The sequence below is a fragment of the Pseudopodoces humilis genome, chromosome 8 (assembly GCF_049639895.1).
Source record: "Pseudopodoces humilis isolate 2021_Gansu_Grassland_sample_001 chromosome 8, ASM4963989v1, whole genome shotgun sequence".
NCBI classification, from domain to species: domain Eukaryota; kingdom Metazoa; phylum Chordata; class Aves; order Passeriformes; family Paridae; genus Pseudopodoces; species Pseudopodoces humilis.
Window position 1 is genome coordinate 18,406,335 of NC_142207.1, and position 496,724 is coordinate 18,903,058.

Genomic DNA, 496,724 nt, shown 5'->3' on the forward strand with positions numbered 1-496,724 from the left:
TCCATCAGAATATTTCTAGAAATTGTCGTGGTAGTACCTTGAACTCCAAGCCATGAGTTACTGATGCCTAAGAACAGTATCAGGCAAAACAGATTTATGGTTCAGCATAATAAATGTACCATTAGCACTAAAAGCAATAAGGTGCCTTTCTTTTTTTTCCCCCAAACCCCTCCTAAATAGCCCCCAGGATGTGCCATTTGTGATATTGATTTAACACAGAGGCAGAACTGGCTAACACAAAATCCTGGAGGACCTACTACAGCGAACATGTTCACAAGACTGGTTATCCCCTTTAGCAGCACATGAAGATGTAATCAGTGCTCACTTTTAGCTAAAAGGCATAAATTCATCACTTCAATTTCATTTTCATTCATTTCAATTTCATTCTGGATCCAAGTACTTTATTTTTGTCATTCTTTAATTGACATGGGCCCAGACCAGTCAGACAAACTATATTACTTTCATTAAGTTTATGTCTTTTCAACTCTGAAATGTCTGCATTTTTGGGAAGAAAAAAAAAAAATTCAGATGCAATTCTTTATAGAAATATAGATAAGTCTTGTATTTTGCTTTACCACAAATTTAAAAAATACACTGAATAACTGAGTAACTAAAGGGGGGTGACCTGTTAAATGTTTTCAACAGATCTCTTTGGTTCCCACCAAAGAAATTGATCCAGCTCTGTATTCTTGTTCCTCTTATTTGCATCATTTGGATGCTTCCAGGAAATAGTACAGATTTCCTTTTGGTTTCTTGCTTTTCTTCCCAAGATGTTCCTAGTCACTTGGGCATTGTTTACAATATAAGAGCTCATAATTACCTAAATAAGAGACCTGTGTTTCAGGTAACTTTTCAAGTCTCTGTTGTCTGTAGGTGTTTTCCACAGAGGACTCATTGAGCAGTAATCAGAGCTCTTCAGGTCATGTATTCCACATCCAGATTTTGAACTTGCTCACTACAAGCTCTCATACTCAAAAGACTGTTCAGCCTTCAAACTATGTAGAGTTAAATATGGATGGTACTCAGGCATCTAGGTCAGGGCATGCTTCTGTCTTCATTTCTCCTTCACCAACTCAAAGATATAGCTTAGTAAGAATGAGACAAGTCTTTTAGGATAATACCTTTGTACTAAACACATCAACCTTCATTCAGTGCTGAATGACACGGTGGTCCAAAGCACCAGGTGTCCCAGATCTTTGTGTGCTGAGGGTAGGCCCTTGTAGAGCAGGAGGATTCAGGGGCTGTCAGTGACATTCTGCAAACCCCAGGTTCTAAGGTTCCAGCCTTTTGCTGCCTGATAACCAGTGTTTTATTATTTACATAGCAAGATACATCCTTGCCTTAGGTTAGCGTACACATTTCACTTATACTTAAGTGATCCTTTGGCTAATGCTGAGCTTAGCAGCACTGCACAAAAGCATTAAAAAACATATAAATACTATCTCATCTAAAGAGAATTTAGTAACTTCTAGAATGCCTTGTTCTAAAACATTCATTTGTCAGAATAAATATTATTTTAGCTTCTATTAATTGATCTTTCATTTAAGTAAACTCTGAAATAAAACCAATTAACACAATAATTGCATAATCAAGAACAGCACTTTGAAGTTTGCAGGGAAAAGAGATATGAAAGTTTCTTATATTTGCTTATCCTGTTCATTTTTTTAATGCAGCTGTCTCTTTTTCCTTCTCTTGTGTGAGAAAGTAAACTGAATGTCCTTGAAAGCCACTATGGCTTGATTTCAGAGTAAATCAAACAAATAAAACCAGCCATAAACAGACGAAAGCAACGCCTAAAATGCCTTCTCATCAGATGATATTAGATCTTTATGCTAATCTCTTTCAAATGGATTCCACAGTGTAAAGCAATGATATCTCAGAGAGATCTACTGAAGTTCCTCCTTTCTCAATCATTCCTAGTGGGAAATTCTTCAAGATTCAGCTGCATATACTTAAATCTAAGTCTTTAGAGGTCAATAAGGGAAAATACTTTTCTGTTCCTATTTTAACAGGTCACCTCAGGTGAACTGAGAAAGTTCTATTGTTTAAGGTACTTTAATGAAGCAAAAGTAATATTTAAAATCATATTTACTTATAGTTCTTAACTTTTTTTGGAAGCTGTGGCAATGTGACCTTGAGAAAGGTATGTTTCTACTCTTCCTTTTTCAATTGCTTACAGTGCAGTATTGGGATGCCTATCACAGTCCTGACAGAGACCATCTTCCTCCCAGAAACAGTATCTCTATTTATGTCAGCTTTGAATCATTGCCTTGCAAAATGCAGATTTTGGTCTCCTTGCATCTAAAGGTGGACTTGCAAAGGAAATCAAACAATGCAAATGTCTCTATTCTATTGCCTAAGAACAACTGGCTGAAACCTTCTGAAAGCTCCAGGTCTAAACAGAGTCCTCTGGGAAGGAGATTGAGCTCTCTCACACAACACATGTCAGAATTTCTGTGGAACTCTAGAAGAATCATAGAATAATTCAGGCTGGAAAAGACCTCTAACATCGCATCCAACCATTAACCCAGCACCACTGTGTTCACCAGTAAACCATGTCCCCAAGTGCCATTAGAATAGAAACTGGAACAGAAACATTTATAGGACTTTCTGCCCATAACAACAGCTCTCACACCTTCCTCCAGGATTTCTGTCTTGATTCACCAGCTTTCTGAAAACATTGAGTTTTCCACTGAACTTTCATTACCTCCTCCTTTAACACTAAGAGAAGAGGATGAGTAATTTTTTATTTTTCCCTTTTTTAACATAGCACTTATGTGAGGATGCTTGAGCTTCAGCAGGGTTACCCTGATTTTGGTTATGAGGCTATAATGATATTTTATTTCTACAAACTGTGCCACCTGTCTTTGTTACTTGGAGTCAGCTGGAATAGCCATGTCAGTCTAAAACTGGAGCAGTATGATAAAAGCTGACATTACCAACTGCTTTTCTTAAGCATTTTTAATGTCAATATAGAAGGGAATGGTAATCCATGATAAGTTTATTTAATTGCAGCCACATTCAGATAAAACAGTGATTTTAAGAAAAAAAAAAATTGGAAAATATGAGCAACATTACTTCACAGAACTTCAGGTCTCATAAGCTAAAATGTTTAGTCTCAGTTTCATTCCACTGGATTTAGCTAAGTTGCTCCTCTAATGAAACCATAATTTATTTATTTTGACTGGAATCAGAAGGAAATTAAATAATTGGGTGACAAAGGTCATAGAATGAAGAAAAAAGTCACAGCAAGTGCTCTATGGTAAGTGATTGCTAGATGAAATATATCAAGATGTCCTGTGCTGCAGAAGAAAGGTTTTCAAGGGCTTTCCCCTTCCTTTCTTGCTGACTTGAACTGTAGCCCTAAACTCAACAACCACTTTAAAGCTGAGCTCATGAGAAAGATACAGCTGGCTCATTCCTATTAGTCCTTCACACTACAGGCATATTCTGAAAACTATCTAATTCCCAGTGGCAATTTAAACTTCCTCAAGGTAATTCAGAGGAAAAAAAAATAAACAGAATATAGACTAATTTATGAATCTTGGAGAACCTTGTTTCATGACCTCTAAAGGACACAATTTGATGGCAATAATAATCTTAAAGCAGAACTCTTCCTATTAGCCATAGGAAAAACTTCTTGTAAAAATGAAAAGAGGAATTGCTAAATTAACAAATTGTATGATGGAAGTGAAGAATTTAAATTTTATTTGCTCTGAATCTGAACTAAAGGCCTGGCCAATTCTATGTCCACTGCCTTTCGTATCAGCTGTTCCCACACTTATAGTTTATTTAAAATAAACTGCATTTTACAAGATGAACTCATCTAGTATAAACTGCTGTTTTGTAGAAAATATTATTCCATTGTTAGACAAGCTGGGGAGTTCCCATTGTAATATTTTCTCCACCCAACACTAATAAGTGCTTCTTCATTTTCTTTTCATCAAGTTCATAAGCTGAATTATTTAAGCTTGGCTTAAATCTCGTTGCCAGTCCCTCAAAACACTTTTTTTTGTATCTCCCACAATCTGTTAATAGACCTTTAAAATCCTTCTTGAACAAAAGACAGAATATTTTGAGGAAACCTCATCAGTACCACATGTTCCAGCTCATACCACGCTCATGTCTCTGCCTCTACTTGCTGCTCACCATTCCCATCATCACAGCCTTCTTGCCCAGGCCATACACTTTGAGATGGCTTTAGCTTTTAAATCTTTCATTCTTGTTTCATTTCAAAATGAACTCTCTCATCCTACATTCTGGAATCCAAATCCCTGTACCTTGCATTTGACTACATTCAAATTTGGTCTTTTCAACTCCAATATTTAAACCAGACTATGCAGCTTGCCTTGAAATACAAACCTTATTAACTTTATTCCTTCTTCCATGTCATCTGCAAACTTTACTATCAAAAACATTACAGCACAGTGTGCATAACTGACAAAAATATTAATTACACAAAAAATGAACCTATTTATAGAGGGTCTTCCCTAGAAATAATACCACTCAGATACTCCTCATTAATAATATTTTTAAATGCATCAGCCCAGCCTGTAGCCCACCTAATCTGATCACTTGCATCCAAAGTAAGTGTTTAAAGTGTATGATATTTAGTAGCATAAAAAAACCCCAACAAACTATATTTCTACACTTGATTTTTAAAATAGATTTATGATATTTTCTGAAAAAAATGTCATTTGACAAGATTTATCTTTTTGCTCATTACCATAATTAGCACTTTAGCCTCTAATTTTTTGTTGTTCAAATCCAAATATCTTCAGTATTTTACTTGGAACTAACATTCATGTAACTAATCAATAGTTCTTCAAAATGTCATTTCTAGTGCTTATAAATTTGGAGTCAGATTGGAAGTCCTCCAGTAATCCTAATGTCATATTTTCAGAAACTTGCTGTTAGTTGTGCTAACAATAAGGGAATATTACTGTTGTTCATTAAGTGATTAATCTCATTTATTTCAACTTTTGATATACAGTAATAAAATGCAGTTCATGCCTGGTATGTCAACAGACAGCATTCAGAATACTAAAAATAATGTATTGCTTAATTCCATTTCTTCTCATCTGTCCTAATGAGGTGTTGCTTAACTTTCTTCTGCTATTTCAGTAAATGCAATCTACCCCTAACAGTCACAAGCACTACTGTTAGTGCCATGAACACTGAGCGTGTATTCGTGTGTTTACCTCTGGACCACACTGAATATTCTCACAAAATACTTTGTGGCTCTCAAACCCTTTTTGACTAGCATTTGAGCACATATCTCTATTGATAAACTTTTGGGGGCCACAACCCTGCCTGTTCTTACTGCATGCCACCCCATCAGGAATGACACTACTGGCTTCAGTGAAATGTGGTGGCTCCTTAAGATGGAAATGGTAGGAAAGTATTCTCCTGGTTATATTTGTGTTGATATTTTGCTAATGCTTCAAATTTTTAAATTTTCAGTAAAAATACTTTTTGTACAGAAGAGTTCTTATCTGATCTAGGGAAAAAATATGCAAAGGTATTGGTTTTGTATGCATTACGAGCACATGGTAATTAAATATTTTAGTCATTGCCAACATAATCAATAGATGGTGAAATTTGGCAATGAAACTGAATTACAAAAGAGGTGGGTTTTGGTGCATCCCAGCAGGTGCAAAAGAGCAGCAAGTTGTGTATTTTTAATTTTCCCAAGTCCAACACACAGACTGTGCCACAAAAATGCCCAAAGCCACACTGGAGCTACTCAGAAAAGTATAAAAGGTGGTCTTCTTACATAGATGGCATGACACTACAAACCACAGTTCCTCTAATGATTTAAAATACCTCAGTAATGTTTACCTTAATTCAAGTGCTGATCTAGGCTGCTTTGCATGCTTCATACTCAACAGGGGCCTGAAGTCTTACCATCACCAGTTCGCCATTAGAATGTATTAAGCTTATGGAATATTTCCAATATTCCTTCTGCATGCTCCCAAGAATAGTTTTCTCCTATTTCCAAATATCTTTGCAATCCATCTGATATAAATATATATTTATTAGAGAAAGAGGATTCACACAATCTGTGGATGAATGGCGAATAACAGACAACTTAATGCAAGCTTTGGTGGGGATGAGAATTCATCATTTACATAGGCTGGAGCTTCTTGCCTGCAGAGACAAGGAGCTCTGCATAGCCATTGCGTGCCAAGAGCTATTGATCTTAATTTTTTATTGAACAGAAACTGGACGGAATCAAAGTAATCGTAGACATATAATTTGACATTCTCCCAAAGGACCTTAAGCTTATAATAATCACTAGAAAAATAATTACCAAAGTTGTTTTAGATAATTTTCAACCAAAATCCTGCAAGCAAAGTGCAGAACAAATCATTAAATTTTTGGAAAAAACCAAACTAATAATCTCTAGAAGGATGATAACACCATTAGTCTAAAATATTATCAGATCAGTAGTAACATCCAGAGCAAAAAAATATATTCCCCCAAATTAATCTTTTTTTGAGAACCAGAATAAGTAGCTGAATAAAATGCAATATGTCATATAGCAAAAAGTGTTAACTTTCATGCCTTAAAATTGTACTAGTTTTCTTTCATAAATTAAAATTCCTGAGATAGTTATTTAAAGATTTACTTTTTTTTTTTTCTTTTTGGTGGAATTGTATTTTTTCTATTTATTTCATAATAACAAATAATTTAAAACATTGCATAAAACTATGTATGGGGTTTTTGTAGGGGCGTGTCTCATTTTTCATTTGTCTTGAAGGTTTTGCTATTGAAGCATTTACTGCTTCCTGAGGAATTCCCAGTGTGCACCTCTGGGAAGCTGCCAACTGTTACTGCCACTTTTAGCTTTCTGGATTGCATTTGCAGGCTGAAGTCTGAAACCATTACAAGCATAATTTCAATTTTTTTTTTCCTACAATTTTTCAGAAAAGAGCACAATGATTTTCAGTAATGAAGGTGATAGGAGTATGCCTTCCTGCTGGCATTACCAATAATTTCAACCAGTATAGCTGGGAACCTGCTATGCTTGGGAGCAGACATTCCAAATTATTTGGTTTAACAGGGAATTAACAAATAATAAGCTTTTGCAAAACCTTTTTTTTTTTCATGTTAGGTACACACATGTAGATAGGTATTTCTCTGTCACTCTATACTTACATGTTACAGTTCATGGTTGCAAAGTCTGATTTCCCTGCAGATGCTGTAGTACAGGAACTATAGGAAGCATTTCTATGACCTCACCTCTTGGTGTTTCTTTGCCTGTTCCCAAATGATTTGGATATAAAATCCTGTCTAAGCTAAATCCAGATAAAACAGAATAGGGAATATGCTAGCAATGGGATCTCTTTTCATCATGAGACATAAGGACTGATCAGAAACACAGACTTTTTTTTTATAGCATCTATAAAGGCATATGTGTGAGCTTATGTTTAGGGGGTTTCTAGAGGAAAGTACTTATACATGCTATATTTACCATAAGAACCTCTTCATCTTCCAAATATGCCTGGCATCTACGTATCTGTTTTCAAAAAGATCAAAGCATTATATATTCCAGTAAACTGAAAAGCAAAGCAAAGTAAATTTCAGAAGCTTTTAGCCTGGTACTGAAAAATCTCAATCAGCAAATATGAAGTAGTTGGGTTGATGGATCACCATGCCTGAAGTTGTTTTCCCCAACCATTTCTATGTAAAAATAAGTTGAAGTTAAAAAAAAAAAAAATACTTGTGTGTTGGAACAAAGCCTAGGCCTAATTTTACAAATTACCACCTTTTAGAGAATTCAAAACTCTTTTTCCAGCACTCTGTAGATGTTGATTGCCTTTCAGTACTCAGTCCAAATGGTTACAAACTAAAGTAAGATTCATTCCCCTCACTTAAAATTTATGTTGCTTAGATGATATCCAGAATGCTTAATTTTAGAATTGACTACACAGTCAAGAGCTTCAAACATGGAGAATACTTTCAATTATCCATGGTTTTATAATTACATTGAAGTTTTCTTGAGTATTCAGTATCTAAGCTAGTTTTGTTAAATTTGCTGAAAAGTGTCTGAAATATTGATCCTAGACCACTTATTTGCTTCTGTGGCCTATTCTAATGTACTTTCTGAGTCCAAAAGTTTTTTTCTTTGTTGATCATCTCCCATTAGACACATTTTGAAAGAAACTACACTTGGATCAGCTTGGTATTCCTCCTGGCCTATTCCTTAAAACAGAGGTAAATTTGTCAAGATCCCCTTGGACCGCACTTATTGCTGAGTATATGTTGATACTGGTGGTGCTTTCAGACTCTTTCTAATAGATTATTGATACATAGACTTGGATATGTTGGTAAAAGGGTCTGAAAGTAACAGAAAGGGCTGTAATGTCAACGAGGAGTTTCTGGTGTCCTGAAGTGAAAAGTGAAATTTTAGTGAGCTGAGTGGCTGTGTGTTAATTCTTCTGAGCTGAGCTTATCCAATTTTTTCTGAACCTGGCATCTGTATGTCTTCCATTTGTGAATTTAGTGAGAGGATCATGACTAGACAGTTTTGATTTAACAGAAGGGGAAATATTTAGAACTGCATACATGGAGTACCTGTTTTGCTAAAAATATTATCTCAAGATCTCTAAGTTCCTACACACTGATCAAGAAGAAGCTGAGCAGCTCTTAACACCTACCAGCCCTATCAGAAGACAGTTCCCTTTCTTGCAGCCAGCACTTCCATAGTCCTGACAAACTCCAGGCACTGACTCAGGTCAGCTTCACTGGGATCTGTAGGCAGCCAAGCCAGAAGTCTTCCAGCTCACTTGTTGCGACTTGGTTCCTCAACTTCCCTCTCATTAGGAGCCCCCAGAGTGATGGCTTCCAATCATATTTTCTTTTTTCTCACTATAATCTGCTGTCCTGTTAAAGCAACTGACTCATTCATATACCAGACTAGTAGAAGCAAAACATACACTACCCAAAAATTGTTACAGAGGGGTTTTGTTTGTCATTATTTGATCACACTTCTTTTCTAGCTGTATTTTTTCGGAATATTTTTATATCTCTTTCTCTTCCTATTCAGGTCATTCACTTCCTCTTACGTATTTTTCCTTCCATTTTATTATTTATTTTTAGTTAAAAATTCTCCCTCATTCACCCAAATCTTAACATTTAACAATTTCTTACTATTAATGAAGCCTTCCAAAAACTGGTGACTGTGCTTGAGATTCTGGAATGAAAGCTATTGGAACGAGTATAGCTGTGGACATAAAGCACCCAAAAGTGCCATGTACTAATTCTTACCTGAGAAGAAATACAAATTAAATCATGCACAATCTATTAATAAGATTCAGGGTAGTGTATTTTCTTTTCTTCAAGAGAATGCCATATTTTCCCAGCTTGTTTAATCCTTATTCTCTCCACCCACCAAGAAAAATCATAAAACTTTCTGCCTTAAGGAAAAGGGGGCATAGACTCGCCAGAGATCCTTCCAAGTAATATTATGCCTTTCATGCTATTCACTATGCATCAGTTCTGGCTTGTCTTCCCATCCAGAAACTCATCCTTTCTCCTCCCAAGGAGATTAACTTGAAATTTGATAGCTTTCAAAAGTGGTTTGAAACCTTAAACAAGAAGTAAGAGCAGTTGGGACCAATTGTTCTGAACAGTGCAACCTGTCACACTGCATACAGCCAGGCATGCTTTGACAGTTCTTTCACTCTGAACTGGGTAATAGGAAAGTCAGTGAAGAAATGTTGTGTAACCTGCCTTGAAGCCCATATTCTCCAAGTAGAAGGGAATTTGAACAAAACACAATGAAAACTGTATTTGTTGTGTAGGAAAAGAACAAGTTAGCTCTGCTTATCTTCTAAAGTAAGCTCCTCCAGGCAGGGGCTGTATCTTTGTACTTCTTACAATATCAAGTGTGCTGTAAGCACTTAACAATTAATAATGAATTGTAAGTAAACGCAAAACTTGTGAGAGGTGCCAGACTGCCATCTCTGGAGAACTGGCCTGTCTATTTATGTAGAGAATAGGCAGCACAGCACTGTGGGCTTGTTTATGCTGCTCCAAAAATTTACTAATTCATTTCACATAGGCTGCTGAACAACCATCAGATGGAAACTGCTCACAATCACTTAAGTCCTAGAGAGATTTAATCTGCTGCCTTCATGTTCTAAAGTTACAACAGGGGATGTATCTCATTTTCAGTCAGTGCAATGAAGTAGCATCCTCTGTTTTTAATTTGAATTAACATTAATTCAGGAAATAAAAGGATTTTAATATATGACAAGAAGTATACTATTTTTAAATAGTATTGCAGGAAATGCTATTTACCAGAACTTCATTTAAGTTCCATAGTAAGTGAATTAAAAGTGACTTGCTTGCATTTTAACCCTTTAATTTTTAGTTCATTTAACATGTCTTGCATTTTCTGAAAGCATGAGGAATATAGGCATAGTATAACTGACAGTATGTAGAATGCTTAGGTAATATCTAAGCACCCTCTTTGAATTTCTCCTTTAAAATACCTCCGTAATAAAATGAAAAGTGTGAAAACATTTTAAAAGAAAACCTGAACAAAGTAGACCACTTCACTCAATGTTGTACTTACCAGTAATTCTTTGGCTGGCAGTAAATCTTTGTATGGCAAAGTCAGGAGACAGAAGGAACTTCTTCAATTCTATGCTGACGTGAAAACTAAAAAAAAACCCCAAACTTGAATTTTTTTCCCTGTGTCTACATCATTCCAGAGAACACCAGGTTCACCTTCACATCAGTTGCTCTGCAATTAATAAAGCAGCAGTAAATCAGCCTTATCTCTATTACAGCCACCAAAATCAAACTGCTGTCCTTCTCATAAAGCAAATAATGGAAGAAATGGGAATAGTAGGGTAGCATTCTGTAGAGGTACCCATCTGTTTTTGCACTGAGGCAGGTAAACAACATTAATCTGACCAAAATGAGCTCCTGTGGACCTGCTTCCACGTGTCTGTGTACTCTGAGTGTGAGGGGTTCAGACACAGATTCACACAAACACACTTAAGTCTAACTATGGCAGTTGATGTTAAAATGTTGATGGCTCTTGGCTTTTTTAGATGTTGCTCTGTTTGCTGCCACCCCCACGTCCCTCCCCATAGCTGAACCTACTGGAACCAGCCTGTTTTTATAACACCAAGTCTCAAGCTCCCTGAACCTGACACCTCCCTCCCCATGTGGCAGGTATAAATGTACACCTCTCCAGCTGATTTACTATGTGGGTTTTTAATTAGCAATAAAACACAGCTCAGTGTCTGTCTGCTTTGTTTACAGGCAAATAACTTCACACTTCACTCAATTACCCATTAGAGGAGCCACCAGCCTGAAGCTTTTTGCTGCCATTCCTGTCTGCTCTTCATGTTACCATGCACTAGCATTGCTTTGCATGACACATTTAATCAGCCTTTCACTTTTGCCATGAAAAAATCCCACAAGTAATAAGCACATGTCTATCATTCACCTTGAAATAATAAATCCACAGGTATTCTGGGTCTTTTTTTGCTCCCATTTAATTCCCAAAATATTGTGACCATGAATACTACCGGGTTTTTTGTTGGTTTTTTTTTTTAATTAATGAAGTTCATTATTCAATTATTTTATATTCTGCACTTGGAACAAACCCCACAAAAGCCGAGGAGTCACTATCAGTATCTGTTCCTACATATGTAAGAAATAGCACTAGCAGGTTTGCTACTATTTACTACAGTAACATAGACACTTCCCCAAGTCTGTGTAGTGAAGAAGACATTTTAGCCAGTTCATCTCTCTGGACTTCATAGCGTTAATTTATTCCAAAAGCCTCTATGGAAGCAGAATTTATTGAATTTCTCAATATTCTCTTAAAGGCATCAATAATATCAGTGGATTTCTGAGAGCACAAACAGCGAAAGGTTGCTGTCCTTACACCTGCAAACTGCTGCAGAGCGTGCTGGCAGCCTGCTTCCAAATTCTAGCCCCCTGCTCAGCAGGCATACTGCAGAATCAACCCAGTCTCCCCATTTTAGCCCCCAAAATCTTGGTACACTTACTGAGCTTGGAATACAAGTGAGTTATTTCTTCCATTTTATTAACATTTGTGAAGAGACAGGTGAGATCTAATTTTAAAGCCTCCAGTCTAATTTTTTTGCCATACTCATGAATCTTGGCAGAGAGCCCAAAGATGAAAAAGGATCATTCTATTCATTTGTAGGGGAGTCCTGCTCTGATTAAATCCTTTAAAGCTAAAAAATATCCCTTTTTCTATTACTGAGGCATGTATAACTACATGATAAATGTATGAATTAGGTTAATTATTTTCAAATGCATGGCTTACATATTAATATCAGAAAAAACGATTATTCAAAGAAGAAAATTAATATATAATCTTTATCAAAAGGTATATTGCTGCTAGAAGCTGTGTTTCTGAAATTTAATGATTGATAAGGGTTTTGAGACAGGGAAAATTTCTCAAGGTTGCTGAAATAACTATATCACAATGACTTAAAAAAAAATCACCATCTGGGAATCCTTCCATTCAGCTTAGCAGAGTTTGCTTCCTGATGGTATGACTCAGTTTGATAACTTGAGGCAGCCAAAAGTGATAAAGAGCCATTAGAGGTGAGGTGGCAGGATACTACAATGAAAAAACCCTACTTCATGGAAGATTATTATTATTACTATTATTATTACTATTATTATTATTAGTCCTGCCAGACATTAAGGAGTTATTAAAATGAAAAAAAATCCCTAAATTTGACTATGAATACCAGAAGAAAAATTAGCATAGAAATTGAAAAAAAATCATCTGAATGGCAATAAACACAAACACAGTGTTTTTTTGTAAAAAAAGGAATGGAGTCACTTGCTTCATAAAAAGAACTCTGAAATTCAAAGATTTATCTTTAACTGAATAAAGACTCCTTAAAAAAAATCTCTTCTGATCCTTGGAAAAAATAGCTATGGAAAAGGCAGTTATGCATGAAGCACTTTCAAGTTAAGAAAATCCTCAAGAGGAAATTATATTAATCCCCAGATTCTATGCATTCTTCACTAATCATTTATTATGCATATGAAAATACAGAAAGCAACCCAAGCAAACAATTTTTACATTTTTTTGGTGAGTCTAAAAATTCACATATCTTCACAGAATAAATAATACAGGGACACACAACCAAAAGGTGAAAGTCAACTTTAAAGTGGAAGTAAATTCACTGAGTGGATGTCATCTTATTCCTTGTCCCAGATTTTATACAATTCCCACATACCCAGGTTATCGTATCTCTTGCCTGTGGTAGTTTCCAGACCACAATATTGGGTCCCACTCCTACCTCCCCAGGTCACTGCCTCTGCCTTAACACACCCACCCTGCTGCCATCTCACTTTGCCAAGGCACACTTTCATCTCAGACAAAAATATATTTGAATATACTACAAAACAGCAACAGATGGAATTCCTCTGTACAGAGCTGCAGCACAGCCCTCTTCTGAAATGGAAGTACCCTGTGCTGCCTTAGTGTACCTCAACACCCCTTAAAATTCACTGGCAGAAGACAGTGCTTTTGGAATCTGGAATTACCAGAAAGAGCTCATCTCAAGAGGTGGTGCTACAGATCAATTAAGGACTGCATTGTAGTCATAGTTACATCTAATTATTTGTGGCAACATTGGGTTGGAGAGGTATCTTCCAGGAAGGGTTACAAAGGGTTCAGGTTTAAAAATCATCAATCAGAAGTGAAGTTAATCAGCTACACAACTTTTACTTCCCTTATGGACAGATTAAATGACTGGCTGGTAAATCAGTAGCCACACATGAAATAGCCTACTTTGGAAAAGTGACAAGTAAAAGGATGACTGGTAATAAGACAGTGAAAGAACAAGAGAGTAGTTTTCTGTTGGGCAAAACTTTGAAGAAAGTAACGCCTGAACTGAGAATCCAATGATTGAAAGACAAAATAAAGAAATTTTGCATCATATTTTTGAGGCTATAAAACTACCAGCAGCAGAGGCATGGAAAATAAAGCTATGTAATTAAAGGCTTGTCCTGAGTATATTTTAATTATTGTGATTAAACTTAGGAAAGAACATAAGACTTGCTATGAGGTGACACATCCGAACTACTAACACAGCTTAGAGCAATACAGTACCAGACAACATTGTTTTCCAAAAACTCTTCTTAGCAGAACAAAAAGTTATGAATAAACTGAAACTTGAAATATTAGGTGTACACAGAAAAGTTTTCCATTAGTCATAAAGAATGAAAATTCTAATACAATAGTGTTGAGTTTCTGAGCTTCCATACATGTCTTCTTGCATTTTTACTTGTGGGTTTTTGTGGTATTTTTTTCCTGGGATTTGGGGTTTGTTTGTTTATTTCTTTGTTGTTGGGGTGTTTTTTAATAAGTATTATTTCATAACTTAGAAACTATGGTAGAGACAAAAGAATCAGAAAAACATAACCATAGTTATGTTATATCACCATAGTACTTGAAATAGCTTGAATTAAATACAAAAAATACCTAGGTTAAGGATAAACTTTTTCTGTTCTTCCTGAGATTTTAGTTCCCCAATCCAGTGTGCTGTAGGGAAGTATAAATGGTTGTTCTTAGCAGGGGGAAAGGACTACTTCTTTCACTTACATTGCCACCTTATGGCAGTTAAATATGTCTGTGAAACTATGGCCTAATTTAGACCTTCCACTTGACAATCAGTAAGGATAAGCCACTTTCAGAGATGTCAGCTGTCAGAAGTGCTACTGAAACAAAAATCTCAGTGAGTCACCAGCACCAGAGCTTACTCACCAGAGATGTCAAGAATTCTAAGGAGGGAAAGACAAAGTCACAGAGATATAAAATATACCTACTTAAATGAAATTTTGATTGTATGATAACTAGGTTTATAAACATGATGGCTGTCAGTATTACTTTTACTATACTCACACTGAATCAGGAGAGTCAAGATTGATGCATTGTATTTTAGGTAAGGAGACTGGAATGCTGGAAAATAATTTGATATATGTCTACAAAATAAGAAAATAATTTTGCATTAATCATATGTAAAGAATGACTTTTTTTCTAAATCACTCAAGATCAGGAAAATTCACTTATTGGTAAGATTTGACCCTAACTTCCCTGTGCCCATTCACTATCCAGTAGCTGTGTTAATATATCTGTTACATAAACCCTGAACACTGGAAGCACCTAACAGCACAATAACAAATTCCTTTCATAAACACTTTGACACCGTTTTCGTGCAATGCCTTTCACAGCTGAGCTGTGAAGGAACTGCTAAATTGTCATTATATCTTAGCAAATTTCTGAGCCAACTGGAGTATTCTTCATTTATATTGAAATATAAATGTGCCCATATTTTTAAAACTTCTTTCAAAATTCCAAACAATAGCAGTTTCTAAAAGTATCAGGGGACAGCATTGATAAAGTCAACGAGCTGAACCAACTCCGCTGCTACAACTAAGATTAAGAAAGTGTAATGATATGGAATGCTAATTGAAATACACTATCTGTGATTGTAACAATTAACCCATAACATGTCTGTGTAACTGACAGAGATTTAGATGGTTTCAGACAAATCTGCAGTAATCTCTTAATATGTAAACTGATCAGAAGCAGGTAGAACCTCTTAACCATGCATGCTTTATAAATGCAAAGAAAGCTGTGTAATTGCTCAATACCTCTTACACTAAAGAATCCTCATTGACATCAAGTTCATATTTTCAGTGGACTCGTGATTTTCTGACATATTTTTTTTTCTTAATACTAAATTAAACCAGTTAAGCTAGTTCAGTCTTTGACAGTATGGAACAGAAGTTACTGCCCTGCTTCATTTTTTTTACTTTCCTTCATCTTTATCCCCACTCTTCTCAGCTCCTTGTCAGCTTTCTGAACTGAGTTGCTTCTCCTCCTCCTTTCCATACCTTCACTTATTCCCTCACATTACAGCCTGGTAAACAGAGCAGAAAAATGGGATGGAGAAACCCTGCCTCATCTACAACAGAGACTGCTGCTAGTTATGCACTCAAAGCTCTCACCACAGTGTGCAGGGTAGAGAAGGGACTTGTTGACTGTTGTGCTTTCACAGACTTATTGGAGCATTAAGATGCTGAGTAGTTTGTGGTGTGCTGAAAGAACTTTCTTCCTGCCTGGTAACTACCATGCCTTATCCAGTGCATGTGCAATCAACAGGCTGGAAAGAATCAGAAAACAGTTGATTGGTCAGTCTCTTCACCCTGGGAATCAGATAAAGCTTGGATTATTTTGGTAATACCTCTGGTGGCTTTTTGGCATTTATGTTTTTTCACTGTCAGAATGATCAGGAGCCAGAAATGCTCAAGGAAGGTTTTTCAGACCAGCATTCCAGTTGACCTCAGAAAGACTAGAAATTTAGTAGAAGTTTAGATTACATTTTGCCAGAATAGTTAGAGAGATTAGCAAGATATCAGAAAAGCCCTAAAACACAATGAGAAAATTTTCAAAGAGCTAGGGAATTTAACTAGAGACTTGAAACTGTTAAGAAAAGGCAGTCACACCTCAAGAAACTCTCACAAGTTTATAAACAAACCAGATACTTTACAAAAGTCTTTATTAGTTTCACAAGATGGGACACTTCTAAAAGAGACAGAACCAAGTTATCTATATAAAATATATAAGTAAAAGGGGGAAGTAAGCTGTTTTCATCAGTCTCTGAATATCAAATTTATCTGCCTCTGCTTGCACTTAAATGGGACATTTTAAGGTGGTATTTTTGCCATGTTTTAACATTATTTAAGATCACTTGTGAATGTCCTCTATCTCCACAAGGGACGTCTGAGCAGTGTGCATCTGTTTTTTCAAGAATTCTTACAAAAAGTTGTAATTTTACATGGAATAAAATTACCTATAAATCCTAAAGGACTTGGTCTCTAATTTTTGTTTTTAAACAACAATTATCTTCTCCCTTCAACATTTATTCTAATTGCTGCTGAAGTCTATTTGCTAATCAGGTTACCTACCATTATTTGCTGGTGTTGTCTGTCATATGTGAAAAAACTGCTGCAGCTGATCCAGTTACTCTTCAGCTCCACCATTTGAATCATCTGCAACAATAAATTGATTTGTGGTCTTCCTCCTTGAAAGGCAATTCTTCTGTCTTCCAAACTGGGAATAGAGCAGGAAGGAAAAGGAAAGGAGACACAATTACACTGTACTAGAGCTGCCTTAAAGTCAGAAAACAACCTACGTGTAGAGAAACAGGTATAGACTCTTAACTACTTACATTCTCTTCCCTTAGACTTCCACAAATACACTTCTGTAAAACCAGAGGCAAAATAGATTGTAGACTAAATGCAGGTCTGAAAAACAGTATTTTTTTATTCTATGTCCTATGTATGAAGAAATATTGAGGAAACCTTTCAAATTCAGTTCCTTTGACTTAACAATGCAGAACTTCTAAAAAGCCAAGAACCGCACAAGCGGTTTTTGGACAATATATTACTGACAATGCTAAGGAAACTTACAAACTCAACCTTTTTCTGTCCTTCAGAGGAGAAAAGGCATTTTATTTTACTTCATCATGGATTTTTGAAAGCACCACCATTGCACCAGCTCAGTCTGAACTGCCATGTGAAACCTTCATCCCATAGAAAGGGATTGATAGGGGAACAGAGGAAGGGATGCTGGAATTAAAAGGTACCAAGGAATACAGGAAAGTTGAACCAGTATGCTTGCCTCTTATGCTTTTTTTATTCTAAAGAAAATTTTGAGAATTTTTAAACTGTAAAATTATTAGAGACAATTATATAGTAATAGATGTGAATAAATATGGAACATAGATATAGATCTGTTTTGGATATTAACTGACATGTAAAGTTTTTGATCCTAGTTAGTATGAAGTATGAAGTATTCTCTCTGATCACAAAAGTAAAACAGTTCCAATGTGTAAGACAATAATTTCTAATCATACTCTGCTGCAGATTTTTCTTACTCCATGATCTGTGGCGCAATCTTTTATTTTCAGAGTTCATCAGTTTCCAATTAACTTCTGCAAAAAGACTTTATATTAATAACCTGTCAGTAACACCAGCACCGTAATTTCATTTCCTGACACTTCTATGTAGCTTTTGGAATTTCCTGTTGGATTCTCTCCTTACATGCAGTAGAATTCAACTGTGAAAAAAAGGTTTTAATCCTGAAATACAAGTAGAAAAATCATGTCAACACTGTATTATGTTGTCTTCATGTCATTGGTTACTATCTTTTCAAAGCAAATATTCTCCTTTCCTTGTCCTTCTAGTACTTATACAAAAATAACATAATTCCAAAAGACTGATGCAATATAGATAAATGAAATTTCAAGTAACTGCTTTTCAAATAAATGAGAAAGCAAGAATGGTAAAGCTGGTGAATTCATGGTGCTATTTAGCATCACTCTGAATTTTCTTTTTCTTGGATGTACATGCAGCTCCAGACAGAGGCTATCAGGAGCCTGCATTTATCTGCCCTCTTACTCAGCATCACATAAATCACATCCAATTTCCAGTGTTACAGCTGGAGCATGAGCAGCTGTTTCCCATCTGTATAAATAAATTAACCAGGATTTGCAGCAATGCTGCAGCAATCATTGTAAGACCACATTTGACAACCATCAGGGCCATGAAGAAGTTAAGACAAGAGAAAGGTTATTCACACTGTTAATTATTGGAGAGAATATTTTAACTTTTTGCCTGCCTGAAACCATGAATTTGAGACCACTGCTGGCGTAGTTCAGTTTGCATTTTGTTGTGGCTGCAGCTGCAATTTTTACTAAACACTATATAAAGACATCAATGCAAGTATGGCTGCAGAATATGAGCATAAAGCTACTATACAGCTTGGCAATCAAGAAGTACCACATGACGGGTTGCTATGGTATCTGCAAGCATGACTTTTTTATAAAGCAATATTGCAAATAGCAATACAGCATGTAATTCTCCAACCATTTCTAAACATGACTGTTAGAGATACTACTTTGGAAATGAAAACAGCTTACCACATTCCATTTCAGACAGACATTTTTTGAAAAATGTATTGTGCTGGTTTTTAATCAGCTGTCACATTCCACAAAGATTATTATCAAGATTACTGTTAAAGTAACATGCTTTTAAGACAATAGAAAATGGAAGTGCAGAGCATGTCTTGAATTGCAGGGTTTGATTGTTATAAATAGTTTATGAAGTGTCATTCTTTATTTTCATCAAAAGCTTTTCTTGCAGCAGACATCATGTGTGCTTCAGCATGCAATTTTCCCTCTCCAGAGGGATGAGAATGTGCCGCAGTTTACTTTGCTTGGGTTACACTGCAGTGTCTTTTTTTTTTTTTAAGGCAAGCACTAAAATGTCTCTTTCCACTGTGCAACGGCTCCCACTGATCAGCGAGGAAAAATAAATATGCTGAGTGACAGAGCCTGCATGCTGGATCACATAGACAAAACCTAGTTGTGCTCTGAGAATGAAAGAAATGGTACCATCCCCCACTGAAAAAGATGTTGCTAATGCAGAGGTTTGTGAGCCAATAAATACTTCTACACTGCAGAGATTTCAGATTATTTCTTCTAATGCCTTACTGAGCTAGATAAGCCTTTCTGAATATATACTATAGAATGAGTATTGTAAGCATGTTCTATGTCAAAAAAATCCCCCGCATTTTTAATAGTAGTTCATTATGTATATTTTATTTATATATATATCCCACTGTTTGCCATGCAAACGACACAGATACTTCCATCCGTGATCCTTTAGAAGGCTGGGGCTGTTTCAGGGCTGCACCATGGGATTAGATGAATAATGGCTATTAAGAAAAGTAAACCCAAAGCTATTTGAGGAATTCCCCACTGCATCAAAACCCTTCAGCTGTAGTTTAGTAAGCTCAGATGAGCATGGCAGTTCTTAACCAACGTGGTATCAGGTCTCCATATAGGTCCACACATTTTACAGGGTACAGAACTGAAATCCAAGAAACCGCCCTCTCATTCACACAAGTATTGCCAGCGAATGTTATCTTTACACAACCAGACGAATTATCAGGTTGTATCGAGCACGAACCCTGCGCATTCTCTGCAGAGCCCAAGCTCTCCCGGTGCCCGTGTGCAGTTCGTGTTTGCCAGTGCTGTCCGCGCCCTGTGCCAGATGCGGCCCCACAACAGCCGGGAGGATGCTCCTCCCACCCCTGGCAGCCAAACTCCAGTTTGAAATCACCAACTACCCCTCCACCTTCTTAAGGCCTCTTTATGAAAACAAGCCAGTCAGCAATATCCTACCTATCCCCCCTGCTATCTCTCCCTCCCTGGTTTTCACAAGTGATTTCATATGACGGATGCAGGACTAGTCTTGTCCTTAGAAGTGAAACAAAATTTTGTTATAGGGCCAGTCCAGGATTTGAAAAATCTCAGGAATGTTCCACTCTTATGTTCCAGTACAGGTTTAGGCTATTTTGAGGGCTTTTTTGGAGGGTAGGGAGGGGTGCTGAAGGTTCCGGATTTCACGATGTAAAATACACCTACATTCCTGGGTTAGTAAAGGAGAGGAAATAAATGTCATTTTTTAGGCAATTTTAAGGGAGCATTTCTTATTAATTTTTCCTTCTCTGTGAATAAGAGAGTGCAGTGTCCTACTGCTCTAGGAATTTGGCTTAATGTTTTGCATAATGATATATGACTGACCCATTACCTGAAACCACTGTCTTATATCAGAACTAAAACACAGATTTATTTTATACCTGCAGGTTAAGGAGGAAGTCTGCAAGTCAACTGTGTCTTCTATAAGCCTTTTACCTTCATGGTATACTGGAATAATTTCAAAGCAATATGGAAGTATCCAAATTTATTCAATTATATACACTTGGAATCCAAATATATATTAATTTTTTCGTAAAGGTCTAAGATATTGCATTTGAGATATTAAAAATGGACTGACTCCAAATGGATTATTGTTTCAATAGTCATAACTTTAAAAATAATATAAATTTTATAGGGTAAAATGATTTTATAAATTACCTTAGATATTTCTGTGCACTACCAAATTTGTAGAAAAATTATTACATAAATATTTTATACTTATTCCACATAGGATATTCAAGTTAACTATACACTACAGTCCAGCACTGACTTAACCTTATTCTTTAAACAGCAATTTAAGAATATAACCAATATTTTTTAAAAGTATTTACATTATTACATTAATACATAATTATTGTTAGCAACTACGATATTAAAACACTAGCTATTCTGGATTAAAAAAACCACTCATACCTATTAAAATGAGGTATAGTTAAGAAAAACAAAATGCACATTGGTTTTTAAAGCACAGCGTGGTTCAGGGATTTTTTTTCCTGTTAGTTATATTGGCCCAAGTATAGAGCAGCTACTCTTCATAAAAGAAATGAGAACACAAACAAAAACAAATAATAAAAAAAAAGGATTAATTACCCCAAGTCCAGGTCCAATGCACACACTGTGTCCCTTATCCTGCCACCTGTGTGTAGCAACCCCTCACCAGGGACCCTGCCCGAGCACCTCGGCAAAGGCGTCAGTGGCCTGATGACATCCACTAAAACCTCAAACAGCTCTCATTCCCTTCTCTTAGCAAGCATGGATTTCTTCACAGGGAAAGGGATTAAAGCAACTCTGTTATGCTCCCATGGGGTCATTTTGGTGACAGATCCCAGGTCTCCTATCCCAGGATGAGCAGTGTCTACAGGAGCAGCTGTGGAGCCGTCCTGCATTGGACTCGCCCAAAAGAGAATATCACTGGAGCTCTTCCCGGGCAACTCAAAAATTTGACAAAAAGACACATAGTTGAAATGTGTTTTTCTCCTGAATTCTAAAAAAATTCCTCTGGCCAGGACAACACCAGAATTTAATTTCATCTTGATGGTGACAAGTTGATACTGGTCTCAGCCATGAAGCAACATGTAATCTAGCTGTCTAAATCACCGCACTGCTGAAGTGGCTCCCCCTAAATTTTACCAATTTCTTAATCTTTATAAACTTCATACAATAAAAGACAAAGACTAAAATAATTACATAAAAAGGTTATCTTTATTCTTTTGGGTTGTTAGCAATGTAATTATTTTTGGTAAAACAATTTCCTGCATGCAGTTCATCAGTACACTATGAGCCAATAATTTCTATAAAAGCAGGAGCCCATCAATATTCTAGTTCTTTTTTAAGAAATGCAAAGTGTTTCACTTCCCATTGCACAAGTTCGCTATTCATCCTCATGAAGAAAGATTTTTGAGTAAGAAATTATATTTTAAGTGTTTCTATTGCAGTGTGCACCAATAAGTAAAGCAGATAGTGTGAGATAAACTCTGGGGAAACAACAAGGTTCCTATGACTAAGATTACCCTGAAAATCAACGGACAGGATTATAACATTAAAAAAGGCCTATCTATGGATCAGAAAAAAATTTGTACTGTCCATTTGTTTTTAAACTACTCCTTATTAAAAGCTGTTTAAAGCAATCAGCAGGAATTTTCAATTACATATTTTATATTACTTTTCTGAATGGTAAAGTGTCAAAGACAGCAATAAAAATTAATAACAGGAAAATATGTGTAATTTCTTATAGTAAGTATAAAATCTTATAAAATAAAACTATTTTTAAATAAAAAGAATAGACATATAATTTTTTTCTAGCCCCGTATTTTAAGCCATCTATTTGCCTGTATAGTCCAGTACCTTTCTGCATATTTGCTGATTACAACACTCACACAAAATAAAATCTTTAATAGCAGCAAACAATTGCTTACTGGTATGAGGAACGATAGTCTTGTCAAACTGTTTTTCTTTTTACCACTTACTTCTCTTCCCATGTTAAATTTTAACAGCTGTAGGATAATAGCAGCAAGCATGCATCAGTTAGAGCTTCCAATTATTTGAAGTATCACAGAACATATCATAGTATCTATTGAAATGTTGTAAGCTAACTTACTAGGGTACATATTTGACACATATACAGTAATTAGGTCATTGTCTCTTTGTTCAGAAGGGTACCACTGTGTAAAACAACTGATTAAATAACAGAGGGTATTTTACTTACAGGTACAGTGTCAGCCTGAATGCAAAAAAACTCATCTAAACCCCAGTGCAGGACAAAGCTGGTTCCAGTACATCTTTTTAGGCATCTCAGCTCTCTACAGAAGGTTACATTACAGTGGAAACCTGACTATATTGCCAAGGGGGTGTCAAAACCACCTCTCTCACGTACATATTTTGTATTTCTATGATCCATCCTTCCAAAGTAGGGAAATTTAAATGAGGTATATATTAAAGTAGTATTTTTCCCCAAAGGTACTCTGCTATCATTGTATAGCTTTGACTACTTTCCTAAGTGGGATATACTCATGAGAAATAAGAAGTGTAGCAACAGACTTTGGAATAAAGCATGGATGTTACTCACAGTATCAAGGGTCAAAACATAGCACATTTTTTTAAAAAAATATTATTTTTTATAGGCAGAATTTGGCATTTGTAGCTTTTCTGTGAAAAGAATTGCTTCAATGTTTCAGGAATTCTGAGCTAGCTTGTACTTCGAAAGTAATTTTTTCCACAGTTTTGCAATTTTCCAAACAGGAGCTCTATGCAGCATAATTTATTTAAACCACTGTATCTGAAATGGACAGTACAATAAATTAAGAACTACTAAAAGGTAATAAAAATAATTATATTAAACTTAAAGGACTAAGGTACCAACCTCTTCTCTGTAAAAATTATTCCCTTGCTTGATTTACTGACAAATTCTCTATCTGGACTCTATTGGTTGTTTCATAGTTTGCTGTTTCTTTGATCTACATCCTGAGGTTCGGCAATCTTGAATCCTGATTTTTTTGCCTTTAGAAGTGGCTTGAAGAGAACTACATTCATATTATGATGCAATAATTACATATTCCTGACATTTGTGTTCCTCTGCACATAAGAGTATTATTTAGTGTTTATCTAAATTAAGAGTAGATTTTGTTTTCTCAGCACAGCAGAATTAATAAAGCAGTATGTTATTCAAAGCAAATGAGATAATGAAAAAGAGCTGACACACATGGAACACAGGAGATGAAATGTACACAGTGGAAACACTTATTCCACAGAAGTACAGGCTTATTAGGACCCATTAAGGGTTCCAAGTAGAAATTTTGTGTCTCTCAATTAGTAACAGATGTTAATCAAAACTATTGCTCTGCAAGTTTGTTTCCTTGTTACAGACCAGGAGTTTACTAGTGAAGGACCATTGTCTTAGATAGGCACTGACTGCAGCAGTCAGTAAGTATGTAAAAACTTAAAATTTTGGCATAATCCTCCAGTAACAGTGCTACTGACAAAAACATATTTTCAAGCTTGTGAACACTCATCACGGATAACCTCTGCCTTTTATTTTTTGTTTCCTCTTCTGTCTTTTCCTTTGTCTTCCTTTTCTGATTTGTCATCTTCATATTTTTCTTTTTCTGGTTTTGTTACACTGTCATAAGAAGGCGGAGCTGTGGTGGATGCAGACATATCCATTTTCTCTGGAGATGAGTTTTCACTCAGCTTACCAACAACCGTATCATTTTTGATAAGCTGATCACCCCCATCTTTCTGATACAGAAATGAAAGCTTCTTTACTGACTGTCTTAGAAGATGACGTCTGTAAGCACGCTGAATTATACTGGCAGAAATTTCTTCCTGTTTTCGTTTCAGTGTGGTTGTAATTGGTTCATAGGAAGCTTTAGAGGGATTGGATGCCATAAACCGATCTTCCATCTGTATTCTGAGGGCATCCATCTCCCCACTTTCCCCCAGCACACGCTTTGTGAAAGCAAACAAGATGTCAAGGCAGTGAATTCGGTCACCACTCACCACAGGCAGATCCATTGCAATAAGCTGGACTTTGTTTGGTTTTGGTATATTAAGAGGAGGCTCTAGAGCAGCTGCAAAATCAGACAGTTTGCTATATTCTATGAATTGTGTTGCATCAGGATCATATTTTTCCCAAACCTCATAGAACATCTCAAAGTCATCCTCACTCAAGGGTTCAGCACTTTCTTCAGTAGCAACACTGAAGTTCTCCAAAATCACAGCAATGTACATGTTCACCACTACCAGGAAGGAAATGATAATGTAACTGACAAAGAAGAAAATCCCAACAGAAGGGTTGCCACAGTCACCTTTCACAGAGCTCCCTGGATGATCTTTATGGGGGTCACAGTCTGGAGCCCCACTGTTAAGGATTGGATTGAGCAAATTATTCCAGCCTGCGGACGTGGTGATCTGAAACAGGCAGATCATGCTGTTGCCAAACGTTTCAAAGTTGAACATGTCATCAATCCCATCTTCCTTTTTGACATAGGCGAAGTTGGACATGCCAAATATGGCATAGATGAACATGACTAGGAAAAGCAGCAGTCCAATGTTGAACAGAGCAGGAAGAGACATCATCAAAGCAAAAAGCAGAGTGCGGATTCCCTTAGCGCCTTTAATGAGGCGCAGGATTCGACCGATTCTGGCAAGCCGTACAACTCTGAACAAAGTGGGTGACACAAAGTACTTCTCAATCATCTCAGCTAGAAACATACCTGTGGAACATAAAAATAAATTAAGAGAGTAAGTTTTTAACACAGATTACATTTTCCACAAAAAAGTATAAACATCCCACACCAACTCTTGTTGGGGAATTAGTGGAACATATAATTTGAGATTAATTTTATCTGCTATGGATAATTTTAGAATTTTTTCCCTGCACTTTTAGAACACAACCCCAAACCTAGAAGTATTAACACTGATATAGAATTATTTAGAAAGTTAGCATGCTCAAATATGCATTTCATTTACTAAATAATCAAGAGCAATTAAGTAACTCCTCTAATTGGCACAACTTGACAGAGATAAATCATTAAATAAACAGATAATTATATTTCATTTTGAACATAAGAATTTCTTACCTATTATTGAAAGAATAACAACCACAAAATCGAAAATATTCCAGCCAATGGTGAAGTAATAATAACGGAGTGAAAATATTTTGAAGACACATTCACCAGTGAAAAGGACAACAAAGACCAAGTTAATCCAATATAAAATATTTTGCATCAGTTCAGTCTGGTCATCTGTTTCTATCATCATTGTGACCATGTTAAGACAGATTAAAACCATGACAGTGATGTCAAATAGTTGCCGTGTTACAATATCAAACATCAGACCTTGCAATTTGTTCTGAGGGGAGAAAAAAGAAAACTTTATAGTATTTTTATGTAATAAACAGCTGTTTCCTCCCTCCCATTTCATTCCTCCTCTCCCAAAATATACAACCAAGCAAAAGGCTCAAAAATCTAAGACAACCATTCTCTAGTAGTTTATATGCCAGTTGAAAGTTTTCCCCTCAAAACCCAACAAGCCTATATTTCTTCACATTCTTTGATTCTCTGCTTCTTCAGGCAAAACAAATATGAGGGATTTTTCCTGCAGAACAGATACATGTACATTTCAATTCAGAATGAAGAGATAATTTGAATAAGGCTGAAACACTTTAGAGTTAAATGAGAAATTTTATTATAATTAATGTACTGCTGCGATTTCTCCCCAGATACAGACTACATAGTAACACTATTCTTACCACTGGTCGAGGTATAGGCTTTTGTGGTTTCTTTGATCCCAGCTTCTTCATTGCATTGTAGTATTTCTTTTGTTCTTCTGTCATGAAAATGTCTTGACCTCCAAGGTAAATTAATAAAAGAAACCCCAAATCTGATTACAGCCAAGCCTTTACATCCATTATTTCACAGCATTGCAGAACATGGTTTCAATGAACCCTTTATTCATCCTTATATATTGTTACCAAAACAAAAACCATAATTATTTCAAAGACTGTTAAAATATCTGATGAATTTTCAAGGAAAAATGAAAGAAATTAAGGAACAAAGAAAATCCCAAGAACTTCTATCTATTTCTTATTAAAAGAACAATACCTATCCGATTAATTCAGTTAAATAAATAAAAAAACAAAACAACTTGTGATATATATATTTCATATACAGTTATAAATCTAGCATCATATATTCCACACTGCAAATCCATCTACCAGAAACAAAACAGCTTCAAAGGTACAAAGATACACTGTGAGCAGATACGTCTTCAGGTAAAATATAAAAGAAGAAAGAAATTACTCATTTTACTTTTCAGGATGTGCATTTTACCATTTGAGTATAGGTATTTCAGTCCAGATGATATATAAACAGTGTATATGAAGCTTGATCATCCCCCTACATTGTACTGAGTTCATCAGTTTACTCTGCATGGGTTTACTCTGGAGTTTCTTATCTGAATAAAAGGATTTCTAGTCTGGTATGTGTAATACACACATGGAAACTCTTATCAGAAATACAATTTATATTGACAAGTAACTTGTTTTTTTCCTTTCATGCACTTGTTTTCAATTAGGTATGCATGATAGCAAAGCAGTGGCATTTGGAAATGAACTTCTGAGTCAGGGTTGATTCTGTGACTTTGTCACACCTTTGTTCTGTAAATTTGTCAAATGTGTCAAGTGTCAATCTTACAGACAAAGTAATGATAAGACTGAATGAAGGTGTGTTTAATTTTCAGCTGTGGCTATATATTGACATGAAGACTTAGAAGTCAAAAGAGACTGTCTTTAACAAACTCTCAACATAAATATTCAAGTAAAATTAACTTCTTGAAGGGTAAGTTTTGGAAGAAAAACAAGAAGTTGATTTGATAATTATGGTGGAAATGTGCTATGACTGTTGGAAGATTTCACTCAGTGGGAAATAAATAAATAAAAAATCCATGAAGAAAGTGGGATTGGGCTGGGGATTTCTTCTGCTGTCTCACTGATGTAATGACTGTCATGAGTGAACAAGGCATCCTTGTCCCAGTGTTCTGTTCCTAGGGACAATATAGGCCTCAAGGCAAGATACCCTTAAGGACCAATTAGGAAATTGACAGAAGAACATTGCCTCCCTCATGGAACTAATATAATGAAAGTAGGATGAACACAGGAACCACAGAACAGCAGAGATAGTATATTGCAACATGAGGTCTTTTCCCATTCATATCCCAACATGCCCAAATGTCAGTGATACTAAGAAAGCACAAAGACAATAAAAATACTGCTGGGTAGCCATGAACTGTGTGATTTGCACATTTCTAGGAACACAGGTACACCTATAAATTCAAAAGACAGTTAATGCTTGCTAATTTGCTACATAAAACTGAAGAATACCGTATAAATAGAATTTTCCCCAGCCCAATTGCATGTCCAGTATTTTATTTTCTTGGTGACTTACAACAGCTCCAAATGTACAGGGGGTGTACACCACATTGCCAGAAAAAGCCCGTTAGCAGGAACCCTTATCTGCCTTCTGAGACATGATGATTCCAGTGTCTGCCAAGTGAACTTAATAGAATTTATAATTACCTCACTACTAAGGTCACCTTGTTAAATATTGACTGCCAAAAATACCATTAATATTGTGTATAACCTTAGTCTTGCTCTCAAGGATGAGAAATAGATCCACATTCCTGCTAAGTACTGGAGTTTACTCCAGTAAACTCCAGTAAACTCCCCTGAAGTTTATGCCAAGGAAGGTGCAAATATCTTGAAGGATGAAGATGACACCATTTATGGTTTAAATAGCAAGTACAATTGAATTTGCCATCATAGCCTGAATTTTCATCTATTTAAATGTTCCTAGAGTTCTTGACACAATCCTGCTCTCATTTAAATAATAGAAACAGCTTAAGTTGAAAAGAAAACCTACATATTGTCAAATGACACCCATTTTCTTTTTCTTGCAAATTCACTAACTCAAGACAGTTTCCCAGCCCTTTCTAATCTTACAATACATAGCAGTATTTTCAGCATTCAGCTTGTCAGTCTCTGTAATGGAGGCCTTCACAATCCTGCTATATGTTATCTCCTTATCAATTCTGACATTTATTGTTTTGCATATTCTCTTCTTTCCTGCCTTTTATTTGCTTGAGTCATCTGCACTTTCACATAGCTTGATCACAGCACTGTAAGGTTAAGAAAAACGAAGAGATAACTTTCTGATGGACAACATATCACTGGGCTGTACAGGGATGTGGAGAACACTCAGACACTCAGTGTAAGTTTAAATTACTTCAAATGCCTTAAAAAGAAAAGACTGTTACTTCATTATTTTGAACAAACAAAAATCTTAAAACCCGAATTCTTTTTTTCTTTCTATTACTACAAGGAATTTCAGAAACTCTTATTTTAACTTGTATGCATTTGCTGAATACTTAGCAAAAGTGAAGAAGTGTGAAAATTAAACATGAGGTACTTATCTTCTTTTTTTGTTGGTTGAAGTTGTCTATGATGACACCAATGAATAAGTTTAGGGTGAAAAATGATCCAAAAATAATAAAGGCCACAAAGTAAATGTACATGTACAGGTTATCTTCATACTTGGGCTGGTGCCCTACCTATGTAACATAGAAAAACAGTAAAGCATCACAAATAACAGTTAATACAAATCAAAGATTCCTAAGCAGGAAGAGAAGTTGCATCCAGATGGACAGGGGATACGCCAAGCTGTTCAAGGGAGTAAACCCCACTCTTTTGGAGCATACACTACACTTGCCTTATATTTCAACTTGAAAATCTAATACAGGTTTCTGTAATTGAATACATTGCAAGACTTGCCATTCCTTCTCCCTCTGTCTGTTCTCTTTGATAACATTTAACATTCCATGTAGGTACTACTGAATTTGACAGAAATGTGCAAATCTCAAAAGCAATTCAGTTCCTATAGACTATATGCAAATCAAGAGCTGGACTGAAGAGCAAATAGCAAGATTAAAAGAAAAATAGGTAAAACTGATCAAATTTGGTTTTTGAGGTCATCAGAGTCTGCAGCTCTGGATTAGCTTTTGCAGTGATGCCTCTTGGCTATTTGGGTTAATTTTGAAGATACAGGAAAAACTTATTTCCTGATCTGTACAATCTCAGACATAAATTAATAGAAAACCACATCTCATAATATTTGATTTTTACAGAATAATTATTATGTAAGTACTAAATTATAAATCTCTACAGCTATACTTTTTTTTTTACCTGTTAAAAATATAAGTACTTTACTTATATATTATTTACTTATAGATTTATATAGAAAAATTAATCAGGGCTTTACATTTATTTTTTTATATTTTAGTTCATTTCAATTGCCATTCAAGAAGCATTACATCAATCATGCATTTGTTTTCCCTCAGTAAATATATTTATTTTACTCAGTAGATTTTATATTGCACTCACTTGTGTAGAATCAACTGCAGCATACATAATCTCCATCCACCCTTTAAATGTTGCCTAAAAACAGAATTTGTTAATATTTTCTATCAAAGCTCCAGTTCTAAGAACATTCTAAATAAAACAGTGTCTTCTGCAATGTACTTGTATTCATAACAGTAAAGAGACTATTAAAAGTCTGGTGAGTTACAAGTGAAGCATGCACAGAAAGTTCATTACTGTGGAATATCTTCCCCTAATTCTTAAAACACTGAATAAATTCTAATCTTCTTGGAAATTCATATAAACTCTTTGCCAGTTGCAAATCAGTATCACCATACCAGTGATTTATTTCCCAGGGAAATGTGACGTGCTGGTTGCCATCTGTAAAGCATTACCTGAACAGGAAAGGCACTGTGTCCTTTGGCATTCCAGTAAAGCCAAGTCCCTGTTGTCAGGATACAGGGAACCTACATGAACAGCTAGTCCACCTGCACTGAGATGGCATCTAATTCAAATCCACTAGAATATCAGGAGCTCCAAGAAGAGACTGGGTGAAGCTGCCCAAGAATTCAGTAGCTCATCCATCCCAGTGTGTGCCATGGCACAGGGAGCCACAGTGTCCACAGTGTGCCATGGTATCCATGGGGGCCATGGGAGGCTGTGTTGGGCCACACTGGGGCACAGGGGGCTACCACCATGGCATGCCATGGGGGTCACAGTGGGCTACACACAGCTCTGTGCACCTTCCAGAGTCAGTACCCAGCCTGGATCCACTGCTTCTCCTCCAGGACCTCCCCTGCACATCCCAGGCTCTGACTCCCCTGTAGCTCCATTACTGATAGAACCATTCTGGAATGCACCATTGCTCTGCCCTGAGGGCAGCACATGGTGAAGACACCAGCTGTTCCCAAACACTGCTTGGTTTTCCTCAGGGTGTTTATAATATGGGTTTCAGTTCTAACTTCCTGACTACCAAAAAACCAGAGGGCTTCTTCAAGAAAAAAAAATCAGCCACCATCGATAGGCATTGTTCAGATATACTAAGGAAACAGTCCTAGAAGAAATTAAAAAAGGTAAGTTGACCCATAAAATCTTAAGAAAATAATATAATCATAGAATGGTTTGGCTTGCAGTGATCTTCAGAAATTATCTAGTTTAAACCCTTTGTCACAGGCAGGGATGTCCTTCACTACCTCAAAAACTTCCAGTGATGGGTAATCCACATCCTCTTGGCAACCTGAATGTCTCAATGCATTATCACTAAAAAAATAAGTAAATCTTCCTTAAGTCCAATATAAATCTACCTTCTTTCAATTAAAAACCATTGCCATTTGTCTTGTCATTACAGGGCCTGGGAAAAATTTTCCCTCACTCTTTCTTATAAGCCCTCTTTAAACATTGAAAGGACACCATAATGTCTCTCTGGAGCCTTCTCTTCTCCAGGATGAACAAACCCAACCCTCTCAGCCTTTCTTCAAAGGAAAGTTGTTCCAGTCCTCTGATCTTTTCCTTGGCTGTCTTCTGGACCTCTAAGAGGTCCTATCTTGTTCTGGTGAGGTCTCATGAGAATGAAGTGTATAGGGAGAACCACCTCTCTATCTGTTGGCCACACTTCTTGTTGGCCAGCCCAGGATATGATTGACTTTGCAGTCAAATCCTGTGCAATTACATGAAATGGAAGCATACGTTGCCAGCTCATGTCAAGTTTTTTTCCACCAGCATTCCAAGACCACGTCTGTGGGACAGACCTCAATCCATTCATTTTCCAGTCTGTACTCATACTGGGGATTGGCCTGAACTAGGTGCAGGACCTTGCATGTGGCCTTGAATCACATGATGTTCAACGAGTTCAACCTTCAGCTGGCTGAGGTCCCTCAGGCTGGCATCCCCTGTAAGCCTATCACAAAGCTCAGCTTGGTGTCATCTGAAAACTGCTGAGGGTGCACTCAATTCCATTATCAATGTCATTAATAGAGCTATTAGAAAGTACTGGTCCTACAGCAAACCCTTGAGAGTACCACTTGGAACTGGTTTCCGCTTGGACACTAAGCCACTGACTGTAAGTCTTTTGACATGGCCATCCAACCAATTCCTTATCCCTCTAGAGGGCCTTCATCAAACTTACTCTGGTGAGCTGTGATACTGAGGGCATGAAAGGTGTGAATGATATGTTTACTGCAGTCATTGCATAGGTGAACTGTAGATGCAAGACATGCTAAATGCTAAAAGCAGTGCCACTCTCTAAGCTGGTAATTGATGCAATTTCCCAGTACTGTTTAGCAATAGCTACTATTACCTCTTGAAGCAATCAGACAGTAGCCTGGCTAGCACAATACTAACTACTAAACTCTACCATTTGGAAATTTTTCAAAACAGAATAATTACCAATTGCTTATGAGTACAAATGATTTCCCAGAAGCATTTTGTCAAATGAACCTTATTATGAATATATGTTTGTCTTATTGGCAGTTTACAGACACTTTCTCTAAAAAAGGCTCATGCCTAGAAATCTAGCACTCTCTTCTTTGAAGATCAGATAAGTCCTAGAACGTATCCATGACAACCACAGTAAAAATATTAGTCAAAATGCCTTAAAAGATAAAGAAAAGAAAATAAAATGAAACCTAGCTGCAGTTTTTAACCAGATATTTTAACTATATACTGTATTTCTGTAGCACTTGAAAAAGCACTAGCAGTTGGGTGCCAAGCAACTTTATGTCCATCAGGTAAATATTAGATACCACTCCTCTCCCAAAATGTATCCGGAGAATGTATCACATTTTTACCATAAGCAACATTAATCAGACCCATAGAACAAAATTATAAAGTCAAATTGTCCTGGGGTGACAAATCCAAATCCATTTATTTATTTTAAAATAACATTGAAAATGATGGAATTAAAAGATATCGCTACTAAAATTAAAGTTGGAAAATATATCCACTTACCACTTGAAGCAGAGAAAGATAACCAATTGCAACATTATCAAAGTTTACTTTCACATTTTTCCACCGAACACCTCCAGAAGTCCTGTTCAGATTTTCACACATACTTTTATTACTGACTTCCTCTGGTGTGAACATCTCATTATTTGTGGTGTTAACACAGTGATAGAACTTTCCAGCAAACAAATTGACTCCCATAATGCTGAAAATTAGCCAGAAGGTAAGGCAAACCAGAAGTACATTCATTATGGATGGGATTGCTCCAGTAAGAGCATTCACAACCACCTAGACAATAAACAGAGAAAAAAACCAAAACTTTAAAAACAACACAAGCATTTTGGCTTTTTTTATAATCCAGAAGATGATTTAAGGTAAAACATTACATTATACTGAAGTAATGCAAATAGAAAAGGAGTAATGCATGTCATATAACCAAACATGCTACTCTTGGCCTTGCTAACATTCAATTAGTGTTCTTCCATGATTTTATAATCTGGCATATTTTTAAGGATTTGTTTTACGCAATTCTTTTCCTTTTTTTTTCTTACCCTCATGCCTTCAAAGCGTGACAAAGCTCTTAGAGGTCTCAAAGCTCTTAATGTTCGGAGAGATTTAATTGCACCAAATTCTGAGAAACCAAGGGCAGTAGCTACTAAGCTAACCAACGAGACCTAGAGGAAACATGACAAAACAAAAGTACTTTTCTTAAGTAGCTTCAAATGCCTTGAGAAGTAAAATTTTGATCTGGATATTGGGAAAAAAAAATCACAAGGTCATTAATCTTTCAGTGAATATAAATGGAAAAAGAAAAAAAAACCCATGAAAATTAAATTGCATATAAATTTAAGAACAGTTTGAACAAAAACATACAAATCCATAGTACTATATGTGCATTTTCATTTTTAGAAAACGAAATAATTTCCTCTCCCTCCATGTGTTTGATTATGGTTTGGACAACCTTTGATACCAGCTGTAATATACATATAGAAATGTTACTACATATAGAAATGTCTATATGTTTCTACATATAGAAATGCTACACAAACATTAGAAAATTAGAAAATTCAAAAGGTATATTGCAAAAAAAAGGGGAAATATTACAAAACACCCTGCAACGATGCACATGAGACAGAATCCCAACCTGAGCTTCATTTCAACTTTCTGTTCTTGTAACTACCAAACAGTATAATTACAGAAAAGCACCCTGTTAACATAAGCTGGAAAAGATCTTACTTTGGATTTTGTAAATTGTTTGTATTTTGGAAAATTAATAAGCCTTGAGAGTTCCTCTTTTAACATCATTACTTTTGTGGAAGAAAGGTTTTAATCCACAAGAATTTTTGAAACCCCCAGTACAGCTGGATTAGCAGCTCAAAAGTTGATTTTCCTGCTGTTTTCCAGTGAAAGTCAGTGACTTGTGTCCTCACTGAGCCTCCCACTCCAGACAGCCATCTCCTGTTGTGTTTACACATAAGTAAGTCTTCTGCACATTTTCTTCCTCTTAAGAGTAGCTCAAGCAAGCTGCCCAATACTATACAATCCCATTTTTGCTCTTTTCTGTGATACTATTTTTACTTGCACATGGAAAGCTGAGCAAAATGAGCATTTTTATTTGTTTCAGGGCCTATTATCTGTTTCAGAAATAACTGCACACATCAAAATGGGTAAGAACTTATGTCTGTATACTAGAAGCTCCTTCCCAAACAGGGAACCACTGGAGAGTTTAGGCTGATAGGTACAGAACAGTTTTCCTGAAGAGATTCCGTAAAATGTCTCACGGTGATAATTAACTTGACGGGTACTGGTATGGAAAATTTGTTCAATGTTTAGCTGGATAAAGGCTAAAAAGGGAAGAAAGATAGAACAAGGATCTATTTAAATAGTTGAGGGCATACCACAAATGATGGCATACCACATACTAAACCATCAGGAAGAGAAAGAATTAAAATTCCTTGTTATGGGCTGAAGACAATAACAAGTCTGGCAACAATGTCAGAAAAAGCTAAGCAGACTTTAGGGGTGGGAAGGAGTGCGTTTACAATATAGGAGGTCAAACACTGGAAATTGATTGCTAAGTAAGGCATTCTCCATTCAAAACAGATTATCAGCCTGAGCTGTCTAATCTAACCTTGAGGTTAGAGCTAATTGAAAACCTTTGATAGTGCCCCCCAACACAAATTGTTATACAAACTACTGCCATAGGGCCACAAAATGCAGATGCTCTAAACAAAAGATTAAGATGGCTACATTAAAGCACTGAAATTGCTGAAAAAATGAAGAGCCCATATCTATCTACATGCATGTGTGGTATGCCTAATCAGAAGAATTGATCTTAAAACTCAATTCAAGATCAGCCTTTCCCAACATAGGTTTGTGCAAAAACCCTAACTCTGAATACCCCTTAAATAGTAACAGAATTATTTTTTTCTGTATGATTTTCTTTCTTTTTTACCAATGACCATTGTAATGGAAAAAAATTTCTAAATTTAAGTATCACAAGGTTCTGAAAAAATACTGTCTGGTTATTCATAATATGAAAAGAGTCTAAAATATGGCATCAACAATTTTATGCAAAGTTGCCAGAATCTATCTAGATGATTACTGCTGATTTCCCATTAATTATAAAATTGTCATAATTTTTCACTTAACACTTAAGTTATAATAAAGAAAAATCAGAATGCCATAGCATCCACAAAGAAAGCAAATATACAAAAATAATATATACAGCCTGGCTCAAAGACAGTCCTAACTTTTTTCTTTTTGTGTGCTGAAGTTATCTTGTTTTGGAAAATTTAATCTTAGGGGAGAACCCTTACACTTGCTAAATTTCTTACAGGTCAGTATATCTGCTCTGGGAACATGTTGACATCACACTTGGGTAAGTATAAACCATTTCATAACAGAAACATTTTCACATTTTCACAACAGAAGAAATGGAGAGGCTCTGAAAACAAAAAGCAGGAAACTGCATATTCCAGAAAAGACATATCAGATTTTTTCTCATGTCACTGAGTTAGTCCATTTGCTAAGAATGGGGATTCATGGAAAAGAGAAGCACAATTAAAAAAGGAGGACAATATCAAGTATCACTTGTGCTTTCCCCTCCAAAAAATCTACTTTAAAAAGAACATGAGGTAAGTTTCAATTCTACTGGAAGGGGACAAAATTTCTGTCCTAGATTCCAGATACCACCCAATAAATAGTTTTCTTTTGTCTATTTGTTGAATCTCTACTCCAACATCTTTGCAAAAAGAAAAAACTCCTTTAAATGAACAAATCATGCAATGTCACTAATTTAGTTTCTCTGGAGTATAATATCAGCACTAGTTTTAATGTTATTGTTGAAAAGAATTGTCCTCTGCAGTTTGTCAGTGCCTCATTAAGCACAGAATCAAATGCCCCACCCCATGTGCTCACTTAAATTTCCTTTTCTTTCCTTGTGTCTGCATCCTCCTTGTTCTGTGTAGCCACATCTGGCAGACTGAAGTCAAACCAGCTAAGAGTGCTCCCTCACCAGCTGGGACCCCGCACAGTGAAACACAGAACACATGGTGTCAATGACAACACAAAGGCAGATTTAGGTACACAGTGGATAATTGCAGCAGGATCTTATTCACCAGTATGTCATTTTCTATTCCTTTAAACCAAATTTATATTATTCAATGCATATATCTCTATCAGAGTGAAGTTACATAAATGACCTGCCTAAACAGCAGAAGCAAACTACTTTGAAAACATAGCACCTACATCGACAATCAGGAAGTCCAGCCAGCACCAAGCATTAGTGAAGTAAGTCTGAAAACCATAGGCCACCCATTTTAGCAACATTTCCAGAATAAAGACATAAGTAAATATTTTATCAGCATAGTCCAGCAGGATTTTTACAGTCTTGTGCTTTTCAATATATATATCTTCAAAAGCCTGTAAAGAATGGGTTACATGTTAGTCAGATATTGAAAAGTCTTTGAAAATTACAAATTAAGCCAGAACTAAATGAAAAGAGCAAAGTAAAATCACTTTTAATTCTAGATGTTTTACCTTGAAAAACCAAAATAACAGAAATTATAATTACATTCTAAGTTTTAGATTTTATTATTGTCCAAAAATGGAATTCCAGTATAAAGTCTGAGGTTGCCAAGAAGATTTTTAGAAATTTCAATAGCCAACAGAGAATTGTAATTTTTCACCCTGAAAAGCCCAGCCAGGTTCCATCAGAAGGCAGTCTCATTATTACATCAACTTCAATTAACATAAGAGACCAGATATTATGCTGATGATCTCTAGTGAATTTCAGTCGTAGGTGCTGATGGCAAGGTTTTAGTAGTGGGAGCTGTAGATGTGGCCACTGTGAGAAGAGACCAGGGGACTCTTTGTGCCAGCTGCACCATTGATCCCACAGCCCAGCACCACAATGAAGCTGGTGGTGCCTCTGGGAATATATATTTAAGAAAGGGCAAAACACTGCATGGCAGTAGGAGCACTGAAGGAAAAAACGAGAGAAACCACCTTGCACACACTAAGGTCAGAGAAGAAGGAAGTACGTGGTACTTTAGGTGCTGGAGCAGAGACCAACACTATATATAGCAAATCCTATGTCAAACAACCACCAAAACAAACCCAAATATGTGAAGCACTAAATGTCACTAAGAATAGTATAAAGAAATTCAAGAATTACTATGTAACAGAAATACTGCAACTAAGACTGTGGCAAAATATGAACTAAGAACATGATGAACTCAGTATCTGCTTTGGGGGACAATTTTCATTTGAAGTAGAATAATTGTTTCATGCATACCTTTTCTTTTTCCTTTTTTTGTAATTTATTAAACTTTTTTTTTTGGATAATCCTTTTCATAAACACACACATCACCTTAAATTCATCAAAATTTTAATGTAATGTAATTAAAAGTAATACCCAAAATGTTCTGGGAATTTAGTTCTAAGTTCTCTCCAAAGACAATTTGTGTTTTATCCTTAATGAATACACATGTGTTATAAAACTAGCTTTGATAAAACACTTTTATAGGTACTGTTTCTATGGGTGCAAGCTCTACTTACCAGAGCACCACTGCTGAGAAGAATCATGAAGACAATGAATGATTCAAACCAGTTGTGCTCTACTATCTTGTAACAGGTTTTTCGGAGGTTCCACCAGATTCTGCCTTTTGTGCTCTCCTTATTGCCTTTACAGCATTTAAACTTCTGTACACAGCCTTATAGCACAAAAATTAAGAAACTATTACATGGTAGAATTTTCATGATCCTGAAAAACCGAATCATTCTTAGCTAGCTCCTGTTCCATGAAGTTCAAGCTATTTCATGCTCCTTATGCTACTTAGCTTTTCAGTTTTATACTTTGGATGTAGGAAAGCTTGAGTATACACAATTTTTTCTCTACTCTGATGCTACATCAAGCTTATAGTAAAGGATAGTCATCTAACTGAGCTAATTTTCATTTACAAACACATTTAAAAATATATATTTTCGGTTTATATACAGATAATTGAAAAACATGCAAATTTCAGGGAGTAGAAACAAAGAGAATACATAGCAACTTTCACATGACCTTGTTAAAGAATACAGAAGCTTCTTCTTTTAAAAGAACTTTTATCTTTTAGAAAAGGTTCAAATAAATCAGACATAAATACTGTTTTTAATATACTGAGGAACAACTGATGTTCCAGGGGCTAAAGATAGCTCTTTACATAAAAAAATGTTTTAACAGGAGATTATGAGAGCTTTTCCAAAGTGATACAGATTTGTGGCAACTGTCCACAGAAATTTGCCTCACATTGGAGAGCTCCCTATTTTATCATGGGGCCTCAAGGCATTGCTGGCAATGAACCTCAGTATCTGCCTAGCCAAGAGCAGCCTTCTTAATTCTTTAAAAATTGTTAATCACAAAGTCAACTTTAATTGTTAATCAACAAAGAAACAAAACCAAGCTGACATGACTTTAACAGGTCCCAAAGGCATTCTGGTTTTCCTGTTAAGCCATTAAGTTCATATGTTACAAATAAGTTACACTATATTTCATCATCTCAGATTAAAAAGCTACAACTTTGAAGAACATGAACTACCTTACCTTCAACCACTCAAAATGTTTATACTATGAAAAAATGAATCTTATGCCCAAGAATGAATTGGTATCACATAACACAAGGACAAGGAAGAATTGTAATATATTGTCAAATCACTTGAGAAAGGTACATTTATTTGCTGGATTTCTTTATTTTAATTAAGAACTTGATATACTCAATACAGCCCCATACGGACAAACAATTTTGGTTTTATAAAGACCAATAATATGATAAGTCAAAGGACAGAAGTCCTAACCTAAATCAAAGATGTCTGCAAAACAGTAAACTAAAAAGCACGGAGAGGAGAGGAGAGTTAATCCTGGACCATATTTTGTTGTGAATTATTTTACTCATGACTTAAAAAGAAATTAAAAACTGTAATGTCACAAAAAACCCATAAATTCTTTCCTACATAGTAAATTTCAGTAGTCCACTAGAAGATACAGCTATAAAGAACTAAATAAATAATAAAACATTTAAGGTCATGCAAATATGCTGTTATGATTTCTTAACTTAAATAGATACATAGCCTCTCATCTACCTGTTTTAAACCACACTATATTTATACACCCTCTTTCCCCATTAATGGTGCAATGTCAACAAAATAAATTTATTTAGTCAAACTTTCCATTGAATGATGGTGGATGATCTGAATCACCCACTGTGTTGCTTTCTAGCAGTAGGAAGTGACCATGAATAATCACATGATTCCATTTTAAATTTCTCTGTGAAGTGAACTTCACAGATTCACTACTGACAAAGTAATTTAAATCAAGAGAATCAATGTCTACAGAGAATAATTTTATAGATTTGTGCCTAGTGATTATTTTAAAATATTATAAATGTTCACATATACACATATTGAAATTTGCTTTAACGAATAGTACTTCATAGATGTCAGCATTGCTATCTACAACAGGCAAAATTAATCACACCCTAACACTTGATGAACTAGGATCTAGGACTACTGTAGCAAATAGCTTCCTTGAACTGCCAACGTTTGTTGCAAAGAAGCAAAACGTAATTGCTAGGCCCAAATTTTATTTCCATACCTGCTGTAAAACATGCCTGTAGTTCTGATGCTTTTTCTGGTTCAGTTTCACTTTTTTCTTCTCCAAAGACAGCTAAATTAACTGTACTTCCTTCTGATGAGCTGGAAAAATCAAGCTTCTGAAAACAAAGTTCAATTATAATTTTACTTTATTAATATTTATATTTTTAGAAGTTTAATTAACTAAGCATGCAACACCATGTGCCAGTCATAAGAAGAACAATATTTTTCACCAGAATTACAAAAAAACACCCACATGTAGCAGTCAATGCTGTTGAAATGTGCATAAATCATCCACTTTCTATCTAGAGTGTGGAATCTTTAATGGAATTTCAGAAATTCTAGGAAGTTTACTGTTAGCAAGTAGATTTACTAATACATATTCCATTTATTTTGCTTTCTATTGTTACTTTCTTATACATTTCAACTGGCATTAATTTCCACTCTTTTTTGCCAATGCACATATGTAGTATATTGTGCATTCTGAAACTACCCATTACTCTGGTACACATACCTGTACAGTCAACACCCAGAAATAATTTTGTTTGTTTTTTTTTTTTTAGTAATTAATATTACATAAGTCACATTATTAAAATGATCCCCAAATATAAAAACGAACACACACACAAACACACATAAAAACCCCACATCCAATACAAGAATAAGCCTTAACATATTATTTTGTAATCTGCCTGTGCATCACAGAGATCTGGAGATTTTAAGGGAAGATGTGGTGTCCTGTACACTTAAGTTAAGTATGAGTACCAAACTAAATCAGAGTAGTTTTGGTCACAGCATTCTCTGACATTTTACAATGTTATTATCTAGAAGTATATAACATCAGTAATGAAGTCACACAAGTAATGTCTGTAGGGAATGATGTAAGCACGCTTTATTAAACAACCTTGGTTTTGTCCTATCAATGCCACTTTTACTAATTGAGTTAGATTTTTATGGTTAAGAGATATTTAAGAGATAAATGCAGACAAGTTACCATCCAGTCAAGTTGTATTTACACCTCAATTGTAAAATGTGAAAGCACAAGGCTATTTTTGGTATTAAACAAGTTTTTATGTTTGTGAAAGAAGACAATATGATAATATTCTGCATTAGCTTTCATTAAAAATAGTTTTGTTATATTGCCTACTTTGTTATTACTTTACAAACTGATTATCTGGAATAGAACCCCCATATAGCTCATGTTTATGGTAAACATGTCTTTACTTTTATAGCAACATAATTTCAAAATAGCAATATTCACAACAAACAACTTTTTCTGTCATTACTTCTACTGAACCCAGGGATAGCACAATATGCCCTCCACAATTCTATTATGTTGCTGCTTTCATCATTCCATGACATAGCATATATATTGCAGAATGTTGCAGTGGTGGTGAGTAAATTAAAATATTTAATTAAATAATTAAAATTATTAGTTTTAAAATATATACCTTTTAAGAATAAGTTTTGTGTAATATTACTAATAAAAATTTAAAGCAATGTGAAGTACCCTGAGTAATTTGAACTGTAAGCTCAGTACCTTTTGAGCAGATGACATTAATTCAAATGAAAGTATAAAAGATGAACAACCACAAACACAAAAGGAACTGAAAAGAATCAATGTGTTTAGAACTTGAAGTCATATATTTCATGGTAGAAGAATCAGTGATTAGAGACCTTTAAAATTTATTTTTAATTACAAAAAGGCAGTTTTCTTTACTCTAGAAATAAAACTAGAGATTCTATGAACTATTTTGATATAAACCAGGTAGTCTGATTTCCTCTTTCTTCCACAGATGGTGTAGAGTATAATCCTACTGCTTGAAGAGTTACAGATTTAATTAAACATTGGTTCTCTTTTTTATGTGAGGGGCTCATACTTCTCACTAAGATGCAGGTATCAAACAACAACAAAAACAACAAAAGTGATCGTAAAAATCAATATGCATAGAAGACATTCTCCCTCTAATTAAAAATCAGAAAGTTAGTTTCTTTTCTATTTACAACAAGTGTCTTTGCAGAAGTCTAACTGATCTGGGGAATCACTCCAGGAAGAGAACTATTAGTAAAGACAGAAATGTTCATCCTTCCACCGTCCAGGCCCTTGGCTGCTGTTCAGTTTACTAAACAGAGGTAAGAAGGCCACACTGTATGGACACTAAGTCCTGGATTGAATTGCCTGGATTGAATGGATCAACTTAGAAAAACTCGGCACTTGTTATCTATTAAAAAAAGCATTGCCTTATTATGCAGGGGAGGGTAAGTAAGACAATGTGGCAAGCAAATGAAAAAGATTTGTGTATTTTTCAGTCAAGTGACTGGAAGTTCCCAGATTACTGGCTTGCATGTTGCTCTACACTTGTCCACACTCATGCAGTCAGAAGCTTGAGTTAGGAGCAGTGTCACATAATTAACATCTATTAAATAAGACTCATCTCCTCCAACGTGGGACCACTAGGATGGGATATTACCACATTCTACTCTTCCCTACTGAAGAGTCTTTGCAAAAATAGCTTCAAAAAGTCCCTAGAAAGATATTTTTCCATTCCTTCTGAACAGTTTACTGTCTCCTCGGATATACAAGAGAGACCTAAATACTTCCAAAATATAATACAGTGCAAAGGAATACATGGAATATAATGCAAGATTCCACAGCAAAACCACACAAACAAAATTTGTATTTGCAAAAGGATTACCTCAGTGCTCCCTAAATGGTAAAGGGCAGAACTTTCAAACTATTGAGAAGAGATCATCAGGAATAAGAAATGCATAGCTTGGTACAATTAAGCTAAATAAAAAAACTTCTAAAGTTTTATGGTTTTAGAGATTTGGACGTGTAGTAGTTCCTATTCTGTCTTTTTGAAAACTGTCTTAATTTTATCCTTATCCCAAGTGTTCCTCTTTTATATTTCTTTCTTGTTTGAACATCCTTTCTTATATAGTTTTAAACCATCCAGATTTTTTTAGACACCTGCACAGAAATCTTGATTCATGTTTTATGTTTGTCTTTATAAAAATAAAGCAAGTGAATTAAGTACACAAAGAAACTATTATTTATGATGAAGAACAAAACTTACATAAATGATTCCCTATATTCCAACCTTGCAGACATATATAAACTTCATGACTAGAATATAACTAATTACATCCACATTCAAAGGAACTATGCATAGGTATTAAAAAAAATACATTTAATTGTTCCTAGGAGTGTATCTTTCATCCTATATTTTAGTTTCTCTTATATGGGAAAACCGAAATGTGAATTACAAAAACATTGTGAACAAATGAAAAACAATTTATATCAAAGATATAAACTTTTAGCATACAAGTAACTGTATATATGTAATATTACAGAGGCATTGGTCAAATGAACGTGATCAGAAAATGTTCATAATTACATGACAGCTAAAAACATGGCACAACAGATGAACAGAAAACGAGTGAGGACAACCTTCACATTGTCATAAAAGCATAGGTTGTTCACCTCTTTTAAACTTGAAAAGTGCTGATGCTTATTAATTTAACAATAATAAAACTTACAAAGCATGCAGGTTATGCCATGGAAATAATACAGAAAATACCAAAGATGTAACAAGGAGAGAAGAACATGGTGTTGCCCTGGGTCATGCTGTGATGTGAGTCATGGGACTCAGCTTACAGAGCGGCTGCGCATGTTCCCACTACATTGCAACATATGGGGATAAAGATATTGTAGCTGAGTAGCATGCAGGCCAATCAATCTCAGAAGTGATCAAAAATGTATGATTTGTTTAGGTAACCTGTGTAAACATGCTGACACGTTGCTCTGCCTGGTTTAAAAGCACCAGTCTTGACTGATCCAGCTTGATTTTACTCCTGTGAGAAGAATGGTACGCAGTGAAATTAAAATATGCTACCCTTGAGGTTGTTTGAGTGCTGGAAAGAGAAGTGTGGACTCTTACTTAAAATATGTGTTTTCTAGATATGTCACACATTTGCAAAACATAATAATTTTAGGTGTGGGTTAGAGCTTTAAGCATATCCATATATATAATGGAAGAGGTAAGATCAGCAGAACATTTGAATTTCACAGATGTATACTGGACTTGGGCCTGAACATAAATAACACCCCACAAACAAAACAACTGAACCACCAGCAAAAATTCCTTCACCCTCAAATCCTCCTCCAGAAAAAAAAAAAAAAAAAGGGCCCAAACAAAAAAGATATACAGATACATCCACATGTGTATTTCAGCTTTAAGTATCCTTTAAGTGGCATTAACTAGACATTGAAAATAACAGAAATATATTTCTCCTTTCATTTTCAGGGTTATTCCTGGTCTTCACTAGATGCTAAATAAAATATATCTAGGTCCTTTCTTTCAGAAGAAATGCAGTCAAAAAAAAGTAAATTATACCATATTAAACATGAAAACTTCTGTGTAAGAATTTTTTTCCAGCATCTTTAAATATTTTACTAAATGACTAAAAAATTCAAATAGCTTAAGGTGCATTATAGATTGTAGTAGATACAGCATCAAAAACCAAAACCTCATACTTAGTAATAAACCTATAAGTTCCTCAATTTGTCTTCTGGTACAAATCTGATCTCCCTTAGCAATGACTTGTCAAGGATTCATCAAATAATGTAGCTATGAAACAACTCCAACATAAACTGCTCCATCTAAAGAGGAAATCTGAAAGAAAGAGAAGAACCAATCTACAAAATGAAAGACAATTTCCCTACTGAGCAAGTGTACATGAAATTAGGGGAGTTTTGTTAGTTTATGTATCTCCTGTGCTTGCTCATTTTCAGCCAGTCTTCCAAATCTCAGCAAGTCAAAATTGATACCAGGTAATAGTATGTCATAGACAGCTAGCGCTTAGGTATCATCTTGAGCATCAGAGGTAAGAAGGCACAGATTTTGTCACTCAGTTCTAAAATATAAAATACTGAATAATAGGTGTCTTCAACTGAAGGCTAATTTCCAGGAAAGCGATAGACTGAAAGTTAAATTACCTGGATTCATTAAATATTCCTTCCACAAAACCAATTTTTATTAAAAACTAAAGAAATCCAGTATCCTTTAATAAGATTAATATGTAAAAATTGCAGTAGCTATTCAGCAAACATTATAGCTTCATTACATAGAGCAGTTAATATTTTAAACAGATTACTAATACTGTTTGCTTTGCTTTAAAGAAGCCTCTTCATAATCTATGGTCTTCTCAACTGAGTGGTCAATGTAACATCCGCTGAAACACGATCTCCAAAAAGTAGATGGAACAAATCAAGGAACAGGAAACATGCGACTGAAATAAGTGTAATACAATTGAACACTGCACTCTGCAATAAAAGAAACACCAAAAGAGTACCTTATTATACCTTTCTAAATTTAATTTCACTACACTTCGCTGGAACAAGCCTATTTTCTAAAATTTGGAAGTAATACTGGCAAATTAATGGCCAGTTCAAAACAAAACACCTGGAAACCTAGAAAGCTCAAAACCAGTCAAAAATGTCTCCGACTCATCAACTGAATGCCCAAAAACCAATCACACACAAAAAGAACCCTGAAAACCAAAATCAACCAGACAAAGCAATCCAGACTGGAATACTGCTGTGTGCACAAGCGACGATATCCTATTTATGTCCTCGTGTCTTCAGGTGCCAGAGTGGGTGATACCAGACACAGTCTGCTCGAGCCACAGATTGAAATCTGAATTTTAGTGTCTTTCGAAATCCTTCTGAAATCCATTGTTTTGCTTTTCCCCTCAGACTGAAGCTTCTGACAAATGATTACAGTCCTAGAGCTGATCCAGTTTAAAATCAGGTAGTTGTCTTAGAAGTGACTGGTTTAAAACTCCCAAAAACAAGTAAGAAATCAGTATTTTTCTTTCAGTAGTTCTATTTTTTTCTTGAGTTTTTTGTTGATACATTTACCTTATAATACAAACATTGGTCCCTTGGCTTTCTCTCATCATTCTGATTTCAGAACATGAAAAAAGTTATTACTCTTTCATTAGCCTGAGTCAGCACCTCTTTTAAGTTTATCCAGTAAAAGTAATGCTGATTTTCCTTAAAGAGTAGTAATATTCTTTATTAATATCTTCTCTAATATTTTTAAATAGCAGTTTAATTACATTTGTAGTTCACAGAAACATTACAATTATTAGAAAAAACAATCTTTTGACACTGTTTATTCTGTACATATATAGTAATTTCTCTATTCAACTAATAATTTGGCAAAGTTTGCTTTTCAAACATCTTTATAAATGGGTTCACATAAATTTATACAGTTCTTCCAGTATTTCCTACTCTCTTGAACTCCACTTTCCCAATTCAGATTATTCATTCTCTGTACAATTCAAGAATCTTGAGTTACAATTGCTTTGCATTTCTAAGATGGAAGAATTACACTATGAAACAACACAGTTGGTATAATTCATTCATCCAAAATATAAAATATTTAAATTTTACCTCCTTGCTTTCATCCAAATCTGAGTCACTGCTAAACTCTTCTGTATTCAGATGTTCAAAATCAGACTCTCCAACAGCTATTGGTACTGTGACAGTAAGGCTTGGGTTGTTTATGAATGATGTATAATCAGTGCCACCTATAACAGTGGCCATTCCATTTTCATTTTTGCCATAATTCATATCTATCCTTAGTTCAGTGACAGTACAGTTGGAAATGCAAAGGTTTCTTTCATCATTCAACTGATCTGTTGCTGTTCTTTGATTTACAGCAGCTTGTTTTCCAAAACAAGACTTTCGGACACATTCACCTGCTCTCTTCTTCACATAATCTATTCCCTTCTGAATTCTTGCAACAGCAATCTGCAAGTTGTTCATTTCATTATCATCTTCTGTGGCAGTAAGGTTGTCTGAACTAAATGAACTCAGCAGCAAGGCCAGAAAAAGATTCAATACCTAATTAAAAAAAAAAAAAGAAACAAAGACAACAGAGCTGATTTTCTTTCATTTTTCATTCACATGCTTCTTATGAACCCATTATGAACACAAGCTTTGTGTTTTTATTTACAGTATATGATTCTGAAAGCACACAGAAAATGAAACACAAACGCAATTTAAGCACAATACCTTCCCTATACTTCAACAGAGGGGATTTTGTGGCCTTACAATGCTTATTATTTGTAGAAGGTCAAAAATTAATGATTCTTCAGTACTGTCTGAACAGATTTAACATGTTTATTTTTCCTGGCAAATTGCAGCACTCTGTGCAGAAAACAAATTTTCTATGTGCTGGTCCAAACCCACATGATTATTTTTTTTGTATATGACTTAAAAAATAAGGAATGCACCCTGTCTTTTAGCCCCCAAGTCATCCTTTTCCCACAGCAAGACAAAACATAGAATGTATATCAATTATAAAAGCCCAGAGGTTACCAGGAACTCAAATACCAAAGCAGCAGAGTACCAGCTCTTAAAATCTTCAAACCAGCTCTTCCATCAGCTTGGAAGATAAGACGTGTTGGGAACACAAAAAGACAAATGGATAAAACAGTCCTGAACATACAGCAGGGATGTCTGCTTATGTAAGTTTTCCTAGAGCTATGGAATAAAATCAGAATGTAGTAAACACTGTGGAAATATTCATATAGGTGGCTACTTCATTCCACAAAGTTCAATCTTCTGGTTTAGAAAACTACTTATGGAGTTCAATCAAACAACTTCACAGTTCTCTTCACTGTAAGACAGTAGATTTATAGAAAATCCTGAAGCAAGTGGCTGTGCAACTAGAAGCAGTGCTAGGTTGGTTTAAAGACTCTTACCTTATTATCCTCTCATAAATTTTATTCCTAAAGAATGTTTCCAGGATGGCTAATTTAAAATCTCTTCTGCTACTAACAGTTGTTTAAAGCAGAGATGTAGAATAACAGAGAAAATGAGAAAAGCAGAGTAACAGGCAGAGCAATTAATGTCTTAAATACTGGTGAGTTAAAAAATACAAAACATTTATAAAGAGAAATGTATACTCATACAAACTAGTGTCAATCTGATGTTTTCCTCTGAAAAAGAAAAAAACGGATATAATACAGGCCATGTTAGATGTATCTGCAGAAAGCACTTATGGAATTGGAAGCAAAAAAGTGAAGAAGTAAAAAAAAAACCTTAAGTAAATGAATCTGGATTTTTTTCTGCATAACAACTTCCTTCTAATTCAAGTTTCCTCACTCCATTTGTTTAAAATGCTGGCTATGCAGCAAACAGGTCCCAAAATGGCATACATTTCAGAGTCTTAAGAATGCAGTAGCAGTCATTTAGACAGAATAGATCAGAAAACGTTTAAAAGAAAGGCCTAATAACCAGCCTATGTGTGACTGGAAGCAATGACTAAATTGGTTAGGGAGAAAAGGTCCTGCTATATCCTATTCTTCAAATAGGAAACTTCTGCCCTGGAAGTCTAACACTGCAGGTGCCTTTGCTCTTCTCTCCCTCTCTAGGAGAAAACCAGGAGTAGTCCACAATACCCTGAACACCCAGTACTGCGTGCTCTCAGCCACATCCTCTGAACTGCACTCCAGACCCTGAGAGGGGTCAGCCTCCAAGCTGAGGACTCTAGATGAGATCAGAAATCTAACAAACAGAAAAGTCCATTTCAAAACCCATACTCATAACAAATCCAAAACAATAAAAATCATATTTAAAAATTACATTTAATAATACTTTTAAAATTAAGTACTGGTTCTCTTACCTTTTATATTCTAAATTAATTGTAAAATTATTTTGGCTACATACCACTAGGTTTCCAATCACCATGACCATCATGAAGACAATAAGGCACATGGTTTGGCCAGCAACCTCCATGCAGTCCCACATTGTTTCTATCCATTCTCCACACAGCACTCGGAATACAATCAGGAAAGAGTGGAAAAAGTCATGCATGTGCCAGCGAGGAAGTTCACAGTCACTGGAGATCTTGCAGACGCATTCCTTGTAGCTTTTCCCAAACAGCTGCATCCCAACCACAGCGAAAATGAACACAATGATGGCCAGCACCAGGGTCAGATTCCCCAGAGCTCCCACGGAGTTGCCAATAATCTTAATCAGCATATTTAGGGTTGGCCAAGATTTTGCCAGTTTGAAGACTCGTAACTGGAAAAAAAATATACAGGCATTACTTGCTGTAATTACAAAAGTGCTATAGAGACGACAGCATAATACAAACAAGTGACACTCAGCAACAGCAAAAGGAAGAAACTTCAATGTGATTCCAGCAAACATAAATTTCATAGTGTTTCATGAAACCCACACTTTTAAAATATAGTAAATTTTAGACTTTTTTATTTTTTTACTGTTTGTTTGTTTTTGAATTTTTTAGCACATTATTCTTTTCCACATGAAAGAAACAGCACACTGGTTGTATTTGTTCAGACAGTGGATTCTGAACATGTTATACACCTTGGACATTCATATAGAAACAAATTAAAATAAAAGTATTTTTTTAATAAAATAAAGATCCTTTTTTTTGCTAAGGGGAAAAGAAAAATCAATCTTCTTAAAATTTATTAAACCCATTAATTTTATGATTCCTACATTTAAAAAGAATACCTCTAGCTTTCTTGCTATTTCCAGATATGAAAATCAACAAGACTACAAATGTTTTCTGCTTCTCAATATACACTAAAAAAATTGTACATTTCACTGAGCTTTATCCATTTATGTTTAAACAATTACAATAAAATTACAGCTCTTTCTCTTGAAAGAATATTTGCTTCTGAACAATAAAATGGCATGTAGTATTTAATGATAAATAGTTTTTAAAACATGCCTGCAGAGATATCCTGTGTCACTTACTAAAAAGTATATCTAATGATAAAAGGTGTCTTATTTATATGAATAGAATTGAAATACAAACATCATTCATTAATTAATGCAGACATATTATTTACCAATCTGAATGATCGGAGAACGGATAATCCATCCACGTTTGACAAAAAAAGCTCCACCAAACTAAGAATAACTATAAAACTATCAAAAATATTCCAGCCAACTTGGAAATAATTAAAAGGATGCATGGCAATTATCTTGAGAACCATTTCTGCTGCAAAAATTCCAGTAAAAACCTGAAGAGGAAAATGTTATTGTTACTTTATGGATGAATATGAAGAAGTTGAACCAGCAGATAAGGAACGACTTAAGTAAGAAGTAACATCCCTCTTACAGCAGGATGTCACTAAGTAAAATTATCACAAGCTGAACCCCACAGAGAAGGTAAGTGGCAACATTAAAATGAGCTGTAGCATACATGTGGCATCAGTTAAAGCTAAGATACATTTAGTGTCTACTGAAGAATAAGCTGTTCCTAACAGGCGTCCAGTTCGATCCTTACATCTGCCATCCATCTAGTTAAAGGAACTTTCCCCAGCAAGATAATACATCCACTGTTGTCAGAATGGAAGCTGCTTTAAGAAAGGTGTGTGGGAAAACATTAATTGGTCATAAATTGGAGTGATGTACTATTGACTAATGAAGTCTATATGAGAGCTCACAAGTAAGCTTATCTTCTCTAACTGCCAAAAGAAGTCAGCGGTGCCAAGGTTTGTGTTTGAAATAAAACTCCTTTCTGACTGAATGCCTCTGATAACTTCTGAAGCAGAAGACAAACAACACCTCTGAAATTCATTGTATTTGCTGTAGATGTATGATCACCAGTATCTATAAAACTACATCAATTACTCTCTTTTATAAGGAAGATGAAAAAAAAGTTCAAGAAAAATCTGGACCATTTTATAGTCTTTAAAATGTAGAGCTACAGAGTCCAGAAAGGAAGAAAGCAACTGCTGAAGCTATACCAGTGTCACAGTGGCATATTGGCTGACTAGGAGCACACACCAATCCTTGGTATGAAGGAACACATACTCACACATACTAAATAACTCCATTATGTAGGAAAGGTAGAAATGGGAGCTTGCTGGGTTAAACTTACAGAAATGATCACAAGACAGCCCTCTGAAGCAGCTATTGACCCTTATCTATTTGTCTTCCCTAGGCTTTCCTCAAAAACATCCTGCATATATTTTAAACAACAACATGAGATGTTTATCTTCCACAGATAATTATCTCTAATTCCAGAATAAGGTGAGAACACTGAACTATATCTGTGTTGGCTAAAAATATTAGTATAAAATCTAAATGTTGATACATTAACTCTGTATGTAAGTCTGTATGTTACTAATATATATAAGAATTTCACATATCCCAATAACTAAAATGTTTTGTTATTTTTCTACATCTTAATCACCAGAATAACCACTTAGAATAAGCATAGGTTAGGAAGTATAATATATCTCTATTATTGGTGTTATAAACCAAACAGAGCTACCTCACCAAACCTGACCCACAGACTGTATCCACTGAGGAGAAAAATACAGCTGTATCAACAGATACTCAGAATAAGCTGCACATTGTTTGCCATTGTCATGGTCCAATCAAATAAGTGGTTTTCGAGGAAATACAAAATCAACACACAGAAATAGCAGTGAAAAATAATAATCAAAAATAGCATTCAGCTCTTTTTGTGTTAACAATGTACCTTATGCTAAAAAGGATCTAATTTGGCTCCTACTTATTTTTGTAATAATTAACAAAAGCATGTCAGATTTCTTCCAGTTTCATGTAATTCAAACTCTGGCTTTTGGAAACTCTATTGAAGAAGTTGTAATACAGAAATCAAACTGTATGACAGAACATCTCTCAAATATTCTTATACACAGCATATTCCAAAAGGTATTTTTAGACTATTTTTAGTTCAATTAAACCTTTAACATTCATTTTATGGGATGACAATAAAAATAATAAAAACAATTTTATTCCAAAGAGAAACCAGGTTCCAACTGTATAAAATTCTATAGATTGAAGGACTTACCAGATTTCCTACTGTAAGTACAGTGTAAAAATGGTCAGTCATTGGATAATGTTCCATGGCCATAAATAGTGTGTTTATAACTATGCAAACAGTGATAGCCAGATCAACTAGTGGATCCATTACAATAAATTCAACTGCACTCTTTATTTTTAACCAGGGCTTGCAGCACTCCCAAATTAAGAAAGTGTGGGCAAACTTATCCCAACAAGGTGGACATTTTTGTCTGGATCCTTGAAGTTCTGGAGAAAAAGAGAAATTTATAGTCAACAAGTTTTGGAGAAAGTGAAGATAATTTTTATCTGCTTTTCCAGGTTTGAATCTTTATACCTGGAACCACTACGGACACTTGGTGGAACCAAGAACCTGATCTTTTTTCAGTAAAACTTTACTCTAAAGTCCTCTTAAGTGTCAAAGTACTTATTTTCAGATAAAAATGACATCAATTTTAGCATGAATAGGGTTTTGAAAATTATTTAAACTTTTTTCATTAATTTCATTAGTAGTCATTCCAGTGTTCCAAGGAATCCTAGCACAAATTTTCTTCTCCTATTAACTAAAGCCTGGCCTTTAATTGTCTCTAATATTTTTATGATATAGTTAGTGGAAAATGTATCACAAGGCATTTCTTCCAATAACTGTATTGCTATTTCTTCCAATAACTGTATTGCTAAGCATGAATAACTAGCATAAACCACATACACATTACATTAGAATAATTAGAATGAGTTTTTTTACATCAGCCTGCTTATTAGATTCCTTCCTTTCTTTTTGCACTATGTACATGCATTTTTTTCCTGTTATTCAGTTTATGTATTTGCAACGGCTACATATTTTTTCTCTTCTGTATTTGCATTGTGATATAATACCTTTAAGCAAGTCTATGTCAAGAAAGTTCAAGTATCTAGTTATAACACACCTTCCATTCTATTTGTGATAACATCTGCTAGACTCATGGCCCTTTCCCTTAAATCGGGATCCTCCAGCAACTCCACTGGTATTTGATATGAACTGGTACGTCTGTTTTTTATTTCTATTTCTGTGGTAGTGCTCTATAAAGAAAAAAAGAAGAAAAAAAAAAAAAGTTTTGTAAATTAAATTCAACTTTAGAAATACCATGATACTTTTTAAATTATAATTTTCATTATATACTTCCTAATACTATTCATACTTATAAAACATTAACAAAACATTTGGATACTTATTCCCATATTTCCATTGCATTATACTCAAATAACATTACTCCACTTTAGATACCAAGAAATTTTGGAGGGGACTACAGCCAAGAAAAGAAAGCAAGACCTGCAGAACTTGTGTAAAAAAAATTTCCCAGTTCCCAGTTCCATACTTTCTCTACCAATATTTCCATTCTAAACTAGTTCATTCACAAGGTACCTCTAACAAGTGATTAGTGGTAAGAAGATTCTGCACCAACACTATTCCATGAAAGTAAATTTTAAAGATTAGTTTCGATCTCTATACCCAAAACTTATTTAAATTATATTTTCAAAACTTAATTGCTACCAACTCTGATTTATTTTATGAATTTCAACTGAAGAAACAGCATAGGTCTGACTTAATTGATCCCAAAAATGAATACTTGTTTTACATGATTTTATTTTTAAAAACGAAAGCTGTGTTATAACTATAGTATTGAGTTCCTCTGCTATGAAGTAGTTTTGAATGCATAATGATAGATTTTTTTTCAGTACATTAAATAAATGCATGAAAATAAGAGTATAATAAAATGCAAGAAGACTATAACTGCAAGGCAGCTGGCTGATAACTGCAAGGAAGCTGGCTGATGTACTTTCAGATACTGTAACCCATATAGAAATTTCTGTTTCAGTAAAATAACATTTTTAGGAAAAAACATGCAGATGTGTCTGCTCCGTTCCTAAAGCAGACTGTGGGAAAAGGAAAAACAGAGCAGAATTAAAATGTTTTGTTTGTTTGGGGCTTTTTTTTTTGCTGAATTATACCCTGATCCTGGGCAGTCAGCAACTCAGGTAGTCTTTGAAACCCAGGAGGAAAGAATTCTTTCAGAATTTTTAAAATGACAACATAATCTTGAAAGACTATGCTACATTTTCAGTGTCAAATGTATGAAGAAGGAAGAAAAGCAGAAACACCATTATTACTGACAGATAATTGGAAAATACACTTTAAAAGGAGGTTAAAACCATAAAGAGAAAAAAAAATAATATAATAATGTACAGGAAGCTTCACGCTGAACATCCTATTCTGGACTCTAAAACAGATTTAGCAATGGAACATTACTAATCTGATTAATTAAGCAGATGTATGCATATCCTTGCTTTGCAGGTATATAAAAATTTACTACTTTGTTCTCTTTCATGCTTCAGCATCTCACTTTTGACTGAATCACTTCAAACCCATTTCATTACAGTAGGATCTGAAAAAGCATTCACAACTCCCCATCCATTTTCAAAGCAAAAATTTCATTGAAACATTGTCTATGCAATTAAGAAAGGCCATGAAACCTGGAATAATTTACTACTTCCTTACATTCCCATCAGCTGCTGCTTTATGTATTATCACCTCTGGCAGAAGTTGTCCAGTAGGAGACGACAGACCTGGTGGTCCATCCACCAAGGAAACCACCCCATTGCAATCCACGGTGCTGTGCATCTTCCCATTCACTGGGAGGACTGTGAGCCTCTTTGATGACCTACTGGTCTGGCTGATGTTACTGTTGCGCCGCTCGCCGTGCCTGCGCGGCACAAACAGAGAACCCCTTCTGCTCGAATTATCCTCAAACGTGCTGTGCTCATCGTCAGCAAAGTCATTTTCAGATCCTCGCTCTCTTCCATAGTCTCTAAAACTGAAAATACTTGTTCTGCTGCTAGGTCTGGGAGAAAACAGGGTGCCATGAACACTCAGCAAAGACTGCAAAGGAAACATAAAAAAATTACAATCTGAAGATTATACGTATACAAAATGCATATCTATATATAAGAAAAACAATAGTAATTTATATTGCCCAGGAATTTTTCAGTGTTATCTTTAATACACTGCCTCAGGCTGATCTCAACGATGCATTACAGATGAAAGCCAACTGAATGGGTAAATTTGCAGTGTACTTAAAACTATAACTGAGAGAAAAAAAAAAATACATGTATAAGGCCATAGTCATTTTTATCTTTGCTTTGAAGAGCAAAACCAAGACTTCCATAAACTTCAATGATCCACATAGATCATGCATTACGTTAAAATATATCAATACCTTTAGTCTTCTAAATTCATACATTATACTTAAATTTTCCATTTATGAATTAAGGCATTTCTATTTCAGATTAACTAGGAAAATGCAGTGCTGCTGTGGATGTTAAAGTCCTAAATAATAAAATGACAGAAAACAAAACACATTTTTAAGGTACACTCTAGAAAACAACACCAACAGTAAGTTGGTATTTAAGAGAATGCTACACTATTTTTCCTTTTGTTTTGTTGCCTTACATCGCAAAGTTGCAGTGAAGTTTGTTTGCTATAACAGTAATCCCAGAAATTCCAAAAATGACAATTTCATTAGTCACAGTACCTGGTGGGGCGATGTAAACGGCTTCCCATAAGTTAGTCTGTTTCCATCAAAAGATAAACGGAAACCTGTCCTTTTGATACTGCCATCTGATTCAGATTTTGGAAGATTTTCATTCTTCATGTCATCCTCTTCTCCAGAGAGCTCTCTCTGCCTTCTCTTCTTCCTTCTATTTCTCCTTTCTTTGGCACTTTTTGAACTAAGCTTGGATGTATCGGAAGAACTATCTGAGGGTGCAGCATTCCCACTTTCACAGCTGTACTCTGTCATCTCTGCTACAGCCACTGCTATTGCCTGCCACAGCAATTATTTAACAAGATGCTTTATAAATCACACCATTTTTAAAGAAGTATACAGCCCTTGTTCCTAAGATTTCTATCAAATTACTTCTAGTAAACAAAGTGGTTGGATTTGTGCAAAACTACAAATGAAATTCTGTAGCATGAATAGAATTCAAATGGAGTTCTACTTTGCATCCCCATCATGGAGTCAGCCCACAATGTCTACAGCCACAAAGTTATTTAGTAAATATTCTATCATTAATAATTCATTAATTAGAGTGAATGCAATAGCAAACAAAAGAGCTAAACAGAGTCACACTTCAGTCTGTATTAATTTAGTAAACTAATCCTAATTTTTATTTTAAGTAGCTTCCTTAAGCTGCTTCCAGTCTTTGATCTGATAGCCGCACAAGTAACAAGAATTAATCAGAAATTTAAAGATTAAAATATTTTGCACTCTAATCAGAGCTTGAAAGTATTGAAATTATTTATATGATGAAAATTTGGAAAATCATCATGACAGTTTACTAGATACTATCCAAGATAAGAGAGATTTATTTAAAATTATTATTCTGATTTGTAGACTGCTCTTTTTTCTCTGTTCAGAAATTCATTAACACTTTAGACATTATACATTTAAAAAGCAATAAAGAGGCATACAAAAAGCAGTCTAAAGTATTTGAGAGGTACGGTAAAGAATGGATTTTTTTTAGTATGTGAATGTAATTATTGGTTCTAACAAATAGCATGCAAAGGAACACACAAAGGCCCAGACTCCTGCTAGAAAATACCTGAGCTTCCTCTTGCTGCTTCTGCAGTTGTTCAAGCTTCAGCTTAAAGTCTGCCTCCCTCTGCTCTGCTTCAACAATAGTTGCCTGGTTTTGTTCTTCATAGGCCATGGCAACCACAGCCAAAATCAAGTTAATCAAATAGAAGGATCCCAGAAAAATCACCACAACAAAAAAGATCATGTATGATTTGCCAACAGCTCGTAGTGTCTATAGAAGGAGAAGAGAAATCAACCAGCTGCTGAAGAAATGCATCAGTTCATAAGCATTAATGACTTTGAAAAGTGCAAAACTAATATTTAGTTGGTTTTCCTTCTGTAGTAAAATCATACAAGTTTTCTGAATTACAACGTAATCAAAATAAAGAGGGCATTCTTGTATGTGAAAAACATGCCTAAGGATCATGCTGCTTTGCCACAAACCTCCTTCAATGCCTAATAATCTTGAAAAGTATGTGGGATCAAAGTTATTAATGTAAGTCACATATCACAGGTTGGAGACTTAGAATGCTTACCATGTATTAGCATGCTTTCCTGTTGAAATAACCAAATAAATTTAAAATGGCACAACTGCTTAGATAGTTAGAAGATAGTATTTATTATAATTAACACATTCACACACACACACACCCCACATAATGAAAAGCTACTGTAAGAAAGTTAATTTATATCAAGTCTGCATTCTGAGTTATAAAAAATGGGATTAAGAGTACTGAAATTAAGGTTCAGGTTTTACTGTCATGAAGTCTTTTTACAATTTGAACTCAATATTGGTATTTTTGCAAATATCACGAAGCACAAAATGAAATATACACTGTAAAAATTAAATTAAGGATCAAAAAACCTCTCATGTGCCTCTTCAGAAATCATGTGAGATTCTGTACTAAGTGTACATGTCTGCTTACTTTTGTAACTGAATTTGCTTCCTTTGATAAATTTTAATGGCTAACAATACCAATAGTATGTAATATAAATAAGAATGGTCTTTCCATGATTGATTTGGAGCCAGTAATACACTAACGACAATTTTTAAAATGCACTCACCAACTGATAAAGATTTTCCCAATAGTCCTGTGTCATCAGTCGAAACAGTGACAAGAAAGCCCAACTGAATGTGTCAAAGCTAGTATATCCATAGTTGGGGTTTTTACCAGCTTTCACACAGATGAACTCTTCTGGGCATTTACTAGGAGAGGGAAAAAAGAAAAGGAAAAGAGGCAAAACAATCCACACACAAATTTCACATAACACTTTTTTTTTTTTTAATTATTGTTTCTTGAGCTTCTTATGAAGCATTGTCTGTGGAGGGTGCTGCTATTTGTGGCTTAAAACAATTCAAAATTAGTGATGACATTAAAAGTCTGTTCTTTAAAGAATAATCCAGAGAAAGCAAACTAGTAATGACAATATTTCCTCCTATCTCCTTTCAGAGTTTTAAACAAAATAAAGTTTATTATGAACTGTTTGATATTACCTGTGCAGATATCTCTTCAATGAAAATAATACATGTACTTAACACAGAGATTTCAATAGGTGGATACTTCCATGCAGGAAAAAGCCAGCACACATATTTTATGCTGAACTATGTCTGTCAATGAGGTTGGCATACCAGATTTCTTGGCTTATTCACATCTGTGAGCCTAACTAAGAAATTCTACCAATTTGTCAAAACCAAATAATCAGCACAGGGATACTTTCATCTTGTGAAATTTTTCATATTGGTTTCGAGAGTAGGTGATGCAATCTTGATATCAAGTATAATAAAGACACTGTTTCAATTAGGACAGAAGAGGCTCCTGTCCCCAAAACCTCTCCAAAAAACACTATATAGATTTCTTTCCATGCATGTATGTCTATTTGATGTGCATTTATACACATACACAGAATTATCTCATAGTTACATATATAAGTTAAATGTTTACAAAGATATTTTAAGTATGTGGGTTTTAAAGCTATTACCTACCAAAACCAAGGGATGGACTGATAATTCATAAGCATACAGAATTACGTGATTTTGTTACAAAAAATTGCCATAGAGAGAGAGCAACACACTGCCATGCATGCAGCTGCCAGAAAGAGGAAGCCTAAAGATGTCTTCCTTAAATGTGGTCATAAATCTCCGTGCTCCATGCTTATTTTTGGGTTGAGAAATGGCAGGGAACCCATTATAAAGAATGTTCTTAAGTGATTGATAACACAAGGTCTAGCCTCCTTTAGTTACATGTGAGCTTTTAAAACAAATTCCCAGCAAAGTATTTTGTCATTTAACATTTTTACTCATTCAAGTGTCTAACTACTACCAAGACCATATTATTATTGACTGTGACGTTAGGTAACTAAATTAGCTCTTTAAAGTTTAGATCGATATTTTTTACATTCTGTTTACACACATAGTGTATCATTTTTAGTGTACCTTACCCTGCATCTGAGCTATTGCCACAAAGCAGAAAATCAATTGCTCCTTTTGGGAGATAGAAATGACCTAAAGAAAAAAAAAGAAGCAACATTTATGAATGAAAGGAGGGTTTGTATTTTTTTTGTGGGGATGAACCTATGTTCAAGTCATCCAGTTTTGAATGTTCATAATCTCTCATTTCTGTTTTCCCAACAGTGGGTTCAAATACTGGCATAATCACAGTATTTCTTGGGTTGGAAGTGACTTGAAAGATCATCTGTTTCCAAAACCCCTGCCATGGGAAGCACTGCCACTTAATAGATTGGGGCCCCATGCAACCTGGCCTTGATCACTTCCAGGGATGAGGCACCCACAACCCCTCTGGGCAACAAAATAAAAACATTGCAAAAATGAAATCCTAGAACAATAATTAGAACATAAATTGTATATTCTTTGCTTGCAACACTGCACAGTGAATATCCTTTCAAAATAGGTAAAAGAAAATACAAAACTTAAAACTCCTCTTATTCAGCAAGTAGAATGTAATCAGACAAAGCCTATCTCCTTTAAAATGGAACATGTATAATGGCTTTCTGGCAGTTTTGAAGTCAGAGCAACATTAACTAGCACATCCTGTAACTATTTCACATCCTGGGAAAACATGAAGGCAGCATTTAAAAAGAAGACAGGTGTTCCAATTACAGTGTTCTAACAGGTGCTGTACTATAAACAACTTTACAGAATTGTTCCTTTAATTATAAGGTGGTAGCCTTTGGAAAAGTTTCTGTGGGACTGGTCAAATGCTACCACACGCTGCCCAGAAGACGCTGTGGCACCTCAATCCTTAGAGATACTAAGAACTTGACTGGAATAAGGGATTGAGCAATCTGCTCCAACCAGACCAGCAGCTGAGCAGCAGTTGGTCTGGAATGGGGAGATCCTGGCCAACCTGCATGATTCTGTGATTCTAAAACTAACCTAAGCCTCTACATACATTTCTAAGTGCAGTCAATGAAAAGAGCAGTCACGTCAGCATGAGCTTGGGATGTAACATATACAAATTCCTGTTCTTTGCCATCCAAGTTAATTGGTTTTTATCTTTATTCTGAAGTATAAAGCAGCTATCTTGTGATTGTGTGATGGTTTACATACAAAAAATGTTAGCAAATTACAACAGTATTTCTTACTTTCTTCGTTAATGTACGCTGCCCAGTCAAATTCTGAACCATTAAAGTATGGAACTACATGTTTCTCAAAAGCTGTTGAATTTTCTGATGGCCAGAACAGGCATTTATTCTTCAAGTTGCCCATGAACAGCTGAAGTCCTATCAGTGCAAATACACTCAGGCAAAATACAGTCAGGATCATTACATCTGAGAGCTTCTTCACAGACTGAATTAAGGCTCCAACAATAGTCTTCAAGCCTGCAGACAGAGGCAGATTTTTGTTATACATTTATAATTATAAAATTATATTTTTATTATAATATAAAATATTAGATGTTTTATTATAATTATCATATAATAAATATTATTTATTATAATATTTATTATAATATTGTATTTATTATAGAAATATTTAGCTAAGCTAAAATACAATGTAAGCATCTCCAACACACTATTAAATACCATGCAAGCTTCAAAAGAAGTCTTAAAGCATTTTCCAAAGGAAAAGCTAACAATAAGTTTCAACCCTGAAAAATAATTTGAAAATATGAATGGGAATGAATAGCATACATTCCAAAGCACCTGCTCTTCACATCAGGAGTTTTCAATTCATGCTCTCTATACATGTACACTACATCTAAAGAAAATAGTTAATTTTATTTTCTTTTTGATGCCTCTTGCTCCAAACCTTTGCCAGTATTCTATTCCAATACACAGCATTTGGTTCTATAACAGCAAACAAAAAGAGACCACAATTTTATTTCAGTAGTAATTTTAATGTCTACATTCTAATGCATTGTCTTTTGCTGGAAGTGGGGTTTGGTGAAGATAGGCATCATAAGCTAATAACTACACCATGCAGTCCCATGCTACTCATTATTATCTTATTCCTCTGTCAGGGATTCAGCTTTTACAAAACACTAAAATTTTCAATCCCACATTTATTTCACAAATGTAGATATGTAGCATTCACATTAAAAAGCCGTAATTTTTATCCTTAATATGGGAAAGAAAATTTGACATCATTAAATGGAAGAATATACAATAAATGAGTTCTTCATGCAACTGACTCTTAAACTCTGAGGCTGACTGTTTTAGAGAATTAGAAAAGGAAATTAAATTGAAATTAAGACAAAAACCTGGATGTTTTTGTTAAAAACATAAGTTCAGCTTCTATGCAGTTTCAGTCAGCCTCAGTGTTTAACCTCGCTCTCACCTGGAATGACTGATACTGTTTTCAAAACTCGGAGAACTCTGAATGTTCTCAACGCTGAGACATTGCCCAGGTCCACAAACTCTGTCACATATCTGTAGTGAGGGATTCCACACACAAACACAATGACAGCACACACAAAATTAAACAGAGGTGATGTAGAGTGTCTACTATTTTGCACAGTTACTTCTTACCTGGAATTACAGAAATAGTTTTCAAAGCTCTCAATACTCTGAAAGTTCGAAGAGCTGAAAGATTGCCTAGGTTTACAAATTCTGTTATATACCTGTAGGATTAAATCACAGTTATTCAGAATTGAGGCAGAGATTATACTACTTACCCGGACTTGAAATCCTGAAATCCTGTTTTATTTTTGGAGGAAGAAGTTTAAATGAAAGACTTGCATTCTGTTTCAATTAAGCTTGCCCTAAGAAATTCACCCTTAAGATTTTCCATTAACTGCAAATTTAAAATGAAACCTATAGACCTGCTTTCGATTTTAAAATCCTATTTTAAACTAATTGTTGAGTGTTATCTTCTGTACTGTGGAATAGTCCACTAATTCTGCTATGTGTTACACTAGTGAAAAATATTCAAGTGGAAAAACTTGAAACACAATTCAGCTGCAATTTCATATGAACTAATATAAGCCAAACAAACTATCAGAGGTTCAAAAAAATTCCTGTTATTTTACTTAAAAAAATATTATATACTTACGCAAAGGAAATGACAACAAAATCAAGCCAGTTCCAAGGGTCACGAAGGCAAGTAAAATTGTTTATACAGAAGCCTCTTGCAAAGATTTTTACTAGAAATTCAAAAGTATAAATTCCAGTGAAAGTGTACCTATGAGGAAACACAGCAAAAGTTAAAGATTGCTGTGCTACTCAGTGATAAATCATGAGCATACAGGAAAATAAACCCAGTAATTAGTATATGCATTGAACAGCATACACTAATTATGTTATAAACTCATATAAAGCATGACTGTTTCCCCACCATTTTTTTGTGAGGTAATAAGATTATACATTTTATTTTGTCTGAAAAATATTTTTGCAGTTTCTAGCACATAAGATTTTTTAATTTCAGCACTAATAATAATAATCATGTACAACACAAAAAAATATTTTCATTCAAATAACATTTGAGCATGGTTGCCACATCAGAGATAAAGTCCATGGGTAAGTGAAATCTAATATTTACTAAAGGTACTTGATGGCTGACCATGTAGACTTAAGAATGATAAACAATAATCCTCAGCAAAGGTATTTTCTTTAAAGAGTGGCTGCGTCCCATAATTGGATTTTGCTGCACAAAATGAAGGTGTTTCAGAGTGGCTAAAGAATGCATCTTCCACACTGAAAAGCCAGCAGTTTTATGTTGAATGACAATTTTCTTTTTTTTCTTTTTTTTAATGATAAAGAACAGCTGAAGAGGGAGAATGAAAACGTTGCTTGTATGAACATTCTGAGGAAAAGTATTTATCAGCGTTTTGTTCAGAGAAAAAGATTAACAATGTCACAGCTTCTCTCCTTTGCAGAGTTTGCAGGACTGTGCTGCTTTGGGTTGCAGCTAGGATCAAACTCCGGGTAGGAAAAAGGAAAATACTGGTATTGCACACATAAGTAAAACTGCATGGTCTAGCTCTCTATTTGTTTTTCATTTTTAAAGCACCTTAAAAATCATTAGCTTATTTAAGTATACTTACTCTACTTTCTTTGCCCATTCTGGAAGATTCCTCCATGTCATCAATACACAATTTGCCAGAATAGTGAGCATAATGATCTTGTTGAACAATGTTGACCATAGTTAAGGAATATACCCCTTTTAAAAGCCAAATTTGCATAACACAAAATATGAGGACTTGGCCAGGACATAGAATACTCCCAACATATACCATACAAATCAATTTACTATCACTAGCAATGTCATAAATAATGCAAATATATTTCACAAGAATGATGGTTATACATCTATCGCAGAATCATTTAAGTTGGAAAAGACCACTGAGGTCACCAAGTCCAACTTTTGACTCTTCACTTGTCAATTAGACCATGACACTATGTGCCACATCCAGTCGTTCCCTGAACACCTCCGGGGATATTGACTCTACCACTTCCCTGGGTAGTCCATTCCAATGCTTGACAACCTTTTTTGTGAAGGAATTCCTCCTGATATCCAACCTGGACTTGCATTGGTGCAGTTTGAGGCTATTTTTTCTTGTCCTGTCACTGGTTACCTGGGAGAAGAAGCTGCCCCAACCTGGCTACACTCTCCTTCCAGCAGGTTGTGGAGAGTGATGAGGTCACTCTGAGCCTCATCCAGGCTAAACACCCCCAGCTGCCTCAGCTGCTCCCTACAGGACTCGCTTTCTAAACCCTTCACCAACTTTGCTGCCGCTGTCTGGACACATTCCAGCACCTCAAAGTCCTTCTTGAACTGAGGCACCCAGAACCCGAGATGTGACCTCACCAGTGCTGAGTACAGGGGACAGTCATTGTTCTGGCCCTGTTGGGCACACTATTCCTCATACAGGCTGGGATGCCACTGGCCTTCTTGGCCACCCAAGTACACGCTGGCTCATGTTCAGCTGCTGTCAATCAGCACTGCCAGGTCCTTTCCCACTGGGTCACTTCCCAGCCACTCTGCTCCCAGCCTGTAGCACTGCATGGGGCTGTTGTGGCCAATGCACCAATGTGACCAGCACTTGGTCAAGCTGAACCTCAGGCTCTTGGTCTGGCCCATTGATCCAGCCTGTCCAGGTCCCTCTGCAGGGCTTTCCTACCCTCCAGCAGACCAACATTCCCACACAACTTGGCGATACCCACAAACTTACCATGGGTAAGTTTCATTTTATCCCTTCATCCAGATCATCCATAAAAATTTTAGACAGGGTTGGGTTCAATACTGCACCTTCAGGAACTCCACTAAAGACTTCTGAATTTAATCAGCAGCTTAAGTGACTAATCTGATTGATTTTGAAAGAATTAAAGGCAGGAACACATTCAAACACTAAATCAAAACTCCTAGTGTTAACATTAGTAATATTAATCAGTAACAATTTTTAACAAACCACTCGAAAAGGATATGAATGAACCAAAATCTTAATAGCTAGTCTTCTAGTGATATTGAAAGGAGATAAAAGGTACAAGGCAGGTGTGGCACTGAACCTGTGGATTGTCTTCGCTTTGTCCAGTACTATAAATGTCTTTAAAAAACAGAAAGGATATGGGGGTTATGGGGTTCGGGAATAAAGGATACATTTTAGCAACCTTGCCATAATAGAGGCTGCTTACATACATTAGGCTGCTTATTACAGATATAATACAGCTCTTTGGTTACATTTTTATCTTGCAAGATATTATTTTCTTGATTATCCAGTACTTCATTTCAAGAACCCATTATATGCTTTTTAATCCAACAAGCATTTTATTGATTACACAATAAAATAACCACTTGCTGCTTTTTTTATACTGCCTTTTTAATGTAAACTCAGTGTTTTTTTCATTCTTGACATTATTTCACTTCACATGCCTATATAAAAATAACCTTCCTTCATCAAAGTAAACACCTTGCTCTTTTCTTCCATTTTTATCATTATATCTATAAATGAAACTGAATCAGCATATACCAATTCAGATTTTTCTTCAGGTCTATACTGGGCCTACACCATAGAACCAATACCAAAACACAAAGATTGGTTTAGTCTTCACACTTTTTTAATTTTGTAAAACAAGTATTTCTATGATATTTTCAGGAATGTTTGACAGTGATTGTTCTGTCATATAACTGAATGAGCACTTCATCTAAAGACTTCTGTAATGAACTAGAACTCAGGTAACATGTTTCTTAAAAAAACCCAGAAAGTAGCCAGAGAGATGGGAAGTCTTCAAATGACTCAGCATTAAAGCAGATCTGAAGAGATTACAGGACATTAAATACAAAATCCATTAACTAAAATACCATAACATTAGACATTAAAAGAAAAGTGCCCCCTTTTTTTTGTAAAAAAAAAAAAACCAGGCAACTTAAGCAAGAGTTATAGTTGTCTTTATAGTGAAATCAAAATAATTAACATGATAGCACCTACTGCATAATACTTTCAAGTGCTTCTGACCGACTTCCCAGCAGAGCATTTATCAGGTTATAGTTAAACAGGAGTGCTCTAATTCCATTCTTAATACAAAACACTTACTTTTTTATTGATGTAATAGGGGTCCAGGTCCTCCAGGGGCTCAGACACCATTTCTGGAGGAATATCACCATAAATAAATGGCAGTGTCTTTCCTGCCTCTAAGTCATTATTTGGCTTTGGGTGATTTTCCTCATGATCAGCATCATCTGTAGGCTCATCTTGGTCACAAGGAAATTTTTCATCAGCAATACGTTTTTCAATAGCTGCAAGAGATTCTTCAGTGAAGTAGAAGAAGCTGTCATGTCCTGGTGGTACCAGCATTGCTCGCGCCATCTTTTCATTCTGCAAATTTTAAATGCTTTTAGGCTCTTGTGCAAGAAGATCCTAGAAGGACATGTAGGAAAAAGAAAGAAGAAACAGAAGGTTGCACCACCAACAAAATCCCCGAATAAAAGCTTTTGGCATAGTCAGCATCTACCTCTTTTCTCTTTACAAAGCCCTGTAGCAAAAAATATTTCAATTAACAGTCAGATATTTAATAGAAAATTAGCTATGCATGGCAAAGAGGTAGAAGTTAAGAAGTAAAGAAAAAAATAATGAAAGAAAAAAAGAGATCAAATTTTCTTACAGTTTGTCAATTCATGTTAATACCTCACAACAAAAAAAGGAAAAACATTCTCACTTTCCCTAGCCTAACATTAAGTTACCTTATTGTAAAAAAAGTAAAAAATGTTTTAGCACAGCTAAGTACTGCAGTTAATGCTCACAACCTCTAACAGACAGATTTATATATTCTTGGCACACCACCTTAAAAACCTTGCATTTATATTATGAAACTAGATAGAAAAAACATGCTATTTTTATTACACTCAATTTCTGATGGCAGTATTACTCCACCTGGTGGCTTATACTATGATTGCCAAACTATTGTTTTTAATATCTTATTACATATTACAAAAATGCACTGTATATTTAAAGCCATATTCACAGGCAGAAGGCAACTGGCCTGAAGTTTAGATTTTCCATTCTAGGCTTCCTGATCTGTATCTAGCTGATTTTCAATTGTAACTTTGATGATGCTATCTCCGTAGTTAAGGAAGTTATGATAAAGTGTTCTAGATTTATACAAACAGCACAGCATAATCAAAATTACAGTACTCTGAGACCAAGGGTATTTTCAAAATACTTAAAAATAATTAATTCATTAAATTACAACAATCATTAATTTATTGTTTCTTTCTACACTATATTTTCCATAGTGAGTGTACAGTTAACACCTAATGGTGCAGTATCTTCAGAATAAACCAACTTTTTTGAACAGACACAAGATGGAATCCAGTCCCACTTGCTGACAGTCATTAAGTGCTGCAGCCTTTGTCAACACAATATTGTGGTGTGTTGACCTCGGCTGGCTGCTCTCTCATTCATGCTCCACAGAAGGAACTGCACAGAGGAAAATGAAGTGAAAAAGCCCATATATTAAAATAAAGATAAGCAGATCATTTACAGATTATTGTCATGGGCAAAACAGACTCAGGGAAAAATAACTTACTGCCAATCAAAACAAAATTGGAAAGTAAAAAACATAAATCCAGAAAGAATTTTCCCTTTGTCTCTTTGTTCCAGGGTCAACTTCACTGTTTCGCTCTCAACTCCTATACCTACTCACTCCAAGAGGAATAGGGAAGGTGTGGAATGGGTCTGGGTTATTGCAGTTCTTCTTTGCCATTCCTTCCTCCTGTTTTTCCCTTGCTCCAGCATGTGTCCCTCAAACAGGCTGTAAAGCTTCAGAATAAGGTTGCTCCAACGTGGGCTTTGAAAGTGCCTCTCCCTCAAGGAATACTCACTTTCCCCAGCAAGGAGTGCCCCAGAGGCTGCAGTTTGGGTATCTACAGGGTATCTAAGGACTGCAGGGAAATACCTGCTTCAACATGGCCTGTCCCACAGGCTTCCAGGGAATTTCTGCTCCAGCACCTGCAGCCCTCCCTCCACTTCTGTTCCCCTGACCTTGGAGTCAGAGCTGCTTCTCACACACTCTCACGGAGTGTTCCTTACATAGACCTGTGGCATTTTGCTCTTTTCCAGGTGTGTTTTCCCTGAGGCACTGCCATCCTGGCTGTGCTGTGCACAGGCAGCCCTGGGCTCTCCACACAGAGCCTGTCCAGCAGCCCCCCTGAAACACTGTGACCACTGCTCAGAGTGACCACAGGTCTCAGTGTCAAGAGGAAAAAACTTAAAGCAGATTCAGGTGATGGCAACGGCTCCTGCCACCACAAAAGCCACAGAGTGAGCTGGTTCTCCTGATGCCAGTGTGTGCAGTGAGGATGCACTGGGAAGGAAAAACACTGATGGCAGACATTTTCATGAAGTGTAACAGCTCCAAAGTCAAACAACCCATGACACAGTGAATCCCAGATAGCTGCCTCGTCTATGTCGACTTTTAGGTCAACTTAATGTTTGTTGAGTACATTTTCTATTTTTAACAATTTTGCAGAAGGAACAAGATTGCCGTGGACGGACAACCCATCACGCAAGCCATCTCTTCTTCAAAATTAATCAGTTGAGGATATGGACAGACTTCAAATCCCTGCTTTTTAAGCTGAGCCACAACAGGCTCCAAACATTTGGCACATACCACAATAGACACAAAAAGAGGGAGGTCTCTTTACACTGACTAGTAAAGAGGTGAGAAATTTCCTAAAAAATAATTATAGAAATCAGGCGTTTTTCATATCAGCTGCTAAGCACTTAAAGAAAACACAGACATGATTTTTCTCTGGAAAAGAAAGCCTGAGAATGCCAAATCTTTCCTTATTTATTTAAAAATGCCTAATCTCATCTGTTCCATCTAAAAGCCATTCACCATTTTCAAATGCAAGATTTGATTGTTGTTTAGCCTTTTGGGGCAAATCCTTCTCAAATCCTCAGCAGCAGTGTACCTGAAGATCTGTCTAGCCACGCTTTGACTGAGAGCCAGCTGTGTCTCAAAAGGTACTTACCCTTCAGAAGCTGAAAAACACATGTGGCTCTAAATACTCAGGAAACTTTCAGCAGCAAAAAGGGAGAGAGATCTGTCTTCCAAGGAAGAACACCAGGATCTCTTTCCATAAGCTTCATTTTTACATAAGGTAACACTAGTATTAATTGGTACCCTTCGTTCATTTATTTAGCTTACAACTCTGGATTTGGGTTTTTTTAATAAAATGGAGGTGTAGGTATTATCTGCTTCTTCATTTGTAAGCTGAAAATTCACAAGAATTTCCTTAGTGCAAGCAGCTGAGTCTATGTAATTTTTTTTTCAATAGAGGCTTTCTCCAGCATCAAGGTGGTAGTAGTATTAAGTAGTGTGTTTTCCTAAAAAAAGTCTGTAACATATAGGAATGACTCTTTATATACCAGTACTACACGTACTGTAACAGATTCTGAGGACAGCACTTGTAATAAAATTTGTCTTTCATTGATGCAAACAGTTAATGCCATTATAAGTAGTCCACACAAACTCAGTTATTATCTAAAATGGTTAGATGGTTGCCCAAAGTCTTTTAGAGTCTGAAGATACAAGAAAGCAAGATCTACAGCTATTAGACCAACTCCTATCTTATAACCAAATAAAACAGGAGTGGTACATATGGTGCTGCCCTGTCACAGGAATGTTGCTCTTTACAGACTGAATAAAATACCAGCTTTTCAGCACATCTACACACCACTGACCAGTCCACCACGCCTATGAACAAGGAGTACACTTGGCAGAAATAAGAAATAATTAGGAAACTTTGTTTCAATGATTATCTTCGGAAACAAGCATGTCAACAACAAAAAACAAAACAAGGGAGACACTGGACATGAATGCAAATATATACCATAACATTCAGCTAGTCTTTTAGAGGATCTTCTCATTACTTGGATAAAGACTCTACAAAACTTTAAAAATAGTTTTCTAGTCAACGTTAGGCATATAGACTTGGAAATTGACAAATGCGATGCCCACAGAAACTACTTGTTATCAAACATGAACTTGAAAATGTCTCTGTTATGTCTGTCTGCATTTCAGCTAAATTTACTCTTTAGAAGTCTATAATGCCTAAAACTAAAAGTTCATGATTGTTCATTTTACCAAATACCACTACAGCCTTATGGCAGTTTTTCTGAGTTATTGCAGTTGTTATCAGGATGAAAACCAATCTTTCCGCCTGCATGTTCATATTCCGCTGGTTTATTCAGCAAGGCTTAAGTGGTACCCTTAGGGCACAGATGAACTCCAGCATTTCTCTCTAGAGACACCACAGCCAATGACTGCAGCACAATTCTCAGTGTTAACACAAAACAAAAAAAAGTTATTTTCCACTACATGACATATCTCCTCTGTGAATGCCTTATGCTAGCAGCATAATCACAGCCTCTGCTTGAAAAAAACCAACACCTATTAAACACTTCTTGAGTTCAGTGATTGTTTCCTTGTCATGACTTTTTTAAAGTACAGCAAATAAATGTTGTAGCACTGTGGAAGAAAGTGATGCTGCTTATAGTGTTATCTCATGGAAATCACTTTACCCAAAAAAGAACTGGAATAAAACATAAAAAAGATAAAGCAGGATTGGTTTAATGACTTAAATGTCTCTTTTCTGCAGTTGTGACGGCATTTGTATTACAAACTAAGAGGTAATAACAGTCGAACCAGAAAACAATATTTAATGTGAATCCTGAAGAAACTGTTACCCTTTCATCCAAAAAATCCCACAAAGTCCCTTCTGAAAGCCCAACATTAAAAAAAATCCACTATCAGTAAAAAAACAAAACCCAGCATATAAATCCCCATTTTCTCCACTTACCATTAAGAAATAGGCTTCTAATCTTTCATGGCTATGTCGTATGTAAGCCTGATTAGAGACTCTGTCCATCAAGCAAGACAGAAAATTCAAATTAAAAATGAAAGATTACAGAAAAGTGCTGCATACCACAGAGTCTGTAGAAGCACAGTACTAGGAGGAAACTCCTGGGGCAGAAATGAGCCTGTTAACAACCAGATAGTAATGATAACATAAATATATGGTTGAGTGAGCAAGAATAACTTTTAAATGATCTTTTAGGAAATATTGTTAATACATATAAAAGAAAAAAAGAGAAGCATCAGGGTAATTTATATTAAGTCTGAGCTTTAAAGCTTGAGTCCACCAGGCCATGAAAAAAAGCATGAATATATATTTTTTTATTGTTTCCATATATATGTATGCATTTTTTCTATATTTCTTTTAATATTTGTAAAAACAATGGTCAAGCATAAACCCAAACCAGTCAGCAACAAACCCTCAGTACTGACAAAATGTGTTTCTGTAACACAGTATTTTTATCTTAACATTTTTCAGAGGTAACACATCTGCTCTTCCTACTATATATGCTACAATATAGTGATGAATTTTTACAGTATTGCTTCCGATGCTCTCTCTGCTATGGTATATTTCATATTGTTATTTGAGTAACTTGTATAAAGCTGTCAGCATACTAAAGAAGCCATACTACTGAAATTACTGTGTCTCAAAAAACATCTAAGTCTCACATGTATGAAATTTCATTAAAAATAAGAAGCTACCATCATGACAGCCAGGTAAAGATGTTCAGTGAATTTCATTTAGGCAAGCAGTTCAATGTGACGAGTCATAAGCAAATTTACAGATATTTTCTTTGCTATGCTCTTTTTTATGCATTTCTGTATGTAAAAAAATAAGGGTTTTTTTTCCCACAGATATTTAATTCTACTATATAAATTAAGACTCTATTAACTAATATATTGCCATTGAGCAGTGATAGAGACTTCAGGTTCTACAGAAAATAAGCTGCGTTTATTACTGCTACATCATTTTCACAATTCTGTGACTGTTTGCAAAACAAGCAGGAGGTTATAAGACAAATCCAGAAAATTCTTAGGACAGAAGTTTAATCTAGAATGTATCTGCTCCTAAACATCAATAAGAGCTAAAAGGTTTCTGAATTATTTATTGCTTTGAGACTGAATAGATTAGACCTAAGCTACATTTCACCCCTGATATTTCTCAACAAAAGATTATGCCAATGTAATAGCACTAAGTGGGATAGCTAATTTTTAAAGAAAATATTTTACCATGTCATTCTTTTGTCTGCAATTTCATTCTCAATAGCTTGTCCATGAAAATAATTTTAAAAACCAAAATAAATGGTTATGGAAGACAAAATGCATTTCTGTTCAGTTTAATGGATTCTATTCCTTATAAGAAACTTGCTTTATATGACCTGTATCAGTTCCAAAGATATTCTAAACTAGCTATTTTCAATTCAATAGCCTCTGATTTCAATTTATGAACTTATGGAAATACACAGAAGACATCCAAAAATATTAATACTGAAGGAATGAGAAATGTTTAAAAGATAGAGGATGCTACAGCTGATCTTAAAAAAGAAGAATTCTCTAACATAAGCCCATTTTTTAGAATTTGCAACCACTTCAAAGCAGATCAGTTTGGCTTTCCTTTATGTCAGAAAATGCATTCATGCAGATCTAGGAAATTCAGTCCTCACAAACAAGCAATTCAATCCCCATGCATTAAGCAGCCTACTTGGAATAGAGCCAACACATAGCAAATAATAAACTGTAAGAGTTTTTTACTATTGTCAAGGCATGGAAAAACTGTGAAAAACATGATGCATGCCAGAAATGCGATATACACATTTTTATTCTGACAATGATAGTATTTCTGCTATTTGTATGACTACTTGGACATTTTCCAGACCAGAGAAACATTGTTCAAAACATCAAGACCCTGCTTCTAGTTAGGTCCAATTAAGTCACGTAGCCAGCTCTCTGCATAGTAAGCCTAATTTAAAGCTTCCTCAGCCTATTAACTCCTCTTAAAATCTAAAGACAAGTTTATATCAGATTTGCTCCTATACTAAGGCTGTTACTCACTTTAATAGCCCATCAGTGCTTCTTAATTTCATGTATTTATAGTAAAAATACTTCTCTCAGAATTTTCATTTGGTGACATGAGTTCAGTTTTCTGTGAGTCAAATAAATTATACCAGTCACTGAAACTTATTTTTACATTTTTTGTGTTTATGTTATATTGTGGGACAGATTTGTTTTTGTAAATTGTGGTGCTCAATTTTGCAAGGTTTCATTATCTGTGTGTTGGGGTTTTGCCTCCTCATTTCTCCAGATTACTTCTTCAATTTTCTGCTGTTATTTATATGTCATTAAACAAATTTATGACAAAGTAAGACTTTACATAGTTTCCATCACAAAGCCCTGATAATGTGTGCTTGGTGACCTTTGCTCCAAAACACTTTTTTTATGACACAAGAGATGATAATATCAAGTTAATTACATTATGACCTTCATTTTTATAAGTTTGGATCATCTTTCTGAACGAATTCATAGCAACGTCAACCATGAAAACTTTAAAATATTACTTCTATCTGTGGATTGAAATGAACATATATCTAACTCTTTGTTTTGATGCTGAAAAGATAAACAGAAAAAAGAAATATCTCAGTGGATGCAACATAATGACATAATGTAGCTGCTTAGAGATTAAGCTATGAAACAATACTCCCTACACATATTTTCAAATAATAATGGTACTTGTGCAGCGTTTATTTTCCTTGCATTCCTTAGCTGAGAGAGCACATGAAGGAAGGGCAACTATCACAAAGGGTAAGTTTATTTTCTTCACAGAGTCCTTATTACCCAATAATTGTTAATTACAAAACAGAATACACCACTTAAACTTGTTTTAGCTATTTGAACTCCTTAGGAGGGAACATACAGATTCCCCAAAATGTAGTTCTGGGAACAGGGAAAGAAATTGAGAGCCTCTGTCATTTTTTTATAGCTAGGTGCTAGGAATCCATTGCTGAACCATTAAAATATATCCCCTGAAAGTTCATTTACTCCCCAGAGTGACTGCTTCAGCAGCAAATCAAACTGCTGTGCAACTTGCTCAGACCCCATAAGTTCGTATTAATGAATTATTAATACAGTACTAAATAAATTAAACACAATTATATTTCAAAGTACATAAACATTGTGCACAGCAAAGAAACTGCACACATCCACATCCATGAGATTTTTGATTACTTTAGCTCTTAAAAGTGGCATGTGTCGAGTCACATTTATCAGAATGCTCGAAGTAAATCACTCGAAGTTTGTACATGTCACCTTCTCAAGGTAGATAGTTCAAAATCCAGCTCAACAGGAGGCTAAGGTTACCTTATACAATCTACACTAAGCATAAGTATGTTCATGGGATGTGTTTGAGGTCACTAACACATACTCTTGCACTGGGTCTTCAAACACTCCTCATGGAGGAGTCCAGGCTTCTTTTACCAGCTCTCAGCCTTCAGCACCAGCTGCAGGCTCCAACCTTCTGGCTCATATTGTCACAGGTGGAGTTCTGGAATAATTGCTCTAAGTTATTGCTTGCCTGTTATCAAAATTTCATTCTCCTTTTTGTGTTCTGCTTCAGAACAGGGCCACCACTACCACAAGTCACCACTGCAAAGCAACAGTGATAAATGATGTAAAACCAGTACAGCTTCCAAAAAAATACTGCTGAAAGTTTCCCCCTGAACAACAAAAGTGAATTAGGAGCTTAAACTGAATGAGCTTTTTAAGGTTCCCCAAATCAAATTTAATTACCTGAAGATGTTTTATATTACGAAAGTCCTCCTGAATAATAATAAAATTAAAATTATACAAATTAGTATCAGTACAGCAAAGAAACTTGTTTCAGTAGATTTGAAACAATAAAAAAAATGTTCTTGAATCCTTAAAATGTACACTGTCTGGTTTTTATCTGCCATAAAGCTCGTAACATTATCATTTAGAGCATAGCAGAAAAGTACATATCTACCTATAGTAGGAAAGAATTGCTTCCATTGACTGAAAACTGCTGAAATTCTGAAGCAATCATTAAGTTTATTTGCTGTTATGGGTAACATTGGATACATGATGGAATTTTACTAGATGTTTCTAACAACTATTTTACAACTTAGCCATTTCATTGCACTTTGATTTTCCACTAAGAAAGTGAAGACCTCTGTAAAATGGTCAGAGAGCATGACTGAACAGATATGTAATTTGGAAGACTAGAAAGCCAATGTGCTTTGTTAGTGTTATGTCATGAGCTTTTTAGCCTGAAAACACCACTTATGTAAGGTCCTCTCTCAAATTCTTGGAAAGATTTTTTTTTTTTATCCTTTTGGCAAGTAAGAGAACACAGGAAAAAAGAAGGCAGGGGGGCAGGGGGAGGAAGAAAGCAACTCTCCCACCAAAGTAAGCACACAGAATGTGAAAACTGGCTGTAGAATGTAAAAGACATAAAGCAAGGAGTACAGACAGACCTCTTTCCATTCCTCTTTCTGGCCAGACAGGCTCCCTATATCTCATTTAATGGCCTCATTAGTGTAATCTGAGTCTACTGTGCTGGTCTAATTTCCTAGAAAGACTCAGCTACCATTCTGCAAATGGATACAGACTCGGATGGTTGGTAAAACCTGGTTCAGTTTATAGCAATGTGGAGGCAAAGTTCCCACATCCATTCTAGGGCTTCCTGCAAACATGCTGAAAGCGGAAAATGGCATCAGCATACATCAACACAGATATGAATGGCAGCATTTTCTTGAAAAGGTTCACCTGTTAGTTTCAAAAAGAATTTTGCTCCTTCCAGTATATTACTGAATTTTTGTATCTGAAAAAAATTGTTTACTAATGACATCCATTAAAAAAGCCACAGAAGCAGAACATGCCTGTAGAACTGAAATGAGAGTTCAATACCAATTATTCCATTCAGTTCAACAGCCTCAAACACAATGCTGCGTTGCTACAAGAGATTTTCAGGCTGTCAGGCTCATTGACAAAGTTCACTATCTGCTTCCCAGTGAACATGAGAGCATGAGAAGGAAAGTGAGAATATGTTAGAACACTTCACACCATGATGGCATTTAAAATTTCATTTGTTCATTTTTCAGTTGGTTGGTTGGTTGTTTTTTTTTTTTGTTTGTTTTAGTGGAGATTCAATTACTAAGAAAGTAATTTATTTCTTTTTTTTTTACAGATTGCCATGTGCTCTGGGATGACCCTACTTGAGCAGGGAGGTTGGACCGGATGACCCACTGTGGTCCCTTCCAACCAATAGTTTAATACAGAATTGCTTCCTATCACAAGTGAAAGACAAGTGGAAAAGAGATTGTGAAAGAAACTTGGAAAACAGGTTACTTGAATTTAAAGTGTTAAAAAGTGTCAAGGTGAAACTAGTTTGATAGCTACAGGCCTCTTTCACGAACAAGCCCTGGATTTACTACACTGTTTAGCCCAGTTTTGTTTAGGAGTGTAATTATTTTTATAAGGAAACTTTTTCTCACTAGCACTGAGTCTTTCCTATGAACAATGGTAATTCTCTCAGTCTTTATCAGTCATTTTCAGGCCTTCATGTGATCACAAGCCAGAACAAAGGAACTTCAAGGCAAATTTGGCAGTAGTTTTCTCTGGGGCTTGAATCCAGAAGTCGTTACATTTTCTGAAGCATTTGGCCTCCTCCATTCCTTTTTATCTTGGCTTTATATTGTGAGACAGGTTTACATTCAAATGTATCTGACATCCAGTTGGCAAGAATTCAACAGGAGAGTCTTGCACAAAACCCTCACCACTGGAGACTAAAGGACAACTGGAAACATCTCATGTTTTCATTTGCTATCCATATTTATTTGCTTTTGAAAATTGCTCCTGTTCTAGATTGCGTAAACAAATATTATGGACAGGAAAAATGAACTTGATTAGACTAAGCTATTACAAAACAAAACCCCCAAGTTATTGCTACTATTGTGTCCACAGAGGAAATGATGAACAAATAAACAGATACGACACTATCCTCTAAAAGAAAGCAAAACCTGCTGAATGAAAAAGGAAAGAAAATTCTGACATATTAATCTAATTTCATAATTTATTTTTCCCCACTGAACATGTGGGGAAACATTTACCCTCTACAAATTAAATTTAGAGTTTCAAAATGAAGACTGCACTGGCTGACACAAATTGCTAGCTGAAAAATTAAGAGGCAGCAGTAAAACTCTGCATCACATCAGATTATTGAAAAATACTAAAATATTGACAATTATTAAAGAAGTATTACCATTAATAGTACTAGAATCTAGCCAGGGAAATACATTCTTCAACCAATTTACCTGATTGAAAATCCATTTTAAAGGATGTCACTGATTGTACAATGAGAAGTAATGTTCAGCAATTAAGTATAAAAGATTATTGAAGATCAGAAAGAAAAGGATAGACTTCTATGAGCTTTTTCATTATAATCTTTAGACAAAGATAAATGTAGTGTTCTGGTTCAATCACCTCTTCTGGTCATTGACAACATATAAAGAATTTAAAAATAATTTCTTTTCTACTCAGGTGAGAATGCCAGGTAGCTGTATTTTCCCAAAATATGCCTAAAAATTCCATGATTAAGAATAAGGAGACAAAATTGGTAGTTTTATTGACCTAGGTTCTGTAACTAGTGAAATATTCAAATTTCTTGCAATCATTTTATTAGCAGTGTCACTATATAAAAAAAAAATCTCCTAAGTTCACACTGCTTCATCAAGGTGTGCCACATGATAGAAGAAAAAGAACTGCAGAGAAATGCGTCTGCCAATAATGCTTATTCAAAAGTCACAGAACCATCTACTGGCTTGGAATCACCTGCCTTGAATTCAGTAATTCATAACCCTTCTGAACAAACCCACCTAGACCCTTGGTGTGGTTCAACACATCAGGTTGGACAGGGCTTTGAGCAACCTGAAGGGGTGAAAGATGTCCCTGCGTGCCCTTGATGAAAGGCCTGTCCCTGTCTCCAGTGCAGAGAGTTAAATACCTTTTTGACCATTAAAGGCTCCACCTCCACACATGAAAGCACTTGATGAGAGTCCCACTTTCATTACTACTGCAAGATCAGCACAGGAAACATTTGAAGAAGTCATGATAGTTATCAGTGTCCATCATAAAATCTAGAGCCTTTAGGAATACTTTCAGAAATTACACTTGATAATCATTTACTTTGTACAACAAAGCACCCGATGAGAATGGGCAGCCTACAGGCAGATGTTTATAGAGCTGCAAATATACATATATACAAAAGTACCTACAGCAACAGCAACTAAAAGTAGTCATGAGCATGCAGGGGACACAGAACGAAAAAATCCTCCCTCCCCCCACCCACCCCAAAAACCAGTAAAGCCCAACCAAAACTAAGAAAGTAAATCTAACCTTGTTCCTTGCTGTAGGCACACAACTTTTCCTGAAAATGTGCAATAGCATACAGTTCCCTATAACAAGGGAGTCTTTTCCTGAATTGCTATCTTGCTGCAGAAAGTGATTAATTACATTGTGGCTGTGCAATATAAAACAAAATTCCAAGGCAGTCACACAAAGCAGTCACTAAAAGAGTAGGATATAAAGTGCAGCAATTGGTTTAAAAAAAGTAATTTTCTTCTTTCAAATAATACTCTGCCATTTTCTATTTCAGACAAGAAGAAAACAGCTGTTTCAGTCCAGACCACCAGAGACACTGTACTTCATCAGCACTGTGGAATGACATTCAGCTTCAAAAATTTCTGCGTTTCATCCTTCCCAGTCACAGAGTAGGAATAAATAATTTAATCAAGTATGCATCAGGAGAGGGGAATATCCTATTAGTCTGTGCCTGCATTCCTTCCCCTTCACTTCTTTGCATCTCTTAGATTTCCAGAAGTGTACATCACTCTTTTCAGCTTAGCCAAAAACACAGCTCTATGAGTTTAAGAAAACAAAAGCAATTAATATCTTCAAATTCGTGTACAACTTTCTAAAACTAGAAGCAAATACATACCCATTATAAACATAATGCCACATCCTTTAGAAAAGAGCCAGAAAATTCTAGGACAACAATGTAAAAGAAGCCAGAGGAACGGCACTAAAACACCATTTCTGGAAAAACAGTTACTAGAGACTTCTTCAATTAGACACCCATCTCCATCAAAGGATACCAGCGAGCACACATCACCATGATGCAAAAAACATGAAAAAAGGATTTTGTGGCTAGTTGATTCGCTGGTAAATACATTTACAGCTCTCAAATTACTTGTAATATACTAAGCTACTATCATTTCACACACTTGCCCAAAGATGGGAGGAACATTGCCCTCAATCTGACTGAGAACTGACTGAGATTTTTAACAGAAAAACTTGAAGATCATCCTTATTATTTTCTGAAGGCTGTAATTTTGTTCTTTTTCATCATTCATGAAGTAGTATCTTCACTACAAAGAAGGAGAGAACTCTGATTGAATTTAGTGACAGTACAAAGATATAACAAGATAAAAAAATAAAATATGCCTCCAGTGACCAGATGGAAGGAGAATCAAGGGAAGAAAGAAAAAATAGGTGATCATGAATGTTAGGTACTCAAGTCAAAAGGACTCTCATTAAACTTATAAAATCTAATTTAAAAAACAGTATTTATTAGACCACAGAAACTTCTACAAAATATTATCAAATATTATCTCTAAAACATCTTAAATCTCTTCCTAACTATGACAGTCTTCGCCTTACAAAAAGAACTGAAAATTGATCACTTGAAAGACATAAAATAGAATTTAAATCATTAAGACTGTAAAAGAAAATTATCATAAAAAATTTCATTGGTTTTACATCCTTATAAATTCTTTAAAAGTTGTGCAAGGCATCAGTCCAGATTTAAAGTAAATTTTCACACCAAAACTGAGGGTCATATTATCAATAAAGTGAATAACTTGAGAGTAAGTCAAGAGCTCTGTTTATAAAAAGACCTGTATAATCTTTTTAACAGGGGAAAATGTAGTAACTCCTTAAAAATACATCAGTTACCCTGCAAACAGAAAACTAAGCTTCAAGAAATAGGCTCTGAATCCAAATATAAGTTTATTAATATATTTTTCTTAATGGAAGTGGTATATAATACAGAACTCAAAATCATCTAACACAGAAGTCCACTATGTCATGTATTTACATGCCTGGAAATCTCTTGAGTAGGCTATGGAAGAAATCCAGGCTGTGTTGATCAAGACTATTTTACCTAAGAGGATTGCCTGCAGGCAGAGGTAAAGCAAACTTCACTTATATCCTCTAAGACAGACCAGGAGATCAACAGAAGTTCAACACAAGTCAGTACCACCACAACACAAAAGTTGGAGTACAACTCCCAAAGCAGAAATACTGTAACAGAAAAGAAACTGTCTTTTGACTGTAACAGAAGAAAAAAAAACCTACACCGTGAAAACTGATATATCCTAGCCAGTAAGGGGCTCTATTCCTGGATGAGATCCCTCTGACTGCTGAACCTGAGGTCTCTATTGTCATAAAGACCTTTCAGATTTTGATGGATTTCTATGGAAAGCAGTCACCTTCATGTCACCCTTAATATGAGGCGATTCCAAAAATGAAGTCCCTTTGTCTACACTGGTCTTTCTATGGACATGTTTGTCTAAGTAGTGCCTTCACTTTATTTTCCTCATTAAGTACCACTTCACTGTGCCAGCTGTTCGACCCCCCCCCCCCCTCCTTCCTCCTGCCTTGGTTGGCGTGCATGTAATCAAAGACAAATCAATACTAGAAATACTCCATCCAGTAATTCAGCTCTCAGATAATGACCCTCTCTTTCCCCCACCAATATCTAGGTAGGAAAAAACCTTAAGGCTTTAAAACACCCTGTGCACCAGATTAATAAAACCAGTAAAACTTGTCGCCAAACAGAAAGTTTGGGTTTTTTTTCAACAGAATGATGCAAAGCTTTCATAAACAAATTGTAGAAAAACACATTCTAAATGCTTTCTTTTCTCTCTTATTGTACCAATTAATCCGGCTATACATCCTACTGACACTGAAAGTACTGCATATTTTCAAGTAATTGAATTTATTTAATGTCCTTTGAATTTTTCTCTTGAATGTAAACCTTGGTGTAAGAGAAGGGTTCCCAGACAGAATCAGAGTGGAGATACAAAAGCTGAGCACATAAAAACACACCTCTTGTTGAACAACCACAATCTCAATGCTGAGCAAATGTGCAGCTCCCAGGCAGCAGATCCCAGAGAAGCCACCGACGGATTAAAGGAAAAGAAGCACAGATCCCAACTAGGTGGCACACCTCCAAAATAAACATTTCCTCACTGGCTGCCCAGCTGCTCAGAAGGCGCATTTTTACAAAGAATTTGCATGCTAGCTGAGCAAGCCAGGTCAAGAAGAGTATTCGCATTAATTATTTGGGTACAAGAAGAAACAAAAAGCTCCTTCTGGCTGCTGCCTGATCAAACATTTCCTCTACATATGCAGCATGAGAACAGAAAAACTGTGTCTCACCTGGGAGGGAAATCAGTGCAGTGGTTGGAGGCAGTTGGGGTGGGGGTGGATATATCAGAAGGAAAGGGTAGCTATGGTAAGGGAGGTGAGGTGTGAAACAGTCAAGAATTACTAAAGAAATTGTGGAAAGAACAGAAATACAGAAAATGTAAGAGGAAAGGAAAGATGCAACCTTTATACAACCTGTAATAGCCTAACCCCTGGTATATAATTTTTTTATACACAGTAAAAATAGTCAGGCAAAATACTTCCCAGGGATGTTGTAAATATTTTAAGACATATATTATACATTCAGGAAACCTGGAGATACAATGATGAACACAGTAGGATTTTATATTTCACACTTAAGGCACAAAAAAACCCCTTATCAATGACACTGCAGCAAGGCAAATCAGTATCTATAAAAGCATTGTGAAGTTACATGCACTTTAAATCAAAGTGAGAGCCAAGATTATGCTTGTATTTGGTTATTTCTCCTCTGTAACATACCGTCACTGATTATCTACTCGTTTTCACACCAGGATAATGTGGTCAGTGAACCACAGTTGTCCAGACACAAAGTCAAACAGGGAGTCTAACACAAAGGGGTTGCCTGCTTTGTCCCAGAACTTGGTGGGGTCCTGGGAGCACCCAAAACAATAAAAAGCTAGATATGATGTGCCAGCTCCTGCTTTGTCTACAGCATAAGTGGCATCATCTCTGTATGCTGGCAAGTACCAGTGGTGAGGGGCCCCAGCATGCACACAGCTGCTAGAGAACATTGCTCCAGCCCCTCTGCAGCAGCAGGTAACACTGCAAGGGCACACAGAGACATTTTAGGTCTCTCGGCCACTCAGGCCCCACTAAGCTATGGCAACTTCAAATAATACTTTTAAACCCTAACATACAGGATAATATACAGGATAACACTGGATGATAATTCTGCATATGCATCATCTGAGAAAGCTATCGTTTCAAGCTAAAAAAAAATCCCAGGCCTCGATCTATACATCACTGGTTTCATCAACACAGCAATAACCAAAGCATCAATTAAAGCTTTAGCTACAGAAGGGAATCCCATTTAATGTATGTCACAAATATGTCACAAAAGTGCACAAAGAGGCCTGCTGGAGCATTGTTGCTGTTTTTCCCTATTTAACATGTTGAATTGTAGGCAAGAAAATTTCATGGGGAGATTTTCAAAGAGAGAGAGCCCAGTCCTCATAGAAAACATGACAGAACTTCTATGGAAATAACTGTATTAAATCTATCTTTTCACATATGAAAATATATTCAAATTTCTGTTGAGGGGAGGGGCTTTGCCTAGTACAAAACAACTGCATACAAGATGATTTAATTTTTCTTTTAAACTTCTGCTTTGATACTGAACTTCTGAAATGGATTTTTTCCACAACTTTAAGAAAACTATACTGAACTTACTACATCACAGGAGAAAATGCAACCTGTACTTAAAAATCTGAGAAAGAGTTAATCTCCCATCTAGAAATCAATTAGTTAATGGTGACAGAAACCTTAACAAGAGGAACAAGACAATTAATGGAAAATCTGCCCTGGTAGCAGTGTGCTTTAAGCACAAGTGCTTCAGCCAGTGCAATCACTCATCATTAAGGATGACTCAACCCTCTCTAAGGAGCATGACATCCGTGATTATTATTGATAAATACATCCTTGTCCTGGGCTGAGTTTACAATTTATTTCAACAGGAAAAGAAAACATTTTTGAAGATTAAATTATACCAGTTCTGTCTCCATGTGTTCTGGATTATATGCACTTGTGCAGACCCAAAGGACATGCTGCAGAAGGCACCCAGCTCAGTGTCCCTATAAACTAATTAAATGAGGACACATATTCTTGAAGGATTAGGTCTAGAAATATTATTTTTCTTTGGACTGGAATAAGATGGAACATCTTCTACATGCTGGCACTGCTTATTAGTAGTGAGTATGTATTAACAATAAATTATATTTACTTACATGAAGAAAAACAAAGTGTTTTTCAACATTACTTCAAAGCTGCATCTTTGCCTCAAATAAGAGCAACAAGTCTTACAATAAAATATTGAAGGCAAAAGCTGTCAATATCACATTGTACTGCTGGTAATAAAACCTTAGGCTAACAAAATCTGATTAAAAACCCATAAAATTGTTCATGTCTGATACTATTTATCTGCACTTAGCATTTCTTTTCACGTGTGCAGTTTTTAAATCAACAACCTGATTTACCAACTTCCATTTCTCTCTGTTGAATTTCATCTGCAAATACTGAATAATATTTTAAATATGGAAAGGGCAATGTTTGCTTTTGTATCTCTTAGGAATAATATAAAATTATCAATGCCTAAGATTTACACAGAACTTGTATTTTCATTAAGTCTGCACTTGTATAGACTTTAGCTAAATACACCTTTTGATGTATTAAAACATCTAAAAAGTTAAAAACCACAGTATTTTTAAATATAGGTAAGAAAGAAGAAAATAACAAGAGCCTACATGAAACCTTCCTCTTGAACCCTCAACACAGAGGAGTGGGGGTGAAGTGGTGGGTGACATCAAAGCCCTCGGACTGGCTAATGGCCAACATGGCCCTTGGCAGATCTTGCAGCATCTTGTACACACCTCTGACCGTCCTGAATCTCCCTGTGTGGTGCACACACAGAGCTCTGCCTTCCCACCCTGACACACCCTTTTCCATCAGGACCAGCCAAGAGGCTGCTGTGTTTCTCACAGTGAGATCAGAGCCAGCATACAGGATCGATTCCTCCTATTTGCCTACAACAGCTGTGTTTGGCAAACAGTGACAACAACACAGCAACTGAGCAGACTGTAACAAAAGTAAATCTTCGGGCCACTTAAAACCTGAAAAATGTATAGACACACATACATCTAACATGAAAATGGCAGTGTCAGAACTGCCCTTCATTCCATATCAAAATTCACACCTTAATGGTGCTGTGGTGCTATGCATCAAATCGCAAACATGTCATATAGTACCACAGTTTTTGGGGAGGGCGGGGTTGGTGGGTGGTTTTGTTTTCATTTGGGGGTTTTCTTTTTTTTGCTGTTGTTTTGGGTTTTTTTTTTGTTGGTTGGGTTTTTCTTCGGTTTTTTTTATGTTGCTTTTTTTGTTGTTGTTAAAAAATCAAATGCACATATTTGCTCAAGCTCAACAAGTTCAGCTGAGAAAAATAACATTAAATCTACCCTTCCACAACTTAATTTTGCTTTTTGCATCCCATTCAGACTAGAAGGGTTTTTTTTATAACACAGAAACTATGAGATATATTGGTGAACAAAGAAATATTAAATACATTGGAGTCCTCAAGTTAAACAACAAAATCTGATTTTACACAAGGAAGGGTAAACAGGGAAAGAGGGAAAGCTTCTGTTGTGACTAAAAGCTTCCTATTCATAAATCATCATACACTTTCATGTAAGGATTGTTCCCACAATGTTTTTTTTCTATCAAGACACTTTTTTTGAGGCTGAAGCAGTGCCACTTATGGGAAGCACATAGTGCACTTCTATAAATGACCTCTCTGTATAAAAGTCTTCTCTTTGTATAAAAGTCATGACAAACCAATTTGGTTGACCAAAATAACTTTCCTGCACCTTAACTGTAAGCTGGAATGCCAGAAGTTTAGAGTTAAGGAAACAGATGCATAAGAAAGATTAATGCATTGGTGTTAATTCTCTACAAGAATACCCAGCAGATAAGGGTGCATGAGAGGAGATTCTGCTGTTCTTCCTGGCTTTTCCTGTTGCTCTTTCCTCTGTGCTTCTTCCATCTTTCCACAGATGTGGTCACCACTGCTTAGCAACCAAGGGGACATGATGACACAGAGGAAAATCCTCCATCTAGAGCTCACCCTGCTCCACCTACACAGCAGCAAACTACATTTCACAGCAAATTAGGAAGAATACGTATTCTTTGTTACGGCAGAGGTACCAAGTGGGACCGCACAGAATTTTCTTTTCACTTGGTGGGTGCACAGGAGAGAACTTAAGCTGGAGTAGAACCTGAAACTTGTTGGTAAAACAGCTCCCCAAATGCTAATGCCAAGTAAATAAGTACATAAATAAATTTAAGGGAAAGGGGGGGAGGGGGGGGGGGGAAGAGAGAGAGAAAAAAGAGAAAACTCCGATACCGCGGGGATGGGAAAGAGAAAAGCGAAGACAAGAGACTCAACCGAATACCCCACCTACTGTTACTCCAGTGCTCCAGCCCACCTCCAGGGAGAGCCCAGGCAGCTTAGATAGACCCAAGTCCGGGCAAGACCCCTGAACCCGCCGGGGCAAGGCCCCACTCACCTCTCCCATGCCACAGGTAGGTGCCGTCTGTCTGTCTGTCGCTCTGTCTGTCCGGCCGCTCGGCTCCGCGCCCGGGGAGCCCCGCCCGGCCCCGCCCAGAGCGCCCCCCCCCGCCGCCGCCGCCGCCGCAGCGCCCCCTGGCGGGGCCCGCGGGCACCGCCCGGCCGCGAGCGCGGAGCGCAGGGAGCGCGCGGGGAAAGCGCAGGGAACGGGTTTCCGAGAGGAAGTCATGGTGTCCTTGGCTGTAATTCAAGGTAGTAATATACTACATTTGAGCTTTTACAAGCATTTATGTGTGTGTTTTTTCTACTGATGACAAACTCTAATTATGAATCTCTCTTTGAAACCTGCAATGAAAACAAGCTCGTTTGCAGCTCAGTGAGAGAACAGGTGTTTTACGTGATACATTACTCCATGAAGTGTCTCAGAGGAGTTACGTTCTTGTTTAGAGAATAAATATGTCCCCCTGTTTTTTGGATGTCGACAACAGAATAATTTCGTGCAGACTTTATGGGGAAATTGGCACCTGATGAGCACTAAGCGTAAGAACCACAGAGCATCTTTCTTACAATGTGTATCTAAGCTCCTTACAGATCACTAGCTGCAACGAAAGCCACAGCTAAGCCTAAGTTAAAATGCTTCGTCCCTAAGGTAAAATGCCAGCTTACCACTGCTTCCCAGCACTTTTCACAATCAGTGCTTCCTTATTCCTGAAGGCCTCCTTCTGTGGCCTGGCCACATTGTCTGCATCGATTCCCTTGTTCAAATGCTCATAAAGCTTTGGTGCACCTTGAGGGCTGTATAAATAGGTCATAGCTGTAGGTTTTGTCTGTGGTCATAGCATTAGACCATAAAAGTCACTGGAAATACCTTGAATTCCCTACTGCTGCAGAGCAGAGAAGGGCAACACAATATAGTTTTGACAACAAAATATGAAAATTCCATATATACCATATCTGTCAAAACAGAATGCCAATTCTGTAATATCAGTTGTTTTCCCAATCTTTAGAATTAAATCTTCACCTCTGTTAGAAAATAAATTATCAAAGCTTACAAGCACATTTGAAAATGTTCTAATGTGATCTGATTTCTGTGCTCACGTTTTCTTGCCCAAAATCTCAGTTTTCTTGATGAAGCACTAGCATACCATGACAGGGAGGAGGAGATGCTAAGAAGTTCTTTTCCTCTTCTAATAATATTTTAACAGAGGCAGCAGGTCACAAGTTTCTATAGCACACTTAAGCCATTTCCCCATTACCTGATTTAGCAGCAGCACCCAGCCACATGGAACGTGCTTGAAACAGTATCCATATTATTCCTGACTGGCTCCAAGAAACCAGCTCCTTGAGTACATGCATTTAAATTAAAACCAAAAATCATTCCTTGCAGTATTGTTATTGTAACACTATTTGATAATACATATTTTAAGAAGCTGTAACTTAGTACAGGAGACACCTGATTTCGGTGACTACAAATGAAATCCTTTTGATTTCTGCAAGCATTTAAAATTGAATGTTAAACTGAAAGAGATCACATGCAGAGGAAAATTTTATTTTTTTGTCATCTACCAAAACTCAATTTAAATAAAGGGAGTTTCCCCCTTTTTCAGTGTTGTTTTAAGTTATTTCCAAATTTTTTCTTTTCTTCATCATTTCCACATTTTAGTGATGATGCACACTTGCTTTCTGAATGTCTTGTCTATGCTGAAATCTGTAATAGTTCCTTATATATTACTGGAGTAATATATAGACATTAATATATAAGACATATATAAGACATGCCTGTCTTAGGGACAGACAGCCCTGTGATATTCCTTAGAATGAATGTAGTCATCAAATAATGATGGTGCTTTTAAAATTAATATGCATTATACAACCAATAGATTTTTTTACAACACAGAATGCTAAATTAATACTAAATATGTAATTTGTTACATTAAATTGAAATAGGTAATTCAAAAGCATCCCTACACAGAAGTCCTGTTTTTCATCTGTTTATACAAAAACATCTACTGCAATTCATTACCTGCCTGCAATTACTCACTGCTAGAATTGCACAGACAATTGAGTACGCTATAGCTACTTTACTTATTTGGTCTCTGATTTCACAAAGTTTCAGTGATGCACAATACAGTAATAATAATAATAATAATAACAGTGAAACCACCATTATTACTAGGACCATAACTGTAATTGCAATCTAATAAGTGAAAAGTAATGGGGTTTATCATGTGGTACAACCGGTTTCCAAGGGAGAAGAGTGAATTGCAATATTTAATATGATAGCGCCACTCAGTGTTCAAAATGGATATGGCGTTGTAATCAGTACATACCTCAACAGCTGCACTGCCACCTGAAGAAAAACAGTGATGACACTATTTATAATCTCATTAATCCTATATATGAGAAAAGTAAAGCATGGATACAAACGTTCTGAATATAAAGATATTGTAAGAAAAATGTCTAATACCTATCTTGATATAAATGACCCATATGGAAGTATTTACAGGATGGAAATCACTGCAGTTTGTTAACGGCATCTTTTCTCCAAAAGCTAAGACACAATTTTTGGCATGTTTAGTCCTCTAGTTCCTTTTCTACTTAGCTACTTACAATAGATCATCCTGAAGAACAGAACACACTCTGCCCATGCTTCCCACTGAAGAACATTATACCATGTAATCTGCTAACTTTTTATTCATGAACATGATCAGCAAGGAGACAGTCAATAATTGGTTTCAGAATGTCTTGGCTTGGCATTTGGCCATGTTAAAGTCACAGTGCTTGTATTAATGTCATGGTCTCATCACAAGGATTGGATACCTGGGAAATTAAAATGATTCTATTTTCCTCTCCAGCAATCCTTTTTTCTGTCAGTAATGAAATATTGCTGTCTCAGGACTGCTTCACTGATGACTCTGCAGTGCTCCAAGATCAGCAACTTCCTCAACAGTCCAAAAAAAAAATTTCATTGGCATTTTTTAACATGTATTTATTTTAATCTTCCTTTCCTCTTAATTAGTAGCTTTAATTTTTTCTATTAAAATTGTACCGTCAGACTTCACCACTGATATTGTCCAGTCAGGTGTTTCTTTCTGGCATTAGGTTGTCCATCTTCTCCTGACTTTCCTTTACCATATATTCTGTATTTTAAGATAAGCCATTTGCAAGATGTTTCTCAATGAAATGAATCAATATTATCATAGACAATATATGTCCCAAAATACATAGTATGTAGATAATTAGCCATAAAGCCAAAAGCACACTGTTCTGAAGTGCTGTTTCACCCAACTGCTTATTAATTACACAAAGGAATGGGTTGCTCCATGTGATTCCTCTGCTCCTCCATAGAATATTTACCACTGGCTTGAACTAAAGAAATAGTGGACTGTTATCAGTGACGTATTAAGATATTTTAAAATCTGCTAATGAATTAGAATGTGGCTATGAAATTCTCTAACTGTAAAAAACAAAAAAAATTTAAAAATAAGCAGCAGTCAAAATTTCCAACTACAAATTTTCCTGTAGTACACCCATTCCAAAGCAACACAGAAGCAGTATCTGAAAGGTCTCAATGGCTGCAGTGTCAGTGGCCTCAAAGGATGCACAGAAAACACTGTTTCAAAACAAAAGTTTGAATTGAGAGAATCAATGTACTGCCATCGCTCTTTCACCTGCTCACCAATACTAGTCTCGAACTTCCTGCTCAAGAACTTGCCTATTGGTTTATCTGTCCTATTTTACTGAAATTGCCGCATCTTGTTTACAGAAGGCTGAATTGAACTTCTTGATTTCTTGTTGACTATAGGAAATTTTAAGGAGAATAAGTATTTTGAAACATTTTTTCTATTGCTTGGTGTTTGGTTTCAATATGAGTGACTAAGCCAACACTGTAGAGAGATCAGACTAAGGATTTAGTGCAAAACATCACTGGATAGCTTGATGCTTGCAACATTTGATTATTGATTTTACTTTTGAAACACATTATTTTGCCATTTCACAATAGAACAAGATGAGGCAAAGTGGATGGAAAAATGTATTTTGCAGAAGAATGTATTTTGTTCAAACCTTTTGTTTGGGTAAGCAATTCATTTGCACACTAATATCTAAACAATTCTGTTTAATTTTTAATATTAATAGAAATATCAATACAGCATTTCAGTATCACAGCTGATTAGTTTGTCCTTAAGGAGAGCATCAAATCTCACACCTGGATGTGACGTGGATTTTGCATGTATCTTTCCAGTCACATTATCCTGATATGTCCAGAAGAAAAATCTTCTGCTTTTTTTTTTGCTGTGAATGTCTGTGACATCTGTTACCTCTGAGAGGATGGAATATACAAGACCAGAAAAGTGTGGTCAGATGAAAAATATTATCAGCATTTTAATTGCCATTTTATAAGCACTTTTAGAGTAGAAAGTACAAAGAAATATGTATTTAATAATAAATATTTTTTTTACTATGTAATTAAGAGAATATTTCTACTCATAAAATGGGTTTGTAGAAATCTTTCACAGACACATCAATGTAAGCATTTCTCATTTTCCAATATGAAAACACACAGTAATGCAGATGAAGCTGGATATACTTCACATGTATGAAATGTATATCTGTATTCTCTCTTAAAACCTAAATAAGTGCTAATAAATTAATATTGAAAATTAACATGGGTGGGGATTAGGTACTTGTCAAATATTTTTATTTAAATCATCTTAACCTAACCATTCACATTTACTGTCTTTTTCCCTATATTTTGACAAATTTTTGTCTCCACCAGTTATAATTGTACTTGCACAATTTATACCTGAAATTGAAAGAGAAATTTAATTGTTATTGAAATCAAAAGCAAAACTTCCATAAAGAGAGAGATTTTCAAAGGACCGTACTATGAAGAAACTAAGTGATTACTTCAATGAAAGTCCCTGTTTTCTAAATTAAACGTTTTGTTACTTGTCTGCCTGCTGCAGTTATTGTGCCCACCGTGTTGTTTTGTAAAATAAACCATGTCTACTAAGCCCACTAAAAAGCCTTGGAATCACCAGGACTGTGTGCTCCATAAGAGTCTCCATAAGAGGGCACCATCACCTAACAGCAGAATGTATTTTAAGACAGGCCTGTCTAAAAAGATTTAGGAAGGAAGAAACTCTGGAGAGTAGAGTGAGAGAAAAAGTTACTAACTGCCCCACCCTGGCAGTGTTCAAGGCCAGGTTCGATGGGGCTCTGACCTGGTCTAGTGGGAGGTGTCCCTGCCCATGGCAGGGGGGTTTGGAACTATATGATCTTAAAGGTCCCTTCCAATGCAGACCATTCTACAATTCTATGGCACTATGAAAAGTATTTACCAGCATTTTCTATACATAACACTGAAGGTAAGAGAAGATGCACCACTCCTTTGTAGCAAACCAGTAAACGCATTGCCAAGTCCACTATGGATCACAGAATGGGTAAGGCTGGAAGGGACCACTGGAGGTCATTTCATCCTGTAGTCAGCCTGCCTGCTCAAGCAGGGTGCCCCAGAGCACACTACTGGGACTGTAGTAGCTTGTAGACAGCTTTTGAGTATCTCTAGAGAAGGAGACTCCACAGCCTCTCTGGGCAACCTGTTCCAGTGCCCAGGCACCCTCACAATGAAGTTCTTCCCTGTGTTCATGTGGAACTTCCTGTGCATCAGTTTCTGCCCACTGCCCCCTGTCCAGGATCCATCCTCCTGACAGCCTCCCTTCAGACATTTACTGACACTGACGAGGTCCCCTCTGAGTCCTGTGCAGGCTGAACAGGCCCAGCTCCCTCAGCCTTTCCTTGGGAGTGAGGTGCCCCAGACCCCTGCTCACCTTCGTAGCCCTTTGCTGGACCCGCTCCAGAACCCCCACGTCCCTCTGGTCCTGAGGAGCCCAGAACTGGACACAGCACTTCAGATGTGCCTCACCAGGGCAGAGCAGAGGGGCAGGATCACTGCTCTTCAACTGCTGGCAGTGCTCTTCCTAATGCACCTCAGGACACTCATGATCTCTTGGCCACTGCTGGCTCATGGACAGCTCATTGTCCACCAGGACCTCCAGGTCCTTCTCTGCAGAGCTGCTTGCCAGCAGGTCAGCCCCGAGCCTGTGCTGTTGTGTGGAGTTATTCCTCCCAAGGTGGAGGCCCTGCATTTGCTTTTGTTGAATTTCAAAAGGTTCTACTATTTTTTTCTGATTTTTTTATCTGTAGTTAAGAGAGATCTACGTAGATACTACATTCATTGTTTCTTTCCTTAAAATGATGTCTGATTTGTAGCCATTGCCTTGTCTATTTCCCTGTACATTTAGAATCTGATCTTATTTAAGATGCAGTTTCACTGAGGAGTACATGATTACTCCTGATTTATGTACTGTAGCTTACTTTTGATAAGACACTTCAGCCATTCCTGTGAAATACCAAGGGGAACCTCTCTTAATCACTCCCTGATTCACTTCTGTTGAATAGCAGTAGTTCAAAGAAACACATCAGTGATTTAAGAAGAAAATGAAAAAATTGACAGTCATTTCCATGCTTTAAGTCACAGACAATTAACAGAAGAGAAAACTTTAAACATACTATGTGAATAGAATAGTAAATGTACTGAAAATTTTTTTACATAAGAATGAAGTTCAACAACTCGATCTTGAACTGTTAATTAATTTTTAATCATAAATTTCAGTGTCAGAGATTATTTTGTATTGTTTCTAGAAGATGCAGCTTGTCTCTGATGAATTTTAGGAATAGAATTACCAATTTTTCGTGGAAAATTATTTTCACCCAAGCTAATATCCTATTAAGGATTATGAATTCCAATAGCTGCCATTTGCTGTCAGAAAATATGTCAAATGAAAGGAAATTCATGTCCTGATGTGTTAAGCTGAGTAATAGTTTCTTTAGATGCTTTTTTTTACCTTTTCTAACTTTTTTTTTTTAAACAGAGTACTGTTAATTACTCTTCTGTGTCTCAATATTTATTTAGCCTGATTTCTCTTCCACATTCCACTATCACTAGACCAAGGTGCACACAGTTATTTTAAATTACCCAAATTAAATATAACTGAAAATTAGAACTATTTAGAACCATATTTGGTAGAGAAAAATGGCATTTATTTACTAACAATATTTACTATACTAATGTTTATAATTCTAAGATCATCACCTTTTCTAGACTCCTTGATAAGTTTCCCTCTTGCTATAGGAATACAAAATAACTGGCTGGGGCTCTTCTTTCAGCTCCAAAAATAAGCAAGTTTTAGGGAACTTTGAGTATTTTAGGAGTATTTAAAATAGGAAAATATATCTACAATGAGTAAGACCAGCAACAATTGACACCTGAGACTCAAAAATTTGTAATAGATGGCACACTGTATTTGGTTTCTTTCTGTGTATTTTTTTTCCATCATTATCCTTGTTACACCTTTGTTAAAAAATACAACTATTAACACCTGGTAGACAACCACATGTGGAATACAGTATTTACATTAAAAGGCAAAAAAATATTAGCAGTCTAAGAAACTTATAACTATTATTACTATAAATAGGAAACAAATTATTTGTTACATGGTAACTTTTTCCCTTTTCCTCAAGAAAGAAGAAAGTGCAAAACAGGTCACCCATAAGGCCAAAAACAGCAATTAATAACGCATTTAATTTATTTCCTGTACTTTTATGAAGTGTATTTGCTTCATGTACTTCCACAGAGCTCTTATTTGTCTTGCAAGGCATTAGACTGATTTTCCTGAAGGCGGAAAACTCGGATTTACAGCAAACCAAGCTTTCCTTCTCTCCAGGATAAGGGGGGAGCTTGGGCAGACAAGTAGTTCAGCCTCAATACTTTCTCATTCAAACCTGAGATCAAAGACATAAATGTTGCTTTGTGTGCCCACTGGAAGCTGACCTGCACTGAAAAGGCAGTGGCACTACATCTCAGTGCAGCAGCAGGTTGCAGTGATTATCCCATCTATCTTTAATGTTACCTTGAGTGCTTCCACATGTGCATTGCAGCTGACAGGAGTACAACAGGGCCATAAAGAGATTGTCAGTGATCATAAAAATCCAAATTTGACCTACTTACCCAGAGATGAGTAGCATCTTATTTTCCAGCAGCAGAGATGGATTACACACCTTATCTATATAAACATGAAAGATAAAAATAACAGGAATTTGACAGGTGAGCTGAAAGGACTGCTATAAAATTTGGAGGAAGGTAAGAGAATGAAGACAGTGAAGAGATAGCCCTGTCTTGGCTTATGCCTTTCCTCTCTCCAGCACTGAACAGCCAAAATTCTCACTTAGTTTCACTCAGTTCAGGCAGTAGGACAGGAAGCCATATGGCAGGGGATTGGCTGAATGGTGCCTGTGAGGCTTTACTAACAGCATCTACCAAATGTGAACTTTATCTTCTTTTATGTGCCTGTCAGGTAAAGCATATTCCATATTGACACGACTGTTTATTCTTATCACATCACCAGATGAGTCACACTGATGGCACAACCATTCTGGTTCCAACAAGGTTAAAGTACAACTGCGCTATTTTTGTTTGTTTGTTGCACTAATTATTCCAGTCCATCCAATATCATCAGGCCAGAGTACTAACCTTCATATAACAGACCTAAACTTCCATCTGTTCAGCGTCTTGCCTTGCGTTTAGGAGTGCTCAGCAACTGGAAAACCTGACAAGAACACTCATTCACCATTAAACTGGTCTCACCCTTTCAGAGAGAAGCATACAAATAGATGGAAAGCAGACTCACAGGTTGTGAGACAAAGAGAGTTCCCACATTAAAGAAAAGCAGGAGTAACCAAGTCTTTTTTATAAATGGATCACACTTTTAAAGGCTTGCATGTAGGAGAGTTGTGACCTGTTTTGAGTTTTCCACTAGTAACTGCAAGATGAAAGTCTTGGGGAAACTTAATGAGACACTGTTTCTTACCAGTCCCTCTCCAGCAGGAATTTCCTTTCTAGCAAGGGCTTTCTAGCCTAGCTTTTGTTTCAGAGGCTGAAACCAAACTAAAATAAATGGAGCATCTGTGTTATGAGGACAGTTAGATCCTCAAAGGGGATTGCTCTGTTGCTGGAGAGCCTGAGCATCCAGATTAATATCAAAGGACTATGATTGCTGAAATACAGTTAGCTGAAAACAGATCCTTTTTCTATTTTTTTTTCTTTCTTTTCTTGTGCAGAAAGATCCATTCAAGCATTCTGAGCAAAACAGCACTTTGATCTGTTTTGTGGACTTCTGTCACACACAAATCAGAGAGTTCCTGGTACTAGAAGATAAATTCCTCTGATCAGTGAAACTGTATTATTTTCACAGATAAAATTTTACACATTTATAAGAACATTAAACAGTATCATTTACTCATCATAATTCAATACAGTATGAGTAGCTGATTGCATCATGAAAGAAAGAAGTTGCAGTACTTAGGCAGAAGGAAAACTCTGTGGAGCAAGTTTGAGGGGACAAACCAGAAGGAAAACTGGAAGGAAAATTAAGGAATAATTCACAGTCCTTTTGTAAAAGATAGGAGGAGAAAAAAAAATTCCATGTCATTGGGAGCCTTTTAGAGAACACAAATCAAGATGACTTCAAAATAGATCTGGTCAGACTTTTAAAATTTAATTCTGCTGGGAATGTTTTCACTCTGAATCAAAAAGAAGACCCAGAAATTGTGAAGCCTTACCATGAGTATGGAATTTAGTCTGTCTCATTTCATTTCATCTTAATAACTCCTTCTGCTGATTTAATTCCTAGCACCAATGAAAACCTACTAGCAGAGTTTCTGATCCTAGGAAAAAGAAAAAAAAATCTACAATTGATCTCTTAGTACAGCTGTGATCCCTAAACTGAAGAACACTGCATTGACAACTACAACCACAACTATGACTGCTTAGACAGCTTTGTGAAGAAGGCAACCTATAAATGAAGAGCAGATAAAGATAAGGATGTAAGAATCTTCACTGAGATCATGGAACCGGAATCAATCCTTCAAGCTCTCATTCAGACTTCTGTGCTGGACACGTTCTTGAGTTTTTGCAGTAACTTTAAGTAGTGCTACATGCAGAAAATACTGAGCAGAAAGAATGCAATTTTACTCACAGATTTACCAAATAAGACCTGGAACAAAGGAAAAGCACACAGTCTCCACAGAAAAATAGTACAACTCTCAGTGGCTTTGATAAATACAATATAATCATCATTTTTGTTGCAATGGCCTCAGAAGATAGGATTAAGCAGCTTCAGATGAGCCATATTATTTAGAATCACATTTTGATTATGTGATTTACCCTCCCAGCTATCCAGGCTGCATAACATCCACTGTCTGTTTAACCAGAATGGACTATCTGATGATGGATACTTTTATACTGAGTGAAATTGACTGTGCAGCTGCTTAAAAACTGAAGACACTCAAGCGACTGCTTAAGCTATTATTGCTAGAGGTATTGCATTCTGAATCAAGCTCTAACTAGAAAAGAAATACCTTTCACATGATTTTCATGAAAAAATACACTGAGAAAGTTATTGGGTGAGTACCTCTAAAAATATGGTTTGTAAAAAATTAGTTAAAATTATACCATTTAAGTTGGTTTTGAATAACATTTCTCCAGGGTTTACAGGTCTCTGTTATGAATTTTTCATAATGCCTATATTGTAAACATATCCATTATCTACTTGGAAAGAAAAAAAAGTATATTAAACACAGCAATAAACCTACTATATTTAATCCTGTATTTAATAAATGGTCTTCTAAACCAGTAATGATCAAGGTGCTTTGACAACCTGGTTGTGTTATTTGCAGGAAGCAGAACTGTTTTGAAACAAAACCAGTCTTTACTTAAAAGCATACATGTTAATTGATAATTCCCATATAAAACAAATCAAAATTAATAACTCTGTTTAATTTGCTAATTAAAAACAAACTGTGTATTTAGTTTAGCAATATTTAGAGCACAAGTCCCTAAAAAACCTCCAAACAAATGTTTGTTTTATTACCTTCATATTCCTCACAGGAACATAATGATATAGAATTCATTCCCCTACACTTTGATGTCAATTATGACCCTCCATTAATCACTCCATTTTACAAGTATTTTTGCATATGGGTAAACTGCACAATGCTGTTTATGTGGGAAAATTATAGTTTAAATAATAACGAAACAGCATTTTATAAAAGATATATTCTCTTGATTTGTTTTACTGTCATGAAATAGCTGACCACACAGAAATATATGCACAGTTTGCCAAGTTACCTTCCCATTTTAGAAAATGTACCTATTATTCTTTTTGATTATTTCAATAACAAATAACTTTGCTTTTAATCTGAAGGGGTTATCAAGGGCTTAGATAAAAAAAATCAATGTCTGAAGCAGATCTGTAAATGTTTATTATTTGAATAACAAACACCTTTTTTTTAGATTAAATAGTCTGCAGTATAAATAAAAATCTCAGACACGGGATCTACAAAAAACTAGTATTCTTGCCTGAAAAATACATATCTTTTGAAGACATGAATTCACTAAAACACAATACAATTATAAGTAATACATATTAAAGACAATATTGGCAGTTTCAAGGTTGAAATTGATAAGCTTGAAAATTTGTCAAATTATCTATTTTTCTAATTTGAAATTTTTAAATTGTTTCTTACTGTTGACATGGTCTAACATATGCAATGTGAACTATACAACACAATAAATAGTTTCACTGTGTACTTGGTCAAGTACCTTGGTCACATACTGTAACTTCGAATGGACAAAATGGAATCTAAGATTCAAATATTAACATCTGCAAAAAAAATTGAAGAAATTTATAAAACTTGCACTGCCAATCTCATATAAGAAAACGATAAAGTAATATTGTGCCCTGTCTGGGTTTTGGCTGGGATAGACTTAATTTTTTCATAGTAGCTGGTTCAATGCTGTGCTCCCAATTTAATATGAAAACAATTTTGCCAACACAAAACACTTTTGTTTTTGTTGTTGCTAAGTGGTGCTTACCCATAGTCAAGGACTTTTCAGTTTCCCATGCTCTGTCGGTGAGAGGCTGCACAAGGAGCTGGGGGAGCATGGCCAGGACAGCTGACCCGGACAGGCCAAAGGGATATCCCACAGCATGGGAGGGCACACTCGGGACAGGAACTGGGAGAGTCGGCTGGGAGGGGCCGATCACTGCTTGGGGATGGGCTGGGCATCCATCAGCAGGTGGTGAGCAACTGTGTCCTATTTCTTTTGTGTTTTGTTCCTCCCCCTCTCTCTCTCATTTTCATGACAATTATTATTAACAAATATCAATTAAGTAATATTTTTATTTTCTCATTGTTATTATTATAATTAATGTTATTATAATTTTTCCCATTCTTAAACTGCTCTTGTCTAACCGTCGAATTTTGCTTTTTTTTCCCAATTCTCCTCCCCACCAGGGGGGCAGGCACAGAGTGGAGTCAGCAAGCATCTACGTCTTAGTTTCAAACTGGGTTTTAACTACAACATGCAATATCTTTCTTCCTTTACAATCTTTTCACAATAATAACGTGTAATAGTCTTTAATGTGCAAAATCTGTAGGATGCTAGTCAGTCCCAATTCAGTCTCAAGACTTTTACAACAAATCAGTTAATATAAAGCACATCACTGGATTTGGCTTGAATTAACATTTCATAGCGTGTTTAATTTGGTGCTACATTGACACAGTAAGATTTGTGAGAATGACAGGTATCACAGACAACACTAATTCAGTTTTTCTTTCATTCTATAAAAAGTATAAAAGTGACATTGTTTTGTGTTTCGGAGAGGAAAAATTACCTGTTTAGAGACGTCAAACCTTTCAGCCTTGCAATTTACTTTCCCACAAAGAACCAAAGCAGACCAAAAAACTGTTTAAAAACGAGATAAAATAATAAATCAGAAGTCTTAACAGCTTTTCAGAAACACAAAAAATAGCTGCAATTTGGAACATAACATTAACAGTGCACTATTAACTCCGAGCTGCAGAACAGACAGATGGCAGCATACGGCCATACATTTGTGAAATGGAGTAGAATTTCAACACTGACCTTCTGAACCAGGGGCTCACAAAAATTCTACACAATCTATTCTTTGTATAGCCTCACAAAAGCTGTCTCACCAAAGCTTCATGGGCTACCTACAGGGTAAAAAAAAATCACAAAAAAAGTGTTCAGTGTTTTACTGTTACCTTTTGAAGAAAAAATACATGTTACAGAAAAGAGATTGCAAGAATAAATGCTAAACTAATGTAAACCAAAAATGCTGTTTCTAATATCCCAGCAACTAAGCACACAGATATATTTGTTGTTATGTTTTTTTAGTTCAATATCTCTCTGCATATGGTCTTATGAAAAACAGTTACAAATATAGATTAGCATATGGTTTTAGTTTGAATTGATACTTAAAGTGTTATTTTAAAGGGCTACATTAAAGGCTTATTTTAAGACTTTTGAGTGTTGCAAAACACACACAGCTTTCCATGAACTTCAGCACATCACACATCCAAATTAGAAATTATATTCATGCTGGTGTCTTTCCAAACAAGAAGGACATGCTAAGCATGTTTAGGAACATCATACAAGACTGTCAGTCTCCAGTAGAATTTTGGCAAGACTTCATCATTGATAACTGCTGTGTAAGCAGAAACAATACTTAATGAACCAGAAAAACAACATTTCATTCCAACACCAAAACCCACATTGTTTAGAAATTACTTGAATACATGAGCTTCCCATGTAAAACAGATGAATAGTAAAAAATTAAAATGTCAAAATTTAGGTCACAGCCCCCATACACCGAGGAAATATATCACTTCACATATCTTAACTGAAAAATTGCTCCCTTCTGACCTGCCTAAGAAGCTTATGCTGATATAATCAGACAGAAAGGATCTCTGCAGCAAGGGTTTCCCAGAAGAAGCTCTAAGGTACAGGATGAATAAGGAGGGGAAAGAAATTTTCAAGCTTGTATTTCCTAAGTGTTGGACACACAGCTTCTTGCTAGCAAGTCAACAGAAAAGATCCCTGTTGTCACCAGGATATGAAAATGTGAAAGGTTTTCAAAGACACCAAGAACAAAGAAGAAGGTACACAAGTCAATCACCATAAGTTGTTTTAAGGCTTATTTCTTCAGGTTATCAGGAAAAATTATTTCACTACTGTTTTTGCTTCCCTGCCCTCCTCACAGTGATTTTTTTAATATAAACACTAATCTTAGCCAGATTTGATTTGATAAAAGTAAATCTGAGTGCAGGAGTCATTAGCAACCAGAGCATCTAGATGGGACAGGACTGCCAGAAATACTTGACGTTTGTATCTCATTCAAAGGGGAAAATAATATATAAAGCCATAATACGTTAAGTTATGTTGTTTCCAGTATTAAAAAACCGCACTGGAAATGCCCTTGTGATGTTGATGTTATACAGCTTCATTTATATATTGAGCATGGTTTATATGACAGTAAGTACCTAAGTATTCATATAAAATAGGCATATAATTTTTCAGATAGTTCAGATTTGTACATATAGAGTGCAAGATGAAACAGCCTGAGATGCCTCTTCTGAAAGGAAACTTTGCAAAAGGAAAGACAACTAGAAGTGCTGTTTTCAGTTCCATCTTCCATCGGTTCTGGTTTCAGCTGAGTGACCTGGATGTTACTTAAGGCACTTAAGTCATCACTGTAAATATATTCTGGTTTATTGGCCATGGAAGAAAAGAGAATAAAGACTATATGACCTGTTGCTACGGTTATGTAACAATTAAAAGGAAGAAAATTGGATTTCAAATCCACAGACTACAGTGGTTCACAGCTACTAGGCTATTAAGGAAATTGTCTTTGGGAATAAAGCCATTCCATGTTTTTTGAATGTTGGGATTAAATTACTTTTATTCCTCAGGAATCTTCACTCTTAGACATTGTGCAACTGTTTCATGCTTGCATAAGTTTGGAATGGGTCCTGAACTAATTAATCGTCATGGAGTCTTTTAAACTATCCAGTTGAATTTAATGCTAACTAAAGGCTTTGCCAATCTGTTGGCCAGAATAGAGAAAAAACACAGGTAGCAATGTCAGCAGCAGGATCCCTGTATCTCATTTATTGATGGGCTGGTTATATCTTTTAGTTCATTCTTTTATCTTGTAATTTACAATATAGGAATCAAAAGAAAAAGCAAAAGGCAAATCAAAATACTTCATCAAGTATTTTGCTTCCGAGTTCTGCTATCAAAGATGCCCTCCTAGAGTCAAAATTTTCAAAGGTAACTGCTGTTGCCTTCTGCTTCCCTCTGATATGTAGCACAACTAGTTTGCTTTTCAAAGCTTTCTCAGCTGACCATGAGGCTCTGAAAGATCTTCAAAAATAGCAGGGGAGTGTTTTTCAGGCTGTCCTCTCTACTGACAGAAGCATGCTTGGAAGAAATCAATCTTGGTGGCTACCCCAGTTCCAGATTGGATATGGGTGGCCAGTTCTGTTCACATGAACCTCTCAAATCACTGTGACTTCTCTTTCCTCATCTTTTACATAGACAGAAATTCTGAACAGCAGGATAGGCAATTCAGACACACAGTGACATCAGTTTAGATGACAGTAAGAATATAGCTGCACTTTTTCCAGTATTACTTTAAAGAGATAATACTGAGCCATTTACCACATAGCAGCACATTATCCAAAAGCAGTACACAGATTGATGTCTTCTATGGCTATTTCTATGCTAGAAGTAATTGTATCTTTATGAATTCTTGACTTTTACTATTGGCACAACCTTGGGAAGATAAGGCAGGCAAGGTAGAGTGGTAGGGAAGCCACATGTATATCCAGAATTGCAGAGGAAATGGCATGGCCATACACAGAGGTGAAATAATGTGACAGAACAGAAAGAAATCTAAAGCTAGTAGAGCATTAGTTGAATTAGTCATCAAAATTATTCAGTCTTCCCTATTTCAATCAGTATATCCATGGTAAATTCCAGTTAATGAAGGGCAGAAAGATGCGCAGATTTTTTACAACAAAGCTTATAGATTCACTTCCCAAATACCCTTTCTTCAGGCTAGTTGCACAAACACAGTGCATAAGGTGACACTGGATAGAGCTTGAATTCTTTAGCATACATCTGATAAAGTGCACAATATAAGAAAACATTTCAACATTACTCAGCTGGGTGCTACATTATGTCTGCCGATGAGATAAATTAATGCACTGGGTTACATTTGTAGTCCTTATTTATTTAGCTAGATTTAGAATCCCCCTCTCTTAATCCTCCTTTAAAGTAATCCCCTTTTATGTAGTCATTTTAATTGTGTATCTTGCTGATGCCTGTTTTTTGTTTAACATAGCAATCAAAAAAAAGCAACAAGTAAGCAAAAGCACAGAAAGACTATTTCACAAGAGACTATTTTGAAACATACTACTGAAAATCTACAAAAGCAAATTTTTGATGGTGTAACTATCATGTAATTCCTGCATGAAGATTGAAGCAGCCTCTATAAGCTCTGTTATGTGAATTACCCAAATTCTTCTAAAAGGTCAACGGTTCAGAATGATAACACTGCAATATCTGTGCCTAACTTCTATGGCCAACCATAAAAATGTTCAAATACAGTATATTGTAAAGTAATTGTGTTAATGTGTTAGAGTAGGCGGTAACATTACCTAAGAGCTGTATCAAATCCACGAAGCTGGGTCTGCACCTAAGCCACCAGACTTTGAAATCTCAGAGGCCTTTTCCTTGAGTTTGATGGATGAGCATGGCTGCAGTGGCAGGATACACCAGCTGCCTGAGCAGCATTCCAAAGAGGGAGTTCAACTGGAGCACAAACACCTCTTGGAAGTACTGTATTACCTGCATCAAAATTCAAATGCTGCTTTCTGCCTGGTTTTTTTTTCCCTGTGGCCATTTTTTAAGAGTAGTAACATTTTTGGAGAGAAGCAATATTACATAAACAGTAAAGAACTTTTGTCCCACGGGTTGTTTTGGGTACTTGAATATATCTTATTCGCTTCTTACTATTCCTACTTGATGACATTTCATTATCTGCCTGGCCATGGTGAAGCACTGCTGCCACGTTTTGAAACTGTCCTCACTGCATGCATCTTCCTCTATTGGTTCATGGCTAAAGCATTTTGTACTTGAATAACAGTATGAGTCCCTCATCTATACTCATGAATGAAAGCACAATGGTACAATATCTCTGTCACCATTTTCTTCTTTTTTGGTAGCAGAAATGATAATAAACTAAGGACAAAAACAATTACAACACTTATTACTGCCTGAAGAAGTGAGGCAAAATGAAGACTGATTTCCTGCCAGTGGTGCTAGAAATTTTACATAATATCCTTTTAAAATCATAGAATCACCAAGCAAGTTTCATTCTTCTGTCTGTGTCAGCTTTTTCAGGGTGAAAGCTATTTTTACAACTGAGTGTAAGTGAAGAGGTTGAGTGATGATGATTGTAGATGAATCTGTAGACAGAATAAGAGATAAATGAACTTTTCCTGACTGAATAGTCACCCACAGTATTTGGCTGTATTTTACTTTATATCCCCTCAAAGGATTTCATATAGCTACACTAGAATAATTTTTTTTTGTCTGCTTTCCTATAATAGGTTGACAGTCTCCTCATGCATTTGGAAACAGTTCAAAACTGACCTAAAATTTTCAAAATATATGACAAAATTATGTGTATTTGAGTACTTTTTCAGCAAATAAGATGATTTTATTTGAATATTATAGAAACTTAGAATGCTGTAAATAGTTACAATTTGGTGGAGAAGAACTTACTTTTATATCCGAGCATTCTTACTCCATCTCTCTTTAACAGAAGAAATATTTTCCCTAGGATAAATCTTTTTAGCCTGCAAAGCATATTCAAGATCTTTTTTTTTATTTCAAGTTTGGAAACAAGCAATACTGTGTAAGCCATCCTTATCTTTCAAAGTTCAGTCTGTCATCCTGGATAACTATATCATTCTGATCATCATACTTTCTAAGAATCTGTTTAATATTAAAAGCAGTAATAGAAAATTCATTAGAAAAATAGCAGAGTAAAAATTCAGTTTGAAAAAATATTGAGATACTCTCTTAATTTTCTATGCATTTATTTTTGTAATTATTATTCTCCTAGCTTTATAGCTTGGCAGTTATGGAAACAGTGTAATTACTATTAGTATCCAATAATATATTTTAAAGTACTTTATAAAACTGAAAATCATCTAGTTTGTACCTCAAAAATTTGCAATGGAAAATCAAGAATGAAGCCTGTGATTCAGAAGTTACTTAGTATTCCCTTGTGATGTTTTGGCTATCAGCAGGAAATACTTCCAAATCACTAATGGAATTTCATAGTTCTTTTGCAAAAGTGCGCACTTTCAGTTCAAAGATTTAGCATATTTGTGAACAGTGGTAATTTAAAATTAATTTCATATCTAGCATTGTCTGTGTCTTAACCTTAAAGTAATGGCTATTGATACAAGAGCTGTAGGACATATGAAGAAATTAAGCTAATATTTTTAGGTGCAGGCTTGGGCTGTGGTTCATAACTGTATTTCTCTAAAAAACCAAAAAAATAATTACTTCTTGCTGCAATCAGTATATACTTCCCATCCTGAATAGGAAGCCCCATTTTAATTTGACTTTTTTTGTGAGTACTATCCACACGCCCTCCCACAGGTACAAATAAAATAATAACTTTTCACATCAAAAGTCAATGTAAGGTTTTGTACTAGTGTAACCCCGTAACCCCACATGGTTATGATTAATGACCTGCCTGTGGCATTTTCATAAGGGCTGGAATTTCAATGTATAAGTTAAAATATTGGTCCCACTAAAATCAATAATACAATTCCCACTTGCTTAAGATGTTTAAGAATTTCACCCACTGCCCTTTGCTTCACATTGTTCTTGATTATTCATTTGGAGATTATATGAGAGATGAAAAAAATTTTTTTTTATCTATTCATAATCTTTTAGATAAGCTGTAAACAGCTGTTGTTTCTTTATCATATGTAAGTAGACACAAAGAAACCTGACTTTCAAGTATCTGTCAAAATCACATAAAAGCAACCCACTGAGTTAATGCTTCTCTTTTAAGACTGTATAGATACATACAGTAATATATATCCAAGTTTCAGTAATTATGTATTCATATATTTGATTGTGCAGTGATGTGAAGATTAGAAATTTAAATTTAAGCCTGAAAATTCTTTAAATGCTCTTCTAGAAACCACAGATAGAAAATATTTTCAGTTCTTAAATAAATCATGGTTCAATCACTCTTCTGCATCTAGTAAATATGGATGTGTAAGTAAAAATAAATGTAACACTAAGTAAGTGGTAAGAAATACAGAGCAGACAAACAAAAGCATTTACATGTATTCTTTCCTTTGGCCCACTGTGTGATGTCAGTGTTGCAGAGACAGAAGCAGAGCTATACCAATAAAGCAGCTCTCTCTGGCACCAGTATTTTCCTCTTGCTTGTCAGCATGGTTCTAATGCTCACTCTCTATCACAACATGGGCACCCAAATACACAAATTATGGAAAAAAAATCAGTATCAACTTGATTCAAAGTTACAACCTGATATGTATCCACAAAGCACTTTGTCCTCAGGTGTTTCTGTGCCATTGGATCCTCATACTCATATTTGCCTCCATTAACTGTACTGCATTTCGGAGGGTTCCACTTCATGGGGCACTGTGTCCTACTAACTAAATCATCTTAATTACAAAAGAGATTGCCAAACACATGAAAAAAGAAAAATAAAATAGAAAAGAAAAAAAAAAGAAAAAAGAGAAAAAGAAAAAAGAGAAAAAAGAAAAAAAAGAAATAATAAAACTTCTGATATCAAGGAATAGAGTTTATGCTTAAGATGAGCTGTGTCACTTCATGTATCTGTATATAAAACTGGCATTTACATGGAAATTTTTATAAAGGCATTTGGTGAGACTTGATATCTTGGGCAAAAATAATAGCAATAAAACTGTATAACATACTACACATTCCAAACTGCAAAATTGTTTTTGGTTATGTTTTAGCCATCTAAAGAGAATGCAGGCAATTAGATAAAGCTTTGATGTCATAGAGAAGACTGACTGATCCTAAACTATGCAATACTGTAAAACAAGTGCTCAATAGCATCAGAGCACTAAATTCTTTGACTTCACTGACCCTCAGCAGCATTACTAACATATCTATTCTTGTCCCTAGTAAATCAGGAATGACTGGTTCTGTGCTGCCATCAGATGAAAGGTACCAGAGCTGCAAAAGAGATTTTTACCTCAACAGCCTGATTATTCCAGGATTTGAATTCTTGTTCTTCCCAATGAAATGCTGAATTTGTCAAGAGAAAATAGTGCCAAATGATAGGCAAAATTTCTGAATGTACAGGTGCAGTTGACCTAGACTAGCAAAACATGCAAACAATAATTTGTAACTGTAGCTATCAAATAAAGTAGATTAGCAGCTGATATTGTAGAAAGGCATACTAGAATCCTGACAGCAAGGAGTTTTGCAGAATCACATTTTATGCTTTTACTTGCAAGAAGTATGAACACAGAGATAAAAAGCTGGCATGTTTCATCTTCCCTCTCCTCTGGTCACATCTAATGGAATTCTGGCTATCAATAAAACAAAAGGGTGATTGAATGTTGACACTCTTCTTGTGAAAGTGAATAATAAAACAGAAAACCTTCATATTTGATCACGGTCCAAGAGATACTACTCCTGTGTTTTATGTTAAATTAATATTTGATGTAATTCCATTTAAAAATTGGAGTTATACACTATCATTTGGTAATAATAATTTCATTTCAATTTGATTAGATGTGCTTCAGCTTATTGTCATATTCATTAACTACATTCACTGCCACAGGAGTGTAATGTTAATCTGTTTGTTTGGATTAATTTCCCCCAGTCAGCCAACCTGGGCAGAACTGCTGTTTCTGGGTTTTACAGATACGTAATGTCTGCTTCTAAATCAAGAGTGTGAACTTGAAATTACTGTCTGCTGTAAACATAGGTATAGAAAAACTGGAGTTCCAATGAAGTGCCAGGCTGATAATGCTTACCATTACTTATCTTGATTCACTAATTGGTTTTCTGGCCTTACATATGTTTAAAAGGCAGCTGGGCTTTTAAAATACTGTAACTTTTCATAAGCTGATGAATAACACCGAGATTTAGGGCCTCCCAGCAAACACTCCTGCCATGATCCAATTCTCAATAGAACACATTTACAATATTTACCCCTTAATTATTTTTTTTTCTGCTATACATTGTTTGTGAAAATCCTCAAGACCCCCAGGAGCATTCTTTTCCTACACTTCTATAATCACATGAGGATCTCACCCTTCAGCTTTTCTTCTGCAACTGAAGCAAATAGGGCTTTTGTTTGTAAGGACACGGGGTATCTGCATCACAAATTACGCCAGTGATTTTTTAAAGTCAAAATATGATTAAAACTGGTCAGAGGATAACCTTATCTCCTTCTTTTGAGATCTTCTGATTGAATTAGTTTTGATTCCTAATACAGACTGACATAAAAATTGAAGTTAAATATTGTAGGTGGCCTCAGACCCATCTACAAATCCAGATGTGAATCCAGGGCTAATCAAGATTAAGTACTGAATTATGGGCTTGAAATATCACATGCCTGAGTAAAGGAGCACCCTAAAGAGAACTTCATGTACATTGTTGTCTAAGATCTTAAATGCTCAAATCAGTATCTTGTTCATAAAACAGTACTTGTTCGTTATGAACAGGCCACGATCTTACCACAGGGTCAGTCTGAAGCATTCTTGAAACAAGAGCCACCACTTCAATGTGGACTACCTTAAACATAGGTTTTTCTGTGTTGAACTGAGAAAAAAAAGCACAGAAAATATAAACAAAGGATGTTTGGATAAAAATATGTAATGCTTATTGAAAAAGCTGAACATCGAAACTATTCTTGTGAGTTCTTGCTTGAAAAGGAATTAATCCTGAGCTTGTAAAAAACACTTTAAATTTTATGATAATTATTTTAAGCACAAAATGCTAATAAGAAATGTTAAAAAAAACCCAACCTAAAATAAACATAAACATGCAAATTATCTATTGATAATTTATATTTTAATTATAAATTGACTTTACCAGACTGTAATCTGATATTTACAGAGAAGAGCAACATAGGGCTCATTACTTTAATTACAAAGCAGCAGCTACATAAACTTTTTACTGGCATGGGCATTTACTCAGCCAGCAAGTTGTCCTCTCTCAGAAATTGTTCCCCTAATAGGGCCAGGGAGTAGTGGTTCCCTTTCGCCATTAAAATACAATCTCAATTTCTGAATTTAAATTACTCTTCTCTATTATAATCTTTCAGTTCTACTATGCAGGTACTTGAATGTGATTTGAAAATATACTTAGATGTCTGAACATCTGGAAATAAAGATTTTCATTGCCATTGTATGGCAGTGCACACATTTTGTTTTTCAGAATAAAAAATACACAGCTAGAGCTGGCATGTCCAATTTTAAACAAAGGCATCAAACACCTTGTTAATAAAGGGATCATCAGAACCTCAGATCTGCTGCAACCATTTTTATCAGAAGCCGTCACAACACCAGTGATATTTTGCCTCCACTGGGAAGATTTGCTACTCAACCAGGAAAAACAGCAGTTTCTGTCTGTTTCTTGTACCTGTTTCTGTATTTATCTAAATTCAAACTGCAAAGTATGCTGGGTCTGAGCTCTCATAGTTTCCATAGAATAGGGCCAGAACAGTTCTGGCCTTATTCTTGCTCCAAGAATATCCCTCTAGGGATCTTACCAAATAAACATTGCTCAGGACTCATACTTAGAATGATATCCTATCTAACAAATTATTTCATTATATAGAATAGATCAAGCATAGTAGAAAAGTTCTTTACAAACCAACATTCAGTGAAAGTAGAAAAGGGAAAGAAAAATAATGGCAAAATCTGTAGGGCTTTCAGTGAGAGCAAACAAGAATTCATTCAAATTCTTAATCTAGCCTTAACCTATTCCTTGTAGTGTCTAAGAAGGGAGAGTGGGAAAGAATGGGTCAATTGACTCTAAGGATATACATTAAGGAAAAAATTATCCACACTCATTAGGCCTTTTAGCACTGAGAGTAATATAATTTTTTAATATATGGCTTGCTATTTAGATTGAAATTAGTTGTCTCCTTCCCTTTGCAAAAGATTCACACTGGAGACTGCAAAAGAAAACCCAGCTATTTCTTTCTGTCCTACTCACTTTAAGGCCACTGACCAATGTGGCAGAAAGACTACTAACAGTACATGTGAATTCATAGTAGTGCTTGACATTTTGTACTGGTTTTAGCATCAGGCAGAAATTTAACTCCAAATAATCCACTCCCCTTCTCTCACCCTTTCTGGTAAAGTAGGGACAAAAAACAGAGAAAATGAGTTGGGGTCACAATTTACTGAAAGCACAAAGCAAGGATAAGACGGACAATTACAACAGCGATATTAACACAGCAAAACCTTACAAAAAGAGGAGGTGTTTTAACCCCAAAAAGGTGTTTACCACTGAGAATGAAAGTGCTGTGGGGCCACCATTTTCCTACCACTCCCCTGTGTGCCCTCCAGTTCAGCTGGGGTCCCTCTTGGCTGAGCTGCTACCAGCAGCACTGTTCCTGTTCCCTTCGTAATTGCAAAAGTCAGGCCCATCCTGCACATCAAGTCCAGTCTTCTATCTACACTTTGAAAAATACATTTTGTTGCATAAAGGTTCTGAACAGCAACTGTGCAATTTATTAAAGCGTGGAAAGAAGTATCTGAAACCAGCAGCTGGTTCATTTTAATCATTTGTCAAGATATAGAAAGGCTACAGAGCCTCTTTAAAAATGAGGTTCATGTCCTGTAAAGTCAGATAAGGATCTTTGCTGTTGTGCTTTGCTTTCCAAGTTTGTTCTGTGTAGCCAACATCAAGCAGTGTCTCATGCTGTTGGTTTCTGAGTAACAGGTTGAAATATTAACATGTGGAAAAGTCAAACCTTCAAGAAAAATTTAAACATCTTAAGGACTCTTGTCTCATGTCACTTTCTCGGTTATTCTGTATCTTACAAAAAAGTGTCACTTTGATATTTTATGTTGCTTCTTATATCTGTATCTTGAAAATTTCAGAGATGTACGAAAAGTAATGCACAATGATCCGATAGACATCTGCCAAGCCCAGACAGACCAGAAGCAATGGCTTCCTGTGGCTGGTTTGGGACAGGGTGATTAATCAGACACTCTCTTTTGCTCAGACCTTCGGTAGAATTCTCGAGAAGAAAGTTTGAAGGCTACAGCTGCTTGCTCATCCTGAGCCAAATTCAGATCTCTTAAAATTCAGCACAGTCCTATATGCAGAACAGAGAACACCACCAATGTAATGCAGATTCTGGGAAGGAGAGCAGCCATATTTTTCTAGTAACAATTTGACAAATAAGTTGCAAAACTAATTACAACACTTGAGCCAATATTCTATCATCAGGTTTCAAGAGTAGGATTTTCAGTTCTTCCTCACTGGGAAAGCTTTTAAAATCTTATTTGACATATCTTATTATATCTTTAATTTTATATTTCATTTTATATTTCATATTATATTTCATTTTTTCATTTCAGTCTTTTTTTTTCCTTGCTGGTATTGTTGCAGATATAAATCATAAAGTGTATTTGCATTGTATTAGGAGTCTTTTTTTTTTTTTTTTTTACATGCAAGATGGAACAAAATGCTTTAATTCTAAAAAATTTAGCTATTCAAAATGTGACTCATGAAGCTCTTAAGCACTTCAAAATACTGCTAATGAGGCTGTCATTCAGTCACGTATTTGGGCATACCTCTAATTTTGAATGTGGACTCATTGAACACAACTCTTGCTTGAAGATAACAATGAAATTCAGGACCTTGCTGGATCAGAACCCAAAAAAGGTTTGTTTCAATCTACAAGAGCAGCCATTAAAAAGATGGCTAGTCTAAGCCACCTACAAACAAGAGATCCAATGTATTTACATCTGTTCTGTTCTTCATGTACCTGGAGACAAATAATCCTCAAGACAAAGACTCCAGCATATTAGAGCCCAAAACAGTATGTTACTAGTCCAGTCATACTTAAATTTAGAGGTAGAAACAGGAAAAGTATCTGTGTTCTCAGTATCTGTTAAATACTCCATCTCCTTTCCTGTTATCCTCCCCTTCCATTTCTTTTCTCTCCTGTCACTTCCTCCCACCCCTTTCTCCTGCAAAATCATGAAATGAAAAATATACAGAAAGGTCAAGGACAGAGAGTTTTGTTACTGATACATAGAACGGGCTTACACAGTTAAGTAATGACAAGTTTAGTCTGGAGTCATCCAGCTACATTCTCTTTTCTAAAACAGAAAAAGATAAAGCATTCACCAGAAAATACCTCCTATGGCCTTAGTATATCCCTTTGGTGACAGGCTATTAAAGCAGTGTAATTTACTACCCTTCATTACTATCCTTTGTCTCACTAAACACTTGTTTCACATCTATCAAACCATTCAGTGTTACATCCTCTTTCATATCATAATTAGTATTCCTAGAAAAAATTATTTATTGCTAATTAGTATAATTATTGCTAATTATACTACACTAACTGTGTAGTATATGCCACAGTCAAAAAAAAAACCCACAACATTTTCTGGATATTATATTTCTTTTGTGTTTTGCCTCCATTTCTTTTACTGCAGCTCTACCCACAGACTTTGCGCAAACCATCACGACCGCCACATTCACAGTGTTGCTCTCTAAATGACTTTTCTTCTTTTGTCAGTGTCCCTGTGTTCTTTAAGGGATCTAATTGATCAGAAGACAATAGAGCTGACACTTTAATTCAGCACTACCCAGTGTATGCTTCTGCAATTCCTTGAAGAGCACTGAAATTCCAGAACACCCTACTTTTGATTAAAAAGTTGACTCTAAAAATATCTAGTTTTTTCTTGGTCTCAGGTTTTGAATGTATTTGAAAACAGGAAAGGGAAGAAAGGAAATATTAGTTTAAAGAAACCACACACTTTCAAACCAATATTATTGTTAGCCATACCACAAAAGGAATAAAAGGAATTTAAGGGAGAGTTTTGAATGAAAGAAGGATCAAATATTCACATTCTCCACAAGGGAACTTTCCAATTCTACCTAACTACAAAATCATACGTGATAAAACCACCCTCTTAATCAGGCCAGGATCTGAAGGGGGGAAAAAAAGAGAAAAAAGTAAAAAAGAAAGAAAGTGTTAGCAAGCTGAGCAGCTTTTGTCAAGGTGAAAAAAAGCTTCATATGGCCCAAGGAGCCTCAAACTCTGCAATTGTCAGGAAATTGTCAGGTAATATCTCCTGTGACACAGATGTATTGAGGAACATGAGAGCGGGGAATAGCCATTTATGATAAATGAAGTCTTAATCCAATTCCATATGAGATTAACAATGAAATCACAATTTCTTTTAATGCCGAAGGAAATCTTCCACACACAACTTAGTCTGTGAAGTTCTCCTCAATTGTATATATGTAAAATTTTACAGTACTAGTCCTTCAGACTTCCAAATACATAGCATAATACATAATTTATATAGACTTATATAGACTAGCATAATATATAACTTATATAGACTTAGTAAAATATATGAAAATATTTATATATCAAAAGTATGTGACATCAGATAAAGCCATCTTTGGTTGAATGTTTCATCTCTATTAACATGTGGTGTTCATTATAAACCTACTCAAATATCCCATATTGATGCCTTTGCAATGTATGTCTTTTTCTAAATGAGAATTTTCTCCCAATCTCAGGTGTATTTTAATGTCATGTGCAGGACTTCACGTGATTCCTTCCACAGTTTCATGAGTCAAATTAAGGTATTTATTAATGCCTGCTAAGAAGGTAATTCCAATACAGTGGAATTACCATATTTTATTTTGGGAACGAGAAAGATCCTAACTGTAAAACTTTCTCTGTCCCTGGAGCAACAGGACTGAAACATTACCCTGGAGAACTCAATCCAGAATTTTTAATTCTGCAGGGACACAATGTCTTTAGGCATTCAGATTCATTAATTAATAAAAATAGAATCTGGGCTATCACCTGACCTTGACAGCAGAAGTTCTTAATTTTGTATCTGTTTCTCAGATTGCTACTATCACACTGAACTTGCAATTTTTATTGCAGTTTCAGTAACACCTATCATGGACTGTATGCAATCAGTACGTCATATTAATTTTCTCTAAACAGAAGGTTTTTCCTGAGAAAACTATAGTAATGTAAAGTATACTTCTTCATACACTTATTTTTTTTTAGAAGATTTAAAATACTGGAAGAACTATCTGGGATGTTCTAATTAATCCTGAAAGCATGAAAACAGGATGCAAAACACTTGGCAGCATTTTTAAAAAAACAAGATGTAATCAGATTTAAAAGAAAAAAACCCTTGGATGTCCTCTGTGTATGTCTGCTCTGACATAGAATGTGCATTTGTTGAAAATTATTACTGGTGTCACTAGACTGTCTTGTCTGAAAAAGTACGCTGTCCTGTACTGTTTTATTTACAAATGTTGTTTGTGAAGTGTTGTTAGTGGAATGCTTGAATAATACTGTAGACGTACTGAATATGAAATTGCTCTGTCACTGGAGAAAATGGGAGCAACAATGCCAAGTCATTAAAATAACTTGCTGGTTTCAAGTAAGTTACAGGGCACACTCAGGGCCATATAGTGTTTTTAATGAAGATTTCAATGTCATCAATAAATAATAAGATATTAAATCTTAAACTCACTCTAAGGTATATAGTACCTGTTTTTAAAAATTAATGAATTGAGCACAGAATTGTGGTACAGTTGAAGTAAATTTCAGGAGGAAGAGGATTTGCGCTGATGTGCTGGACTAGGCCTTGAATGATCTTGGATCCATTCCCAGTTCTGTCCTCAATTTCATCTAGAGCCACATAAGCTTCTTTAGACAACACTGCAAAGCTGTTTAGATGTTTTAAGAGGCACAAAGGTGTCTGCTAGGATTTTGAAAACACTTAACTACACTTGGCAATTATATCATCTGAAATTTGGAGACCCAATCTCAAATGTGGCCTGTACACAAATGATAAAGAGCATAAAGACCTTGTTCAGACAATACTTTAGCTAAGTCTCAAACTGATCATCACACCTCAGCAACTGAATCAAAGAGTTAAGTCAATACCTCCTCACTGCTGGGGACAGTTCACTTTCCATACCAGACAGAATTTAAATTCCTGTGATTCAGGGTGACTAGCCATCCCACGGTGACTAAGTAGAAAATTTTGAATGGATACATGCCCTTTGGTTACCCATCATTTAGCCACAGATATGAATTTCTGGTTGAGGTTTCTACGTATTTTCTTTTTTCCCTCAGTATTGCTAGGGAATAAATGTATTAATGTCCTCTGAAGATATTCTAACTGGATCAGACAGTGTCATAGGAAAATTTTGAGCAGAATCATTTGTTATGTTGAAGCTAGACATATTCACAGAGAAAATGTGTAAATAATTGGGAGTTCACAAAAATTTTCATTTTACTGTTTACTCACATGAAGATTCTAATTAGTGCAAATCACTAAAGCCCAAATCACTAAAATCCACTGACAATAAGACTCTTTTATGTTCCTGAACCCTTGCTAGTGAAGCAATTTAAAATTAATCTGCATGGCAAAACAGATAGAAGTTATACTCTAACCTAAAATCTGTTACACCCTAGAACATAAGGTCCAGAAGACGGAGTAATTCCTAGAGGGAATTTTATTTTTTTTCAAGTGGGAATAATGTGCAAGTTAATCCTCAGGACAAGAAGACAAGATACCTTAGCTCCTTTAATTCAAGACTTTCTATATAGCCAATGCACTGAGCTACAACTGGAAGTAAAAAAGAGTATAAGAACAGCAGAAGATAGAAATTACTACTGTTGATATGATAAGATCAGGATGACTAAATCCAGTGAACAAACACACTCTGACGTCGATGTACTGGGTGTTTTCCAAGAATTAGGGAAACATCAAGGTTTGAAGAGAACTCTGGAGATCACCTATTCCAACCTCCTGCTGACAAGGCAGGGTCACCTAAAACAGGTTACACAGGAACATGTCTGGGTGGGTTTAGAACATCTCCAGAGAGGGTACATGTCCTCCCTGGACATTCTGTTCCAGTGTTCTGCCACCTACAAAGTAAAAAAGTTCTTCCACGCGTTGAGGTAGAATTTCTTGTGTTTTAGTTTATGGGCATTGCTCCTCATTGTGCTACTGGGCACCACTAAAAAGAGTCTGCCACCATGGTCTTGGCACCCCTTTGAGATATTCATGTGCATTAATGAGATCTCCTTTCAGTCCTCTCTTCTCCAGACTAAACAGGCCCAGCTCCCACAGTCTCTTCTAACAAGAGAGAGGCTTCAGACCTCAAACCATCTTTGTGGCCTCCACTGGACCCTCTCCAGTAGCCCTTTATCTTTCTTGAACTGTGGAGACCAGAACTGAACCCAGTACTCCAGATGTGGCCAAGCAGAGGGGCAGGATCACCTCCCTCGACCTGCTGGCCACACTTCCTTGATGCAGCCAGGATACCATTGGCCCTCCTGGCTGCAAGGGCACTGCCAGTTCATGGTCCACTGGTCATCCACAAAGACTCCACCCTCCACAGAGCTGTTCTCTAGCAGGTCAGCCCCCAGCCTGTGCTGGTAGTAGGGTTATTGCTTCCAAGGTGCAAGACCCTACATATGCCTGCCCTTCTTGCACCTTAGTGGGTTTCTCTCAGTGCAGAGTTCTGCAGCCTTTCAGGGTCCTGCTGAATGACAGCACAGCCTTCAGGTGCATCAGCCACTCCCCACTGTTTTATATCACCAGTATGAATTGTGCCAAACAGAGTGATTTTGTATCACTGAAATAGCATACAAAGTCCACACCAGCATAGATCAATGCCCTCAGGCACAGCATAAAACTGTTCAGGAACTAACAGATAGTCCTGAGTAAAAGAATGGAGGATATGAGATCCTGAAGCTCACAGTTCCATCTCATGGAGGCTAAGCGTAAGCTACTGTGCTTGCTAAAAAACTCTGGCTTCCAATTACATACAAACAGTCTCACCATTGTCCTCGCAAAAGTTATGAAAGAATCCCCAGGTGCAAAGCACCAGTCAGGTTGTTTTCCCAACAGCTAGACAGTCAAAATCCCTGGCCTTCCAAGTGCTCTTCAGGTCACAATCAGACTTCCCCTTAACTAAAGCCAGCTGTCAAGTATTCTTGATAATGGTGCCTTGAGTGTTGGCAGTGGCATACAAGTACAGGCCCTAAAACACTCCCTGAATACTCATAAGCATCCAGCACTATTTACAACACTGCCAGCTCACCAAACTCCCTGTGAGTGTCTATCATAGCAACTCGCTACACTGTGAATGCCAATAGGGAAGAAGAAATAGCTTGCTGTTGGGGGCAATAATAGAAAAAACTGCAACACACAGGCATACACTATTGCAGTAAAATCTTAGGATGATATTAAAGAGGAGGGGAAAAGGAAGACTTCCACTACTGAATAGCTTTCAGATGTTTTTAGGCATACTGCTCACCTAGCACTACTTGTTACATATTCTTGCACAATGCCACAGGACAGATTAGTGGGAGTAGAAACTATCGCTGAATAGTCAGTCACCGGTTCAAAAAATAGTTTTTATATTAAAATATGACGGCCCTCAGGATCACAAGAAAAGCAAGACATAGAGGTAGTTAGCTAAAACCTGAAGTTATGGTATCATATATTTTTCATGAGGCAAGGCAACATGAGGGAAAGTACCAGAAGATGGTCTGAAGAACTTAAGAAATAGTTTCTGAGTTTGGAAAGACAGTCAGACATATTGGAAGGAAGTTCCTTTAAAATGGATTCAAAATTATTCAAAAAGGTAAAGAGAATATAACATGCTTCAAATGAGAAGGGATTTGGTAGTTTGATGGAATTCATATTTAAGCTGAATGTATATTTTAGAAATATAGCTTAGAAAAAGTGTATTTGTAGAAGTCAGTTAGGTTTGTAGACTATTTCTGATCTGGGGGAAATTCCTGAAATTAATCCATCAAGCTGGTCCCTCAGTGTTCTCCACAGTCAAATCCCATCAGATGTGTTAAAACTGAAGAGTAGTAAAATGGTGTGAATGGTCCAGACCATTGATAAAGATATTAAATTAGATTGCATCCAGTACTGAGCCCTGAGGAACACCACTGGCAAGCAGCCACCAGCTGGATGTAACACAGCTACAATCTAATGACTTTTCATGTTTAGAAGGGAACTGCAGCTTTCACACTTGGATGAGTATTCCATAGGAGTTTCTACACAACTTCTGTTATAAACAAAGCAACATTAATGGGAATAAAATTCCAGAAAAACCTGTCAATCTCTAATTTATCTCTGTTTAAAGAAGTGCAGTTGTATAGTTGAAGTCACTTCTGCAATTCAAATCAGTTGTACATACTCCTAGACTGTCTGAAATTACCATACTTAAAATAAAAAATTATCAAGAGAAATACAAAAGGAACATTGAAACCGAAAGCTCTAATGATTGAATTTCTTTCTGAAAATGAAAATTAGAACTACCTCTCCTTCATTTAGTAATAATCTAAAATACTCTAAAGAAGGTTGGAAAAGAACATGGGGAAAAAAATTAAAATTGTGACCATTGAATAGAAGTGGAACCAAATAATTGCTCAAAGATCAAACTCTATGAAAGAAGTCCGTCTCATTATTTCATAATAAGTTTATGTAAAAGGTAGAAATATTGATTTATAATAGAGACATAACATACAAAACAGAAAATGCCTTCAGAAAATATATAAGCAATATATTTTAAGCCCACCAGAATATTTACATTAAAAACTAATGTGTAAGATTTAAAATGTTGTTGCAACCTTTGAAAGGAGCCATAGCTCCAGTTCTACTCCATGAGTAAGACAAGTCAAAACTCTCACAGTATATGGCTGCAGTATATATAATAGAGCAGCTATTCAGTCACAAATGATGCCTGTAGGGATCTAACAGTACATTGTGTGGGTACATGGCTACTCATTTAAAGTATTCTTACTTGATTTGTGAAAAGAAAGCTGCAGTTCACTACAAATTTATTTATGCCTAGTAGCTTGCTTGTAGGAACATGATAGAAATGTTCAGCATGTCTGAAAATAATTTGGAAAAGAATGTATATGTATCTACCTTATGTTTTCCTTTAGGAAAAAAAAAAAAAAAAGACAGTCTCAATTCAGAGCTCCTTTATACAGTTAGATCTCATTTCAGTCTCATTGAACAGGTAGCTGATAAATGCAAGCCATTATTCCACAGGCATTAAGAATCACTTTGATTCCATTTTTAGCTTTCCCTGAGCTGTTACCATCATGTGCAGATTACTCTGGTGTTAAGTCACTCACTGTGACACTTTGCTTTTACGTTCATTGAAAACACATGTTCCTGTTAGCTGCAGACCCACACAAAAATCTTCCATAGGCCACAGAAACTTCTGCACTAAACATCAGGCATATGTGTATACATCTACCATTGATTCCCAATTTGAGAATGATGTTCCTAGTAGTGTAAGGCAGGGAAATACTGTCTCAAGTGTAAACCCATAGTATTTAGGACATCAAGATTGTATAACATGGTTCCAAGCCCATGGCCCACTTAAATGTAGTAAGGTGTGACAAATTGCTGTGGCCATAATAATAATTAAAGAGGAAGGATGCTCCAGTGAGAGTATTTTAATACCTTGTGATGGCATATTACTCCATTCTGGGAAGGAGTTACCAAAATATGACAGGGGTCAAGGAACTTAAATGCTTTTGAATACTGCACAAATCATCCCAATTGTAAGAATAATACTTGCATATGAACACATAAATATTGCCTGTATACAAAATCAATGAATAATTAAAATATGTAAAGAAAACAGCCTAAGCTGTTTGTTTTGCTATTTAAAACAGGTTTACACAGTGCAATGAAATATTTATTCACCATGTTTTCCTTTTGCTGATCTATTTTTCTGGATTGATTACCTCTGAAAGCTTTCCTGACATGAGCTCTTGTACGCTGACAAAGGCGAGGTGAAGCGGAGCATCTTGATTAGCTACAATGCAGATCAGCTTCTAGGCAAACTTACCAGAGCAAGAAGAACAGAGAGCATGCAGTCAGGGGAATGCATTGATGCTAAATTAGGTTTTAAAGAGAAGAGTAATCCACCCTCATATTTTCACAGAGAAACTAGCAGATAATACTTACAACTGAGCTTTTAAATTTTGTGTCAGTTCTTTTGAGAAATAGCAACAAAAACAATGGTTAGATTTGATTGCTATGAAAGATGCAGGTATTCTGATAATGTGCTGCCTCATACTCAGCATGCTTCAAACTACACCCATACCTGGATTCATAAGACTCCCTGATCTTGTCAAACTTTCGTTATACTCCACTGAAACTACATCACTGTACACTATCTATACACATGTCCCAGAAAAAATATATTTTAACAGAACTCCAAAGTTTTATGACTATTTACCAAACTTAAAAACAGATCTGTGGAACTACTTCTGCATATAATATTAACATTCTCCAAAGGATTATATTGTCCTTCCCACACATGAGGGTCTAGCTCTACTGTTCAGTTCAACCTCCTAAAGCCTATGAAAAGCACTGCTTACACAGTGCAGGAAGATGCACAACTGTTTAGCTGCCATTTTAAATACCATTAACCAGTGCTTTATCTGTGCTTCAGTAGCCCCTTTTCCAGTTTCACCCACTGAAGTTTTTACTTGTGACACAGACTGTAAGTAGCTAAGTATCACATATATCACAGAATCACAGAATAGGCTCAGTTGGAAGGGACCCCCAAGTCCAATTCCCAGCCTTGCAAGGTACCATCCCCAAGAGTCATTTGTCTGTATATCTATTCATCAGAAACAGTAATGTATTGCTTAAGATTATAAGTACTTCATGTGTTATCTGCCAGCAAAATAAATGAGATCTCCTTATTTCCATATAAAGTTATGCTGTGATTTGATAAACTAAACCCAAAGTACACATAGAGGTTTATTCTATACACTGTCCAAATTTATTCTCAATTTTTTTAAGATTTCAAAATTGGTTTATTTTTCTGCACTTTAGCAAAATCTAGTGAAAATAATATTTTCTCTAAAATAACCCTTCCTGAAATTGCATTTTATGGGTTTATTATTTCATAATATATGAAAAATGTGTAAGTATCATTAAAATTATTAATAAATCATATAAGAAGTTCCCAGTGACACAACAACCTTCAACAAATAGCTATATTACCCAAGAAAATAGAGATGAACAAAAAAAAGCAAAAAAGCTCAAACAAAAATGTGACAAATTTGCAGATATATTACAGAAGTTATGTTCCATTAAGGGGAAAAAAAATATGCTGTCTAACATGAAAAGATCACCATTATAATGATAATCCTCAGTAACTACAGAGTCTGCTTATGTCAGTGCCAAGTATGTCACTGAACAGTTGTCTTGGGTTGCAAGTTTACAGGGGACCCAAGGATGATTTTAGGCCTGATCAGTCTACCATGATCTTGATCTTGTGTAGGCCACTGATCACGTAATTTATCTGCCTTACAATCACTCCAGTTTATGCTGTGACATGGAAGATGACACAGCCAGAACCCAAAAAGATGAAAGTGGAAGGGTAAGAGCATGTGTTTTATGCACTTTGTTCTAGCACTCCTCAGCTGCAATTGGAACCGAGAGCTAGCAACCACCTGGTTCCTCATAAATAAACTGTTGTTCTCTTAATATACTATATCCTGTGATAAACACCTTAAATAAGCCTTATTTGCTACAAAAACAGTAATCCTGTCCTGTCTTTAGCTCTGCTTACGGTTGCCTATGCAATAATACTAGACTTGCACTGACATATTGTAGACAATTAAGCTGGATTAGATGTCATAGGATAATTGTATAATTGACGTAGTAATTTGTTCCCTTCACCAGAAGCACCCCACAAATGCCACAAAGGACTGACTAGCACTTCTGCATCAGTTATATCAATCAGCAAGTCCTTTATATCTAGTGATGTGCATTTTATACATTAGGATTGTGGTTTTTTCCTCCATTCTTTTTGTTTCTCTCCCTTGCTTTCTCTCTAGTCACTAGTCACTAGGAAATGAAATGCCTTCTGGGCTATACCTCCCTATACTGTGTGGGGAGGCTTAAGGACTCAAATCAGTTTGCTCAAAGTCTATTTCCCAACATTTAACTAAAAATAAGTATTATTGCTCCATGTCTGTCTCTATGGATAATTACAAACAGTATTTGCTGTGTCCTCTGTATTGCAGCATCCATGAAGATAAGGATCCTGACACTTACTCTCTTTTGCCAAACTGGAAAGATGACTTGAGCATTTTCTTGTCAGCATCAGTCATCTCAAATCTGCACAGTCAAGGATTACATATCTTGCAAATATCTGCTACTTTGCTGCATGATAAATAATTCTTATTAAGTACATACATTTCTTTATCCAAGTAATTTATAAAATCCTTATAAAATACAGGATGATTTGCAAAAACCCAAAGAATTCATTGATCTTTAATAGCTTTAGTAGTAGCATTTAGAAAGGAACACTAATGTTTTTATTCATAAAAGAATTAATAAAACATCAAATAAAGAACTTTCTAGCTTTTTTTTTTACTTTGACTACTGCATTTTTCAATATTAATTTCCAATAAAAATTTCACCTAAATGAATGTGTACTCACTGTTTGATAACTCCACTGGACAGCTCCTATCATGCAAGATGTATCAAAGCAATTTTCTTATTACAAAACAAAACACATGGATTTTTTTCTTTTTTCTTTCCCCATCCTCAAGATAAATACAAAATAGAAATTTTAAGAAATGCAGCACAGACTAAGGATGAAGTTGAGTGTGATATCAGATCAGATGCGTTACAGCAGTGAAGGGTCACAAGAGCCACCTCAGCTCTTCTGCCAAAGTGCTAATTCAAATTCTAGTGCTTGACTGTTTATTATTCCATTCATATTTCTATGAATATTACAGACCCTTGTACATGATAATTTGACTTCAAAGCTATCCATTAATTTGAAGGAGGAAATGCCCACCTGACCTGATGATGTTGCAGCTTGTGGCTGCAAGAAAGTACTCCAGTAAACCACTAAAGATATATGTATTTAACATTTCCTTAAGCCATTTTGCAATTAGTAATTTTTAGCAATTAATTCATAATGGGAATATTTTTTTTTAATTACATTCCTTATTACTGGTAAAACAATCAAAAAATATAGGTTGGCTGCTTGTTCTCATCAGTACATCAGTTCCTTTTGCATACTTATAATTGTAGAAGGAATAGAAGGAAAGACTATTTTTTAATGAAAAAAAAAATTCTATCCATTTCTTTTTATCCTTGGAGAGTTCTTTCTACCATTGCAGTTTACCTCCAACTGATACAGATAATTTTACTCCTTCAGATAAATTGTACCCACACACCTTTCTGACAGATTCTCTGTATAGTTATTAATAATTGATACATTAGTTCATAGGGATGGAAATAACTAATTTCATGTCAATGTTAAGATAAACAGGACTGTTCAACGTAATTGCACAGCTTTTTTGACTACAGTTTAGTGGTGCTCATGGAGAAAATATGCCTTGTGTTAAAGAAAACATCACAGAAAATGACCATCATGATCTCTCCTTAAAATCTTCAATTTTTAGAATAGTTCACTGAAGATGTTCTAACTGCAGCCATCAAAACCAGCAAGAATTTCTGAAGTCACTCAGGGCTAACTGCTAACAATGTATTCTGTTTACTCAAACATTTAAAGGCAGGGAAAGGGAGAGCTGATGTCCCAAGTACCTGATCCCATCCAAGCATAACATGTTTTAAATAGAGCTATGTCTTCCTGTGGTGTGAATGATTTTTTATGCCATCATCCAGAAGTCCTTTCTATGAATCCTCATTCAGTTGTAGCTCTAGGAGGAGACTGAGTCTGGATAGGTTTTAATTGTACATATGTAATCTTGCCCATAATAAAGAAATGGATTCCTAGTTTCAGTATTGAAAAATTACCGCTCAATGTAAACCCAAGAACACTCTAAGTATTGCAGAGCAGGTTAAGTTGCAAAGTGTGATTCTGCTTTATGACTTTCACCATCATTTTGTTTGTCATTGAACTAAGATAGTTCACAAAACCAGTACTGAGTTAGACTTAATATATATGAAAAGCAAATCAAGGTTATAACTATCTACATAAATGAACCAGTCCTTGCAACCAGAAACAGATGAAGTAAAGTATTAAATAATTCATGTAGTTGAACATTTTGCAAAAAGTGGTCACTGTGAATTGCATATGGGTATCTGGTTTTATGACAGGAAAACTGATCTTGAAACTCCAGAAAAAAACCTCATGCCATCAATTTTAAATTCAAAGTAATATTGAAAATAATTATATGAAGATCAACAAATAACTACAATTATTGTGGAAAATTATGAATAAAACATTAAATTGCAGGCTGTAAACCCCCGGGCACTTTGTACCATTAAATGCATTTCTATTTTTATATCTCAACTCTCTCTGAAAAAAAGAAGAAAATGAAAAACTTAAAAAGAAAATTATGGTTCTCTTACTTTGAGTAAGAGAACCTTGAACACTTTCTTTGTTACGAATAAAAATTACATTGAAATGAAAGTCAGCTTTTAATACAATATTATTTAAATAGAAAAGAATGGGATTTTTTTCAACAAGAAAGAAATTGGAAGGCAGAATATTTCCAATATAGCATTTTTGGGTACAATTTTTGGGTGCATTTTTGGGTACAACGCATATATTCTGATACACCGCTTTTTCTGAAATTGGCATTGTGTAAACAAAAATTAAGAAGATAAATGAGATTCAGCAGACACAGCAATTACAACCATTACTTTCTCTTTTTGTCAGGATCTCATGGTCCCTTGAAAATCTAGTTTGAAGGTCTCCCTGATTTCTAGATTAATTAGACGAGAAAACTGTATGATGTTTTGATGCATTCTGTTTTACATCTGCTGTGTAGACCAAATAAATAAAATGTTTTTTCCATAAGCTTATATGTTGTATACAATCTAAAATAGATTGTAACTTAATTTTGTTTATTTGGGGCATAAACCTTTTTTTTGGTATCATTCTATGCCATTTCTTTATGTAACAACTATTGTTTCAATGAGTATGATGTCAGTGGAGGATTTCTGTTACAAAGGTCCCTACTGTAAAACGCATTACTCACAGAACTATTTCTGATTCATAATGTAAACAATGTTTCATTTCCTTATAATGGTTGTGTTTAAACATTTATACTTATCTCTATCATTACAGTGCAGTGTTTCTACTTTCTGATTCTTGTTAAAGCTGACAACTTTTTTCTGTATTTTAAATCTTTGAACTCAATTGGTTTGGACTTACCAAGAGGCCGTTTGCTTCTGTTCAGTATGCCTTTTTCAAAAAATTATTTTGCAAGTATTTAGTACAAATTATTGCAAGTTTCTGTCAAGTGTCCTGGTGGCTAACATCCAAGCCAACCTTGGGCAACATTGATCAAACACCTCTAAAACCAGCTCAGCTGCACATGCTCCAGTACAGACACGGTACTGCGCTGTGCTCTTCCTCTAAGGCAGAGAGACAAGATAAAATAATTGTGCACTTGCTTTTTAAATATAAAAGTAGTTCTTTAAATTAATTAGCCATGTATTCAAAATCCAGTACAAGGGAGCTAACTCTACCACATACATACCACATCGTTAAAAGAAAAGTATTGTCTACTTTAAGAGACCATAAGGCTTTAAGAACTGATCTTAAAATGCAAGAGAAACAACAGATATAATCCATGTTATGCTGAACCTGCTTCTGCATAACTGACATTAAAAATTTTCACAGTAATTTAATTTTACTCTTTTAATACCAAAAGTCATTCTATTTTTACTATTATATATTTTATTAGAATAAAATAGAACACATTTAATGAATTTAATGAATCCTTGCAGAGAAAAGTTACTGTCACTAAGACAACACCATAGTAGAAAAAAACCCAGTATTTTGAATAGTTACTGGCTGAGGGTGATTGAAATTGTTTGTGTAAGGGTATTTATAATGCACTGTAGGCAAGAATATTGACACTAAAGAAATTATCACTATTTCAGAATGCAAGAAATGTCTAAAAAGCAGTACTTGGGCCTTAATAAGTAGCACCATGAAGCAGGGCATTAGGAGTGAATTCTCCATAGACTAAATCACTGCAGTGTGCTGTGTGCTTATAAAAGTGTTTGGACCAGAAAGTGTCAAAATTTCTGATGAATTAGAGACATGTGCCTCTTGTTCTTTCTTTTAAAAATGCACATTTACGTCCTCTTTTCTTTATAATTGATTGAAGAACTACTATGTTTACTATGATTACTGTTACAGAGGAAGAAACAAAAAAAAGCAAAAAGGGAGATGGGCATGTAGGAGCTGATTCACAGACAGATCATGTTCAGTGTTTCTTGTTCACTGTAGTTCCCCTGACAGCAGAAATACTTTGTATACCAACTTTTGATTAGCATGAGTAGAAATACAACATTAATTCACAGAGGGCTGTTAGACATTCAAGGAGAGCAGATGACTGATCATATAAACAGCAGCAGACAATATATTAATAAATCAGGAGATCTTCCAGTATTTCCAAAAGTGCCAAGTGACACTTGGCAGGTTACATAGTATCTAACTTCACAATACACATTACTGATGTTTTTGACTTGCCAAAAGAAAGCAATAGTTCACCCAATAGTGTTTTCTGCTTTAGTAGGTTCCAAGAATACCACTACTGTAGCCAACTCAAGTCACCTTTTATCTTAAATATGACTCAGCTGTCCAAGACCATTCCCACCTAATCTTGTAATAACACCTTTATTTTCATTATGATCCTTTTGATATTCAAGTAATACCTGCCTACAATACATCAGCAATGGATCTCAAAACATCTTTATACAGAATCCTAGGCTACGTGCACATTTTCTCAGATGACACGAAGGCAATTGGCACTGACTTTACAGAACATCATAACTGATGGAAAAGCTGTTGCTGCTCATAAAATCATGAAATATTTTTCATGTCAGCTTTCCCAGTCAGCTTTAGAACAGGTTCACTCAGACCATTTATATGAGATAGCACAGGGTTCTCAATTCATGTAGAAATTATTCTCCAATGCAGATGCTGTCCTCCTTCTTTTGGGGTCCAATACAATATGGAAAAGTAATACAACTTGTAGTATGCCTCAACTGTTCACAAAACAGACAGGAGAGAAGAGGGAGGATAAAAGTCAAGCCACAGAGCAAGGGCAAGGTCTTCATCATTCCCATTTTCACTTACAGTCTGAGTGCCAGAAGGTGTAAGGACTAAGAAGAAAAGCTGAGGCATAGAAGTCTTTGATCTTCTTTTCCTACTAAGAATCTAAACTGGTCAGAACACTAATGCTGTTAAGTTGGAGGAACTACAGAGGTATCACACCAGACAGTCAAAATAAATCCACTATGTTTTGACACACTGCATAAATTATGTTCTCTTATGTATACCACAGAAATAGGATAAAGAAAAACAAGCTAAACCTGAAGCCAAGTCTTATTTCTCTGGAGTACAATGCGATATTATCCCACTTGCCATAGTCACTAGGGAGACGAGTGAAATCTTCACAGTGACCTAGTACAGCTGTTCACTTGACACTTTTCAGGTAAATTGCTAAACTTAGGTTTTTAGATGTTTGTCACTGGCAGCCTGGAGGCTGCTCTAGAAAATAGCAGTTTCTGAGATAACTGGACTTGAAGGTCAGCTTACTGATACTGCCTTAATCAATCAAAAATTGACCCAGCAAATAAACTGGTAGATTTCTCTAAAGCCAACCATATGGTTATCCTGACAACCCTACCTAGGAATTTGTCAGTAACTCATAAAATATTGCACAGTATTAAGCAAGCTGCTGGAGCTCTGGCAATGAAGCCATGTTGAACAGCTTCTTTCTGTACATGCATGGATTTATTTCCAAATAAGATAACACAAAATGCATGAAATATACATAACAGACTGAAAATCTCAGTCCCTCAAGTATGTCTGAATCCTTGTGTGGCTCCAGCCACATAGAGACCAGAAACAAATTCAATTTCCCCAGCCAAAAACTTCCCTTTGTTTGCAGAACTCATACAGAGTCCCTCTGGCAGACACAAAGCTGGCACTTCTACTCCAGCTTCCACCCTCAGTAGAGGAAGCACAAGGGCCACTGCTGGACTGTATGTCTTCTCTGTTGGCAGGCTGCTATTTAGAGGACAGTTGGAAGACTTCAGAATGTCTCCAAGACTGCCCCAAACTACAGTGAGCTGGCATAAATCTAATCTGGGAATCAAATGGGACTGCAAAGCTCAAATACCCTGTTTTTTTTCCTCAGTCTTGACCCATTAGTTATCAGGTATTCTACTTCTTGCTCACTCAGTCTCTTTTCCTGTTAAGGTTTCCAAGATCTTCCAAGCTGTTTGAATATGAAAATTTGACATTTGCATTAATAAAAGACGTCTTAATTACTATGAATTCTCAAGTTATCTTAATTCAAACAAAAAATATATTAATAAGGAAAAGAGATTAGATGCCCCCCTAAATCATCATATTTGAGCTTTGATCTCAAACAAGCCAGACAGACTTAGAGAATACTTTCTTTAGCCAGTTTTATTATCCTCTACATATTTTCTCAGTTTCTGTCTCTGCATACTGAACTGTTCCCTTTCTGCTGGAACAATGCTTGGCTCACATACTGGCAGTTGTGTATAATGATTATGGGATGCACTGTGTCCCTCAAATAGATGTATAAATATGAAGATGAATAAAGGTAAACACCTTTACTTTTAATTCCTTAAATTAAAAGAGTTAGACTGCTTTCTAACTTGGAATTTTTATTTTATGTGGCTAGCAATGCAATATGAGTCTTCAGCATAAATTTTTGCGATTTTCCTAAAAAGCTGTTTGTAAAATGCCATGCAAATTAGAAGAGACTGAGAAATTTCTGTGGGTGGAGAACATGGTAAAATAATATATTCATCCCTAATGGCAATCTGGGAATAACAACTGTGCTTTGCCATTAGCCATGGATTGGAATCACACCTATCAGCAGTAAGATTATGCACAAATGTTTTTCCCATGAATATCAGAGTATTGTAGAAATATTAACTGGTTAACAGAGGGGCAGCTGCTCCCCAAAGGGTGGCGAGCTGCAGCAAGCACAGCAATAAGGCTGGCACCAGCCACTGCACCAGTGGGAAATAGCAAGTGCAGCAGCAGCTCCAGGACAGGGCCAGAGATGACAGCAAGTTCAGGCACAGCCCAAATCACCCTGCACTTCTGTAGTGATTAGGCTGATTCCTTTCCAGGAAAATTGAACTGCTCTGAATCTACCCTAGATGACCTAACAGGGGGATTATCTGCCTATGAAGCAACAAGAAATGCATTTCTCCTTCTGCTGACCATAAAATAGAACTTTGTTACTGTAGAGAAGAGCCTGGCCACTTGAACACATGCTGCCAACATGCACAGAACAAAACACTGCTCAGGGCAGTGCTACCATGGTAGAGAAAATGCAGTTCCTACAACAGCTGAAAATCCAAAAATGAAGTGCAGCATGATCTGGTCTACCACTATCATGTGATTCTGTCTTCCGATCTGGAGTCAGCCTCAACATCCTGTCTTTTTAATAAAAATCCCAAATTTATAGGAGCCAGCTTTTTAAAAACCTATGTAGATTGTTATTATCCAGAAAAAAAAAATAATGGATGTGATGCCTTAAATTTTTTAGCTTTTTATATATTTTCCACATATTTGTAGCTTTGTAGACTGTTAATAGATAGTTATAACTTCTAATACTTTTCTTGTCCTCTCCCATAGTTTAACAAACCCTTAGTAATACATTCTTGAAATTCTGCGTGGTCTTGCCTTTAGTCTAGCAAAGACACTTTGTTTTGCACCACATATTGCAGAAACAATAAAGTGTAGGGCTAAAAGATTGGGGCAGAACCCGTGGAGAAATTACCTAACCAACTGTTCTTTTAACTGGACAATCTTTGATAGGTACACTAATTAAATAACCTTATAAAATTAGAGAAATACTGTATTACATGTGCATATTGCCATTTTGTGCACTTGAAAGCTTTCAATTAAAGACTTGTCTTTATATCATAATTTTTACACTGGTTGGAAAGTTCTAGTGTTTTATTCCAGGCAACAGATGGAAAAGCCAAAGTCCAAGATCTCATCCTGAAACCCTTACAAGAGGGTTACACTAAATAGGGCTAATATAAACAAAATCAGATTTTCAGAATACTTGTCTGCTGACATGAAAGACAATTAGAAAGGATAAAGTGTATAAAAGAGACAGTATTTGAAATACCTACCCATGCAGAATTTTTAATATATAGATGATCTGATATCAAAGAACAGCAAGAAAAGAAAAAAGACCCATAAGACATTATTAATGCTATCTAATCACACTGATTCATACTAGACTGAAAAATCCATTAGAATAATATAATAATAATCCTTAATAAGGAAATATAAAATTAGTTTCTTCTATACTTAATTCCATACACACATTTAAGGCTGCCCTAAGCCTTTCATGAAACTTAATGTCATCTTCTAGGCCTTTCCTATTCCATTTATTACTTGGTGATCTTAAATGTGGAAATCCGTATTAATGATACATTAAGACTTCAGAGTTATAAATTAGAAATACTTTTTTCTCACATATACACTCCAATGACCTTGACATGACATTACTTTTTGCTGTATGATACTACTCTACCTCTACATATGTAATAACATTACGATCCTATGAATCATACATTTTAAACATTCTGGCTTTCTGAGGCACTCTGAGTCCTTACCAGTGCATTGACACAGACTTCAGACTCCATTAATTTTTTATCTTCTTTAGACCAGAATGAAGGAAATGTTGTCAGCTGCATTTGCAGAGACAAAATAGACTGAGAACATTTTTCCTTTTACGTGCTTTCTGTTTTAAAGGACGGTTAAAATACATTCAGAGCAAACTCAGGAAGGTCTTCCTTATAGAAGCAGAGACTGGAGAAGAACTACTCAGATTGGTATTAGCAAAAGTAAAATGCAACTAGAGCTGGAAAGGAGGATTTTAAGCTGAGCATGGAGGTAGATAGGAAGATCTGAAAGGTTAAAAGACTACACAAAAACTAAATCGATTGACACTCAGTATTTTCCCTAGGCAATGAGTATCATAGGTAGAAGTCTGAATTGCAAGAGGAGCAAAACCTGTCTGCAGAATGCATGACTAGTAGAATGCTGACAGAAAAATTCTGCTAGAGGCATTTCTGTAATTTAATGTTTGTTTTGCCTTGGGAGAAAGTGGGGAGACAAAACAACAAATGGATATTTTATCACTGTACTGAAAATGTATTAAATTTCCTAAACAGGCATATACTTTAGCTCTACCATCATTTTCTCTTTGAGAGAAACCATGGAATTTCACAGAAATGACAGCTGCCTGTCTCTTACACCATTAATTGACTTTCTCTTCTTGGTCCCTATTCTCCATATTTAAAGTTCCTCTTGTCCTTTTCACTGTTTGTTGTTTTTTTTAACCTTTTCTTTTTTTTCCTCTCCTTGTTCAAGTGTATTTTCCGACAATACTGATATTTCATTTTGCCAGACAAGATAATTCAGCATCACTTTCTCTAGAATCATAAAGATTGGAAAAGACCCTCAAGGTCACAGAGCCAAAGACTAGTCTGAGCTGGAAGGGATGCATAAGGATCATCAAGTCCAGCTCTTAAATGAATGGCCCCTACAGGGACTGAACCCACAACCTAGGCGTTTTTAGTGCCAGGTTAGTACTAAGATCATCAAGTCCAAATTTATAATCACCAAGTTATTTTACAATACTTTGCATTTGTTTCATACTTTTTACTTTGTATTATTTTGGAACAATAATTTGTTGTATTTTGTTGACAACCCCAGAGCCAATTACTCTATTGGTGAAGTAGGGAGAATTAATTCTGACCAGTGCAGAAAATGTTTTCTTCTCTCCCATCTGAAGATGCAACTGGTTCTATGTGCATAAATAGGTAATTCGCATTTCCATAGGAAATCACCAATAAAATTTCTAAATTCAGATTACTTTTAAGTATTACCTACCAGCATATACAAGGTGAACCTTATCCTTTTTCTGAGTTCTTCATAAAGCAAGGACACAATCTAAAAACTTTTCTGAAAGACAACTTTTTCTATAATGTAATACCAGATATAGTGTAGGGTTCAAGTTTATTATCCACATGAGATCCATAACCTATGAATACAGTACTTTTAAAAAATGTCATTCCCCTCATAAAGTATATACTTTCCAGCTGGGTGCAAGTTAAAATAGTTTGATATTTATGTTCTTGTGAAACTAAAGTGCAGATGGACGTAAAATTTGTCATGGAGCCCAGAAAAAAAGACATCTCCAGGGTATTTTTTTTCTACTACAGCAGCCACATACAATTCAATATGTGCTCCAGAGCATTTAGTTCTTCTAAAAACAGTGTCAGCAAAATTTCTGGTTCTCTTTCATGAATATTTTAAAAATGTTAATCAGGCTGAAACATGAATGTTCTTTAGCAAAAGGCTGCACCTCATCACTGGAGGTTTAGCAAGAACAGCACAGAGCTGCAGCTAAGTAGATTCCAGCAACACGTTTATTGTACACATAACTGGACCAATATTTTACAAAAAGAGTTAAATTTTAAGCATTCAAGAAGCCTCAAAGTTTTGACATTCTGGAGTCTCACACAGAATATATACATCTTGCTGACACTGCAAGCAATTTGCTCATGATACAGCTCAAAGACACTCAGAAATCTGTACTACAATATTGCTGCCTGAAGGGTGTCTCTCACTTTCAACAACTCCAGAAGCCATGTCAGAGAATTTGCCAGATTTAGAAAAAACAATTTTATAAAGTTTTACATTAAAAAGCATCCATTACAGCTCATGTGTTTAACATAAACCTGCAGCTAAGAACATCCAGCACAATAAGCACACAAGTGGTGGGGTGTATGCACAGAGAATTCTACCTGACATGCACAGCTCTACAGACCATAGCACTGTATTTCTATCACTGCACAGCAGTTACTAATTTCAGTAACAGCAGTACTATTGAAAAATGTTGCTTTGGCACACTGAATCCTATGACACCTACTTCTTGACTAAAACCCCCACTCTTCATCGGTGTCTTTTCTCTTAAGGCATATTAAAGTCAAATTTTGAATTTATGCTATGTCTCTCTCTCCCTCTAAATTATCTAAATATAGGAATTTAAATTGAGATTTATTTTTTTCCACAAAAAGACTATACAACCAACCAGCTTTCAGGTTTTTTCTTTTACACAGGAATTTTCTAATGCAGCAAAAAGGAAGAAAAACATTACCTATCCATTGACAAAGTGAAAAAAATACATCCTAGGCAGGTTTTTTTTCTGTTTGTGCATCTCTCTCATGAAACCAACCAGAATTTTTTAGCAGTCACATGCTAATGACATGTTTACTTTATGAATACTAGGTTCAGGCTCTTTACAAACATTTGAGACACAGTGTCCAGGGCAGGGAGCTTATAAAAGAACACTCTGCTCCTAGAGGATCTGGGCACACACACTCTGAGTTGCCCAACTGCTGTCAAGCCTTGCAAAGCACTTATTCACATAGATATAAATGCTACTGATTGCAGTTCTACTGAACTAATTTTAAACATCTCCAACACTCTGCATTTAAAAGCACAGAAGTTCTGGGCTGACAACAGTCCCAGCTTCCCAACAGCTCTGCAGATGTGGCTATTTCAGGAGTCACTGGTGACAGAATGGCTTTAGCATGAGATGCTGGGACCTGTACAGATGGGAGGGGATGAGGGGCCACCTTACAACACAGGATGTGTCATTTATATCAAAGCCCTTAGCCAAATACCAACTCACTCTCCATCCCAGTCTGGCTGGATAATGTACACTAAAAACAAACAATCCCTACAGAAAAAGGTTTTTGGTTTCCAATGTGGGGAATGATGTAGTCAAAAGTGTCAGCCTCCCTGTATGCTGGTATGGGGGTTCCCCTCCTGATGTGCTGCTGCCTTTGTGGGTGGGGGTGGCCTCATCAGCAGAACAGCTGCAGGTGTAATCTGCACAAAACAGCAGCACTGCCACACAAGGGCAGCCTCAGTGTGAGCAGGGGAAGGGCCTTCCCCACCTAATAACCTCTGGGTAAGCTGGTATGGGTTTTTTCACATAAAAAAAGCTTCACATCCTTGATTGTCAGTAGGGTCTATGCCCTTATGTTGGTTTCAGCTGGGGTAGAGTTAATTTTCTTCACAGTGGCTGGTAGGAAGCTGTATTTGGGTTTGTGCTGAACACAGGGTTGATAAGAGAGAGATGTTTTGTTATTGCTGAGCGGGGCTTACACTGAGCCAAGGCCTTCTCTGCTTTTCACATGGCCGTACTGGAGAGGAGGCTGGAGGTTCATGGGAGGTTGGGAGGGGATACAGCCAGGACAGCTGCCCCCAGCTGACCACAGGGACATCCCACACCACATGCTGTCATGCTCAGCATACAAACCTGGGGGGAAGGAGAAAGGGGAAATGTTTGGAGTGACAGTGCTTGTCTCCTAAGTCAACACTAAGTGTGGTGGAGCCCTGGCTGTCCTGGAGATGGCTGAACACCGGCCTGCCCTTGAGAACTGGTGGATTAATCCCTGGTTCAGCTTTTCCTTTCCACAGCAGCTTTCCTTTTATGCTTTGAACTGTCTGCACCTCAACCCCTGAGTTCTGTATCTTTTAGCTTTCAGTTCTCTCCCTGATCCTGCTGGTTGGGCAGTGAGCAAGTGGCTGTCTGCGGCTTGGCTGCTGGCTGGGGTTAAATCACAACAGCCCCTAATAGGACAAATGGTTGTCACACAAATACAGGACTAGGAATACATAATAAAAATTACCTAATTCACCTGAAAATATTACATATTAATGCTTTTGGTCTCTTTCACTTTTAAAAGCTTTATTGTGTTATGCAAGCCTGACTTTTATTTTCAAATTCTTAAGATAAATGCTCTGGTGCATTCTCCCTGCCACAATTCTCAAGCAGCTACTTACCCCAGCCTGTGAACAACTTGAGCTGAAAGAAAAGCCATACTGACAGAATTGTTACTTCTTCCTTATTTAGTATTCTCCCTATTAGTCTCCTTGTTCAAAAACTGCTCTGGACTTATTAGAGAAAACAAAGAAATCTGTAATAGGTTTGTGTGAATCCAAACGTTTTGTTTTTCCAATTAAAGAAAGAGGGAGTGCAGCAATAAATAAATAAAATAAGCACTGTGGTGGGGGCTGCCTGCCACAGCTGACAAGGAGACACACTCAAAGCACAGCTGCCTCAGAACAACATTGCTGCCGATCTGCATGGTTTGGAAAGACAAGGAAGAGCAAGAAGGCATGCCTTGATGCATGCTAAAAATCCCAATTCTGATTTTAAAATCCCCTTGGATTATTTTTGGTTTCCTTTTAATACCAAAAGTAATGCTAATGTCTGAAATTATGTCCCCATGCACTCTAAACAGTCCTCACATTTTAGAAAAAAATCTGAATCCCAGCAGGACCACTGGCTCCACTGGGCTTATCAACACATTGCAGAAAACTTATCACATTCTTGTAAAAATAATTTTACTCCAACACAGAAAGGGATTTGAATGCAAAAATACCATGGACTGGCAGTAAAAATGATGGAGCAGATTGTGAGGTCCTACAAATGAGTCCACACATTCAATCAATTTTAACTCAAGCCTATACAGTCGCTGTGCTGAATCTGTGAAGTGGGAAGTCTTATAGAAAATTAATGAGACTCTGGATATTTTTTCATGACCTGCCTAAAAGAGTATAACTTAAATGCTGCTAAAAGGTTACGCTCAGTATTCCCTCTACCTCCAGCTCTCAAAGTAATATTCATTCTGTGTAAGCAGAGACCAGAGAGACATTTTCACATCTTCTGTGGCAGACCCTAAACACATGTAAAGCCCAAGGACTACCATCTCCTGTTAGCACTGTCCTTTTCTTCTAAGGAGGCTTTTATGTAAGAGCTCACAAGGCACATTATCCTTCTCCCTTCCTAGTACCTTAATTATCTTGTGGCTATACAGAATTAATATTTCATTGGTGAGCTAACCAAAATCAATTAGCCATAACTTTGATTTGTAATCACAAAATAATTTGTCTCCTTAAGTCAAGAAGAAAGAAGTCATTGTCCCTATGAATTAAAAGACAGATTACAAAAATTATGATTGCCTTTCTTGACAATAAGAATACATCAGGCTTAACTGAGAGGAGTATAAGCAGCTTCTGAAGTTCTAAATTAATCTCATTCAGAAAAACTATTGTACACCATTGCATATGGTGTACAAAAAAACAGGTCCTCTGTTAGAGCATCGCCAGCATACAAATATACTGTGACTTATGATGAAATTATTTATTGAGGAAGAAGGTGAAAGGAGGCAAAATGCCCCAGAGGCAGGAAAGTGAACTCAGTGGCATTCCAATCCAAATACCTTTCCAGAAGTTTAATGGAAAGACCTAGTGAACAAATAAGCTCCCCACCATGACCATCTAGAAGGTGCACACTACAAACCTTATCCCTTCTGTTGAGATAGTTTCAGTAATGAAGCAAATTAACCTAGATACCTTTATTCCCAAGGAAACACTCCTCTTTATGGCAGCATGGTGGGATTACTCTGGCTCTGGAGAAAAGGCAGTTAGCATTTTAACCTTACTGGAAGAAGCACTATGGGATTACATGGAAAAACTTGTAATTCCATTTCACATAAAGCATCAGGAACAGAGAATAAATGAAGAGAAGATAGTAGTTTGCATATTTAGCTGAAGAATGTGTGTGCATCCGTTCAAGGTTCACCAGGGCAAGCAAAAAAAAAACCAAAGAAACCCTTGTTAAAACATCTTATTCACGTTAGTACTCAGAGTCACAAATGAAGAGACAAATTGCTTTTGTTTGATATTTTCAACAAAAAGCATTATACCTCTATATGAAAGAGTATCAAAACAAGCATTCATATTGAATCAACTCTAGATATTAAATTTACATTCCTAAGTTCCAAGAAGTTACATTGTGAGCAATGTGACCACCCAACATATAAATAAACTGAAGGAACAATATGTGTCAGATAAATATAAAAGAAAATATTTAATTTACTTTACAACAACAATAGAACAAATTAATGATCTGAATGTGTTTACTCAGCATTGCAGTTGATTTGGCTATGGCTTTTTCTGTTCAGTTGCATGATGTCATGCTCACTCCTCAGTAGAATTCCTCCAGGATAAAAACTGCTGGTATTGTTGTTATTTTCATAGATAATGGTATTTGAAGTGTCCACTTTCCCTCATTTTCTCCTTATAAAACCCCCATTCCATGTGCCTGACACTCTGACCTGTAAAACTTGCCATAATCACTCCCTGAAAACTTCTTGCTAAGTTTATTTCATGAGTTTATTTAATTAATTTTCTACGGCTACTGACCATGCACATAACCCAAACCCAAACAGTATAATATGGATGCTTCTGAATGCTAATATAATAAAAATAATACTGTGTTTTGCTCTAGTTTAATTTTTACTTCAGGTGCTTCATAAAAGCTATTTGGAAAGATGAGTTCTAGTGGGTTTTTTTTCCCATGCTTAGTCAGAAATACATCTGAAAAAGTATCAAAAATGCTTGTTCTTTCTTCAGAGTTTTAGACAGTATTAACCCTATCTTCCCCAGAAGAAAACCAGTTTATTTCTGCTACTATTAGTAATGAAATCTCTTTCACTGTCAGGGTGAAAAGTGTAGCACAAAGACAAGAAGATGACATAAGCAACCAGTCTTGATGCTGAGATTTATTTAAATGACATAGTAAATCCTGTCATGTCCTTCTGATAGTGCTCTTACAAATCCAATGGACACAAAGGACAAAGAGGTTCCTTGCAGAACATCCTGACAGAAGGTAAAGGCATCCTGCAATGCTGTTTCAAGCAGACCATAGAAAATATATTCATAAGACTGAAAAAAAAAGTAAAGCAGTGGATCAAAGCTGTTTCAGGCTACTTTAAAACCTAAAAGCTTCCAGGCATTCTGAATACTTAAATGTTTTAAATAACACCTGTTTTACCAAGTAATTGCTTTCCAATCCTGAGGCTACAAACCTGTTTCTTGCCTCTGTGGTAAGGCCTATCTTTGTTAAGCTTATTACTTTGGAAAAGGGTTGTAGTTTTCTGACACAGCTGGCAGAAGAGCAGATGTGAGTTATCTGCATGTTCTCAGCACCTTCTCTTCCAGAATACCCTTTAGTATCATACTCTTAGAGTAAATTTTATTTAGACAATTAACTACAAAGCAACTGGAGTTTCTTTGCAGTCATAAGTTGAAAATAATGATTTCAGAAGTTAAAGAAAAAGAGAACACATAATTTAGTGTGTCTAAGTTGATGTGCCCCCTACACTGCTGTCATGAGACACTATCTGGAGTACTACACCCAGCTCTGGTGGATCTTAAGAGGTAAATAAGCAAAAACGTGTCAATCAGAGACAATGTATATCTTAACATATTTCCGTTTGTCTTTACCCTTAACCTTTTGCAACCACTTCTTAAGAGATGTACGCAGACATTTACAGCAATATCCCATTCTGTGAGATCCCTAAGTACATCTTACAGCACAGGTTCACATGTGTCTCACATTTTATTTACTTCCCTATTTTAGGGGCTTTTGCAAGGCCTTGTGCTTACGAGCTGAAATAGCAACATTACAGACCTATTTGTGCCTCTTGGGCATAAAACTTCACTGAAGGTATGTCTTACTACAGGGCTTCTACTGTTCTGCAGAGGAACAAAAGCTAAAAAGCATATTCCCCTCCAACCCCCAAAACCTATTACATTCTTATTAGAAAAAAGAAATAATAATAATTTCCACATAGTATTCCCAGTGGGAAAATTCCTGTGTTTAGGAGAAACCAAAGGAAGACCCAAGGCACAGATATGGATACTCTCAAGCCATAAAACCCTAGTGATGATATGAAAAGATTAATCAGGTTTAAAAGAGAGAAGAAAATAACAACCTTGTATGTCATACTTTAAAGGACTCCATTCTGACATGTTCCATGCCAAGATCTTACCTTCTCATCATGTCAGGTGTTTCCCTATGTTTAACAGTAGTGATAGAAAAAAGTGGACCAACTTACATAACTTTAATCAGTCAACATTAAGATATAAAAATCTCATTACTCATACAAGCATGGTCAACAACCATTTCCTTCTCTGCATCATCAATTTTTTGTTTAACACAAGTTTTAGGTACATTCCATGTGTACTCCCTATACTGGTCAGGTTATACACACCTTTTGTCTGCCCACCAAGTATCTCAAAGTACTGCTTTAGCCTTTTAGCACTCTTTTTCTTTCTTGAAGTTTCTTTAAGGTCTGTCTTGATACTAATTCTTCATTCAGATCACTCTTCTATTGTACAGATGTTACCCAACTAATTTGGACTAGCCTGTCTTAGTCTTCGTACTGAGCTTTGGTGAGTTGCGTAGGTCAGCTCAGGCCTGTCCACATTGACCTCTGCTTCCCTCAAAAATGTGTGACCTTCTTAATCTCTGTTTCATATACAGTATTAAATTTGAAATCACCCGATAATTTTCAAATTGTTTAATATTGTCAAAACTGACAACCAAGGCTACGATTGTGTTGACTGATTCCAGCATACCAGACTGTAACACACTGAAGCTCCCATGTGCTGAACTAGGGGAAGAATAAATGCAAAATGCATTTACTTCCAGAAGATATTCACATGCTCATAATACTAATAATTTGATGCAATAATAAATATTCATATATTCAAAAGAGTAATAACTGCTCCACTGAAACCTTTGTTTTCACTTATGAAGGTGCATGGCAAACAATTCCTATTAAAAGGAGAGAAATAATGTAAACAATATATATTGGTAATACTGTCTTTCATGTGGAAAACTTGACCAGAAGTCACTCTCATGACAGTCTCAGAAAGATGGTTGAGATAACTACAGTATACTTGTTTCAAGATACCTCAGTATGGAACTCCCTTCTAACTTAGATGCAGAAGGTATTATGAATAAAATCAATCATGCTGAAAAGAATGTCATACATCATTTCACCAGCCATTCCTGAGAGATGTTAAATGCAAAATTAAGGCATCCTAAATATTTTTCTCTATAATGGTCGGGCAAGTGATTAAGCACAGTGAGCTCTGATCTCTAGAGTTTGGGGGATGACTGTTTTCAGCTGGACTTTTAATGGATGCCACTGTCACATAAGGGTTATTTTAAGTGAATTATACTAATAGAATTATTATTAACAGTCATAACACATTCTTCCCAACAAGTTAGACAGTTGCAATTTTTCAATTTGAAAATAACTGACCAATTAAAGAGTTATCCAATTTGAGTGAATCATACCATAATCCTGGGAATTTCACCCAGATATTTAATGCATGTTGCCAAGGCTTGCTCTGATCACAAGTTCACAAAATAATACTGCTTTGCATGCTGATTCATATATTCCTGCCAAGATGAAGCCATAACAGTTACATGTGGCAGCAATTCAGGGCTCCCAGAACACTGACCACAGCAATGAGGTTATAAACTCCTTACTTCTATTTCACTGGCTCTATCTGTGCAGAAAACCAATCCACTCCCCCCCCAAATCCTACTTTGAAATAAATAATCTAACTCAGAACTCCTTATTTAAACTCAAGTATCAGGGGTTTTTGTTAAAACTCAACATCAAAGCTTTTTTTTTGGTGCACTCTCCTGCAATATATTCCCAAGGACATTTATTAACTGCCAGCCAAATACAAATGTAGAACAGATGGTACCTTAAAGTAGACAGGTAATGTGCATCTCTGGATCACCATTTATCATAACCATGAGGAACAAATTGCTGTAATTCAGGTTATGTCATTATAGATTTCTTTCCCTGGTTCTCTATAGAAGCAAAGCGGTCTATGTAGGATTTCTCTCCGCTTTCACTTTTGCTAAGAACAGGTTAGCCACTTTCAGAGGACTGAAATGTACATAAAATAGCCTCACAGGGACTGTGCTTGAAGACTAATCAGGAATGACAGAATATTGATCAAAAAAATTCTTATTTTAAAACATAATCCTATTTTCAAAAAATGTAAGAGATTAAATAGATTTTCTTAAGCAAAAGCCAAGGGCAATAAATTGCTTAAGTTCCTCTGTAGTTCAAGTGAGGCTGTTCAGTTACAAGAGCTTTAAAAGTATATACGAGCATTCTACCAGTTCACAAGGACAGATCTGGGGGAGTGCGTAGAAATTACGTAGGTGTAGGAATGAGATGGATGATCCTCAGAACAGGGATTTCATGCTCAGCAATATTTGCCATGAGCTTTCTGAACTTTTAGTTTAAAACACACAATGAAACAAGAGGCCGAATTCCCTGTTGCCTTGTAGTCATTTAGCCATGATCAAACTTGAGAGAGGGAAAAATTCTGCACAGTGATTTGGAAATTCTGTGTACTAACTACAAAGAAGTAAATATAACTGTCAAGGGCAGGATAGAGGAGACTGTGCACACAGATATTTACCTACCTCTCATTAAACACTAGACTGAAGCATGAGTCACATATAATCAATAGTTAGCGCAGTAAATTTTATTCCAGTACAAGTTTTGTCACTATTCCAAAGGTATGGGGGGAAACTGAAAGAGCCTTTAAATATTTTAAATAAATTTGTTATTTTGTACGTTCAATGGTCTTCTGTTTCTAAAGTACGATTTCTTATTTTTATGAATTACAAAAAACATGGCACAAGAGTGGAAACAAGAGGGTACCTTAGTGTATCCTTTACTTCGCTGAAGAGTCCTTTAAACTTCTTTTGAAAGGAGCTTTAGCCTGAAAGTCAAAAAAGCTTCAATTATACCAAAGAAAAAAGAAAAAAGCAAGTGTGAATCAAACAAAACCAAGCATGGCATGCCAGAGCTGACTGAACACTTATTCCTGCCCAGCTGGCTATGCAAGAGAACCTGAACTTAGCCAAGTAATTGAGCGTAACAATGAAAAGCAGGTGCTGCCTATGTGTGGGTATTTTTATTATCTACAGCATTGTCCACCCAAAAATATGTCCCTAATGACACCAAGTCATTTGGAGAGAGGTTGCAGAACATGTTCTGTCCCTGCGTGTGTCCTCCTGGCTGGTATCCTTGGATAAGGAGTTCTGGAGGCTAGGTTGGCTGTGCTGAATAGCACATGCCCACTCACTGGGTCAGCAGCCCAGAAAACCCAGAATTCCGTGTTTGTCCACAGTGGTGAGGTGGGTACATGTCAAAAGCAGCATCTGTTGACCACAGTCTTCACCTGTTAACATGCAATTTTGACAGATGTGGACTGGGACAGGAGAGGAGAAGAAAGACAGAATAACAGCCCTGGAACATAGCAGATGAAAACAGAGTGAAAGATCTTTGAAAATCCTTCTTTTTTTCCTGTATTACTTATACTCTGTACTTTTGGTCCCCACTGAAACTGTTTAAAAGCCATTCTGTTTATTATTAAGAAAGCCAGCTGCACTGGAACACGGTACCTTTAGATGGTTTGAATTATACAAATTGATGTAGTATTTTATTATCCATTTGACTTATGACTTACCAATTGTATTTTTTTTCCAAACCCTTCCTAGGTACTTAAGAACCATTTTTTACTGGAAGGTGCTTTGTTTCCTGCCAAAGAGCACTGAAACAAAAGCTGTTGCCTGTAGCCTTTGCCAGTGCTAAGCAGTGTAAGGTGAGCACACACAGCACAGCCAGAGGTACAGCAGAAAGCATACCTTACCTCCATGCCTCACTAAATAATACATTGGCAACGCAAGCATGCAAGAGATTTGGTGTCTCGTAACTACTATCAGATGTGTGTCTATCAAGCCTCGTGTTCGTTGGTCAAATGAGACCAATGAATTAGAGAATGTTTAAAATTGTCTTTCTTTAAATACGCTCAAAATGAGTGCATCAGAGTCACGGGAATACTTGACTGAGAAGAACACAGTGGTAAGAAACTTAGTGCAAATATGCAATTTGTGCTTTTTTGGTTTAGTTTTTTTGTTTTGTTTTTGCAAATAGGCTGTCTAGTGCGGGGCCTGATATTGCTCATGTAATAAATGAGAATGGTGGGATAAAAGGAAAAATAATATACATGTCTTTCCTCAATCCCACAAATATGAATTATGCACTTTCTACTCCTCTCTTATTAGATGATAAAATGTGTTGATTTTTCTGGTAAGATATGAGAAATTAATATTTCAGCATGATTTGCCTTTAAATACTGGAACCTTATTATACTAGCTAGAACAGTGTCTGTCATAATTCAAAGTTGAAATAACATTTCAAGTTTTATTATTTACCTATGCATATTTGTATCAGGATAAAGGTTGGTATGTTAAATGATAGCCCTAAAATATTTTCTCAAAATATGACTAGGAATTTGGAAGTGCTTTACATTTTATAGTAATGAAGAACTATTTTAACTCTTCATAAACTTGTCTGAGTTGATTTTGTTAAGTGTCTGAAATGCAAATGAAGAAATGTTACAGATACTGGAGGTTCTGCTTACCTGCAGAAGAAACTGCAAGCTTTTCAAGCAAGGGTGTCAAAAACATGTGCCCAGCTATTGCATGCACATATAAAGAGTCCTAAGCAGAAGATAGATTATTTAGTAATATGGCCAGTGAATATTGCAGTTGGACTACAGGATATCTGTCAATCTTCCAACTGAAATGTTCCAACTGAACAATTTTATTCTATTCTTGTCTAGATTTAGTAGAGAACTTCAGTAGCTACCCCTCTTTTACCCCTCTGCATCCCTTCCCAGAATTGCCAGAAAGTAAGGGTGAGCTGCTTGTTGATCTGTAGCTTCCTCTGGATCCTGGGGGCTGTTCTTTAGTGGTTTGGGAAAAACACTGGATGATATAGTCTTCATTTGCAATGTGCTGTCTTTTCACAATTTATCCCAAGACGTACTATGGAGTCTCATGCCAGGAATTCCTGACAGTTAAGATTAATTGGAATCAGGGTGAAACAGAAAGGAAGGTCTCAGATGCAAGAGCTGGACGAAATAACATGGCAAATCATGAAAAGGACTTCTCACATCCTGTCCTCAAAAGAATTTTGGTGTTTTTGGTGTGAGGGTCTTTTTTGTGTTGTGGTTTGTTTTGTTAGGGTTTTTTGTTGGGTTCTTTTGTTGGGTTTTTTTGTTGGTTTAGTTGGGTTTTTTTAATTGAAAAGGAAATTCAGCTCAATATGCAGTGGAAAATGCCAGTTACTTGACAACAGACTGTTTTCTAAAGTTAGGAGAGGACTTACCAGTACAATATGCATGATGGTATCATCCCATGGGTATACAAGCAACACTATTCACAAATAGCTCTACAAGTAAACTGATTCAGTTTCCTATTTTTATAATTTCTATTTTCTCCTTTGCTAGTGAAAAAATGAAAGAGTTTACATGTAAGATACATTTAAGATAGCAAGAATATGATGAAAATGCAGGTAGCTGTTTTGCCAAAGGAACGCAGAGCAGAACTTACATAGTTTTCCTCAACAGCTTTTCTTGAATGCATATTGCATATGTGCACCTACTAATGGAATACACAGTCTGGGAACAGTAGAGGAGACATGTCTCACTGGCAGTGCAAGAAAAAAAACAAACAATACCTGACTGTGAAGACAGATTTATCAACAACTTCCGATTTTAAAAATATCCTGACATTTACTGGATTCCTGCAATTCATGAGTCCACAAAATCTACAGGCCTTCCCATAGCTGTTTGTTGAACAAAAGTATACATTTATCAGATGTATAACATGAAATGAAGAATTACTGTAGGCCTCTTAATAAATTAATGGGAGAGAGATACAAAAGACCCCAGAGAAGAAACACAAAAAAAACCCAAAACCTACAATTTGACTGCAATGTCTGAATGCTGTATCATCCTTGGCCTCATAAAACAAACACATTAATGCAAAAAGTTTATAGGTAGCATTCCCAAAGACCTGCCTGTGAAGGTTATATAGCATTTCAGGTATTTTCTTCACAAAAATTCCACCATCCATTTCTGCCAAAATGACTGCTCACTAACGAACATAATTTTTCATACTGTAATCTTCATTTTTCCACTGTCTGCCACAGAAGCACATTTGAGTCTCCAAACCAAGGAAAATGAGAGGGCAATGCTCTCTGCAAACTTTTAATCTGACTGAAACCTTTATCCTGTCACATTAATAATTTTTAAAATATGTCGCTCATTTTTATGGGCTCTTACCTGTTATGAGCAGGTGCAACAGGACTGAAAATGTGACTGTAACAGACTGTAAGTTCTGCCTCTCCACCAGTTCCATTCATGGGTGGGCTCCTATTATGCACCTCCTGGGAAGAAGGCACAGACCCACAGATCCAATTTTGCCCGCATCTCAGCTAATTGGATGATGTATTAAGTCTATTGTCACTATGAGATAGCAAATCAAGATATGTTTGGGGGAGAAATAAATAGGCCAGAGGACAAATATAGACAGCTGAGTGCCAAAAATAGCTGACACAAAAGGAAAATCTCTGATATTTGATAAAAGCAACAGTATCTATTCTCCCTGTCACTTAAATAAGACATTTTTACAGAGGGACAGTAAAAGTGAAAAACTACAACCAGAATAACCAGTACGAAATTATAATAATGGCATAGGTCAAAGTCAAAATCTGTGCTTTTCTCATTTTCTCCCTACATTTTCACAAAGGATAAGGCACTAAAAAGCTCAAGGAAACAATTAAAATAAACTACAATCCTAGATATCAAATATTCCTCAAATATTTTACTTGACATAAATTACTGTTAGTATTCAACAGTGATTGAAACTACTGTGAACAAGTAGGGAAAGAAATTAGAAGAACAGAAATATAAGTCATAAAAATTGTGAAAACCTCAACCTCTAGAACACACCCAAACCTGGTCTGGGTTTTTTTGTTTTGGTTCTCCCCTCCTTCCCCAAGTTTCAGAGGTACACTTTCACTAAAATATATATTTAGAAAGTCGCTGAAAGTCAAGTTTGGGCCTACATTCAAATTTATTCCTGACACAAATGCAGATATTACAATGAAATCTCTCTTTTGGGGTGGGAATCCAATTTTATGAACTACTGTATTTCCACACAATTTCCTTTCATCCAACACATGCAAGTTAGCAAAGCAGATACTCATTTTATCCACTATCAGCCATAGGTCCCACACTAGACAAGAGTAAAAGAAGATACCACAATTAGTTAACAGTATTTTGAGAGCTGTGAGGGAGAAGCAGGTACACTCCAAACTATTTTTGAAAGATGGCATAACACATACCCTGAAAATTACTGAAACCAACAAAAGGACCCACCAGAAATGAAGCAAAATATAGGAGAATGTGGGTATTGCATAAGCACTCTCAAGCAAATTAGGAAAAGTCTGCTCCATAGTCTAAAGTCAACCCTTAGATGCAGCATAAATCAGGAGTATTTCTAACCTACAGCTGTGAGTTAAAATGAACATTCTTGCAACTGGGGAATTTAACAGCTGCTTTTCATTTTGGGCCAGAAACCAGGCCCATTTAGGATCTTTGATGGAAGAAGTACATATGGTAGGGGAAGGAAGGATGTCATTTTTTTTGCTTGCAAGAAGGGCTTGAGAGACAGCTTGTATCAGTTAAGGAAAACTAGCAGGATGTTAACCATCATCACAATGTAGTTCTGCCAAAAAACTGAAGGAGAAATAAGCCTTGGGCCAACTTCTGGTTATACAAAAGGTGAAAACTGTGAGTGAAGAAACTCTTTTCCATATTCTTTAAGAAAGGTGGACCTTTTTAAAGAAGTCTCTTTTTAAAATTATTCTTGGAACACATCAAATACCCAGCACTCCTCATGTGTTTTTAACTCCTAAGTAAAATATTACAGCCACTTTAATTCTAGTTAAAAAATTACTTTAAAACCCAGAAGTCCAACTCCCAACAATGCTGATTAAATTAAACTTTATCAAACACAAGCATAATAAAGGGCAGCTACACACATTCAAGAATTCCTTTACGAAAGAAAGGGACTAATGAATTGAGATTTTAGTTACTAATTGAGCCACAGTTCTTAACATTTCCTTCTTGTTAATATTTTAAGTTCGTGTTCTTTTTACTTAAATCTCCTTTAGAAAGAGATGTGAAAACTTACATTTGAGTATTTGCTACAGGGCAGAAAACATCAAAATAAATCAAACCTTAGGAGCTGATTTTAGGAAAAGGGGAGCAGAATTCATCAACTGGCGCCAAATAATGGCAATTTTCTTTCCTGAGCATACAATAAGAAAGAGAGAAGAAGTCTTTGTCAGCACAGTCAACTGATGAGAAAGGCTGGATATCAACACTTAGCAATTTACCTGACAAGAGTTACAGTGCAATTAGGAGAACTACCCTGGGTTGTGTTTCCAGGCTACCCAAGCAGTCTCTCAGCTAATGCAGTAGCCCTTCTGTCTCCCAGCTGCTTTAAAATGCTATGACTCAACCCACAACACAGATAGCTGTATCAGGTCTTAAAAAAATCAGCAGTCACCTGTCACAACACCTTTCATGCAGCACACACTGATAACCAGGCACTTACTCATTAACCCCACTTTGTTTGGAATTCTCACTAATTGCATGCTTGCTGCTTTTACATTCATAATAGACAGCAATTCTGCTGTCAAGCTTAAGAATAAAATGTCTGAACAGCACCTTTAATTCACACTGTAATTCACATATTCCTTTTGTATGAACACACTGAACCCTTTCACTGACTCCTACTGGATCTGATCTTACTGGATCTCACATCTTCCATTGGGAAGTGGCTTCTGTCCCAGCCACCAGCCTGTGTCACGTCCTGTCCTCCAATCCAAGGGCTCCTGAGCTGCTCCATTGGTGGTCTCTGCTGGCACCACGCACTGGCCTCTGACCCCAGGTCCATGTTGCATTGGCAGGGCACGCTGGAGCTGGCAGACTTGCCCCTGCAGAAGGGCTCCGTGGAGCTCCTCAAGCAGAGATGGGAGTCTGCCAATGCTACAAGACCAGACCTGATGTTCCAGCACTTGCCACTCCCACCATCCCTGGTGCCAGATAGGATCACCCTGGAGAAGATGCCATCAGACAGCAGGAGGGCAGATGCATTCAAGGAGGAGACCCTCAGTGGATCTCAGCTGATGGAGCACGTCCCTGTCACTGTGGAGGAGCTGCGGAGCCACTTTGAGGCTCTGGGTGGTAGGAAGGTAAGTGCCTGGGCAGGGTGGAGACCTTGAGGGAAGGAATGGAGAGGGGTCCCAGAGCAGTTTCCCCAGCCTCACACTGCCCCTCTGCTGTGCCCTGCTGGGAATGGGAAGCACCAGCCACAGCTCCCATGGATGTCCTGGAGACTGTTTGCATCAGACTGTTAATAGTGGTTGTCATTATCTATTATTATCTATAGCTTTCTTTACTGCCTAATTTTATTGGTCTGTTTCATTCTAATGGTTTCTGACTGGTGTTAATTGCCAAGCTATCAGGTAAATTAGTGTGTAGGTGTATTTGGCTTGTGTTTTTTAGAAGAGGAAAAAGCCAAGATATTTCACAGAATAGTCTGAATTGGAAGGGACCCACATGGATCATCAACTCTTAGGTTAATGGCCTGAGCAGGGATCAAATACACAACCTTGGCATTATTAGCATCATACTCTGAGACAAACTGAGCTGATCTCAGGGTCTCATATTATGGCTAAGAGAAGAATTCCCAAACAAAACTATTTACAAACAGTCTAAAACTTTCTGAAGCATTTGCTTCTTATTTGTAGAGCAGTATTGATTCTCTTTTGATGAGAAGCTTGCTGTCATATTACCCATGGCTTTCATTGGCATTAACATGACAGGCCTGGTGAAATTGCAACCTTTATTTGGCATCAGATTTTTGTCTGAGAAACATCTGTGACTTCTTTGAGCTATCTGGGAAGAAGCTAGACTTTTTTGAAACTTAAAAAATGCTTCATAGAAGTAAAGGATACTGAAAAGATTAGTAATCTTACACAGGGTGACTTCATTCATTATTGTAGCTAGAAAGTCTTTCACCAAGCTTTACGTCTTCTGCATGAAAACTGAAATGCCCCTGCAAGGTTTGGTTGCTGATGGAGTATTTTATACTTTCCATACTTTAATTACTCACTTTTTGTTCACTTGCCAGTTGAAAAACAAAAGGTAAATTAAAAATCCCCTTTGAATAACTTATACCTCACTTCCAATTAAAGACATATTAATACTTGATTTCATAATGTGTTCTGCTGCAGGATGACCCTGCCAGTCCATGCAGTCATCTACTCATTTCATTTTAATGCCAAGGATGATTTAAATATGGTTTTCTGGTCCAGAAACTGCAGTTTAGAATAATGCCTGCTGACAATTATATAATTCATACACAAAATTGAGATACTAAAAGATATTATAAAGATTTTTTATGGGAAGAGTAAAATAAAAATTCATGTGATTCATGAAAAAATCTTTTCATTGTCTTTAAACATATAACGCACAAAGTAACAGGAACCAGTAAAATATAGGTTAAAACTTTATGGGGTTATTGAGCACTTTAAAGACCATATAAAATAGCCATAGACTGCTTCTAAGTGGCATGCTCAAATGCTTTTAAAGTGGAGACCTTTTTGGTTGATCTTAGAATGTTTTTAAGATAGCAAAATAAACTTTTCTTCCTATGAAGCAAATCATTGATTACTGCAAACATGATCAATCTTGTAGGAACAACTTGGTTCTATTTTTGTCTTACTGGAATAGATTCCTTATTAAATGAGAAAGAATAATAATTTGGACTTAAACAGCATTATTCTCTTGAGAGAATTGAAGACTTTTCTTTAAACAATACTGAAGATATTTAAAGGTACCTATTAAGCACTTGATGTGTATCAAGCTAATGCTAAAGACTTTTAAGGTTAGAGTTAACAGTGGTGTTTATTAATAATAATGATTGCTAAGTATTTTAGTAGTTAAATATTATACCACGAGATAAAAAACTTACCATGAAAAACAACAGCATTTGTATTAGGATGCCTTCAGAAGGCACATCTTGACAATAATTCTATCATTGAGTAGTGACCGACACAAGGAGATACTTATATCACAATATAATAAAAGGCGATGGAAAGGTTCAGTGAACTGATTGCTTAAGATTCAGTCTCTTTCAGCCATAGTACATTTCCATGGGCAGGAGGAGGGAAGAATGAAGAATGAGGTAATGAATTATTTTGGGATTTTTGTAGTGGTTTCACCCAGAAGCCATAAAGAGGGTTAGAACAAAATTAGAAATATGTAATACTAAGTCAAATCTATAGAAATCACAGTGGAATCTGAAAAAATTAAACAAAATGTCTAAACAAAATGCCAGTGAACTACATCAGTTACCTTACAAACAAATAAATATCTTTACTAACTTTTTACTCAGGGAAAGACTGCCAAATGTTGGAACCCTGCTTGGACTATCTCTGGACTAACCGGGCTTTCAACACCAGGCCCATTTTATTACATTATTCCATAAGAAAAAAAGATTTTATTCTGAGGCAAAATACTGCTAATTAAATATTCTAAAATCTCTCATTCAGGTTGCATTTTCATTGCAGTGCTGTTATTTGTATACATACAAAATTAATAGAGAAAATCAGGTCAATTAAATCACACTAAACCATAAAGCATCTTTTAAAGAATTATATAAATATATAGATACATATATATATTCATATATAAAAACACTCTGCTTAAAGAACACTCTGCTGCTTCAGAAGTGAAAGACATCATTATAGACAACTGTAAATGTATTTAGACTTTGCCCAATCCTATTTATTTGGATGAAATTAGTACTTCATATTGCAATAAATAACACAGAATGACTAAATAGTAAATACCAAGTTCAGTAATTTTGAAGCTAAATCACTTGGTGAATTCAAGTTACTTTTAATTCACCTGAGGTTATCCTAGTAGAACTTGGATGTATTTCTTTCTTAAGAGTATTAATAAGTTAATAATCAAGTCTAGTTTTGGAGCCTTTTAATTTTGCCCTGTTGTATCAGGCCTGTCCATATCTTTCCATTACTTAGACATAAACTGTTAAATAATCCCATTCTGTTAAAATGAAAGGTGTTTTCACCTTTTCTAGAGGAAAAAATGTTTCTTAGGAAGTAATAATATACAAAACATCAATTTACTATACTGGTGTCATATGAAATAACTAGTTTATTAGCACACAAAGGCATGGAAATGCTAAAGCAACAAAGGCCTGTGTTTTCTGTAAAGTGATTAAGTATGTTTTCCTTAAAATATGTGAAAAAATCCTAACTGAGAAAGTAATTTCATGCTTCTTAGAGATACCTATTCAAAGAACTCATTAAAACCATTCATTTAAATAATCTGGTATATGGTCATTAAATTGTGTCCTTTGCTGAAAACATGTGAACTTCTGCCTAAAAAGTAAACGAAGCCAACTGATGTTTAATGTAAAAGGTTAGACTTTCATTAAAATTGTCTAAAGGAAACAACATATTTTTTTCCCTTAGCACTCTTGGAAACATTTATATTAATTTAGCATAGCCACATAATGTGGAAAAGAATGGAAACCCCGTGATAACTGTAGGTCAGTTTTGTGCCCTGTTAGCACTTGCATCATTTCTATTTTTGCTATGGATGAAGAAAAGGGAATGAGTACACAGGATGGCCCCAAAATTGCCCTTGTTGAAAAGCTTGCTATTAAGGGGAGTGCTGTATGGTCAGCCATACAGCATTGATGGATTCGACAAAAGCATACAGATGGATCGTGGCTTCATCTCTGCATTAACTTGCACTTTTTGTGACACATGCATTCCCCCTTTTGTTTGCATCAACATTTTCTAATGTGAAAAGATTCCACAAGGAAAGGCTAAATTAAAGGAACCTGAATTTCAGATCATGAAGAACAGCTTTTGGTAAAAATTCAGGTTCTTTTTTCTTTATTTTCCCCTTAAGAGGAAAACTTTTTCCTGGGCTTTTAGTTTCTAAGTAAATGTATCAGCTCTTTACAGGTAACTTACAGATCATCTGAGAAATAATCCTCATCTCACTTTAGTTATTCTTATTTAACTCATTTCTAAACTGGCCTGGCTTTTCACAGTTTGGAAGATGTATTAAATTTTTGCCTTTCTAGAGAGTGTACTTCTTGTCAGACTTCTCACTGGAATTTAAAATGTTTTACACCAGGAAAAGCAGCTGTTCTAATGGTAAAAATTAAGCTTCCCAAACCTTCTTTGTTCACAAACAGATCCCCAGACTATTACAGTATGTTATGCATGTGTGTATATATAAATATACAGACAAACAAAGGTCTTCCATAATGTACTGCTGTTCCTCCCTGTTTAATCAGTGAATTGGCACAGACTCACATTCCATCCCTATTTATCACCTGCAGTTCTTCAGTTCCTCTGAGCTATTTTCTCCATGTCAGTTACACCATTACACTTGTTGGTATAACTTTATGCAAAACTGGATTTGAAATGAGCACAAATGTTTCACACTTGGGACACATCAACATTTCAGACCTTCTCCTCCACCACACCTGTTAACTAGTTTCTCTAGAGGTCTATGCAACTTGACTCAGTACTTGCCTAATTATTAAGCAAATGCTTTGGTCAAACATTTGAATGTGTTCCAAATAAAAAGTGATTATATTTTTCTTTAGCAGATCCTTAAGAACTCTTTTATTCTCCTGCCTTCAATTTAGCTTTACCATTTTGTGCTTTATTTGGAGGTGTGGACAGCAGAGGAAACCATCTGTAATGGGATCTCACCTTACAAGGGTAGAATCATCCCCTTTTCCTCACAGTGAGAGAAGTAACTGTTTGAGCTTTGGAAATGAAGAAGGTTGCTACAAAAAAGAAAATAGGACAGATCAGTTGGAAAATTGAATCTTGTGTGTCACCAGTTACTTACAAAAATTCAGTATTAAACTCATCTACATATAAAGCACGGCTGAGCAGGTTGCATTTTTACAAGCAAGATGATGGGATTGATTATAGTCATATGCCCTCAACCAAACTTTCCAAAGGAAGTCCTCTTTATGCTAAGATTTAATAGATACTGGTTTATTGCTTTGTAATGTTCTTGTTGTTTACTGCTTATTCACAATCCACAAAAATATATAATATATCATGTACTGAGGATGACGGTGGCTGATTTTTAGGATCACTTGTCCTCAAAAAATCACAATAATTTCATTTTGTCTCATTTTCATCTTATTACTATGTTTTCTGCATGACTCTTAAAAAGATTTCCTGTCTGGTTTTTTTGGCTGTTGAAATTTTAATTTAAAGAGGCATTTTTCATTTCTTATGATGAATTGAGTCTTTCGTGGAGTACAGTTATATAAAAAAAAAAAAGTATTTTGACAGTGCATCAAATGCCTCTTCCTGGAATGACTGAATTTCCTAGGAAGGCAGTCTAAAAATCACAGTTATTTCTGGAACAGAGAAGTATTTAAATAGGACCATTTAAAACCACAAAGCACATTTTCTCTAGGAGATTAGGTCCAAATTTTTTTGATGCTGTTAAATACCATAATTACATGGTAACAGGGTAACAGATATCCTTAAAACTTGAATGTATATATACAGCAGATTAACAGGTATTGTAGAAGTCTAGAAAACAAAAAGACTGTATAACACAAAAGATTTTTTAGAAATAAAAGGCTTCTGACAGTTTTTGAGATTTCCAGGACTTCCTGCATTTACATTCCTGTATTACTGCAGATAGGACAGAGCTTTGCCTTTAGGTCTTTCAGTAAAGCCCATTGAAGTTAAAGAGCAGTATCATTTAAATCTGTGCTAACTGAAGATCTACAGGTGAGCCTGTAATATTTAAATAAACAGAGAAGAACCTCCTCCATTTTAGGAAAACTGAAAAAAAGAAAAGCATCACGTTGGGTTTTTCTTTCAATATGCTAGTACTGTAATATAAATCTATTTGTAAAATAGAAGTACTTATGTTTGTTTTTATGTGAAACATATGAAAGAACAATAAGGTGTATGGAAATAAATACAACCATGTTTCCTTTTGCTCTCTCATTTTTTAGAAGGATCTAGAGGAACATGATTTTAATATTTTTTTTTTTGTCTAATTTTTTGCAGTGCAGTCTAAGCTGTTGTAATTGCAAGAAGAAACTAGATTTTGCAAATAGCTAACTTCATTTTCAAAAAGTGGTAATTTCATTCCAAACAGAGAGGAGATTTGATATTTTTCGTATTTCTTTAGGGCCTGATTTAGAAATTACCTTCTGTTAAATTCAGGATTATAGCAGACTGACTATTCTTTGGCTCAAGTCTCCAGAAGGCAGACAAAAGCAAAGAAGCTCTGCCTTCATATGCAGATGCTACCTCTTATGTGACGGTGTGTTATTAAATAAGCACACCAAGAGGATGGGGAACTGAGGCATGTAACACCTGGGACTTAAAAAGGGTTCATGCACACACACACAGAGTCATGAAAGCATTTTTTAAAGATATAATCATCTATAAATTATCCAAAACCTGGGTTTTGTAGAAATAATCATTAATATTTTTAAATCTGCAAGGATCAGCAAACTTAAAACCTTTCAACTTAAGAAACAAGTTACCATGTGCACTGTATTTTGTACAGTTTGATCTTGAGGGTGAAGACCTGAGTTTTCTAGGTCATCAAAAAAAAATTATTTCTTCCCTTTCTGACACGTAAGTCAGTAAATACCTCACTTTAGCCAAGTCTATTTTTGTGGTACAGTTTCCAACCTATTAACCAGCAGCATCAGAGCTTGATAACCTCTGTGGGAAACTGACCATAGAGCACTTGGAAAGGCACAGCTCCTTTCCACAGTGAGTGGCTAGAAAATGATGTTTGGAAACGTATGTTTTATTTATAACAAGTTCTTTCACTTCATCTCTACATTTAGTTTAAATTTAGTTTGCAATATTTTATAGACAATACTTCTTATCCTAAATAACTTCTTGAGTATTTGTCTGGTGTGTCAGAAAGAACAAATCTCAAAATATTTTCACTGTCATTCTGTCTGCTCTATTTGGAACATATTACCAGCCTGTGGTAGCGAAAGTGATGTGGAAAGATGAGAAGTAAATATGTCATTACTAGCACATCTTTGGAAACAGCGCTTGTAGGAAAACATAACACTGAGTTTATTAGGAAGAAAATAAGCTTGTGACCTGAAGCCTGAGAAATCAGGTGTACAGGTGCTGGTATGCAGGAGAGAGCATACCCATAAATTAAACAAGAGTGAAAGAGACATTGCTTGCAGAGTATAACGTGTAATGTGTCAAATGAACATGATCAAGTTAATCAAATAAGCACCTGCACCAATACTCACAATTAATACTTCAACAGGCTATTATATATGTAAAATAAAATCTCCAGTGTTTATATTGTGATATCTTTCCTCCAACCTGAACAGCATTTGTGAGAAGAAACAATTAACAATTCTGTTATTCTCTGACAGTATCTAGTACAAAGAGAAATGGACTCACCGTGTTTCTTAAGTTGTGAGGTTGAAGTGAATGGGTCCAAACAAACTGTGCTCAGGAGTTGCATGTTACTGTTGTGAATCTTCATGAAAGCAGAACTGTTTCTGTATTTTCAAAGTACGGCACAGAAGACTTTCCATCTTTACATGTCCAAGGCACAGGTAGTAACAGTTCACGGGTAGACGTCAATGTTGGCCATTATAGCGTAGAAGGTACAAATCACCTGCTAAAGACATTTCACTAAATCAGCTGTCTTAACCAAAGAGATCCTTCAGGAATCCTTTTCACTATAAAGATCTCACCTGTGTGCCTCTCTTTCTACTCCTTTAGTTCTGTGTTTTCCCTGTTGGCAGCAATTCTGCTTGCTCTGTTGTCTCTTTCAAAAACATGCTGTGAAGATGCTTCCCAGATGTTCCATGCCTAGTTTTAAAGCAACATGGCATATTATCCTAAAGCTTAGCAATTAGGAGGCATTTAGCAAATGGGAAATAAAAATTTAAAAGAAAACACCATTACCATACTTGAACACTGTTTCTTTTTCCTCTACTGTCATGGTGTGATGGTATGTTTGTTTCAACTGTAACACCTGATTAAGGATTTTGGAATAATAGATGTTATTCCAAATTAGGCAGTCTGTGAACTCTGTATACCCAGGGGTGTTCAAGTTACGCACTGTATTTCTTTAAAGCTGTTTATATGAAATTTTGTCACATATTAAATATCACTGCTGGACTGTAGGTATGAAAATGGTCCATAGTAATACTGTATTTGAGACCCCCCCCTAATTATACCTATTGACTGAGAAACTCCATCATTTAGAGCTCATCTTGAATTCCCTGCAGCTACATCTTTTATATAATACTCTCTTTATATGCTCATTGCTAATCATCCATTGTTGAATATGTTTCATTTTTTCTTATTGCTCATTTTCTAACATCAGTCCAGTATCTGACCAAATAAAACACTATTTCCTAAAAAAGGGAATGCTGATAACCCATAATTTTACTAGCTTTTATAGATAGTAATATTGTGGGGAAAAAAACTAATTTAAAAACATGCAATGAAATATTAGATAAAAAAGCCTTTGCTAAAGATAGTTGCTATCTAGAGCCCATACAACTATTCTATTAAAATAATAATTAAAATAAAGGAGTGGGGTAAAACTTAATTTAGCTCACGGAGAAAAAATTACAAGGAATTTTAAGTTCATGACTGCTTTGACCACCAAAATTCCCAGCATGCAATTCTCTGGTGATGTACAGAGCAAAATGTGTTGAAGGTGCCCTGTACAATTCCTAAATAAATGACAAATGCTGGGGACTGGAACATATATTACTTTCTGCAATTTTGGAAAGAACATCAGAGAATATACCACATATTTTACTTTTTTAAAATTATCATATATTTAATGGGAATAAATATATTTATGCCTTGATAATGCATTGACTCCTTGGACCTTGTACTAAGGGAAAGACTGCAGCTAGACTTAACCCAGTGCATTTTACTTTTGGCTTCTGACTACAACAGAGGGATCTGCCTCAGTTGCTCGAACAACTAAAGGAAAACACTTCTGTCCTATTCAAAAAGTGGTATCAGAGAAATCTGGGAACCAGCATTACAGTAAATAGTCAAATCTTAGCACCCAGGCAACATTTTGGAAGGAAACAAAGGGGAAGGGTAAGGAAAGAGTGTATGTGCACCTAAAACAGAGTGCCTACCAAGAGCTAGAAGTAGAGGTAATTTTTTAAGCCATTTGCTTCCCGACTCTGCTTTTGTTTTTGCTTCATTTTTTTAGTTTCTTTTTCATATCACAACATACTTCTAATAATTTGCAGCTATTTATAATAATTACAAAAATAATGAAATAGCAAATGACTGTGGAAAATGACAACAGAAAGAACGTAAATGTCTGCAGCAGTACTAGACCCAAAACGATTATGTTAGAAAACCCCCACTTCCACAATCATTGTTTTATTTTGCTGAAAGGCAGAGACACACACCAAGATATTTTAAGAATGTTGAGAGATCTAAAATGATAGGCCTCTCTAGCTAAGTAAATTTCAGCAAGAATGTGCAAAGAAAAGCAAATATTGTCTGTGAATTTATAAGAAACAAACAAAAAAGCTGGAACCCCCACATGCTCTCACAAAACCCCCCGAAAATAATGTTTGTTTGATACTTGCATACATTCAAATAGTAGCACTGATAAAATAAAGATTACTAAATTTCCACTGTGCAGGTGAAAACACAGAGATAAGAAATTACATCCCTAAATATGCCCTTCAAGATAAATACAATAAAGAAAAAAGGGATAAACTTAAATTGACACATTAATTTAGTATACAGCAGTGTTCCTTTTACAACTGCAGTGCAAAGAAGGTAGTAAGTTTATTGTGGACACTTAAAATAAAACTTTATTGCACTAAAAAAGAGCAGAATTTTATAAGAAAGTGTTGGTGTGGATTGTATTTAATATTGTGGTAGAATTTTTTCCAATTACTTTGGAATGATATAAACAGAATGTGCCAGTTATCATATTTGATTCAAATGTTTGGTACATATCTGTACATTTAAAAAGGCAGGAGAAGATAGAAGAGGAAAGCTAGTACATTTAATTTTCGCTGCATTTCAAACCTCAGTTTGTGCCTCTGATGTGGAGAGCCTTTTATGCTGCACCAGGTCACGATTCTGGAAAAAAACCTCTGATATTATTCTTGGTTACTAACCACACTGGTTTAGAAAACAGTTTCCATGACTTGAACCAAGCCTGGTAATTGGAACCTGTTTATATTGGTCAGAAAGCTATGCTGTCTGTATTCTCGATTGTCTTTTGTTGCTGTTCCTTCTAAAATATTTCATTTTAAACACAGCTCAGTTCCAGACTTCCTATTCTGCATCTTTTTCTGGTAATGTACTGCTAGTTAGTATTATAGACTTCTGGTACACAGTATAAATTCTCTTTGATTTTTATGTGATTTAATTTAAATTTGCTTTCAAACGCCGCAGTAAGTTTTACTTCTACCAAGTTGGGTTTTTATTTCATTTTTTAGTCTTCATAAATTTTCATCTTCATCAATTTTATCTTGATTTAGTTTTTTAAAGGGTACCTGTCCTACTTTAAAAAATGTTACTCAATCACTATAGTATCATAATACTTTAAAAAAGGCTCATTCAAACTAGTTTGACTGCTGTCAAATTACTTGACTGTAGCCTCAGTTTCTTTATGTGCTAATAAAACACACAAGTATTTTGACTGCAAAAAACACCAGTAGATAGGGACCACTGCACAGGATTGGCTGAGGCAGGGAAATTTCTGTACCTATCGTATGTCCTCCAGTTAACCTCTATTTAATCCATTGTCCAGCTACTGATTTAGCAGCAATCTTTGCTATCATGCTGTGAAGAGTGCTATAACATTTCAAATCAATATAATACAATTGGCTGCATATAAATGTGTGTGGCCTCAGCAAAAACTGAAATATGGCAATACTCAACACTGTTTACAGTACATACTCAAAACATACCAGCTACTGTGAAAAAAACCAACTATATCCTAGCCAACAGCAGCATAGATGGCAATTCTGCAAATAGATCTCCTGTTTCCTCAGGTTGACACAAGCTCTTTTATGTACACGGCACAGCTATTTTATACCCTTCCTCCAAATGAAAATAGTCTTATTTTAAAATTGTCTCCAGCTGAATAGGATACGCATCTCTGGATCTAGTCTGGAGGTAAAATGAATGAGCAGGTTCCAGGCAGCTACAGGGATTCTTTTTAAAGCCTCCAGAGAAATTCTGTCTTAGTGAAATGGAGCATTGCAGAGTATCATCTGAGAACCATGGCTTTGTCTCAACAGTTTCCATACTGGCTTCAGAGAGTTTATGTAGCAAGTGTTATTAGCACTCCTCTCTAAAAGTCACTTGAGGGGGTCTGTCATCGATCTTAATAATGCCATCAGCATTCTAGCAGATGGTAGACATGATTCTATGCACTCCCATTGCACCAGAATGGATTCTCACCATAATTTTATTTACAGATGAGAAATGTATCAGAAAGAGGCTTGTCTCATGCTTGTATTTCCAAAGATTTTTTCCAGACAGGACAATATTGTACTGTTTTATCTTTTTATTCTCTTTTCTCTATTTCACTGTGATTGAGAGATTTACAGATATTATCAACTTGCTTGGCACAAGAATTAGCCTCAAATAATTTCTGTGTACTCTCCAGCAAAGCAGTGTCTTGTTTTGAATTAGAATTTAAGATGCCAATTTTTTGTAGCCAGTGTAAACGTTAGTAAATGTTAGAAGTCAGTTCTGCAAAGTGCAACCTGAATTGCCATTGAAACAATTATTTGAATAGCAATCCTACCTTAAAATTAAAACCCAAGTAAAATGTATTAACAGATCGAGATTTTATGTAACTTTAAAGCAACAGATATGATTTGTAAACACTTTTCCTACTGCTCCACTCATTTCCTACCTCCTCAGACAATTATGGATTTATTATTTTCCTTTCAATTTACGCTTTTATCTTTTCTCTTTGGGCCTATTTCTTCTACCCCTCTTTGTCCTTTCTTACACATTCATCCTTTTAGTAGACATCACATACAAAATGAAAGTTAGGTGGTAGACAGCTTTCCTTTAGGTAGCACATGTAATGAATGCAGTTAACACACACAGGTGAGGATGTGCATCTTTTGAATACATTTAAAGATGTCCTCTAAAAAATATTGAACACATTGAACATTAACAGTAGATCTGACAATCTACTTTATGTGCTGAATGCAAATTCTTCCTGCAATTCACAGCAGTTCTACATATACAGAAAAGGTAGTAGCAATTTGGTAAATAGTTTTCCTCTATTTAAAACTTCATGTGTTCTGGCTTACTGACTTTTAGATTAGTGCAGAACTGGATAGCAAGTGGAAAATTCACTATCTAAATGAAGCATAGCCACTCAGCAGTCCAGTGAAATTGGAATCTTTACTGTTGGCATTTCTAACTGTAATGATTGGCTATTCCTTGAAATTTGGCACTCCAGTGCTTTATTCTTTTCATCATGTCTAGAGTATGAGATCAGAGTATAAAAATAGCTTCTTGTGTCACCATTTTCTGAGAAGTACATGCAAAAATAGAATATAATATCAGAGGCAGTACAAAAACTTAAGTAATTACATGACTGGAAGATACCTGAGTATGGACAGACTTCAACAATTTATATCCAACAAAAATGAAATAGTATAAATGCTTTTAACAGAGTGCTCAACAGAACAGTTTATGTCCCAGTTAAATACCTGATCCCACCAAGAATACATGTATAGTTACAAAAGCTTGATATGAACTGAATGCTGCATTAATCAGAAAGAAAAAAAAAATCTTTTCCTTCCCATTTGGCAAGTTTTGCAAGAGTTGCATGTATTAGCCTCTAATTAAGCACCTCTTGGCACTACCTCAGTGCCTTTTTAAATGTTAATTCTATCCTTATTACGAAGATGTCTTTGACATTCACTGTCATTAGGTTATCTGCGTAGATACCCCGGTAGAAAAGAATGCAAATTAAATTTATCCTGATTAAATTGAGTTTATGGTAATCCTAACACTCTTCAATAACTTTTTCACAGTAGGAAATACCATTTCCTGAGAATAATCTGAGCTCTAGCACTGCAGCTGGAGCCATCATGCAAGAAAATCATCACCCCAAAGCCCTCACTAAGACAGGGATGCTCTTTGCAAAATGGGGCTACAGCAGCTTGAGACTGAAAGTATCTTGTGCTATAGTAGCCCACATCTTAGAAGTCGCTCCATAAGAGAATTTACATGAACACCTCTTCAGTAGGGCCGATATTCCTGTAATTCATATTAAAAATGGTCCAAAAAGATGCATTAATTTTTTTCTAAATTCTTAGTAAAATTCATGTGTAAAATACTAAGTTATTTAAATTTTATAGGTAATGGAATTTCTACCACAGAGATGTAAATTTGAAAAGACATCATGGAAACATGCTACAAGTTCATAAAATTTGTAAGAGTCAAGAAAAATATAAATCAACTTTATATTGGTCCCTGGTTTGCAAGAACAAGTGTAAGAAACAGTAAATTCTGAACTTTTTAGCTATTACTGGTATCTACAGGAAAAAAAGTAATAGAAATTACAAAAAAAACCCAAAAAACCCCAACAACAACAACAACAAAAACCCACACCAAAAAAACACCAAAAAAACAACGTAGACTAGTTTGTTCTCAACTATGCCAATGGTAATTGATAACACAGTATATTTTGAGTTCTCCATTTTGTTCCTAATACTGTAGAAGTTAGAACATAATTAAAATGATTCTCTGGTGTTCACTTAGGAAAGCACACACAATGCTGGGGCAAGATGATCCTGAGGCTGTTCTCACGTATGCCAGGTACTGGCTGCCTGCAGTACCTGGAGGAGACAAACATGATCTAACAACATGCACAGCTGCATTTTCTTTTAATTTCTTCTCTCCCTCCCCATCCCTCCTTTCTCCTCTGCAGAGCCATTTCTGCATCACGGATTGTCCATAAGACAATAACGGTCAGCTCTTGAGTGGTTTTAAACCAAAATACCATAATTAAGACTAGGCTGTAACTGCAACTTGCAACCAACTCTGAAAAAGAGCACAAAATTAAGAGCATTTTTAAGCCACTGCTCTTCCCACACAAAATACCCTATTCCTTTCAGCCACCTGGTACCCCCGGCACACATCATTCCTCTCAGCACACCCACATTCTGGCCAAGCTCTCTCTCCTACCTGTGCTGCAACTGCCCACCATTACTGCTGTGTACTGCCACTCAGCCTGGTCGCAGAGCTTGTCTCACTGGCACTGAGCCACTGGGGCACTTCTGACTGCCTGAGAGTACTGACAGACTAATGAGGCAAGAGCATGGAAGTGTCATGGAGCTTCTTACACGAACAATGTGTAATATCTAAGCCTAAAAGCAGTTAGATACGAGTTACTTCCTTGCAAAAAAAAAACCAACAAAAACACTATTTTTGCTACTGCAGCAGTTTCAGTTAGTAACATAAGAGCTGTAGATGAGATTTTACAGCCATTGTGTCCAACTTCATACTGAGTAGCACATTGCATGGGAGGAAGGAGAAGCACCCCAAAACACAAACTGCAACACATTAAAGCCTTGGTTAGCAATAATTTACCTATTTTGCCTTGAAGGGCTGAGGCCACAGAATGATTATGAGATGCTAATGATATTATGTAAATTAACTGTATGGAATACTAACCTGCTACTGTGATAATATAAATTCAGTTGATAAGTCACAGCAGAATTGAAAATCAAATTTCTGAAGTGCAAATGCTCATGTACATCTGATTTCCAAGACATCATTTGCTGTTTTTACATATTCTTATGTAGTGATAAATGAAGTTAAAAAAATTCCCTCTCTCAACTTCTCTGTGCACAGAAAGTGTTTAAAAGAGCAACTGGTGCTCAATCCACTGGCTCTCTGTACACTCCCTGTGCCACAAAACCCACAACTCTTTCTTATTAATAACTTGTTATGCTATCTTGCTCTTGATGTCTTCTAACAGGAAACAGAAAGTGAGAGGAATTCACTTTCATCACCATTGAAGAGTCAGCCTGGGAACCATTCTGCCATCTCTCAGGAGGAGTCTAGCGTGAAAAGAGGGAGAGCAATCTTTGAAAAGATGTCATCAGAAAATGGCCATAGCAACAGCTCTGAAGGTTAGCATTGCCACATTGACCTGATACCTTGCTTTAAGGCAGTGGTCTCCAAACCTTTTTGATGGTTACCTCTACCATTAAAATATTTATGAGTACGCCCTCGCAAGGTTTGTATATTTATTTACAAATCATGTTTCTGCACTATTCTACTAGTACAACCTTAGACAACATACACCAAAAAAAAAGTTAAAGTAGGATGGATGAAAAAAAATAGTTGAAAAGTGTTTATTCACAAAAAAACCCTAGATTCCTGCATCCCAAAGGACTGTCTTGCACAGCCCCTGGGGTGCACATACTCCGCTTTGGAGACCAATGCTTGACCATATCAAAAAGTGCCTATATCTGTGCTTTGGTTTGTTTTAACAGAGAAAGAATATGCATGATCAAATTTTCTGATTGAAAACCACTTATTGACTTGTGAGTGTCTAGAACTTGACATTATATAAAATAACAGATTACTCAGATAAATAGCATTTAAAGACTTGTCCAGTCTTCCAATAAAATTAATAAGCCTTCTACATCATATGAAACAATTACTGACTACACTCTTTTTTTTATCAGAAAATGTTTAGACTGCATATTTATCTATTTCAGACTCTAGAAATTTAAATGGAAATTTGAATGCATGAGACCTTTTCTAGCTAATGCTGCTAAGTCTATTAAGTTCATTGTTCAAACTACAGACCTGCTCTTTTAACAAGTTTAACTTTCAGCCATTGGTTATCTTTTCCTTTTTTCCCCTACCAAATTAAAGAGACCTTTAAAACCTGCTCATTTCTTCCTTGAAGGATAATTATATATTATGACCATATCACTCCACAACTATCTAACACTAACTAGGCAGAGATACAGTTTTCTCTGTGGCAGTATTTTTTGTGCTTCTTCTCTGCATCTTCTGAAGTTTTTCAGATATCTTTGGATTTAAAGATTATTTTGGGGTGTTTCCTCATTCTCCTTTTAGAGATTTCTAGTACAAAACCTTTTTTTTTCCTCTCTGACTACAAAACAGAATCCTCCACTCCATATCCACTCTACCTCTGAGTCTAAATACAGCACTTCATGGTTCAGAAGCATTTTTTGATCCACCAGGAATAACAAAGAATATGATTTATGCAAAAATGCACAGTCAACAATTCATACCTCTTACACATGAAGCTTTTTTCAAAAATGTGACACATCCATAGGGGATAATGTTTTTCTATGTTCCTGTGAGAGCCATAATATCCCATTTTGCATGCAGACAGTCTTAGGAAAATTAAATTCCCTAAAGACTCATTTTAGTTTGAAACCACTGGTGAAAACCCTTAAACTTCTAATAGCTGAAGTCAGGCATTGAAATCTGCAACTCTGCACTTGAATAAACAGTCAGGTCCTGAAAAAAAATAAGATAATGCTGATCCATAGATTATTTCTCCCATCACCATGAGATTTCAGTTTTTTATAACCAATATGAATATATACCAACTTGCTTCAATTTTTCAGCAAGAACAACACCCTCAAAGCACTAAAGTGCTATGGAAGCTTTTCCAAAATGTTCCAGTTAGGCCAAAATCTTGTTTTCCTAGAAAAGGAAAAATTGAGCAAAATTTACTGCAAACTCTATGACTTGAGTATCAGCAACCAACAACTTCTGTTGTCTCCACTGAAAAACAATGAAGTATTGCTGTTCAACCTACCATGAAAACCTGGAGAAGACATACTGGGTAGCTATGCAGGCATATTGTTGGAGAAAAAAATGGCAAAAAGCCAGATTCTCAAGTTCTATTATGCACAAATAATTTTTCAAGCTTAGTTTACTTTATAGAATTAATGTAACTCACGACTAATAAAAAAATTAAATTTTCTGAAAGAGATACTATTGTACAAGTCCCATATGACAAAGGGAAACAGATTTTGTTGGCATAGCTCAGCTTGATCAGGCTCTTATTAGTTCATTTTAAAACATACATTTATCTCTGAAAGAATCAGAATGTATTACACCTTCAAGTTCTCTTGAATGAGAAAAGCTTACAGCAAAATGAATGAGCAGAAGTTTAGATCATATAATCTCTTATACCATTACAAAGAATTTTACATTATGTTATAAACCAACTAGCTTCTTAAGACAAAAAAATTCTATTTAAAGGTTTTAAAGCTAACAAGAGAATAGTTTCTATTACTTTCACTCCCCAGGTGGTTAATAATATGTATCTATTAAAATGTTTTTTAAAAGAGTCCATTAAATTCATTGGCCCCATATCAGCAAGGAATTAAACCATGTCTAACTTCACGCACATGAGCATTCCCATTGCACTTAATGAAAGCATTCTTATGACTATGTACAATCCAAAAAATCCCTTGTTGAACCAAAATACCAAGAAAGATTTTTAACTCCTAAATATTCTTAAGAATTAAAGCAATGGCTTAAAAATTTCATTCTGGTGTGTTATATAATTCAGTCTGCCTTTAAAAATGAACTGACACTCTTTGGCTTTGGTGGAATATTCTTCTGTGTTTCCAAAGTGTCCTTTAAAATTTTCCATGGTTTTGGTTAGCTTTGGTTTAATGCAAAATGACTTCTTATTTGAAAAACAGCAGTTTTCTCTCTCTTCTGATTTCTACTTTCCCTAAAAATCTTTCTTTTACTTTCAGCTGATTTTCATTGACTCTTTCATTGCTGCTATTATTATTTCTTGAACTGTACAATTATTTTGTCTATCATGATAACATGAAATATGCAAAATTACTGCATGGGATAAGCATAATAGGAAAGAAAATTATCCTTGTGTAAGTTATGAGTAGGGTCATGTAAAAATACTAAAAAGACTGAGTATATTTACACTGAGATCACTCTTCTATGCATGCCTGCATCTGATTTTTACTGAAGATAAGAATTACTTCTTATATTTTCTTGCTAAATCTGAACCTTGAACACTTATGCCAGCTTAATAGTTTTAGAGGGAACAGGTAGAAAGGCCAGGTAGCCTTTGAAATCTTCCCTGTTTGGTGGGATATCCTTTCCCTGGCAATATGTTCTTTGCCGGCTGAACAGACAACTGTTCAAAACTCACTTTTTTTTGTTGTTGTTGTTGCATTTCTCTTACCACAGACAAGAGAGATGACCATGGTATACTTTTTCCACGTGTCTAAAAGAAGGAAAAATACCTTTACACTAAATTTAGGGCACTTTTTGGAGTATAAGGAATTCTTTTGACACAGTCAAATGAGTGCAGAAAGCAGCAGCAGAATCTCCTAGTGCTAGTAACTCAGAGCTGCTTTTTCAGGAGTCCTCCAAGCTGTTGTCTCCACATGCACTGTAGATGAATTGCAAATACTTCAGGATAAATCTATAACCTCTTCACACCTTGAATCAAGGTTAAAATATAGTGAGCAATGGAGATAATTTTCTACAAGTTTTTAGTAACACTACATACCCTAATGTAAGATCAGTAAACAACTGAAATCTACAATAGACTCAGAACAGACTGTGGTCAAATTAATACTATAAAGCCTAAGGCTAATTAGAACATAAGATATTTAATTAGAACAGATTATTTGTAGTACTTAAAATTACTTTTTACAGTATAAATAATGCAAATATAACACCATCAGAAAAATACTATGCTTATTGTTTAAATTTAATAATTTTTAAATTAAAAAGCTTATTGTTTTTAGCCAAGAAATTTCCCCCACTCTGATAAGTTTCATTGACTTAAATTTTTCTCTACTCTCTAAGCTCTAAATTGAAAATAAGATAAACTTGTGAAAAAATTGATGTTACTTCTTCTTTCTACTACTGCTTTTATTTCAAGATTTAGAAAAGATGTAGCTATTTTCCTCTTAGAAAATATCATGTCTGTTTGTACTTACAGTGGAGTCTCGCAAACTTGTAAGAGGACTATCTAAAGAGAGCACTTCCAGGGCTGATAACACACTGCTGGATTTCCAGGAGACTGTCTCCTTTAAAGAAAGAATGGCTATGTACAAGGCTGCAGTGTCCTTTGCCCATGTAAGATATCAATGGTTTCTTACCTTCCTACCTCTCCATTTGCTTTGCACAGTGACATATCCTGCATTCTTTATTTATCCAAGCTGACTGATGGACCATTATGAGGATCAAAATTTGACATTAAATTAACAATTAAATTAACAACCCTACTTAGCAAACTTATTGATGCATCAGTCTATCTCTGCTGAGAGAGATTTCTCATGCTATAAAGCTTTGGTCATCTGGACAATTCCCTTTAACTCGTTAAAGGGACTGGGCTTCTCTTTCACTGTTGCATGAGCTGCATTTATTAGGGCCACAGGGTTGTGATATATTAAGACAGCAGCTTCTGCATTACTAAAATTATTACTAAATAATAAAATCATATTCAAAAGCACATTAAGTTTAGACCTATTGCTGTTCAAACTGAAGACTTTGAAATTTCTGCATTTTAAAATAGTAGCTCTATGAGACAAGGTGTATGAAAAAGTATTGTTTTGTAATAAAATTATTTAAAATTTGCGTTATATAAAAGAGTAGTTAGGAAAAAAAAACTTCATTTTGTTTTATGTCTCCCTCTACATGTCTATCAACAGGATTAAGTATTTTACTGCAAATTTTAAAGTATTGATACCAAGTAGCACATAATGTATTTGGTTAACATAATTTATAAACTAGTAAAATAAACCTCCTTACCACACACTGAATTATCAGTCAGGAATATCTGAAAACTGTGTCTTTAAATCTCAGCCAGGAAAACCTTCCAGAGTTCTGCAGAAACACTAAGGGTTAAAAAGTGTGTTTTTACCATATCTTAAAATCCCAGCTAGAAGTTGCAGCTCAGATCCCCTGTATAAGGAAAGGAAAGCATTATGGGGACTTGCTCTAATGTGAGAATGACAATGGTCTTAGTTTACACTAAACTTTCAGCACATGGAAAGAACACCTTTTACTCACTGCTAACTAGGCCAGAGTAATTTCTGTAAATCAGAGACCATATCTGGCAAGAGAAGGACTACAATTCAGCTATCACCAGACATCATCCATATGCAAGTACAGCTGTAGAAGGATTCCCAGTCTCACCTGCACTTTAGTCTTGGGAATAGGGTTTGCATTGCCTGAAGGGACCTTCTGGGTGCATGGATAATCCAGAAACCACAAAGTGAAAACAGCCACGAGAACCCAGGTGTTTTCCAGCCCTCAAATTCCTGCCTGCTGACTTCCATATTTCCCAACTGCTTGGCATATATTTGGGGCATAGTCCTACATTTCATCTGTCTGAGAAGGTCCCAATTCCCTAGACCAGCAACTGGAAACTTTGCTGAAGTTAGTACTTTCTCTCACAATGAAAAGAACTGCATGAAGCCTGACCCAATCTAGCTGTGTTGAGCACACAGGAACTATTTCATTTATACGCAGAAAAGTCTTGCAATTTCTTGCTGAAACGGATGGTTGCCTGAAAGAAGCAACTTTAAATTTGGACCCACTAAAGGGAATTACTACATTTCATTAGGGGACCCATAACTGCATTTATCTGCTCAAAATATCTCCAAATGGCTGTTAAGGTGTGCCTGAAATGTTCATTCATTATTATGTAATAAAAAGTAGCAATTACTTTCAGCATTCACATATCCATGCACATATACAATCATGTAGCCTTCATCACAGGGAAAAAAAAACCAACCTGTTTTTTTTATGATCTGCTTACTTACTCATATAAAAGTAGAAAATATAACTTTACTTAGTAGCTTCATGACAAATGTATTCCTAATTTTTGGGTGGGGTTTTTTCTGCATAGTGATTAATAAATTAAAATGCTGAAAGTTTCATCCAATACCATCTAAAAAGTAATACATAAAGGACAGAACTAGAACAGGAAGCCTGAGGATAAGTGCCCTCTTGTGACCTTCATTGCTGTTGTTGGGGAAGGCAGATCATGTCACAAAGGCCTGCTTGAAGCTCTCTGCATGTTTTTCAACAATACCCACTGGAAACACAGAGAGGACCAGGTGGCAACTCTGAATGCCACAGAATTCAGAAGAGACAAGTAGAAGAGGGAACAGCAGAAGGATTGTTCTGGAAAGTGGTTGTTTCTGCCAATCAAGCAGATGGGACTTACTTCTTTTGGTGCTCAAGATTCAGGCCAAGCAAAACTTTGTCTAAATCATCAAATATGGCTACTGTGCAGCGGTCTGTGAACTTGCCAAAAAGAGTATTCACAATTGTCTGAGTCATTCCTGCATACTGCTGTTAACTAGTTTAAAAAAAAAAAAGAAAAAAAAGTCATGAAAATATGTTTTTAGCACAAATAGAAAACAACTGGTCTTATTTTTTCACTCCAGAGTTCACAGAAGAGCAAGTTCTGTACTGTGCCTGGTGGCCTGGCAGCAGTGAGGAAACAATTCGAGAAAGTGCAAAGGATGTCTCCAAAAAAGACCTTTGTTCAGTATCAGCACCAGCATAGATCTCTACAGGTAACAATAGCATTTTAATACTAACAAATTATGTATACCCTGCTAGATAACTGAGGAGAAAATATGATTGCTTGCTTCACTGACGAGTTTTCATTATGGCTAAAACAACATTTCTCTAATGTTCATACGCATAGAATTTTATATTTGAGATGTACCACGGGATTAATATATTTTTTATGCTGATGAACGCTCACTATAGACTAGACTCAACTAGACTTAGATTGAGTAATGCATATTATTTCTACAGCACTATTTTACACTGAAACCTGTCTATAAGACTGTGATTTATACATTATCATGTGTCATGGTGATATTTTGCATTTACTGCACTTGATATTAAGTCATTCTCTTTCAAGAGGAATTTCCTGCTTCCACTGAATTAAATCTAATAAATTTCCCTAAACAGATCAAAAATTGCACAGAAGAACCCAGACATTACATGAACGTAGAACAAAAAGCAGCTAAGTGTAACTTCAGATAAAAGACCTTCACATTTCATTGCTTCATTAGTCTATACCATGAAAAATTGTTGCAGAAGATAATGATTTTGGACTATGTGAAATTCCCTGCAATAAAACACTGTACAATCTGTCCTGTGCACTCTGAAAAACAGTAAATTTCCTTACCATCCTGCACTTCCTGGAGAGATTTTTAAGCAATATTGTTCTCCCAGCTTTGTAGAAAAAGACACAATAACATTTTGTCATAGGTTTATTCTAATGTTAAATAAATATCATCATATCTACCACTCATCTCTCATTTCTTATACATTAATACCTATATTAACAATTTGTACAGACAAGCAAAACTTCAGTTTGTAGGGAAGAAGACAGTTTGCTGCAGGGGTATTAATGTATCTTTAAGTAAGCAGAAAAATGCCATAGTGAGACATACTAACACTGGTGCATAATCTGTGGTAATAGGAAGTGTTATGTACCTACTTTTCTGATTATATGACCCACTTTACCTGCCAGTTTTCTGGGCGAAGAAATAAAGAATCCTGTACAGAAATTACGTGAGTTTTCTCTTACACAGAACCCAATAACTTCATGTCTGTGATGTGTAGATGCATTTTCCCAGGACATCCATCTTTCCACAAAGCCACTATAATAGTTCCATTTCTTCAGTCAAGATGTGACCTCAAAACATATTTGTCCATGTATTTTTCCTCTGTGGCTAGTTGAGGAGGCTCTGTCAAATCATCAGCAAAAATAGCCACATACACTGAAAAATGAAATCACTCAGACCATATGGAACCATCTTTAAATTTAGGTTAAATAACTTGCTGAAAGATCATAAAATCCCATTTCTATGTAACATAACTGTACTTTCATGGAAAATGGGATTATACACTTAAGTAGTTGAAAGATTATTCAAGGTCACTGAATCCATCCTGGGGCAAAACAGAGAAAACACATAGTTCGAAGACAGATGTCTAGATCTGGATAAATTCAAACTATTAATCTAAGATAAAATAAAGGATGCAATTAAATTTTTAAATAATAATCTAAATAGCTGAACATTCTACTACATATTCCGTTATTGTATAAGGAGTTCATGACTTTCATTCAAAATATTGTCATCAAATATGCAAATAATAACTATTCATCTTCCCATTTTTCTCAGGCAGCAGCCATCATTCTTAGCTCTCTAGATTGTACTGGCAATTGGTTCCTTGTAATAGGTGCCATTATACCAGTAGAGTTCAATAATTTCATGCCACGTGAACGGTGAGCAGCAATGAAAACTGATCACAGACTTATCCTGTGCTCAAAAACTCAACCAGAGTCTGATTAGAGAGCTGGTCTGGGTTCTGACCACTGGCACCATAAGCACTTTCTAGCATCAGCCACCAGGATGAGAAGAGGCCACGAGCTTTGGTGTTACACCTGTGCAGGTGCCAGCCTGGAGTGCTTTGGTACCCAGCTCAGCTACCTGACTGCCCAGGCACAGCCTCAGTACCCAGTGTCAGAAAGGAGCCATGGCTGGCAAGTGAGCTGAACCTCCAGCACAGCAAAGGAGTGACATACAGAGAAAACATATGATGTTCACTCAACCTTATAGTAAAGAATGTCAGAACTGACACGGGCATAGCTACACCTCCTTCACTGAGGGTCATTCCAGAGGAATTTCCTAAGATGGCTACTGCAGCAATTGTCAATTTTCTAGCAATTGCAGAGAATAAGATTGAATAATGGGACAATGTCAGTGAATGGGGAAAACCTTATATTTTTATTAAAAACTTTCATATAGTGCCCAAGACACCCCAAGTATATACATATAAATAAGCAAGGCTGACAAATCATAGGGAAGTGTAGATAAGTGAAGTTCTTATGAGAAATTTCTGCCAGACTCTCACAGTGCAGTGAGACTCTGCTAAGAACATAAATAGGTAAAAAAAGCATTGCTTTGGGGATGAAATGAAGATCCATGGCAAATAGTCATTACATCGTCACTAACTTTGAAACTGAAGATTCAGGTTCAGAAATCAGTGGATTTACTTCCACTGCTGCTTACAAGTTTGTACATACTGTTCATTTAGAACAGAAAGTTCTCTATTTGCCAATACATAAACAATATTACATTATCCAGCTTCTGAGAGATTGTATGTTGATCATAATGTACAGTTCAACTAAACACATTATGCATCAATTGTGAGATAGCAGAAGTCTTTCTCGTGCTTGGATGAACTTCTGAGCCATTTGATCCCCTTGAAACACATACTTCCATAGACAGAGAACTGTATACACATTTTATGCATGTATACATATAATGTAGTGTACATCCTCTGGGCTGAAAAACAATTCTATTTTTGAAAGAGAAAGTATACTTTGTTTGTTATTAGAAGGAAACTAAAAATGTCAACACAAAAAAGCAAACTTTGGTCTAAATTACACAGAACAATTACTGATAATTCAAATCTTGGCACATTTTCAATAAGAATTCTATCTAAATTATTGCAGTACAGAAGTGCTAAAGTTTTTGTATGGGCCACAAACATAAAATGTGTGTAGCAATTACAGTTCTCTTCAGTAAAAGAATCTGAATGTTTACATAAAAAGAACACTTCTCTAACAAAACTTATACAGACTTACTCTTGGACTTACATGTTTATTTTTAAATAGCAGTTTTAGGTTAGAATGACTTATTACCCAGAGACACAACAGTACACTCTAGTGCTCTGTGTTAAACACATACAGATATGCACGGGAAGGCCAGCAGCCCACACAAAGGGTGACGGGAAACAAATGTGAGAGACAGGATAAAGAAGGATAAAGAAGTATGAAAGAAAATATAAAAATTTTATGAAACCATTCACAAGAGAGCAGCATGCCAACAATCACCCAGCTGACAGTGTTTTCTGAACCCTTCTCATGACATGCCATAAACAAAATGTAATTGACCAATTTTATAGAATATACTACAAAGTCTATGGGATCTACAAAACATGTCACAAACCATAATGGGGTAGACTAAATTAATTGTACCTACAGTAATCCTGTATACAACAGCTGGCAGTTATAGAGGAGGGATGAAAGGTCCTCTAACTATCCATTTGTTTGGAGTAATAAACAAGCAGCATTTAACAACCTGTTACTGGAATTTCAATTAGCCATTTTGACTGACACACAAAATAAGAGATCCTCCATGTCCCTCTTCCTCCCAGCATTCCCAGAGCAAGGCTGTGTAATTATGTCGTCAAAATCTGGCTCATAATGTTTGGGCTGCATTTTAGATGGCCTATAGCTATAGCATTAAATTATTATGGTCTTTTGCAATATGGCAACTACTTCATAAGCAGTACCAAAGTTACAGCATAAAGCACTAGTGACATTCAGATTAGATTTGCTTCCTGACTACATTAAGTCTAATTATATTTCTTTTTAATACCCCACACCATTCAAAGGACACATGATGAGTATTCTGAATATATTTCATGTCTCATGAATGAGCTTTTCCAGTAATGAGAGCTTGAATTACATATCTAAAACATGCACATTAGAACAGAAAAGCATATCTTAAATGAAAAAAGCATATATATGCATAAATATATTAAAAAGCACACCCATATAGAAGGAAAAGGCATTATTAGACGCACACCTACACAGTCATTAAACAGAGAATAGATGGAAAAATTTGCACTTCATTCTTTTTGAACTGCCTCTTTTCAACCTGGTATGTGGTTAGCTCTACATCTCCTCAAATGTTGTGCAGCTTCCTTACAACTGTTATGTACACAGAACCAGCAAGTACAAAACAGGACATCCTGTAAAAGCAGGACAAAAATGCTGTGAACTGCTCTTCTCAAGCCTCAATGCACTCTGACAATTCAGATAGGATTGATTTTGATACTGGTAATGCACTAAATCGTTTACTGGGCCAGGAATAAGAAAATTTATTCCACCTTTTGTTAGTACAGTTTTAATTCATCTTATAGCTGAAACAGGACTTGGCAGCACAGAGGTGGAAAAGAATTCCTAAAGCCCATGGAGGGAATGCTCAGTGTTTCTCTGTCATAGATCTAAGAACCCTTGCTCCCTACTGCATGGCCAGGCAGTAGATGACCCCTGTACTGATTCAGCAGAAATATTAGTGGAGATGCAAGCGGTGTAAGCATTCCTTAGTTTGAAGGTGGAATAAATCCCATAAATACATGCTTTCTCATGGCATGACTAACAAAAAGAACTAATTTCTTGCCCCACAATTAACTGAATTTCAAGTAGCAGTCAGGACTTGAGATGCAGGAAGCTTACAGCTCTATGTTGCACTAGATGTACAGCAGCAATCTCAGAAAGACAGTAGTGCCTCCATTCATATTCAGGTTTCACTGAACACTCAGGAAGCTCTCGCTGGAGGGACCAGAAGCTCCTTCCATTTGAAAACTTATTATCAGTAGAAACTAATAGACAAGCTTCCTTCTAACAAAGGATGAAGAAAATATAATTTGACATGAGTGAAATTATTTGTTAGATGGCTCTGTGTGCATGGGAGAGGAAGCACAGGAGTGCTGCCTTAATAATTTCAGTCTTTCAGATTTATATCTTCTAATCACAAAGTCGCAAAGTACCTCATGGACACTGGTAATGATGTAATACAGGTTCGATGGCAGGCTTCAAATAAGAAAACAAACAACTGTCAGAATCCGAAGCCAAGCCAAACACAGATAGACTGAGAAATCAGTTTACACAGACATCTTGGACAGTGCTTTAAACTCCTGAAGATACACTCTGATTATTACACTGCAGTTTTCTGGTCTGTAGTTACAGTACTACCCTGCATATTTTATGGGATCTTGTGGCTATTCTGTGGGTCATATTTTTCACAATTGCAATTCAGCATGATTTTTGCATTGGAAGAACTTTATAAAGTATATGTAGAGAGTCATCACCTCATACAGACATATTACACTTCCTTTCAAAAAAATGCATTATGCAGCATTATGCCCACTGCCATGCAACAAGTTGGAGGCACAGCACATAAAGCCAGAACAAGTCCTCCTTGTCACATCTGCCTCCTTCCAGTCCAGTCATGCATTGTATCTACTCATGCAGCTGGCCATATCTGCTGGCAAGCATCTTGCTGCAGTAACAAAGACTTGACATCTTCTGTGTTGTAAAAAAGCTGGTTCCAATGTTGATAGCAATAAATATCAAAGATAATAACAATGGCACCCTGCTGTGAAATGGCTGCTCTAGTTATACCACTTACATTAGAATTAATTTCTGACAGCCCTTCAGGAAAAAAAAAAAAAAAAATTAGTAAATATTATTTACTAATAGCTGTTAACGTGAATTTTTTTGTTTTGTCTCGAGGAAACATCAAGTATCAGGCACCACACAGTATCAAGTAGCACCAGGGAAGCTGAATGCAATGAAATGACCTCCAAAGAAAGCCAAACAGAAGCCTCTCAAACAAAAGAGGTAATTATATAATTTAATAATAATCTCATTGGACACTTATTGGTTTATCATGATAATTTTTAGATTTACATTCATATTTTTCATCTATGTAATATTTTAAATATGGTTTCAGAAGTATTTTAAATTCTTATGCATTGCACTAAATCATGACTAAAGTGAAGGTTTTGTGCACAGGTTTCTCCTCATGAGCAAGTTACCCATGAAAAGAAAATGGCATCTACATTCACTCAGCATGAAACAGGTAAGAAGCGGCATGAGAATAATCACAAATGAGCAGTGGGAAATGTCTTTACACCCACAAACGTACTGTTCTTAGCATACAAACATGAAAACACACACTGTTCCAAATTCTCAGCAATGCACATTCCTTAACTTCAACAGGACTTAAGTTTAGAATTCAGCATGAAGAGATTATGTTTGCATAAGGATGTGGTTTTAAATATGGTCTGAGTTGCTTGAAAGAATGAGGAACTCGACAACTTGCCTGAAAATACAGGCAAACACTAGTCCATCTACGTACAAAGCAGTACATGGTTAAGGTTCAGTTTGTAGCTGAACTGAATAACCCTGCAGAATATGATCACAGTGTTAAGACACTGCTGCTTATGCAATTTAGCCCTTGAATGAGAATTCATGCATTATATTCTCCCACAGACCTCAGTCACCCTTTGGCCCTGCCCCACCACTCAGGTATGGCAAAACAGCAGTCCTTAAAAAATTATTCTGTCATTTTCTCTACAGATTTCTGTACTGATCAAGTAACTCTCCTGACTTCTACAAGGCTAAATACAATTTTCCCAAGATAATAATGTTTTATAATTCACTGATAAAGTCAATTTCATAAAATGCAGGTTGGAGGAAAACCAATCTGTTTTATTCTTCTTCCCATTGCAGTAATCAATTCAGCTCAGAATGAAGAGCTCCCAAAGACTGTAACACAGATTTTAAAAGAACAGATTGAGAAGGCAGCTCAGGAAAAGGCTGCTCACTCTGACAGAGAGATCACAACATCCGCTAAAGAAGTAAAGGTCAGTATTTTTGATGAGGGATCTTTCCTTATGCAAATTAGAAGTTAAGACTGGTTTACCATGCTGTCTGATTTTCTATATTGAATAATTATGATTTAAAATGTAACATATAGAAGTGGTGGGAATATATGACTTCAGGAATTAAGTGCACATAATGTAATACGATATTCATTAGAAGGCTCTATAAGTACTTACAGTATGTGACAAAAACAATTCAAGGTAACAACTTCTGCATTTTCCCCTCCTCTGCTGAATAGTCTCCTCTTTACTTGTTTTTATCTATAAGTATGTATAATTTGTCACCAAAGACTCTCAGAAGCCTGGAAAATACTACTTTCAAAAGAAATGAAAATGGGCATAAGCTACAGCTAAAGTTTGTTATGCTTACAGTGCAAAGTCTGCATTTGTTGCAGCAAAATCTCCAACCTGCTCATTCTTTTTGCATGAATTTCACATTTCTTTTCACATATATTCTATGGTGCAAATATCGCAGCTCTTAGCTCGAAAGATTGGTTTTATGCATTCTGAGCAATAGGTGATAGATTGTGTCTTTCCAGATCTTATTATAATCCTATTGCTTGGATGCTTGCAGAACTAGCTTTTGTGCAGAATAGAAAAATCGTTTTCTATATTACTATGCTTAAGAAAAGAAGGGGAAAAAAAAGAAGAAAAAACAACCATAAACTACAGACAACCCAACACTTTTGTCTCCCAAAGATGGAAAATACATACCAGGAAATCACATTGACTTAAACAGTTCATCTGCTACCGCTACAACTTCAGTAAGCTGACTACAGGAAATTTCTACACCAAGGAAAAAACAGGATGAAACTTCTACCTCTGCAATTATTTGCTCCTGATACATGGAAGCACAGGAGAACTTCCCAATACTTATGCAAAAGCTCCAAAGGAAATGTCAGTATAATCTAAGTTCACTAGACCAAACAGCTCTCCAACAGAGTCCACTGTGTCCACCGATCTGTACCCAAAGCAATTTATTTTGGACTAAGACATTTATATAATTGTTGACACCCAATATTAAGAAAACACTTAGAAAAACATTTTCTAATATTTTATGTCATGGATCCGAAACATATTATTTTAGATGTGCAGCAGGCTAGAAATGGCTTTGCCTTCATCATTCAGATGTTCACAAGGCCAGAAAAATAATGCTTTAGTGGCATGAAATCCAGAGAGGAGAGGTCCTCTCTCTGACAGGTCTGTGAGAACCAGCCTTTTGTTCCATTTAAAGATGATCCTCCAGACCCAGATACAGCTAGAAGTACTACAGAGAAGGAACCATTGCAGGGAGAAATGTTAAAATAGACAGCATGAATGTTTCAGATGCAGTCTCCAGGCATGCTGCATACACATGCTCCAGGCTCCGCAGGAACTATGGACAATGTCCTTACATTAGTTAGTGGAGGTGTTGGTGCAGGTAGGTGGATGTCTGAAATGCAGCCACCAAACTATATGAATAAAAATCACCCCAGTGAGGAACAAGCATCAGCTGAAACACACACCCAAGAAGTTTCTAATGGTGCTGTAAAGACTCTGAGGGACATGGTGGAAACACAGAACCTGGATAAACTTGAGGAACTCAACAAAGTTATTGCCTTTAACTTGTTGCAGACAAGGCCTGAGCCGAAAGAGAAGCTGAGCTCTTCACAGAAGAGTGAAGTATAATGCATTTTGAACCTCAGCCATTGTGTATTACCAGAGAGAGCTTCAAAGACGGGAGAATGAAGCTGTCTGTGGATACAACGCTGAAAAGAGATATTACACAATAACACACCAGATGAATGCAGCTTTTACCTGTGAAAATAAAACTCCTATGTATAATCTCAGTGGAGGAAAACATAAGCGGTGCTACACTCACGGCAAAAAAGCTGAAATACAGCCTTGGCCCATGAAGGATCCAAAGGAATCAAGTCCAGCTGAAACATCCATTATAAAAATCAGACAAGCAAGATCAAGGTCCAACAAGAGATACAGCAGCTCCTGTAACACTAAAGCAAAGCACAGTTTCTGATTCTGAATTGGATGGCAACAATACCCAAGTAATACAAAAATAAGACGTAGGAATTCAAAAAGATAGATTTCCCTGAAGTCCAGAAGACTGAGAAGCTGAAGATGCATGAATTTAGGATTAGCACTAAGAGGTCTATCCTGAAGAATTACATGTAGCAAAACAAAAATGATACTAAAAATAGATATTACAATTAAAATTGCATTACTGTTGTATTTGAAATACATTAACATGCTAGAAAATGTGCACAGAATGCACCTGGCTTTTAATGTTTAAAATTAATGCAACATCCTCTAAACTGAGGTAAAATGTATAAAATGTCAGTAGAGACAAAATAATGCTCATGTTTTGCGCACATCCATTTTAATTTAGTAAAATACAAGATGTGACTTTAGACAAAGTGAACTATGTTTCAGTGGGTTTCCTATTTGAGTAAAATTACTGAAATGGTTTACAAATTACTATGCAATTTTTTTTTTAAAAAACCCTGCTATTTCCTGCTGGGTGATTTAACCTGTTCATAAAGCTTCAGTCTGGTTCAGGCAATGAAACAAGATGTCAGGGTCCTGGCTTCACATCACTAAGGAGTGAAGCTGCTCACTGTGTCCTTCAAAGAGCTGAAGCCCAGTATTTGTTTCATATTGAACAAAACTTTTAACTATATGATGTGAAAATATATATATATATATTTAAAATTGAATATGAAGTAAACATGGAAAATTAAGCATGACTTCTTCCTCATGGTGCACGTTTTACTTAAAAATTATATTAAAATAGCATTTAGATTGCAAAGTTATGCATTTGAAATGCAGAAAATATTACATATGCTACTGAAAGATGAACATCAGTGTACTCTTTTTTGCATCTATTTTGGACACTGAATATGGATGGGATCCTGCAGGAAGACCAGATGTTGCCATAGCTTTAGCCATTTGATACATGAACCGAATGCTTACACTTGAACAGCAGAGGAAACGGCAGAACAAAGCTAAACGCTCCTGTTCCAGAATAACTCCTGAGCAGAAAGCTTTGCTTTGGGACTCCCAGCACTGTGCACCAAGAGAGGGGTGCTACCCCTCCTAATCACACTAGGAGCAGAATTAAACATGAGTAGATTGTGAGCCTGTAAAATGAGGCACAGCCTAGTGGTGATCCAACAAAATACTTTATGTGGTGGTTTGGCTCTCCCTGACAGCTAAGTCCACACCCACTCACTCCACAGCGGGCTGGGAGAAACAGTCAGGAGAGCAAGAGCAAGAGAGCCTGTCGGCAGAGGAAGAGACAGGTTAATAGAGAAAGCAAAGCTGGGGCATGAGCAAAGCAAAAGAAGGAATTGATGTCTAGTCACTTCCTGGAAAGCAAGGCCTCAACATGCTCAACTGTGACTTGGAAAGACAAACACTCTGAATGTCCCTCTTCCTCCTCCTTTCCCTTCCTCAGTTTCTATTGCTAAGCATGATGCAATATGCTATGGAATATCCCTCTGGTCAGCTGGGGTCAGCTCTCTTGGTTATGTGCTCTCTCAAGTTCTTGCATATCCCCAGTCTACCTGCTTGGACTGGGCAGGAGGGCAGAGTGGGAGGAAGAAGAGATTTTCACACTGGGCAAGTACTGTTCAGCAATAGCCAAAACATTGCGTGTTATCAGCACCTGAGCCCAAATTCAAAACAGCATCGCATGGGCTGCTATGAAGAAAATAACTGCATCCCAAACAGTCTCAGGAAAAGCAAGCATGTTAAAAGTGAGTAGAAATATCCAGTTACAGTAGAATAGAGAGTTCTCTAAAAGACAAACCTCTGGATTTTGTTTTTAATCTCTTTCTATCTGGTAAATATTGATGACCTCAAATAGCAGACCAGTCTTTTCCTCACTGATTTTGTATTCACACTGATTTTGTATTCACATGTGGTGGGTGAATACAAAACTGTATTCACCCACTGTCCCATTCCCCCTCCTCAACAAGGTATGGAGAAAAAATAGGATGAAGAAGCTCATGGGATAATATAAAGACAGGGAACAATATAAGAACACCTATCAATTACTTCTACAATTTAAAATAATTACTTATTTTTTACGGGAAAAAATAATTGCTAATTAAGATAGGTTTAGATTATGAGAAATAAACACTACAACATCTCCCCTTCTTCCCTCCTTTTCATAGTCTCAGCTTTACTCCTGCCTCTTCCTCATCCCTCTCCCACCCCCAGTAGCACGGAGTGGGTGGGGGGAATGGGTGCTGAGGTTAGTCCATACCAGTCGCTCCTTCCTTCTCACATTTGTCTCCCTTGCTTCACCATGAGCTCTCCATATGCCACAGCTCCTTCTGGGAATACCCACCTGCTCCACCGTGATGTTCCCCAGGGGATGCAGTGTGCATGGCTGCTCTTGCGTGGTCCTCTCCCCAGGCCGCAGGGAAATACCTGCTGCCCTGCTCTCGTCCACAGGCTGCAGGGGAATCTCTGTTGCAGCATCTCCTCCCCTAGTTCTCTGACCTTGTTATTCGCAGGGCTGTTTCACACACTTTTTTCCCCTCAGTCCTGGCTGTATGTGCAGCTTTTTGCTCTCTTTGAACACGTTTTCCAGAGACATGAGGAGCGTGGCTCAGCAGCCCCGCCATGCACTGCATCCAGAGCTGGTTGTGCCCAGCACGGGCCAGGCCCTGCCGCTCCTCACAGAGGCTGCCCCCAGCCACCAAAACTGTGCCACTGACACACAACACACGATTCAATTTCAAGGAGATGAATATTGCCTCATTAAGTCCTGGAAGTTGTTATGGGATAAATTTCCCATAAATTCACTCTTAGCCTTCCTCTTCTCTTGACTTGCCTTCTGAGGCACAACACTTACTATCAATTGTTCAGCTAAGCAGTGTAACCATTCAATGAGACAGTTTTCTAGGATACGTCACCACTTTTCCCCCTCCTAATTACCTTATCTCCTTCCTCTCCTCCCTCTCTACATTCAGAATAAGAATTACAAGAATAATAATTCTTGTAAACCTAAGAATATTTAGCTGAGTCCTGGTGCTTGGCTCACAAGCGGTCCATGCATTGGGAGTGGGAGGCATGTCTGGAGAACTGAATTTATGCCGCCAGGCCTCTCTCTCAGCCTCCTTGGTGTCTAAGCAGAGTCTACATTTTAGACCTTACAATTCATGACCAACAATTCTATTAGAGTATTTTTTATTTTTTTTTACTGGTGGTTTAGTCTATTTGCAAGTGCTACTTTATATTAAAGACATTTAACTTTCAGTATTTTTCACAGCCTTCATTATGGAGAGCAGAGAGACATGGCAACTAAAGCTGTAGCTATAAAATCTGCATCACTTTTTGTCTTGATTTGTGAACTGTTATAAAATCAACATAAGCAGGCAAACCAACAGACAGAATGCTGAAAGGGCCCAAATTTTCTGCTGATGTCAAGAGGCATTACTATCATCAGTGAAAATATATTCATACTGCAATTATTTGGTCCATCCTTTTTGTATTTGTCTGCTAATACAATTTCCATAGCAATTCAGAGATCAAGACAGAAGAGCAGCTGGCATTTTTCCAAGCCCAACACCATTCTTCTGCCCCTTACTGGTATGAATCTTCCTATTCATGTTTTGTACTTTATAGAGAAATAGTTTTCTTTATAATTAAATATGCTTCACAGAAGAAAAGGATTTTATAAAGTTGTTAATGTGAATGTATCTACCTTAGTATTAAAATTCAACCGAAGAAAGTATGAGGTCTGACAACTTAAATTATAAAAGTCACAAATAATTATGTCCATAGCATATTTGGTCCATATGAATGCACAGACTGGAGGTTACCACAAAAGGGGTAACCCCTACTGTGCATTTGGCATGGCTGAGCAAGAATTCCTCATCAGAATTTCAAACATCCATCCCTACTTATTGATATTTAAATTACATTGTACATTCAAAGATTATACATACATTATACTCAATTCCACTTGTACTAGAAAAACTTCTATTATCCTACCACATTTCACAAAATAATTGGTTATTGCAAATAAATGGAAGATATTGTACCTGGTGAAGTGAATAGTCCTTTCAAATGCATGGCTTCCTGCAAAGGGAAAGGTAAGTAGTTTTTAACTTTTGAAGTATTAGTGTTAGCTGGACAAAAAGGAAGCCCTACAATAAACAGCTGAGATACCAGTTAACAGAAAATGGAAAATGTTCTAACAAAATATGTGGACTGATACTGTTCAAATCAAATCATAACATGTCACTTAGACTAATTTGTAACCTTTTAATATGTGGTTGCAGAAACTGCAGATTCAGGAAAATGAAACATGCAAACTCTGTCGACAGAGAGTTTACCCCATGGAATGTCTAGTTGCCGATAAGCAAAATTTTCATAAATCGTGTTTCCGATGTCACCACTGCAGCAGTCAATTAAGGTAAGAAGAAACTGCACGTGCACTCACACAACCCTTTGGAATATAAATAAAAAAAGATGGTGAAATTATTTTCAGCTGTAGGATTGTTCAGCCTGTAGGATGCTGGGTTGACAGGGTGGTATTCTGAGTTCTCCTTTTCTTCTCTGCTCCAAACATCAGCACTGTGACATGGAACGAGTCCCTTAAATTCCTTATAAAACTGCTCCATGGCAGTACCTTCCAAATCCCTCCCCATATTACTTCCTACTGACTGTTGCAGACCTTCAGGACAGCATGAAACAGTCACAGTAGACACAGGAATTCGGGTGGAATTTAAGACATCTGAAGATCACCAAATTTTCTCTCAATTTTCCTCATTCATAAAATGAACTGTGATAGTTCTCTGCATTAGCAGATCATTTTGTAACCTTTACATAAAATGTACAATTTATTGTACTGACTGAAAAGACCAGGAATTTTGATTTTAACACACTCTGGGGTTAGTTATACATTGAATGAATGAAAATTTCCTTTACTTCATCTGGGAGGAGAATCCAAATATAATCAAACATAAATTTCTATCATTTGCACAAAGACTAAATTCTGCTGCTACTTTGTAGAAAAACTGAGGATTTGAATTTTCATAAGATGAAGAAAAATGGTCAAAAAAGCCCAGAAGTGCTGTGGAACATTTCTATTTGACGCTTATTCTGTGCAACAACTGAATGAGTTTATGTTCTTTCATAAATCACTAAGCATGACTATTCGCCTTCATTTTGACTTTGAAATTGTATGGGAATTTCCAAGTAAAGATTTTAGATACTTATTTTTTGGGAGGGGTTGGGGGGAAAGGGGGAGAAAGGGGAAGGTGTATGGTAATCTATCATATATAAAAGTATAAAACAATTTTTTTTTCTATTTGGCAGCTTGGGAAATTATGCATCTCTCCATGGAAAAATATATTGTAAACCCCATTTTAAGCAGCTTTTCAAATCAAAAGGAAATTATGATGAAGGTTTTGGACACAAGCAGCATAAGGAATTATGGAATTCTAAAGATCTACTTAGTTCAATTAAAAATAATCAGGCTGAAGAAACAAATCCCATTAATAGTGCACCTGTTGATCCTAAACCAATTACAGAAGTAGATAAAGACTTGTACTCAGGTACTGAAGGTGCACGTCCTGATATTTTGGATAATAATTTGAAAAAATCCACAGAAAGAGGTAAATTAAAAATGATATGGCCTCCTTCAACAGATGATGCAACACCTAAGAAAACATTTTCTATTGAGGAATCAGCTAAAGTAAATAAGTCAAAGTGGCCCCCAGAAGATTTTGCTCAAGAAGATTCTAGTTTACATAGAAATAAACCTCTGGGCAACAAAAAGGAATCTCAGAAAAATCCCACTGTGATGGAGCAAAATAAAAACAACACCACAAATTCACAACAAAATCAACACTCATCCTTTTGCTCTCTGTCTGAGAAAGAAGGTAAAAATACCTGCAAAGCAAAGAAAAATGAAGCAGGCAATAAGGGGAAGGATGGGGAAGCAGGGAATGTGCAAGATAAGGTGATTAAACTAGAAGCGTCAGAGAGTAGGGAGCAAAGTGGAAAGGATATTAATGAGGGCGATAATGTAATTGTGGATAGTCCTGGGAAGAAGCAAGAAAAACAAATAAATGAAACTGATAATTCAGAAGTTATACAAGTCACTAACATTGATGATGTAACAGTACAAAAGAATTACAAAGAATGCAGCTTGAATAGCAACAACAATAATAATTATGCCACTTTTTCACATCAAAATATTTCTACACAAAAAACAACTCTCTCAGCTATGTCTACCCCAAAGCCAGCATTAAGCCATGCTATTTGCACTGAATCACAGCATGCCTTTGCAAAACTGGACAGTCAGTCTGGAAATGAAGAAATATACGCAATGTATGAACCTCATGAGAGCTGTTCTAGTAATACTGTACTTGCACAGGACGAACCAAACTCAAAAGATGAAGATGCTGTTACTTCTAAGAGTCTTTCTCAATTTAATAATGATGCCACTTGTCAGAAGTCTCATACTAGCAGCATGATAGTTTTGAAGAAGGCAACTAACACATTCTCTGTTGATACTGAGTTGTTATGCACTGGAGAAGAATCAGAATATGACAAAAATAACAAAAAGCTAAATACTATTTTATCTGACACTCTGAAGAAATCTTTTCTTAAAAAAGACAACCTGGTTTTAAACTGTGGTCTAATAGACTCTATAGATGTAAGTAAAAAATCCGGCAGTCCATATTTGAAAGAACATGGAAATTATGGTAGAGAACTGAATTATATTAACGCTTGTCAAGAAAGTGAAATAATCCAATTGGCAAAGACTGACATAAATACAAGCTTAGATTTACTGAGCTCAAGACATACTGCTGTTTCATCATTCCAAGGCAAGAAAGTCATGTTCAAGTGGCTCATTGCAGATGAACAAATTAAAAAAAGTAGATTTTATGATGAAAATTAATAAAACATCCAAGTTGTCGGCTATGTCTGTCACTCATTACAAAGTATTTCTTCAGTCTACTTATTTTAGTCTCTCATGGAGAATTTAATATCCAGAGATGACATAAAAAAATACAATTATACTGTCAATTACCCAGACTTTATCCAGATAGTTTATATTTAAGGCAATGAAGATGTAGATTTTTTTGCATCTGTAATTATAAAACACCCTTTGTTTTTCTATATTTCTGAACATTGCAAGGAATATTTTACTGCGCTATCCTGGAGAAACATAATCCATTCCAATATTTATTATTTGTAACAACTTCAGATGTGAAGCACCTGGTGTGCACAATGGAAGAAAAAATACTTCCATTGTTTTTTCTAATGTATTATTACTGTAACTGAGCTGTTGCTCCATGACGTATTATGTACACTGGTTGTGTTAGCTCATGCTAGAAAATCTGGGGTTTGGTTGAGATTTTGGGGGGGTTAATCTTTTTTGTTTCTGTTTTTGCAATATCATGTAATACTTAGTTTGAAATGGATCATTACTGAATAGTAACCACAGCTGGTTGGTGAATAGCACTGTTTTGCTATATTCCGAGAGCTGCTACTAAGTTATGTTGAGTAACAGGGGAGAAAAAAAGTGTGTAAATTTTAACATTTACATGTTAAAATAAAAAAGATAAAAAAAATAGATTAAAAAAAAAGATAAAAAAAAAAAGATTAAAAAAAAGAGCCTGAATAGAACTGAAAGAGTGTTTGGGGACACTGGGCAATGAAGACTAGTGGTTGTTTCAGTAACTAATTCAAAGTCATTTGAGCTGAAGCAGCTCTCCAATGTCATATTTAAACCTGTACAAATTTATGCAAACTCTAGCACTTTTTTCCTTAAGACCTATGCTTATGGATTAATGTTTGCTCACCTAACACTATTCTATCTTGTATGATACAGCAACATATCATTTAACTGTTGACAATGCATAATAAAAAAGCACTTTACAAAAAAAAAATTTGTGATTTTTTTTTAATATGAATTTATAAGTACTGTTTCCATTAAATAGTTTGTGAAATTCTTCATGCAATGACTAGTTTAAGCCAAAGTGTCAGAGAGAAAGGGGATCATAATCAAAATGCATTTTTCAGAATAGTTCCTGAAGGGAAAATTTGCACTGATGAGTAGCAGTAAAATGAAACTTTTCTACATCATTATTTAGTACAGGAGCCTGTCAGTCTGAAAAATATATTTTCACTGGCTATTATTGGCTAGTGAAGATGTTCTACTGCTTTTAGAACACAGCAGGGCTCATGTATTCTTCTATACTGAAAAGCACCAATTACAGAAATTAAAGAGCCTGATTTAATGGCTGGGCCAGAGCTGCATTTTAGAGGACTTCTAAATTTGCAGTCCATTTGAAACTTCATTAATTGCAATTCATTAATTGGCACAAAAGCTTACTTAGAGTTACTTAAATTGTTTTTATAGGTGTGGCATATCCACTAATCCCTTTAGAGCCTTTCTAGAGTCAGGGGCAATCTCAAAACTCTCTAAAGAGACCTAAATAACACCTTGACTATAGAGCAGAAGTGCACTCCTCCTAAGTGAAGGACTTGCTGAATGCAAATGCTGGATTACTTTGAAAAGTTTAAATACCTTGTCTGTCTTCTGTTAAGCATTTACCTCCTTCATACATATCAGCAGGAAGACCTACACCAGTTATTTTAAATGACACAGTGGTCAGGGTGGACAATAAAACCATGCTAAGGATCTGCTTTGTTCTAATGCAACATGTCTTGAAATATCCCTCCCATAAATAATTATAGTTCAGGCCTTATTTTCAAAGTGCAGGATAATTATCAGAATTACTTATAAAAGATTCGGGTTGCTTCAGTCAAGTATACCTCCAACTGGTAGGTATAATTGCAAAAACATTAACTACCCTGGGTACACTCACAAAAACAGGAAAACACAAAGACAAAAACACAGATTAAAGCTTTTGTCTCTTGTCATGCTTTCATCCATTAAGAGGAACCTAAGTTAAATCCTTTGGGTAAATTTTATTGCCTTTCATGAACAGCATTTTACCTTGTATGTGGGTTACATTTGATGATTTTGACATGCAAAGCATTTTAAAATGTTTTAAAGAGAAGATCTGTATTAAATTTGGCTTAGAAATATAAACGAACTGACCTTACTCTTGGGCTTTCTAAAGCAGTAAATTACAATTCAGCCATGAAAGATTTGAATTTTTCAGTACAGTCTTTAAAGAAAAAAATAAGGCAGCTCTGTACTGTAGTACTTTGGGAAAAGAGGATAAAAATTCCTGTTCCACATTGCTACCTCACCTCCTCTCTCTTAGGGTAGGGTATGAGGGAGGAAAAAAAGAGACTAAGGTCTTCTTAAATTCTTAAAAAGAAAGAATAAGGTCTATTAAAAATAAAATTTATGTTTAATCTGACTTTCATTAACTAAGTACATTGTCATTTTAAAAAGAGACATGAAAGATCTACTACACATTTCAGCAGGTGGTTTTCAAAAATCACATAATCTGTTCAAATAATAAAAAAGAAAACCTAGGAAAATCTCATAGTGTTTCAACTCATTTTACCTGTAGGCTCTTGACACTGTAGCCATCACTATCAGTATCCATATAAAATTACTCTTAGACTGATGAAATGATACCTGTAACAGATGCTGATAAGGAATAATCTGTGTCCTATCACAACAAATACCTATGAAGGAGCCATTCCTTCCCCACGGAAACTGTATATTCCAAGTCAAAAAACAGGCTGTTCTCCAGTCAAACTCACTAGAGAAAAAAGTTGACCAAACACAAAATTTCATGATCAAGAAGTCATCTCTCAACAAAAATAGAGATGAATTTTCAGTAAACAAAATAAAATAGTTAAAAACTTTAAAGGGGAATGAAGGTATAGCTGTACCAGGAGGGGATGGAACACTAAACAATGTACTTCAATATAGTGTTTGATAAATTAGATTATCAACCTAATTGCAATACTGGTGCACATATAATAAAAATAAAAACCAATCTATATGAAATATCCTCTTACCACTTAAAATATGCTTCCAGTTTCTCTCTGTAATCACAATTAAGACCTCTACAGGACATTAGATAAAAAGGAAGAAATTGATAACTATAAAGTCAGCTTATGCAGATGGACACAGAAAAAAGATTCTGCAGTTCCAATCTTAAGAGCTTTTGTACAGCTTTTCATAAAGCAATATTAGAGTGGAAATAGCACATCAACAGTGTCATACACCGTTCTAAACAGTGTTTAGAATATCTTTATTATCTCCAATAAACTGGTTTTCTGCTTTGGTAGGACAGTACTGCTATACTGAAGGTTTACTGAAGATTGGGTCTGGGTGGCTTTGACTGAGGAAACCATTTTGCCAGCAGTGGTTCTTACGTGCCCAGAGAGAAGGTAATGAAAAGCTGCATTACCAGGCACTGGCAGCAATCCATGCTGACAGCATGCCATAAACCAGCAACAGCATGCACTCAGCTTCTTGGGCCAGAGTAGGAAGCCTAAACCGTTAAGCCTGAGGTAGTATTTTTAATAATTCAATAAACCAAAATATTAAATAATTGTGCAAGTAGCAGGATTCATCCCTTCTGTGTTCTGAACAAGAACAAGAGTCCCAAGAAAAACACTGTGTGATCACAAAATTAAAACTATACCAGATAGCTTTTGAGTTCAGGCATTCGCATTTTCAAATCTAATAATCTTTTAATGTAATACACGAGTATCATGTCTGTAAGCATATAAATATATAGATACTCATGTATACATAAGTAGAATCACAAGCAATCAGCAAATTACTGTAACACTGGCTGTATATATATAGAACTAGGAAGCTCAGTGCCACTGAACTGCTTCATAATGTGGTGGCTTCACTGCTTTCCCCCTCTTTCTCTATCATACATTCTGTGCTTCCTTTGGTTGCCCTTCTACTACCATTACAAGCTCCTTGGGACTAAGACTTTAGACAACTTTTTTCTTCCAGATGATAAGAAAAAGCACACGGCCAAATATTCCTGATGCAGTTCTTTTATGAATAAATTTTAGTACCAATATCCTCAGTCCCTTAGTGGGCAGACATCCTTATCTATGAGGATGACACTCCAGCAACAGAAACGTGTGAGTAATTTTTCTTAAAATGCTCTTCAGTGAAAATAAGGGTAACACAAACTCTCCTGTGTGTCAATCATAAAATAGTCCCAGTGATGACAATTCCAAGCTTTGCAGTGTTAGTATGAGGGAACATGACTCCTGTATTCTGCCAGCTGTGCAATTCAAGAAAATGGAAATTAAGGGCCAGTCACATTCCACTACTGGTCACATCCTCTTGCTGATAAGCAATCAGATGACACAGAATCAAGCTCTCTGGTTTATGAGCAGCAATTGCCAAATCATCCTCCAAGAGGATGAAAAATTGAAAAAAAATTAAATTGAATGCAATATTACAAAATAAGTGAAAACATTAATCATAATTAAACAGAACCACATTGATTTTTGCCAGCTGGATTCAGCCACAGACTGTGATGGGAAGGTTCTTCTCTCTTGGTTAACCCTGCTGAGAGCCAGATTAATTCTTAATAATTAACTTTTTAGGTAATAGTGCAAATATTTGTCAAAATAGTTGATCCACCACAAAATTAACTATGGGGTGGGGAACAGTGAAAATTCTAATATATTTAAAATAAAGATAAAAATACCCAAACTGACTGGATCAATGTGGGGGAGGTAGGGGAAGGAAAAAAATGTTCTTTATATGAACAGGTCACTCATGCAAAGCAGAATTACTTGGATGTGAAAAATGGTCCTCCGCCCATCCATTCCTTTGCACAAAAGGCCTATCTTGCATCACTGTTCAAGGCAGTTGCAATTAAATATATATTTACAGAATCTTTAAATACTTGTAAGTATATTCATTATGTTCACAGTGACATTGCTCTGAAGGACACTACGATATAAATGGAAGCTCTGCTTATAAGTAATCACTGCAGATATACAAATATCTTGAAGGACTCACTCTGCACACAAAGGAAGTCGCCTTGCTTTGTTTATGGGGAAATTAGCTCCCTCCAGCTGACATAGTACATAGGAGATAAAATTACAAAAGGAAACAGTTTCTCATGCAGTGTGAAATCAGATCCCAATGCACTTCCAGAAGAGTATATGAGGGGGCAAGTTTGTGGGGGCAAGAATCCTTTGTCTCCTTACTTGTCTATATAGAACCTAGCACATAACTGTGATTTGCATCTCACAGCATACATCTACATGATATTAACAAAAGGGATACCAAATTAGGCTGAATAATGCTAGCAAATTGTAATAGAGTTAAAAATAAATAATCAAATATTCCTCCCCCAGATCTACAAAAGCAGTGCTGCATCCATGCATCAGTTAAGTATTCAAACCTTATCAGAAGGGAGAAGTGAAATAATGTTTATCTCTAAGAGGTTATTTTACAGTTTAATGTAAAAGATCTGCCAATTATAATACACTTCAGTACTACCATACTGTTCTCCTAAAACCTGAGGTTAAAGCCTAAAAAGACATACAGCAACTCTATTTCCCTTCTTCACAAAGGAATTTCAAGATAGTTCCTGCCATCTGCCAGAATCCCCAATACCAGCACAATATCCCACAGTTCACATCTTGTTGGCTGTCTTAACAGCTAAAAAATTATTTCAGTAAGTGTAACTTCTAAATTCTGTCACTCCTGTTGATCCAGGACAGAAAGGACTGCTGCTGACAGAGCTGAATGGAAATTACATTTCTTATACTGTTTCTGCTACAAATAAGAGCAGCTCAGCTCACGTCAGCTCAGCTCATGTATGTCCATTAGTACTTTCCAGGAGTATGATGTTGTTTTTCAGAAAGAACTGTTGAAACTCTTCTGTCTTATGGGACTGAAGGCTAAATTACAGTTTTGTGGGCTGAGATAAAAAAAATTAAAAAAAAAAATTAAAAAAAATAAATCTCACTAGTTTATCAGGGGGACTACTACACTTTAGAATTTATTATGCATACCTAAAGGAACAGACCCATATTTTTGCTTTTTTTTTCCTCATCTCTTCTCTCCTTTTAATTAGTTGGTGCATCTATGCCTATAGCTACATCTTCATGTGAGTTGTTTTGTCTCATAAACAGGATATTTAGCCAAAGTGTGGCGTTTTGTCTTTCTTTTTAAGGATTTAACTAACTTACACACCCAGCTGTGCATATGACTGCAAAAAGGTGCTGTAGAGAACCTTAAAGTCTAATCTTTAACATGAACATAAAATTCAGACATTATTATCTGACTTTCTGTTTACATTTTTGGATAAGTTTAAAGTATTAAAAGTAATCACATATATGTTCTGCTTACTACAAAGAGATTCCTTTATAAGGATTATTTTTAGTATTTCCTTCTTTGCAGGAGTTATAAAGTTATAAATGTGCAATGCTCTAGTCAGTTCTGTAATATTTGTAAAACTGTCAAACATAAATAAAGTGTGTTGGGCTTTGGGTTTCTTTCAAGATAATGATATAACTGATACCAAAAGTTTAAAATAACCCTGTTTTAACAAAGAGTAAAAAAACTGATACCTTAAATATATAATGCTACTATTAAAAAATGTACTTTCTCAAGGCTTGAAGCAGTTCCTGAAGTAATAAAACCCATTTGCTAGAAGAAAACATCTCTGACCTGTTGCAGTGTCTAAGCATATGGGCATTTAAAACAACAGCAAACTCAATTGCCAACAAAAAACAAAACCAAAAAAAGGTAAACTGTTGAAGAATATGAGATAAAAGGCACAACTTTCACATTTAACAGTACTAGCAGCAGTTCTGAACTCAGCACAGATGAGGGTACCTGCATCTGGTACAACAAGCAACTCTGTCTATAAATTATATTTAATTTTGTAGTATTAACAATATTTCATTAAGGAATTAACAAACATTTGGTTATGACCAGATTAACTTGACAGATTATTTGATTTTAGAAACCATTCTTAATAGGCATGAAATACAATGGCAAGCCACTAGGAATTACTAAGTCTCCACACCCTTTTGAATCAGCAAATAAAGCACAAAACTAGTCAAGGAGTTCTACTTGACAAGCAAATTCCAAAAGAGTGGGTAAAGACCATTAACACTGAAAAGAACCCAGCAGTAAAATACATTTCTGAAATGTTTTCAAGCATTCCACCTGGCATTTTAGACAGACTGGAAAACATGAAAAAGACATTTATTCTTAGTATTACTGAAATCTAATAGCTAATAATAACTAATAAATAATAACTAATAATGAGTCTAATAACTATTAGTTCTAGAAAAAGAGTAGTTGAAGTTGTACTCCTCTCCTCCTGGCACATTCCCCCTTCCTCTGCTGCCCTGGATCTCTTGATCAGTTTCATTCCACCCTAATGTGAAGGGGTGATAACAGTGACTTATTGATCATTTGGAGTCCTTGGCCAAGAAGGAGAGGTACAATATTCAGCGTTTCAATTTCTTCCTCCTCTAGTTTTCCCTTAAGTTCATTTTTATCTTTGCAAGCACACTCTTCTACATTTTTCTTTCTTCACTGGTTTGCAGCTCTAATTCTATACCTGAATTTAGTATGTTACCTTTTAGATATGTCAGGTACTATTTCTTTACAACCTCCAAACCCATTTTGGTCCAGCTCCAGACTTACATTTCTTTAAGTGATCACAGGTAAGCCATTTCTCGCCACAGGCCTCCAGTACCAAGCCCATGCCTCTTTCCTTAGTGCCTTACACCAATAATCCTCCACGGTTCATCCTCGATCTTCACTTCTCCAGGACCTGTGGTACCCTACCAGACCCATACACCTCTACAGTACATCTCTGCAGTTAGCGCGCAAAAGACCTCGTTCTACACAGAACAACTGTGCAAACCTATGGATGTACCACATAAACAAGAGCTAGAAACAGGCACCTGTTCCACTGGCAAAAATCGCAGCTACCGCTGAACCAATTTAAACACAGGTGCGGGCAGGTGCGGAGCTGCCAGTGGGACAAGTTCTGAGGCCTTGCAAACTCGGTGCAAGCCCCGCAGCGCAGTGCGAGCCGCGGCGATGGAGGGTCCCGCGCAGCGCAGCGCTGAGGCAGCCGCCGAGGACGCGGTCCTGTGCCCGCCGCGGCCGCGCCAAGGTCGGCGGCAGCCGGCAGCGGCCGCAGGGATGTTGCCGGCGGACACGGTTTCAGCACGGTGGAATTCCCCTAGAAAAAAATACATCTTCTTCCACTAAATTTTACTTATTTTCAACAAAACGCCCTGGCGTGAAGCTCCATATTCCTGTGCACGCGGGGAGTGGGCGGCACACGCTCCCCACCTGCACGGCCGGCCCTCAGCCCGCTCCCGTTTTCCAGAGCGGCTGGGGATGAGCAAGGGTGGCCCAGCCGCGCGCGTTACCACCACCGGTACCCTCTGCCGGTGCTGGAGCGCGTCCCGGAGAGCCCGCGGCGCTGCCAGGCGGGGACACCGGCCGCAGGGACACCGAGCGCGCTGCCCCGGCGGGGACACCGGCCGCAGGGACACCGAGCGCGCTGCCCCGGCGGGGACACCGGCCGCAGGGACACCGAGCGCCCTGTCCCGGCGGGGACACCGGCTGCGGGCACAGAGGCGGCGCGCGGCTCCCGCCGCCCGGAAGCGGCGCTGCCTCGCGGAGCGGCTCCCATTGGTCCGTTCCCTCCACAGCGTCCCGCCCCCTCGGCGCGGCGCGCGCGGCCATTGCCTGCCGGGGGTGCCAGTCGGCGAGGGCGAGCTCCGCCGGTGCCCGCGCTGCGCTCCCGCGCGGCGCGCGCTCTGCCGGCTGGTGCGGCTGCGGGCGGAGCAGGGATGCGCCCCGGCTGCGGGAGCGCGGCGGGGGGCGGCGGCAGCTCGGGCGACCGAGGGCGGCGAGCGCGGCCGGTAAGGTCCGACCGGGGGGAATGCGGGTGCTCGTCGTCGTGCGCATCCCTTGCGTCCGGTGCTGAAGGGGCCGCCGGCAGCGCCGGGCAGCGGTGCCGGCACGGGCGGAGCGGCGGGCGGCCGAGGTGCCGGGGGCGGCCGACGGCGCCGGGGCGGGAGGGGCGGGGGGCGCGGACGGGCGCGGTCTCCCACCGCCCCTTACCGTGCCCTTCGGTGCGGCGGTCCCCGGGAGGGACCGGCGGTGCGGTGGGAACTTCGTCTGCCCCCGCCCGGCTGGCGGCGGCCGGCGGTGCCTGCGGGTGCCGCGGCGGGGGGCGACATCAGCCCTCCAGCAGGGGCTGCGGCGCTGCCCCTCCGCTCCGCCGCCTCAGGAGGGCCGCCGAACGGTGCCGCCGAACGGTGGCTCCGGCGTTGCCGTGCGGGGCCGCCGGGGATGGTGGCTGGAAAGGCGGTGCCGCGGGTCCCGGCTGTGCCCCGCTCGGCAGCGGCAGCGTGGCCGTGCCCCGGGCCGGCGCTGCGCCCATCAGCGCTTCTCTTGGGGCGGCGGGTTGAACTTCCCTTCAAGGGAGGATTTAACTCGAAGATGTTCCCGGACGCCCAGCGGGGAGAGTCACACAACCGAAGGCGGCAGCGGTGGTGGCGTGGCCGCAGACTGGATCTTAAAGTTGTTAACACAGTTAGGTCGAAGAAAAGTTATTTTAAAGTAAATGTATCGGTGATGGTTGATACCTGACCTGACCACTGGCTATTGAGACGGAGGAATTAGAAAGGTGAAATCTCATTTATCCCTATGCACTCCTTTCCATTGTTCTTCACCCTACTACTTTTAGTGATAAAGACAATATTGGAAGGCTTTGAAGTGTGGTCAAATCATGTTCATTTAGATAAAAACAGCCTTTAGATTCTCTTCAGAGATGTCATTGTAAACATTAAGTATCTTGATTATATAACATTTCAAGGAATCTGCCGAGATGTTGCCAGACTTTGTGATAAAGAGCCTGATCTTGCAATCATAGAAATAAAGAGTTTTGACATTGATTCAGTAGGAAGCAGGACAGCTTCCACAATTAACAGACAAAGAATAGTTTGTGTTATGTGTTGGTTATTTTGCATCTCTTGGGTTAGGTATTTTAAACATTTAAACACTGTCTGCGGAAAATGTGAAGAGCATTTAGTTTGATTCAGGGGTTTTTGGTTTTTTTCCTCTGTACCTTTAAGCTTCCTTTCCTACTTTCTAGGAGTGTATTGATCTTGTTCACTCTTTCTTGATAGAGGATTCTGATTAGTTATAAGGATGTGTTCAATCACGTGATGCAGAACGTGTTTTCAGAAATGTTTTAAATCATGATAGATGCGAGGGTGAATAACCAGTGCAAACACCATTGTAACACATACATGCTCTGCTTTGGAGAGCTGAAGCCCATTTTTATGGTTGTGGGGAAGGCACAGGTAAGTGTAAAAGATTTGAGGTGTGGAATTTAGAGCTGGCACAGGTTAAATATTGTTCCTTCCCTGCATAGTTACCCACTAAGTAATGTTTTTGGCAGAATATAAATTGCTAATGAAGTTTCAGTTCTTGTACATCTCTGATTCTGTACAGATCTATACAGGTGCAGCAAATGTCATTTTGTCCAACCAGTTTTTCAGAAACTTCAGTTAGTTAACCTGATTCAGTGTCATCAGAGTATTTTAGATTAATGTAGAGAACAAGTATACATCCAAGGATGTCGCACGTAGTCATGATGCAATGTCTGAGATGCACTCGGTTTTGTTCATGCCTCATAACATCACCCATTTTTTCCTTATGTGTTTTTTTAGGAAAGAAAATCACAAATTTTTGTGGTTGTTTTGTGGAAGAGAGCAGACAAATCTTTGTAAATTACAGGCTGAACACACTAAGCTTTCCCTCTGCCCTTCCTTGTGACACCAAATTTTAATCTAAACATTTAATTTGTGAATGGGTAAGCTGTAGAACCTTCAGCAGATGAGTAGACTTCATTTGTGACAGTTATTTCACTGGGGCTGTTCCCAAGAGAACATGCATGCAGGAGAATGTATGCCAGTGTATTTTCTACATAGGCAATCTTTGTCTTAAATACCTTTTCTAAAACATCAAAATATTTCAATGCTGCCATTTCAGAAGGGTGCTCAATTCAGTGTTTATTCATCTTCTTTGTCTGTTAGTACATAATGAAATTTTTACTTACTTACTTTACAGCAGCAATCATTCCACCACTGAAGTCAATATAAGTGTATTATATATTGCTTAAAAATATTAATCAGCTCTATACTTATTAATATTCATAAGTATTATAATTACATAATGCTCATACCTAGTTAAAAGTTTGAGGAGAATGCAGAAGTTTCAGAAATTTTCAGCTTGCTTTTTGTGGTTTTCTTCTATATAAAGGAAACTGAGTCCTTCTCTATGCCTCCCAACACTCAGAAATATCCTGAATTTTCCTAAGATGCTTTTGTAGTAGTAATTTTTACAGGGTAGTTTCACTATATGTAACATAATAAAAAATCTGGAACTGAAGCAGTCAATTCTGTCATGTTGTCCACCCTGTTGCTTGTTTAGTTAAATAGGTAAAGATGGATACTAAGATGTTATTGATGTTATTTGCCATGACTAGTAGGAAAATTATTTTTTTTGATACAGCTAGAGAAAACAAGAGGTATGCTTTTTAGAACTAAGCATATTTTAGAAATAAGTACATATGTACATTCAGTTGAACCAGTGAAGAGCTGCAGAAGATCATGGAAAAGATGAATGAATGATGTATCTCCTAGTTTTATCAGATTATGCAAACGGTACACGGATCTTTTTGGAAAAGCTCATGCTGTTTTTGAATTGCAGTTAAAATATGGGCTCATAGCTGTTAGCTGTGTCTCTGTCAAACGCAGCAACTCTAAATGCTGATGTATGGCAGCTCTGCAGAGCTCTAGATACACAGAAGTATAAAATGCCTCAGCATCCAAGTGTTCCCTTTGTGGCTCCCCCACAGCCCTCAGAGGTTTCCAGATGCTGATAGTATCTGCTGCTGCATAGCAGTGCCATGGGCATAGTGACCTAGAGTGCTCTGCTTGAACACCTCTGTCTCCTGAGAATGCCTTTCAAGGAAATAAGAGAAGGTCCTCTTAACAGGAATTCAGGTCCCAGTGCTGAGAGCACAGCTCTTCAACAGTGGGAGAGAGGCAAAGATGGGTAGGTGGCTCTTTGTCAGACTGCAGATATGTTGGTGGAAGAGATCAGCTTTCCCCAGCACAACCAGGAGAAAGAAAGGATGTATGAGAGTCTTGGGCCTGTTAGTGGCTACTGTTAATACAGAGATGAATCAAGGTGTGATAATAAATGAACTACAGATCTCAATTATGAGACACCCCTCTTGTATCACTACTTAAAATGTAGAATTGCCAGGTATTGCATGTGTAGTGGGGAGTGGACACTTCTTAACCCTCTTGCATTCTGATTTTTGTAGCTTTTGATTCAAACTAGTGGGAATAATCTACATAGCTGTAATAGTTACTCATCAAAACTCTATCGTTCCCTTAAGGATTAAAATGTGTAATTTAATGCATATATAAGTGTATAATTTAATGTATCACTACAAATATTTATGAAATACATAAGCATGCATTTTTTTCATCTGAAGAAGTTAGCAAATACTGGTGAGGGAGCTAATGGTAAAGAGTGTAGTGAACAAAGAAAATGCTATATAACTGAAATCTTGTGAGAATACTGTTGAGAAATTCATTAATTTCTGTGGAGTGTTGCCAGCATACTTTTTCCTTTTGCAGGTGTTCTTTATTATCAGCAGTCTCAAAATATTGCAATTAGAGTATGTCTATTTAATATATACACAGTTTCTGTACAGGAAGGAAGAAAACACCCGATAGATACTAGCTTTTGCACTCAATTTTTTGACTGCCATCCAAGTACCAGTAGGCTTTAAGTCTTACTATCTTTTGAGACTTACTTTAGTAAAAATGTGAATGACTTACATGGCTAACCTTGCTTCCCTTTGAGCAGTTCTGCAGCTCAGCTCTTTGAGGGGCTGATGTTTGTTTCTTTTGTCCCTCAGCAGGTGGCTACAGTTTCACTGAAACAGCTGATCTTGCTGTGGAACAACATCTGTGGCTTTTTGGGGTCACACTGCCTGGAGTAATGCAAATATTTCCTCCTAGGTCTGATCCTTATTTTTGTTTAAAGACATAGTACTAATGTACTGCTTAGCATAGGATTTTGTGTTGCAATTTATACTGAAGGACTGCTGTTATTCAGGCCTGACCTCCATCTTTCACAGCTTCTAAGAAACAGGGGTGTAACCTTCAGGGATTTTTCAGAGCTCAGTAGAAGATACTGAAGGCAACTGAAGTGAAGAACATCAGAAAATCTCTGCTGTGTCAGACCAGTGGACCTTCATACTGGGGATTCTGTCTCTGACAGTGACATTAAGGGATGCTGTAGGGACTATACACAAACCTAGCCATTTTATGAACCTATTCTCTTGTACTCATCCTGCATACTTGATTGTCATATTGTGGATGGTGGCTATATATCTGCTCAGTGATTTTAGAGCCCATTTGTGGACCTGCAAACCAAGAACTTGTCGTTTTCAAACTTGCTGATGCTTTACTATCTTCACAACCTTCTGTGGCAGCAAGTTCCAGAAGCTTACTACTGCCTTTGTAAAGAAGTACTTAATTCTTTATAAACTAATGTTGTGCTAGCTTTGTAAAAGGTCCCTTAGTTCTATTACTAAAGGATTTAGCTTTACATTAGTTTATTTACCCTCTTCATGTTTTGATTGATCATATCTTGTTTCAGTCTTCTTTTCTAACTAAAGAGCTCCTCAAGTCTATTTTTCTAAGGCAGGCACTTCATCCTTTTGATATTTTATTCTCTGACTAGAGTCTGTTCTTGAGATGCAGAGACCGGAAGTACTTGAGACATGGATGGACCAAGGTTGTATAAATGTGCACTGACTTCTTCTCGATGCTTTTCCTCATGGTACCCAATGTTTTGCTAGGGTTTTTCTTGCTGTTGTACATAAGGCTCTGTCAATAATGACTGCTGGATTTTTTTCTCCAGTCATTTGTCATCATGGTGTGTATATGACTGAGATTTTCCATGCAATGTATTAGCCTACATACATCTACATTGAAGCTCATTTGTCATCTTTTTGTCCACTCTGAGTCCTGCTCAGCGCTTCTGGAGCTCTTTGCCATCATGGTGGCATTAGTTCCATGCTCAAAGACAACTTCTTGTCTTTGTCTCAATTTTGCCAACAGTATCTTACCTTATGAGTTTTTTTGCATGTATGTCTATGAGGAATAAAAGTGTCGTAGCATATAAGACAAGGGTGTTCATAGAGTTAAAAATATTTTGATTGTAACACAGGCTTTGGTTTTTAGCTAGGAGTTTTTTTGTTTTTGTTTTGTTTGTTTGTTGTTTTTTTTAAAACCTCAATAAACTCAGACAGGTTAATGCTGTATCCAGAAATCCAGACCAGAAAAAAGAGAGAGAAAACTCTAAAAAATGCCATTCTTAGCACTTATTCTAACTGCAATGAATGGGGAAGTTAGAGTGGTGATACATAGTATTTGATCCATTTTGAGTGCTGCTAAAATAATTTTTAATTAAAACCAAAGAAGCTTTTAAAAATATTGGAGTGCAAAGTGATTTACTCAAATACCTTTAATGCTTTCCTAGCCTCTCCACAGATTCAATACACAACAGCCTTAACTCCAGTGCTATCTAATTAATCACCTTTCATTTGTGAACTACATTTCATAGTAAAATGAAAATAATAACTAAAGCTTTTCTTCTCCTCCCTCCCAGTTGTATTAGAGGTTAGGCTGGAAGCCCGCCATATGGAAAGGATCTCTTCATGTTCCTTGTTCAAAGCCAGGCTAGTCATTCGATACTCAGAGCATGTCGCTTAGAAAAGCTGCTGCACTGCCAACAGCATTGAGAGTGAGGTTTAAAGAAACATCAGAAATGTATTATTAGTGTGCTGTGTTACTACCTAGTGTTACTTAGTAATAAATGGGGTTTCACAGCAGGGCAAGTAATTCCAGCAGGGTGTCTGTAATGATCCTGTTTTCCCTTCTCTCAGTTACAGTAACACCATCCTTCCTAACCCTTTGCAGAACTACTTGCACACGTAAATCTGGCAGAAGACCTCTCCTCCACCCTGGCCACTGACTTAAAAAGCCAAAACAAAACAGAAACCCACTTTCTGCCAGCTTGAATCTGCTTCACAGAGGACCTTATGAAGGCAAGGGAGGACACAGAACTATGAAGGTAAATGCAAGAGGAGGGCAAGATGGTTGAACAGCAGCAGTTAATAAGTGCCTTATGTGCTTGTCAAACTCCAGTCTGAAGTGCTGTTCTGTTTCTTGATTTATTGTTGTTCAAGTACTTGGCAGAAGTACAGGACTATTTCAGTAGGCAGCCTATTGCTTTGTTAATTTAAATATTTAGCTTAAAGAATTACATTTTATTTCCTTTGAAGAAAGGCCCCAGCTGTTCTACTACCCATTTATGAGGTCATCTGCTGTGTAAATCTGGTTGTCTAAAAGACTGTTACCAACTGTAGTTGGTTGCAGCAATAGAATTCTTCTTTCATTTTGTTTCACACTATAATACAGTTCATCAGAACAGCTTTTTCAAATTAGCATGTATTGAAGTACATGTCAAATATATTTCTACTACTTGATTGTTGTTATGGGTGGTTTAAAGTTATATTCCTGATCTAATGGATGCTGTTTGCTGAATCTGTAGCAATTAAAACAAGGCAGTTTCCTAAGGAAAAAAGTTTTGGTGTATTCCATTTGCATGGTGTGCTTGAAACCTACCCAGTGCTACTTCATGACAAGCATGTCCATGTGTACAAGTAGCTGCAAAGTCAAAACAGCCTTCTGTTGGCTGATGCAGCTCAAAATTAGTTTAGTGTGGCCCAGTGAGCTCATGGTAGCCTGCAAAGATGTCACGGACGGACATGAACACTGTTAGCCTGCAGAGTCTTTTTCCCCAGTACTTACAGGCCACAGTAGTGATAATTGCTGAAGCTGTGCTGAATACATTTGGCAGCAGTGATAGAGCAGTGCCACATGTGCTGCTTATCTGCCTTAAACAGACTAGCATTTCAAAAAGTGGAACTTGTGTTCCATTGTTCAATTGTGACAATATCTTCTTGTGTTAAGATGTGCGCAGTCATTCATCTAACATTTTTATAAGATACTTCAGAATCATTAGCCAAATTTTACTATGTTCTTCCCTAAAAAAATACTCAGATGTAGGTATGATGGTACATGTAAATGAAGCCACACCATTGTGGGCATCCAAAAAATATTCTAAGTTAATTTCTTTTAGGTATGCTTTTTAAGAAGATACATTAAAACTCAATAATTCATAAGGTCTGTTAGGCAGCTAGTAAGAGTGGCATTAGTACAGTGATAGCATTGTACTATAAAAATCTGTTATATTGATGTTTACCCAGAGCTTTCAGCATTTGCAAGATTTTTCCATGTAGAAAAATAATACATTTAACTTGGATTTCAGACTTTGTAGTAAAGCCACTGTTCTTTCATCTTGCCAAGCTTTTGAGTATGCTAGATTTTTGTTAAAAGACTACAGAAAATGCACCTTAGCTCAAATATAATCATAAACTAAATTTTGTTATATGTAGTTTATACTGTATTTGCTTAACATAACCTAGGTAGTAACAGAGCACTGCTAAAAGTTAGCTAAATGATTCAAATATATGAGGGTTTCATCACAAGAATTAAACTTGAAATGTAAGTTTCTTACCAAGTTAGTGGTAACTAGTTCATGTTGAGTCTGATGTCTCTAATTTACTTGCTCAGGATTCACCTCTACCCAGTCAGTTTGTTAAGAGCTCATTACTTTTGCTCTGAAATACTTTTACACAAATATTTTGCTGTGTTGCAGCTAAGGTGGAAAAATATTTTGTAAACCTTTTGGGCTCAGGCGGTTTTGACTGCATGTGACCTGATATTTTGGAACTATTCAGAATTATTGTTAATGCGGTTCTTTCTATCAAGGTCACAGTAAAGGTTCTGTGTGGTTTTTCCAACTTTTAGAGATGTACCCAAACTTCTTAAGGGTTTTTTTTCCCATGTTTCAGACTATAAATGTTTATATTATTGGGCCATGGTTCTACTGACACAACATGCAGTTGTTTGAAAGTAATTTTTAGTCATGGTTTTAACAACATGACTTCAAGCAGCTGAATTAACAATACTACCTGATTTTACATGTTGAAAAGCATTTTGTAATTCTCTTATAGACAAAGCATATGTGTCAGGTAGAACAAAGCAATTACCATCTCGTATGTTGAAACATACTCTGATTAAAAAGTATGATGATTAATACCAGAAATCAGTTTTGCTATCAGTTCTAGTACAAACACTTTCAGTAAAGAAACAGTCTTTGAGACTAAGTTATCTGTAGAACATGTTAAGAAGATTGTACTGAGTACAGCACACACATGGTGTCAGATTTGGCTCCTGGATTCCCTGCTGCTGTGAACACCAGAGCAGATTTGCTTGGGCCAGAGATAATCAAAGGATGTGGTGGATCTGTTTCAGTCACATTATGGACATGGTATGGTCAGAACTAGTTGGTTCCTGCCTGTAGAAAGCAAGTGGGTGAGCGGGATGAGATCTGCCGGATCTGCCAGGAAGTATTTTTAGGTGCAGGGACATACATGGGTACCTGGTGGCACTTGTACTTGCCTGGGTGGATGAAGTTCAAGGACACTCCAGCTCGGTCCCCTGGTTGAGCCTTTGCCAGTGGCACCACAGTTGTGTGAGGACACTACAGACTCAAGTGGCTGTTAACTGGCTTTGTGACAGCCTACTCCTCTTGTAGAATCTCACACATTCAAGAGCTTGGCCTAGCAGTTCTAAAGAGATGATAAAGATGCTGACCAGAAGTTTAGTTTCAACATTTCTCATTTCAAAAATAATCTAAATATACTGTATATATGTATTTATGCATGTCTACATTGTTAATCTGTTATGTGTACTACCTCAGAATTCTGTAACTGCTTCCCTTTTGTATGTGTTGTTCTTATGTGCCAGTATTTCATAACTCACTGGATGACATCTTTGCCTGATTTGTCAAGAAGGGCATGGTATTAGTATCTCTTCTTTGTTATCTGATGGACTATTTTAATGGAAGAAAATAAAGCAATTTATATGACTTTCATATATTTTCATTGTTGAAAAATAAAACAGTTATCTTTTGAAGCTGATATTCACATATTTCATATGTAAACCATAAAGATTGTTGTAATCTTGACTTCTTTTGCTATACATTAGCTAGATAAGAATGTTAATGTTTGATGTATAAGTACCAGGTTATCTCATGGGATATTAAAATTTTTGAGGTATTTCTGTCTTAGGAGACAAAGACTTATAGTATTTTAGCAGTTAGAATATATGGTAATATGAAAAATAACTGAAAGAGCCATAGAAATGGCATGGAGTTTAGAAAGTAATGGAGCCCAGATTGGTTAAATTGAGGACTTAAAACTGGAAGACTGTTTCTTTCTTTAACTCGTAAAACTTAGACTAGAAATTTTTCAATGAAATGCAATGAGATGCTTAAAGTCAAATAGATTTTCTGACTCTGTAAGTAATACAGTTATATTGTAATGAAAATGCAGGAGGTGTTCCCTGTGAAACACAGCACTAATATTTCATGTATAACCAATATGGAAGTGATTAAATTGTTTTACAAGCAAAGGTTGGTAGCATGGTAACAAGAAACATTATAAGCTAATACTGCCTCTATCTGAAGATGTATTGTTTTGTGGTAATGAAATATTGTAATAACCTTGCACACCTGTAGAGAAGAACCTCAACTATAACTCTCTGGAGTTATTCTCCAAACAGTATATAATATTTTTCTGTATTTATATATTTATAAATATCTTTATTTCCTACTTATATATAAAATATAATAATTATTGTAAGCAGAACTGTAAGAATGAAATGACCATATTAAATGTTAACAAATGCATAAAAGGTGGGCTAATGTATAAGTATGCAGGTAGAGATATAATATTTTTTCAAAAGTAAAAATAGTTGATTGCCAAGGGTGTTTCACATTAATGTCCTTATCCAAAACCCACTAGACTAAGTAAAGTGATCTCTAGCACCTCAGTTAAATTCAGTCAGTCTTAAGTTCCTTCCCCTCTTCCATAAGAATGAAAAGCCAGGACTTTGTTGAATTTCAGTGAATCCAGGATTTATACTTTCCTTTTCTACAAAAACTGTAGCCTGGGACTTTATCAGGATAGTATCTGTACTGAATTTGCTCTTTCAGTATTTGTTTACTGTCAGGAACACCTTGCTCAATTTTTGCACTATATTTGTTCTGGAATAATGAGAGAGATAAAGTGAAAACTGTGTGAGTTTGGGTGAAAAATTTAAGTTGGCAATTTAATATTAAATTTGACATGGATTTTAAGGTTTTAAAGGAGAATTGAAATAAAATTGTATGCTCTGTTTTATAAGGATGGTTTGAGCATTGCTAGAAAGTTTGTATTTTATTTTTTGGTTTTCAGTTTTTGCAAAACTGTTATTTTTTCTTTTCTGATCCAGCTAGATTTTCATACATAGGAAGGCATGTTACATCCATATGTTCTTTGGTCCTTTAAAATATATAACATTTTCGTCATCTGGGGCATTCATATAACCCAATTATTTCTTGTTATGGGGAAATTCAGAACTGAAAAAGCTTTTACCTACAGATTTTTGTGCTTGTTAGCTTAAAAGGGAAACAGCCTGCCCCCTCTTCTTCCTACATTATATAGTGGTATGACAATAGTTCTTTTAATTAGGTCATTAAGATATATAGAGAAGACCTGACTTGGAAGACCTAAATTACATAAATGTCACAGAAAAGTCAATAGGATGTTAGTTCACGAAATGAGAATCTCACTAAACAAAAGACTGTACTGCTACTAATAGAAGTTTGCACCAAGGTTGAATTCATAACACACTACCAGCTATACTGCATAGGATCTCTGATGGAAATGCGGTTTGAACTCCAATGTTCACTCAGTATGGAAGTGATGAATACATGGTTCTAATAGAAATGCTATTTCTTCTGCAAGGTAGTTATCCAGTGACTGAAGATGAGTACTTTGGTTCAGGAATTGGGCATGACAATTAGCAGTGTTCTAACTAGGATTTACTTCAATGGCATTTTATTAAATATGCCAATTTCTGTATGGTGTTTGACTGCAGGTGGTGGGGACACAGGACTTTTTAGAAAATGCATTTCTGCTTCACCATGTAAGATGCTGTCCAGGTCCCTGTTCTAGGGTCATGTCAAAAATTGGCGTAAACTCATACGGGAATATCATTTGCACGTTTTCAGGGCCGGTTTCTTTGAAGGGTACCAAGGAAGGTGCTTGAAGTGTAGTCACACAGCACGTGCTTTGCTTTTTATCAGAGAAGTATCAGTCAACAGAGCGGGGGTGGTTGTTGTCTTGTTCAACGCAGATTTCATTCCTTTCTGAGGTCTGTACCAGTTCCCAAGACAGAATTTCCTGAAGGGAAAGGATAACGCTGTCCTGCTTTTGCCGTGTTTGGTGGCTAGCTAACAGGTGCTGTTTGCTGTTCTGTCCTGGAGCTGCTGTCTTTTTAACCATGCACAGGGCTGCATGCCAGTGGAGGCTGATGTACAAAAATAGCAAACTCGCCTCTGCCTAAACGTGCTAACCTGACCAGCCTCATCAGACTCGAAGGCTTGACTTGCACTGGGGAAGTTAACTGTCTGCTGTAACACCCTTTCCCTAGCAGAGGGGAGGAAATTCCTAAATGTTGGTGGAGGGTTCAGTTCATTTGTGAAGTATTAATGAGCTGTTATTATTCTGGTATTACCTTTAAAATATTTTATGGTGTGTTATAAGGAATAACAATGTCACAGCAGCCACATCTTACGAGGTGTGATGCACGAGCACGAGTCTAGTTGTTTTAAATATGGACTATTTTCTGTCTTTCCCCAGATATTAACTAAGTTCACTTAAACAGATTTTGGATGGCACAAGAAGCAATAGTCTACTTAAAAGCTTATAGTTATTTGAAAATACTTGCAATTCCATTAAGTATGTGAATGAAGTACAACCAAAAGACTTCAGCTTTCCACAAAATAAATCCAGAGTCTTCACTCTTATCAGCATGCTGAGAGTTACATTTTCCATCTAAAGTGGATTTCTAGCTCATGATTATAATTCTTATATAAATGGTTAGTTTTTATTGGGAAGATATTTCTTGGTTTGCAAAAATACTTTTTTTCCTTGGTGCTAAAATCATTGAGGTGGAAGATTTGCAAAAGAAACTTCAGTATCAGAACCCAAATGAGGCAAAGGGCTAAAAATGCATCTTAAGGACCATTAGTCAGAACAATTTGAGGTGACAGTAGCCAAGATTGTTTTATATATGAAGTTCATCAGATAGAAAGTTGGTTTCTTTAGCTGGAAAAAATGCCTGAAGCGGTATATTTTTGCTGCAGTTGCTAGGGAGCAGTTTACACTGTATCTGTGGGATATAATGTGAGTTGTATAAAATGCACTATGCTGCTAATTTACCTCAGAGTGGTTAGAGCTGAATATTACATTCACAGAGCACATCTTATTGTACAAAAAATGAAGATGAGATGGATGTTCTTAGTAATGTTAGGTGACAGAGCCACTGTGGTATAAAAGGCACAGTACACATGTCAGTAGGCTGACAGGAGCATGTCAGTACTACATGATCCTTAGGCGGGGCTATGATTAGGTGAGCAAAAAATTAATACATCAGCTAGATGGGAGGAAAGAACACAGCAGAGAAGTAAAACCTGTGTTTTCATGTATTTGACAGATCTTTGGAAGGAACAAAGTCCTGAGAATCCCAAATAGTGTAGTCTTTTTTTAAGACTAGCTTACTTGACTGGAAGTCTGTGCTACCAGTAGTATGGTGTTCAACAAAAATGAGAATGGGTGAATCACAGGGGGATCTGGCTATCCCTGCTCCAAAGTGAAAATGCTGCACTGCATTTGGAAACAAAACTTCTTAGCTATGAAATGTCAACATCTGTAATATAAACCTCTGTAATTACTTATTTTATATATTATATTATTATATATTAAGTTATAGGACTTTGTAATTTTATTTCAGAATCTGTCAAATTGGAATTATTTTGGTTGAAAACACAGCTTTAACAGTTCAATATTATTAAAACTGTAAATGCAATACATAAATTATACAGCTATGCCACTGAAACTTGTTTTTATAGCATTAAGCATTCCCAAAGATTATCAAAATACTGCTATAGATTTCCTTTTTAATATAATAATTGAAATCTCACCAATATTTTTTCCTTACTGCATCAGTACAAAGATACTGTCTTTAAGTGAACTGTTTCACTCATTTGAGCACTGCTGCAAGTTTGTCTCATACAGTGTATACAGAGATTGAGTTTTCCTCAGCAATTACTGCATTTGTTCAAAGTGAATTAGAAAATCCAAAATGTTAGGAATACTCTTTAATTAGATGATTAAAGAACCAAGCAAGCAGTGTGATGTTCAGATAAAAACAAAAGGTATTCTGTAGCCTTTTTAGGCCATGGTATAATTCAGACAGGACATGAGTTGTACTGTGTAATTGAAGTGCCACAAAAGGGTTTATTGTTTCTTGAAATACTGTATGGCATATATTTATAGTTTTCAAGCAATTTTGTCTTTCCAGACTCAGCTGCTTCACCTTGAAAGATGCTTTGAATAAGCAATCTCACAGTAAGCTGTCTGAAAACATGATGTTATTCCAAAGAACAATTTGAAACCCTTGGACTTGGCCTTCACAAAACTTTGTTTACAGATACTAACAAAATGCAGCTGAAGTTAATGAAGTTATATACACTAGCTACACTAGCCAAAGATTAAAAAAAAAAACCCAACCCTTTCATAACCTGCTTTTGCACATTATGGACTTCTCCAAACTTTTTAAATTTTAGAGGGGTTTTTTTTCCTTCTGTTGACTCTTCCAACAGTTTAGCTCCTCTAAGTTTTTCATAAAGATCCAACTTTTTTTTTCCCAAAGAAAACTTTTGGTGAAGAAACATCTCAAATTGATTTGAAAGACTCTATTCACAGTACAGTCTTTAAGTGATACTGCCTTTTGTATAGATTTCCACATGTATTGTTCTGAGAAGCGGTTCCTAATTTCTAAAATGCTCCTTTTTAAATAAAATACAATAACTTCCTTCTGTAGTTTTTATATAATTGATTATATTTTTATAAGCTTTAATTATTATTACATACATTCACATGTTTTTCATTTAACTGTTTGGGTTTGCTTTTGTGAATGAAGAATGTAAAATGAATAATTCAAAAGAAAACAGGACTGGACATTTTAATTGCTGTTGTATATAGTTGTCTGCTATCCTACTTTTGTTCTACTTCACTTCTGAAATAGCATAAGGCATTTCTGTTAGTAACACAAAGAGGAATATTTTGTAAAGAAACAGTCTGAAAATACTTTAATCTATCTCTTAAAATATGAAGTACATTATTTCTATTCCTTCTTTCCTTCTATTAAATTCAAGTGTTCTGACTTGGACAATGGCCATGGGAAACACCAAGGTACAGTCAAATACTTTTGCTTTCCTTGGCACAGTGAAAATATCTACCTGGTTTTTTTTTAAATGTCTGTTGACGTGTATCTCCCAGAAAGTTATTTTCAGTTGAAATGTTTGGTACTTACAACAAGATTGTTGGGATTTTTTACCAGTAATGATCATGGGAGAGGAAGGGGCAAAAGTTGGAAAATAAATCTAGAACTGGAATATAAATGCTTAAATGGGATGTAATTTGCCCGTTCTAAATACCAGTGCTGTCTGGATCTCCTAGTCATAAATTAAAATCCATTTTCTCAAGTTCACCACTAAATTCTTGGCACCTTTTTTGTAAAACTAGTCAAAATTTTGTTCTGTCTTGTTTAAAAACAACCCTTTCAATCTGCAAATGCCACCTGAGTTGTCAAATATTCACAGAGACCATACTCAGTCTTACATAATGAAATAATATTTTTGTTTTATGTCTGTTGTCGTGGTTTAAACCCAGCCAGCAACCAAATGTCACACAGCTGCTCACTCACTCCCCCACCGGTGGGATCAGGGAGAAAATCAGAAGGTAACAGTGAGAGAACTCACAGGTTGAGGTGAAGGCAGTTCAGTAGCAAAGGAAAAGCTGTGCACACAAACAAAGCCACACAAGGCACTCACCCTGGGAGCAGCAGTTCCCAAGGGCAGGCCGGTGTTCAGCATCTCCAGGACAGCCAGGGCTCCTCCACCCCTAACTGTGCCTTGGGAAGACAAATGCCATCATTCCAATTGTCTCCTTAATCCTCCTTCCTCCCTTCTCTTTATACACTGAGCATGATGCCATGTGCTCTGGAATGTCCCTTTGCTCAGCTGGGGTCACCTGTCCCAGCTGTGTCTCCCAGGCACCCCCAGCCCCTCTCCAGTGTGGCTGTACAAGGAGCAGAAAGGGCCTTGGCTCGGTGCAAGCCCCACTCAGCAATAACAAAACATCTCTGTATTATCAACCCTGTGTTCAGCACAAACCCAAACACAGCCCCCTACCAGCCACTGCGCAGAAAGTTAACTCTACCCCAGCCAAAAGAAGTTGTCTGTGAAGGGGGATGTGATTTTTAAGTATCTCTCCATTAGGTCATTCATAGAGATTGCAGTTAATTGATACTTTGCTGGAGTTACTCTTGGTAGTTCTATTCGCTGAAGTCTTTTACAGCAACATACTTCAGTTTGTGAGACAGCCATATATTACTGCAAAATAGCATGCAGTGTCATATTTAGTTTCAGAGCTGTTCCACCAGTATTGATAATATTATATATCATAATGTAACAAATCATGTTAATTATTATAGTATATTATATATACTTTTTACATGTATGTAATTTGGATGCCCTTGCATGAGGCAGCATAAATATAAAAAACAGCCACTTCTCTAGAACACCTGAAGTTTGCTGTTAATGATTCAATCCTCATTAGATATAGAAATTATAGGGTATATTTGCATTTGTAATTTTTGCTGTCAAGAAAAAAAACATTCTTAAAAGGAAGGAAATATCTTCTGGTAAGCTATATTTTCACAGACTTTAGCTTCTAATCTGATGGGATTGTTGACAATCCTCTGATTGATTTCTTAGGTCAACTGAGAATTCAGGTTTTCATCACAAATAAAATTTGTGAAGTCAACAAAATTTATGATGTCTTGCTACTATCTGCAAATGTTTTTGCACTTCCAGTACTTTTTAATTTTTAAATACAACTACAGAGAAAAACAATATAGTAATAGCAGTGGGTTCTAATTTTATCAGTCATGATACTTCTTGTTGATTTTGTTGGAAAAATATTAAGTCGGCTTTGGCACTGAGCTGTTAAAGCTCAGATATTTACAGGAGGCAAAATGAGTATCTGTGAACTCTCTATTTCCAGAGCAGCAGTCACAAAAAAAGTGTAGGCATTTATATGCAAATCCTGAGCCCTCCCAGGAAAATGTTCAGGAATTTGAGGTGTGGCATAGGGAAAATACTGGAATGCTGCTTCTGCTCCTTTCGTAAGTATCTGTAGATCCTGTGTCTGAGCTGTGTGAATTGCTGTGTCCAGGCAGGGCATTCAGTTAGCTTGGCTGGTTTACCCCACATACACACAATTCTTAAATGTCCAGAGATAGCAACTGTGTGACTAGTAGAGTAATTCCAAACTGTAATTTAGAGGTGAAATTATAATGTCTTTAGTGCCATATATTCTGTAGTCTTTATGTGACATTGTTCCTGATGGACATTTTACCTAGATAGTACCTGCTTGTTTACAAAAGCATGAATGAGCTTTGGGCTGCTCAGAGACAGCAGCTGTGGCAGGTATGATCCTTCCCTGCTGTTTTATGTTGGAATCACAAGTCAGGGCTGGAAGCTGTTTCAAGGTGACAGCACTGTAGCTACTCAAGGATGTAGCCTAGGGCAGTAGACCTCTATATTGTAGTTTTGGTGCTATATGTGTTTAGACGTACATTAAAATGTTTGGCCTTGCTGTGCAGAACTGATGCAGAGATTCTGAACAGTAGTGAATCATCTTATTCTGCCATTACACCCTTAATTTTCACTACAGTGTTTATCCCAGCATTTCCACCCAGCTCTGGGATGGCTGTAAATTGCTTATTCAAGTTATAAGAAAAAGAAAAGGACCTAGAGCAGTGAGACAAAATAGAATGTATGGTGAATCACAGCCAAAGTCTATCAGTCCTGTTTCTCCTAATAAAGACTCTACTACTGCTGCTCAGCAAGCAAATATTAGATTTCAAATAATAGCTTTGACTCATTAAATTCCCTTAGTCCCGCCCATAGCTCTATTTTCTGAAAGAAAAGATGCTTCTACAGTGTAGTTCATATTAATTAGATAATCCTACCAAATAGCTGGATTGTGCAAGAAAGACCAGGTTGTCTCCAGCTGTCTAAAGATGGAGGTGAGGTTGGACAAAGCAGGTAGCTGCATTTCAGTCAATGAAGAGTAATTTAAGGTGAATTACATTAAAGCTGACTAGTGTCAATCTGCCCAGGCAATTACCACCTGTTCCTCCCTATGCACAGACCAGCTATTCTTCCTATGTAAGAAAGCCACAGACCTGTGTAAGAAAGTTTTCCAATGACTATTATACTAGACAGAGGCTGACCAATAAGCAATTTCCTTCGGCTTGCTGCATTGTGGCATCAAGTTTTCAACCATGGGTGACTCCTGTTTCCAGCTCTAAAATATGTAAATCAGGCGTGAATTAAGTTATGTTGCCAAGATCTCCTTAATGCAACTTTTAAATGTAAATAAAGTTGCAGGAGTTGCACTGCAAGTGAGCTTTATTCTGATAGTGTCCTTTGGTAGGTGTCATGGAGTCTCCTTCTCTGGAGATACTCAGAACCTCCCTGGATGTGATTCTGTGCAACATGCTCTAAGTGATCCCGCTTTGGCAGGGGGCTTTGATTAGGTAGACCTTCCAACCTCAATGTAAGTCTGCATTCCTCTGGGAATGAAGCTGAGAACTGAGAACTCTGATTAGTTGGGGTTGTTTTTTTTTGTCAAATTGATGAAGGTACCTAAATCACTAACACTGTCTTCTTAATTTAGCACTTGCTTTCAGAAGGCAAGAAGAACCACCAAGGAACTATATCATTGGTTACTCTTACAGATTCTGGAGATGCTGAACAGGCCTCACATGCTCCATATGAGTTGTGCTTGTTTAGTGCAGACTTGGTTCTGTTGTTGGGTTTTTTTTTTAACTGCCAACTAATCTTGAGGAAACTTGTGATCAGCATTTCCTTGATGATAAATGAAGTAAACAACTAAGAGCTCCTTGTCTGCTTTTCTGAAGTATGGGACCACTCAGATTGATAGCATCCACAAAACAGAAGACTCATTTGCACTTTCCTACTCTCCAGCTGCTGTGTTTGGTATCATAAAATATAGGGTCAGGATGGTATGCCAGAATTATTCATTCTTTGATGAATGAGACTTCAATGAATAGGAACAGAGGTTTTGTTCACCTTTCTTCTAAATAGAATGTGAGGCTGTACAAGGATCTTTCAATAGCGCTGTACAGGGGATCTTTTCTATACCTGAATTAGAAAATCCTAAAGGTAAATGACAGATCGTTGTTTCCCTTTTACTAGAAGAGAAAATTGGCATGGAGTAGTGAGAGCTTGTAGTCAAAGAGAGGCCTCTAAAGTCACAGATTTCTCATAACCATTTGTCAGTAAAGTATGGTTTGTACCCCTGTGTCTGGTCATTTTCCCCAAACATTACAAGGATTTTCTGTGGTCTAATCTGGTATGTTCTAGATGTTCAAAACAAAACAGAACAATTGTACTACATATATATTTTGTAGTCTTCATGAATATGTTTAAATTCATAGTCCCCTGAAATTATAAAAAAAAAGTATATCTGATAAAGATACACCTTTCTGATAATAGCAGTTTAATTAAGCATTGTTTTTCACGAAAACTGGTGATCCAGAAAATTACGTATAATTTAAATTATAAGTCACTGTTAATACCAGTTAAAATTAAGATTACTGTCTGCCACTTGCATTCTTTGTTACACATCTGTTGACAGAAAATATGGGTATGGAATACTGGTATGATGGTACAAGCTTCCTTGGCCTTGCTGCCAGTTATTAACTCAAGTAGAAAACTTGGCAGGTGGAGTTGGGCTTCTGACCCTTTGAAAAGGGCATCTTCCTTTGACAGAAGGACCTCCTTCAAATCACAAGTCAAGAAACAGGATTAATAGATGTGAAAAGCAGTTGTGTGCAGACCACAGCCAGCATGAAAAAGGTTAAGGCAAGATTCAGACAAACAGTAAGACAGAGAAATGAAAAAACAGCCATGTGGTTATGTGGCTAGTGACGACACCTAAAACTAGTCGTGGTGTGTAGAAAACTGAAGGAATTAGTCATTAGGTTATTTTGGAAACCTCAAAAAAACTCCAAACCCACAAACAGAAAAGCAACAAGCAAAACCAAACCAAAAGAAACAAAAAAACCCCAACCAAACCAAACCCCCACTGGGGAAAAACTATTGCTCTCTATCTCTGCATTTAACTTGTAAATTATTTTAATGTAAGTTGCTTGGTTTTTTTAACTCCTGAATGCTGGAGTACTTTGTCTAACACAGGCATCTTCATACAAAGGGCAAGAAAGGCGCCTGGATAAATGTCTAAATTCCCCTGTATGATGATACTCATTCAGGGACTGTATAGTGTGGCCAAACCAATTTTTTGCACAGAATGTTAAGAGCCTAGTAGATAGAAACTTTAGTGGTAGTTGGTACCTATAAGAGTTAGAATAATGCAGGCAATAAATAAAGGAATGATCCTGTTCAAGCCAAAGGAATATGTCTAGCCTGACTAATTGGGGTGGGGGGGGTGGGGAGGAAGTTTCTACCATTTTTATAATTTTGTTCTTCCTGTGTATGTCCTGGGCTATCAATCAGCTTTCTTTAACTGAAGCCAGCTGGCAGGTGACACTGCAGTTTATCAAACACCAGTAAATAAAATGTTATGATCCAGAAAAATTCAATTCCCAAATCCCACCCCTAAAAATCAATAAAGCTTCTCCTCCAGCTAAAGCATTTCTTATAAGCATTCATTTTTTAAATATAGCATTTTTTTCACCTTTCTTAAAAATAAAGATAAAATCTAAAACTAAATTAATACTAAAAGTGATGAAAACTGTGGTGCTACAAAAAAAATCTTTTTAATTTTCATAAACATTAAGTTCTTTTTATTTGGATTAACAAATAGAGTTATTTGTTATATGAGTCCTTAAAAACTAAAATCATGTTTGGAATTTTGGATACTTCTACTGTAACTTTACTCTCACTCTCTGAAGCTCCTGTTCCCAGGTTAAGCATCACAAGACCGGTTACTCTGCAGTAAGATTTTATTGCATTAAGGTATATCATAATACACCTAAATAATGTCGTTTTTGTTGGTCAGTACCCAGGTGTGGTTTAGTTTGGAATTTCAAACTATAATGAACTAATAAAATCCAACTCAATCTTCTTAGTTTTTACATCTTTCCCTTTAAATATTTTGATGCATTCTCATCCAGGAGGTGGCAGATTCTGGTCATGGAGGCACAGGGGTCTGTTAATACATCTGAAGTCTCCATAAGCTGCCAGATTGTGCAAACACTTTTTCCACCTTCCTTTGTAGATCAAAGCTGTATTTAAACTTTCCTAGTGTTGTGGTTGTATAAAATTAAGCCTCCTGGAATTCTTTTTGTCACCTTCTATTGCTGCCAGTGACATCTAGAGTCTAGTGTGTTATGGTTTTGGTCTCAAAATAGGCTGCTGTTAACTTTTAGGATATTAACCATTTGATGCATTCCCCTTCTTTCTGATCTTTTCCAGTGGCCTCTAAAGCTCTTTACCTCAAAGAGGTTCCTACAGCTTGCTCTTGGTGCAAACGGAAGTGTTCAGCCCTTCATGGAATCAATGGAGTCTAACAACTTTATCATATAAATATCCTTAAAAAGATTCTGGGATGTTCATTGATTGATGACACAATATGGTCAGTTGTCCATTTGCTCTGTATTCTGTGTACAGTGAATCATGTTACTTCCTAATCCCATGCTCCTCTTCAGAGAAGCCTGTGCAGATCTCTGGGGAAATACCTATTCAGACCCTGTTGCTTCAATCCACCTCTGTAATCAACCACCACACCTTTAAGATGAATCGGGATGGAATGTAATCAAAGTCTTAGAAAAACAGAAAAATACCCATATGGAATTCTAACAAATTGGTATGTTAGACAGCTCATGTGCACTAATACATGTTTTAGCTCAAAAAAAGTTATGTAATATAGGAAGGAAAAACTGTATTTTGTTCATGATTATGCTTATTAAAAACATGCTTGAATTTGGGGGTGGGGAGGAGTTGTTTGGTTTGTTTTAAACTGAGCTGCTTGCAACAGCAGAATCTATATTTCTAGATGGGAACAGTGCTAGTACTCCTACAACTTTAAAAAGTTATGGGGCATATTTGCACTGGGAAGGAACTGTCATCTCCCTATCTTGAAGATAAGTCATGTGGACAAATGTACTTGATCAAAAATGGGAAATAAAATATCTCCAAACAAAGATGAAATTCAAAGAAACCATCATCAAATACAAACCAGAAGTAATCTCAGATCTATGTATTAAAGTTGAGCCAATTCACGAACTTAAAAGGATTGGAATTATATTCATGTTATTTCTGAGAGTTACATTTTCCTGGTTTACACCAGAACATCAAGAAGGACATTGCGTACTGATAAATTTAGTAGCATCTTATTCAATAACTAGAACTACATTGAAGCTTATGTTTCCAAGAAGCATTTACAAGGAGATAACTGCTAAAAATTCTGCCCAGTGTGTGGAACAGGCTATTTGGGTTTTTCAGTAAGGAAAATAAAGAAATATAAGAAAAGACCTGAAAGTCAAGACAACCATTTTCCCAGTTGATTTTGCTTTTTTCACCTGAGTAAGGTTTGACAGTCACCGGGAATAAAGTACAGCATTTTTTGTGGTCCCATTCAGAAAGCCATCTTCAGTGGCTGAGCTACTCCAGCAGTGGCCCTTTTTCCACTCAAGCAGGAGTTGTGTAGCTTTGCCTTGCTCACAGGATGTGGCAGGACTCGCTGCAGCCTTTGGCCAAGTGAGCAAGCCCTGCCTTGCAGAGCAGCAGAGACTCCTGCCCTCCATGTCCCTGCCAGTCACCAGCCTGTCTGCAAATACATCAGCAAGTATACTTCCATTTCAAAGCCATGTTTGGCACTGAAAGTCCTTGAATTTCAGTTGTGGTAGTTAATTGTTGGGGCAAATTAACTCGCTGTTTGGAACAAATGATGTTCCAGCCCCTCTGGAAACAACATCATGTAACACTGGTGTTTGGGTAAATTCAGGACTCCAAGTTGAAGCTCTGTGTGGCTCTAGGTAACTTCTGAGAATAAGGATTTCTTAGTTCTTTATCTTTCTAAAAAAAAATTATTTGCCTACATTAGAAAACAGAAAATCTACCAGGAAGATAGACAGTTTTCTGGTTTGAAAGCCTGTTGGAAAAGTAAAACTAGTTTGTTTTGCCTTATCATCTGGATGAAGAAATAAATCATGTAATGCCTTTAAGAAAAATAATCACACTTTATTCTTCCCCAAATGGTAATACTGGTGCACAGAAATGAGGAAGGCTGTATTGCACATGCTCTCTCCTGATAGTACATTTGCTTTATTCTAATTTCCATGTAAAAGGAATTACTTGCATGTTAATAATAAGAAGAAAAATCAGGACCTTCCACCTTTAGATAATCTAATGCCAAAAGCACTGCCACAACAACCTTCCTGACGTTATTTATGTAGGGAAGGGAGACAATCAACATCTATTATGTTGTTTTCTTCATCAGCCCCCACCCCAGGCATGCTGAGGTTTAGTGCCAGAGACACAGACGACAGCATTTGGCTGCATTCTTACACAGAGGTGAGAAAGTCCCAACCAAAGCCAGCACAGTGAAAAAAGGGGTAATTTGTTACAAATATGAAATAGATGGTATTGACAATCTGACAGGACAAATCCTTGTTTGCAGTGGAAATGACTTGCAGTTAGCAGATAAGGTCAGACAGAGGATGTTCTATATCCAAGTCATCATCAGCTACAAAAAAAGTTACTACTTTCCCCCTGGGCAGTTGGTCTTGTCACTCACACCTGTCTTTACCATTTTTTCCTGATACAAACCTGACTTTTTTTTTCTTGAAGCCTGTATGCTAACTATACAGCTGTGTATCCCAGGCAAAGAATGTCAAGGGGGAAATACAGGCTTCCATTTCTAAACCAACATTTAAATACTTAAACAAAGCAGCCAGTTCCCTAGTTTGCTCATAAGGCATTCTGGTAATTAAATATCTTATTCTTGACTATTCACAGACATTTTGCCAAGGAAGGTTCTACATTAAAATCTAGAATACTTATATATTACCCTCTAGAGTTTATTCTTGGTTTACTTTTATGCTTTTCCAGAATCATGCCATCCATCACGAATTTACTACAGGCCACCAATCCCAGGTGAAAGTCAGGCTGTGTTACACTGAGTAGGGAAGACAACTGCTTGTGTTATGCACAGCCCAAGGATATTCCTCTCAGAGGAGGCATGGAAAAAGGTCATGGATTTCTTGGCAATAATTTCTTAGAAAAAGACATGAAGTTCTGTTGCTCCTTTTCAGCTTTGAATTGTTTGGCTAAAGCATCGTGGTAGTATTCGAACCTCTCTAGTATCACTTGAGATGATCCACTCTGGATCTGCAGTAAAATGCCATAACCTCTTTGGGTATATAACAACCCAACTCTCTGTATTAATTACATTAAAATGGCACTCTTTTTACTCTACTCTTACCAAACCTATCACCTGATTCATGTAAAGGAAACATTTCTATATCTTTTAATTCCAGTTATACGCTGAAGAGTGAAACATGGCAGAATTTTAACTCAGTCTACCTTTTTTTTCTTCCTGAAAGCATCAATGAGCATCCAGAGAATGCAGGGAGACAGTGAAAGTTCTTACTGTACCTTTAATCTACTGTAAGAATCCTTTTCTTATTAATAATACATGTGAAAGAATGAGCTTCAATGGACTGACTGGTTCCAGGTGCTCTAACTGTATACCTCAAATGATAACAATGAAAGCAGAGTTTTTAGGGATAGGAGTAAGAAAATAATGTATTTAATATGTACTTTTAGAAATAACTTTATATCCATTCATTTTATGGGCACTAATCTAACCGCACATTTTTACTAATCTAGCATTCTGTCAAGGCATCCCTGTTGTGCCTTTGTCAAGCAGAATTTTAATAAAATGCCTGAGTAAAAAGTAGAACACACTAAGGAAGAAATCTAGCCATACAAAGAAAAAAATTGCACATCATAATGTATGAAGTATATAACCTTTTGCACTGTGAAACAAAAAGAAAGCTCAGTGATTTTCCATTGTACTCACTTGGCACTCAACCCTCATCTGTGGGATCCTCATCTGTGTCACTTCCTAGAATAGTGAATTCAAATAAATTCATTTTCAGTTATTATTGTTTGCCGTGCTCTCTCTCATTCTACTTGTTTATTGTTACTGACTTTTGTGAGCCTCTCATGAGTTTTGGTGAAAAAGCCAATGTATATTCAGCCTTCTAATCTTCTGAAATAGGGAATAGATTACTAGAAAGAATGGGAAGATTATCAAATATATATTGACATTGTTGGAAATTTCTTTGTTCTGAGTTATGTCCTATTATCAACTGAATTCTGCACAATGGAAATAAAAAAACATGGAAATAAAAGTAAAAAATCAAAATTAAATTCTTTTCAACTTCTCTTTAATAAGTATTTCATTCCTAGCGTGAGAACCATTCCATAGCAGAGAACCAGAACATCTTCTCTTCATAAGCAGAAACAGAAAGCAATAAAAATGAGTTTGAGATTGAATGAGGATCCTGGTACATGAAGCTGACAGCAGGGATGGAGGGTAGGAGTGCACAGGAAGGTGACAACTCCAGGAAATGTGTGTGTGTGCGTGTGTGTGTGCGCGTGCACGTACTCTGAAGGAAGGAGAGAGAGAAACAGGAGAGACTGGCAAGAGATCATTAAAAGACTGAAGAAAAACAAGTGACTAGAGAATAGAATTAATAACTCAGCACGGAGGTGAAGAGTGAATTTGGAGGTGTTGGGGTTCATTTCCTAAGCAGACTGCTCATACTCTGTAAGCAAGAGCTGTGCAAATGTGATGAGAAGATGGGAGTGAGACCAAGGAGGAAACCAAGAAGTGGGCAGGTAGCCTGTAAAAAGAGGTTATTTTTGAAAAGGACAAAAGTCGAGATTTGCAAGCTGGGTCAGCATTATCACTTATTTAAATATACACTACTAACGATCCCAGAAATGCGACAATAAGCTTTTAACTTTCCTGTTATATCAATATAATCAATAACTTGAACTTTTTATGTCTAGTTCACAATGAACATTTCAAGTGAACCAAAGTGAGCCCTGCAGGCATATAAGCAGTATGGCTGACTTTCACAATACAAATGTTTTATACTTGCATACACTCTTATTAATCACTGTTTATGGTCCTAACACTGTTCATGGTAGATGTACATTTCTGGATAGTAGCTTTGTTAGCTAGAACAGATGCAAACATTGACAACCTATTATGTCCTTTCTATGTTTTGTTTCTTTAGCAAGAATATAGTAGTATCTGCTGAGGATGGAGCCTGTAGCACATTTGTCGGAGAAATTGAAATGGCCACTCAGTTCTTTCAGTGGCTTTATTTGCCAGAACGTAAAACTACAATTTATTATTTTGTTGGGCAGAATAAACAACTGCAATTCAATAAATCAGAAGCTGAGCACAGGCTGAGGTAGGACATTGTACTTGTGCACTGCTGGAGAGAGCAGTGGGGCCCCAAAAGCATGCCCTGTGTGCACCATGGACCTCTGAGTCTGCCTCATGCTGCCACTGCTGTATTAGTGCCAGACATGAGCAGGCTCTGTGCTGGTGCATTTGTGCCTTTCCCTTCTCATTCCAGGGCTGGACTAATTGCATCAGTACTGTATGGAACTTGTAAGGAATCACAGAAGGGTACAGAACATAAAGACCTCACAACAGTGGTTTACAAGAATTGACTATCAATAAATCCTCATCTGAGATTTTGAAGACATAGAACCCATTTATTTCTCTAGGCATCAGGACTTTAAGAGTTAAATTTATATAATCTGACAATATGCAGCATTTGTAGAGTTGCAGCTGGCTTTTTAGGTATTCTCCAAATAAAAACTATTCTGTGTGCTGAGAATCCTGAGATGGAGCTGTTGAGAGTAATTAGGGAAATATAACCTTCCCCAGGAGTGATATGCTTCTGGAAACAGATTTTGAATCCATTTTTGTTATGAAGATAACTACTGTTTAACTTACTGTATGGTTTCTCATGTTTGCATAATTATACCTTTATCTTGCCAGCTCACTGGCATCATAATGGAAGATGAGAAAATTTTGTAAGGGTGATGGAAATCTTTTTATCCAGACAAATCAGTGGTAGTCCTCTGCTATTGTTTTAAAATATCTGTCAAGATGTATAGAAAAAATACTCTTGTAACTTGTAATTTTAATTTTGTTACAGTCAGTTTAATGCTTCTTTCATATTAACATACAACTGGTATCTTAAGTGAACACTAAGATCTTGAAAGAAGGAACCACAACCATGGCAAACTTAACTATCCTAGTAGTAGTGTTTTTCTCTATTATTCACTGATTTATCTTTGGTTCAAATGCAACATGCAAGGTTTAAAACACATTTTCTGAACTTGGAATTCAGAAGAATTTCCAAAGGCTTCTTTGGAATGTGGCCACAATGTGGCTTTTTGCAACTAAAGCAGCAAAATTGCCTACTCATTGCAAGGCTACAAAAGGCACAGAGATAAATTACTTTGGATCAGTGATACAGTTTTTTAATGTTACTGTTTTAGTGATAAAGCAGAGGAGGAGGACTCAGTGCCAACATATGACCAAATTATGCAGGCACATTCTAAATGAATTTATTAAAAAACTAGATACATGTCAAAGGAGATTTGAGAAGTTCAGCCTTTAAAGATTTTAACAATTCACTCCTGAGAACAACGTGGAGGCAACCTATTCTCAATTAAAAACCTTACAGAGGTCTATTAAAATCATGAAAAGGACTCCCTTTGACGTGGATGATTGACCAGTTAAATTTTTCTCTGCATAATGGCAGATGACTCACGTAGCAATGCTGACCTTTTTATGAGAGTCTCATGCTGGGATCAGGACAGACTGGCCAGCAGGGAGAAACACAACAGAATTAAAAAATAACTGGAATGTTATTCAAATTTGTGATGCAGATTGATCACATAATTCACAGATCATAGGAAAAGCTACATTATACAGCAGACTGCAAAAGAGTGACCAGTCACTCCTGAGTTCTTTTTACATCAGTGTTCTGACAGTGGAACAGTCTTGTTGAGTCTCCTAACACCTTAAACCATAATGGAAAGCAATCAAGTCTGACTGAGAGCTCAAATTCCCATAGGAAACAGCATACAGTGCCTAACAGATTAAGATACCCATTCAGTGAAGTAAAGGTCAAGTACCATTGAGAAAAGAGAGAAACCTACTGCATGCTGTGCTTACATTAGGCTTAAATTATAAAGCAAACCCTTTGTCAGAGGTTTATTCTAGTATTCTCAAAAAATAACTGAATAGTACTAAGTGTTTAGATTATTTCACTTATTATTTTAGAAATCAAAATATTTATCATACTGAACTCACTTGAAGTGAACAGATTTGGTCTAAAGATAGTTATTTAAAGAGAGATAATATTTTATCTCTGCTAGTAGAATCAGTATATGTGAAAAAGCCAAACAGTTCTGTCACAGACCAGGATGATGCTTAAAAATGGAAAACATCTCTTCTGGTGGGTTCAGTACTAATTTTTGACACCTGGCTGGTCCAATGTTGAGCACTTAAATTTATAGCATATGACAGTATGAAAAATAAGGCATTATGCTTGCATACACACAGAAACCCTTTTGAACTCTTCACAGCTGGCTTGTGCAATATTTTCATTTTTTACTAAACAATTTCTTTCAGAAAGTTTTCTTATAAGTGCTTGGTTATACAAGGATAGTCATTCATCATGCCTTTAAAAGGTGTATGAAGTCTACCTATGAAGTTTTTTGGGTATGTCACAAGACTAGCTTGTTTTTGTTTTCCATTGTGTTTGCTGGGTAATTTAAACTACAAATAGAAAGTTGGTTTGCTTGAATGGTGTTTGTAGCAAAGGCTGACAATCTACTGAACTTTTTTGGCACTGAAACTTAAAAGTCTACTGTTAGCAAGAAAACACTCTCCCAGGTACTGAAACAGTAGAAATTTGCATTTTTCAAATGGCAGTCAGCAGATGAAACAGATGAAGCAGACTGAAACCTTCTACAACCCTACATTTATTCTTGTCTCTATATTGCTGTTGCCTTTAAAATCCTGGAAATGTACAAAATTGTTCATACAGCCCCTACTTGAAACAAGCTTCCTTATTTACTATTTCCTTTCTCACTCAATATATAAACACACAATTGCAGAAATGTGCCAGAACTGTTTTTTTTGTCGCTTCCATAGCCTGTGTCCAGAAGTTTTGTTTTACCAGCTCTAGTGAAAACTAACCTGCATGTGTCTGTCTGTAGATTAGCAAACCTTTACCAAAATTAAATACTCAGAGATGATACATACCCCATTATTTGGAAGTGCAAGAATGTTATGTAATATTACAAAACTGGTTGGCTTTAGTAAAATATCTTGATAATAAGAACCATACAATAATTGCATCTCCATTTAACCTTGATTCTCTTTCTGGTTGCTGAGAACTGAAAAATCAAAGCTAGTTTGTTTTTGTATGGTTCTGTGTACCTACCTTACGGAACTCACTGCAGGTTTTGGGGGGGCAGGGGGGGAATTCTGTGTTTCAAGAAGAAATCTCATACAAATTAAAGTAATTTGAGTAATGGCCAAGATTTTCAAAGAGATCTACAGTTCTCTAATTTCCCCTACTTGAGAAAGGCAGAATTCACATGCTCCAGAAGCATTAATTAGCTAGTCTAATTAAGGTATTATAAAAACCTAAAAATAAATTACTCTCTTTTTTTTGTATGAAGCAATTTTTTTGCACTCAGTTATGCCTACTTGTTAAAAGACCACACACACTTGCAGCGTAGAAGGATATCAGTACCTGGGCACAGACTGAAGTGCATGACAGGCAGAAAATCTGCAGTCACCTTGCAGTTTTGGCACTGGCTTCTTTTTGGTGCAATACAGCACATGCAGCAACTTAGGGGCAAGGACTTGCTCCATTGACAGTCCAGAAGGGAAAGTCCTGAGAAGAGATAGAGGGGACCTTTGGCTCTTTGGAGTTTTAAAATGAACAGTCAATTTAGCTGGATCATGCACTGACTGTGTTTGGTTGGATTTTTTTCTAATGGAAAAGTTTGAAAACTCTTTACAAGGTACCAGGAGAGTTGTACTCACTACAGTCTTCTAATGCCTGGACAAAATTTGTAGCAATAAAGATGGGATTTGTAAATGGTTCACATTTAAGATTATTAAAAACAGTTGTGAAATCCTGCTCTTATCCATTCTGCATTTCAGATTACTCTTCAGAATGTGAAGGGAGAGAATTAAAAGACAAAAAAGAGACAAAAAAAGAGAGACAACTAAATTAGCTGTTTCACAAAGATTACTAAAATGTTGTAATTGCATATAATTATCTGTAACTAGATAGAAAAATATGTGCCATTGGAGATGTAACAAGAAGTTACTTCAGACAGCTGTTTTTTTCTGACAGAACAGGCTGTGCTCAATTATGTAAAATCAGAATAATACAAAAGCATATTTTTATATTTTAAGGCTATAAATTCGCTCTCATAATTTACTGAGATATTCTCTACATGGCTACACAGTACTGATCCTTGTGGGAGAAAGTATTTTGAAGAAACTTACAAGAACTAGATTTAATTTTCTTAATTCCATGCTAATTCTCTCCAATCACATTTCAAGTAGGTGGTGCACAGGACCACTGCCATTTACTTTGGTGGTCTGGTGAAGATCCAGGTGGGGAGCCATGGCTGGGGAAGAAGGCAAAGCATCTGTGCTGAGAAAATAGCTTAGCAGGCTATTAGCAGTTTCTGCAGATGTTCCAAGGTAATTTTTAAGAGGGTCCCTGTCTAGTTTCATTTCTTCTCAGCTTTACATAATGTCTCTGACCTAAAGAGACCAATGAAACCTTAAGTCTGGACTTGACAAGACTTGTCAGGACAGCCTGCAGGCATTTAGAACCACTAAAATTCAGTGTTCATAAACACTGAGCTCACTTTTGAAACAAAGTGTTCAAAATCCGGTTTGTTGTATGAAACGCATTGTCTCAACCTTGCTCCATATAAAATGGCAATGAGTTTTTCTTCCAGAGGCTTGGCATATTGATCTTTGGACACTGCACTGTACAAGAGCCTGGCATTTTTCTTTTAGAACAAGTCAACAGTGAAATCCTAGCTCATTAATGTGAGTTTCCACATTGACTTCTGTAGCACCTGGACATTTAATAGTATGAAAAAGTTTTTACAGGCTAGAATAGCTACATGTTAATTACTACTGTTAATTAATGCCTATAAAAATAGATTATGTGTAATTGATAGAATTTTTTTTTTTATATTTGATTGCATTTTCTGAAGAGGAAGGCATGAATGAAGAGATAAAAGTTAAATTAAAATTAGTGCACAAGACAAGAAATATATGTTTCCAATTGAGGCTAAAGTTATCAGACTATTTTAAAAATCAAGTTGGAAGAATAAGGAATGAAACCATCAGATCTTTAATGCAGGAAGAATGAATGACAGTGAAAAGATGAAAAATTGAATGTGAATCTAAACTAAGCATATGGAATGTGATAAATTTTTTAAAGCATGTGGAACATATTTTTTCCATAGTGCCCATACAGAGCTTTCAGCAACCTGCAGCCAACCCTCATTTAAAGATCAAACATCTTGTCTCTCAAAACAAACCAAAACATAGAAATTGCAAGTCTGTCTTTAAGAAACACAGGTATGAGGATGGTGTAGCCAGGTATTTTTCATACATAAAACAAATATCAAATCTTCTAATGCAGGTGAAGGAAAAAAAAGGCTTTTAAAAGCTAAAACATGAGTATTCATTAGGAACTTAAATGTTGTATAATATCAAAAGGCATTTCAGAGTTTCATATCAATATAAAATAAATGTTTCTGTAAAGCCCATGTCAATCTAAAGAAAGAATAGTAGAGAACACTTGTCTAAAGTGCTTCTCAGTAGCACAGAGCCAATAAGTATTACAGTATAATTTTCAAAGATAAATCTGTTTCTCAAAGAAAGTCATGAATGTCTGTACTATTAAACTTAATTTTATGGGAACTTTTTGGGAAAAGTTCTTGATGTTTATTATGTGCACTAATGATCTCATTTTGGAACTGGCAGGGTTTGCACATTCAAGTTTGCTCAACATTGTACAATAGAATAACATTTATGGGGTTTCCAGTATAGATAAATAAAAAATTCTGAAGCATTAAAATCAAGACTCCGTTATCTATAACAAAAACAGACTGGAAGAAGTGCTCTTTCCCAGACTGAGAAGAATTTTAGTCTGTCTCCCAGGATTGCTCAATGTGGACACTGTGCGAACATGTGGAACGATGGTAGTAGCAGGGGGGCATGGCAGCCAAGCCAAAAATGGCTTCAGTTCAGCACTCTACCACATCAGTTTTGTCTTGTTTGCCTTGTCCAGAAGCCACCTTCTGGAGGACTCCAGAGCTGGTATCACCTTGCTGGACCTGAGCTGGCCTGGTCTATATCAATTTCTTTTTTCTCTGCTCTTGGTACCCATACCAAGGTGAGGCTGCACACAGTACATGGACAATTCTTATTTACAGAGATGTTCAGCAAGTGACTTCATGGCTATTGTCTAAAGTAAGTATTTAGTTCCTCTGAAAGGAGTAGCTTACTCACTCATCATTGAAATAAGCTTCAGAACATGCTAAAAGGAAAAAGCCCCATTCTGAAAAAATAAAAAAGTCCTGTTCATAAACAGAAATGGGAATTATGCCAGGAAACAATACCTGAGAATAACCACTGGGAAACTGTTGCAAATCTGAACAGCTGGAATCTTGTCTCAAAAAAAATTTTAACTCCTTTGTGCCAGCCTGGCACACTGTCTTAGGTGACACACTGAATGTGAAATAGAAGACCTTACAAAAACTAAGCATATAGATAGTGCCAAAAATTCATTAAGTCAACTTAATTCTATTTTTGGTGTTTTCTGGCATCACAAGGCACTTGCAGATACTATTCCCTGTTTTCAGGGAGGAAAAATTGTACTTAGTGACATCCTTGTTAGATGAATGTAAATTGACTGCATCACAGTCTAGAGGCTAAGACTAGCATTGATGTTTCCTAAGAATAAATTTCTTAAATGCAGAGATACAAATTTTGCTGTACTTAACATTAAGTAGCCATTTGCCTTGACTTCTGCTGGTAATTCTGATTATCACTCAGGAACTCAAAATGTCTTTACAAAGCAGTTCCAGTTCTCTTGATGTGAGTAGTATCTTTTGCAACCAACATCATTATTTTGGATTTTTTCCTTCTAACCTTTTTACTAGGTCACCATCTGTTAGAGCAGCTGCATATTTTGTGTGAAGTAGATAGGCCATTCTTTTTGTATTTAGGAGCAAGCAGCAGTGAGAACTTCATGTCCTGGCTACACAAGGACCTTAGGTGAGCTTGGAGCCAGGCAGGAGCCCAAGCTCCCAAACCATCGCTAGTGCTCCCTGCAGCCCTGAGGTGGTTTTTGCTATTTTAAGTAATCATAAGCAATAATGAAATATTTACAAATTCATAATTTAAAAAGGGATATTAAACTCAATGGCCATGCCAGTTTTGGAAGTATTAAGATTAATCAAATATGACATTTGACTGCGACCCTTATTAAATGGAGACTATAGATGTTTTCCCTTAAAAGTCACCATAGGATTTGTCTTGAGTCTCATAGAAGAGTAAATGCATGGAATGATCAGGTACCTCTGGATACATTTAATGCCAAGTTGGACTTCCTTGTTAACTGCAACTATCCATTCACATGAATTACCAGTTTTCATAGTGATATTCCTTTTTCTTTTTCATAAGATCATCAGAGGAGAGCCTTTTTTTGTTTTAGCTGCTTTTCCAAATCATTTCAATTTAGTTCATGACTCCACATAGGCATATTTCTTCTGCAGGATGACAAAAGCTTTCTTGATCACATGAATGTAATTTTCTATTAATAAGAACTCTTGAGATTTCTAACACGAGCAGCAAATTTACAAAAATGGTTTCTTCTTTCTAAGATTAATTTCATGGAATACAGCTAAATTAGGTCAGAACATAAAACATGAAGGCTCCTATCTCTAGAAAGAACATAACTGCTACCATTCATTAATAAGAATGTATTCTAATAGCATTGAGGGTAAATCTCTAGGCATCCCTGTTTGCCTCTATTTATAACTTCTACAGTATAGGTTAAATACTCACCATGTGTCTCAGATGAAATGAAGAGCGAATCCTATGACCAGACTAAGTTGAATGGGATTTAAAGAAAAAATTTCACCTTGCATTTCATAGAGCTATTAAAGAAACATAAAATAATCAATAATGAGATCCATGGTGCTTCTTAATATTATTGATTTTTTTACTGCAAAGAGTAGGTCATATTAGACAAAATATATATTCTAGTTTAATTACTGAAAATGGCTTTTTTCTGCTTTTGAATAGTCAATGCTCCAAAATGAGGGGGATAAAGGAGGTATTTTTGTCAAAATGTTATTTTCTTATCACAGTTTTAATTTTCATTTAGAGTCCTGAGGAATTTACATGGTGTATCTAGTCATAAGTTTTTACTACTACCCATACCTTGCAAAAATTGTTCAACAAACTTATTTTTTTATGAAAGAAATTATGTTATTTGACCATTCGGCTATGAAGATTTCAGTGCAAATAAATTGTATATAGCAGGTTTGTTACCATAATAACTTTTCATGTTAAATACAAAAATTATGCCTAAAACCCCGCCATCCCTCATTTGTCATATGTAAATGGTGTTAGATTGACTTTTTTTCTGGTAAGATAACATTTAAAATAGGGTTTACAAAATTTCATTGACCTGCCATCAACAGGGGTGTTTCCTCTGTCTTGAAGTGTAACAGAAGTTATTTTTAATTAGTATTTCATTAGTATTAACAGTTTGTTCTCTATAAGACAACTGCAGGATGCTCTTAGGATGACTGATAAGAATTCAGATGCCAAACCGGTGCTATTGGGGCAGAGATGGTTTTGACTCTGCTGGAGTTTGACTCTGACCTATCAAATTCCTCCATGGAGAGGCAGAGAAAATCAAGATTATTCTGCTGCAAGGTAGTTATTCCCCATAATTTAGAAAGCAGAAAAATGCCCTCCTTAGGTAGTTGTTTATCACGTAATTTTTTAACTCTACGATTCATTTAGATTATTTATTCAGGATGCAGAAAACTGGGTGATGGAGAAAGGCATGGAAAAGTAAAAATAATAAGTAAAAATAATTAACAAAAAGCAAAGGTTGTGCAGAACAAATCAACTTACTAAGAAAAAATGCTGAATTCCCTTATGCAGGTAGTTGCTCCCAAATAAACTCTTCAATTTGATTTTTGTGGTGCTGCAGCACTGGGCTAGGCTAGACTAGAGACCACCAGGAAACCCAGTGGTAACTCTTGAAGATAACTGAGTTACAGTATCCTACTTAAGAGTATTTGGAGAATATATGTCCGACCTTTATTGTTTTAAATCCTCTGTATCCAGCCAAAATTTCTCAGAGCAAAAGCTGCAGCACCATTCAAGCCTAATAAGTGGTTCTGGATTTTTCAAAATTCAGTCGTAAACCCTGAAAATTTAGTGCCACATATTCAGGTTGCTTTTCTTTAGGTCTGTCCTTGTACTCATCAAATAAAGAACATTCCAGCAGGCATTGATACAAAACAGGGAAATCTCTTACTACAGCTTTCAACCCATTAAAGGTTTTCCCAGTTGGCAGTATAGGGATAAAAGCTCTTTTAAATGGATTGCAGGGGGGATAGAAATACAAGGAGAAAATTGTTACATGGATTAATGAAGAGTTGATGAAATTAGTCAATTTTAAAATAGTTGGCAAGCTGAATAAACTTATTTAGGTAAATATGCTCTCAAGAGATAGAAGGACCAGCATACAACACAGAACTTGTAAAACAGCTATTTAAAGAATATAAATAAGGAAATGCTTAAGGAATTTTAATATTCAATATATTGTCAATATCTGTGCTCCTTTTAAGATGCTAAAATAAATCATTGACATCTTGGAATTATGAACATAATTCTGTGAAATATCTGAAAAATGGGGACAAAGAGAAAATGAAAAGCAGCATCAATCTTTCTTCTAAATCATAAACCTGAACAATGTGGTGCTCCTTGCCATTGTCTGTACGTTTGCACCAGCTGGTGGTATTATTCAGATTTGTGCTATGATTCATACACACACAAAAAACTGTAGGACAAAGAGATTGTTACTTCTCTTGTAATTTCCTACTAGGAGACTCTAGGCAAGATGGCATATGTAATCAGTTAAATGTCTTTTGTCAGGGATGTCAACTGAACAGACTGATGATTTTTTCTGTGCTGAATTAAACAGTGTTATTTCCACATGTAATCTCCATGTAAGTGTCTCATACATAGACAAAGGTAATAAGTGCTCACAACTTTGGAACTTTGAAAATATGATTTACAAGAAAGTTACCTAGAGTGCTTTATTGGGAAGTTCTTCACATCTTTGCTCCTCAGTCATCTATGTTAGTTATATTTCTACTGATTCTTCTTTACTAGTTATCATCTCCTGAGAGTCCAGTGAAAGTGTGGACTTCATATCATTATGCAAGAACATTTACTATTTTGGCTCCTTCATTTTTTTTCAGTCTTCTTTTTCTTTGTTTTCATCCTTCAAGATCTTACCAGAAAATGCTTTAGATCTTTCTTTCCAGGTCAAAAGTAATAACCCTTATTTGAACAGTTTTGACTGAGAGATGGGTAAGTGATACTTATTCCATAAAAAGATCAGAAGTGGTCTATGTGCTATTCTATAATTATTAAAGCAGAGCTGAAGTTCTGTGTTTATAAATTGTAACAGGGTCCTGCACTGGGGAGGAATAACCCCATGCACCAGCACAGGCTTGGGGCTGACCTGCTGGCAAGCAGCTCTGCAGAGAAGGACCTGGAGGTCCTGGTGGACAATGAGCTGTCCATGAGCCAGCAGTGGCCAAGAGATCATGAGTGTCCTGAGGTGCATTAGGAAGAGCACTGCCAGCAGTTGAAGAGCAGTGATCCTGCCCCTCTGCTCTGCCCTGGTGAGGCACATCTGAAGTGCTGTGTCCAGTTCTGGGCTCCTCAGGACCAGAGGGACGTGGGGGTTCTGGAGCGGGTCCAGCAAAGGGCTACGAAGGTGAGCAGGGGTCTGGGGCACCTCACTCCCAAGGAAAGGCTGAGGGAGCTGGGCCTGTTCAGCCTGCACAGGACTCAGAGGGGACCTCGTCAGTGTCAGTAAATGTCTGAAGGGAGGCTGTCAGGAGGATGGATCCTGGACAGGGGGCAGTGGGCAGAAACTGATGCACAGGAAGTTCCACATGAACACAGGGAAGAACTTCATTGTGAGGGTGCCTGGGCACCCCAAAAATTAGGACATTTTTAAGAACTAAAAAATAATAAGTGATGTGACTGAATAGTCATAGATATTCTGTTACATGCAAACTAAGTAAATATAAATTAATCCTTGGGGTAATGTCTGCTTTCTAGTTTCTATATGAGCAGATAAATTTGTGACAAAAAGAGCAATGTGAGGTCAAGCTGTAGAAAATTAAATAAAAACCCTGAGAGAACAAATGGACATTCTTACATCCAAATAAGAAGGAAAGATTTTCATCTTTTTGTTGGCATTTGTTTTAAAATTTCAGTTGCCTGAAAATGAGGTTGTCAATTGATTCAAAATACGATGGTGATAATAACGATGTTTTAAATCAACACACCAACAGTTTAGAGTAGTAAATGAAGAGCTCAGGTGCCTTGGAGTTATTTGATTATTAAAGTAAGAAAGAAGCAACATTATGTACATCCCTTGACTCTTTAGAAACCTCCTTACATGGATAACTTCATCATTTTGAACAGAAAAAATGTGATTTTTTTTTCATACATGTCTTAAGGGAACATATGAATGAATAGAAAGATTACATAGGTACACAGTTTTCATTGTTTGTTTCTCAAGGTCCTTTTTTCTTTTGTTTAGTTTCTTAATTTGACACTAATTTTGTCAAATGCTGTATAAAAAGTAGAGCAATGTAGTGAACATGAGATAACAATTCATGTCAGGATGCAAAGTTACTTAATTAAAAGAGAATAATTTGAAATCAGTAAAAAAACCCTGATGGATCTAGTAGGTGTGAAGACTTTTTTCCTGTTTCTTAACTAAGACAGCATTGGCTATCCAGACTTAATACAGCACCGTATATGCTAGCAAGGTACAAGATGGTTGCTAATTGAAAAATTGCTTGTTCTGCAGCAAGGAAGCCAGGTAATAAGTTATGTAGCATGGTATGAATTTAGTTGCTTGAAAAATGAAAACAGATTTAAGAATTCGGATGCACAGGTTTAAAGATACCAAATGAAACTAAAATATTGGTAGTTGCCCAGATGTCCAGTTTTAAGTTGGTTTTTCTGAAAAAAAATTGTTACTATCATAAGTGAGGCACAGTTTCACTTAATAAATACAAAAGATTAAGAATTAAACTGGAATGTTTTAGAAAAGAACAGTTCAATGAGGCCACAGAGGAAAGAATAACCTCAGGGAGAAGAGTTAATAACAGTTCAAAGCAACTTTATACTGACCAGTCTAAAGTTTTTAATATTTCTCCATGTCATTATTCTTGGGAGAGACACAGGACATAAAACTCTACTATTTTTTTGACATTTTGCTAACACTCAAGTATTAGATAATGTACACAGAGATTTAATTGATAAATCTTTTTATATTGGGTTGTAGAGGTCTGAGGTTTTCTTCATGAAAATAATTCTAGAAAAATAATTGTAGAAAATCTAGAAGGCAAAAAATGGATTTAGTCTGAATTTCTTTTTGATGTAAGAGAAAGAGATGACTCATTTAAATTACATTTTCAAGAAGTAATTCATGATAAACTGCTGGTTAGAAAACTAACATGCCATTAAATATAACTGATTACTGTAATCCCTTATATTAACCCAGTGACTACATGTTTTGCAATAAATATGATATTTAAAAGTAAAGAGAATGCTAAAAAAATCTTTGCCAGTAAAATAAGAACTTGTGCTTAGAATTCACAGAGGGTTTTTATAGTGAGGTGGTAATTTTCTGATAATATCTACATTTAATAGTATGTGTATTTCAGAGTGTCTTGATACATCTTAATTTCTCATGTAACTATACCTTATTTGATTTAGCACAGCCTTGCTTTGTCTGTGGAGTTAAAAAACAAGTAAACATCACTGTAGAAAGCCTGCAGTCTCAAGATTCACCTGGCAGAAATAATACTGGCAGCTCTACCACCAGTTTACTTTTCACATCTTTTATCCAAAAAATAGACTGCAATGTACTTCCCATATGGAAAAACTCCATGGCGCTAGCTGTAAAAAAAGATCAAAGTCTGAAAACATTTACCTGTTAGGCTCTGTCTTTATAACTATGTGCTTTCCTCTGCTTCTTTTTACTAGCAATTACTGGACTTTTATCTCTCAAGAGAAATTATTCAAAGTCTTTATTTCTACACCTTGAGTATTACTTTAGACCAGCCTCAATTCCAAAGCCAGATGTTTATGTTCCTTTAAAATATCAAAGTTTGATGGATTTTCATGTATAAAGATGCTTCACAGGAGATAGCAAAAATGGTACCAAATCAGGCTACAATTTCCTGACAGGGTCAGTGCGTGTAAACTGCATGTCAGGATTAATTAAGTACCAAAGTAATCCTCAGTTGTGCACTGCTTGCATATGCACCACCAAGGCAGTTTGATACACGGTGGCTCTTTGATGCCAGAGGAGCTGTTGGAGAGCAGGTGGGAGGGAGTCGCTCCCAATGGCACTGAAGTGCACAGGTGGGTACAAATCACAGCCTCAGGGTTAGGGAAGGGCTGGATTCACCACTGTCCCTGCCAGGCTGACATCTAAAACGTTTCTATGCCTTACTGTCTACTAATAAATTCCTTAATGCTTGAGTATTTTGCAGAAGGAAGCTTTGAATGCTAAACACCCTAAAGCTTGGGGGATTCAACCAATCTCTACTTCTGGCTTCAGTTGATATTTTGTTGTTAGAAGTCCACTGGCTTCCAGAGGTCCATTTCAGAATATTGACACTATCATGCCCTGGTAGGAATCTGATGTGCTGGCAGATGTCAAATAGAAATTTTACGCCTCCTCAAGATTAGGCAGGAAGCTAAATCCTAAGTTTAGACTATTTTTTTTCTAACTCCTTAACCAGTGTGATCATTGGATTAATTGATAGAAAGCTTATCAGCTGTTTTTTGAAAGGGTGTAATATCCATAATAGACCCAGCTCGGGGGTGAGTATTCAGCTGTCTTAATCCTTGGTGGAAATAGGCACTTTTCCTCAGCCTAGAATTAAATACCAATGTGCCTAGGATAGGATGGACTTAGGTCTCCATTAATCTCCTGGAAATGCAGGAGGCTACCTGCAGACTAGTTACTGCAGCAGTCATTTTTAAGCATCTTGAAATCCCTGTGGATACCACAAAAAATTTTTGTATTTCTAGGGATAAGGGAAAAAATAAATATATGCTCCCTGAAACTTAGTCTGTGTTTTAGTAATACCAAAACAAGACTACAATTAATTTCCCTGTATTTTTCAAAAGATATTTTGCTTTCCAGATTTTCTTCTTGTCTGTCCATCAACTCTAATATCTACTATGTGAAATTGCTAAGTACAAAACAAGAAATAATTCTTGTAGACATTTAGTAGGGCTGTGCAAATATTTCACACAACTGAATAATTTAATAGGTTTTAATCTCTCCTCACAATAGTCTGTGAATATAGTAAGGACCTCAAAATGTAGTTTTAGTCCTTTTTTTCTACTAAGGTAGAGCTTTACCATGGAGTATAAGATGCAACTAAAATATATCGACATTGATTTATCTGTTTTATATGACTCTGTTTGATGATGAAGAGCTAAAGTAAAAAAAGAGGTTTAGGAAAAGTAATCTGAAAACTAAGCAGTGGTTCAAGGCAGGAAAGTGTTTTTATTACTTCATGATATTAACAGGGCAGAAAATATCAAGAACTGGAAACTAGCATTTATTTTAGTGAACATCTACTTAAGGTCTGACTGGCCAGTATGCAGGTATTTGAATTACCAGGGTGAAAAATAGTATATGTGAAAAGAGCCATCCTAATTGCGCAGAGCATGGTAATGCAGGACTCACTCAGACACATGGAAAGCATCCTGGAGCAGTTTACAAGGTCCGTCTCTTAAGAGAAGCAGGTAACACGGAAGATGTAGCTGAAGTCCATATGTGGACAGGACAGCCTATCTTGCCATTCAAGGTTGCAACAAGAAGTCTCTGATGGCACAACACTACAGTGAGGATAGGGTGCCTCACAAATATTGAATTTCAGCTGGATTACAAAGTGTAAATTTTCTGTGAGCAGGAAATTTGAAAGGTGAGGACATTACAAGTGTAGCTTGTATCTGAACTATAACAGAAGTTCTGTTCAGAACTAGAAATACATCTGAATTTACCTTTGAATATTATCTAGATGACAGAGGTGATGAATGAGTAGCAGCATGAAGGTACACCCTCATCTCAGAATTTCCTGTTGATGGTTTCTAGGTCTGGGAATGCTTTCCTTTAATGTGAACAGCAGGCCTGTGTGTCCTCCTTGTACACTACAGATAAATGTAACCAAGAGGAAAAAGACAGGGAGGTGTTAACACCTTCAGCTTACGCTACTTGTCAAACACAATAGGAATTTAAATTATTTTCTAACTAATAAATGTATACTGACTCCATTAGGAGAATGTATAAGGCTTGGGACCTAGAGGAAGAATATACAGGTTGTAATGACAGCATAACAAATGTAAAGTCATAACCTTTTCAGATTTGTTATATATAAATGAGATTGCAGTCTAGTTGAGAATACAATATGCAGTTATGACCTTTCTTCGAAATACAGAAATGGTGCTTAACTGTGAAATTCATTATGGTCTCCAGTGTGACATAGCTATTCATTTTTAAAGTGATTAATTTCAGTTAGTATTGACTAAAGACTTCATAGGACTGAATATAGAGATACCATGGGCAAGAACAATGTATAAGCAGGTATCATCTCCCTAACTAAGCATTTACAGGTAGCCATTTTGTCAGATTTTCCATACATAAAATAACAATCAAGTAGGAAATATAAAAATGGAATTAACTCTCTAATTACATAGACTGAATATGGTTTATAGTCTTTTCAATGAACCATGCCTCATTAGAAATACAGATATGATTAAAGAACTATAATCCTGAAGAACAATTGGACAAATGGAATATGCAGATATTTGCAGTTTATGAAAACTTATAAACAAAATGCCACATACAGCTTTATCTAAGAAATTGTTTCTTGTAAACTTTGAAAGGCAAGAATGTCTGGGTTTGCAAAAACCAGGGTCATCATTGGGAATTAGTCTGAACTGTAGAGTTTGTAAATTACAGGGAATGGAACAGGTTTTAATACTATAAATTAGGCATGGAATTTACATCATTTACTAAAAATTGTGCTGTGGCTATTTTATGCCTACAGGGTGAATAAATGAAGAAAAATAGTATTTAAAGGGACTTGTATCATCACAAAGACTAAAAGTCACTACGAAACGATGCACAGAGAGAACATGTTATGGTAAATCATTCTCTGGGCAGAAGACTAAATCAAATTGGATGCACCTCCAATGAGAAGACACAGAGCACGTTCTCGTATTTGTGTGTTACTTCCTCTTGAATTTGCTGATCAAAAAGGGACTGGTCTCTTACTGAGCTGTAAATCCCAAAGGATTAATGTGCATGTTGAACAGACTGGATCACCAACATAATGACTTCTTATGGCTAATAATATCTAGTGTTTCACAGCACTCTTACCTTTACTAGCTGCATCTACCGAATGATATTGAACCCTCACAAAAATGAAGTCCTGAGAGAGCTTTTCTGCAACAAACAGAAAATCTCAAGAAAAAAAAATTGTGTATTGGCCATTCCAATAGGATGCTTTAAAATTATAAAGTAAAAATTATTTGCTGTTTCCTGGATGTTCTATTTAGTGAAGTGAGATATGGAAAATATAATACATTAAAAATTTAGCTTATAATTGGTTTATTCTGTAGACAGAATTTAAGAACAACAGATAATGTGTTTATATACAAAACTCAGGAGTAACTTCAGTGCTTAGAAAAATAATAAAAAATATTATCTCTGTAAAGTTATTACTTCATTTAAACCAGGTCTCTTGGCACATCAAGAATCCAAACAGATGTCTTGAATTAATTGAGTAGACAGGAGTGATAAACTTTCAAAGCTCTGCTGACCTTGTAGTAGCTATCACAAATTGCAGTACCTGAAGATCTTATTCTTTTGCTTTTATGGCTAATTTTATCTTTGGCTAAAGGTCAAAATTAGTCTGTTCAATAAGCAATTTAAAATTAAAAGCTCTAATAACATTTTAGTAAAGTTCTGTCATCCTGTTACATAAAGTGATTAAATATATGTAATTATATGATTAAATTTTCCAATTACTGGTTTTCATGTGTTAAAGGAGTCTGAAAATACCCCATGCCATTGTCAGAATAGTGTGTATAAGTACATTTTCTTACACGTATTTACTGATGCCTGTAGGTTTTGGACTGTGTTTGGTTTTAAGCAGATTATTTTTCATGGACTTTACCTCAAAAAGTCTTAACTGTGATGTAATGTGGTATTTGTTCTGAAAGAGAATTTTTAAAAATAGAAGTGTTTATCTTTTCATGCATGTTGAACTCAGGTTTCTGAGTACTTCCAACAGGATAATCTACCCTAACTTCAATTATATTATACTGCGTTTATGTCATATAACTCTACTACTTTTACAAGGTATGTATGTAACAGTAGAAGCTCAAATGGTATTTTTAAACATAAATTTACTCATAATAACTAGGAAAGCTAAAATAACATTTGTGAAAAGCAAACTTTGTGCAGTAAGGAGGATTTTTAAAGTATGATAAAGAAATGTATCCTATTGCCAATAATGCTCGATGTATAAATCATGAAAGTAAAACCTAATTTCTGAATGGACAGGACAGAAAAAATCTGCCAGATTTGTTCATATATACCTTTTCACAAGTCAGAAACAGGAATCAGAAATTACAGTTCAAAATTAATCTAATCAAATTTGATTTAAGTCTAACCAGATTTGTTAGAGGATTCTGTAAAGACATTCCTTGAGTTTGAACTCACATTTATTTCACGAGCAAACATATACGGGTTTTACATCAGGTTTTCCAGGGAGATCTTAGTCCTTACTGTGAGGGTCTGTGTGCAGGCAACAACATGTGCAGAGATCCAACACCACAACTTGGTTGTAAGGTACAAGGTAACCTGGAGAGAGAAGATCAGGGAGACGTCATGGCTTGGCAGCACTTTTACATATTCTGTCTTGTGGACATTGTTGAATGAACTGATCTTAGTCCTTATTTAATAAAGAGTGTAATTTCCTGGGAAGTTAAACTGGAAGGAAAGTTCCATGAATCTAGACAATGGAAATTATTTACATAAATAATGTAATACTAGAAGAAAATGTGAACCAGAAAAACTACTCCAGGAGCAGGGAAGCAGAGGATAGAAGAAAGAAGGGTTGAGCTGTTTTATTAAAATACAGTGATCAAAGATCACAAGTAAAGCTTAATGTTTTATAAGATGAGATGAATAGCTTTCTAAACCTAGAGACTTAGGGACAGTGATCTGTCTCTAAGTCTCTAGTGATCTTAGGTCTCTAGTGATCCTTTATTAATACAACTGCTTAAAAAAAGAAATTTAATACATGCAAGAAAAAAAAATCCTGTGTTCCCTTTTGTCAGCTTCATTTTGTGAAAAGATTTTTTCAAATCTTATGTGTAAGAGAAGGAATAACAACTGCTGTATACATACAATTGCTTGAAGTCCAAAATGCCTGAATCTCCAGATTTTCTCTGTGGAATCCATTTAATCAATTGCTCAGGTACAACAGAGTATTGCAAGCTCATACATATTTAATGATGTAATATAAGCTTCTGGACAAGTTCAAGAGGTGACAGTGGTCCAGCCTCAAAAGAAATTGAGTTGCAGCTCACTGTGCCTTTGCACTTGGCCTAAATCCCTTGAAGTGATGGGATGCTACAGAGAAGCACAACAGTGTACTTAGTAGGAGGGCTCAGAACACTGCATTTGAGGCATCTGCAGCTTTCTCTAGCCTAAAGACTAGGAAGAAAACTTGGTGTTCCCTACTGTAGGCTGGAACATGAACAAAAGGGACAGCAATACATAAAAGAAACCTTTATAACACTGACAACAGGCACAGTAAAAACATTCAAAAGCATAGTAAGGGTTTAAAAAATATTGTGTGTAGGAAGCTAGGGCAAAGAGACAAAACTATCAGGCCTAAACAATGGGTTCTGCCAACTCTTCTTTTGTTCATATATTCACCTCTATTCAAGATTCTTTACTGTGTGCTTTGCTGACAGCTCAGTGCTTGGCACAGGCCCTGCCAGCTAATTCCAACACTGAGCCTCTGTCAGAAATCCTGCTTCTTCAATGCCCTGGGCAGGTCATGAGCGAGCCTGATATCTGCCCAAACAGCACGGGCACAGATTAATGATTACCTTCCCAAGTTTCTGGCCATTCTAGCACAGCCCTGGGCGGTTGCTGGATGCTGTCCAGTCAGCAATTTTCCAGTTCAGAAAGCTGTGGGTAGCTGTGAAGAAGCACAAATCACAACTATCTGTCCTTGGCCTGTGCAATAATAGCCCATGGTCAAAAACCAGCCAAAGATAAAAGATATCCAGGAATTTGGCAATGCTATTTCACACTGATGTCTGACATCTTTGCTGTTTGTAAGGGCACTTGGCTAAACTCACTGTACATTTTGGGGATCATAGCATGGTACTTTATTCATATTAATAAGTCATTATTATACTATGTGGAGATTTACTGTACAAAAAATTTTTGATCCATGTCAATATTATTCCAGCTATGAACTGAACATCTGTTTTTTTAAATATAATATGCCTGAATTCTTATCTGATGATTCATAATAGATCCAAACTACTTGTTATGACTGATGACAATCAGAGGCTTGTTCATAGTAACAAACACTACCTGTTAGATTTGAACCCCTCTCCTTTTACTTGCATTTTGTGGGACATTCTTTAAAGTAAAAGTTTAAGTGGGAAAAAAATCTTCCCCAAAGTAATATGAAGATGGATGCAGCCACTACAGCTCTGCACACTATTTTCTTTTCATGTTCTTTATCACTGTGCTGTCAGAATATATTTAATATCATGTAAATTCTGATCTAAGAGAATTAGATTCATTCCATATCCAGTGAATAACTTCAGTGTTTTGGAACAGTCAAGTCTTTATCTTGTAAAATTAAGATGCTGGCCCAGCATACCATTAGCTTCAGATTATTAATGAAAATTTAAGTACATTAGCACAGTAATATAATGGGGCCTGGTCTTCTTAAAAATTCCTGGCAATTTGGTGAAGAAAGCTGTCAAACAAAACAAGCCTGGTAGTCACTAATAATAGTATATATTTAAGCTTACATGCTCCTATACAGTTTGTTTTTTCTCAGCTGATGGATTGGGCAAAGTTGGTTTATGAGAGAAGCAACTTGGGCATCAGCTGTCCCAAGGATTGCTGGCATACATCAGGATGGCAAACAAATGGGTTTGTTACCCAGGCTAGTGGGTATGCATGTGTGGCTCCTATACCCTCACAAAGGCACGGGAGGGCCCATAGGTACAAGGATTTTGTTGGGAAAAGTCGTAAGCTACTCCATCCATTTCCATTTGCTGCTCCTGCTGAGACATTCAAGCTCCCACTGCAATGCTGTGGCTCACTGAAGAACTGGGAAGAAATGCATGTTGCACAGAGCTTATCAGTAATGTCAGCACTGTGACAGAGCAACAGAGGATGGGATTTGAAGGTGGCTGGGTCAAAATTTACAGTCTCCTGTATAATTCTTCAGCTTAATCCATACTAGTTTCCTGCCTGCTTAGTAGGAAAGTTTGGGGTTTGGGGAAGAAATCTTCGAAACTTACATTAACTGCAGTTTTCAGTTGTGCCAAATATGGTATAACTTCGGCAGAGATTATTCCTTAATCTTAAAATTACTAGAGTGCTGCAACAACAAAATAAAAAATGAAAATGTTTACAGCTGATGTATATCAGATTCAAAGTGTATACTTAAAGCATACCAGTAAAAAATATAAAAACATCAGTTGCACAAAACTGATTTATCAGATCATTGCAGCTCAAAATTGAGAATCAAGTAAGACAGACACAGATACATATATTCTTTTTTGGTTGTCAGGGTAAAAGAATCATTTCTAGGATGGAGAAATAGAATATAAATCAGTCATATAATATGCCAAGGACGTATGATCTCCAGAAGCATATTTTTCCTATATGCCATTTTATGGTAGTTGAGAGTAAAATCAGAGAATGTCTTTTTTGATTGGCTGGAATCAGAACAGGATTTAGCAATTGCAAATGCTGGAATACAAGAGCTGAGATTTTTGAACGTACACATTTTTGGGACAGTCAGGGCCTATCTCTTATCAAATAAAATTAGTTCCAAGGTCATGCATGAGTCTGGGGGTGAAGATGTTAGTGGTTTTCATGAATACCAGGTCACAATATTTTAAATAAATCATCTACTACCAAACACAGTTTGATTGAACCCAGTAATATGTAACCTACAACTTCACTGAATGCTTGTCTAATCTTGCTGACAACTTGACCAATAATACTACTATTTATAAAATGACCTGCACTAAAAGAAGTGAAGTAGGGTAAAGTAGCTGGCTTGCTTTGACTCCTGCAATAATGCTGGACAGTTTAGATGTGATCCACACATATCAAAAAAGTTTATTTATTCAGATTGGAGAACAGAGCTATTTAATATATTTGCTCAATTTTATTTTCTCACAATCCCACGTGCAGAAATCGTTGTCTCAGGCTGAACTGTGCCATCGCTCAATGTGGTGACATTTGAACAAAGTTTTCTCAGACAAACATACACAGCCAGGACCCAAGAGGGAGAAGATGACAGGAAAGGCAGCAGCAGCATTACACTAACCCTAGCATTGAGAAGTTTTGATCCTGAAGGTCAATACTAAGGAGAGCTTGATATAACAGACACATCTCAAACATTATTCCAGGTAAGGACCTAACAGTAACAGTAAGTCTCCAGAGAAAAACATCTGGGTCCTGCCTTGCAATAGAGCTCTAAAGGAAGGAGCAGTGTGGTAACTTAGATTAGCACTGGAGGTTTGTTATGTGTGTCAAGCACCAGACATTACAAAAGAAGTAAAAAAATACCATGAGTATTAAACTATTAGCAACTTAAAGAAGTCATTACTCCTCTAAGACTCAGCAGTAACATTGCAGTCATTTAAATACTGCTGTCTAGCAGATGTGACAGCTGGAGTACACACTGTTAAAGAGGCACCGTAAGCTTTGGGGTCACTTTGTGTACTCTTTGTCCTTCATGACATGGCAAGACCCAGTAAAAGCAGCAGGTTTGATCAGAATATGTGAGGAATCCAGAAGGAGAAAAATATTTGTATTCAAAGGTGCCTTTGGCTCCGAAGTTCATTTTGGACAGAACTCCTGGCATCACGGTTTGATGGATACACATTCTCTGAAGGGAACATCAGCTCTCTGCTAATCAGTTACTTACAATAGGATTCAATAGCACATAGGAAAAGAGGAGATTAAGATACTACGACAGTAATTGTTCTTTGAGTTGTTACGTTTAGAATGGATGCCAGACTCTGCTCCCCAATTCACTAGGATGTACATGGTAAGAGAAACCTGGAAGATTTTGGCTTTCCAGACTTACATCTTTTCATACAAGCAGAAATTGGTCTAAGGTACTTCCATGTGCCTAAGTTGCTGCTCTTGGATCTCCAGGCTTATTCAGATGAGGGACGGAGGTCCTGTATAGTGGAAATCATGTTGACAGCAAGACTTTCAACCACTGTAACTTTTAGATTGTAAAAGCTGATAAAAAATTTGGAGCACGAGGCAACATATTTCGAAGAGGGAAATGGGCTACTTACCATCATCTGCAAGAGGCAAGGCAAACACAACAGCATCTATGCATTCACCATTAGAAGAAGGCAAAGGAAATGCACCTAAAAACCTCCATTTTGTGTTTGATCTGTTATTACTGAAGGAACCCAAGTACAGAGAAAAACAGTGGATGGGTTCCAGATTTTAGTTGCTTTGCCAGAGTAATTTTGAATAGCAAAGACCTGTTGCAGAAAATAACTTCTGAACGCTGGTGCGATAATGTTTGCATAAGCTTGATAGTAAAATAAGAATAGTAATAGCCCCACTTTGAAAAGAAAAAATAGTTTAGTATGCCAGGTGTATTAATTGCTAAAACATTTGTTTTCTTATAGACTTCTATGGGTAATTAAGGTACAACTTTCAGAAAACATTGACAGTATTAAGTTTTCCTAAGGAAACCACTAGCTCAGTTGTACATTTCATTGTTTATATTTTCTGTTGTAAAATTAAGTTCAAGGGAAAGGAGACTAAAACTACAGTTACAGTATTTGTGACAGTAAAAGGCAGAGTGTTACTGTGGACAAAAATATATGCTAAGTCTGATGAGCTCTGTGACCAAGGGCACCCCTCACAGAGCTAAAATGAAAACCCACAAGGATGTTTTGTGGACAACAGTAAACCCAGATTATGTCTGTCTGTTCAAAAGAAAGCTTACAGGTATGAGGTATATGAAAAAATACCTTTTTGAATACTCATTATTGCCACTGATCTTTCAAGATGATCAATGCACTGCTTCCAGTTTCAATAATGAGATTTAAAAGAAAAGAAGAAAAAGGAAGATGATGAACTTAGAGGGGCACCTCTTAAATGAACAGACATTCCAATGTGATTTTTTAAGACAATTGTTATTTTTTTATTTTATGACTACCTTCTTTCTAAAGAAGCTTTCACCCTTTTTTTACAGCTGGGAAGGATAGTATTACTAGGAAAAGATTTATAGATAGAACTACTTTTTAATAGGCAGCAAATTATTGCAGCATGTTATGCAAAGGTTCCCAAATTTAAATGCAAGTGCACAGACAGAACACAGGAGGACTTACAAGAACAAATCAAGGGACTGTAACAGTTTAGCTTTTCTAGGTAGGATAGGCTGTATGTGTAAGCCCTCTTTTATTTATGGTTAGGTAATGGATTTATTGAGGTTTGGTTCTAGATTCTCTGTCTTTCGAAGTTCTCTTTGCTCTTTTTTCTCCTTTTGGTAGACACCTAAAAACACTAGCTACAGCAGCAGAAAACAGATCAGTAAATCAGCTTTACAGAGTAAACACAGAAATACTGGAGGAAATAAACTTCAGCATAAATTCTACCCTCCTCCATTTTTCCAGTTATTACAGAAATGTGGGTTTGTGCCATATATAGATAATCTTGTTACCATGTAAGCTGCTGGAAATGGCTGTAATCATTCTGCCATTGTATAAAGGCAGGGAATATTTATTTTTTTTATTTGATGAATAGAACAGAGCTAAAAACAGGTTTTTTTCCACAAGATATTACTAACAAAGCTGCTGAGGAAACAACAAGTCTTAGCCCATGAAAAATCATATATTTGGTTTGGAAGATGAATGAAAAGGCAAGGAGTCCCAAAGCTTTTCACACAGATAGCAAGAATACTGCCTACTCTCAAAACATTCTAACTTGAAGGTTTTCATTGAAAGCTCCTCTGAGGTAGTTATAAAAATGACCAGAATGCAGCACTTCTAGGAAAATAGTAAGAACAATTCTAGACAAGTTAACAAAGCACTGAAAAAGTATAAAAAGCAGAAATTATTTGGATGCACTGTTTTATCCTAAGCATTATATTTAGAGAAAAGACTATTTATTATGTCAAAATTAAATACAGTATCAATTTTAAAAATACAAATATATGCATAAATATATTGACAAACAAGGGAGTCTTGTCAATCAACTGAAATCAGCTGAAGAAGTATCCCTTTTCTGTCACTGAGAAGAGCTCTCTACATTTCCCTAATTTTTTAGTCAGATTGTGAGGAAATATATTATACTACCTGCTAGTGATCTGAAAACCAAATCATATGAAATTGTTTCCATAATGGAAACTGTATGTGCATCAAACTACCAATATGTATAAAGATGCTCGAAAACATATTCTGAAGAGAAATTTCCATATCTGACTACGAAAACTTGTGCAAAAAGCACATAGAGCAAAAACTGTAAAATGTTCTTATGGAAGTGTTGGCATTCAGTTGCTTTTCTCCTATTTATCTGAAGAAGGAGGCTGCCAGGTCGAGGTGTGAAGCAGGTCCTGCCTCTCCCTGCTTTGAGAGCAGCTGGGCTCTTTCTGTGAAATTTTAACCTGACATTTCAATCTAATTAAATCACACCAGGAAAAAAGGTGAGACTTTCAAACGTCTCTATCGTGCACAAATCCTTTAGTATTTTTAAACTACTAATGCTACTACATTCTGTAATAGCAGGGGAAGGGGGGAAGGGTTGCAGTTATTATGGGGTTTATTATATTTATTTTATTATATATATTATACTTTGATTATATATACTTTATTATATTTCATTTTTAATATTGTATTATCTACTATTATATTTCACTAATACAGTATTATGTTCAAAAGAGATATGAGCAAATCCTGACATTTCCTTAATTGTAGAAGTTCTAGCAGGGGTAAGTTATTAATGAATAATGTATCAAGAGTGGGAGAAAAAAATCCCTCTTATTTATAGTAGGGAATGCTTCTTTAATTTTGTCCTCAACAAAAAATTCACACAATTTTGAACATTTTTCTCCCCTGGAACCTGAGCACTTGTATGGAACCTCAATCGTCGTTATGGTGAAAAAGAATCCATGCTGCCTATGTAATAGTGGAGTTAATTCTTAACTGACTGTGGCAAGAAAGCATGATGCAGTTTTAATTTCAGTGATCCTGTTGCAACTGGGGTATCTCCATCCATTGAACTACATGATTCCAGCATGACTGGCAACAGAATCTGGCACTTGGGCTTCTGTTAATATTAATGTAAAGAAGTATTTCAATGCACACAAGAATTTAAAAATATTATTAGAAGTATTTAATGTTATTAAGATTCATTATATAGGCTTGACTTATATATGTAATATAAAATGTAACTAATTAAATAAAATGATCAAATATTTTACAAGGCTAAGATTCAGATCTAGAAATATTCCACAGGATCCCATTCTGAAATTCTTTCCCCAAAAATAGCATTGCATTACTATTCCCTAATATTCCTCATTTTTCCTGGTCCTTTTACCATTCTAGTTATCTAGATATTAATCTTTTTCTTATTTTATTATATTTATTACTTATTTTATTTTTATTATGTTGTTATTTTTATTATTACCAATTGCTTTTTGGTTCCAAAAAACATAATTAGTCTTTTGCTGCTGTGTCTAAGTTAAACTATTTAACCACCAGATTTAGCATTATCTTTGTTCTTTCTTCAAAGGAAGTGCATAGTAGACTGTGTGATCCTTAGACAAGTATCCCTGTGGTACGGATGATTTAATGTCAAGATTGCAAGAGAGCTAAAAAAAATCCTATCTTTCTTTGAAATGCTTGTATTAGAAGTAATATAAGCCAACAGATACAAATGATGCCAAATGCACTGCATCTTTCAAAGTTTCTATTGCCAAGAGTACATTTTGAACTGGCCAAGTTCAAATGGGTTTCTTTTTATTTCTGAAAGCAGACTGTTGGAAAAGTTGTGTCCAGCTTTTTTGAAAGCACTCAGCTGAAAATCATAAAATGCTTTATTTATGATTATTTGGTTATACTAATGCACTCCATATTATCATCACTTTCAAGTCCTATAGACAATTTGGGCTCTAGCAAGGATTATTACTTGTTTGGAAGCAAATGAGTAGATAAATTCATTGGGTATTTGATTCTTTTTACAAAGAGACTATCTAATATCAAAAGCAATGCACAGTGTACTGCTCACAGAGCTGGCATGACATCCGAAGAGCCCCAGAAACCAATTCGTTTCAACCTCCAGCAGCTTATTTCCCCTCCCACGGTTTCTAGAACTCAGCCAAATTCCTTCCTCCATGTAGTTTTGCTGAAACAATTTGTTACTTCAAGCTAAAATGAACTTAGTACTATGTCATTTCCCCTTCTCCCACATATTAAATCTTTTGGGATAGATTTTCTTTTATGTTATGCTAGTATTTCTCTCTTTGCCTTAGTAAGGGCTGCTGAATACTTTTTTAAGTGAAAAAAATAAAAGGGGATCTTCACGGTGTTGTCTTGGAAAAGGTTTTTTGACAACTGTAATGCAAAAACCTTTTTCATGCAAGTCCAATGTTTCTCAACACCTACCTGATTTAACTCAGGACCTAAACTTTTGAAAAAGGGAGCAATGATATCTAGCTCAAACAGTTAATAGGGTTTTTCCCTCCCATCCCCTAGGACTACTGCTTGACTGACACAATTCTGTGGCTGCTTTACTGCAAGATATATAGGCAGCTGCTGATAAGTGTGATTGCACTTTCTCTTTCCAGATTTTCATGGCAATGCAGTGAGTCTGACTGATTTTTTATGCTTTTTTGATAATTTTTTGGGTTTTTTTTTTTTTTTTTGCCAGATTAGTCCATGATCCAGTTCATCATCTGGCGGTACAAATCATAGTGGGGTGATGTAGGGTTGGCCATGAATTAAGGGAGCAATGGGAATCACACTTCCAGTCAGAGGCTGCACTCAAAACAGGTCAAGGTGACTGTCCAGCTACAGCTGAAGTACAGCATCATGCCTTGATAGAGAAAAGAAAGAAGGGAGAATGAGATGATCTGAGGTTAACTCACCACAAAGTTAATCCCATATATTCCCCCAACACTTGGCAGTGCACAACAAATTCAAATTTTTACTGGCCTGGGTAGAACTGTAACACACTCTCTGTCCTTCTTCTGATGTGACAGCAACTGGATCCATTTGTATCATATTTATTCCTTTTGCCCAAACGTATGAAGTTCGATTAATGACTTGTATTAAATAAAGGAGGTAGAACAATAATGGATCAGAGTAGCAGAATTACAATGACAGAAATGCTCACATTTAGAGGGAGGCAGAAAGCAATAGTAATCTTGAGAGAGAGATAAAGGGATGGAAAATGGAAACAGCACAGCACATCTATAAATAACTTCCAAATGAGTATGCAGTATACGGATCATATGAAAACATCTTTACTCATACAGAGCTCCTAATATATTCTTTAGGCAGAACAAGCACTCAGCTAACAGATACTCAGTATTTCAGGTCAGGGTTTCTAGTAAACTGCAGGTGATGGAGTTCTTATAATCTGCATCTCTATAAACTTTTTAAGTGGACGAAAAAGCATCAAAAAAGAATACAGAAATATGAAGGGATGATTAAAAAGAACAACAAAATGAGAAAAAAGAGAATATAATCATGCACAGACAGAAGAGCATTAAGGGAACCATAAATAGTCCCAAAGTAAATCCATAGCATGTATGTTGTAAGATAATCTCTATTGTGAACTATGAATCTAAGTTATAGAGTGTAATGCCAATACTAAAAGCTAAAGAAAAAAAACAACACATTAAGAACACTACTTTTTGCAGCTATTAAGACACAGGTATTAATATTTGTCAACATTTTTTGTAAAAAAATGTATGATTTATTGCATTGTGCAAGCATCCATATTTTAAATCCACTAGAGGATGGTTTCATCTATTTCTGTTACCTAGTAATGATTCAAAAGGCCTTATAAATATTCAGAACATTTAAAAAATGCTAAATTACATTTTTAAAGTAAATAATATTTTTTTTTTCTTTTCAAAGTAAAAATTATTTTTATTTTTGAATAAATAATATATCACCAGCCAGCCAAAGGAAGTGATTTTCCTGCCCTGCTGGTGTAGCCTCACCATGAATATTACATGCAGCCTTAGGCAACACATATAAAAAGGACATTAAACTATTGGAGAGCATCCAAAGTAAACAACAAAAATGGTGAAGGGCCTTGAGAAGGAGCAGTGTGAGAAGCAGCTGAGGTCACTTGGTCTTTCAGTCTGGAGGAGACTGAGGGGAGACCTCACTACAGTCACAACTTCCTTGGGAGGGGAGGAGGAGGGGCAGAAACTAATCTCTTCTCTCTGATGATCAGTGGCAGGACTCAAGGGAATGGCCTAAGGGTTTGTTAGGGGAAATTGAGTTTGGTTATCAGGAAAAGATTCTTCACCCAAAGGGTGGTCAGGCACTGAAACAGGCTCCACATGGAAGTGGTCACAATGCCAAGCCTGACAGAGGTCAAGAAGCATTTGGACAGTGCTCTCAGGCACATGGTTTGACTCTTGGGGTTTGTCCTGTGCAGGGCCAGAAGCTGGACTTCGATCATCCTGATGGGTCCCTTCCAACTCATCTTATTCTACGATTCAATAAACGTTACTGGTTTTTAATGGATACATTTTAACATAATAAATATTGATTTCGTATCGACAGCATATATCCAACACAATTTGCATAAGGACTGAGTATTTGTCATTCTTTTGGTAACAGTTATCTTTTGTAAGGTACAGGCCCTTGTGAGCACAGCCTATGTAACTTGATGGAGTATTGCAGTGAAGATAAGCAAAAGTGAGACATGAATAAGCTTCCAGGGTTTGTTTCTTAGCCAATTCCTAACCTGGATTTGGTGCTCTTGTTCAAACTGTGCTCCAATGTGCCTTTCCAGAGTTTCTGCTATTGTCCCTTCCCCATATGACAGATAAGTACTAGGGTGATGTTTCTTAACTCCTCAGAAAATGAAGGATGACTTCATAACACAAAAAAAAGTAATGCTATTAATATTTAGAAAACTTGCAACTCTTGGCTGGAACATACAAACTTCCAGTTCTCCCGTAGCCTGAACACTCAGAGATGAGAGACATTCTGAAGCAGTAGCAGAATCCTGCTGCTAACAAGAGACAAGAGTTTAAAAGTCTTACAATAGGTTGCTCCTTGTGCAGAACTTACGTCTTAGAACATTACCATTTCAGTTCAACTCTCTTAAAAGTTTGAGTGTTTTTTATTATGATGCTGCAGCAGCAAGAACAGGGTAGAAAATATACTCTGAATTCCAACATTAGTGAAATAAGAATTTTCTCAATAAATAATATATCAAAACAGGGAGGACTGGATAAAAGAGAAAACTTGAAAACATGCTGTGCAGTGTTTAAAATACCATGAGCTCATACTTGGAACACAATTATTGTCATTTTTTTATGATTCTGTATCTTATGAGGCTGTAGAGAGTGCAGCCATTCATGGAAAAATGGGTCCTCACTTGCCAATTAGTCCAACATGAAAATACTTCACATTTTTTAAGGGAAGAGTAAATTCTAATAGGTGGTTTATTTTGTCTCCATATCAAAATAGTTTCAAGGCACTAATCACAGCAGTGTGCTGTAATTATTTGATTCAAACTACATTTAAACTATCACTATAGAGACAAAAAATGTCTAGGCAGATGCAAGTAAGTATCTCTCCTGGCATCATTACAGTTGTATAGAGGCTTCCTGATACACTGTGGATGAGTTGGTTTTCTCCTTAGCCAAACTAAGCTGTGCTGAAGGAAATGTCGTATTTTGAAGAGGTAGCTGAGAATACAGCTCAATTCTTCATTGCCTTGGTGAAGCCATGACACAGCACTGTAAAGACACACGTGCTCAACTCTTACAGAGTTTACAATATTGCTAAGTAAATAAGAACACCAGAACATTAAGAGTATGGTGATGTTTCTTGCTATGGTAAAGTTTCCTAGAAAGTGCAAGACCAGTGGTGAAACACAACCCTTTTGCCAACTCAATATTTGAAATAAGCATCAAAGCATACACAACCCTTACAGCATTTGTAACTTGTTCCAAAAGTACCCAACAACTTTTACTTATTCAATTACCATGAAGTCTTGTTATTTACAGTATAAAACTGGAAGACATCATATAAATAGACATTATACATTATAAATATAAAAGTATGTTAGAAATATAACATTATAATATATATATAAATATATATATTAAAAATTATATATATTTCCATGTAATTTAGCAGCCAACAATTAAAAAAAATAAATCATTAATTAGGAAAAAAAAATCTTGTTCTGATTTTTTGTTTCCTGGAGGCAACATAAGAAAAACAGCTTCTACAAGCAGGCAGCCTGGCGTGAGCAGCCGTAAAGATGACCTGGTTAGAAGGTTGGGACACAGCCTGTCATCTCTTTGACAGTGTAACTCCAAAAAATACCTCTGATGTTTCTTTTTGGCACAGTTACTTTGCAGAGCTAGAGAAATATAAAAGTGAGTGCTAGAGAAATTGTCCTTGTCTCAGCAAGGATGTTTTCTGTCCTCTTGATATGGACTGTGAGCCTGTGAGTGCTGGTCTAGCTTAGGGGTGTGTTAAGAAACATCTTAATCATTTGGGTTCTCCACAGAGCTGGTTAAAGCATTCTGTCAAAATGGTTTTTTGGGAAGAAAATACATGCTCATCATAATCTGTAAAACAATAAATACTTGCAAAATATGGTTTATGAAAACAAACTGATGCCTCTTAAAATTAGAGTTTATGATTTAACTACTTCAGCTAGGAATATGCCCTAATTTAACACTTTTTTAAAAGCCAAACAAAATCCTGTGCATTTTATATTTTGAAACAGCTTTTTTTAAAAGAAATTCGTAAATAAAATATGTCATTTAAAGTGTCAAAATCCTTTGTATTTATTGATAAAAAATGCTTTGATTAAACCCAACTGATTTTGGAAGGCATAAGGATTCATTGACAAATTTCAGAACACTTTGTTTTTCATATTGGATCTCAAAAACTCTTTAAAATTTAGCTTAGTGTTAAATGTAGTTAAGTTGCAGTTTAAACTAGAATTAATTACTGGCTTTAACAACTAAATATAATGCATTTGTATTGATAGTTTAGACAAGAAGATAGCTGAATACATATGAAACCCACTGTTTCTGCAATTTGGGAATGCATCAATAGGAGGACTGAACAAAGAAATATCGTACAGTCAGCCTTCGCATGACAGAACAAATGGAAATTCCTATCTCTACCAGAATACTGTGCAACATGAATCATAAGAGAGAAAATAAATAAGAAAGACAAAATAAAAGAGAGGCAGTAATACTGAGAACTGCATGTACAACTAAAGAAATAAAGGAAACAGAGAGCCACCAGAAGTATCACACCAGTGTAATGGCAGAAGACAAACTTTGCATAGAATCTGTAGAAATATTCAAAATATATCAACAGCTTTGACTTCATTACAGAAGAAAAACTTCAGCCTTTGTTCATACTGCATAAAGTTTCCAGCGTTTTATAACATCTCCCGCAGCCATTTGTGGAACACTGAAATACCTGTATTTTGTAATTTTAAAAATCCCCCAAATATGAGAATTATCAGATGTGTGTCTCTGAAAACCCAAACACATCAGTGTTTTCCTTTCCTCCCTAGTGAATTTTGTGTTTTTCAGAATGCACTAATTTGAGAGCAGTGTGCTATTTATAAACTGAAGGACCCAGCACACTCTACCAGCATGCCGAATATCTGGAGCTGGAGGAATTAATTCTAATGCAAATGAGGGTAGGGTTTCCCTGCAAGAGAAGTCCTTGCTGAATCTGCCGAGACTGATAACCTGGTTGCTATATGTCCAGCTAGGAATGTGGCAGAGATAAGCAAAATTTAAAAAAATTCAAAAGAACCCCAATCCTGTTAGCTGCCTAGCTGTTCTTCTCAATGCATTTGGACTCTAATTACCAGGATGTGAATGCTCTGCAGTTCAGCCAGCACAGTCATCTTTAGAAGTACGCCAATGCTGCCTGCATTTCACTTCAGATATCAGAATGAACATGAAGAATTCTTTTTCAGGTGAGCTTCCCAAAACATTCAATAACAGATACTTGCTGGTGCAAATGAAAGCAGTAAGAGGCTGATCCCATGTGGAAGTGGCATTGAGCTAACAGTGCATGCAAAACTCCTGCCCCAGACATTCAGTGAGGCATAATCCCTGTTTGGGAATTTTGTGACCTTACAGAAGGTTTGCATTCTCAATTTCCTTCAATGCACTGAACTTCAGCACTGGCTCTCGCAACAGAATTGGGTATCTGTAAGCTTTCACCCCATGCTGGATGCAGGCATTCAATCCCATGAATCAGAAGTGCTGTGACTGCCTTGTCACACGAGAAAGAAGGGCTGACATCATTAGGATTGTGCTTCTTAGCAAGGCAATGTTTGGCAGAGTATCTGTGGCTGCAAAGTTGCACTGGTCTCTTTTCAGCCTGGAAGCTGATGTGGTTGACAGATGACAAAGAAAATTGCTGACTCAGGCATGTTTGATCCTGGTGCAGTACTGGAGTTGTGCTACAATTGCATGGTCTAGGAACCTCTTCTGCAGAAAGTGTGATACAGGCATGAAAGGGGAGAGGATCATACTCAGTCTTTGAGACTTCCTATAAAAGTCTCAAGAAAAGAGCATTAATCTCTATTTTCCTGTAGTTTTTCTTTATTCTTTCTCTCATTTTCTGTTTTTTTTAGTTTATTTTCCCCTACAGCCTTTTATGTTTTTCCTGTAATATTTCTCCTCTGCTACTTAACTTGCCCACAACTTTCAAAAACAATAAGGATTATAAATCAAAAGAGAAGGATGCAATTAACAACTAGTTATTCTTGCTGTCCAAGAAAAATAGAACACTACACAGTTGGAACTCAGAATAATAAAAGGCCTCTTAGCTAAAATGCTTATTTTAGCTAAAATATTTTAACTTATCGCTTATTAGCGATGGGTTCTTTCCCAACAGAAAAACACACTGAGATGCACGAAATCTGGGAAAACAGAATTATCTCTCAAAAAATAGATTCTGAACAAAATAAAATTGTTATTCTCTCACTATCGCAGTCAAAGAGACAAAAGGGAAAACTATGTGAAAAAAGCAGGCAAGAGAGCTATACCAAATACTTAGAACTGAAGAGTAAGGAATGAAGTACCTGGATAACAAAATTACAAACACCTTCTCATAATCTTTAAATTTTTAATATGATTCAGTATAAAGTTATATTTCAGAGCTCAAATTTGATTTCTAATTGCCAGCATTTTGTCTATTTGAGCACAGAGAGCAAAAGAAAAAGGACGATTGCAAAGGACAGCCTGGATTTCATCTGATACTGAATCAAGCTCCTAATTTTTTCCTGCATTTATCAACATGAGATGGAGAGTAAAAATATTGTCTATGTGTGTAATTCTTCTGTGTAATTTAGGCTACTAAATGTGTTGGGAGAAAAAAAAAGTTAGTTCTCTTCCTTGCTATATTTCTTATCAGTGGCTTTGCAGAGTCCTGTAGCAGCACCCTTATCAGATTAACTGCATACTGAGCTGTGGACTCTCAAGAGAGAATACTGAAGTAAGGCTTTGAAAGATGTTAAACTATGCTAACACAGGAAGGAAGAAAGCCACAGTGAGGTGACTGAGGTACCTGTGAAGACTACCATGGCTAGTGATATCAACAAATCCATGGCCAGTCACATGACAAGCTCTCAGTAGAAAAAGTCACTTCTCAGTTTGCCTTTTGTTCCTATAGGGACAGGAAATATTATGGCCCTTCACAGTTGCACTTTCACATTTGGTTTTCATTTGCACCAAAGGAAATTTCTTATTCCTCTCATTGAACCATGATACAAGGATAGCTTCTTATAATTAATCTTTCCTTTACTTTCAAATATAAGGTTTTTTTGAGTTTTTAGCAAATACATACTCTTAATTCAAACATCACAGCTGTCCTTACAGAAAAAAATATTTGATGGTACCAGTAATTCTGTGCTTTAAATTACCACATTTTAAAATTAAAATATGTGGATCTATTATGAATTATCTGTGACAAAACAATTCCCTCTTCAGAGAGTGGTTTCATGGTAGGAGGCAAAGTGTTAAATACCATCCCCAATGTGTTGAAGGCTACTTAGTACTAACAAGCTTAAAAAGAAAGGTTGTGCTGTGTAATCTCTGAGACAAATGGCGTATTTGACAGAGCAAATTTAAAGTGCTATGTCTTACTGGCAGGGTAAAATCACAAAGTGGTACAAATGGATTCTCTGGCACGTGCATACAGTATTTCAAAAAGTATTATCCTTAGAACTCCTTATTCAAAAGTATGCATAAAAAAAGGCTGACTGATCAGAACAAAACGTAATACCATCACATTGTTTTCACACAATTATTGTTCACTCATTGGGAGATATAAAATAATTTTTAAATTCCATAAGGCACTATGGGGATAGTCATTATTTATCTATGAACAGTTATTGTATTGGGGTCATTTCAATTTACAATATTATCTCAAATACTTTCCACTACTACTCTCTACATTTTGAAGTGACATCATTTCCAATTCTTTGAATTTTTCAAAATAGTTGTACCATTTTCTTTTAGTTCACACAAAAACTTGGTTAAAATTGAGTCTTTGTTTACAGTGTATCATAGAAACAAAATGAATGGTTTTCATAAAAATATACTGTTTCAAATGCTAAGGTAGGGAGAAATAAATAAGATTTACAAATGAGTACTTCAAGTCTCTTTGCCTTTGCTAGCATGAATATAGAGTAAGTTTTAGTATTGTCCAGCAGTAAAGGAGAGAACAGAACAGGTATTCCTCCCATTTCTGTTTGGATGTGTATATAGACAGTACAATTTTGATTAACTGAGTTTAGAGAGAGCTGGAACTTTGTAGTGTCCCCAAGAATCAATCAAAGTCTTTTTTTGGTACTTCTTTATATCAGAATAATTGTATAAATCACCGAGGCATCAAATTTGAAACTCTTTCAGAAGTCTCATATTTTTAATTTTAGAATGTATCCTAGGAATCAGCTAGATATACTACACAAAGAAATAGCCTTTGGCAGGATGACTTAAAGCCTAAACTCTATATAATCTGTGACTTGAACTTAAAATTGAATTTTCAAAACTGAAGATCTACAGCTTGTGTTGTTTGTGCAGCTATTAATGGCATCAAACCATGAGTTCATTACAACTTTCTGATAAATTGTCTGATATATGGTAGATTGAAAAAGCAGTGAAACATCATAAATAAAACTACTTCCAACAACATAGCATGAATGGTCAATGAAGGATGACTTTCCTTCACAACTGGTGAGTAATTTGTACCTTAATGAGTTTCAGTGGTCAGGACAATATCATTCCTATAAAAAATAGAGAGGCAAAGCAGCAACTTGGCATATACTCTGATTCTGTTTGCTCCGAGATTTTGAAGTAGTAGTCAGATTTTATTAGCTGCAAGGGAGGTATCCATGTTTTGGTTATCTTATTACTACTGCAGACTGCACTGATGCAGCCACACTGAATCCCACAATTTAGTGCTTCAGACTCTTTTCCAAAATAGACAAAACAGATTTGTGCTTTGTGAAAGCAGGAAATACCTGGCTGTCAGAGTAAAGCAAGCTGCCACCAGAACTATTTGCTGTGTCTTTCTTGGCATAAAACCATTGTTAAAGAAGGAAATTTCCTTGTAGGTCACAACACTATGGATTCAGGGAGCAAAGGCACAAGCAGGGGGCACAATGGGGATGACACACAGCATGTTCCCCTTGCTCATTCTGGGCTTTTCCCAAGCCTTAGAAGTCTTGTTCAGATTTACAGGTAGAACAAAAAGAGAGGTGAAATTATGCAGGACAAAAGACATCACTGAGATTATCTGCAAGAATGTCCTTGATTTTTTCCTAATTCTCAAAAATTTACAATCTATATTTGCTGGCAGAGAAAGGTGACACCACATAGTTTATTGATATATGTGAAATCTCAGAAAGGGCTCTTCTGTTTATAAAATCTTCCCTTAATAAGAAAGGAATAGATCCCTGTTTTGATCTCCAAGTATTTATATTTCTCAAAGTAATTATGGTTATATTGTTTTAGGATTCTGAATTACCTGAAAGCGTCCTCTAAATGTTAATTTCCTTTCACTGAAATGATAGGATACATTTTGAAACAAATGATCAAAGATACAGGGTTTGTTAAGATGAAAGAGCTTTGAAGACCATAAACAGACCCCTGGAAGGGAAATCTACATGGAAATTATTTAGTCAGATTAAGAGGCAGAATTTGAGATGGCTGTAATTATTTCTGGTAGGAGGATGACAAATACAGGGGCAGAGATGAGTAAGGGTTCAGAAATCTATATTCTGCATGGTTTTCATTTTGGGGCTTTTTTCACTCAAAACTGAGTAAGTTCAGGAAACTCTTGAGTCTGATGTTAAGGTATGCTAAGTAATCACTCACTTGGGAAGATCAGTTACATACTGTTAAGGAATCTGCAGCCTAGCTCTAATTTTGTATGGTTTTGGTTTTTTGGTTTTGTTTTGTTTTTTAATTTCACAGGATTTTGCTTGCACTTGTCACATTTAAATGTTTTATGTATAAATATTTAAAGGATCATTTGGAGGTGACAAAACTAAGGTAGATAATGACTGTTGAGCCTAGACTCTGACTAAAGTGTTAAATCCATGCTAAGAGAAACACCAGGAAGCCTCTTACTTATCTTACCAGGAATTACTGGTACCCTTTGGCAGATACATCCATTTTAGGCATACTCTGGTGCAGCTCTTTATGCACAGCAAGTCTTAGTCTCAAGAAAGAAACCCTTCTGTCAGTATTTCACCTGCATCTTGTCATCATAATTTTAAAAAAAAAATAAATTTCATGAGAATTTCTTAATTCCCTACAATTCAACACTAAAAAGCAGTTTCTTCCTCTTTTAAGAGGGTTCTTAAGTGCCAACAAATACTACTGCTACACAGAAGAGACGGGAGCTAACTCAAGTGGATGAATATCCAGTTATTATGAAAATTTCAAAAATACTGAGGAAGTATGTGTTATGTACAATGTTAAGGCTGACATACTGTGTTTAACATTTTAACAGATAAGTTTGACTTTTTTTTCATATAGACAGTACATGTTTGGAAGAATTAATTTCACATCATGGAAAACATATTATACCTTTGCAACTAATGGTTTTAGACATTTTTATTTCATTGAGGTTTAGGAGGCAAGAAAAACTACACAGAGGAGAAATAGTTTGGGGAAAACAGTTGGAATGGACAAAACCAATGGATAGAGAGATGAAACTGAGAATCTGAGACATGATGATAAGCAGCTTTTAAAAGCTTTTTGCCCTCTCAAAGCTTTTTGCTTGTGCTTTGTAGCTAAAGATAAAGGTCTGGTCAACTTCCCTGCCAGCCCCTTACAATGATGTGCATCATTCCTGTGCTGTTGACACCTGACTGTTGTCATCCACCTTGCTGTCCCAGCAGGACTGAAGGACTTCTGCTTCTAGTCAATAATATGCTTTAATCTCCATAGAAACATAAGTACCATCATTAAACATCCTAGATAGTTATAAAGTACATGCATTAAATGAGCTATAAATACTCAGATTTCTGAGATAATCTGCATATAAAAGATTCTTGGAGAATGTTAAAACTAGAATTTTGACAGATTTTTTTCAGTACATATTTGGAACATTGTCACAAAGTTTGGGCTCTTCTAGCTTTCCAGACAACAAAGTTGTCTTATCATAGCAACTACAAGGTTATGAAAATATTGGTTCACACCAAAACCTATTAATATTATTCTCCAAACTACATCACATTAGAAATTGGAAACCACCTTTACTGCATCTTCTAACAATATTTTAAAAATACCTACACACCCTTTGCCAACAAATAAGAAAGAGACGTATATCTGAACAGGTACATTCTTAAAAGTAGAAAAGCAACCCAATTTCTGCTTTACTGTCCAAAATCCCTCTTGGTTTCCTCTAGAAGCAACACATCATGTACTATTAGCCAATTGATGTCTCTCCAGATTAATACAGGGAGCTTTCTCTCTGTTAAAGGAAGAATGCTTTAGGTCACAGAAGAAACTCAAATCATTTAAATTTCCTCTGCACAGGCAATGGGAAAGAAATTGGGGAAGGGCTAGGAAAATCTAATCTGGTGCTGTATTTCTTTTCTTAGTAGGGACTGTTATATCTCCCAGTTTTCAAAAGAAGCTGAAGTAGCAAAACCTGCTGAAGAAGAGGTTTCTAGAGGTTGTGGATTTGCTGCACTGGGCAAGCTGCAGCCATTTTTATTGTAATCGTAGTCACAGAAATGTTCAGGCTTCCTTTTTACCGAGATTTGTTTTGGTCATTCCACAGCAATCTATTGCAAAACCACTGGTTGATAGTGCATTGGTGCCAAGATTTGAAAACTTATTTCAAAACTCTGGCTTATTTGGCTATGTACTAGCAGCAGGATTTGATAACTCATTTCGAAGTAGCATGAAATTGTTCCATCTGGCCCTTAGCATTTCCAAGGCAAGCACAGTGCATTAAGCCCAGGAAAGGCTGTAGGTCACCAATGTGCTTTACTTTTGACAAATCTTCATGGGCTGTTTTTCTGAGATTGAATTTGTACTTTTATTTCCTCCCGCAGAAGCCTACTTATTTTTCATTGATTTCCATTAGAGTAAGGAGAGCACTGATCCAGAAACAGTTCATGAATTGCATTATCCAGTTTAATTAGAGGGAACAAAAAGTTTCTCCCCAGACAAAATAGTCAGCATTCAGCCTAAAATTCAGCTTTGGACAGTAATGGCTGTGGCTTGCAATGATCTGAAGTCACAGCCAATGCCAATTACCCTTTCCACTCATTATGCAGTACATTAAGAATGATGCTATAGCATGTTTTAATATTTAGTACTATATAGCAAATAGGTATATTTAATTTTTTTTCTCAATTCAAACCTTTTTCAGAAACAGTCCAATAGTGAGTTTGTTTGAATTATGTATTAAATAAAATTATTTTTTTGTTTTTTCTAGCTGTCTATAAATCTTTTGCTATCAAGCCAATTAATATTTGCAGTAACAAAAAGTCAATAATCTGTATAGACTGCTGTTACCTTGCTGCTGCAATGATTTTATGGACAGAATGTGAAATCTTAAAAGTTCACTGATAAACTTATACTTGGGAGAACAGAAAGATATGCATTAGCTGAGTCTGTGCCATGGAAATTAAGGGAAAAAGAGTACACAGCAGCTGTCCCAGATCATGTAAGCTTAAATTCTGTGTTGTAACATGATGATACTCAAATACTTGCAAGAGATTAAATGGTATTGGGTAGAGGCACATGCAGTTCTCAGATTCCGGCAATTAATACCTTGTGTCTTATTCTCAGTACAGACACAAGTTCAGAGAGGACAAAGTTTAATACAGTCAGAGCATTCCAGGAAATGTCATAGTTCAGTTTCACCATGTTGGTATTATATTGTCATAAAATTCAAAACAAAAATACTAAGAGATTGAAAATACCCTATAAAACTTGTCTTTTGTCTTGAAACAGTGGAAATACACTTTATGATTACAGCATGAGGGCATGGCCAAGCCAGCAGTTAGGTCTTCAGAGCTATCCAAAATGTCCTAGTAACTCTTTTTTTTTTACTTCTTTGGCTTGAAGGACAACTTATCCTTAACAGACCACGCCCAGAGTATTGGGTCACACACTGAATTACAACTAGCATTTACTAACTTCTGGTTTTTTACATTTCATACCTACAGAACCCTAAAACATACTCTGGATTCACTGCTGGAGTTTCGGTTTCTTTCAGTTGTAATGGAAACTTAGTTTCATAGAAAGGAATGAAATGTCAAAAAAGTCAATGTGTACTTTCCCCTGGATCTGATCAATAGACTCTGGCAGTGGGATACACAAACTAAATTCTGCTTAACAGAAGGGAGAATTTCTGACTGCTCAACAAGGAGGACTAAAATAAATATAGTTGCAACTGTGGTACACCATCTTAGCTAGCTAAAAGTACCTCATTTTGCCAGTACAGGTTTGTACTAAGGCCAGTTTTAGAGTATGCTTGTTTGGATTGTCTCTTCCACCTGAAAATTGAGCTGGAAAATTTTCTAGTATTTAATCACCTTTGATAAACACATCAAAACTACTGAGAGAGCCATATCACACAGTGTAAACACAAAAAATTACACAGGATTATGTGGATTCATCCAACAGGAATTTCTACAGCATTTTAGAGATGAAAACTACCAGTGAAGGTACGCTCTATGCCTGTGTAATAGTAACATCTGAAGCACAAAAAAAACATGACCATGTAGATTTTCAAATTTTGAGTTTTGTTGTAACAGGTCTACTAGTTAAAAGTAGGCTGCAGCTTGCATCAGTTCACCAAGGGAAAGGCAGTAGTTCAGGCAAATTTCATTGTGAACTGACCACCTGCATTATGGGCTCCCACACAGATTCTTATCCCACATAAGATGCACCATCAGTGTTTTGAGTTGTCAAAAATGAAGTTACTTTAGCTGCAATTCAAAGTACACAAGTGGGTGCAAGAGGTCATGGGCAGGATAAAATTAAATAGCTCATGCGTAAATAGCCTTACAGTGTCTTAATTGTTAAATAGTAAGCATGTAATTTTAAAACAATATTGGCATGGCTCAAAAGGCTATACTCAAATCCAGCACAGTGATCTCCTTTGTTCTGCAAATCTGACCAGAGGAGTCAGTAACACCACGGCAATATTATCTCTTATTCATGGTTGAAAGGGTGGTGGCACAAACAAACAGTCAGCAAAAAAATTCCCATTAAATGCAATGCTGGTGCCTCTATTCTGTTCCAGGAAAAGAAACTGCAAGCAAAACTACTTGTCCTAGGTAGATAGATCCACTACCTCCAGCATGCATGGTCCAGGATCAGGAGAGGATCTGCCCAGCAAGTACATGACACACTACCACCAAGGAACATGGAACTGGGTGGGAAGCAGAAGACTTGAGTCTGTACTAAATGAATGAGACCCAGCAGGCAATCTAACCAAAGTAAAATGAAGATGGATGGGTGGATGGATGGATGGATGGATGGATGGATGGATGGATGGATGGATGGATGGACAGAAAAGGAAATTTATCTTAGTACATAATCTGTGTAGAAATATTAAAAAAAAATCACAGGATCATAAGGTATTTATTACAGCACATTAGAAAACCTTTTATGTTCAAGAATTTAAAGCAGCTCCTCACATTTTCTAAAACCCCATAGCTTTGAACCTTTTCAAATACAAATTGCTTAAATTGCTTGCACCCAGAATATACAGTATGTGCTTAGTATTCATGTAGGATTCTTGCTGGTGAAATTGTTCTATTTTATTTTGATAACACTTTCTTAATTTGGATATAAATCTAGCTTTGTGTCTTTTCAAACAGAAAAACATAGTTAATTTATGTGATTATTCTCCTTATAAATCATATAATATACAGTGAGAATATGCTGGGAGGGAAACTATTCTCTCTTTTCCTTTGTGCACTATAATATATCAATTTCTGTGGCAATAATTTAAATTCCTAAATGTTGTTAATGAAATCTTCTATTACTACAGTTCTAGGAAAGAGCTATTTAAATACCTAGCTTCTGAAACATGGGTTTGGGACACGTTAAAAATGTGGCACTGAATTCCTTGAAGAAGCTGTATTTAAAAAGAATATGCATCCATTTTGCATGTCGGATTTTTTTTTTTTTTTTTTAATAAATGCTCACAATATGTAGCTCTTTTCTTAACTGTGGTGGGATTCTCATAAATAAAAGGTCTCCAAAATTATCCAGCCTTTCCCATCACAAAGATGTCCCAGTTCTTCAGCTGTACTTTTAGCACTGGCCATCTAGAGGCAATGTAAATAAAGCAGATATCTAAGCACAGGCAGGTCTGACAGGCACCTGTGCATGGCTCAGATTCACATCCTGCTGCAGGGACAGACAGCTGAGCCCAGTGTAGCAATGCTTTCAGGGCCTAAGAGGAACCTTAGGTCTGCAACAAGAGAATCATGCTCAAGGTTAATCAATCATCAGAGTTAGGTGAAGAAGTTGTTAACAGAGAATCAGATAGGCTCTTGATTTTCATTTGCATCCTTCTGCAGCATGTGGTACGAGTCTCTTTCTCAGCCACTTGAGCACTTTCACCTACCAGCAATCCTGGTAGTTTTCTATCAGAAAAAAAAAATTAAGATGATGAGGCACACTGATAAGCACAGCAGTATGTTCCTTTCTTACATATATGGCCTTTTTGCAAATGTGTTAAGGAATATACTTTTGAATTGTCGTTAATTTAGCATCTTAAGAAAAGTTGAAAATACCACATGTGACACTATGGTTCAAGCCTGCAGATGTTGTTAACACATACACAGATAGCGTATTTTTCTTACAAAAATACTAGAACTTTATAGAAGAATGTGAGGATACAGAAATACAATTTTCTAGTGATCCAATGTAAGTCCCTTTGTTAGATTCCTCTGTGAATTGCAAATATATTGCATATAGAGCAGAACTGGCCATTGCAAAATCTCATGTAATTAGAAAAAAATCACTGTAACACCAGTAATTGACAACATTCTGAAACACTGTCTTGAAAGGCTGAAAACCAGAATTTATCTCCCTCAACTAGAGGAATGGAAGAGTAGATAGATTACATATTTCTAGTTGTGTTGTGGCTGCAGGGTTGCATCTGGTAGGACTGGAAACGAACCTGAAAAACTCTTTCTTACCTCCACGATACAGTCACCATTAGAAAGCCCATCTCTAAGAACTGGCAACACAATAGTCCTCCTGCATTAGTGTAATTGTTTTCTGAGTGGAAACACACCATCTAATCATCACACATACTCAGAACTGCGTCACAAAACTACCATAACAACAGACTAGCTTTTTAGTGGACTTCTCAATCAGTTGTCTAACACTTCAGGAAAAAAAAACAAAACAAAACAGCTGATAAACCAGATTCTGGGTGAGTAAATGCCTGACTGAATTTTAAAATTTATTCTTTGCCAGTTAGAAACTCATAGTATCTGATTCAACAGTAATGGATACTGTGCCTGGAGGGACAGTAAAGAATTAATTCATCTGAATCTAGTCAAGGATAGAGACTGGGGGTTTTGTCTTACATTAAGTCTACTATACACATTCCATCATATGCCAAGCATGATGGAAAATAAAGGAAAAATAAGATTAGTTTAAGGTTTTCTAAATACAGAAAAGAAATAAATGATGTTTTATCTAATTGTTGAAGACACTGCTGAAGATAATGATTAACCAATGCAGGGTGGTGAGAGCACTATAAAGTAGGTTAATCACCTAGAGCTCATGCAAACCCTGTTAGCCTCTACTCAGACATTTCCCTAAGGTATCAACATAATTTGAATTTCAAAAAAGAGCTTAACAGAATATAGTTCTTTCTGTTTTGTTAAATAGGGATTTGGACCATAAAAAATCAACTTTACCTTTTCTAAATTTCTGTGTAATCATCTGATCTGAGCTAGTAGCTTAAAACAAAGTAATGTGAATATTTCCCATTAGCTCCAGAGAAGGCAGTGGCAAAGCTCCCACCAAGTTTTTTAGTCCTTAGTCCAAGATACTAAGTACTTGAAAATTCTCAAAAAGCTAGATAATCTCTGCTAGATGAGAAAGGCTTTATGCTAGGCCATGCTACATGTCCACACTCCATTCCATGGGGATACAAATCCATACTCCATCAGTGAAGTCAATGTAGCTAACTTACACCACCTGGGCATCTGATGCACATACCAAAAAAAAAATAGCAACAGATGATTTCCAGTGTAATGTTCATAAAAATGAAAAGCAAACCTAAGAGGAAAAACCCCATAATTCAACACAGGACCGTGTCTATAGAAAAGCAGCATTTGTTTTCATTATCTTTCTTTTCAAATCTAGATTTTAAAAATTCCGAAACTGCCTCTCATGCTGCTAGTAAAATATGTTACTGTAGTACTGAGGAGCAGAAATTTACTGACACTATATTAAATCTAATTGATTTTAGGCAGCTATCAGGGATATTCATAACAAGGACAAGTGGCCTTAAAAAATGCTGAGCTCCTGCACTGTATTTGTAGCATGCGTCATTGTTCTCTCTCAACTCCCACTCCCCAAATTTAAAAATCTAAATTTTGCATTGCTGAGAACATTACAGCCATCATTTAGAAATGAAAAAGAGCCTATGTAGTAAAAAAAATATATTTTAGGTATTCTTAAGTCTAGCATGGTTGATTTTACTTAATTTTCATGGCTTCGATAATGACTGAATTTGTAAATTTTATAGTAGTAAAGGTAACAAATTCTCAGGAGTGATTAAGCTTCTTGAGTCAAAAAAATTGTCTTGCAACTTCTGCTTCCCAAAATCAAACAAAAAATGACAAAAAACCCCACACTAATAACAATATAACAAGTCCCACTATTATACTACTATTGAAAGGAAATTGCTAGAAAAGAATGCTTGCCTATTAAGTTCCTCCATCAAAACAATTAAGTTTGGGTAATGATTGAGAGGGCTTTTGGTCTACTAAGCACTAACTACAGTGTCTTCTGAATGCATAAACCATTTACTTAGCTATTGAAATCTCTGAATATGGATAATAAAGGACTGGGCATTTTAACAGTATAAAAGAGATGCTAGATGGGTAATTTTGTATGTATTAAAGGCAGCGTTAGAGATTTATTGTCCTTTTAAAAGGACAGAGGGAAAGGTAAAACAATCCTGAACAGCAGAAAGATTAGAGTATCACTTGTACAAATGGCATTTACTTGCTTTACAGATTTTTTTTTTTAAATGTTTTTACTACATTCAGATCAGCATGCATCTCCTCAGCACATGTTTTGAATTCTGCTTTTCTGGAGAGTCTTGCCCTAATTTTTTCACATGAATTTATTTGATTTCTTTTTTTCTCCCTTTTAAAGCTGGGCTTCATTAAACTGTCTCAAGTCTTGATTTTATACTTGTGTTTTTGGAGATGATGGGCAGAAATACAGGTGACTAGAGAAGCTTACACATTTATACACTGACAGATTTGTGAAAATCTGTTTCATCCTAATCCTATTTTTCTAGGCTATTTTCTGATTGACTAAACTGACATCTTAGCAAAAATTATCAAACCCATTTCCCTTTGAGCTTCACTTCCAGTATAAAAGCTCAGTCATCCATAAGGCACTTTGGACTTCAAAGATGGTGAATCAGACCCATAGCTATGGTATGTGTAACCTTGGAATTCATAATATTCTAAATTAGATTGATATTTGCCCCATTTTCTAGAACATTGCCAGACCCAGACAGACATTGTTATTCTGTTGATTGACCCTGCTTTTTTTGTTGTAGCTCAAGACATACCTCCACAGCTGACTCTTTTCACATCTGTGATTTAGAAAAGAATAATTCTTTTCCCTTTTTAAGAGGAAATATAATTGCCATATAATCTCAAGAGCCCAAAATTACTTCTTGAATCTGACTTTGTGCTTCCTTCAAACTACACTTTTTTAAAGAAGGAAAGGAAAAGGAAAAATCAAACAAGCTAATTTGGATTTTATGAATAGACCCCCAAACCCCAGATTCTCAGTACACAGATAAAAATGCTTATACAATACTTTCAAAGTTTATATGGGAAGCATGCATTTCTTTCTAGAAATGGAATCATCTGGGACCTAATATAAATTTTGGAAGAATGACACACTAGATTTATTTATGTAATGTCATTGAAAATCTTCATGTTGGAAATTCCCATTATGAAGCAAATCAAGTCAAAATTATGACACTTGACAAGAAACTAGGTATTATTAATTTTATTTTGCCTGTTTAGGTTCTTACATACATGCAGCATTCTAATTCTTCCTCATAACAGCTGGGAATCACAGAGTCTGGAATGTTATTTCTTACCACTGCACAAATTTTGGAACTCATTCCCTTTTATAGAAGAAGGAGAAAAGCCTAGAAGCTATGAAAGGAATTTGAATTTTCCTAAGTCCTACTCACTAGCCTAACGCTGTTATATTCCAGACCTAATGGTTAACTATGTCTTTGTCACACTGAGACAGCAAACAGAGTTTGAAACTATACATACCTACTTATTCAGTGCTATTAGAAGACATGAAAATATTATGTTTGTGATAATCAATTATCTACCAAACAGGGTGGAACTTTTAAAATTTTAGTGTGATCTCAAAGGGTATGGTTTTTAAAACAGTTCTGTTAAAAGACAAATAATTGATCTGATAGTTCCATGTGTCAATAGTCATCACAAAGGGCTTCTAGAGACAAGAATCTCTTAATTAAGCTAAATTAAACTAAATTAAATTAAACTTCTTGACAGTATTTTTTGGTCTTCCCAGAACAGGGTTTGGTGGTCTCTTAACTGAGCCTGAAGGTTTGATCTGAGCTTTTAGCTCTTCTGTCCCTTGCAAGTATTTGCTCTGTCCTATCCTGCACCATTATAAAATAATTATAGTTTACTACTCACAACAATAAGGATCAGTAGCATTTAGGCCAGTACCTCTGTCAGGAGGAGGACTGGATTCAAGAGAACAGCAGAAGGAAAGAGTGTTGAGATTATTCATGTGCTGCAGTTTTTGACTCAAACAAACCACATATGCCAAAGGGAAAGTGTCTGATTCAGTTTTATTGGCCCTTCTACTTTGAAAACAACTTTGTGATCCTGATAAACTTGCTTTCAAATTCCTGTCTTGGCTGTGCGACTCACAGACGGAGCAAGCAAAGAGGAGAAACAAAGCACTGCTATTCCCTGTTCCTCACACTCTCCAAACTCTCTCTGCACCTCCACAGCCAGTAACATTCACAATGGTATTCCTCTGCTAATCTCTTCCTGTGTAACACACTTCAAAACATGATTTCTCACATGTAACCAGGGAGAGGAGATACTTTGCATAAGGAGAATGAAATCAGAGAGAGAAGTATTTTGAAACTCAGTTTATGACAATGTGCAAGTTTGGGTGACTCATCACGTAGGTTATAAGAGGACCAAAGGACCCAGGAAAGAGGGAGACTTAGGCTGACACTACCATTGCAAAGTTCATGGAGCTCAAAAGCACATACCAACAGGAACCGAAAATAGTTAACTTCTTACCCTACTAATTCTCATTTTACATACTTGTTTATACATAGCCCTTTCAGCCTTCAGCAGCAGAGCTGTCTGAGATTTGTAATATGACGTTTCATGGATGAATGAATATGTGAGCTGTAATTATTTTATCCAAACAGGTTTGTTCTATTTAATCACAGTTTAACTAGATTTCAAAATATATGTCTTTAGAAAGCACTGAGGGGGAAAATAAAATATCAAATAAAATCATATTAATTGTATACAAAATTAAAAAAAAACAGCTGTGTAGAGCAGCACATGAGGGTAGGGAAAAAGGGGGAAAAATCATGTAATTATTTAAAGCTCAGAGATTAACTATTTAGAATCCTACCAGCAGACAATTAGATTAGCAATAGATACTAGTAGTCTCAAACATTGGTAATAATTGATATAAGATAATAAAAGACATTGCAAAATAAAAATGAATCAAGAAAAGTCTTCTAAAAAAGTAATTCAGCATAATGAGCTAAAAATTAAGGAATAAGACTCTCTAAATTTAACAGTAATTTTTAATCAGAAGCTGAAATACCAAATAATATAACTGAGATGGTTTTGCAGATAGCAATTCATCTGCTGTACATATGAAAAAATTCCAGGGCAAAATAAAGTATAGCTTATAGTTGCATTACACTGTAATAAGCAGATGAATGAAATGAAGTAAGAACTGTACTCAAGCCCATGTAAAACAAGGAATTTCCCATCTCAAGCAGCCAACCGGTATGCTCAGTTTTCATATCAAGGTGCAGTATTTCTGAAGCACTTATTTTTTCATCAGGATGGAATCCATAATTCTACAAAAGCAAAGAGGCACAGAATCAGTCCTCTTTTTTTAACAGAAAGGATTATAAAAAGAATTAAAAAACATGGAAATTTTAAGCAGATATAATTGCTCAATTGAGATAAAAGATATTAAAAGTACTAAAAATATGAACGACTTTTTATTCAACTGACAAAGCATCAGATGTTATTTATTCTTTCATCCAACAAACAGAGACCAGTTGTTTGGATATCAGCTGTTGAAAAAAATCATTGTGTGAAAGCTGAAATGCTCACTGGAAAAGCACAGTTCAATTAAGCATAGTCTGCCCAGATCAGTCAGAGAAGGTCATGCTTTACTGACACACAGGAGTACTGTGAAGATGTTACTGCCATGACTGATGAAAGGAATTCAGTAGATTTATGATACCCTGATTTGACAATGCTCTCCCCTAAGAAATTAATGACTACAGGACAGTGTTAGGACATCAGGAGTAAATGAAACTGTTAGTTAAAAATAAGAGCTGGAAAAAATACATTTGAAAGCTTTTTTTTTTTTTCTCCAATGTTTTGGAGAGGAATTTTGTAGGTCTAAATCAAACTTCCAGTACACCCATATTATTTAGTTTGGGACAAGGATACTGACTATTTTTAAAAGGCAACTAAACTACAAGATTAGATTACCTAAAGGAATCAGTAGATGACCAAGTTGACTCTGTTATTTAAGATGCTTAATATGGACCAGCTGAACAACCACTTACTATGGAAAAATAATGTATTGTCCCATGCTGAAACATGAGCTATTTACCAAGTCTTTGGAAAAACTCAAGTATAAGTTAACTGGTATATACATACATTCAGCAGCTTTTTGTACTTGCATTCAGCAGCCTTTTTAATTCCTGCCTGGCAGACACAGATGTGTAAAATTTTCTTCATAAATTCTATCAGTGCCTCTAATGGAACAAAAACTTCTTATATAAATATTAAGCTATCCAATACAATAAGAGCAGATCTAGTACAGAATCTTAAGAATTTCTGATAGCACATGGAAGGTGTCATCTTCTGTGGAATGCAGCAAGTTTCCAGAGTAATTGCTGAAGAACTCTATCAGATATACATTAGACATTTTATATTCCCTGTAATTGAAACTTGTGTTATTAAGTTACATTTTAAAAAATGCTGATTTTTCTCCTAGATGAGAATTGGTATAAAGCAATCAGAATGAAAAACAAGACTGTCAAGGACAAAGTCAAACTGGGCCAGAGAATCAGAAATTATGAGTGCAATAGATAAGCTTGAAACTAGAATAAGGGATAACTAAAGGCTGGATAAAATATACATAATCCACAATGATGGGGTATTATCACAATATTCTTAGAATCAATTAAAACTTTCATTTGGTTTTGTTCCCTGAACTTTTTTCCCCCTTGATGTGGTCTGAAGGTTTTTTATTCCTTTGAGAAAAGTGTTTTCTGCAAGGGAATCAGCCTGCCTTTTTAGGTTCATGTTTTAGAAGATGCCATGGTGCTTGGAGTTTTCAGCCCCACTGCAGGTACTGTACATGCAGAGGGATCCTTCCCCAGTGAACTCAAGACTCCAGACCCCAACATGATTTTCTCTGCTTCACAGAAAGTCATGTACAAACATTAGCCAGTAGCCTGAATCCCCTACATCTCTGAAGACTGAGATTTCCAGATGGCAAGCTGATCTGACTAGGTTACTGAAACAGTGTTGTAGATACCAAAGGAACTAGAGCAGATGGAGTGACACCCCTATCTGATTATTTTTGAGCAATGGGCAAGGTAGTTCAGGTATGGACAAGCACTGCAGCTCATTATCATTTGAACCAAGCCATCTTTATGTAAAGGTTTTAAAACAGAACCAAGTTACTATGGAAACTGATTGAAGCAAAGACTTGCTGTAAATTCTTTTCTAGACAACGATAACAGGACTGACAGGTGGGCTGTAAAAGGAAAACGAGTGCAGTACAGAGTAAGGCATGTTGATCTGTTTCCCCTTCCTATAAGTGTTGTCATTTATAGCTCTACTTTATCTCTACATTTTCTATGGGGATATAATGAAAATTTTTTAGAAGCTCCCACCTAAATGAACCTGTTATTTTGTCATAATCATATTTGCAAGGGAATATACATGAAAAGAGTGAAAGGGCAGGGCACTCCACTTATTTTCTCAAATTATTCTGTCTTACTAGAATCATCAGGGAGGGAGAGCCATCACTCAGGAAACATATTTGCATAAAGTGCCCTTTTCCACTAGTGTTTATATTTTGGTCTTGAAATATACTCTCGGTACATTTACATCCTAGCACAGTGCTCCCCTTGAGCACTATGAAAGAAAGTAACAGGAATTAAGTTATTTTTCTGAAAAAATACTCCTTTCCCATAAATTTAAAAGTATACCTAGTTTCTCTAATCCTATTAAAAAAAAATAAATTTGTCTCTGTAAATATCTTTCTTAGCCTTCAATGGAATAAAATAAAAAAGTCTGGAATACCCAGCCCTCAAAATAGAGTACCAGAGTTTTAAGAAGGGAAATTGGCAGATTGAACAGCAGAGTTTGTACCTTTTCCACTCGGAATAGTTAGCGGTCAGCCCTGGAAAAGAATATATATATATATATATGCAATTTTTAATTTATTTTTTAGTTCTAGCTTTGGTTTTTTTTAGTTCTATGCTGGGTGTTTCTACCTGCTGTGCTTAATTTCAGAATCTTGTGTTATCATTAGAGAAAATAATGTCTTTTGCAGTATCTACCAAAAGGAAAGCAGGAGAAAGGAGAAATTCTTGATTTTGCCCTGATACTTTTCTAGCCCAAAGTTTCTTCTTGGTTCCACCTCCCAGCTGGAGCTGTGGTTGTACATCCTGACACAATCCATAAAGCAGTTTTCTTCCAAATTTTAAAAGGTTTGCTGTCATCAACAGACATGTTTGGTCCCAGTACACCAGAACCACAACAGATAGTCACCTTTTCCAGCATGTTTGCCTTACAGCTAAAAGTAACAGCAGCTGCTGCTTTTGTTGTCAGAAGTAAATGTATTTCTCACCTTCAGTCTCTGCCTTTCTCAGCACTGAGGGGGTGGGGACGTGACAGATGGTTCCTGCTAAGTAATCACAGATAAAACAGTATTTGGTGTATAGCATACATTTCCAGGCAAATAAGAATGCTTTTCATTTAATATCATCCCCGTGAAAAGCTGGATACTTAATAACATGTGGCATGCTGTAAGGCAACACATCTTACATGTTAAAGTGTATGAAGATGAGACTAGGCAGAACTCTGTGATAAATGATGCACAAGCCAAGCTTTACTTGTCATAAGTGAGTTTTGATGACTATGTTTATTGTATGTAAAGTTTTCTGGCAATAAGACAAAGGGAAACGTGAATCCTAATTCTACTCTTTTTAAATAATTACATCTTTTATTCTGTCCACTATACAATATTTGTGTGTCTCCCAGCCACAGAAACCTGCCAGTCCAGGCTCAGCTGTCAGGCATGCTTTTGCAGAGGTTTGTGCAGTCCTTGAGACTGGACACTCAAGGACTCCTTGCTGTAAAGGTAGAACCATTTAAAGGAAGCCATTTTAAGTATTTCTGTGCTTTTTGTCTTCATTCTGAAACAAATCCTACTGGGAAAGGGTCAAAAAATATAGCTGCTGTCCTTCTCAAGCAAATAAATTCCCCATAAATGTAAAAATTATTTCAAAATAATTTTTTAATTCTAGAAACAGTATCCCAATAGCCAATAGTTTAATACAATTGAAATTCTTTGTCACTGTTGTACATTCCCAAATTTTAATTATTTTTTGTATCTGGTTGTATGACAAAAATGTGTTTTTTCAAATAATCATCACCAGATTGCACAAAGAGGTATTTATCTTGGACTCTAATTAAGGAAGTCAGAAGATTAGAAATAAGAATGTTGGTAAAAAGTTTGGGTCATAACACAGGACAGTGTTACACAGGACAATTTTAATTTACAAATTCTCACCTAAAGTCATGATTATTCAAAAGCAAAGGTGGGGAAAGATGCATAAGAGATGGAGGAAGAATTGTTAGGAACTGGAAAAAGCCAAGATATAAGTTCTGGGGGAAAAAACAATCACATCAAAAAGAAACAAAAACTCCCACCAATCAAACAACCAAAGAAAACCCCAAAACAAAACACACCACCAAAAAAACACCAAAGAGTGATAAACCAGAAAACAGAACAGAAAAACCTTAAAATAACAGTTTACAAATTTGCCATTTGCAATCTAAGGATAATTCTACCAAGACTGATCAGCATTCTGTGAAAATCACTGGACTTTGCAGAGGTGTCTCAGATAGGCACCTTGTAAACTTCAAGACCAGGCCTAAAAGAAATCAGGTCAGTGCTGCAAGCAAACTAGTCTGTGACACCTCTGAGTGGTCACTCTAAAGGTGTTGTTTGGGTTTCCAGAGGACAACTTGACAAACAGTTGTATACTCTGTTTCTCATAAGCACACATTTTCAGTTGTAAGACACACATTATTTCTACATGTTTGTGTTGATATATTTTGTGCAAAAAATGTATATAAACAGATTTTGTGCATGGATTTAAGTGGTTAGCAGTATAAAATTATTTTGGTATTCATATCTATAAATTTATTACTTCAGTACTTGACCCCACATCTCCAATTGTTCCTCTCTTTTTATGGAAGACAGAAAAAAAGTAGTGAAACAAGAAGGCTGTCATTTACACATATGTAACTCATGCATTTTGTCAATGCAGGTTTTCCAGTACAGGGTCCACACTGGTTTCATATGTGATGAGGAGACAAGCAAACAGTGGAGAACAGCAGTAGATACGACGCCGATAAGCAAGAAAGAAAAATTAAGGACAAAAAGACAGAGCTGTTTCTAAAAAATCAGGTAAGGAATTCAGGTGATTCTCTATAAAGTGTAAAATGTACAAAGAATTGTGCCAAATAGTTTATACTCCCTTCCTAGTATTTCTGAGAATTCCTTCTATATGTGTCTAGGACATATGTACACACAATACATATACCCTACTAACTTACACAGTGAATTTACTTTTTGAGCAAAATTGCTGTTACACTCAGTGCAAGTATTTATTATACTGGTATCCTACATTTCTTTGAATATAATCCATTTCCTATATTTAATTTTATTTCCTTTAAATAAACCATTGTACTAGTTGCTACAGGAAGTCAATTGATTAGTGGTTTGACAGAGGAGTGAAAGTGAGCTGTGCTGTATGTGTTCCTGTTCCTTCTCAACAGCCCCAAGTTCTCAAATCTTACAATGTACTGTCCTCAAACCGATCTCTTGGGTTGTTACAAGCACACTGCAGAAAAGCACCATCTGTTATCACCCACCCCTTTCTTCCTACAGTGAGAGGTGTAAAGTGTTTGGAGCTTGGTCACACTTACATTTCCTAAGCATGACCAGAGAGGAGTAGAAATATATTTACCAAAGACCAGATCTGGATGAACAAGGAAGAACAATTCATCCTTTCCTCTTCTGCTCATCTGCTTTGGAGAAAAGCTGCTGCACCACTTGTAGTGTCACAGTGAGAGCATAAACATAGTGGACTATATAATCTCTAGTCCCTAAAACAAACTGGACACTAGGCTAACTGCATGTCACCTGATGGAACTATTCATGACAGAAACATCCTATAAACTTTTTAGCAATACTTTCTTCTGAAATAGTCTGAAATTACATTTTGCCACAAACAGAAGATGGAAAAAACCCCATAGCTAAACATTACAGACCTATCTACTTAATCGATACATCTCCTTTCCACTCACAAAACTAAAGCTAACCTAAGATGTTGGTATAGCAACACACATGAATTATTACAAAATGGTAACTTACAGGTCTTTGCATTCCTAAATAATACCATCAGTTTATCACACTCAGTATATCCACAAAACAGAAATTCCTTTGAAGTTTGGCCCTGTAGAAGTACTTTAACTCATCTACAAAATCCTTACCTATACTAATATTTAGTTATCATAGCATCTAATGCTTCCAGACAGCATATTTCAGAATACTGACTCCAAACCTACGGAAATTCACAACTGAAAAAACACTTTCTATGAATTCCCAAGAGATCTAAAGATATTAAAACATACAAAAATCCTTAGCAGAGCCTCACAAACTATACAAAACCCATTATTACTATTAACATATCAATTATGTTCCACAATCCATGATAACACAATACTCTGCTCATGATAACTTTCTGCAGTTTGGTAGGACTGCCACACATTGAGACATTCTGTCAGTTCCTGGTGTGCTGTTGATTGATAGGTGCTGCATGCTTGCAGAGTATCAGTAAGGATGCCTTGAATGGGAGAAGCAGCATCATACATCTAGAATTTCTCTACTACATGCAATATTCATCAGTTACAAACTTGGGAATGTCATACTGTAAAAGCTGCATGATAAAAGACACTGCCTGGTGTTACAGCAGATTCCATTTGCCATATGGTATGTTATTATTCTGTATTACCTTGGGGAGGGCACTAAAAGTGCAAGAACACACTCAAGGCATGTAGAAAAATGAGGGCAAATTGCATAGTTCTTAATTATATCAGTAAGGTCTGTAACTGAAACAGAGATGAAACTAAATAAAGAGCTGAAAGTGCAATACACTACCTTCCAGCTACTGAAAAGTAATAAACTCTATCAGGAATATTTTAACAGGAAGAAATTGCCAGCCGTGATATGTAGTGACCTACAGACAGAATTAAAGCAGATTTGACTCCAAAGTCAGGAAATGCTATGTGCAATGCTACACATATTCCCAAAATATGGTTTTACATTAAAGATAATTTTTACATGGGGTAGGCTGGAGAAAACATTTAATCAGTAATCTCTAAATGCAATTCCATAAGCACAGCTATAATAAAACCAATACATGAATTATTAAAACAATAAAGTGGGAGAATATTTGTTGGAAACAGTTAAAGTAAAACAATAATAATTGTATCCATTTGATATCAGGTAAATAAGCTGTCCCTAGGATCTAAGAAATTTCAAAACAAACAACAACTCCAAATTTAAAAAGGCTTTCTCCTTACAATATATCAGAATTCACAAGTAGAATTTTCTGACTGAAACAAAATCCAGCCAAGGTTAGATCATTCTTTGGGACCTATTATTCAGTCACCACTGAAATTTTAAATGACAAATACTGTGGTACCAAATACCAGAAATACACAGCCCTGCTGGTTTTAGGAGTAGTTTGGCTCTAAATGCTGTAGTCTATTGAATAAGACATTTTAAGATCTGTTTAAAGAACAGAATATTTTCAAATTATTCATGATAATTGTGCAGTATTTCAGATGACATCTTCAAATCTGTCATCTATGCAAGTGTTCAGTTTGAGGAGCCAAAAAGTAGATTGCTCCATTTAGCCAGACCTCTAGCAGGATTAAATCAGATAAATTCTAGTAACTCCAAATATTTCCTATTATGGGTTACACACTGTGCTTTCTTGTTACTTTTCAGCAGCTATTAGGATTTTTTTTTTAATTTCTTTTGACAAGACATTTAAGTGTCTCAATGTCACTTGAAGAAAACAGAAGCTCACAGAAAAGTGAATAGAGGATCATGGCTGCATGGCCCTTGCTAGCTTGTACTCGCTACTGAAACCCACTGCGTGCAGTCTACCAGTCTCAAGGTTTGCCACTGCACTGATTAACATCTGTAAATGCTGCCCAGTAATGGTAGGAGGGGCCAAGCTGTAATTGCTGAGCAAATCACTGCATCCATTTTCATTTCTCAGCTAATGATAACACCAACTCATGACACATTCTCCAGTCTCTTATCAAAATCTATGAAGTTTTCAGACATTTCTGTGTGTGTGCCATTCATACTTCTGTTCCAGCCATAAAAAAGGCTGATGGCAGAAATGACTGATGTCAGTAAATGAGGGTTATTATTCAGTGAGAGATAAAGAAAGAAAGAAAGGGAGATATAAAGGGAAGGGAAAAGCCACTTCTCACTACTATACTCAAGGGTGTTCTTCCTTTTTTAAGTGAGGAGGAATCTTGAATATGAGTTAACTGACAGCTCAAGTTTAAAGACACAGTGTTGCAAATAAACTTGCTAAATTACCAAATTGTCTATTATTATTTTCTTTAAAGGAAGTCTGTTTATTATTACATGACAGAGTAATATTTATGTTTTTTTCTTCCAAGACTGAATTCAATTCCATACTAATGAAAGATAACTGGTGTTTGACAGAATTAGTGTTTACTTTACCCTACTACATTAAGAATTTAAAACTACATTTTAAATACTTTGATTTCTGCTATTCTGATAAACTTTGTCACCTTGACAACAAGCATAAATGAATGTGCTAGTTATGATAAATTTTTAGTGCAGCAGTTTTAAATTGGGAATGGAAAATAACTTTTTTAAATACTTAGTAATTTCTTCTGAAAAGATAGAAATGTTTAATTTAATATGGGAAATAGAATGTCAGTATGAATTCTTCAGACTAAAATCTTACCATAGCATGGTTATTATTTCTACTACTATTTTTTACTAAATTTACAAAATATTCAAGTTTCACACTGAACAACTCAGAAAAACATGAAGAAAATTATAAATGAGAGAGTTTGGGAGTTGAAGTCCAGGAAAGAATCATGTTCGAAAGTTTTCTCATGATGTTTTTTCTTCTAGTTCAATTCATTTAGGCACTTAATTTTTTTGATTAATTGATCATGACAGTACTGTAGTATAATATTGATTATCTTAGATGTGTTCACTTTCAATGTCTTCAGTTAGTTTAAGAAAAATGCTGGTAAGCCAAGAATCTGCTGTGTTTCAGAGGAAGAACATTCAATTACATTCAGCAAGAAAATCAGAAATAAAGTATTTTTATCCAACCACAGTTTTTAAGTAATCAAGGCTGACAAGTGACAGTATCTTAAGAGAATTTCAGAGAGTACAGAATCTTAAAGATATAACCCTGTCAATTACACACATGTTGGTTTTAGTGAAAATGCAGTATTTGAAAATTTGGAAAACTGGTTATATAAATAAGAAACTGGTTATATAAATAATAACTGGAATAATAAAATTGTTAGTACAGTCAACCCCTGAGTTTCACTTCCAGAGGCACTACTATATCCAATTTTATAAATACACCTCTATTCAAAAACTTGAAAAATAAACAGCTGCTCTATGTCTTAGAGGTGCCTCAGACCTAGCTAAATACAATTTGTGTATATTTAGGGCTTCTTCTGATATATAGTTCAGTCATCATTTCTCATATGTTTCTTCTAAAAAGATACTCTGCTGGATATTTGCACTACATCATGAACAGATGTTATACCCACTCCGTTGATTTGTGTTGAGTACTTGTATCTTCACTGGGTTATGAAGTGTTGAAATCATGAGTGAAAAATAATACAGAAAAGAAAATATTTAGGATTTAAGTGCTTTTTCTAAATGAAGTTATTCATAGCATATTGTGGACTAGTGCTTCCAAATTCTTCTTTAGTCTTCTTCTTTATTCTGCTTCCAAAACACTTCCTCATTCTAAATTGTAGTCTTTTTATGCCAGCAAAAGCTGACAGACTCTCAAGGTAAACAACTGGCAAAGTCTCAAATCCTGATCACTCAGGATGATTTTTAATATCATTTGAGAGTAAGGCTACAATGTGCCCTTAACAGCCCAGCGATGTTATTTGCTATTTTTAGGGGAAATTTTTGGTTAGCAGATGCCATTTTGCAAGTGAGGTGTTTTAACTGCACAAAGGGCCAATCCACTCACTAGTACTGAACAGCTTCCTATCCCCGTATTCCCAGAGATGTGCATCTGTGGTTTTGATATACTGTGTAGGTTTGAGGGAAAACAATTATTTGAAGTAAACAACAGAATCTGAAAAATGAACAAGATGAGAAGTATTGAACAGTGTTTTCTGAGCAAGAATCTGCTACCCTTGTTTACACCCTCATCTCCAAGAACACTACACCTGGTCAAGTGCATCCTAAAAGCAACATTAATTGCTTTCCTGGAACAGACTAGTGAACTGCATGCTCAGATGATCTCTATAATTTCTTATTTTTAAAGCTAGTGACTGCAATAACATCATGCTAGCAACAATTATAGTATAAATCATACATAACTGTGTAGGAATAAACCTGCACGGCACCTAAGCCTCCATCAAAATGCAATAAAGTGGGAGGAGTTTTTTAAACTGGAAAATACAAGACTGAGCAGGACTGAAAATACTCTTTTATAATTCCCTGCTTATCCCAGCAGAAAACCATCTGATTTCTATAAAGTGAGTTAAAACATAAGAGATATAAATTCCTTTTAGCTGTTTAGAATATTTTTTTTGACATTGCAGATGACAGTAAATGTGATTAATGGTTGCTGATAATTGGAGTTTCATTCCAGTGGTTATTGCTTGTCAGTAACAATGAATAGCTCCACAACCCCCCCATTCATTTCACAATATTAAAGACTGATGGCTTGTGGGAATTATGCTAAACTAGCACATTCAATTAGATTTTGAATTTTATAGTATATTGAATAACAGTTTATGGTTTTATAATAGTGATGGTTTACTGTTGCATGGTAATCGCTCCCATTACATGTATGTATATCTGGAGAATTACAATTTCTATACTCATTAGAATTACTCAATTACATGTTAACATTTCTTTAAAAGTACAGAGTGCTTTGGTCTTTATCAGAAAGATGGTTTTTAATAACAGTTACATTGGTTTTGCCCCAGTATTTGATGGGCAAGCTGCAATGTTTAAAGGATGCAAAAGCAGCTCATGCTCCTTGGTATCAAGCACCAGCTGGAATGACATCCGGGATGGCCACCCAGCTGCAAGTGTCCTACTACAGCTGGCTGGGCTCTACATAGCAGGCAGTAACTGTCTCGTCAGATCATTCCCCAGAATGGTAGGAAGAGAGGAGGGGAAATCTTCAGTAAAGGGAAAGATACAGGTTTTGCAGAATCACCTCCAAACTTGAGAAGTATCCTCACCTTTGGCCATTTCTCCAGTAAAAAAGACTTCATGCAGCCTGAAGAGGGGAAACAAAGGAAAAAGAAAAACAACAAAAAAACACAAAGCCCCACAATAGGAAGGGAGAAGGAATCATGATTGGCAGAGAGAAGCCCATGACAGAGAAAGAGCTATGTAAAATAAAGTTGACTGAAAATGTTGTCTGCCTCAGGACAAAATGGTGCACAGAGTTTGATCTGAGAGACTGGAAAGGGTATAATTTTTTTTTATGTGACAACATAAAACTTAATAGAACAATTTTTAAAGTTTTTTAACTGAGAAAGCAGCAGGCTCTGAAATTTAAGATGCTCATAAGATAAATCTTGAAAACTTAAGTATGCTAATAAAAATTCTGCCACTCAGGAGGCCAGTACATTTACAACACAGATATCTATATTTTCAGGAGCTAAGTCACATATCATTCAGTAAAGTTTAACAAACCGGAAAAAGAAACAAAGCAGAGAAAGAGCTTTATAAAGTTAACTTAATTAGGAAGGCACCTACTAATTTCACTTGCATTAGTGCTTTTGCATAGGACTCTCCTTGACCTCAATTTCCTGATGAAGAGAATACCAATTGTATGAGAATATTATAAATAAATGTTTCCTCTGCTTGTTCTTTTACTTCAACATGCTCTTAAAATCTAGTGATAATTTTACTTTTCTAGTTTATGCTTAGACAAATTATCTAACTTATCTCCCAAATACAGAATATTCTACTAATTCAATCTTGTCATTTTCTTCCAAGCAAGGAAGTTGTCCTAGTGTAATACAAGGTAAGATGAGAATATATCTCACAAAGCACTGAATTGTTTTAGCAAACTAAATTAAGGAGTCAACAGTAAAAATGAGAATGATAATTCTAGGAAAATTCCAAGTAAAAAATACCACCCATTACACATTCTATTTTATGTAATAATTTTCCATCCAGCAGTGATCATTTCCAAGTCAATGCTAAACTCAGAATGAAGTCAATGAGAACAGGATCAAGACCTTTCTTATTACTATTTGATAAGTTTGTGCAGGTTTTCAAAAGCAGAAAATTACTGCTGGTGATAGGGGAACTTCCAAAGATGTACTTGTTTGTTTCATTGCAAAAATCGTAGTACGAAAATTTGGTTGATTATACAGATACACGTAAAACCTCTCTGACTTACTTTACTTGTGGCCTTCGGATCATCTGTTCAGAAATATTTTTTCTCATGCTTTCATTATATTACTATTACTTATTTGTTGCGTATTAGCACTTCACAGCTCTAATAACCATTTGTTCTACTGTGGCAGGAACTGCACAGACCAGGTGAAACCAAGGGCAGAATAAATTGGTACTAAAATAAAAAACTAACCAGCTTTGCAATTCCCAAAGCAAATTTTGGCTAAGTGTAGATCAGGCGACTTTTTAGACCAGTTGTTTTTCTTATAATTTCTTTTCAATCCCCAATGTTATTTGGAAAATGAAATTTGAAAAAAAGAAAAAAGAACAAGCTATTAAATTAAATTCCCAATTATTACGTAAACATCATGACTAAGAAGAACGAAGTACACGGCACGTATATCAGTAATCCGATGGAAAAGGACAAGGGAATTCAAAAAAGCAATTCACTTCTATTCATTGATCCAATTTAATGAAACTTTAATCTTTCTATTGTAAAACACAAATTCAGGCATTGCAATGCCTATAGATACAATTCTAATGTCTTATTCAGACAAATCATTTTCACTGATCAGTAACTCTCAGGTTTGATAATATCAGCAGAGTCCCATTACATGTGTCCCATATCCCACACTGAATTTATTGGGTGTGCCTTCCTTATTTAATTTCTTAAGAACTTCTGGTAACATCATATATTGGCAATTCAATTACTATTTTCAAAATACAGTCTTATAAACACATAAGGGAACTAAATATTTCCTTAAGTAAACTCTAGGGTGTAGATTCCAGCTTCTGTATGCCTTGCTCCTTCTCAAGTACCCAGCAGTTTTAGTATGCCTTGGGCCATAAGGTAATTCAAATATGCATATATTCAACAGCACAAAACTCATCAGAATATGTATGCAAAAATTCAGAAGCTGAAACACACATTTTCTGCTTTGAAGAATTGCTTGTTTTGTTTTTTGGGTTTTTTTTACTATGAATAGCACCTGTAAGTATTGAGCACAGCAAAGCCAAGCGGAACATAAGCTGGAAGCAGAAAAGAGGAATATAGGCCACACAAATATTCTTTTGTTCAAATAAAATTGAGGTGTCTGAGTATATTTTATAAACTCGGACAAAGCATCTGCTAGAAAAGCTCTCACTAAATTATTAGCTACTCCATCTTTTCAGAGGATGTTGTATATTCTAGTGACTCTGCCCAGAAAACTAATTATATTACTATAAAGTGGGAATAAATTCCCCCATATTTACTGCGCTCTGGAAGATTATAACATCAGAGATAAAGACATCTTTAATCTTACCTCTAAAACCTATGCATTTTTAGAATTTGTAGGTTTTCTGCTTTTTTACTAATGGTAAGTAATGAATGTAGTGCTGGAGAATTTGATCTAATAGAATAAATTTAAAATTTAACATTTTACTGCTGCTAAGTTTATGCTTACAGTTTTTAGTTTCATTCCTGCCCTTCAGAAGAAGTAAGATTCTTTTAGACTACACTGTCGGTGTAAAAATTCTCTTTCCCCTCCTTCTGCCTTACGCATCAAAAAAAAACCCCAAAAACATCAAGAAGAGCTTGCTACAATTTTCAATAGAAGGCTCATCAGTATTTGCTATAATTTCACAGCAGGAAAGAGCACACAATTATACTAAGTTTTCAATAGATGTCTGTATCACAGCTTCTGCATTAACATCATTGCTATGCTTATCAGGTGCAGGGGTTCACACATATGCCTTCTCTGATTCGTCCTTCTTACTTTATATAACTCACATTTAATAAGCAGACAAAAGCTTCTCTGAGCTATCCCAGCAGGAGGTAATTGTTCTATACTCTCTGCAGTTTCCTCTCCAGCACTATAACATACATCAGTTGCTAATAGGTAATTAATTAGCGCACTTGCAGTTCAGTCTCTTAAAGAGTGAAAATAAATTTTATGGCTTTAACCTAGAAGAACATGGACTCAAAACACACACATATTTAAACAGGTCAGATTACTTCCTGGCACATGGGAGAAGGAGCTGTAGATTTGACTTCTATTGTAGGTGGCACTTGACTTGATGTTCACTGATTGTATCAATGACCAGAATGACTTCTTTGCACCAAACACTGGCAAGTATGCCCTCTCCTCTCATGGAAAAACTATTTATCCACTCCTACAAGAGGCTGTACCTGTGACTACAACTGAGACAGTAATTAATCAATCACTCATCTGAATTTTGCTTACACTCTCCTGAAACTGACAACTTGGTGAGAGACAACTAACCAGTCTTGTCAGTGCTAGGAATGTAACACCTGAATTAATTCATCCTAGAAAGTTAAAGACTATATTGTCATCACTCGCCCGGACTTAACTCAATAGCTCACATTTACATGCATACACTGAAGAGAAAAATTGTAAAAATTTACCATTTTTACTAGAAATATTGCTGACACCTATGTGCATTAAGCAAATTATGCCCAGATATCTTGGAAACCACAATAAACAGAACTTTTTGGAAAAATTCCAGTGAGCAGATTTTATCAAGATCTGTTTTCATAAACCAGAAGGATTTTCCTGAAGTGTTTTGGATTTTACAAATTTTCACTGAATGGAAGTCACATTGATAGGATCACTGTCTGGACTCCTGACAGATTGCCCCAGGAGATTCAGAAATGTTTCAGATTTTTTTAGGTCTGAGCAAGTATGATGTTTTGAGAAAAAGTGGGATTAATTCATGCAAAATGGAAATCTTCTTTTAATAAGATTTTAAGGCATACTATTCCCACTTTTCATATCTGGTTCTCAAAGTAACATTGAGAATGACCTCTAAGATGTACTTTAAATTACTGCTTAAATGCAGCTATGTCATCGTACAAACAAAAGAAAAAAACCCATTCCAAACAAAAGAAGTTACAGATGATTTTTCAGATACAGAACTAGTGCAAATTTCAAGAATTTTTGCCAGGAAATTTTGTCAGTTTTATAAAGTTTACCTGATATGCCTATGTCAGTTACAAATTGATTCTACAAGAGCAGATTTTATTTTATGATTTGTAAGACTATCAGTAGAGATAAGAACCCAGGGGAATAAAAGGCTTTTTCTTTCATGCTAGATAGGGAGCTTAATTAGCAGTAATTTAATTCTGAGAACAACTCTCACTTATTTCACAGAAGAGCTACTGCTGAGATACTTTGCCATATTTTCCCTTCCTATAGGAAAATATGCACCTTGAGCTCTTCTTCCTCTTTTTTAGTACAAAGAATTTGTATTAAGTATTTAGATTCTTCCAAGATTAAACAAATAGAAAAAAAGAAAAAAACCAAAACCCCACAAAAAACCCCAAACAAAACAAAACACTATGAAAACAAACAAAACTACTTGAACCTTGTCTATAATTCATTGGGATTTGACTTTGAAAAGGGTTATTCCAGTTGAATTCACAAGGACACAAGCTGGCCCAAAATTTTGAAGGAAATTTTTAGCCAGCTGGAATAAAAGAGCTGATTTTTAGTATTTTTACATTTTTTTGAAGCAAAGTTCTTCATCTTCTCTAATGCTAAGCTGCAAATATCAGGAGGAGAACTGCAGAGTAATTTATGAGTACCTGGAAACAACTGAGTTTGCCATATGGTTCTTCTGTAGCGAGTTACACTTCTGAGTTTCAGCTATGCAGTATTTCAGAATGAACCACATCACTGGAAGATGTCTGACAGAGGAGATTTCCCCTCAGCTACTTTTTGCAGAAATAGGCATCCTAGGCAAAGTATGTGTAAACTTTGGGCTACTGTCTGGCAGTTCAACAATAAAGACAGAATACCTGTTAAATGTGCATTACTCAGAATCACCACTTTGAAATTAGTCATTTAAGGTTGGCTCTATTCAGTTCTTTCAGCCTGTGAAAAACTGACAGATGGGGAAGCTGCACTACAGTTCAGCAGAATAACACATTAGCTTACCTACGTGCTCTGCCTGGCATCCCACTTCCTTGGAGGCCTGAATACATTTGAATTGATACTGTATTAAAAAGCATAGTGATAAGTGCTTTCAAATTGGCTGGTGGTCTCTGATTCTTTCCTCTTGGAAGCAAGATTTAGAAAAGTCCTTTAATACAGACATTTACTTTGCAAGAAGGATTTCCTCGTGATAAACCCCTCTGTAAATATTATAGTATTAGTACTAGTATAGTACTAGTAAATACTATCAGATGGACCTATTTTTTTTTAATATTTTTCTACTGCAGCTATTTTAGAAAAGGCAGTACTCTGATGTTCTCTGCAATTTATTTCAGCCATTCTGCATGACTAAGACATTTTGTAAACTTAGAGTGCAAATATAGATTAAGGTAATGTGATAAATTATGCAGAACATAATTGATGAGGAAATGGTTAAATGGGCAAAGAGAACTGGAAAATGAGTGAATTCAAGTTCAAAACATTTTTACCATTATCATTTTGATTAATCAGTATAGGCACCCTTTGTTTCTTTTATTTCTTTGAAGGGAAGAAGATAGAGAATATATTGCTTGGTTAAACTTCTTTTATTTTTCATTTAAAATTAGAGTGTCTACTCTTCCATCATAGGACTTGCTTTTCTAGAACATTTATAAAGATTTTGCTTCCTAAGTACTTCAAGTTATTGGCTATAAAGAACTTCATATATTCCCACCCAGAAAGGAAATTCCAATGCATGCAGACCTTGTATCCCTCTGAATTACAGCGAAGTGGCACTCAAATTTTCAGTGAAAGTAGTTGTTTTGTTTTGTTTAGAGAGTATAATTTCAACGCAAAATACTTCTAGTCAGAAACATTTCTGACTTTTAGTGTAGAAATGTAGCATTTGCGTTGCAAAGTCTTTCTTTGGTAAGAATGTTTTCTGAGAGAAAATAAATGTATTTTAAATGCTCGTCAATGTTTTTTTCAAATGAGACACAGTAACAAAGGGATATGGGAATTTTGGTTTTTTTTCAACTTTGTACTTCAACTGAAATATTTAAGGCTAAGTGTTTCATAAATTCCTTATTGTGCCCCCTTCTGCTTTATATTTTACTTACAAATTCAATTCTCTGTGAAGGAAGTCCATAATTGTTCATGAGCTCTGTAATAAAATAGATTGTGTTTTTTTTCCCATGAGCCAACAATTTTCAATAGAATAGGGCCTTTATAAGATATATTTTAACACTACTGTGGATTAATAATGTGTTAGCAGAAAAAGCCATGTTGAGCCTCGCTCAGTTATCCCTCCATCCCAATTATACTGTGACATTAAATCTTGTGACATTTAATAAGAAAGGCCATTTCACCCATGGCTGCCTCAACTGCAGACAATTTATGAAACAGCGTCCCCTCCTAAGAAACTGCTCTAAAAGAAGGTGGCTTCTCACATGCTGATATGTCTAACTGCCCATGTAAATTAAATAAGATGTAGCAAAGTATGTAAAATTGGTCGTCTTATACTTACCTGATGCCTTTGACCACAGAAAGAGGGGTTAAAGAGCTGGCATACTTTTTTTTTTTTTTCAACTGCAATAGCGTTAATGGACCAAAATAAGAAAAAAACAGGGTACAAAATAAAGTATTTGCATGTACACACCTCTTATTTCTTTATAGTCTTCCACATTGTCTAATATAAATTTACAAGTTTAAGTATCTTCAACTTTTTCAAAAACCTGCTATTAAACAAATATTTAGTGAAACTACTAAAGAAGCCTCTGAAGTAAACCTAGTGTTGTCTTCCTCAAGGCAGAACTGAGTGACAATATTTAGGAGCAGCCGAAGCGTCTTTCCAGGACAACAAGCATACACACTCCTTATCACAGACTATAGGCTAAGAGATCTCGGCTAGCTGCTCATCTGGCTTCAAAAGTGGAAGATGCACAGCTGGCTCTGAAATAATGGCTTCAGGGTTTGGACTAGAATCTCCATGCAGAAACAAGCAAAAATATACTAATGCATCGGATTGTCCTGAGGATTTTTGCAGCAAGTTCCACCGCATGGTGGTGTAAAACAATGCTCAAACCATTTCAATTACCTCCTGCCTCTATAATAACAGGTATTTTAAGTCAGATGTATATAAGACTATCATTTTAATAATTTTAATCTTTTCCTCTGTCTGTGGAGTTATTTCTTGAAATGGCTTGGCTTTCAAAAAAAATCTGCTCCAACTTCAAGGAATGTCAAAAAATCCTGCATAAGATAGACAAATGAATGAACCACTGAGCTATGGTCTTCATCCTTCTTTGAAAATCACAGGGTTTTTGGTACCAAGTTACAAATTATTGTTTTACAGTAGAAAATGCCTGTGCAGAAATAAGGACTGTATAAAATCTTCTGAAAATATGCATTATAGAAAACAGTGTTTTCACTGGACATGGCCATGCCAGCATTGAATTTAATGTACCTTTTTGTGCAATACCTCTATAAAGTATCCAGGCTTAATACAGATGATGATAGTGTTTACATCTGTAGCAGGAACAGAAAAACCATGACCAGGAAAACACACTAATATAAATAATGAAAGTTAAGGGGAAACACCAAAACATTTTAACTAAGGTCTACCTACTAACTGTGGTAACTCTAGGGACAGGAGAGAAGGAAGAGAAATATTCCAAAGTCCATTCTGACATTGTGTATGATAATGATCGTTGTATATCTCTACCAGACAACAGCAACTATTTCTGAGAAATATAAATGCTCACATCAAGGGGCTTCAGTTGGTGGGCTCTTGTTACTATGGCTTTCAAGTAAGGGCCAGAAAAATACTCTGATTTTTGAATGCACATTGAGCAAGTATTGAACTACAATGAGAATTTAAGATTTAATTCTATCTCTATATAAGGCTCTGAGAAATTTCCTACAATATTTTATCTTTTGCAGTTATAACTCTGATTTCTATTTGGGCTCCTACATGCCCAAAAACAGTTCATTAATTATATTTCAGAACTATAACTGAACTGTCCAGCTGCAACATTTTTTAAAATTCTGCTTTCTTGTAAAAACTCATTTTTCCACTGTGACCATAAATGCCTTCTACACCAGGATCCTAGAATAATTTGCAAAGTTTGAAAATACAATCTGTCATTTTTCCTATTCTGCAAGAAAATTAATGTAACAGATTGTTTAATTTGAAAGAGTGCAAAAGCATGCTGTTGATGAATTGCCTTAACTATCCACATGACTGGGAGACAGCAATGAAATGTCCTTGGTGTGTACAAATCAACAATGTGATTTCTAAAGGGATGATGATTACCTGCAGATAGAAAAGAAATTCCATGTCTATCTTGCACTTACCTGCAAATGTAAAATTTACTGTAATTTGTGCCTTAGCAAAAGAACGGTACCTTTGAGGTAGGTGCCATAAAACTAAAGAAATCCCTATGGCATGCACAGTGTAAAACAAAATTACAGGTCTGGGCAAGAAAATACTTGGAATTACTTGGAGTAGCCTCACAATACTCTTCACTGAAACCTAGATAGTGATAGAAAATTTGAAATCTGGTTTCTCATCATTGTAGTTGAATTACATTAATGGATGTTATGGGTCTGATTTTGTTTCATATAAAAGCTATGGCAGCCTGTCAGCTTTCACTTAAATTCTAACCTCTAGGAAAGTTCTCTCTTGATACCTAGTACAGCACCTTCTAATATATCTCTAATATTATCAATCTAATAACATGACACAGAGCATGCTAAGAGAGTCAAAACACTACCCTTAGCCATAAATTAACATGCACCACTGGGACTTCCTTTACCAAAAATTGAGTTGTGAATGATGGAACCATTACATGTGAGGGAAAGTATTAAGGCAGAGAGAATAAATATATTGGACCAACTGACATAGCTGGGGGGAAAAAAAAAAATCAACAACCTAGAAAATGTTATGTTCCCAAAAGTACATCTATTTTACCCAGCCATATCAGTTGCTTTTTAACAAAATACACCCTCTCTTCCTGGAACCTCACCTTCTGGATTGCCACAGATAAAACACAACCATTATGAACATTTTCAAGTAGTGATGATGCCATGGTAACACACATCAATATTGGGTTTTGCCTGTATTGAGGTAGCATACATTTATCGAGAGAATTCAGAGAGAATATTGTGCAAGAAAAGCATTTTTGGCAAATACAAGTCCCCCTGCAAAATTTTACGATTTTCTACCACCATACAGAAAAACTGGACATAAGGTACACTAAGTGCTGTTGAGCGTTTGCAGAAAACAAACTCACTTTGGCCCCATTCAACTATTCTAGTTCTAGATAATGAACATAATATGAGATTTCCCTGTGTGAAGGTGGCATGAACAATACAAGGAAACAGACTGGAAAAGGCTAGACTTGTATATAGCAAGGGTACGCATTTCAAGCCTTAATTTACATTGGTACTTTCCTTGAATACCTAGATAGTAAAACACTTCTGGAAGTACTGCAGCACAAGTTTCTACAGCCCTTTCCCGTAGGTTTACTGTTTCCCTTCCTACAGCAGCAGGACTTGCCATGGGCTTGCTGTTTCCATAAACATTGATGAGTGTTTTTTCATCTACTGGGGAAGGTGCAAGTGACTCCTTTCCAACAGCCTTCAGCTGTGCAAAACACCTCATCACATGCAGGGGGGCTTGCTTGTGTGGAACTGGCAGGCAGCTACAAATGTTGGAAGTCCCACTGACTTTATCCTTTGAAAACATGTTCCTTAAAGCTTCAAATAAGGAAATAGTAATAACAATAATCAAATGCTTAAAGATAATGCTAAACTGACTTCTGAGGCTATGATGATACAGAAATAATTCACTATAAACATACATCCCTGAGCCTAATGCCTGAAGTTGGAAAATATTTATGAAGGACAACTAAGGTCTGCTTCACTGCCATTAAAGATGATGAGAGTTCTATTCCTACTTCCATGGTAGCAGTGCATAAAAATGTATTTACTGGGGAAAGCAAAAGTAATTCATATGTATGACTGCATGAATTCTTATACACAGATATTATAGCTCAATACATTCCTTTTTTCCAAAGTCAATTTATTTGAAAAAAATGCAACAATTTTGTCTTTTGTCTGATTTCTTGTTCTTATCTCTTTATGATATATTTTAATATTGTGTCTTTGTGTTTCCCATAAGCTTTCTTTTATGTCTGAAAATGTCTTCAAGCTCTTCTATTTCCACTATGAGTTAAATTTATATAGACATTATGGCCAAGTTTCTGTTGTAAAAAAAACAAACCCTTGTCTGTGAAATAGGAATTAAATTCCCTTACTCTATTTAAATGCCACCAGTAATTACAACACAGGACTTTGTCTCATGCAATTTCTCTGGCTTTTTATACCAAGAATTAGAAGTTAGGTAGCAAATTCAAATGAACATATTATTTGGTTTATCTAAAAATGCAGAGCCAGATCCAATTAAAGACAATTAACCTCAAAAACTGCCACCACTTCTGAGGGTGCATCATATCCCTGCCAACGAGTGAACCTTCCTGCAATGGGAGAGTCTCCCAAAAGTCTCCCACCAGCCACAAACATCCTTCAGCCTAGAGGGACCAACTCTGCTGAGGTCCCCAACATTGTCCAGTTAGTGTGGCTGCAGGCAATTTGTGCAAATGAAGCACAAGGACTGTTCTTCTTTGTAAGAGTTTCTTGTGCTTAAATGGGCAGAGAAATTGGAGGACCAGTGAACTGTAACTTGTATGGGACTGATTAACTCTGAGAAGAAGGGAGGCAAGAGATGCCAACTACTTCAATACAAAAATGGAGATCAAAGATCATTTCTGTACCTTCAAACAGCATTAATTTTTTGTCTCTACAAAGAAAGAATTAACAAATCCAACTCCTAAAAATCCAACAGCACAGTCAGCTGGATGATCCTGACAGAATTTGCTGAGAATTAAATCAGAATTTACATCAATGTAGCAATTAATGTATAAAAGCTACTTGTAGATCATAAATAAGTCAGTATTAATGACATTTTGGCCTCCTTACAAGCTCCAGCAGTGTAAGACAGACCTTGTACTGAAGGAAAGTAGCTATTTTAGCATTCCTTTGCATTCAGGGTCCTCCAGAGAAAAGACTGAAGAGGATGGCCCTGCAGAATATCTCATTAAGAAACCTTTGCTAGGATGCAACTGTAGTGCTGTCTTGGCTTTTCTAACTGGACAGTTAGGACTTGAGAGCTGAAGAAATAATTTGTCTTTATAGATCATCTTCATTTGCTCGTTGCCTGGAATTCTGCATTAAAATCAGCCTGCAGCAGGTACACAGTTATTTGAAGCTATATTCCAAACATTCAATTTAACAGAACCACATGGTCAAAGAAAACCCATACTATCACTTAGACTGTCTGAATAATTGGCCTAGCCTTCCTCTCTTAGTGCTATGCTGAATTTTCCGACTTTAATACTAAAGTATATTTCTTCAGATGCATAAAGGAACCCCTTGTTCTTCTTAAAAATCTGTTTTCTTTTATCTGAGAGCCAAATAAAAATATCTGGAAGTATATGTAGGGATCAGAATGAGGATAAGTGAATTCTGGCTATTTGTATGTTGAGGGAAACAGATATAGTAAAGATGACTTCTATGGCCCTAAAACCATAAATAACCTCGCTTTTCAGGTGAAAGATGGAAAATTAAAAATCCAGAGTAGTATTTATGGACAGGAAGATTTTAAGTGCCTGAAAGCTGATGATTCTTCAACACTAAATACTATTTCCATGATAGCTGTAGTTCCACGACTATAATTAATCAGTAGCACAACATATGCTGTTAGGCCAACTAGGATTTCTGAAAATACGTAACATATTCAAAACACCATCTAATTTCACTAATCTCTATTTTTCCAATATGCTCTAATAAGATTTAATGCTAGTAGTCTTTCAAGACACAGATTTTGTTAGCGAGTCAAGTCTAAAATACATATTATTTGGTTTAAAACATGAATAAAGAGTTTTACATTCAGAAAGAAAAAACATGGCATATATCTGATTATTTGATAAAATAATATAAAAAAAATCACATGAAGGTGAAGAGGAAAGATTTGAAAGGATCTATACCAACAAACTCTGAAAAACACTGATGTGTTGCTCAGTGATCCTGAGTAAAGCTGAGCGAGAAGTTTCAGACAAATTCATTCTGTGTCCACACCTGGATTGTAAGATAAAAATCATCTAATTGTTTTCACAAGTAAATCAGAACTAGCGAAATGTCAGCTTCATGACTGTCAATCCCCTTGCCCAAGGCTCCCCCAGAACAAACACTTATAGAGCTTTGAACAGGGCAACTAGCTGGACGTTGGACAAACTGTTGGAACAAAATTTTCACTTCTCTCCACTACCTTTATTTGATGTCATCTCCTTCCCTTCCAGACATCACTTTGGCCACCATGGTAATGGCTGTTTTAAAGCAGTGTCTCTCCTTTAGTCTGTTAATACTCATTTCACTTGGAAGCGGTGACTTTATGACCGCTCTATATTCCAGTTCCCACATCTGAATCATCCTCCACCTTCTGCCCTCTGTTCAATTATTTAAAGGTAAAAAGCTAAAAGAGGGATGCAAGTATTTTTAAAACCCAGTCTGTCATGCCTACATGCCTCCTCTAACAAATACCCATCCTAGATCAAAAGTTAGAATTTTCTGTTTTGTTGGGAATAAAAGCATTTAACCTAAACATGTTCTCTCCTTTAGATGTCCACTTACAACTGTGAAAAATTCTTTTTTCATATAGCTTTAGTTTTCAGCTATTTCACAGCTTTTTTTAGCTCACAGTTAAAAAAAAAAAAAAAAGTATTTTCATCTACATTTCAAATATACTGCATAAGTGTATCAGATAAAAAAAAACTGACCAAATCTTTGGTTTATATAATTTCTTAAAAGCTGATTTTTCAATTAAGCAATTGCCAGAGCAATCTATATCCAAGTATTCTACGACAAACACAGTCTTGCACCAAGAGATTGAGACTTAGACACATTTCCACCTACAGTAAACATTAGCATTTCTATTCCTCCTTTCAAAGGGTGTAAAGAATGGCATTGTCACAGAACCATTTTTTCCATTATCCCTTGGGAAAAAAAAAGAAAAATTATGAAATAGACAAATGCTTCTGTGAGGTAGCTGAGATTGCTAATGCAAAAAGTGACTTGTGCTACAAGGACATAGAAAATGTTCATAATTGGCATTTGAGGAAGGGCAATGACACTGATTATTCTATCACAGACTAGTCTGCACCATGATGTGAAATTATGTTCCAGTGTGATAACCTATGACCTAACAAGGATTAGACAGATGTGTCACAGCTGGTAACTACCTGAAGCCAGTAGGTACATAGTGCACCAAGCGACTGCTGTGTGGGATGCAGGGGTGTTTACAAAGCTGCACTGCTACATAAAGAGGCAAAGCAATTGTAGCTGCCTGGCAGAACAGAAGCATTACAGTCATATCAGTGTGGCCATGCTTCCAAAACACTGATTATGAAACTTCTTTTTCCTTTTTCTCCTTCCTGGTTAGGCCCATCTGATGCAAGGCATAGTCATGAGTTGAGCATATTACTGAGTGTGGGTAACACACAGAAACAAAAGGCTGGGTCTCCCCCAGGCAGCCTGGGCTCATTCTGCCTGTGCTCTAAGGGAGCTCGATCCAAGCCTACCTTGCTTACACAATACTCTGCTCTGGCCATGCCTTGTTGCATCAGCTTGACCACAAGCCCTTCAGGTGAGCTGCCACTAGCTCCATTCCCTCTGTGACCCAGGAACGTCTATTTTAAGAGAATAGAAGAAAATAAAAAAATCAAAGAAGAAGGAAGGAGAGAGGACTGACAAGCAGAGAATAAGGAAGGATTAGAAAACTAAGGGAAATACAACTCTTGTAGACAGGTATGACATGGTGGGGGAGATGGAATTAGAAAAGAGCTTGGTCTTGAAGTTAGCAAGAAGACAAGTGAGAAGAAAAAAAAACCTTCAGTAGTAGGGGGGACAAGAAAATATTATGGAAACTGTCCTGTCATGACAGGTCAGAAAAAAGGACAAGGCAGCCAGCAGCAGACCTGGAAATAAAAACTGATAATGAAACATGAGGAAGGGCAAATGAACTTTGCTTTGCAATGTGCTGGGTTTGTGATGATGACAGGACATAGAGGAAGTGCATATATATGCTATAGCTACCCATGTCTATTTGGACATACATTTTAATGGATAGTCTGGATATAACACCAGGTTAAATTCAGGAACACACTAACTGAATGTGAAGCACAACACAGAAAAGACAGCATTCAAATGAGAGTTTGCTTGCTAATACTGCAAGTGTATGAAATTCATGGAACATATATTTATCTTACACTTTGTTCCTGTCCAGGATAAACAGGCCTGACTCACTATTTGCTGACTGGACACCATCAGCACCATCTCATGTGGTGCTTGTTAAGCTATAGCTACTTAGATAAAAGAGACCTTACCCATCTGTTGGAAGACCAACATGTCTCAAGTCAAGAGGCTTCCCACACATTTCCTGTTCCATGGTGCTTATACAGGGTTTAGCAGCAAAGAATACTTTTTCTGTTTGCTGAACCTTCTATGCTGCACTCCAGCTTACACCCCAGGCAAACTCAAATCCCTGAAATCCTAGCTGGATTCAGACACACAGAAGAGCTCATATCATTCTCAGCTTCCCAATGGTCTGTAACTTCATCCATTGTCAGGCCAGGGAGGTGGCCAAATGAGATCAGAGAGTGCCCAACAGCAGATTTATACAGGCTGCAGTCACAGCCTTTTGCTGCCATGCAGTGTGGATAGAGCACTCATCCAAGGAATAAGAACCATCTTTCAATAAGCACCTTAAGAATATGTAAGTGCAAAATCTTTCCAGCAAAAACTATTCCAGTTTTGGGTCTCTAGTGACACGTGAGGCAGAGCTAGGAAAAACAGGAGCAAAAGCAAAGATGTTCTTAATGATACACAAAATTCTAATTAAAATGTTTCAGCAAGCATTGAAATTTATTTGCCATTGATATTGTGACATGCATACTGAATTAATTGTGTAATCAGTGCTAATCCACTTCAACACTTGCAATATCAGCAACATCACTGCAGACCACAAGTAGAATTACACAAATAATGAGGACAGCTCAGAAAGAGAATTTAGACAGTTCCTTAAATATCATTCAAAACAATAGCAAGATTACAAGAAATTCTGTGACCTCAGAAAACTGTCTAGTTCTCCTTCAGTCCTAATTGAAATCTGCAGCTGGGTGCAGTACTTGCTCCTTTTAACAAGATATCCCTAGTAAGGAAAAGTGTCAACACAACTGCTATAATTATTTCTGTCTTAACAATAAAGATTCTTTGTGTCTGCCTACAGTCAAAACCAGGACTTGTATGTCTGTTGAAGCCTAAATCATTTGTTCTACTGGAAAGGAGAACATACGCATTTTAAAGGGCTTACTTTTCTTCGTCCCATTGCTTCATTTCTTCTTTATAAACATATATATGTACATTTTTAAGATCTCTTAGAATGCATATATTTTTTAATATGATAATTTTGTTATCATTTAATTGATGCCAAAAAAGAAGCACCTACAAACATTTTTAATGAGCCAGCTTGAGATTACCTATTTGTGTTGCTTTATTTTTAAAAATGCATCTCAACAGCTTCCTTAAGGATCAAGAGCACCGGTCGAGCAATCAGTTAATGATTTTTATCATAATTACAAGATCTAGCGTCTGTCAGACCAAAACCTGTTTCCTAAAGAACAGAAGGCCTGACCTTGAGTGGAAAATAAATCTCAAGTCGCAATTATGAAAATTATAATTTTTCCCTTCTCCACGAAAAGCTTGCCAAGAAAGTTAAATTAATTTCAGAAATATGTAGGGACACTGCTGTTAAATTACATGGAAATCTGAATATAAAAATTCCTTCATGATCCTCTTCCAAAGTATTCTAAAATCCAAGTCAAGCATATTTTAATCTTGCATTGGTACAGACCCGCTTGCTTCTCTAAAAGGCCACCAAAATGCCACTGAAGTTAAAATGGATGAGTTAACCTTTTGAAAAGTACTCACAGCACCACAATTATTCTGACCTTTGACTATACAATCTTTTAACTTTGCTAGCTATTCATTTAATGCCCATTTGTAATTTTTAAAATTATTACTACACGATTGAAAACAATTTTTTGGCAATCCATCACTATGACATATAGCAGTTTGCAACAATGAAGTATTTTGGTACAGACAGTTTTGATTATTTAACCAATAATAAATAAGGCAAGGACCTATATGTAGAGAAGGCAAAAATTACAAGAGGGGCAGAAGCCCACAGAGAATTGCTGTGAATTTTTTTTACAACCATCTTAATGCATAAAGCTGCTTTGATAGATAGATAGGTGCTGAGATTTTTTTTTTTTTAAAAAAAAGTAAAAACACAAAACCAAACCCTTCCAGCCTCTGAAACAAATTGATGCAATTATGCCTCATCCTTCAGCAAGTAGAGAAGACTTATCTCCACAGCCTTGGAGACTTCACTTTAGCAGTAAGAGGAGGAAAATGGTCTGGATTCTACTAAATACTGTGCAGCTAAGGTAGAACAGGAATTCTTACCTTCATTCTGTTCATAATGAAATGGAACTTGCACTGATTAGCACTAAAATGTTATCAACAGTCATGAAACAATAGCTTATCCCCCACTCCTTCTGAGTTTGGAGATTTATAAAGATTACCAGTAACCTGTCTCCTTCACTGACAACAATTCTGTTGATCTTTATCAGCAGCCCACTAGTTGAAACAATGGTGATAGTACATTTGGGTCAGCAATGTGACTTCACAGCCCATGATCTCTTGGGCACTTGTCCATCTCATCTCCAGAATACCTTTTCCACATGGCCTCCTCTCTTAAATGCAGAGAATCTGTTTGCAGGGCCATTTCAGAGACACAATGCCCAGTGCAGAAGGTTGAGAAAGTCAGAAAACACATCTGCCCAAATCCCATGTTGAAACAAATTCATAATGGGAGAGGAAACAGACTGTGATGTTAAAAGGAAATACATAAATCAGATGTGAAATTATCACATTAAGCCAATAGAGCATACAGCAGCACCAAAACAAAACTAGTATTTATTACTATATTCCACAGGCTATGGCAGTACCTTTTAACCTACTTCTCAGTAAGAACCAGTGAGTAAATAACATTAGGTCTTAAAAGTCACTTGTGCACTGATAAATATAAAGGCCAGAGGGCAAAAGCATCCATAACTCACCAGTTCTGTCACCTACATTTCTATCAGCACTTCCTCATCAACTGGAATTTTTTGAACTGTAAAATAGAAAGATGTCAGTTTAAAAATAATGCAAATTAAACAACTTAAGCAAAGTAAGACAAAAAAAGTGTATCATGAGCCACCTCCTAGATACTGAATAACCCTCAGCAAGTGCAATGCACCAAGCCTGAAGGTAACAACAAAATCCATTTGCAACCACAACCAGTGTTTGTAGATATGTTTAAGAAAGTATTCAGGCACCTTTTGATTAACAACATTATTATTTTAACTGTTTCACAGGAATCTTAGAATAGCTCATTCTCCCTTACAGCAAGCTCAATGGATAACACTGTAGCTAACCTTCCTACACAAATAAGCCTATACTTCATGTGAAGTTATTTTACTGCTGCCATATTATTTACTACAACTCTAATGTCTCTCCTTTATTCCAGATATGCATTAAAAAGAAATCTGGAAGTTTACAGTGAATATCAGTTTAATAACTGTGCTGAAAATAATCTCTCAGCACACAGTAACTGTGACAAGTCAGTCCTACATCCAAACTTTTAAGAGATTTTTAATGACTGAAGAAACAATGAAACTTCCAAGAAGTTCACTAGAAACATGCCAACTTATACAAGAGAAGAAAAAAATCCTAGAAACAAGACATTTTAGTGGAAGGGAAAAAGCAATCACTGAATTTTCTAAAGAGGTAAGAAGATTGACATGTAGGCAGGTTTAAATCACAGTGGAAATAAAGTAAATATCAAATGAGAAAAGCTGACTGCTGTATCCCAATGGAAATGCCTTAAATTAAAGCGCAGAGATGCAAGAGTGAGAAACTTACAGAGTAACCTTTTGACATCAGGTCTGCATTACAAAACTGTTTGCAAAAGATAACTAAACCCTCATCCTGTGTATGTGGTTCAGAATTAAAGGCTAGTATCGAGACAATTCCTTCTCTGGCTGTTCTCATAGTCTGAACAGCAGGAATCTAATGCAGTCATTCATGAACATGAAGAGCTAGACTGCAAATTGATTATGTTAGGATGAAAAATGTTCCCAAGAACTTCCATTAGATATGTTATTAAATTATCAGATCAAATATAAAAGGACATAGCCGTTACATTAAATATAATATGCTATGAAGTCCAGCATTTTTCCTTTTAATGGAACCTTGAAAACATGTCAAATATATCCCATATATTATTCATCAAATTGACACCTTTTCTGGCTGGCAATTTTATACTTTTCAGTATATATTCAGAATATGTATTTCTGACAACTGTTTAAAAAGAAAAAGTCTTGTCGGGTATGCACTGATGAAAACAGCTACCAGCTAAATATTTACTACTGCTTACAACAGTGGTAGTAGAAAGCAGCACTACCTCTAGACCATGCTGTCCCTTATAAGTGCATCAAAGAAAGAAAAGATGAAGAGCACCAGAACTTGGGGGTTTTAATGAGAATTTGCCAATTTGTCAAAATCAAACCATTATGTAGAGAACTAAATGATTTCAATAAAATTATAGCAGAATTCAAAAGCAGATCTTCAGGGGAAGATAAGAGAACCAGCTAAGGTTCTCTTATAAGGATAAGGAAGTTTCCCTCGTTTTCTGTCAGCACATTTACCCACTTAGCCAGCAACTTGCTGAAGGCTAAAACATAGAAATTAGCTGAGTCTGCAACATGCAGGTGTTCCATTCACCAACTCTTCACACAGTGCATCTAGCATAAGACTGAATAATTTAAATGTCACAACACTGCCATTAAAAATGCAATATTTCCAGAATGAAGGAAGTTCTTCATTGATTTCTGACATTATCCATCAGTCTAGATTTAAGTTGAATTAGGACACCGGAAACCTTTCCCAAACTTAAAATCATCATACATTATTACAGTTTCATTAGCTAAAATGGCTAAATAACATGGCAAAAACATGGCTAAATCACTTGGCAAATAACTGCTTTTAGGGTCTTATGTACAGAGACATAACAACAGAAAAACAGGCAATTACTGATATCTAAATTTAAGAGATGATACAGTTTTTCTATAACTTTACAATTCAATATAACTTGGCATTTTGGTCTTCTGCATGGGAAACTATGTTACCCCTGGTCCTAAGTAATGCTCACTATTATCTGCAAAGCTGGATAAACTGTTCCATTTATTCAGAAGCAAGGATGTCTCAAAGCATAAATGGAAACAGTTCTCTAACTGCCAAGATCAGTGCCGGAAATTTAAGATGTTATCAAACACCAACAGATAAAGTTGGGGACTGAGGCAAAAATGGTGTTAAGTTCATCCACCTTCTTTCTGTTCTGTGTAAGAATGTTATAGTTTGACAGTGAAAAGATCAGCATTTAGGAATTAGCAGATAAGAAGAGAAAACTTGCCAGGCACTCTAGACATCAGTTTCTGTTACCCAGAATTGAAAAGCTGTTATCTCATTCATTGTTGCAGTCGAAAGAGATTATTGCTTCTCATGCTCCTAACAGTGGAGTGGGTCCAGGAATATATTAAATTGAAGCCTTTTTTTTTTTCCCCAGTCATATATGTTTAAAAACAGAGTTTACAGTTCCCTGTTCATGCATTCTGTGTATGTTTAGGAACCCAGTCTTGTAATGAACATTACCTGTACTAGATTTTCCATTACAAGAAAGGAATTTTGATCACAGTCCATTGTGAGAGATTAAACATAATGGAACAATTTTTTCAGGGATAGAATTCTAGTTCACTAATAACAACATGTATCCTTCCTATTAAACACCAAATCCATCCAGCCCTAACATAACATTCACAGGCATAACAGCAGTAAGAATGCACAGTAAGATCTCAAGTAATATTCCTATTTCCTTCTTAAACTCTGTAGAGACGTGAAATCCAAAGCTTAGACATGGAACACATTAATCTAGAAATCTAAACTACCTTAAAAATAGGAAGATATAAAAAGCATAAGAAAATAAGCCTTTCAAAAAAGCTTTTCAGGGACTGAAATGCAATAAATGCTTCCGGAAGTTTAGAAAAAAGCAGTTCTCAAGGACATGTGGTAAAGTGTCATTTATCATTCTCTCTAAATGTGTGATACAGATGTATGGTTAATAACACATTTTACTCTCAATGGTATACAAACTGGGATCTCAAAGTAATACAGTCAGTTATAAAACCAGCATATCTCCTTGTGCCATGTGGGAAGAAATATCGTCTCAAAACTGCACTTTGGCTTTATTGCATATAAAAATGTGAGAAAGGCACAAAAATCTACCAGCTATTGATAATCACAGATGAATTTATGGATTCATGAACTGTAAGTCCTGTGAATTTCCCAAGGAATGTTATTTTACTATTTATTCATTTTTGCAGAACTCCAATTCCTGGATAGTTTATTTCAGTAAGACATTTTATAAATAATTTTTACTGATAAACATTGCCATGGATATTTATTTATGTGCAGTGTGTGACTCAAATGATGGAATTCTTCTGCTGTTCTTCTTGAAAAGTGTGTTTTAGTGTAATAAATATTTATATATATATATATATACTTATTCCTAATTTTCAGAATGATACCTCACAAAAACTTTATAAATAATGAGAAATCATTGCACCACAATGAAGTGTGTATTCATTCCATTTATAGGTAACTAATTAAAAGCCAAGAAAGCCTAAAGAAACTTTCTGTAACTCTAAAGTTCCATTGAATTCCCTTGAATGATCTTCAACCAATAAATATCACCATATTCACTCTGTAGCTTGTAAATAGGATATAACTACTTATGATGGTTAGGGATCCACCAAGGATGGTAACCCAGCAGCAGCATTCACCCCTTTGGCATGAAAGCCCAACTGCACTGAAAGTAGTCCTTCCATCCCTGGAAATAGCCAAAACCAGTCTGGATGAGGTCAGGGCAAACAACTCTAGGTGGCCCTGAGGTTGGACCAGTTGACCTCCACAGATCCCTTCCAACTTTAACTATCATGAGATTGTGTGAAAATGGGAGCTGTAAAGCCCTCTTGTTAAAGCACAGTGAAACATGCAGCTGTTACTACCAGAAATTGGTACCACACTTTATGTGGTACTTCAAAAATGAGAACTTGGACCATGCTCTTCTCATTCACTGGCTGTGGCTACCCAGTCTGTCCCAGCTACCTGTGTGCAATCAGCCCAGGACCCAGCACACTCTTGGGGATGTGCTTACCTTCAGATACATAAATAGTCCAGCATAGTCAACCAGCACTTCTATATGCTTGAAGGCAAATACACCCTTTCATTTATTTTAGATAAATGCCTTTGAAACAATACGGTGCTTAGGATTTAAGATTTACTAGAGTTTATTACTCTTTTGAGCAGTATCTGCCTTTTGAACTCAGAACCTGTCATGTTAAAATAACACAAAACCAGTGAGAAGGAATCACATACCTACACTGATTCAAAGTCAGCACATTATCTCAACAGTAAATTTGTGGAAATGATTAATAATTTACTTGCCATTCATAATTTACTTCAGATTTTTTTGCCTTTTTTACTTACTCATGAAATGTCTATGAGTGGATCACAATTCTCTCATATTTATTATTCATTACAACTGTTTGCTGAATAATTTCTGCAAACAGTTCCTCTTTTGTAGCTCAATCCCATTGTGAGTGTTTATTATTCAAAATTTAATCTGTGAAACTAATTGAGCCATGTATTAGACTTCGTTCAGTGTTTACCTGAACATTATTCTTATAACCAGTATGAGTTCTCCAAATACCCTCCTCTCAAGTATGAACTTAAATTGTATTCTTCTATGAACACTCCTGTAAAGTTCCTTTGCTAAAACATTCATCAAAAGCAAACAGCATGAAACAACTGAATTTTAAATCTATATAAATATTGGGGGTTATTTTGTCTTCAGGACCAGCTAAGCCTACCAAGGAAAGATAGTAGAATCTCAATTACCGACCTGCTAAAATGGCCAAACAAGAAGACCCTATTCTTCTCCTGCTAGTCAAAATAGGGAACACCATAGTAGCAAAAGTAGATGCTTTTCTTTGCATGTTTCTTGTACCTGGTTTTTCCAATTAGTCCAAGCACTTCTTAAAGCAATATGGCAATAATCTATTTAATTGCTACATCCTTTCAGGGTGACTCTAGAACTGCTAGGGTTTTACCAGGAAGGAGAAGAGGAAAAGGGATACCTACAAAATTAAAGTGTACAATTTACACATCACACACCTATTCCAGAGCCCCAGAATTCTCACATAACTGGTCTCCAGCTATTTTTAGAGATTCCCATCACATGCCAAGAAACTAAAGCCTTTTCACTTTGTTTTCCTGATTTTACTACAGACTTTTGAGACTTGGCAGAGATTTGCTCAGGTCTTCAGACTTCTTGCAGTTTGAAGGACCCAACAATTTTTTGAAAATCCTCATTTAGCAGCTGGGACTTAAACGTAAACAGCAGGTATTGAGAGATAAGCAATGAATACAAGAGACCTGCCATTATTGAAAGGCAGTAGCGTTCCAGAGATCCTTTAAAAATTTGAGAGTGGCAAAATATTTGGCCAACTGCACACAGTCACCCAGCAACACACATCAAATTACTGCTCAGGACTGTAGCACTAAGAATTAGGACTGAAATAATATCAAAATCACACACAAACTCACAAAAACCTTTCTGCAGAAAGATGAATTTTACACTGAGTCACCCCTTGATGGTTCATTTAATCTGAACTCAAAGGCAGTAACACTATTAATACTAGCAACAATCTGATTCAAAATTCAGTAATTGTTAGAATTAAGAGTTCCACTGGATTTTAAAGAACCATTCAGGATGTGGCTCTTTGAGAAACAACTTTTTAAAAATGTATAAAGGAAAAATATTTTTTAAAAATTTTGCTCCATTTCCACTAGTGGATACTAAGACAACTTAGCCATATCTTCCTTTCCAGGAAAGAGCTCACATTTTCTCATGGAATTGCTAATTACATTCTCTTACCAGTGTGCTTTGATCTTTGTGTTAGTGCCACTCTTATTTACAAAATGGGAATGGTGCTGTGGGAAAAGTGGTTTAGAATGAAAAAGCATCTGAAGCACAATACTGATTCAGAATAGTGGAAAAATACCACAATTACAATATATTTTAATGAGGAAAGAAAAAAAAACAACCCAGGAGGGAAAAGTTGCTTGTTTTAGGTTTGGGGTTTTTGGTCAAAATATTTTGATATATTTTTGTATTAATCTTGCACATTTTACATATAGCCTTTATCTCTCCCCCAATATTATGAAGAATTATTTTAGTATCATCACTTCTCACATCTCACTACACTTAACACTTTTTTTCCAGCAGGAAATCTAGGCACTGGTTACACTGCTTATTATCTCTTCAGATGTATAATGCATGTAGACAATTTTTGGGTCTTTTCCCTTCCAGGTTGGAAGATGAGATTTTTCCCTTTCTTATGCATTATCTTGGTGTGGATGAAGCCACAGACAATAGCACACACAGCATCCCAGAGGGAACTGTAACACATTTCATGTCATTGAGCTAGCCACAGTTAAGAAACTACATGCTGCTAGTGAAAGCTATGTTATAAACTCTTCCATGCATTTTGCTGCAATTTCTAAAAATTCAAAGTTTTTACAACCTCATTAAGGAAGCTTCTTGTCTAACACAGGTGTCTTCAACTCAATTTTGATATCAACTCCTGAGCAACAGAAAGGTACCACCACAGAAACTTCACTTTAGATTGTGCTGTCATTGGATTTAATGCTCATACCACATTTTTTAAAACACTGTGAATGCCAGTGCATCTCGCAATGAATTTCTGAGATGCTATGAAGAGACACATCACTTTCACTATCCAAGAAAAAAAAAAAGCTTTTAGTGAGCACCTGTATAAGATCAAGAAAAATATCTGAAGTACTTCAATATGGTTGTTCTTTAAAAGAAAAATAACCACAATGATTTATAGTAAAAAGACAGTTATTAGGTCACAAGATGTCAGACCTTATAGCTCCTTTCCAAATACTTTACACATTATGGGTACCTGATGGTCTAGTAGCTTAGACTTCTCCAGGACCATTTGATGACCACTAGGTCATCAGGCAGTGGAGATAAAGTACTAAAAGCAAAATACACATCCTGGGATTTTTCCCTTTGTTCCCACTTGTGGTTCACTTTAGAAATGCAGGACTTAGCAGGGAAAACTGCTACTTTTGACTGCTACTTAGCAGTCCAGTGAATCGAACCTCCCTTTGAGGTGTGTTTTTCTCTGTGTTGCTAGGATAGGTTCATGATGATCTGTATCTGTCAGCAGTTCTTCAAAAACCTTTTAGTAAACCTGCAATAGTACCATCATAGAGATGTAGATAAGTGACACTGATTGTAGACAGAAAATTTTACCAAGCTTACTTCCAACTGCTGGTGAAGAATACACACAGAATTAATGCGCATTCATCATTGTAAAAAAGAACAGTTGTATTTTATGTATTTTGAATCACAGACATTTAGGACTTTAATCTTCCAGGACAGAGTTATTTTTCCTTGGGTTATAAAAATGGTTTTGCAACAGTTATATGTTTTCAATTTTGCAGTCTTCTTTCCTAACCATTAAAGCAAGCTCCATGAAGTTAACAAAAATTAATAATATCTAACTGGCTGACACTGCCGCAGGTCTATAATTGTGTGTCACCTTGCAACTCTACATTGTCTAAATTATTTCTTTTTCCTTTTGGCAATCTACTGAACAATTCTAAACACTGCTGAAAAATTACTTCTAGAGAAATACTTGTTACAATATTGTACAGAAAATAAAAATTCTTATTCAGATGTAGACAATATTTTGCTGAAAGACATTTAATATTAGTTCAGAACCTTCTTACTGACAGCTGCTCAGCAGGACAAAATCTCTTCATTTGATTAGAGCCTTCAGGTAGTCTCATGAAAGTTGTTACTGAGAAAGAGTAATTAGGGTTCTCCCTCTCTTTCACCTTCAGTAATGGGTTTATCTAAATGTGCAAGAAGGCTTACTTTTAATGTTTTTAATCTACATATATATATAGAAGGGGGTTAAAATTAGAGGTCCCTTTTAAGCAGAACTATTCTATGATTTATGAAGGGTACGGTCATATTAATACAAAAACTGACAAAGGATAAATACCAAACAAAACCATGAAGTTTTACAAAAGTAAGTAGTTGCATAAAATTGAAAAATAGCAGAAAATCTGAATGATAGTTTAAAAGTCACTGCTATTAAAACAGTTGCTCCAGGGTGAAGTTCAGTATTATTTGCTTATTACTTGGTAGCACCATCTCTATGTAGCTGTAATAAACTACAGAATATAGCACCGTGTCATGTGAAAAGGGAAGATTTCCTTTACCCTTTCTTTTACTCCACTCTGTATTTGTCTGTCAGCACCCCAGGAAAGCTGAGATCCTTGTGCCCAACCAGTCTGCCAGTGTCCTGTTAGGGAGACCCTTCACTGAGCAGTCCTGCTGGATGGGAGGGTGGTTCCATTGATTTATTCAGGGAAACACCTACACCATAAGGGAAACCCTTCAGCAGCTCTTCCCACTTTATGAGCCCTTAGCAAGTGTTCCACCTTATTTATGTTACCCCCTGCCAACGACTGCCAGTGCCTGTGAAGGACACCAGCAGTTGACAGAATAGCATTCTTTATTAATGAAAATGTTGCAGGTTAAGGTTCCAGGATTCTCAGTGATAATATCTGACCACAAAAACATATTCAAAGAAATATACAGACAAGCTCTAGTATCCAATAAAAGTATTTAGCACATATACAGCATGGTTCTTATCCAATAGGCATCCCTACCAGTAAGAAAACAGATTCAGCCTGTTGACTAATCCCAAGAGTTACGATCAAGTCTTCCTTAACTTTCCCCCCATTTTCAGCTTACTTTGATACAATTTCTTGGTGTTTAGGTGGTGCTTGAGTGACTTCATCCATACAAACCTTTTTTTACTGATTGGTGTAAAATTCTCTCACTTTGCTTTTAAAGATACAGTAAAAGCTATAGAATACATTCCCAGAGAGGGGTGGTTGTACCTTGGGAGCACTTTGGGATGGAGGTGTGTGTTGATACAACAGTTAGGCCATAATGAATGAAGTTCATCAAAGGAGAGGGATTTCACCACAGCTGTTGGCTCAGCAGCAGGACATGCTCCCTCCCCTCTCTCCCCTGGCTGACAGGTGCTATGTGGCTTCCCAGCTGCAAAGCACCACCAAGCTTCCCTCCCTGCAAGGATTTCAACAGAGCCTGGCCACGGTGCACTCACTCTGCTCCCCTCTCCAGTTCATCCCCTTTAGCAGATGCCATGGTTGCACACCGTGGCTGTGGGAAATCATCGTGGAGTAGGTGCATGCCAATCACATTGCACACAGGGAGCAACAACTGTATTTTACCCTGTAATTTCTATAGCATTATAACTTCTGTTAGGATGTGTACATAACTTCTCAGTTTCCTGTAATTTTACAACCAGCCATCTTTCCACACCGCCATTTTAAGAATTAAAGAAAATTGTTTGTTCTGCCTAATACATGTAGCTTCTCCAGTCTTTGCTTCCTAGTCATACTTACTGTTTAGAACAACCTTGGTACTTATTTACTGTAGTCCCTTTTCCTGGTGACCTAGAGATGCATTAATTAGCCACAGAAGATGGCAAAAGCCATATTAGATACAAATGGAACAAATTAGCCACTGAGATTTCCAAAAAGAATTTATTATTTCCTAAAATAAAAAGGTAACTTTGAAATCTTTTCACCCATCCACTATGCCCAACTATCGAAATTCCCAGTTCTAAGGACACAGGGCTCAGTTTACCCACAGAGTATCAAATATTCTGTCCGTGACCATGGTCATGCCTCCCTGCATTGTGGTTCATAATGAAGTGTAGGGTGCACCCTTATTCCCAAGTCTTGTGGGACAACTTAAAAGATAAATTAGATGTATATTATGAAGATTTCCAGAAACCAAAACACACATAAAAATGATTTTCTCATTTTCATCTTATGGATCAGGTTTCTTTTCAGTTGGATCACAGCTGACCACACATTCACATTGTCCCAGTGACAAGGCATACAAATTCTTAATTTTGTTCTTGGTACTCATTTCCCTGAAGCTTAAGTTAGTATACTACCTTGTGCATCTGGCTTTATGTCCCTTAATTTCATGTTCTGTTCAGAGAAACAAACCAAGCAACAGCAGCATTCTGCCTGTGGATTTATTCAATGTCTGTTCTCCATCCTTTTCCATTTTATACATAAAACTAGCAAGAAAGCTCCATTTTGCTGCCATAAACACAGATTCCATCTAAGCGGGTTTGGAGAAGACAAAATGTTAATCCTGACCTGAAGTGACTAGTATTTGTAACTAACCACACAAATAGACAGGATTTAGGATGTTAATTTGGTGTCATACTGCAATGCTTAACTCCTAATTCCACATTCAATGGACTTCTGAGAAAAGCTGGCTTAAGTAGATCCTGCCTTTCCTTTGAAGCACTGTAAATGCTTGTGAAATTCTGCTATAAACTATATCATTAACTGATCCAGGTTAAAAATAACTTTACAGAAAAAAATGTTTTCCCAAGTTAGTAAGCATATGTTAGTATAGTATACATTTAAACAGTACATTTGGAAGAGCTGTCCTTTGCCACATTAGGACAGGACCACATGGTCATGGGTGGTTAAACAGTCTCAGCAGCAGAGCCCCCATATCCAGACTTTTAGTCCCAGAGCATGGGCTTGTCCACTTTTCCACCTTGTAAAAGAAGCTGTTGGCTCTGTATTTCAAAATTTTCAAAAGCAGGCTGCTTACATGAGAACAGGAAATTAAAAAAAGTCAATTTACTCAGAAATTTCCAGCTTCTATCATCAACTCACTTTTTTAGTAAAGATGTGTTGAAGATGTCACCAGATAAGAATTTGGAGTGTGTCATTAGGCCAATCCAGAGTATTTCAATGTGGACCTGAAATACTGATATAACTTTAAAACAAAAAATGGCATGGGCTGCTCTGCATGTGGATCCCAAGCATGAGCATTTTGCAAGTGACTGGAGTAAAAATGCCAATGGGGGTTTTAAGCTAAACTCCAGAACAGAGATTATGAGAAAGATTTCTGTATTACTTAAATAAAATGGCAGCTTCTATGGGTATAAGATTGAAAATTAAACATGTCTTGCTGACTCCTACTTATCTGTGAAATATCAAGAGTCAGCACTTTATAATTTAAAAAGAAAAATCTTGTCACTGCAGTGCACAGAAAAGATGAGATTCAGAGGATGAAAGCCAGCTGTGTAGAGAATGACCTTGATGTATATAATCCCACTTTGCTACAGCAATGAAAGAAGGTCTAGGTCTTATGCTAAAGAAAGTAGAGTGGAGAACTGAATTTCTTTAAGTTTTGCCACTTCTTCCTGCCACTGCAGTCAAAACTGCTGTGTATTCTGTGCACACAGTCTGGCACACAAAGACTTAGGTTTGCAGAAGTTTTAAGAATTCATAGGTACAAGTTAAGTAAATTGACTTGCTGGTATTAAAAAAATCCAGCTCTGGACAAATATTAAAAATTGTGTTCTTTGAGAAATTAGGTAATGAGTATTTCACATTAGTCACTCCAATTGGTCTGTACTTTGAGGATATAGTATTGTGCCATAGTACCACACTGTAAAACAGAAATAATAGTAAACACTCATTTCACAAGAGTGTTCTAAAATACAGACACTAACATTTGTAGTTTTGATGGAGCTCATCAGTCTTTTGAGAAAATCAACAATGTCATATTCAGAGAAAGATCTGAATGCTGCAGTGAGCCAGGGGGCCACAAACCGAATGAAGCACATCTTTAAGTGACATATTTGCAAACTGTCTGTTAAATCAATACTATCCATCTTGTGACCTGAATGAGGCAGGCAGGGGAAGAGTTGGAGAAGAATAGTGTTTTCGCACATAATTAAAGTCTGTATCATAATACAACACATTTCAGCCAAATAGTTTGAAAGTATGTCTAAGCTCCTAGCAACTGATTGAAAACTGTTACAATGAGAAGTTCTGGGAAGTGTAAATATAGCCTTGTTTCCTGCCTTAGATCTAACATAATTTATTACAAAAATCCTCATAAACCTAATGAAACACTTTGCAAACACAAGAACAATTTCAAATAGCATTCCAATGGTAGAAGATAAAATTTTTTCAAAAGGCTTTATGTTCTAAGATTTTTGAGACAGAAATTCACTTTTGAATAAGAGCTACTTAGTTATTTTCTATTCGAGAAAAAATTAGGAATGAAAAAAATTTATATTGACAAGATCTGTTCATTACCTGAGTCTACTATAATCACTCAGATTATGACCTCAGAGTCAGTGTGGTTTAATTAGTATTTAAGTGCATGCACTATATCTACATTTAGTTACAATCCCAGATTCCTATCTATTATCTGACAGATGATTGCTACTATTTGCCATTCAAACAGCTTCCGAAAAATAGGAAGTGCAAAACCCACTAAGAATAATAATTAGCAATACAGCATGCTGTTACACAAAAACAAGCCTACGGTAAATGCTAGATCTCATAGAGTCACACACAAAAACTTGGTCATCAGAGTACTGAAGTATTAAAGCAAAAGCAGGCCCTAAACTAAACTGAGTTGGGTTTTGTGTTTTCTCTTTGTTTAGATTATGATCTGACATTTCAGTTCTCCAGATCAGAAATTTGTGTGGTAGTGCCTCATATCACAGAAATAAATCTAAAGAATCAGAACCTTCAGAGATATGTTTCTGAGGATAAACCTGAGCACTGCATCCGTACTGATAATATACAATACACTGTATACTGCCAGGCTTTGCAATATTCTGTGTTATTACCTCCATTGGTATTATTGAAGAATGCCATGAATTCAATTGATATCAAAAGCAGCCACTGTGATGTTTGAAATTAGAAAGTGATTCTGCAGTTGAACTATTCTTGCCTCCAGCTTAATAGGATTTTGCCTAACATCTGAAAAAGGAAATAAAAAAGGACAAATACACAAGTGATCTATTACCCCTAAATATCTGATTGTTACCACTTGAGGGCATGTTGATTTTCCTCACCACTGCGAATTTGTTGTCCTTTTGTCCATCCTCTCATATTATATAAAACTGTTTTTAATACTGACACATCTACATTTTTAAACATTTTAAAACAACACAGAGACACATCTTTACTTATATATATTGCTAAATGAGAATAAAATTCAAACTGAAATGCATCAGCTATTTCTGCTGACACCCAAAGTATGTACTCCTTTCCTTGCTTCTCCGTAACTCTTTACTTGGATTTATAAATCCTGTCACGTTTTTGGTGTAACAGACCATACTGTCACCATAATTTGTTATTCTTAAAAATCTCACACTGCTTACAAGGTATTTGTCTTAGGTTTACAGATCCTTCAATCAAACATGTTAACAAGCAAGTCTTAATCTCTTCTGGTAGTAAATTAGAAGTGCACTTTCAGTTGTTACAGGGCCTAGAGATTACTTTTTTAAGGCCAAAATACCTAAAGTTATAAAAAACCTGAATCATTAAGCACCATTAACAGGGATTGACAGAATGGTTTACAACAATAACCTTAAGAAAGTTAAATTACTTATACAAAGATTTCATCAAAGTCTGCTCAACTTTTGTTTAATAGATGAGAGATCTAGTTAAGATGATCTTAAGTCAAGAACTGGACAAAAATCATGGAACACTAGAGTATGAGAAATAGGAGTATTGCCAGTAAGGGAGCTAAGTGAGCAAAACCCAGAGCAAAATTGCACTGCAAGTGGGAGCTCTAGGAGTAAGAGCAGGAATCAGGGATGATATCCAAGGCACAGGGACAAGGTACAGTAACAGGCACACTGAGTGAAAGAAAAGCAACCTGCTGAGTGTCCCAGAGCAATGAGTGCAATTTGCTCTGGTGGGTAGGCAGCTATCAGTCAATCTGACACCATTCTTCAATCCTGGGAGACCAGTTCCATGCAGGTGACCTCTGTAGCTCGGTATTTAAAAAAGACTACATGAATGTCCACCTGAACTTCATAAATATAGGACAATTTCCATGTACAAGCATAACATGAACACTTAAAATATCTTAGATACTGCAATGTAATAAGTGGCCTGATTAGGTTATTGAGAGCTTTCAGTTGACAGTGATCTCAGCCCCCCATTGTTTTCTGGGTTTTTAGCCTTGTCTTCATTTCAGAGACAGATTTTAGTCAGATCCTCAACTTTCTCCCTATATATAGACATATTCCTTGAAAGAAGGAGTACTGTGTATGTGTGAAAGCAAATATGTGGCTGTAGACAGTTTATTTTATATACCACAGCAGAGAAATTGTCTGCAATATGTGTGCAAACCCATCAACGAAGAGGTAGAAGAGGTACTACACTTCATCTGCAGCTGAAAATTCTGTCAATTGACAGAAAAGGGGCAGAGGGACATGGGAAATGCAGACAAGTAATACATATAAAGAGACAGAAGTTTAATAACAAGCATACCAGAAAAAAAAGGGTATGAAATACATCTGATACAGAGAAAAGATGTCAGCTTTTTATTTATAGACCAGCATAGAAGTGTACAGTGCTTTGTCATACAAAAATTGATGCAGATAGCTCAAGAAGTAAGCATGTGAAATCAGAACTGACATTAAGAGAGAAGTAGAATGAGTTAAATTATTTTGAAAAAGGAACTGCTTTACCCCCTGGTCATCACAATAAAAATGCAATGAATTATTCTGAAGAAATATCCAGTGTCTTGCTAATAAGATTTAAAGTGTCATTATACAATGTAAGGTGCTCAGACAGAAATTAGTGATAAGCAGATAAGTCTTGGGGGAAAAACTAGCGCAAAACTAAAAAATACATAATAGCAAAAGCCAGACATGGACAAGAAAGAAGTCTTATACCCTAAGCAAAACCTATTTCCTGGAAGGATGTCATCCGAAAGACCAACCTTTCCTATATATTACAGAAAAGATAAAAGGCAAAGAGAACTACTTGTGAAGTGCAGAAGAGGTACCAGTTAATTTCTGCTCTCAAAATACACCCTAAAGATAACAGAATCCAGAAACATTATCTCAGAATATATATTTCATGTTTGTACACACTTAATTGTTCTGTATGGTGCAAAAATATTTTATTTTTTTCATTAATACTTGAATTCTATGAAGGAATTGAATATTGTAAGGATTCAAAGATTCAAGAGCAGTTGAGGAGGCTGATTAAGATCCAAATCTAGAATAATGCTCAGGTACCATAGTATCTCACATTCAGACCTCAAAATTATGATTACCCAACATGCAAGTGCTCTTTGGGTTGCCACCACCTATGATCTTTGTAGAAAGGAAATAAGTTCTGCGAAGACTAATGTAAGAAAATGAATGTGGTGCTTTTCTGTTAATTATAGCAAAATCACTTGTTTATTTTGGTTTTTTATGTAAAATTATCACAAGGCTTGTATAAGCATAATGGATACATGTATTGTGCCTATAAATTCTCATTCATGCGGGATAAACCACTGTAGCAACACTTTGAAGTTAACAAGCCTTCTCAGTTCATTACAGATAAAAATACTGAGTTCCACCTTCAGTATGAAATTAATAACGGTTAGCGGTGTAAACAAGCTTTCAATTTAATTTCTGCTACCACAGAAACAGCAACACAGTTTATTTTCATACATCTGAGATGTATAAAGATAGGCAGCAAATACCAACCCTTCAAAAACTCCCCAAAAGGTTTTTAATTACTCTTCTAAGTTTTTTTTAAAATGAAGACTTAAAACAGTAACACATAGCACAGATTATTTTTACTTCCAGAACTGTAAAGCAGTAATGGTTTATTATTTTGTAATTGATAGGATGAGCATTATTTACAGCTCTAAATGATTATGAATTTTGGAAGTCTCTGACTCTATTTCATGAAGCAGCAAAATGATATTTTAGACAGGATGCATAAGAAAATAAATACTTTCAGAAAACAGACAACTTGAGAATATTTCTAATGGGAACACTTTCATGTGACAGAAATAATAAAAAGTATTTTTCCAAAGGACAAGGAGTCCTATTTTTAGCTAGGTTTCTTCTTATAGAATCATAAAAACCCCAAAAAACTTTAAGATCATCAAGTCTAACCATCAACCTGTCACTGCCAAATCCACCACTAAACCTTGTCCTTAAGCACCAAATCTACATATTACACATTTCCATGGATGGTGACTTAACCACTTAAGTGGACAGCCTGTTCCAGTGCTTGATAACAATAATTAATTCTTCCAGTGAAGAATTTTTTCCTTATATCCAATCTAAACCTCCCCTGGCACAACTTGAGACTATCTCCACTTTCAATCAGCACCGATTAAATGCAAATTCTGACGTTCTGCATCACACACCTTCCTCATAACCAAAAAAGTATCAAACACTTCCCATTTGCTGCTCTCATTTAACATAAAAATTTATGAAGTGTCTCTGAGAATAGCTCACTAGATCACATTTACATGGATAACTCAGTCTGCATGGGCTATGTAGGACTGAATTAATGAATGTACTGTTGCTTCACATACCAAAAGCATCACTAAAGGGATAATTGCAAATACAGAGGCAGGGACTGGGAGATGCACTGGCTGCAGTCATTGATGACTCCCTCCTCTGCAGTCTCAAGAAGCTGATCTTCCTCAGGTCAGAGTGCTCGATCCATGTTCCTGGGAATGACTCAGGACACAAGCAAATAAGACAGCATGCGTCCGCACTTGAAGTTTTCTTTCTCCTCTGCCCAATTTCATTCCCAGAAGTGCTGTGATTGTGAAAGGCACAGTGTGACACCATAAGGGACTTACATCTTTGCACAAACAAACACAGTCTGGGTGGCAGCAACGAAGCAAAAGCTTCCCTAGGGCATACACTAGGATTATCAACAAGGAATGACTACTTCTGGATTAAAGCTTTGGCCCACTGTCAGCTATGGCAAAATTCCCACTGAAGACAGCATAGCCAGGATTTCATGTCTGTTGCAGCAATTTTGACTCCTTGCCTGTTCTGCCTTGGGACTTCCAGCCAGCACAAAAAGGGTCTTAACAGTGCCAGAAGCTTTTGTGTTTTGAACTGCAGGCAGAAGTCCTGAAACTCTTCACATAAACAACCAAATACTCATCAGCTGTTTAAGAAATTTAAGACACTACCAAGCTTCAGGGGATTCAAACCTGCATCCACAAGTATGGTATTGCACATTGGCACACTGTGCTGAAACACCCGTATCCTGTTTAAGGGCCTTCTTTATTTTTTTTTCTTTTTATGAAGTGTTATGGCAGAAGATTCATGATTTGATTGAACACAGAGCAAGAAGCAAGCTAAATAATATACTCAATACAAATCTCATGCAATAATGATGAAAGAAGTGTAAAATGACTGTAACAAAAGCAGACACTTCATGAAGTCTCCTCTAAATTCAGTATGAGTAGGCAATATAGGAAAAATGGCAGTACATTAAGAAAAGATGAAACTGTAGATCAGACTGGCCAAAAGTCTTAATGAGACAGTAAAATATTATGATAAGTCTCTGTTTAAAATATACTCGGCCTTTGTCACTGCATATAGAACAGATAGAAGCTTAGCAAGATGTCAGAAACATAATTGTTAATGAAGCTGGCATGGAATTACAGTGCTCAAGAAACACAAAAAGCCAGTTTTAAGTCCCTGAGCTGTAACAAATTTCTGCTGACTTCAGCACAAAGAAAAAATAACTCAAATAATTGTAGGCTGCAGGACTAGACCTTGGTCATTATTTCATCTAAACACAGAAGAGCTTCAGTTTAGTGAAGATGGCATGAACTTTGCAATGAACACCTATTTAAAAAGCAGTCAAAATTCTGCTGCTGCTACTCGATGAAGAAGCAAACACTTCATCTCAGGCAGCATACAGATGCCCTACTTACAATATGTAACAGTCATTACAAAAGAAATGGATATTTATAGTTGGATTTGTTAGACTTACATTGTCATGTAAGGACAGACACACACAAATACTCTATTAGATTAGCTTAGGTTAATTTAAGATGTTGGGGGTTTTTCTTAACTCTGCACTTTAATAGAAGCCTTTTAAAAAAGGTTTAAAGCTTAGAATGGGATATATTTAGAATTCCATTCAGGTTCACAAGGAAAATATTTGCTTAAAAAGCCTGCAATTCAAGATCTTCTAGGAATAAAATTTCTCCTGAAATACTCGACATTTCCAAATGGAAATACCAGCAGAATAAACCAACACTTGAGATTCAATTCTAGGTTTACAGAAACAGTTACAGAAAGTAGAAACAACAAAACATTTCATTCTAAAAGTTTTAAGCCTAGCCGCTGGTTTTTAGTTCTTCATCAACAGTTCATCAGTCCGTAGCTTTAAGAATAGCAACTATGATAGTGGTCATGGCTGGTTTATGCTTGCCAAAAAATATTACTACTGAAGTTTACTGAACTACTCTGGCTTGAGTGAATGCATGGCAAAAACCAAGCATTGGAACACCTACTTTCTAATGAGAGGGCACACAAAGGCATGTGATCTTCCTCCTTTCCTTCTTGATGGAGTCAAGGGAATGAGGTTGCACAAATATCAGTGAAAGATAACTAGCACAAAATAAGTCATACACTAGGCATCACCCTTTGCAGTGATAAATTCTTTACCAAGCTGGATGTCTGGAGGAAAACAAAAGGGCTGGGGGAAATTAATGTGCCTAAAACGTGATCTTCACCGTTCTGATGAGATATTTAGTTACACATCCCTCTCCTACTGCTAACTAGGAGGATGTATCATGATAGCCATTCTGCAGAACATTCATCATCAGAAAATTAGGTTCCTTACAAAGCTTTTTTGCTTAACACTTTCTTATTTGTGTCTGTAGCCAGTATTTTGTATTTGTAGGAAATTTTATTTAAATAATTTTTTTAAGTATCCAAGGAAAAACAACATGAGTTATTAGTCTGATATTCCAGGTGTGTAAAGACAGAGGAAAGTATTGTCAAATATTCAGAACTGGATATCAAAAAAATTATCTCATTCACAGGTGGTTCTTTACTAACCATATACAGACAAGGTGCTTTGATTCCTGTTTCTATCACTCTAAATTATTAGCACTTGACTGTCGGAGCTAAATATTAATAAAAATATCTTCAGACTCTCCATCCTATATCTTCTTCAGTGTTCAAAATCTTTCTGGATACTGCCCTTACATTCCCTCTCTTCACAGAAAAAGCTTGACATTCCATGTTTTCTGATTAGTTGCTGCAATTTTTTCATGTAACTACTCAGTGAAAATTTAAAAAAAAAAATGTGGAGGATCATGGAATCAGAGTTTGGAACAAAAGAAGTCAGGTGTTATCTTCAGAAAACCTCTCAACCCTTTTCCATTTGAATTTTGTTTTTCTATTTTTTTGGTTTTTTGCTATGCAAGCCATAATAATCACTGTTCTGTCTTCAGTCTGTCTTTTTACTTTCATTTACACCTCATCATATTCCTGTTTGTCTAAGTTTATTTTTCACTGTATGGACCTAACCATCTCCTCTCAGCTTGTCCCTACATTCATTCAAGCCCATGCCAAGTGATCTAAACTAGCTTTAGCCATGGCTTAAATATTTTAAAACTTGCTTCAAGCCTTTAACTTCTGTCTTTCCCCTCATAAAGAAGTTAGAATCTCAATCTTGACAAGAACAATCAGTGTCAGGAGAAAAAGTGCTTGCCTGGGGCTTTTTTTTTTCAAATATTTTGGAATAAGTGACCACAAATATTAAGTGAGAATCCCAAAGATACAACAGAAATGGTGTTAATACTAACAAATATATTGAACTTTAAGTTTCATTTTTACTTAACAGTGAAATAATAAAACAGAACCAGACTATAGTATTTTATCTGAAAGTTTTTTCATTATCTCAAAGTGATACCTACAGCTTAAATATAAAATTCTAATTTCATATACAGAATTAAATCTGCTGCCTGGTTAACTTACTAACTAGTCCCATAGACTAATTCACACATATTGTATGCACATAATGTTCAGAATACATTTGTTTCAACTGTTGGATTACCTGACGAAGCTCAACTACAAACAATCCAACGCTCAACAAAAATACAGGAAGAAACAACTCTTTGGGAAGAGTAATTCCCTGTACAGGAATTTTGCTGGACACTGAACTCTTGACAGATTCTCTGAAACCAGTGAATACTGGGCATTTCTTCCCATTTGTACTTGTAAGACTTCTGTACATTCCCATTTGTACTTGTGACCTTTCTTTTGCCATGTGTGCCCCACAGCTGTTTCACAGCCACCTTATATTACCTTAACAAGCTAAACTGTATGATGGACTCTGTCTGAGCAGAACAGTGTAACAAAAACCCACAGGGATGAGAGCTCCAGGAAACATTTAAACCAGCACACCATCTGTCATAGTGAGTAGAAACAAGAAGAAACACTTGAGTTTTGACCACTTAGAGTTTTCCTCTGCTGCTACTTAGATTAGCCCGAGTCATTGGGTAACAGTCTTCAGCCCATAGTAGCTGAGGTCTGCCGGGAGGTCTTTAACAAAGAGCGCTCTTCTCTGCAGTACTTACACATTCTTACAGTCTTTATGTCAGGGCAAGAAGTCCCAGATTTCATCATCAGCAAGAGCATTGTGCAAGATAGCTGTCTTTTCTAAAAGCATTCTCTCCAGGGAATTCAAAATGATCAGGCAGTTTGAGAAAAGGCAATCTCAGCCTGTGTTGAATACAAATCAAATACATAAATGAAACTGCACATCACTTGCACTTACTGATGAGAAGTATTGACAGCAGCATGGCCTTCTCCCTTTCCCAGGATTCTTCAAGTCTACCTTATATACACCAAAATAATTACACTGCTCTTCCATACTGGTATCATGGTGCTCCTGACACCACACACTGCCAGATTTCAGTGGGCTGAAGGGTTATCTCTTAGGGCAGACTCATTACTGGCCATTATGTTTAATAGGGATTTAACACTTTGTGTGTTGCAAGGATGTTTATTTTTAAAAGAACTATAGCACTAAATCATAAAAACAAGTCTGAGTTTAGTTCGTAAAGCAATTCTATGTTTTTAAAATGAGTAAGTTATAATTCCTTTTCATCTTTAAACTACAAAAATCAGAACTAGTTTCTCATTCTTTTGACCCTGGTCAAGATTTTCAACTGTCTCTTTTGGATGAATAGAATAAAAATGCTGTGTAGTTTACAGTTTATCTCCTACCTGCTTAAAGGAAATATTTCACACTTATTTGAAAGTCAGACTGGAACGTGAATGATAGGTGGGGAAGCAGGAGGAACTCAGTTACTATAGAGAGACAGAATTTTGCAAGAAGCCTCACTGAAAAAAAATAATGATTTTATTTACACAATTGTGTTTATGATTCTTAACTCAAAAAAAATTAATAAAAATTAGTATATTTGAATCTACATAAATAGAGACATTCTGAAAATTAATTGCAATTGCTAATATTTCCTAATTGAAGGAAACCAACCACTGATTCTTTTCCACTTCAGTTATGAAACCAAGGCAAACCATCTTGCATCCTATTCATCTCATCACATCTCTTTTGAACTATTTCCCCATAGGCTACATCCCAATCCAACAGAAATTTGCTTAACAGTGGGAGATGATGCATTTTGAAAAGGGTTTGTTGATGGCTGAAGACTATAACCCAGCCTCAGCACAGGTAACTGCTGGCAATACAATGCTCACCTTGAATGAGGCAATATGGGGAAAGTAATCTACGAACAGCTTCAGGGTTTACCACATTAGGCTCTAAATTGCATTAAATAGATTGAGGGCCAATGCCTAACCAATCTTCTTACATATGATCAGAAAATACCATATTTCAGTTATGTTTTTTTACAAAAAGTAGTTATTCTAAGCCCTAGTATTTTTTCAATTAGAAATTTAAGTAGTAATTTTTTAAAAAAAATATTAATTTTAAATTCAAACTATTCATAGGAAAATTTAAAAGGAACTTTGATAAAAATGTCACAGAAAACCAATTCCAAGATACTCAAGTTAGGTACCTTTTCATACTTCTGCCTTGTTGCACCAAAATATAGTGGCAACTTCATGCAGTGCCTCTAGGCATAAAACTCCCTGATATAAATTCAACACAAAAGATTACACATTCCAACCTGAATTTCTTAATTTCTCACGTATTTCTAATACAAGGGTGATTTCTATTTGCATTTTACAATTTTCCAAGTCTGCTAATTGCAAGACATTCTAAAATAAATTTAAATTGTCTGTATGGCCACCATCCAATTTCTAATGGACAGGTGTTCATATATAAAATTTCAACAGTATCTGCGACAAGCTAGCAGTAACCGGTGGGGTGAGGGTAGAGAAAAATTACTTGACTCCCAGCTGAACTTCCTGTTTAACCACAGGGATGATCAAATTAGGTCAAGGTCAAGTATGTGACAGAGGAGCTGTGCCACAGAGAAAATAAGGGCTGTTGGTGTATCTATATATACAGTAATATATATAGTAGTAGTGTATGTATTAGTAATATATAGTAATAGTGATTTGATTTTCTCAACCACCATTTCATGTCTTGCAATTCAAAGCTGCTGCAGGAGAGAGAAAGTGGCCTCCTGCACTCTTAGCCTTAATTCTGGGCTCTGTAGATTCAGCTGTCTCACAGGCTGCTTGAAGCCTTGTGGCAGAGCAGTCCCTTAGCACTCATGGCATCACTGCAGCAAGCCACCTCTTGTCCACAAGAAAAACATTAAAGCTGTCCAACATAGTAACTAATAACCCACTAATCCTCCCCCCATGGGATGAGAGACATTTACACCTCCCTGGCAGAACGAAATGACTGGACTGGTGGTGACATTCCTACCCACAGAAACTTATTCTCAGATGTAGCTCATTTAGGACCTGAATTAACTACTACAAATAGATGCTTTCAACATAGAGTGATTCTGGGACCTGTAGTGCTTTGGCATAATAATCTATGATTTTCCTGTTTTGGTAAATGAAATTAAATTGATTTATGGCAGTTAATGCACAGGTACTGCAAACGGCAGCTGTAGTTTTTTGATACCCATCTGTCCTCCTCTTACTCCATCTGTTTCCTTCACTCATTGCACTGGAATTCAGCTTCACAAAATGCAGTCCAAACTCTTTCATGCAGCACAGTGTAAGTTACCTAGTTACCCAGCTAAAAGACATTTTCAAAATAAATCATTCTTGTACTCTGTAGCAGGCAACAGACATGGATTCTTTAGTTAATACATGTCTGAACATTTTTTTCAACAAAATATACAACTATCAGTAAATTTCCTCTGATTTCAGATGGTGCACTTGAAAATAATACCATAAAGGCTCATTATTTTAAATAATTATTGATTACACCCTGGGGATTTTCCAATTCCACTTGATGCTGCTTTTAAAATGGTAAGTACCTACATAATTCTATGATTTATAGACTGCTTAGATTTTATAGATAATACAACAGTAAAAATGCACACTAATATATAATGTCATTTGATTATATAGCTTTTATTAAACTGTGTTGACTGAATTTTTTTATTCTTCAGCAGTTCTTTGGCCTGTTAATGATTAAAGACTTGGATTTCACTCTTTACACTAAATGTAAGTGTTTAACAGGAAAAGAAAACCTAAGAAAGCACTCCCTCCTTAGAATCCAAAATGGAAGATAAAATATAAAGGCTGAAATGAATTTACTGGAAATTTTTCATAGCACAAATACAAAAGCAACTACTAAAACCCATTTGTTCTACAGAAAAGTATAAGCAAAGGCTATTTCCATTATTATCCCATCTTTAAGGCAGTGTGGCACATGAGGTCAGTCGAAGGTCGAGAATGGAGGTTGCTGCTACTCTATAAAAGGACTCACATTTTAAATATAAGTATCACAGTGTTCATGGTGTCTTTCATTTCCACAAAAACGTGGTACCTTGAATACCTACATGCCTTAAATACTTTGGTTTATGCATTTCACTTCATTATTGGTATCACATTAAAAGGGAATAGGTACTTTTTATTTGCACTACAAAGGTCTTTCAACTGATACTGAATCTTTGCAGAATAGAATATTCAATACTAGCACAAAATGCAGTGCAGAGGAACACAAATTTAAACACACAACTTAGTGATCCGGGTGATAGTAACCCTATTTTTTATTTTTTTTTTTAATTCCACACATTATTTTACTAAAAATTCAGTATTACAACTGCCTGTAAGAATGTTTTTGAGTCAAAAGTAATAAACTACATAACCTCTTGAGATACAGAAGTGTTTATGATATAAGGAACCTTACAAATACATAGTAAGAATTTAGGTTGGAAATGCGATGTTTTTCCAAGATGAAAAATAAGAACAAATGCTGGTAATAGCACTTCATAAAATAGAACTTTCATATTAGAGACCCATTATCATGATGTAGGTGACTGAAGAATGAGGATTGCAATTCTTTTAATCTTTATATGTACTTAAATATATAAAAGCCCGTTTTTCCTTTCTATGGCAGTTTGAAGTACTTACAAATGAAAACAAAGAGCTAAACTGCTGGTATTAACCTTACAAAAAAAAATTAAGCCTGTATACCTCCTGTGGTCCTTTAAAAAGCATGAATAAATAAGCATTTGCATAAAGATAAAGCAAGAAAACACATACAAAAACATGTATCTTTTAGACATCTGCAAACTACTTATCTAGATCTGTTCCATAAATAGAAACTACTTATGGAGAGACTGAAACCAACATAATGCCCTAGAAAATAAGAAGCAAACTTTTTTAAATATACTCAAAATGGTGTGAGTAAATCTGTAACATAAAGATTTATATTTAATACAGTGATCTTTTTCTCCTTTTACAAGCAATGGTTAAACTTCTACTAATTCCATTAAAAGCAGAATAAGCCTTGATGTATTCTTTCTCTAGTAAAATTTTCTGCCCTGCAGAGTACCAGTATTAACTGAGAATGGTAGAATTGTAAAGGCTCTAGTGAAAAAAGAGCATTCAGTCCTCTAAATTAATGGCTGAGCTCTAAGTGAAGACAGGGATCAGCAAGTCAGCTGCTGCTCATATTGCTTTCTTATTCATAATTGAAAAAACCAGAAGCTTGGGGAAAACTTTGCAACCTAATCCATTCTTACCCAGGAATTTTATGTAAGTTTCAATATAATTTTATTCTCCTTTCTTCTCCTGTTATAAATATAATTTCAGAAACAAGTTTGATCCAAGGCTAAATTTCAAACTCCCAAATTGACACAATATAGGGGTCAGCAGTGAGGTTGAAATTTCAAGTATGCCGAGTCTATCCTGCCAAGGTGGGCGTTAAAGCTCCTCAGTTTCAAAGCGTACCTCAGCTGCTGTATTTGGACAGTAATGTTCCCCAGAGCCATTGCAGAAGTGCATATCAAGCTGTTTCTCAGAGCAAATAGCAGCTCTCTATTTATCAGCAAAAGGAGGCTGGCAAAGGACTAAATAGAAGACCCTTCAGCCACTCAGAGCTGGAAAGCACCCTTAGAAGGACAACAACAGACCTGAGTCAGGAAAATTATCTTCTTTGTGAGCTAGGAGGAAGAGGTGGTTGGATGGATCCACAGAAGTCAGCCAAGTTAAAAGCACAAAATTAAGCACAATCATGGCATTTATTTTTAGACACCTGTGCTAAAGAAAGGGAGATTAAGATGCCTGAAATGATTATTCTTCATAGGCAGGGTCACTCAGAAATTTGATCTGTATGATTGCAGACACTTGTAAACATTGATTCACCGGGATACAGCACTGAGCTATTAATTCACATAGTTTAATGCTGCACAGCAACCCAGCAGCCAGAAACCATGTCCCATTAGAACAGTGTACCAAGTGACAATTTGCTGTGCTGCTGTACAAAACTCATAATGGGAAGAAATCCTTCAGGATTGCTTTAAACTACTGTCTGTCCAATGAAAAAGGCAAAATATATTAATTTACATGCAACATTTTTCCAGCCAGTCGCAGCAGTAAGCATTATCCCTTTCCCCTACCCTTCACCTTAAAAGGGACTATTCTAAATCCCCTCAGTTTTGGCACATACATTTTCTGTGATAAAAATAAACTGAAGCAACTGAATATGCAAGCATGTGCAAAAAAGCATGGCCTAGTGTGGAATACACAACACAGTGCACATGCTCTGTTTGCTATATACTTATACCCTGAATTGTAGAATATTTACACAAATATAGGGAACCCTCAATGGCAGCAAGAGATGTCACTAGCAGCCTAGATCAGTCCAAGTCTGCGCCTTCAGAGACAGATTTCACACCAGCTGGACTTTAACCTAAATAGCATTTACCTGAGTTTCAAATAAATCACTGTCCTAACTTCCTGATTCAGTGCAACAGCACTATCACTTTGGTCTTCCTTAAAGCAAGGGCAAAATGTATTATGTAACTAAGTATAAGTGGAGGCACTGGGCATGATAATTTGATAATCATTTACAGCTAAAGTTTTAAAATTAGAACACAGAAAATGCATTGAAATAGTTACAGCAGCAATTTTATCATTTCCAGCTACGCAACACTATGGGACCACAACCTGAAAATTTATTCTATGACTTTTGATTTGTAGACAGGTGCTAAACTACCAGATTTCAGTTTTCCTTGGGTAACTGATCAGAACATGCTTTTCATTCATTCTTGTTTTTTAAACTTAATTGTTAATGCAGAAAATCTGAATAATACTGAAAGCTGATATCCAAATAGATGGAACTTAATCTCAAAATAGCATGGCTTGTTGCAGTTTTTGGTATTTTTCTAGTATTTAATTAACAAAAAGCTTCACTTCAGAATTTTAGTTCACTGACAAGTAACTTCATTACACAGTTATTGTCTGTGATGTTTCATGTTCTTCCAGAAGGCTGATTTCAAAAACATACAAACCTTAGAGGAGGGAAGTGGCAAGAAGGAAACAAACTGCAACAACCTTAGTTTACATTACCAAAAGCAAAATTCCCTGTTCAAGTTCAAACTAAATGGCATCTTGGACATGAGAACAGAACAGTAATCACATAAAGCAAGTTGTGTGAATGATGACTTGGAGAACCTGGCAAAGAAAAAGAGGAGAATCCTCAAGGCAGGAGATGCAACAAACCATCTACTTGCATTAATTTAAAGACAAAAAAGGAAAATGTTGACAATGTGTTCACATAGCCTTTCAAAAGCTAAGAAAAGTTGGAGGGATTAAATAGGATTTATCAATAATCAGAGGGATACGTAATTTTCTTTTCTCCCTTTCCAACTTCTGCAACAATTCAATATTATCAGTAGGTCATTTTGTACCTTATCAAAGTTATAAACAACAGTCCAGATGCCACAAGCATGGCAAACATTACTCAGCTGTGCCTGGTCTCTCTGCTACTGAATAATCTATTGTAATCAAGGTATTAAAGGATAAACCCAATGCAGTTTTCATGACGGCAACTTGAGGAGCTATACAAAAACTGCAGTTATGTATGTTTATGGTGTTGTTATGTATGTGTCCTTCTGCAGAGGGACACATATTTGGCATGAAATTGCTCTTCAGCTTGCTAGGCAAACAAACTGCACTGATCTTCAGTTCAATACAATGGTAATGCCTCCATTGCAGAGCAAAGAGGTGACATTTCACTTGACTCAAGTGTCATATCTCCTAGAAAGAAACTGCACTTCCTTGGTTTATTTATACAAGTTCAGAGGATACTGACATCCATCCATACAAAACGAGTACTGTATGCTGTTATATGTTGAGGACAACTGCAGAAATGTGCAGTACAGAAGCACAGATAGGCCCAGTATTATCTCAGTAATGTCAAGGCTGCATATTCATCCATGATAACCATTGGTGGCACACTGAAACACACCATGCTAATGGCCAGGCTGTTCCTTTCCTTATGGTGCCAAAGCACTTAGAGATAATGTACAACTGCTTGGTAGCTCACATGGGAACTTTTGATCTCTTCTGGTCAGGCTAGTACTACAACCTATTTTGGATTAATTCTTTGTCAACTTTGTCCCATCCTTTCAGACACTGTTCAGGTTTTGGCGCAGCCCGTTTTCTTCATAGCAGATTGTATTCAGAATTTGTGGCCAGAGCAGTGTTGACAGCATAAGGCCATCTCTGTTCATATATCACAATTTTATTGCATATATGTAGATGACTTTGACAATCAATTTACAAAGAAAAAAAAGGAGGCTTAGGACCTAGAGGGCACATTTTCAAAGCTTAAAACAAGAGGTACACTCAATAATCCTTTTAATGAATAATAGGATAAGTATACACACCACTTACAAGTGGATTTCAAAAGGTTCCACATTTAGAATAAACTTAGGAAACAGACGATATTAAATAAAAAACAAAAAAAACCTCAAAAACAATGACAAAAAAAACAAAAAAAACCCGGCCAACTAACCAAAAAAAACCCTAGCAACGTGTCAACCAGTGATTATTCCTTTCTATTAATTTACATACAGCATTCTTCCAGCCAGTAAAAAGCAGTCATTAAACAAATTACCCCTTTCCCCTACCCTTTACCTTAAAAGGGACTATTCTATATCCCTGTCTATTCACGTATAAGCCACTCACCAGTACTTTTATGTTGTACTTTTTTGTTGGAATTACTGCTGCTGGAAAGTGGTAATTCTAGGGCAGATTTTATTGTTTTGGCTACTAACATAAAAAAGTTCCTGTCCTGCTGAATCTTCTATTTCTTCTTCCCATGTTGTAAAAACCACCCTGATATCTCTATAAAAGATACAACACAGTATAACTGTGTCCTCTGCATTAAAGACAGGATAATGAAATGTAGGATCAGCATTTCTCTGACAGTGCCTACACATCTTCTGGTTGCCAAGGTAGAAAATACATTCAAATTTTAGGGGTTTTCATATATGAAAATATCTTCTGGGGAAAATGTCCAAACACACATCTATGGTTGAGAGATTTTCTTTGTTTACAGAACAGACTGTAATCATGAGGATCAAACTTATCCACTTCATCTCTCACTGGTAATCTGAAAAACTCTGCATGTTTAGTAGGTCCCTGAGGATTTGCCTTTCTTATCTCTTTAATCTTCACAAAAGGACCATAAAATGTGCCAGGTAAAGGCAGCTTTCACAGTTACTAACCTAGACCACCTTATTAGGAAACAAATCAAAAGCACAAGTTCATTCCACACAAGCTGTAAAACAGTTTCCATACAAAATTGATTTTGGCCCAAGTAAAGTGACACTAAAGAAAGATTATGTTAAAAAAAAATCAACTATGCACAGCTCAGATATAAACTAGCTGACATTCCTTCCAGGTGTACTGCGTATCCATCACACCCAAATGAATATTTTCAGGCTAAGACATGTTGAACTACTAACTGTTTTCACCTAGGAGAATATGCATCGGCAATATATGATAAAGTATTTGAAGGAAAGTAATGGAAGCAAAAATTGGACATGTGACTAACTCACTTTTACTTCATCTTGAATCAAATACCATGGTGAAATTAATTGCACAGGACTTCTGCTGCTGTTAATTTTTAGCAAATAATTAGCATTTCTACCACAACCAGTAAATATTTCAAAATCCAAACACAAGAAAAACCAAGTATTTTCTTACATACATAACAGAAATCCTATTTAGAGAAGAATTCTAGAAAAAACAAAAGAGAATTTGAACCAATTCAACACTGACACTCAAAGATGCATTTTAGATGTAGTAATAATTGTACATCCTTCAGTCTTTTCAGTTTTAGACATAAAAGTGCAACTGAATGTTTTTAATTCTATGCAGATGGTTATTTTTACTCTGGTAAAGCTAGCACAAAACAGTCTAACAGAACTTGGATCTTTAGTTCATTCATTACATAATGAACTTAATCCATCTGTACATGGAAAAGGCACAAGACCATAACTTATGAATATTCATGACAGGTATGACATGAACCTTAATCATAGTGTTCTCAATGCCTCCTACTATGTAAGCCCAAAGCTGAAGTCTAAAGTGTAAGTATTGTGGACAGTGCAAGACAATGATCCTGAAACACAAAAATAAATTGCATTTAGATTAATACCTACCCACTTACAGAACAATCTTGATGAAAAAGATATATCCTCCCCTAGAGTATCAACAAATGCTCCAGGAAATTGAAAAGTGTCTACTTTAAAAAAAAATTTTAAAAATTGATAATTCCATTTTAATTCTTGGTGCATCTAGTGTAATTCTGAATGCACAGCATATCTACAGCGTATCTGGATGAAATAACCAAAGGGCAGAACAATGACAAACTCACAGAGCTGCCCACACAGAACCCTGCTTCAAACTCCCACCCGGGCAGCAAACCTTGTACAGTAGCCAAGGATGGGCATTACCACTCACCAATTATGCCCCTCAGTTTCAATCTCCATTTAATTAATAATTAAGTAATATGCTGTGCACAAACATTGCTCATTCCCAGTTTGCTGTAAGAATTATGTTGTTTCAACTACTATTCAAACAACTGAAGCTACCAAGTACTTCAGACCCCATGAGCCCTGCTTGCTATTACATGGAAATGGCTTAAGCACATATCCCAGGTCTAATAATTCTGAAGAAGAAAACACAATATGACTATTAGTTTTGAAGGGACTGACTATAACTATAGAATTAAAATTACATCAGGGCATGATAGAAAAGGAAGGAAAACATTTCCCACTACGGTGACTGAACATGCTGAAGGTGGTGCTGAAACATTTTCATGAGCAGTGAGATTAGGAATGGGGAGCATTGAACATCTTTCATCTGTCTTGACGCGCCTAATTACCCTGACATAAAAATTTTTGTTTGCTATTTTCTAATTTAAAACTTGCAACACTACTTCATGTCTCCATAGCACCAAAATTCCTGGTTTGCACTGACAGATTATTAATTGTTTAGAAAGGTGTTAGAAACTTCATGGTCTGCACAGGCTCCTTGACCCAAAAAGTTGACTTAACATCACACAAGCCACTAATAGAATTCTGACTCAGAACAAAAGTATTGATTAAAAACATTTGATAACATTGTGGCTAACCATAATGTAAATATGTCCTACCTCAGGATAGCTTTTGGCAGATATGTGGTCATGTTTACTAGAAAGGTTTCATTTTTTCGCATTTAGGTATATTTCTATTTTTGCAAACAGACTAGGAAAAGAGGTGATGGGAATTTCTTTTTAAATCTAAAAGAACATAAACCAACTAGAATTGTTGCAGAATACATTCAGAAGAATGCCATCTGCAAGTCATTTAAATGCACACTAGTCAATACCTGCAATGATACAATCATCTTTTCACTTCAGAACTATGTCAGTATTAGGTCTCATTTTATTGCACATGTATGCAGTTAAAAACATCAGGTTTTGTACACATTATTAGAGGAAAGGTCTTTTCATTCCATATGTACTATCAAGGAATTAATTTGAAAGCTCTGTTTGTCTAAAGAGGCCACCCGGAGCCTTATATTGTCATTATAATGACAGAGCACATCTATTGTATCTCTAGCTACATGTTAGTGCATAAGTAGGTCATGCAAATCAGTGCTTCCAAGATCAAACTTTACCTGCTGCATGAGAGGATTATGTCAGTCGAGGTGCTAAGAATCAGACATTATACATCTATTCTATAAAAATGTAAACCACACCAAACTTCAACTTTCTGTGTGCATTTAAGGAGCAACATAGCATTCAGAAGAATTAAACAATAAAGCGAAAGGAACAAGACAAGTGACTGGATGTTTAGTCTACCCAATGGGCTGTAATTTCTGTGTATTTCCTACTTTGATCAGTCATCAAGTTTGTCTAAATGCACACAGATTAGAAATTTCGTTACTCAAAAATCTGCACCACTGAACCACAAAGGCATACGCTTCTCTCTCAAAGAATGCAGAGGCTATTTGAAAAAGACTATTAGCAAACTCAACAAACATCACAAAGGCATGGCAAGTTTACAAGGTAGCTGGTCAATATCTAACTCCATATTACAGGATGGACTGTAATTCAAAGGTCTAGATAAAAGGATGGAGGAGGCACTAGTGTCTAGTGACTGGTTAATAGTATTATCTTTCTATTATACCCAATCTGAATATATACCCATATATCTTTATTCATAATGAATACAAAATATTTTTAAACTTAGTTTGGCATTTTCCTAGTGCAAATATTTCAGCAGTGATTCAGCATTCCCCATATTTGTCACCTCTGTTGTTTTCTACAGAACAACTGATGGACACTATCCTCAGAATCTCAGTAATCCTATTATTAAAAAAGCTGTAGCAATCATATATTCCTAGTATTTTATAATCCCATTCAGGTATATAACTGCTGATTATTTTACTGTAATGGAATTATGGAGTGACAGATAGTTTTACAGATAATAAGAATTAATAATCGCTGAATAAGATTTGCAGCACATTCAGACTTTGTATTTAGTAATGCTTAGCCTAAAAATAATCAACAAAATATTAATCCATACTTAAATGTCATTGGGAGTTTCAGAAAGGTCTCTGAATAGCAAAAGCACAATCTGCCTTTTGTACCTGAAATCGCAGGCAGGGTTGGAAAAAAATAACACCAGAGCGTATTTTTCATCTTCCTGTGAAAGCATCAGCACATTTAAAACATCACTCATAACAGTAAATCAAAATCTCAGCAATGCTTGTTGAAACTGGCTTTTAAGATAGAGAGTGAACAAAAAGGCCTTTTAGAATAAGTTTTAGAGAATATATAAATTGTCTGAACACTGCCACGGACAATATGTTTTAACAGCATATATCCAACAGCCTAGTATAGATACTTGCTGTTCTGCGAGCCTGCCAAAGAGATCCATCCTGAAATTATGAGGGGAGGAAAACGCAAGAGAAAATGGGTAACAACAAATAACTTATATACATCTCTAGCTATTCTAAAGCATTTCATTCAGCATCCATCATCATAAAATCAGTGTTCCTGACCCATCTTCATTTTAATAGAGAAATACTTTTTTAAAAAAGACTGGAATTCCCTATTGACAAACAGTACAGTAATACATATAAGATTTATCCTACTGTGCAATTTTCCCAAGGAGCTTCTGAGAATTATTAATGACATAAACATCATGAACAACTGAATGATGTAAGACCACCCAAGTTCTGTAGATAGAGAAGAGCAGAGGCCATAAACCAAATCAGCAGGAAACCTTACAGCACAATTAATATCTCCTAAAATATATTCCTGTTTTAGCTTCTAGGAAATGTTTCACTGGAAGATAATATTTATTAAAGCAGCAGCTACCTCTGTTTTTCAGATTATTCTTTCTGATAGACACCGGCAACTCTGGTTACCAAGGGTTCCGTTTATTTTTTAACAAAGACCTTTCATGAGACCAGCTTGAGCAGCACCTATCTGGATTCTTTTTAAATAAAGCTGTGTCTGCCCTGAGAAAGCCTGGTATGGGTATATGCTAACAACAGGGTTTTGGTTCAGTCACTAAGAGAAAATCTTCAATTCCTAACAGCAGCAGGCCATGACGCTACTTGAGATGCTCAGCCCAGAGCACACAAACCCAGCATGGGGCTGGCAGATAACTCCGCTTTAATGGCTCTCACAAGTTGGTCTCTTCTGTTCCTACTCCACACCTCTGCTGCAGAGGTTCCTACTCACTTATGTTCCTACTCACACCACAAACTGCAGCAGCCAAGCAAGGAAGCAGCTCCTGAGGGCAAAGGCAGCCCCAGTCCAGCAGGACGCTGTAGCCAGCAGCACGGCCACACCCACAGCCGGGCCTGCTCTCCACCATTGCTCTCTGTCCTGGCCCAACAGCTCGTCCTGCACATCAGCCTGGGAATTAAGTTTGGTCCAGAAGCCTACTTTTGCTTTTCCAAAGTGAAATGCATTAGAGCAACCCTAAATCCAGGCTTGTCTCTAATGTCACATGAGATCACCGTGCACACCTGGCCAGTTAAAACTCTTGCACTCTGCAGAGACATTTATGGGTATGAAAAACGTGAAAAGGATTTTGTCACGTCATCTAAGACCGGGGAGCTCTTAATTTTTACTTTCAGGACTATTTATTTCTTTTATATTTAGAATAGAAAGGATCAGATGAATATCTTAACTTGGAAGGGCTCAAACAGAACAGATATGACATCTGCAGCTTTCCTGTAGTGCAGCATCTCCTATGTGACCATGACCACCACTGAGAAGCACTGAATTCAGTGAATGAGCCTGATGGTGGCAATTTGGGATGCCACACTGCACAGCAATACACTGAGGCTTTTTTTATTTTTGGTAGCTGACAATAGCCCTTTATGGAATCTACCTGTGGGTCAAAGGCAGGACTGCAATTAAAGCTGAGACTGAAGAATCCTCCAAGGTTCTTGGAAAAGAAGAATTTATTTAAGAAATCTTAAAATTTATTTTGATGCATTGTGTAACAGAAACCAGCTTGCCTCTCACAGTACCTAAACATTTAGGACTCTCTTCTTCCTTGTTTTCCTTGGCTTTTTTGATGGACTTTTACTTTTTAATTTTTGTCTTTAAAATTAAACATTTCCAGGAAAAACGGCATGTCAAATTCTAAACTTCTACTTCCTTTAACATACTACTTCTAGTACTGTAACCTCTGTTTTTCCTACTAGACCTGATCTACACAATTCTTTTCACACTTTCTAGTAGTCAGTGGCTGCAGTTCTCAAAGACTGCACTGTAAATCTCTGCAACAGAAGGAAAGGCACTGCCAGCAAAAACCATACAAGAATACTGAAGTGTTACTTAACAATAACATTAGTTTCTGGACAGATGTGAAAGAGCTTACTTTCATATTAGTCCATGTAAGCCTACATAACCTCCTAACAATCTGGAATCTAAAGGACATGCTTTGTGCATCACTGCATACTCGTTTGACAAAAGGTTTGATAACATGCTTTGGTTTGCTATGGCTGACTGAAATTCTAAAGAAACTATGTGCTGCAACAAGCTCACAGAAATGTACAATTTATGGTGAGATTTGAAAAATGCTCTGTATTTTTCTGAGAGCTTTTATACCACAGGGGATATTGTAGTGAATATGAGTGGTAAAATGCCTGCTGATTTTAATAAAATCTAAGTCATACAAACAATGGCTGCATTGAATCTCCAGCCCTTATGAGGTACCAGCCCCTCCAGGCACTGCCATTTCCCAGTATTCTCTGCACTTCAGTTGTAAGAGTCCCATAAAATGAAATGTTTATATTTTATTTTTCATAAATTATGCTTTTGCCAGTCCAGCTACTCAAGTCTACATTAATTCAGCTCTGATTTTATGTAGCAGATGGTCCAATGGGAGTGAGTTCTCAGTCTGACTAATGTCTCTCCTTAAACTAAAGGTTCATTTATAACTGTTTACAACGTTTATAACACACCCTTTAGATGCCGGGCAGACTGAATAGAAGCACACCTTTCTAAAGAAGTGGTAAAACATCTCAATAAATGAAAAATTACTGTGAACTTCCAGGGAATAGCACACATTTTCCATTTGTTCAAACAACTACTGTTGGTATTTATAGAAACTACCTTGACATTAAGATTTCTCAAGGATGATCCCATCCAGTTTAGCAGAAGGATGTGCACTTTATGCAGAGCTTGGAATCTGACCCTAAGTTACAACAAAGCTGAAATTGACCAGATCTTCACAATTTAACAGAACAATTACAAGTTGCAATATTAATAATAATAAAGTTTACAATATTATTAATAATAATAATAAAATATTACAATCACATTAGTTTCTACAAAGACCAAAAACCAAAATGCTAGGAAAATCACAGGCATCGCTATGCTATCTCTGCATCTCTTATTCTCCCTGACTAGCATAAGTAATATGAATTACAAAATACCTGGCTGAATGCAGCAATATTTCCTTTTTGCCATGACCATCCATTGTTAAAGCTGAATATAAAATATTTCATTACTTTAACACTTACTTTAGGCTTCAAAAACCAGTGCATTTAAAATAAACTTCTGGTGAAAGCTTTATTCCATGTCTCAGCAGTAACAAAGTCTATTACAATAACATGCATGAGATCTAGAGGTTCAGCAGAAAGATGATTCTATCTTTTATATCCACAGCAGGGAGATAGATATTTCCTCTCCTGTCAGAATTATTTATTCAATAAATGGAGAAAATATAAATTCTAAAATGCATTGATATTTTTTTTCCCCTGCATCTCAAGAAACAGCAGAAATCTTAGGAAATTAAGGAAATTAACTTCACCATAGATATTACAGCACCAGGCATTTTGGAACAATGAACTGAATCTCTTGAACAAAGAATATTGCAAAACCTCCCATACTTTGGATGGTTAAATCAAGAAGTCTGTCCTCTCTCTTATGACTTTGTGCTTCTTTCCCCATCTTTTGTTTTAATCCCTCCTCCTTTTACAGAGAAGTTTATTAATTTTTCTGTATAGACTAGGATTCACGTCGTTTATAGCCAAAGGCAATCTACTTTTTGTACATTAATGAGCAGAAAAAAAATATTTACTGGGAATTTTAAAAGTTGAAGTTTAAGCAGAATGGGTTTGAAAGAATGAAGTACCAGTTATAAAGAAGGAAAAAGGGTTAAAAAAAAAAAAAAGGTCATTCTCTGTATTATGCTTTTTCATAAGCCATAGTGAACAGTACAAGCCAACAGAATAGGGTCTATCTATAAGGACTGGCAATCTTATCCATGAATTCAGAGCCAAAATTTTTGGTTTTCATTTCTATCTGACACCTTACCTGAATCACTTTCTCAACCTCTTGAGTATATTTCCCTAAATTATAACAGGAAGAGTGGAAGAACTAAATCTTACATTTTCCCTAGAAGTTTGGTGGTCTTAATTTCAGAAAATGCAATTGCAGCAGAAAAGGAACAGAAAAGGAAAATGAAGCTTAGTCTCTGACAGCTTTATAGAGCCAGGGGTACTGTGGTAACTTATACTGACACTGAATACTTTCAGGAGGTTCTCATTCACTGTAAATTTTTGCAGCAATACTGTAAAACAGCAGTGTCAGGAGAGGTCACAGTAACTACATGCTCTCTAATGAAGTTTTGTTTCATGGTATAAACCCAGAAAATCTAGCAAAGAAAACCTCACATAAAAGACTACGATCACTAACTCTCACATGTGTTACCTTCTGAATTGTATTTTTTAGAAAAAGAGACTTTGACAGCATCAGGAAAAATGACACTGTAGTGAAACCCATAACACAGACTGCAAGCAGATGTCATGACAAGATGCAAACAGAGCCTTACAACAAAGCAAAGTGACCACAAACGGTGACAGCTTGTGAGGAACAACCAAGCATCACTAAGAATAAAGAACAATGAAAGCATGAAATTGTTCTATTTTCTTATCCAAATTTCTCAACTTCTTCATTCAAAGCCCCTTCTAATAAGCTAGTAATTAGAAACATTTTAATTATACAAATCTAGGATGAAGGCAACCGTGATAATAAAAATCACAAGGCCATGCTTAGATGACATAGGTTCTATTACCATGGGATGTATTTACTTGCTGATTTTAAACAGAGCTCTTTTCGCATTACCCTAAACCAATGTGGATTTAAGATCTCCATAATCATATTTAGCAAGGCACTGTGTGCAAAGCAATAAAAGCAGTTATTCAGTAGGGTTTACAAAGCATACAGGGTCACATCTGGTTGACTTTTTTTTTATTTGGTGTTTAGGTCAATTTTTCAGACCTACATGTAAGTATATTTAAATGCACATTCTCTACATTGTTTGAAAGGCCAGCATATGTCCTCTATTTTCTCCTCTCTATGTGTATATATGTGTCTCATTATCTATGCCCAGTGTTTCTGTGAGGATAAACAGATGTGTGAATTCAGTTATCTTCCATCAGCTGGATTTATTCTTGGTCATCAAAGAAGAGGTTTCTAATCCCTACAACTTCTTCCTTTATCATTTATTATTATATGCAGGCAATGAACATCCGTGTTTAGATACTGAGCTTAGGCATCATCCTGTAAATTATAAATACATTCCGGGGAGCTGTTATAAGGAAATCAGAAAGGTGTATTACCCAATAAAGTGAGCTCATAAAACCATACACTTTAGTCACTTCAAAGAAATTAATGTATTTCCCCAGACTCCTTTTGTAAAATCCCAATCATCCAAATAAATGACCTGTGAAATAAGCTTCTATCTAAATTAGTCTATAACCTTCATCTTTCCCCCACCAAAATCTCTCAAGTCTTTAACACGACCACATTCCTTTCATAAGGTAATCTAAGTTTCATAGATTCACTCCTCAAGGAACATATCACAAAGGAACAGTACTATTTCCCCCCTATTTACTTTAGGTTTAGGAAAAACTTTACAGGAATGTCGCACCATTAGACTGTGGAGAACTGGTTACCATTGCAAAATGCTGCAGTCTGATACTGCGAGCATCCTCTCAAAAGCATGCTTCTCCTACCCAATGTGTAACTACTGAGTTGGCTTATCCTCAGACTTAACAGAAGCTACGAAACTGCAGTCAACATCCATAATAACCTGTATCACTAAAAGGCCCTGGTGTACAGCATTCAGTGTGGAAAACAAGAAGTGGAAGAAAGCACCGCTTTACACTAGTTCTCGTATGTCATTTCTTTATGACACCACATATCGTTATTCCAGATATGCAATTAACTAGTCACAAAAAACTCTTCTGTAGTTTACAAGGAGAGGAACCTACACAGTGCTGGAATATGCAACTGAAATAGGAGCATTTTGATTTTGCACCACAAACTTAAGTCACTTGCTAATTGTATTCTTACATTTGGACATCAGATTTTAATCTCATGCCTCATTGCTCAGGAAACAGTTGCATTTGTTCTTGGCTTCCTAATTGTGATCTATATATCTGATAGTATAACAGTCATTCTTTCAGACTCACCTGATGCTTCAGATTTTTCCATTTGAAGTGGGGCCTGAGGACATGAAAGGTGTTTTGAAAAGTAGGATGTCGGTGATCATTGTGTCCCATGGCTCCATGTGAGATGGTAACAGGCCTCTTAAGGCATTAGTCAAGTGCAAATCCCACTCCCATCTGAAGCTGGGATTCTTTGATGATTTTTATCATTTATCAAATTAATCTGATTTTTACCCTCCCTTCCTCTGTCCAGTCCTTGTCCTCAGCCCTGGGCAGCTCTGCAAGAAGGGCAAGACAGCAGTGCCATATAACCTGTATTTTGGTAAATCCCTCATCACAGACTTTCATTCAGAGATTATTTTTTTTATATAGGAATGCAATTTGAAAATATAAACCTTCATATCTCCTCCATAAATACACAAGAGTTTCTTTAATGGGGCAACAAAAAATGTTATCAGCTGAAGTCTGGTCTTGTAACTCCTACAGGATTTACAGGATTAAATTCAGCATCTTTTTAAAGTCTCACGACCATATAATTCTTCACTTTTAAGCCTCTTTTTCACCATCTTTTGGTCCCAGAAGCTCCTTCAAACCATGCAAATACATTTTTGAAGCCTGGATTAGGTCTCCCATGTTTAATAAGAAGTCTACTTAAATTATTTTTCAGCTTTGTTATAAATGAACATTGCGAAGTCTTCCAAGGAACTGAACATATCTCTATTCTATTCAAACAAATCCACTCCAATATTAACATTTTAAGGATTTATGTTATATTACCAATACACATATTGAACATCCAGTGTTTGTCCCACAGCAGCAAAGCAAAACATAATCTTTTGGATCTTTTGGTATATCCCCTGCTGTATTGCAAGTCAGAATCATACTTCAGATCCCTCATTCTGTTTCGCATAACATTATCCATAACACTCTCACCATTTGTTTTTCAGTATTATTACAGTCAGGCCTTATTCAAATCTACAGTCAACCTATCTCACACCACAACTTCTCTCCCTGCAGAAAGGGCTGAATAACTCAAAGGACCCAGAACCTTCATTCCCAAACTTGTATCACAAATTTGGAAACAATTTCACAAAGTGACTTACTTTATAAACCCCTATAATTTGATTTAACCCTGTGAGATAGGGCTCACGCTATGCTGCTGACCAAGCAAGACCACTTGTGCCCCAGCATTTGGCTGGGTCCCCAAGAAGGGGCCAGCATCTTCCTCCTCCCCGACAGTGGCATGGGAGGCCCCAGAGAGGTGACAGGAGATGGGCAGAGCTCCAGCAGATGGGCAGGCAGGGCCTCACCTCTCACCCCATCCTCCCTGAGGAGGATGCAGAGGTTGCTCTGTCCCAGCCAACAGCTGAGCTTTCACTGAGAGCATCTCCACACTGAGGAGACACCTGAATTCAAAGCAACACCATCAAGACTAAAATACTTCCTTCCCCCTATCCCCATCTCTGTATGTGTGCTTTGCCACCAGCCTTTCAAATTATCCCAAAATTTGCTTCCAAATTCACTTTTTGACAGCCACGCCACTCATATTTCGTATTTTGTCAGAATGGAACCACAACATTAAATTATTTCTAGTTAATGCCACATTCTAGTTCTAGTTTTATGTCCAGTTCTGTAGAAGAGCTCTTACACCCTAATCAATGTGGTTTAATAGGATTTTATTTTTAATTCATTAATATATCTTATTTGCTTTTATAAACAATGTCCATTTTTTTCTGCCTACAGGATCTATATTCTGAGACTTAAATATTTGATTGTAGTATTATTGAAAAAACAAATTTATAAACATTTAAAGACTGGTTAAAAAAGAAGAATACACCTCACAGTTCTGGACTACTATAACGGCTGTACAGCTATACGTCTTCTCTCTGTCTCTCTAAAAATTGATTTTTAGAGCTTTGCCATGAGCCTTTGCAGTGCTTAAGACAAATGGATTGTATTATTGGATCCAGCCCTCAGGAATCATACTTCAAAATAAATCAAAACCAGAACCATTCTTTCCTGAAGGCCCACTAAAAACTTGTGTGGAAAAATAATTAACAGCTTCACAAAAACAAAATAAGTTTTATGTGACTAGAGCAATGTATAGAACACTAATAGCATGTTTATAATGACTAAATAGAAAATGCAGATAACAGAAAAATATTAATAATCCTCATGTACAAGGACAGTCATCTCCAAGCAGGAAAAAATAACTAATAAATTATTGTGCAAAGCTGTCATTTTTATGTAGCTGTCAACTGCTTCAGTTTAATTTTTTTCAAGGTCTGGAAAATGAGGTCAAGATCAGTTTCTGCCAATTAATTCATAGAAAACTGTTTTAAAAATCACAGACTTTCTGAAAAAGAAGAATTTCCTGCGGGATCATTAATATCCTAGTTAGGGAAAAAAAAAATCAATTTCAAAGTTCAAAATAAAGGGTCACATCACTCAGCCATAGCAAACCATCAGTATTTATATACTCACAGAGAGCTCTATAGGTACATAGACATATAAGTATGTTATATAAGCAATTACCCATAGGTTTTGTGACTTAAATTGTCCCACACAATGTGTGGATAATTAATATGAACAGCTAATCCTTTACTGTTATAGCTGTGCAACCCACAAGCTGGAATCAGTGTAGCTGCTGCTTCCCTCCCTTGCATTTCTGATCTAGTGCTGTGCAAAGCACTCCTCACCTCTCTGAGCCCCAGGCTGCCGGGGCTTCCCTGCAGCTACACCACCCCTGGGTGGGCTCTGGCCCCCCCTCTTGGCGAACACAGAAGCCGTTTGCACCCATTTGTTCCAGGTGCCTGTTGTCCTCCCACGAGATCAGTAGTGGAGACTATAACTCAGCATACATAACCACCCTGCTCACCTGCCACAGCCCATGACCAACACTAGATGTTTACAAGCATCTGCAAGAGCTGCCATCAGTTTCTGCTTGCCAGGAGACTCCTACTGGGGGCTTGAACCTGAACATTTGTGGAAAAAGATATAAACATTAGTATGGGAAGGAGAGACATAAAAAGCTTTAATATTTGGTATTATGGGCATAGTAACTGATTTTAGATTTTTGCTTATATTATCAACAATACTCCAGGTTGCTCTTAGTGTACAAAGAATATATTGTTCAGTTTCCTCAGCAACATGCAGCTGAAAGAATGCAAGAGCATTCCCTGAAAACTGTAACTTTAAACCATGATTTCCTCAATCTCTATTGTATAGGAAGATGTGACTGGTTTTATTGTTGTTGCTTCACCTGTCCTCACCAATTCATATTCATTTCAACTAAAAATTGCCAACAAATCAGTTCTGGATCCTGACTTTACCTATCTGCCTGCCCGATTTGGCAGCTAAGTAGAGGGATCAGCTAGAAGAGCCAGTGAGAGATTCTGGCGTCATTTAGTACAGTTTCCTAAGAAAACTGCTCTTCATGGAAAGTATAACTAAAGTGGTTTGGCCTGTCTATCAGCTTGGGAATTAATATGGCCTTAGAGCATACAAAGTTTGGCCCTCCACAGCTTAAGCTATTCACATTTACCTCTAAATTTAGTTTTAACTTCAACCTCTGAGGGTTATGATATTTTTAAGCTGTGTTAGATCAGATTTCCTATCTCTGATGTAAGTGACATTCTGTTTTCATCCAAACAGAGGTCCCTGAGGTCCTCTTGACCCAATCAATTAGAGAACTTATTTTTCTTGTGGCTAAGCTACAAGAAAAAGCTACATTTTCCTTTCATGCATTTAACCAGCCTACCTTTAGTCTCTATGAAGTGAAAAATAGAGCCATAGCTTGGGGCATTTATTTGTTCTACAAATTTTTTAAAGGAACTAAGTTGCCCATATAAAACTATAGTTCCCTAGCATGCATTCAGAAGGCTCCACACAGCTTCTGAGAGTGCAGCAGAAAGCAACTGGACCCAAAGGATGCTGTGTTCCACTTTCACACAATGCAGAACTGGGTCAATGCTACCCACCCAGCCAGTCCCTGCGAGGTCCTGCACTGTGGTGTTAATAGTGGTTACTTACCTAGAGGTGAGTCAGTGCAGTTGATCTGTCCAGTTTTCTCTATGCACAATATTCACTACTGCAGAAATATTACACTGATATTTAGAACTAGATTTCTTTTTTCTACATAAAGTTAAACACATAAAGAAAAGCAGATAATCATGCCTTTCTACTGAGAATCAACATTAATCCCTGTAACTTTTGACACATCACCAATTCATCTTCATATCTCAGTTCAGTTTACCATAAGCTGTACCTTAAACCACACTCTCCAGATTTCTGGATCTACATAAAATCCTTGTTGCACGACTCCCCTCACTTGCTATCCCTCACACATGCTCCAGAGTATTACCTGTCCCATCATACCAAGCACTGCTTCTCAGAGGCTGTCTAAGCCTTCCTCACTTGATCATCAGGACATTGACCTCACTGTCCCCACAGAGGATGCAGCATCTATCCCACTAATCTGAAAATTCAGCAGCGGCCCAAGAACCAGCTCTGGCCTAGGACAGACAAGTGTTGTAGTGTGTTTAAGAAACCAGCCTGTTCTCTGCAGTGCCTGATAAATCACAAATGCTGCTAGTGCTCTGTACTTCTAGATAAAAAAAAACTAGTAGATATCCTACAATCTGGTCTTTAAAACTTCCATGTCAGTGATTTTTCACACTTAGATTGGGTGTTAGAACCTGAGGATATAATCTTCCATTTTATTCAATGTGTCACAGCAGAAAATACCATAGTATGAACAGGAAAAGCTGAGACAGGAAACAGCCAAGTCTCAGTTGCACATCTGATGCACATGAGCATGTACTGACTTGTGCAAATCACAACCCCTCTTCATTCAGATTTAAAATAATGATGATTCACCATCATAATGAAGATAAAGTCACTGTTCTGGTATTTTATTATGAAATGTTGTTAATTTCAATACATATCTGTGCTCAAAAAGAAACGATCTTACAAAAATAATTTTATTCCCTTCAATTATTTTTTTTTAAAAAATGTTTCTGGTAAAGAGTGAGTCCAACATGTTTATTTTAGTCACAAGACAAAAGCTGCTTTCCTCTTTTGTAAGAAGGAATACCAGATCTCAATTTCTGTAATGAGCTGTAATGAGGTGGTGAAAATGCAATGAAGAAACAGGACCAAAATTCAACACTAGTCACTCCAATTTTCCTGAGCACTCAACTTTCCTGAGCACTCAAAGTTTCCTGTTTCAGATCAATGGATAAATTATATTTAAATTTTATTGTGACTTTCACTATGTTCCCAGAAGCATTCACAGCTGTAATTTGCCATTTTAGTCTAAATGAAAGGAGTACATTTTGCTCTCACTGATCCACATAACCTCATTGATTTCAGTGAAACATGGAGCATGAGAACGAGTCAAGTCTAAGTGCAATTACAGTATGTTTACAGAATGCTGTATGTGCTATTTACAATGTGATGACATTCTGGAGTGAGAGGTAAAGCTGACCCTGCTACATTAGAACAAGAAGATAATTTCATCAAAGGAGAAGCTGTAACACATGATGTGTTACTGAGTTCTGCTTTAATGTTTTTCATTTGTTAGCATTTTAATTTGGTACTGATCTAAACTATCAAGTTCACAAAAATATTAACACTACCATTATGCTATGCTGCAAGGTTAAAAGATGGCTACAGCACATTAAGGTTCTCCTGTTTAATTTAAATCAGGGACTGGAAAAGGAAATCTTATGACATTTTTTGGAAATATTTTCTGTGTAGAGAGAACACATAAAGGCATGCTATATAATTAACCAATAAAACAGTGTTTCAAGTTAGAATATTCATTCAAATATTGTAAGAATATCATTCAAACATTAGAATACTAAATAATGAATACAATTGCTTGTTGCAACTCCAGTGACTGGATATAACTGCTCCAAGCTCTTCAGACAATTTTTAGAGGTTGAATTTTCACATCCCCACACCCACATTCTGAAGAGCAGCCACCTCACTCCTCTTCACCCAGCCCTCTGCCCTGTTCTGTCTCAACAGCTTATCATGGGTCACATGCATCCCACAGCATTCATGATACAATGGCTTCATAACATCACCCAGAATTCACAAGTTACATCTTTACAAAGTCCCCAACTGCCAGACAATAGTGTAAATGTATAAAAATACCCACATAGGCATTTTGCATTATAGCTCAACAACAGAAAATTACAGTAATTATAAATAATGAAGTCTCTGTCAGCCTTCAGTGATGGGAAAACTGGAAGACACTTAAAGGGAACATCCCTCTGCCTTCCCCACACAGACATCTATTTACTGGTGCTTCCAAACACGTGAGGAGAAGCAAGGAAGTAGCTGATCCACCCACCATGTCTCTCAGACACTGCAGGGTGAAGATCCCTTTGGGAATCAAACTGTAAGAGGGACTCAAAGCAAACACAACTTCTGCCCTGGGAGCCAACAGCAGTGATGTAGAGGGCAGCTGCAGACCTGACAGCTCCTGCTGCTTCAGCATGCACAAGGCAAGTCATGTAACTGGGGATCTGCAGCTTTGGGGGATGTGTCCTTTGCCTATCCTACATCACTGATGCAAATCCTCATGGAGATTGGATTACTTTGTTCTCTTCTCTTCTCCGTGCTTTCTATTAAACCATGTTTGCAAAGGATTAAAAACAGCTCCAGTAAGGCTCCAAAGATAATGTGAAACAAACATTCAAAGTGCTTTAGATAACATATGCAGAATTTAAACCCATTTTCCTTAGACAGAATTGGGAGGAATAAATTAGGTCACAGTAAGGACAAGTCAGCTTGCAGTCACAACCTCAAACTGGCTAAACCAAAACAGTATTTTGCTGGCAAACGTTAAGCTTTCCCTGTCCATCATTTGTGCTGGAGCCACATGGTTGTGGCTGGCCACAAAGTAGAAACAGAAGTCCAGATCTGTCTGAGAAACACTAAACAGATGCCACAGCTTCCACGAGTCTCCAATTTTGCAGCACAGTTTTATATCCTAAAAGCAATGACACTTTTTTCCTGGCAAGTTAGAAAGTAAAAACAAGTAACTATACAGCCATATCCTTTAACTCTATTCTGCAAAATTACCTGGCCCTGAAGAGGAAGATTTTAAAAATATGAAAACTTTAAAAACATGAGAAGTTACATCTCAAGCCTGGATTTAAATAATGTATGCTGAAATGTCATTGTTTCTCTATCAGAAGGTTTAAAAAAGCCAAACACCCAGTGGCTTAGTGGACTGGGATGTTTGGTGAGGACTGGGCACTGAATTTTGCTCCAGCATAGATCTGATTGGTTTGAGGTATAAAAACAGGTTGTAACTTGTTAATGTGGGTCTTTATTTTCCAATTTTGGAAAAATAAATATTGTTCTATCCCCATTTGACAAAGATAGCAAACATCACCAGCACAATTGTGGGAAGATGTAGAATAGCTTGGCACTGCTCTACCCAAATTCTTGACCAAATTTTAAAAAGTGATCCAGAAGACTGTTGGAGGAGGAAATATGTGTCAATTCAACCAGTACAGCAAATGCACGATAAATTACGTTTTCTGATGTTTTCCCAGACAAGCTTTCAAATCCTGAAGTGATTGGATGTAATCTGTGCCTGGAATAACAACATGAGTATCCTCATGTGTATTTCACAAAACTGAAAGGTTTAAACAGCACAGCTACCCACAGAATTTGTACTACCTCATTTGGCAATCTGTGTGCAGATTTGTCACTTGTTCAGCTGTCCCTAATAGGGTCATTTCTATAGCAGACCTATTGTGGCTTATGCTTCAGGATGATATGAAGTTTGCAATAGCACTCAAAACATTCCACATTATAAAATCACTGTGCAGTGATTCACTTGCTATGTGAGATGATTGGATAGTGTGCTCTGAAAACCTCAATTTTGCTTCTGTTGATATGCCTTGGCTCTCAAAGTGCTTAACCTCATTTCTAGGATGGAAAATGTTATCAGGTCTGTCATTAATGTTCTGGAGAGGATAGAACTTCTTTTGTCTTTAATCATCACCATAAAGTTCACAGAATTGTTTGTTTCAAACTAGCTTAAATTTGAGATTCTAATCCAAAACATGATGACAGCAATGTCAGCACTCTGTTTAGACATTACAGGGATACCTGAAAGCTAGGGAACATTGAGTAAATGTCCTATTACACCTGTCCTATGTGGCAAATCAGTCACACATAGCAATTAAAACCACTCAGTCAGACTTTTAGCTGGCAACTTCTCCCCTTGATCCCCTGGCAGCAGCAGAACTTTCAGTGCTTAATTTCACATGGCTGGATAAGCAAAAGTCTAATACAGAGGGAACTTTTAGATCAAAATAGAAAATTTGAAATAAAATGCTTTACAGTAAGTACTGGAGATATACTTGCATTTAAAGCATTTATGAAGAATTATTTCAACTATTTATGTCCTGTACTGCCTGCCGGCATCTTATTAAACCAGATCCTATTAAGTTATATCCCCAAACTTAAAAGCCTACAGCACAATGAAAAAAACCAAAGCCCAGCAAAGCAAATTACTTCAAACTATAAGTAGAGAGGGAAATATGCAAAGTAGAAGGATAATGGAAACTAATTAGTGTATTTTCTAAGTAAGCCTAAGTTTGTAGAGAGAGGTAGCACTGTTTGTGAGATGATATTACATAGCAGACAAAAGAACAGATGTTATTTTAGGTATGCAACACTAGTGAGGCCTGAAAAAGAAGCCACAGACTTCAGCCTAAGGGCAGCTTGCAAACAAATCTCCACGTTTAAATTAATTATAGCAATCATTTATTAAAATTGAAAGAAAAAGCACCTTTGGAGAAGAACGTAGTATTAGCAAAAAATGGAGATGATTAGGTCCTGTGGGATAAGCCTTGACAGACAACCAATTAATTTTTATCCTTGGAACACTGAGGGTGTCCTACACAGAAAACTTCAATGTATCATTAAAAAGTATCTTTTAAACACATGATTTGTACCCAAGAGTATTGAGAAATTTCTTTTCCAAACTCTTCTTATATGAAATTATGATGTTAGATGAAGCTGTATTCTCACATGCTCTTCTGTAAGAACTTTCAACAGTAGCAAGAACCAGAATGTTGTTAGAAGGCAGGGAGAGGGATCTCTGGAAAAATTATTTCACTGTATGACCTACTGGAAGGAGAAATTACAGTTTAAACACACTCAGCATCTAGTTAATTTGACTACTGTTTTATACCAATGTAATAGTCAAATACGTTATGTTTTTGATAATGGACTTGCTTGAAACAGATTGGGCCAGAATACAGATATTTATACATCACAGTCAACCGAGAGTTTATCTCAGGTTTTGTTTTAATGAAGATTTTCAAGGAACTTTTAAAATTAAGTAATCCCTGAGACACAAATATTCATTTCCTTTGATACAGAGATTTTTTTTTCCCCTCTCTATTTCTTTTCTCTTAAAAAAAAAAAAAAAGAATCAACAGATTTTTGGAACAAAAATAAACTGGACAGTAGGTCTGCCACAATAAAGGACTGGAACAGAAGATACAGCAAAGCAAAAGTATAACCATGAGCCTCCTGAAAATGTCAATGTCTCATACTAGTCACAGAAGCAAAGTTCATGATGATTTCAGTGAGAGCTGTGTCTAATAAGGATAATGCGACTTTAACTGTCTCTGAATAAGAAAGGCCCCTACTTTTAAATAATTGCTGGATATCAGAGCATTTAAGAGCAAAATGAGGTATTCTGATGTTTTAAAAGAATTCTAAATTTGAAACTGTATCCATCAACTTAAGCAATGTTCTGTTCATTTTATCTCCAAACTCTCTTATCAAGAAACCAAACAAAAGACAGTTTTGGTCAGAACTGCCCAATTAAATTTATTTTAAATTTTTTAAATATAAATCTTCGTAAACTACATTAAATTTCCAAGTTTTATTAATATTCCTTTTGGAAAAGTGGAGGAAAAATCACTCCCAGAAAAATAACTTTTCCAAGAGAAACGTAAAATAAGTGATGACAAGACCTTCATTCTCATTACAATGACTCTCATCCTCCTTGAATGCTTCCTGAGCTTACCACTACTAAGGAATATATTAGGAGTCTTTAATTTTAAGTGTCTGGATATAGCAATAAAAAGCCTGTCTTCCTCAATTCAATTTGGAAAAATACTAATAGAAATTATAGTAATTGTGTTTATATTAAAATGCTTGAGAACATTAGAAACTTGATCTGGGCACAGCCCAGTTCCTATCTGCCATTTTCTCTTAAGTTTAGCTCCTGTGACAACAAAAGAAGGCAGCATCCTGTCCCTAAAAAAGGTGTTATGGAAGCAATAAGCAGATATGCTGGACATGGACAAGGCTTAGGGTGGTGAAGGGATAGTGGTGATAATGAGAATGCTAAAAGTAGCAACAGAAATAAATGCCCAGTCATTTGGGACATTTGTGAGACAGCCACCACTTCTTTCAGTATTTACTAGACATAATAAAGTATACAGAGAATAAAAAATTCCCATCTGGTATTTAAAATTCCAGAAGCTCTTTAAATGTTATCACATGATAAAATAGGAAAAGCCAGACGCTACATTTATAAAGTCAATATCCTGCATCTTCTCAAAATCCAAGAGATGACTAAATCTAGTCAGTTTGCTTTGGATAATTAATCAGTTAAACAGTTAACCTTTACCAGAGAAATAAAGCCGTGCATGGCATGAGATACAAACAGCCATTCATTGCCCAGGCCAATTATGGACATCAGAGACAGAAAACCAGCCAACACCAGGACTTCTAAATCATCCTTGGAAAATTAGCCTTTCCTCAGAACACATTCTGGATTTTTCATGTTTGGAATCTACAGCTGTAGCTGCTCATCAGCAGTTAACTAGGCTGCCATGGGGAAAGACAGGGTTCATAGTAAACAACTTTATTTTTTCCAACTGTATCTATCAAACAAATCTAGGCTCTATTCAAAATACTTTAAAAAAAAAACAAACAAAAAACAGACAACCCAGAGGAATAAAAACATACTAGAAACACAATATGGAGCCATTTCAGAAGTATTTAATACTGTCTTGAGCATCCTTCAGGAAGGAGACTAAGCAACAAAAAGCTTGCAAATGTCACAAGACCCATCCCACTAGAGATGAAAGAGAGATGACAGCAACAACAGTAGTACAAGAAGCTTGACACTCATTTATAAATTTAGAAAACAAAATTGTAACTGGAAGCTGTATGTGCACATAAACTGGAGCAGAGAGAATGAAAGAGCAGCAAAAACAAAGAACCTCTCCTCAAGTGACAGCTGACAACAAGGTTTGTGTAAATGCTATTGACACTGGGAGGCCCAGGCAGACTGCAATAACCTCACAAAAGTAAGAGGAAAGACAACCACAATCTTGGCCAAAACCCCTCTCTTAAGCACCGAGAAAGCACTGCACTCCAAGCTGCATGCAAGCTGTGACTTCAGGTGACTTCAGCAATAGATGCTGAACCTGGGCTGGGGGTTTGCTCCCTGAAGGTCTTTTCTTGTGCACTGGGTAAGATACAAAATACAACATTGTTCAGAAAAACCCTCAGGCAAAGTCTTTGCTGTAACAGAAAACTCCAGATGACATTGTCAAGTATCTGCTGCGAACCAAACAAGTCTTCCCAAATGCGATGCCTATAATTAAATGCACCATTTAGACAGAAAGTAAAGCAGCAAAAAGAGATGCAGGCTCACTTTTAGCTGGCTGAGACTATTTCTGCAATCACCTTGTTCTTAGTCATCAGGTCATTAAATTGCTTAATAGCCAGTGGACATGAAGAAAAAGCTTCCATCAAGCAGGAGAGCAGGAAGTGTATTATTAGGCTGCATACAATCACAATTATATAAACACCGTATGAGACCTCTTCTACCACATGTTGCCCTTGAAAGTTTTGGATCATTTCAGAGCATGAAAAAACACTGAAAAATGTGTTTCATTTAATAGACTCTCCTGGGTATTTTGTAGAAAGATACAGAATTGGATTCCCAGGCCTTAACACAGATGTGCTGGGATGCTGCCTCAGAACCAATATGAGAGGTAAAACCATGAGACACTGGCTCTGGACCTCCTTCTGAACTCACCCCCACTGCCAGCTGTGGGCAGGGCAGTCCAGGTGGGCACTCTTGGACCAGCCCCTAAAGCACCCCAGGGTCTCCAGCCTCCATCTCTTTCAGACCAAGTAACAACTGGGTCGGTGAGACGACCATGTGTAAAGCATTGTTTTGGGACTGAAAAACCTTCTACTGCAGAGTTGTAGCACCAAATTCACCACTGCTCTGGTAAAGGAGCTATCCTGGTTTGTAGCTTATCAGACAAGAGGAGCACTGCCAACAGGAAAAAGCCAGGACCAAGCATTCACAGCTCCTATTAAGTTCAATTGCAGCAACATTGCTGAATTTTGTATAAACCTTGTAACAAAGGGACAGTAACTACGCTAATCAGAAATATTTTCCCTAGGCAAGAAGAAATGATTGAAATAACACACCGCAGCAGGCTGTTACAGTTCTGTGGTCCTGACAATGCTGTATTGAAACAAAAAATAAGTCCTTAAAAAATTCTTTCATACCCTGGCATTTAATCTCAAATGTCAAATGTCAAAATGTCAAATGTAAGGCTATGTCAAAATGAGTTTAATGGGCTCTGTGGGCACTCAAGATCAACTGGCAAACAAAGAAAGGCAGAATTTAAATGGCCCACTACATTTCTTTTCTGTGTCTATCACTTAAAGTTATGGCTAAACAATTTCTAAAATATACTGCAAAAAGAACTGCACAGAGCAAGTTTGAAAAAGCTTAAAGGAGATCCACCAACAGAGGTGATATAATTGGTTTGGTACCTATTTTTCAGATTGGTTTCCTATGAGCACTGTAAAATGCTTAATCCATGCTGCAGAAGACTGCTCAGTCCCTCTGAAGGGCAGTCTGTAAGCAGCAGGTGCCTAGGGGCACTGTTATTTGATAGGAGTCTAATTTATGAATGGCATTCAAGGATACAGATGTCAGCTGTATAAGACAACTCCCTGCAATCTCTCTCTCCCTCCAGAACTTGAGATGCTAGAGCATGCTGAAATTTGAGGCCTTCTTCAGTGTCTCTAGAGGTATACAGAAAAAGAGCCTTAGAATACGTAATCTTTTATACAGACACGGAATACTGTGCTGCAGTATAAAGTCTCTGGCTTTGTGATACTAAGCAGATGTTTTTGTCTGCCATTTCATTTTATCTACAGGGGTGGCTGACAAATGACCTACCTCTCAATCTAATATATCTACCTGAAGAAAATAGCAATGTTATTCTTGCCACTGCTGGTTTCATCATTTCTCAAATTAAAAGATGTTATGCCTAAACTTTTTGTTATTGGAGCAAGGCAACCGATTTTTCATGTATGATACTATCTGATGGCTTTTCTTCCATATGTTCTAGTTATAGATATAATTTACAGATTATTTCCCGCTAGCAGGATAATAATTTGTTATTGCTTGAGGAAGAAAATATTTTGGTGGTCCAAATACAGTGTACTGGGAACCTAAAGAGTGATTGTAGATTTTGTCCATTGTCATATCACTATGACACTAAAAATCTCATCCATGCTTCTTCCAAACAGCCTAAATTGGAAAGCAAGCTTTCTCATACTTAGCTTGTCAAGTCACTTTTAAAAACTGATCTTGGTTTCTGGAGAACTTTTTCCTATGTTTTATAACTCATAGTAAAGCAATCTTCTTACATGTGTTTTTCATACATGCTGTCATTCTGAAATCTTTACAAATATGTTATTCAATACCAACCCTGCCCTCTCCAGCTACAAGGGAGAGACTGCTGGTAGTAGTTTATTAAAATGGCAGCATATTGCCATATTAAAATTGCTTTTATTATCATAACTGCCCGTGCACTTATTTTATGTCACCATCACTTTGGGTATACTGGATTGCTGTAAGGTCAAGTGAACACCTAGAACAAGAATGGTTTGTGTAAAATAAAGTTACACCTAAAGGATGACGGGGCAGATTGACTTCCTCGACTGTTTTGGTCACTAACCCTATCTAGACTTGAAGTTTTCTCAAGTACAGTGACTTCATAGTGCATATTACTCTCAGGGGGTAGCTTTGTTCCTAGATGTGTGTAATCCCCCTCAAACACCTGACAGCCAGAAGGAAGATCATTCTGCCATTGTGTTACCCAGTGAAGGTGCAATTAATATCGGGTTTATTTTGAAAAAGCATGTCAACAGAAGGAAGATGTATGCATCCATCTGGAGAAAAACAGCCCACCCTTTAGTAAAAAATCCTCATCTTTAGCTCTATTTATTATTATAACTTCATTGAAGTGCAAGAAATTTTTTAAAATTTAAAAAATCTCAACCTGTTTAAAACCACAACCATAAAGGCACATAATTTGTGACATCAAGTAACTTCTTGCTTTTACTTTAGATGTGTATAGAGCAAAATCACAGGCACTATTATTTTTAGCTGACCTGAGGGATCTAGCAATTTAGGTTTGAGATACAGATTTTTAAAAAGGATTAGCTGCATATTGGCTCTTACCTTCCTAGCAGTGGACAATTTAATCAACATTTGGAGAGGAAACGTACCAAATTGTGTCGCTCTCAAAACATTTGGACTAAACTTGTTAATAGGCTTGGCCCAATGACAAAGGTTTGACCCCACATGCAAGAAGTAAAGGAACCTGATGAGTAAGTGATTGATATGCTACCCTTCAGAACTGCAGCTTGGGATTGCATTTTGCCACAATATTGTACAACCCTTGGCAAGCAACCAGCAGTCTATCCCTCATTACACCATCTGGAGGGGAAAAAAAAAACAACAGCAAAAAAGCCTCGGCATACACTCTGTTTTGGCAAAGGCATGTGTGGGAGAATAGCCTACCTGAGCCAAGATGTCTTTGGCTTCTAAGAAGAATCTGGCTGATTCAGAGGATTATGACAGCCTCTCACTATGTTTTCATTTTCTGTCAAAATCAGAAAATCACATCAATCTTCAAAATAGCAGCACATTCTCAAATGCTATTCTATTCATGCCCCTTAAAGCTGCTAAATGCATGATCAGATTTCCTGTTAAAATCTAATTAGGTTTCCAGTTTAAATTCAGAGTGGTCTCACAAGAGTTAAAGGATCCAAGGGATCACTTGGTGCTGTGAAAACAAAAAAAATTTAGAAGGAGAGTATTTTTCTTAATTCTCAACAAGTCCTTGAATTGTTTTCCAAAACTTTCCAGTAATCACTGACATTTAAACCTAAATACTTAATAGGCAAGCAAAAGCTTTTTGTTTTTTTTACTTGTTTGCAATTGATGCAAGAGGAGGAAAGGAACTGTGTACTTGGTCCTACTCTTGTATAAGGAAATCCTGGGCTATTGCTACATTTCCCAATGGAATAAGGGGGGCCCCTCAGCTCTTTATCACTCATTTAAGGCAGGAGTGTGGTCATGAAAACAGGTCTGCCCCATTTTGCCTTATTCTCTTTTTTCAAGCTAAGGATGGCCCTTGGCTGTGCTGATCCAGGTTTTTGTGTGACCATGAGGCACATCTGACCAGGGAACTGATCAGACTAAAAATCATCATAAAGTATTAATGAATGCATGGATATTTTTGTGGCAGTGCTGGCTTACAGACACTGAGTCTAGTTTCCCAGATGCAAAGAAATGTCTTCCAGCTTGATCTCACATAGTATTTTTCTCAGTTCCTGAAGTGCTTTTCTCCAAAGACAAGGCACGAATAGTTGAGAAGGAGCAAGATGAGCCCCTTTCTCCTGCTGTCACTCTTCCTGTTAAGGAGGGGACCATTGATCCCCCTTGCCCACCAAGCGGTTCCTGAGTTCTGGGAGGGTCATGTCCTGGCTGGAGGTGAGAGGCTGCCCCAAGGACAGGCAGCCTTGGTCCTGCCATGTGTCCAGCAGCATCCGCCACTGCTCCCCTGTCTGCTGCAAGAGGCATGTATAACAAGGGGCTGAGAGGGAAATGACCTGGAATAACGGCTAGAAAAAGTACAAAATTATTTGACTTAATCTCAAAAACTTGCTATATGGAATTTAATTAGTCCAGCCAGTGCACAGGAGGAGGAATTGAAACGGAATTTTTTACCCAGCATATTTTTCAGAGAATGAATTAATGCCTTGCTGAAAAGGTGATTTGCAGTTGGCATTTCAGGCAGCCTTACTGCCTGGCTTTGGAATTATTTGCATTGTTGTTCACACAAAAGGAAAATAAACTCAACCACTTGACTTCCTTTTCCGTGAAATATATGTCCAAGATCACAGCTCAGAAAGGAAAGTAAATGGCAGATGGCAGCATCTTTGCAAAGTACACTCTGAGCTATACAGACAGGGAGAAAGAACACAAAGGAAGTTTCAAAGAAAAACACGAAGGAAGAGTGAGAAAGAATAACAAAGCAGTGAAATTCTCATTAAAAATACTGGGGTAGCTTTTGGTTACATTGTTACCACATGGACAAGAAAAAAAATGAAATTATTTAAATCCCTTTGTTTTGTGGCATTACCCTTCATAACATCTAGCAAGAAAGGATTTTAAAGAATAAATTGAAATTTTGCACTCTTAGATCATTTGTCTTCCTCTCACCTTGAGCCATTCCCTACGGGGAGGCTTCACTTTGCAATCCAGGCAGGATTGCCTGTCTTCCTCTGTGTACCCAGGAGGGTTTAGCCAGACACCACCTGCCTCTCCAGCAGCTCTTGCCCCGCTTTCCTGAGAGTGCCAGGATGTCAGTCCTTTTCTCACAAGCAGCAGGACAAAGCATCACTGATGTTTGCATCAATTGTCACATTTCCTACCTTTTTCCACATGAGGAGAAGGAACCTGAGCACACCTTCTTCCTTGATGGAGAGAATGCCAGTGGAGACAGACCCTGGCTGTGTCATGGAACATTGTCCCACGTTGAGCACTTGGTCACACAGCAAAGCAGGGCTCCTTCTGCAGCCTGTGTGATCCCACAACAGTTGGCCTGACAGCTGCTTTACTGCATTTCTCTTCACTTTTGCTTCATGTTGCCTTTGATATCAGAGTAGCTAGGAAATAAATGGAACCAAAGATTGCAGACTGCTTTAAAAATCTGTTTTGTTCAAGAGATCTTTCAGATTAAAATAATGCTGAAAGGAGACTGCTAAAAGTGAGAAAAGGGTTTAGGATGTTGAGGGAGCCCTAGACAAGAGTTAAAACAAGCTCAGGAGAATCCCTGTTGTTTCCAGCCACCTTACGAGCCAAACACCTTCCTCCAGAGGTCTAGGTTCACATTATTTATATAGCTATCTCTTCTGATTCTGCTCAAAGACTAAGCACCCCTGAAGTCTGGAAAATTATCAAAAGGAGAGTTTGATCTTATGCTGCTTCTATAAGAAAAAGCCTCCCAGAAGAATGTGTCTCTGTTAAAACTACTCTATTTAATTCTTACAACCCTGAGGTATGTATGTATCAAGATTTGGACCCTAAAAGTGCTTGGCATATTTTATTACTGTATTATCTGCCTCCTTGGGGTATACAGCTGCTCAGTGAGCTTGTGTTTATAGAGTTCTTGAAGGTCCACAGATGGAGAGTGAAGGGAAGTAATCTATATTTTTACACTGTATATTCATGTATCCTCTTTTTCCTTTAGGCTTGGCCTCGAACACATGGATAACTAAGGTTTCATATGATTCCCTTGGGCATACTGACAGAACATATTTATTGTTTATTGCTTCACAAAGTTGATTTCTGTCAGTAGTGCACTACACTCCTATCCTAGCAGGTGCCAACACATCCCAGAGAAAAGTGAGTGATACAAGGACAATTTAGTCTGTTGAGTTGCATCAGAATCATGGCACGAGACACCGAAGCAGAGACACCTCATTGTGGTCTTCAACACCCTCACAAGGGGAACTGGAGGGGCAAACATCAGTCTCTTCACTCTCGGGACCAGTGGCAGGACCCAAGGGCATGAAACTGAGTCAGGGGAGGTTTAGGTATCAAGAAAAGGTTTTTTTAGCAGAGGGTGACTGAGCACTGGAACATACTCCCCAGGGAAGTGCACCAAGCCTGACCACGTTGAAGACACATGGTGTGACTATGGGGTGTCCTGTGCAGGGCCAGGAGCTAGAACAGAAAACACTGAGCAACACTGCATACAAGATGCTGCATAATCTCTCTGGAGCAGTCCTGTAACCACACACTTTACCTGTGCCACAGCAGAGGTTCATTAAGAGTCAACACAGAGGAGCAAGACTGTTCTTGCTTTTCAATCCTGTATATGCTTGAGGTCATCTTTTACATAACAGTTCTTTGCCTTTGTTTTGAGAAATCCTTTAGTATGGACAAATGAGTCTTCATACATCAGCCCACTACAGACATTGCAATTACAGGTGGAGAAGCCAACTGGAGAGTTTCCAATTATTCTGGGAAGTTCTGATTATGCTTCCTTAGTCATGATAGGATAAAGAGAAAGCAGAATGTGCTACCAGCATAATGAGCCCACAGAAATGGCCCTTGTTACATTTACTGCCAGACAGACAAGCACATATGCACAAACATTAGGAAGAAGTTTGTTTAGCTAATTTCCTAGTTACCAGTCACTGCAAATACCCACAACTAACAATGCCCACAGACATAAGATGTAAGAAATAAGTTAGTATCCCTGACTGCTCACAGAGATATCTGGGATTTGAAATTTATGTTCCCTAGTGAAAGCTTTCAAAGTACATATGAAGGACATCTCTAATGACATAAGTGATAAAAGTAAGTTGAAACAGGAATTCAGATTTACTCTTTACCAAAATGCAATTCTTCCTGCTGCTTTACCAGATACCTAAGATTATCAGTCATATTCTGCCCAGCTGGGATACCAGAGTTATTAATAAAGAAATTCTTACAAATTATTCATCAATAACACTTTGCAAGAAAAATTCCTCTATCTTTGCTTTTAGCAATCCTCATAGGAGTCAGGTTAAATTCTCATCTGAGCACAAATGGACAAGCTGTTAACTGATCGCTTTCTACAGAGACACCAAGTTTCTTTCACTGATATTAATACACAGTTTTCACAACTTTTGTAAAGGAGATACAGTTCCATAAAGGAACTGTTACGTAAAGGAGATACAGGAAAATTAAAGTTTTTTGAGCAAGAGGATGGACTAGATAGGCATAGCTGATAACCCAGAATGGGTTTTCACTTTTGCTAAGGAGGCAGCAACCCATTTATGATACCAAACAGCCTGTTTTCAAACTTGTGTCTCAGCTGAAGACACAATTTGCTGCACTTTTGGAATATCATGGAAGAATGGGGATAGCTTCCCTCCCATGGATTCACCAGGATATATATTTACCAAATAACTACAGCATGCACTCCTTTATTTGATTCATCAAAAAAACTCCAGTTATTATGAGCCCATTTTAAAATCATGCCACAAGAGATATGGCCTCTTGAGTTGAGTGAATGTTTAAGTGTAACATTGCTCAACCATCTATTCAACTGCAAGCTTCAGAAAACTGAATGCTGACAAATGGACTAGGGTCATGTCTGTGAAATGCTCCATATCTGCTAGCTGAAAGAGTCTGATGCTAGCTTGCTCTCAAACGTTAACAGCTTTGCAAAAACAATGCTCCCTCATCTGCAGCAGCAATTTTTCTTGTTCAGTCCCAAATAACAGTAGGTTTTTGATTTAAGTTTGAGAAAAACCTCATCTATAATTTAGTTATGACAAAGTGAAAAGAAACCTGTTTCTTTGCTCTAAGGCAATTATGTACAGCTAAGAGCCAGAAGTGCTGGCCCTGAGCTGCACTGAGGTCAGTGGGTCTGTGGGCACCTACGCTGGCTGGTGGCCACACCAGCTCTTCCACAGAAAAGCGCCACTCCAGGTATTTAGGGCCAACATCCCAGGCAATAATTCCACTTCAGTCAAAGAGCAAGGAACAGGGACCAGCGGAGGGGAGGGGGCACAGGCAGCTGCAGGCAGCCCCACCTGCTGTTACAGCTGAAACTGCTTATCTCTGCCAGAGTTAAGACAATGCTTTCAGAAAGCCCTGACCAGGAGAGCCCTCGTAAACTGAGGGATCTCAATCATGACTAATCAACTGACAAAAAGAAGAAAAAAAAATGTACGTCTAGGAAATATTTTTCACATATCTGAGTATAAGTAATTTGTCTGTTGAAGATAAAAGTAATTTGTTGGTTGTGGATTTTTAAAGTTACAATTCTGTGAGAGACATGCAATTTTAAAAGCAGTAGCCTGTGTTAAATTTATCACAACTTCACAATGGGAAGTAGAAACCTGAAGCTTGACTTTACAAACAGCTCATGGGGACAGATGATTTACAACACAGCTTCGCATTAATTACTGTAATGTAAAGATGAAAAAAACTGTACTGCAATCTATTTGTGCGTGGACAGGTCAAGGCTCTGGGACCTCCTCACCATAAAGAATATTTACAGGGAAAAGAAAGAAAAAAGCCCACATAGACACAGTGTCACAGTATCCAACAATTTTTTTGGGCATCTGATAATACCTAACCTTTTCCTTAAACAGAGAAGTTGAATCTATGCTATTATATGGTCATCTAAATTCACTAGTTACAAAATTTTCTAGTCTCACTGCTGTGGAAGAAATGGGAAAATAACATGAATTCTAGCTACTTTTCAGCCTTAAAAAGAAGTATCTCTCCAACAATCACATGTAAAGATACATAATTACAATAAATATAGGTATTGTACAGATATGCCTGAGATATTGGGGAATTCTTCCAGTTACTGACTATCAATATGAGCTTATAACAATTTATTTATATATAGCTGTTTCCAGGCTGAAGCAGCCCCAGTTTTGATGAAGTTAAAATCCAAGTTCCTCAAGCATCATGACTGATACCTTAATGGGCAAACTCAAAACTATTTTAGTATTTTTCCCAGTAAATCCAAAAGCTTTAACTGTATTTTATTTTCGATGCCCACAAGAGCATGTGAATTATGGCAAATAGATTCATTATCCAGTTTGATGAGTTATGATCACCACAGACACTGTGATTTCAGATGTTCTGGTCTTCACATAATTGTTACTCCTCCTTTTTTGACAAAGATTAAGTGAGAAAAGCACTGCCACTAGGGTAGGTATTTATATAATCAAAGCCACTGTCATCTATTCTCGATGTCAAAACTCAGACCACAGTTTCACAGGCATCACTGTAAATGCAAAGGAAACATAGTAGTGACATTTAAGAAGGCTAAGACAAAAACAGCAGTACACTTGATTTCAAACACTATTACTCAAAGCTAATTAAAGATATGGACTCTGTTAAATTCTGTGCAATTGTTTCACGAGTAATAAAAATTCTATATCAAAGCAGTTCTAAAGGCTTTTCCCCTTGTTTTTTTTTTTTAAACTGAAAGCTTGTTTTCTTTTCTTCTTGTCCTGAACTTTCACTAAATGTAAACAATTCAGTGGTGACATGAGCTAAGGAATCTTCCTGTGAGATTTCACACTAGAACACAGCACAACAGCTAAAAAAAATAGCAGTTGCAGCTACAGTAACCCAAAGTGAAATGTGTTATTTGCATCAGTTTATAACCATACTGAATTGCAATTTACACATTACTGATGTAACAGGACATGATTGATGCAATCACAAATCACCTGTCACAACATGAAGCCACAAAGTGCTTTTTAAATTTGTTTCTGAAAAGCATTCATGGGGAAAAACGCACAGATATGGCCCTTGACATCTCATAGGTGATTTAAAAGTAAAGATAAAGAAAATGATAATATTTCTGCTTTAAAATATTCTGCTCTTTCATTTTCTGTTTCTAATTTCTTTTCTCTCCCTTTTAGTTAGTGTAAATGATACATGCTTAAAACACCTTCTACTAAAGACAGCAGTGAAACTCCCATGCACTGGCTCCAGGTAAATCACTTGCAATCAGCATTACAGCAAGACAAAACACCTGACTGGCATGTCTCAAGTTCTAGTAATATTTTGAGTTGATAAGATGCAGCTTATAACTATTCTAGATTAGTATCTGACCAAGCACAGCTGATTTGCTAAAACTTAAGAAATCCATTGTACAGACAGTCCTTGTGTCTGCCAGGTCTGTCCTTTCATCTCCCTCCATGTGGAATCAGCTGTGTGACACCACCAGTGACTAAGTGGTCGCAGTCATTATATGTTTATGACAGAGAAACTTGGGTTTAAAATATGACCAAAACAGTAAGAGGGCTACTGAAAATGTAATGTCGAGATATGCCAAATGGGATAAAATCCCATTTCAATGATATTCAATATTCAGTGAATATGAAATTTTACAAAATCATACTTTGGTTTTTTTTCCCTTGGTTAGTTCAGAGAAAGCAGGGAAAAAATTTCAGCATAGAAAATACCTCTTGAGCTGCAAAACTTGAAGGGGAAATTATAGCTATAATGCTCCTGATGCACAAACCAAGCCAGAGAGAAAAGCTGCTCAAACCAACACTGACATCCCACCTCTATACAATGTCAGCCAAGGAATGGTCCTTCATGCTAAGCTCCATTTCCTAACAAATGATGTATCCCATTCCCCTCAGTTATGGTAAATATAGTGGTTTTGTTAATCAAAATATTCCTAAATATTTTGTTCAACAGTTTCATTGTCTACAACTGAAAATTTTACTTAACAGCTTAGTCATGGTGGACACTGTTTACTTTTCTAACTTGTAAATTATTTTGCTGAGAAAAAATAGTCGCATGATTTGTTCTTAAGCATGAGAAAAAAGCAATGAAATTGGCATTTAGTTGTTTTATGTGGGCTGTTTCAGCACTTCTTCAAAACAAAGAGAAAATCCTGTTTTTATAGAGATAGGGTCACTGAAAAAATCTAAAGTGGAAAATACAGAGAAGTCACTCAGGCAGATTTACTCTGATATAGACAACATTTAACTCTTAAAATACTACAGTAGCTCTTTAAAGCATAGGGAAGTTTCAGTTGCACAGGCACATTAGCTGAAAATTCTATAACTTTCATTTTCCCTATAGAAGCTTTTGGTAAGATTCCCTAAGGGACAGTACATTCTTTCCTTTTGTTCACATTAGGAGCAGGTAGTAAATATTGAAAAATAATTTATAAATACCACATTTATTTCCAGATATCAATTCTTCAATTTAATGATAAACTACAATAAAAACTATCTGCAAATCAGTACCCATGAAAAGAGAACCGTTAGTATGAAATGTGCACTTCCACATCCAGGTGCTGCCTAGGGCAAACCCTGTCATCAATATATGTGAACAAGGGATGGTTCAGAAAATATTTGTCCTCCCTATTTTTGAGGAAGAGGAGGGACACCAACCCCTTTTAACATATGACAGCTATGGCCCTTCTAAAGAAAAGAATTTATTTTTCTAAAAAACGTGGACCTGAAATGAATGCTTGTACTTTCCTCCCTTCAGCCCAAGACTGTTGCTTCTGCATCTGTTACAGCCCCTTTCCACAATGTTATAGAAAAGAAGCACCACTGATTTGGTTACAGATCCATTACACCCAGGCAGAATATGCATTCAGAATATTTAAGAAACTTTAAATGAAGTTCCCAGAAAGGAGGTTGCAATTTTCTGCTAAATCACCTGTGCCATCTGTTGAAAATTTCCTCCAGAAATTACTATGAAAACATACAGCCTAGAACATAACAGATCTCCACTTTTCCATGTAGATGTGTTCTTAATGTTCAGTATAATTATCTTCTCAACAAGATTTGGTAATAATCACAGACTTTTCCTTAGGTAATTTAAGGATTTCATAAATGGTGAAGACATTTCAGCATCTTGGTCTACATACAGATAAAAGCCATGATCATAGAAAATTTACAAAAATTTCTCTTAAGGGAAAATGAGAAGAGATTTACATTTACTAAATAATTTAGCAGCTACATTCCCTCTTTTTTCCAGGGAAAGGAAAAGGTACATTTTCCAGAGATGCACAGTGTTAATTTGACTCAGTTGTGCTCTGCCTAACAGACTCCTGGGTGTCAGGATGAGCACCCAGGCTCCTCTCCCAGGGTCATGCCCAGTACTCAGCATCCTGACTGCCTGCACTCAGCACCTCCCTCAGCAATAATGACACAGCATGGATTACAACTGTGACAACCAGCCAGGCTTCAAGGGCTGTGGCTTCAATTACGGGCACCCACTGTGATCCAGACACATTAATGCAACTGCACTTACATAGGACAGGCTTCTTGAAAGAAAGATCAACAGCCTCTCAGCAGAGACAGCAGCATTCCAAAATATTGGCAAAATATTGCTGTTGATGAGTAATGTTTGCTGAACTCATTTGGTGTCTGCCTGAAAATTGCTCATGAACAGTTAACAAGATTCTCAAATGTGCTCGTTATCTGGAGGATTATTCTTGATGTGCAGTCAGCTCATAAAAGGTTTGCTGCAAATACAGTCCTCTTCAAGACAATTACTTACAGAAGTTACACAGCACAGCTTTCTGTGCTCCGAATGGGTGGCTTCTCTGGCTTGCACAGCATGAGCCGTGAATAGTGCAATTAAATGCACAACTTCATGTCACAGTATGGAAACACAATGCTAAACATTTGCTTTTTGCAATTGTCTATCCTCAATGCTTGAGCCTTTTATTACTTATAGTATGACTACCAGGTTAGTAAAAGGGACAGACTGAATTAAAATAATTTTAAAAAAAAGGATCCAAGAACTTAAACATTGCTAATGCCCTACTAGAAAGCTTTCTTTCAGTCCAAAGAAGAAAGGAAAGGAGGAAACAACTTCCTTTGCCAATGTAATTGTCCCCAAATGTGATACAGTCTATTCCAACAGACAAAATCCAAAGCTGATAAAAACTTTCCACTCTCCCTGTGACATGCCATATCCTCCTGGTTAGAAGGTCTTCGAATTTCAACACCAAATTAAAGATCATAGCACAACTGAAAAAAAAAGTCATCCTTAATTGTATGAGTTTGTATACTGAATCCATCATCAGGACTAAAACACAATATATAAATGAATTTGCTACACACTTAAATATTGAAGGCAACTTTTGAAATATTTACTATTGATGTGGTTAAAAATATTCTGGGCAAACTGCTAAAGGAAGTAATGTGGGCATTGAAGTGCCTTCAGTCATTATTCTGATCACAGTGATCTTAATTCACATGCTTTATTCCTCCTCTTTTCCAAATGAGTAATTAACACATAATTTTTAATTCATTATAATTTGAGTACATTAATTTTACGCTGATTTCATTCCTTATAATTCACATCCTTGATATACAAGTCCCACAAGACTGTAAATTTGTTTCAGGTCACAACACATGACAACAAAAAGGTTTGCTGTCACAGACTTTGGTACTATGAATAATTTTGCAAAATTCCTAGAATTATTCCTGTGTTGCAGCTAATCATGAGTTAGGTGCTTGTCTAGGATCTTGATTAATTAGCATCATCTTTAATAATAGAATTTGGCAACCTCTGCAATTCTTGGCTGCTAAAACATTACAAAGTAAGTATTTCACTGCTTAGTTCATATTTCCCTGCCTAATCAAGCTATGTATTTTCTTGCTCATGCTAGCTACACATTATTGAAATTACTGGGCAGGGCCACTGTTACCAGAAATTATCTGAAGAAGCATTTGCCCTGTGGCCAAAAGAATACACAGCACAGCTATTTATCCAACCCCTCTGTGATACTACAAAGAGGAAGCAAGATCAGTCCTGGAGGCAAAAATAATCTCACCTAAATTGCAGACCAAGAGTTCTCAACTAATTTGGTATTGCATTTACACTATTTGCCTATTTTGCTTATGCTCTTTTGTTTCAAAACCCTTCACCATGTATACCATAAAGCTCAAGTAAAGAAGGAATATGAACTTTATTTTTTACATCTTTATCAATTTTTATTTATTAAGAGCTGGAATAGGAGGGAGCTCTCATTTTGGTCTTCCCCTCAATCTTCCTAAAAAATAAGTAACTTTAAAATTTCACTCATCAGGAAAATTACAGCCTGCTCACTCTTAACCTCCCCTTCACCTGCACTTCGTTCAAAAATTCTACAGGGCAGGTGTAAAACACTCCAAACCAAAGCAAACCATTTCAATTCTTATTTTTCTTTTTAAAAGGCAAAGTAAACAAAAAAAACCCACCCGATACACAACAGAAAAAGATAAATTTGTTTCAAGGGAGAGCAGTCCAAGGGTCAATATAAGAAGCATTCATCCCACACAGCTACCTATAGATTTCATAACTGAGAAAAAAATTCCCTACAACTCAGAATCTTTCTTCAAAATGGAGTAAGGCTTTTGTTGCTTCTAATCCTTTCAGAGCACACAAGATTGGATAACATTGCCATGACATTGCTGGTCTGAAAAGCTATTTTATGTAATTTTGCAGTTTGTAAGAGGTATTGGTTACAATTTTCCTTCCCCTCAGATATCTGCACAGTGTTCACGGTAACTAATGCACCCATCCTTATGAAAGAAAAGATGTAGAACATCATACATTTTAGATAATGCAATATATAGTTTCCTAAAATAATACATCATATGCAGAATATTACACTTATTTGCGAGACCTTAAAGCTGGAGTCCATTAAACACACTGACCTACATATCTCTCTCTCTATAGCTCCAATCCACGATTGCTCTATTTCTTTCTTTATTAACACAGTTTTCTAGACTTTACACACTTGTGTCTTCATTACATTATGGCTTTTTACACTTGGTGGTTTTCCTCACTGGCATTTCCAGTGGGAGCATTAGCAGAGCTTCACAGTGAAGCCAGAAACAAAACCAACCTACCAGACCAGGGATGGGTTTTGCCTTTCTCAGAACTGTATCACAACAGGTTGTTACAGCAGGATACATTCCCGTCTTCCGACATTACAGTAGCATCTGTGTATCTATTTATTACAACCATATTTATTTACAAGGATGTACATGTGTCTGCCCTGCCAAGATTGCTGTGTTCTGCAGCCCTGTGGAGCATTTAAAGGTCTTACTTTAATACATTGCTCCCAAACATTTCCTGGTACTGCTTGGTGGGCAAAGATTGCAAATGCTGAGTCCTGTGACAAGTAATGAAGGAGATCACCCCTACCTCATTAAATTGCCCCAGTTATAAGGCAAAACCAATTGAAAGTGATGAAGCTCTGAAACAGGGAAAAAATTCACAATACCCTATTTTGTCAAAGGGAAGAGCAGCATGTTAGTTCCGGTCATTAAATAATTAAAAGTGCGTGTAATGAAGACTAGCAGGACAGTACTAGCTATAAGAATTTATAAGGAGATTACAGTCTGTATCGATTTAGCAGATGTTTCTCTGTTGTTCTTAAAACTCAGTGTGAAATAATGACATAGGGTATCTAACAGTCCTTTCATTCCGATGGCCTGCCTAGAGGGTGGTCTGACTGCAATGTCAGTGGTGTGAAATCAGAGAGGACATTTGTAAGACAAGGCTTCTATCTTTTTATCTGAATACATATTTTGTTCTATCCAAAGTAAATATTTCAGAGACTCTTGAAAAAGCTCATCTGTTGCATGCTTCTACTATCCTTTAGCTCTGAAGTAACACCAGAAAGGTAGAGCCTACGGGCACTCTCCAGCTACTGATGTGCCTTGGAAGAGTCAGCACTGAGCTGGCAGGCTTGAGGCAGCTTGTCTCATTTCCACAAAATGATGATAAATAGAACTGGTTCCCAGAAAAATTGCCAAGAGCAATGGAAGGTTCAGGGCTGGCACATTCCCTCCATCCAGGAAAGTCCCAAAACTACCTGACGCTGGAGGCAAGACTGGGACAGCCCAGAGTAAGGCTGCCAGTGCCAGAACCCTGTCCAGGCAGGCAACTCTCTGCACGCCAGCCAATGAAGTACCACCATCACTAGGCTGCCATTGTGATTTATCTTACATGGTCCACAAATTATGTTTGCTCATGGAAAGACTGGTCTGGGGGGAGAGGAGAAGGAAGCCAACAAGAATAACTGAACTGTGTTAATTTATTTTTAGACTTTTACGGAGTCTACTCGAGCGCTGATCTTTACATGGGTAAGACAGTATACATATCTCTCTCTCTCTCTTCTGTACCTTTCCCAATCAGTTCCATTCTGTCTGATTTCCACCAAAGTGTGTTCTTGTTAGCAGGACACATACTAACATTTAGACCAAATTAGATTTGTAAGTATTTGTGTGCAGAGTTGCCACAGATGCTGTTGATCCTAGAATTTTTCATTCTTTAAATAATTTTACAATGTTCCACAGCAAATTTTGAAAGATTGACCAGAAGAAATGCTAAGAACCAAGAAAATGCTGGAAAGCAAAATTATTTTCATATACCTTTAAAATTATTTAAATGGTCAACATGTTATGCATGCTTATCTTATTTATATAAAACCATCAGTGAGAAATTACCAATCATAAAGGCATTACTTCAGTTACACTGCTCTATTCCAGTACACTATCTTGCATTTTGCTACCTCACAAAAAAAAAAGGAGTATCTGAGAAATGCATTAAGACATTTAGCTTATTAATGGCCAATCATATATAAGCTCAGTTTTCATGCCCTAGGCTTTTATGATCCCGCAATGGAAAATTTTTCTTCATATTTTTCAGAAATAACAGAAAATTACAAGAAATGGAAGCCGCTGATAGTAAAAGAAGAAAAGCAGAGTCTCACCAGGGTTAATAGCTCCTATTTGAGATCCATGAATGATTACAGAGTTACTTTTCTATATCGAACTTTCAAGTCTCATTAATAATATGCTGCCTCTCCAGGACACAGGTGCACTCACGGTACAAAGGCTATTGGCTCATCACACGGAATAGAAGAGCTAGAGGAACAATGGCTTCAAAGGTCTCATGTTTATACATTTTGACAGTAGTTTGTTGGGCAAGCGCTCTTTGGTACTTAAGTATAACTCGTCCTACTTCTTCCTACACGGGCCACAGACAGGTCAGTAGCATATCCATAGCCAGAAAAAATGTTTCCTTTGGCAACATAAGAACTCGACCTATAAATCCACATTCCTTTGACTTCCTTATCAATGAACCCAGCAAATGTGAGAAGAGTGCCCCGTTCTTGGTCATTCTTATCAGTACAACTCACAAAGAGTTTGATGCAAGGCAAGCCATTCGAGAAACGTGGGGAGATGAAAACAACTTTAAAGGAATTAAAATCGCTACACTATTTCTTCTTGGAAAAAATGCAGATCCTGTGTTAAATCAAATGGTAGAGCAAGAAAGCCAAATTTTTCATGACATTATTGTGGAAGATTTTATCGACTCTTACCATAACCTCACTCTGAAAACATTGATGGGGATGAGGTGGGTAGCAACATTTTGTTCAAAAGCAAAGTACGTTATGAAGACAGACAGTGATATTTTTGTAAATATGGACAATCTTATTTATAAGCTGCTCAAACCTAACACCAAGCCAAGGAGAAGGTACTTCACGGGTTATGTTATAAATGGAGGACCAATAAGAGATGTTCGCAGTAAGTGGTACATGCCCAGAGATTTGTATCCCGACAGCAATTACCCACCCTTCTGTTCAGGCACTGGCTACATTTTTTCAGCTGATGTAGCAGAACTGATTTACAAAACCTCCCTTCATACCCGACTTCTTCATCTTGAAGATGTGTACGTTGGACTCTGCCTTCGGAAGCTGGGCATTCACCCCTTCCAAAACAGTGGCTTCAATCACTGGAAAATGGCCTACAGCTTGTGCAGGTACCGCAGGGTGATCACAGTGCACCAGATAACACCAGAAGAAATGCACAGAATTTGGAATGACATGTCCAGCAAGAAGCATCTTAGATGCTAAGATTTTTACAGATGTAAATACCTTTTTTTAAAATTTTGTTTGAGTTTGGTTATTTTTTGACAAAGTGATCTGCTGATTTACAGGTTAAACTGTGGGATATTAACTGTGAGAAGATTTTTAATGACTGATTTTTCATTCTCGCTTTGACTACTGGTTTACAAACTTCAGGCTCTTTTTCATAAGGACATTATGCCAACTGAAAGGATCTAGAGTCAAATCTCAGATTTTGTATATTATCATCTATTGCACATATCTACTCTTGCGTGTGTAAAAGGACAGTAATAAACTATTCTGAGCTGCTTAACAATTCTCACCCCAGCCTCTGAGATAAGACTCAGGCTCTAAGAAATGAAATATTACAAATATACTTTCATTCTTCTTTTGACACCTTACAACCATCTCTATTTAGAGCCTTGTTAATAAATTAAGCAGCCTACATTTGCACTGAACTTATATACCTACTTTGACGTGTATTTTATAGTCCGTGTGCAATTCCCAAATAGCTTACTAATGGTGTAATAGCAGAATTTAGACAGGTAAGAACATCAAAGTTTCACTGGCCTTAGAAACAAACCCACACACTGAAATATCTTTTCATTCACCAAACAGTATATCTTTAAATTGTTTCAGAATAACCCATTTCTTTACACTTCCTAAAATAGCCCATAAAATACGTAACACAACTTAAAAATTAAGTAGAATCTGTAAGTGAAATAAGACAGGGGAGATGTAAGAAAAACTATCTCTAAAAATATATGAGAAAAGCATGAATATCTTTTTAATTTCAAAGCAAGGCAATGTGTGTCATTAGTATCAATGGATTCTCCATTAAACATCTTGAATAGCAATATATAATTATACTGAATACTAAAAATGTCAATAGGCAGCATATCTCTTTAACATCAGTCAGTGCACTATTTACCTAAAAACAAGTAAAACAAGAGCAGCTTTTTAAGGGGAAGTTTACTTTTTGCTGCAGTACATATAGGAACAAGATTCTAACAGATTTTTAATAGTGTAGTAAGAGGAATTTTGTCCAATAAAAGAATGCAATCAATTTTCTGTTGATTGGACAAGAGAGTACATAACATTTATGTACAAATTTCACGGCATAACAGAGGGCTTTTCAAGAAAATCTATTAAAACCACCCAAATTCTAGCCTTTTTAAAAAACTTTTAAAGCTCTTAATTTACTCATCCCAGTCAATACAGTGGGACTGAGGTCCCACTCAGAAGATCCCCCGGACATGCAACAGAAATCAAGTACACAAGATTTATCCAAGTTTCATAATATGCTTTTATGTATTTTGAATATGTCTATGAAATGTCATGGAAACTCTGATAAATTCAGGCCATCCCTATTCAGTACCACCTTATAAAAAGGAGGTGAAATATGACATTGCTCAGCAAATAACTTAGAATGAAGAACTCCCAGAAGTTACAAAAAACCCAAATATATTAGCAGCTGTAGATTACTCACACCATCCTCGGCACACAGTCTCATTCATTGCAGCTGGCATCATGTGTAACATATGCTAAATTGTTGTCCGTATGTTATTCAGAATGTCTATAAAGTTGTCAGAAATTAGCTGAAGAAGAATTTGAACTTTGACCTGATTTTGCCATAGGTGTACAAAGCACTTTACAACAGTGACAGAGGAATGAAGATGCTATCCTAGAAGGTTTGCAGTTTCATAGCAAATTGTTAGTCTTGTTCACAGATGCAGTGCTATCTTTTCAAAAGAAACTATTTGTAAACAAGGTAAAGTGCACCTGGCTTTTAAGCCACTAGCAGGAGCCATCTCAAGCAAATCTATGTCAGATCTAAAGATGAAGCTACACAACAGTCAGCCTAGGAGTTGCTGTTAACAGGAGCTTGTGTACCCTTCATAAATACAAATAACCCAAACCAAAACCCCAGTAATTTCTATAAAAACTCTAAATCTCTTGCAGCATAATTAAGAGTTATCCTTCCCTAGTTGATCTAGTCTTTGTTAAAGCTGCTATGCCCTATCAAATCCAGAACTTCCAAGGTACAATTACATAAGTGAATATAACACACTGGTAAGTTCAGAGTTCATTCCACAAGTCCCATAATATTCTTGTTTATGACTGCAAATGAGGGTGGAACTCATCCCCAGCCCTTGGGTAAATCAGATAGCACAGATGCCATCCTGCCCAGAACATATTTTGTAATAATTTCAACCCACAGGCTGCAATCACTTCTGCTATCCCTCTGCACTGTGCAGTAATTTAGGGGTTCTGAATCACAAACAAATGGATTTGGTTGCCTTATTTCTGCTGATGCTTCTGTGGCCTTTGGTTAGTAACCAGGAGGACAGCAGGGCTCCCAATCCAGATACCTCAGGGCTCAAGTAGCATGGTAGCCTTGAACTTCTCCTAGTACAAGTAGACTGCATTAATAATTGCAAGGCACACCTTGAAAACAATACCTGAAATAGTGTATTTCCTGCCATTTATAAACAGGCCTTCACCAGAAATGTAAATGTTCATCTTGAAACTGATGTACATATTTCTAAGGCGTTTTCTTCTGTATTCAGCTGTATATCTGTGTCAGTCTGCTTGCTATGTAGCATTCTGTTATGCATGGAGCTGAGTGAGGCATTATATTTGTCCAGTGTTTCAAGAGCCTTAAGCATGTGTGCCCTAACTTCTGAATGTACAAGAAACTTTTTCTTTTGCTGTCAAGTGAATTGAAAACAACACAACAAAATCCTAATTTTTCTACTTCTATTAATTTTCTGATATTAGATTTCTTTAGCTCATTACACTTACATTTATTGTTTTCACTTTGCTCAGAAATTTCGCTATTGGAAACTGAATATGGATATAGAGCAATACATCTACTCATAGGGACAGTTTTTCCTTCCACTCAGTAGTGTTTGCACCATGTGGGATATCGTTAAGAAACAAATGTTTTCAAAAGACTTCTTTTAATCAAAAAAATATTTGCATTACTTAAAGGTCATTTTTTTTCATTTGGCATGGGACAAATGACAACTTGGTTAAACATGCTAGCTTCTAGTCACTTCGAAAGTGTGACTGTAATCACATTTTTATTCCAAAATGCATATGAAAAAAGCACATTGAGCAAAGCAGCTGGGGGGGGGAAGTGCCTCTCTTTAGGAGGAATTTTTTCACAAAAGCATTATTTCTTTTTTATTTTGCTAAAACCGTGAGAGTATTTAAACAGAAGCTTCAAGGTTCATTTTCCACATTTCCTAATAATGTTAAGTATCAATTTTGATTCTTTGATTTTTTTTGTCTTTATAATGTAGATGGCAATGACAATTTGTAAATGAAAAGTGTAATTAACTAGAAAAGCTTGTCAACAGTAAATGAAATTTAGGTGTATCATTATATATGACTGGCTGTACTTATGTATTTATTTGTCTAAATTGTATATATTGTTTTATCTATAGTGTCTGTAGGAGTGCATTCTTTTAGATTAATGTATTATTTACAGTTTTGTGGGATTTCCAGCAAAGCTGTTAATCAAGATACTATTTTTTTGTATCAATGTCAAATAATAATAAAAAAAAATCAGGTGAAAAATGAAAGGTGTCCTGCAAGTTTTCTTCACTTCTTTCTAGAAATGTAAATTGCATTACCTGAAAACACAGTGTCAGTGAACTGGCTCATTCATCATGAGGAAGATTGTGCTGTAAAAGCTGATTTTTAAAAAATAATTGAAAAGAATAAACAAAGCAAAATACCACTTTTATTAATTATTTGTGCAACAACTTCATCAAGCTGATGTCCACTCGGATCAGGTATAATAGTTCATCTGAAGATTCTGAACTTCAAAGAAGTAATATTAATGCAGCCATGGAAATATCTGGCAAAGTAGCAGATGGGTTCATTGTCTGCTCTGCCCTATTTAGCTGCTTTGGCATCTCCAGCCAATGAGACCCAGGTTTGCCCATCTGCCCAGGTAATGGGCAAATTACCAGGCAAATTGCAGGCAAAGCTTTTTGACACCCTCAGCATGGCTCTTCTGCTACTTGCATGGTGTCTTAACATGTGGGCTTGCAGCCATCAACTCTACACACAGGAGAAAAGGCACATTGTCCCAAAACCCAATCTCATAAAACCACAATAAAGCTGTTCGAAGCTGCTGTGTGACCACCTGGGTCACCCATACAGAGGGAAGGAGTTCTGCCCAGTCTCTCACAGACACACAGTGATCATGACAGAGCCTTTTGCTTCCCCCTACACCCCGCAAAGTGCCAGAAAATAAAAGAAGAATCACTCTCAATGTCTGAGTACACTCAGATTACCCAGTAAATCTCACATAGCTTTAGTCTCCCAACACAAATATCTTAAGATATTGTTTTGTCTCTCAGGGAGGTCTGGACGAGTTTAGGGTCCTCATATCAAAACAAAAGCAAAAAACAAAATAACACAAAAGTAGGAAGTCCCTTTTCTTCTAAGAACATCAAAAAATTAATCTCTACCCATTCTCCCCTTCGCAGTTTCCTACACAGAACAAAATATCTAACCTCTTTTCCACTCTCTTTAGAGTTCAATATCCAAAACTTATTCATTAAATGGACAGGAAAATAACCCCACCCCTGAGAAGAAATGTAGCTTTTGCAAACCAAAGTTTATTTCCTTGGGTCACCTATTCCAGAAGTAGTTGAAGCCTGCAACAGAGTACTCAGGCATCCCAGGAATGTCTGCAGCAACACAGCAACCTTACAGTCCATGAGATGCATAATGAGATGCTTTAAAGCATCCAAGAGTTTCACATACAGTAAAACCCTTCCAATCGTTTTCATCTCTCTTGTTTCCACCAAAGCAGCCTGAGTCTAATTGCAACACTTACATGGTGTTTAATTAATAGACAGCTTGGAGATATACAGATACTAGCACTAGCAGGGTAGATTTCATGTAGCTTGATTATCTTAATTACAAGCATTCTATTTTCTCATTTACTTAATTGATTCTCACAGATTTTTCCAGAGAAATTTGCACTGCCTTAAGTGAAAATAGTATGTAGAAAACCTTCTTAGAAGTGCTGACGCTGGCTTATTACAGCAGCAACACACCAAAAAAAGGAGATCTATATGACACGGAACATTGTACTGAATAGCACCTGCTTCCTTTTCTCTTGTTAAAAACACGAATTTATGAAGTGGAAGGGGTCATCTGGGGAGAAAAATAAATGTACCTTATTTCTGCAATTAAGTTGTGTCAAATATCTCCTCTGATGACTTGCCTAACACAGGAAAAAAATCCATTTTTCTGCTAGGTCTGCATGTTAGCTGAATCTACATTATATCTCTGCCTCACCTGAAAGAGCCAAGAGCAAGAGGCATTTATTTGTCATGCAAGATGTATCCTTGAGCACTTATTCTGCAAAGGCAGCATTACCTAACAAGTTGGACAGAATTAAATACAGTGGTTTTGTAATGCAGACAAGTTTTATTTGAGTGAAGCAAATACCAAAAACCTGAGGTGTGCTGGCTAACACCTACCATATCTGTGTCTATCAACCATCCCTTTTTTCTTTAAGAGTTTCTTTCTCTGGAGTATTTTCTAACATGACAACTTTTCAAAGAGAAATGGGACCTCTAAGTACCTCAGGATAGCAGTAAAAGCAAGGGGGAAGCAGAGAATACCCTACAGCATCATTACAAGCTTTTTCCTTGATTTACAGAAGTCAGCCTTGCTCTGCTCTTCTGTGCTTTTAATCTGCTTCAGTTTGGTACATTTCTCTGTTATTTCTATTTTCCTCATCTGTTTTTTCATAACTCAGCATACTCCCATTTAAAAGTGTCCATTCAAACCAGCCACAAAAACACAGTGTTGTTATGAAGAGAGGGCCCTGACCTGTAGGACAGGTTTACAGTCCTACACTGTCTAATACCTGGCAAACTGATTTCACAAAGTTTCAGGGACAAGTAACATCTGAAATTGTTCTTTCAAAAAATCTTTTCTTTGACATTTCCTAGGTCAGGTACATGGGGGAAAAAATGATCTATCATCTTTTGCCTTGCCTCTGTCTGTAGAATCACTATCACAAATCTAAGGTTGTTTGGCTTTTTTTCCTTATTCCTTTTACCTTTCCTCACAACCTTGGATAGCCCATCAGAATTCAAAAGAGCATTTTTTTCATGTTTCACTTTAACTCCCATTTAATCAAGTATACCTTATTCCACAATTTCCATGTTTTAACCTTTTTATCTGCTTCTGCTCTCTGTGTTGCCCCTGCTCTTCTCGTATCTTCCTAGTAGACATCTGAATCTGTTACAAGAGTATTCACATGAAGGTTGAACACTGCAGTACTTTTCTCTGTCCCTGTCTTTGAGGTATCAAAAACTGCATTATTGGACTTGTTTCACTAGACAGGACAGCTTATCTTACTATTATCACATTTAAAGCAGAAAATTAACTTCTGCTAGCATCTGGGACACTAAGTCTACAAGGCTACAGGAGCTATGGACATGGTAGGTTTTGAAAGGAAACTTCCCAGTGCGCCCATTCCTGAGGCTCTGGCAGTTGCAGTCCCAAGGCACAGCTGGGAGCGGGGTAACCCAGGAACAGCTGCCCCAGTGCCTCTGAGGAGCACTCCCCAGCAAAGGAACCCTGGGCTTTGATCCCTGCCCAGCCACGGCACGGGGAAGCCTTGGCTCCTGCTGTGTCCCTGCGCCCATGGCCACGGTGGCCCCATCTGCCTTTGCCATGCAGAGTCTTGTCTCCAGCAGAGCTGCACCTGCAGCTTCAGCCCCAGCTGCCTGCACCGGGACATTTCTCCAAAATCCCTGGATTTTTCAGAGGACACCAGCTCCCCTGACAAAGGTCACAAAAAGCCCAGACCACTCAGGACAAACTTCACAAGGTGCACTCAGGCTTTGTACTGTGTTTTCCGTCGCTTTGGCAGGATAGGTTATGAAATGAGGAATTGCTACCTGTGGAGAGTGGTATCCCGTAAGGATGAGGCTGACTGTACTTCCCAAGCTCTGTTTTATTCTAAGCATAGCTGTACTTTGAATTAGTAACACAGCTGATGCCAAGGTTGATGATAGGCTGCTTTAATTGGTCATTAAGAGGCAGTATTATTTACTGCCTTGTTTCTTGGATTCAGCATTTCTACACATGGGGATAAAACTAATGGGCTAGAATAAAGAATATATACAGCATGTAATTAAAATTACATTTTTTAATAGGGGAATATACATGCACACAAGTGCAGGTGCTGCCACGGAAATACAGGTTATGGAAGTATACTTTTTAAATTGTATTATACTGCAATTTAGCTGTCACTTCAAACAGATGGGTGAGTTGTGCAACATTTTTAAACTGATTTAATTACCTGAAAAGGTATTGGCTTGTGTTAATTGGTACAATAAACTACACAGTGGTTCACAGATTCCATTAAAAAGGACTTTGAACATGTAGTATCTAGGGGAAAATAAACTGAGCCCTGCCAGTCAGTATTTGACAAAACGGTTATTGGCTGTTTTATCAGTTCATAAACAAGATCAAAAAAGCCCACTATTCACACAAGACAATGTGCCTAGTATGATAGATATTGATGTATAATTGTATCTCAGAGACAAGTGAATGTTGAAGACTATACATCCAGCCATATACTAGAAGAACGATCAGACTAAACAAATGTAAAACTTACTTTCCAAAAAAAAAAAAAACCCACTGGTTGTGTGCAATTTATCTAGTGTGGGATGATTACTGTTCTCCCTCTTTAGGAGAAAGACATTTACTGAAACATGGGACCTGGGGAAGGAGGTCTACAAACACATGTAATAGCTTTTGACATATCTAGGCCTTTACTCTAGCAAATTTTTAAGGGTTAAGCTCCAGATGTTGCTTCCTGTCTTGAACTCCAGAAATACCCAAAATCCCCTAAAGTCAACAAGTAGAAAAATGTCTAGCCTGTTAAGTACCACAGCAAAGTACACCTGTATTAGCCAAACAAAATTTGTAGGGCAATAATGGTCATTGAACTCTGTAGGAGCAATATTAGGAAAGCTTTCTAGCATAAGCAGGCAAAAACCTTGCAGGATCTTTGGTTACACTTTGGCACAAAGCTTACACTGGAGCACATTTTAACTTCGAGAAAAGATAATGGTGGCCCAAAATGTTACATTTTACGATTTCTATGAACTAAGGAGAGTGAACTTTAGCAGACAAAGTTACTTCATTTGTGACAAATCATCTATTTCCAGAATATTTAAAATGAAATGCTTTAAATTTTTTTTCATGGTTTTGAAATTGCTGTGTGTGAAATGTCATTGAAAACAAGCCTGCACTTTTATCTTCTGCTAAGCACCAGAGATACACCACTTTAAAGGAGTACATTACATTTTATTTGAATGCTGGGACAGATGTATCAGTAAGAAAACTAAAAAGCATATGAATTGTCAGTGTTAATACTACCACCTGGCCATGTTTCCCCTTTCCAGCAATAATTTAATTATTTTCTTTTCTATACCTTTCATTTCAATAGCACCTAACAATTTACTATTTTTTATGCATCACAATTTCTGTAAAGCTGCATTTTGTTTAAATGGAAAAAAGAAAAATGCTTAATGTAATGCAAACTTTTAAAAGAAAAACCAGAAAAAAAGCATCTGGAAAATTGTACTTGCATGCACCTGGCTGGCTGGCAACTTGAACACGAAATACAGAAATAAAATGAGAAACATTTGCTTTTTCCTCAGCAAGTACTGTGAGGATGAGTGACAGCTCATGAGGAGAGATTAGGGCAATCATTCCAATCCAGTCTATAATTCTGTGTTACTGCTCCTTGCAGGGGGTGGACTAGATGATGTTTTAAAGGTCCCTTGAAACCCAAACCATTCTATGATAGGAAGCAAAGAGAACATCACATCATCACCATGCATAGGTGAAGAACCTCTGCACAGAGGAGGGAACAAAGGGGCCTTACGTACTTGGGAACAGCAGAAATTTTAGGGGGAGTGACACACTACAGATGACAAAAATACTCATTGTTTGAAACCTTTGTCAGATAACAAAGCTTTAGAAAAATAAACATGTTCTGAAATTTCATGTACACCACTGCTTCTAATTTGCGCGTTTATTCTCAGTTTGCTGTAATGCCAGGACATGTATTTGCTTTAAGCAATACTTCACAATGGGTGAGACATCATCATCATCTGTGGGATTTTCAGCTGCCTGGAACACATCAGACAGTTGGCAACAGATTTATCTTAACCATTCTGAAAGCACATATTTGTGAAATTACATTTTTAATCATATCAGGACACATACCATGATGAAAAGCAGCATTTTCAAGAGTAGTATACATTCTGTCTTCTTCCCACAACGCTAATATCTTGTCCAGTAAATTCAGATCACTGCATTTAGGCCAAAATTACATGTTTGATATACCAAATTTAAATTATAACACAGCATAAACCACATTACATTTCCTCAAGATAATATGTCACAAACAGGTAAAATTACTAAAGCTTACTTAATTTTTTTTCTTTAAAAACTTCTTCCATGCTAGCTTGAAAAAACATCCACAACACAAAGAAGTAATAGAAATGTAAATGGCATACACCAATAACTTAGCCTCACTTGCCCGATTGTTACAATGGAATGGATATAGGTACCATTTTGTATCTTGTGAAGTGCATTTATATCCTTGTTCCAAGATGTGCCAATATCTCTACATAATATACAAATATTCTTAGTGTTAACTTACCAAAAATTCAGACGTACCAAAAAGTCAGTTCTACAAGATCAGCTCTGAAATCCTCTCCAGAAGGCAGTAAATTGGCATTTAAGTATAAAAAAAATATTTTCAGAGTTAAGAGATTTCTTTTGTGAATAAGACAAGGACTGTGATCATTGTTAGATAAGCAGCAGAAGCCCTAATTTTCACCATTTGTTACCTATTTATATTAGCTAATGTTAAGATGCAAGCATACTTATCTCCAGAAGAAGCTTTTGAAAGATCTCATTGAGATCTGAGCATGTACAGGATTTAAGTGGTTTTAGTTTGTTTTTTCAAATGCCTTTAAAAGTAGTAACAAATTCTAAATTCCACAGATTTATTTTGTCAAGCATTAGTAATGCTCCATTAGCTTAATTTGTATTGACAGAAAAACAGAAATCACCTCTAGTAAGAAAACACAAATTCAGAGGTGACAATAAAAGAAAAGCACAGCACAGAAAATACCAAAAGCTCAATATAGTAAGAGAGAACCAGTCAGGTTCACAGCTATAGAACAGGTTTGGGTTTTTACCAAAGATAACTTCAGATATCAAAGCCTTGCTAGATTTTTTTCACAGTTGCAATGGTAGCTTTAAAACCCACAAATGACTGCTGGAGTAAGTCAGACCCAGGAGAGTTTGTTGTACAGAACATTTAGGAATTGCTCAACAGTTAATGCAGCTGCACCTTGGGCTCCAGAGCTGACTATCAAGAACTAAATCATGTGAAGCAAGTGAGCAAGTTCTGAAATTATTTTCCAGAAGGGGCAGTTTCCAAGCAACAGTAGTTATAAGTTCTGAAAAGAGTCTGCACATACACCTCTGCATGAACCACAACACAGCATCTGTGGGTCCCAGAGACCTCGTTAGACAGTGGGACTAGGGAAACAGAACAAGGGGCCCTATGCCCCACACTTCTCTCATGTCAAATGCTGGGATGCATGAACCCAGACAAAAATGTTTTTGTAAAAAAAGAACATTTCAGAACAGAGGAAAAAGAAAACAAACTATTTTGTGAACTGCAAGGTTCACAACAGTTTTATGTACCTATAAATTGGGACAGAAAAAGAAATACCACGGAGAGCTGAACTACATTACTGATGTAATTTTTGGAAAAATCAAAGGCCACTAATTTAATCTGTATGTGAGATAGAGTTTTGTTTGTTTATGAAATTGCTGCCATGCACTTCCTAGATAGGAAACAAGGACAGCATATAAACAAGCAAGATAAGTAGAAAAAAGATGCATAAACCTTGAGGATGTATTAAATAGTTTATCAGGATCTTTGTCTTCACCCTGAGGTTTTCAGTCATGTGCCTCCCTACGAAGTGAGTGCTGAAACTACTGAGTGAAAATAAAGGAATGTACAAGAGAAACATGCTAGTGCAGGGTGAGAGAATCAGAGCCCAGGTATTTGCTCACAGGCACTTACAGTCTAAATATAAACTAGGAGGTAACAATATTCCCTGTATCTACTGGCAATGCTTCACTTGCCACTCTGCTCCACAGAATTTCCTCCTCTCCTCTTTGAATAAATAATGAGCACAGGCTGAGCAGCAAGACTGCATCCAGGTGATGTTCTGGAGGTCCATCCACACCCATCACACCTGCACTCTGTACACGAGGCTCCGCGATTCACTGCAACCAGCACCCCATGGACAGCGAGAGATAGGCCCTGCTGGGGCCACCTTCACTGCAAGAGCTCAGCTACCTCCACAAAGCAGAGCGACAAAAACACAAAATAAAAGTTACAGTTACAAAATAATATGGTATAAATAATTTATTCTATGCATTGCCTTGGCAGAAATTAATAAAAATAAAGATGTAAGAAGGAATACTTGATCAGTGGTAGCCCCACCAAAACCTCACATATTCAATAAAACAGGAGATTTTACAATTATTAACCAGCCAAAATTTCAACTTAGGCTAAACACACTCTGCCTCAAATCATTGTGAGAACATATTATCTGCATGTCTCAGTATCTCAAAGTATATCCCTTGCTAAACCAGAACAGTACCAAGCATCTTCAAAATGCCAATTTCATAACAAGTAAAACACTGTCGCGTTTCTGTAACACTAAAGACACATCTAACACTCCCTAATCTGGGAAGCAAACCTGTTTACTCTTTGAACTGAAACAGAATGTTCGATTCACTTTACTGTGATTGTATCCAACAGCTGTCTTCAGACACCAATTTGGTATGTCACAAGGACTCTTCCAAAGGGTATTTTTAGGCCTTCAGCTTATACCAGAAAAGGGAAGGAATGTTAAATTAACTTCAGTACTGTTACTTTTAGTATAAACTCTTAATGTTGCCTAAACATTTTATAGGGCATATGCAAATATAACAGCCCCCCCAACAACCCCTATCTGGATTTAAATATGTATAGCCTTACTATAAGACTTCTTTTGCAATTACTTTACTAAAAATTAAAATATTTGGCTATAAAAAAGCTCAACTAAGCTGACAACAGAATATGAATATGACAAAAAAGGGGAAAGGGTAACACTCACACATTTGCTTGAACACAGCACTTCTTTGACTTCCACAGGCCAATCCAAGCTACACTACCTTCAAACAGCACAGAACTCAGAGATTTGGACCTTTGCTGGCCTTTTAAATCCATGCACATAAAGCACTTTTAAATGAGTAATTAATGTAACACTAAATTGTAGCTCAGTAGCTCTCATCCAAGAGTCTAGATTCATCTTTGCAAAAATCCTTTTAGAGGAAAAGAGAAAAAAAGAAAGTATCAAGCAATACAAAAGTGCAGGAGTTTCCTCACCCCTTCCATCTTTCGTAAAACATCAGGTTTATGGGTGATTTGGCAGTGCCCCATCTGACAGGCAAATTTACAAGGTTAGCACTGAACCTAATCAGAGATAATCAGAAAACTCTTTCTCGCTGGTGTAATTTTCTGCTTGGATAGCTCTGCTATGCTATTATAAATAGGAAAAGCTTGCAGCACAAGCAGGGTAGAAGACTTTAGAGATATTTTAGTAATCACCTTCCATTCAAATCACACCTACTCTTTAATCACGATTGGATCCTTTTCCATTTTATAGCCCCAAGAGTAAACTGAGGCGCTTATAATCGACACAGATCAGGAGTGAAATTTTAGTCCCACTGAAGCTATTGTGAAATATTATTAATTCATAGGGCTGAGGTTTCAATAATGGTCCTTCCCTCTGGATCCTCTGCTCTAATTCAAGGCGGATTTCTCCATCCTCTTCCTATTTCTCATAATATACAGTAAATGCTCCAATGCTTTGTTTTAATCAGAGGATTAAACAATTAATAATAAAATAATAATAATAATAAACAGTTGTTGATCTAACAAGGAGAGAAAAGAGAGAGAGAAACAGATCCTGAATGCAACAGGATTCTTAGCTGATTCTATGAGATGATGACAATAGTTTCAGGTTTAACAACCTCAACCAGGTAACTACTGCACTTTTCCTCACTGCAAACACTTCACAAAAACCTTTCCACAGAGCTGGAAAAAGTGGCTAGGAGTTTCATTTAATTTCACAAACATCTCATCTTGCACTGTCAGAAAGCTGCAGCTTTCAGCTTATGCTATAGGATCTCTGCAACAGAAGCAACATGGAAAACTGTAAAATCAATTTCTTTGACCAAGTACAAAGTCCTGCAAAAAAAGGCATAATAAATTTACCTCTAGGTGGGTGTCGCCCTGGAAATTGTACCTTTCTGATAATGTTTTCATAGTTTTAGTTACTTTCTCATGAAAGTAAAAAACATAAGTTTATCACCTTACTTCTAAGAAACGTCCTTTGATGGACGTTTCTCATGACCAGTATGTTTGGGAAGGTGCTAACTTAATTATCCAATCCCTAGCCATTGTCGAGAATCTGTAAGTACTGGAGTCAGAGAAGAATGGCACTGTTTTTTGTTCTCACACAAAGATGTTTGGGTGAATCATTTCATGTCCTCTAGTGACAGGAGGGTACATTCAGAGCCAAAGACCTCAGCTCAGCTCTCCCTGGGGGAGCAATGAGCAGACTGGGTGAGGCCGGGAGCTGCTGGTGCACTATGGCACAAGAGTCTGCTCCCACCAGCCAGCACAGGAGGGGAGCAATGGGCAGCAGGACTGATAAACCCCAGGGAGGCCTGGGAGAAGAAGAAGCATTGATACCCACACCTCCCTTGTTCTGAAAAATCTGTGTTTGCTGACCATTTGATTTTTGATTTTGCCAGAACGAAACAACCTTCATACAAATACTAGAAGGTTAAGGTAACAGTCTTCAAAAGCTTTCCTTGCCCTCTACATTATAAATCATCACAGGTACAATAGAGGTGTGAGTTGGAGGGGGGAGAAGCAATTTGGTGGGTTTCCCCTGCCCCAATACCAGAATGCTTCATAAAACCAATGCCAAGCTTTCAAAAACAGAGATGCAGGCCTATCCCTTAAAGCAGCAATTTAGTACTAAACAGCCTGTCTTCCAGAACAGAGCAGTTTTATTACTGTGAGGTTAAGTCTTTTTGCCTATTAATTTATTTTTATAGGACACAAGTAGCACAGTCCACCTGCTCAAACCCTCTTGACAGGCTGTGGTCCTTCTGCTTCATTACTTATAATTGCCTGTTGATGACAGCTACGCACACTGCTTTTTAGGTGAAAAGACAAATGTATTACCAAATAACTACACATTCCTATACATTTTGAGATGTCATAACTCAACTGTCCTCAAAGGAAAGAAAACTAGATTGGTGGGGTCTACTGAGTAAATGTGACACCACTCAAAAAGCCTTTTTGCAAAGCCTTTTTGCTCAAAAAAAAGTAAAGTTAATCTAAAAAACCTCAGCACTCCTACTCCTGAGCACCATCTTTCCTGAATGAGTCTGAATGATTACATGGATGAAAAAGAACCAGGTAACAATCTGGTTTCTTTCCATAAGAATAAATAAATAAATAAAAATTAAATAAATCTCCCTATTTGAAACATAGCTGGTTTTTATTAATTTTTAGAAGCGTACCCGTAGGGAAAAAACTGAGTAAAGGCATATATTTTCCATCTACTCCAATTCTATTTTGTGTAGCTGCTCCTCTACATAAACACATCCACTTGCATAAGTGATTTTCTACACCCTACTGAGATGATAAACAAGCATAGCCTTTCAAATTCATGCCTGAAAATTAGATGGCAAAATATGCATATCTCAAAAAGGACAAGATTACCTCCCTATTGGTTTATGCAGGGAAAATTACATTTCTCCTTCTTACCACATACTCTTCCATGTCTCTATAATTGCTCACTGAGCCACCATTGCCCATATTCTCAATGTTATAAGCAGCAGACAACTTCACAACTACTGAGTTTGATTCAACATCTCAGATGAACACAACTATAAAAGCAGCTTGATGAGCATCAATCTAACAATCATAAAGCAACTATAAAACCACATTTTTATGTGCACTGCAACGTTACTCTTAGTCATTGAGGGAAAATGAATAACTAAAATGTCACAATGCTCAACTAATATGCCTGGATTATTTCATCAGCTGGGCCACTGTGCAATAAAATGCAAGAAAACCAGACTTTGTTAAGAGTTTTTGTGGTTGGAGTAAACCTAGCTGTTCATTAGCAGTTCATGCACAGGGTACTCAAAGATGTAAGCTCCTGATGCTTTTCCAACTTCTCATTTTAAAATAATTAGCATTCTTTGTGCATGCACATGCATGAGTACATTGCAAGAGAGTGGGAAGGCTGCCCACATGATGCAGCAGAAAAACCCACAACAGTTGACTGAATAAAGTTCTATCACAATTGATTCAGAGAAAAAACAGACCAACTGCTATTTGTTATCAACAAGGTCTCTCTTTTGGTTTTTTTGCTGCTTTGATAAAATCTGGGAGGGAAAGGTGGGACTGGGCAGCAACATCCTCTGCTCCCTGCTAAACAGAAATCAGGATTTTCAATGCACTCAATTAGCAGCGTTTTAGGTCTGTGTCAGATCCCTCATCAGAGCTAATTGATTTCAGGCACAGGCCAATCTCACCATTCAACATCATTATGCAGAGGTAGGTGGTGAAAAGGAAAACAGATCTCTGATTAAAGAAAAGCATGAGGGGGAGGCACACCACTTACACGCTGCACACAGCATTCCCTCTCAAAGAAATAGCAGTGTTTAAAAACATTCTGAAGAGACGCCTCGCAATCAAATTTCATAGGACTGCTCTGGAAGCCCCAAAATTGGATGTGACATTGGACCAAGCTATGTGAAAAGGCACACATCTTTCTCTCAGGAGAGAATGTGAGCAAGAGAAAATTCAATTATGCTTCCTGACTTATTTCCCTACTCCTCCTTCCACTCCCATTCACAAATGGTGTTTAGGGCAACAGAAGAAACTGTGATAGTACATAGGATAATATTCTAGAAAACAAGAATACTTATCACAACTAGCTAGCTGAATTGCAGTTTGAATGCACAACTCTGTACATGTTGGTGGGAAGATCTGAGGTCAGCGCTTGTCAGAAGGAAGAGATGTGCTCCTGTTCTCTTGGCACAAAAAGCGTATGTTGCCAGGATGGGAAACAGCTTTCCTGGCCTAAAGCCCACACTGGAGTCCCACGAGATAAAAGGCTGGAAACGTCCCTTCTCTCCCACTCATTTACACATGCAGTTAGTCTCCAAACCTGTTTCTGTGCTAAGCAAAGTTCTATGTTTATATTCATCCTAACACTTTGAAACCAAAAAATGCAGAACTATGTTTTGACTGACTTTCATCTCAGTCCACAGAGGTACTTTCAGCAAGCTAAAGCACAGCACACTGGCATGGCTGGCTCCATGGACACTGACATTAATCAGCCTACAGAGCCTGCAAGTGCCCAGCTGCAGGCACTGGCATGTAATCATCATACAGATGATTATATTTTTAGCACCATCTAATTAAGTCTTATTCTCCTGGCCTTAGAGACAGCTACATGGTAGCTCCCCTGTTCCCACTTCAACTCATTAATTAGAGACCTTTTCTTTCAAACAAGACAGGTGCTGTAACCAGCAACACCAGCACCACCACTATTTTGGGGGGCAAGTCATGTCACACATATAAGAGTTTCACCCAGCTTCTAAATGCTTTTTATGTAAATGTGAACCAATTAATAGCTCCTAGTTTTCTCTTCTCCCTTATTATTCAGCAAAGGATGTGTATATGATAATAAGGAAACAAATCACTATTACGTTTGCATTTACGTCTACTCGTAGCTTGCTCGCTGCTTTCTACTGCAGTGTACTGTACATTTTCACCTTTTTTTATCTTTATATCCTAAGAGTATAAACTATTTATAAATGTCATTTTAACACACTAAAGCTTTAATTACCCTTTCTTTCTACCTTTTAAAAATGCATTTTGTTCACTTTGTATTTATACACAATATCTTAGCAGTAAAAACAAGAAAGAACTTTTAAAACCCAACATGGCTGTGATAACAATGCCACTCGAATTTGCTGCCTCACTGAACCACAGAAACATCACCATGTTTCTGCATCAGACCACAAGTGAGCAACAACTGTTACGACTTTATCTTGGTGCAATACTGCTGACTGTCTCAATTAAAGCATTACATTCTTTATTTAGATACCTCCTGCAGCCCCAACCAGCACAGCAGATGAGCACTTTTGACAGTTGCTACTCATATCCCAACACTTTCTCCCAGCTTCTGGGGAGGTGTATAGCAAGTAGAACATGATTTTCATCCAAATATATGTTCTATACATATTCCACTTCTTTTTCTAGAATGGCAAAAACAAGAAGCTTTCCTGAACATTCGCTTCGTCTGAGAAAGTACTGTAGAAGCTCCAACTATTCTGCAGGTGGATCGGTCAATAACGGCGCAATGCTTAGAAACAAGTACATTAAAATACATAAAAATAATCCCATCGCAGTGCTGCAGGGCATCACCTGGGGCACTGGTACGTGCACATTTCAGGTAAATGCTTTATTTGCTCACACTCTGGCACAAAGGTGAATCCACAGCTGCCGGCTCGCAGCCTGCCCCGCAGACGGACGCGCTGCGTTCTGACAGCACAGCCGAGGCTGCCCAGGGCCCGCAGCCCCGCCGGGGCCAGAAACACCGGGCCTGGGCCCCTGCAGAAAGGCTCGCTTACCTGTGTTCGCCGGACACAGGTCCCTGTTGAAAAGCTCACTTACCCGGCTGTTGGCCGGCCCAGGCCCCTGTAGAAAGGCTCACTTACCCCACTGTTCGCCGGCCCAGGCCTGGGTCTCGCCCACCAAGAGCTCCGCGGGCACCACCCGCCCCAGGGGGCCTGGCCGGCCCCAACGCGCCTCACCTGGGCCGCCGACCCCAGCCCGGGCCCTGCCCCTCTCCGCCCACACAGGCCAGCAGCACACAGGGCCTGCCCCGGGAAAACCATTGACTTCTTTAAATAACCCCTTGGGGGCCTCAAAAATGGCTTCTGCAGAGCGCTGGAGAGCAAGGAGCGAAAGCAACCTTCTACCCCGAGAGCGTAAGCAGCATTTCCGCTCCTCCTCCCAAAACCAAGTAAGGGCAGCGGCCTTTTCTAATAACCACTCTGTAATCCACGCAGAGCATGGAAATTCAAAAGACAAATCAATCTGTGCAATACATCTTTATTTTAATTTTATTTTTTTAACCTTTGCAGTCATCTTGGAATAATCATCATGTAAACAGTAGGATGGGATAGAATTACATTGAGTCGTATGCAAATAGTTCTAGAACACCTCAACGATTATGACATCATAAATAACTTCTCTTAACAATATATATTTGCCATTTTCAGTACATTAAAGAGCTGCCACTTATCTAGGAGTAACTAGGAAGTAGTTTAAAGTGTAACCTCTGAGAAACACATCTCCAAATGCAGAAGTCTTTCTAAGGTTCCCTAGCTCCGTAACATCTATGTCACAGGTTAAGCAGAGGACTACTTGGGTCGAAGTGTTGTCTTTGTAACAGAGTTTTACTTTATCATTGCACAAAGCCCTATTATTTTCACTCCACCTTGGTATTTTGCAGAACTTAAAATAAAGCTTCAGCTCCATTCTTCAAGTTTTTATTCACCTGTATGAAACCGGTTTCTATCATTAAGGGTAAGTCAGATCAGAGATGGACACAGTAAGCGTTCTACCTTAACAACAGTTCACAGTAGTTCTAGCTCGTAGACTTCCCCAATAAAGCATAGTCAAAATACTTTTAACACCTTTGCTACTGTATATACCCTCCTTGCTCATATAACTATATATATTTTTATATATTGTACCATATGTATGGTACTTCTAGAAAATGGAGATTATTTATATAAGCAGCCTCAGGCACATTCGTAATACATTAATATCTGCAAGGCACCTCCCACACCCTTGATGATCAGTTTGTGGACTGTTTTTTTTGACACGCAACCAACAAAAGCTTGCTAATGCCGAATCAAATTATTCCAGAAGAACCCTAGAAGTTACCAAATACTGCAAAGACATACCTGAAACTTTTTTAAATAGTGGGAGATTAACTGCAAATAGCACATAATCAAGTCAAATCATTTTCTTATTACTAGTAATATGTAATGCATAAATATATGAAAAATAAAATTCACAGTAATTTTTAAATCTAGAATTCAAGTAGGCTAATATTTCTAAACTTTTATATGTATGTTAATTTCTAAATGTAACAGAACAGAGGCAGTATTATCAACCACAAGTACAGGTAAAATAGTATCACTCAAAGTCTATGAAAGAAGTAAGCTTGATAGAAAGTTCCTTTTGTAACCAATAAATACAGCCACCTGAGAGCATTTCCACAGGCTTTTCACTTAGGGGGAATCCAAATCAACTGCTAAGAGACATTTAGGAGCATTCTGAACGTTAAGAGCAGCGGTGTAGCTGTGGGCTTTGCTTGTTCTGACTTTGTGAATTGCTAGATAATGAAGCAGAACTCAGTGTGTGGTGCATTAATTTTCCTTTGCATCTAAGCTGGCTTTTTCGCAATCTCACAATTCGGCTTGGGGTCAAGGGACAGACATCAGCTGACACTTAACTGAGCAAAACCAATCAGTTTCACTTCATCAGGAATCTCAGTGCCATCACAGCCAGAGGCCTGCAAGTACAAACAGAAATGTTTAGTATATCACGCTACAAAAGGAGCATTTGACAGCCAGGATATAGTTTCCCCATATTGCCCAGTCAGCAAACAGCTTGATTGAAGAAAAGCTTTCAGACTGCTTCATGTGGTCTCTGTCGGTGTCAACCAATTGCATCCTTAATTTTAGCAAACTCCTGTAGTCAATATTAAAAATTATGGAAAAAAATACTGGAAAATGGACACTGAAATACCCAAATTCTTTAAACCAAATTTTCCAGACTGGTGCCAAATTTACTTTTTCATGGGAGTAAATAGTTTTCACTCATGAAGAGCGTCTAACATACATGTATGGAATCCACTTTTTACCACTGTACACAGCAAATGTCTCATGAGTCCAGCCAGGAAGTGAGTTTGGAATAGCAAACAGCTGAATTTTTAAACAAGATATTGAAGCAGTCTACAAAGAGTACATACTAATATTTGTAAAAGGACAGCTCCCTCCTGTCAGTACAATCTAGTACTTAAAACTGTACAGTTTATATTCTTCAGTAAAGCCTGTCACAAAACAAACTGACACAAGCAATCAGTTCATTTTTCATATATAACAATTAGAATATAAAACCACTTTGCTCAGGACTAAACTATTACTTTAGATCTGTTTTAGAAAAAAATATGCTGGAAGCAAAGCATTTTTATGTTTTGATTTTTAAACACAAAATTTGCGTATGTAGACATTTTAAATAAAGGGGTTTATACATTTTAACCTGCATGGTAGATAAGTCAAAATACTAATAGAATTGGATTAAAAGTGTGCAACGCTAACTTACTTATGACAGATGCCTTCAGATTCTTTTGCATATCACAAAATATCCCCAACAGAACAATTGGTTCACACTATAAAACTGCTTTTGATCCTTTTTTGCATTAGCAGCAGTTGAGCCCTTTACTAGAACTGGTTCATGAGCATGCACTGTAAGGTAAAGAGCTGTCAGATTGTGCATACAAGGTGCACTACATGACACAATCCATTGACTTCTCATGACCAGAAATAAAACTGTGTTGACACTTGTGGAAGCATTACATCAGGCTACTCCTTCAAATTTACTTTGAGCAGACACAGAGAACAGAAGTTCTCTCCTCAGATACTATTTCACAACTGTTATTACACAGAAGCAGCAAGTTAGAGAGAGGTCTGAGGTCACTCTTGGTTACTATTCAGATTGGATTGGGAATTTACCAAATAAATGGAGTTTGAATTTTGTACCTAAATTTAATGCTAGAAAGTGCTAATACTACTAACATCATTCTACACTTCAGCTAGCTATCAGTCTTCTCAAAACCATGCTAAACAACATATCTACATGCATATAGACTTTTAAATGCCTTCCTTAACAGCAAATATTATGTCTATTTAATGCACCTGGGATCTATTAATTTAGATTTTGTGCTTAGCATAAATACAAATACTATACAGAAACTGCAACCTTAAAGTATTCAGTAGAGACTGAACACACTCTGTCATTAATGGGTTTTTCCCCACGTTTTTCATATGCAAGGTCCTTACACAAAATGCAAATTATGCTGTGCAATAATTTAGTGTTTCCTTGAGTATTTCCAAGATTATTTGTGTATTAAAGCAGTGTCCTTCCCAAAGTGTGGACAGCTGGATCCTACAGGGAAGTTTTCAATCTGTGTTAGCAAAGACAACTAGGGGATATTTAATGCTATATATGTTCTGCAGAATGACATAATTTTTAAGAGCAAAGACACATTGATTAAAAACATGCAAGAGGGGGAATCCAACCCCTGCCATCCAGGCACCTCACCTTAAAAATTTTCTTTACTATTTCAGTAATAATTAAATACAAAAGTAGTTACAACATAAACTGTTCCTTTTTTGCCCTTAAGATGAACATGCTTGCTGTTTGAATACAAAATATTATATACCAGCAAAATACCGGCAAACTTTAAGCAGTGAGATACTAACCAGATTCCCTGTCCAGAAATGCCAGCAACTAATCCTAGACTAAGGAATATTTTTCAGTTGAATTTTTTGAATGGATATAGGATTAGCTACATTTAGACCTTTAATCCCCATTAAATATTCACCAACAAAATGTGTTTTAATCAAGTTGTATACAAATGCTGTCAAATTAAGTGAGATCTCTCAAAGAGGTAACAAAGACCCAGTAGTGCATACAAAGATATAAAAGAGTTCTCATAGGCAACAATTAATTTAGCAACACCACTATTCAATACAGAAATAGGAAAAGCAGAACATAAATTAATCCAAGGAGAAAAATAAACTAGGATACTTCTTGTTATGGTCTTTTCCTCATCAAAATAGGAACTAGTGCAGGAAACCTAGGTCAAATGTATGAGGAAAAAACTAAGGTTAAAAATTAATGTCTAGAATTTCTATGTATCCAGCAGAACTTACCTACAGCATGGACAAAGGCATTGATTTTGGATTGTCTATTAATTCTGATTATGGTAAGGAGCAGGATGATAGCAGCATTCACTCACTGGAATCTGGAATTCTATGTGACATTGAGTGAACCCCAGCAATAAATCCAACTGAATCACAAAAAAATAGAAAAAAATACCCCAGTCTAAATTTTCAAGTGGGTTTGTTTTCAACATGTATAACCTGGATACTACAGGATATAATGTTTAGGAATCACAAGCCTCTATTTTAAGTGTGGGAATGAGAAACCCAGGCTTCTGCAGAGCCTCTGGAGTATCTGTTATCTAAGGGCTCTTGGTGAGATGCCATTTACTATACAATAAAGCCAAGTCAGATGTTTAGACAGCAAGAGCACAGATCAGCTGCAAAAAGAGAAGTATTAGCTTATAAGCTATATTTATAGCAAAGGCCAGAGAAAGAAAGGAAGTTGAGTTACATGTCTTTATTCCCCTAGCCCGACCCCTCCTCAGAAGAAATGTGGAAGTTCTGGGGTTTTTACTGGACTGTAGAGGAAAAATGAGTTCAAATGAGTCAGCTAAAACTCCTTAGATCTGTATAAAGAATGACATGGGAAGAAGAGTCCTGAATTAATACATCATCATCAATTAGGTCTAAAAATGGCTCTCTACAGCAGCTGCTTTTATAAACAAAGCTGTGATTCTTGAGCTCTGCTTATCTAACAGACATTAAGTTTAGTCTCTCATATGACTGAGTCACTCTCAGCAAAAGGTGCTGAAAGCTAACTGGTATTTACATAACTAATAGTTCAATAGCTTCTGGTATATGCATTTTTCAAGTTAATTTTAACAAGAAATAAAAGCAAACACAGCACATCAATTCTGACTCAAGTTTTTGCAATGCACATTTATTAATATTAAATTAGATCTATAATGCTATGATGAAAATTGACCAAAATTAAGGACCTATGGTCCAATGTACAAAATGCAGCACAGAAATGAGTCCTAAGCCCCCGCCCAGGGTCTGATTAAATACATACAAAGGATAGGAAGAGATGGAGAAGGAGAAACAGCAATGAAATACAGTGGGAGAAAGACCAACTTGCAGGTGTGGATGGTCAACTGAAAGAAGGGGAAAAGAACTAAGGAGAAAGCAGTGGAGAAGGTGACCTGCATGCAAGAAGAATGGGGGCAGGTGTTGGAAAAAATGGGATTGGAACAGTATGTCCATCAGCAGACAACACTTCAGAGGGTGGTGGGGGTGAAGGAGTGTTTACGTAGCTATTACAGTTTTCTCTGCTTTACTTGTTTCTGCAGTTCTTCCCAGGGGTTTTCTTACTGCAGCTTCTCACCTAAACCTCAGACTGCCTCACAACTCATGTGACTGAACCTCCTTCCCCATGCAGTTATGGAGCTGTCCTGTTAAAAAAGGGTTTAAGCTTTTTCTCTAAAACATGGCAATTTCAGTCACTTTATCTGTCAACACATTTGTTTAACAGAATAGCTGTAACTGAGATAGAACCCAGATTCTACGTGAAAATTGTGATTATTTATTTGTTTCTTCCATTGATGCTTTTACTTACCAACTTAAAAGTCAATGTTTTCAAGGCCTTTGGATCATCTACTATCTTCTGTAAGTTAGCAGCAACTGTAAAAGACAAAAAAATATGATTTACAAGAAATTGCATTCAACTTGACATCAAGCCTTTTGTTGAATCTTCTACTTAATTATACACATAAACATGTCTGTAAATTACCACTTGGATCATTTAATCACCCTCCAGCTGTTGTTTCAGAGGGCAGTGGGCTGCCATAAATCCTATTTCCTTTCTTTCTTGGTCACTGATATTTTGTGGCTATGTGAACTGATTCAGGGGAACAATGTGCCTGAAAATCAAATAACAGAAAAAAAACCCCTACTAATTTTCAGTTTAGTCTATTCCATAAACAGTTAGCAATCACGCAAATGCAAATGCAAGGAGGATGGGAGAATCACACAGCCAAGGATAAACTGATGGCTGGCATGATTTATATCATGTTTCTGCTATAGCCAGGGTCACTATCAGCATCAGCTTCTGGCAGAACACTGAGCTCACTGTCCCCTCTAACAGGTTTTATGCATGTGCTTTTCTCCCTTGGGCTGGCATTAACACAGACTCTAGATATGTTACAGCTCACTAGCAGGAAAAAAAAAAGAAAGCAAACCAAAGAAAAAAAGGTAAAATATAAGAGTGACATAAAAAGATCTGATCTTCAAACTACTCTCTTAGAAAACATGATCTAAGTTTGTCAAGTAACAGTAATAAACACTTTGACTGGATGAACAGAGCTTAAGTGTCCAGAAAAGGAAGCTGTATGCTGTAACAAAAATAGCAAGAAGGAAACAATTTACTCTTTGAAAACAGAGGAGAATGCAGGAAATTAATAAACACTTTTTCTATCAAAATACCTGAGCTACATTTTTAATTGGTCTGTTTTAACGATATTGCTACATTAATCTTGACCAAAAAATAACTCAATGTGTGCTTTCAGCTTTGTATGTTTACTAAACTGGCTGCCCAGCTTTACACAGTCACAGATCCTGAACTAAATCAGACAAATCATTAAGGGTCTTTGTTCAAGACTGATGTATGAGCACAAATGTCATCAACAGGATATGAGCATGAGATAAATATTTCACACCTGGCAGAGCTGTTTAAACAAGATCATATAAAGGAAATGAACAGGTATTAAGTAGCAGACATTTCTTAGTAAACTGTCTAGGTAAGTACCATAAAACAGAGGAGCAAGAAAGTAGATGCTGCCCATAAATAACTCCACATAATTCATATGGTGGAAGATACACACCAAACATTTGCACATTCCATGTCCTACTGCTACCAAGCTAGATTTCTGCTTCCTCCATCTTCTAACATTGTGATGACAACACTTTCACTCCCACTGTGCCTGATCATTAATAATATCATTCTGTAATAACAGAAATTCACCTCACAGGGGAAGTACGGTGTCTAGTGAATTTAGAGAAGTACACAATTTGGCCAGTCTGCCACTGTTAAATGCAAATCAATTTTCTGTGGGTATCATTTTATTTATACAATTAAAATGGCATCAAAGATTGTTTATATACTTGTAATAAATTTAACTGTAGATGAAAGTGTGTTTGAAACTAAAAAAAAGTAAAAGCAAGCATAAGGAATATTTTCTAGAGAACACTTTTTGTAAAGGAAAGACTTAACCTTCACAGTTAAATGAACTCAACTACAAGCACGACAATAGGAAGTCTTTTCATTTTTAAAGCTTCATTATTCATAAACTTCTTTATTCTAGTAATTCTAAACAGTGTTAATTTTAGTTACGCAATTCACTTCCACAATCTTTAAGTTGATTTTATTGCAATACCTCCTACCTGATAAAATACATGCAAATACATATAATGCTTTTCATTACAATTAATATTTAGAATCTTAGGAACATTCAGCCTCATATCTCCTGAAGCCAGGAGAGAATAGCTTCAATTTTTCATGTCTTAAAAATTTATAAAATACGATCATGCACTCAAGGGCAGCTCTAGTTTATCCAAATCTCTGTAAAGCACATCTTAAAAACAAAACAAAAATAACAAAAAAACAATAAAAAAACTCCACCTAGAATGAAGATGAATGATTCACCTTCATTGAAATGAAGACAGTGCTACAAAAGCAGATAGGCATTGTGTCCTAAATCCAAAGATCTCTAACTTCACCTAAATAAAATGTTAGAAAAATAAGAGCTTCAAGCGCATGCATGTCTTTAGGAGGGGCAGCCTTTCATTTAATGTTGATCAGCTGTGGAATAGCTAAGGTAAGTCAGCATGCTGCTGGGCTATTCCCCCGGGAGCAAAACCTTCCAGCTGCCCTTAGGCAGTTACTGGCAAAGGTATTATTACTGCATTTGCAAACAGCAGCCACAATCAGCAAGTGTTTTAATGAACTAGCACACAGTCGGGTAAGCAGCATCAAGGATGTCACAGGTAGTAACAAAGTCTTTAAAAACTCTAACCCTTCCTGCTGCTGATTGATTCTTTATCAGGGAACAGATTAAAAAATTCCAAGTAAAAATATCAAAATTAGATTTTCAATATACGTAAATAGTTGATGTTAATTACTTTGTTATAGTTGTTTTTACTTAAACACTGTATCAGAAATGAGTGGTATTTTAGATGGTTATCGTACCTAAAGAAAGCTGAGAACAGTGTTCAGTAAAAGGCTCCAGGGACACAGTTTTATTTATTCACTTGTCTTTACTTTTAATATGAACTGAAGTCAGAAACTTTTACATATTAATTACATGTTATTTTTGTTTTTCTGATGAACCATAACCAGAGTAGGACATATTTAATCGAATAGACAATTAGGAGGATTTGAGGGAGAAATGTCATGTATTTTCAGGCTATGCTTGAAAATGAGAAAGCATACCTATAAAGAGTCCATAATTTTAGAATACAAGTTTACATTTAGAATAGTCATACCTGCAGTTTCCTACGGAGAGATCTTTTCAATTTTAATTGTAAATATTCAGCATTTTCAAGCACAACTAGTATTTCACCTCTGACTTTAGTACTGTGTTTTACATTTTCTGGCCTTAACAGAGAGGCAATAGAAATCATTTAGCGAAAATAATGTCATTAATCACAGTCAATCAATCCACTGCAAATGCAAATCCTCCCAAAAGCCTACTCTTTCTGCAATATCTGAAAGCATATGTAATTATCATCAACTAAGAGCCAAGTATTTGCACATACTTCCCTAGCAAAACTGTATCATCTTGCTGGTATCTTTTACATTTTTCTAACTCCTTGCTTTTGTTTTGCTAGGTCTTGCCCTTATTTACACCACAAGGGCAAAAATTAGAGGCAACTGTCTGAATCTGGATACCTAAAGTCAGTATTTCAGGAAACTCTAAAATAGAGTTCATTAGCTTTAGGGATGAGACAATCATTACTCTTTTCAACTTAATGCAAGCCAAACCTTCTAGGACCTCAGTAAATACATAGCTTTGGATGTGTTCCTCTGTACCTAAAATGTTTAAGATCTGGGTTCAAGTGGTAACTGAAATCCTCTGGAGCCTGATGAAGTCAGCTAAGAAGAACATAACCCATAAACTGCAGGTGTCCATGGTGTAACTTTTCTCTAAAAAATCCTTTTCTGTTTCTCTGTTTCTGCTACATCTCTTCTGTATTTTTCTTTTTATTCTTTGATTTCTCAGCCTCCTTTGGACTGAATTCTTTTGTGATCCTCCCTTGTGGGGAGCCCTGCTTATCTCAGTTCTTATGATTGGAAGAAAACTCTCGAGCTCATTAGAATCCTTTTTCTCGTGTTTATTAACAGGTGATCACAAAACTTAACAGGTCTCTCCAGGCTGGTTACACAAGGTTAATCTTTGAAATCTGGTACATTTCTTTCTTCTGATGGTACAGACAAGGCCTTGTGGCACACTTCGTGTCTGATGGACAAAAAGGCCCCGAAATACGCAGTTCTTTTATCTTTACACCTATTTTTACCCAATTAACAATAGACATGTATATTATTTTTCTTAATGACCCAATGACCCATCACCTCTGTGATGCACTGTGGCATTCTCTATCCAATTACTTACTATTACTATTACTATTACTTACTATTAAAAACCTCTAGGAGAAGAACATGAAGAAGAAAGAAGAAGGGACAAGGGACAACACCCTAAATCCTCCATCTTGTCTCCTATTCTCTAAACTAAGTTTTTCACCCAGTGATTTAAAAAAACTTTCTAATCTACACACTTACACTTTTAGCTTTTTCTATATAACTTTAACATTTGTTTTCATGTATCACCATGAAAACATGCTCATGAATTTCATATTATATGAAATTCAGTGTTTTTCTGGATCTTATAACTAAATATCAGAAACAAGGGCACACACTCTCTATTCCAGACTCCAACACATGGCATCCCTAGTTTAGGTAACTTCCACTGGAAACAAAGCCTGCAGCAGAGGCAGTAGGAGCCATCCAAGCAGGTGAAATTCCTTCCTGAATGCCTGCAGTCCCAGTTATTTCTCCAGAGGGTTTGGGGATCCCATACAGTGAAGACATCCTCAGAATTAGAAATACAACATACTCTACAGCTGAATACTCATCCTACTTTAAATGCAATTAAACTAAGCTATCATTTGCAGCAGCTGACTTACTACTTCTAAAATTATATTTCTAAAAATTTAGGACTATTACTAAACCTACACTGTTTGGACCACTCGGTATGCAAATTTCTACCAAGGCACCAAAGAAATTAATGCCAGGCATACACACATGACAGTAAAGAATGCTTTCACATACAAGCAGTTGTTGTTACTGTCCAGCCCTATTCAGAATTACTGGTCACTTCAGGCAAGTAAAAAAACACAATTATTTTTAAGCGGAACTATTAAGCTGTATTGATGAAAATCTCCCCCAGCTAGTGGATTTAGGGTCTTTTCATTCAGGAAAATTATTTACTAGGCCAAGGCTCATTAACCCTCCTAGTACAGTTCACATGCTAAGTTCTAATTTGGCTTAAATACAACAAATGAGACTAAAATTTCTAAATTAAACCAATCACATCTGCAAACAATAATAAGGAAAATAACCATCGCATTCTCACCACCTTTCCCCACCCCACAGTCCCAACAGTTCTTGTACTGCAAGTTGGTGAACAAAGTCAATTTAATACAGTAACACTCCCCCTAAAGTGAAAAGGAGTTTCACACTAGGACTTTCTAGAGAGGCAGGAGTTTATTCTCCACTGATACTTAATTTATTTGGAAAAGTTAAGAGTACTGTAAAATATACGTCTCTTTACACCTTACCTCTAAGTTAAGCATACTGCAGTTGCTATTGACAAAGCCATTTCTCTTTGAAATACTCTGAAGACATGCTTTGGATATTGTACTTGTGGAATTCATAGATAAGCTTGCCCACAAGCAGCATTAATTGATAATTAAAATCCTGTTGGGAATTCACTGTTTCTACAAGACCTGAATATTCTGTACTCAACTTTATTTTGCAGTGTTTTCTCAATATGTTATGGCCATGCACCTATAAAAGTCAGAAGAAGAAACATGAACAAGAAAAAATTAAGCGGTGATGGAAAAATCTTTGTCAGCAGCAGTAACCTCAGGTAAAGAGAGTATACTTCAAATCATGCCTTGGAGCAAAAGCTCTCTTCAAACATTAGCAGCAGTTAGGACAAGAGGCTTTTTGTTGTTTACAACAATAAATGAGGTGCTGTTCGCTTTCTTCAGAAGGCTTCTGAAGGACATGTAATCAACCTACACACCACAAATCATTCCAGGTTCTTTTGCAGGTTTTGCTCAGTGACAAATGGTTGTGCCACCCTGACAAAATAAGTGTCTGCACTTGCAGAACATGCAATACGAAAGAAGGTCAAACCCAGCATATAAATATACACAACACAGGCTGCTAATTGCAGAGGGAATAAATGAAAAGCCCCACATAACTAGAGGCTTTTGGTATGTATATAATACAGATGACTTACACTTTGATATATTAAAGTTTGGGCCAATATGTTACAGTTTTTAACTTGTTTTGGTTTTTTTTACAGTTTTATTGAGTGATTGACATGAGGTAACAGAACAAAAAAAAGGCCAACTTCAAGATCTTACAAATACAAGAGAATAACCATATTTTGGGCAGTCTCAAATAGCTGTTTTGCTCCTGTGATGTGACAAAGCTCTCTGGTTACTTAAAATTCTTAACACGGCATGAAATTTAACCCTAATGGCTTCTGAAGAGGGAAAACTTCTGGAAAAGTTAAAATTAATGAGACAGTAAATAAAGCTATATTAAATACAGTTAAACTATTTCCAGTACAATGCCCACCCAGCCAACTAAGCCAGAGCCATCTGGCATAAACACAGACACAAGCAGAATCTAAAGCTTCAGATGATATTTCTGGGGTGCTCTCAAAAGAATAATGATTCATTTGCTTTTCCATTTTTCAAAGAATGGATGGGCAACCTCGGAAATAGCTCATGAACTCAAGCTTAGGTTCAATAGTTTGCAAAGCTATTGCATATTGTAATCCTGAAATTCAGATATGAAGAAAGGGAAGTATTATTCAGGCACAAAATTACTGTCACCAAAAAAAAAAAGAGAAAAATTATAACCTTGGAGAAAATGAAAAATATTTTTAATAAGTTAAAAGTGAAATATTTTTTATGTAGTCTAAAACTCAGTCTATAAAAAATAGCTATCTTCAACTGCTCCCTACTTCATCAACAGTACGGCTGTTAGAGAAGACAAGCTGAAACCTCCACAGATTTATTGGCTTTCCTGCTGATTGTTTCAAATATTACCTCTTCCCCAACAGTAGGCAGTTATTTTACCATTTTCATCTGATACACAGAGCTCACCATAATTAACTGCCTTGGGAGTCTGCTGGTTTGAGGATTAATGCTGTGTTCTCCTGTATGGGTCTAGGATGCAGGGTGCCTGAGTAGCAGGGAATACTTTTCAGTGGAATTATCACTCCTAAAAATTCAGCTACTGGTAGGGTTTTCCTCCAAAGGGCTGAATTTATTATGCACGCTCTTGAGGCCGTTTCACATATTGCAAGAGGTTTATTGCAATCTATGCATTCATTTATATTTCATACTATACTGTGATTTTCATGCATTTTCAAGTTCAGAACGAAGTGAAAACTAAGTTTTAAAACCTAGCTAGTGCTGGATTATAGTATATTATGCAAACAATGGAAACAATCAGTGTTTAGAGCTTTTGGTTCCTCCAGATCTCTGTCTCTCTCATTATTATCTAAAAGCTCACCAACTGTCTGCCTTGAAAGATTAAAGGGCTCTTTGAAGAGAGATCAAAAAGGTCACTTAGGTGTAATGCGATTCCATTAGTTCAACCATTCAGGATGCTCCTGAAAAATTCCCTTCAGTTTATGTTGCTCAGTAGCAAGGGAAATACTAAAGCATTTCAAGATCTGTGGCAGCTAACCAGCAAGTGTTTATTGCTAAAGGATTGCAAGGACCTAGACATGATTCTTGTAAGTAAGAAATAAAGGAAAACAGAAAGATCAGCAGCAAACCTGGCTTCTCTTCTGAGGAAGCTATTGGACACTGATATGGCAGAAGCATTTAAAACATTTAGAAATTTATTATTTATGAAGAGGCTGTCACTAGGAATTTATCAAAGGGAGATAAAGGCTCACAAATTTGTCTGAATTCTCAAAGTGTGTTGCTGAGTCAGTAGATATAGATAAAACGCAGTGGAAACGATCTCCATTTCAACATTTGATACTGTGATAATTTCCAACAGCTCAATTTGCAGCCTCTAATCAGAAAACACAGATTAAAGAGGGCAGGTACAGGACAACAGAAAGCCAAAGAAAACAGTTGTGCTTTGAAAGGAACACCAAGACTGAAAATGGTCTCCTACAGCATCCCAGTGAACAGGGATCCCAGTGAACATTTTCCACCTGAACTTTCCACAATTTAAAGCAATTATTGACACCACTTGAGCTCTGTGGTTCATATGAGTTCTGAGCCCCAATACTGTGTTAATTCCTTATTCTATACAGACATTCTAGGTTTAGGCTGGTTCATGTCATTTTAGACATTAAGGACATTAACCAGCATTTGGCACCAGGCTATCTTGTTCCGAAAGAGAAAAATAATAAAAAGCGACTTCTTGGTTGGGACCAAAGCTTTAAAAACTAACCAATTACGCTAGATTATTCAAAGGAATGGCAGAGACATCAGGGTGGCATATTCCTGATTGACTTCTACCCACAAATAAAGACTTAACTATTTACCCATGCTCAAACTGAAAAAAAAAAAAAAATCTCAACGCATTTAAAAAATAATAGGAGACCTCAAATTTCTTCATATTAAGATTGATTAACATGGGGTATTGATATCCAGGGGTCGCAGGCAAAAACTGGAAAACTGAGGACTGGTAAATAAATATATAAGTTGTAATTTTTCTTTAGGTAACTGATGGAAAAATTCGCACCCAAGAGAAACAGTATATTTTATGAAACAGGAGTACTGTTTCCAAAGAGAAAGTGACATAGGTTAGTGCTAGAAATTTACCTGCATCAATTCCAATAACACATTATTAAGCTCCTGAATTGTCAATTACTTAGTATGGCTATCTGATCCCAAGGAAACATTTTAGATTCTACAGTCTCTGAAAAGGGGGGGGGGGGGGGGGGAAGAAAGGGAAAAGGCCATAACTGCATAACTGTGACAATTGGTTTTACTGATAAATTAAAATATTAATACAACTGGAAAATTGTACCTTTTCCCAGAAATTTATGAAAAAAAAGTTGGTTGATATTTCAAATTGATTTTTCTTCCCCCAGAGGATGTGAAAAATGCTTAGGGAAACCACTGCATGTTTAAAACAAACTAAAAGGATAAGTAAACAAAGTAAAAGGATATTCTACTTTCCTTATAAAAGGATAAATAGGATATACTGGGATAATTAAATACTTATCTATTTCAGACCTTGAGTCTTTATGCGCCGAATGGAGTAGATTATTTAGGAACGTGAGGGATGAGTATATACATATTTCATCACTTCCCCTTCATTTTGATGATCCTGAGCATTATAAACCTCAGTCTATTCTCAAATGAACATTTAAAATAAAAATTTAGACCTGCTGCCCAACCCTGCTAGTAGAGCTATTTAACAAGCTTGAGATATTACAGTAAATTGTTCTCTTAAATTCTCTATACAAAAGAATGAGAGTCCTAGGTTGAGAAAATCATTTCCCTGTGACTGAATGTAGAAATCAAGTGCTAGTTTTCAGAAACAGGTTTTGACAACAGTTTGATAATCATCAAGATACTGAAGACAGCTCCAACAAGTATCTTCATAATGCTGGATTAGATATGAAATATAGGTCTATTCAGAAATAAGGCAGGTCATATTCTTCTATGCATATTATTACTTGGCAATCTCCTTTCCCTATCAGATCTTCACAAGTCCTCCTGTTCCAGGTTCAGCTATGAATTATAGATAATGTTCTGACAAAACTATTAAGAAGATGAAATAGCAGCCAGGCTACTTCAATACCTTGTATCTGAAACTTGAAACAAGAAGAATATATTTAGAAAATACTCCCTGATGTGCTGGAGTTAGGTTCTGAAATAGAATACATCTAGTTTGAAGAGCCTCAATAAATCCTTATTTTGACATACCAACCTCTGGCAGAGAAGTGAATGCCAAGGAAATAAAGAACAGCAAGTAAATTACTATTGAAAACAGAAACATTACACACATTTGTTCTTGCAATTTCTGATTCAAATGCACAGTTGTTTGGTTTTTTTTTCTTAACTAGAAAGGAAAGTCCTTGAAACTTTGAATCAGATCTGTGGTATGGCAGAGAATTTATCTATTACTGTATCAGGCAAAACTCAAACTAATCCCACTAATAATCATATACACAGTTAAGTAGGAACCTGTGACTGCAGGTTGAAAAAAAGGAACTTTCTTTGAAGGCAGTTGCCAATTCTACCTTTTTTTTATCTTTAAAATAACTAAAAATTATTACTTACTTTATCATGCCTGTAAGACAGGCACATTCACTATGGCACATGAACACACATATGTACGTGTGAAGAATAATTTACACACTTAGAGAATTTCTTGTATCACATACTTATAGTTCTGCCATAGTTAGGTGATTAGTCATCTAACACAATTTTTTTCACCTTGAGCCTTTACATTTTCACCACACTGAAAATTCATCATGATGGGATTTTTTTCCATGAAACCTGCAAGCTTCACACAATACACTTCCTTCAGTGCACCTTTTACGTCCAACATAGGAAGTCTAAAATAACTTAGCTGCAATTAGACACAAAAATTCATTAGCTGCAGGTGCACCTCAAGCTTCCAGAACTCCCAGCAGTCTCATCATTATGAGTCACCCTTCAGTGCATTAGCTCTAAATGAGCCAGATGTGTTGAAATATTTAAGTCCTTACTTAAGCCCCCAGGGATTTTAGAAATATTCTTCTACTTGTAATGCATTTGCATATCTTGCTAAAGAGATGCTGAGGTACATACACATATGGAATACACATACATTTCTATAAAATGCCATAAAATACAGTCAGGTTTTCATTAAATCTATGTTTCTTTCTGGATAATATATTAAAAGTAAACACAAAGTATTTAGTCTATCTAGTTTAGCTGAAATTAACTGGTAAGAATCTATAAAGGTATTTTCTTATTAGTTCAAAGTTTATGGGTACACTGAGCTTTGGAATAAATAAAACTGTTTAATTTAACTAAAATTTCAATTTTTTCACCCTGTTTGAGCCATGAGAAAGAAAACAAAACTTGTAAAAAATTTTCTAAATATTACAAAAATCAGTGCCCCACAGAACATTACTGATATTAAATGACAAACTTAAGGTGCCTTCAAATGGTAGTGCTATTCCAGTTACCCACCCATACTGCTCTTTGAGCACAAAAATATATGCAGCATGTTTTCCACTCATGCAGTTCTATCTCATTTCCTAACTGCAGTAAGATGAGTTGGAATTACTTGAACAACAGTCATCACTTCATTCAGTTTCAAAGATGATTAACCTAACAAGACAAAGTAAAACTAGGTATAAGCAAATGCAGAGCAAAACCTAGGAAAGCAAAAGGACATTTACTGTGTAAGTCTATGGCTTTTCTAGGAATGTGGATTATCAGTGCCACCATAAGCCAAGTGTACTAACAAACTGGGCTGGTGCTTTTTCATCATTCCACATCAGTATGAAAGTACCATCAGCATCAGCAAACATCATACTGTAAGACAGTCAGCTGTTTCAATTTCAAATGCTTTAATACTGTGATTAATTGGTAACTATATTTTGTTGCTATACTATGTTAGATATATTTCTTCCTGATTAACAACCCTTGAAATAATGTTATTCTGGATTTGGTCAGATAAATATTCTCTGAACTCATGGCCAATAACCTATCCACAGCCATGCTGGGCTTTCTTTGTAAATTTAGATTCCAATTTAAGTTTTGTTTGCTTACCAGAGTAATTGTATCACACTAGTATGGCATCTATTGTACTCACACCTCTAAGAAAATATTCAAGATGTTGATGAAAAAGCTTGCTACTTTCAATGTATGACCACATTAAAAATTATGATCTCTTGGGTTTTCAGGTGTTTCTTCTAAACACATTAGGCCTATCAGCAGGAAGCTTTATTTTTTTTTTTAACTGACTAAAAGCTTTTCCTCTGGTTACTAAGCGGATATCTCCAACATCAAAGACTTTTCAGCAGTAGTTTATGTCACATGTATTTAAAAGTGAAGGTGTATCTTCCATGGCTCAACATATTCAGAGATACTTTTCTGACAAAAACATCTTTAAAAAGGTACATTCATATAGTAGAGGGCAATTGCATTTTTCTTGATGGTATGGACATCATGGCTTTTATTTAAGCAGTATTCAGGAAGGGAGGGAGATGGTGGTTATGTATAAAATGCAATTTAATAACTGTAAATACATCTCCAGGTTCTGAAATTTAAGCAAACGGTCCATAAAATTAACTATCATCTAAGGCTTCATTGTAATTTTGTGCACATTGTATATACCAGTGGAGTAGGACTGCAACTATGTGATTTTCAACAGAATTGACTTTGATATGATTTGAATTTTCTTTATGGTATCAAAAATTTAATATAACATTACAAACAAAAAAATATAATGAAACATTACCTAATGAACATTTACCAGCTAATATACATGTACTGCATACAGAGACACATTATCTCAAAAGGAATTTTGAAAATATTCCAGATCTGATTTAACATTGATATTTCAGTATTGCATAAAATACCTCATCAGCAAGATACCACTGGCTCCAAAGCTCACTCCCCTCTGCAAACACCAACTCTAGTCTGCTTTTAAACCAATTCTCAGTGATGATTTCCATTATGTAGGGACCTTCTGTGAAACAAAGCTAAAGGAAAATAAACCAGCCCATCAGAGCCAAAACCAAACACATAAGCTGAGATTTTTCCTTTTCTGCAGAACAAGTAGCTGAACTTAAGGTACATCACAAAGTCAATATTTCTGGGAAGGCTGTGTTAAGTGAAGCAAATCCAGCAAGACTCAAAAGGTGAAGCATATTAATGTTTAGAAGCAAATTCTGTAGAATTTAAGGTGTCAACTGTTAAATTCTATACACAAACGACTTCAGTTCACACATGCCATGGCCATACTTTCCACAACAGCTTTTGCTAACTCCTATTTAAATGTCCTTTCACAAGATCAGCCATTATGCCAATAAATTGTTGAATTCAATATAAAAACTGGTATTTTCACCTTCCTCTATTGTCCAAGTCTCTACATGTTTCAACATCCAAGAAAAGAATCTACAGGAACAACTTTCATTAAACTATCTCAGAATCTTGTTTTTATTCAGGGTTCAGGTTACAGAGGCTGAATTTCTGCCTGCTTCAGCTAAAAAATGAAAGGTAATTTATCACCTGCTTTCAATCTGGAAACTAATGGAACCAGTTCTTCTGGAGAAGACGGTTAACCAAGCTTTTCTATACTATTCCTTTCTTCCTAGATAGGAAGATTATAAATCTTTTAATTTTGAGTGAACAAGGTGCTAATGTAATTTTACACATAAAATTAGTTTTGTAAGCAGATTTACATTTTAAGCACCATCTGCTCTCTTATATGACCTCTGGCTTTAAATTGAAACACTTAAGATTGCACTGTTACAGTGAAATATTCTAACAAAGTGCAAATTTAAATTTTTACTTAATTAAAAGCAAAATCACATTTTGCAGAACTCTTCTTTCAGCAAAATATGAAATCTGAAGTAATTTTCTAGGAAGGTGACAATGTCCAAACATATTTGAAAACTTCACAGGTCAAGCAGACTCAAGATTACACAAATTCACTCAAGAATTTGTGCCTATGGAGCTTGAGTTAAATTACATCATAAAAACCCACCATATAAACTAAATAACGATTAATATAAACTAAATATAAATTACTGAAAATAAATAAATATAAGTTGATTCATTTCATTATACACAAATCTTATTTCCTTAGATTTTTTTAGTACCACAATAAAAGTTAAAACATGAAAATACAGAAGGAGCCATCGTAACCCTAAAAATCTAAGTCTGATGCAATTCAAAACATGGACTAAGATAGGAAGTAAACTTTTATCACTAACCAGACAGTGCCTCTAACCAAGCCTGCTAGGGAAAATGTTCTTTCATATAGAAATAGATATATGTGCTATCAAGGACCAAAGTGCTATCACTATGGGATGGGAATTTGTCACATGAGAGACATGTATTTTAATTTGCCTTTTCCCAATCATATCCCTTGCAAGATGGTAACAAATCCCATTCATGCTTCCATTTTCACAGAAGTATTGACACTTTGCATTGAAAGAGAACTCTGCAGCAAAGGGAAAATGAAGATGGGAAGATTTCTCACTGGGTCCCAGCAGGACTTGCACTGCAGCATCCCCAGCTGTGACTCAGAGTAACACCTGACTGCCCAGACAGGTGAGATAGCCAACAAATAACAATTCTTTTGTTAGTCAGTTAAAAAAAAAAATCTTTTTTTCTAAATGAGAATTCTACCAAAAATATTATCAGTAGTATGGTAATGACATTTTTCATACTGGATGTTAATATGACAACAAACCAAGGCCAAGCAACTCCTCTTTCCTGTGCCCTTAAAATAACCATGCAGTAGAAGTGACTTTAAGAGTGCCTACAGCTTGTACCATCTGCAAGCCTTCCTAAAATACTTTTTCTTTAGAAATAAAGGTAAAAGATCAGATAGGAATTTTAGTTCTTAGATCAGCTAAAATTAATCTGTATTCTGATCATCCAAAAGCAAAAAGTACAGGCTTCTCTCGGAAGGAGTTTAACTACAAATGTAATGAATGTATTTTAAATTATCTTCCAGGCAAGAAATGACTTTCTGAAGTTGTAAAACACTCTCGATACCACTGAGGAGTTTGGTAAGGAAATCTTAACCTATTGATAAGACTTTTTTTGACCACAACACAAAAATTGACTTGGTTTATTCCTCAATTCAGTTCTCCCTCATCTAGCATTTACTGTCACCCTCTGATTTTGGTGACTATACATCTGCTGGTCTTGAGCATCCAGAAGAAAGGAAGAAGATGCAGATAACTAAGCACTTCCAAATTAGTAATCTTTATAAGGTACTGAATTTCAAGTAAAAGAAAAAAAACAAAAACCATTACTAAGCATGGAATAGAAGAATAAAGAAGCATCTTTCAGCCACCAGAAAACACTTCAGATGATTTGGTTTTTTTTAATTATTACAGAAATAAGACCACTAGATGCAATTTCCATAGGTCCTGAACACTGTTTTGTTCTTCCTTCTATGAACCCAAACAGACTTACTAACTTCAGAGCTGCCAAAGCACACTCTGCAATATCCTACAGATAAATCATTTCATTGTTAAACAAAAAAAAATTAAGTTATCACAAAAATGCTCAGTCACATAAAATGTCAATAATCCTTCAGGTGAACTATATTATATCACCCTTCTCAAACCACTGAAGAGATCTGACTTCCAAAAGCAATCACTGGACTTGTATCAAAATTGCCTTGTTGATTGAACTATGCATACATGAAAGCAAAATTAGGACAAAGAAGATTTTCTGAAAACCAGCATCAGAGAAAACATTTTTTCACATCCATTTAACACAAACTTGTCACAAGAGCATAATTGCAAACAAAAATGTAATTTACCTATAACTACATCATGGCCATCAACCAGGCCTGCAGAGAACAGCTCCTGAGAAACGCCATCTGCTGTGTCTGTCCAAAAGGTGAAAGGAGTAAGTGTGAGAGCCCACAAAAACAACAAAAAGTATCAGTCATCCAATGCAATTTAACAAAAAATATATTTTAGTTCCAAAACACCCATGGAGACAGGATTGAATTCAAAATTATCTTTAATTAGGAGGAAAAATGATAATTATCTTATCAGCTTCTGCACAGCAAATTGCATAAAGTAATGACTTGATCCATTGCAAACCCCCTACAGACCTCTCCTGGCCACCAGCACTTCTCCTCTGTTATCTAATGACATCCTCATACACATTTTACAAGTTCAGTATCTTCCCAAGCAAGAAAATAAACAATGCTTTAGTGTGGTTTTCACTGTTTTCTTTATGCCCTCCATTGTTCTGCATATCTAGACAGACATGGTGAATAGGCTTTCTTGTTTGTTACAAGTGGGGTAAAGGACTTACATGAACAGTCATTATTTTGAGATCTAGGTTTTAAATAGCTTTTAAGTATTGTGACTTAGGAAATTCAAAGCTTTGGATGGATTTTCTATTAACAGCTGTACCTGAGTGGGTTATTTCCTAAGTCCCTGTGACTAGTACTTGCCCTGGATAAAGACATTTGAAGGCTTAGATGTAAGTAGGCAAGAACAGCAGGAACAAGCCTAAATTCCAGCTAAGTAATGTGGCCTTCAACTGTACTGTGGCCCCATCACCAACCCCCCTAATGGAGCTCATGCTTTGAGGCAGTTACACAAAGTTTTATCATTTCCTCAAGAAACACAGGTAAAAAGCAAGGTAGCTGAGCCTGCAGTTTCTGGAGATGAGAAGCACGGCTGCCTTCTGGCTGCCTCAGTGACTGACTATAGGAACAATCCTGGTCTGTCCTCTCATTTTTGTCCAAGCAGGAATTTTCAAATGGCTTAAGTAACTGCTTCCCAAGTAGTTCTTTTGGAAAACAGATGTTCTGTGCCCAGTTAAGTAACAGGCCTCTTTTGTTTTTGCTTATTGTCAAAATCAACCGGAAAAGAAGGTAGACAACACAGAATATACCCATGTACAGAACTACTGCACATGAAAGAAACTATGATTTACTGTGAAAGAGACTCCTCTTCCAATCTGGATTTATTTTTAGGTGAAAGCTCCTTGAAGGCTAATCTAAATAAAGTGAATACTGACTTCTAAGGAATATAAAATAGGTTCATAGTTCAAAGGGTTGCAGTTTAACGGGATGATACCTTCTTACTCAAAATATTAGCCTTCTGTGCATTTCATCCCAGTAATACTTGGTTTTCTTCAAACTAAGGCAACTGTACAAGTTCTTACAGCTCTGCCACTGGAAAGCCTACAGTTCTACATGTAACTGCAGCAGAGTTTAAAGTTTCAATACCAGAATTTCTTTCTGGTGATAATACCAAAGTTAGAGATACAGCTCAACTTTCAGCTGAAGATAGCACTTGAAAAATGGTGTGCGTTTTATACTCGTTAATAGACTTTCTTTTATTATAAAAGGGAAAGAAACTTAAAAATTATTACCATCACCACATACATTTTTATGGCTACTATATTCTATTTCCTACAATGTTTTCCAAATGTGAAAATGGAAATATTGCTAGGCAAGATCTTATATACCATATAGATCATTTCAATAAGATATGAAATTGATAAAAGTATCATGTGAATAAAGTCCTCCAATATATATATTATGCAACCTTGCCACTAGAATTTACATACATTTGCAATTCTTACTCCACTAAGGTTTAATATAAAGCTCTACACAGTAGGAAACATTCCAGAGAGGCAGTCTGCATTAACCATAAGCAGTAATCCATTTCTGAAATGCCTTTTTAAGCAGTAAGAGAATAATTCAGTTGCAGGAACCTTACCTCTGCCTGGAGTAAACTCAAACCGTATGTCATTAAGTTCTTTCCTGGAGTTCCTGAAAAAGTCAGTGCATACATTAAAATGTAATGAAGAACAGAACAACTATTCACTTCCTACACCCAAAGAATACCTCTGGCATTGACAACCACTATTTTGTTGCATGTATTTCCTTGAAAATACTGCTTTCCCAAAGCACCCAGACTGGAAAGACTCTGTTGCATTTTCATGGCTGTATTTTGGGAAAACTAGCAGAAAAATATGCTTAAGTTGAAAATGCATTCAGTAACATAAAGGATAAAGTCCTTTAAAATAAATTCCTCTGATATATATTTTCCTTTACATCTTCAAAAGACACTGCCATATTGACTCTAATTGTTCAATACTGTTTGAGTCAGATACCTTATCCTCCACAAACAGAAGATTCACTTGGACTTAAAAGCTCCCCATCTGAGATCACATTTATACAAAGATGTTTAAGAGACAAAGTATCCAGCAAATATTACATGCTGAAAAGTAGTAGTAATGCAGTATTTGTAAAAGTGTTTCAAAATGAGTAACTTCTTTCACTGACCATCCTTGTCTCAGCAGTGAGGTTCCACCTACACATAAAATGAGCAGTAAAATATTAAATCCCAAGGTTTACTGTCTTCCTGCTTGCCACAAAGAGTGTTTTAACCAGTTCAGTGTGTGACACAGTCATAAGGGAGTTAATATCAATGTTAAAGAATTCCTTTACAGCCTTATACTGTGCCCCAAACCCCCATTCCATACATGTTTACAGCTTCAGGTTTAGTTAATAATTTCTTCCATCAACAAAACATTAGCCTCTGCAAAAGAGACGTCCATCACGTTTTTGGAAATGACAAGTCAACTGAGCACAGGGAGGAACCTAATTGTTATAGCCCGGTCTTTTTCTAATGAATAGCTCAATCCACTTGAAATGCTAATAGCAACAGAATGTGTTTTGCAGTTCATTATTCTTCCCCTCAGCAAGGAAACTGTATGCAAGCTCATATTTCATACCAGGCCATGAAGTCGTGCTGTGGGAAAACTAAATCCAATAGGCAGGCATATTCAGCGGTGACATACAGCTATTATTGCTTGCTAAATACTTCTAAGAATATTACAGAGCCAAAACCAGCAACATGCAGAAACACAAAACCCAGAATGATTGGCAACACATACAACAAGAAGAAATCAAACCTTGAAAAATGAGTATGCCACATGCAGTGCTTAAAATGAAAAGTACTCCTTTACTGAATCAACTAAATGTTTCAAAGCTGAAGGAGTTTCAGGTTCCCAAAATTCTACTCTAAATAAAGAACTACAGGAGTTTAAGATCACTAACACAAAGCTGCAGGCAATGAAGCTAGCCAGGTACAGATTTACAAGGCTCATTTACTTCTGCTGTAGAAGTCTGCCGCTATTATATGGAATATTGCACTATTTTTATTCAACAGAGAGTTAGTGTGAACTCAGTTGTTCCCCCTTTTCTCTGTCTCCTAGAAAAACGTGGATGTCTTTCTGTTAAAACAAACAACACCAAAAAATGATAGAAAGCAAGCTATCAACTTATGACCCATCTCCAGGTTTCCTTTGGACAAAAAATTTCTTTCCAAAAAAAAGGAAAATGCACAGAATTTTAGAATTATTCTTAAATAAGAAATGTTCTGACTGAATGTGTGATGTAACTCAAATGCTCATTTCCTGCCAACACTTTGGAAGAAACAAATCAAACCAATAAAAACTTCCACACCTTTGCAGAGGTAAACCAAGAGTTAGGAACTAGGTGATCTTCGAGGTCCCTTGCAACCCAAACCATTCTGATTCTATGACCAAGAAATCTAATACATTTTCTCCAATTATATCTTTCCACAGACCTCCCATAAGTAGAACATCTACCATGTAAAAAGGCACTAAGTAATTATGAACTCTCATAAAAATTACCAGTTTTTCACAGCTGTGTGAAAGAGGAGTTGCTCCTGATACAGACTCTTTCCTCCAGCAGGATGCACATGGGGTGTATGTTACTTTGTCTCCAAATTCCAAACTATCCCAAATAAATAGTTAAGGAGTCAAATCAGTTTATTTTAGTCAAGCTGAAAATTCACTGAAGGTTGATACGTATTCAGCAATCCAACTTTGCTGTTGAGAATTGCTACACTCTGAACTATTCTGAACTTAAGACACTGCTGCTTTCTCTATAATGGTATACAACTATTCAGGAAAGCAAAACAATGGAAGTTTGGCAAGATTAATTTGCTAGGAGCCTGTAAGTGCTTTTGCTTATTGTTCCATTACCTTCCAGACATTTATTGATTTCAATAAATTATGTATTCCATTATATAATCCACCAAATAGAAGATGCACTTGAGCTTTCCCCTAAAAGCTCCTCATGCTCTTTTCCAGCCTTTAGACACTTCTCTGGTTCTAGTAAATGCCACTGTAACTACAAATTAGTTTGCTAGTTCCCCTGGTGACAACTGTTTGGATTTGTTGATTTATTTGTAGGCAGAGTTTCCATGCAGCATTTCATTAGTTCCTTTTTCTTACTTACATCCATTTACACTCTTATCATGCAGCAGCACACAGACTTTATTTCTGCTATACAGAAATAGGATTGAAAGAAAGGCATTTAGTATCTTTGTGATTAATAATTTTATCTTCTTCATCATTTCTTAATGGTTCCTATTTTCTCAAATGCATTTGTGAAAAAGTTATTTCTATTTTAAAATGCCAACTCAGACCTTTTTACCATCTCATAGTGCTTCTAGCACTATGCCATTACAGACTAATATACCTTGATTACCATGGATAAAACCAGCCCATCCCTCATCTCTTTTTAAAAGTAGTAAATTTTAAGTATTTTTGTGCATTTTAATTCATTGAAAATTGATTCTCACTATGCACTCATCTCCAACAGGAAGAATTCCAAATGTTTTGAATAAGGATGATGCCAAAGCACACCATGCTAAGACATTTTGGCAGCCATCTTTCTGGCAAAGTAATTTCAGAATCTAAAACTTCCCACTTTGTGAAAGTATGTTCTGCAACTCTTCATTATTTTTTTATTTTCATCCGAACCACTTGATGTGCACACCAAGATTGCTAGATCTGATTTTCAACAGAATAACGCTTCCTCAAGGAAACAGAAAAAGCACAAGGGCTACCCACTTAGTCCCCCACCAACAAACTTTGGCAATCTTGTCATTAGCATATAAAAGAAAGATACTTTGTTTTGAAGGAAGTTATTTGCAAAACAATGCTAATATTGACCAAAATCAGGATTAGAGAATAAACAAATTATGCAGCTGTTCAGATTGATATGGTTCTACTGACAAAATCATAAGACATGAGAGAGATTTCAGGCATTTGCATTTAAGGACAAAGCTTTCAAATAATTACCTAATGATAGTGTAATTCCTGCTACAGTCAATTATCTCTGTTCCACATGATTGACAAAAGATGTGCATTGTTGAATTAAAATAGAAAATTGTTTGTGTAATGATACAACTGTAAATTAGAGACATCAAATGTCATTATTTCTTTAGTCCTTAAAAGCAGAATGTCTGTCGTGTAAGTGCAATTCAAGAAAATAAGATGTCTTGGAATTAAACTTTAGGACTAAATCATGCTGGCATACTTTGATGATGTGTCAAGCAGTAGATTTTATTTCATTTTTGCTACCTTTTTTACCCTCACAAATTCATCCAACATTTCTTATGCAGAGTTATCTAAAACATCAGCTTCTACTTCACACAAGCTTCAGCATCTTCCATACAGCTCTCAGAGAGTCTGTATTCCTGGATGAGATGCATCCTACCATAGCTAAGTAACTGTGTATTCTTCCTTCCCAATGTAAGAAAAAATTCTCAAACAAGGTAAGCCAAAAGAAGTGCGTGTGCATGTGTAAGAACATCCACATTTTGTCTCTCCTTTGCTTGCCTAATTTTCAGATTTCAGCTACTCAATCATCACATGTGGTTTCCAAGGACTGATGTAGGGAGCTAAGCATCCAAGAATGCAGGTACTGACAGAATGGTAACCACCACAGCTGATTCATGACTGGAAGAGACAACAGCAGAATGCAGAATACATATTCTTTTTTAGAACCAGAAATAAGCTCAGCTTTAACCAAAACTTTAGAAGCTTTATTATGAAAAACACCGTAACAATGGTGCCACGTGGCACCCTTCACCAGTCAGCTTTTCCCCTCCTCTTGCTGCTAAGAAGCCCTATTCCCACTGGGACAGAAGCTTCCTCACCATCAGGGACTAATGACACTGACCAAGTCTAAGTCAGTGTGCTTCAACAAAAAAAATACACTAAAAAGTAAAAAAAAAAAAAAAAGAAATTTAAAAATAAAAAGACAAATCACAATTATCTCACTTGTACAAAATTTCAGCCCCACAGATGTTCCTACCATCTAAAATTTGAACTGCATTGGAACTACCATGGAGGCAAAGTTAAATGGAAAAAACAAGACAGCATAGCCTAAGAAGCAAGGCTGAACAGCCTGGCATTTGCAGTACCTTGCTGCAGTTGTTGCTGTAATTAAAACCACAGAAGAGTTCAAATTACTTGCTTGTTTATACTGCAGAGAAAACAGAAGTTCACATCAAAATGAAGTGGACTAATCAGAGTGATAGGTGGGTTGTATATCCTAGAGCTGTACTCATCCAATTTTCATTACACATCTCTGGGGCAAGTGCATATAATGCAAGAAATATAACTGAGGGGGAAAAAAAGCACAGAAGAATGGGGTTTGCAGGTTCGTTTAAAACAAATTTTAATTGCATTTCTTTTCTTGCCAGAAAAAATGCTGGAGAGACAAATGTTTGGTGTCACCAAATGTCACTCAAATTTCAAAAGGTCATCTGCATTCTCTCAGTAACATGTCACCCATTTTTCTCTTCCACATGCTTAAGGCAGAAAGCCCACGATAAACACCATCCCCCATGTAGCATATGTAGCCTTGTTTTCATACTGTTAGCTTATTTCAGTGGTGTTGTATTTTTTATTAACGGCAGAATTTTAAGTATTAAATACCTGTACTCATGATCTGTAGTCATCATAATTCAAAGAAACTTTCTTATCTCAGTTTTGATTAATTAAAACTTCAACTTTTTTTACAGAACATAGGTAATATACACACAACCATGAAATACAGACTGACACTTTACTTTCAATATTATGAAGAAGATGAGGGAGTAAAATCTTGGAATAAACAAGTAAAGATATTCATTCATTCCATATTCGAGGCTTAGCCAGGTCTCAATCTTCTATGCATTTATGTTCCCTGCCTCATAATTTTCTTAAGTTTCAGCTGTGGAATTTAGCTATTAATCTAGGGCAGAGCAAGTGAAAGCCCTCTGCTACCTCAACAGAAATCACAGTTCACTTTTTTCCTGTTCCTGCCCCCACTTTCTTGATTTCTGAAGTCATTATACTATGCACACAGATGAACCAAAGCAGGAATTAAGAAATCTTTTTATTAATGTAATTTTGTGAATCAGAACTTGAAGACTCCTATGGGATCGTATAAACACAACAGAACCGAGCATTTGTAAAGAAGCATTAGCCTCCTGAGGATTCGCCACATGCTTATGCAAAGTCCTTTCTTTCTACCACTTTCATGCTCAGTTGTCATTTACTAATCAATACTCAGACTCCTCCATTACAAATTACCATACTATCAAGAACAGATCATGCCTGTTCAGCACTGTGGAGATTCTAAATGAAACAAAAAGGCATTGCTGCTAACTTTTGGTAAGAGCAAAAGAGATGTAAGAATTCTTTTCTGCCTCCAGATTGCCACCAAGAAGAATGGGTCTAAAATCTCTCTGTGTTAATAAAAAGTGGTCCCAAAATAAACAGTTATTTGAAGTTCATTAAAACCTTACCATTTACATCAGTGGTTCTAGAAAAACTCCACGAGTTTACAACTTAGCTCCCTCTATATATATTACTGAAAAAAGGAAATACGTTTAGATGATGTTTCATGATCAAGTTATAGGACTCAACTGTTTAATTCACAAAAAAATGCCACTACTATTTACTTAATCATCACATGATCTTGGGCAAAGAGCAGATCCCTCAGATGATGCAAAGACTTGCTAATCAGTACACATCAAGAGGTAAGCAACAACACTAAAAGCAAAGCACAGCCAAATGATGCTTTCAAGAGTGGAAAACAGGCAATGCCAAAATGAGACACTGTCATTTGGCTGTTAAGCTGTTGGAATGAGACAGCAGCAGTTACCAGTTAAAGATTTACTGTCTCTATGCCACTTACCATACAGAAAAGGCAAGTGTACATTAAAAAAAATCAGCCACCAAGGGAATTGTTATCAGATCAGCTACGAACACTGTCCAAGGCTCCAGGGCAGCTGACAGCTCCCCCCGCAGGAGAGGTCTTTACAACACTTCTATCCAGAGCTGATAGGTCCAAATTGCTTAAGACTCAAAAGAAACTAGAGTGCTTTGAGTCTAGTAGAAATGGATGGGATATGATAGTGAAACTTAGAAAATGTGTGACAGAAGAAACACGACAAAACTGATACATTTTAGAAGTGACATAATATATATTAAGTCCTTTCTCTCAATACACTGGTTTACAGCCTCAAGTCTACATATTGTGACAAAGAAGTGTTAGAACTAGAGACATTTTAAATATATCTACATCCAAATATGCCACTTCTCTCTTTCTGCAGTTGCTGATACCAGAAGCTAAATCAGAAGAACATTAAAAGCCCTTCAATTTTTTGACTTGCTATGTTCATTTCCAGCTAAGTCAAGCTGCAAATTCTGAAACAATATTTTTTGCCTCAGTTATCAGTGACTCATTTCACTGCACAGGCAGTGAAAAGCAGTATTCACTTGCATCATCTTTTTTCAAGTTCACACTTCCTACCTGCTCTCATACATCAGCAGTGGGAATAACTTTGGCAAAGAGCTATCAGGATTTTTGCAGCAGAGATGGCAATATTGATCATAATTTTTTTCCTCTGAAATTACTCTGAAGTAGCACAGAAGTTTTTCTTTAAGAGCAGTGGTAAAGACTCAACTTCTGAAAAGCATCAGTTTTTAACAAGTGCTTGAAATACAAGGAAGGGCATACACAATTATACTTAGAATTTATTAATGTGGTAAAATCTTAATGCTTGGTAGAAACCAGAGTGATCTAAAACAGACTTTTTTCTAGGAAGAACTTGAAGTAAGTACAGAGAATGTCAGTAATGTTATAAAACAATCACCTGGAAGTATTCAGAGAGCGTTTCAATAACAGAGAGGACAACATGCACATAATTTGATCACTTTGTTAAACATTACCACACATTGTGGTTATAGCTGCCTTTCTGGATTTGTCTATAATTTAACTTATCCACTCTGAGTGTATCTCTGAAAGATCTCTGTATGTCTTGATACCAAATATTATTGATCCGTGAACACTTTAAGAAAGTCAAACCGGTATTAGCTGCATGACTGAAGTGATACACCATCTCTCTAAAAGACAAGAAGTACCAGAGCAACTTAGCAATTAAGCACACAAAACCATGCTTTGTATGCTTCTGCATGCCTGGTGCACAAGAAGAGGAATTATTACCTGTTATTCCACTGAAAAATTCTTCAAGTACAGTGTTGAAAAATAGCCACAATGCTTGAAGCAAAATTTCAGTTTCTTAAATCAAAAAGTGTGAAAGGCCAATCATTGCCAGGAGGCTGGGGGTGTTTCAGAATAGAGCTCTAGAAAAATAATTTTATTTATCAAATCAAGATAAAAGACTTTCAAGTTCTACAGGTACATGGAGGTTTTTAATAGAACCTTGTCATTTCTCCATGCACAAAACAGGCTTTGAGGGGAAGGCACAGAGAAGCTTTTGACTTTATCCAAATCAAAGAAAGTTTTGTTGAATCCAAAACTCCCTGGAAGTGTGCACCTTTTTAATGCCACTGACTCTGAGTTTTACAGTCCTGATCACATGTCAGTATATTACTGTCAAACAGAAGGAGACTTTTAGGTAAACCAGAAAGACATCTGAACCACCAAAAAAATTACAATCTGTATCTCATCCATCTAAAAGTCATGGATCCTGACTAGCTTATCAAAGAGTGGGAAGCATGGAAAAAAGTCTAAATTTTGGTTTAAAACCTTCAAAGTTTTCATCTGTTTATCCTGCCAGACTTTCTCTTCACAGTAAACCAGTTTCACCAGCAAAGTCTGCTCCTATGTTAACTTCTTGTCACAGCTGTGTCCCAGTGCACCTCTTGTGGCCACTCTCTGGCCCCACTAGAGCATTGACAAATATGGAGCAAAACAAAATAAATAAAATTAGTTCCATTAAAATTCTGCCTTCCCCTCAAAGGTATCAGAAGTCACAAACCAACCAAAACCTGACTGCTTTACAGTGACCCAATACAGTCCCAGAACACCCCTACCAGTGGAAAGACAGAGAACCACACCACTAAGTGGGAACAGACGAAAGTATTTCAAATGGTTTCAGCCCTGCTCAATGTACTACACCACCACATTCACATGCATCTCTAGAGCAGATGGGTGAAGATAGAAGAGTGTGGTCTCTCAAGGTAAAAGAAACATTTTAAAAGTATTAGAAAAATATCTAATTAGAATTGAATTTTGAACTATCAAAATGCAAACCCTATTACACTTGACAAGTACATGCCATTAATAATACAAATAAAATGACTTTTAACACTGAGATTGATTCAAGCTTTAAATTGTTTCCTTTAACATAAAGAAGCCTTCATTGTTATTTTTCATTCCTCCTCTTTATCTTTCTTTTGCAAATAGTACCAAAAAAAAAAAAAAAGGCAGAATGGAATAAAAAAACTCTAGTGACTTTAAATTTTCAGTATCAGCAACATCCCCAGATGCAACCGCCTGCATAATTTACAACCTCAGCTGTGCAGGTTAAAAGCCTAATTCCCTTCCATCTAAATATTTAGACATGCAAATCTTCTTGATAACTTACATTTAATAAGCAGAAAAAATGTATTGATTCCTTGACTCAATAATTATAACTTTTATATTGTTTTGATAAAAAAATACCATTTCTAAATGAGTGAAGATAGAGCAATTGCATACAGGATTATCGAGGTCATAATTAAAGTAAATCTTTCAATTTTTAATTTATTTTCAATAAATTACAGAAAGGCATAAAAACATCCTTAAGTAGTGAATAAGAAATACATAATTTACCATTTTAAAGAGCAAGCTTTGAAGGAAATAATAGATGTAAAAAGAAAAAGCAAGATTAAAATCAACAGTTTAATCAAGAGTTCCTGCTTACTGATTTTAGTAATAATTTAATCATGGTTATACAGGGTATTTAAATGAAATCTCCATGCTGTGAAAATAAATTCAGTTCAGTAACCATCTCCCCACACCTCCCTGATTCCCAGGACAAACCCTTAGAGGTGGTGGCCAAATAAAGCTCAATGCTGTAACCACAAGTACATTTATTTCAAGAATCCTACAAATGGTTTTGGTTATGATGTTTGTAATTGTGTCAATTCCCAGACCATAGAGATGTTCTGTTACTTTACAGTTGTGAATCTACTCCACAGCTGGGAATGTATTTGTGGATTTTGTCATTAAATACACTTGATAACAGAAGCCACTCTAATAGCAAAAATGTTGAGAAATACCTATTCTTGGTGAAAGATATAAACCAGCCGCACTTACAAAAGAGATTGAAATGATGGAAGTTTTTGCTTAACATACCGAAAGAAACCTATAAATATATTTTAAACAGAATGAGAATTGAGAACTTTGATTTATGGTACTAAATGAATTATCAAACTCATTCTGCCCCTAGCCAGAAAAGGGCTCGCTTGTTCATAGTTCTTAGGGTTTTATTCCTATAAATGTGAGCTTCAAACTTAAGTATTAACCAACACAGGAGTAGCTCTACTAGGTACCTCCAGACAAGTACATTTTTCTTATGATTTAACATGTAATTAATTTTGTAAGGAAGAGGTCAAATAAATAGACCAACATAAAAGCAGGAAGATCAGCACTAGAGCTTGTGCTCGGACTAGTGAGTGATACTTCATTGTCTGCGTCCTGGTGCACACAGGAAATCACATTTGACTCAAGTCCTAACAACTCTGCTGCTGCAGCGCCCAACAGGCAACCACCTGCTGCCAGCTACTCCTTGGACTTGTGTCTGTCCAGATCCCCAGAAGGTATATTTCTCAGAACTCATCAAATGCCACAGCATCCAGCTACATTAGCAGAAGAAATGTTTTTCTATTATATACACACAAAAACAGTTAATGTAAATTATAGAGTGACAATTACAGGCAATTCTGCCTTAGCATTTTCTCTACACTTTATTTAAAATATGCAATAACAGAAATATCCCATTTGCCAGTAAAATATTTCCATTTCCCTTTTATTCTTCCAAAGGCTTAATTCATCTAGTGTGCAGGAACAGTATTAAATTAGGTCCTGGGACATTCCAAATTACCGTCAATAAATTATCTTCCTGTCATAAGAGCTAATTTAACCATCTTAGATTGCTTCAGATAATTTGCAATTCTTAACTATTAACCATTAACAAGTCCCCTAATTTAACATGAAATATCTGTGTTATTAATCCAAGCAGTCAAACCATCTAACAGTGACCTTCCTAAATCTGTGACTGCAGCAGCTGGGTGGTTAGATTGGAAATTTCAAATTCAGGGTGGTAATTCCTCCCCGCTTCCTTTCCCTGGTGCTGTGAACAGTCCTGTTGGAGGACTAAATCACAGACAATTGCATTTGGCCCCTCTTTGTGGAGTTCCTGCCAGGGTCCGCTGCTGAGACACGCGGTGTTCACAGCCTTACTGGAAAGGAATTGGATTACAGATCTCATTCCTTCTTACTCTCAAATACCACTTCCTCTTGAGAGTGAGGATACAGAAGCACTGGCATTTCAATGTGACAGTTGCTCAGGCTGGGTCAGAGTTACACACCGTGGTACAGATCCAGCCAGTGAGAACCAGTATTCTCAGTTCACTGTAAGATTCAAGCACAGTCTCTTAACTACACTCGAGCTTTAAAACACTAATGGCCTGTATTAAGCATTTAATACTAGAGCCTTTTAAGAGCTTTGCATGGAATCACCTAAAACAGACTGCTGATACTTTCCTTTTTGGGGCAATGTACTCCAAGACACAATACTGCAAAAGGTAGAAAATAAACTGGAAATTGCTGTATCCAGCCAATGAAGCAACCCTGACAGCAGAGATTTTTTTGACAAGTTAGTTTGCACTGGGAAAACTATGAAAACAGAAAGGTATTGACTACAAGTTAAGGACAGAAATCAGTTAGTCTGGATGGTTTTCAATTTGAGTAAGGGAGTTAAATACCACCACTTGTATAAAGAATACCATGGGATTCTATAAAGATTATTTCAGACCGTGAGTTGTGCTTCTGATCCACAACAAGGCATTTGCAGTAAACAGAGGATGGTGTTAATTTAGTACACCCTACTGAATTACAAAATGAATCTCACCCTGCTCTGACTGGGAAAAAACAACCTGACCATCCAGGTAAAGAATTTCTTAAATGCATTGATTCTTCTGCCAGAAGTCCTCCTTTGTGAAAGTAATTTTTAATTTTTATGGGTACTACTAACCTTTTTCTGGAACATACTGCTATGGAAAAAAAATTCAAGCTATCATCTAAAATGTGATGGGCAGTAATAGTGTAGCCTCATTGTAAAAGAAGAAAAAAGAATAAAGCAGAGGAGCACTTTCTTCCTGCCTACCCCCTCCCCTCATCTCTTGTTCCTTTTTAAGGCTGCCCATCTCCTTACCCTTTGCCCTGTCCCAAATCCCCAGAACTACTCTTTAAACCTTATGGTCCACACTCCCCAGCCTCATGCTAAGTTGTTCCTGCTCAAAAAGCTCTAAATGTTTGCATCAACTTCCACGATAAAGTCTCGACACTGAAGAGGGTCAATGGTGAACAGGAAGCACAACTCAAATGCTACCAAAGGTACCTTGCTGAAGACAATATCTGTAGTCAGCCAGTGGCTGCCTGAGCTTTGGTGAATGTTCCGTATGCAAAATAACTCTTGCCTTTAAATTAGCAAATATAAAAAAATTCTAAATTCTACCTCTGAATCTACACTGCTGGGCAGAGATACAGGCAGCTTGTAGCCCTCATGGTCAAATCAGCCCTTTGCAAAGTGCCAGCCAAAACAAAAGTGTGTTACTTAGTGCAGCCCACACCCCTACACTCCCCCCAAACACACACACAACACACATACACAAACAAACACAAACACACTGCTCATGTCCTAGTTCTGACCCTACTCACATGCTCAGACTTCCAGCAGAAGCAAAGCCTGTGCAAAGATTCATAAGTATATACCCACCTCCTACCACTGAGACAGTACACAGCCAGAGCTCACCTGGGACAGAGGTCTGCCCCATAGAGCATTTTTCCCTCAAAAGTAGGACAGTTAAATTAACAAAACTCTGCAAAATTATACATCAGATTTTTGGTTTATTCAAGACACTGCCAACAGTGTCCCCAGGCTCCAGAGCATCTCTGCATTTCAAGACTGTTTTTTTCTGTTTAAGAGAAACTTTCTGATTCCTAAAACAGAAGTTCTTGTTTCTTCCTCCTCTACCAATAACCACTTGTATGTTCATAAATTTAAGAAATTAACCTCCTAAATACAGACTTGCTTTTAGGGAAGGTAGGGAGAAGGAACATTTTCCAGCCACAAATTCAAGAGAATTCTTAAAAAGAACAGAAGTTCGTTGTGCAAGTAAGAGATTGGAAACTCAACTCTCCCAGGATCAGTCCTCCTTCACTTATGGCTTAAAAGCTGCAGAAAACTAAAAGCATAATCCCTGATGTTTCACTATACTTGAATGTCTAAAATGTTTGCCCTCTTAATATGCCAATACTGCAAATAACTGGGTAAGAAGCTAATAACTCTCTGGGTTTCATGATAATTTATAGATATCCAAAGCACCTCATTGGTACATCCACATAGCAGTACAAATTGGTCTGTTTGTAAATGGTTTCATCTACCTGCCAGCAGAGAGATGAAAAAGAATATTGATAGCATAACTGGGAAGTTATGTAAATTGGACAACTAAAATGATTCCAAATAATCTCTAAGTCTTTCCTATCTTCACAATAAAAATCATTAATCCTCTCTTTTGTACACAACCTTTAGCAGACACGCAATTTTTCTGCAGCTGTCACTAGAGAAGTAGTCAAAGAAAAGGGAAGAAAATAGATTTTGAAAGTTGGCACTCATTTTGTGTAATTGGTTTTTCTGATTACAAACAGCTGGAACCAGGACACTAACAATTTTTGATGTTACTGTTTTAAAGCTATTTGTTATGCACAAATCTACTATTTGTTTCTAACATATTGGTTGTAATTTTCTAATTATTTCTGATTTCTTATCTTTTTTTTTTTTTAGCATAAAATTTGTAACATTTTACTTTTCTCCATAGCAATAATTAGGAATTTACAATCTCACACACATATCCTGTCAAGACAGAGTGGATGTAAGCAAGTTTTAAAATGAGTGGTAATAAGTTTTTTGAGAAAAAAACATAAAAAAGCTAACATACACATTAAAAGCTATCAAAGTTTTGCATGAAAAAATAGTTTTATCCAAGAAATAGACTGCATAATTAAGCAATTCAAATCTTAGTTATAAACTGATTTTAATTAAAGATAATCTGACTCATTTCAACTAAGTAAAAATTTAAGTCAGACAACATATTTGTATCTATTTTCTAAAATACCCATCTCTTCTCCACAGTGGCTGATCAAACTTGCCAGTGAAAAACATTTTGAGTAGGCAACTTGAATACAGCTATGGTTTATTTCTGTCAGAGGCTGACTGCTGAAGTGTGGAAGAAACTCATTAAAAACTTCTCACTGTGATTCTGCATTATAAGGAAAAAAAAAGAAAGAAAATACTTAATGAAGGGTATGCTTAGCCTGAAGACACATTCATATTCTGCTTTTCATTGTACACTATTTCAGTAAGCAATTAAAAGACAGCAATTAGTCACAGAAACACTATTCATACTGGTCATACTGGGAGATTATAGACTTCAGCACTGATTTTATGTTAATATTATGAAAGTAACGAGGGAGATCAAGATAATACAGAAAAATAAATAGAAGGATCTCTTACCTTAATCTTAAGACAAGATTCACTGCACAAGGAACTTTACTGTATTCCTCACTAACAGCAGGCTGAGACTATTAGAGAAAAAAGCAAAAAGTCTTGTAAAGGATGCCAAAGAAAGAAAAAATTTTTAGAAAACGTCCCATGCTAACAGTTTGAAGTTAGCACAGAATATTTAACACATTCTCTAACTCAGAAACCCTTTAAACACTTTCAGTACACGTCAGCCTATAATATAGCTGATACCAGTAAAACTCCCATATTTCAATTACAGAAAAACAAGAAATAAATAAGGCCTGCATTAAAGCACTGAGTGTAGGAGCTTATAATCCACCTTGCATCAATGCAACAATTACCTATTAAATAATATGCACACAGTGAGAATTCCAAACTACTACATATTATTTTTGTGTAACAGTTTTGGTTGTTAAGGAAGTCTTACATCTCCCCATATGCAAAGAACGAGCAGCATATCAAAGCAGGTATCACAGCTCAGAAGATGTCTTCCATAGAGAAAAATCAGGAACACTGATAACTTTCACATTATCACTCCTCCCTCACACTGTGATATCCTCCCAACTCTCAACAAAAATCTGTATGAAGTCTCAAGCAAAAGTGTATCCTACACAGAGAAAGCACCAGGCTTCTCTACCCTACTATGATTTCATACCCAACTTGGCATATTGTCACCAGGCACAGAACAGCCTGTTCAAAGGTTACAAAGGGTTCAGAAGCCCTCCCAAAATAAAGACTTGCATCACAAATTTCATATGACAGTTTTTTTAACAGTTTTCCATATCAATGCTACTTTTAAATAAGTTACACAAGATCCATATTTTATTATCTGTGTATTTTCAGCAAACATTACTGAATTTTTAGATAATTATTTTTCACAAATATTAAAATGAGAGCAGGACTCTTTCTGCTTCAATTAAATTCCTTCCATTTATATAAGCTACTACTATTTCTGCATCTTCAATAGACATGTTATGCTAGTATACAGGAATGAGGTCCCAAAAACCCAAACAGTGACAAGATGCATTAGTCTTGGTTGCATGACTGCACAAGTCATCCTCTAGAGCATTTTGGGAAACAAAAAGCAAGAAGAAGACTTCAAGTAGAGGTTTTTTTCCTCTTTCATAAACTAAGCAACTTTTTTTATTGTGAGTTACCTGTATAAACTGGGTCACAAGCAGTAGAACTCTGAACATTTAAGACAGAAAGACTGTGTGGTGAAAGTCCTTTTTTTGTACCCAGCTTACATAAAGTATCTCAGATGCTGAAGAGCTGTGTAAATGAGGTCTGCAATGGAGACATGGGTCATCACAGGAGCTGACAGAACTAAATCTGGCAGCAAGCTGCTAGGCTTTTAGAAGATTTCTCTGACACCAATGAAAATCAGAGAATCTAAAATTGCAGGTAAAGTGGCAAGGGTCACCCACCCGAGGAATAGACATTTTTAAAGACCATTTAGTCTGTAAACCATAATCCTATTAAACAATTGATTATAGCAACAGTGCTTCCCACACTTAGCATAAAGGCTATGAAATTCTATATAGTATTTTATTCTTCTGAATTAATCTAATATGCTTCTGTACTGAACTATTACTTCACTGTGTATTGAAGGAAATACTTTATTTATAAGCTACATGTCATGATATAGATCCTAAGAAGAAAAAAATATTTGGAGATATGCTGGCTACTCCAATGCAGCCTTCATTACCCTTACAGACAGCAGTTAGTGTGATCTTAGTTACACAGTTTCATTAAAAACAGCCAAATTACCTATCTTCATGAATTGTCCTGGGCATAAACATAACGTGGCTTTTAAATTCCTATCCATCGTATGCTGAAGTTCACTGTTACAGGTACAATCGCATACAGCTCTGTCCTCACAAGCACTTGCCATACAAGGCTGCAGAACAATACTCCCACCTCAATTCACATTTTTAACAGCAGACATGAAAAAGAAATCCCTTCACTCAAATCCTTGGAAGAAAAGAAAAATTGATAAAGACATTTTTACCTCTGTGTTCTCCTCCTCTTTCAGTCTTCGTGACTGGAAAACAAATGTAGTGAGATATGAACTATGCAGCTTTATGCAACAAAGATCCATAAATACTAACAATTAACATAAAGTCAGAACATCTTTCAGAGTATAAATGTCACAAACAGAACATACCTTTTCCTGAGAAATAGCAGCTTTGCCTTCTTCACTCTTCTCATCCATTTCATCATCACTCCATTCCCAGTCCCCATCTTCTGTTTTATGGAGGTGACCACTGGAACCTGGCACTCGTCTGACCTACCAAAATATTGTTCACCATTACACAGACATCTTTAGTCTTTATTGGTGTTCTGGTTAAGCAGCAATTATTTGTGATTCTTATTCTATGTGCTCTCATTAATTTGCTACAGGAACCACTAACATATTCTAATAATATCTGACCTCTTTAAGCCAGTGGTGTTTCAATATCTTGCATTGTATGAGCACTGATCAACTTGGTTCTACATTCTTTTGGTTGGTGGCAGTGATGAAAACACAAAAGAGGGAAAAAACCTAAATATAAAAATCTGACTACAAAAATTACATTGATTTTCAACATAATGAAACTTAAAAGAAAGACTAAACTGGTATTAGCCCTGCTCAGAACCCCTATGGTTTGCTGCAAACCATAATGTGCAGAGAGATGCAGCATGTGAAAAATTCCAGCCGCTTCTAAATCCCATCAGGTACCACATCAGCAAGATACATGACATGAAAATAGTATAGACCTTCAAGTCTGAGACCATGAGCTTCCAAGGAAACTGATGCAGGCATTAAGACAAATTTTCCAAAGCAGATTTTCATAGCGAGCTGGACACTTACACTATTTCTGTACTGGGTTTAGGCCAAGCACAATGTGGAGCTGGCTGGCCTGACACCACAAGAGCATGAGTGATAGGAGCCTTCTTCCAAAACATTGTCCATACACAAATATCTTGATGTCTGCCTGGACTCTCTTCCACTCTTCTTCCCTTCACTTTCCAAACACCCACCTGCTCCTCTCCCTTCCGTTCTGCACATATAAAACTAAACCAGAGAAAAGGGTGAAGTTTTCAGACTTCACCACACTTCTGCATTTCCTTCAGTCCTTATGATATTCCTTCTTTACATTTCTTCTCTGAAGTACAACTGAATTAGAGTGCCCTACTCAGTTTCTCCGTATTTTGTCCTCATTTGTAACTGACAAGAGGGGAAACTTATGTAGGACACCGAGGGAATACCCTAATCCATCTCTTGATGGACAAATTCTACACAGTATTCCCATACCAAGCTCCTATTGGACCAATTTTAGCATAGCCATTTTCAAGCTTGGTAGAAGCAGCTTGTATGTGTTTGGGAGGGAGAAGCAGGCAGACATCAAAGCAAGCAGTGGCACAGCAATTCTCTACTCAGCTGCAATCAGCCCAGGCACAATCAGTGAGGCTCTTACTGTCTACATGGTCAGGGATCAGCACAGACACAAGGCAATCTAGCAGGCAATTTGCCTGCTGCTTGTGGATGTAATTTATTATTCTTCAAGGAGACTGAGGTAGGCTTTTGTTTAACAGCACAGGCATCTTCCAAATGGCCTCAAACCTAGCAGAGGACATCATCCACAACTAAAACCATGCTTTTCCAGCACAATAGGATATATTGGTTTACAGACACATTCAAACACTGCATCGTGCACTAATCAGTATCTCTTCTGCTTCCATTTTCAGTTGTTTTGAAGACTTATTCTAAACAGAATGATTTTAATGGGGCTTAATGATGCTTACATCATTTGCAGAGAGGAGTGCATTTCAAGTTTTTAAATAGACTGCCTTTTAATAAAAAAACCAAATGGCTCAAGGAAAAGAAACTTAGTACAAAGCAAAATACCATGTTAAATTAAATTATTTTCTTGAGAGGTTTCTGAAAGCAGAGAAACAAGTTTACTGGTACTCTGTTTCAATCAGACTGATTCCCAACAGCACCCATGTTCACAGGAAAGAAATTATAATTTTAGCTAAGAACAAAGTACCCAACCTATTCAACTTCCAAAAATATGAAGTTGTTGTCTAGAGCATTTTTTTAATTGGCATGTATGCTTAACACTTGCAATGCTTGGTGAACCAATTTGCACACCTTTTAGACTAACAAGCCTAGCTTTGATCACTCTGTTCTGGTTAAAGCCACAAAGAATCAGCCACATATGGAGGGCACGTACCCATCCTAGGTGAAGGAAAGAGCGCAAGTGGCACACTATGTCTGCAAATAAATTGTCTCTTTGTTCATTGTAAACATCTCACTAGTATCAAATATTGAATGGAAATATACATAATTTATATAACAAATTTCTGTTCTGGCTATCATTTCAGATACTACTAGCAGACTGATACCACAGGCAGCATGCTTGCGTTTCAGTCCAATAATAACAGCATTAAGGCAATTGAGAATATTCTATATAGTTCTCCTGATACCCTGGTACAGTCTTCCATTTTAGAGAGAGAAATAAAGCAGCAAACAAATGAAGCTATTTATATACAAGGGCACAAAGCAAATCTGGGACAGAGCATGGAACCTAAACAAACTTCTTGTGTATCTACAAAAATAAGAAGTAAGCTGGTTTACATTTTACATTGCATGCAGTAGCCATACAAATATAATTTCCCCATCAGCTTCAGTCAAAATACACATCGATAATTCCTTATGCTACAATTGTATATCTCTCAGGAAGTATTTCAGAGGAAAAGGAAAACAAATGCTCAATTCTAATTTGGATTTTACTGATGAAAAATCTAAATGATCCCTCCAAAATAGGAACTAAGCTGAATCATAACTTTAGCTAATAACAATAAAAATGAAAGTTTGGTTTTACAAGACAAATTAACACCTATTAAAAAACATATCTCACGTAAGTCAGAAGACACCAGAGAATAAAAAATTACTTTGAATGACTGGAAGCTAAACTACAGCCAACAAACAAACACAGCTCAGAGCATTGTCATGTACAACCAAAATCTGTTTCTAGGAGGTAAAGCTTAATAAGCCATTGTCAATATCACCACAGCTGTGGAAGAAAGACATTATGAACATCAGTTAAAACAGAGAATGCTTGGACAAATCAGTGAGTGAAAAAAACATGACCACCACAGAAATACTAAGCATTATATTAGTAGTAGTAGTGGTATTGTATATGTTGGTCCTGGTTAAAGGTTATTGCAGAATACAATACAGTCACAAAGATTTAAGTATAATTTAAGCTGCTGACAGAACTATTTGTCACCACCATTTTAAAGTAGGATACAAATAATTTAGCATTCCCTGTCAATAACACCATGCACTAGCTTGCCAGGAGAATGTGTGTTAACAGGGCAACTATAAATCCCACCCAATGAAGGTCAGGCCTAATCAGCCTGACGGAGAGAGAACTCCATCAGCAGAATGCAGAAGCTGCCACATTTCCCAGGGCTTAATGAAAAGAAGGCTACAATGTAGAGAAGAGAAACATAAATTGTCTTTTAGGCACTGATGTGCTCACTATATGTAGATGTTAGAGACTGAGGAAAGAAGAATCTATTATTCATTACTGGTTCTTTAGCTGCTGCAATCTCTTTACGAGTTTATTTTTGTAAAGTGACAGCGAAGGGAATGAAGGTTTTCTGAACACTCAGAATTTTCTACTTCCTTATTCACAACTGTGCAAAACAGCAAAGAACTGGGCCCACTTACAGATTAATTATTTTATTTCAGCATCTAAATTTAATAAAGAAATAAAAAAATAAAAAGCATACACTGTGGGATACCAGTGCATACACATAAAGCATTACTTCATTTCATACATGGTACAGCACATGATCTTAGACTATGTCACAAATCCCTTCTGTCAGTAAGAGCAATGTTATGCTTCCACTGTATTTCTCCTCCTTCTGCAGGAAGATGACTGAACTACTAACAGTGACTTTCCCACTCTGAAATATTTAAGGTATTCCTACTGAAACCCTGGAAACTGAATATTTGCAATGGAGTCCTGGATAGATTTAAACCAGCATTTTTAAACTTCATTCCACAGAAAGAGTATAGTGACCTGAAAGCATGGGAAGTAAGATGTAATTGTGTAAGTAAAACTGATGGCACTAATAAGCATTAGTATTGAGTATCATGGAAAGTGCCCTGCCACCCTCCATATGCAGGTAACAGAGAGCCCAAATTTAATTTGTTACTGAATTCCTGGAGAGTAGCAAATGTGTAGATTCCACACATTTAAAGCACATATGTACAAGTCCTTGTGGAACCCTGACACTGCTTCCTATTAATTTCTAACTAGAGAATAGTCAGTGCTGTTGTCTGGTTTTTGTATTTGTGTATCTCTACAGAGGGCAAGCTATGCTTTTTAAATTTTTAAACACATACCCTTCCAAAAGTACTGCAGCTGGAGAAAAATTGTCTTTTATTTTACCACTGATGCCCTTCAGCTACATATGCTAGTACATTAGTGAAGACACACCCAATCCCACATGCCCCAAAGAGCAGTAATGACAACGTAGTTATTTTAAAACCTCGCCTTTTTAATTTTCTGCATTCTGTCTTCATAAAAGCTTAAATTTGACTTTCAGGCAGAAAAAAAAGAAAGACCAGTCAACTGATGCTATATACCTTCACCTCACACTGGTACTTACAGGAGACTGGACTCCCACTGTTACACAGATGACAGAAGATCTTATAGAAAAAATATACTCTTTAAAGTATGAATGTTTACTTGGTAATTGATAAGGAGAGGGTTTTTGCATAGCCAGTTCTCCCCTCTTTTTTTTTTTTTCATCACAAGTTTCATGACCTTCACTTCTCATACACCTTCATGAGAAGCATTTATAAAACCATGCCAGTTCCATGCTAGTTATTTTATGAAAAGAACAGTGATGTACGGAAGAGAATGTTCAGTAATAGGACATTACTGAACAGTTTTGGTTTTAGCACCACACTTTTCTCTGTGTATTTTTCTCTCAAAAAAAAAATCCCTAGACCAGTTCCTTCCATACACAGCTTTAGCTTATAGAGGAAACAGATTTTATATTTTTTACCTTTCACCATCTTGCAAACCTTTCCTGAACACTTCCTAAGACAAAAAAGCAAATTTCAACCTCCACCCCTATGCATTTATTTTTATTTAAATGCAACAAAAAAATCAGCCTATCATTGTGTATTTAAGCGTTTTGCTTAAAACAGCTACAGCTTTAATCACAGTTTAGCTCATAAGGTTAATGGCATGAAATTGCTTTCTACAAAATATATTAAAACAAAAGAACACTGTTCTTTTTGCATAAGAACACCTACACTGCAATTACATTTCTGCAAAATAAAACAACCCAAACCACAAAAACCCTGAGGACCAAGGCAGCACATGAATTCCCACATATTCACATCATTCTTTGTTGAAGAGTTGAAGCACTAGGTCAGGAGAAGGCTGGTCCCCATCCAACCCAGTCTCACAGATCACATGAAGATCCTAACCCATTCACTGTTGACTATTCTTAAACTCCTCTGAATTCATTATATTGTGAAATCTTATTTTATTCTGATGGAAGCCACGAAACTTCTGCAAACCTGAACGTGTTTTATGCAATTCAAACCCTTGTTTTTAATCACCACAATTATGCAGGCTATTGTTATTAATGGGATGTACCACTACCTTAGTAAAAAAAGCACTCTGGCAACCTGCTTTGTAGAACTCAAAAGGTTTTAAGAAATCACAGTAATTTGGTGTTAGTATCCCATCCTCTTAAACCATTCTGAATGCTGCAAATATAATGAAAAAACACCATAGTCTTTGTTTTTCACCTACTTAGAAAAAGTTAGAATTTGCAGTGTTTCATACTCATACACATAAACTATCGGAATACTCCCTAGAGGAATCAATTACACTGGCAGCTTAAAGTCAAGAAATATGAGATCATTATATCTTTCTCCATGAAAGAATACTGAATAGACGACACCAATAATTCTGCATTGAACAGGACTTCTTCAGCTTTCTACTGGTTCTGGAAGAGCACCTTTTTAAGGGATAATACAGCAGAAGTCAACAAAAAACAGATCTGTTTAAAAAAAAAAAAGGCCATTTGCTTTAAATATTTATGGTACTGGTTTGTTTTTATAAGCCAAACAGTTTCATGGTTACATGATGACAAATGTGACACCCAAGGGCACAGCCATCAATCGAGAAGACTGCCACAAAATCTTACCTAGGCTCCCAATTTAGAAATGGAATACAGTGCAGCTACCAGTGAGAGGAAAACAAAGCCATTATTAACTGAAGAGGGAGGAGATGAGGGATCCCATTCCTGCACCTCCAAAGGAAATTATGAGAAAAGTACCAGCGAATCAGAGTACCAAATCCTTACCCACTCTGGGGGATTCCTTGTACAACACCCTCCCACTTTTCACTCTTCACCAATTCTTCTACTGCTGGGATAATGCTGTTTAGAGACAGCAAAATGAAGTGGCTCAAAGTAAGACACTGTTTTGTTACCAAAACACCTTGTTTACAAGTCCAGGTACTTCTGAACTTCTAATTCTGCTTTCCTTAAACATGAGGTTTTACCTAAATACTGCAACATACTTATTATCTCTGCTTTCAGCCTGAGTACAAAATTGGAATCTGATTTTGCTTTGAGAAATTGCAGTTTTACTAAAAATCCAGTCACATGGGAAATGTGCAAATTTTGGTTTTCAGACATTATTTCTCCATTTAGTAGTTCCACTATGTAAACTTCATTACTGAATGTTATTAGCTGCAAATAATTCTTTCACTTACATTTTATTCTTTCAGGCATGAATGTGTACTTGTGCTCAGAAGGATGTTTTCAATTAATTGTGCAGAGGAGATACATTGCTCCTCAAACACAAGGAATCCCAAATGGCTATCAGGCATGACCTGATGGCTAATTCACACATTCAGAGTGAGGCTCTTTTCTATCCTCTTTCTTTTCCTGCCTGCTTCCCTCCACCTTCCAATCACATTAAGGTGTCAAGGCCAAGGGTACCTAGCAAGAATCAAAGAAAGCAAATCAAAGATACAGCAAATTGGTGAAGAACTTAGTACTCTGAAAGATGATGAAGACAGATCAGAATCTTTAGAGCTTTTTCCCCTGGCTGCTCAGATGAATGCACATCATGATGGTGAATCACTACTAAGAAGACTTTCCACTAGAGGGATCCACTTTGATAATCATAATTTTCCAATTCCACCATGCTTTTCTATCATCCAAGTTGTTTACTTTCTTAAAATACCCAAAGATAAAAGAAAGAAAGAAGACAAATACAGCCTCATATAAAGCTTTCATTATTCAGTAGTAGAAAACTCATTATAAGGTGGGTTTCACTCTCAGCAATAGACACAGTAAAGAATATTTAGGAAAACAGTCTATTACTGTAGAATTCAAAGAAGAAATTACTATGACTTTCACTTACTTTCAAACTCAGAGGCTTTTCAAGGTCAAATTCTAATTTCTACCTTTTTCTATTTTCTCCAAGGTTTCCAATTGCTTATGTACATAAGAGAAATTACTCTAATATACATTCTGCATTCCACACAGATTTTAAAGAGACTTCAATTTATTCAAGGTCTCTCTCAAATATTAAGGTGATCAAATTAAAACTTGAGTGTAGTTCTCAAAAAAAGTCATAAATTAACATGAAAATAATTAACAGAGATCTGCAATTTTTATAAAATCCAATTTTCTAAAACCCCCAGTGTTTCTATTTTAGTCAGATATCAAGAAGCAGCATGCATTCATCCAGCTTACAGTGTTTAAAATCCCAGAGCTGGAGCGAGACTCCCAGCCTGTGACTGCAGGCACAGCTCAGGCAGGATGGATCCCGCTGGCTGTACAGCACTGGATGTGGCTGCCCTCTGCTGCCAGTAAATCCCACACAGCCCTGCTGGGATGTGCATCCCTGACACTCCCTTTCTCTCTGCATACTGTCTGACTTTACCTTAAGCTGCAGATGCACTGTTTGAATAACCTTCTCATGGAGCTGTTTTTCAGAGCTAAACAGAAATGAACTATTACTGTTCCAGCCCTTCTTTCTCCTCTGCCGGCCTTAATCTACTTGTTCTGGTTAAAACTTCGAAGTTTGCAGCTCCAGACATAATTTTTACTCCTTGAGACAAGAGCAATTTTCAGCTAAATTAAGTCCCCTGTAAGTATCACTGGGTAACACCATCTCAAGGATGTCCTGCTTCACCTGTATGTCCCTTGCAGCTCACCCCTGGAACTTCTAAGAATATCACCAGTATCAAGCACAAGTGCAGGGCTCAAAGGAGTGTCAAAACAAATGATGTACAATGCTTTTTGGTACTGTACTTGTAAAAGCTTTACAGGGTCTAACCAGGAAAACATACTTACTTTACACTTCCTTCAGATTCTTGAGCCTGGACTCTTTCTTTTTGTTTCCCCCTTTTTTTATTTTTTTTAAACTAACAGGGCTAAATATTTAATTTCTCCATATAAAAGCAAAAATTCTCACACACCTATTCCATCAGACACTAAGGAAATGGGAACAGGTGGGAATACCACTTCTGAGCCACCTGGCTTTTAGAGAATCCTCTTTGAAATTCATCTGCCTGCATGACTTTCCTGACAAACTTCCCAAAAATATACAAAATCTCAAGTAATACACACTTCCACATCCTCCCAAAACTCCTTGTTACCTTTATGAACAAAGACAGGCAGAAAGCCTGTCTTTTCCAGGAAAGAAACCCCATGACACGAAGGTGACCCAAGCTAGCAGCTGTTGCTGCCTGCATTGACACAATATTGACCTGCCCTACAAATTGAGAAAATTATTAGAAGCTAATTCCATTGAGACACTTTTACTTAGGGAGCCATTCCAAATCCAAGAGAAGCAATCTGGTATTGGATGTCATGCAAGTGAAATGTTTGAGGTTTAATTTCTCAGAAGGTAAACAGGTAAAACCAGCACCTTCCTGCACATTTTCAGGGACAGAAAACCAAATTTTTACAAAACAGGGCAATAAAATAGGATTATCTTCTGCTTATTTACAAGGCTTACTCCCTGATCAAAGACTATCACCAGCATCATACACACCCTGACTTCCTTTATCCTGTCTTGATTCTTTAATCACAACTCCTTCAACAGCACTTTCAAGAAAATCCTCCCGAGTTCTGCAAGTTTCAACAGCTTCAATAAATGCCAAATACTTAGAGCTACTGGTTTAATCAGAGAAGTTCTCATTACACACCAACCCTCCGTCAGTCCATGTTCAAGATATTTTGAACAAGTCAACAGGTCATGAACACATAAGCTAAGGAGCAGATCAATGCAGTTACACAAGAGACAGGGACTCCCTGCAAAGAAGAATTCTGAGGTGGAACCTGGATGACCCATGGACTGGAACACACCTTCCAATAGGCAACAGGGCTACTTTTCAACAGCTAAGATGAATCGTGTATGAGCTTCTAAACTCTGCCATAATAAGTAATCCAAGTTATTTTAAATATGCATATGGCTATTTGAAGTACAAAGGCACTCAATTAAGCCATGGTTTGTTTCAAACCTCACTTATTCTGTAACAATTAGATCCATTTGAGAAGACATAAAATCCAACCTCACAAAAAAACCACACAGATGGTAAAAGCACCCTATGAAAGTAAAGATGGACAAACTCATATACTGCATGAAGTTCCTTGCATCTAATGGCACAACTGCATGGCAAAAACACTAATCAGTCCTCTTCCTTTATATGAAATGTTAAAACAAGGCTGGTGCAACTGCATGTTTCTGCCCCTTAAAACACTTTCCAATTTTACTACCCATGAATGCAGGCACTGCTTTTTCATTATTTGAATTGCTGTCAAATTTACATGTTTGAAAAAGTGCTCTTATTAGATTTCCCTTCCAACAACTTCTTGAAAATAAAAAAATTACCTGACATGGTGTGAGTGACAATTTCTTTTTTTTTTTTTTTATTTTTTTTAGTAACATTCAACCATATAAACACAGTTCCACTATTTATTTTTTTAAATTTACAGCAGTGTTCTGGATAACCTGAACAATTAATCTTCTGCAATGGAGGGCCCTCCCTCACACAAAGCACTGCCAAACACATATTTATAGTTCATCTACTGCCTTCCAGAAGTAGTGTTCCAGTATAGCACATGTCCCTTCACTTTATATGTCAGTATTATTTAAATAAGCTTTTCTTAAACTGTAAAGAAAAGTTAATATACAATTATATTAACAATCTGAACTCAGGTTCATGTTGCTCTCTGCTTTTCAATTCAGCTGGAGTCCAGCTGCACTAACATACATCACTGGTGAGATGTATCTATCAGATGAAATCCATTACTGAAGCAAGGAAGGGCTGCACATGTATGCCTTGCTGAGGTGCAATTATGCTGTTATAGCTGTCCAAAAAATCTGGGATATAATGGTATTTTTCTCATTAAATGCAGAGGATTGGTGATGTCTTATGTAATGAAACATGACCATTACCTTAAAATAGCTGTACTGAGGAGCTAGAACTCCAACCCATCCATAAGGGCGTTTTTAGTGAAGTATAATAAAAACTAGTATCACTCACACTAATCATCTCTTCATGCTGTCACAGGTTTTTCCCACTAACGTACAATGCTCAGCTCTAAAAAAAGCTTCTATTAAGAGCACAATGCAATACCACCATTCCAAAAACAGAATTCAAGCCCAATTATTGCTCAGGTTTTTGGTTTTTTTTACTAGCAGCACTTCAGACAGCAATAAAATGAAATGCAGATACATGTTTTTCCCTGTTCACTTTGTAGAAGTGGCAGTCATGCAGAAGATTTTAAAATTTAAAAAAATAGGATTATAAAACCATAAAATTGACCAAGGGCCTTTGGGTATACAGAGTACATACAGTTATAATTAATTTTTTAGTGTGACAAGACTTGAAAACTGACTGTAGAACTCTAAAAGCTGTTTCACATTTCAAATTGCTCTATTCCAACAAAGCAATCCTAATCACAAATTAAATACCTTAGTGTTCAGTTCAAAATTAAAACTACTTCAGCACATGTTGATAAACAGTATACGTAAACACTTGGTGGGCTGCTTCATGCCAGCAGTGCACACAGCCCTCATCCAAGCAGCACAGGGCAGGCTGCTCTACCATCACACCATTAACCAGGCAGAGGCACGGTGTGTCAGGGCTCCTACATCTATACCAATGACAAAAGCATGGCTTCAGATCATGTCCCTGCTTACCCAACCACACTGAGCTTGGACCATTCCTCACAGCATTTTCTCCAGCTCTTCTTGATACCAGCAGCACTCTCACAGGTGAGCAGTCCCATTAGTGAAACCCAGCCAGTAAGGAGCTGCATGGTGTAACACCCTTTCCTGCGGATCAGTACCAATATATCCAACCAGGTCCTGCACAGGAAGAGGCAGCACATGCTCCTCCTGGCTAAGTGGTTCAGCATTATCCTTAATTACTAGGCTAGGCCAAGGAAGAAGGACATAATTTAAAATTTAGTAGAATGAAAAGCAAATGAAACAATGGAACAGGAGAACATGCACACAATCATGTAGTTTACAACTCCAATGTTAAACAGTATTTTAAACATGTGGTGAAGACGTTGCTCAATTATCAAAATAGGGTTTACAGCAGGACACATCTTTACAGCACCAAATGTTTTCCTCACACATACAAGACCTGTGTACCTGCTTCCTGGATTTCACAAACAGACCTGAACTCATGTTTAGAAAAAAAACATATGCCAAGTATAAGCTATAAAGGCAGAAACAAAACATGGGAACACTAAGTCAAGAGAGAAGAATTTAAAGTTAAAACTAAATTGAGGCTGGAGTTCTGGGCAACAAGGCAAAGCAATTATACTTGTGGTAAATGGAAGAAAAATTAGATTAGCACAGGGCAGATCTGACATCTGTACTAGCAGTGGTGCTACAGATCATTAGTCATAGGCATTTCCGCCAAGTGCCACAGAAGATAATTTAAGCAGTGATGACACCAGCTCCTTCCTATCTATTGCCCTAGTGATATTAGTTTTTCAATTACAGGGGTTACTTCTTCCAAGAGCAACCTCTTAGACATTTTACATGTTAATGTTTAAGCAACCAAACTCAACTTACACAAGCTTTTTAAACAAAACCCCAGAGTTTTATTATTAAAGTACATTTATATTTTATGGTGTCTTAAAACAGCACCTACATGCACAGTTCTAACAAGTGAATTAAACTTTAAATCCCCAATGAATTTTAATATTGTGTCCTTTTAAAATATAAATAATTGAACATTTTCAGCTAAAACCCAAATATTTTCCATTTATGATGTAATTAAAGACGTATTAATTTGTCTCCACCACTGTATAGCTTTGATTTCTTAAGATTCACACCCCTTTCAAATTAGAAAGAACTGTCAAAAATGTAATTCAGAAAATTATTTCTGTGGTTATGTCTGGGAGGCTATCCTGCGTTCCCTTCACAATTCCAAGTGCCGTGTTTTCTAAAGAAATCCAAAGTACACGTGCGTGCATGCATGAGTTCACAGGCGGTCTCTACAGCCGACCCGGGGATCCAGCTGCGAGACGGAATCAGGAGGCACTCGCTCCGTCCGGAGCCTGGCTGGGACGTGTTTAAATGGCTCCTGCGCTCCCGAGGAGCAAAACGAAAACCAGAGGCCGGGTTTTCTCCAGCAGGATCCCGGTTTATGCGGGCATTGCTGCCACCACACGGCCAAACCCTGAACTCCTCCTCCCCGCCTCGCAGGTGCGAACCTGCTCAGCGCAGCGCCCCAGCCTCAAACCCTCTCAGGAGCCCTTCCTACTCCGTCCAGCCTCTCGGAGCCCACCAGCAACGAGGTCCCAAAATTACTTCCATATGAAGAAGATTCGAAGGAATTTGAAGCACTCATATCTTGCTGAGTGCCTCTTCTAAACCTGAGCCACCAGCTGTGAGAACATTTCAGTGTTGCAGAATCAGGCCAAACCAATACTCCCAAAGACAACAGAAAATCGTACAAGTGCCTGTCAGGGTAGCTGCAGCCTGATGTGCTAACAAAGGCTGAAACAGCTCCTTTTCTGAAATGCCCTCCTCAAAACATCCCTCAGCAAACCTGCTCTTAGAAGGCTGGACTCAGCACACTACTGTGCCATCCGCAGAGCCTCAGCAGTCTTGGAGCAGGCATCTCATACTGAAGACACATAGTGAGTTAAGGCACAACAGAAGGGGAAAAGGGAGTTCAGTAATTTTTCACACACAACAAACAGGAGTCTACATTCATTCCTGTTTCTTAGCTTTTATGAAAAGCAGTTTGCTTCATATTTAAAGGTCTTACAATACTCACCTCTTAGGAGTTACCATTTTTTTTATCCTGCTGCACATGACTTGGTAAGCTCATTTATACGAGTGCCAAAGGCACCACAGAAATACCAGAATATGCCCTGCTGTGGACTTAACTCTGCCACCCGTGGAATAAGGCTCCACTAGTCTGAAAATCACAGCAGGCCTCATGCAGAGTTTCAATGTGACATTTCAGGAATAACATTTGAAATAATCCAAAGAACCAGGCAGTTGTCAACAAATACCATTTAAACTATCTTCACCCTTTCCCTAGGTGATCAATGAAGATATGAATTGTGCAGTTTATGAACCTATATGTTTGTAGGCCATCTTTTTCCCCACAACTAATTCACCTGTAGCTTTCTAAGAGGAAGTGAGAAAAAAATCATATCAAGTATGACAAAAACCATGTATCATTTTGACAAGGCCAGAAAGGAAGTAAAAATGCCTCAGGGCTTCCTAGAGAAAGCAAGGCTGCAGAAAACATTAATTTAATACTCACTATCTTTGAAGGACTACTTAAAAGTATGGTTCAGTCAGTCAACTAAAAATGTAAGGCAACTGAAGAGTCCCTGCTTTATCTTCCACAGCAGTCAAGAAAAATACATGAATGCACTCACCTTTTTTGCTCTTTGTGCTATATTAGGTGTTCTAGTGAGCAGCTTTTCAATCAGGTATTCTCTATTCTGCAAAATCAACATTTGTTAAGTTAAAAATCAATCCAAGGAAAGAAGAAATTTCACATAGATTTTAAGGCAGAGCAAAATTTACTCGTAGGGTTAAACGTTTTACCTTGGCTTTCTGGAAAAATTTGCATTTTAAAAGTTCTGCTGCTGTGGGCCTGAAAGATCAATAATAAATTAGAACAGAAAACAAAGACCCCTCTCAGTGAATACAGTACAAGACGTTAGTTAAATGGTACGTCTCTAATACTTTTGAATTAGTACTGTATGAATGGGGAATGAATGATAATAGCTACTGAATTAATTCACACAAACTCACTTACCACACATGAAAAAAAATTAAGCCTCTCTATGGCAAAAATACCAAAAAAGAGAGAAAAAAAAAAAAATCAGTCTCTTAAGCTGCCAATTTTCCCCCTTTTTTGTTCAACACAAATGCATTTAACCTTTAAAAAAAAAGAAATAAGACAAACAAACAAAAAAAAAAAAAAAGAAAAAGAAGAAAACACAAAAAGGCAGGTATTTGGCTTTTTTCCCCAAATGACTCTATGAATACAAGTAAAACTTTGTTCCACAGCAATAAAAGCATAATTACACTTTCCATACAGCAGCATCAGTACCTCCTATTGGCATTCTTCTACCTCGTTGATGTCAGCAGATACTCTCAAGAAACTGTACTGACACTATTAACATGATGCATAAACCAAAGAGAGTCATTGGGATCATCTTCCAACCAAACAGATAAATACAAATCAAAACAACTGTAACTGACACACTTCATTTCTACTTGCAGTTCTGTTTAAGTCTCTTTCAGCAGTTCCAAGAGATAACCTCAATCTCATATCTACCAAAGTGAATGGCAGGTTTTGTCTCCCTATCTTCAGGGATCCAAAAAGCTACTTATCTAGCGAAAGCCAGACTCTAGTACTGAAGCAGACTCTGGAGAGAAAGCAAAGCATCTCTTGGGATGAGATAAAATCCTCCATCATTTGCATTAGGAGCCCATACCACCATCCAGGACAAATTTTGACACAGCTAAATTTAGGGAAGTCAAAATCTTCAAGACTCATAAATCTTCTAAATAAACAGAAGCAACATCTGCTCTAGTTACAATAAACTAGGTAAAACAAAGAGAAAGCTTCCATTTGGAAAATACCAATCTCAAAAAAAATCCGCAAAAATCTGACCTAGTTTATTTCTTTGAGGACAGACCCATAATGTGAACAAAAGATGAGTAGTAAATAGTCTGTATGTATCTATCAGTTCACACATGCAAGGGGTAATGAAACAACTCTTGACATTAATAAAAATAATTCCGTTTAGACAGACAGTAGGTTCCATAGAGCATGTATTTTTCTTCACCTCCAAAGCACCAAACTCTACAATAAAGGAGTTCTGATTAGTGGTCCTGTGGAGACCATCAGACACAGTAGCAATTCATACATGTATCCTGGATGAGCAAAAAGGAAGGGAAAACTATTTAAAAGAAAAATCAACTTCTGTGCCAAAGTTTTAAAGTTCTCAAAGTACAGTACCGTCACATCTCATAACAGGGCTATGCACACTTAAAAGCTCCATTTTAGTAAAGTTTTATCCAAACCAGTGTTCTCCATTCCTCTACCATCAATTATACCAGACACTTCTGAACTGGTCTGGACATGCTTTCTGGCCCTGTTTTTCCACACAAGCTGCAGCAATGAATTACAGCTGAGGACTGTGAGCAGCATCTGTGGCACTGAGGAGAAACACCCACAGACATTCCCAAAAGGAAAACATCATAGTCTGAGACAACAGCAGTGCAATGCCAGTCCTATAATTTGCCACAAAGATCAAGGGCTTCTCCCACAACTGACATGATCGCTACTGGAGGGATCGCTGTGCAAAATTACATCCTGGATTGTAAGAAATATGAAAAATAGTGATGACCTCCCAGTATAAAAATAATTGCTCTATATCTGTTTTTATCTGAACATCTATTTGCTGGTCTAATTGTTCCATTCAAGGCAATCCTGAGTATGAAGGTATTGCATGTGTTTTAATAAACATATAAGTTTAAATAAGTACCTTAAACACCAATGTTTCAACACCAATGTCTTTACTACACATCAGGTAATTCAGCATTATGTATTCAAGGAGACAGGGAAAATTCATTTTATTTACTTCTCATTACTTCTCACCACTTTAATCTTGCCCTGAAAATTGCTAGATGCTGGAAACTAAAAGAAGCTTGATTATCAAGAGCTTGATTATCCATTATTATTATTATTCCTATTTGTAAGCAGCCAAACTGCAGCACTAAGCTTAAAGCATCAGGACTCGCTACTAAGACCAACAAGGTTAAGGGGCTGGGGAATCTGAAAGCAGTACACAAATGATCTTTGAGTGAAACAAAATTTTTCAAGTATTTCAAGAATAAAGACATGACCACAATCTTTTTTCTTAATTATACTTGTTCTCTAGTATTCCTGTTGCCACCTTTTCAGTTTGACTCCCCACAACCATATCCTGGACTAAGGCTAACATTACATCAGGAAGTACACACCATAAAGGAGACATACAACCAGGATTGCTCTCTCAGAACAATCTTTCCCTAAAAATAGTAGCTCTGAAACTTGAGAAAACAGCGATATACTAAATGCCTTAGGAAATAATGCTTCCTACAATTCTTTAGAAAAAAAAGCGTGCAAAAATGAGACACCATGACATGCAATTCCCTACATAAGCACGAGGAAAATTCAACAAACTTGGAGCCCCTAACTTTGGAGTAAAAAGAATAAATACATCTGAGTAACTAATTTTCTCTGGAAATATCCCAATTAAAAACAACACTAAGTTTATGTCACAAAATGAGAAAAATCAACGTAAATGATTTATTTCTAATTTATTTTAAACGCCAAGAGAATGATATATTTGGTTACCCACTGTTCTGCTGCTAAATCTGAACGGTCTTATTAGACTTGTGCTCAGTATCAAGATTTATGTCTTGTTTCAGATAAGAAATTAAGACATAGAGCAAGGACTTTTGTTTGATTGGTGTTTAATTCAATACTGTGTTTAAGTATAAATACATTAGGTTAACAATCAGAAGTAAACTTAAGGAATGGTAAAGAGGCAATTTCTTCTCCACAGATGGAGGTGACTGAAAGCTTCTATTTACAAATTCAAACCATACACTTAAATACTATGTCACTGTAACTTAAAGTAGTCTATGTATTTTCAAAAATAATTCTATTTTACATGGAAATAGTGACCTACCTTTTGGAAGGATCTTTTTGAAGGCATAATGAGATTAGTTTTCTAAAGGATTTGCCATATTTTTTCATCATCTCCTTGTCCTCTACACCTGTCTCTAAAGTGGGAGGGTCATTTTGAAGCGTTAGCATTAACACCTAAAATAAACCCAAAAATGAGGTGTCGTAAGCAAAACAAACTTGAAATGTAGAAATTAAAAGAGAAAATATACTCCACAGAATACATCTATTTAGATACCCTGAGTTGCTGTTTAAAATGCAGTTCTATCTAGCAGCATTAATAATACAGCTAACAGCATTAACAATTATAAAATGATTGTTACTTTCATAGGAGGGTATTTGTGATAAGGTGCTGCTCCTGTTGCTAACTCAATGGCTGTTATCCCAAAACTCCACATATCGGCCTTGAAGTCATAACCTCGCACCTGAAACAGAACCAGAAGGGAAAACCAAGGTGGTAATGTCTTAAGCTCCAAAATGAAAAGACAAAATATTTTAAACTTTTGATTAGCATTAGAAATACCTGCTCCATTACTTCAGGGGCCATCCAACAGGGAGTACCAACAAATGTTTTCCTTACTTTGTTACGAGTAACATCACCTCCCGTTGCTAAAAATGCACTAACACCAAAATCTGGGAAAGAGGAGAAAAGTTGAAATCTGTGAAACCACCAATAACAAAGCAAAAGTTTTGTATTTTAGAAAAAAAGTCAGTCCCTGAAGGTATGCTTATAGAAACTCCCCATTGCAGACCTGACCTCTGATCCACGACAAACTGTGAATGAAATGCTATGAAACAGAAGGTATGGTTTTACCAGGGAAATTCACACTAAAACATCCTCAAGTTTAACCTCCCAGTATCTGTTTTCCTGAAAAGTTGCAAAGGACATCTGTCACTTAAAATTTTTTAATATGTACTTTGTGCCAAGGTTTGCATCTGATATTGTTCAAAGACAAGGAGCTGCTTCTGCATAGCAACTCAACATGAATGTGATTTGAACAGAGAATACTATATGTAATTTCAATTCATATGGGAAATCGATAAACCAAAGACAATCAGAAGAGTAGTCACTAACATGTGTTTAATAGTAGACCAGGACATGAGCAAGTAGCTTTTTCCAATTTCTAAAACATAAGGGGAAAAACAAAACAAAAAACAAAGAAAACAAAACAAAACAAAAAAACAAAAAAAAAAAAAAGGAAAACAAAGCTCAGCATTCTGTTAACCTGTTACTACATCAGTGGCAGCTGTATGGGAGAAGTAGGTATGTAAAAGAGAGGTAGGAAGAAAGAGCAGGTTCCCAATGTATGCAGAAATACTGTCAGTTTTGAATGGAGCTATATGAAGACTATTTCCAACTGTAAAATTTACAATCCAGTTATACTGAAACAGAGTAGTTCACTATGGACTTCAAGTTATTCTCTATTGCTTTCCTACTATTACCTGATTTTAAGGTTGAGAAGAATACACCTCCAGTAATTACAGAAAAATGTAGTTTTATCATTACTTGACGCTGGCATATTAAAGCCTTTAAAACACATGTTTACATGGTATTTTGAAAGCATAATTTATTTAAAAATTACAACTTCTGCCTATAGCCATTTTTATTACCAAGGGCTCTCAGTGCTCAGTCACCCACCACAGACCATGGAAGGCCTGGCAGTGTGCTGGGGGAAGGGGCAGGGATCACCACCTGTTCTCAGTGTTTTCCAAATAATCTGATACCAACCTGAGAGAGGGGATATGAGCCTTGCTCTTATGAGACCAAAACAATTTAATTCTTACAGACTACATCTCAAGAAGCACATCAATGCACTCAGAGGACATTTAAGATAAACTGTATCCAACAGATACCACTGCCAGACAAATGGCAGACGTGCCAAAAATAATTCTCAGTGAGATATATCTCATGCATCTCAGTGACTAGAAACTTATAGTCAAAGTCCTTATGAAGGACAGTACACACAGGTTGTTGGATCCCCAAGAACTATTACAATTACTTGTAGAAAAAAAATGAAATTAACAGAAATATCAGTTTCTACCATTTCCAAGCTGTTTAAGGTGCATGGGTGAATGAAATGGAAACATTAAGAGGACATTAGAAGGCTTCCTTATATATTTGATGGGACACAGAGAAATATTGAACAATTTCTGAGTCAAGTATCACTAATCAAGAATCCTGATATCTGAAACTTGTGGCTGCAGCACCCCAAAAGGAGTAGTTAAAAGCTTACAGAAAAACTTCTCCCCTTGATATCAACTGCCCACGATCCAGCTGCATTTACATTTTTCTTTTATTTATCCATTACTCTACCACCACCATTACCTGCTATCTGTACAGAGCCATCCTCGCCCAGAAGAATGTTGCCAGCCTTCAAATCTCTAGAATGTATGAACAGGGATTAGCATAAAAGCATATTTGATTCAAACAAATAAATATTGCATACTGAATAGTTTCATAAAATAGCATTTTCAAATTTAAACCAGAAAAAGGAAGCTGATATGTAAAATGTAACTGAGTAACATTAAAACAGAGTACAGAAGTCAAACTCTAACAAATTTTCACGTATAAAAAGACCAGAATTCAGCTCTAGCACAAATGAGCAGAATTCAGGGATAGATTTTAAGATATTTACGTTCAAATTCTGCTTTACTACTTTTTTTAAATATAGTCTCACAAACTGAAAGTTTTCAGAGCTGTAAACCAAGAATTACTACTTTTTCACATCCAACTGTACCACTAATGAAAAAGAAAAGTTGAAAAAAAATTCTCCTCTTCAATCTCTTCAGAGAAGAGACATATCTAACAAAAGGTAAAAGTACTGTACATATCTATCCAATTAAGCCATTAAAGCTCAGGAATAGCAGACATATTTTGCTAAAAGGTAAAGTGGTGAAAAATTATTTGGCATTGAATATGATCAAAATTTAGTATGTGTTTAAGAGTTAACAATATCCATTTAACATACAATTCACATGTAATGTTCAGAAGAAAACTTTGTGTTTGTTTTGGTTTAGTTTGTTTCTTTATTTTTTAATAGAAACATGCAGCCCATTCTTAATGCATATTTTAAAACTCTCATACAGAATCTATCATAACAATTCAGACTTGAGAAAACCTTTCCAAGTTTTATTGAATTTATATTAATACTGAAAGGTAACATAACCTCTTATTCTCTCTTGGAGAGACAATACACACAACACAGGATTCATTAGATGCATATACAATAAGATGCAGTTCCACAGTACCAATCACATGTTGTCATAAAAGAAGAGTTGCAATAGATATTAACTGATTACCGAAAAAAAATCTCTTTGCATTTTTACAGGAGTCTGAGCACCCAAGATTACAGGTTTACTGTGCAACACAATAACCAAGTCACAAAACATACACCATAAACTAGACTCAGACTAGGTATCTGGAGCACCAGCAGGCATAGGACTATGGACCACAGTTCTGGTATGCTTATCACAGCACAAACCTATCCAAACTAGAAGAGAGGGACAGGATAAAGACCCAGGCAAATATTAAACATTAGTGACAAACTGCAACCAAGATTATAGCATCTGCCCAAGCAGTGCCACTTGATAATTACTGATCACATTTATGGAAGTTAAAGAGGCAATACAACTTGCTTAGTCAAGCCACTGCAGCTGACCAGAATCAACAAAGCTACAGTCAGTTTTGAAAATGCTTTTCACTAGTATATGCTCGTACCTGTGAATTTGCCCATTCCTGTGTAGATAGTCTAAGCCCTCCAAGACTTCTTTAAGAATTGTTGCTATTATGGGTTCTTCAAGCACACCATTTTTGTGCTCTCCTCTGTTGACAATATACTTTATTATATCAAGCATTGAACCTGTATTACAGATCCAGGGGAGAAAAAAAGCATATACAAAGCATTATCATATCAGATTCTTTAGAAATCTGTATTTCTTCATTCTTTCTATGCTAGTACAGTTTACATCTTTGCATGTATGTGTAAATGCTTCATGTAACTAGCTCTTAGAATAAAGCACACCACTAACCCAACAAAAAGAGATATAGAGTACTGCTTTTGTCAAAAATATCGTGACACTTAATAATCCATTACAAAGATCTGCTAAAAGCTTGCAAAGCACCCACTAATGAAAGATTCAGGAGTACCCCATATTTAAACAGATATGTACTGCAACAGTCTTGGTTTATTATCCAGTTTAGATTATGGTTCATGTGTTCATGATGTAAACATGCAGCTGCAAGGTTGGAAGGAGACAAGAGCAAACAAATGGTAACATTACCAGTGACATACAGTCTGACATTGAACTTCAGTTATTATACACTTCAAGGCATTTAATGGAAACATTTTGTTTTTATCCAAGCACTATTTGACAGCTCACAGTAAATTCCTGTCATGAATCACTGCTTTCTCTCATGCTCTATGCTTGCTTTTGCTTGAACTGACCAATGTAACCAAATGCAACACAAGTGTTATGAGCACTTCCCATCCTTGTTTTCCAGCATCATGGTGAAGTTGCTTGCTGCCATCCAGACTAAACTTGACCAATATCATGTAAAAACCAGGACCATAACATCTTATTCTGGGGCCTCTCTTTTCTAAACTACAAGCACATTAAATTCTGCCCCATTTTTCCTCTTCCAGAACTAAGTAAGAATTTTATACCAGTAACTATCATCATAAAAAAATGCAATGAGTTAGCTTAAGCAATAAAAAGGATGCAATATGTGTAATACTTGGCCTGGGATGGATTTTGCTTGAATAAGGAATGAGTAATACTCATTATGAAATCAGAAATACGTGCATTTTTATAAAAATAGAGGATTCTAGAGAAATTCCATAAAACATCACACTGACAGAATTGACTTAATTCTGATCAGTTTTCCCTACACAACCTTAATAGAGAACTTTGATAAATTGGTTCAGAATTAAAATTAAATTCTGTTTATATAACTACTGTATTTCAGTACTTCTTAGCCTGTCCTATGAATACAGATATACAAACTTTGTAATCTTGCACATTACTCCTTAACATGCCTACATCTCGAGGTTCATCCTGTGTAGTGTCTTCCCCTTTCTCATTAATTAGTTTAGATCAATGAACTCAAAGGTGGTATATTAGGAAAAAAATCCTACAATTGCCTTGCAGCTAAACAAGTAAAACCAGTAACTTACCCCCACTTAATAGCTTCATAACCAGCCAAAGTTCATCCTTCACCACAAAAGATGTGTAATAGGTCACCACATTAGGGTGATTGCACTGACTCATTGCTTGAATTTCTTTCTGTAAGAAATACAAAGCCCAACACAACAGAGCCAGCTATCAGTCTTGCTACTATAATTTCCAAAGAGAAATACTATAACAGAACTAAAGAATGTACAGAATATGAATCAAGGCATTAAAACATTTCAATTTACCTAAAGATCTGCATGCAAGAAAAAACATTATTGCTAAGAATATGAGGGAAGTTTGGCCAGGAGATACAGGCATAGCTACATCACTTTTCTTCTGACAAAATCAAAGAAATTACTGTTAAAGTCTCAAATTCACAGTAAGCAATGAAGAATGAGTAGTCTCCAAGAGCTGGAGGTGTGGGTACAGGCTGGACAACAAAATGCAAGGAAAAGTCAAAATCTACTGCATTTTCTGTTCCAAAGGGATATGAAGAATAGAATGGGAGCAGGTAGGAAAGGAGGAAGGATGCTGTCAAGCAAAGGACACAGCACCACTGGCTCAGCTACTGTGGGATGGACAGGTAGACACCAGAGCCACACAATCAAACAGAAATGGAGAAAAAGCAGTGTTACAGTCCAAAAGTCATAGCAAACAATTGACTAGAGGAACACACAGTCACCAACAGATGCACAAAGTGGCACTACCAAGTAACAGCATCTATGACACACCACAGCTGTACACATTAAGAATGACTGTCTTGTATCTGTTAATTCAAGCAGAACTCTTTTACTATTCACTCTTTCACCTAATTGCTCTGTAACACCTTTCCAGCCACTCTCATTCTTCTGCCAATCCTTTATATAGGAGCATGAGGCCTCTTCTGTACCAGAGGGTTTGATCTCACACCAATTTAAGCTGCCACAATCCTACTTCTACTTCTCCCTCTCTATCTGCAGCCACAGAGCCCCAATCCATCCTGGTGCTACAGGACATGCTTCTGGAGGGTGAGCCAGTCCAGAAGCCAATCCAGCTAACAAAACTCTTCCTCCTCTCCTCCCTCCCTGAAAAGCAACTGCTTTGAGGTGGACTGTGTTGGTCTCTGACTCAATAGCACTTGTGCAAGTTAGGCACTATGCAGGTCCTACTTAGGCTGATTAAAGCTGCCACAAATCTCATTTCCAACTTTAAACTTCATTTTAACAATTGTTTGAAAAAGTGTTTTTTATTTGCAATGCACTCAAAATCACAGCTGGTTTCTAATAAAAAGTTAATTACATGTATTAAAGACTGGGATTTAATCTCGTGGTGCTTGTAGGTGACTATTAGTCAGGCTGTAGTTTGACATGCTTGCTCTGTTGTCCAAAGTCCTCCTCTTTAGACAGCTTCTGAACCCTGAACCATAGAAGGAAGAATGCCTGAATAACGAATCAATGAGCCTGAATAATAAGAGCAATTTTCAAGACAACTCCCTGTCATTCCCCAGAAGACAGTAGGTGGAAGACAGAAGACAGACATGTGGAGCACATTTCCCTCTCCCTGAAGACATGTCATCTTAAACACAAGTCAAATTACCGCCTCAGGTTCTTAATTCAGGTACCTATTCCAAACCCTAACTGTAACTCTCCCACTCCTGGTTACTATTTCATTTCTTACACTGTTTTATTATTTTCCTATGCTGGTAATAAAACTGTGACTCAAAAAGTCCAGCTGACACCACTGGGCAAAAATGCACCTCATCTACTTTTCTCAGACATTAATAATGCAGAAATGTAACTAATTGACTGAGATAAGCTTCACTATATTTAACTGAAAAGTGCTTTGAATATTCTACCTCTGCATCAACTCATGGGCAACAACTGAGCTACCACAGTAACCACTGCCAAAGGCACCTTGTGTCTCAGCTTTCATGATTTTTTTTCAGTCTTTGCAAAACAAAAACAAATGAAAAGCCCCTCATGAGAGATAAGGGAGGAAATTTTAGTCAGGAAAGAATTAATTCAGACTTGCAGTTCTAGAGAACTCCTATCACAAACAGAATGGAGAGCCTCCACAGACTTCATCTATTTCGCTGCAACCCTCAATATGCACAGGTGAGAGAGAAAAGCATTCACATAAAATACACTGCCAGGGAAACAGCTTGCAGCAGAACATCCAGGAGAACACGCTGGAGCCTTCTTCACATTTATGTCACATGAGACATTCAACAGCAGCAAAGAAGTAAGAGCAATTTAAGTTTCTCCCTCATCCCTCTCTTCTCCCTGCCTTGCACTAGCACAGGCATTTGTGTGCTGCACCAGGCAATAGGCCCAGGTTAAAAGCTAACCTCTTTCAGCCAGGTTATTCCTGATCCAGTTTCACTGAGCAGCTGCATAAAAATGTCTTTCAGCCTAAGGGCAGGTGGGTGACACAGTTAATAAGCAACTGTGAGGCAGCTCCTGTCTGTGCTCAGCTGCAGCACCAGGCAGGTGCCACCGCCTCAGCTGGGTACGGCCCCGCAGCGGCCAGGGCTCCTCCCGAGATCCTGCCTCCAGGGCAACCCACAGCAGAAATGCCAACAGCCTAGAAAATCTGTTCTACCAGCCAAACATTCTACAGAACATTCTGTAGTTTGGAGACTTGAGGTTTTCATTGTTTCAGAAAACTGGAGGTAAAGGAATGGGGAAGACAGCCGGTCAGGACAGTACTAAGGACAGGATTTTCTTCCTTGGCTTAGGGGGTTCGGTTACACTTAGGTTACAATACTGAAAACACAGGACATTGCAGGAAACAGAGTATCGAATTTCAGGAGTTTGGCAGTTTGTGTAACCTCAGTAATATTTAAACTCCCTCCCACACTGCCTTTCTGTATTAGTTGACACTGGTCCAAATCCTAAGTCTGCTTACATGGGCACCAGGCTTGATGCATTTCCACTTCTCTGAAGGCCATGCAGCTGAGAATTTGTGAAGAGTGCCTGTGCACAGCATTCATAAGCACTCTGCACCAGCGTTTTAAAAAACAGCATGTTCAGAGAGTAGACAGTTTTAGAACATCCCTGTGCCAATAAAAACTGTTTAATCAGAAAAATAAGTGATTAAAAACTAATTAGACTCAAAATTTTTAGACTCAAATTCTGCCAGAAATTCAAGAACATTCTAATTACTATCAACTAAAATGAAAATGTTAGTACAGTTGTAACAAGAGTTTTGAAGGTCAATTATGCCTTTTTACAGAAAAAGTCTCTATTTTTCAAACAAAATTTTCAAGTTTCTCTAACAGAACTGAGTCATAAGTACACTAAACCTCACCGAAAAAAAAAGTTCATTATGTAGGTGTACGCATGCACATATGTGTACACATGTTTCTAACTCTCCTAACCATGAACCAGGAAAACCAGAATTCACGTTCAGATCAAAACAGATCAACAAAGAAAAGAAACAAAAAATCTGAACACAGAAAAGCAGAAATTGACTTATGTTATAAAATAAAAAGGTGGTATGGACAGCTGTCTTTGTACCAAAAGAAAGCAATATAGGACCAAAAATTCAAGACCTACTGCCTTATTTGACAGACAGTGGAGACATGCCAACACTAAAGACACTCAAGCACTTGGCAAGGTAACTTCTTATAAACTCGTAACTAACTGCAATAGTTTCTCAGACCACAAGAATATCTCTTGTAGATTTCTGACACTTTTGTCTGGTTTTGCTTGTTTGCTTGTAACATTTTAATTCTTAATTCCCAGTATTAGTTCAAGTTGTAACCAAAAAGATCCAATTCTGATCATTTTATCTTACAATAATTAGTATTTATCTTTTTATAGAAATGTTCTCTGGGGATTGTAGCTGTTAATACATCATGCACAGCATATCACCTTGGGCTTAAACATAGTTCAGGATTTATCTTTTGAGTTTTCAGTTGACAGAATTCTCACTACCTCAGAAGTAACTTCCACTACCACAATCCTCGTAAAAAGCACAACAGTGTCGCATACAAGCTTTCACATAAACTGAAAGGCAAATGCCATCAATCACCAGGGGAAGAGCATTTTGGGTCCTCCACTGTAAAAAAGCCATTTTATCTGAAGAAACTGGATGGACCATACCCTCTGTATCAAATTCAAGATATCTTTTGCACTGGCAATTCCCTGCTGAGGAGATCATTCCTTCAGAGGCAGGAATTTCTGCATTAGAAAAAGCCCACAGTCTCTAGGCTGTAGTATAACCTGTGGAACAGAAGAGAGTGTTCTCACTTTTAGAATGGTTTTGTGTCCTTCAAATCTTGTTACACTGCCTATATATAAACACACATTAGTCTTATAAGCTCTATCTAGAAGCATTAGAAAGCAATAGGTTTTGGGTTTCAATAGTTCTTTATAACTTTGTCTGGATTGCCATAACCAGTGCAGAGGAAAAACTCTTGCAGTTCCTTTACAAATGGCTTCTTACAGGTCCCTTTCTTCTCTGATCAGTGGCCCAATTAAATAACATTCTTCAAACATTCTTGTTATGGCCTATCTGATAAATGTGTGTTACTAACTTTAACAAGAGTTTCCTTGTGTAGATGGCAGTGTAGCCACTCCTCCTTTTCTTCTTACAAGTTACCATTACAAAATTATCCAACATGTTTTGGTGCTTTACACATTTTAAGGATACCTACTAATTTTTTTTGCATATTTGTAATCAGTGTTTAACGAAAGAAAAATGTATCTTTCCTCAGTATTAAAAAAAAAAGACAACCAGACAGTACTCTCTCAAAAACTGAGCTTCCAGAAAACAAGAGTTTAGGGTTTTCCCACAGTTATCCCAAGCTGATCATCCAAGATTCAGGTTTGCATATCTTCTTTTTGTGACATGAGAAAATAGACTTTAAAAAATTATATCTTTAGGGAACAGTGTAAGTCTTTCAGATTATTTTCAAATCTTTCTCCCATATCCTGCATAAAATTCTTACTCTTGGACCAAGCAAAAAACAAAGTCAAAACAGAAGGTAAGTCTCCATGTAACATATTGCCCCCTTATTTACTTACAAGTAATTCATCCATACTGGTTTGGCATTTTTCTAAGTTGATCCTCTTTATTGCTACACGTTCTTGCCTGGGTTTGCAGAGTGCTGCCTGGACAACTGCTGTAGCACCGCTACCTGAAAAAGGGCAGAAAAGGAACAGTCTTGAATTAAACCAGTGACTAGCATGAGAAGCCCATACTGACAAAGAACTTCAAATCTGATGTCTATCCTTTTTGCTTTGTTTTTCCTTTGTGCTTTCCCCACATGCATACCTTTCCACTAGCAAGACACCTTTCACACTTCTCAGATGGAAAGAAAAACCTGAAAGTTTCTTTTTGCATGCCACAAAAAATTCCAGAGTCAACAACTTAAAATGATGTGCTCGTTTATGAAGACATAACCACCACCTCAATGCATTTCGTAGTTTGGAAACCATTACACTTCTGTCTTTGGACACATCTGCTTTAATCAAGAACATGGCCTGCACGGTTGATACATGGAGGGGTGAGTACTGTGCTTAATCAAATGTTATTTCTTTCTCTTCTTTTAGATCAGTCCCTGTTTAACCAGTTTTTTGTTACCCTATCCAATGAACAGAAAAAAATCAGTAATCTGTAAATGCCAAATCTTCTACAGTTCCACCAGTGTTCCTGCTCATTCATTGTGACTGGAGAAACACCCTACAAAGGAGCATGCTGATCCTTGTGAAGAGCACAGGAGGCATGAGTATCACGCCAACAATGAGAAGATGCAAGTTACTGAATGGCCCAGCAGAGAAAGTCACTCATGTTTACATGGCATGCAAATCATATATGGTCACACAACTACGCTGACAACAAAGCCCAGGGGAATTAAACAAATGTGGGGGAAAGGAATAGAATAATTTTCGCTAGTATGTTTTATTTCTGAACCATAGGATTAAAAGGTATTTTTGCTTCTTTTATCAGGCACCCACTGGCATTGCCTCAGTCATTATTGCCTCAGTAAATTAATGAAATGATTGCAAGAAATATTCAGAAGGAGTTTAGCTCAACTTGCACATCTTGCTGCCACATCAAATATAGCAATGTGTGCTTCCTCAAATAATCACATTGTGCTCATCCATGCAGAAATCTAAAAACTCCCAACAAGCTTCTACCTGTAATTCTAAATATTTCAATATAAATTATGGATTTCTGGTAAGTCATTTGAGCAACATGTTATACTGGCCTGCTTATAAACTATGTTCTATTTATTTGGCATGTCCTAGATGAATACAAATTGTGAACAAAAAGGTTTTTGTTGTCAAGCTCTACAAATGTGGATTCAGTTACCAGCCGACTTAAGAACAATTGAGAGCCTTTCCCTCTGCACATCTGAAAACAGCACCACCAATACCTCATGACTGAAAGTTATTGTACATGTTTTAATTGCTATTTGCTTAGCTATTTTCATGGATTGTTGGTTCACACGATGTTTTCACTCAAATTACAAAACTTTTTAACTGTGTATGAATTTCATGTCAAAATTCTGAGCTCATCTTAAAAAAAAAAAAGTCTCTTTAAAAAAAACTCTCAACAGGACTAACTAGTCATGTTTCTGCAGGATGTGGTCACGGACAAATATTGACATGTCCTGTTCTGTCTGCTTACAGAACAAAGCCTTTAAAAATTCCAATAATGTAGGTAATAAAAGAATTAAGAGATTTTAAAAATTAAATAAGACATCCTAAGGAAGAAGCCACCAAGTCAGCACATTTCAGCTAAGGTAAGACTCATCTACATCACTTTAATGAATTTGTCATTCAGTAGACATCAAGAGACAAATTCTCTCATTACTTTGACTACACAAGCGTACATTGAAACAGGAGAAAGAGTATTTTTATCTATTAAGTATACAGGAAAAAAAGACCAAGATTTTCTTTATGTATCTTTTTCATCTATGCCAGTAGCTTTATCTACTTGTTGAAAACAGCCAAGACCTTTGCCTTTAAAATAGATTTATATACAAAGGCCTCAAAAAATACATACAAAATAAGCACAGATAATTCTTTCACCAAATGCCAGGATAATATCCTGACTACTTCCTCAAGTTAAATGACAGCAAGTAACACTTCTAAACATTTTGGAAAAATTAAACTACCAAAAAAAAGTGTATTTTTCTGTGTTTTCTTCTCAGACAGAGATAACCTGCAATGAGATGTTCACCACATTACTAAGATGTGCTCACAATGCAAAAAGGTTTAGGTTTAGAATGAAGCCAATATACCAAATTTCTTGTTTCTCCTGGTTTTCTAATTCTCTACACAATACAGTTTTAGTTTGAGACTGAAGTCCATTTTTGCAGTCTTTATTCTCGATTGGACCCACATACATATAAAACCTGTTTGGAAAAGCAGTTTCACATACTGAAGTAGGAGCCAGACACTGAGTAGCTATATGCCTCCTTCCTCGTAAAGTTGTTCTCTCCTTCTCTGGCTCACAAGGTGAACAACCAGGGGGAGAGATAAAGAAAACCTGCAGCTTTCACATCTGGTCAGAAGACTCCCTTTGTCTCATCTACTACACAAGCAGAAGTGTGAACCATTCCGGAGGAGCAGCTATTAGAGACCAGACTACCCAGATAAGCATTTCAGCTGAGAGGTAACAGACTACAGAAGTAATGCACTATCATACAGTGAAACTAAATTGTCACAGGCAACCATTTAGCATAATATATTAGGATCACAGAAAATGATTGCATGGATTACAGTCAGCCACTCCTTGTCAGAAAGTAGGGCTTCTTGAGATACATTGAGCCTTGCGAGTTTCCAAAACTGTCAAAGCAGAAAATACTAACTATACCATAACTAAAGCAGAGACTGGTTTAACATCCAGTCTCTCTTCAGGAAACTGATACAGTATAATGAAAACTCAGGTTGCATAAAGGCTTTACATCCAGCTGTCTCCTGCAGAACAAACCAAAAGGATTACCCATGGTCAGACTCAAAAAAAACCCCAGCTTTGTAAGGACAATGGGGTTTTTCCACTACTGGAAAAGTCGTTCTGCTACAGACAAGTTCTCTTTGCCAATTTCAAAAGTTCGCAGTGAAATCATGCCATTTCAGACTACATCAAGATGCCTACTACTCCCATTTCACAACAGACAACAGGTCAGAGTTTCATCTTGTCCTGGTGTTTTTCCTGCCATCCTCTCTAGTGTAAGCATGCCCTTACAGCCAACCTGTCCCTTCATGCTACAGACCACGCACTCCCTACCATCCTGTCCTCAATGCAACAGAGCCATTAGAATTGCTTTTAACCATCTGGGTTCACACAACAGAAACCTTCCCAAGAGCTACCACATATGGCCACACTTCACCTCTTCTGAAAGGATGTAACCTAAAAGCAGTTTTCTGCATTCCACTTTGCACATACTTCACAGACAGCATATAAAAACTCCACAAATACTCATCTGTGATTTAAGCTTACCTGAACAAGTTCCTTCAAGTTGTTCTAAACTTGACATAAAGGTTTTTTTTTCTCATTTTCTTAGAATTTAACCCTTGCAGAACCTGACTTGGCAAAGAGAAGGATATTTGAACAACTGTGATCAACAAATAACATTAACATTTTAGTTTTAACTACTTTCCATTAGTGAAGTCTCAAAAAGACAGACAGTGAGGTGAGATGGCTGGACCATATCACTGGCACATTGCACATGCCCACTTCCTTCATACAAGGATATTGCACTTCATTTATTCCATTATTGATAAAGGTCTGATACTTTCCACTTACATTGTCACTTATGGCACACTAACTGTATTTGAAATAGATCACAAATATTTCTTTTCAATTTTCTTCTTCTCCTTAAAAACAAAAGTCACTAACCTCATTAGCCCATAATCATTCATCAAGTCTCTCTTTTAGTGGCTCAGTGTTAGCCTCTACAGTATTTCAGCACAAACCTCTTTTAAAGATTTCTGCAGTTTAGGTCACTCTAACAAGAGCGACCTTCCCCAATACTACAGTGGTTCTGATTTCTGAAGAGGAGAATGAAACTTGTTGATAATGGTAAGTTTTCTTGTTGACTAGGTATCTGAAGGGTTAGAGAGCAGTTGCAATTGGAGAAGAATAAATATCACACCAACCTATACCACCTGCATTTTTATACTCTTCTTCTGCTCCCCCAACATAGAGAAACTGCCTATTGAATGTAGCTGATTAGTGGACACAAATTTTAAACCAGTCTCCAATCCAAGACTAAATTGTAACTATTTGTAAAAAGCCCATAGTAAACATAATAAAATCTACAAAAATGGATGAAGCAGCAATGGAATTATTTCTATTTCATCTCCAACAACATCCTAGCTCTGAAGAAGAGTCCCCTAAGTGATTCTTAAATGTAACTCCTATGCAGCGTAACTGCAGGATTCCTTTTGCATGGAGCAGAATGTATTTGTGCACAAAAACTGTGTGCAAATCTAGATTAAGTTTCTACTCACAAATACATGTGAAGTTTTTTTTATGTAACATACAAAGCACCTATAGTTACGTACAAGCTGGGAAAGCTATGTTGTATGTGCTGTATGTCACATGCAATATTGTGTAGCATATTTCCAGCATAACTAGATGTGTTACAAACCAATCAGCCCTTCAAAATAGTCCACAGCAGCACTGGGCTGAACTAGTCTCTTCAGTTTCGAAAGAACTAATTCTGTTGGTGGCAAAGCAATACTTTTGGTTAACAAACAGAGAACAAAGAATTCCTTTAGGTTTCTAGATTTTACCCCACAATATCTAGACAGCTTTCAATATTACTCACTTTCTTTCATATTGCTTCCACTGATTAAAATAGGTTATAAATCAGCCGAGTAAAGCTCACTTACACCTCCATGCTGAACTCTAAATCTTTTTTGAACTTAGCCTCTTGACAGAAAATGAGCCATTATTTCCCTTTACCTCTTCACATGACAAATACTTGAGTTCTTAAGAACCTCACAATAATCATGAAAATACAATTTACTGACAATTTCTGCCCACTTTGTGTTCTGAATTCATGCTGGGATCAAATCTCTCTCCTTATAGCTCACTTGGATACCACTTTGCTTATCCTAGCAATTATGACATAATTCACTTAAATACACTAAGTGTTACATGAAATCAATGCCCACATGTAGAACAGCTACTTCTGCATTTTCAACATTCAACAGTTAATCTCTTTAATTCCTCAATGAATTTGTTTTGCAGTTGTACAGTTGAAAACATCACTATTATGGCTACAGAATCACTGGGTTACTCAATTGTAGTATTTACTTTTTGTAAGAAAATTGCTTACACAAAATCTGAGATCCAGCTAATCCTATATTACTTTTTAAAAGCCCGCTGCATAAGCAATCCAGGAAAACTTCTCCAAATATGCTATACAGATATTTCTGTGATTGCAGTGAAGTCATAAATAGCCTAAATGTTGACGTCAGGATGATTATGCATTACAGAAAAGTTCTGTGCAAGCACTAAGACAACCTGTGCTCAGGCTAAGATAAAGCAAGCTTCAGCATTAACCAGATATCGTATTCTCCAAACAGAAGGAAAAAGGCAGGGCGATTCACAACCAGCAATAAACCCCCACATGCATGAAAACAGCCACAGGAGGGAATGACCTAGCTTTCTGAGCTATTCTCTTTATTTTCTTGCTAAAATAGTTAAATAACTGGTTTTAACAGATGTTTTGCCCAGGTAAATTGCAGAAAATATTTTGAGGTTTGCTACAATATAGCTCCCTGTGAAATATGCAGAACAGAATAAAATTTTCTGCCAAAAGCATGTGAAAACAGAACTATCTTCCTGAACACAAAGGATTCTAGCATGAGAGTATAGCAAATACATGTCAATCACAAACTAATTATTCAGGAGATAAGACAAATTGGAATAGTACAAGAAAGTAGAGAAGCTCTACCAATGATCTGGAAAATACAAGTCTTACTTTCCTCCATCAGAGAGCTCACACACACTATACTGCAGGATCTCTTCCGAAACATCTTATCTGACGAACAATCAGGTATCACCACCAGCCATGGTTAAAAGAATTTTAAGAGTTCTTCTCTCACTGACAAAGGTATTTAAGGAATCAGTTGCTAGAAAGTGAAACCAGATATATTTAGATCTGACAAAGGTTTATTTAATAATGACTGTGTTCAGCTTTAAAATTAAATATCAGTCTAAGTGATGGCTTTTTGCTTTCAGACACTTTCTTGTTACGGAGACTTCTGTCTAAAGCCATACAGAGCTCAGCTCTTGTCAGCTTGATACAATGCCATTGACACACTAAGATTAGACTGAAAAGCCCAAGGATGACCATTAGCTATGTTTGGGGCATTTATGTAAACCTGTTGGAAATGTCAGCATCACAGCTGTTAAGGAAAACCTAAACAAAAGCAGTCCACTTTCAATTGGTGTTATTTTCTCCCTGACTTGACCATTAAAATAGGTGAGTCATCTAAATAAAGTTGAAAGGGAACTATCTAAGGAAACCCCGTATTATAAACACTACTCGAGATTAAATTCCTTTTGCTCTGCTCCACATCTCAAATATATTCATAAGTGTTATTTACAGGTGAGAAATGTCAATATAAAAAAATCCACAATCACCACTATTTGAGACTTTAGAGTTGTCAGAGCTGGAATTTGCCTTGTGGAAATGTCAGGATAAGACTGGTGCGACCCACAGGCCCTGCTACAGACCCCTTGCAATGTGGTTAGCATAATTAACGCCACTTCAGAAGGCAAGGAGGTATTCTCTGTAACTGAACAGGTCAGATACATGTTCCTTTCCCCCTAATTCTCAGGCACCAAAGGTCCTGTGAACCAAGAAGGTAAACCAAACAGACTTCTCTTTCCTCTCCCTATCAGCTTCAAGATTCCTGGGAATCACGGCGTTTACTCCCTTCTGTACCAGCACTGAACATCCCAGTTCAGTCAGCAGCTGGTGACAAACCCATCACTGGGAAGCACAACAGCATACAGAACACTAGAACTGCCTGTAACATCAAGCACTTACAAGTCCTGAGTAAGGAACTTGACTCAAGCTCCTGGTGGACACCGAGACCCATGATCCTTGTAGCCAGAGATGCTTCCATCATCTGCTACCTCTGAAGGCTGACTCATATCTTCCAAATCATCTTCCAGTCTACATTATGATTGTTATATTGATACATCAAACAATGTATTGGGTTTTGAACTGACCTGCAGGCGGTTCCAGTAATTGGAAATAGTAAGTTAAGTTGTATTATAAATTCTATAGTACTTAGTTGATAAGGAATCCTAAGTTAGGATGTAGTCAGTAAGAAATCTTCAGTTGTCATAAGTTCTTTATTATTCTACTTATAAATTGTTCTAAGTGAATTCTGTTTGTAGAAATCCTGTGCCACTCCAATCATAATTTCTGTGTTATAGTAAATATAGTATCTTGTCAAGAAAATAAAGCTTAAATTTTAATTACATTTTGGTGCCTTCATCATTCTGCCAAGGATCCCTGTTGCCTTAGTGATAAGCTTGATTATCAGATTCTCTGGAGAAAATAGATCTTATTCCCTGGTGCAGAGTGCATTTAATGCACTGCAAAATTATTCTGTTTACATATGCTAAAAGGAAGGGTATGGAGAGAACAACCAATACACAGAAACAACTAAATAAATTCAACTTAACCGAACAAGTAAATTAGCTAAAAACTTTTAATTTCTCATAAAATGTGCTACTTAAAACATACAATACATTAATGGGCATCAAATGTGAAATGCAAATAAAGTTTCTCTGCTCCAGTTTGCAATGCTTTCCTCAGAAGTTCCATGGCTTTCAGGTCGGCTTGAGATATCTTAAAACCACTTTATACACCTAGTTTGCTTACACTCCCTCCACTATCATGTTTCCAATCATACGTTTCCACTATCGTGTGATTATGAAGTAACAAAGTATAGCATTTAAAGAGCATAATGAACTAAAGGGTATGAAACTGAACTGAGCAGTGAAAAGTCAAGTTCTATAGCTGGAATGACCTCTCAATCACATTATTTTCCATATGAGCTGCCATATTAAGAAAAAAAAGTGAAACATGTTATGCATAAGGGCAAAATAAATTATGCTCTGTTTCAATATTAATTTTACTACAATTTACAGAATGTGCAGACCAGGAATTGGGAATTCAATACCACCAAGAACTAACAGGTATCACATCAGACAGCAAAGAGGGTGTTCAGCTGTACTCACCTAATGAATACCTAAAATGCCTTCACCTTCATATCAGCATATAAAGGTAACTTGTGAATTCACCAGACTTATAGACTAGAAAATACATGTGCCATTGAACAATGAGTAACATTACATGTTCATTATTTGAAGAGATTTGAAGCAGTACTTTTCTTTGGGCATAATGAAAAATAACTAGCTGTTAAACTAGCTCAAAGGACAGAGGAAGGGATGAAGAACTGAGGCACATGAGGCTTTCTCCAGTTGTGGATAAACTGGAGAAATTGAGGAAAACTTTTTTTTTACAAAAATGTTATTTTGCAATCAGATCTACCCTGGCTTCCTTCAAAATGAAAAAGAATCCAACTTCACTCACACTTCAATTTTTTTAGGGAAGAAGAAACAAAAAGTAGCAGTCAAAGACCTTGCAATGGGCTCTTTGGCCCACACTGCCGCTGCTCCTGCGGCACAGCCACGCTGCACGGCCGCCCCACGCTGCAGGCAGGAGGCAGCTCCTGACATACACACCTCCTGGGGCTGCCATGGGATAAGGACAAATGTGGACGTACAGTACTTCACATGAATGTATCCAACAAACCCATATTCATCCCACATTTTCCCAACAAAAAGCATGGAAAAGAGCAAAGGATACAACTTGATTAAAAATTTCTGGATTTTATCTGACATGTTATTATCCATTCATCCTCACATGGAAAGAAACATGGATTCTGATCATTTCATTCTCCCTGTTGTTTCATCATCAATATAGAAACCATTATTCAATATGCATACAACTCTTAAAACCTGAAAACAAAAGGACACAAAAGGCAAGACCCAGGCTGAAAAAATCTCTGTATAATTATTGGAGAACTTGGTATCTGGTAATCTTGGTATATCTGGTATTGGTGTGGAACCAAAAGTTACTTTACCAGGGTACCATCAGAACTCCACAGAACTCCATTATAAAAATAGGGCAAATTGAAGATTTGCCATGCTGAGTCAGATCTTCTGCCTAGAAAAATGCTGTTAAAAAATAATTACTATTCATTTCTGAAGTAGCATTATAAACAAATTCTGGTGTTGATTTAGTCTGCATATTTTATTGTTTCTCATTTAGTTTGAAAGTAAACACTTGGAACAATTCTAATACCATGAACACAGTATTTTCCAAGTATTCCGGATGTCATCACATAGTGCATCATTCTTTTCCGAGAATGAAAAGCAGCAATCTACCAAAACAAAGGCATTATTGCTACTGTCGTGTCATAAAGATGTCTAATTAATACAGCACTGTTGAGCTGCAAATCATCTTCAACTAGCTCTCCCCAACAAAATGTGCCTCCTAGAATCTGAGTCTACTGTGACCATACACTACAAGCAGAAAACTTGCCTATTTCTCATATATTGCTTCTCATGAAACAATGGAAGAGTTGGAGCAATATAAATACTATCATATCATTAAATTTTCATTAGCTGATTCTAATCTAATTCTAATGAAGTTCTTACTATTAGTCTGAAGTGGCTTAGAGTCTGGAAGCACAAGACACTAAGAGGAATAAATTATAAGCTTAAATTCAGTCCCTGTAATAAAACGTCTTCATAGCAAAAACGTGAGAAGGAAAAAGCAACTTTATAATTAAATGGCTGTGCTTCTGAATCCAAGTATGTTGCTTCTCAGAAGTCTAAAGCAATAGCTCAAGTTTATGCTCTTCTTCATATTACTCCAAAAAGACAGAAACCATGATTAACAAATACACAGTATTTTTCTGGTCGGTTAAATTAACTGTTTTTGTACCACTACCCTGAAGCAGGTATACTTGGCACACAGACATCCAACATGGATCTTGACCTTCAAGAGCTTTAAGTACACAATTCTTCTGAAAGCATGACTAGGAACACAGAAAAGCTTCAAATTTTCAGTCTGCTTCTAATTCTAATTTCTCTAGGTGCAGAAGCAAAGCTCAAAAGCTGTGTAACATAATCATTACACAGCCTATAGGACATTCTCAAGTTTCATCTATATTTAATTTACAATCAAAATACCTCAGAGGCATTTAGACATCCACAGGAATAATTAGGCTAATAAAATAATTCAGAAATTGTTATTTGTAAAGACAAAGGATTAATGGAGACAGCTAATTTATCATATTGAAGTTTCATTGAACTATTGAGTAAAGCCACATAACTAGTCAAACATCATGGGCAAAGGACTGAAAACATTAACTCCACTAATGCCACGAACTTATTACTTCAGTTAACAAATGGAGAATACTGTTCAAACTTTTCACTGAGCTCCGCTTGCAAGCAGGCCACAGGATTCTGACAAACAGCAACACAGGAAAAATGTACCTGGGGATTGTTCAGAGGGAATCTTTAAAACCTGTTGCATGATAATGTTCTTACACTCACAAGCTTCAACCATGCAAACCCTCGTGCACATCCAAAGACCTTCAAACTTAGCAAGAAACAGTGAAATCTAGTAGAGCTGTCAGGATTTCATACCACTGGAAAGGTTGTGCTATAAAAGGCAGAAATAAGGAAAAATCCACTCATTCAATACAGCTCATTATTTACATAGGGTAAGAAGTATCAACATATATTAAGTATGATTTCTTGGGGGTGGGGGGAAATTCACTTTTAATTTTCGGCACCAGAAAATGTCCTAGTGACATAATTGTTTTCCAAGTGCTGCAAGCACAGTGCTCCTCTGCAACCCCTGCTCAGCAGTATCCCAGTGACTTCAGCAAACCCAAGAAGTTAACAAGAGCAGCTAACTTAATTTGATTTTTAGGGCCCATTCTTTAAACATCAAGAATTACTATTATTACTTGAAGAAAAAAAAGCCTCTATCAACTGCTGCCTTACAGTTCCAAATTATTTTGGAAAGTTAAATGGGGGAAGAGAGAGAGAACCAAGGCAGTGCACACAAAAATTAAATATGATCTAGACAAGTAGTCACTCTATGAGCCACCCACATCTCCTTTGCATGGAGAGCTAACTGTTTCTTCTCCTGAAACCAATCAGAACAGATGTGGTTTTGTTTCCAGTTAACAAAGAGAAGCTCCATTTGATAAACAGATTCTGGTAAAAAACAACTGGTCTAGGACCTAAGAGAAAGTGATTCTTCACTAAAAGAAAAAAAGTAAAGCAGCTCTTAAGTTGTTTCAGAACAACATCTGACCCAATCTAAAATAGCTTTGCTAGGTCTGAACCTGGCCCCTGCCATCAAAGCACAATGCTGGCAACAAGAAACAGTTCTACTCTGAAGATGCAAAGTCTTGCTGTTCTAACACTTAGAAAGGGACAAAATCATGCAGTCCCTTCAAATTTCTACAAGCTCACCAGTGGAGTGGCTCCTCTTTTAACACTCAAGAAACTCTTCTGGAGCCAGGACTTTGCAGGTTCCAGAGGTATTGGCCTTAACTGTAAGAAGAACTTGGATGGAAGGGAAAGGGAAAGCATAAGGAGAAGAGAGCCAACCAATAGGGAAAAAGCAGATCGGAAAAGCGGGAAAGCATATTTTCTATAAATTATCGTTACACAGCACCAGCCAGCTGCCTGATGTGTTGATATATGTTCCTTTACCCTTCCAGTTAACAAGGGAATTTTAAAACAAGGTTAATATCCTGGTTACTTGCAATCAGAAGCAATCCAAAGGAAACTTTTTTTTTTTAATCTTTTTCCTGACAAGTCTGAATTCCAATCGCATGAGTTAATTATGTTTTAAAATTCACTAGATTATATAACAAAGTCTGAACATTGAATCACCTAAAGTTTAACCTCCTTGAACCAATGAAATCTACAGCTATGTACAGCCATGTTTCCAATCTGGGTATTTCTAACATATTTCCATTAAAAAAAATAATAATAAAAAAAATAGCCAAAACAGAAGTCCCTTCCCCAACACTACCATGTGGAGACAAAGCAAATAATTAACAACTTCAAGATCTGCACAGCCTCATTAGCAGAACAGCACTGTGAATGTTCCACAAGGTGTTTTTAAATTGCACCATGACCACCTTTACCCTGGCAACTGAATTAAAAGCCACTCCTTATTAGAATTCTAAATGGGGATTTAATATTTCCACAGTTTCTACCAATAGTTATTAGCAGACAGAAACTCTCAACCAATTATCTCCCAAAATGTAAAATTTCATTTACAAATCTAAACTCTTCCTGTCAAGCTGCAGTTGTATTAAGTTATAATTAATATTACAAAGGCTGCATTTAATATGTGCACATACAATATGCTTAGGCTGCTGTAATAACTTTTAAGATTTATTGGTAAGGAATAGAATTTACTTTGGAGCAGAATTAAGGTAGGCACATTTTTCTTTTTACAAAAAGTTTTGGTACAAAGACCTTAGGTAGCATTAAGTGTTACTTATCAAATTATGCAGCTTCTCATGCAAGAATTATGGAGGTTTAGCAAGAGCAAATACAAAATTTTGCCATAGCTTTAGTTGCTAGTGTGGTATTTCATTCATTCCAGTGCGATTTAATTTACAGCACATACATAAAAACTACTGCAAAAGAAAGACCTTAAAATGTTTAAAAAAAAATCCTAATTCAGCACAGGGATAAAAAATTTTGGAAAATATGAATGAGACATGAACATCTGATTAACAGAACAAGAACACAGAATTGTGATTTTACCTCTAACTATAGAGAGGCTTTTCAAAACAGCATATAGCACTACCAACATGAACATGGGTTCCTGAGGATCATGAACAGACATCACTCTGACAGTCAAAGATCTCAGATAACAACAAATATAGGAGAGTCTATTCTCTGTCAGACAAAGAGCCATTAGCAATACATGCAGCAGGGGAGGGGGGAAAAAAAAGTAAATAACATGCCCTGGAAACACCACCAAAGACCCCAGAGCCATTAACCAAGAGCAGTTCACAGGCTGCTTGCAATAAAAAGCATAAAATCAGCAGAACAGTCTCACATGGTAACTTGTTCTGCTCAAAACCTCAACACATTTGACTTAGCAACGCTGCACCTTATGAGGCAAAAAACCACAAGATATTTTTGAGCTCAAAGTTAGGAAAAAAACTAGACAAACACACAAGTTCAACTAAGGTAACTTTTTAGTGATTTGCAGCCAATATAGATAATCCGTCTTATAAAAGTAACCCTTTATTTCAATCTAATTCTGGCTGTTTCCCAGCAAAAATAATTTTCCAAGTCAGTTGCAACAGGAGAGAAAAATACAATTTTATAATCTAAACTAGTACCCAACCTAATCACAAGATAAACCACTGCTTCTCCGTAACAGAATCCACCTTCCATCCATGCAGGAAGACAATATGTTACATCTGGCAGAGAAGCATCACCTCCAATATAGTTTTCCAAAATAAAGTCAAAGCTACTTGATCATACATAAACAAAAAACAAAAAACAAAACAAAACAAAAAAAACAACAAAACAAAACAACAAAATACCACCCAAAATAAAGCAAAGAAAACAACCAAGACTTAACACTGCTTTGTCTCATCCAGATGATGTAGGGCTCATTACAGTTTGAAAGATAAAAAGATGATTTTAAAAAAACTGAAAACTGAATAAAGTGTTTGTGTTGATTACCATTTAAATGCTTGTTCTGTGAAGACTTGTATTGCTTCTGTGGAAAAAAAACCTCATATATATATACATGACAAATTCAAAGAAATCTATTTCAGTTATTTTATTCTGAATACTTTGTTTTAAAACCAAACTGCGTAAGAACACCTCTCACAGTATTGATTTTATTAGCTGCTTTTTTTTAATCTAAGTCATATTAATCTTAAAAAGAATATAAAAAGCAACAAAATCCCTTCCATACATATTAAAATCCACTGAGCATTTTAATGCATTAAAATCTGAGAAAGAGATCTCCCAGGTCTTCACTAAATTAAATCTGGCTCTACCTTAATAGCAATTACAGTTCTTATCTCTGTAACTACTGCCAGAAGGTTGGTTGGATCCTCCTTTCCTAACAATTAGGGATCCCTTTCTAAGGTCTAAGTGCTTTTATATATGGACAGCCTGTATTAATCTGAATTAATGTAAAAATTTCCTCTTTACACTATACATTCACAGAGAACAGTCAGAATGTTTTTCTCCCACTCCAGAAAATATAAGCATCTAGGCATTAATCGGAAGAGCCTCTTCCTTGCATCAAACCTATCAATCACAAAGCCATGCAGCAAGTCAAACAGGGAATCTGATCCAGCAGGAAACTGACCCGGCAGAAGAACTAGTTTGCTGTCAGATCAATGAGATCCTTTCAGCAGCTGCCTGTTACAGCAGATTAAATGTATCATGAAACTGCACACAAAGAGTTTACAGAGAGCTGGCCAGCCACCTAGAAAATAACGCAGACTTGGAATAACATCTCATAAGAAGCACTCTTTAAAGCTAGTATTTTCTCCTCAGGAGACACTTGAAGCTCCCAGATGAAGGATACAACTGACAGAAAATTTAAAGAAAAAGGTTTTTCATTGGAAATCCATAACATGTGGTCTTGGTTTTCAACAAAGCATGTGGTTAGTCACAAATGAGCAATAAGAAAAGTTCATGTTCTCATAGAGAAGAACAGAACTTCTCGAGATGCTAAATCCAAGGGATGGAGATGGCCCACAAGACTAACAATTACTTTCATTTTATAATCCCCCACTGGAACTTTTAAACATTCCTGAAACAGCCATTCCTGTGTCTCTGTTTTAGTTACCAAAGAATCTAAAGTCTATTCTGTCGGGAAGCATTGTGATAAACCATTATGGTGTACCTTTCCTCCTGCAAAGCCCACAGTGGTGCTTCACTGCATGGTTATTTTTCCCATTGGGAAAGGGCTACTGCAACTGAACTCAATTCACACTGCCTAGCTCCTCAGGGAGAAGTGTGTAGCGCTTTCCAGAGGTGATCAGCTCTGTTTCAGCAAGTGGTAACTACTCCTGTTCACAACGCAATTAACCCTGGCATGCACAGGGCTGCTGCTGAACCAAGTTCAGACTGTTTCATTCTCTCCTCCCTCAGATATAAAAAAGATTATTTAAGAGTCCCTTTCCATGCTCATTAAAACCAACAATATTCATCCTACAGCTCCAGAATTGTGTTAGCATGTGGTCAAACACATGGAATTTACAGGAACCTTGGTTTGCTTGGGTTTTTTTTAGAAAGTGGGGTGGGGCGTGTTCAGTTGGGGTTTTTTGCTATTTTTAATAGCATCCAGACTAAATTTAATCTCATAGAGAGTCTCCTGTAAATTAAGAGAACAAATAAAAGGTGTTGATGAAAAAAGACATATTTGACTAAGCACAAGATTTTTTTAGTCAAGTGGTACAAAATATATGTCAGCAACTTTGAAAGAAAGTCATGGAAGAAACCTAAGTTTAGAGAAATTACGGCAGGCAATTTCAGTGTGTCCAAGAATCTGATTCAATATACACTGACCTCAATTTATTCCCTAGGCATTCAGTAAAATAACATCAATATTTAGAAGCACCCATAGGTAACCAGCAAAAAAGTTTCTCTACAGATCAGTATCTGCTAGTCCAACATAGCATCCACTTGTTCAATGGATGCATATAAATATATATTAGCAGTTAGGATTCCAGTTTACATATCAAAAGATCCAAGCTTTTAAGTGGAAAGAATAAAGTGGAAAGGAGTTTCTAAAGGAAATTTTCATGCAGGCATTCCACAGGTCCTGTAACAGAAAACAACTATTATTTAAGTAACTCATATGACTCATATTACACCCTAGACAAGGATTAATCCAACACCTTTCAGGCCTTTTTCGCCTTAGAAGAGGGATCTACTCCTCAGCAAAGATACACCTTAATGCTAATAGAATCACTTCCACTTGGCTAAGTTTGATCCATTCCCCAGACTGAGGAAGACAAAGTTGTCTGTCCAGTAAACCCATACTTTTGGGGGCCTCCACAGGCAACACTGGCTCAATACCAAACCAAGTCAGCCACCTCCAGGGACCTGAACACCTGGACCCTCATCCCTCCTTAGTCCCTATTCACAGCCTGGAAGTACACACAAAAACACAAAGGTACCTGGGTCAACAAAAAGCCATCCCATTTTAAGGAGTACTTTTCTCAACTATTTTGTTTCTGCCTGTGGAAAATAAAAAAGCTTAATGACAAAGCTGAGTAGATGCAACTTCCAGATCAACAACATGCAGTTCTGGCTGTCATCAGCCTGACAACAATTAGCAGTTAGTATAATACTGAAGATAATCAACAGCATCAGCAGGCAAGTCACCTGGACTTTTCTCACTTAAATGGCCTTATTTGTAAGAAACAGCAATCAGAGCTGGTCTTTGCCATTTGCAGTATTTGCTAGAAGTTTAAAATGTTACATACAAATAAAAGCAAGTTTTCCCAAAGTAGATCATTAGCAACAAGCAGCATACAGGCCAAGAAACGAAAAACTTTCCATCGCACATACTTTCAACACCAGTCCGCATTTCATAAAGTAAAATTCAAAATAACCTTATCCAAATAAAGGGAATGGACACTGAACACTTCTGATGTGCATTAGTTGAGCACACGGACAAAATGCTGAAGCACACAACCAAGAAAGTCCTCTTCCTAAGAGATATGGGAGGGGGCCAGCAGGCGGGTTAAACTTCACATGGCAAACCGGGTCAAAAGCAGATTGGCTGGGGTGAAAACGAAGCTGGCCTTACGTGTCGCCGACGGGCATAGGGCCGAGGGGCACAAGGAGATACAAGCAAGATGAAACAGCGAGGGAGAAGAGGAAATAGTTTAAATATATATACGTATATATGTATATATACTGATTAAGAGAGAGTCGTCACGTGAGCAGCAGATCTACGGGTGAGATTTACCTCCCCCATGAAAGCACCGGAAAAAATGCAGACTAATCTAAGCGGATGCACGCACATGTGCGCATCCACGGACACACACAGCCTAGACACACAAAGCACACAGAGCGCATCAGAGGAGTTGCCGGGGTCCCGGTGCAAAGCAGCAGGTCAAGGCTGGAGTGACGATGCACCGCAGGAGAGCGGCACCTCAACCGAGGCGCGCCGGGCGGGGCGCGGCGGGTTCCAGCAGGAGCCGCCGCCCCCCGGGGCCGCCCGCTGCCGGGCGGATAAAGTTTGCAGCAGCCGCCGCTGCAGTGCCGGGTGCGTCCGCCGCAGTGAGCGAGCCCTGCCTGCGGGAGAGCGAGCGCCGGTAGGCCCGGAGCCGGCCGCGGCATCCCTGCTTTCCTTCCTTCCCCGCCCCGCCGCGCCCCCGCTCCACTGACCGATCACCTCCTGCAGCTCGTAGGCGTCCCTGCAGATGGGCCAGCCGGCGGCCGGGGCGGCGGGCGCGGGCTGGGGCTGCTGGACGTGGACCGGCGACTCGCCCTGCTCCGCCATGATGCTGCCGGAGCGCCCAGGCACCCGACGACCTTCTCCAAACTTCCCCTCCAGCAACACCTTTCAGCCGCGCTCTGCCTCCCGCCCGCCCTGTCCGCGCAGCCGGCCGCCCGCCCGGCGGAGGGAGGAGGCAGGGCACCGAGGGGGAGGAGGCAGAGGGGGGCGGGGCCGCCGGCCCCGGCCGCTCGCCCCGCGCCGCAGCGGAGAGTCGGAGCCCGAGCTCGGTGCCTGGGCCCGGCGGCCCCGGGCGGTATCGGCAGAGCGAGGCGCTGCCCCCTGACGCGCCCCGGCCCGAGGGAGAGGCGCGGGCGCTCTGGCGGGGGCGCCCCGCGGGAGCGGCCCCGCGCACCCCGGTGCTCGCCGCCTTCCCCAGCGCTTCGTGACCTACCTGCGTGCTGGAGGCAGCTCTGGCCATCGCCCTTCCCCGCTCAGCCCGCGGCTCGCTGGGATGCTCTGTGTGTCTGGAAGCACTGCGTGGTCCCGCTCAGGGCTGAGCATGTGCAGGCCACGGCCGTGCCGGCGGACTGCCGGACCCGCCAGGGCCGAGCGCGGGGCCGGGCAGGACTGCAGGGAGGGAAGCCGCGACTAAAGCACCTGTTAGGCATAGCAGGCTGCTCTAGAGCACACTCAAAAATAAGTGTCACTGCTGAGAGCGCTGCTGCTGCAACATGACCTGAATCCGAATTTGAGGACGTGAAGGAAGCATTTGCTTCCATCGGTGATCGTGCTGCGGTCCTGCAAAGTGTTTAAATCACCATATGACGAGTAGCCCTCTCCAGGACGGGTAGGACAGCTGCACCGTGTCACTTCAGTGCGGACGCTGCCTCAGCTCCTGCCACCGAGGACTGAGGACAGTTGAAAATGCTCCCCTTGGCTAACCAGAACCAAGTGATTTAAACGAATAAGAATCTTGATTAGACATCTCTAGTGCTTCCCATTACACAGTGCAAGGTTAAAAAAGAAACCTTGGAATTAAATTAAACTCTACTGTTAATAATAGTATGAATTTTTTCTTCTACACTTTTACTAGTGTCAAGTGTTCAATGATATAATCAGGATTTTATTCACTGTGAAGTAATTCAGAAAATAGTTACTTGTGTAGTCTACAGTCTCACTCCTACTTTAAGTGCTTTGCATTTTAAGATTTATGGAGCTCTGAGAAGAAGAGTGGTAGTGTAAGATTTCCATATAGCTCAAAACCGTACTTCCTGCTACAGAATGAATTTAAGGTAATTAGAACTAATACACTATGCAAGCAGGAAAGCTATAGCACTGTCTAAAAGAAGGGAACCTCACAAACTGTTAGGAAGTATGATGAAGTGTGATTTAAAGTCAAGAAAAGTTACATGTAACAGCTAACACCTGTTAGCTACTTTGTTCACTTCAGGATAATGCCCTTTTACTGATTTTTTTTCGTGTGTGGTTAATTCAGAGAGGACTCATGAAGGTTATTCCAAGAAAGAAAGAAAGTTGATTCTATTTTGCTGTGTTGCTGAGAAAGCTGAAGTCCTAACCGCTGCTTAATGATTCATCAGGTGTATCAGCAACTTGCAAATGTTTTGTGCGCTGCACTTCCATTTTCTCACAAGCAACAGTTTAGCTCAGAATAGAGACTTCTAGCAGTACACTAAAAATATTGCACATTTTGTGCTAAACTAATGATTCCTCTCAATCTCATTTTTAAAAGCTATATAATTGAAGTATTTTCCTATATACAAATTAGAAATTATTTGCAACAAAACTAAAGGTCAGCAAGACTTGGAAGAGGAAGTATTAAATTGTCATTCAGCATTAAGTTTAATGCCAAGACCTTTCTGCCAGGAATAACATTTTTTAAAAAAGAAAAAAAAAAGTAAAAGATCAACAGCACAGGCCAAATCAATCAGCAGAGAAAATGGGTTACTCACTATTGATGGAAAACAGCCAGCTTCTCCATCTGTACTCAGTAGTTGGGGGGAGAGGACGTTGGAGGTGGTTAGTTTCTGAGCCATGAATTTCTGTGATGCTACTGCCAGATCACTCTTTAAACTGCTGGTTAACATCTGATACCATTATAGTTATTTTTGTCCTGATTATTGCCCCAATTTGCCCAACTAATCCCTACAATTTTGGAAATTTCTGGAGTGCACCTGCACTCGGTAATTCGTTGAAATGAGCAGCTTCTACAGAGGGACCCTTCCCGGATAGCAATTTGATAAGAAGTCGGAGCCGTGGGCAGCGTTCAGGGTACAGCTCGGGAGGTCTCGCCGGGCCGGGGATCGGGAGCCGGGGGCCGCTCGCCCCCTGCTGCAGGCAGCGGGAAAGGGCCTCGCTTTCCCGGGCTCGGCCGCGTCCGCCGCGCTGGCAGCGCCCTTCTCCGCAAGGCTTCCTGGACTCTGGAAAGAATAGCAGCCTGCCGGTTTTGGAAGTTCCAGAGAAACTGATAGGACTCATGTAAAAATAACTGCTCTCCGAATTGATGACATTTCAGAATGGTCCAGTCTGAATGTGATTTGGTCTTTCCGAGTGCCCGAAGACATAGAATTCCATGAGATTGTCTGGGTCACCGAGTCCAATGGTCAAATGATTGATTCCAAAGTGAATAAAGGGTTTACACCACCAGATTACAATCAAAACTGGCAATATTTAAAACCACATAGGCCACCATGGAAGAAGAGTTAAGCCACACTGAGACCTTTTCAAAGTTCCCCACAGTACCCTCTGCAAATGGGACAAAAAGGTGTTCAGACCAAAATAACTCAGGCTCCTTTTCTAGGTTTGCAGAATTTAGGCAAGATAACATTGGTACTTACAATGAAATTGCAGACCAGCTAATTAATTTCAAATGTAAAATTACCTATATGAAATCAAAGACAAGCATAAGGACTGGGGTTTATAAGCAATGGTATGTATTCTAGTAGCATAGACAAGACAGCATCCATCCAAACTATTTTTTTTTCTGAATAGAAAGGCAGCAGATGTAACCAAAACTGCAATATAACCTACCACAGACTAACCCAGAGAGAGAAGAAACTCTTCTCTCTAGTCACTTAGTCTACCTCAAAGAAATGAGGAAAGTAAAACCATCCTCTCTTCCAAAAATTAAAAATGCAGTTATGACTATCACATACAGCAGCTCAGCTCTCTGCAATTATATAGGTAAGGTTCAAAAGCCTCTAATTTGGTGGCACTGAGGGATGGCTGTGCTTCAAAACAATGTCATGAGATATGAAGGCTGATGCAACAGCAGCTGGTACTGATGGGAGCAAACTAAATGCTTTCAAACCTCCCTTTCTCCTCTAGTGAATGCACAGTTAAATAGGTAATATGCCCATTATAGTTACTAGGATGCTTCCTTTCATCAAAGCTTACAGCTTAGGTTAGTTTCTGCTCACAGAGAGCACATGACTATCTTCTTGGCAATTCACATTACAAAATGCATTGTACTTAATACAGGATCATTTGGGTTAGAAAAGACCTCTTGAGATCATCCAGTCCAACCCTGCCCCAACCAAGACAGAGTCACCTAGAGTAAGTTACACAGGAATGTGTCCAGTGGGTTTCAAATGTCTTTCCAGAGAAAGATACTTCACAACCTCCCTGGGCAGTGTGTTCCAGTGCTCTGCAATACCTAATGTAAAGTTCTTCCTCATGTTGAGATGGAAACAGTGGAACATTTACACTTAAAAGCCTTCAATTCCAATGGCACTGTCAGCTGAGTTCTTACTAAGTGTCACTGAAGTTAATGTCCATCAAAGCATAGTGACCTTACAAAATAAGCCATTTCTATTTTTTTCCTGCTTTGAAGGCCTTCATGCCTTCATCACTTTTCTTTCCCTCCACCCCCCTGCCCGCCTTGTAAACCTTTGCAAGCTGTTCCACTCAGCAGATTAATCCTTTTAAGATCCTAGGAAAAAGCTGTGTTCTGGATATTAATGACTACTGAGCCAATAACCACTAAGCTAAAGTTTGTTGCTATATAGTCAAATGGGCCTTTTAATTATTTACTTATTTACACCCCAAGCTGTTACTGGTCTTTGCAAAAAGCTTTTTTAGGTATTTTTTGTTAACCTGGTTTTCAGGCCACAGTTAGAGGAGATGCTCACATCTTTGTCTCAACCCCTTTGAAAGTGAGGAGCCCTGACAGGCATACTGAAGGCATAACTTAAAAAGAGTAACAGAGTCTGGGTGAGCTTCTCTGCAGAGCAGGAGAGCAGATGCAGCCTCAGTGTTATCAGAGCTTGTTTCTCAATGTCATGGCTGGCTTTGCACACTGGGAACCCCTGTTACAGCAGCTAAGCCTTCACATCCACCCATCCAGCTTTTCAAACAAGGCCATGGGAACACATTGTGCCATTAACTTGCTCTTGCTGCCAAACCACTCAAAACATTAAAATCACCAGCTAAATATTACTAGCTCATTCTAGCACTGTGAGCCCCAGTGCCTAATTACCTAAATCATGATGGCCCATCTATCATTATACATTTCAAACATTCAAAATTCAGAATTTTGCACACATTTAGAATATTTACATGCTAGCCATTCATGTATTGGAAACAATAGGAACCTGCAGGAATCACAATCTCCACTATGATTATTTGAATGAGTTTAGGATACAGGCACCATGAAAATGACAGTGAGCCAAATATTATTGTTGCTTTTGAACTACAGCTTAATATAATTAAGATGATGTGGAGGTGTCGGGATTACTGAAGCTTTCAGCAGGAATAAACTCTCCATAGCTGTGAATTAATAAAATTCAAATATATAAAAGAATTGATCTAGGAACTTCTATGGCTTTCATCACTGTAGGATATGCACATCTCATGCATATTAATAAATTAATCTTCACATACAAAAAGACTGGGAAATATAATTACCTCAATTTCACAAGTGGAAACAGAAAAAGATTAAGGGATTTGCTAAAGGTCATAAAAACTCTGTAGCAAAACTGGGAATGTAATAGGTATTTTCTAAGGATGAAATTTCCCACAGCCTCACAAGATCAGGGACCTAATCTGGTTGACAGCTAGTTCCTAGTTTGGTTCATCTGAAAACATTGGCTAGTCACTGGTTAGCCAAACAAGCAATAGACAGGATAAACAAGGGAGACCTGGGAAAAATGTGGCCAAGAGCTGGGAATAGGAAATGCCACCATTTAAGCAGGATCACAGTTTTAGCTTTGTTAGATGGTCATGGAATGACCAAAACAATATCTTAATTACAAAAGGCTATTCATTATTCCAGTAAATGACCTAGCCTTTGTTCATTTTACAGTATGAGGGAAGAAACAGTTCATATTTTACTAGAAAGCTACAAGCTTCAACGCAGCAGTGTTTATAATGTGCTTTAGTTCTTGGGATTTAAACATTTCTAAAGGTTTTTCTTTTAGTTTTGGGGATGTAAGTTGAAATAATTTTGTAATCTAAGTGCCATAAGTGTGCCAGTATATGAAACTCAAACATTAAATGAACAACTGTGAATACATTTAGATTTTCTTTTTCTTTTTCCTGGGAAAATTTGGGGTCTGATGAGCAGTGCTTCCTGGGAAATCAAAAGACACTTAAAACCAAAATAAACCTTGCTCATATTTCATAAATTCTCTCTAACATTAGGATTTACAAATGAGAAATGAAATTGTGCAATGCTGCCAGATAAATTTCCCCTCAAGTAAGTCAACAAGATTCCCAGTCAAACCTGAGCATTATAAAAAGCTCAGGCTCCTATCTCTCAGGGCAGCTTGCTTGGCTTTTACAGGCTTTTACTGGCAGAGCTCCTCAGTCTGGGTTATCCTTGAGGAAGAAAGGTGTTTAATGAAGAGCTTCTGCTTGAGCAGATCGTGTCAGGGAGGAACAAGGGCTGCTCTGTGGAGGGCAGGGGAGCTGGGAGCCACAAGTACCAATGAGGCAGCAGGGCCAGCAGCCACACCAAGCACGAGACATCCTGTCAGGAGCCTGGACAGGCCCAGGAGTGGCTGCCAGAGTCAGCTAACAGCCCAGTGACTGCCAGGTGAGTCTGGAACAGGGCAGGTCCAAGCTGCAGCAGAGAGGTCAGCTGGCAAGGCAAGGTCAGGATCATCAGGATGCAAGACTGGGCTCTACTACAGTGGAAGTAGGTTCAGGCAAGGACCAAGCATAGCCACAGCATTACTCAGGCAAGAACCACAGACAAAGGTCTGAGCCTGAGCACAGCAGAGGACCCAGGCAAGGCTTCTCATGACTCTGTCTTGCAACTTGGTTGTTTTCACAGCACCTTGGTCCGAGGTTACAGAGCAGCACCATGTCTGAGCTGGCCTTGACTACAGACAGTAAAACTGTAGGTGTAGGGAAAGAGGTTGCAAATCCAGCTGGTGTGCTCAGAGCCCTGGCAACATAGGCTTAGCATCAAGAATTCTCGAGTGTTTCTCTTGTTAAGAGTGTTTGCCATACCCACTATTAATTTCCAAAGTCATGTGATAGATCAAAAGTACTATCAGTGTAGCTTCAGATTTTAATTCAGAAAATTGTCTATTGCTCTAGTTCCCTCTACTCTAAAAAAGTGCTGAAACACTGCAAGAAACTATCCAAAGGGGAAAACACAGAAGTTACCATCCTTTCCTGTGTATCAGCTAAACCTCATAAAGCTTCCTGGATTAAGACAAGCTATGGAATAATGTTTGAAATAAAACCCCAGCAACATGGAGTAAATCCAGCAAACGAGTAGCCTCTGCTCTAGGAAGATTAAAATACCAGTTAAGGCACTAAAAATAAAACACAAACTCAAGAAAAGTCTCTCTTCCTCAAAACAGTGAGGTGCTTTAAAATTCCTAAGCACTTCTTTCTCTCCTCTCTGTATCTCCTAGAATGTTCGCAGTATTAAATAAACCCCAAACATTTGTTGACTCAAGAATTTAGATGTTAGTCTTCTTTTAAAGCCCTTTAACAATTGCTTTGGATCTTGCATAATTTCTGTCATTCAGAAAGGGAATTTAAATGTAGAATTATAAATAACATTTTTTTCTAACACATCCCTTATTGTTTTTATGATTTCTTTAAAAATCTAATTTATCCAAGAATAACAGAAACCTAAACTAATCAACATTGTGTTTTTAATAGATGAGAAACAGGAATTAGGCAGTTGAGGCATTTTTTAAAGTTTTACTGGTGTATCATTAAAATATACAAAGTACACTCAACAGACATCATTATTCACAAATGATGTACCCATAAAAGCCTTTCTTTTAGTATATACACCACTAGGTATAGAATGCCAAGACAGAACTCTTGATTTTGTTTCCTGCTTTACCAATATTAGAATCAACTGTGCACAAATATCAGCTACTCTAGTTTAAGCAGGTTTTGCTGTTACACCTTGTAATGCATCCCCTGCAATACAGCAAAGTCCACACTCTGACCTGACATTCTGGCCAGTACAATTGTACCTACAAAACTTGATATAGCTGCAGAAGCCACATTTTGATTAGTTCTGTTTATTGTGCTTGTGTAAGGATGCTTATTGTATTGATACAAAAGCCTGATTTTGCCATTATACAGAAAAACACAGTAGGAAATAAGCGCCAGTAAAATGCAAATTACCTCTGTTGATAACCATGTCCTAGCACAGGCACAGCTTTTTTTTAACCAGTGGTTACACCACTAACACATGGCTTAGGGCTGCTATGAAGGTACTCACTGATACAGGTCCTACCACTTAGCCAGAGCATCAGCTGGAGCGGTGCAGTTCAGGGATGTGATCTTTGTGTGGCACCAGAGAGAGCTGTATGGGAAGTGGTTGCTACAAGCCAGGGCAGCAGGCACAGCTCGCTCTGGGATGAGTAAACTCCAGGGAGAATATTGAGGGGTAACAACCAAAAGGCAAGACGGGTTTTTGATGGGAAGAACAGGGTATCTGAAAGCCCTGGTACAATTGAAAATCTAGACAATGATCTTCAGAGATCCCTTCCAATCCTAATAATTCTGTGGTTCTCTGATTCTGTGATCCAGCAGTACAAACGACAACAGGAAGGTATTTAAACAGAGTTTTCATCTGAATCTGTACTGTTAGTGTGAAGACAAAAACACAACAAACCAAAAAACTCTTGGGGTATCAGCTCATTTCCTACAGCAGCTAAAAATTCTTCAACACATTATCCACTTCAGACACCATTTACTTAAAATAAGTTTACTATGAATTTCTTTACAAAGATTTGAGTAGTATATTACACATATATTTGAAATGTACCTGTGCTATATCTTATAACCAAAGGAAAGAGAAACTCTAAGGAAATATGCAACCTGTCTAAGCTGTGTGTCTTTATGAACTTATCCTGGTTTTTTACAGTTGACTGGGTTGTGGCTGGAAGTGTTAACAGAAACATCATTCCCAATCTTTCAATAGTTCAGAATCTTGGTTAACCTGTTGACGTGCTGAGACAACTGAAGTTCTCCACTCTAGGAAGAAATCTGCAGAGGGTGGAAAACACGGCATTGAGAACCAGCACAGTCCTGAGGGAAGAAAGGTGCTCTAAATCCAGGTGTCAGAGCTATAAATGAAGATTGGCAGGTAGTTTAAACAGTAGCATTAGATGTCCTAAAAAGCCCTGAAAGCCTTTGCTTCCATGAGTGAAGGAGAGTAAAATGCAGATAAATAATTATTATATTAAAAAAACAAAAAAAACAAAGAAAAGAAAAACAACAGAAGACTAACTTGAACAAAATGGGGGCTATGATTGTCAAAAAACAAGATTCTTAAGGACAACCCTTACAAAGTTAAAGCCATTTGCACAAACTGGGAGAGGGGGTGCCCAGCTCCACTTAACAATTCTGGAGCAAGATCTTACTCATAGTATTTTTTAAATTTTTTTAAGACAGCAGAGGGCTGATCTTTAAGATAAAAATGTATTAAAAATTAGAGGCTATATGTGGATTTAAAAAGCAGACAAACTATGTCACAACACAAGTTCAGTGGAGACAAGAGTATTTCTTCAAGACAAAAAAAAAGGCGTGGGTAAAATCTTTTATTGAACTGCCTGTGTTGATGGCGAAAATATACAATAGCCTCAACTTTCTGGAACAGATAATGCTAAAGGAGTATCTCAGTTAAGCAGCTGATCGACTGAGTCAGATATTTTTTAGCTACATAAATACTCTCAGTTGCAGTTTGTGTGGCACAAGTTTGGACAGATCACAGTAAAGTGGATCATCTTTACCCCTTAATTTAGTAGATTGCTCCAAGTCCCTTGGAAGTAACACTATCCCTATGGAAAATGATTGCAGGGAGCCTGTCATTTTCAGTTTCATTGATGCCATATCCTGCTATTTAGTAGCACAAAGAATAATTTGACAGTTCTAACAATGACTCATTGGCAGTAACCTGCAGACATTTTTGATAGAAAACTCACAACTATAATATTTATAATGGAGGAAGCTGAAGGCACAAGAAGAGATGGGAAAAGGTATTAGAGATGACAGATAAGGTAATCTCCAATCAGACAAAGGGGAAGGGAACACATGGCACCTTACTCAGCTCCCAGCAAGGTGTGAGACCAAACACATACAAAATGAGATGTAGGAATAATGGCTTGCTGCAGAACTGAGGCAAGACCACCAAATCTCCTGATATAAAACAAGCAGAACAAAGGGATTTTCTGTATCAGTAGTGGCAGTGGTATTTCAGCTAAGAATCACTGACATTTTAAAGTTGCTAGCCATCTAAATAGACTCCATTTATCACATTAAATTTTTAAAATATTAATGTATTTTTAAATCTGCCCAGAAAGAAATATAAAGCCTTAAAATAGCCAAGAACTTTCCTATGGTCTTTTACACCACCCCAACTGAAGGCAAGAAACTCCTCTCTCTGCCACAAGCTTTTTAGCAAGCAGATGTTTGAATGTATTCCAAGAATGTATTAATACCGTGGTTAAGGAAGGCTCAATGGGTTTTGTATCTGCTTTTAAATCTGATAGTTTTTCTCTAATAGGCAGAAACATGGTAGCCTTTAATAATGGCAAAATAAATTAATATGTCCTTTTCTGCCTTGTCAAACAAAGAATAAAATATGAGTTTGGTTTTGTTAATGCTTCCAAGTCTCCTAGCAAGGGACAATACATAAAGGGCTTTTTGTAGTCTCCAATTTGAAGGGACAAGTTTATGTTGTCTCTTTGATGTACTTCTGAAGTTATGTATTAATGTATTTTGTTGCTTGAGACACTACAACATGTAAACTCAAAATATGCAGGAGTTATAACATTTGCAAGAATTCTCTATTGTGCAGCAGTAAAATGCTATTATTTTTAATAAAATAAACAACACAAAAGCTTTCACACAAATTGTGTGCATTTTTATTGCTATTCCCTGACAAGTTATGCACCACAAATGCTATATTGAACAATTAGAAGAAGAGCGTATTGAGAAAATATGTTTACTTTTTAGATTCAGATCTTGTCCTCCAAATTTCTTAAATCAAATAATGAAGACTTACACTTTTAATTAGTGCCTTAGATTCTGGGCTGTAAAGTAAAAGAAAAAAAAAAACCCTGAAAAATTAACTGCTCTAGGCTTACACAAGATTTTCCTGCAATACAAATAAAATAGTTTTGGCTATGTTTGCTTGAATTAACATTTGAACTGCACATAGTACTAGTCCTCTTCAAAGCTGCCTAGAGATTCTGGTAAAATCTTTATCCAACTATGAAACTTCTGTGAAGCATTGATGTATGAACTAGTCAAAGATCAGGAGTAAGTTCTTAAATAAGTTTAAGCATTTTTTATCTCAAATTATATATCAAATTTATATCTCACCAATATTTCAGATAAAAAAAAATAAATGCAAGAAAATATTTACCAGCTATATTTGCAGGGAATGTAAAGATGATTCATGAGAGATGCAGGACTCAGTCCTACTGCCTAAGGCACACTGGATACAGTACAAGTGATGCACCAGCATATGAATGATGACACCCTTCAGGAAACTCTCCCTGATGACCAAGATGACCCTGATCTGGAAATAGTGCTGCTCATTCATCATCACCAGTAGGACCTTTCTTAGGGCACACATCCAAACACATTTAAAAACCTGTGTACTCCAAGGTTGTGAGATCTCTCAACAAGCCTCAAAACTCACTATTACTTTTAAATAACAATCTTATATTCTACAGAGCTGGGCACTGATTCAAGTGCTAGACAATATATTAGGCAGGCTGCCTTCAGCTGTGGGAATTGCTACCTGACACACATTATGAATCAGGAAAGTAACCTGTATTGATTTGTATTAGTGCTGATCTTATATTCCTCAGCAAGTTTCAGGTGACATTTCCTCTCTCTTGATGAATTATAAGTTCATATTTCTTGTAGAGACAAGTCAGACAAGCACAAAGAATTATCACTTTCAAATGAGAGGTTTCCAAACAGAAAGAGCTAGTGTTTTCTCAGGTTTTGAAGAATTTTAACCTTGTGCCCCAAAAGTTGCCAAGCTGGCTAGCCTGGATGCTAGAAGCACTTACTTATTGGAGGGAGAGTAATACTGCAAGGCAGGCAGACAGGCTTCCTACGGTTACCAAATCAACACAGTCTCAGGCTCCACCACCCCATCAGTCTTCAAGGTCTCTGCAGAGACTGCCACACAACATCATTTAGCAGTGCCCCCAAACTGCAAGGAGAGAATGAACTGATTTCTCTCAGCCAAGTGACAGGGCCAGGGACACTGTAATCAGAGGCAAATAGACCTATCTCACTTGCAGGCTGTCAGTTCTAGGTTTGAAGGTTGATCAATGCCCTACAAAAGATGTAATCTTTATATTTATATTGCATCTGCACTGCACCAGGCACTGCTGAGAGCTGTGAGGTCTTCCAGCCCTGGCACTGTTGAACAGGTCTGCCAGCCTTGGCACTGTTGTCTTTCTTCAACAGAAAAAGACTGTGTTTTTCTCTGATTGTACCAAATTAAATTTGGATTATGGAACCAAAATTTGCATCTATTTCATTATTGATTTAATAAAATCTTCTATCAGAAAGCAGAAACTGTGGGCCATGCAACACTTAAATTGATAAATTACTTAAATAGGAGCTGAGAACAAAGAACCAATTTTAAATTAATTACCAACTCTGAAAATTGTCCCTAGTTTTTTGTTGTGGTGTATGTTTAAACTTGTTTATGGCTTCTACTGTAAGAAGTGTCACAGCAGAGTTCTCATATGCCACAAATCTTAGAATCAACCAGGAAATCTCTCTGCAGTGTCATTATGGCAACTTAAGTGACCATCATAAAATTTAAAAGTAAAAATACTTCCCTTTATGTTCCAGTCATCATTATTATGACTCAAGTATTGGAGGGAGTAAAGGAAAGAAGAGAAAATGGAAATCACTACACTTTCCAAAATTGTAGTTAATGGTTAGACTCCATGATCTTAAAGGTCTTTTCCATTCTTAACAATTCTATGATTCTAAGGCATGCATTTATTTTAACCAGTATTACTGTAATTTGGGCCAAGGTTATTTAAAACCTGTCTCTTGCCATTTGTCTGCATTTTGGTTTTAGAGTACAATGTTTTGGAGTGGCACTGACTGACCAGAGTAAATGTTTCTGGAGGCGCATGGGGGCTTTGTTTGAGTAGATTTCACTTGGTGTGATGGTGTTTCTAACAGGTATCCTGGGGGCCCTCAGCTCTCCATATGACTGAGGGTTATAACTGAGTAACAAGTTACAGTGTGCAGTTAGTATTACAGGAGGCAGAGTCTATCAAGCACTGTGCCAGTCAGTGAAACCCTTCTAAGGGCCATACTGGGCAGGTCCCAGGGACAGCTTAGGAACACAGAAGAGCTGAGCTGCAAGATCCTTCCTTCACTGAAAATGCAAGAGATCAAGCTGGAGAATTCGCACAGACCAAGAAGATTAGGATGCCCATCAGATCCAAATTCAGAACTAATTACCAAGAGTCCTAGTGGACCATAGGACTCTGTCAGTAATGTCATACACTACCACACTACCTATTTACTGTGGAAATTACATTTTTTCCTGTTCTGCAGACTAAAATTAGCCCTGTTTGACAGCTGGAGAGGAAGCAGAACTACAGTGATAAGAAGCGATTTGTCTAAGGCCATGCTGTGTTCCTTTCACAGACATGAAGACATTAACTCATATTCCCTGGCTCTCAAGCTAGTTCTGGTCCCACACTTACTCTTACATCTTAATCAAGAGATCCTTTTTCTATGCTTTCTACAGATTTCTGCTCCTGACACAATGATAAATGGTTTGAAGCATTAAAGTAACTTGCCAACCCTCTGTTTTAAGACAACAGTGGAATGTACTTGAAATGAAGGTCAAAATCAATTTTTGAAAGCTGAAATGAAGATATAGAAGGAGCTTACTCCTCTGATAGAAGAACTTATGTGGCCAGTTGTTAGGCAGCTCTGCTAAACTGGTTTCACAGAAGTATTTCATAGTGTACTCATGATGAGAAGTGCTGCTGAATGGTTCATTTTGTGTAGAGCAAAGCACTTTATTCACAGCTTCAAAGGAATCTTTGATCAGATTATTCATACAAGGGTTATTGAAGGCTTGTCATGGCTGATACGGCCAGAAAGTGTCAAACAAGGAGGGTAAGCACATATGCTGTGGTATCACCGAAGCTATCAAAATTTTCCCATTAATACATTAATAAGACAGGATAAGTATGTTTAATTTAGATAACTAATAAGAAGCTATTTGCCATATTTTTTAAAAGGATAAAAAAAAAAAGTACATTTAATTAATTGAATACACTTGACTTCCAGGGGTTCCTAAATAAATTTTTAAGTAAGGTTTTAGAAATCTCAAAGGAGACAGGCTTGTTCCATAACTGCCAAAAAAGACAGTAGTAAAACAGCCTTAAAAACTTACCGTACAGTCCCCCCAAAGTCCTAATTTTCTTGCACTTTTTATATTGTGAAACTGTAATATAAAGGTAAAAAAAAGAGGTATTTTTAAAAAGTCTGTTTTCCTTTTATCACCCCAGTTTACTTCCACAACAGAAAAGAAGCTGAAATCATATAGGAGGCTGTCATCTAGGAAATAATCTAGGGGAAATTTTAATTTACGAAAAGAGAGTGGAATATTTTTAAATGATGTCTTTGAAGTTTATCAACTGAAACAGAATAGATTTTTCAGTGCTGAGATATGCAGTTTACTGTAGATTGAAAGTACAAAATTAAACTAATCATATGTCTCATAGGAGTCCAAACTAATTTACAACTTAAAATGAAGCATCACTGCAGGTTTCTCAATGGGCATTTGTGGCCAAAAGAGCAAACAAGTCACTAAAGGGGAGAAAAGGAATAGCAGATACACCATGATGGAAAAAAAAAATCTCTCATTGCTTGTATTGATACTGCAGCATCAGCTGCATAGTCTTTGCAACTACATTTCAAAAAGGATATCACAGAGGTAGTTAGAGTGGTTTCAGAGAAAAAGGTAAATCAAAAAAATATGGGAAGGGTATCGAGGGAATGGAAAAACTCTCACATGGAGGCAAGTTAAAAATACAAGATACGTTTGCTTTAATGCAGAGATAAATAAGAACATGGTAGATAAAAATAATATTATGAACTTACTTGAAGCTTTCTATCTGCAGTACTTTCACAGGAAAGAACAAGACAGCATGCAATTACATTAAAGAACGGGCATACAAAAGTGATGAGGCTCAACACTGGACGGCTAATATAATCTTTGTATTTCTCCAGCATGAGGAAAATTTTGAAGACTGACAAGTGATAATCAGAGTTTCTCTAAATAACAAATAGCCAGAGTTTTAATTATACTCAAAGCTCTCTGAAAGGTATTTTTAGGTATTTTAAAAATCTCCATTAGATCAGGAAGAAATCTAAAGCATGTGTAGGTGAGAATTGAAGACACAATGTTTCCCTCACAGTCTGGCTGCAGAGGTCTTATATATTCTTCTGAAACACCTTGTACTGACTGCTGGCAGATAAAAGAAATCCTTGGTCTGATTCAGCTGCCAAGTTCTTGATTTGTTCCGGGACACATTAAAATATTAAGTTTTTGACCTTACCTTTCAGAAAAGTATTAATTGCTTTAATTGCACTGACAATCAATCATCATGATACAAAAAACTAAAGTAGCATGCGCCTGATGATGAATTTCAGACGCTAATTTAAAAGGCTGGAATGCACTTTTAAGTCTGTTTGCCATGGCCTGCACTATGTGTCAGAAGAGCTGCAGAGCCTCCTCCCAGGCCACCCGCAAAGGCTGTATCTGCTCTGAGCCCTCTGGGCTGGATTCTCACCACATGGCTCTCTCACACTCCTGTTTTTCTTCAGCTTCCTGCAGTCATCAGCTTGGCTCTGCTCCAGAGCCTCTGATCTGTTCTCCTGCAGGCCTCACAGTAGAGCAGGCCAAAGGATTACAGGAGGTTCTCCCAGCAAAGCAGAATTTCTTGTGCAGAAGGTATCTTGAAGCCTCAAACAGGAGAGGCCTCTGTAAAACTGTATCAAAAGGAAGCATCCTTTGGCTGTAGCTACTTGAATTTTTGAGGTATCTTTGCTCTTTTTCCATAGGGATATTGCTTTGTGTTTGGGACAAGGGCAGGGTGCTGGGACAGTCTTCGTTTAAGTGAGGAGCCCCTTTGGTGTGGAGCAGGTTAGGTGTGGGTAGAAGGAAGTAGTTTGAAACTATTTGTGATTTAGAGATCTCCAATTAAAACACATCAGAATACAAATTACTCGACTTATATTTCAAAACAAAGCAGTTATAGAAGAATGAATACACTTCATCCAGATATTATTCTTAACACAGTATTTAAATGGTGAGCAAACACCCAGTAACTGCTTTTGTTCTGGTACAGTGACAATCTGTGGTTTATAGGCTGTTAGCTTTTCAAGCTAAACCCTAGACCTTATGCTAGGGTTAATTTTAACCAGCTCATGACTGCAAACTTTTCACAGCTTGGTTTACACTAGGATTGGAAAAGGTGTTGATAAACAGTGTATGTTAAACTGAAGCTTTCTCTAGCAGAGTGTCAGTAGAGTAAGCACAGCCACAGGGTACATAAGGATAACAGCTGCCAAGTGAACTGAAGGATTTTTCATGATGGGGTATCCCTTTTTCCCCATTCCCAGCCTGGCAAGATGGCTATGATCTTTCTGCCAACAAATGCCACTGCCTGAAACTCTTGCAAAAAGCTGACTATTTGTAACACTTGGTTTCCACACAGCGCGCACAAGGAGGCCAGATTTCCAAACGGAGGAGTTTGCCTTATAGGTGGGGCCACATCACTCAGACTTACAGAGAGTTACACAATATCATTACCAGCCTCCTACTTTCTTGCCAGAACATGGTCACCAGACTCCCAGGGTTGATGGTTTGGCTTTTTTTTAATTGTGGCCTCCATTTTGCATAATGGTCTCCTGGACATCTATTGTAACATATGGTAGATGTTGCACATTCTTCAGTAAGTTGCTATTGTGAAGTCAGGAGGAATGCCCTAGGAGAAGATTGTGTCTTTGCTATGTGAATGTATGCAAAACAATTGGAGTAAAATGACTTCTCACCTGGGGAAATCTGTCACAGAAAAGAACTTTGACATGTAATGACACCTACAAGGGTCCACCAAAGTGAATGACTGTGGGACAGTCCCACTATGTCTGCCTTCCAGAACCCTGGGCATGTAGGTAGTATGTGGGCTGCAGCAGTTGCTCATCCCTATGGCATCTTTCCCTCCTGGCATGTTCACACAGGTGGCATTGCAGTCTGCAGATCTCTTTGGAAGTGTGTGACTCTACTTGTTCACATTCAGTTAGTGTATTCCCATTCATCATCAGCTGCAAAAGGGAGTGGATTCCCTGCACCTTGACCTGATGGCCCATTAGCATGGGAGGCAGGAAGGCAGCACCTGTGGAAGCCCAGGGTTAGGTGGGATGACAGGGCAGCATGGGCTACACTGCACAAAGCCAGGCGCTCCCCCAGGGCCACCCCTGTGGTGGGACACCAGGCGCCCTTGTAGCAGTGACAGGTAGAAGTCAACCAAGAAGTCAGTCATTTTTGTCCCTCCCAGCTGCCTGATGATCCACAGCCTGCTTTCCCCCAGGTTATGGTATCAGAAGACAAAGAATTAAAAAGGTGCATTTAACAGATTTTTCTCTGACTAAATCCCAGTCTAGAAGCCTGAAGCAAAATGGAGTGGCAAGTCAATTTTTTTTTCTTCCAACTGCTAATCTTCCTTAGCTTCTGGCTGTCTTTTTGCTGATTCTCAGAAAGGGTGATTTGTAGGTGTTTATTGCTGAAATTTGAAGTGATTTAAAATGAATGTTTAAATGTAGCATGACTTTCAGAATTAAGTTATTAATATATTAAAAATTTTCTAAGCAGTTAATACTTTTTAAGGACTCTTAAAATTTACTAGCACACTTCATATATTATAGTTTATGAAGAAATGTCAATTAACCCACACAATGTTCAGTCAAGATAGATGAGGATTAAGTCCCTACAGCCATTGGAATAGCAGAGATGCAATGACCTGAAAATTGTATCTTTAGTTCCTTTGCCTGTAATTATTATAACTTCACTAGTGAAGTGCCTTTCCTCTTTTTATTAATCCCTTCTCTACAGTCCTGAATCTCTGAAGCAATTAGGACAGACAGCATATGTTTTCTTGATTCTTCAGGTCTGACTTCAGACTTGCAAGGGCTGCCCAGCCAGGCTTGGTAAGCTGGAGGCTTGGGAACAGGATACAACCATCCTGGATATGTGCAATAAACTTCCAGTTATGCAGAAACTGCCAAGACATGTAATCAAACAGCTCTCCAGCTCCTATTTCTTGCACATTTTCCTTCCTTGCACATTTCTGAATATGCATTATGTCTCTTCTTTACTCGGTGTCAGCCCTTCCAGATTAAATTTTGTTTGTTGTTGTCTGCCTGCCCACAAGTAAAAGAATCAGTGCAAGACTATGGAGGATGTTCTTTTGGGCCTGGAGCAGAAGCTGAGAATGACTTGTGACCTTGTCTGCAGTCACAGAGGCATGGGTCAGGATAGGATGACCAAAATATTTTAACAGGGAGCAGAAGTTAGTGCTTCCATGCTGTCCCCCTTATTTCCAGAGGCACATGGTGAAAGCAAAATCCTACTGTTCTGACTCCAGTTGCTGTGGATTGCACACATTTTCACACATGCTTTGTTTCTGGTTTGCATTTCAGAGCTACACAGCTGTCACTGGAACCGGGGAAATGAGTAGAGCTGTAAATGCATGTGGTTAGCTGACTAGGAGAATATTTGAAACTGCTCAAATCCTGATGTGGCTATCAGCCACACAGCTCAAGGATATCAGAAAAAAGGGCATAACTAACAGAGGCTCTGAGACACCAGCTCTGGTGAATACTGTGAAGTAATTCAGACTTCAGGTTGGCAAAGAACTTCATTACAGTATTCCTTTTTTCCCTGTGAAATTAGCTAAGATTTAGCCTCAAAAAAAAAGAGGAGTGCAGTTCCTCATTTGTCTTTGAAGACAAAAAATTCTGTATACTGTTTCTGCTATTTTACAAATGTAAAAATTAAGGTTAAGGGAGGTAGCAGGACTTCACTGAGACAATAGAATTTCAGAAGTAATAGGATACTTATGGTGCTTAGAGTTGCAGGAAGACTAAGCTGTGTTTTGGTTTAGAAATTTTGTCCCACCAGCTGAGTTACTTATAACGTTACACTCCTTTGTGTACCTCCTTGCATATAGCTCATTTTTTAAGAGGGGGGGGTCTTAAAAATGATGAAATATTCCTTTAAGAAGCTCTGAGATCAAGGAGAACTAGAAACCTCCAGCTAAATGAAATGATGGAGAAGGCACAAATCAATGTATTGGGAAATAAGCCAAGAGTCATGGTGACAAAAGGATCTCTTAGTCACCATCTCAGAAGCTTATAGTAGGTCTATGGAAAGAAATATATCTAGTGACTTAATAGGCAAAATTGATAGGATTAGATCAGTGCTGAGAAGCAGCTGTGTGAGCAGCATATGTATAAGATGGAATTACATTAAAAGAAGAAGGTCTCAGGATTTAAGGATTTGGAATATTAAGCTTAGAAAAGTAGTAAACTCAGAAGTCAAAGCTGCTAGACAGTTGGTGTTCGGCACAGTATCAGTTACTGCACCAGGGGAAGAATAGTGGCATTTAATTGGCATAGCTATGTAGTTTGAGCCATGTACAGAGATTGTAAAACCAATTTGTAAATACAGAGGTGCTGCTTGTAAAACCACCAAAGTATCTTCAAGTTATGCATGCTTTTTTTTTAAAGGCCTTTAATGGTTAGCCTGGGAAGGCAAAGATTTTTAGGAATCTTTTCTTCAATGTCCATCCTGATATGTGTTAATAACAGCAGACAAGATGAGAAGAAACTTGCTGTTAACAGATTGCTGGAAAATACCACGGTACTCATGGTCATTTCTGTAATGACAATGGAACAATTAACTGTTAACAAAAGGTGGATCTGCTTTCCATTTACAGTACTTCTATACAGGTAACACAGACATACTGTCAGCTGTCACCCAATATTATGACATGGCCAACCCAAACAGAGGCACTCAGTGGTTGTTCTACTAGCACATCTCACTCATGGATCATGGCTCCATAAGGTATTTTTGTAGTGCTTGTAGCTACTAGATTGGGAAATAGCATATGAAGTGTCCCTTAAGGTAAGTGCTGTGGACAAGCTACTGATCTCTACTCCTTCCAGGCAGACACGAGACTTATCACCCTTAAATAATTTATTGTCAGGTGCAGTTCCTTTCATATCTGCCTCACCTGATCCTTGAGTCAATCAGAGTTACCATCAGAATTCAGTCTTCTGTTAGTGCTGCTTTCTGCTCCTCTGAAGTCAGTGGAAACAAAATTCTGGTGCTGGAAGTGTTTCTCATGTACCTTTCAGTCACTCCTCTCAGCTTTTTGCAGAATTAACAGCAAATGCTGAGGTAGACGAAGAATGAAAGATGAGGTTTTAAAACCACAAATCCATTTATCTCCTTGGCAATATGCATTCCTTATGGCTGATACATTTTTCCATCCTAAAATTGAAAATCTGGTGATATTGTTTCACATCCAAGTGGTATTAGATGTATCCTTGCTCATATTTGCCTTGCTGGCTTATGGGATGACTAAACATGCTGAGAAAGTTTTGGTAAACATGACAACTATCTTCAATGTTTCTGGGCGAATGATTTTAAAAGCATATTTTTGTACCCTCTTAATTCCTATTTAAAACAGCCTCTGCCTCTATACTCTTTGCTGGTTTCTTTTGGTTCCTAGGATAATCTACTAATCAAATCAGCATAAAGTCAAACAGAACATCATAATTCTGTGAGTGCACTAAAAACACAGTAACTGTCTCAAATAATACTGCAGTAAAAAGATACATATTTTCATGGCTTAAATTTTCTGAACATTGCGTTTGAATAATAAGTAAGTAGGAAAATGACCACATACACAGGAAAGAACAGAAGAGAGGCAGGCAAGTGAGAAAGAAAAAATTGCTTAGAAACTAATAAAAAGTCTGCAGAAAAAAAGCATTAAGAAATTGCTGATGCAGAAAATCAAGGAACTAAACATCAATTACAGATTTAAATACCTAATTAATGTTCTCTTGTCACAAAAGAACACCTGCAAAGCACTGGCGGCTGGTCTTTTTACAGTTACTGATTGGTGGAGTAAAAATTAAAGGGAGGAAACTGTCATTGCCAAGAGTGGTTAAAAGGAGTTGACAAATTGACATTAAGTGCTCCCTCACATAGTGACTATCCACACTGTTATTAGCTCAGCCCATCCTTGCAGACGCTTGCACTTTGTTCAGTGCTCAATGTTACTATCCCTTAATTCCTCCTCAGTTTGTTCCATATCATGGAATAGGTTTCATGATATACAATTCAACAAAATAAACTAAATTTACTAAAGGAAAAGAAGGAAATATTTTCCTATTTTACTATATTTCCTTTAATTTTAGAAGTCATTAAAAATAAAGTATATAGATACTGACAAAATACTTGTATTTATGGAGTGGGATTCTTCTACATTTTATAATACTACAGAGCCTGAGTCAGTACACTATAATGTATAAATTTTATAGGATGTGTGATGGGGGTTTAATCCCAAGACTTTGTTTGGACCCTCTGCTTTCAGACTGACTTATGGATTACTGTAGTGAAATAAATACATCAAACATGCTATTATGGCACATAGAAAATATTGCATTCCTACTGGAAAAAACAGTACACAATATTTTCATTAAAATGGTAGAACTGTACCCATCCTGCCCCCATCATGCAATAGCCTACCCTCCAAGCTGTCCTTTGGAGGACTTGAAAAACATAATACAGCATTAGAGTGTTCTAAGTAAGTGGCATTTATTTAAAGGCAGGTAATTGGGGGGGGGGGGGGGGTGTGGTATTTTGGAATTCAGTGCAGCTTGAAGCTCTGTATGTCTGACTCTGCTTAACCACAGCTCATAGCTCATGTGAAGAGTTTTTGCATTTGAAATTATATGCAGGATGCTGCCTGGCTTGCTCTATTGTTTCCTGAAAAGGTTAGCTATGGTGCAGGCACATCTTATTCCATAAGTGAGGCAGAAGCTCTGTTCCCCATTTGTAAGGGCCACAGCATATTACAAGCAGCACAAATTGAGCTGAAAAAGAAGAAGACTGAAGAACCTGAACTGGTTGTGGCGAGACTGGAGAGCACTGACCTCATTGAAGAGATGTGGGTTCAGTTGTAAAAGTGTCAGAGTGTTTCTCTTCCCGAGGGCAGAACAAAAATAGATTGTACTTGGTGATCAAATCCTCTGGAATGATAAAGAAAGATAGTATTTACCTTACTTAAACTATGTCCCTGTAACTCCTTTTCCTACTCCTCCTGCCAACACTTCGGCACCAAGTCAGCTGCATCTTCTTCACCCTCTGCTGATATCCTAAGTGCACAGTTAGAAATGACTGCATTGTGATTTGCATTATTTCATTTGTTTCTGTGATGAGTTCATATTTTTAGAAGCAGCATTTTCTTCCTGATGTTTAATTACTTAGGGTTTTAGTAAATGAAAGCCTCTTTGATTGATAAACAATAGCAAATAATGACAGTGATGAGAGTGCTAGTTAAAAGATTATGATTAAAATTAAGGTATACCCTTTTTTCCCCTATGGAATATCCTTTCCAAGAAAAAGTCATTGTATTGACTGAAACTTTGGGGAATTTTTTTAAGAAAAGTCTGCCAATATTAATTGATATTATTCAGCTACCTTTATTTGCTTGGATCAGAATACTCCTGTTTAATTTAGCTGTCTTGATATGGACCTCATCCACCAGGGAAGCTCCCAAGCTTTTGCAACTGCATTTATTCTGATGTTTTATAAAGTGGGTTAGCTAACAAAAAGTAGTTTCCAATTTACAGTTTATGATTAGAAAGTACCCAAATTCCAGCCTGGCCCCCTTCATTGTGCAGAAGGAAAGACTTCCTCAGCACTGCAACAAAAGCTGGAGTGTAAGGAGGAAGCATTAGCACAAGCAGTGTTTTGCAGCAATGCTGATCAGCATTGTAGTGTGATACCTGAATTTGGTTAGTCTGGAATGAAGACCACCCATGTCAGCAATATCTACCTTTAACTGGGAAATGAATTAAATAGTACAACTGCACTGCATGTGGCAAAAGGGTGTACTCCTCCAAAATTCCACTTCCAGAAAGTTATTCATTGGTGTACCTGATTTGTTCAGGTCAGTTTTATAGCAATTCATTAGATGGTACATCTAACCAGTTAAAATAGCCTTCTCCTATTTTTTTGTTTCCAATTTATATGAAGTTTAAATGTACAATAGTTAAAGCAAAATAGCAACAGCCTGATGACGAAGAGAAAATAATAAGCTCAGCCCCTGCCTTTGCTGTTAGTCTGGTAATATTCCTTAGAAGTCAGAGACAAAACTGCCACTGACTTCAGAAATAGATTGCAAGGCCTTTGGCAACATTGTTGAAAGCCATCAAGAAGGCTTTCAATGCTGCTTCTAACAATATCCCCATAGGCAAACTCAGGAAGTGTGGACTGGATGGGTGCATAGGGAGGTGGATTGAAAACTGATGGAATGGCACATCCTGAAGGGTCATAATCAGTGGCATGGGATTTAGTTGGAGGCTTGTCAGTAGTGGTGGTTCCCAAAGGCTCAGTAGTGGAGAAAGGTTTACCTTATTTGTTGGGCTTTTTGTTGAAGGGACAGATGCCTACTCAGCAAGTTCCCTGATGATACAATGCTGGAAGGAGCAGCTGATATCCCAGAGAGCTACACAGCCCTTCAGGACCTTGACTGGTTGGAGAGATGGGCAAGAACTGACAAGAACTGAAATGCAAAAAAATGCAAGTGCAGGATCTCTTAATTCTGCATCTGTGAGAGAACAACCGCATACACAAGTACAGACTGAGCACCTGGGGGTCCTGGCGGACAACATGCCATCTATAAGCCAGCAGTGTGTGCTTGTGGCCAAGAAGACAAATGGTATCCTGGGCTACATTGGGAAATGCACAGAAACTGATGCACAGGAAGTTCCACCTGAATATGAGGAAGAACTTTTTCACTGTGTGGGTAACCACACACTGGAACAGATCGCCAAGAAAGGTTGTGGAGTCTCCTTCACTGGAGATATTCAAGAACCCTCTGGATGCAATCTTGTGCTCTGGGATGAACCTGCTAGAGCAGGGAGGTTGGACCACATGACCCGCTGTGGTCCCTTCCAACTTGACCCATTGTGTGATTGTACACAAATGACATAAGACCACAAAACCACTAATACCTAGTTTGTTTGTTCCTTAACACTACGTGCTTTTAAGAACTCTGGCTTCTAAGTCAAAAGCGACAAAGACATTAGCGCTTTGGAATCCTTTCTAAAGAAAATCACCTCAACTCTACATACATATGTTGTGCTAAAAATAAGTTTCTAATAACCACTTTTAGTCCTGTTTGATAAAATGTTGATATAGTTTGGACGGTGGATGCCAGCTTTGGGTATCAAGAGGGAGACAAAGGCTCTGAAGAATACAAATGGGCTGCACACACTTACTGGAGGAGTGTTATCCACAGGAAGAGGTAAAATGATGGCATTGGTCAAAGACTAAACAACACATATACAACATTAAAACATGGCATATATATAATGTTTTGTGTAATAATATAGTACCTACACACAAGACATTGTAGACAAAGTTTGTTGGTGCCTTTTGTTTTCATGGGAGGAATAAAAACAACCCCTTTTTCATAGCTGGCATGAAGGTACTCTCATTTTTCTGTTGATTAGTTATCTGCCATGAACTTGTAAAAGACAGAACACATGCTTTGTTGAAACAAAGCTGGGAAACCTCAAAGTATTGTTCTCTGGTTTTGCCTCTCTGTAAGTCCAGAGAAAACAGAAAAAGCGTATTGTATTTTCAACTCAGAAAATGCTTAAAGCCATGCCTAACTAATCTACTGTGTCAGTGCCCATAATAGCTGTGTGGCCTGTATCAGAGGGAGGAGATAAGAAAGTCAGCTTCCATTTGTGGAGTGGGGACTGTATTTACAGGACACAGTAATCTGTCACATTCACTACAGGGCATAAACAGTGGTAGTTACCCCAGGAGGGAGTGTGGCCCATTGTGTTTTCCTTTCAGCTTTCTGGTATCTTTTCCACTAAAATGATTTAAGTGCAGTAATGCATGACCTATAATCTTGAGAATTTTGACACAGTCAGTATAGCTAATTACTATCACTAGTCAGTATAGCTAATTACTATCTAGAGCTTTAAAGATAAACTTGTACCAAAAAAATATTGTGTCTGATTTCATCCAGTCCTATGGTTTATATTTTACTTCCAAGTCACATAGAGAGTAAAATAATCTTATTCTTGCAATGTCATTATGAAATAAAAAAATGGATGCTTTGGTTTAAAAATGTCAGAATTTATATGTGATAATTTGTGAAAATTAAAATGTTAATTTAATAAATTCAGCATTAATTTAGCAATATTTTCAGTCAACCCAAATGTGTATTTTGGGTGAAAATAAAATTCTGTACAGCTGTGACACAAGCATAGTGAAATTCATAGGGAAGATGTGAATTTTAAATCTGTGTGATAAGAAAACACAAATTTATTGCCAGCCTTTTAACTGTCCCCTAGCTCCTAAGCAAATAGTAATTTACATCTAGACCAGGTCTTAAAACCAAATACTAAATAGCATTGGCTTCATTTAGATATGAACACAAAGTATTACCAAGTAACTGCCATATGAGATTGTGACAGTGATGTTAAATGAGCTCTGAAGAATAATCTGAGGTGACCAGGTAAATGTTCTTCTGGGCAGAATGTAATTACCTTGGAAGCTGTCTGAAAATTACTAGAAAATAAGAAAATTTAGTTCTGAAAGTAATTTCTGGAGTTTTTGGGATTGTGGTTTAATAAAACAGCAAATGACTCTCAGGCTGCCAGGACTGGAACACAGCTCGCAGCCATGAGATGGGAGGTTCTGATCTCACAGAAGTTCATACTGACAATGTGAATTCTCTGTAAATGATATGACAGGTCAGCATTGTAGTAGCTGACTTTTTAAGCTAGATTAGAGTTCTCATTGCATGGAGAGTCAGGTATTGTCTATCTCCCTCACAGCTGACACAAAGCTGGCAGAGACTCCAGATTGCGTGTTCATTGGCAAGTTGGGCACACCAGTGTGGCTGGTCAGAGCTCACATTTCACTGAGCATTGGAGACAAGGCCTGGCTTCTGAGAGTCTGCAGTCCCACAGAGCATGTCTGGCTGCTGAGAAAACAAGATGCATACAATATACAATAAATTTTAATGTTATGCATGTTTGAAAAGTCCTTTTACTGAGTAAATTCTAATGTGCCTCTATAGCCCAAACCTCGCCACATGAATAGACATGAAGTAGATGTTTCTGAAGGGCCAGCTGAAGTGTGACACAGTGTATCTAGTTTAAAATAACACAGCAGTTTTTCCAGCTGCTTGTCTTTGCTGAGAGTCGTGCAAACCCCATTACAAGGGTTTTTTTTCAGGATAATTTATTTAAAATTGGTATGGAAGACTCTGACTACTCTTACTGTAGTTTGAGTGGGCCTAGTTCAGTGTAGAATACATTGGGGTAGTGAGGCAACATTACAAACAAGTGAACTATGATGGCATGCTAATTAGGACATACATTTTGTCACGCTTTCTTTAGAAATCTAGAGCAGGAAGCCAAATCAAAGTGAACAATGAAGACAAATTAAGCATGGAGACATACTGACTCAGGCAATCTCTGTTTCCTCCTCTCCTTCTGAACCATCCTCACAGGAAAGCTCTGTTCCAGCTCTTGACTTTAATTGGAGCCCAGCACAAAGCAAGAACCATCCCAAGGCTTGTAAACCTTTCTTGCAGCTAGGGCTATTTGTCCATGTATTTTTCCATAGGAGCCAAACTAATAACCATGACATGTCTTTCCAAGTGACAAAACTTGCTCGTCTGCCAAGATAAAACATTTGGAAGGCTGCAGAGTGATGTAACCTGGGGACACCTCCATATTGCTGTATTTTAAGTGCTATTACACAGAGCTCTGCTAGTGATTTGAATTCAGGGCATGTTGTTTGGTAATTGGGTGAAGCCAGACTGGTCTCTTCAGACTAATACAACCCCACACAGGAGTCAGGACTGATGTGACTGCCCTGGCATAGCTTTTGTAATGAAGACTGCTGCTCAGTCAGTGTGATTCATAGGTGAAATTATTAGAAAAAGCTGGCAAAACTAGTAATACAAGAGGCTAGAAGGGAGCACAAACCTGCCAGGACCAGCAGGTAGAAGACAAGTTAGAAGAAAGACAGCTCATTTCCATGACTCGTACTGACACTGCTCCTGTGCTCATGGTCCTTCATCTTCCCCAGGAGGGCACAGAGCAGTCACACAACAGCCGGGCAGCTCTTGGCCCTTCTGCTTGGTACATAATTAGCAGTCTAATGATACTGACCTATGGAAATAAGACTGGCACCAATGCTTTTATAAGTATCAACCATAGCCATCTCTTGTGCTTAGGAAAAATGCAGTTCAAATTTGGATAGCAAGTCTCAGTGGATTGTGTTATTGGCACCTGAACTACCCAGTTCATTAAAGCGACCGGTCCAGAGTCTTATAGTTGCCTATGTGCAAGCCTGATGCCACTCTAGAAATACAGTAGACTAAATGATATTTTTAAAAAAAAATTGTCTGATTGCTTTCAAATCTTCAGTAATCCTTTAAAATCAAGGGGGTTTTCTGCAGCTTTTCTTGTTTTGATGAACAAAATCCTCCAGGTGGCCAGCAATATGGCTCAAGGTCTTGAACTAGCAATGTGTAGGCTGTCAGTTTTCTCTTTTCCTTTTTGGAATGGTAACATAAGTTCAGTAACTTTTAAGGTATCTGTGCATCTGTTTTTGTTTAGTTATTACTAGCTCTTGTTAGTAATTACAAAGTGCCCAGGCTGGGCTTTTGGAGAACCAGTCTTAGTTTCAGCCCTTTACCTTCTTTTAGGACAGCCAAGTTTTAGCACTATCTTGGAGCAAGTTCCTTCAAGATATGAGACCACATATGAAACCACGGTTTTGAAAGTTCTTAATAAATGGCCCCATTTTGTGATACTGCAACTTTAGGAGGCATAAATAAAAGCACTGTGGTAATATCTCCCTTCAAAGAACAATATTCAGGCATTCTTATTCCATAGTCATATCTTGGCTACAGCTACAGTTTTGAGAATTCAATTAAAAGCTTTTAATTGGTCATCCTTCTGAACATTTTTGAACTGTCATTCATTTTCAGATACACCTAGAGATCTATTCTCCTAACATAATTTTAGCCTGACACAAAAGTCAATCACACTAATTGTTCAGCAGGAATTAACCTCTTATGCATCATCAGATTATTACTGTTGCTAGGTTCATTTTGCAAAATCTTTCCTTTATCTGTACATAAGCAAAGCTAAGCACCAGCACTTGAGTCTCAGCACTGACTGGGAAATAACTACTTGATTGGAATGAGAACAGATATAAATATTGAATGTACTTCTAAACTGATTGGAATATTGAAATAGGCTGCAAAAAGACAGGTCACCTTCAGTTGTGGGATAATGACACTGATTTTCTAATTAAAAATACCTTTGCCTTAAACACAATTATTAATGAAGGAAATGGTTATCTGTGTATTAACAGATATTAAAACGATACCTAAAGAATGTTTAATCAGATTTCAAAGTTGATGCTTCTGAGGTCATTCTGAGGATGTGCCCTCATACCTCCATTTAAAACTCACTTATGCACATCCATTCAGTAAATGGAGTGATCTGGATGACTTGAGAAGCATATGTGTAAGTGCAGGAGCCAGCTCAAGTTTTTGTGAGAATGTGCTGGAAGATAAGCTCCCAGGGGAAATTCTAGGAGAGTTCTATGTCAGCTGGAAGAGAGATGAAATCTGACTGTGAGAACAACGCAGAGAAGTTGGAAAGAAGAAGGATAGACAATTTTTTAGTACTGGATAAAAAGTCTAGATGATTTTAGGAAAGAAATGTTTTCTTATGCTCAGAAGATCTTATTTTTATGTGAGGAAAGCTTCATTAGGGGTGTAGAACTCATGGTCTGCTTTCCCTCTGAAATGAAATTACAGCAAAGCCCTGGATTTTCACAGGTGACGTCAGAGAAGAATCCTGAGAGAAAGTGAAGGAAGATATGAGGTCAGGCAGATCTGGCAGTGGTGCTAGAACTCACACTCTTTTCCAGACAATTTGAAGGTGCCTGTACTCTCTCTCCCCAGGAAGCAACCGGAAAACTGAATCAGAATAATAATACAGACACTTAGGAAATTGTCTCATCAATAAAACAGGAACATTCACTGGCAGGTTTACCTGCATGGATTGTCAGCCATCCTGCCAAAGCATTTCCTGAAACATACCTGAAATGTCCTAGATGGAAATTATCTCCATATACAGAATTGGTTTGCTTCCTTTAAATTGATATGGCATTTTCCACAGCATTATGTTTGACTTATGATTTTATTCAGCACAGAAATGTCAGCACAGACATGAGGAGCTGTGCAATTAATTTTTCAGGAAGGGAAAATAGAGACAGTGGGGTGAAAAGAGCAAGTTAGCATAAAATATAACAGCAGGATGACAAAACTCTAAAGTATGGCATGTGCAGAGGTCTGTCTCAGTATTCAGTAGCCTGATGGAAGGTATGATGTTACAGTGAAGAAAAGAGAAGCCATCTGAAATAAACTGAGGCAGGGCAGAAAAACAGTAATGTTACACGAGCTACTATTTTAAGTAATTTTGTGTGTGCTGGGACCAGCACACAGTCCTGTGGCTATACTAATGCCTGCTATAAAGTTCGGTGGAATCAATTGTAGTTGTCCTCTCACAGCGTATCTCTAGCAAGACATAGTAATGAGATAAGGAATCAGAGGTAAAAATCTACATAAAACTAAAACTGTTTTCTTTAACCAGGAATGCAGAGCCACAGTCCTAACCTCAATCTTGTTCCTGATGAGTCGTGTGATTTCTGACGCTTTTCCATGCCACATTTACACGCTTACTGTAACCGCGTTCAGTGTAAAGTCATTGAGTGTTTGAGAGTCCTTCCAGCCGGGACAGTCCCGTTCCCGGTTAAACACTTCAGCCGAGAGGGCCGGGAGCAGCGCTCCGGGCAGGGATCACTCTCGGGGACCGGACTGCGGCAGCCGACCCCTGCTACCACCTGCCTACTCCGGTTGGGCGATTGGAGCCTCTTTCCAGGCTCGCCGGGCCCCCGGCTGGGCGGCGAAAGGGCGGGAAGCCGGCAGGGTGGCGGGGCCCCGGGCCGGCGCTGAGGCGGAGGCTGCGCCCCGTGGGCACA

The 496,724-nt window shown here is 36.8% G+C and overlaps 3 protein-coding genes across 15 annotated transcripts; 1 reads left to right on the forward strand and 2 right to left on the reverse strand.

Annotated features, from left to right (window-relative positions):
• Positions 1 to 22,070: 22,070 nt before the first annotated feature.
• LOC102110821 (sodium channel protein type 2 subunit alpha-like) lies at positions 22,071 to 160,997 on the reverse strand. 5 transcript variants are annotated; one of them, XM_088059198.1, is made up of 31 exons: positions 160,949 to 160,997; positions 154,474 to 154,591; positions 154,175 to 154,397; positions 151,457 to 151,533; positions 140,426 to 140,486; positions 65,799 to 66,122; positions 64,693 to 64,811; positions 63,312 to 63,401; positions 62,321 to 62,449; positions 61,607 to 61,698; positions 60,412 to 60,648; positions 59,248 to 59,311; positions 57,874 to 58,015; positions 56,834 to 57,040; positions 55,765 to 56,055; positions 54,732 to 55,112; positions 53,122 to 53,254; positions 52,206 to 52,444; positions 50,230 to 50,403; positions 49,076 to 49,432; positions 46,793 to 47,245; positions 40,334 to 40,451; positions 38,260 to 38,414; positions 36,949 to 37,122; positions 33,750 to 33,872; positions 33,205 to 33,486; positions 30,283 to 30,336; positions 29,316 to 29,453; positions 26,599 to 26,703; positions 25,928 to 26,198; positions 22,071 to 25,561 (listed from the first exon to the last, which is right to left on the reverse strand). In XM_088059198.1, exons 6-31 carry the CDS (start codon positions 66,069 to 66,071, stop codon positions 24,378 to 24,380), a joined length of 5,985 nt encoding a protein of 1,994 aa, XP_087915324.1. In that variant the 5' UTR covers positions 66,072 to 66,122; positions 140,426 to 140,486; positions 151,457 to 151,533; positions 154,175 to 154,397; positions 154,474 to 154,591; positions 160,949 to 160,997; the 3' UTR covers positions 22,071 to 24,377. The 5 variants fall into 5 exon arrangements, with proteins under 5 accessions (XP_087915324.1, XP_087915321.1, XP_087915322.1 ...); XM_088059195.1 differs by lacking the exons at positions 64,693 to 64,811; positions 65,799 to 66,122; positions 140,426 to 140,486; ... (2 more) ...; positions 154,474 to 154,591; positions 160,949 to 160,997 and having other exon boundaries at positions 63,312 to 63,396; XM_088059196.1 differs by lacking the exons at positions 61,607 to 61,698; positions 64,693 to 64,811; positions 65,799 to 66,122; ... (3 more) ...; positions 154,474 to 154,591; positions 160,949 to 160,997 and adding an exon at positions 61,798 to 61,889 and having other exon boundaries at positions 60,412 to 60,549; positions 63,312 to 63,396.
• A 32,056-nt stretch (positions 160,998 to 193,053) lies between these two features.
• On the forward strand, positions 193,054 to 368,195 carry B3GALT1 (beta-1,3-galactosyltransferase 1). Of its 6 annotated transcripts, XM_014249596.2 has the most exons (8): positions 193,054 to 193,156; positions 199,313 to 199,466; positions 272,335 to 272,474; positions 319,321 to 319,422; positions 319,566 to 319,620; positions 356,725 to 356,797; positions 362,884 to 362,922; positions 363,488 to 368,195. In XM_014249596.2, exon 8 carries the CDS (start codon positions 363,717 to 363,719, stop codon positions 364,695 to 364,697), a length of 981 nt encoding a protein of 326 aa, XP_014105071.1. In that variant the 5' UTR covers positions 193,054 to 193,156; positions 199,313 to 199,466; positions 272,335 to 272,474; positions 319,321 to 319,422; positions 319,566 to 319,620; positions 356,725 to 356,797; positions 362,884 to 362,922; positions 363,488 to 363,716; the 3' UTR covers positions 364,698 to 368,195. The 6 variants fall into 6 exon arrangements, 4 of the variants coding, with proteins under 4 accessions (XP_014105071.1, XP_087915187.1, XP_087915188.1 ...); XM_088059061.1 differs by lacking the exons at positions 319,566 to 319,620; positions 356,725 to 356,797; XM_014249597.2 differs by lacking the exons at positions 193,054 to 193,156; positions 199,313 to 199,466; positions 272,335 to 272,474 and adding an exon at positions 319,140 to 319,165.
• A 14,886-nt stretch (positions 368,196 to 383,081) lies between these two features.
• Positions 383,082 to 468,941, reverse strand: STK39 (serine/threonine kinase 39). Of its 4 annotated transcripts, none has more exons than XM_088058816.1 (17): positions 467,270 to 468,941; positions 449,319 to 449,427; positions 444,312 to 444,420; positions 442,856 to 442,997; positions 441,464 to 441,519; positions 439,661 to 439,770; positions 439,461 to 439,562; positions 439,142 to 439,275; positions 435,996 to 436,044; positions 435,824 to 435,889; positions 422,019 to 422,141; positions 421,863 to 421,895; positions 419,843 to 419,910; positions 405,659 to 405,711; positions 403,732 to 403,800; positions 388,510 to 388,574; positions 383,082 to 384,517 (listed from the first exon to the last, which is right to left on the reverse strand). In XM_088058816.1, exons 2-17 carry the CDS (start codon positions 449,331 to 449,333, stop codon positions 384,443 to 384,445), a joined length of 1,269 nt encoding a protein of 422 aa, XP_087914942.1. In that variant the 5' UTR covers positions 449,334 to 449,427; positions 467,270 to 468,941; the 3' UTR covers positions 383,082 to 384,442. The 4 variants fall into 4 exon arrangements, with proteins under 4 accessions (XP_087914942.1, XP_014104711.1, XP_087914941.1 ...); XM_014249236.2 differs by lacking the exon at positions 467,270 to 468,941 and adding an exon at positions 466,771 to 466,990 and having other exon boundaries at positions 449,319 to 449,431; XM_088058815.1 differs by lacking the exon at positions 467,270 to 468,941 and adding an exon at positions 466,349 to 466,450 and having other exon boundaries at positions 449,319 to 449,431.
• Between the last annotated feature and the right edge of the window lie 27,783 nt (positions 468,942 to 496,724).

What these genes read in the sequence shown, in the direction of transcription:
- LOC102110821 (XM_088059198.1), bottom strand. Translation starts at nt 66,071, where the DNA reads ATGGCGCGAGCAATGCTGGTACCACCAGGACATGACAGCTTCTTCTAC. An exon ending in TACTTACAGTAGGAAATCTG is followed by an intron (nt 50,404 to 52,205) that starts GTAAGTCCTTCA and finishes TTTCCTCTTCAG; the next exon opens with GTTTTTACTGGAATTTTTGC. An exon ending in TCAACCAACAAAAAAAGAAG is followed by an intron (nt 26,704 to 29,315) that starts ATAAGTACCTCA and finishes TTATTAATTTAC; the next exon opens with CTTGGAGGTCAAGACATTTT.
- B3GALT1 (XM_014249596.2), top strand. Translation starts at nt 363,717, where the DNA reads ATGGCTTCAAAGGTCTCATGTTTATACATTTTGACAGTAGTTTGTTGG.
- STK39 (XM_014249236.2), bottom strand. Translation starts at nt 466,885, where the DNA reads ATGGCGGAGCAGGGCGAGTCGCCGGTCCACGTCCAGCAGCCCCAGCCC. An exon ending in CAAAAAGATCCTTCCAAAAG is followed by an intron (nt 436,045 to 439,141) that starts GTAGGTCACTAT and finishes TTGATCTTTCAG; the next exon opens with GCCCACAGCAGCAGAACTTT. An exon ending in TGGCCATGATGTAGTTATAG is followed by an intron (nt 388,575 to 403,731) that starts GTAAATTACATT and finishes TGTCTTTTACAG; the next exon opens with TTGCTGCTAACTTACAGAAG.